Source organism: Talpa occidentalis, unplaced genomic scaffold (genome assembly GCF_014898055.3).
Source record: "Talpa occidentalis isolate TD23 unplaced genomic scaffold, MPIMG_talOcc4v2.1 talOcc4.17, whole genome shotgun sequence".
Lineage (NCBI taxonomy): Eukaryota > Metazoa > Chordata > Mammalia > Eulipotyphla > Talpidae > Talpa > Talpa occidentalis.
In genome coordinates this window covers 10,093,212-10,573,261 of record NW_023601754.1, presented here as the reverse complement: position 1 = coordinate 10,573,261, position 480,050 = coordinate 10,093,212, and the positions used below count along the sequence as shown (strand labels likewise).

At 41.5% G+C, this 480,050-nt stretch overlaps 10 protein-coding genes, 3 long non-coding RNA genes and 1 other non-coding gene across 52 annotated transcripts; 7 read left to right on the top strand and 7 right to left on the bottom strand.

Annotated features, from left to right (window-relative positions):
* Positions 1–946: 946 nt before the first annotated feature.
* Positions 947–95,100, bottom strand: AP1G1 (adaptor related protein complex 1 subunit gamma 1). 2 transcript variants are annotated; one of them, XM_054696973.1, is made up of 24 exons: positions 94,791–95,100; positions 94,034–94,124; positions 49,321–49,524; positions 38,041–38,165; positions 35,142–35,283; positions 33,065–33,161; positions 31,940–32,016; positions 28,446–28,541; positions 27,926–28,006; positions 27,669–27,767; positions 27,524–27,579; positions 25,848–25,961; positions 22,497–22,637; positions 21,702–21,756; positions 17,254–17,376; positions 16,995–17,084; positions 15,979–16,106; positions 14,743–14,847; positions 13,030–13,171; positions 12,709–12,835; positions 7,473–7,580; positions 7,194–7,354; positions 3,452–3,550; positions 947–2,244 (listed from the first exon to the last, which is right to left on the bottom strand). In XM_054696973.1, exons 3-24 carry the CDS (start codon positions 49,519–49,521, stop codon positions 2,143–2,145), a joined length of 2,469 nt encoding a protein of 822 aa, XP_054552948.1. In that variant the 5' UTR covers positions 49,522–49,524; positions 94,034–94,124; positions 94,791–95,100; the 3' UTR covers positions 947–2,142. The 2 variants fall into 2 exon arrangements, with proteins under 2 accessions (XP_054552948.1, XP_037371969.1); XM_037516072.2 differs by lacking the exons at positions 94,034–94,124; positions 94,791–95,100 and adding an exon at positions 76,125–76,528.
* On the bottom strand, positions 25,484–25,569 carry LOC119250557 (small nucleolar RNA SNORD71). The gene has a single exon (XR_005126305.1). It is a non-coding gene; the product is annotated as a small nucleolar RNA SNORD71 (small nucleolar RNA).
* A 183-nt stretch (positions 95,101–95,283) lies between the features above and the next one.
* ATXN1L (ataxin 1 like) lies at positions 95,284–106,081 on the top strand. 2 transcript variants are annotated; one of them, XM_037516060.1, is made up of 3 exons: positions 95,284–95,361; positions 97,291–97,358; positions 98,556–106,081. In XM_037516060.1, exon 3 carries the CDS (start codon positions 98,673–98,675, stop codon positions 100,737–100,739), a length of 2,067 nt encoding a protein of 688 aa, XP_037371957.1. In that variant the 5' UTR covers positions 95,284–95,361; positions 97,291–97,358; positions 98,556–98,672; the 3' UTR covers positions 100,740–106,081. The 2 variants fall into 2 exon arrangements, with proteins under 2 accessions (XP_037371957.1, XP_037371958.1); XM_037516061.1 differs by having other exon boundaries at positions 98,553–106,081.
* A 1,910-nt stretch (positions 106,082–107,991) lies between these two features.
* On the bottom strand, positions 107,992–122,875 carry ZNF821 (zinc finger protein 821). Of its 6 annotated transcripts, none has more exons than XM_037516062.1 (9): positions 122,600–122,867; positions 121,951–122,009; positions 120,384–120,496; positions 119,010–119,126; positions 114,437–114,562; positions 111,797–111,942; positions 111,104–111,208; positions 109,737–109,903; positions 107,992–108,971 (listed from the first exon to the last, which is right to left on the bottom strand). In XM_037516062.1, the coding sequence occupies exons 4-9, from the start codon at positions 119,047–119,049 to the stop codon at positions 108,317–108,319; spliced, it is 1,239 nt and encodes a 412-aa protein (XP_037371959.1). In that variant the 5' UTR covers positions 119,050–119,126; positions 120,384–120,496; positions 121,951–122,009; positions 122,600–122,867; the 3' UTR covers positions 107,992–108,316. The 6 variants fall into 6 exon arrangements, with proteins under 6 accessions (XP_037371959.1, XP_037371961.1, XP_037371962.1 ...); XM_037516064.2 differs by lacking the exon at positions 122,600–122,867 and adding an exon at positions 122,198–122,247; XM_037516065.2 differs by lacking the exon at positions 122,600–122,867 and adding an exon at positions 122,163–122,202.
* A 4,560-nt stretch (positions 122,876–127,435) lies between these two features.
* Positions 127,436–204,974, bottom strand: PKD1L3 (polycystin 1 like 3, transient receptor potential channel interacting). 18 transcript variants are annotated; one of them, XR_008552415.1, is made up of 35 exons: positions 202,955–203,800; positions 202,145–202,267; positions 199,062–199,178; positions 197,310–197,356; positions 195,568–195,816; positions 193,905–194,036; positions 191,400–191,564; positions 189,757–189,884; positions 189,534–189,660; positions 187,874–188,105; positions 187,030–187,223; positions 183,532–183,762; positions 182,544–182,645; positions 181,451–181,629; positions 175,972–176,118; positions 172,098–172,294; positions 171,583–171,782; positions 170,953–171,133; positions 170,139–170,331; positions 169,808–170,042; positions 163,867–163,966; positions 162,266–162,406; positions 161,365–161,550; positions 159,296–159,611; positions 155,743–155,876; positions 155,519–155,646; positions 154,817–154,977; positions 153,459–153,669; positions 152,807–152,908; positions 151,079–151,210; positions 150,619–150,713; positions 140,431–140,563; positions 135,214–135,354; positions 133,614–133,794; positions 127,436–127,503 (listed from the first exon to the last, which is right to left on the bottom strand). XR_008552415.1 is itself a non-coding variant. In XM_054696972.1 (34 exons), exons 1-33 carry the CDS (start codon positions 203,247–203,249, stop codon positions 150,630–150,632), a joined length of 5,298 nt encoding a protein of 1,765 aa, XP_054552947.1. In that variant the 5' UTR covers positions 203,250–203,800; the 3' UTR covers positions 146,253–147,099; positions 150,619–150,629. The 18 variants fall into 18 exon arrangements, 9 of the variants coding, with proteins under 9 accessions (XP_054552941.1, XP_054552939.1, XP_054552947.1 ...); XR_008552419.1 differs by lacking the exon at positions 127,436–127,503 and adding an exon at positions 204,799–204,974 and having other exon boundaries at positions 133,382–133,794; positions 202,955–203,133; XR_008552416.1 differs by lacking the exon at positions 127,436–127,503 and adding an exon at positions 136,489–136,672 and having other exon boundaries at positions 133,382–133,794.
* Positions 132,606–149,994, top strand: IST1 (IST1 factor associated with ESCRT-III). 2 transcript variants are annotated; one of them, XM_037516055.2, is made up of 10 exons: positions 132,606–132,703; positions 139,863–139,965; positions 140,390–140,570; positions 141,325–141,412; positions 143,802–143,885; positions 144,247–144,357; positions 145,034–145,237; positions 145,851–145,934; positions 146,925–146,970; positions 148,391–149,994. In XM_037516055.2, the coding sequence occupies exons 2-10, from the start codon at positions 139,878–139,880 to the stop codon at positions 148,591–148,593; spliced, it is 1,089 nt and encodes a 362-aa protein (XP_037371952.1). In that variant the 5' UTR covers positions 132,606–132,703; positions 139,863–139,877; the 3' UTR covers positions 148,594–149,994. The 2 variants fall into 2 exon arrangements, with proteins under 2 accessions (XP_037371952.1, XP_037371954.1); XM_037516057.2 differs by lacking the exon at positions 145,851–145,934 and having other exon boundaries at positions 148,391–149,993.
* Positions 153,154–172,281, top strand: LOC119249030 (uncharacterized). 5 transcript variants are annotated; one of them, XR_005126040.2, is made up of 5 exons: positions 153,154–153,620; positions 169,892–169,960; positions 170,773–170,868; positions 170,967–171,245; positions 171,536–172,281. It is a non-coding gene; the product is annotated as an uncharacterized LOC119249030 (long non-coding RNA). The 5 variants fall into 5 exon arrangements; XR_005126042.2 differs by having other exon boundaries at positions 169,892–169,991; positions 170,967–171,088; XR_005126039.2 differs by having other exon boundaries at positions 169,892–169,991.
* Positions 204,975–205,161: 187 nt separating the features above from the next.
* Positions 205,162–217,320, top strand: DHODH (dihydroorotate dehydrogenase (quinone)). Of its 2 annotated transcripts, XM_054696963.1 has the most exons (9): positions 205,163–205,240; positions 207,706–207,918; positions 209,273–209,472; positions 211,170–211,252; positions 213,144–213,331; positions 213,887–214,000; positions 214,596–214,753; positions 214,908–215,063; positions 215,507–217,320. In XM_054696963.1, exons 1-9 carry the CDS (start codon positions 205,181–205,183, stop codon positions 215,559–215,561), a joined length of 1,227 nt encoding a protein of 408 aa, XP_054552938.1. In that variant the 5' UTR covers positions 205,163–205,180; the 3' UTR covers positions 215,562–217,320. The 2 variants fall into 2 exon arrangements, with proteins under 2 accessions (XP_037371939.2, XP_054552938.1); XM_037516042.2 differs by lacking the exons at positions 214,908–215,063; positions 215,507–217,320 and having other exon boundaries at positions 205,162–205,240; positions 207,709–207,918; positions 214,596–214,847.
* LOC129146060 (uncharacterized) lies at positions 208,075–211,713 on the bottom strand. The gene is made up of 3 exons (XR_008552413.1): positions 211,677–211,713; positions 209,137–209,268; positions 208,075–208,208 (listed from the first exon to the last, which is right to left on the bottom strand). It is a non-coding gene; the product is annotated as an uncharacterized LOC129146060 (long non-coding RNA).
* Positions 217,321–221,140: 3,820 nt separating the features above from the next.
* Positions 221,141–230,368, top strand: LOC119249025 (haptoglobin-like). 2 transcript variants are annotated; one of them, XM_054696962.1, is made up of 5 exons: positions 221,141–221,161; positions 227,313–227,395; positions 227,685–227,786; positions 228,456–228,530; positions 229,459–230,368. In XM_054696962.1, coding segments are annotated over exons 1-5 (1,041 nt in total). In that variant the 5' UTR covers positions 221,141–221,159; the 3' UTR covers positions 230,238–230,368. The 2 variants fall into 2 exon arrangements, with proteins under 2 accessions (XP_054552937.1, XP_037371936.1); XM_037516039.2 differs by lacking the exon at positions 221,141–221,161 and adding an exon at positions 226,125–226,233.
* On the bottom strand, positions 228,240–241,056 carry TXNL4B (thioredoxin like 4B). Its single transcript, XM_037516038.2, has 4 exons — positions 240,813–241,056; positions 236,957–237,121; positions 235,220–235,371; positions 228,240–233,383 (listed from the first exon to the last, which is right to left on the bottom strand). The coding sequence occupies exons 2-4, from the start codon at positions 237,086–237,088 to the stop codon at positions 233,218–233,220; spliced, it is 450 nt and encodes a 149-aa protein (XP_037371935.1). The 5' UTR covers positions 237,089–237,121; positions 240,813–241,056; the 3' UTR covers positions 228,240–233,217.
* A 25-nt stretch (positions 241,057–241,081) lies between these two features.
* DHX38 (DEAH-box helicase 38) lies at positions 241,082–259,135 on the top strand. 2 transcript variants are annotated; one of them, XM_037516037.2, is made up of 27 exons: positions 241,082–241,452; positions 243,477–243,816; positions 244,195–244,382; positions 245,021–245,125; positions 245,628–245,775; positions 245,927–246,045; positions 246,222–246,298; positions 246,771–246,926; positions 247,434–247,595; positions 247,794–247,901; positions 248,228–248,340; positions 249,843–249,980; positions 250,300–250,486; positions 250,628–250,813; positions 251,091–251,231; positions 251,535–251,645; positions 251,738–251,854; positions 252,026–252,133; positions 252,500–252,612; positions 253,311–253,519; positions 253,609–253,763; positions 254,147–254,302; positions 254,392–254,526; positions 254,710–254,835; positions 255,334–255,429; positions 256,836–256,957; positions 258,644–259,135. In XM_037516037.2, the coding sequence occupies exons 2-27, from the start codon at positions 243,494–243,496 to the stop codon at positions 258,726–258,728; spliced, it is 3,684 nt and encodes a 1,227-aa protein (XP_037371934.1). In that variant the 5' UTR covers positions 241,082–241,452; positions 243,477–243,493; the 3' UTR covers positions 258,729–259,135. The 2 variants fall into 2 exon arrangements, with proteins under 2 accessions (XP_037371934.1, XP_037371933.1); XM_037516036.2 differs by having other exon boundaries at positions 245,628–245,787.
* A 4,152-nt stretch (positions 259,136–263,287) lies between these two features.
* Positions 263,288–306,496, bottom strand: PMFBP1 (polyamine modulated factor 1 binding protein 1). 5 transcript variants are annotated; one of them, XM_037516031.2, is made up of 22 exons: positions 306,144–306,347; positions 304,971–305,042; positions 299,251–299,406; positions 290,526–290,768; positions 287,384–287,602; positions 283,716–283,886; positions 282,275–282,385; positions 279,943–280,069; positions 279,690–279,847; positions 277,907–278,150; positions 275,748–275,895; positions 275,461–275,614; positions 274,489–274,656; positions 274,109–274,246; positions 269,720–269,884; positions 269,012–269,179; positions 268,050–268,217; positions 267,781–267,915; positions 266,963–267,066; positions 266,412–266,486; positions 264,080–264,318; positions 263,288–263,554 (listed from the first exon to the last, which is right to left on the bottom strand). In XM_037516031.2, exons 2-22 carry the CDS (start codon positions 305,019–305,021, stop codon positions 263,538–263,540), a joined length of 3,159 nt encoding a protein of 1,052 aa, XP_037371928.1. In that variant the 5' UTR covers positions 305,022–305,042; positions 306,144–306,347; the 3' UTR covers positions 263,288–263,537. The 5 variants fall into 5 exon arrangements, with proteins under 5 accessions (XP_037371928.1, XP_037371925.1, XP_037371924.1 ...); XM_037516028.2 differs by lacking the exons at positions 263,288–263,554; positions 306,144–306,347 and adding exons at positions 263,564–263,979; positions 306,367–306,496; XM_037516027.2 differs by lacking the exon at positions 263,288–263,554 and adding an exon at positions 263,564–263,979.
* On the top strand, positions 306,319–323,713 carry LOC119249022 (uncharacterized). Of its 3 annotated transcripts, none has more exons than XR_008552412.1 (8): positions 306,319–306,749; positions 313,663–313,777; positions 314,167–314,996; positions 316,523–316,627; positions 317,628–317,716; positions 318,458–319,801; positions 322,343–322,460; positions 323,439–323,713. It is a non-coding gene; the product is annotated as an uncharacterized LOC119249022 (long non-coding RNA). The 3 variants fall into 3 exon arrangements; XR_008552411.1 differs by having other exon boundaries at positions 323,426–323,713; XR_005126038.2 differs by lacking the exon at positions 322,343–322,460 and having other exon boundaries at positions 323,426–323,713.
* Positions 323,714–480,050: the final 156,337 nt, after the last annotated feature.

Below are 480,050 nucleotides of genomic sequence, written 5' to 3'. Positions count from 1 at the left end.
AAAGAAACTTGAGCTGGTTAACTACAAACATGAGAGAGAAGATAAAGACTCTACCACAGAGGAATGTTAGACAAATTCTATTCAAGAAATCCACCAGTATTATGTTAATCCTATTATGTTTCACAGCATTAAGTGTCCATCCAATGAAATCAGTCCACCAGGAAACCTTTAAAGGCTATTTTTCATTGCACAGGCAGAGCAGTTGTTGGAAATACAGACTAGTCCATATTTATTTTACTGAAAAATATGCAGAAGATAATATCCTGTTCCTGACTCAGTCAACCATTTACTCAGTAGAATTAAATTTTAGCAGATCTTGCTCTTACATATTCATAAGACCAGAATGATTCCGCTTTGGAGCCTTTAGATTCAACTCCAGTTTTGTCAAATGTTAGGAATAGTCTAGCATCTGATACAGAGCTAGATTTGACAAGACACTGAAGATTTTAAGTAAAGGCTCGGTGAAAAGGGGGCGGGGGGAATGGATATTTATACCCAGATTTAAAACGGAAACCAAAGTGGTCCGTATACTGCACTCAATACAGTAATGACTGTTAACATTTTAAGAGCAGGGTGGGCTGGACTTTTCCTTTCTTCTTCAGTGTCTCAGACATGGCGCCTGCGTGCCTGAATGTACATGGTACATTCGGCACGGGCCACAGAGACTCACCTTACCTCATTCCAGCAACTCTATGCTAAGGTTTGAAAACACAGAGGGTCCTTTCTAGAAACCACTGGGCACTCTCCCTAGATTAAAGAGCTCCAGATCGCAAGTCTTTGATGCGGATATTCATGAGATTAGATTAGCCTCTCTCAAGAGAACCGTTTCTCAAAACTCAGGAAAGGATGATCCTAGCCTTATGGTGTTCGCAAGACTTCCTGTGACTTGGGGGCAAGGAAGCTACAAGGCTTCATTCCAACACCATAAAGTACAATATAGGAAAGATTTCTTTAACCGTGTGGTCTTTATTTCAGTGCCAGTGTTACAGATACAACACAAATGTTCCAGTTAGAAGAAGGAATTCAAACGGAATGCCGAGGTCCGAGCCAGGCTCAGGAAAGAAAAAGGGCGGTTTGGAGTCATGGAGCAGACGACTCCAAGATGCTCGAGGATGAGTGCGATACTCACTCTTCCTACGGGCACCGGCGTCTGAGCTTTGAAAGCGGTGAACTCTTCTTTCCGCCCACTTACCAGAGTTCAAACAGGCAAGTTATGGGCTTAGGACAAACGTGAAAATCTCTGGTGGGAATAGGGGCATTAATTAGTGACTATTCATTTATCTTTTAGCAGCTGTCCACTTCGTACTTTAAGGGCAATCAATTTTGAAAACGTTGGAAAATATTCATGACTACAGCTAAAGAATGGCGAGAAAGGGGAGCTGGAAGAGCCTTGGAAGTTTCTATTACAAATAGAGCACCATATCCTTCATGCCAAATCTCAACAAAAACTCTTTTTAACTGCATCTGTCCAGTGTTTACAAATAATCTCTCAAGGTCTGACCAGTTCTTGGTAACAAACATACATACATGTGTGTGTCTGTGTGTATACAGCAATGCACAGAAAAGGCTACTAGGAGCCTAATGCCTCTTTCAAACCTCGGGGGAACCAGGAGAAAAAGGCAGGGCTCCCTGATGTCCATTGTTACATTTCCATTCTGAATGCCAGATGTAAGAAGCGCCTGAAGATGGTGACCAGCCAGAGGGGAACAAATTCCCCACCTCGCCCAGTTCACAGAGAAACACAGTAGAAAGAAGGGGCGACTCTTTGCTGCAGAGACAGAGTGAGTGTTTTCTTGCTGTGGATTCCAGTCCTCTCCTCCAGACCAGCTGCTTATTTCCTCAGGGCCCAGGAATGTTGATTCTGGCTGTAAAGGTGGGAGGGGTAGAGAAGTGCGAAAAAAGGAGAAGAGGAGGAAGAGTGCAAAGTAGCCTCCCGAGCAGCCGGCCTCAACAGTGGAGGAGAGGAGATTAGTCTTTAACAACGCTTCAAGGTCAGCAATAACTTTAGGAAAATCCTCCTCAACAGCTCTCTTCAGCTCCTCATGCCCATGGTACAGTTGGGGGGGACTTGCCAGCGATCACAACCTCCTTCCCAGAGTTCCTTTGATTGAGTGGGATAAGAATGAGAATGGTGTCGGAACCTCATTGCCAGGACTGAGGGGGAAAGTTGTTCACCTCCGCTAGATCTTGCATTGCTGAGCCCTTGTGATTATATGTGAGCTTGATCCGCATTCGCAGCTGTTGCTGTGAGAAGAAAGATCATAAATTAATGGCTAAAATTAAAGCTCTAGAACCTGTTAAAGTGAAGTTGTCTCTTAAAAATGACACATAGGAAACAACAAAAACCACACAGGACCTCCAGCTATTAATCGAGGGACCAACACCACGCAGTCAAGTAGCAGAACTGCATCCCCAGAACACAGCTATCTCCTCTGGCTTTGATCCTAGAACTACACTGAAAGGACTGCACCACTCTGGAGCATTTTCTAGTAGCATATGCTGAGGGCTTTTCAAAATGTTTCGACCCTTGTATCCAAGTTTCCAGAAAAATGAGGTAAATATACTCCTATTACAGGCTCTACATTCAGATCTAGCTAGCATTGCTTTGTTTGTAAAACCTACAGTAAATGTGAAAACAAACTTGTTTCATTCCCAAGGCATGAAAGGGGGGGTAGGGAGGAAAGTATAAACTTACAGAGAACAATACCAGGCCTAAGAGATCTTAATTATAAATACATTTTTACTCTATGTGGCAAATTTCAAGCATTAATACACTAAGAAAATTTTTACTCTATGTACCAGACCATCAACAGAATTTCTGTTTGTGTTATAGCCAGATACTTAAAATATAGTGAGCAGCAGAAGAAAAGCAAGAAGAGGTAATTATACTCACTAATAATTATGAGACATACTAGAAATCTTTCAAAGTGAAGAAATTCTCTGAGCCATTTTCAAAATCTAGCCAAAGTGATAACTATTAAGAGGAGTAAATTTACTTCTTTGACAAAATGAAATAAAAAATATTGCTTAATTTCCGTTTCTAAAGCTATTTTTCATTTGGCTGCTTCATTAAAAGTGTCCCCACTTTTGCTATAATAATTACAGTACTAATGTGGCTATTTGGTTGAACGAATGTTCTTACCCCAGAACGTAATTTGTTTAAAGATAAAAATGTCCCCTTCTCTCCCCCCACAAAAAGAAAATAGACACACACAAAAAATAGACCTTTAAGCCTCTGAATAGAGGGTTTTTCAAGCTGCATTTTAATAAGATACCACTAACCCATTTAATGTGTCTGGGTCTGCTTATTACCTATAAAAGAACAAGGAGACATTTTCATAGATCTCGTCTATGACTATGAGTCAGAGAATTCCAGAGAAACAAAGCTAAGTTTTCTTTCAGGAAATGCACTTACACCTTGCTCAGGCCTGTCTTCCAGTGTGCTACTCACCTTCTGTGGGTTCAGCACTTTAATGACTTGTGTGACAGTCCCTGTATTAAATGCTGGGACAATGCTGCTGCTAGGCGACAGGAGCTGCAGCTGGAATGTCTGGGGGAACAAAGGGCATGCTTCAGAAAAAGTACTGCACTTAATGCTATCTCAGCGATGTCCACAAAAAATAATCTGACACCCAGATCATGGCTCAAGTAATAGATTTTCCTCCTCCTACTTTCAATTTTTTTCCAGATATCGCAATTCATAGTATGTGGGTTGACCATCACTTCATGTTATTTATAAAACCCCATTGTTTGTCTTTGATCATGAAAACTAGCAATGACCCAATCTTCCCTTTCTGGCAGAAGGAACTTTAGCCTACCATGTTCCAAAAGGTGACCAATTCTTGCTTTGGCAACTTCATTTAATAGTAACTGATCAACTATGCAGGTAAAAAATACAGTACCCATGACAAAAAAATAAAAAAGGCTAGAAAGAAACAAAAGAAAAGTAGTTTTCTAAAAATAACAAACCAGCATACCAGTTACCAACTACAGGCCTCAATACTTTCATGTGTTTGGATGGCTGGGATCCAAAAACTTGAACCATAGATTGTTAGCACTATTCTATGCACTACGATTATTTATTTATTTATTTATTTTAAAAGATTTTATTTATTTATACAAGCAGTGGGGTACAGGCCAGAGGCACGGGAGGGTGAGAGAACTCACCAGAGACAAGAGTGGGGAGCAGAACAGGCAGACAGACCGAATGCACTGCTGAGGGGAGCAGTGGGTGGGCGAGACAGGAGAGGTCTGCCATGCCATGTGGGTATCTCCCTGGCCGTCTAGGAATCAAATGGTGCTGCAGAGGCTGCGTACAGCTTCACAGCACTGTGCTCAACCCTCTGTGTCATCAGGGAGGCCCTGCACTAGGATTTTTTAAATTCTGAAACTTCAGTTTCTGAATTATTATTTTTTTTTTTAAATAGAGGCATGTTTTATTTATTTATTTGTTTGTTTGTTTTGTTTATACATGCACTGGGTACAGTCAGAAGCGCGGGAGGGTGAGAGAATTCACCAGAGCCAGAGCGGGGAGCAGAGCAGGCAGAAGGACCGAAGTACACTGCTGAGGGGAGCAGCAGGCGGCAGGAGAGGTCTGCGCGCCATGTGGGACCCTCCTCCGGTGGCCGGGGAGCAGCCGGGGATCGAACAGGCGCTGCAGAGGCTGCGGGCAGCTTCGCAACCCAGCGCTCAACCGCTGCGCCACCGGGGAAGCCCAGTTTCTGAATTATTAATGAGAGAAGGGAGAGGTAAAAGAGCAGAAGAGAGAAGAAAGGAGGGAGTTAAAAAGACAAGGGGGGGCCTCCCCTGGTGGCGCAGGCAGTTGAACGCTGCGCTGTGAAGCTATCCACAGCCTCTGCAGTGCCGGTTCAATCCTGGCTGGACAGCAAGGGTCCCACATGGCACAGCAGACCTCTCTGTCACGCCCACTGCTCCCCTCAGCAGTGTATTTCATCAGTCTGCCTGTTCTGTTCCCCGCTCTGTCTCTGGTGAAACCTCTCACCCTTCTGCGCATCTGGCCTGTACCCGGGTTCTTTTATAAATAAATAAATCTTTAAAAAATTTTAAAAAATAAATAAAAAGAGAAGGGGGAAAGGAAGAAGAGAAAAAAGAGGGAGAGTGAGGTCTATCTAGTCTTACCTAAGGCCAAAAATTGCAAGAATGGAGATGTAATCTCAATGCACAAGACTTATGATTTTAGGTCTTACAGTTTTACTGTCAAGATAAATTACGTACACTGAAATATTTATTTACATTTATTTTATCACATGTGAAATGCTGTGAATTGAAATGAACAATATTATCTTATCTATCACTGAGGCTGCCAATTAAACTATGACAAGTCTCTAACTGCATGCCCCAGAAGTGCCATCTTCTAGTAAACTGCCCAAATGACCACACAAAGGGAAAGAGGAGAGGCACTGGCTGTGTGTTCTCTAGGCTCTTCAGAAAATAGGGAGTCATTTCTTTGTTCATGTATTCAAAAAAGGTGATACTGCAGACATCAAGGGGATAGGTACGATTCAAACGGGAATGCCACATGAATGTTACCATGGCAAAATGGAAGAGTCAATGTTACCCAGTATGCAGTTGGCACTGTTGTGAACAAGGGCAAGATTCTTGCCATGAGAATTAATATTCACAATGAGCAGATTAAGTATTCTAAGAGCAGATATACCTTCCTGAAATATGTGAAAGAAAATAATCAGAAAAAAAAGGAAGTGAAAGAGAAAAAGGTACTTGGATCCAACTGAAGTGCCAGCCTGCCCCACCCAGAGCAGCACACTTCGTGAGAACCAATGGTAAGGAGCCTGAGCTGCTGAAATCCATTCCCTATAAATTCACAGCATGATAGTATGAAAAAAAATAACAGGAGACCTGTGGACTATATAAAGAAAGTACTTCAATTTTAGATTATGGTCAGTAAACATAGGCCATGGTAGAATCTATAAAATATGACATTTCATTATGAAGTTCAAGATACATCATTAGGATATGCAAATACCCATTGTACAGTAGAGTACCAAGAACAAAACCTTTTTTAAATAAAAGAGATGATGTGTTGCTAGGACAGCAGCCTAAAACAACACATATAAAACCCTAAGCTGCAAATTCTAACATTTAGAGCGTTGAACACATGAAAAGTGCTTAAAACAGCACCTACCACATAAAACACAATTGTTCCCCAAAGGAACACTATGAAGTAGATATCATTACCATCACCACCCTTCGCAAATGAAGAAACACAGAGGTTAAGAAACTTGCTTAATAGCATACAAATGATACTGAAACTACTTCACTCTACTACTTCCAACACACCTGCATTATTCTGGCTCCTAAGAAATGCAAGTAAAGAAGGTTGCAAGTCAGCACCAGCCACAAATTAAAGGTCTTCCATTTCCCAAAGTGCACTGTCTGAATGCCATACTTACTTACACGTCACTGCAAAGATTACATTTGTTTAGCCTAACTTGGGGTTGGCAAATATGGCCCATGGGCCAAGGATAGCCACCCATTTTGTAAGTAATGTTTTAATGGAAGACAGTCACACTCATCCATGTATATATACTATGTTTTTATGTTATAATAGCAGAACTAAGTACATGCAACAGAGACCATACAGCCTAAAATACTCTTTGTATTTACAGAAAGTTTTTCCCTACTCACTTTAAATCTTTTTTTAAAACTTCTTTCTTCAAAGATGTACATAAACACTCCTTAAACTAGATTTGATATAAACAAAACCTCAATTTATAAAAATAAACAGTCATTATATCAACAGCAAACTAGATGTTAATAAAGGAGGAATGTTTCTTTCACTTATCTATCAAGAGATAAAAACTTTTAACTCTGATCCAGTGACTAGATTGCCAAATAGATCAAATCCCTCATCCTGACAAACCTTAACCCATACTAGAATATGTGTTCTTTTTGCTCTATATCACCATGTTACTTAACTCAACTTATTTTCTGTATCCTGAGCATTAAGGGACCACATTGTAGAAGTTTGCTCTTACCAACATAGTATTTCTGACCAAATGAAAAGTATTCACTAAAATGACAAACTTCAGTAAACCATACTAGGTACATTATTGTTATTCTGAATTAAATCGCAAACATTAAAATATATCCCTTGCCAAATGCATTTAAAAAAAAAAAAAAAAAAGGAAAAATGAAAGAACACATTGTAGCACCTTTGGTACTGCAGCCTGGAAAACAAAGTCTGTCATGTCCAGCTCTGTGCTGTTGGAGGCCTGTATCGTTATCACTGTGACACTGGGGTTGGTGTTTGACCGTTCAAAGGTGAATTCTATCTTCAAGCCATTCTTACTGTATGCCGTGATGGAGGGGATACCTAAGAAAGCACAGGAAGATCAGTTTAACTGTAGTCAGCCTACTGCTTGTAGAATTATTACTCCCTTTATTCAGTAATTCCCTCTCTTGCTCTAAAAAGGCAACACCAGTGATCTTACCTGTAGAGATGTCATTGAAGAGAGGCTGTGATGAAAGTCCATCCAACAAGAAAGGGGGCTGGGATACCTGTGGGACTGAGGCAGGGGAAGGAGCAGCAGCTGGAGCACCTAAAGGAAACATTTCAACAAAAGGTCAGTCTTTAGCCAGCACAACAAAATTCACCAAGAAAACATTTCTTTTTAAAAGATTTATTTATTTATACAAGAACTGGGGTACAGGCCAGAGGTGCGGGAGGGTGAGAGAATTCACCAGAGACAGAGTGGGGAGCAGAACAGGCAGACGGACCGAAAACACAGCTGAGGGGAGCAAGAGGTGAGACAGGAGAGGTCTGCCGTGCCATGTGGGTATTTCCCTGGCCAGCCGGCCGGCCATCAAACCCGTGCTGCAGAGGCTGTGGACAGCTTCACGGTGCTGTGCTCAACCTGCTGCGCCACGGGGGAGGCCCCAAGAAAACATTATAATCTCACGCTAAGGGAAGGAATTCTTCAAGAAGGTATAAAAAATATAAGTCATAAAGGCAAAGAACTAAAAAACACCACAAAAATAGAAACCACAGGCAAGATACAGTGTTTGCTATACAACAAATGGATGAGTATAAAGAATTATAAATATGATCTATAAATTTAAAAAACTCAATTTAAAAGTGATGAGAGATATGAACAGAAAACATGAAAAGGGACTTGAATGAAAATGTAATCTTATGAAAAGATACTCAATCTTACCATATGAAGGGAATTTATGAAACACAATGAGGTATTATTACACACCATCAGAAAGGTGAAAATTTCAAAATGTGGTAATACTAGAAACTATTAAGAATTCAAAGCAACAATGGCTTTTTAGCTCTGGCATAAGAATGTAAACCTGTATAAACAAACTGTAGAACAATCTAACAATAGTAGAGTTGAACATGAGCATGCCTCTTAAGTTCCTCAACCTCAAAACTAATAAAATGTTAGACTAGATAATTCTTTGTTGTGGGTGCTGTCTTGTGCATTGGATTATATTTAGCAGCATGTCTGGTTTCTACTCACTAAATGATAGCAGCATCCTCCTAGTTAGGACAATCAAAAACATCTCCAGATACTGCCAACCACCCATATGCAAAATTTCTTCCAGTTGGGAACCATTATCTTTCTTTTTTTTTAAATAGAGGCATGTTTTATTTATTTATTCATTTGTTTGTTTGTTTGTTTATACATGCACTGGGTACAGTCAGAAGCGTGGAAGGGTGAGAGAATTCACCAGAGCCAGAGCAGGGAACAGAACAGGCAGACTGACGAAACACACTGCTGAGGGGAGCAGCGGGCGGCAGGAAAGGTCTGCGCGCCAAGTGGGACCCTCCTCCGGTGGCCGGGGAGCAGCCAGGAATCGAACCGGCACTGCAGAGGCTGCGGGCAGCTTCGCAAGCCAGCGCTCAACCGCTGCGCCACCGGGGAGGCCCGATTATCTTTCTTAAGAATGCTTTAGAAGACAAAACTTGCAAACTGATCATGGATCTGTGGCATACAACAGGGGAGGAGGAGGAAGAAAGATCAAAAGTGGGGAGGGAAGAGCACAAGGGACTACGGTGATGGATCACAGGGGAGAGAACTATAGGGACTACACCTGAGGGGAGAAAGTAAATAATGTACAAAAATGAACAATGATGCAAGAAAATAAATAAATTTAATTAAAAATAATTTTTAAACCATAAAAAAGGAATGCTTTTGACTAATTCTTGCATAGTACACACAGAGACACACAAAGGTGTTACACAGCATTATAGTTTCTAACAGACAAATACAGGAAACAACCAAAATGTCCATCATCAAGATAATGCATGAGTAAATTGTTACATATTGACAAAATTAAACTATGCATAATAGTAAAAAATGTGATTGCACTAGAAATACACTTAACATGACTCATTCTCCAAAAATACAATGTTTACCTAAAAAATAACAAGGTGCAAAAGAACACATTCAGTTGGGTAACACTTCTAAAAATGTAAAAATTGGTGAAATAGTACTACATACTCTATTAATTGGTGAATAGAACAACTGAGGAATGGCAGACACAAAATTTAAGCACTGATTTAGGATAGAGAGCAGTTACCGGAGGGAAGAAATCATCAGATTACAATACTTAACAGATCCTTCCAAGTACGTACAAGTTGAAGAGCATACAATAGAAGGTAAGTCATAGAGTATGACCATGAACTGAGAGAAATCAGGATTCTAAGAGGTATGCAAAATTCAGCAAAATAAATAGAATGTATTTTATGTTTAAACAGATTTTCAAACTACTTATGAAATTAACTGAAAATACACTATTTTTAAAAACATTTCTAAGGTGAAAAAAAGGAAGACTAAGATATCTTTTAAAAACTTGAGCACAGGGCCTCCCTGGTGGCCAAGGGGTTAAGCACCGCACTACGAAGCAATCCGCAGCCTCTGCAACATGAGTTCTACCCTGGCCAGCCAGGGAGCAACCCACATGGCAAAGCAGACCTCTCCTGTCTCGCTCGCTGCTCCCCTGAGCAGTGTATTTCAGTCAGTCTGCCTGTTCTGCTCCCCGCTCTGTCTCTGGTGAATTCTCTCATCCCCCCCTGCATCTCTGGCCTGTACCCCAGCTCTTGTATGCACAAATAAAATTTTTTTAAAGGATTTATTTATTTATTTATGCAAGCACTGAGTATAGTCAGAAGCGTGGGAGGGTGAGTGAACTCACCAGAGCCAGAGCGGGGAGCAGAACACGCAGAAAGACTGAAGTACACTGCTGAGAGGAGCAGCGGGCGCGGGAGGAGAGGTCTGCGCGCCATGTGGGACCCTTGCCCGGTGGCCAGGGATTGAACTGGCGCTGCAGAGGCCGCGGGCAGCCTCGCAGCCCAGCGCTCATCCGCTGTGCCACCGGGGAGGCCCCACAAATCTTTTTTAAAAAATAAAAAAAATAAAAACTTGAGCACACTAGAAAAAAATGACACTAAAATCAGCAAGGAAGGTTAGCAAGAAATACAGATGGTTAAACATAAGATTTTTAAAACAAATGTGAACAGCACAATACGTGCAGCTGAACACATGACCAACGAGGTATACAAAGAAATATTCACAGAGTTGACCTAGCTTAAATAATCTCATCTAGCAATCTTCCAATGATTCCCATTTATAAAACAATTTTAGAAACGTGTTCCCATAGGAAATCAGAAACTACATATGGGTCCTAAGTCCCTCAAATTTTAGTTTTTTTCTCATGAAAAGTATAATAGGTAGTTTCAGGAAACAACAGAAACTTCCTGCTCCAATTCCTCCAAAGGCACATGCTCAACTTCCACTGATTTAAATTACCATGTATTAGGATGTCACTGTAAGATGGGTTAAGGAATCTAGGACTCAAAAATTAACTTACAGATGTAAAGAAAAATGGGAAAGTACATTTAAAACACACTGTGAATAAGGAAAGGAAAATCTAAGCTTTTAAAGATTTTTATCATTTTGCCTCTTATAGTCTTATTTTTTTTCCATTTCTATTTATGTGTTGATTTTTATTTTACATTTACTTATTTTCTTATATTGTTCATTTTTGTACAATATTTGACTTCTCCTTTCAGGGGTAGTCCCTGTAGTATTCCCGCCACTACAGCATCTGTGACCCATCACCATAGTCTACCCTGTTTTGACCCCTATCCCTCTTCGTCCCCTGCTGTATGCCTCAGATATATTGTCAGTTTACAAGTTTTGTCTTTTTCCTGACCCTTTGTTCTTTTTCTCTATATTTCACAGGCATATGAAAAAACATTCAACAGCACTTGCTATGAAGAAATGCAAATGAAATCCACAATGAGAAACTACCTCACCTCAGTGAGAATGGCAGGAAAAAAAAAACTTAGAAACAGTAAGTGCTGGAGAGGATGCGGAGAAAAAGGAACCCTCTTACACTGCTGGTGAGAATGCCAACTAGCTGAACCACTACGGAAAAAGCCGCGTGGAGGTTCTTGAAAACACTAAAAATGGATCTACCACATGACCCAATGATTCCACTCCTGGGTATCTACCCCAAAAGACACAACAACATTAATTCCAAGGGAAACGTGCAGTCCTATCTTTATTGCAGCACTATTTACAACAGCTAAGATATGGAAACAACCTAAATGCCCCCAAATAGATGATTGAATTAGTAAGATATGGTATATATACACAATGGAATATTACTCAGCAATCAAAAAAGATAAGCTCATGCCATTTGCGGCAACATGAATAGAACTGGAGGGGATTATGCTAAGCAAAATAAGTCAGAAGGAAAAAGAGAAATAGCAGATAGTTTCAATTACAGGTGAAATTATATAGTCTTTTATATAAGCAAATAGGAAGGAATAAAAAACAAACCTATATATTAAGAGCCCATGACAAATGCATTAAGGATATAAAAGGAATATGCAAACAGGAAATGCATGTATAATACAGATATGTGGATAAATATTAAACATTCCCTGTGATTAGAAATAAAAATTAACATAATAGGCCAATCTTTCACCTGCTTAGGCTTTTCAAAATGATAATATACGATACTTATGACTGTACAATGAAACTGGAAGCCATATACATTGAAGAAAGGTAAATAACATTTATGATTTACAAAGCACCTACTATATGTCATACAATCACTTTCCTCATAAATACCCTGTGAGCTAAGTATTTAACATCCTATTTTAAACAGATTCAGGAAGACTAAGTTACTTAGCCTAAGAAAGCAATTCAAAATAAGGAAAAACTGACATAACCAAGTTATCTGTTAAGGTGTTAGTTATAAAACACTGGAAACACACAAAATGTCCAAAAGTAATGAATCGAGTAAATAATGTCAAACTTCTAGATAAGATATTAGAAAACCACTTAAAATTATAATTATAAATAGTACTATGTACTATGGAAATGCTAATATGTTTAGAAGCATATCATCTACACACTAAGTTTTATAATAGCTATGAAGTTGTTTTTATTTTGGCATCTGAGGATTTGAAACTGTCTATGAATGACTCCAAAGTACATGACAAATAACATTTTGAAATTTTGTTAAGACATAAAATCTTAACTCTGGGAGGATGCTGAAGTTGAAAACAATCTTTGAGGTTCTATTCTTCTTTCTCACTTTACCATTTCTATCACTTGCTAGATTGACATGCTAGAAACTCAGTGTAGTTTTTCCCCAAGGTCTTTATCCCAATCCATGCATTAAATAACTCCTGTCTGGCCTCACCTGTAAGGTTGATGTCTCCCAACAAATCAAGAAGTTCTCCACCAGCAGAAGCTGGTTTGCTTGTAGGTGCAGTTGGAATAACAGGTGTTAAGTCATTTCCTCCCAACAAATCCAACAAATCACTGGCCTAAACAGGGAAATAATATCTCAATTCATTAGTCATTTGTCTAATGTATATCTAATGCAAAATTCTCCCAACACATACAAATAAGGAAGAGAAACATCAATCCAACTAGGAACACTAAAGGGAATAAACTTACAGACATGTTAGAGGGAACTGTAAGGTCATCAGGAACCCTGGATAAGCAAGTGAAAGGCTACCTGGTTGGTAGGCTGTGGCCCAGAGGGTGGCGGCTTGGTCTCTAGTGGAGCTGGTTCTGTCTCTCCATTTGTCTGCACAATTTCAGTAGGGCCATTTGTGGTCACTTTTTCCATGACTGGCATTCTCTCAAGCAGGGCAGACCTGGAAGAATCTGAAGTGGTTAAATTCTAGGCAGTTAACCTAGATTCCCTACCCAAAACTATCACTATAATTATACTGGAGTCAAAAATGGAGAGCTAGGACTCCCCGGAGGCGCAGTGGGTTGAGTGCCGCGCCAGGCTGTGAAGCTGTCTGCAGCCTCTGCAAAGCGGGTTCAATTCCTGGCCGGTCAGGGAGATTCCCACATGGTGCAGCAGACCTCTCCTATCTCACCCACTGCTCCTCTCAGCAGTGTATTTCGGTCTTTCTGTCTGTTCTGCTACCTGCTCTGTCTCTGGTGAATTCTCTCACCCTCCCACGCCTCTTGCCTGTACCCCAATTCTTGTCTAAATAAATAAATCTTTAAAAAAAATTATGAGAGGGGGCCTCCCGGTGGCGCAGTGGTTGAGCGCTGGGTTGCGAAGCTGCCCGCAGCCTCTGCAGCGCCGGTTCGATTCCCGGCTGCAACCCGGCCACCAGAGGAGGGTCCCACATGGCGCACAGACCTCTCCTTCCGCCCGCTGCTCCCCTCAGCAGTGTACTTTGCTCCTTCCGCCTGCTCTGCTCCCCGCTCTGGCTCTGATGAATTCTCTCACCCTCCCATGCTTCTGACTGTACCCAGTGCTTGTATAAATAAATAAATAAATCTTTTAAAAAAAAAAAAATTATGAGAGGAAACCAAATTATAAAAAAAAAAATAAAAGGAGAGTATCACTCCTTTCAACCCCCAACACACAGACTAAAAGAGAAGGCAGATTACAAGAATACCTGACCTAAATTTCCATTTGGATTAAGGACAAGCAAGAAACCTTGAATGGACAAAACTGTCAACCTAAATCCTGAGAGACTGAGATTTCTCAGTGATTAGAGTATCAGAAAAATAAATTAGTAGGTTGGGCCTCACTGGTGGCTCAAGACGTTAAGTACCGAATGCGGTGAAGCAATGAAGCAATCCGTAGCCTCTGCAGCACGAGTTCGATCCCTGGCCAGACAGGGACAGGGAGCAACTCACATGGAGCAGCAGACCAATCCTGTCTTTCCTGCTGCTCCCCTCAGCAGTGTACTTCGGTCAATCTGCCTGTTCTGATCCCCACTCTGTTTCTGGTGAATCCTCTCACCCCCCACCCCACGCATCTCTGGCCTGTACCCCAGCTCTTGTATGTATAAATAAATAAATCTTTTAAAAAATAAATAAATAAATTAGTAGGTTTTAGTCTCCAATCAAGGAGATGCTACACAATAGAAGGGGGCAAGTGACATACACCAAAATGTTAATAGGAATGGTATTTGAATTAGATTCTCTTAAAAAACTACAATTCCTGCTGAGTAGCCAAAAAAAATGGAAAATGAAGCAAAATTTCCAAAACAAAGGGAGAGAAGGGGAAAAATACAGTTAACTTATTTCATCATCAGCTAGGTAGAAGGACAAAACAGAAATAGCCAAGCAATCAGAACTAAATTGAGTTGTGAAGTCAGTTAATAAAGCACAGGGGGTAAGTATCCTTTATGGATTATCATGACAATTTGCTAGGGATGCTAAAAGGCACATGCATACCTTCACTTCTCTCACTTACCTCATATGGTCATATTTCTTAAAAAGTGCATTATATTCTACTGCCCTCTGCTGGAGCTCCACGTCAATGCTGCTTCCATAGATGGAAACCACTTTCTTAATTCGGCTTTGGAATAAAATGATAAATGAGTTCAGATACCCAAAAGAAAATTCATAAATAAGCAGAGAAAATAATGTTTCAACCAGAGCTTTCTGGTTAAAAATTTAAAATTCATATCCTTTCTTAATTTTTCAAAAATAAAACACTTTTGGGCCTCCCTGGGGGCACAAGGGTTAAGTTGCAGCACTATGAAGCTAGCTGCAGCCTCTGCAACATGAGTTCGATCCCAGGTCAGGGAGCTACCCACACGGTGCAGCAGACCTCTCCTGTCTTGCCTGCTGCTTCCCTCAGCAGTGTATTTCAGTCAAACTGCCTGTTCTGTTCCCCACTCTGTCTCTGGATAGTCCTCTCACCTCCTGTACCTCTGGCCTGTACCCCAGTTCTTGTATGCAAAAATAAATCTTTTAAAAAATAAAAAGTAAAAAATAAATAAAATGCGTTTCTTTCATCTTTATTCATCCAACATGTACCTCGACACCAACCATTCACCATTATACTTATTCTAACTTTGATGTGATTGTTGTCTCTTAAATATTCCATATAATAAAGTTTGTTAGTACCAGTTATCAATTTACTACAAAAGAAACTTCATTCTCTTCTTTGATAACTTAAAATAAGCTCTATCAACAAAAGGGTCATAATACCAGACTTGTCTCAACAAATTCTAGCTCACAATTTGAAGAGTGAACCAAAAATATTTTTCATAGGCCTTGTGTTAAGAAGCAAAGCAGAAAGCCTAAGAAAACTAATTTGCTGGGAAGTTGATCCAAGAACTGACTTTATTCAAAATAGCAAAGAACAGAATTTGAATACTTAAACAACTAACCCTCATGATTTTCTTCCTATTAAGACATCTCAAAATATTTTAACACCAGAATCTTTACATGGTAAAGTAACTTCTCTACTTTAAAAAAGAAATTAGAAGTCTGATTTTAAAAACATAATTTTTTACCTTCAAAATAATCAATGATGGGGTGAGAAAGAGCAAAGTATAAATAAGGATTAACCACAAACTTATGATGTGGAATAATAGATATGTGCAATTAATTTTATTATTCTTTCTACTTTTGCTCTACTTGAAATTTTCCATATTAAAATTACAAAATAACCCTTTCACCCTACTTTTGCCATACTCACTTTACAGTACAGGTGAATCGAGTAGAAAGCTTCATAATGGCAGTGAGGGCATAACCTCGAGTCACAGAAGTAGACATATTAGAGATTAGAACACTTTCTAAAATATCCAACACTTCATCTTCTGTTACCTGGGAAGAAAGTAAAGACAAGGTACAATGAATTTACCAAGTATCTAAATCTGCTATCAAGTCACAGGATGCCACAGAAAAACAACAGTACCATCACTACCAAAGCTTCTAACATGATCTATGCTTTGTCAAAGTAACTGCCCACGCTGCTCCATCATTCAGAAATAGGTACAAAGGAGGTTAAAAAAAGAGAGAAAGGGGCCTCCCTGGTGGTGCAAGGGGTTAAGCACAGCACTATGAAGCTATCCGAAGCCTCTGTAGCATGAGTTCGATCCACGGCCGGCCAGGGAGCTACCCACATGGCGCAGTAGAACTCTCCTGTCTCAACCGCTGCGCTCCTCAGCAGTATATTTCAGTCAGTCTGCTTGTTCTGTTCCCCAGTCTGTCTCTGGTGAATCCTCTCAATCCCCTGCACCTCTGGCCTGTACCCCAGTTCTTGTATGCATAAATAAATAAATCTTTAAAAAAAATTAAATTAAAGAGAAAAATCCGAAAGGACTGAAGGCATGCTGTAGCTTTATGAAGCAGGAGAAGAAGAAAAGAAAAACTACCCATTTCTGCTAAAGCCCATTCTTTAATGAACAAATGTAAATAAACCTCATTTCTTCTTGTTTATTAGCAAGATAAGAGAATTATCTCACAAGCAAGCAAGCGCACGCACACACACACAATAATTCAGTCAGATGGAGTGGGAAGTAGGTCCTAAGGGGGTCTAAAATGACCACCCAATAAGTTTCGTCTCAAAAATGGGTATGTTTCCCAATATAATTCTGGTGCTAATTCTTTAAAAGGATTTCAAAAGAAGCAGCATCACCTCTTCATTAAATGTTATCATCTTATAACCCAAAACACTAGCTCCCCCACTTAACAATGAGCCACAAGGTGTACCTGAATTGGCTCCTCCTCTTCACATTGGCCAGACACGAGAAGATCTCCATATTCACCAATACACCATGCAGCTACTTGTACCAAAGGTTGCTGTCAAAAAAGGCACCATGCACAGTCAAAAAAAAGTAATGCAAATCACCGTTCATCTGACCATGAAGGTCAAAACAGGCATAGCTAGAGTGTTAGTTATACGAACACACACACACACAAAATAAAGGGTTATTTTCTCCCTAAAGTAAAAGACAAATGAATTACTTACTTGAGAATAATCACCAAGAATTGCTTTGTACAAGCGCTGGACAGTGTAGGCATGCATCTCCACACTATTGGTTATTAACTGGATCAAGTTGGGAACTGCATCATCACGAACATAGCTTCCTGCCTAAAAGGAAATGCAGACAGTTACCCCCTAAAAACAAACAGTAATGGTAACAAATATTATCTATGGCTGTTGTTAAAAGGATACTGCCACAAAACACCCTCAAAGACAACGTTCCTTCCAATTCTCAGGGTGATAACCAGTTCAAACTTCAAAATCGTACTTAGATAAATGAATATTGTAAAATTTTACATAAAACAAAATCTTCTCTGTCCAAAGTAAACGAAAATATAAAGGTTTACATTTCAAAGAATACCTTTTTTTATGTGAAACAGACTAAACTTTCAAAAGTGTAAGAAGTACATTCACTGGGAACTAGTTAAAAACACCTCTCTCTTCCCACAATTTCACAAATATTGGAGTTCAAATCCTATGGGCTATCGTACCATTCTCCAAGGGATAGAAAGGAGAGTGAGTGTATATTAAGAGTTTAAAAATATTTTAATAAGCAAGAAATGGTAACTTTTGAAAAACCTGAGTTTGTCTAAATCATCACACTGTCTTTTAAAAAAACAGTTTATAACTATTACAGAACCAATCATTAGTCTCAGGAATGGGCAATATTTTGTATTTAATTATCCACTTTCTTTTTTTAACTTGGTCTCTCTAATGTCCTCTTCACTTGTGGAATCTGAGATACTATTTGCAACTATGGAACAAAAGAAAAGCTATTAAACCGCCGAGGAAACTACATCTTGGACTTAAGAGTATTATAAGCAGACTGCATAAGCCATAAAAAGAGTGGAACCTGTGCCTAATCTCAGCCCACCTGGTCAATCTCCTTCTACTAGACAGAGAGTGGATCTGATTTACCAGACTGACACCAGAGCTAAAGCATGGATACACTGGAAAGGAAAATGAAAAAGAAAAAATCCTAGGTGGCTAGGAACACCTCTCCTGTTAAGAGAAACAAAGACAGAGGGGGAATTCTGGTCAAAAAAGGAAAGATGAGGAGCTAAAAAAAAAAAAAAAGGGTAAATTTGTGGTGTTATATTCTTCCCTAATGGGAGAAAGTATCAAAATAAAAAAAAAAGAGAGAGAGAGAGAAAACTTCAGTATGACCTGACACATAGATTACATCATCCAAAAACAGCAGGATATACATTTTTCTGAAGTTCACATGTAACAGTCACCTAGACAGACCACGTTCTAAACCATAACAGAAAACTTTAAAAAAAAAAAGTATTAAAGGAATTCTACACCACAACCATGTGGGATTTATCCCAGGTATAGAAAGTTGACTCAACATTCACAAATCAATATAATCTAGCAGACTGAAAAAGAAATCATGATCATAATGAGAGAATCTAGTCAATTGGAAAAATAAAAAGAAAGCATTTTGAAAAAACTGGCATTTTGATGAACATTGTGCTTTGGGAGTTCTATTTTGCCTTTCTTTTAAGTCTTAGAAAAATCTAAGAAAATGTCTTTTTATTCATCTTCCGTTGGAATAAAATTTTCCCATTAAAGACAAGTATTAACTTTTAACCTGTACAAAATTAATTCATTCTACATAAACTAGGAAAGTACATCATGAACAGAATTCCATAGCAACAAACTACATAAACATTTTAATGGCATCATTCCCTCCTACAGATGTTTCATAATTTACTTAACCCATGTTCATTTGGAAACTTCTAGTTGTTTTCAGTTTTCCCCTATCAAGATCAGGATACTTTGTAAATACATCTTTCTATATACATTTTTGTACACTTGTTCTTTTATTTTTTCTCTAAGAAAATGTTCTAAAACTTGAATTGAATTAAAAGATATCAACAAAGTCTTCTGCTACATACTGTACTCTGGACAGATGGCACTATTTCATACCCACACGAAGTGGAGAATGCTGCCTGTTTATTTTTTTTAAGATTTATTCTTGGGCCTCCCTGGTGGCACAGCAGTTGAGCGCTGGGTTGCAAAGCTGCCCAAAGCCTCTGCAGTGCTGGTTCGATCCACGGCTGCTCCCCGGCCACCGGAGGAGGGTCCCACATGGGGCGTAGACCTCTCCTGCCGCCCGCTGCTCCCCTCAGCAGTGTACTTTGGTCCTTCTGCCTGCTCTGCAACCCGCTCTGACTCTGGTGAATTCTCTCACCCTCCCGCGCTTCTGACTGTACCCAATGCTTGTATAAATAAATAAATTAAAAAAATATATTTATTCTTATGTATGTATACATACAAGAACTGGGTGTAGGCCAGAGGTGTGGGGAGGTAAGAGGATTCACCAGAGACAGAGCGGGAGCATAACAGGCAGATCAACTGAAATACACTGCTGAGGGGAGCAGCAGGCAAGACAGGAGAGGTCTGCTGCGCCATGTGGATTAGCTCCCTTGTCAGGGATTAAACTCATGCTGCAGTGGCTGGCGATAACTTGATAATGCTGAGACTCTAACCCCTGTGCCACCAGGGAAACCCTGTTTCTCTAGTTTCTTTCTTTCTTTTTTAAAGATTTTATTTATTTATACAAGAGCTAGGGTACCGGCCAGAGGCATGGGAAGGTAAGATGATTCACCAGAAACAGAGTGGGGAGCAGAACAGGCAGATGGACTGAAAACACTGCTGAGGGGAGCAGCGGGTGAGACAGGAGAGGACTGCCGCGCCATGTGGGTAGCCCCCTGGCCAGCCGGGGACAGAACCCGCACTGCAGAGGCTGCGGACAGCTTCACAGTGCTGCGCTCAACTCGCTGTGCCACCAGGGAGGCCCTGTTTCTCTATTTTCTGACTAACACTAGGAATTAAATTAAAAAGTATAAGTGAAAAATGACACTTCACTTTTATTTTGCTTACTGCTACTTTACTAGTAAGGGTAATTTTTCAGTTAACTAGTCATTTCTCTCTCCGCTTGGGATTTAGTTGTTCAAATGTCAATTATTTCCATTAGAGTGCTTAATGTTTCCTATTAACTGTAAGTTATTTATAGATTTAAAACATTTTACCCTGGCACATGTTACAATGTTTCACCCCAGTTGTCTTTTAACTTTGGAGAATTTTTTCTTTTTTCTGCAAAAACGTTCAATTTTAATGTGGTCAAATTTGTGAATGTTGGGCCTCCCTGGGGTTAAGATGGGTTGCAAGGGGTTAAGATGCAACCTATGAAGCTATCTGCAGCCACTGCAGCATGAGTTTGATGCCCTGCCAGGGAGCTACCCACATGGCGCAGAAGACCTCTCCTGACTCACCCACTGCTCCCCTCAGGAGTGGATTTCCATCGATCTGCCTGTTATGTTCCCCACTCTGTCTCTGGTGAATCCTCTCAACCCACCCCCTCCCCCGGCCTACCTCTGGCCTGTACCCCACTTCTTGTATGCATAAATAAATAAATCTTGAAAAAAAAATCTGTGAATGTTTTCCTTTATGGCATTTACTTCTGGTCACAAAATCAGACATAGTTAAGTCTTCTTTATATACCACCACACTTTTATTTTTACTCTAAAATCTGTAATCCTTGTCCTTTAACTAAATGATAGACAAGTGTCCAAATTCTGGAAAAAGGACATAAAAAAACTACCTTATAAAACTATTATTTTAAATCCAGAATATATTTAGTCATTCAAAATTCTCCAATGGGCCTCCCCTGGTGGTGCAGGTGGTTGAGCGCTGCACTGTGAAGCTGTCCACAGCCTCTGCAGCGCTGGTTTGATCCCAGCCGGCCGGTGAGGGTCCCACATGGTGCAGCAGACCTCTCCTGTCACGCCCGCTACTCCCTTCTGCAGTGTATTTCGTCAGTCTGCCTGTTCTGTTCCCTGTTCTATCTCTGGTGAATCCTCTCACCCTCCTGCGCATCTGACCTGTATCCCGATTCTTGTATAAATAAATAAGTAAATCTTTAAAATAAAATAAAATTTCTCCAATGGCTTCCCATTACACTCAGAATAAATCCAATCTCCAGTGAAATCACATAAAACCTAGTTCCTGCATTAATCCTACCATTTTCTGTCACTTTCCCTCTACATTCTTGTCTCCAAGGAGGCTAAGCTTGTTGCTATCTAAGGATTGTGCAGCATTTGCTTTTCCCTCTGATTAGTTTATTCGTCCCCCAAATATTTATAAGGCTCCTCATTCAAATGTTACCTCTTCTGAATAACAGGCCCTGACTACTCTACCTAAAATACTTGGCCCACTGCCCCAAATCCCTTCCTCTCCTGTCATCATTATAGTCCCTCATGCTACTTTAGTACTCATCATAGCATTTCCCCTGCCTGAAGTACAGCACAATTCCCCTGTGACTCTCCTATCTCCCCACTGGAATATAAGCCTCATGGTAAGAAGGGCTTTGCCTATTAATCAGCATACTCAGCACTTGTCTATGTTGACCCACAGAAGCTACTTACCGTTGTCAGAACACGCATAATTGTGTCGATATGCCACCGTTTAGAGGGTGCATACCTGAGAAAAAAAGGCACCAAGTAAAAAATTGCAACCTGTAAACTAGACTGTGATCACTGACATTCAAAATTCCTACATATAGTCATGTTAACTTCACAGGTTAAGTAATTACATGTGGGTACATTCCACCTTCAAATCTAATAAATATCCCCATCTCAAAGGGTGATGAAATGGTACATAGTAAAACATCAATGTTCACATAACACACCAATAGGAGTTGCTGAGCTAAGAAATGGAACCCTCTCCATTTTCTCAGAAAACAATTCACAAAGTCAGGGGAAAAAAAGAAGATAGGGAAGAAAGAAGAAAAGAGACTGTCCCCTGACTCAAGACACTCAAGGAACAGGAACATATTTCCTTAATTCATAGTAGAAATAGGAGCAATAACACCACCACCACATTTTGAGATACTTCTTCCTGAAGGTTATACATAAAATCACAATGCAGATGCTATAAATTCCCTATTCTCATCATTTAAAGAGCACCATAAATGAGAGGTTAAAAAACAGATATAAGGGATTTTATAAAAGTAGGAATTTGTTTTTGCTGGGGTGGGGGGATCTTAGTATACTTAAATGCCGGACTCCTGCTAGAATATCCTCAAAATTAATTTCTAGTCAGGAGCTTGAAATATGGGTTACATATGTTTTAAACATGTTTCCAACATTTCCCCATGTTCTAAAGATGCTTTCAAAAGTTGCAAGCATCTTTTACCAACAAAGGTAAAAATTAGGTCTTACTTTTCTGCAGCAAGAAAGATTCCAGATGCACAATCTGCTTTAAATTCTGGCTCACAAGAATCCAGAAAATAAAGTAATTCTTTCATCATGCCTCGGATGTTATTCCCATTTACTAGGGCAAAACTCAATTCCATTGCACGCCTTGCAGGATGGGGGAAATAAAAAAAGACAGTTATGAAACAATGACCAGGTATGTCTGAGCACCAACACTAGCACATATGTTACTGTTCACTCACATTCATGTGATTCTAACCCTTGCATGTGAGATAATCAAAGATATCAAAGTCAGTTTTGATATTTTGAATCTGCATTCAAAACAAATCTTCAAAAGCCCTAGGAAACACACTACTAATGACCAAATATATAGTTTGGGTTTAATACTCCATGAAGTTGAAATTTAGAATACTGGAAAGACTCAAAAAAGAAAGGCAATAAAATTATTACCCAATGATTAATATCTCTCTGCTTTAGTCCTTAAATATGTAAAAGTCACCATACTCTCCTTTGATTATATCCACTCTGGCCAAAGATAAAATAACATAGTTTACACCAAAGGGCATACAGAAATTAGAATAAAACAAACCTTGAGGGAATTATGCTAAGTGAAATAAGACAGAGAAATACAAATACTGTATGGTATTACTTATGTGTGGAATCTAAAAAAGCCGAATGCAAAAAAACACAGTGTGGTCAGCAGGGCCTGAGAGGAAAAGTGGAGATGTTGTCAAAGGGTGTAAATTTCCAGACAGAAGACTTGTGCTGCAGTGGCTGCCAACAGCTTCACAAAGCTGAGACTTAACCCCTTGAGTCACCAAGGAAGCCCCTCAACTGTTTTATACAGGATAACTGAGGCACTAAAAAAGCTAAGTAACGAGATCCAATCTATTAAGAACAGAACCAGGATTAGATATGTGGCATGCTGGCTCCAGAATTTGAGCTCTGTTTGTTATACAGTCAGACAAAGAGACACCGGTTTTACTTTGAAATGTTAAGTCCAGTTATGAACAGGCCTTACAACAGAAATGAGAAGGCCTGATTTCTATTTCTAGGTATGTCCAGTACAAGGAGTAAGGTTTAGAGCAAGCCATTTGATTCCTCTGGGATTATATTTTATTTTATTATTTTTTTTAAAGATTTATTTATGCATACAAGAGCTGGGGTACAGACCAGAGATGCGGGGGGTGAGAGGATCCACCAGAAAGAGTGGGAAACAGAATAGGCAGACGGACCAAAACATACTGCTGAGGGGAGCAGTGAGCGAGACAGGAGAGGTCTGCCTCGCCTGGGATTATATTTTAATTATTTAAATAAAGGGCTCTTTATTTAAAGAACACTGCCTCTGCACTGCATTATGATCTGTCTGCACCATCTTCAACAAAGATGTCAGAGCTACGTATCTGGATGAACAAAATTGCAGAAGAACAGAATTAAAATGTAAAATTCAGGACAGTTCTCCTCTGCCAAAATAATGACAAAAAAATGTCTAAGGACAAAGGGAAAGCACGTATTTTCAAATACGTTCAGAAATTTAAATTCAAAGACAGATATGCACATAATGGTATTGGTAATTTATTTTTAAAGATTTTATTTATTTATGCATACAAGAACTGGGGTATGGGGATGGACATAACTGCCTAGTCTCTCTCACTGGCTTGCTCTGAGAACCAACTGATAAGGTGCTTATAAATCCTTTGCCAACCTCTATATAAATGGTATTGAGGTCTTATCTTTAGATTGCCCCAGCACTTAGTACCTGTTCTCTGCAAATAAAAAGAACTCAATTATCAATAAATGTTAAGTCAACAGTTTCAGACTTTTTCTTTTTTTTTTTTATTTTTTAACACTTTAGTTTTTTAGAACAGTTTCATTTTCACAGCAAAATTAAGCAGAAAGTAGAGATTGCCACAAAGTACAGTGTCATCCCCCCATCTCTCTATCAACATCCTCCACCACAATGGTACACTTGTTACAACTGAAGAACCTATAATGACACAACACGGTTATTCAAATTCCATGGTGGCATTAGGGTCACTCTCAGTGTTGTATATTATGTAAGTCTGGACAAACGTATAATGTCATCTCTCCACCTTCAACAATATTATACACAGTAGTGTCACTGCCCTAAAAATACTGTGCTCTGCCTATCCTTTCCTCTTTTTTATCTCCTTGAGACTTTTTTTTTTTTTTTTTTTAACCATTTTCACAGTTTTGTATTTTCCAGAATGTCATAGTTAGGATCATGCAAAATGTAGCCTTTTCAGACTGGCTTCCTACACTTAGTAATTTGTATTTAAGCTTCTTCCATGACTTTTCATGGCTTGATAGCTCATTTATTTTTTATAGCTCCAAACACTTTGGCTATACCAACATTTATTTATCCATTCACCTACTTCTGAGTTTTGGCAAGTATGAAATAAAGCTGCTATAAACATCCATGTGCAGGTCTTCTACAGACATTAGTACTTTTGTAAATGTAGTTTTATGCATATGGATAAGCAAAGCAGAAATGGATATCACGGTTTATATTCTTGACTCCAAAAAAATCAACTTTCATTAAATAAACTTCTAACTTGTTTCTGAATAAATTCAGCAGTTACATTAGAGAGCCAGAAGCAACAGTTATTCTTGGGGTTATTAAGTGAAAACTATTCTCCAAAGACTCATACAAACACAAAAGCAAACAATAAGGCAAGTAGGAAAGTCAGATCAGTGGAAGGCACAGAGAGGAGGACCTCAGAGATCATTTTCAATCTAATTTGCTCTGAATTTGAACATATAACCAAAACTTTATTGAGGCCTACTACAGTTAGGTTTTACAATCATCTACAGTTTTTCTACAAGAACTGGTAATTACTCCATCAAGGTAAATAACACATGCCTTCTAAAAGTGCTATCTGCTGCCTACCAGTTATCCCTAGATGCACTGTTCTTAAAAACAACAACAACAACAACTTCTACTACTATGGGGCATGAGTACTGTGAGAAAGTGTGTGCTGTCAGCAATTTGAGTTTCAGCATTGTGATAACACACTTAGCCGATGGATCACTCCTTATTTTCATCCTCCAGCACACAAAACACAGTACTTCTGGCAAGTAAACTTTTACCCAGTTATCTGTATCTCATTTAATTATCAAAGTGCACAACTTTGCTGTGTACTTAAGTATTTCTTATTGGCTTCCTTAATTGACCTCAACTTCTAACTGCTAATTCTTCCCCAGAAAAGGATTTACTCTACAGAGTTCATCTGTAAAAACAGTACCTGAATATATAAATGTGAATATTCTCACTCTCAAATCTATTACAACATTATTGGGGGGAGGAGAGAGTGAGAGAAATCAAAAACCTCTTACCGTTTTATTGAGACATCCAAATCTTTCAGACAGTCCACAATTGTGCTTCTGTGCCTTTGCACTGCATTATGATCTGTCTGCACCGTCTTCAACAAAGATGTCAGAGCTACGTATCTGGATGAACAAAATTGCAGAAGAACAGAATTAAAATGTAAAATTCAGGATGGTTCTCCTCTGCCAAAATAATGACAAAAAATGTGTAAGGACAAAGGGAAAGCATATATTTTTAAATATTTTAAGAAATTTAAATTTAAAGACAGATACACATATAAGGGTATTACTAAATTTTTTTAAAAAGATTTTATTTATTTATGCATACAAGAGCTGGGGTACAGGCCAGAGATGCGGGGGTGAGAGGATTCACCAGGGACAGAGTGGGGAACAGAACAGGCAGACTGACTGAAATACACTGAGGGGAACAGCAGGTGAGTCAGGAGAGGTCTGCTGCACCATGTAGGTTGTTCCCTGGCACTCATGCTGCAGAGGCTGGGATTGCTTCATAGTACAGTGCTTAACCCCTTGCACCACCAGGGAGACCACTGGTAATGGTAATATTTTAAATGTAAAAGAGACACTATTACCTAAAGTAGGACAACCAGCAGAAACCTTGGATTGGCACTCATAGCCAAGTCCATTTAAGCTTCAGAAAGTGATTGACTCAATTTTCTCAAACCCTTCCAAATAGTACAACAAAATAAGCGTATGATATGCCTTGTCAAGCCTTCATCCCAAAATGCAAAAGGAAATTATTTCAATTTTGCCATTTTTAGTCTCTCTGCTTCATGTGATGCTAATGCTAAAATGGTCTCTACATACATTTGAATTTAAGATTCAAATATTTAAAAATTCTTTTGGGGCCACCCTGGTGGCGCAGGCAGTTGAGCGCCACACTGTGAGGCTGTCCGCAGCATCTGCAGCGCGGATTCGATCCCGGCTGGCGGGCAAGAATCCCACATGGTGAAGCAGACCTCTCCTGTCTCACCTGCTGCTCCCCTCAGCAATGTATTTCGTCAGTCTGCCTGTTCTGTTACCCGCTCTGTCTCTGATGAATCCTCTCACCCTCCCGCGCATCTTTCTTAACATGTTAAGGAAGAAAAATTACTCTGATTAAAAGAGAAACAAAGACAAGCAGGGTATACTACCATATAGAAAAATAATAAAAGATAACACCAATAAATTCATCTATTTATAATTCTACTAACTGGAATTTACAAAGACATTGCAGATTTGCAACATGAAATATTGTATTTTTTTTTAATGTTGTGTTTTTCTTACTCATTTAGACAGGGGTCAGCAAGCTATAGCCTACCTACAAAAATTCGGGCTTCTACTATCTAGTTCTGTGAATCAGTTTTTATCAGAACACAGTCATACTCGCCATTTACACAGTTTGACTTTCATGCCAAGAAGCCCCTTCAGCCTAAAACAATCACCTAAAACTATCACCTACACAGAAAATGTTAGCTGGTTCCTGATTTATAGTGTGAGTATAAAATTTGAGTCACAAGGCAACTTTTTCAAATCCTTTACAAAAAGGTAGCTTTACGACCCTACTAAATATAAAAATCCACTTATATATGTTATTTCTCAATATACGGGTAATCTGCACCAAAGTCACTCTTGCAAAAGTCAGTTTATTAATACCAAAATACATAACAGTTTTTCAGTTAACATACCTAATATTCTTGTCGTTGTTAAGTAAGAAGCGACCCAGGATATTTATGGCTAGGACCTTAAAAAAAAAAATCATTAAGTTAAAAATTCCAAGCCAATATTTTAAAATGAAATACTAGGGGTAAGAAAAGATTTAGAAAGACTTACTCGCAGTCCACTCTCTGACTTAATATCCATAATAGTCAAAACCGTTTCATAAAGAATAGCGTTTCCTACATTTTTACTAGTCTCTGTATTAGTGGCAACCTGCAAAGACACAGAAAACATCCAGAAGTAACAAGAGACATTTTATAATTGATTATACCAACAAGGAAACACAAAACTATTTCATATAATCACTATCAGTCTACTCCCTGCTATATTAAAAAAAAACATTTAATATAATACAACCTTGGCCTGCTTACCTGTGCTAATATATCATTCATAGCTTCACTTGAGTCATCATCATTTCGTCCTAAAATTCTTAATAACCGCAAAATTCGTACCTAATGTACAAAATACGAGAAGTGTCAATAAATTATGTCTGCACAAAAGAAACATCACTTCATGTGACATTCAAACAACTTAAACGAAGTCTTAGATCACATTAATAATGGTCAAAAATCTAAGCGAAGAATGTTAAGTATTATCTTTTTTGTATCTTGATAAAATGATTAGACAACCCATCATTTACCAATTCATGGCTAAAGGATACTATCACCTGCAGAGTTATCAAGTTTACTGGTAAGTTAAGTCTTTATTGTAATACACATAATTTTGACTACTGCACCTAAAATTTAAGTCTATTAATCTAATAAAATACAGAGTTGGGTCACTATTCATTTATTAATACAATTATTTTAATCAATTTCTGCATAACACAAACTTAAGAGGAAGGAAACAATCTATTCCAAACATTTACACAAAACTTTCTTTCAACCTCACCTGCAAAAAGGGATCACTGATACCAGAAACATCATGTTCTGGTGAATATCCGGACATGATGAGGTTCTTTAAAATACGAACTAATTGGGGAACAAGCTGCAGGAAAGAAAGGGCATCAAAAAACAGTGAACATCAAAGAATTTATCATAAGTAAGCAGGTGATTTGGCTTAGAAAAAGGATGCAGGGGTGTGAGTCCAAGCAAATTCTACTGATATCACATACTAGTACAGTACTGATGCTTAATAAGTATTCCTTAGGATTACTTAGGCCAAGAACTCAAGAAGGAATATGTGTTTTATCTGAATAAAACAAATCAGACTTTTTTACTCCACTCGTGTCTGCAAAGATATCACAAATAATAGCAGAGCAGAAAGCCCAGAATCATCGTAAAAGAGATGCCCATGGAGCGTAGTGCTTTTCTGCTTTAACAGAGCTTGACATACCTAGATGGCAAGGACATGTTCAGTTTTTATCCATTCAAACATTTGGATATAAAATTTTATTACATCCAAAATACTGCTAGGAATACCATTAAAATTTGTTTAAAACTATACTACCTCCAGGCCTCCCTGGAGGCGTAACGGGTTAAGTCACCACTATCAAGCTATCAGCAGCCACTGCAGCACGAGTTCAATCCCCAGCCAGCCAGTTAGCTAACCCACATGGGGCAGCAGACCTCTCCCCTACATGGGGCAGCTCCCCTCAGCAATGTATTTCAGAGGATTCACCCGTTCTGCTCCCCACTTTGTCTCTGGTGAAACCTCTCAACTCCCACACCTGTGGCCTACACCCCAGCTCTTATAGGCATAAATAAATAAAATAAATTTTTAAAAACAAAACAAATAAACAAACAAAAACCTATACCACCTCAAATAAGGGAAGGGAAATCCTCTCCTCTTACAAAAGGGCTATGTCCTTTCTGACAACAAGGAATATGAAAGTCTGTAAAACACTGACCAAGTAGAAAAGACACATGAAAAAGTTCTTTTTTCTTAAGAACATATACAGGCCATGAACAATTTCTTTCCTTATTCTTAACTCAGTATGATACAACTTTTGGTAAAATTTAATTTCAGCATTTAATTATACACACTGATTTCTTGTCTGTTGTCCTGTTTCACCTTACTGACGAAACTATTACTTATGGTCAGGAACTCCCTACTCTGTCCATTAGTAAGAACACACAGAAGAGGCAATTTTATTGCCAATCTGAACTTAAATATGCTTTAAATATTATTCATTTCATTCTGTTGATCAACCACTTACTGGTAAAATCCTACTCTAAAATGTTACCCACAAAAACTTTTCCAGTCTCAAATTAAAACTCAATTTATCTATATAAACAACCCTAATCAGCTAAAGTTAAGAAACACCCAAAGTAAACTGAACTGCATTGCTTTTGGAGGCAATCTTAACAGCCTCAACTCTGCTGTTGCTTAATTAATTTTTTCCTCATTGAATTTGGACTTTGTCCCTCCCTACTCCCCAATACTTTTAAAAGGGAACCAAGGTTAAAACAAATGTCAAGCTACACCAGACAATACCCTCAAAACACTCACAATATTAAGGTCACTTCTAAATATAGAAAACATAATCTGTGTGAATTTAACTAAGTTTGACTATTACACTTCAGAATTAAGTGATTCATTAAATCACCTAAACAAAAATCAAATTTAGATGGCACCAAGGTTTAAAAAAGAATCCAAGCCATGAAGAACTATGAATTCTAAACAGAATCATGGTATCTGTCAATTGTGTGTAAATTTATATTAGAGGCAACAGTACTATAATTTTATAAACTGCCTTAAAATGCTGTAATAAAACCAGGATCATCTAGCTACCAAGCTCTGCCCAAAAAGCATCTCGCCAATGTATATTTCCCAATGGCCCACTTCCTTATAGTCCACATATCCCTTATTACTTTTTTCAATCTGGTTTGTTTCTTGGGGAAGTCCTTTTGCCTTGGATTACTAAATTCCAAACTGTTTTACTAACCACCAAAAGACCAGCCCACCACATAAAATGCCCTGGGACAAAAGCACAATGTCTAAAGTGTTCAGCATACAAATTCTTGGAACTCAAGCTTTATTTTTCAGACAAAAATGCACGTTACTAGAACTGATGACAAGACAAACGAAATAAGGTGACAAAGGGAAAGGCTGCAGCCATGAAAATCAGTTGATGCCCACCCACTCTAGCTCAAAATCCTTTTAATATCTTAAAACTTCTAGGCAAGATTAACTGCTGTTAAGGGAGAAATAAAAGTGCTAAATCTGAACTGAAAGCTCAGAAGTACATACACAGCTTTTTACAGTATGAGAGTACCCAAACATGGCTCTGAAATATCTGCTCCAAAAAAGAGCAGTGCTTTGCATCAAGGTTCCAAACTGCCATCACCAAAGCCACTGGGAAACTGCTTAAAGTTTCTCAAGTAAAGATAAAGGAAAGGCAGAGAAAATGATTTACAAATCAGGAAAGGCTGCAACTGAAATCCAAGGCTGAATGTGGAGTCAGAAGTTTAATTAACACAACAAAAACTGGACTAGGGAGTTAGCCAAAAATGCTAGAACAAATAATTCATAATATTAAGCGCAGCTGTAGCATAGGTGTATTTTTAAAAGCCACAATTGTGGATGGATACACAAAAGCTATTAAGGACCTAATGCCAGCATGCACCATCTAAAAGAGGGTTAATTCTTACCTTTTCATTCTAACATACAGCAGGATTCCAAACAGACAACAGGAACAAAACATACAAAGCAAGCATTAGGGACAGATACAGGTCTCATACTATTTTACATTAATTTAATCAAGACATGAACATCTAGGAGGAAAAGAAGTCAAAATGAGCTGTTTTTATAGCCTCATTATATTAAAGGTACAAAGTCAGCCCCATTTATGGAGCGATCAGGAATTAAATGATGCAACTACCCAAAAATACAGTCTTCCTCTGAGTCCTCCTTACTATTGTCTTCTAAAAATAAGTTGAGGGAACAAAAATTCCCACATTTTAAAAATATAAAAAAGGGAGAATGATGGGATTTAAAACAAGATGGAGACTTCCTATTACAGAAGTCAACAGCCTGAGTGAACAGTGATCCTGTGGCAGGTAAAAATTTCAGTACATACCTTAAAAAAAAAAAAATTACCTGCCTAAAAAAAGAACACACATACATACAATTCCTGTTTGTGATTTGACCTCAGGTTGCATTTCCTGACTTCAATGTGAAAACAGAAGATAAAGTAGATGAGAGATTAGTGTGTGTGCCAATAATGAGAGACCTCTGTTAAGAAAGGGAAAATACTGTACTATTGCCAGTTCTCATATGCCTACATCTGGCTTCCAGCCCTATCACACAGCAGGGCTGCTCAAGTCCTTTATTCAGTTCTATGGTTTCCTTTCAAAAGAAAATTCCTAAGTGAGAAAATCAAATACTGTTCAGAAAATCATTTTTCAATCAAGAAGAGCTTAGGCATCCAGAATGACACCTACCTTTCTAAAATGTGCAAGCATGTCTGGACTTCGCTCACACATTTCTGTGAGGAGGACTACAGATGTGTGAAGGACACCTGAAAGAAAACAGCATGTAAAATTTAAAAATGAAGCTACACTATTCAACTTCACAGAACAAGGTTTGATTTCTGAAGGTCAATTCCAAAGGGATAGTAGCTACAGTGCTTTTTAATCTCTCAAAGACTTTAAGCATTGTGGTGAATACAAAGGAGGTATTTAATAGATGACTGCAGATTTAACAGTGGTCAAGTATTCAAATCAGAATATTTTAACCAAATATGTGACCAAAATAATTGCTAAAACATGATAACCGATTCATGTGTCTCTCCATCTGAGCCCATCCATAAAGATACGCTCAAGAGTCAATATAAGACAGGTATCATGTGCTCCATGCTTAATCAATAATCTAATAGCTAAGTTCTAACAGATAATTCAAGATGCAAAAATCTAAAACATTCATTTTCCCCCTAACAATTATACTTTGAATCTTCTAGATACCAGAGCTGAGTTAATTAAGTGTACCTCACTACGTTTTCTATTAACATTTAGGACACAAAAATTCTCCTTACTCAGAACTTGCTTCACTTGCTTCAAAATAAGAATAAAACATGTGAGGGACAGAATACTCCAATCCCATTTAATTTCTCTCAAGCTTTATATAAATACATCTAAATGCCCACTACAAATTCCTGTTACAAGTAACCTAAAAGGCTCTTCATAAATCTCATATAAACCGACCACGAGGCAATAGAGAAATAGCTTTTTCTTCTAATATAAAATAGCCAGGAAATCAGGAAGTTTTACTCATGAAAATCAAGGCTTACTTACACTAAACATTTGTAACTTAAGATAGTACTTTCAATATATTAAAAGAAGACCAGCAATGAAAACTAAATTTACTATGAAGGAATCAATCTCTAATTATAAAAACAGTGTATCAGAGCAGAAGAACAATTAGATGAATCAGAACTTCCTGGAATTTAGTCTAAGCACAACAGAAAGGCAGTAATTCCACTGCACTGAGCTACAGGTCAACATTGCCTGAAGCCTTTTCTCATTCCCCTTCTCCCTCAGTCCTTCACAAGTTCATCAGAGTCACATTACCATGGTTCTTTTCATTCAATAAATTTTTTGTTGCTGGTAAAAACATCTCCATAAGTTCAGGAACCTTCCTGATGACATGAACAGCACATAGTGCTGCCTATAAAAAAATAAAAGGACAAAAGATTTATTTCAAGTAAGCCAGGCCAACCCATCTACAAAAAACAACAAAACCACCTTATCAACTAAGTCATCTATTAGAAAAATAAAGAGGTTAGATATCAGACTTAATATTTATTAACTGGTTAGGGCTTTCTAATTTATACTACTGCATTAATAAGAATGTTTAGCTCACTGGTTCCTTTGTTCATATTTGCTATATAAGAGGACAAAAACTTTTTAGGCTATCCACAGGTAAAATGAATTTATCTAACAAGTTAAACACACTATGTGCGGTTTTGGTTAAGTTAAAAATAGATCAAGACTTCTGTCTGTGATAATCGTTCCTCTGAATAAGATAAACAAATGGTTCCGCAAGAACACCCATGCAGTTGAAAGATATTCTGCAGATGTTTTAAATATGCTGTTACTCTTAATAGTAAGTATACCTTCCCCAATTCACTCTCTACTGACATAAAAAAAGTCATCTAAAGAAAAGACAGTCTTAGTTTATTCATTGGAGGAAAAAAAAACATGCAAGACTGATTTTGGTTTACCCAACCCATCCCCTCCAACAAATAGTAACCATATTTACTATTTTCAGAATCTAGCAAGGTATCACGGTGTTTCTTTTTGTGTTTTCATGTGGTGGTAGTGAGGGAGGGGGTTCTAACTGCAGAATGTTTTATTTAATGAAATAATGTATCTTCTGAACAAGAGAGACCCATATGTTCTTTAAGAGAAAGACTGGGTTTTGTTTTGCAGCCATCGTTAACAGTGTATGATCTGTAAAACACCTTTGGCCCTTTCAACACTTCTGTCTTACACCATCACAGAGCAGCACAGTTAATGCCAAGCAGGTGATAGTTAAGTGTTCACTTCTTAGGCATCTAAATTTTATACCCCTTATTTTCAAACGCTTTAAGGTTCAAACACAATAAAATAATAGCATGTTTGGATCAACAAATAAAGCAGATAAGAGAGTAAGATCACCATTCTCCATTATTATTTCATTTAGACATACCAATTTCAAAAGGTTCTGTATCATTCCCCAATAATGATCTAGGTCCCAATGGAACTGCCCTTCCAGAGATACAAAGATATGGGCACTAGTCATTACGACAAAAGCAAATTCATGAAGACATGTTAATTATCACTCTGCCGTAATGCTATTTAGAATCAGCATTTTAGGAAATATGTAAGCCATCTAGCATATCCAGTACATTTTTTTGTTATAACTCATTTATTCCTTGAACACAGAGCAATGAAGGAATTAATGTGTTCACAATCACTATCAATTGGTGAGTTACCTAGCATTTAAAAAAATACTTCAAAATTAGTATTAAGATTTGGATTTATAAACAATTCACATACAATCACTTAGAATGTATTTACTGCAAAGAAAAATTCATTAAATTATAATCATGAATAATTATAATTATAAACATGAATAATTCGCCTTCTCATCTCTCCCTAATTAATTTTTTTATATATAAATTTTTTATATATAAATTTTTTTTATTTTTATATTCCCCATATAATTGTAACCCCCTTATTTTGACCACAATCCCTCCCCTCCCCGCCCCCCCCATAGAATGTCTCCGGTTCATAGATTTTTGTTGATTTTGATTTTCACTTTCTTATAGTTATTCATTTTCCTGATCCCTTATTTAGGTTTTCTAGATTCCTGCTATGAGTGAGACCATCCGGTATTTTTCTTTTTCTTTCTGGCTTATTTCGCTGAGCATGATCCCTTCCAGCGCCATCCATGTTGCTGCAAATTGCATGTGTTTATCTTTTTTGAATGCCGAGTAATATTCCATGGTGTATATGTACCACATCTTCTTGATCCAGTCATCTATTTTTGGGCATTTGGGTTTTTCCAAAGCTTAGCTATTGTAAACAGTGCTGCTATAAACATAGTCTCCCTAATCAATTCTTCCCAATCCAAACACAGACATTTGGTTTCATTAAAAGTTACCTTTTTTCTTAAGTAAGAGTTGGAGGTTTTCAGGAGTTTCTCTACCTCTCCTGCGAGATCTCTGCACATCTCTGAGGAGCCCATGCAACCGAGGGTACAAAGCGCTAGCCCCTGTACATATTGCGTGCTATGATTAAGATCACTGTACAAGAAAAAAAGGAAGAAGGTAGACATGAACATCTCTGCCTGGTGCACCCCATGGAGAAGCTTCACAATATAACAAGACAGCTCAGAATAAATCACAATTTCCCCAATAAGGAAAGTAAAAGGATTATTTGTTGCCAAAAAAAAAAAAAAAAGTTTGCACCAACTTTATTACAATTGCCAAGGGACTGACAGACAGTCCCTCCTATAGGCTTACAATTCAATATTTGCAAATAATCAAAGCAACAGAAATTAGACCACATGCTATCTGTTGGATGTTAAAGGCTTCAAAAAAATTGAGTACCATTAAAAGCAAAAAGTCAATGATAAAAAGAGGAAGCAAAAAAAGTATCTTTAAAAGATCTTTAACATGCTTCACTATTACTACTACTGTAACAAAGAGATACCCACGGATCAAAACCTTTTTAAAAAACAAATCAGAAAATATAATCTGCTATAGCAGTAAGGTGACTTAAACACAATAGAAACGTTATGAAACCTTTAATCTTACCAAATATTATTTACTATTTCATTTTTCCAAAAGAAGATAAAAGATAGATACTCATCAAATCAACTTTAAGAAACTAAGCTAGGTATTTACAGTGAGGCCCATTATCTGGTGATAGACAAAATCCTATCTCTAACAGGCACTGACTACTGTCCAAAACTACTTCCAAGCGAGCCAGGAAGCATACCTTCAGAAAAGCTGAAATTTTAAAAGTTTAAACCAGTAGGCTCATCCATATATTATAGTCAACTCACAGAATTCAGAAGCTGAATTACTATGTGAGTTATGCTACTTCCAGCTTTCAGAGCAATATGGTATCCTTCAGACCAATGATTCTCAAAGACTGACTCACAGATCTCAGAATGTCCACAAGCCTGTTTAAGGGGTCTGTAGTATTTTTACAACTCAATACAAACAAAAAGCAAAAAAAGAAAGAAAATCCACAGATAAAATTCCATTAACTACCAGTTTTTGAGAGGGAAAACAAACACTGAATGATCCAAAGTTCTTTTAACTTTTAGATTGATGTGTCAGATCAATTCCCAAGAATGCAAAAAAGTAGCTTTCCTCTATATTCACTCAGAGATTTGTTGGGTCTCATTAAAATTAAATACAAAGATTTTTCCTTGCTTATATGCCTTTTTATTCTGTTTTTTATCAAGCTACTTGATAAAAATAAGTCTTGAGTTTGGCATTAACTCTCTAGTATGAACTCGCTATGAGGCAGAACTGCCAAATTAGCAGCATGTGATTAAAGGCTTGAGTAATAAGGGCAACAGAGCATGCAAGCACAAAAATTAAAGAAACTCTCAGAGGCCTGTCCAGAATGAATGTATGAAAGAGTCACATTGAACAATGCAAAATGAAGCCACCAAGACACCAAGGATTTCCATCCATTTTTTTTTAAAGATTTATTTATTTGTGCATACAAGAGCTGGAGTACAGGCCAGAGGTACAGGGAAGATGGGAGAGTGAGAGGACTCACCAGAGGCAGAGTGAAGAACAGGTGGATCTACTGAAATACACTGCTGAAGGGAGCAGCAGGTGAGACAGGAGAGGTCCACTGTGCCATGTGGGTCCCCTGACTGGCTGAGGAGCGAACTCCTGCTGCAGTGGCTGCCTATTGCTTCCTAGTGCTGTGACTTAACCCCCTGCGCCACCAGGGAGGGTCCTCCATCCATTTTTTAAATTCTCCATTCCCAGAGCTTACAATAAGCCCTGGCATGCAACAGGTTTACAATAAATATTTGCTGAATAGTTTAGTATTTTCATTAGTGATATTTATTTCAAGGCCCAAAAACGAGATTCTCCCAAAATCAAGTGTATTTAAATGATACACTCTTTATTTACAACCAAAGCTTAATTATCATTTTGGAATTTTCTATTATCTATTGGGAAATGTTAAAGCGGAACATTATTTAATATAGAAAAATATAAGAGAATTCAATGTCTACAAATTTAATCACCTATATCCCCCTACCCTTTCTGTCAAATAATTACAAATGAAATCTGAAAAGAAGATTAAACTAACAGACAAAGCAAAAACAAACTGAAAATTACCTTTAATTATTTAAGGACATCAAAATTTCTGTAAGTTTCTAACAGAAATTTATTATAAAAGGGATGCCAGGAAAAACTCAATTCTCTGCAGAGCTCCTCTAATTTCTCCATACAGGATGTATTCCAGGGTGGGTTAGCAAGTTAAACAAACATGACTGGGCTAGTCCATCAGTAAAGCAGCCATTAGAGAAAAAAAGATCCATCCACAAAATTTCACAGGACCAAGTATAATTGCATGAATTGGAATCTCAGATCAGACTGCTGACAAGCAAGACCTCTCTTTTTACTTTTAGATAGTAATATAAACTGGTTATTCTTTAATATCAGAATATACACTGATAATTCTTTAATAAATACAACACTTGGTTATTTGTGGTATTCCAAGTACTAGAAATATAATAAAGTTCTTATTTTACCAACGCTTTTTCTATTCTATGAAGGTCTAAATTTTTATCACTAAATTGTGTTCCTATGCCTTAAGATGCACAGCAATACCTTCACTTAAATTACTCCCTACAAAAGTGCTAATCCTTTTCTTTGCTTAGCCTCTTCACATATAAACTATAGAAACAAAAGCAATTTAAAAGTATTCGGGAGAAAAAGTATGAAATCAATAAATAGAAGTTCCTGATGTCATAAGAAAGACCTAAAGAGCAAAAGGTGCTCTCTGAGTAAAGGAAGACTTACTTTTTGATACAGTTGGTCATGAGAAGATGAACATCTTGTCTTTCATCTAACAGCAGCATTGCCCCTAAATAGCCAATGCGTTTGTCTGTGAATTTTTGAGAGGCGATAAGCTTGAGGCACTCCAACTACAAATAAACAATGGGGGAAAAAAAGGAAATTTAGAAACTGCTACTATAATCTAGAAAAGCAATGTTTTCAACTCAGAGTCATGGATAGCTTAAATAAATAGATTGAACTTGTATCAGTAAAATACCTACAATAAAAGGCAAAGATTTAAAATCTTTGGGTATCTTGATAATATTATCAAGTTGTAGAGTAGAACAACTTTTTACAGTCTTATGATATTTGCCATCCAAATAATCTGACGTTTATCTTAGTTATACAGATTCATTCAAACACAAACCAGTAAAATAAGATAATAAGCTATTAATAAGTCCAATTCTTTTCTTTTAATTGAGGTAATAAGGGGACACCCCCATCAGGTATTACCACCATAGTACACCCACCACCAACTCACCCATATGTCACCACCACAGACCATTGTGCTTTCTTCCCTCTTTGTTCTTACTCCTTCCCTACCCGGTCCTCACCTTGGTGTTTCAATTCCCTAGTCAGCCATCAAGGATTAGTTTTTAAGCAGTCTATTTATTAGTTTAGTAACTTTATATTCCACAAATTAGTGACACCATCTGGTATTTATCTAAATAAATCCAATTCTTAATTAAATCTCCCGGTTATATTGAGTACCTAACTCACATATTATGTGTGGTCTGGTTCCAATTTTAAAGTTTTTTTAAAAGTCAATTAACTGGAAATGATCAAAGTGGCAAACACTATCCTAAACATCAAGAATGTACAACTGAAGAACAAGGCAATAAGCTAACTTTAACCTAATGTGTAAAGTTGCTACATTTAGCATTTAGGGATTAAACCAAATGCTACCACAAGAGAGGTTAGGATTGAGGAATCAAATACAGAAGAGAAAAAAGCCAATGGAACACTCACTAGTAGAAATAATCTAAAATGAAGTGAAAATCAAAATCAACAAAAAAACTATGAACCAGAGACACTTTTTGGGGGGTGGGGGGCGGGAGGGGAAGGATTGGGGTCAGAATGGGGCGTTTGCAATTGTATGGGGGAATATAAAAATAAAATTTAATATTTAAAAAAAAAAAAAAATAAAAAAAAAAAAAAAAAAAAAAAAGAAATAATCTAAAATGTTTTATATTTTTTCTTTCCATAATTTTTGCAAATCCTCAGAGCTTTAAAGGCCTTGTATTTAGTTTCTCTACTTAGTCATTCTTAAAACATAACAATCATGGGTATACTTTATCATTCCATCATAACTAACACGGAAAAGGACAATTATTCCCTCTAAAGCAGTGGTTTTCCACAAGTGTATGTGAATTAGAGTCTCTCAGAAGAGCTTTTCTGCTACACTCCCATTTAGAATCACAGCATCCCAAGGAGAGGGGCTCACAGACAGATTTGTGCACACAAGATCTACGATCATGAGACTCCTTTCCATATGAACTGGCTTGTATATTCGAAAGTGAAATTGAGCAGAATAAAAAAGTTTATAAATAAAATTGTTATCAAGCAACTTAAAAATTGTTCTCTTGTATACCTGCATTAAGAACACCTACAGGCAGCAACAGCAAAATGACCACACTATCATAATAAGGATCCAAAAGGAAAGCTGAAATGCCTAGTGAGGTTGACAAACATTATGGAAGAAATCTGCCCTTCCTTCCAAATATTAGATTTAATTTAAAAAACAATTTCTGATAGATAATGAAAAGTCATTTTTACAAAGTCAGCAAAAAAATAACTGCTAAGGTTAATGAGAAAATTGGGAGCTAAAATTGGTTTATTTTTATTTTTTTAAAGATTTATTTATTTATGCATACAAGAGCTGGGGCACAGGCCAGAGATGCAGTGGGTGAGAGGATTCACCAGAAACAGAGCGGGGAACAGAACAGGCAGACTGACTGAAAAACACTGCTGAGGGGAATAGCGGGCGAGATAGGAGAGGTCTGCTGCGCCATGTGGGTTGCTCCCTGGCTGGCCAGGGATTGAACTCGTGCTGCAGAGGCTGCTTATTGCTTCATAGTGCGGTGCTTAACTACCCTTGCACCACCAGGGAGGCCCAGGAGCTAAAATTTTAATAGGAAAATCATAGCTATTTTCAAACTGGAGGTTTTATATATCTTTCCATTTAATAATTTTATAAATAAATATTCTTGGCAAAGAAAGAAAATGAAGAATCAGTATCACTGACTTTCATTGTCCTTATTTGTCATGCTTCTGGCAAACATCTGGCATTACAGAAATTATTCAAAAAAATTTTTTTAATTTTTTTTTATTTAAAAAAAAAATTTTTTTTAAGATTTATTTATTTATTTATTTATACAAGCACTGGGTACAGTCAAAAGCGCAGGAGGGTGAGAGAATCCACCAGAGCCAGAGCGGGGAGCAGAGCAGGCAGAAGGACCGAAGTACACTGCTGAGGGGAGCAGCAGGCAGCAGGAGAGGTCTGCGCGCCATGTGGGACCCTCTTTCAGTGGCCGGGGAGCAGCCGGGGATGGAACTGGTGCTGCAGAGGCCGCGGGCAGCTTCGCAACCCAGCGCTCAACCGCTGCGCCACCGGGGAGGCCCATTATTCAAAAATTTTTATGAAAATGAACTAATGAGAATAACATTCTTAGACATTAATATTGTTTTGTATTTTTTAGGGTCAGGTTTTAAGATAGTCACACTAAAGGTCATCAGTAACTGGTGAATACAACTTGTTTTTTGTGACACCTGTTTAAAATTTAGCTAAAAAACTAAGCAGCAAAAAGGAAAACTGTAATCCAAAGGAACATTAAATTAATTCCTTATTTCCAATTTGTACAGTGACTTTGCTTCAAACATCAGTATTTGTTTTCTGAAAGTGACAAATTTGAGGGAGAAAATAAAATGAGGTGACTAGGAATGGCAGACTGTGCCATGTTTCATCTTTAAGTATGTTTACAAATGCTGAAAAAGAAAGAAAATGGTTGAAGGGGATTAAAGTGCAGGGTGGGTAAATAGGGGAGGACTTTTATTTTAGCACAGCAATCACTAAAAATACTTGCATTCGTTAAACAGAAGAAAAATAGGAATCAATTAAATGCACCCATTCCTTAAGTAACAACCTCAGATTACTACTATCCCTCATTTAAATCAATCAATACCTGAAAATTCGAACTGAAACATTTCTAAGCCACAAATCTAGCATGTGCTTTCAGGCATGGAAAATCACCCAGTTTGTATATTCATATCACCACAGAATTAACAAAAAACATTTGCTCTAACTCCAAACCTCTGTGAGCAATCAAAAGCAAATGACAAGCTTGGAATAAACATTTGCCATTCATTTCACAGTCATGATATCCCATATCACAGGATCCTGCAAATTGTTTTTTTTTAAAAAACCAACAACCCAGTATAAAAAGGACAAAGAATGTAATGATAGTTCAAACAAACAAACAAAAAAATCTAAACAAAGGAAGTTCAATCTCCTCCTAAAATAAATGCAACATAAATTTACTGGGTAAAAAAATCATTGAGCTAGACATTAGAATAGGGTCAGTTATAGGATATGTAAAATGTGCCTCAATAAAGTTGTTAGAAAAAAAGAAATGCAGCGGATTGAGCACTGCCCTGTGAAGCTGTCTGCAGCCTCTGCAACTCGGGTTCAATTCCTGGCCGGCCAGGGAGATTCCCACATGGCACAGCAGACCTCTCCTGTCTCACCCCTGCTCCCCTCAGCAGTGTCTTCGGTCCTTCTGTCTGTTCTGCTCCCACTCTGTCTCTGGTGAATTCTCTCACCCTCCCGTGCTTCTGGCCTGTACCCCAGGTGCTTGTACAAATAAATAAATCTTAAAAAAAAAAAAAAAAAAAAAGAAAAAAAAGAAATGCAAATAAAAACCATAGTAAGCTAATGTCATAACAATGTGAGGACATTAGTGACAAGAGTATAAACTGGCACAAGCTATAGTGAGAAAAATCTGGCCAATCTAAATCATAAACATACAGCTTTTTGACTCAATAATTTCATTTCTAGGAAATTACATTATACTTAAATTCACATGTGTGCAAAATAATAACCATTCCATTATAGTCTTATTTAAAACAGTAAGACAGGAAATAAGTGTCTATTAATAAGACAGGAGTTGAATAAACTATGATTCATAACAGGATACAGTGGTGGTTATACTAGCATGTTGAAATAAAAGAATGAGGAATCTCCGTATATTGATAAGGGCCAATCTTCACAACAGATTAATAAGAGGAAGTATAGACAACACATTACAACATATATTTTAAAGGGGAAAGGGAAGAATGTATATATCCATTGTCTGGAGATATAAAATATCTCTGGAAGGATAGCCAAAGAGCAGTTAACACTAGCTGCCATAAAGAGGGAAACTAACTGATTGGAAATAAAAAAGCACTTTTCATCGTATCTACTTTTGTATCTTTTAAATTTTGTATAGATGACGTATTATCTATTCCTTAGGCAAGTAATATTAGACTAGCAAGGAAAAACTTAAAACTGCAGGATAAATTTAAAAATTTCTAACTTGTAGTTAGAAAAAGTTAGTGTAATACTATTCTAATTAAAAGGAAAAACACAATTTACGGGAAATCATTTACCTTCCTCTTCAAAATTAAACATGCATTTCAAAATATAATAAAAATAAAAAAAAGCATTTGAGTATTAGAATCACTTTATGAAAAAGATCTTAAAAAGAATTCCTACCTGGAACTCCCTGGTGGCACAGTGGGTTGAGCGCAGCGCTGTGAGGCTATCCCAGCCTCTGCAGCGCCGGTTCAATTCCCGGCAGGCCAGGGAGAGGCCCACATGGCGCAGGAGATCTCTCCCACTTCTCCCACTGCTCCCCTCAGCAGTGTTTTCGGTCCTTCTGCCTGTTCTGTTCCCTGCTCTGTCTCTGGTGAATTCTCTCACCCTCTTGAGCCTCTGGCCTGTACCCCAGTGCTTATATAAATAAATAAATCTTTAAAAAAAAAAAAAGTTCCTACCTTATCACTGTCTTTTTTCTGCTGAGTTATTTTGTATTCTTCACCTACTATCAATTTCTCCCATGTCAATACCACTTTTAAGATACATGCTTTTCCCACAAGCTTGTTCCTCTCCCCTACCTTCCATCCCAAAGGACTGATTGTGGTAATTCTTTGCTACTTATTGATATTTTTTATATTTTCCAACTGTTTGAAGCACTGTGGTTTTGTTTTAATAAACTCCTGCAGCTTACAAACCGAAAAGCTAGACAGTCTCCCTGACAGAAGGGCACAAATAAAACAAGTGGGTAATATCATACAGTAGGATATATAATGGACTGTTACACACAAGCTACCATGAAAACAAACTAGGAAGAGCACCCAATTCAGGGCACAAACAGTAAGAAATCAGGGAAAGGGAAGGAAACTTTACCTCTTCACATAACACTTAGTAGAATAGAAAGAAATAGAAAGCTCAAAGGTGTGCATCCCCAATCCTGATTCTAGCTGAGACCTAAGCAAGTTATTTCATAGCAAATTTAAAAGGGGAACTTTACCACCAGGTTTCTGGTCTTATTACGTTTTTCGAAAGCAGTATAAATACTGTCTTTTATCAACATTTCATTTGGTTGCCCATTAGGAAAAAAGCTTTGCACATGTGTTAACTTTTAGAACTATTTCCCACAAAGTCAAATGCACAAATACATTTGATTTTATAATTAACATTTGAGTTTTATGATATGAACAATCACCTTGAGGAAGGGATGCAGTTAAATTTTGTAAACATTAAGGGATCTGCAACTGACAGATCTTTTACAAGTTACCTTTAGTTCACTTTAACAATCAACATAACTTTCTAGTTTATACACACACACACACACACACACACACACACACACGTTTGTCAAGTTGCTCTGTCATTATGCAGCCTGGCAACAACCTGTATCCACCAGAACTGTTTTTTCATTCTACTGTCAAAGAAAAACAATTTTTTTTACTAACATCCCATTTCACTCCATTTTTTTCTCTTGAGAACATTTACTGTGAAATATTTCACACAAAAATCAATAGCCCCCCCAAAAAAAATCAATAGCCTCCCCATCACTTTATGAAATCTTACCATTTTATTCTATTTTAATTTTTTTTAATATTACAAATTAAATTGAAATCCTCTGCATAGTCTATCTCACTCCCACTTCCTTTCTCTCCATTCCAGGAATAACCAAAGCTGAAAAAAAGTTGTTCATCATTGCCATGCCATATGTCCTTACTACACATGTACAGACTGCTTTTGTTTTAAACTTTACATAAACATGTTCTGTAAAAACATCATACTGTATTCCTGTTATTTTTAATCAACATCATTGAGAATTAGTGACATCCACACAAGAAGCTCTAATTGTCATATTGGTTGCTATATAGTACCCCACTTGTGACTATACCCCAACTTACCTATTCTTTTTCTGGACATACAGATTGCTCCCAATGTATTCCTTTTAGAAACAATGCTACAATGAAAACTCTTACAAATGTCTCTTTTTAAACAGACAAGAAGGACGCTTGATCAAATTTGACTTTTTCAGTTTTGTTTTGATTAAGCAAATATATTTTATAGGTGGTGGTATGAACTTTTATCAGGAGGCATATAATTTTTTCTGATGACTGCCTCTCTTTGTCATATAAGGCGCATCAACAATCATCGGGGATTTATAAATGAAATTTATCTAATTCTTTCACCCCTTCATTTATCAGTTGGACTATACCTCTAAGGCACAACTCCTCTATATATACTGTTGGGTTAAGGAAGTACAAGATAAATGTTTCTTTTATTTACCGATTTTCAAAATAAGTTGGTTTATTTCCTACTAGCCTCCAAAGTTGACCAATAGAATGTTTAATTGCAGTGGGGGTAAGTAGAAAATGTTGTAAGTGTGTTGATATAAACTGCTGGTATGTTTCAATTAATTACAACACACTTATTCTTCTTAGGGCTCAAGCTTTTTTCATGTCTTTTAAGATTTATTTATTTATGCATACAAGAACAGGGTACAGGCCAGAGGTGTTTGGAGGTGAGAGGATTCACCAGAGACAGAGTGGGTAACAGAACAGGCAAACTGACAGAAATACACTGCTGAGGGGAGACAGGAGAGGTCTGCACTCCATATGGGTAGCTCCCTGGGCAGGGATGGAACTCATGCTGCTTGGATAGCTTCATAGGTTGCGTCTTAAGCCCTTGAGCCACCAGGGAGGCCCCGTTTTTCATTTTTGTTTTGAAGATTTATTTATTTATACAAGAACTGGGATACAGGCCAGAGGCATGGGAGGGTGAGAGAACTCACCAGAGCCAGAGCAGGGAGCAGAACAGATAGACTGATGAAATACACTACTGAGAGGAGCAGTGGGCGCGACAGAAGAGGCCTGCGTGCCACGTGGGACCCTAGCTGGTGGCTGGGGATCGAACCGGCACTGCAGAGGCTGCAGGCAGCCTCGCAGCCCAGCAATCCACCGCTGAGCCACCGGGGAGGCCCTAGAATTCAGTTTTTTAAAAAACTGTTTGCTGTCCTTGAGAAAATGATATTTGAGGTTTTATGTACAGAATATAAATGTTTAATATTCACTAATTGACTCTTCATCAATAATCTATAAAATAAAATCAGGATTGTACCACTTGACAGATGAAGAAACTAAGACACAGAAAGGTTAAGTATCTTATTGCTCAAAAATCACAAAGATAATAAGGTCACAAAGCCAGAATTCACACCAAGGCAATCTGGTTCCTGCAGTTGTGCTTTAAATCCTAGTAATAATAACCACATAATGGATTTTCCCTTTCCTTAGCTGCCTCACCAACAGCAATTACACAGGCCTGATACTCTGAATTTTTCCTTCTCCCAACTTTAACTTTCTATTATTCTTTTTTCTCTTTTAAACACTGGTAATGCATGACAACTCAAATCCTTTCTACAACAAGGAAGGGTTAAAAACAATCAGCTAATAAACTTATCCAAATAGCTATTTATAGATTTACACTAAATGCAAAAATTAATAGGTTTTAAAATTATACAAGATCATAAAGTGGCAGAGTTCTCTTGGACAGATCTTTTTCTAGGTTACTAAATACACCCGCCACAGGAAGCTGTGATGTGGCAGAGAGAAGACTAGGCTGACGAGTCTAATGTTCTGGATGCAGGGCTTTAGTCTCTTCAATTGTGACAGTAAGGACCCTTTAGAAAAGTGACTCAGGGCCTCCCCGGTGGCGCAGCGGTTGAGCACTGGGTTGCGAGGCTGCCCGCGGCCTCTGCGGCACCGGTTCAATCCCCGGCTGCTCCCCGGCCACCAGAGGAGGGTCCCACATGGCGCACAGACCTCTCCTGCCGCCCGCTGCTCCCCTCAGCAGTGTACTTCGGTCCTTCTGCCTGCTCTGCTCCCCGCTCTGGCTCTGGTGAATTCTCTCATCCCCCACACCTCTGACTGTCCCCAGTGCATGTATAAACAAAGCAAAGCAAAACAAACAAACAAACAAACAAACAAACAAATAAATAAATAAATAAATAAATAAGAAAAGTGACTCAATGATTTTCCCTACCAGTTAGAAAAGTCACTCAATGACTAAAGAAAAAAGTTATAAAAGATTGATCTCTAACCTCCTGCTTAATGTTGATTAACTGTGATTTTAAACAAGCTGAACCCTGAATTTCAGTTTCCTCGTCTAAAATATGAGGATATTACCTATGTCATGGGTTTTATTATAAAATTTAAACTTTTAAAATGTGACTTCTAGAAATTTTAAAATTATATATCTGGACTGTAATTTTATTTCTATTGAACAGCATCATACTAGATACTGCAGTAAAAAGTAAAAAGAAACAGGTGAAATTAGTTTTAATAATCTTTTATTTAACCCAATATATCTAATATTACCATTTTCACATATAATCAACATAAAAATAACTAATTAAATATTTTACATCTTTCTTTTTGGACTAAGGCTTCTAAATACAGTATGTATTTTACACTTACAGTACATCTCAACTTGTACACTACATTTCCATCAGAACTGTATTTAGAGTTCATAAAATTTACAATTAATAAAGCAGATTCACACATCCACGTTGTCTAAAACAGACTTAAAAGTTTCCCAATAACTGCAATATCAAGTATCCCCCCAAACTGATTTCCTTTAATATCTGTCCCAGTTGAACTGGCAACATTTCGAGAGATAAAGGGCTATAACAGCACTAGTGGCTATCACAGTGAACAGTGCAGGTCTAACAAATAATGTGTAGTTAAAGGGTAGCAGTTTCTACACATAATTAAATGAAAATGGCACTGTGATTCAGGTAAGTGAGAGAATCTAGATACGAACCTTATTTTGGGTACATTATAAAGGAAATTCCAATGGGTAGAGTACCAAACTACTGATACAAGTAAGGTTGTGAGTTATTCAAATGCAAGAAACAGAATAAGGACTTGAAATTATGATTCCTTTTCCCACTCAAAAAATCATCTTTGGTACCAAAAGTCTGGAACAGTTTCCTTGAGTATTAATGCTTTCCACCTAAGAATTACATGTTTATCAAATCATTAATCCACCTAGGAAGGCCTGAGAAGTATGTTTTAATGAATGTGTTATAGAAATGAATCTTAGATAAGATATATAATATGTACATATTATGTAACCAGTATACATACATCTACATCTTTCACAAAATAAAATACTACCAAAGTCTTAAATCTAACCTACAATACCTAAGATTTTAAATTCAAATTTGTCTTTATAGAACTTCCATGGGAATATGTAAGTCACTATATCCATAATACTAATAGTGGTATGCCTCTGGGTGGAAGCATTAAGATTCCCAATTGATTAACTTTTATAGTTCAACAAAGCAGATTTCTATAAATCTAACCTAATTTATCTACCTAAAATCAGAGAGCAAGAATATATGAACATCTATATATATGAACATCTATTTATTTTATACTAATCATGTGATGTACTACTACATGGATAACCACCTGGCACAATTTAAAAGCATGTAATTGTTTATAGAAGACAGCTGATTTTTGCCTGCCTAGGGTCTGGTGCTCCTTCTTCTGATGTTAACATCTCAATTTTCCTTTGGGAATTAATGCTTTTCCACTTCAAATCATGTATTTCTAGAAAGGAATGATGATAGCTCCTCATTCCACTGAAGTTATTGAATTCAATAGACTTGGTAAATTGGTGGCCATCTTTTCAGATAGACTATATCAAAACATTAACATTAGCTATCTTTCGTGTGTGTGTGTGTGTGTGTGTGTGTGTGTAGAAAAACTGGGGTGTAGTCCAGAGGTGTGGGGGTGGTAAGAGGGTTCACCAGAGATAGAATGGGGATAGGTGGATTTACTGAAATACACTGCGAAAGGGAGCAGCAGTCATATGTGGGTTAGCTCCCTGGCCAGGGATCAAACTCAGGTTATAGAGGAGATTGCACTGAGACTTAACCCCTAGGCCACCAGGGAGGTCCAACATTAGCTATCTTTCAATAATGGAAACACAGTTGGTATTTTTCTCCTCTACCTAGTATTGCACACTTTTTTTGCAGCATTTTTTCTTAAAAAGACTTGTATAGAATACAAATCTTCAGTGACATAAAATTTAATTGCATTAATAAAAATAAAAGGAAACCTTATCTCCTCTCTGAGACTCAATCCCCCTTATCATATACGAATTGGAGGATGTTCTGCATAAGCACGTGTAGGAGAGAAACAAGAGTCAGACCTGTACAGTGGTCACAACAATCAAGGCATGAGCTGAATAGGACAATGTCCTTAAAATGCTTATATACTTGGCAGCCATCTAATTATTTTAACTGAAAACATCTGTTGTTTGAGTGTCCTCCTTAATATTGTACACAGAGAAAATAATTAAGAAAATATTTAGCAAACAGTTCTTAAATAGTCATAACAGACTAGACCCTTTGACAGAACAATCACGATTTACTGTTGTAAATTAAGTAAGCTAGCTGCCTCTGTCAAAACATACTCTAACTCACATAATGAAAGGAAAATTGATGGTAATACCATGCCTTTCCAGGTCTGCAGTTATCTCTCTCAATTCAATTCAGTTCCACAATTATCAAACTACAATGATCAAAGTACTTCCTGACAGGAAAAGATTGACACTCTCTCAATAACTGACATTCACATAAGAGTATTCTTGCTAGATGCAGTGTCAGCCCAGCCTACCTGTCCAAAGTGAGCAGGGTAGCCCAGCATGTGCATATATAGTAATTTTGCCACATTCCGACACCGGTATGTATTGTCTTCTTCTCTAAAAGATGACCGGATTGCAGCACATTCTTTCTGGATCATTTCTCGTTCTTCGGCTTGGGTTCGGGCTGTCCGGATGGTCCGGATCAGCTCCCGCAATCTGATGGGGGCTGGCATCCTCTGGATATGGAAAGACATTAAATAAAGACGTTCACGTTTTTTGCTATGAAAAACCATTCACACAACTTCCCACATAAATTTTGATTTTTAACAATTCACAACTACTTAAGTCCAGCAAAGATGAATCCTATTCAGAACACAAACATAAATGTTAGGTATCATATTAAGCAAAACAAGACATGGAATACACCAATATGTGAAACTCATCACTAATATCAAAATATTTTGGGAACTAACTCAACCCAAATCTCTATGAAATCCTCAAAGTAACAAGGAAAAGCCTAAGTCTCACCTCAGAAAGGAGACATTTTCTGCTCAGCTCTTGTTAAATTCAACAAAGTTCAACAAAGTATCAGAAGAGTATCAAATATGATCAAAATCAAAGTTCAATTAAACAAAATGAGAGATTAAGAAAAAAGACCAATTGTCAGATCAAACCACCTTTCTGAAAAACAGTAATCACCTCAGTACATTTGAATAGGCTTTGAAATTTGATGGGGGAAAGATAATAAACCAGTATCAGAAGATAAGACAGGAATATTCACACACTCGCATGCATGTTTTTAGAAGGCTCTATAATAGCCACAACAATTATGAGGGAAAAAAGAAGAAAACAGCTAGAGATTTGCACTACCTGAATAGTACTGAAGACAAATAGTACTAAAAAAAAATGTCTTGTAGTACTACTATTCAGCACAAGTGTTGCTGATTTCAAGAAATTCTACAAAGCTACACTACTAACCAGGACAGTGTGGAACTGAATTTAAGCATAGACATATAGAGATAATATCTCAGAAAAACAGAAAACTTAGGAAGAGAGACACACAAATATGCATGATTGATTTTCAACAAAGGGGCCAGATAATTCGATTCAATAGGAGGAAGTATAGTCTTTCATAAGACTATAAAATGGAACCAACACCCCATATGGAAGAGTCTCAAAAATATTCTGTTCAGCATAATAAGCAGGCACGAGTACATATTGTTTGGGTTTACATAATTATACATATATTATCATTAGTTTACTATAAAAGAGACATGGAAATTATTTGGATGATGAAAGGTTTCAGAACATCAGTGGAATGGGCAGCTTCACAAGATGCCATTTCAACTGTGACTTACTTCAGTCTGCCTAATTTCCATGAATGTCACCTACCTCTAAATAAGAAATAATCGTTGTCGTCTAGAGCTGTTTGGTGCCTCCATATTCTGGAAGAACTTTATTTCCAACTTTCACATTCACTGGTTGAATCTCTCTATTTCAAAGATGAATCCAACAGCTACTACTGTTGTTTGCAACACTTTTCCCTGATGTTTCAGTAAGCATAATGCCTCTATTCAGCTACACTCCTTTCAGCTAATACGCCATCAAAGAGGGGAAGAAACTTTTAAATTCCTGTCATGCCATGACCCTAACCCCCAAATTTTCTATTCTCACACAGCAGCAGTCAACAGGAGAGACCCACAATCTGGACCTCCAGACACATGAGTTGAGAGTATATATTGTATGATTTCACTTACATGGAACTTTAGGAAAGATAAGCAGAATATATAATGAGGGCAAAGAGATCAATGATTACCTGGAGTTGAGGTGGGTAGGGAAGAGAACTGACTAGTATGCAAGAAAACTTTTTTTGTTTGTAATGGGTATATATACTTCTCAAAATTCACCTAACTGCACACTTAAAATAGATGCATTTTCGCTGTTCTAACACCACATACCAGGATATCCCACTCCCATCAGTTCACTAAAGCATCGGTCCTCAAGTATTGTGCATTAAGAATTTAGAAAAGCCCCAGGTATGGATGTGAGGGAGATCTGGCTGCAACATCTGTCACCCCATTGATCGCCAGGGTTGATTCGGCTGATCTGGCTGGCTAGGCGGGTGTCCCCTTCCTCCCTCACCGCTCCATGTGCGTCCCTCCCGAAGCTGCGGGCTCGGTCGAAGAGGACGGCCTTCCCCGAATAGAGACGGACCGGTCTTCGGTCGAGGGTATACGAGTAGCTGCGCTCCCCTGCTAGAACCTCCAAACAAGCTCTCAAGAAAAGCCCCAGGTATTCATATGCACCTACAAAAGGAGTCAGATTGGTCCTCTTAAGTATATCCTCAACTAAATAAAGGTACCTGTATTGTGCCGTTTTGTTACTTTTTAGTAGAAATACTCCAGGATCTAGTGTTTGAAGTTTACAAAACACTTTTACATTCCTCATCTTCATTATCTCATTTGTTCCTTTAGACCGTTTTGAAGTGAAGGCAAAGGCAGAGGTTACTATTACAACTTCGGGAGAAACTTGGTCTCACAACAACTATGCAACTTCCTTAAGACAGTAAATATGTTGGGGCCTCCCTGGTGGAGCAGGTGGTTGAGCACAGTACTGTGAAGCAATCCGCAGCCTCTGGAGCACAGGTCCGATCCCGGCCAGCTGGGAAGAATCCCACATGGCACAGCAGACCTCTCCTGTCTCGCCCGCTGCTCCCCTCAGCAGTATCTTCGGTCCGTCTGCCTGTTCTGTTCCCTGCTCTGTCTCTGGTGAATCTTCTTTACCCTCCTGCACAATCTGGCCTGTACCCCGGTTCTTGAATGCATGAATAAACAAATATTAAAAAAAAAAAAGAAAGATAGTAAAGATGTTAAGTGACAGTGCCTGGTCTTAGAACTTAGAACCCGGTGTTAGAATTCAAAAGCGTGCTCTCTAATACTTCAAAAATGAACATTATATTTACAGATGAAATCACAGGATTTGCTAATTTGCTTTATAATACTATAGGAGGAAATAAAGTACGGAGGAAGAAGGCAGAAGAAAAACGAGACAAGGTGGACAAAACGTTGATCACTGCTGAAGTATAATGGATATATGAAGAAACAGTATATTATCCTTTAATATATATTCACATTTTTTCCATAATAAAGTTTTGTAAAAGTGAAAGCCCCTCAAGAAACAAGGCACTTAAAGCCTTAAAATTTTTTGTATAAAATTGAAATAGTTAAATTAATTAAAATATACTGACTTTAAGATAAAACATTTAAGGGTAAGCAAACCAATGTTATATTTGATATCAAAATAGTGAAATTATGAAGTGCATAAAGCTATTATAGTTCTTGCAAACAAGAACTAAATACAAAATTAGTTTCTGACTGCTCAAAGCCCAGAGAGTCCACTTTCATAAACAATCGTATTTATCATTAACTGTAACTTAACATGATGGGAACAGAAGTCTATAGCAACGTATGTCAATCAAGATCAATTAGAAATAACTTTTCTCTATGAAGACCTCAGTGATTGAACAAAGCAAATAATCAGAAAATGCCTAAATTTAGTCTAAAAATTTGTAGCCCAACAGGAAAAAAAATTACAAACGGGCCTCCTTGGTGGCGCAGGCGGTTGAGCGCCATACTGTGAGCCTCTGCAGTGCAGCTTCGATCCCCACCAGCCAACGAGAATCCCACATGGCGTGGCAGAACTCTCCTGTCTTGCCCGCTACTCCCTTCAGCAGTGTATTTCGGCAGTCTGCCTGTTCTGTTCCCTGCTCTGTCCCTGGTGAATCCTCTCACCCTCCCATGCATCTGGCCTGTACCCTGGTTCGTGTATAAATAAATAAATTTTAAAAAAAAAAAATTACAAACATTTAAGACAGCTGAGGAAAAAAACAAGTTAACTGGAACAAATTCTCAGGTAATAGCCACAGATCATAGTTGTGCCAGGAAATTCAGGATCCAGGCTGTTGACTACCTTGTACAAGGTCACAGAATTAGTTACTGGTCTGACTCCTGTCTCCTGATTCCCGGAACTCTTCCTCCAACACTAGGCTGTCTCAAGTTTGGAAAAAAGTAGTTTGGTTTTTTTTTCCCCCTGAATGACAATAATTCGCTACCACCTAATTTCTTCATATATCACAAGAAAACATGGATTAAATATGGATGAAAAACAAAAGTTAACTCACATGAAAAATCTGGTACATTTCAGAAATCAAATTCTAAGGTCAAAATGAAGCAGAAAGTTATGTCTAGTTCCAGGAAGATTGAGTAAGCACACTCCTGTAACACAGAATGTAAATATAAACCCTGGACAAAATGAGGACTCTGAATAGCAATGATAGTGAGCAGACTAGGAAAAAGGAGCAAAATTTGAGGTTCCATCAAATTGGCAAGAGAGTATCAATTTCCTTCCAGTCTGCACCCAAGGGCAGTCCAAAACCCAGAAGCACTCACAGGGTACACAGTACCTCTAAGAAAATGCTCTCTTTCTGGTCCAAGGAGCAGGAAAAGAAAGATCAAAGACAATGGAGGATATTCTCTCATTTGGCTTTTCATTATTTCCTTCCCTCCACCTCAACCCCTAGGCAATAACAAGCCTGGTGGCTATAGCAGAACAATGCCAGTAACATCCACAGAGGCACCCAAAGAACTGGCAAAGGAGAACTCCCTTGATCCCAAGAGCCATGATCCTAAGAACAAGGCATAAATCATTCTTTATCCTCCCACTGCCTGATAAGAGAGTGAATTTTCCAAGAAAACAAACTAATAACAAATGCACTTAACATTAGAGCTAAAAAATACATGAAGCAAAAAATTGCCAGATACAGAAGGAAAAATAAACAAATCCCCAGTTATAGTTAGACTTCAAAATGTACCTTCCCTCCCAGGTAATGTTTCAGCATTATGTAACAGCAAGGATACAGAAGACTTAAATGCCATCATCAACTGACAGGATTCAACCACCATTTATAAAACACCCCAACCAACAATAGCAGAATGCATATTATTCTTGACTCCATACAGAACATTCATCAAGACAGACTATGTCCTGTGTCATTAACCAAAAACAAAGTTAATAAATATGGTTTTTCATTATAATGGAATTAAACTAGAAATTAAAAACAGGTAACTGAAAAAAAAAATCCTGAAATACTTGGAAATTAAACTATATTCCCATATAATCCACAGATGAAAGAGGAAATGTGGGAAATTTGTAAATATACGGAAACGAACAATTACAAAACATTTGTCAAAATTTGTGGTAGACACTAGAACAAAGATTAGACGGAAATGTGCATTGTTGATGCCTGTTTCAGAAGAAAAAACATCTCTCAAACTAAAAATCTAAACTACTTTAAGAAACTAGAAAAAGCAATATAAACACAAAAATAGGGAAAAATCAACTAAAAAATAAGAAATCAAAACAAATTAAAGATAAAAACAGAAAACTAATAAAAATAAGTCAATGAAACTAAAAGCTGGTTCTTTGAAAAAATGAATAAAATCGATAAATCCCTGGCCAGACTACAAAAGAGAAAAAACACAAATAACCAATATCAGGAATGAAAAAGAAGATATCACCATAAACATTAAGAGAATAATTAGGCGGGCCTCCCCGGTGGTGCAGCGGTTGAGCGCTGGGTTGCAAAGCTGCCCGAAGGCTCTGCAGCGCCAGTTCGATCCCCGGCTGCTCCCCGGCCACCGGAGAAGGGTCCCACATGGCAAGCAGACCTCTCCTGCCGCCCGCTGCTCCCCTCAGCAGTGTACTTCGGTCCTTCTGCCTGCTCTGCTCCCCGCTCTGGCTCTGGTGAATTCTCTCACCCTCCCCGCGCTTCTGACTGTACCCAGTGCTTGTATAAATAAATAAATAAATCTTAAAAAAACAAATTGACTTAAAAAAAAAAAAAGAAAAAGAAAAAAAGAGAATAATTAGGCAATATTTATGAATGATTCAATGCACATCACAACTGGACTTCCATAATGCTCCCTACCCCCCCAAAAGAACCTCAATTTAAGTTTCATACCTTGTACAAATATTAACTCGAAGTGGATCATAGATCTAAATGTGAAGTTTACAACCATAAAGGTTTTAGAAGATATAAGAGAAAATCTTCATGATCTGAGATTAGGCCAAAAGTTCTTGAACATTACACCAAAGATATAACCTATTTTTTAAAAAAAAGATAAAACTGAAATTCATAAAAATTATAAGCTTTTGCAGTATGAAAAACATTATAAAGAAAACTGAAAAGACAAGATACAGCCTGGAATATTTGCAAAAAAACATATATCCAATAAGGACTTGCACCCAGAGTATAAAAGGAACTCTCAAGGGCCTCCCCGGTGGCGCAGCAGTTGAGCACTGGGCTGCGATGCTACCCGCAGCCTCTCCAGTGCCGATTCTATCCCTGGCTGCCAGGGAGGGTCCCACATGGTGCACGGACCTCTCCTGCTGTGCCTGCTGCTCCCCTCAGCAATGTATTTCGTCAGTCTGCCTGTTCTGCTCCCCACTCTGTCTCTGGTGAATCCTCTCACCCTCCCGCACTTCTGACTGTACCCAGTATTTGTATAAAATAAATTAATCTTTAAAAAAATGAAATAAAAAGAAAGGAACTCTCAAAATATAATAGTTAAAAACAAACTCAGTTTTAAAAAATGGGCAAGAGATTAAAACTTACATTCCACCAAAGAGTAGGTATAAGGATGATAGTCACATATGAAAGATGCTCAACTACATTGAACATTAAAATAAAACCAAAGTTTTAGGAATTTATCCTAGGATAAACTGTTTAGAAAGGAGTCCCTAACTGGTAGACTGAAAGATGTTATCTTCCAAACAGAGGCAGGAGAGAAAAACTGGCTAAGTTACATTCCTTTTAGACTTCTAAACAGGTAAAATGAAACTAAAAAAAGATAATATTCTAAATAATGTGGAGACAAATCTTCAGGAACTTGTATATCTATTTATTTATATCACAGATATATAAGAAAGTCTATTCTAGAAATTCCATTTTAAATACTGGAAAAGAAAAGTAAAAAAATAAATTGTGTCCATATTTTGGCCAAAGCTCTTTCTTAAAAGGAGGGAGGCACACCACAGGAATTAGCACTGGAAGTAGCAGTAAATAAAGCAAAGTAATCACCAGTGGAAAAAATAACTATTGGGGTATACAAATTTGAACTAAGTAAACTAGTCTTTCCCTGTCTCTTTCCCAAATCATCTTCTCATTAATAAGCCTTGAGATTACGGTTTTATATTTTGAATAGAGACTTCTAATGGCAGTTCAACAGTCTTAAATCTTTCCAATAGATACTCTAAAAAACACTGAATATTCCTGAAGTAACCATCTGTAAGTCACAGATATATAAAAATTCCATTTAAAAGATATTCTAGAGTCAAAATAATAAAAGAAAGCTAGTGCCTCCCTGATGGTGCAGGGGTTAAGACGCAACCTATGATGCTAGCCACAGCCACTACAGCACGAATTCGATCCCCAGCCAGGGAGCTACCCACATGGTGCAGCAACCTCTCCTACCTCGCCCACTGCTCCCCTCAGCAGTGGATTTCCATCGATCTGCCTGTTCTGTTCCCCACTCTGTCTCTGGTGAATCCTCTCATGCCCCGCCCCACACCTCTGGCCTGTACCCCAGTTCTTGTTTGCATAAATAAATCTTTAAAAAAAAGAAAAAAAGAAAGATCCTAATAATCAACCCGCATTGTCAGTCAATCAAGCTAGGGCAAGCCAGCGAACTTCTCTAAAGCCCTTGTTCCATCAACGAAAAATAAGGGCCAGAATTAGCTCTAAAACCTATGAGATCAAATATCTGATGATCATACTATGTACCATTCTATTTTAATTTGAAAAATACCATTCTTTACAAATCAAATATAGTCCTTCTATAATGTCAAGTGGACCTATACAAGGAAAAACATAAACTGAACTTGAAAAAGGAGCAAACATATATACTAAACTGAAATACTATGACATTTAAGAATCTTTAATACAGAAAACAGCAGGATCAATGCCTTTAATCAAGAAAATGAAGGGTTATACTAAGTGAAATAAGTCAGAGAGAGAAAGACAAATACTGGATGGTGTCACTTATATGTGGAATATAGAGAAACAAAACAAAGGGTCAGATAAAGCCAAACTAATAACAAATCCTAGAACTATGACTATAGAACTGAGGCTACCAGATGGGGAGGGGCAAGAACAAAGTGGGGAGGCAACACAATGGACTATGATGGTGAACTATGGGTGATCTGGTGGTGGGTGTGGTATAGTAACAATGCCTAAGAGGGAGATCTTATACCTCTAAAACACAAAAAAACATGTAAAACAATGTTACCTCAAAAAAAAAAAAAAAAAGATGTAATAGCTCAGTGTCCATTTGATTACAATTATAAAACAATGAATGAAGTATCATAAATAGCATCAAATAAGCATTATTTAAGATCATTAAATTCATATTAAAGTGAGAAGGGAGGGCCTCCCCAGTGTCACAGTGGGTTGAGCGCAGCGCTGGGAAGCTGTCCGCAGCCTCTGCAGCACAGGTTTGATTCCCAGCAGGCCAGGGAGAAACCTACATGGCTCAGCAGTCCTCTCCTGTCTAGCCCACTGCTCCCCTCAGTCCTTTAAAAAAAAAGTAAAGGGAGAAGGGAGAATTTGCAATCAGAAGTCAGCTTCACATACCCGTTCTTTTTCCTTCTTGTTCATTTCAATTAGTCACACTATCCCAGGCATGACTTTAGTAGGGAAACATCAAAAAGTGCCAATCATACATTCAGCAATACAGTCCGTCTTATTTATGCCAGACATTACAATGGGTACTAGGAACTGGCAAAGACATGGTCTCTATCCTTAAGAATTAAAAAGTCTAACATCCCCCAAAGCAAAGAAAGTAAAAGAAAAAATGAACATATGGGACTACCTCAAATTAGAAAGCAAAAGAGACACTAACCAAAACGAAGAGATACTCTACTGATTGGGGAAAAAATTTTGCAAGCAATACTACTGATAGGGGACTGATCACAAAAATATACAAAGACGGGCCTCCCCCGGTGGCGCAGGGAGTTGAGCGCTGTGCTGTGAAGCTGTCCACAGCCTCTGCAGTGCCGGTTCGATCCCGGCCAGCCAGCGAGGGTCCCACATGGCGCGGCAGACCTCCCATCACGCCCGCTGCTCCCCTCAGTAGTGTATTTCCTCAGTCTGCCCGTTCTGTTCCCCACTCTGTCTTTGGTGAATCCTCTCACCCTCCCGCACATCTGGACTGTACCCCGGCTCTTGTATAAATAAAATAAATCTTAAGAAAAAAAAATAAAAAACGAGGAAATGCAAATGGCCAACAGGTATAGGAAAAAATGTTCAACATCACTTGTAATCAGTTAATCTTTTCTGATTGCTGAGTAGTATTCCACTGTGTATATATTATTCAGCAATCAAAAAAGATTAACTCATGCCATTCACAGCAACATGGATGGTGCCGGAACGGACCAGAAAAAATATATAATAAATTTAAAAACAAAATTAATAGGCAACTATTAATCAGAGACACTCTGCAGGGGAAGGGGAGGGAGGGAGAGAGAGAGAGAGGGATCAAAACAGGGGAGGGAATGTACTCTTATACAAGGGACAGTGGTGATGGTGCAGGGGTGAATTGGTGGTGGGAATTTTATGGAGAGTACACCTGAGAGGAGAAAGCATGCATTGTACAAAAAGGAAGAATGATGTAAAATATATATATAATTAAATTAAATTTAAAAAATAAAGAATTAAAAAGTCTAGTAAAGGGCCTCCCTGGTAGCACAGGGGTTAAAGTCTCAGCCCTATCAAGCTATTGCCAGGCACTGCAGCATGAGTTCAATCCCTGGGCAGGGAGCTAGCCCACATGGCGCAGCAGACCTCTCCCGTCTCACCCGTTGCCCCCCTCAACACTGTGTTACAGTAAATCCATCTGCTCTGTTCCCCACTCTGTCTCTAGTGAATCCTCTCACCCCCAGTACCTCTGACCTACACCCCAGTTCTTCTATGCAAAAGTAAATAAATACATCTTTAAAAAAAAAGTCTTGTAAACAGATTTTCACAATTTTAGCCATAGAATAAAAGAAACAGAAGCTGATAATCAATGACAAGGAAAAAATTTATTTATAGTAACCAAATTTTGTCATGGCCAAACTAGGTTCAATATATTTAGATTTTTTTTTTTCTGTTGTAAGAGTGCTTTAAACCCAACAACTCCAAAATTCCATGTAAAACAACAGTGGTAACACAGCATAAATCCACAATCTCTCATTCAAAACCTTTGGGGTAGAACAGTTTTCTTTTGTTTTTTAATATTGTTTTAATATTATATGTTATATCTCTTCCCACCATGTTCGGTGCAGCAGAGTTCCATCAAACAGTATTTCTGCAGCAACACATGAATATTCATTCCAAATGACAGAAATAAGAACTACAAACAGCCTCATGACTGGTTAGGTCACAATTTAACATAAAACTTTTGGAAAACTCCTAGTTTTCAGGGTTTTTGCATTTCAGAGTTGAGATAAAGGACTATGGGCCCTTATCCTTATCACCTGACTCTTATTATTGTTTAAGATCATGATCCTGGAGTAAAATTATCTAGATTTGAACCCCTGCTCCACCACTTAGTTAGCTGTGTCTTTGTATAAACAAATGGTGCTCTCAGAGCTTGTTTCCCCATCTGTAAAATGAGGCGAGAACAACTATCTCAAAGGATTGTTACAAGAATTGCTTGTTGTTATTCTCCATATTTCATGTCTGAAGTGTTTTATATTATAAAGCAAGTTCAAATATTATCTATGTGGTAGACATTATAGGCCACATACTCTAGAAGACAATCTATTTACTTTTTTACAATGTTGGGGATTTCCTTATTCTTTTGAAAGTTTTCCTTTGCTTTTCAAAATACTCAAAACCCAAGAGATTTCTTAAAATACAAAAGCTTATAAATACCTATCGTAAATAACAAACTATTCTTTTAAGAAAATAAGCACAAAAATAATTTATAGTAAGGGTTCAGCTATACAGACACAGCTGAGAATCCAGCTCAGTTTATAAACTTGTGCAGCCAAATACAAAAAAATCACATCAAAATACTAAACATCTACTTTATTCTATTTGCAGGTTCTTATTCAACCTGTTTCAGAATAGAACATATTATAATACCGGAAGGAAAAATAAAAGGGAAAGGGAGATGATAGTTAAAAAGTCCCTTGACAGCAAAGGCAAAAACAAAAACAGCGGCAAAACAAGTGAAACACACACACGCACATGCACACACACACCCCTCCTACCTACCTACCCATCTATCTATCACAAAACAAGCATTCATTCTATCACAAAACAAGTTGGAGGGCCTCTCTGGTGGGGCAGGCGGTTGAGCACCGCGCTATGAAGCTGTCTGCAGTCTCTGCAGCACCGGTTCCATCCTGGCCGGCCAGCAAGGGTCCCACATGGCACGACAGACAGCTCCTGTCTCGCCTGCTGCTCCCCTCAGCAGTGTATTTCATCAGTCTGCTTGTTCTGTTCCCTACTCTGTCTCTGGTGAATCCTCTCATCCTCCCGCGCATCTGGCTTGTACCCTGGTTCTTGTATAAATCCTTTTATTAAAAAAAAAAAAAAAAAAGAGGCAACCTATGAAACAATCCACAGCCACTGCAGCAGGAGTTCCATTCTCAGCAGGGAGATACCCACATGGCAAAACAGACCTCTCCTGACTTGCCTGCTGCTGCCCTCAGCAGTGTATTTCAGTCAATCTGCCTGTTCTGTTCCCCACTATCTCTGGTGAGTCCTCTCACCCCCCATCCCTCTGGTCTGTACCCCAGTTCTTGTTTGCATAAATAAATAAATTAAAAAAAATGCATAGTAGGAGTATCCAGGACTATGGGGTGGAGTTGAGTGGTTGAAATCCAGTGGGGACCAGGCTGAAGCCCCTGAAGCAGCCCAAGAAGATAAACGAGAAGATAAAGCATTCAAGCAGAAACAGAGGAGCAGAATAAACTAAAAGCGAAAGTAGCAGGGAAAGGCCCCTGGCCACAGGTGAATTAAGAAATGAGGCAGGGTCTCCCCAGTGGCGCAGCGGTTGAGCACTGGGTTGCGAAGCTGCCCGCAGCTTCTGCAGCACCAGTTCCATCCCCAGCTGCTCTGGCCACCAGAGGAGGGTCCCACATGGCGAGCAGACCTCTCCTGCCGCCTGCTGCTCCCCTCAACAGTGTACTTCGGTGTTTCTGCCTATTCTGCTCCCAGCTCTGGCTCTGGTGAATTCTCTCACCCTCCCGCGCTTCTGACTGTACCCAGTGCTTGTATAAATAAATAAATAAATCTTTAAAAAAAAAAAAAAAAGAGGCAAAAAAGTAAGATGTTCCTTGTGCCTGAGGCAATGTTGATTCTTAATTCCATTCCTGTTTCAACATCTGCACTCAATGCCATAAAGTATTTTTCCTGCAATAGCTAGAATGAAGTGTTCTGAAGCCTGTTGTACATTTAAGAATAAACTTTTGTTAAAAAAAAAAAAAGTACACTGGCTCATCTTCATTTCTTACTCATCCATTTCTACTTCAGCTTCGAGGTCAGAGTAAACCCTGTCAGAATCCTGCCCAAGTGTGCTCATTTTCAATATTTGTTCTACCCTGAATTCTGTACTACTGGAATTAAGCCAACTCATTCAAAATGTTAAAAAAAAAAAAAAAAAAGCACAGTAGCAAGATCAATAAATTCTAGAAATCTGTTACACAACACTGCCCTATAATTAACAACAGTGTACCATGCCACTAAAAATTTGTCAAGAGGGTAGGTAGATCTCATGTGCTTTACCACAATTTTATAAATAAATACATATATAAAAATAAAGTCTTTACATTATGGATTTCTAACCTATAAAATTTCTTACATAATTAATCAAATCACTGGTAAGTCTCTGGCTTTGACTTTCATAATTACCTTATTTACAGCTTTTTAAATCCAGAAGTAAGTAATTATTGTGCACACACACACAGTAGTCTGAGGCCACATAGTATGCTAGCAAAAAGCATTCAACTTCCTCTAAGGTACTAAGAATCATCAAGAAACAGTTCCATAAAATCACTGAACCATTTAACATTTAATGCAGAGGACAGAAAATCCTGAATATAAAATTTTATCCTAACTTACCAATTTATAAACATAGTATGTATAATTTTTTGTGTATTAACTTGTGTATTATAACTTAATAATGTTCTTTAAAAAAATAAAGATGACAATTACATGGAAAAAATTAAATTTTATTTGTGGAATAACCATTTTCTAAAAATTGTATACCTAGATACATTCTGCTCTTATTAATTTAACAACCTGACCCATCACATTCTGAGAAAAGCATATTAAGTCTGTTACAATGATTGTGTTTCTATTTCTCTTTTTATATCTAACCATTTACATTTAGTATTGCAAGGGTTTTATTAGATCCCTAAAGTGTTCATGTTTTATATTCCCATCACTTGTATACTTTATCAAAACAAAATGCCTCTTTTTTATCTTCTCCTTTAAAATTAATAATAAGGAAAATGTACTCCTAGTAGACATACCTGAAGAATACAAATACACGAATCTGAAGGGACATGGGCAATCCTAAATTCACTGCAGCCCTATTTGCAATAATCAACTTACGGAAACAACCTAAATGCCCAAGGACAGAGGAGTGGATTAGGAAATTGTGGTATATATTATACGCAATGGAATACTATTCAAGTACAAAAAAGGGTAAACTGTTACCATTTGTGACAACATGGATAGAAATCGAAGGGATAATGCCATGAGAAATAAGTCTGAAGGAGAAAGAGAAGTACCAAATTCACTTATCTGTGGAACAGAGAAACAGAACAAAGGGTCAGACAAAACCAAACCAATAATAAACCCAAGAAAATCTGACTGGAATTGAGGCTACAAGCACTGAGGAAGAGAGGAGCAAACAAAGAAGGGAACAGGTAGAAAGGATGATGGTGGAGGGCTAAGGGTGCCTATGTGGTAGCGATGGTGTGGTGACACTGCATCTGAGGAGGTATGACCCTATGCCTCTGAATCACATACAGTGTTATAAACCAATGAATTTTACTTTAAAACATACACACATTGGGGGCCTCCCCGGTGGCGCAGCGGTTGAGCGCTGGGTTGTGAAGCTGCCCGCAGCCTCTGCAGCGCCGGTTCGATCCCTGGCTGCTCCCCGGCCACCGGAGGAGGGTCCCGCATGGTGCGCAGACCTCTCCTGCCGCCCGCTGCTCCCCTCAGCAGTGTACCTCGGTCCTTCTGCCTGTTCTGCTCCCCGCTCTGGCTCTGGTGAATTCTCTCACCCTCCCACGCTTCTGACTGTACCCAGTGGTTGTATAAATAAATAAAATAAATAAATAAATAAATCTTTAAAAAAAAAAAAAAAACCATACACACATTGGAACAAGATTGAAAAGGGAACACAGAAAAATTAAAGTCTGACTTGCAAAGGTACAGGGCTATAAATTTATTTCTAGTTCGTTTGACAAATGATGAAAATTATAGAGAAAAAAATGTGAAATATATTTGTTAAAAATATGTGAAATGGAGGCCTCCCTGGTGGCGCAAGTGGTTAAGATGCAGCACTATGAAGCTACCAGCAGCCACTGTAGCATGAGCTCAATCCCCGGCGAGGGAGCAACGCACATGGCGCAGCAGACCTCTTGTCTCGTCCGCTCCTCCCCTCAGCAGTGTATTTCAGTGGATTTGCCTGTTCTGCTCCCCACTGTCTCTGGTGAATCTTCTCAAATCACCCCCACCCCCGACATCTCTGACCTGCAGCCCAGCTCTTGTATGAATAAATCTTTTTTAAAAAATCTAAAATGGGTTAAATGAAATTAGGTTTTAGAGCTTAAAATAAATTAGGTTGCTTTATATACAAAATGGGGAAAATGGTTATTTTCCAAAACCTCCACAAATCCCTTTGGGGGGGCCTCCCCGGTGGCGCAGCGGTTGAGTGCTGGGTTGCAAAGCTGCCTGCAGTCTCTGCAGCGCCGGTTCGATCCCCGGCTGCTCCCCGGCCACTGGAGGAGGGTCCCACATGGTGCGCAGACCTCTCCTGCCGCCCGTTGCTCCCCTCAGCAGTGTACTTCGGTCCTTCTGCCTGCTCTGCTCCCTGCTCTGGCTCTGGTGAATTCTCTCACCCTCCCGCGCTTCTGACTGTACCCAGTGCTCGTATAAATAAATAAATAAATCTAAAAAAATAAAGAAAGAAAGAAGTGAAGGACAAAATATTTAAAAAAAAAAAAAAATCCCTTTGGGGGATAAAGATTTCTTCATAGAGCAATACCATTCCATTTTTTTTTCTCTGAAATGCCTATTTTCCCACTCAAACAAAACTTCTTATGAATAGATTCTTGTTTGTCATATTCAGCCTTGTATTCTTCTTCCCCTGTATTAAAGGAAATGGATAAATATTATACTTATTGAATTAAATGCTGAAAAAGTCTTCTCTAAAGAAAATGTACTTGTCCTTTCCAAAGCATACAAAATAAAGGTGCACTGGCTACTCACCAACAGCTAGAGGAAAGGCAGATGGCACTCAAATCTGTCTTCTACCCTGCTCAGTTAACTTTCTTCCTACTTCTGAGCTCACATTACCTGGCTGTGAGCTTGAGCAGCTGAGAGCCAACAGTCAAGTACAAAAAAGCTAAAAGCTGGGGCTCCTGCTGCTGTATGGATCTTCTTTCCTTGAACTGGGCCTCCCTGGTGGCACAAGAGGTTAAGTCTCAGCACTATGAAGCTATCCTTAGCCACTGCAGCACAAGATCCCCACCTGGCCCAGTAGCTGGTCCACATGGCTCAGCAGACCTCTCCTATTTCGCCCGCTGCTCCCCTCAGCAGTGTATTTCAGTCAGTCCTCCTGCTCTGTTCCCCATTCTGTCTCTGATGAATCCTCTCACCCTCCTGCACCTCTGGTCTACACCCCAGCTCTTGTATGCATAAATAAATCTTAAAAAAAAAAAAAAAGAAAGCAGCTATCTGAACTGTAAATCTAAAAAGAAATCCTAAATTAAAAGCAATTTTTCAACATTAAAATTACCTCCCATTCTTTTTTTTTAAGATTTATTTTTTATTTATTTATGCATACGAGAACTGGGGTATAGGCCAGAGATGCGGGGGGTATGGGGGTGTGTGAGAGGATTCACCAGAGACAGAGTAAGGAGCAGCACAGGTAGATCTACTGAGATACACTGCTGAGGTGAGCAGCAGGAGAGACAGGAGAGGTCTGCTGTGCCATGTGGGTTAGCTCTCTGGCCTGGGATAGAACTCACGCTGCAGTGGCTGGCTATAGCTTGATAATCCTGAGACTTTAACCCCTGAGCCACCAGGAGCCGGGAGGTCCCTAAAATTACCTCCTATTCTATACAACACAAAGACTACTTGAAATCATTCTTACTAACAATGAAAAAACACTCAAGAAATTAGATTTTGCGCCTCCCTGGTGGCGCAGGTAGTTGAGCGCAGCGCTATGAAGCTGTCTGCTGCCTCTACAGTGTGGGTTCAATCCCAGCCTGCCAGGGAGATACCCACATGGTGGGGCAGACCGCTCCTGTCTCACCCGCTGCTCCCCTCAGCAGTGTATTTCAGTCTGCCTGTTCTGTTCCCCGCTCTGTCTTTGATGAATCCTCTCACCCTCCTGCACATCTGGCCTGTACCCCAGCTCTTGTATAAATAAATCTAAAAAAAGAAAAAATAAGAAATTAGATTTCTATTAACTTTGCCACTGATTCCTACTCACAGGTTTCTAAGTATGGCTGAGAACACTCAAGGGACCTAAGTTAACAGTAAGCAAAATCCTTTCTCTATAGCATTCTTACATAGTTTTACCAACTTCTGTACTTTTGTATTATATGCCACACCAAACCCCTACATCACATGCTTATTTCATATGTATAGCTACATTGCTTATATTTCATATGTATATGTATTGCTTATTTCATATGTATAGCTACATTGCAAGTTGCATTTACAACTTGCAAAATACTATGACCAGGGCCTCCCTAGTGGCGCAAGCAGTTAAGATGCAACCTATGGGGCCTCCCTGGTGGCGAGTGTGTTGAGAGCAGCGCAGTGAAGCTGTCTGCAGCCTCTGCAGTGTGGGTTCGATACCCTGATGGCCTGGGAGATTCCCACATGGCGCGGCAGACCTCTCCTGTCTCGCCCGCTGCTCCCCTCAGCAGTGTTATTTCGGTCGTCTGCCTGTTCTGTTCCCCCCTCTGTCTCTAATTTTCTCACCCTCCTGCACCTCTGGCCTGCACCCCAGCTCTTGTATAAAAATAAATAAATCTTAAAAAAAAAAAAAAAAAACAACTTATGAAGCTATCCGCAGCCACTGCAGCCCAAGTTCGATCCCCGGGCAGGGAGCTACCCACATGGTGCAGCAGCCCTCTCCTGTCTCGCCCACTGCTCCCTCCAGCAGTGTATTTCAGTCAATCTGCCTGTTCTGTTCCCCACTCTGTCTCTGGTGAATCCTCTCAACCCCCACACCTCTGGCCTGTATCCCAGTTCTTGTATGCATAAATAAATATTTAAAAAAACACTATGACCAAATAACAAGAAAGTGTAAAACAAACTGATCAGACTTCCTGTAATTAATCTGACTTAAATGGGTTTTTTCCACTGTCTTTCGAGTTTCTGTAGTTTTTGGGGGGAGGGATAAGGGCTAGAGAAGGGGAAGACAGCGCAGAACTACTTCTCCTTTATGAAGAAATGTGTTCACACGAAGTAAAGTCCTAGACAGTGAAGAAAGTGGTGATCAGTGTTAATATACCACTGTGTCAGTAAGAGAGATTAAATCTGGGGTAAATATTCTGGTCACTGAAGAGGCAAACACCTTTATGAGACAGGAACAGTTGATTAATCAATTTTTACCATAACCTACAATGACAGTCATCCAACTTTATGTGCTCTAGTTTTGATTCCGATTAATAAGCATCTTCTCAAGTACTTGCCTCCCACAAGGAACAAGCTGTCTAAAAAAATAGACACAGGAATTTCAGTAGAAAAGTATAGCTCCTGGTGAATTACAACACTGTTATTCTAACTTACACATCAGTTAGTTTGATTAAGCTGAACTGTCTCTGAGTGAACTACTAAAACGGAATTTCTGGATCTCTTCCTCGAAGTTAAGGAATAGGCTGTACAATGTGTGGCCACATCTTGATATCACCACATCTGTCTAGGCAACCAGCCGACATCCCTCTAAAGGGCTTAAGCACAATTCACTCTAAAATGCCACCATAATATTAGGATTCTGCTTGTATGTTTACTTATCCATAACCAAAATTCACCAAAATTGAAATTTTTTTAAAAATGTATAAGTGCGGGGCCTCCCCAGTGGCGCAGCGGTTGAGCGCTGGGTAGCAAAGCTGCCCGCAGCCTCTGCAGTGCCGGTTCAATCCCCGGCCACCGGGCAAGGGTCCCACTTGGCGCACAGACCTCTCCTGCTGCCCACTGTTCCCCTGAGCAGTGTACTTCGTCAGTCTGCCTGCTCTGCTCCCCACTCTGGCTCTGGTGAATTCTCTCACCCTCCCGTGCGCTTCTGACTGTACCCAGTGCTTGTATAAATAAATAAATAAATCTTTTAAAATAAATAAATGCCTGTTAAATAATATGAAACAATTGGAAAATAGGACCTAAGACATATAGGGAGATTAAATATCAAAAAAAAAATGTATAAGCGCATATTGAACAATTTGATTGCATTAAGATATATGAAAAGCAATAAGGCCAAATAAACAATGATAGACATTTTTCACTCTCCCAACCTTAGTATTATTAAAAACCTCCTAAGGCATTCTCAATTATCAAGAACTGCCACAAAATTCTTAAAACAAGATCTTACTTTTTTTAAAGATATGCCCCAAAGGGTATAGTAAATATTAAGGAAAATTATCTGTGCCTGGTATGAATACAGATGCCTTTCTAACTACTATATATTTTCTGATATCTTTCAATGACTATATATAAGTTGAGTAATGAATACTGCTTTGAAAATTCAAACAAATTAAGAAAGGATAAAGCAAAACTGCAAGCTCAAAATACTAAGATGAAGTCATCCTAAAAGGACAGAGTCACATTTATCTAAGGGCATTTTTCTACAGAATAACATTGAAAAACTCTATTAAAAAGTGATTTATGGGCCTCCCTGGTGGCTCAGGGGTTAAGCACAGTGCTGTGAAGCTATCCTCAGCCTCTGCAGCATGACTTCGATCCCCAGCCAGGGAGCTACCCACATGGCACAGCAGACCTCTCTTGACTTGCCCACCGCTGCCCTCAGCAGTGTATTTCAGTAGATCCGCCTGTTCTGCTCCCTACTCTGTCTCTGGTGAATCCTCTCACCACCATCCCCACACCTCTGGCCTATAACCCAGTTCTTGTATGCACCAATAAATCTTTTTTTAAAAAAGTGATTTATTAAACATTTTCTCTAGCATCAAGTTCCCTTAACTCTGGATACCAAAAAGGGTGGGGGAGAGGGAACAGGTCATAGAAATGGTGACTGGTATGACTTTTTCCACAACCCAATATATAATCATATATAATGTTACAAACAATAAAAAAACAAACAAAAAAAAAAAGTCAGGCCTTCCCAAATTAAACGTAAATATAGTGCAATTGCAAGCAGTGGGCTTTTTTGAGTTTTTTCTAAACTCAACAGATTTATTTTCAATCAATACAGATAAAAGAATAAATGCTTAAAAAGTGAAGAAAATGAATAAATACGAGAAGCTTTCCTTAACAGTAGAGGTTTCTATAGTTATTATACTCAAAACTATAAAGTAATGGTACAGGAAAAGAAAACCAGAACTTCTAGAAATACAGCAAACATATGGGAACTTAATACATAAAGTGGCATTTAATTCATTAAAGAATGGATGGTTTACTTAGTACTGGCATGGTTTTCTCCCCTGTACAAAGGAAAACCACATAAGACACCACTTCACACCACGTAAAAGATAATTCCAGGGCCTCCCCGGTGGCGCAACGGTTGAGCGCTGGGTTGTGAAGCTGCCCGCAGCCTCTGCAGCGCCAGTTCGATCCCCGGCTGCTCCCCGGCCAGGAGGAGGGTCCCACATGGCGCGCAGACCTCTCCTGCCGCCCGCTGCTCCCCTCAGCAGTGTACTTCGGTCCCTCTGCCTGCTCTGCTCCCCACTCTGGCTCTGGTGAATTCTCTCACCCTCCCGCGCTTCTAACTGTAACCAGTGCTTGTATAAATAAATAAATTAATTAATTAAAAAAAAAGATAATTCCAGATGACTAAATATATGTCATCTGAAAAAGAACTAACATGTAATAGGTGTTCCTACAAGATAAGAAAAAAAAAAAACTTAAAAGAAAAATGAACAAAGGACATGACTGATTTTCAATAAAGGAAATCCCAATGGTCAAAAAGTATATCAAAAGAGGCTAGTTTCAGTAAAAGTGAAGGAATTAAAAATAAGACAAAATTGAGAGACCATTTATCATTTACCACACCAGTAAAAATACAGTAACTATAGCTAATAAAGTGATGACATTGAGAAATCGCTGCTAATGGAGGTGGAAATTATGGCAACCTATTTAAACAATAATCTAGCAATAAAAATATTCAAAAGATACTTCCTTTAACCGAGAAACCCCACCTTGGAGATACTGGTTTGTGCAAATAAAAGCATCAGCAAACAGGGTGATGTGTCCAAGAATGTTTACTGAATCATGTGGTAGCGGCAAAATTTAGAAACAACTTTAAAATGTCCACAGGAAAACAAATGAATAAATTATAAGTATGGCATATCCACACCGTGTTTAAAATAATAAGACAGAATTATATTTATTGACCATGATGTTGAGAAAAGTTTGTTACAAAGTAATATAAAAAAGGGCCTTGGGCTTCCCCTGGTGGCGCAGCAGTTAAGCACTGGGCTGTGAAGTCTGCAGCGCCAGTTCCATCCCAGGCTGCCGGTGAGAGTCCCACATGGTGCACAAACCTCTTCAGCCGCGCCTGCTGCTCCCCTCAGCAGTGTATTTCTTCAGTCTGCCTGTTCTGTTCCCTGCTCTGGCTCTGAATTCTCTCACCTTCCCGCACTTCTGATTGTACCCAGTGCTTGTATTAATAAATAAATCTTTAAAAAAAAAAAAAAAAAAAGGCCTCCCTGGTGGCACAGGGGTTAAGCACTCCACTATGAAGCAATCCACAGCCTCTGCAGCACAAGTTCAAACCCCACCCGGCCAGGGAGAAACCCACATGGTGAGGCAGACCTCTCCTGTCTCGCCTGCTGCTCCCCTCAGCAGTGTATTTCAGTCAGTCTGCCTGTTCTGCTCCCCACTCTGTCTCTGGTGAATCCTCTCACCTTCCCCCCTCCACACCGCATCTCTGGCCTGTACCCCAGCGCTTGTATGCGTAAATAAATAAAAAAATAAATCTTATTTTTAAAAAATAATATAAAAAGTATGATCTCCCTTCTGAGAAGACTTATATATTCACAATTAGGTTTCCTGGTCAAACATGGAAAGAAATATTGGAAAATATCCATAACTTGGTAAATGGCTGCAGAGTAATAACAAAGGTGTTAAGGGAAATGAGCAGCTTTTTTTTTTTTTAAGTATGTCTTCAATGTTTTTCATTTATTACAATGGTCATTTGTTACTTTGTAAATTAAAAAGATTAAAAAACTAAAGAAAACTAGCAGTACAAAAATAGATTATTCTCCATGGGGAGCAGGAAAGATAGAAGTTCTCAACTTACTATTAGTTTCCTTAGCAGAATGAATTACACAATAGGTATTCCAAAAAAGAAACAGGGCCTCCTGGTGGCACAAAGGAAAACTATCAAGCACTATCAAGCTTTTTTAAAAAAAAAAAAGAAACAAAATTAGTTTTCTTAGCTGTCACTTGAAACTTTTGCATCACAAAGACTGAGTAAATCACAAGAAAAAAGAATGTCAGTTTCAGGATCAAACATCTAATAATTTTTTCAAACACATGGAGACAAGGTTTTGTACATGTTTTCTAAATCTGAACATAAATGTCACTGACATCAAGTCTACCAGTCACCAAGAAAACGACCTACAGTAGATCCCCTAACTCAGGACTCTGTTTTGGTCTCTAGCATCAACCAATTATTATGTCTGATAACCTGAATAATTTTTCCATTTTATTTCCATTCATATTCTCTGTTATGCAGAGTAGCTACTTAGTGACAGGCACTGCGTACTGAATATAGCAGTACACTATATGTACTAGGATGCCAAAAAGTAGATAGTTCCAGTTCTCCAGAAGCTCAAGAAAAAGTAGACTGTTGAACAAGGACTAAAGAAAAGTGCTATACCACTTTGCCTGGGGTTAGAAAGGAAGAATAGGTTTCCTAGGTGGAAGGAGAAAAACTAGCATTCCAGGTATAGGCAGAACAGGTACACTGGGAATGAAAGAACACAGAGTATTCAGGGAAGAGCAAAAAGTTCAGCATGTGTTAAATGAAAATAAGAACTAAATGCTAGTAAAATAAAAATATAAGCTACTTCTTTATTCTACCTTCTTAAATATTCAACACCACTTACAAATTTTTATGATGTAAAGTTTCTAAAGAAAATACAGAGGGCATGCCTTCACTGGCAGACAGAGATAGCCATTTGAAAAAAACACCACGTATATTGGTGAAATCAGAAAAAGAGGTCCTTTCGTCCTTTCTTCTTAAAATAGTTTTCCTTCAGAAATGAAACCAAAACCCTAATATTTACAAAGAATCAACTCTGTACAGAAGACTGATTATTTTGCATTAGTTTCCCCATTCATTTCAGACCAGTATTTTCACAGCATTTTAAAAGTATCATGCTTCCAAATTTTTCAAAAAGTGGGAAGGGAACCAAATATTTTGTGCAGACTATAAAATAAAGATTTAAAAAATTAACTTCCTCTTACTTTCTTCACCTTGAAACTTGAATCATTTCCCAATAGTGAGAATTAATAAACAGCTTCACTAAATTGAGCTATAAAAACATTAATGCAGCTCCTTTTATTGAGTTTACATCTATGTGACTATTCACAAAAGTAAGATCTTATAATCAAATGGTGTACATCATCTATTCTATGAATCTTCATTTTTAACCCAAAAGCTTGTAAGGAGGGGAGTGCAAGTACTTTATAGTTCCAAGGATCTATATTCATGTCCTCATATTTGCTGTTCCCCAAAATCTGTAACATTAACTTCAAAGCCAGATAAGTTGAAAAGCTTCAAATGCCCAAATACAATCACAGGCAACAAGTAAGCGCCAGTGAGCAAAGCAACTATCAGGTTAACTTGAGAGTTGACTGTAACAACAAAAGTGTAGGGGGAAGGGGAAGTTGTCAAAATTAAGTACCTGCCTTTAATTATTTATTCATAAAGTACAAAGGTCACATATATTTTCTTCACCTTTTAAAAAACTACCATGACTTCCTCCCGACCCTATTTTTCACTGACAACATTTATAACTAATTAACTCTCTCCAGTGTTCTGAGTAGCCACCCCCTCCCCCAAAGAAAGAGGAAAACTTTCTTAAGTACCTAATGAAATAAGCATTTCTCACCTCGACCATACTATCCCTAAATCTTGCTCTTTTATACTAACGTGTTAATGTCAACTAAACAATTGAAAAGTGTGGTTTTTTTCACTTCTATATACTTCAAACTGACAAGAAACTGTTCTAGCAATCAAATTGTTTGGTCTTATTCCAGTAAAGAAAAAAACTTTACACATACTTTCAAGGTAGAAAAACTGTCTTTATTGAAATAAAATTTTCTACACACAAAGGTAAATGGGAAAATCCTAATAATTTTTGACAAAGGTATGATTTTCAAAATTTATAGCCAAGAAATAGAAGAACTTTGATAAACCTATATGTTCTCTTAACTTTGAAATTGCTTGCTATTTCAACTATCATCCAGCAAGAAAGAAATTAAATAAAAATAACACAGGATGAAAGCCAAAATCAAGAACTAAAATCCATTCATAAAGCAAAGAAAAACTGAATCACAAGCACTAAAAATAGCTAAACATGTAGCTGTGGTTTGAAGATAATAGTTTTAGATTTTCTGAAGGTAAAGCTAAATAAATTTTTTAGTTTTGATATTATTAAGCTCTGCTATATACACAAAATTTTTAAATCCTCATCAAATGCAAATAAGAGGATTAAGTGTTTCAAGAATCTGTTTTGGTATGTAGTTTCCTAATTCAACTTTTTAATTTAAAGTAATCTTTTGGAAAATACTCAACTTTTTAAATTTGTATAGTTACTATAATTAAGAAAAATTACAGTTTTGAACTTTTGCATACCACTGATTTCAAGAATACTTTTTAACATAAATAGTGGGATGAAATATCACCTAAGCACAGCTACGATTTTTGTACTTCATAGTTTGATTCTAAAATGTACTCTCAAATCAAGACCTGCCATGAAACAAATCAAAAGAAAATTAACTCAGGTTTGCTAAACAATAATGTTAATGTCAAGTATAATTCCAACAACTTTTACAAACTATTAGACATTCAAGTATGTACTGATCAAAGGTGCACTGAATAGCACTTTGCTTGTAATCTGCAAGGCAGAACACTTTTTTTTTTAATAGAGGCATGTTTTTATTTATTTATTTATTATGTTTGTTTGTTTGTTTTGTTTATACATGCACTGGGTACAGTCAGAAGCGCGGGAGGGTGAGAGAATTCACCAGAGCCAGAGTGGGGAGTAGAGCAGGCAGAGGGACTGAAGCACACTGCTGAGGGGAGCAGCGGGTGGCAGGAGAGGTCTGCGTGCCATGTGGGACCCTCCTCCGGTGGCCGGGGAGCAGCCGGGGATCGAACCGGCGCCGCAGAGGCCGCGGGCGGCTTCGCAACCCAGCGCTCAACCTCTGCGCCACCGGGAGGCCCAAAAGAACACTTAATCCAACTGAATGCAAACCATCTAAGAACAAATGACACATAACTACCAAGACATTATACCATGCAATGCACTGAGTTAAATATCCCTGCTGGTAGCTCTTTCAATAAATACCTTGTTTTAAAAGTGTAACTTAGAAATGGAACATTTCAACACTAAATACAAAGGGATACTTAGTACATAAGCAAGCATTCCATAAATGTTTAGTGTTTAACAATTTTCTTAAACCAAAAGATAAACTCCATACCTTCAGAGTAAATACACAAATAGCAACTAATAATTTTTGAAAGCCTCCTTAAAACAAGTAACAAGAACACTGACTATTTACAGTTAAAACAATCCATCTTCCACTGAGAAATCACAGGACCAGTAGAGGGAACGTGTTTACCTGATAACCTGATGATAAGAATAATGTCCTTACACATCAATTAGAAGTCTTAAAAGACTTGATCCAGCTCAAGGTAAAAATTTTAAATTTCAGCAGTTACTAGACTGTAATATTAAATAAATTATTTCTTTTTCAAATATAAAAACCCAGGCCATGATGAAATAGAAATGATTAATCATAGTCACCTAACTTGATTTGTAAGAAATGCTCAGGGAATTAACTGTGAAATACTTTTTATTCAAGCATGTTATAATGCAAATTTACTTTAAGAGTGGAATTAAGACGGTGAGAGTATGGGTACCTGGAGAGTCTGTATTCAAAAGTTATGGTATATATAGCATGACCAGCATTACCGGGAGCAGTGGAAGGGAATATTTAAAATCCACCTATTTCCACAAAAAACCTAATACACGAAGTCAATCCAAGTGTTTTTTAGAATCAAAGATCGTCGCTGTACAACGTCTGAAAGTTAAGATCACTAAGAAATCATTCACACCTCTCGTCTGTTGACTAATCCCTGAAGCAGCCAAAAAAAAAAAAAAAGTTACTTTCCTTTCTATCTACGTCAGACTAATATTCATCCTCACAAGCAGATTTCAATGCCCGGTGATATAAAACACCAGCAGAAATACGTGCCAATAAATAACAAAAAGTGTTCCGCACATGAAGGGAATCCACAAATGGGAACACATTTGACAGTTTTCCTTCCTACCCGCCCCCCCCCCAACCCCGTCAAAAACGCCACTTAAGCCTCTTTATAAACATTTACTGCTGAAGCAGACTCCGGGCGAGGGGTTCGCCCGATCTCCTACACCAAACCCTAACAGGGAAACAACCGACCGGCCCGACTCTCAGGCAATCAGGAAGAGCTCGGGAGAAATTACTGCAAACTGAGGTGCGCAAGACCAGGAGTTTGAAAGAAGGGTAGGCTGTGTATCTGCAGGTGAGGTTTAAAAAAAAAAATAAAGGGAAATTTGGGGAAGAAGTTGATGGGAAGGCTAGAGGGAGGCGAGGTCGACGTCCGGTTCCGAGAGACGGCACCGCAGGGGCGGACAGCGCTTAACTGAGCGTCTGGACGCGCTGGAGGAGAGAGTTCTGCGAGAGACCCAGGTCCAGGACGCAAGAACGCTGGTACGTGGCTGCAAGAGGACACGCGGGGGTGGGACCCGCCCCGCTAGCCCCGGCTCCCTGAATGAGTCCTCAAAGGAGGCTCGCAGACGGACGGAGAAAGTCAATGGGTCCAAGTAGGCCCGCACCAGCCGGGCAACGCCACAGCACGGAACGCAGCGGCGCGCGGACCCTCCCGGCCCGAGGCCTCGGAGGCGGCCCTCAGAAAGTCAGAGCAGCCCCTGGGGCTCCGGGCCCCTCCTGGCCCAGCCTCTGTCCTCGCTCCTCACCCCCCACAGCCTGGGACCGGACCTCCGGGAATGACAGGGAGCTTCCGGCCGGGCGCTCCCGGCAGGCGCGGGGCTGAAGAAGCAGTATGCTCTCCGCGCCGCGAGTGACACTCACCGGCCCGAAACCTCGAATGAAACCAGCAGCTCCGGGGGCGGCGGCAGCAGTGGCAGCAGGAACCGAACATCCAAAATGGCGGCTCCCTCGGCCTCACCACCGCTACTGCAGGCGGAGGGATCCTCAGGAAGGGAGGGAGTTTTTAACTAACTTCACACACAAGCACAGAAACTTCGGCCGTATCTTCCTCTCCTTGCCGATTCCGCGTCTGCTCACTGCAACTCCTCGTGTCCCCCTTTTCCTGTTATACAAGAACTCGGACCCCGCCGAGGACTATTTACCAAGGAGGAGGTGACTGCTCCTGGCAAAGCGACGCAAAGCGTAGCAAGGGTTCGGGGCTGTCACTGATGACGCGAGACGCAGCTGCCGAGTCACCGCTGCGAAGAGTCTGAGTGAGAAAGATCCGGCCGACCCCGGGGCCGAAGGACATTGGTTCCGCTGGGGGAGTAGGCAGCGCCACCAGGGAGCGGCGGGGGCCACCTGAGAGGGGCGGGGCTAGCACGGTAGCGCCGGCCAAGGGAGAGGCGAGGGAGGTGGGGCGGGGAACGCGGAGCCCGACGAAGCCGGCCCCGATCCGCGAGAATCCCTAAATGTCCTATCACCTTTGAGACTTTAGCTTCTCTTTAACTTCAGGAACAAGCCCCAAGTGACCCGGGATTCTGTGGTTTTACGGTCCTTTGCAACGTATTTTATAAAAAGGGAGGATTTTGCGGAATGGATTCCAAACCCAGCAGCACAGGTCAACCTTGTGCATTGGGCAAGTCATTAAACTTCCAGGGCCTCAGTTTCCTCGTATGTGAAAACTAAGGATTTGGAGAAGCGATAGCTAAAAGCCTTCTAAAGGGGGCTTTGTCCTTTTGACTCCATGAACTAATGACTTGCGCCAAAGAAAGTCAAATCAGACAGCTGCTGGCTTGATAAATAATTACTAATCCTTGACACGAATATTTTCCATGTGAACTTGACCCATTTAAAGGAAAAGTGGACTACATAAACGAACATCCTTTAAGTAGATTGGCAGTAAAGTGCTCCCAAAAGTGAATAAAGCAAAATACCATCTGGTTGCCAAAGGATATGAAACTGATCACAAATCGTGAGCGTAGCTCTTGATTGTCATAAATAGGAGGCTGCACTTCTTCCCTTTGTCACTTTTATGCGTAAATTTCAAAATTTTTTACAAAAAATCGAACTGAGTAGGCCTACCTGTACAATTTGTTCTTTTACTACTGGAACATGCCAAATGGTGGGAAAGAAAGGAAGCCAAAAGGTAATAGTATTAAAATATTTACTTACCAAATGTTGATATCACATTGTTTATTTTTTATAATCTAATTTGATTCTCCTCTGTCGGACTAAGCAAGGATAAATAACTTAGTTTTACAAATGAGGCTGAGGCTCAGAAAAACTAACTTCCTGAAAGATCCCCTCTTTACTCCCCCCACTGAGGTTCTGCTATATGGTGTCATATTTTACATTTAAAAAAATGATGGTTGGAATTTTACAGGAACTACACCTGAGAGGAGAAATCAAACATTGTATAAAAATGAACAATGAGGGCCTCCCCTGGTGGCGCAGCGGTTGAGCGTGCTGGGCGTGCCCGCAGCCTCTGAGTGCCGGTTCGATCTCCGGCCACCTGCGAGGGTCCCACATGGCGCGCAAACTTCTCCTGCCGCCCGCTGCTCCCCTCAGCAGTGTACTTCATCAGTCTGCCTGTTCTGTTCCCCACTCTGGCTCTGGTGAATTCTCTCACCCTCCCGCACTTCTGACTGTACCCAGTGCTTATAAATAAATAAATCTTTAAAAAAAATGAACAATGATGTAAAACATATATATATATATATTTAAAAAAACAAACTAACAGTGCACCCCCACCCCCATCCCCACACCACACTCAGGGTGGAATCAACCCAGAGCAGATGGTTTGGGGAATTAGGGTAGTCCGTCCCCTCTTACCTCTTCATGTTCTATTGTGGATCACACAGCTGGTAATAACTAGAATGTCAGGACCTCCCTCGTGGCTCAGGGGTCAAAGACACGGCTTTCACTATCAAGCTATCGCCACTGCAGCAGGAGTTCTAACCCGGGCCAGGAAGCTGACCCACATTGCTCAGCAGACCTCTCCTGTCTCCCTCGCTGCTGCCTTAGCAGTGTATTTGTGTATTTCAGTAAATCTGCCCGTTCTGCTCCCAACTCTCTAGTGAAACCTCTCACTCCTCCCCCTCCACCTCTGGCCTACACCCCAGCTCTTGTATTCATAAATAAACAAACTTTTAAAAAAAGAAACTAAGGGCTCCCGGGTGGCGCAAGGGGTTAAGCACAGCACTATGAAGCAAGCCACAGCCTCTGCAGCATGAGTTCGACCCCCAGCCGGCCAGGGAGCAACCCTCATGGCGCAGCAGACCTCTCCTGTCTTGCCCGCTGCTCCCCTCAGCAGTGTGTTTCAGTCAGTCTGCCAGTTTTGTTCCCCACTCTTCTTTGGTGAATCCTCTTACCACCACCCCCGGCCCCGCACCTCTGGCCTCTACCCAAGCTCTTGTATGCATAAATAAAAAAAGAAAAAAGAAACTAGAATGTCACCATAATGCCATAAGTTGCATTCCTCTGAACTATGGCTATGCATGAACATGTACTAAAGTACAATTTCCATAAAAAAAAAAAATGCAAGTTGCAAAGCAACCTGCTAAAGTATTCCATTTGGAACATCACAAAAATGTGTTTAGAGTTCAAAGTTAAAGGTTTACCATTGCAAACCACCAAGGAAAAGTTATACCATCACTTGAGAGGAATGAGATTTTTTTTCTACTAAAGCAAATGTCAGAACATGAGAGAAAATCGCAGACATTATAAAATGTAATCTCCCTCCACATAGTTTTTTACTTATATTTAGCTTTATAATTAACAAACCTCTTTCCCAGTGCAATTGAAAATGAAAAGCAACTGACCCAACATGTAGCATAGTCATCATTTTGGGATCTTTGGTTTCCATGGCTAGCGATTAACATTTGGAAAGCCTTCCTTCCTCCCCATCTACTCAAACATAATCCCTAATTCCAGATAAATAAATTACAGTACATTTACAAAGTGAAATACCATGCAACCACAAAAATTAAACGATAACTTTATTATCTTGGTATGGCATTTTAAAACATTGTGAAACAATATTAGACAATTTGTTTATAAAGAATGTATACATACCTAGAACAAAGTTGAAGGATAAAACTAAAATAAAAAGGGTTAACTTTGGGTGGTAGAATTATAGAGGATTTTTACTTTATTATGTTTCGTTTTTGAAATGAACATTGTATTATGCTTTTATTTGAAAAGAGAATTTTTACATTTTGAACAGAAAGACCTTTAAAGATAATGCAGTTTTATCCAAATGCTAAAGGAGATTTTTGTTTTAAAACTGCAATAACATGGAAGGATTAAACAAACTTATACCTACAGATAATGGCTGTGAGAAAAGATCATCATTTTTATGGTTTTGTTTATTATTGATAACTTTAGTGCTTCCATTTCAACAAATTGTAACATCAACAAAAATAAATAAATAAACAAACAGAAGCAGCACTGGTAAGGTGAGAGGACCAGATCCCAGGCCTCGCTGGACATTATTCTTTGTGACCTGAGAAAGGTTTTCAACATCTCTGGACCCGTTTCCTTAGCTGTCGAATATTTATTTATGACTTGAGTTCTTCCAAAATGGATTTAAAGTGGCTCATTATTCAGAGGGAGAAATATATGAAAGCATTTTGAAAAGTATCAAGCACCTAGAAAGTACACTATATAAAACATATTTGTACCAGCTCACAATTCAACTCATGCATTTATTGACTGTCCACCCAAGTAACAGTAGCACATTGCATCTCAAATATACAAAGTAGTTTCATGTATATTGACTCAAGTGCTTCCTTGCAATTGTGAGCTTATAAACTGCAGGCATTAAAGCAGTATAGTTAAGTAGGTATGTCTGGTGCTAGACTGCCTGTATTTAAAACTCTTATTTAAATAAAGTTATTTTTTAGATTTATTTTTATTTATTTATGCATACAAGAACTGGGGTGTAGGCCAGAGGTGAGGGGGGTTGAGAGGATTCACCAGAGACAGAGTGGGGAACAGAACAGGCAGACTGACAGAAATACACTGCTGAGGGGAGCAGCAGGTGAGACAGGAGAGGTCTGCTGTGCCATTTGGGTCAGCTACCTGGCCGGGGACCAAACTCATGCCTCAGTGGCTGGCAAATAAAACAAGACTTTAACCCCTGTGCCACCAGGGGTTATTTTTTAATAATAAAGTTATATAATATAATAATAGTATAGTATAATAATAATAAAGTTATTTTTTAATAATAAAATTCTGTTCTTCCTCTCTTTATTATAAGATTTGCAGCAAGTTATGTAGCATCTGTGAACATTTCTGAATGTCAGTTTCCCTATCTGTAAAATGGTGTAATACTAGCATTGACTTCTGAAGGCTGGTATGATAATTAAATGAGCTGATACCCTTAAATCACTTTGCACAATGGCTGGTGCATCATAGTAAGGGTCTGATAAATATCAGTTTGGTTTTTTTTTGTTTGTTTATTTTTTGTGTGTGCTGGGGTGAAAGAATTCACCAGAAACAGAGTGGAGAACAGAAAGGCAGATTTGTTGAAATACATTGCTAAGAGAAGCAGCAGGTGAGAAAGGAGAGGTCTGCTGCCAATATCAGTTTTCTTCAGGATAAATATGGTAACCGCATGTCAGAGATGAAAAAAAAGCAGTTGAGTGAAATTAAATGATCAGCATCATTTAATGATCTCTCATCAGCAGAGCCCAGATTCAAATCTAGTCCTTCGAACTTTAGATAAATCTTTTAGCCCATTTAGCAATCACTTCATGAACATGCTTCCTGACTCTTTATGACACTGTCCTGAGTGTACAGAATCTATAGCACACGCTTCAAAAGAGACTGTCCCTACTTTCCAGATCATTATAATCACATTGAAGAAAACTAGATTTTTTTTAAGCCTTAAATTTAAAAAAAAAAACAAACAGCCAGTAATGTTATTACTCAGCATGTTAGTCCCTGTCCCCCCTCCCCCAAAAAAGGACAGGAAAATAGGAAAATGACAGGTCAGAGCAGTGAAAGAGCGCTTTTGGAAGGCATGGCATGTCAGTTGAGATCGTGGGACTGGAGGGGGATTCCCTCATGGGTTCAGATGCAGAGGGGTTGTTAAATGACTCATCAGCAGCTGAAGCCGTATGACCTTACAGCAGTTGGAGTAGACCGTCTCTGCACAAATGTGGTCAGCATCTTGCACAAGGAATACTTCCTGCTTCTCCACGTTGCCAGAGACCTCTGCCAGACGGGCGAGTAAAAGGGGACACAACCCTGTATGAAATACAGTGATGTGAGTCAAAGAGGCAGCCCCACTGGCCTGTTTTGTAATTGTTTGAGTCACTGGAATCTATAAATAAGCCTGCAAGTCAGAAAGAAATTAGTTCCTTGGTTGTTTATGTAATGTTTTTGCAAAAAAGCATTTTTACAGTTCTTTTTAAGCATGGTCCCTAATCAAAGTATATTCTGGCCTAAGAAAAGAATTTAAGAATCCTTCAGTTATGACAAAAGCCAGGAATGATGTAAAAATCAAAATTTCAACAGGCAACTCCACTCACTTTTGACCAAGAGCATTAGGAAATCTGTATGTTCCTTCAAGGAAATGCTAAGGCCCAAAGGCTTTAAGGCTCAGCCAAGCTTCCTCTTGTTTTAGAGATTTTTTTTTTTTTATAGAGGCATGTTTTTCTTTCTTTCTTTATTTGTTTGTTTGTTTGTTTATACATGCACTGGGTACAGTCAGAAGCGCGGGAGGGTGAGAGAATTCACCAGAGCCAGAGCGGGGAGCAGAGCAGGCAGAAGGACCGAAGTACACTGCTGAGGGGAGCAGCGGGCGGCAGGAGAGGTCTGCGCGCCATGCGGGACCCTCCTCCGGTGGCCGGGAAGCAGCCCGGGATCGAACCGGTGCCGCAGAGGCCGCGGGCAGCTTTGCAACCCAGCGCTCAACCGCTGCACCACCAGGGAGGCCCTAGAGATTTTTTTTTAAGAGGTAGCCCAATGTGCCACCTGAGATGTTTTATTGTCACCGATTTTCTTTTTTTGCTCTGTAGTTATATTTGGTTTATAAATGATTCTGCATTAGGCTGGCACTTTGGAAATGGAAAATCTCATCCATGTGAAACTATGACCAGCTCATACCGCAGTCTGAGGAGATAGTGCCATTTTCCCACTCAAAACTGAGGTCAAATAAAAAATACAGAGAAAAATTTAAAAGAGAAAAGGCCCTGAAATTAAAACAAACAAACAAACAAACAAACAAACAAACAAAACCTGAGACTGCTAGAGGAAGACGCACTATCCAGATCCAGAGCAAGGCTTCTGACTCACTGCGTCCTACTCAAGTCACTTTATTTCCTTAACAAGGGCACCATCATTTGACAAGAAGGATCCAGGGTAAACTGGTTTTGTTTTCCTTTAGGTGCATAGCTTCATCCTTGTTCCTCTAAAATCAACCTTACAAGTTGCTTTAAAATTGGCCTGTGAAGGTCTCCTGGTGGCACCCAGGGGTTAGTCTCACTCAGCACTATCAAGCGATCTGCCAGCCGCACTGGCATGAGTTCGATCCCTGGCCAGGGAGCTGACCCACATGGCGCAGCAGACCTCTCCTGTTTTACCTGCTGCTCCCCTCAGCAGTGTATTTCAGTCAGTCTGCCTGTTCTGCTCCCCACTCTGTCTCTGGTGAATCCTCTCAAGCCCCATACCTCTGCCTTACACCCCAGTTCTTGAATATATAAATAAATAAATCTTCTTTTAAAAAATTAAGTCAATTTTATCATAGCTAAGTTTCCTTCTTGTTGGAGGTGTAGTTTCTTGTGTGTTCCAGAAATTATCCTTAGGAGTGTCTATAGCCTTTGCTTTGCCAACTGTGGCCTCATTAAAGAATGAGGAAATCTCTTATCTTTAAACCTGGAGATACTACTTGTGGAGGATGATTCCTTCATAAAATTAAAATACTCTCCAAAAAAAGAAGTGTGATAGATTCAAAGACTTAAGATACATATCAAATACATGCATATAATCATGGAAATTTATTTCAACAAAATAACTAAAAATGAATTTTTGAGATATCACGGAAAATTGAATGGATTGAATTAAAAAATTCTTTTTCATTGCCTCGGGCATCATGATGACATTATTTCATATTATAAAAACAAAGGGTATGTAGGGCCTCCCCGGTGACACAGCGGTTGAGCACTGGGTTGCAAAACTGCCCGCAGCCTCTGCAGGGCCGGTTCAATCCCCGGTTCAATCCCCAGCCGCCAGGCAAGGGTCCCACATGGCATGCAGACCTCTCCTGCTGCACCTGCTGCTCCCCTCAGCAGTGTACCTCGTCAATCTGCCTGCTCTGCTCTCCCTTCTGGCTCTGGTGAATTCTCTCACCCTTCTGCGCTTCTGACTGTACCCAGTGCTTGTATAAATAAATAAATAAATAAAAATCTCTTAAAAAAAAAAAAACAAAGAGTATGTATTATAAGTATACACTGAAATATTTACAGGTGAAATTATGCAAAGATTGAGATTTGCTTCAAAATTTTCTCTCAAAAAAAGTGTTAGGAAGCAACAGATGAAAAAGAAGAGCAGAATGTTGATAAATGGTGAAAGTGAGTGATGAGTACATGGAAGTTCATTATATTCTATTTCTGTGTATGATTAAATTTTCCACAATAAAGTCTTCTTTGTTTTATTTTTAAATCAGAGGACTTGCATTCTAAGAAGCTGAGCAATACACAGGTGTGTTTCAAACAAATAATTTCAACAGGAAAATCAGCATTAACTATGAAACATAAAATCTTAAAAAAAAGGGTTCCTGGAGTCAGAAATACCTTGAAAGGTACAAAGAATAAAACAATTTTCTCTATAGCTCATCCTAAAGAAACAAAGTAGAGATAGTAATGCCAGTAGCTCTCTAGTTCTTACTACTTTGACTTCCCTCGGCTTATATATTCAAAGTTATGAGATTTTTTGAAACATGGCTATAAATCACTGTACATTACTTCTAAATCTGTCCAGCTCATAAAAAAAAATGTGCTTTCCAGTCTATATTATTGTATTGGCAAGTGCTCAATGGAAAACTTGAGCTTCATTTTTCTCATGAGTTTAGCATATAAATACATCAAATGTCAGTTAAATGATAGCAAACATGCCATCTGACTTAAAAAACTTCATAAAGGTTATTCTACCAGGGCCTCCCTGGTGGCACAAGGGGTTAAGTCTCAGCACTAAGAAACTATCTGCAGCCAATGCAGCACTGGGTTCCATCCCAGGCCAGGGAGGTGACCCACATGGTGCAGCAGACCTCTTCTGACTTGCCTGCTGCTCCCCTCAGCAGTGTATTTTGGTAGATCCGCCTCTTCTGCTCCCCCACTCTGTCTCTGGTGAATCCTTTCTCTCTCACACACATGCACACACACGCACACACACACACCTCTAGCCCACATCCCAGCTCTTCTATGCTTAAAAATAAAGGAAGAGGGCCCCCCTGGTTGCACAGGGGGTTAAGCACAGCATTGTGAAGCTATCCGCAGCCTCTGCTGTATGAGTTCGATCCCCAGCCGGCCAGGGAGCTACCCACATGGCGCAGCAGACCTCTCCTGTCTCACCGGCTGCTCCCCTCAGCAATATATTTTAGTAGAGTCACATGCTCTACTCCCCCTCTGTCTCTGGTGAATTCTCTCACCCCCCACACCTCTGGCCTGTACCCCAGTTCTTGCAAACATAAGTAAATAAATCTTTAAAAAAAAAAAAAAAAGGAAGAGGGCCTCCCCTGGTGGTGCAGGTGGTTGAGCACAGCACTGTGAAGCTGTCCGCAGCCTCTGCAGCGCAGGTTCAATCCCGGCCAGCTGGCGAGAACCCCACATGGTGTGGCAGACCTCTTCTGTCTCACCCGCTGCTCCCCTCAGCAGTGTATTTCAGTCAGTCTGCCTGTTCCGTCTCTGGTGAATCCTCTCACCTTCCTGCACATCTGGCCTATCCCCTGGTTCTTATATGCATGAATAAATAAATCTTTTAAAAAAATGAAGGAAGATGTATCAATTTTAACTGAGGCATAACCATCAAGACAAAGAGGGGCCCTGCTGTATTCTAGTAACCCTCTCTTTCTTTTTAAAAAAATACTTTTTTTTTCCATTTAAGGAAACTCAGGCAGAGGAAGATAAAGAAAACAACCTGGGGGAAATGTTTTGAATCAGGACTCTGATTTGAATGATGTCGGAGGAGCAATTCATAGTCAACAAGCAGTACAGCAAGGCACTAACCAATCAGAATGGGTCCCTCCCTGAATGATGAAAACGTCCACTAGCCTGAAACACCCCTGGTTCTGGAGCTCCGTGTCCCAAGCAGTCCTGAATTATGTATGTCTGTGCGTGATGTAAGATGTGCAAAAAGTGGAAACTTCAAAGTTTCATTAACTTTCTTCATATGACTAGGCCAGCTATACCTAGGTATACATGTGATTTCTTGGTAAAGAAATTAGCTTCATTTCCTTAACTCTAGCTTTCTTATAACACTCTGTCTCTTGAGTTCTCTAGGACAACATCTTTATCCAAGTTGATCTGCCTTCAGCGCAAAATGTAGTTCCTAAACATTGTTCAGTCTGCACAAATTCTGTATTTTGAAATTGCTCAGCTTTTCTTGGATTTCTTTGTTTAGAAAAATATGTGTCTCTGGAAATGGTACTACCCAGAAGCTGACAATGCCACTCTCATTGGTTGAGCACAATTGGTCACATTCCTGTCTATGCTTGGCACACATCTCATTAGACACCTGCAGCAGAGCATCACCAAGAAAGATAAGAAAAATTCATCAAATTATGACAAACTTGCTTTAGCTGAAGAACCAGCAAAAGAACAAAATTCACTTTCATTACGTCATTGGAATTATGTTCTTAGAACATTAAAAATACCCACAACTGTGCCTGTTTTTGAAGTATTTGGTAAATATGAAACTTAGGACCTCTAATTCTAAACACCTTTTAAATTATAACATCACTACTCCCCACAAAACAGACCCCATTTCAAGTCTGATTTAAAAATTTTTTTTGGTTAGGTTTACATTTTTTACCACTGCCATAAAAAAATATATTTATTTTTGCTTAAAGACTAACAGAAGGGGGCCTCCCTGGTGGCGCAGCAGGTTGAGTGCAGTGCTATGAACCTGTCTGCAGCCTCTGCAGCATGGGTTCGATTCCTGGCCAGCCAGGGAGATACTCACATGATGCGGCAGACCTCTCCTATCTCGCCTGCTGCACTCCTCAGCGGTGTTTTCGGTCCATCTGCCTGTTCTGCTCCCCGCTCTGTCTCTGGTGAACTCTCTCACCCTCCCAGGCCACTGGCCTGTACCCCAGTTCTTGTATAAATAAATAAATCTTAAAAAAAAAAAAGACTAACAGAAGGAAATACTTTCTTGGTTACCTCTTACCACAGTATTGGAATCCTACAATTCTTTTTTCTTTTTAAAAGATTTATCTTACTTATGCATGCATACAAGAGCTAAGGTGTAGACCAGAGGTGGTGTGCAGGGCAGGGGCGGGTGGTGGTGGTGAGAAGATTTACCAGAGACAGAGTGGGGAGCAGAAAAGGCAGATCTACTGTAATACACTGCTGAGGGGAGCAGTGGGTGAGACAAGTGAGGTCTGCTGTGCCATGTGGATCAACTCCCAGGCTGGGGATCCAATTGCTTTGATAACTTCATAGTGCTGAGACTTAACCCTTACGCCACCAGGGAAGCCCGTAATCCTACAATTCTAAACAAGTAATACTAGTGATACCCTCACCTATAATTATGGCTCAGCCATTAAAACTGGCCGAACTTACTATTTTCAAAATAGGCACCTCTGACAGGAATCAGGCAGTTGCTTAGATTAGTGTAGATCCAGATTCAGCCAGAGCAGAATCCAGTTCTCTAAGGAAATCACAAAATTATGAAACTTAAAGGTAGCCCAGGGGCAATGTTCAAGATACATTGTTAGGTAAGTGTGTGTGTGTTTGCACAAAGAGATATAGACAAAGCAAGTATACCAGCATTCTTATCTCCAGATTTGGTGATTATGAATTCTTTTTTGTTTGTAACTTACAACTTTTTTCCTATACATTTATACTATCTCTTTACATCTTGAGGGGAAGACAACCATTTTTTTTAAAGATTTATTTATTTATGCATACAAGAGCTGGGGTATAGGTCAGAGATCCTGGGAGTGAGAGGATTCACCAGAGCCAGAGTGGGGAACAGAACAGGCAGACTGACTGATCCACACTGCTGATGGGAGCAGTGGGTGAGACAGGAGAGGTCTGCTGTGCTATGTGGGTTGCTCCCTGGCTGGCCAGGGATCGAACTCGTGCTGCCAAGGCTGCATACAGCTTCATAGTGCAGTGTTTAACCCCTTGCGCCACCAAGGAGGCCCCCCATTTGGCTTTTAAAATGGTTCTTTGGATGTACATATTCTCTTCAAGCAGGACTAATTCTCCTTTTGTAAATTAGAGACTTAGTTCTTCCACAGAGTCCCAGCAAACTGCAGTCCAATTCCTCCCTTACAAACTTCCAGTTGTCACTCCTGTGAGCCTGGGAAATGATGCAAATTTAGTCTCACTTTGTGACCTGGATTGAGCTAGACTGAGCCAGCAGAGCATCACAGGAGAGCGCCTAGATCTCCATGGCCTCCACGTGGTCCTCTTCTGAGATAATGTGCTCCACTGGGATCTGGGCTTATGCGTGTTTCCCAGCAGCCAGAGAGTCAGCCGCCTCCTTCCTGGCTCTCTGGGCCTCCCCAACTGTAGCACAAAGCACACATAAAGAAAAGCAAATGTGCAAAGGGGAGTTTGTTGAGGGAAAGGGCAGGTTACATGCTAGTGTGAAACAAACTTTTTTTTTTTTCTGCATAGAAGAACTGGGGTGTGGGCCAGAGGTGTGTGTGGGGGGGGGCAGAGGGTGAGAGGATTCACCAGAGGCAGAGTAAGGAGCAGGACAGGTGGATTGACTGTTACTGAAATACACTGCCGAGGGGAGCAGAGGGAGAGACAGGAGAGGTAGCAGTGATAGTGATGAGACTTAACCCCTAAGCCACCAGGGAGGCCCTGAAACCATGGTTTTATAAAAGCAAGTAAACAAAAATACACACAAAATAAACCAGATACACATGACGTGATCGGCATTTTGCTCTAGGTCAGCAAGTCTCAAAGTGTCATCCCCAAGTGGACACCATCAGCAACATCAGCATTACCTGGGAACTTGTTAGAAATGTGCATTCTCTGGGCCTCCCCGGTGGCGCAGCGGTTGAGCGCTGGGTTGCAAAGCTGCCCGCGGCCTCTGCGGCGCCGGTTCGATCCCCGGCTGCTCCCCGGCCACCGGAGGAGGGTCCCACATGGCGCGCAGACCTCTCCTGCCGCCCGCTGCTCCCCTCAGCAGTGTACCTCGGTCCTTCTGCCTGCTCTGCTCCCCGCTCTGGCTCTGGTGAATTCTCTCACCCTCCCGCACTTCTGACTGTACCCAGTGCTTGCATAAATAAATAAATAAATAAATAAATAAACAAACAAACCTTAAAAAAAAAAAAAAAAAAAAGAAATGTGCATTCTCAGGGCCCAACATAGACATATTAAATTGGAATCTCTGGAAGTAGATGGAAGGCAGCAACTTGTGTTTGTATAAGCCCTATTACCTGTTATTAAAGTTGCGTACTATTGAGCTTTGACAGGCAATCCTTATTTTATCCTACCAGCTTACTTTTAGTTTCTAAAATGTCCAATAGTAAACATTTATTAGCATTTTTAAAAGTGAAGGATGGGGTGTTTTGCATTTTTTTTAAAGATTTATTTATTTATACAAGCACTGGGTACAGTCAGAAGCGCGGGAGGATGAGAGAATTCACCAGAGCCAGAGCAGGGAGCAGAGCAGGCAGAAAGACCCAAGTACACTGCTGAGGGGAGCAGCAGGCGGCAGGAGAGGTCTGCGCGCCATGTGGGACCATTGCCCGGCAGCCGGGGATTGAACCGGTGCTACAGAGGCTGCGGGTAGCTTTGCAACCCAGCGCTCAACCGCTGCGCCATCGGGGAGGCCCAGCTTTGCATTTTCAAAAAATGCTTTCATACATACAGTTCCATTTAATTCTCAACACACCAGTGTGAGGCTTATATTCTTTTTTTTTAATTTTAATTTTATTTTTCTATTCCCCATACAATTGCAACCCCCTTATTTTGACCCCAATCCTTCCTTTCCCCACCCCCCACCCCCCATGGAGTGTCCCTGGTTCATAGTTGTTTGTTGATTTTGATTTTTACTTTCTCATACTTATCCTTTTTCCTGGTCCCTTATTTAAGTTTTCTAGATTCCTGCTATGAGTGAGACCATCCGGTATTTTTCTTTTTCTTTCTGGCTTATTTCGCTGAGCATGATCCCTTCCAGCGCCATCCATGTTGCTGCAAATTGCATGTGTTTATCTTTTTTGAATGCTGAGTAAGAGGCTTATATTCTTATTTGCATTCTACAACTGAGAAAATTGAGTCCTAGAGCTTAAATGACTTGTTCAGTGTCGCACATTAGGAATCAGTGGTTGCACTGGAACTCAGGGCCAGATCTTCAGCCTGCAAAACCCTTTGCGTTTTCACCACCTTATGCCATAGCAAGTAGTCATGCTGGGGAGGTAGCAGATGCTACCTGTTGAAGGCAAATCCTCTGTGTTAACTAATGTCTTACTATCTGTGTCACCAATGAATCACTGAACTTGGATAAAGAAGCTTTCAGAAGTTACAAAAAACTAAACCTCCAAAAATTATATACCTGTCTACATACCTATATACCTGTCTGCCAGCCATACCCTAAAAATATTGCTCACCGCTTAATCGTGAAAAGACAGTTACTCTGTCGTGCAAAAAAACAAAAACAAAAACTCAACTTGAGACTCACTTGAATCTGAAATAAGTGCAATGCTCAGTGCTTGGGTGGTTGTTTTGCCAAGTGCAAAGTGGGAAAATATTCTTTGCTCTAGATATCTCAGGGCAAAGAAATCACAGTAGAACTGGACTTCAGATAAATACTGAATTGTTATCACACTATTACTAATATCTCTGCAAAGGTTTATTGTGTGCCCAGGTTATAGTTTACAGAACCCTGAAATGACAGATTCCTTTTCAAAAGGGATACATTTCAGTAAGACAGGGATAATTTGTTTCATTTACCTAAATCCCTCAAGCACTCCATTCAGTTTTTTCATTTGTAAAAGAGAATAAAATGTATCTGGATAGTAATAATTATCACTGGGTGGTTAGGAACACTGCATGGTGGGCATGCAATTTCAAATTCACAAGTTCTGTGTGCATCATCAAAGTCTTTTTCATCCTTCAGGTAACAGTAATGGGTACCACTGGGTTTCCTTAAATTTCACTTGCTTTGGGTACATCCTTTAGGTTCCTATTAGCCAAGCAATGCCCAAACATCCTCTGCATAACTGGCTAATGGGGGTCTCCCGGGTAGCGCAAGGGGTGTGTGTGAGAGAGAGAGGATTAAGTCTCAGCACTATGAAGCTATCAGCAGATACTGCAGCAGGAGTTGGATCCCTGGTCAGGGAGGTGACCCACATGGCGCAGCAGACCTCTCCTGTCTCCCAGCTGCTTCCTTCAGCAGTGGATTTCAGCCAGTCTGCCTGTTCTGCTCCCCACTCTGTCTCTGGTGAATCCTCTCTCTCACACACACACCCCTCTGGCCTATACCCCAGTTCTTGTATTCATAAATAAATCTTTGAAAAAAAGAAGTGGCTAACAGGTACTCTAAATTGGTTTAGAAGTTTGAGTAATAGCTGCCTAACAATAGGTTATAGTGATTTGTTATTAAATAATGCTATTTATCGAGCATTTAGAAAGCTGCATTTACATGGAATGTATTTTTTGTACCCACACACTTATAGTCAGCTATCATCAGTTTTGCAATTTATTGGGAGGTTAATGGCTCATGTGATCAATGAAATGAGCAAACAGCAAAAGGCAACAGAAAATAAATTGAACTTAAAGAAAGAAGGCAACATTTGTCAGCTCCTACCCCCACTCAGGAGTGTGATACTACTTGGCTGTCACCAGATAGAAGAAATAATTTTTTTTTGGTATATTTGAAAAAAGGTAAGGAAGCCCTTCCAGAAAAATTTTCCTGAGAGCTCAGCTCAAAGTTCATAGCTACTGTACATTTGAAAAGACTTGACAAGATAGTTTTTTGCCTGGGTGGAGAGAAGTATCTGGACTTCTGCTTGGCATTTAAAACATGTGGGAGCTGTTTTTACTTAAACGGTTTGAGAGAAATATAGATGCACCTGTCATTTGTGAGAATTACAGAGCTCCAGTGTTCCCTTTGCTCATAGATTTACTCCCCATAATAATATCTTGCAAAACTGTAATACATCATAGTTAATACCAATGTTGATATAGTCAAATATTGAAGAGTCTGCAAACTTAAGTGGTTTGATCACTATAATGATCTTTCCTACATTCCTGCAAGTCAAGAACATTCCTTTAAATTCCAAAGTTGCTAAGTGACATCTCAGGAGACAGAACATGGATGTGGGGTAGAGGTGAGGAGGGGTGGGGGGGTTGGGGAGATTGCACAGTGATCTGAGAGGCAGCATGTAATGTTGCCTAGAGTATCTACTCATATATCCCCAGGAATTTTTAGGAGATGGACAACATGCTGCAGGTTGAACCAAAGGCATTTAGCCTTGAAGGCACAGCTGCTCAAAAATCACCATGCTAAGGAAGGTTCACAGAGAGTTCTCAGTGTCATGAAGTGGCGGGGGGGGGGGGTGGGATCTGATTTTTCCACATCCACTTTACTCATTCACCAAGCCCTGTGTAAGGCATTCCTGACTGCTCAGGAATGGCCTGAATGCACTTGCTGCTCTGTGGACCAATTCCACAGATAAGACTCTTGCTATCCAAATAAGGGCTAGGTTTCCTTCAGTTTATTCTACTAGTCAGTGTTGTAAAGCAACTTTTGAGAGTTCTGCAGGAAGTTTCTGATAAAAATGGAAAGCCTTTGGCAAATGTCTGAGGAAGTAGACAAGCAAGGGGGATTCCTCTTCCTGAAGGACATATTAGTCACTTATGGGGAAATTATACTACCTCCTTCTAAATAAAATATTAATGAATTTGAAAAGGAAATCCCTAGTGGACTCTGGAGAGGTCACATAACATTAAAAGCATGTGAAAATGAGGACAATTGTTCAGAGAGGTAGATTAAACAGAAGCTTGAAAATGGCATATTTCTATGTTTGGGCATTTAGAAAAGCTTTTGAAAAATAATTGAATATCAGGCACCAAAGATAGTTCCTGTCCTAAAATGACACCTTTACATGATGAGGCATATTAGCAGGAAGATGTGACAGTAGGAAAAAAGCCACCTACTCCCTGTGTTATGACACCAGTAGTTTTCCAAGTTACCAGCAGTTCTCACTGGCTTGACCCTTTAATGTCCAAAAGATAACTGGGATAATTGTCTGAGCTCCCCATGCCTAGGCTACTAGCCTACAAAAATTGTCAGCAATGAGCTGGCCAGTGAGAAAACTCTTGACTGCTTATGGAGAAGTTTAACCAGCACAGCAGGGCTTTGTTGTCCTTGATAATTTCCTTCCAACAGAGTAGCTCAAGCTCTCCATCACACACATTCACTCCACACATCCAAGGAACTCCACAGGAACCCAGGGAAAGGGATGAGGTGGACAAAATGGTTGAAGTTTAACTTTTATTTCCCAAATACCTTTACCAATCTCTTTTCACTTCAGTTTTTAAAACTGTGGGAAAAAACCTTGGTGAAATAAAGTGAAGGACTTTCAGATGTGAGAGACTGAAAATAGCCAGCTAACACAAAGGCAAAATAGGTAAGAGTAGAAGTGAGTTAAAAGGAGCAAAACCAATCCGCAAGGAGAGTGTTTCAGTTTGGGATGTCTTTGTGAAATTCGATGACTATTTGTTGAGCCACTGTGTAAGAGCTTTGGTTTACTTAATAAAAATAATCTAAATAGAAAATTACTGATTCCAGAGAACAATACAGATAGTTTGGGAAATACAGGAATGCTTGGTTTTTAGTGTCTCAGGTAAAAACTACATTCATTTACTTATTTCGAGTATTCCTAGGGGAATCTCTACTGTCAATATGTACAACCAAAGAATTAGGATTGTTTGAAGGGTTCTAGAAAAAGGATTCAGCAGAGATATGAAATGCCATCCACCCACCGGGGATGGCAGCACCAAACCAGGAAATCATGTATTCCGCCAATCAGAACATGCTGTTTTTTTCAATCAGACACTCCAATGCATCAAGTCAAATGGATGGTAGTCAAAAAAACTTTTGCTTGCATCTGTCTTCGTCTGCTCTTTTGACTTTAACTGAAAAACCAGATCTCCAAAGTTGGCATCTTGATTTTGGAGAAACTGTCTATTTCAGATGGTCCAGTGATTTCTATCTTGGCAGTTTTAACATCAGTTTAGTGAGCTAAGCAATGAGCTCAGCCAGGAACTAGAAACCAGAATGCCTGCTAGCGTTGGCAATCACTGAATGACCACAGGACTTCCTTCTTAGTGAAATAGAGAGAGAAAATGAGTACATGAGTGTCATAAATAATATAGTAGCTTCTCTGTTTTACCCACTGTTGCAGGATATGTGTGTGTGTGGGGGGAGGGTCAATCATTCTGGCCATCCTTTGTGCCCATCCATATGAGAAAATATCAAAATTGAGTCTAGGGATTCCCTAGAAACAATCTTAAATAGTTTAATCTGTATTTTAACTTATTTATATATTTTTAAGATAATACTGTCACTAAAAACCCAAACAATAACAGAAGTACCTTGTGTTCCTTTTGACCAGCACCTAGTTCCAGTTTCCTTTCCAGAGACAACCAGCATTAACTAGTTGTTATGTAGCCTTCCATGACTTTCCTGTACAGATAGATAAATATATGCAACTCTAATGTTATTTGTCTTTCAACATTAAATACATAGTATTACAATGTGCCTATTTGCTTATTTTTCATTTACAATAGGTAGCGAGTTCTAGTTACATTTTATGTTCACCCCTTCATCAAATTTAAGCTCCTCATTTTGCAGAAGTAAAAACTCAAGTCTAAAGTAGTAAAAAAGATTTTCCTTAGGACTGACAGCTACAGATTCGGGACAAGAGAGCCCAGGCAGAACTTTACAAACCAAACGAAAATCAGTTCTTACTTCTTAAACTGTGTTCCCAGAAACTAAAAGGGGGCTAAATTCTCTTCGAACCCAATCTCTCCCACAATCACTACCTTTTTCTCAGTTGTTTTTCGTCTGTATGCAAAATTATTATTTTTTTTTTTTTTACTTAGCTGTCATCAAAGCACAAATTCAACTTTTAATTTTTTCCCTTAAATGAGTCCGACGTTCCTGCCTACTAACTCGCAGGGAAGGGTGACCTCGGGTTTCTTGAAAAGCCAGCCTTCTTCCCGCTGGAGCAAGCGGCTCCCTGCCGGGCTGACGCCCTTCTCCTAGCCTCTCCAGCCTCCCACCGCTCGCTTCACCTTCCCCAAGATCCTGGCTCGGGTTCTTTCATCCCCCTGGGGGCCATTACTCAACTCTTAAAGAGCTGCCACCTCCACTGTGGGTCTCCAGGGGCGTCGCCCAGGTCTCCCGGGCCCGGTCGCCTGGGGGCCCCCCCCGAGGGGAACTTCCCAGGCGGGGACTCCACAGCCAGGCCCGGAGAGTCCAGGAGACGCGGGTCGCTGGCGGCCAGCTCCAGGCCTCTGTTTGGGACACCCCAGAATTTACTGGAGTAGAGAGACTGTGGGGCCTTGTGGGGGTCGGGATGAGGGGGGGTCGGGATGAGGGGGGGGCCGGTGTCACCAAATGGCTCAGCCCCGTTCACGCCGCCGGACCCCAACGGAGGAGCTCTCGGCTTTCCCACCCGAGCAGGACCCGGGGCGAGGGACCCGCGGCCCCTCCCGAGCCCTCCAGGGCGTCGCTCCCGGCTGGGGCGGTGACGCAATCTCCCCGTGCCGGGGGCGGGGCGCGGTGACGCCATCTCCGGGCGCCCGGCTGGGGGGGCGCTGGGTGTGGGGCGGCTCCGGGGCCGGGGATGGCGGCGGCCGCGGTGGCCGCGGCTCCGGGACGAGCGGGAGGACCCCGAGGAGCTCAGTGAGATGGGCCGGTGAGTGTCGCGGGGCGCGGGGGTCGCCGGGCCGGCCTCCCCGGGGCCGAGCGGGCCTGGGATCCGAGCGCTGCAGGAAGTGGCCCCCCGAAGCCCGTTGCCCCGTCGAACCGGGGCCGAGAGCCGCGGACCGAGGGGGCGAGAGAGGCCGCGCCTAGACCCCCGCGGGCCTCCCGCTCCGGCCCGCCCCGGCGGGCGGCAGCCGGCCCCGGCACCCCCGCAGCGGTGTCCCCGCGGGCCGGGGTGTCCGAGCCCTGCTAGCGGGAAGGGGCCCCTGAACAAGGAAGCATCGCCCGCGGGGCCTCGCCCCTGCTCCTCTCCTTGAAGGGTCGATCCCCGCTCTCTGCCCGCGGGTTTCCAAATTCCGGGGCCTCCCCGCGTCGGAGCGAGAATTGCGGCTCCGCGGGAAGCCATATAACCCCTTAGTCTCTTCCGAGCGCCCCTCTTTCTGGCGGGCGCACCGCTTGCCCTCGGCGAATTCGGGTGCCGGGCAGGATCAGCCTCCTGGTTTTGTACTCTGCGGGCAGCGTGGGCGGCTTTCCGGAACCGTCCCCATTCCCCGGTAGCTCATTTGGGGTCCCAAGTTGCGTCTTCGCCTGAGAAACCCTGGTGGCGCCCCTCCAGAGGCCGGGGGTTCAGATTCCGAAATGTGTTTTGCGTGTGGGCACCCGGCGCCCTGGTTTGACTCTTTGTTCCACTGTCATCCCCACAGACCCGCGGGAATGCCTTTCAGTCCTTTCTTTCCGCCTCTGGCTAACCCCCCGGTGACCTGGAGGCAGGTTTTCTTTACAGTCTCAGTTTCGGGGAGCAAGGATCGGTATGGGATTGAGGATGGACACCCAGCCCCCTCCCCAACTACTGCTGGGAGTGAAGGAGAAAGAGAGCAGCTTTTCAGTTACTAGAACTGCTGGCAAAGAAGGGAGGCAAGGCCTGTGTGGTCTGTGTTTATGGAACTAAGAATATATCTTTACCCCTTGTTTTCCTGTGGGGACACCTTTTCCTGCACGTCTTTGCACCTTGCTAATCTTGAGATCATCGTTGCGTGGCGTTTGGTTTGAGGATGGCGATGTGCGGGTGGGACCAGGACGGGAGAGCGAGTGGTTTCTCAGAGTACTGAGCACTGACCAGCACCACTTTTCTGTGTTTTCGGAGATGACGGCCCCGTTCTCGATGCCTCGGGTTCCTGGCATGTGTAGATTCAGATTGCCATCATTTACTGTGAGCTTTGTTTCCCTGTTGTTAGCTTCGTGAGGACCAAGGTGACGTATTCTGTTTCTGTCACACCTGATTCAGCACTTGGTACAGAACTGTCACTCAGAAAATGTCATACACGCGCACAGGAGCCCATTTTTTTTAACCCTGAAAATTAGTTAATAAGGCTTCCCCTTGAGTGACTCCCCCTTGTCCTCTTTTTCTGCCCCAGAAACATAAATAATTGTTCTTTTTTCCTCTTGTGCTGCTTTTCTCGTTTTAAATAACCTCCACGCGCGTGTTTTCATTAGCTCAGAATAAAGCGAAATTGGTAGAATTGATTTTCCCTGCTTCCTATTTTCACATGGTCTCAACGTTGAGTCTTCCATTTTTATGTTTGCATTTAACTGACATTGGGATTGAAAGTAAATTTAACCTTTGGGTTAAATCGGTAGAAGTAAAGAAGGTAAAGAATGAAGAATATGATAGTAGGGAAAACAATGAAGCTCAACATTTGTAACATTTTTTCCAGGGGCGTCTTCCCATAGATGAGCGCTTAACCTGGCTTTTCACCTATTCATTTGCCGGGGCACTCTAGGTAGATATGCTGGACAAGAACAAGGCAGGGACTGGTGGACTTTAATGTCCTTGTGATTTTTGGAATGACCTCTCATGCTGACCCTGGGGAGTGTCAGAGGCGAGGTTAGTGCTTACTTCATTCCTGTTTCTGTCTTCTAGGCTCCAGAGCCAGCAGGGAGGACAGTGCTTCTTACTACAGCTTCTCAGAAGCACCACTGGAAGCTCAGGTAATAGTCGCTTTGGATACCTTGTTGCAGAAGAACATTTAAGATGCAGCAGTGACAAAACAACAAGAGTGTAATACAAATTTCTTTTCAGAGCCAAAGAATGGAGCCTGACTCAGAGAAATAGGTGACAAGCTCAAATGCACACTGAAGTGTTCAGATAGAAATACTTTTTGACAATAGACAAAAACATGTATAAAAGATGACAGTAAGAAGAAGGGGGAAAAGAACTTTCTTCTGCACCTTGCGCACCTAAAATAGGAATAAACAAGCATGCTCAGAGGAATGGAACCAGAATTTTAGGAAGTGGTGCCTAGAGCAAATTTATGGTGGAAAAGATGCCATTGGGCAAAGGAAAACAAAGGGGGAAAAGGGGAGTGAATGAAGCAGGCACACTGAAAGAGTCAATGAGAAGAAGGCCTGCCAGATCAGGGAACAAGACGTCTGTATGAGATCAGAAGAGCTTTGTTTCTCCTTGTTGGGGAGGAGGAGAAACACGTTGTGGAGCATGTTAGTACAAACACTCTCCCTCCAGGGCCCAAGTTGGAATGTGGTGTGGGGCACACAGAGTGCCACGGGGAAGGAAGATACTGATTTTCATGACATGGTTAGGGAGCACGGTCTCAAACAAGAGGTCACAGGAGACCTCAGGACTTACTGATACCTGGGTTCTTCAGGTAGTGGTGACAGGAGGCAAAGGAAGGTGAGAGTTTAAGTAGGCTTGGGATGGGGGTGGCGGGATGGGCACAGGTGAGGTCATAACCTCACCTAGGAAAGGAAGTGAGGATGAAGTCATACATTCAGGAACGAAGACAGCACAGGAGTCTTGGGTGGCAAAAGAAGACTCTTAGGACAAAGAGCCAGCAGCTCTTTGTTTAAATCCCCTTTAGGGGAGAAGGCAGAGAGTAAGCAAAGTCCCCATCAGAGGCACAGCTAGTCATGAAGCTCTTGTGTTGGTCTCTCTGGGGTTATCTGTGCATCGTTGGTTCTGGGCTCACCCCCTCGTTCTTCCTGGCTCCCGTTTCTGTCCCAGGCTAGATGAGTCGGGGGTCATGTCCTTGTCTGTCCCTGTCCTATACCTCTTCTTAACCAGCAGTCCCCTCTGTTACATCTTCCTCCACGGGCACAGTTCCTGCTGTTCCCTTTGATTTGGTTCACCTCTAGGTTACTTTTCTTTGCCTCTGATTTGTTCCCTAGCAGATGTGGGCGCCCCAGCCAGCAGCAGAGCGGGGTGCAGGGGAGCCACAGCGAAGCCCCTTCTGATGCCCCAAGGAGCAAGCCGACCCCTTCCAGGCTCCAGGAACACCACAAAGCAATATGAAACCTGTTCATGAGAGGAGTCAGGAATGCCTTCCGCCAAAGAAACGAGACCTCCCCGTGACCAGCGAGGATATGGGGAGAACTACCAGCTGCTCAACTAACCACACACCCTCCAGTGATGCCTCTGAATGGTCTCGAGGTGTTGTGGTGGCTGGGCAGAGCCAGGCAGGAGCCAGAGTCAGCCTGGGGGGTGAAGGAGCCGAGGCCGTCACTGGTCTGACGGTGGACCAGTATGGCATGCTGTATAAGGTGGCTGTGCCACCTGCCACCTTCTCCCCAACTGGCCTCCCCTCCGTGGTGAACATGAGCCCCCTGCCCCCCACATTTAATGTAGCGTCTTCACTGATTCAACATCCAGGAATCCACTATCCCCCAATCCACTATGCTCAACTCCCGTCCACCTCTCTGCAGTTTATTGGGTCTCCTTACAGCCTTCCCTATGCTGTGCCACCTAATTTCCTGCCGAGCCCCCTCCTTTCTCCTTCTGCCAACCTCGCCACCTCTCACCTTCCACACTTTGTGCCATATGCCTCACTCCTGGCAGAAGGAGCCACTCCTCCCCCCCAAGTGTCATCCCCCGCCCACTCATTCAGCAAAGCCCCCTCCACCTCCTCCCCGCCTGGGCCGCTGCCCCATCACCCGAGTACTCAGCCCCTGGACCTCGCTCCGGGCCGGATGCCCATTTACTATCAGATGTCCAGGCTCCCTGCTGGGTACACCTTGCATGAAACCCCTCCAGCAGGTGCCAGCCCAGTTCTTACCCCTCAGGAGGGCCAGTCTGCTCTGGAAGCAGCTGCTGCCAATGGACAGAGACAGCGAGAGCGGAATTTAGTGAGACGGGAAAGTGAAGCCCTCGACTCCCCCAATGGCAAGGGCGAAAGCCAGGGACTGGTGCCAGTGGTAGAATGTGTGGTGGATGGACAATTGTTTTCAGGTTCTCAGACTGCGCGGGTGGAAGTGGCGGTGCCGGCACACCGCGGGACCCCAGACACCGACCTCGAGGTCCAGCGGGTGGTTGGCGCCTTAGCTTCTCAGGACTATCGTGTGGTGGCAGCTCAGAGAAAAGATGAGTCCAGCCCCCTCAACCTGTCCCATCATACCCCTGACCATCAGGGTGAGGGGCGAGGGTCAGCCAGGAACCCAGCAGAGATGGCCGAGAAAAATCAGGCCCGAGGTTTCTACCCTCAATCCCATCAGGAGCCGGTGAAACATAGACCTCTACCCAAAGCAGTGGTTGTAGCCAATGGCAACCTGGTGCCCACTGGAACTGACCCAGGCCTACTGCCCATGGGCTCGGAGATCCTGGTCGCATCGAGTTTGGACATGCAGGCCAGAGCCACCTTCCCAGACAAGGAGCCAACGCCACCCCCCATTACCTCCTCCCACTTACCCTCCCATTTCATGAAAGGCGCCATCATCCAGCTGGCCACGGGGGAGCTGAAGCGGGTGGAGGACCTCCAGACCCAGGATTTTGTGCGCAGTGCCGAAGTGAGCGGGGGGCTGAAGATTGACTCTAGCACGGTGGTGGACATTCAGGAGAGCCAGTGGCCTGGATTTGTCCTGCTACATTTCGTGGTTGGCGAGCAGCAGAGCAAAGTGAGCATCGAGGTGCCCCCCGAGCACCCCTTCTTTGTTTATGGCCAGGGTTGGTCCTCCTGTAGCCCTGGGCGGACTGCACAGCTCTTCTCTCTGCCCTGCCATCGGCTCCAGGTGGGAGATGTCTGCATCTCTATCAGTTTACAGAGCTTGAATAGTAACTCAGTTTCTCAGGCCAGCTGTGCACCCCCGGGCCAGCTGGGTCCCCCCCGAGAAAGACCTGAGAGGACAGTCTTGGGACCCAGAGAGCAATGTGACAGTGAAGGGAAGAGCCAGCCATCAGGTGAGGGCTCCCGCATGGTAGAGCCCCCCCAGCCGGAGCCTGGTGCTCAGGCCTGCTGGCCAGCCCCGAGCTTCCAAAGATACAGCGTGCAAGGGGAGGAGGCGCGGGCTGCACTGCTCCGTCCCTCGTTCATTCCGCAGGAGGTGAAGCTGTCCATCGAAGGGCGTTCCAATGCAGGAAAATGAACCTCTCTCCCAGACCAGGACTGGGGCTTTCCCCCAGAGCTGGCCTCACCGTGAGCAGGCAGAGGATTTGCACACGCCGAGCAGGGAATGGCTCTCTTGACAGTGAGATTTGGGGAGCGAGGGGCGGCATCAAGGCAGCCGCCTGAAGCAGGGTCTGTGCTAATTACCCCATGGCATCCTTTCAGGATAGCCCAGGAGGGTGCTGTGACGGGGAGCAGCAGGCCTGGGCGGAGGAAGGAAGGGGGTGCACGCAAGATAAGAAACATTCCAAATATCAGGGCCTCCCTGTTCTTTCCTCTCCGCCCCTGTCTCCTGCAGGGGGGGAGTCAGACTTTGGAAGCAGGTGGCAGTGGGAGGGAGCGACGAAAGAGCCAAAAATGATGATCCACAGCTTATAGTAGCAGTTCAACTGTCTGAGGTTTTTTCCCTTTTTCTGTGGTGGGAGGACAGAAGGCCCCTTGGGTGGAAACGAGAGGGTTCCCACCCAGATCTCTTCTTTTGAGAGCTGTGCACTTTAAAGGGTAATTTTGTTCCAGATATCTGTGGCTGGGCTTGTGGGGGAGGAGCCCTCTGCCACCGGACTCCTCTTGAGCCTCTGCTTCAGCCCTTTCCCATCTCTCCTCACCAATCCTCCCACAAGGCCTCTAGCAGCAGGAGAGAGAAGCCCTTCCGCAGTCAGAGTGAAGTACTGCCTTGGCAGAGACCCAGTCACGGGATTCTGGGAGACACACGTGATGGCCAGGCCGCCCGGGCTCTAGGCAGGGCTTCAGGAAAGGTAGCTGACCTGACACAGCCCCTACTCGGCATGCCAGACCTGCTTCAGAATTACTGAATCTCTAGTTGGTAATGGTGACTTTGGAAAGAACCAGTGTACCGGTTCCCCCAGACCCCTGCCCCGCTCCTGTCTCTATGTTGTGCCTAAGTGCCTGCGCTGCCCCCCACCCTTCCGCTGCCCTAACTCTGCATGGTGTTTTGACCTGGGCCTAATTTGTAGCTGCGCTGCCTTTCCCCTTCTGCAAGACTGGTTTCGTCCACTCTGACCAAGACCTCTAGTTTTTGGTGTGTAGGGGTCTCTCTGGTTTCCTGCTCAGTTGTATTTCCTATTTTAAAACAAGAATCATGTCCCCTCCTCTTCTGCAGCTGACCAGCTTGGTGGAGAAGCCAGGAGGGAGCTATGCCCTGGGTCAGGGAGATACCTGGCCGGGCAGTGCCCGCGCCGGTGTTTTTACACAGCCCCCCCCCCCCCCGCCTCTCCCCGCAATCAGGCTTCTCCGAGCCATCCCCTCCCCGTCAGCCCTCCAGTTCTGAAATAGTCTCGATAACCTTTCAGTACCTGAAGTCTCTTAGGTTTTGTTTCGTGGTGGAGTATTCCTCTGCAAAGTATTCAATCTTGGTTGCATTTACCCCCCTATGTCTTAAACCCATATTTTCTTCACAACTTTAGCATCAGCTTGGACTGTGGGATTCTACTGGGTATTGAGAATTCGGCTCTCCCACCAGCTTTCAGGTGGGTGGGCGGGTTTTTGTTTGTTTTTCGGGGGTCTTTAGACTCTTGAAGCAACTCAGGGTATTGTCCACCCAGCTCTCTGGTGAGACTTCTCTAGGGTATGAACCCGGCATTTCCTTTAAAGATGGACGGGCTGAGGCCTGGCCTCTCGTCAGGAGTCCCAGACCTCTGAGGTCTGATCTCTGCTCTGTCGAAGACTTGAGGCAAGTCTTGTGACCTCTCGCTTTTCACTTCCTCCCCAGCTGCCAAATGGGGATAAATAATCTTACCTACCTCCTGGGGGGAGGGGGAGTTCTGAGAATGGACTCATTCTTAGTGTTCAGGTGCTAAAGGTTGTTCTCCTGCGGGAACAGAGTGACTGAGACTGGCTTGTTTGCTACAAGCCCCACACTCCGCGGCTTCATTCCCCGAGAGCAGTTACCTGGTCGGCAGGCCTTTGGCTGACCCGACTGCGAGGATGTCAGTCTCCCGTTCACCTCAGAACCAAACACTCAACCTTGTACACATTTGGGATCGTGTCCTTTCCCCTCTCTGACCCCCTTCTCTCTGAATGCTGCTTTTGCTGGCTTGTTTCCTACAGTGGGGGCTGCGGGGACTGAGTCTGGAGGAATCCTTTCAGATGACTGTCCCGGGAGAAGGCCCCCCATCTCTGGCAGCCCCGCACGCAACTCTTCACTAGGCTGTGTTGGCATGGGTTTCTCAGAAGCACCCTTCTCACCGACTGAATATAGTGACATCCGCGCAGTAGACATTCAAGGCATGTTCACGGACACCAACGGAGTTAGGCATCTACCCGGATACAGGCCACGTAGTTTAAATCAGTCACACTCCACTTCCCAGCCTGGTACCATCCACTTAATCCTGGAAAGAGAAAACCTTTTGCACCGGGGCAAGTCGGGCCCTGATCTTTCTGCTGCTGTTCCTCTTCCGTCTCTTGCTGGTGAAACAATACCAGCATCTCCCTTAATACCATGCTGTGCATGTGTAATATATGAATACTTGATTTTGCTGATTTGCTGAGCTGCAGAGGTGTCTTTTGTAAAGTCCGGTCTCCCGAGAAAAGCAGCTCTGCTCTAAACCTTGGTCGGAGCCGTGGCATTCCCCTCACCTTTTCCCTCGGAGTCAGTCTTTTCTTCCAGGCATGAGACTAAGAATAACGTATGGTGTGTCCATTCTTCCTCACAGGAGTTTCATAAGTTTGCAAGTGATCTAAGAGTGGTTTTCAGAGAGTGGGAAGCTGTCAGCTTTCTGGGAATGGGCAGGTGAAGGCCAGTCAGTCCCTTGGCAGGAGGAGGTCATTCCCAGAGCTTCGGGCTAGAAAGCAGGACTGCAGACGCTGCCCAGAATGCCCGAGCCGGTCGGGGAGCAGGGGGCCCGGGAGAGGATGGGCGAGGCAGCTAGGCAGCTAGGATCATCATTCCTGCCAAGATCTGTGTGGCTGGAGTTGGGAAGGGGCCTTGGCCCAAGGGCAAGTCTGGGTTGGAGCTGTTACTCGGCCGCCCGAGGGAGCGCCCCGGCAGACTGGGCTGACCCTTCTACACTCGTAGTCCCAGTAGCTCGTCACACCAAGAGCTTTGGTCTGTCCTGCTTTGCCACTGCTGCTGTCTGCTCACTGTCCTGCCTGCTGCCCTGTATAGCTCCCTGTCCTTCCATGTCTTTGGCCACATAGATGAAATCCAGGCATCCTGTCCATTCTTACCTGTGCAGGTGTTACTTCATAGCCAAGTTCTTGGGTAGAGAGAGCATGAAATGCTGCTGGACTGGTGAATCCAAAGGGATGTGGCTTCAGTGACTGCGGGGAGCTCTTCGGCTCCAAACAGCTCTCTGTCTTGAGGGAATGTTAGTGGATGATTTGTGTGAATTAACTTCTTTCCCTTGCGGTAACTTATCTCCTGTTTTTAAAAACAAATGACAGGAACCAGGTTAGGGCCTGTGTCAGCATTCCAGGGAGATTCACTAGCTCCAGTGACGTGGATTCTGGGATCGGGAGAGGGCCTGAAGTTCAGTTGAAATAGCCCCTCAAGTGGGGTGTAGTTTTACTTTTACCAATAGGCATCATAGGAGATGCACAGGGTGGTGGTGTGATTTTAAATCTGCAATAAACAGACCTATTGAAGCGCTGAGTTATCACACTGGAGAGGGAAGGTGGACATGAGTTGCCTGAGGAAGCGCCTGGGCCCATTGGAGTAAAGAGAACCGGAGTCATTGAATTGGCCATGGGAGATTAGGCCACAACCTTGTAAGCAGAGTAAACAGGGCAGAGGCCAAGTTTTAGTGAGGCTTCTTGGCCTCCTAGGGTGAAGTTTACTAGACCGCAGTGAAGCTACAATACTTTCCAGATGGGAAAAAGTGTACACTACAGTTGAAGAGCTAAACCGTGCTAGGTTGGATGTTGACCAGGAATCTATTAGCCCTTTGCTGGGAAGCCTTCACCCTCCAGCTTGCCTGGGCTAGGGCAGGCTTCCCACATTATGCAATAATAAAATAAGCATCTGGGTCTTTGCAGCTGTCAGTTGCTCTTTCAACTCTAGGATCCATCTTTGGGCCAGAAACCTGGTCTGGGCCTGGGATGACGCTGGCCCTTGAGATGCTAGAGCCGACTGCACTCTCTCCTTACTGCAGACTATGCACAGTGCCTGGGACGGAAGGAGAGCTGGTGCCGTTCGCCCCGCTGAGCCTCCCCAGCAGAACAGTAGTAATAAATGCACTTTTCACACTAAAGGTTTCTTAGTAGTTCTTCTGTTAAGCCTAGATCTCCCCCAGTAGGTTGCAAATTCAAAGTCTGTGTGATCCCAAAGCCACTCTACTGCAAGTGCCCGGCAGTGAAGATGGCCTCGAGTTGGGTTCCTGTCAGCGGTGTGTGGCAGCAGCCCTTGTGCCTTTACCTATTGTCAAACTCGCATTTATTTCTGTCTTTGACTGTCACGGGGACTGAGGCTCTTCAGAGAGAGAGAGAAAGCTGATGACAGTGGTTTTACACCCACTCCCTGGACAGGGAGTTTGCACGAAGTTGTGAGCTGTGAGTGGTTAGTGCATCGCTGGTATAGCTGAAGGCAGGGTTCAGCCCTCATTCACTTGATACTCACATTTGAGAGAGTCGATTGTGTTCGCGAAGAAGAGACTGACAGTACACGTGGCAAACTTGAAGTATTACAATACGGCTGTCCCCTGCAACCTTCCTAGTCACACACAGGATCCCTGTAGCCAAAACAGTGTATGTTCCAGCTGCGGAGAGCAGACTGCTCTCAGCTTGCACAGCACCTTAGGGGAGGGAAGAATATATGGATAGGGAATGGGGTGGAGAAAGGAGGACGGGAATGTCGTCATCCAGGTGGCTTTAGGGTCCTGAAGCGTGAGAAGGATGGCACTGGGGGGGTCTGGACGGATCTGATTTGTGTAGGATTCCCTGTAGATAAATTACTGATCCCCCAATTACTATCCCCAGTATGTAATGGCTGAATTAATATGTAATCAACTGCATTGTATCTAAAGCCTTAGAACTAGTCAGGTGCTCCCCCCACCCAATACCATTTCTTACCCTCTAATCCTACCTGATCTTTAACAAAGCATTAATAATTCTAAGGATAATCTCTATTTTGTTGTGCTTTTTTGTAACTGTTTTAAATAAATCAATTTGTACTGTATATTTGTACTTTTGTGAGATCCTTTTTGCTGTTTTACCATTTTAAGTCTCTGTACTTGGCTACACACAGATTGTATTTTTATTGTTAATGCTCTTCTTATGGATACCTGCATTTAACTTGTGGACTATGTAAACACAATATATATCAATATCTATATATCTATATATCTATCTATATAAACTACTAGCTTTTCTTTTTTGGTGTTTGCGCCTTCTTCCTATCCGAGCCTTAGAGGGTCGCCATTGGGTGGGCAACAGGAGCCGTCTGTGGGACAGCTTGTAATGGAAAGCAAACGGTGCCCCCCTTGCTGTGGTGGGCTGGGGCGGACCGTGTGGGCTAGTCCTAAAGCAGGGTCTGCACGTTCTTTTGGTGTGTATTTCAGAGACCCCAGAAGCCTACCTGTAGACAGATACTAGCACCATCTATCACAAAGTCCTGTAGATGCCTTCACTGCTGGCCTTTTTTCCAGTTACTTCCTTTCCTCAGGAATACTGACAAATTACAGGAATAGGTCCGCTGCAATCACTGCTGCTTCTAGCTTAGAGAGCCTGAAACACATAAATGTACTGAGCACTTGTTATGTGCCACAAACTATCCTAAGTGCATTATATACGTTAACGATCATTTGTTGCTAGTATTGTTTTCCCTCTAGTGGGTGGGGAAACCAGGACAGGTTATGTAACTTGCCCAAGTTACACAGCTATGGAATGGCAGTGCAGAATTTTTAAATCCAGGCCTGCAATTCCTAAATTTTATATTAACTGTTTGTTGTGAAAATTAAATGGAATGGTCCATGAAGTAATTAGAATAATCTTTGACACAATGTGTTCAGCCATTCTGAAACATCCCGAGTAGGACTCTGGCATGGAACTCTGAGAAAGGCATTTCACTCAATTAAGTACTCTTATTTATTTATTTATTTATTTATTTATTTATTTATTTATTTTGTGGGACCCTCGCCAGCAGCCGGGGATCGAACTGGCGCTGCAGAGGCTGCGGGCAGCCTCGCAACCCAGCGCTCAACTGCTGCGCCACCAGGGGAGGCCCATAAGTACTTTCTTTCATATGTCCAGTACTTTGTTAATAAGCCATTAATTTTCTTTGTATTTTTCAGAGCAGAAATATTTCACCATGTCTGGTAGGAATTAACCCGAGTCTAGTGGGGGCCAGTTAACAACACTAAATAGCCTTGAACCTATGGAGGTCAGAGAGGAGTCCGCGTTTCCTTGTTATGCTATTGGAAGAGGTCCACATTCCTGGCATAGTTATTTTTCTGGCTATCATTTAACTAGGGCATTTCCTTCTGGACCTCAAGATCTATAATTATCTAAACTATACACAACCTTTGGTGCAAGCTAAGGAAAGTTCCGTGCTTGTTCTGTACCATTACAGAAACTTTTTAGAAATGACCTCAGTTCCGTCTCTGCCACGGTCTGGCAGCCGTCCACACTGCCAGGAGGCAGCCGTCCACACTGCCAGGAGTCTTGCTGCTCCAGCCGGGGCCACTACTGAGCTCTCCTGTCACCGGACTCTAGATTTTGCTCAGTGAGTTCTGTTATCCTACCTTGGCTCTAGGGAATAAAGAAAAAGATGGATTTACCTCCTCTCTTCAACACGAGTTCCCTGGGACACGGGCCTTAATATTGCGGCTATTTTTACGAAGATATTCTTAGCTGCTGCCGACTGCTGTCTGGGATAGATTTTTTTAAAGTTTGACAAACTGAATTCTGCTGGGAAGAGCAGCCGGTGCTTACTCTAAATACTGCATCCTCTTTAGAAAAAATGTCAGTCATGAGGAAAGGCATCTACTTCTGAGTTTGGAAAAAGTAGCTAAACAGGCCCTGGGGCCATAGTATCTTCACTATGGTTGTGGGCATGGGACCTCACACAGTCAGCATCAGTTCTCTCTTTAATGTCAGTTATTCATCATGAGCCTGTGGAGGCCCAAACAAGAGCTCTCTGCGGGGACAGTCTAAGTTGAGGAGCACCCTACATCACAAAGACAATCTGCCGGAAGCCACGGCTTGAGTACTTCCACCCAAGGCGTCTCTTACATCACTTCATTTGCTAGCATGACACGGAGAGAAAATCAGGAAAGGGCCAGTAAAGATAAAATTAATTTATTTGCCCTTACAACTTCGTGGGCCGCACTGGGGCTCCACGGTCCTGTGAGCATGCCCTCAGCAGCGGGCTGGGGAGTCCAGGTCCCTGGAGCGCTGGCTCCCTTGTCCAGAGCCACCGCGAGCTGGGTCCCTCCTGACCCCATCATCCTGCTCCCACATGCAAGGAGTACACAGGTCCACCGGCACCGGACCCATGCCTGCCTCGGGCACTGAGGCCAGGGCCCGGTGGGTGGTTGTGGCTCTGTCTGATCCCTGTGGGCCTGGGTGGGTGGGTGAGTGGCAGGGCAGGCAGGAGGGTGTGGTTCAATGCAGAGAGCTGTTGTTCTGCTCTTCAAAGGCCATCTTGCCCAGGAGCTGGCTGTCCAATTCTACCCCACTCACAGGCAGCTGGAAGAAGTTCATTTCGGCTGCCAAGGCTGCCATGGCAGAAGGGTCCTGGCCAAACTGAGCTCTTAACATCATGTCCATTTTCTCCAGCCTCCTCTTGAGCCGCTTGGCCTCCCGCTCCCGGATGAGCCGGGCCTGCCGCTTCTCTGGGGTTTCATTAGCACGCTTCAGCCTCATGGCTTCCCGATCCCGCTGCAACCTGCGTGCTCGCTGCTCATCTGTCTCCTGCATGCGCTGCAGGCGCTTGGCCTCGCGGTCCCTCATGCGCCTCACCTCCCGCTCCTCGGGGGTCTCATTGTCCCGCCGGCTCTTCTTGGCCGTGCGCTCCCGTTCTAGTCGCTGCAGCCGTACTTCCAAAGGCTCATTCTGTCGACGTAGTGCCCACTTGCGTACACTGGGGGTCTGGGCTTCCAGCAACTTACGGTAGGCAGCACAGTTGTTGCACACGAGCAGAATCCCAGCAGGGTACACTGGAGGACTAAAGGCAATGTCCTTCCCCTCAGCACTGGAGGGACCCTCACTGTGAGCTGGGGGCAGAGATTCCAAATTAAGTACTTCAGGAAGTTTCTCGCTGGAAAGCAAAAGTTTTGAACGATTAGTGTCTCCTGGCAAGGCTCAGATATCCAGCCCTGACTTGCTAGTCCTACCAGGTCATTTGCTCCAAGCCCTTAGAGTGAGTATGAGGGTGTGGGAGACCTCTTCTGCCTCTCCAGCCCTCACCTTTCTTCGTGCAAGGGTGTCCACCTGGATCTAGACTTAAAGCGCCTCTGGATCTAGACGCTGAGCCGGCTGCACAGCCAGTCACCACAACCCAGACAGAATCAGACAAGACGTTTTCAGAGGCGCCAGAGGGAAGGTGTCTGCAGGAGCTTGCGGGGAAGTCCTGCCAGGCAAGAAGGCAGTCCTCCTTGAGGTAAAGCCTCCTGTTCCTCTGGCTGACTCTGCCTGGCACATGAGGCAAATGGGACTAGGGCATTCACGACATTCACACAGTTCCAGTCTTCCTGGAGCACAATGGAGACTGTCTTCTGATCAGGGTCCTCTCAGCACCCTCTAACTTCTTTCTCCATGCTTTATCCTGAATGTCCTTGGACTTCCCCACATCTTTCCCAAGTGAAAATATTTCTCTGATAGGGAAAGGAATGAGAATGCATCTCCCTTTGGGGATATGTCCAGGGACAGGCACATTTCTTAGCGCATCATTACTTGTGGTTCCCCAAAGTCAAGAGCTGGTGACCTCTGCACTAACTCTCTCTAGCCTTTGCTTCTGCTTTGAAAGCAGAACCCACGCCCAGCCGTTTGTTTTTTGCACAAGAGGGTTAGGTGACCGACTAACCTGTTAAACGTGGCATGGCTGGTGAAACGGGCTCCGCACACAGCACAGTTAGAACGCTGGTCCTCTGAGTGGATTAGGAGGTGACGCCCCAATGACCCCGGGGAGCTAAGAGCCCGGCCGCAGACAGGACACATGTAGCTCTTGGCACTCACCACTGCTGCAGTGTGCTGTAAAACAGAGCCTTGATCTGTCTACTCATGCTACTCCAGAGCAATCTGTACCCACTTAGAAAGTACTTTCTAGAAAACATCCTCTTTTTCTTATTCTCAGAACAAGAGACTTGCAATTACTCCTCTGTTTGACAGCTAGAAAAGTAAGAGTCTCTTGACCAGGCCATTCCAACCCTTGCTCAGATTTCATCAGTTTGAGTTCTGACTACATTCTTGGGCACGTGGCTGACTTGAGCAACAGTGGGGAGCTGGAGCCAGAGCCTGAGAAGAATTCATGCTAGGAATCATTTCTGTCTGCCTGCCTCATGCTGTGTGGGTACTAATGCATGTTAAGGAAGCAACGTAGCTCAAGTCTAAAGCTGGCTGAGGAGACTGGAATCCAAATGGTATTTAAGTATCCTGCCTTTCCTTCCATCTTTTGCAAATGATCTTCCAAATAAATAGGTTTCATGAACCACCCATCTGTATGATAAAATTCAGGCTGCCAGGTATGCCGATACCTTTGCAACAGAGATCACAAAGCATAGGTGCTCTACAACTGGATCCATCAGGGGAAAAACCCTTTGAAAGTGTCTTATTCTGATCCCCCTGTTAATATTATCTTCCCCAGCATTTAGCAAACATTTATATTAGCTTATTTTTTCTACTTTAAAACAAAGCCCTCGGGCCTCCCCGGTGGCGCAGCGGTTGAGCGCTGGGTTGTGAAGTTGCCCACAGCCTCTGCAGCACTGGTTTGATCCCCTGCCGCCGGGCGAGGGTCCCGCATGGCGCGCAGACCTCTCCTGCCGCCCGCTGCTCCCCTCAGCAGTGTACTTCGGTCCTTCTGCCTGTTCTGCTCCCCGCTCTGGCTCTGGTGAATTCTCTCACCCTCCCGCGCTTCTGACTGTACCCAGTGCTTGTATAAATAAATAAATCTTAAAAAAAAAAAAAAACAAAGCCTTCGTTATTAATAGATGTTAGTTTCTATTTCACTATTTAAATTATGCATTACATAATTTGGGGAAAAAAATGATGCTTCGTTTTCATTGTGTCTGGGGACGCAGAACATATTTACCCAACATATCCTACTTATTCTTTAAAATGTTCTGAGGCTTGAAGTGGAATCTTCATAGGAGCAACAGCCGACGCTTCCTTTGGAAGCAAGAGACAAAGGCCAGAGCCGGCACGTGTTCCGGAACACCCAGCTCCCAGCCCTACCTGGTACACGTGAGCGATCAGCTGCTCCCGACTCCCGCAGTCGAGCTGGCAGAGCGGACACTGGCAGAGTCCAAGCAAGGGGTCAGAATTCAAATTCTCTGTGACCTGCAATTCACCAGGGAGGCAGTTCATTAAGACTGTACAGCAGCCTCTTTCTACCGCTCACAAGGGCAGCCCAGTAAGAGGGTGCACCTGATGTTGCCTTGGTCCTAGGTTCCTGGAGACTGACGGAAAGCTAGAGGAGGGGTTCCCTTATGACCTCCCACCACAAGGCAGGGATCACCCCAAGGAGCACCTCTGCTTCTTTCCTTAGGTAAACTCTGTGGAGGGAGCATAAGCTGCCCTCCTGCCACGCTTCCTGCAGATGTACTCAGGAAACTACTCAGAAGGTAGCACCTCATGTCACACTGATTAGATCTGCAGGTGCGCTCAGAGGACAGCTCAGGAAGTCAGTGAGCGCTTTTGCAAAGGTGGATATTCTGTCTGGAAGGAGGTGGGAGCGGCAGGAAGGAAAGCTGTGCTTGCATGTGGTGATGTGTGGGAAGGAGAGCTGCGTGTGAGAGCTGGCTATCTGGGGCTGTGCAGCCAGGGAGGTGTCCCAGGAAGGCCCAGATGATGCATATGCAGAGGTGGGCATCACAGCAGAGTAGAGGTGAAGAGGGTTCCCAGGCCCAGGAGCCATTTGTCACTTGCCTCATGCTCTACCACTTCGTTCCCACCAACAGGCTGCTCTGCATTTTCTAACTCTTTTTCCACTTTGATCACCCCTCCATCTTCCTCTGATGTGTGGGAAGAGACTTCATCTTGTGTGGTCTCCTCTTCATCAGCCTCACTGTCACCTGGAATACACAAATTGGTCACTTGTTCTGATTTTTGCATACATGCATCTTGAGATGCTTTCCACCCTAGAGTTTGCAGCTGTAATGGAAACATTTTCAGATCTTTCATAATATAGCTTGTATCAGTGCTTCGCTGGGCACAAATCATGTTAAGTTGAAGCCAGCTACAGCTTTGCTTATAATGCACATATACACTAAAGAGAAAACTGAGACAAAACTGCACTGGAAAATGGTTATTGACTCCTGTACATTATTGCAAAAATAATCCTTCATAAGCATTTTCCAAATATCTCACACTTGAAATGACACCTCCCACACACCTCATACCGTGCGCATCCCCACGGCACACCGCCTCTGACTTACCGACACTTCTTACTGATTGCATTACCTTACTTGCTTTTCTCCATAACCCACTACCCAATTTCTCCATGGCATCACAAATACTACTCTGAGTCCTACTAATCTGTTCTTTCTCAACAAGCCCAAGACACACGTAGAGACTAACACCAAGATTTTCTTTCCTCTTTTTAACAAATAAGTTATTTAAAAATTATGTCACTTTATAGGGAAAGGGCTCAAGTTCCCTGGAAAAATCAGCTGCACAGCCACTGATCTCAGGCAGTTTGCAGTGATATTTGACTTGCTGTGCTTCTACTCTGCTAGTAACTCAACATTTTAGATTAATTTCACTGTTTCTGTTGGTTCTTCGCATCCTCTGATAACTGAGTATATATTATGTGAAGCAGTCCATTCTTGACTTTAGAACAAAATATAATTTCTTGTGACAAAGCTAAGGCCTGAGTTTGTGTCAGGATGGGTGCAGGATGTGGCTGCGGGGCGTTCCATGGACAGGGGATCTGCAAGGTCTGTGTAAACTCATTTTTTCCTCTACTACTTAATAGGAAAAAAATGATTTAAAAAAAAAAAACACGATAACAAAGGTAGCTCTTTGTGAAAGAAAAAAAGATGCCAATACTTTGAAGATCACGAGAGGAGGTTGTCAGACTCCAGCCCCAGCTGGGCCCCACTACCCAGACTGGGGACCTGAACGCAGGAGACATATGGGTAGTCTCATGTCACCCACCTCAGCAATGAGGGGCTGGAGCAGATAGGACCAGGCCAGGTCTCCTCATCGGCTTACTGGGGATCTTTGTAGACTTAGCCCAAGATAATACTGTATCAGATACATTTTTGTGATTTATCAAAACTCAAAATATATCTCACTATCACAAGTATTTTTTTTTAATGCTAACATTTAATTTTTTTTCTAAAGACTGTTATTTATTTATACATACAAGAGCTGAGGTACAGGCCAGAGGTGCGGGGGGCGGGGGTAAGAGGATTCACCAGAGACAGACAAGAGTAGGGAACAGAATAGGCGGATTGACCGAAATACACGGCTGAGGGGAACAGCAGGCAAGACAGGAGAGGTCTGCTGCGCCACGTTAGGTTAGCTCCCTGGCCGGCTGGGGTTCGAACTTGTGTTATACTTCAGTGGCTGCGGATAGCTTCATAGTGCTGCGACTTAACCCCTTGCGCCACCAGGGAGACCCCCATCACAAGTATTTTTTATAAATAAGTATGCCACCTGGAAGAATGATGAATCTTTTCTAGAATGGAGATCTATTAGACTTTTTATTTGCCGCCATTCCTACCTGTTACTCAAAGTGGTGGTGCCCACAGATTTCCTAGAAATGTTTGGGTGCATTTTTCTGTACCTGAGCAATTAGTTGCTAAATTTATTTTTTGTTGCTAAATTATTAGTTTGAGTGGAAACTTCAGTTCCTAGAAGGTTATGGAATTCTCTTTGTTTTTCCTCAACCTCAAATGTGGAGAAAAATCAGAAATGTCACTCTGAAGTGACAGTAATAATAACCAACCAGCAGGTGGATGAGATTAGTAAAGATGTGGGGCCTATATTAGGAAATAATCCATCTCAAAATGTATTTGTTCAGGCAGGCCATGGAACAGACAGTCATGATGCTTAGCCATTTACCAGCCAATGTCTTATCAATCTCTTAACCACAGGGATCTACTTAGGACTTGGTGTGGGAAGACCTCAATCTTAGCATTTTATATGCTGTATAATCTCATTTGTAAGCAAATCCTCTCATGTAACAATAACATTGTGTCCTCAAGCAAGAATGTCAGTAATGTTACTCTTACATTATATTAATTAAGGATAAACAGAACGTAGGAGATAGGGATTTTTTTTTTCCTTTGACCTAACACAGGGGCTGCTTTATTCAATTTATTCCCTATCTGTGTAGGCCACTGCACCAAGTATTGCAGTCCAGGAGTTAGAAAAACATGCCAAACTTGTCCCCTTTCTCTGGAAAGGGGACACCTTAGCAGAGCTTAGGGAACACTGAGGATCCGCAAGTCTCCTTCTTCATGTCTTCCTCCCAACCCCATGCACAATCCCCAGAGCACACACACTCTGATAATGCTTCTCCCATTGCCCTGAGTCATTACCAGAAGGTGCAGAACTCACTGCTACTGGAGTCCTGATCTCTTAGTTGCTGGATAGCTTGTCGCTGACTGCCAAGGTCTCCAGGAAAATCAGTTTTCATCATCGCCTGGCGGGCTTGCTCTTCTAGCCCAGCAAATACTTGATCCCCTGGTGGTCACAAGGTAAAATAGTCAGGCCATCAGCTGGGCAGCATATCCCCCAGACAAGCTGGTTGGAAAATCACACCATTCAAAGGTAGGGGACAGGCAGATGCCCTGGGGTGGGGTCATTCATCTCCAAGTCACTTGCTGCCTCCAACAGCTACTGGTCTTGCTTCTCTTACTGGGCAGTAAGCCAGATGCTGCAGAAAGCATCACTTGCTTCTTTTAAATCTTTCTAATCTTTACTCCTTATCTTTTACTCCTTTCAAAAGGTAAACATTGCTACTTCACAAATTAAACCTTAGATTCTCAACTCCATTTATAACTTTCCATCAGGATTGGGGAGACAAAGGCAAAGTGATGGGAAGAAGATAGGGCAGGAAACAATCCAGGCACAATCTCTGAATCCTTTAATCTTTTCTTAAGATTTTATTTTGATATATTACAAACTCTGAATCTTAGTGTACTATCATTATGGGCCTGACTCAACATCTATCTCTGACCGTAAGCAAATACTTCAAATAAATGATGTCCTTCATCCGCTCTGTTTCTAAAACATGCCTGGAAGTTATTTCTTGACTCTAATACCTATTAGAATTTGCCATAAGTAAGTCAACAACTGGTTAAATAAGGGATTAAAAAGAGAACAGATAGTATATGAACTCATTTTTGCTGAGGAACAAAAATGCCAAACATGCCAACTATTTTGCAACAAATAGCATTTCACCTTAGTGAACTGGTCCCATGTGGGGTTTTGTTTTGTATTTTGTTTTTGATATGGAGTGTCCAAAAGCCCTGGCTATGTCCTGATTATGTATTCTGACAAATGCTCTCTGGGACCTGCATGGTTACTCGAGAGTTAACATTTAAATGGTCTTTTATTTCCAAGAGGCCAGGCATAAGGAGAAAAGAGAATTAGGTTTCTCGAGGTTTCCATTATCTCAGTCAGACTGGAAACTGCAGTCCCCATTCTCCAGCCACCAAGAGAGAATAATAAAAAGCCCTAGTGAAATGTTTCACAATAGACTAGGTGCTTTCTTACTCAAGAGAGAAAGAAAACTAAACAGGTTCAGGTTCCAAGACAGGATACAATGATGTAGGAAGAACAACTGCTCAGTTGACCCAAAGTACTAGTTCTTAGGGTAATGAAAGAGTTATGTGAAGCAGACTTAGTATCATTCACCGAGGCTTCATTTAGCTAACAGTCATTGAGCACCTACCATAGGCTAAGTGCTCCACACTAATAATAGTTACTATTTAGCACTTCTTACTTCCAGGCTCTATGTTAATGCTTTATAGCTGTAACCTCTCTGCAAAACTCTGGTAGGTATTACTACTCCTATCTCAGGAGAAAACTAAGGTCTAAAGTAGAACTAAGTATTCAAATCTAGGTCTGTCCTACTCTGATACCCATATATTTTTTAAAAGATTTATTTTTATTTATTTATGCATATAAGAACTGGGTTGTAGGCCAGAGGTGTGGGGTGGGTGTGGGGTGTGTGAGAGGCTTCACCAGAGACAGAGTGGGGAGCAGAACAGGCAGATCTACTGAAACACACTGCTAAGGGGCGCAGTGGGCAGGACAGGAGAGGTCTGCTGCACCATGTGGGTCAGCTCCCTGGCCGAGGATCAAACTCAGACTGAAATTACCTATATTTACTTGCCATTATTGCCATGGCCAATGAGAAGACAACCTTTCAAGACAACGCATGTTCGGGCCTCCCCAGTGGCACAGCAGTTGAGCGCTGGGTTGTGAAGCTGCCTGAAGCCTCTGTGGGCCGGTTCGATCCCCGGCTGCTCCCCGGCCACCGGAGGAGGGTGCCACATGGCGCGCAGACCTCTCCTGGCGCCCACTGCTCCCCTCAGCAGTGTACTTCAGTCCTTCTGCCTGCTCTGCTCCCCACTCTGGCTCTGGTGAATTCTCTCACCCTCCCGCACTTCTGACTGTACCCAGTGCTTGTATAAATAAATAAATAAATCTTTAAGGAAAAAAAAAAAAAAAACAACGCAGGATCAGTAGTACAATAAGCTATATAGTGCCTAGCATACAGTATGTTTTTAATAAATTTTAGTTCTCTTATTTTAACTCCTTGACTAATCTATCTGTTCTAGTAGCAAATAAATAGAAGATCCTCAGAGACCAGCACCTCTCAGTGTCTTTTCTTCTCTGGTCAGGCTCAGCCCATCACCTGAGCAGCGTGCATGGCTCCCAGTTTGAACACATCACTGAAAACAGCCCGTCCCTGGGGCCTGCTTCTTGGCAAAGCTGAACATTTCTGTTCACCACCCAGAGCCTGCAAAGTCCCACCCACTCCATCACAGTACAAAGCCCACTAGCTTGACTCTGGGAACTACGTTTCTGCAGCTATGGATGTGTGGTTCCCTCTCCTGCATGGCTGGCTTATCCATCTGTTTTCTGGCTCCAACACCAACCCATCCTGGGTTTGACTCTGGTAGAGGAGATGCAGCTGATGGAGGCATGCCAGGCGGATGCAGGCACGGGGCATGCCGGCCTACACTGGCTCCCCTGGCCTTACCACAATCATGCCATCATCCCCACCAGCTACCTTCCTCAAGTCTAACCAGACTCTCTTGGCTTTTACAGGTAACTTTTACAGGTGAATGCCCATTTTCTATTACTTTTCCTTTTGGGGTCTGTGTCTTTTATCAATATTCATCTTCAACCAGTAGGAGAAGACAATCCGCCTAAGCCTCTGTTGGAGTACCTATGTCAGAGAGACTATTTTTCTTACTAATCCTTACATTCAAGCCCACTAAATTTTACTGTTTTAGCAGCAATTTCTAAATCTTTTCTAAGTCACTCACCTTCAGATTAAGCATATATCCATATCCACGTATTCCAGAATATACTCCTAGAAGCAGCTACCTTTTCAATAAATTTTAGTCTAATTTTTTAGTCTAAATTTTAGTCTAGATTTTTTCCTTAAAAAAAAAAATCTTTAATGTTATACTACTGAGTTCTCTTCAAATGTTGTACTTTATTCAGTCAGTTTCCACAACAGGCAACTATTTGTCTCTTTTATATGCATTTTGAAGAGGATGCTTACTCCCCCAATTCATAGAAAATTATCTGGTTATCTCAAATCTGCACAGATATATTCATGTTATTTTATTTTATTTTTAAAGAATGTTTATGCATACAAGAACTGGGGTACAGGCCAGAGGTGCAGGGGTGAGAGGATTCACCAGCGACACAGTGGGGAACAGAACAGGCAGAGTGACTGAAATACACTGCTGAGGGGACGAGTGGGCAAGTCAGGAGAGATCTGCTACGCCATGTGGGTTGCTTCCTGGCTGGCTGGGGGATTGCACTCGTGCTGCAGAGGCTGCAGACAATTTATAGGTTGTGTCTTAACCCTTGTACCACCAGGGAGGCCCTAATGTTATTTTAATAAGGCACTTTTAAATATTATTTTATGAGTAGTGCTAAAAGTAGTGAGGGATAGACAGGAAACCTATACCCATGTAAGTTTACGGTCTGATTACTGAGGTAAAACATGTATATGAGACCACTGAGAAGCAATGTGAGGTGACAGCACACCCCTGGCCTCCTGCTTCCAGTCTGTCTCATGTGAGCCATCCCACATGATGCTCTGCAGTCTCCAAACACTGCATTCTAAATGTCACTCCACTTCCCCTTCTTAAAAACCTTCAGGAGCTCCTTACAGTCTACAGAATGAAGTTGGAACTTGGTTTGGCATTCAGACCTCTACAGTGTAGGGATGAAAACCTCCACCCTCATAGCCTGTGACTCTGGACAAATGAAACTTCTACTTCCTCACCTTCTGAATTTATCACTTGCATTCCTTCTTGTGATCTTTGCTTATATTATTTTCCCTGCCTGATTTTACCTCTCCCTTCTTCTTTTTTTTAAACAATGTTTAACAACCTGTTTTCCACGGCTCGATTCAAGTTCATGGCCTAGGGCCTCTTCCATCAAGTATTCCCTTACTACCTTAGTTCATGGAGCTCTGACCCCCCTCCTTTTAGCTTCTGTAGAACACAAAGTGTGCAGCATTCCTGTTTGGCACTTAGCATATGCTATCTTGTATTTGTATATATGGTGGTTATTAGATATGAATATGCAATTAATAGTTACAAAAAATTATTATATCTCTGTGGTTATGTTGTAGTCATACACCCCCCCACACGCACATCCTTATACTGCTTTATAGCTCTGACATCTAGTACAAAGTTTGTACAGAGTGGGTATCCGGTAAACGTTTGTTAATGTAAATACTGAGGCTGAATCAATTCCTAACATAAGTTTCTAACACCTGAAGCAGCCAGACACATTTTAAATCCATCATGTTCCACACCTTTAACCCTTGTTTTCTTTGCAACCATTGTGAACCTCTCACTTTGATTCAGATTATTCTTCCATTCCAACCCTCAGTGTTCCCAAGTTCTAGAAGACTGAGCACAGTACTCACAGTGAACTTTATTTGGATTTGTCTGTTTCCGACGGGACATGTTTCCCTGATCCTACAGTTCTGGCCTTTCCCAGTTTCACGACTGGATACGTTATTGCCTCCTTGCAAGGTGCTGACCTGTAATAAAAAGGATATCCTTAGCACATGTCATTTTACCCAGAAGTTACATAAAATTCAAAACTTAAAAAAACAGTTATTGAGCAAACAACATTTATAACAAATAATGAAAGAAAAAAAAAATCTCTAGTACATCAAGGTCCCAAGAAATTTAAGAGGGGACTCCTTCAGAGGATTCAGAGAATTCCACTCTAAATCCATCTGTGGAATCCACAATACTATTAAGTGATCATGATTAAGGACACAGAATAGAAAAGGAAGCAAAGAATCCAGGCAGCCAGCATCAGTAGCACAGTGGGTTCAAAGGGATAACCCACAGGAATTGCAAAAAGGAAGCTAAAGAGGGTGCAGTTAGCCATCCTGGAAGTTAGCCCCTGCCATCTGCACCAATGGAAGCCTCCAGACATTTTCTCAAGAATTTATTTCGCCTAGCAGTGACAAAGGCATCAGATGCCTGTGAGACAGGAAATGTCTCAAAACTCTTAGTCCTCTATAAATAAAGACATTATGGGAACTAGATAGAGTATCTAGTGATGCGGGCACAGCGCTGGGCACTGTGGATGATGGGTACTAGAGCACACCAGACTTCTAACGTTGAGGATGGGCTACACCAGAAGATCCAGATGCTATCAACACGGCCAAGTACTACTTCAATACCCCAATGGGAAACATCAAACTGGCCCTGTTCACCTGCTCTGGCGCAGCGGTCAAAGTTAGTAACTTTAGTGCCTCTTCTCAACCCAGCCTCTACATAGCAAAGAAATCAGTGGGAACAACAACAACAACAAAAAAGGTCCCTCAACAAGAAATGCTGCAGAGATATGTACCTGCTTCCATGAAGCAGGAGGGAACAGATACTTAAGCCTGGAGGTTCCTGGTTAGTTATAACTTTCCCAGCAGTAAGTGTTGTTATAGAGTCTGAAATGAAGTAGTAGCAAAAGCTGTGAAATTTTCTTTGAAAGAGAAAGTGAATGAATAGACACAGATTAAAACAAGATACCTTTTCCTATCAAAGATAAGAATATAGATGTGGTCACCCTCCAAATTTTCTTTCAGTTCCTGCCTTTCCCAGTTGTATTCACATTGAATAAGCAAACATAAAATTAAAGCTAACTGCCTTAAGAGGCACCACGAGAAGCTAGTACTAGCAGCTATATACTTTGCACTCCAGTTAGTGAAGACTCAACTCCTGTAATGCCAACCTCTATGTAGATAGAAAGGACCTCAGACCTGTAATCAGACCCTGCCTTCCCTTACCAAAAGAAAGAAACCGCAAATGGCAAAGACAGGCCTCCACAGGAAGTGGCAAAGGAAGCAGCTTTCAGGCAGTCTTCTATCATATCTGCATATCAAACAGTCCTTTTTCAGACCTTTAATTAAAAAAAAAAAACACACAAAACTCCAAATGTATACAGTAAAAACCACTTTTAACTATTTAGAGGATGTAGCTGAGCACTAATACTTCTAAATTGAGTCTGTATAGATCAGTTGTGTCATTATTTCATTAACGGAAGTAGTGAATGGTATCTACACCTTTTGGATATTTTCCTATAAGTGTGTGAATCATAATGTAGAAAGTTGAATAACACGCAGGCTATCATTTTTTTTCTAAAATTTACTGAGCTGCGCCACTTCTAGCATAAGGAAAAATAAAATCTTTACTATTCTTTAAATTTTGTCATAAAGATCAGACATTGAAACCTTGAGATAAAGGTAGCAAAGCTCTTTCTAAAAGAAGGCCAAATAATTTGAGACAGGCTCTATTCAGATCATCTCGGTGAAATAACAGCTCCACACTAAAGCTACAAGTGGGAAAATAGATGAGCGTCTGTTTATTTGAATCAGCAGCGTCCCCTGCATCTCACGAGCCTCCTAGTGGCCACATGGGGGAACTGACCAGATGGTACCCAATGGCGCTTAACACCTGAGGGATGTTAAGGGAAAAATACATACTCTCCCCTCCCTCAACAAACGAAAACATGTGGGGGTCACGGCTTCTTGAACATAGTAATAAAATAAATACATAAATAAACAAATAGCACTGGAACAACACTCTTGACCGCTCAGCAAGATCTTAGAGGTAAGACAATTTTACAGGCAGTAAAAGCCATTAAAATCCACCCATACATAGCCCTAAAGGTCACTCATTCACTTTCACTTTTAACACTGCCTCGGAAACCAACACAAAAATGTAAATGGATAAGCGGCCTGAATATCATCACCTGGAAGAAAAAACGGGCTGGGAAGAGAGAGAGGTAAACTGTGAGACTGAGGTCTACATGGGATTCTATTCTAAAAAAAAAAAAAAAGAAAAATTTATTTTACTTATTTTATGCATACAAGAGTGGGGGTGAAGGCCAGAGATGTGGGGGTCTGTGTGTGTGAGAGAGAGCGAGGATTCACCAGAGACAGAGCGGGGAACACAACAGGCAGACTGATGAAATACGCTGCTGAGGGGAGCAGCAGGCGAGCCAGGAGAGGGCTGCCGCGCCATCTGGGTTAGCTCCCAGGGTGGGGATCGAACTCCTGCTGCGGACAGATAGTTTCGCAGTGCTGAGACTTAACCCCTCGCGCCACCAGGGAGGCCCGGGATTCTATTTTTAAAGGACGGCAGCTTCGTCGTCTGAGTCCTCGGGTGAGGGGGCCGACGACTCCCCTTAACACGCCCCTGCTCTCCCACAGGTGTGAGGCTGCAGCTTCCAGGGCGCACCACAGACTTTAGCAAGACAGAAAAACCAAAAAACCGAAAAAAAAAAAAAAAAAAAAAAAAACCACACAAAAACCTGGTGAAATCCAAGCTTTAAGAAAAGAGGGTGCACTCCACCTCCAGCTCCGGTGCAGTTCCCACGAAGCAAGTAAACTCGCCCGAACCCGGCTGTGTATCTGCCGACAGGAGAGGACACGGAGGCCGGTCACGCCGCGGCCTCGCCGCTCCGCCCGCGCCCCCCTCCGCCGGGTCCCGGCGCGCGCATCACCCGCCCCGGCGCCCCCCGCCCCTCGGCCGGGGCACAGGTGGGTCCCCCGGAGCCCTCAGACCGGGGCAAGGGTCCTCCGAGGCGCCTCAGACCGACCCTCAGGCGACGCCGACTTCCCAGTCCCCTAAATTTAGCCGCCGCTCCGCGCGCGCCTCCCACGCCCCCGCCCCGCCAGCTCCGCCCGAGCCTGTCAGACGCCGCCGGCCCGGCCCGGCCCACGCGGAGGCGCCGACCCCGCGCCCGGACCCCGCGGGCCGGGCGGGGAACGGCGGGGAACGGGCGGGGAACGGCGGGGAACGGGCGGTGCGGGCCCGCGGGCCGGCCTCGTCCCGGGCCCGCGCGGGGAGGCGGGCAGGGGTGCCCCGCCGCCAGGCCGGCGCGCCCGGCCCCCTCCCCAGGCGCGCAGACAAAAGGACCGACACCCCGCGGCCGCGAGAGGGGCGCGCAGCCCCGGCACCCCGCGCCGGGCCCGCGGGGAGGGAGCCGGGGTGTCTTTACCCGGCGCCTCGGCGTTCCGCGGCGCTTCGGGTCCCTGGGCCCCGCCTCCGGACAGACGGACCGCCGGACAATGGCCCCGGGCCGCAGCGCGGGCCGGCCGGGCCGGGGCTCTCCGGGACGGCGCCCCGGCGGGCGGACGGCAGGCCCGGGCCGAGCCGGCGACGGGGAGTCGCGGGGCGGCGCTGCGGACGGACAAAGCCAACGGCAGACAGACAGACGGAGGGGAAAAGATGGCGACGCGGGCGGCGGGAGCGCGCAGCTCGCGCACCCGCCGCTCGCGGGGCGCGTGCACGAGCCTCTTCTCCCCCCTCCCCCGTCCCCGGCCGGGCCCCCTCCCCGCTCCCCCGGCGCGCGCCCGGCGGTGGGGGCGGGGCGGGCGGCGGGCGGGGGTCCTGGGGCAGGACTGGAGGGGGCGCCCAATCGCAGACGCCGGGTGGGGGGGGGGGCTGGCGCCCACCCAGCCTCGCCGTGTCCTCGGTCTTCCTCCGCCTCCGTCAGCCCCGCGGCTCCCCGCCCCTCCCCGGGACCTGTGAACTCCACCCGGGCTGTCAGCTCGGATCCGAGTTTCCTACCCACCTTCCAGTCTGGCCGCAGAACCCACATCCCCCAACCGCAGCTCCACCGCAGGCTCCCCTCTCCCTAGGCCAACCGTAGTCACCCCGCCCCGCAGCCGAACCCCCATCCCTCGCTCCCTTCCCGACCCTGCACGGTTTCTGCACCCGCCGAGGCTTTGCGGTGACCAGACCCGGGGCCCGCGGGGCCTGTGTGGGAGGGGCTGAGCTCAGCTGTCAGAATACCCGAGAGGAAAAATCTGCGGGTTTTTTTTTTTTTTTAGGCTTTTATATCGCCACATGATTCTCAATTAATAGAATAACAGTGAGTGGCCTTACACCTGGGGTGACTTGTGGCGCTGGTGCCACTTATGGAGCGCTTGGGGCAACTGAGAGTGATTAGACTGTCTTTCCAATAAGACATCTCCTCCTGTCATCACCCCCTTCCTAATTCTCACTGCTTTCGTTTCCTGCCGTTCATTCTGTCTTCTTGCAGAATGCCTAAGCCTGCGTTTGCACAGGTTGGAGAAGCAGGGAATGTGGTGGTCTGGAATGAAAAGATTCAGCTTTATGTCCCAGCCAAGCCTGTGGAGTTTGGGCAAGTTATTTCCTTATTGTGAGCCCCTGCTTCCTAAGATGTGAAATGGAGAATAAAGTAATAATTCTTGGTCTCTACTCCCATAGGATTATTAAGTAAAATGAGTATCTGAATGCACTGTACAAATATTCCTATGGCCCCATGAAAGCTGAGGTAATGGGAGTACTGATCCTTGTGTGTAAAGTAAAAAGTCCTGGTATTTGCGTAAAGCACTCTTGCAAAATGGCCTTCCCATAAATCCCCAATGAGGTGATATTGTCTGCATCTTGTGTTTAAGATAGAATGGCTGTATTAAAAGATCTTAGTCCTTTGCAATTCTGAGATAGCTTCATTCACTTATTTATTGTGGCTGGGCTATTGAGACAGGCATTGTTATTCTCTAATGTCAGTCAAGGAAACACTGATTTCATTAAATTTTTTAATTCCCAGGTAGCCACATTTTTAGACAATTGTGTGTAAAATACAAGCTGGAATAAACATTGGTTTTTAAACCTAGTAATTTTTTTAATATTTCTTGATGAGTTTTGACTCCTCAAGAGAAATAACAATATGACTTCATTAATTTAAAGTTGGCACTTTCAGCATTAAAGGTGCTAGCAGAGAAAGCTCTAGGAGAGCGCCTCCAGTGAACTGTCTTGGTTTCATCACTAACTTACTGTGCAAAGCTTATTCTATCTCCTTGATTTGCTAATAAAATGGGATCATAATAATGCTATTCCTTACCCAAAGGACACAGAAACATTAATTCCAAAGAGCACCTGCACGCCTATGTTTATAGCAGCACAATTTACAATAACTAAGCTTTGGAATCAACCCAAATGCCCAAAAATAGATGACTGGATCAAGAAGAAGTGGTACATATACACCATGGAATATTACTCAGCAATCAAAAAAGATAAACACATGCAATTTGCAGCAACATGGATGGAGCTGGAAGGGATCATGCTCAGCAAAATAAGCCAGAAAGAAAAAGAAAAATACCCAATGGCCTCACTCATAACAGGAATCTAGAAAACTTAAATAAGGGACCAGGAAAAAGAATAACTATAAGAAAGAAAAAATCAAAATCAACAAACAACTATGAACCAGAGACACACTTTGCGGGGCGAGGGAGGGCGGGGAAAGGAGGGATTGGGGTCAAAATCAGGGGGTTGCAATTGTATGAGGAATATAAAAATAAAAAAAAATAAATTAAAAAAAAATGCTGTTCTTATAAACTTACTGTGCTCTGTTAATACCTCTGAGGTGTGATTTAAGGTTAAACCAGATCACAGAATCATACTGTTAACTTTGCCACTTCAACTGTATTAACTTTCCCCTGAAATATCATCCTAATCTGTTTTTTTATTTATTGGGTTTTACAATGACCTCATTAGAACTTTACAGTAGTAATTGGAGGGTAATTTAAAGACCCTAATTTAAAAAAATTGTATTAAACTATAATTTACATAGCATGAAATTCACCCTTTTAAAGTATAATCCAGTGATTTTTAATATAGTCACATGGTTATGCAATGTAACCACTATCTAATTCCAAAACATTTTTATCACCCCAAAAAGAAATCCTATACCCATTAGCTGTCACTTTCCCCTCTTCCTTCTCCCAGTCCCTGGCAACCACTAGTCTATTTTCTGACTCTCTCTCTCTCTCTCTATCTACACGCAAATATATATTTGCCTGTTTTGGACGGTTCACATTAATAGAATCGTACAATGTTGGGGCCTTTGTGCTCAGTTCCTTTCACTTCCCATAAAGTTGTCAAGGTAAATCCATGCTGTGGCATGCATCAGTACTTCATTACTTTTTATGGCCAAATAATATTCCATTGATATAATAAAGTAAAAATCAAAATCAATAAGCAACTATAAACCAGAGACACACTGAGGGGAGGAGGATAAAAACAAGAGGGGTGGGAATTGCATGGGGACTATAATCTAGATGAAAATGCATACATTGTGCAAAAATGAAAAATGATGTAAAAATATAGAAAATTTAAAAAATAATAATAAAGAAAAAACAAACAAAAATAATATTCCATTGAATGGATATACTGCATTTTACTTCCATTCATCAATTGTTGTATACTTGTGTTGTTCCCACTTTTTGGCAATTTGGAACAATGTTTTTATGAACATTTGTGTACAATTTGAATTGCTGCATCCTATGGTAACTCTATACTTAACTTTTAGAGGAACTGCCAAATTGTTTCCCAAGATATCTGCATTATTTATATTCCTACCAGCAACGTGTTAGGTTTCCATTTTCTTTATATCCTGGCTACTCTTGCTATAGTCTTTTTCATTATAGACCTCACAGTGTGTATAAAGTGCTATCTTACAGTGGCTTTGATTTGCATTTCCCTGACAACTCAGGATGTTGAATATCTTCACATGTGATTATTGACCATTTCGGGAATGTCTATACAAATCCTTTACTTGTTTTAAATTGGGTTATTTTTTCTACTGTTGTGAAGAGTTCCTTTACTTTAATATAGTGGATATGTGACTTGCAAAATTTTTCTTTTGCTGTCTTTTCACTTTGATGATGCACTGAAGTTTTTGATGTACCAAAAGTTTCTGTTGTCTTTTAATGCACCAAAGTTTTATGTATATGAATTTTATTTATTTTTATTTTTTAAAAAAGATTTATTTATTTATTTGTTTGTTTATTTATTTATTTATTTATTTATACAAGCACTGGGTACAGTCAGAAGCGCGGGAGGGTGAGAGAATTCACCAGAGCCAGAGCGGGGAGCAGAGCAGGCAGAAGGACCGAAGTACACTGCTGAGGGGAGCAGCGGGCGGCAGGAGAGGTCTGTGCGCCATGTGGGACCCTCCTCTGGTAGCTGGGGAGCAGCCGGGGATTGAACTGGTGCTGCAGAGGCTGGGGCAGCTTCGCAACCCAGTGCTCAACCGCTGCGCCACCGGGGAGGCCCTATGTATTTTTTCTTTGGTAGCTTGTGACTTAGGTGTTATCTAGGAAGCCATCTTCTAATCCACTGCGATGAAGATTTACACCTATGGCTTCTTTAACGAGTTTTACAGTTTTAGCTCTTATATTTAAGTGTTTGATGCATTTTGAGTTAATTTTTCTATATGGTGCAAGGCAGTAAGTTTCAACTTCATTCTTTTGCATGTAGTTATCCAGTTTTCCCAGAACAATTTGTTAAAAAGTCTATTCTTTTTCCATTAAACTGTATTGGTATCTTTGTTGAGAATCAATTGATCATAAATACATGGGTTTATTTATGGATTTCTCAGTTTTTTGCTGATTTATATGTATATTCTTGATAAGATGTTCATATTTTTAAGGAGATAGTATAAACCTTTGAGTTTATATTTACAATCTATGGTTGTAAGTCTTTATTCCTTTGAATTCACTTATGGAAAATTTTTGTTTTCTAGGGTGTTTACAATGATAATAAATGTCATGAAAGAAACTGATCTGAGACCTCTTAATTTCTGTATATCACCCCTATTCACAGTAAATTGTATTTTAATACATTTCTCTTTTCTGTATTGATTAAACTCAATATATACTAATTAAAGCTAAAACTAGGATTCAAATTATTATGGAAATATCTTCAAAGTCAATGATGTTGATTTTTAAGATCTGCTCCTGTTGACCCTGGATTGGTCACTTTACTGCTCTAAAGTTCACTTTCCCCCTATTAAAACTAATAATCACTTCTTACCTATTCCTGCTTCGTAGGAATGTTGTGAGCCTCAATGGGGATGATGTGCTTTTAAGTACCCTGTAAGATGAAATGCATTACAGTTATTTGTCTATAGCTTTAATTAATGCTATTAATAAACTCCAGAGGTAGGGCATCCCTGGTGATGCAAGGGGTTAAGCACAGCATGGTGAAGCTATCCATAGCCTCTGCATCCTGGGGCAGCCAGAGAGATACCCACATGGCGCAGCAGACCTCTCCTGCCTCGCCCGCTGCTCCCCTCAGCAGTGTATTTCAGTCAGTCTGCCTGTTGTGTTCCCCACTCTGTCTCTGGTGAATCCTCTCACCCCCCCCCACACCTCTGACCTGTACCCCAGTTCTTATATGCATACATAAATAAATCTTTTTAAAAAATAAACTCCAGAGGTACTCTAAAATATTATCTTAATTTTTTTTTCCTAGGCTTTGGGAAGATGTCCAGAGCAGTCCCTATTTTATTTCTGAAGTCTACAAATTTCTTCTCAAAAGGACCAGATAGTAAATATTTTAGGCTTTGTGGGCAATGTAAGAGTTCTAGCACATATTCTCCTTCTCTTCATTTTGTTTTGTTTTCACAACCTATTAACAAAGTAAAAACCAATCTTAGCTAGTGGAGCTATACAAAACCAGGCTGATTTTGACCTGCAGGCCTGTTAAGAACTCATACTCTGTTGGGTTCCAACACCATGTCAGGTTTTAGTTACAGCCATTCATTATAAACACACACACACACACACACACACACACAAATGAGTTACTGGTTAGTTAGGCAAAGAAATGCTATGGGTTAATTTTTATCCTAACAGCAAAACAGGATTTTCAAGTAAATAGTGTGAGTCAAGTTTGTATTTTGGATTATGTTTAGCTTCTGAATGAAACTGGTCTGTTCAACCAGGGACAGAGACAATGTTTTAGATAACTGCCTGGTTGTGGGACAATTCACAGTAGATAAAATATAGGATTTAAATATTCAGGATAGGACACAGGGGCTGATTGCTGAGTTCAAGCAACTGTTGAGTAGGAAGGAATTTTTCTAAATGTATCGTCATTTCTAACAGAACATGGGCTTAATGACACTTTTCACCTGTCTTTACTCTGAACAAGGTTGCACTAATGTCAGATTCCAAAAGTTATCTAAACATACTGTGCCACTGAGAGCATGAGGAAATAGAAACTCCTACATTGCTGGTGATAGTATAAATTGATACTTCCTCTTTGAAGTGTGATTTGGCAATACTTATTAACATTAAAAATATACCTACTTTCTGTCCCAGTTCTTTTACTTCTGGGAACTTTCCCACTGAGTACAAATCATGCAACTAAATATTTAGTCATTGCAGCATTGTTTCTAGAGCCACAGAGAGATAAAATAACTTGCTCAGAGACACAAGAATCTGGTAATAATGGTTATTGTACTTCTAGAGGGAGGGCCTGAAGGCCTGAAGGTCAGAGGAGGAAGACTTAATTTTCATTGTACATCTTTTTTATTGGTGTGTGTGTGTGTGTGGTTTGCTATGTTTATGAATTACTTTAAGTTTTGGCTTTAAAAGTTTATTTGTACCATTGGGAAAATGGGTAAAAGACTATCAAGAACATACTATTTTACAAGATAGTCCATCTCACTAAAGTTTAAAGATATGCGAACTAAAAATAGTTTCGATTAGCTTCAAAAAGATTAGAAAGATTGATAAGACCTGAAGTTGGGGTATGTGAGGAAATGGACACTCTTACATATTATTACTAGGAAGATAATGGTACTCTTTGGGAGAGAAGCCTAATAATGGGTTGTACTAGTTTGCTAGGACTGCCAGAACGAAGTACCACAAACTGGGGGGGAGGGAGGGCTTAAAAAACAGAAATTTATTATTTCACAGTTCTGGAAGCTAGAAGTCCTAATTCAAGATTCAATAGATTTAGTTTCATTTGAGGCCTGTGAGGAAATATCTGCTCCAAGCCATTCACCTGGATTCTGATGGTTTGCTGGCAATATTTAATTTTTTAAAGATTTATTTATTTATGCATACCAGAACTGGGGTACAGGCCAGAGGTATGGGGGGGGGGTGGGAAGATTCACCAGAGACAGAGTGGGGAACAGAACAGGCAGACTGACTGAAATACACTGCTCAGGGGAGCAGCAGGCGAGGCAGGAGATGTCTGCTGCGTCATGTGGGTCACCTCCCTGGCGGGGGGGATCTAACTCGTGCTGCATATGGCCTCATAGGTTGCGTCCTAACCCCTTGCACCACCAGTGAGGCCCTTGCTGGCAATAGTTAGCTTTTCTTGGCTAGTAGATGCACCACCGTGATCTCTGCTTCATTTTCACATGGTTTTCTGGGTGTGTTTCCAAATTCTATCTTTTCATAGGGACACAGTCCCATACTATATTAGGACCCACCCTAATGATCTCATTTTAACTTTGTTAAAAACCCTGTCTCCAGGGCCTCCCTGGTGGCACAGGTGGTTGAGACCAGCACTGTGAAACTGTCCGCAGCCTCTGAAGTGTGGGTTCAATTCTGGCCGGCCGGGAAGAATCCCACATGGCGCAGCAGACCTCTCTTGTCCAGCCCGCTGTTCCCCTCAGCAATGAATTTCGATTGTCTGCCTGTTCTGCTTCCTTCTCTGTCTCTGGTGAATCCTCTCACCCTCCCGCTCATCTGGCCTGTACCCTGGTTCTTGTATAAATAAATAAATCTTAAAAAAAAAAAGGACCATATGTCCATATAAAGTCACATTCTGAGATTCTGGGGTTCAAGAACTTCAAAATACGAATTTGGGGAGGATACAATTCGACCCACAATTCAACATGGGTATCAAAGTTTTAAATATGCATAACCTCTGACTTAGTAATGCCACCATTGGCATTAAAAAAGAATCTGAAAGTCTGCACACATATTCTTAGAAGGGTATTCACCATACCACATGACATTATTATTTTTTTTTGTGTGTGGGACCCTCGCCAGCAGCTGGGGAACGAACCTGCGCTGCAGAGGCTGCGGGCAGCCTCTCAGCCCAGCACTTAACCACTGCGCCACCAGGGGAGGCCCACCACATGACATTATTGGAATCAACTGAAATATGAATAAGGGATTGGCTAAATAATCCTGTGCCTATATAATAGAATACTCTATTTCCATTGTTAAAGATGATGTGGATCTATATATATTAACATATCCAGAATATATTAAGCGTAAAAAGCACATTTACTGAACAGAGTTCCTATTATTATCCTTGTTGTATTTGCTAAAAGATAAACAAAATTTTGGAATAATACATTCAAAAAATTAATGTTTTGGAGAATGCTACCCAGGCCTTTCATCTCATTAAACCTTACATATAATTGGGCCTCCCCGGTGGCTCAGTGGTTGAGCGCTGGGTTGCGAAGCTGCCCGCGCCCTCCATGGCGCCGGTTCGATCCCTGGCTGCTCCCCGGCCACCGAAGGAGGGTCCCACATGGCGCGCAGAACCCTCCTGCTGCCCGCTGCTCCCCTCAGCAGTGTACTTCGGTCCTTCTGCCTGCTCTGCTCCCCGCTCTGGCTCTGGTGAATTCTCTCACCCTCCCTCCCGCACTTCTGACTGTACCCAGTGCATGTATAAACAAAACAAACAAACAAACCAGCAAACAGATAAATAAAGCATGCCTCTATTGAAAAAAAAAAATTAAAAAAAAAATTTGAAAGTGAACTTTAAAAGTGAACTTTAAAAAACAAAATCTCAATGCAATTTCCATGTTTAACAAAATAACAATTCTTCGCTTGTTTGGTATCATAATACTGGACCATAACCTAATTTCCCAAATTGCCTCAAACATGTCTTTTATAGTTAAATTGTTTAAATAAGCTTCACACACACATTACACTTGGTTAATATGTGTCTACGCTTTTTAAATTCGAGCAAGACACCCTCACTAAAAACAAACAAACAAACAAACAAACCCATTATCTTAGTGCGGAACAGACTCAATTGCTACACTCACACACTGACCGAAACCAGACCCTCGAAAGGAACCCAACACTGTATATTCTGAGGTTCCGAAATCTAGTTTTATTTAGAAATACTGCAAGTGGTTAAAAAGACACAGTATTTCTAAATGCGTATAAACCACACACCGCTCCATCCTTGTAAAACCTCCCCCCATCACAAAGTAGCGAACCACGATCTGGTCACAGAAGACAAGTTGTCTACACGGGAGGGGAGGGCGGGGTGGGTAGGCGGCCCCTTCCAACGCTGTGCTGAGGAAAGGGTTTTCAAGTTTTTTTTTTTTTTTTTTTTTAAGGTTTATTTTTATGCATACAGGAGCTGGGTACAGGCCATAGGTGTAGGGGGTGAGAGAATTCACCAGAGACAGAGTGGGGAACAGAACAGGTAGATCTACTGAAGTACACTGCTGAGGGGAGCAGCGGGCGAGGCAGGAGAGGTCTGCCAAGCCATGGGGGTAGCTCCCTGGGCGGGGGATCGAACTCGTGCTGCAGAGGCAGCAAACAGCTTCACAGGTTGCATCTTAACCCCCTGCGCCACCAGGGCGGCCTGAAAAGGGTTTTCAAGTTTTAGAAACAAAGGTGACCAAATGAAAAAGTTTCCTGAGCCCCGCGCCAAGGGTGAGTCCCCGAGCACGCGGTGCTGAGGGCAGCGGACACCGACCCCCACACCCCGGCCGCACGGGCAGCTGGAGGAGCAGCGAGGCCGCGGCGCTCCCGGAGAGAGGCCGAAACCCGCCCGGCCGCCCCTCCCGGAGCGCGGAGAGGATCGGGGATGCTCCGGGCGGGTGGAGCCGAGCGAGGGGCCGGGGCACAACTCAGGGGGTGCCTCCGGGCGTGCGGAGGGCAGTGCTGGGGGCGGCCTCCCCGGGGCTGGCGCCCTGCGGGGCAAGGATACCCGGCGCGGAGCCGCGCGGCCAGGCCAGCCCGGAGCCCACGGCGCCCCGAGCCGGGCCGGAGACGCCCGGGCCGCGCCCCTCCAGGTGACTCGGAGGCGGGGCGTGACGCGTCACACCTCGCACCTCCGCTGCGGGAAGTAGTCCCCGGCCGCGCCGGCTCCGTAGGGAGCGGAAGCCCGGGGCCCTCGGAGGTTAATCCCGGGAGCGGCGGCCGCGCAGCCAATCCCTGCGCAGCAGGGCGTGGCTGCCTTGGGCCCCGCGGATCCCTCCGCCCGCCCCGGCTGTGCTGAGGCCGACGGAGCCGCCATCTTGGGTGCGGAGCTGTGATTCCTCGGCCCGTCTCTGCCGGTGGTGCGCCTGCTCGCGCGGGTGAGTGCGGCGGCCTCGGCGTCCGGGGCCTTGGCTTTTCTCCCTGTTGCGCTTCCGACGGGGACGCTCTCCACTGGGGCTAGCGATCGGGGTTCAGGCCGCCCCCGGTGGCTAGTGAAAGAAAGGGGTGGGGGACGTGGGGCCAGGTCGGCGGGCCGCGGCGGGGCTGGAGTCCGGGGCGGGCGGGGCGCGGCGGCCGAGACCCTGGCGCTGTCGGCCCCGCTCCGGGGCGTCTCTCCCCGGGGGCGGAGGCGCCGCTGCTCGGGCCCCGGCGCCGGTCGGTGACTGAGCCCGGCCTCCTCCTGCGGCGGCGACACCCCTGCCCCGCGTCTCCGGCCCGGAGAGACTTCTGGAGGCCGGGGCCTCCGGGCCCCCCCGGATCTGCGCGCCGCCCCCGGCTCCCGAGCCGGGTTCTGAGCCGCCTGGACGCGGGCCCAGGTCGGCTGGAGGCAGTTTCTGCCCATTCCTCTCGCCGAAGCAGGCGGCGGCCTCTGCCTTTTTCCAGACCCTTGCTGGGCTGCCGGGACGTCTCGAGGGGCGCCCGAGGCCCCGGCCCGAGCCCGTCCCTCTTCGGGGTGCTGGAGGCGAGGACTTGCCACTCGACCTGCAGAAAGTTTTCCGGGGCCCGGGATCCGGAGCGTTGGTTTAATGACAGGTGGAGGCGAGAGACGGCCGCTCTCTCCTGTAGCAGTAACTACTGACAGTTGGTCCCAAGGCTCTTGGGGAGTCGTCATTTTTTTCCTGTTACGCTTATGTTTGTACCCACAAGCCAAAGTGCATGGAGAATCTTGATTCTGTGGTTTTCTAGAAACCCTCTAGGATGGGAGGACTTGGTGATACCCTTCTGTGAGAGTGTAAGGATGTCGTGCCATCTCAGCGGTAGTGTTACATTTTAAAGTCACCCACTTACCTCGTTTAGTTATTGTTCTATCCGAATTAGTTGCTTTCATTCTTTTTCTCTTTTTTTTTTTTTTTTTTTTTGCCGCTGGTTTCTAAATGTTCAGAATCCCCAACTTCAGTCTACTTTATTTAAGTTCTCTTTCCTTTAAAGTCACCAGAATCAAGTCCCAATTACATGTAGTCTCTTCTGACTTCAAAAGAAAAAGACAAAACAAAACCGGGTAATTTAATAAAAATAACTGAGAATGCAGAAAAATTAGTATGCACATGAATACTAATGTCAGCATTGTTTATATGATACAGTTGTCAAAAGGTTTGGGAATTAATAAAAAGATTATTACTAGGAAATTTTAGATGGTTATAATTAAAAGATGGTTAAAAAGACTATACCAGCTATTAAGTGATAAAATGATTCAATAGCGCTCAACGTCCATTATTACAACTTTAAAGATATGCCTGAAGAAGCATTTTTAGTAAAAAGTAGAACTTGTGAATTTCAGTTATGTTTTATACATTAATTTTATTGAAAAACAAAGATACTTTAATAATGCCCACACATTTCAGTGTTTCTAATCTCTTCAAGAAAACCTCTGAATTCTAGAACCTGTACTTGTGCATTGTACTTGATGCTTTTGGTCTTTCATTAAGTTTTCTGTCTTGATTAGTTTCATCCATGAGTATCTGACTACAGTTTATTGTGTGAAAATACAGTAAACTTGGCAGTCTATAAGTGATTTTAAGAATTTGACTATATTGCTTTGGAAATGCCTTCTAGATTGTTTCTACTCATGTCATGTCTTCATAACTGCAATATGGTAGTCATACCTAAATCTGTTCATATCACTTATTTTGTAAGAAAAAAATATTCAAGGTCTGCAGAGGCAAGCCAGAATCTAATCTGGAGGGCCTCTAACTTTGAGATGGCTTTGCCAACCTCTGCGTCTGCTCTGCCAGCAGGCAACAACATCCCAGAAGGGGAAGAAAGATGGATGTCTCCCACTGCAGATAAACCTCAAAGAGAACAGTCTGCCAGTGAGAGGGACCCAAATAAGAACGTGCAGGGCTTTTGCCTCATTCCAAGTCTTGCAAAACTTGATGCGCTGAGGTTGATCTCAGGAGCTTGATGGCATTAACCTGATGGCCAAGATTTCATGACTCGCTGGCATGTCAGGATGACAACCCAGTCCTTCATCAAACATAAGACTATTCACGCTGGGAAGAAAGTAGTTGGTGCCCATGAGCTTGTTGAAAAGTGCTTTGGGCCAACTGGCAGATATGTGTTACAAGGGAGTGTACCTTATACTCTGAAGAGTGTTAGCTGAGTGGCTGTTGTACACCAAAACGTAGCTTCTCTCATTGACCAGGAGGGAGGACAAGGATAAAAAGTATAAAAGTATATCGCCTTCTATGCTAATATTTTGTTTAAATGGGTTTCTAGGTTTGTACCTGGTGCCAGGTACAGCAAGGCTGATCCAGGCCAATGCCACAAGCCAGTTAAACCTTTCAGCAAGTTGTTTGGCATGGCAGAAAACCTTCACCTTTATGCTCCCAAATGGGACAGTAGCTGAGAATACCTACTGTGTTTATTCATGCTTGGCAACATTGCTTACCTACATCACCAGATCATTGGTATAGACATGAATGAGGGGTCATCTGTCGTGTCATCAGGTTGGATGTGATACTGATTCAGGATTCATGCGCTTCAGAATGGAAGTAATGTTCACTAGAGCCTCCTGGGTCATTGCTACCACCTAGAAGAAGGAGGTTGATAGCACCTAACAGGCCAGGATACCATGCAGTGTTGTAACCAAACATCTGCCACCACAGCCTCCCTGGTATAACCCTTGAAATGAGGTGCCGCATGGTGTATTATAGTACAACCCATTGCTCAGGTTGTATTATAACGATTGTATAATTCTAACACCCAAGCTTAGGACTGTAGTTTCACAGTACATATACCTTCTTGGAAAAAAAATAAAATTTCAAGATAAAATAAATTTCAGATACAAAAATTTCCCAGTATATGAGTATCATTCTAGCCACTATTGACTATTTTCTTCTCTCTTCACTTGGTACTACTGGAGGTACAAACTCTAAAGCTGATTTCTTAGGACCTTAGGGTTTTTTTATTTTGTTGTTGTTTAGCTACTTTAGGTAGACTTTTCAGGATCTCTACTTTTGGGCATCTTACACAGTTACGAGAAATGCATTGTTAAGCAATTTTGTTCTTGTGTGAATGTCCAACTGTGCTTATACAAACCTGGATATTAATAGCCTACTACACGTTCAGGCTATGTATAGAGACTCTAGTCATGTATAAGGCCCATAGTTGGCTAAAATGTCATAGGCAGCACATGACTGTATTTTGGGCAGCAGTCCTGAGCAGTTCCCTCCTCCCTTAATGTGAATAACGTCTGTATCTATGGTTTTTACATGTTCTCTTACCCAGAATGGAGAGATGATTCAGTTTTAGAAGACTCATCCATTTGAGTGATAAGCAAGGAACTAGATGAGTTTGTTGGTGCCAATATTAAGGGTTTTGGTAAAGTGAGGGATTGGAAAGATCCAAGAAGGGCACGTGAAGCTTCTGAACAATGTGTGACATAATGGTCTTACACTAGTAAAAATAGCTGTAGTTCAGTAAATGTCAACAAGATAGGACACTGAGAAGTAGAATTGCAATCACTAGTTCTTAATCCTTTTACAGGGTTTATGTTGTAATTGTTGTTGCTCTTATAGTTATTTTTTATGTTACTTGTCCTCATTCTTTTTTTTAAATTTTTTTTAGATTTATTTATGCATATAAGAGCTGGGGCACAGGCCAGAGATGCAAGGGGGTGAGAGGATCCACCAGAGACAGTGGGGAGCAGAATAGGCACACTGACCGAAACAGACTGCTGAGGAGAGCAGCAGGCGAGACAGGAGAGGTCTGCTTTGCCATGTGGGTTTCTCTCTGGCCTGCTGGGGATTGAATTCATGCTGCAGAGGCTGTGTTTTGCGTCATAGTGCGGTGCTTAACCCCTTGCGTCACCAGGGAGGCCCTACTTGTCCTCATTCTGTGCAGCCACTCTGGAAAACAGTATGAAGGTTCCTCAATTAAAAACAACTTCCACTTTTAAGTGAGTGATTAGCTAAAGAAAGCAAAAACATTAACTCTGAAAGATACATGTACCCCCATGATCACTGAAATATTATTTACAATAGCCAGGATATAGAAAACAGGACCTAAGTGTCCATTGGTGAATGGGTGGGAAAAGAAAATGTGTATATATACAATGGAATATTTCTCACCATGAAAAAGAATTCAATCTTTCCATTTGCAACAGTATGGATGGACCTTGAGGGCATTATGCTTGAGTGAAATACATACTTTTACAGAGAAAGACATACTTTTATGATTTCACTTACATATGGAATCTTAAAAAAAAAAAAAAAAAGGCCAGGCTAATAAATAAAAAAAGTAGGACCTCCCTGGTGGTGCAAGGGGTTAAGTCTCAGCACTGTGAAGCTATCTGCAGCAGGTGCAGCATGAGTTTGATCCCCAGCCAGGGAGCTGACCCACATGGCGCAGCAGACCTCCTGTCTCGTCCACTGCTCCCCTCAGCAGTGTATTTCAGTCAGTCTGCCTGTTCTGCTCCCCACTCAGTCTCTGGTGAATCCTCTCACCCTCCTGCACCTCTTGCCTGTACCCCAGTTCTTGTATGCATAAATAAATGAATCTTTAAAAAAAATAAATACAAAGAGCACATTGGTTGCTGCCAGGAGGAGGAGAGGGCTGACATAAGGGGTGGGTGATGGGGTGAAGAGAGTCAAAAAGTACAGACTTTCACCTATAAGTCATGGGGATGTAATGTAGAGACTAGTGACTATTGTTAACCTGTACTAATATTTGAAACCTGCTGAGAGAGTAAACCTAAAAATTCTCATCAGGAAAATTTTGTAATTATGCATGGTGATGGATTTTAGTGATTATTTTTATAATATATACAAATAACAGATCGTTTTGATGAAAAAAATCTTGGTATTTTCCTGTCATGACTTGTGACTCTATTAGACCACTCAATATTGTTATATTTTATCTTTGTGACAATATCCAAACCTGGCTGAAGAGGACAAATAATAAATCCCTAAGCACCATTTTTTTCTTTGTGGCACTTAACCCCAGTTGCTTTTTTTTTTTTGTAGTTACTGTTGTGAGTAACTTTCTCTAACTAGACTATAAACTTGGTGAGGGCAGTAATTATGTCTTTTTTCCCTTACCATTATATTTCTAGGGCCTATCTCAATGTAGTAGGCAGTAAAATATATCTGTTCAAGGGTGTTAAACTATATATATATATATATATATATATATAGTGTTAGGGTTTTTATTTTTAAAGATTTATTTATTTATACAAGAACCGGGGTACAGGTCAGTGCGGGAGGGTGAGAGGATTCACCAGAGACAGAGTGGGGAACAGAACAGGCAGACTGACGAAATACACTGCTGAGGGGAGCAGTGGGCGAGAAAGGAGAGGTCTGCCGTGCCATGTGGGATTCTCGCTGGCTGGCTGGGATTGCACCTGCACTACAGAGGCTGTGGACAGCTTCACAGTGCAGAGCTCAACTGCTTGCGCCACCAGGGAGGCCAGGGAGGCCCTTGTTATGGTTTTTTTTTTTTTTTTTTTTGTGGGACCCTCGCCAGCGGCGGCTGGGGAATGAACCGGCACTGAAGAGGCTGCAGGCAGCCTCGCAGCCCAGCGCTCAACCGCTGCACCACCAGGGGAGGTCCTTGTTATGGTTTTTAAAGGCAAAATCATATAGTAGTATGTGATTAAGATGTCCTCTTGGGGGTAAAAATCACTTCTGTTTGAGAATCACTTTAGAATTTTAGTCTTTGCCAAAAAGTACTGTAGTTACCACTTTTTTTTCAATATAATATATCCTTTTGGGGGCAAGGATTGTGCCTTTTTAGGTCCAATATATACCCAGTGTCTGACATGGAGATACCCAGTAAATATTTACTGAATGGATAAACATAATTCAGTATAATGAATCCAGATATTGTGTGTCACACATACAAGCCCCATTGCAAACTGGGTTACATTAAATGTAGGATAAAGTCTTCTGAAGATAATTTCACTAAAGGAAAATAGTCTGCCTTTTCTGTTTATGCGTACGTGTACCAGTGTTCCTAGTATTGTTCTTCAACTTACATAAATTTTGTTTTCCTGTTCCATGGTACTTTGTTAGACCTAGCTTTTATTTGGACACTATATGATCTGAAGTTCAAATCCAGAATTGAGAGAAATAGAAATTGTCCAGAATTGAGAGAAAAAGAAATTGTGCATCTTGAAATGGAATGCACAGTGGTCAGTACACAATGGTATACACTAAAGTGTTGTGGGTGAGGGGGTGGTTTTGTTGACTGTTCAGTGAAAACTTCGGTAAATAGTCTGTTGTTGGATTTTATAGTGTGCCCCCCCCCCCCCCCGCTTTGGCCTTTTCACCCTTTGTTTCTCTCTCATAATTTTAAACTCTTTTTTTTGTTAGTGTTGTTTTTTAAAATTGAGGTGTAATGTTGGTTAATAAAATGATTCAAAGGTACAGGTTCATGCCTCGTCAAATGTGTTACCATACCACAGCTACCACCAGGGCACCATTGGTTGGCCACCTTAGTCCATTGGACTTCTCTCCCTTTAGAGTCCCCTGTATCTCTGCACATAAGATGTTAATGTTATTTCTGTGATCTCGGGCAACACCTTTTTCCCATAGGCTGAGACTTGATAGGAGGATTTGAGGAATTGTGAGAATATGCTTGAATTTGAATCTAATTTTGATCGCATCACTACTCCTGATGAGATTTTTGGGGTAGTTAGACCACTTTTATACCAATACATAGATACTCATTTTTCATTCATCACCAGGTTCTTTCAGCTGTGCCTTCAAAATAGATCTCAAGTTTAATCACTTCAGTTACCATTACTACTAATTACCCCAGTCTGAGTTATTTCCATCTCTTCTGTGGTCTATAGGAAGAGTCGTCTTGGTCCTGCTTCCATTATTATCTATTATCCCCCAATTAGTTATCCACACAACAGCCTAAATGATCCTTTAAAATGTGAATTAGGTCATGTCATTTGCCAGATCATGTCTTAATATCAGAATGGCATTAGGAAACCATTCTGGTTTATAGTGTCAAATAATCTATTTTTAAACTGTTTTTAGTTTCTGAACTAAGTGTAACTTGAAAATTGTCACTGTGCTTATCTTTTTCCAGGAGGAACAGCACAGCATGCTGGGCTCTGGATTTAAAGCTGAGCGTTTACGAGTCAATTTGAGATTAGTCATAAATCGTCTCAAACTGCTGGAGAAAAAAAAAAGTAAGTACTGCGTGATTGTCTTATATTTTCTTTCCTAAAATATGCCATTGGAGTCTAGCACCCCAATATTTGCTCATTCAGTCTAGTACTGTAAAGTTTTAGGGATCCCATAGCTTTTTAAGACTTAAATACATTTCTGCCCCACTCTGTGAGTAAGACCGAATCACTTTATTTCAGGGAAAGGGGCATATTCTGGTGCTGTGGAGTAAATAATATGGTGGAAGTTTTTGGCTACACAAATAATAGTGTTACCTAGACAAAGTAGCAAGGTAAAGACTAGATGGGATAGGATTAGATTTGCTCAGGGAGCCTGAGCAAGGATGTAGTAGGAATATCTCCTCCTCTCTGTGGGGGTGGCGGTCTATGTGTAGACCAGGGCGCAGTGTACTGCTGCTGCATGACTGTCATTGGACTTGTGCCTTAGCGGAACTGGCCCAGAAAGCAAGAAAAGAGATTGCCGACTACCTGGCTGCTGGGAAAGATGAACGAGCCCGGATCCGAGTGGAGCACATTATCCGAGAAGACTACCTCGTGGAGGCCATGGAGATCCTGGAGTTGTATTGTGACCTGCTGCTGGCTCGGTTTGGCCTCATTCAGTCTATGAAGTAAGATAAAGTGTATGAAGTAAGATAAAGCTCTATTGAGCTTTAAAAATTATACCTCCACTGAGGTATAATTGACAGAGAAAAAACTATACATATTTTAATATATCGTTTGATGAGTTTGGACATGTGCATACACCTGTCTACCATCCCCACAATCAAGGTAATAAACATTTATCATCTCCAACCTTTGCCAGTTTCCACCTGGTTTCCTTTGCCAGTCCCCACCTTTTTTTTTTGGTAAGAGCACTTAACATGAGCTCTAGCCTGTCAGCAGCTTTTAAGTGCATAATATATTGTTGTTTACTTGAGGCATAATATAATACAGCAGATGTCTGGCATTTAGTCATCTTGTATAACTTTAATGAAGTGAGCTATTTTGAGTCAACAATCTAATTGGAGAAAAAGGGAAGGTAACACTAAGGGGCTTTACAGACCACCTTATTTCTTACTATTTGCTTGAAGGCCTGATCTTAACATAGACAACTGTTGAAAACAAAATACAGAATCTGAAATCAGAGACTTAGGTTTGGGTATTGACACATATGTTTTCTGAATTTTAACCTTGGACTCATCCCTTAGTTTGAGATTCCCCAAAAGTAAAATAGGATGATGAGAATGACTGGAAGACTAGAGTTATTGTGAGAATTCTGTGAGATTTGTGAGGTGGCTTTAGAGGCTATCAAGCATATAATACAGATGCTAGGGTTTTGTTGGTTTGTTTTAAAGAATGTTAAATTTTATTTTTACCCTTTAGGGAGCTAGATCCTGGTCTGGCTGAATCTGTGTCTACATTGATCTGGGCTGCTCCTCGACTCCAGTCAGAAGTGGCGGAGTTGAAAATAGTGAGTACATATGGTTTCAGTGATGGATATAGTTTTTCATTTTGTTAAAAAGCTTGGTTGTCATAAATCATTTCTAATTACTTGACCAGATGCGTTGTGCCCTTCTCAAGTTGCCTTTGAAATAGATTTTGAATATTTGCTTTTTCTTCCTTTTCGGGCCTTTTATTATAAAATAATGTTTTGTAAACTTGAATAATTTTTTTAAGGAGCAAACTTTCATGTGCCCCCCAAGTACATATTCCATAATTTCTTTTTTTTTTTAAAGAATTTTTTTTATAGAGGCATGTTTTTATTTATTTGTTTGTTTGTTTGTTTTTGTTTATACACGCACTGGGTACAGTCAGAAGCGCGGGAGGGTGAGAGAATTCACCAGAGCCAGAGCGGGGAGCAGAGCAGGCAGAAGGACCGAAGTACACTGCTGAGGGGAGCAGCGGGCGGCAGGAGAGGGCGCGCCATGTGGGGCCCTCCTCCGGTGGCCGGGGAGCAGCCGGGGATCGAACCGGCGCTGTAGAGGCTGCAGGCAGCTTCGCAACCCAGCGCTCAACCGCTGCGCCACCGGGGAGGCCCCATAATTTCTTTACTGTCATCCATCGATGGGCATTTAGGTTGATTCCATGACTGGACTGTTGTGAATTCTGTTGCTGTGAACATGAGAGTACTTAAGTGGTCTCACATTTACAGTTTTCATATTTTTATGTAAATCCTAAAAGTGGTATTGCTGGATCATATGGTATATTCATTTTTATTTTTTTGAGTAATCTCCATACCATTTTCTGTAGAGACTGCTCCAGTTTATATTTCCACCAACAGTGGATGAATGAATGTTCCTTTTTCTCTACATCATTTCTTGCTAGCACTTGTTTCTAGTCTTTTTGATCTAGGTCATTCTCACAGGGGTGAGATGATATAGTTCATGGCTTTGACATGCATTTTCTTTTTTTTTTTTTTAAGATTTATTTATGTATACAATAACTGGGGTACAAGCCAGAGGTATGGGGGGAGGGTGCGAGGACCCACCAGAGACAGAGAGGGGAACAGAACAGGCGGATTGACTGAAATATACTGCTGAGGGGAGCAGTGGGCGAGTCAGGAGAGGTCTGCTGTGCCATATGGGTCAGTTCCCTGGCCAGGGATCGAACTCATGCTACAGTGGCTATGGATAGCTTCATAGGTTGCAGCTTAACCCCTTGTGACACCAGGGAGTCCCTGATATGCATTTTCCTTATAATTGATGTTGAGCATTTCTTCCATGTCTGTGGGCCATCTGTATGTCTTTTTGGGGAGTGTCTATTTAGGTCTTTTGCCTGTTTTGAGTGGATCTTTTGGTATTGTTACTGAGTTCTTCATATAGTTTGGTAAATAGCCCTTCCTTGGATGTTTGATGTGCAAATATCTTCTTCCAGTTCATAGGGAAGGCATCTAATTCTTTTTTTCTTTTCTTTTGGCATCTAATTCTTATATAAACTTCTAAATTCATTCTCATTTTCAGTTCTCTTATACTACTTTATACAAAGTTAATTCCAGATGAAACCAAAATTTACATGTTATTTATTTTTAAGATTTATTTTTATCTATTTATGCATATAAGAACTGGGGTGTAGACCAGAGGTGCTGGGGGTGGGGTGGGGGGGAGGAGGTGTTTGTGTGTGAAAGGATTCACCAGAGACAAGAGTGGGGAGCGGAACAGGTGGATCTACTGCTGAGGGGAGCAGCAGGCGAGACAGAGGTCTGCTGCGCCATATGTGGGTTAGCTGTCAGGCCGCAGTGGTGATAGTAGAGACTTAACCCCTGGGCCACCAGGAACCTCCCCTTACCCCCCTTATTTTAAAGCTCTTTAGTAGCTTTCTGTTGTTTCTGTGATAGAAAGGAGACGCCTAACATGGTAGGTATACCACCACCCTACCTTACTCTCCCTGCCACATTCCTCCCTCAGGCTCTGCATCAGAGTCTTTATTTTGGCTTGATGATTGGCCCTTTTTTTCAGCCAGAGGCCTTTTAATATGCTCTTGTCTTTTTCAAGGAGTGCTCATCATTCCCCTCCTTTATCCTTTCCATTTTGGTGAAGTATCACTGTTCCATAAACCTCAGCTGACTTTTCTGATCAGATCTGATTCTTCTGCTATAAACCATTAATAGCATGTTTTACTTTTCCTTGGTTGCACTTAACCACAGTGTCATTCTGTTTGTACCATTAGTTGTATGATTTAATAGTGACTTTTCCACAGAGACTGTAAAAGACTATATAATATTTTGAGTGCGTATTATAATGATCATAATAGCTTTGGTACATAGTTGTGGCTCCATAGGTTGAGAAATATCTGAATTGAAAGCTTGAGGCATTCTCTAGGCACAGCTTCCACGTTTATTTACTGTTCCTTTTTCTCTATAGGTTGCTGATCAGCTCTGTGCCAAGTACAGCAAGGAATATGGAAAGTTATGTAGGACCAACCAGATTGGAACTGTGAATGACCGGGTAACAAACATACTTGTTAAACATGAACAGTGGGCAGGGTGAAGGCAGGTTATTTTTCTTGCCTGCAGTGATTCTAGGGGGTGCCACTACCGTGGCGGAGTTAGTCTAGGCTGCACATTTCATAGTGAGAGTGAGATGGTGGCTCTCTGGGGCAGTGCAGTCAACTTAACCCCTGTCCCGTACCTCTGATTGTGAGGTCCTCTGTGTCCCTTGTGATTTGTGGTGAAAAGAAATATTTAACTGGTATGAGCCTCATGTTTTCCCACCATTTACCTAAAAATGAGAGGAGCGAAGTAAGACATATTAGGCTTAACCTGGTTGGTATAGCTTCATATTAACTGTGGGTCTTTTACTTACACAGCTAATGCACAAACTGAGTGTGGAAGCCCCACCCAAAATCCTGGTGGAAAGATACCTGATTGAAATTGCCAAGAACTACAATGTGCCCTATGAGCCTGACTCTGTGGTCATGGTAAGTCCAGTCTTTCAGACTGGAAAATGCCCATATTCTAACCCAAGTTTGTGTGGGAGTTTATGTCTTGCATATTTGTATTTTTGTTTGGGTGACTGAAAGAACTCTGAAAAAGTACAAACTTGAGTCAAATACAAAGCAATTCATTATTGCTGTTCTTCCATGAAGTTCAAGGAATTGAGAATCTCCCTTATATTTCTAACAAGAAATACCCCAAGTCCAAATGAGATCCTGAAACTTATTGGGTCCCAGCCATGTGTCAGACATTGCACAAAAAGTTGCCAGTACAAAGACACATAATAATGAGGGCTTTTCTGCAGAGGCTCACAGTGTAAGGAGGCCGGATGAGCAAAAAAATAATCAAGCAGCAGTTAAGGTTGATGGGATGCTCTGGTTTGCTGCTCAGGCACCTTTCCCCCACTGTAAACACACGCATTCTTTAGGACAGCAGCATTATTTCCCGAACTTCTGGGAGTGTTGGTGACTAGTGGCTCATTCACAGCTGAGTGTCCAGCAGGGCGGGGGTCAAGGACAACTGCAGCAGGTACAACCTAGCTTCTCCCTCCACCCAGCCTTGCCTCATTCACTTCTCCACAGGTCTTTGTCCCATGACACCTTCCTGGGGAACCTGGCCTGAAGTGTGGTTTTACAGTGTGGGTTTCTTTCTCTTTCTCAGGCAGAAGCTCCTCCTGGGGTAGAGACAGATCTTATTGATGTTGGATTCACAGATTATGTGAAGAAAGGGGGCTCTGGAAGAGGAGGAGGAGGGGGCGGATTCACAGCACCAGTTGGTGGACCTGATGGAACAGTGCCAATGCCAATGCCAATGCCAATGCCATCTCCAAATACTCCTTTCTCGTACCCACTTCCAAAGGGACCGGTAAGTACACATGTAAATCAGTACAGGTGTAAAGTATAGAAAATGTAACAGATGACGAGTTGGTTCTGTAAATATATTTAGGAATTGTAGGTTGTCAAGAGGATTTAACAGTAAGAACATTTGGTATTAGAACTTAGTACTGATTGGGATTGACAGGAAATCTTTTGGTTCAACTGTAGTTAATGAAGTGGGGAAAATCTGGAGAGATGGTGCTACGAAAAATCCATAGGTTCCCTGGACATCTTTGGGATCTGTTATGGGAACACTAATAGCTTTTTCTGAAAAGTGAGTAACAACCACTTATTACTAGATAGAAAAGCTTCCTTTGTAGAAAAGCTAATGATCATTGCTACTACAAATGTCTGAATAGAGTTTTTCCCTTTTAGACAGAGGAGCAATTGATTTAATAATTTAAAAAATTTTTAAAAATCTAGATTCCTTCTGATCATATGTAAAGACCAAATATAATCTGAAGCATTCCAGATTTTTAAAAATGTCTTCCTATATATAATATATTCTATATATTATATATGTATTTCTCCTGTCCATACACAAACCTTAGAAATTACAAGTCGGGGGCAGTATTTCTGATATTGCCTTTCTCCTCTTGCAGTCAGATTTCAATGGATTGCCAATGGGGACTTTTCCCAATATTCATCCACCTCAGATACCAGCAACTCCCCCATCATATGAATCTGTAAGTGCCCCAGCCTCTTTTATAAGCAGCAGGAGAGTGAATCCCGTGAAGAGAGCAAAATGATGGCTACAGGGAAGGCAAAATTTTGATCAACTTCTAGTACCAACAATCCTTTTGCTTTGGATTCTTATGTTGCTTAACCATTACCCTGGAAATGTGGAGTGGTGATGGGGGCAGCATTATTGGTGGCAATGCTTTGTCTGCAGTTAAGCCAGGAATCAGAGGGGTGCTGCAGATCTCCTAGAAAATTCCAGTAGGGTACTTAACTTTTTCTTTTTCTTTCTTGGAATGACTAGACAGAAACACAGTAAGCTGGTGTTTATATTTTAATCTTGTAGTTAAAACTGACTATATACAGCTAATATGGAAGTGATGTCTTGAACTGTAGGTGATTATAACAGCTTTGGTTTATAATTAGATGACTTGTTTTCTTCCAGCCTTGTTTCCTCAGCTAATGTGTGCCTTTTGAGACCTGCTCCATCTGATCAATTTACTGAGAAAACAAACTAGGCACATGCTGTGGACATTACATACAGAGATGCCCTGAACATAGCAATGTTCCTGAACTTGCTTATTAGTGTTTCCTTTGATTTTTATCTTGGACCTGAAAGTTTATGTTTTGGTTTTCAACATGTTGTAGGATTGTCCACAACTATTTGTAGGAATGAGGTGTAAGATAATCAACATTTGAGTACTCGGTTCTTGGAGTGGTTTAATTCTTTCTCTCTGGATGGAAGGTGAAGGTGCCAAATTTAAGAGAGGTGTGATGGTGCTATAAGCTTTTTCTTTGCTTGGCAGTTAAGAATTCAGCATGGTATCTCTCTGGTTGGAATATCAGAGAAAAGTACAAGGGATGGAAGGATGTTTTCTTTGTAGCAGGTTCTGTTGCTTCTGCTGAGCTGCTTGGCTTTTGAAAAACATAGGGACATTTGGTACTGGTATTTTTCCCAGTGATACCATTCTCCTGTGGTAACAATCTTTGTGTTTCAGGTTGATGACAATGCTGATATGAATGTCTCTTCTGCACAGATTGTTGGTAAGTGTCAGTCAGAAACCTTCAAGGGTCATAGCTGAACTCTCTGCTGCTGTTTTCTCATTACTGTTCCCCCCTCAGGATGGTTTTCTTGTTCTTGGCATTCTCCCCACACACCCTGTCCTCTTCCCCCTGCAGTATGGCAGAACAGAACTCAGGATTACCCTCTTCCACAAAGAAGAGACTTTTCTCGGTCTTCGCCCTGCCCCCGCAAGTCCCAAGTCTCCTGTTTATATTAGCAGCATCACTCTAGTTTTCAGTCACGCTCAAGTTCTTTATGCTCCCGCTGCTTCAGCCTCCATTATGTCAGGAAATACCTCTTTTTTAAATGGGACCGTTAAAGAGGAGAAGTAGGCAAAAATCATAAATGAACATAGCTCAATGACTTCACAAAAATCCACTCAAAATAAAACACTTCCAGAGGGGAGATAAAATTGGAGGCAGTTTTGAGATACAAAAGTCTGTTTTTTTTTTTTTTTTTATAGAGGCATGCTTTATTTATTTATTTATTTATTTATTTATTTATTTTGTTTGTTTGTTTTGTTTATACATGCACTGGGTACAGTCAGAAGCGCGGGAGGGTGAGAGAATTCACCAGAGCCAGAGCGGGGAGCAGAGCAGGCAGAAGGACTGAAGTACACTGCTGAGGGGAGCAGCGGGCGGCAGGAGAGGTCTGCGCGCCATGTGGGACCCTCCTCCGGAGGCTGGGAGCAGCCGGGGATCGAACCGGTACCGCAGAGGTTGCGGGCAGCTTCGCAACCGAGTGCTCAACCGCTGCGCCACCGGGGAGGCCCCAAAAGTCTGTTTTTAAGAACCTAAGCAAAACATAACAAAAGCAGATCCTTGAATGACGTTTCATTCAACACTTGCCAAGCTCTAACATAGGCAATTAGATCATCGTAATGAGATGGCATTATTTGCGGACTTGCTATATATATGTGTGTATGTGTATATACCCTGTAACTGCCACCGTAGGAAAGGTAGAGAGTATTTCCATCACCCCAAAAAGCCACCTCCAAAGGTAAGCACTTCTATTTTCTAAAACTATAGTTTAGGTTTTCCTGTTCTAGACCTTACATAGAAATGGGAATGCACAGTATATAGAGGGGAATGATTTTAACTTGTAAAATATAGAAAGCCAGAAATACATATCATATCCTGTGAAAGGGAACCATTTATTTAAATGTATCCCTGTGTACCAAGTCTTAAGCACTATAATTCTTAAGAGAAAGTGAAACTTTTTCCTCACCAATAGGAAATAAAGCAGCTAGGAGTCAGTTCCAGTTAGAGAATGTAGCTCTTAACTGTCCTGCAGATTTGACCTTTAAAAATTAATGTTTCTGCCAAAGGGGTTTGTGGGCTTTGAGGATCTGAGACACTTCTCTGGTGTTTGTAACTCTGCTTCTTACCCTAAATTAATTAGGTCCTGGACCCAAACCAGAAGCCTCTACAAAGCCCCCTCCTAGACCTGTGGACGTATCTTATGACAACTTTGTGCTACCAGAGTTGCCATCTGTGCCAGACACACTACCAACTGCGTCGGCTGGTGCCAATACCTCAGCATCTGAGGACATTGACTTTGATGATCTTTCCCGGAGATTTGAAGAGTTGAAAAAGAAAACATAGGCCTCTTAAACCAGACAGTGTCCAAGTTCTGGGAGTTGAGACTGAGCAGTTTTTCCTTGTAACAAAGAATCTCCATGAAATTCTGTTTCATCTCTTAACCATCACTGAGCACACTCCTTCTGGGCTCTCTTCCTGCTCTACCAGATTCTGCTGCTTTCCAGTTCTTTGTTGCTCCTAAGAGACTATCGGTTGGACACTCTGAGGCTGGAGCAGCCAGCTCCTGGCGCCTGTGCTTGTCCATTTCCCGTCCATGTGGTCCCAGGTTCTCTCCTTGCCCATCCCGCCACCCGTCCAGAAGGGTGTGAGAAGGTGTAAGCACTGTGGGGAGAGCTTGCAAGGTGGCTGGGCAACGAAGAAGAGCACTTCATGAGTCTCAGCCCTGTGCTGAGATTCTAGACCTAGAAACAAACCGCTCTATTGAGTGGGATTCATGGTTAGTGAGAATCAAGGCCAAGTTGTGTATTTTCTCACTCGAATAGGAATGGGAGAGAAAATGACTCAGGAAGCCATTGTCACAGTTCTTGGAAGCTGGGTCCTCTCACTGACATATACACTACTCCTTGCTGCAGGGCACTGTCCCACCTGGATCCAGTGGCAAAAGTTTATTTGGAAAGTTGAAGGCCTCTCTTAGTTCTACTGGATTCTCAGGGAGCCCTCTGTGGCCTTTTGCTTTATTTTGAGTGCTGTTTTCCTTTTACCACAGGACAGCACTGTAAATTCCTGTTTTTCCCTATAGCGTGTTCTGTTGGATTACTGGCAAAGGAAGGTCAGGCCACATACTGGACAGAAGTCACCATTCAAGATTAAGGTGGGCTTCCAGTTGCCTTAATAGAAGTACTCAAGTTTCTTGGGTAGTGAGCTGGAAAGCCTACAGGAGAAGAGGGGTTCCTGTTTTCATTTGAAAACTTTATAATTAAGAGAACCTTTAAAAATTGATCTCAGATACGATTTCGGTGCCCATGTGGCTGTAGTAGTTCATTGCTTTCCTGGATAGAAGAGACTTACTGTTACCTACATGCTCCTCTGCCCCCGTAGCTGAGACCATCCTTCACAGGGATGGCTTTGGGATTGGAAGGTAAGACTTTGGCTCCTGTGTAGCATATCTGTACACTTCAAGCAACTTTAATGTTTTTGATTGGTTTGTATCTCTAGCTCAGTAGGTGACAATAAAAGTAAAGATTCTGTGCTCTGCTTTCTCTACTGCATTTTCAAATGATGAGGTATCAATTTGGGTTTTAGTGGAGAGTATTTTATTTAATTTTTTTTTTTTAAGAGGCATGTATTTTTATTTATTTGTTTGTTTGTTTATACATGCACTGGGTACAGTCAGAAGCGCGGGAGGGTGAGAGAATCCACCAGAGCCAGAGCAGGGAGCAGAGCAGGCAGAAGGACCGAAGTACACTGCTGAGGGGAGCAGCGGGCGGCAGGAGAGGTCTGCGCGCCAGGTGGGACCCTCCTCTGGTGGCCAGGGAGCAGCCAGGGATCGAACCGGCGCTGCAGAGGCTGTGGGCAGCTTCGCAACCCAGTGCTCAACCGCTGCGCCACTGGGGAGGCCCCAGTGGAGAGTATTTTAAACAAAAGACCATGCTAGCACAAGCCAGAGCCAGACCTCACCGTTGGCTCCCTAGGTAATGCAGAGGCCTGCAGTAATAAGAAGCCCATTTCCATTGCTTTCTCCATCGTGTATTTATGCCTGATGTCATCTGTGAGTTTGCTTGGTTACTGTTACAGGTAACAGCCCTAGTATAGGACTCCCTATCAGCCAAATCTCAGGCTTTTTATCTTTTATTTTTAATAAGCTGCAGTGAGGTCACATCTGACTCATTCTTGGAACATAGGTGGTGAGTGTTCTTTGGCAGCAGAGGTGGTTGATCTTGTATCACTCTTGCAGCTTTAACCTTTTCCTAATAGTGCCAAGTACTTGTTGCCAAGGGGATTTTGACTCCTTGCTAACAATTAAAACTTCTAAGTTAGATCATGCAAAGATAAGTAGTAAGCCAGACTAAGTAAATTAGAATAGTTCACCTTTTAAAACTTCATTGTGTTCTGTTGCACTGGATTCCTAACAAACTCGAGAGCTTCTGTAGCAGCACGTTTATCAGTGTAGCTTCTTTCCGAGTCTGTTTGAAAGCAAAAAGGTAAGGAATTGTTGCTAATGTTAGAGAAAAGTACCAAAGATACAAAGAAATTGTAAATATAAATAGTGAAGATACTATTTTGTTTAATTTACTGTCAGGCATTGGAATGATAGGTTTTGCTACCTAGTGGTTGAGGGCAAGCTCTTTAGAGGATAGTGGCTAGAGCACTTGGCAATTTGGGTTTCCCCAGAAAATGGTTGGCAGAGCAATGATGACAAATAAAAAGGGATATGCTGATAAGCTACATGGTCAGCCTATAATCTAACAGCAGTATAGTTGAGCTTTTCCAGTGATAAAGCATCATGATATAATTTATTTTGCAATTACCAAGTTAGAGAATTACCTACCTTAAGGGACTTTCTTTCTTTACCAAAAGTCATTAGAATGGCAGAAACAAAAAGGTTAATGATCACAAGTCCCATCAAGATCACACTGGTGAGGATCAGGAAGACACCCAGGACTGGGTCTAAAGCAATAACCTGGAAAGACAATAAAACACTTTTGAGTTTAAACACTGACAAATTAATTCTACTTAAAAAAGGTAAGTTAACGTGCTAATGTTTGGATATACTCACATAAAATAAACTGGTGGTAACCAAGGAGAAAAGCAAAAATATTAAGAAAAATACTTTTGAGTGGACAGAAGAACAAGAAGGATAACTAAGGGTATAAAAATGTGATTTCAGGGCTTTCAAAAGAAAACAGGTGAGTTGCAATGGAATTATAAATGATTTGCAGCCCATGTAAATTTAGGCAATTCTGGAAAATACAAACTAAATGTGGAAGCTTCAAAGAGTGAATTCAAGAATAAATACATGCCAGAAATGATAATGAAAACTCTGCCATACCAGGAACCTTCTATTCTAAACAGAGAAACATTCCAATAAAATCTTAACAGGTTAGCTAGAGAAAACAGGCCTTTACTATGGGTTTAAAAAGTTTTGTTTTGTTTTTCCATTTTATTTTTAGAAGTGTCTGAATTTGGCCTTTTTTTTTTTTTTTTTTTTTGCTTTTCAGCATAAGGTCTTTCAAATTTAGGGCTTATTAAAATTAAGTTTCCTTAACATTCTTTTTACATTTAATAAATGGTGTTTAAAATTTGTTAGCTTATCCAATTAATTACCTTTCGAGTCTAGGTTATCAGAATAAGCCTTGATAAAAATCTTGCTAATTTTATAAATTTGAACTGTGTTTTTGTTCCCCTGATCAAAACTATTCAATATATGTGCTAGTGTTTGGGCTCCAAACCTTAGGAGATTCCTAGCTTTACCTTTTTTTTTTTTTTTTAAAGATTTATTTATGCATACAAGAACTAAGGTACAGGCCAGAGGTGCAGGGGGGTGGTTTGCGGGGAGGGTAGAGTGGGGCGAGAGGATTCACCAGAGACAGAGTTGGGAACAGAACAGGCAGACTGACTGAAATACACTGCTGAGGGGAGCAGCAGGCAAGTCAGGAGAGGTCTGCTGCACCATGTGGGTAGCTCCCTGGCTGGCTGGGGATTGAACTGGTGCTGCAGAGGCTGCAGACAGCTTCACAGTGCTTTGCTTAACCCCTTGCGCCACCAGGGAGGCCCCACCTAAATTTACCTTTTAAGTTGGAAGGCTGAGGTGTATATTGGTAGTCCTTTGGGGAAAAGAATCCACTCTATGAAATAAGTATATATTGATTATAAACAGAGTTCAACCTAGAACTATACCTCCCTATTTTTTAAAGTCAAACTTCTATTGTACACTTGAAAGGGCCATAGAGAAAGAAGCAGCAAATCATGTTAATCTGGTCAGATAAGAGGGTGCCAGTTAGGTTCCGTGTCCATGACAATAAGGTTAAGGATGTGAGCAGTGAATGTGGGACTCCGTACTTACAAATGGACAGATGTATAAAAGTAACAACCACTCAAAAACTATACTTAGGTGGTACATAAAACTGAATGGCAAAAAAAAAAAAACAAAAAAAAAACTGAATGGCAAAGGATCTATCTCCTTTTTTAGTGTGCAGCAATGCAGCAGGGGTGGATTTAGAAGCAATTCTCCTTCCTAGTTAGATTAAACCAAATAGAATTGTATTGGGTCTTTCACCTCCTTGTGTGGAGTGATTCCCATCAGGAGGCCAACAACAGTCACTGCTGAACTGAAAAAAGTTCTGTAGTCAGAGATGCTCCATCCAAATAGCAGGTTAAACTGAAAAGGAGAAAGTCCAGTGAGAGGGTGTGGAGAGGAGGGGAGCCCATCTGCAGTTCTGTGCGGAGGTAATGGATGACAAGGCCAATGTAGAAGGCATGGGCTAGAGGCCATTTAAATCACTGTGTCTAGGTGGGGGGGGTCCAGTGGGTCATTACCAGGGCCTTGCTGGTGGATGTGGTAAAGTAACATACATTTGTGGAGGTGTAAACCTGTACCCCTAAGGCATATATTGTGGTGTAAACATTACCTCAATAAATACAGTTTTTACAAAAATTGCTATGCCTAATAAGTTCCTTCGTATTGTGTATTGTTAAGTACTGCATTTTGCTGTTTTCATGTAAATTAGATCTTTATCCTCATTTTAGAGATGAGTTTAATTATAGTTAAGTATGAATTTATAACTAAAACCAGTTTTTTACTCCACTGCCTTTTCTCCAACACTCATTGTCCACTTGCACTGATGGTTTTCCACACAGTGACTTAAGTAGTGTGATTACAAGACTCTAGTATACAAAGGAAAACAAAGACACTGGGAGCGGGGGCTTACAGCAATGGCATAGCCTGTCAGCAGGATCAAGAGGACCAGCAAGAAGCCCACCACCTCGTCCCAGGATCGGCTCAGTGTTCTGCCAATAACCTGCAGCCTGGGATTATGATGTAGCAGGTTCCACAGCTGAAGTGTTGCCAGTAGAACCAAGAATCCCACAAGGTAGGTGACAGCTGAGTTTACTTTTATCACCTCGTAGAAGCTGATGAACCTGTACCAAGGAAGGCTGACAGTTACTCAGTGTGAACTGTATGCCATCATCAGTTCCTCATGGCAGTTTCTCCAGCATGCCCACTGCTGAAATGCAGCTGCTCTCAGGCCTTTAGGTCAAAAACCGATATATGAATGATTTGTGTGGCCGCATACCTTGTGGATGTGAGAGTAATGGCAAAAGGCTGCATTGTTTGGCTGGCAAGTGTGTCATTGAATTCATCTTGGAACTCAAGACCAGCCCCCACTACGCTGGTGTGTTTTCTGTTGCACTCTGCATTGTTCTGTGGCAGTAGCCATCCATGTAATAGGCTCAACAGCACTGAGTGAAAGATCATAAACTCGGGGTGAATGAGGAGTGTTAACAATTAAATTTTGTTATATGCGAGAGGCATTTTTAGTTTTCTGCTTTATCAACTAGGTTACTTGGAAAGACACACTCCCCAAGCCACCACCTCCCATTATGAGCAATTTGGTACTCAATCACAGTTCTTTTATTGTTTAAGACGGAGGCAATGCCAAAGAGCAGGCTGGATGGACCTCAGCTGCCAACCCCCACACAGAACCACTGTCCCTATATTAAGAACCCTCTATAAAACGACCTGGGACGCTGCCTCAGGAAAAGTTTTAAATGGATTAGTGGTGCAGCATGTTGGCCACTAGAAAGATTATACTTGGTCTGGGAAATAGCTTTTCCCTATGGGAAACATCAGAGAAAGTGCCCATTGGGTACCTGAATTTATCTTGGTATGAATGAACATCCCCACCAGAAACCAACCCCATTCGGATTTAAAGGACGGGTTTGTTAGGGTTTTATTTAAGAAATTTTAGCTACATGATGCTTAGGCTTTATTCCTTGGCTACATTGTAAAATGACCAATTCTAGATTCCTGGTGTGTGAAATTTAAATGCTTAAGCCTTGATGAGCACTTACCTGGAATACAGTGAAGGCAGAACGTTTTTTAACCTGATGAGTGGTATAAATGGTTTCTAGTTAATTGTTTTCTCTCCTGTGTGCATTAGTCTGAGTTTTGTCCCAGATCTAGTAGGGGAGTAGAGGTGGAAGGGGAGTTTGCGAGAATACTTGTTTGTAAACAGTAGACTTTTGACACTGAGTAGGAATACCTTGTACCCCTCAGACTCCTTACCTGTCCCGGTCATAGCGGTATTGTGCCATGTTTTTCTTAAGAAGAGAAAAAAGCTTCATGTTAAGTCCCAAGCTGATAAAACTAATGAGGATTATGCTCATGTCCAGAACATTTCTTTTTCTAGTGAAGAATCTCCATCTCTGCTGTTTTAGTCGGCGACCCTAAACACACACACACACACACACACACCAGTCACTACTGCTCATAGAAATGTTAGAAACACCAGCAAAGCATTCATCTGGACACTTGTCATATTTAACCTGAACCCAATGGGTTATGCTCTGTGCTCTGTAATTACCCAGCTGCTGCTTCTGGAAAAGTTGGCCTCTAATACAGCTTTAATTAGTCACATTCTTTTGTTGCTTAAATTTAATCAAACTTCTAAATTAGTTATTAAGCCTGAAAACAAAATATTGTGTTTATCTTAAAATATATTCTTTGGGTGCAGTCATCTGTATTTTTTTGGTTAGTATTTGCTGTATTTTCAACCTCTTGCTATTACCTTATATAGGGGTAATACAGCTGTACAAATGTATTCATTTAGAGAATTAATGCTACAGAAAATCAAAAGAACCACTAGGTAGAAAATAAGTTCTTTAACTGTATTCAGGTTCTAGAAAAGTCCTAGTAATAGCTCATTGTAGAGTTTCCCAAATAACACCTGGCAGTCTTGAGAACTTACACCTAACATTTTCAATTCACCTGTATGAAGGCATGGTAACAGATGAGTAGATAATAGATGACTTGTGAGGTGACAGACCAGACAAAATCCTTCTTCGATGTCTGAAGGAAAGTTAAACTGTCCAGTCTTACAGAAGTAAAGAAGGCACCTGAGAATAACAAAACACCTGGAGTCAAGAGTCCTTACAACTTTTGCCCTCTTCCCTTCAAATTGTCTCTGAAATAACCCCAAGAGGTCGTCATACCCACATTGTTGGACTCCACAACCAGAGTCACTGCACAGAACAGGTTTACGTTAGCATTGAAGACCACAAATTCCACAAAAAGGCTTCTGGTGCAGTGGTCTAGCCAGTGGTTCTGTTCAAGATGTTGTAGCATCCTGGGAAAACAGAGAAGGATGGGGCGAGTTACTTCTCCATTCCATCCTATAACGGAGGGGCCTGCCATGGCATTTCCAGTATCACTCACATGCCAGGTAGGAAGCTACATTTCCCAAGGTAGAATCCCCATAAATTATTTCATGATTGCTGCTGCCCCCACTAGTGATAAATAAATATAAATTTAGAAGATTGAAAGTGAAAGTCGTCATAATAGCATGAAATAACACAGTGAAGGCACACACACAAAAAAAACCAAAACAAAACCCAAGGTTAAACATTCAAGAAAGCATATTTGGCATTTAAAGTCTGAGGAAGGGCCTCCCTTGTGGCGCAGGGGGTTAAGTGCAGCACTGTGAAGCTGTCCGCAGCCTCTGCAGTGCCAATTTGCTCCCCGCCGGCCGCAGAGATGCCTACATGGTGAGGCAGACCTCTCCTGTTTTGCCCACTGCTCCCCTCAGCAGTGTATTTCAGTCAGTCTGCCTATTCTGCTCCCCACTCTGTCTCTGGTTAATCCTCTCACCCTCCCACACATCTGGCCTGTACCCGGTTCTTGTATAAATAAATAAATCTTTAAAAAAATATAAAGTCTGAGGAAGAATTAATCTTATATGATGTGTTAACTATTTCTATTGCTAATGCTATTAATCTTTCTAACAGCTAATCAGTTTTGAGAGGGGAAAGAGATCAAAATGCCCATTATTTGGCATTATTTTTGAGTAACTTCTTGCTATAGATTTAAATGAGGTGGGCCTTCCCGGTAGCGCAGCGGTTGAGCGCTGGGGTGCGAAGCTGCCCGCAGCCTCTGCAGCACCGGTTCGATCCCCGGCTGCTGGGCGAGGGTCCCACATGGTGTGCAGACCTCTCTTGCCGCCCGCTGCTCCCCTCAGCAGTGCACTTCGTCAGTCTGCCTGCTCTGCTCCCCGCTCTGACTCTGGTGAATTCTCTTGCCCTCCCGTGCTTCTGACTGTGCCCAGTGCTTGTAAAAATAAATAAATCTTTTATGGTCAACTAATCTTTGACAAAGGAGCAAAGACTATGCATTGGAGCAAAGAAAGTTTGTTCAATAAATGGTGCTGGGAAAACTGGGTCGCTACATGCAAAAGAATGAAGCTTGACCACTACCTCACACCATACACAAAAATCAACTCAAAATGGATTAAAGAACTAGACATAAGACCTGAAACCATAAAATATATAGAAGGAAATATAGGCGAAACACTACGTGATTTGCACATCAAAGACATCTTTACAGACACATCACCCAAAACAGTGATAGTGAAGGCAAAGATAAACAGCTGGGACTACATCAAATTAAAGAGCTTCTGCACAGCAAAAGAGACAATAACAAAAACAAAGAGAAACCCCACCAACTGGGAGAACATTTTTGCACCCAACACTAATGATAAAGGACTGATCACAAAAATCTGCAAAGAGCTGATGAGACTCAACAACAACAAAGAAAATTATCCAGTCAAAAAATGGGCAGAAGAGCTAAAAAGAAACTTCTCTGAAGAGGAAATGCAAATGGCCAACAAGCATATGAAAAAATGTTCAACATCACTTGTCATCAGGGAAATGCAAATCAAAACTACCATGAGATACCATCTTACACCAGTGAGAATGGCACATATTAAAAAAACTAGCAACAACAAATGTTGGCGAGGGTGTGGAGAAAAAGGAACTCTTCTGCACTGTTGGTGGGAGTGCAAACTGGTCCAACCACTGTGGAGAGCTGTGTGGAGATTTCTGGACCTACTAAACATAGAGCTTCCATAGGATCCAGCAATTCCACTCCTAGGTATTTACCCAAAGGACACAGAAACATCAATTCCAAAGAACACCTGCACCCCTATGTTTATAGCAGCACTGTTTACAATAGCTAAGCTTTGGAAACAGCCCAAATGCCCAAAAATAGATGACTGGATCAAGAAGATGTGGTACATATATACCATGAAATATTACTCAGCATTCAAAAAAGATAAACACATGCAATTTGCAGCAACATGGATGGCGCTGGAAGGGATCATGCTCAGCGAAATAAGCCAGAAAGAAAAAGAAAAATACCAGATGGTCTCACTCATAGCAGGAATCTAGAAAACTTAAATAAGGGACCAGGAAAATGAATAACTATAAGAAAGTGAAAATCAAAATCAACAAAAAACTATGAACCAGAGACACTTTTAGGGGGCGGGGGCGGGAGGGGAGGGATTGGGGTCAGAATGGGGGGGGGCTGCAATTGTATGGGGAATATAAAAATAAAATTTATTATTTAAATAAATAAATAAATAAATCTTAAAAAAAATTTTTTAAATTAGGTAATTTCAATCTCTTCATTTGTGATTTAGTAATTTTAATTCAGGCTTTTTCATATATATAATGAGAAAGACTCAGCATTAACGTAGAAAACTACTCTGTAAGTCTATCAATTCAACTTTGGCATTTGCATTTCGATTTTGAATTGATCATATGAGATAGTATTTCTTTTTACATTTGAAGATTATAGTTTGTTCAAGCTGAGTTACCTGATTTCAACTATAGCTAAAATTGAAATTGGTATTTGTTTTGGGACTCCCTGTTGGCACAAGGGGTTAAGTCTCAGCACTATGAAGCTATCAGCAGCCACTATGAGTTGATCCGCAGCCAGGGAGCTGACCCACATGGTGCAGCAGACCTCTCCTGTCTCATCCACTGCTCCCCTCAGCAGTGTATTTCAGTAGACCCGCCTGTTCTGTTCCCCACTCTGTCTCTGGTGAAGACTATACCCCACCCCCATACCTCTGGCATACACCCTAGTGCTTGTATGCATAAATAAATTAATCTTAAAAAAAAAAAAAAAAGAAATTGGTATGGTTTTTCTAGCTGAGAAAAAGAATGAGTTTTGCCAAATTGCCACACCCACACTATCCTCTGAAGAACAAAGAATTTTTATTTATTTTTAAATTTTTTTTAAAGTTTTTTTTTTAAAAGATTTATTTATTTATTTATACAAGCACTGGGTACAGTCAGAAGCGCGGGAGGGTGAGAGAATTCACCAGTGCCAGAGTGGGGAGCAGAACAGGCAGAAGGACCGAAGTACACTGCTGAGGGGAGCAGCGGGCGGCAGGAGAGGTCTGCGGCCTCCGGTGGCCGGGGAGCAGCCGGGGATCGAACCAGCGCTGCAGAGGCTGCAGGCAGCTTCGCAACCCAGCGCTCAACCGCTGCGCCACCAGGGAGGGCCCAAGAACAAAGAATTTTTAAACTAAAAGATATATGTCCTTAAAAGTATAACCTAAAAAAGGGTCTGAAAAGTGTCATAGACAGTACAATAACATTACAATGGCTGATGAAACTACTCAAATGGATCCTAAGTTCCCAATTGTCCTAAAAACGGACATCAGCAAACATCCTGGCCTCTTATTTGGAGCTCAGGCTGGCTTACCTGACTGCAGTACTGGAGTTTCTTCCCAGTCTCACAACATATCCTCCTCCTGAGTAGATGGCAAATTCCCCTTGAATAGGATGGCTACCCACTGTCTCTTGATTCTGATAATGCCAAATGCTGTCTGATTTTGTGATGTTTGTATCAGGAGGTCCCCAGTTAACCCCATAGTTCTCTGTATCCTCCTGAACATGGTGAGATGGGTTCACTTGTTCTTGGGGAGATACTGTAGTTGGAAAGAGGATGGCACCAGGAATGCGAATCTGACGAAGCAGAACATTGCCCAAAAGCAAGGAGTTCCCATCAGTAATAAATCCTAGTAAGAGAACACACATAGGAAACTGTTTTAACAACTGCCTCATTAAGTCAGTAACAAACTGCACACTTTCACTACTATTTTAAAAAAAAAGCATGTTTGGAGTTATTAGCTAATGCAAGCAGATAAGAAATAAGAGGAATCAAAATAAAGGAGAAAGTGAAATGATCAATTTGTAAATGATAACTGATTTAGATAAATTAAGGATCATCAACTGAAAGATGATAGCAAGATGGAACAGGAGGTCCCCTGCTTATATCTCTCTCTAACAACAATGACGTGCGGCTAGCCATCCATGGACAGTGTCTTTGTGGGAGCTTGGGATTCAGGTAGGAGACTGAGGACCATTTTGAGAAGGCAGACCCATGCAGGTGGCTGACTCACCCATTATGTCCTGGCTCTAGATTCAGAAACAGTTCTATACCCCTGCAGACTCAGCTACAGTCCCACAGACCTCAGTCCTGAATGGTTAGTAAACCAGCTCCACACCCTCTCAGCTGTGGTGCAGAAGCCCTGAGAAGTGATTATGCCAAATTCAGTCTGACAGTGGATCCTGAAATGGTTCTATCGCTAGGCTACACCAGCCTGTGCTAGCCACAGTACACAAGCAGCCCGGCCAGTATAGGGCTCTCTTGGGAGACACGCCCCAGAAGTAGGCCTGTTGACTGCACCTAACTACAAATCCAGAAACTGCCCTATAATCCAGCTCCAGTCCTTCCTAGCCACAGTCAGGAAACATGCCCAGGAGGGGACCTGGCAGGAGCCATCACCATCCCTCCCTCTAGAACTGGGTCTGCAGACATTGGTCCTGACGGTTGGTCTGATGAAGCACTGGGAGTTGGTTCTGGCCCCTCTCTGCCATTGTACAGGCCGGTCCTGCTTGCCCAGGGACCCACCCAATGATCTAGTAGGAGCCCTCCCTTGGGCCTTGTGGGACCCAACACACCTGGTAACAGCCCCACCTTCTGTGGACCCCAAAGCAGATTGCCATGCCAGGGACAGCCCGACTGAACAAGGTTCTGGAGTCAGTCCTGTCTACTCATGGACCAGATAGGAGCTACCTGACCAAGACCCTGCTAAGAGGCCCATCAATCATGAAACCCTCTGTGGATCCCGCAACAGACACATGACTCAATTCCAACCCAGTTTAATTGAGATTCTGGAGCTAACCCCTTCAGCCAGAAAGCTGCAAGGTCTTTACCCTGAAACCAGTCTGTTATGACTGGAAAAGGCATTTGGGCCTCAAATGTGCACAACAATGCAAGGCTTTATGGGTCACAATGTCAAAATAAACTCGACATCTCTAAGGGAAAATAATAAAGCTCCAATAACTACCTCAAAGAAAGGGAGATGTACAAATTGCCTGACAATTCAAAACAATCACTGTAGGGAAAAATACAAGAGAACACAGACAGCTAAATGAAATTAGTTAAACAATGCATGAACGACATCACTTATAAGGGAAATGCAAATTAAATCCACAATGAGGTAACACCTCACCCCTGTGAGAATGGCTTATGTCAAAAAGAAACAACAAATGATGAGGATGTGAAGGAACACTCATCCACTGTTGATGGGAACACAATTCAGTGTAGCTTCTGTGGAAAACAGGAAGGATATCTCTTAAAAATATAAACATGGAGATCCCATAGGACCCAGCAATAACTCTGCTAGAATATGAAAACTCTAATACAAAGAGACTGAAAACTCCAATGTTCACAGCAGCATTTTCCGCAATAGCAATAGCTCTTACCTCTGTAATCCCCATACAGGTTAGGAAGGAGGGTGCGATTGGCCCAGGGGTAGAAATGCTTAAGGATTTTTATCTCTGAGAAACCATGAGAAAAGCTCTTCCAAATAGCTTGATGGAGGTAAAATCTATTGGAGTTCTGTGCAGAGTAGACTGTAGTCATCAACAGGGCAAGAAAGAGGATTTGTACTGGTGGAAAGGTAAAAAAATATCATGGTTGAGTGGTTAACTTAGAAACCTTCTATACACTTTTCTCCCCATATTTTTCAAATGAAAAAAAAAAAAAGGTTCATCCTAACAATTATAAATGCATAAGCCAACACATGTGGCTCTTAGTGATATCAACAGACATCGACAGATCCTCCCCACAATGACCCCAGCACTAAGTTATAAATTTTACTTAAGATACATAAAATCTCATAAAAACCACCCTTCCATCATGTTCCCTCTTCTTATTCCCCCCTCCATCTGTGGAGACTATGGAGTCCATCTATGTTCACAAGAAGGGAGAGCATGAAAAATCATTTGTTTTCTGTGGTTGAGAGAAGCCAATAATCCAAACTCTAGAGGCACTGAATCAGCTACACTGCCCTTAAAGAACAGACATTTTCCAAAGCTTATTCATTTTTCCTCCACCCTGTGAGGGAAGTAGGTCAAGTTGTGCCATTACATTTAGGAGGTAGAGAAAGTGATTTATTCAAGCACATATTTATACCTGAGGACTCTAACTTCAGGAGTACGTCCCCTTAGCATACTACCTCATTTCCTGAAACGCAGACTTTTTCAAGGTAAGCATTTTAAGACACTATTCCCCCTTTTACATTTTCCAATTTATTGTTGCTCCCCCTTTCCTCACTGGGAAATGTGCTACAGAATTGACATGCTAACATTTTCTTCTCCATACCCCAAATATCTCCCATCAGCTTGAGGATTCTGGTCTCTTTCACAGTTCTTTCTGGGCACTTAATTGGACTGTCCATAGCTGGAGCTACATAGACGGGGTTGTTCATATCTCTTGAGCCAGGTGATGATGTGGAACATTGTGCTGTTGAAAAATTCAAATGTGGACCAAAAAACACTAAATTTCATTAAGCAGTTATTCATCAGCATTTGTTGAACATCTATGAGTACCTGCAGATCTACTGAGGTACACTGCTGAGGGGAGCAGCGGGCGAGTCAGGAGAGGTCTGCTGTGCCATGTGGGTTGCTCCCTGGCCGGGGATTGAACTCGTGCTGCAGAGGCTTCAGACAGCTTCATAGGTTGTGTCACCAGGAGGACCCCCATGCAATTCTTAATTAAAAAAACTCACAATAGGGCCTCCCTGGTGGTGCAGTGGGTTGAGCATAGCACTGTGAAGCTGTCCGCAGCCTCTGCAGCACGGGTTTGATTCCTGGCCAGCCAGGGAGATTCCCACATGGTGTGACAGACCTCTCCTGTCACACCTGCTCCTCCCCTCAGCAGTGCTTTCAGTTGTCTGCCTGCTCTTCTCCCCGATCTGTCTCTCGTGAATTCTCTCACCCTCCTGCACCTCTGGTCTGCATCCCAGCTCTTGTATAAATTAAAAAAAAAAAATCTTTTAAAAAAACCCCAAAAATGAGCCTCCCTGGTGGCGCAGCGGTTGAGCGCTGGGTTGCGAAGCTGCCCACAGCCTCTGCAGTGCAGGTTCGATCCCTGGCTGCTAGGCGAGGGTTCCACATGGCGCGCAGACCTCTCCTGCCGCCTGCTGCTCCCCTCAGCAGTGTACTTCATCGGTCTGCCTGTTCTATTCCCCGCTCTGGCTCTGGTGAATTCTCTCACCCTCCCGCGCTTCTGACTGTACCCAGTGCTTGTATAAATAAATAAATAACTCTTTAAAAAAAAAAAAAACCCAAAACTCACTATGCAGTCTTCTTTAAGCAAGACATGTATTATTTACATGATTAAAACACTTAATTTTCCTGCGACCAGCTTTTTTGGTCTAGCATTGTGTTTGTGGATTGCTCCTTGTGATAATAATAAATAGGTCTAGTTAGTTATTTAGAGAGGAGACTCAGGTGTGGTGACTGAATGTGGGTAATAACAGGAACTTAGGACTTTGCTGACGTCTTTTAAAGAATGGTGATGCTCTTAACTGAAATGAGAATATACAGGAAAGAAGTGGATTTGTGGGGTAGGCAAATAATTCCATCCAGGCACATATAACCTGAGACAGCTGCAGGTATTTAGACACTGACGGTGAGCAACTGGAAACAGCACCTGGGTTAGGTGCAACGAAGACTGAGGCGATCTAGAGCACAGGTGAGAGTGGAGGCGTGGAGAGAGGGTTGACCCAGGGAGGACAGCACTAGTAGCCTGGCCACAGGCTGGTTAGCCCCAGGCAGAGTAGGAGGCACCACCGGCTGACTGGAGACAAGAGCCCTGACTGGATGACTTTATCTGAGTCAGTGAGGTGCTGCAATTTCACTGTGGCACTCTAACTTGCTCTTTGCAAAATTAGATCTTAGTTGTTAGAACAACTTGATTACCCAAGAGTGCCAAGATCCTCCTGGTTTGTTGTTCCTTCTCTTTGTTGAGCCGTGGCATCCTGTTTAGCATCAGTGAGAATAATAAAGCCAGTGAGATCACCTAGGCAGGAAAAACACAGAAGAATCTAATGAGTAGATAAGGCAGGATCCAAAAAGGTGACATCATGATGTAAAGGAGAAGTGGACATTATTAATAAAGTTCAATCATTTTCCTCTTTATTTTTATGAAAGCCTGAGATTAAGTATTTTCATATTTTTTTGGGCAGAATCATCGGGATCTGATGGGGTCTTAGGAGTCTGAGGTTAATATGTGTTTTTGCTTATAGTCCATAAATATGCTTGATTAGGAAAGCTTAAATTATTAAGTGATTTGTGATTTGCAGAAGTTGTTCAATAACACCTGTCCTTGGAAGACCTTTGAATAGAGAAGATAGACATTTTAAAAAAGTTCCCAGATGAAGTCTGTTATGCTAAGTAGTCATGGAATCCTAGCATTAAGAATGAAGTATCTGTTAGGGGAGACAAGTATCTCCCACTCCTTAAATTTCTGTGTTGGGGGCCTCCCCGGTGGCGCAGCGGTTGAGCGCTGGGTTGCGAATCTGCCTGCAACCTCTGCAGCCGGTTCAATCCCCGGCTGCTCCCCGGCCACCAGAGGAGGGTCCCACATGGCGCGCAGACCTCTCCTGCCGCCCGCTGCTCCCCTCAGCAGTGTCCTTTGGTCCTTCTGCCTGCTCTGCTCCCCGCTCTGGCTCTGGTGAATTCTCTCACCCTCCCGCGCTTCTGACTGTACCCAGTGCATGTATAAACCAAACAAACAAACAAATAATAAATAAATAAATAAGACATGCCTCTAGAAAATTAAAAAAAAAAAAAAAATTAAAAAAAAAAAAAAAATTTCTGTGTTGGGTAGGAGAGTGAGCCATTCCTCAGGAGAAAGGCTCAAAGGTGAAGTTCCACACAACCACCCCTCCCCTGACCTGTGCAGGTGATTCGGCTGTAGCTGCTCTGCCCAGATCCCCCAGGGTAGCAGAGGGTTGAGACCCTTCTTTCTGTTTCCACTTTTGTAGTTTAATGAGCTTGAGGAGGCAATTCTGGAGTGTCTGCTCTAAAGACTGAAAGTTGTTCTCCAGTGGAATGTCTCAAGGACTAGATTTTTGGGATAAAGGCATAAACATGTATTATCTTTTCAAACCTTACACATTTGCTAGATCCTTTGCTGCAATGATACCTGTAATTAACACATCCACTTCTACCTCTTCTGTTACTCTTTGTATATTTTTCCAATTTTTTAAACTGAAGTAACACGTGTTAATATGTTAAATATTATAAGTATTTGCAAAAGAAGAAAAATTAGAGAAAAAACCCTTAAAACCTGGAATATATCCTTTTCATTTTTGTCTTAAAATAGCTGTACTTGCTATTCACTTCATAACATTTTCTGTGGTGTTTGCAGTGGTGGCTTGGCATTTCATTAGATGGAAATGGTTGTTTCCTAATATATATTAAACAATGTTCTATTTTTAGACATTTAAGTTGTTGCCAATTAATTTTATTATTATAAACCTGAATTTCCTTGAAGAGATACTTAGAGGTGAAACTCACTGAGCAGAGGGATGCAGAATTTGAAGATTTTTACTGCAGACTGACAATTTCAACAAGCATGAGCATCCATTTCCCCTGTCATCACATTGTATTACCATCTTTCTTTGCCATTTTAATTTTACAAAATCATGTTTATTAAAGTAATGTTGGTTGGGCCTCCCCAGTGGCACAGCAGTTGAGCGCTGGGTTGCGAAGCTGCCCGCAGCCTCTGCAGCGCCGGTTCGATCCCTGGCTGCTCCCCAGCGGCCGGAGGAGGGTCCCACATGGCGCCCGCTGCTCCGCTCAGCAATGTACTTCGGTCCTTCTGCCTGCTCTGCTCCCCGCTCTGGCTCTGGTGAATTCTCTCACCCTCCCGTGCTTCTGACTGTACCCAGTGCTTGTATAAATAAATAAATAAATCTTAAAAAATAAAAATAAAAATAAAAATAAAAAAAAATAAAAAAAAAAAGTAATGTTGGTTTACAACACCGTATATGTCTTAGGGGTACAAGCTGACACCTTTACAGATGTCTGTGACCACCAAGCCCATCACCACAGCCATCCATCATCGTTCAGTGAGCCCATCTTCCCTTTGTTCTTTGCCCCTACTTGGCCCTCTGATAACCTCAGTTCTGCAGCCCAATTTTAAGGGTTTGGTTTAGTCTGTTCCTTTGTTTTTTTTTTTTTTTTTTTTTTTTATAGAGGCATGCTTTATTTATTTGTTTGCTGGTTTGTTTGTTTGTTTTTGTTTATACATGCACTGGGTACAGTCAGAAGCGCGGGAGGGCGAGAGAATTCACCAGAGCCAGAGCGGGGAGCAGAGCAGGCAGAAGGACCGAAGCACACTGCTGAGGAGAGCAGCGGGCGGCAGGAGAGGTCTGCGCGCCATGTGGGACCCTCCTCTGGTGGCCGGGGAGCAGCCGGGGATCGAACCGGCGCCGCAGAGGCCGCGCGCAGCTTCGCAACCCAGCGCTCAACCGCTGCGCCACCGGGGAGGCCCTCCTTTGTTGTTTTTTTTTTTATATTTCACATATGAGGAATTCATCTAGTATTTGCCTTTCTCTCTCTGACTTATTTTGCTTATTATAATCCCCTCCAGTTCCATTCATATTGTAACAAACATTCTTTGTCATTTTTAACAGCAAAAGTGGAAAGTTATTGTTCTACTTCTAAGATCAGGAACAAGACAAGGATACTCACTTTTTTTATTTAAACAAACACCTGCTCTTTATTTATTAATTTTTAAAAAAGATTTACTTATTTATGCATACAAGAGCTAGGGTACAAGCCAGAGATGTGGGGGTTGAGAGGATTCACCAGAGACAGAGCGGGAAAACAGAACAGGCAAACTGACTGAAATACACTGCTGAAGGGAGTAGCAGGAGAGACAGGAGAGGTCTGCTGCACCATGTGGGTTGCTCCCTGGCTGCCCAGGGATCGAACTCATATTGCAGAGGCTGTGGATTGCTTTATAATGCGGTACTTAACCCCTTGTGCCACCAGGGAGGCCCAAGGATATTCACTCTTACTATTATTTAACATAGTATAGGAAGTCTTGGCCAGAGCAGTTAAATAAGAGGTACCCAGATTGGAAAGAAGAAAGTAAAACTGTTAATACATGTGGATAATGTGATTTGACACACAAACCCTAAAGACTCCAGCAGAAAACTTAAGACTAAATTGTAGACTACAAAATCAGTATTCAAAAATCTGCTGTATTCTATCTGCAACCAATGCCCTAACATAAAGAGAAATGAAGACATCAACATAATTTAACAAATATTTATATTTAACATATACATATTTCTTGAACTTTCTTTTTTTTTTTTTTTAAAGAGTAGCATTTTTTTTTTAATAGAGGCATGTTTTTATTTTTTTATTTATTTGTTTGTTTGTTTTGTTTATACAAGCACTGGGTACAGTCAGAAGCGCGGGAGGGTGAGAGAATTCACCAGAGCCAGAGCGGGGAGCAGGGCAGGCAGAGGGACCGAGGTACACTGCTGAGGGGAGCAGCGGGCGGCAGGAGAGGTCTGCGCGCCATGTGGGACCCTCCTCAGGTGGCCAGGGAGCAGCTGGGGATCGAACTGGCGCCGCAGAGGTCGCCGGCAGCTTCGCAACCCAGCGCTCAACCACTGCGCCACCGGGGAGGCCCAATTTTCTTGAACTTTCTTGTCCAGTCCTCTCCAGGACACATGCATCGCCAATGCATGCAACCACCTGGGAGGCTTTTAAACATGCTGGGCCAGAGATTATGATTTAGCTGGTAGGGAGCAAGGCCTGGGCATTAAGAATTTTCAAAGCTTCCCTGGTGTGCTTGTGTTTGCCTAGGCCCAACTTCTAGGTTTCTTAAAGCAGAGGCAATTCTGTCACTAAAATGCAGAACTTTGAAAAGTGCACAGGTCAGACATGTCGGTTTCTTCAACAAATATACTGTAAAAAAGTAGCAAAAATAGACAATGAGAGAAAAAGGGAGGAGGAAACAATAGGTATGATGTTAGAGAGACACCCACTAACCGCAACACAACTACAAAATGAGCTTTGAGGCAACTGGGAAAAGCTGAACATTGATTTTTCAAAACTGTGGCAAAATATATACAATGAAAATCCTTAATATCTTAATCTTTTTAAAGTGCATAGTTCAGTAAAGAGTGGCTATTAAGAAATTATTGCTAGGGCCTTCCTGGTGGTGCAGGCGGTTGAGTGCAGCGCTGTGAAGCTATCCGCAGCCTCTGCAGTGCTGGTTCGATCCTTGCCGGCCTTGGAGCAACCACATGGCGATCAGATCTCTCCTGTCTCACCTGCTGCTCCCCTCAGCAGTGTATTTCATCAATCTACCTGTTCTGTTCCCCACTCTCTCTGGTGAATCCTCTCACCCTCCTGCGCATCTGGCCTGTACCCTGGGCTCTTGTATAAATTAAAAAAAAAAATCTAAAGAAAAAAATTATTGCTATTTAGGCATGATAATGATTTTATATTTATGTTTTTTAAAGAGTCTATCTTTTAGGAATATATGAATATTTGGGCCTCCCTGGTGGCAGGGGTTAAAGATACAGTGCGATCAAGCTATTGCCAGCCTCTGCAACATGAGTTCGATCCCCGGCCAGGGAGCTGACCCACGTAGTGCAGCAGACCTCTCGCCCGCTGCTCCTCTCAGCAGTGTATTTCAGTAGATCTGCCTTTTCTGCTGCCCATTCTGTCTCACTCCCCACTCTGTCTCTGGTTAATCCTCTCACCACCCCCCACCCCATCCCTGGCCTACACACCAGTTCTTGTATGCATAAATAATCTTTTTTTAAAAAAAGAAATAAATGACTATTTATGGATAAAATGATACAAAGGCTGGCTTATTTTTTCCAAAGTAGATGAAACGAATTGGCCACAAATTGATAGTTAAAGCTGGGGAACAGCACCAGGCCCATTATACAGGTCTCTACAGTTTTAAGTTTGATAACCACCCCCTTTTATGTTTTACTCTCTTCACCATTCCACCTGTGTCCACACCCCATCTGCCTCCCACCCCTTTAATTAAAAGTTTTATGTTGCTTATTTTTTCCTTCAAAGTAAGCCTTCTGTTGCTACTGATTTCCTTTTATTTTTTTGAAGATTTATTTATTTATTTATACAAGCACTGGGTACAGTCAGAAGCACGGGAGGGTGAGAGAATTCACCAGAGCCAGAGCGGGCAGACTGAAGTACACTGCTGAGGGGAGCAGCGGGCGTGGCAGGAGAGGTCTGCGCGCCATGTGGGACCCTCCCCCAGCGGCCGGGAATCGAACCGGCGCTGCAGAGGGTGCAGGCAGCTTCACAGTCCAGCACTCAACCGCTGTGCCACCAGGGGAGGCCCACTGATTTCCTTTTTATTTGTCCGTTTAAACTATTTTTTTTTTAAAGATTTATTTATTTATACAAGCACTGGGTACAGTCAGAAGCGCTGGCGGGTGAGAGGATTCACCAGAGCCAGAGCGGGGAGCAGAGCAGGCAGACTGATGAAACACACTGCTGAGGGGAGCAGCAGGCAGCAAGAGAGGTCTGTCGCGCCATGTGGGACTCTCGCCAGTGGCCAGAGATCGAACTGGCGCTGCAGAGGCTGCGGGCAGCTTCACAGCCCAGCGCTCAACCACTGAGCCACCGGGGAGGCCCTCCCTTTAAACTTCTAATCCTTTTCAGCTGTGCTTCTACTAGCCTATCAGTGTTGTTAGTTTTTTTCCTGTGATTACTCCACACAGATATGACAAATCTCACTCTGCCTTCTTTTTGTGCAAATTGTTGGAACTATTATGCATTTGATCTGACACCCACAGACCTGGGTTTCCCGAACTTCCAATTTCCCCCACGCCGGCATGACCCGTTTTTCACTTACCTTTATTGGCTGGCTGATGAAGATATTTTGAAGCACTGAAAGTACCAATGATATAACCCAGCTAGTGGCTTGATCTTTGCTCAGTTTCAGGCTATAAAGTGCTGTAAAAAATGCTGCGGCCAGGCTGGTGACACCCAGAACAAGCCAGCAGATGTAAGTCAGACATCTGGGCAGGCTGCGAGAGGTGAATGTCTTTCCTTCTTCTGGGCTCAGGATGGGGAAGCTGGTGGTCTCCCTGAAGAACATAAGTTGAAGGAACACAATCATAGCTAACAGATGAGAAAGAGGTTTGGGAAGATGCCAGGTGCTAAAGCTCGGTGTGGGGCATTACCTGGGTGAGCCTAGCTCTGTGGGCAGAGTACTTGCTTCCAAGAGTTCCTGGAGTTTCTGCAGTTGGCTGACTGCATCTAAGAAGTTACAAGTCTGGCCAGCTAGGCTGGAGCCCCATGTGCTCAGGTGACACTTCACCTTCTGCAGAACTCTGTGCAGGTAGCGGCAGAAATGATGATGGTTTTCAGGAACCACTGGAAATACATGCCCAGTTTACACTTTAACAAGTAGAGTTCAATAAATAGTAATTATTGGCAGAAATTAGCAACTCATGAATTGGGGACAGCATTAAATTTTCCAGCCAATAGACATCCACAGTGTTACTGTATTCTCTGTGTGCACTGATGAACTTGAGCAATGTGTAAGAGTCTACACTTTGATTTATATTTTAGAAACCCGATGGAGCTTTTTCACAGCATGGTAGTACATGTGACCTATATACTAGGTAAATGCCCAGGAGGCATTTACCAAGTATTATTATATTTGAGAATCCATAAATTGCATAATCTCACCATTTCCTTGAAGAAAAGGAATAACGAGTCTCAGTAACTTCCAACAAAGCAGATAGAATATGAGGGTCTGATACAGAGAACATTCCTATGGGATCTTCCTGATCCTTTACTTTGTGTCACCAGATATACTGTCTCAAAAGTCACTAGAGGGATCAAAGCTAGCAGTTCTATAATGAGAGTCTGAAGAAGAACATGTTGAAGGCTGTCTCATCTGGAGAGGTATAGATAAGTAAGACAGTAAGAGGTGAGCAAGGGAGTGGGGGGAGAAAAAAAGATTAGTTACTAAATCCTACTGAACTTTACCATTTGTCCAATAGGATTCCACCTGCTGATGACAACCTGGACCTTCTAAGTGAGAATGAACAAGGCTGGATAAAAGTTTCACGAGCTTGTTAATGTCGCAAGAACTCCATGAAGATCGCTCACTCTCTGAGAGTCTGTATGTCTTTCTCCTGAGCAGGAATCCAATGGTTTCCTTTAGTTCCTGAATACAGCACCATGTTGAGAAACATTAGTCTGTTTTACATCACTCAGGACTAGTAGCAATTGTAGATGGTGATGAGGCTGATTCTCAACCCAAAGGGGCATATGCATAGGTAAAGAACTTCAATTTATCATTTCGTTACATTTTTCAAGGTGACTTCTTGAAGCTTTAAAACTATTGTTCTGAGAGAATACAGACTGAAAGAGGGACAGTTGAATCCAATATCCAACACTAAACTCCCAGGTAGTGCACTCTACATCCACATTCAATTCTCAGGATACTTCGTAATCCAAAGAAAAACCAGAGACACAATGGGTCAAAGCTCAGGGGACAGGAATTAGGGAAAGGCTTCTAAGGGTAAGATGACCCCAAGAGCCTTCTAAGAGATGCTTTCTATTACAGGGGCATCAGCAGCATGTCATTGACCTAAAACCTGATGCCAAGCTTACCTCAACTATCTGTGTGTGAGAGAGAGGCTCAAAAGAAGCATCTGAGAGACAGGAGGCCTGGATGGGGGGAAACTGAGGCAGAGGTTCCTGCAGTTGAATCATCTGGAAGAGCCGCCCAATCGCCAGATTGATTGGGAAAAGGATGACAGCAGTTTGGATGCTGATAAACAGTTCAGACCAAGTCACAGCAAATGGACCCACTGAAAAAAAAAACATTGCATCCACCTTCATCCTCAATACTTAAAATCATCCCAGTTATTTCTCTTCCAGGTATAAGTATTTATTTAGCAACTGAAGCATCTAAGGATGGAAAATTATTATGCAGTGAAGGAAGATCTTAATGTGCTCCAAAGGCTGCTTTGTTTATTAATGAATGAGAGCAGTGGGGAAAGTTGTTAAGAATACTCTAATATTAGAGCTGCAAAGGAAAATGAAGGCATGACTCTTCCTAATCCTGAAAGCAAGGGCAGTGGAATATATTAAAAATAAACATGTCACAAACAGCTTGTCCATACCTTGCTCATCTCTTTTGGTGGTGGAGTCGTTTATTTTCCAGAACATAATATTGATGACCATGTTGCAAAGCAGTAGGGTCAGGCAGCAAGTGAGCCGCTGGACTCTTGTAAACTGGTTCCAAGGATGTCGAGTAGCAACTGAGAGCCACAGATAATCCTGGGTGAACTTTTCTACGATCATGGAGGAGAACAGGTATCTAAACAAGTAAATTAGAATGGGAAAGACATGAGATTTCATTCTGAAAGTGTCATAGAAAGTGTGATCTGCTTGGCAAAAAGCTATATAGCAATGACCCAACACATGTAGGATGAAGCCTTCAAGTGATACGATAACTATGTGTTATTTTAGGATAGAAAGGTTTTGAGGCTAAGGATAATTTATATTGTATGTGAGGTTAAACTGCAAAAACTACTGTTTTAGCTTTATAAGAGTTCTGAAACATCTTCACTTGTCAAACTTTAGGCTTCCATGCAACACAGTTTGGTAAATTCATACTTTGATTATCTTCTCTCCTCTAAATACGAAAGAACTAGAAATGAGATGCAAAAAGAACCAAAAATATTGACTTAGTTTATTGACATCTCTGAGGAAGAGAAATAGAATGACAAAACAAGGTGAGTTGTGGGTGAGGTGGGGAGCCACAACATTAAAACTGCTAATCAGATAAGAATATAGGGGAATAGGAGAGAAAGAGGGGGAAAATTTTAACAATAATATCAATCAATATGAACATTCCAAAACTCCTCAACACATGAAGAAACCTAATGCTAAGAAAGGCAGCCAACACAATAACTCTGCCTATAATAAATTGATTTTATAGACATTCTGGCCAGGATTTTAATAAAAGTATTCCAGGTTGCTGAAAAATGTAAGTAAGGAATAATATTCACTTAAGAAGAATAAAAAAATTATGAAAATAAATAAAGTTAGGAATCTTGAAACTAAAATATATGGTTACTAAAACAAAACATTTAGGAGATAGGGATACAGTTGAAGAGAAAATTAGTAAACTGAAACATAGTACTAAATAGTTCACCCAGCACACATGTCACAGAGACAAAGAATGGGAAACAGATAGGCAATAATGGTTTAAAAACATGAAGGATGGCTTGAGAGGCTCTAATATATAGTAAGGAATTGTCAGAGGATTTCAGAAGCAACACCTGAAAAGCTTTCAGAATTAAAGATGAGATTCTGTATATAAAAGGTACATTCTATGTTAAATGTATTTTACCATGATAAAAATTTTTAAGTACACTGTGAGTACCAAACAGGAGAAAAAGTAAATCCACAGTAAAGAAGAGCCATGGTAAATACTGGAACATTAAGGGTAAAGGGGAAATACTGAAAAGAGAAAAGGCAGTATACTTTAAAAGAATAACAGTGAGACTGACAGAAGAATGACACAAGAGGTAGTGTTGGAAGGAAATTCTCCATAAATAGTTCACACCTAGACATTAGTAAAAAATCTACTCCTGAGCTATCTTTCAGGTATGTTTGTACAAGCAGATAGCCCTGGAAAGGCAGATACAGTGATTCTCTTTGGAGCAAATTTAATTACAATTCCAGATTGTGAAGACAGAGATGTTCTCCTTCCCCAGAGACATTTTAGGGTTATATAGAAATTGCCTTCTCACTCCTGGAGAGATTGGCTTACATTCGAGAGTAACAAAATTGTTGCTTCAATCCCTAGGGTAGGATAGTTCTTGAGTAGCTTCTACATAAGACCAGATCCCCCCTAATCTTGGGGTTCCTCTTTTGTAATGCATCTCCACTACATGCACAGATAACTCCTCATTACATTACCCTGTGGGTACTGAACTTCTGGGAACTGACACAAAACAATGCTACTATTGGTACAAGTTGTAAATTGTCTAAATCCATGTTGGTCAGTGAAACAGGTGGAGTAAACAACTCTGATGGTCTTTCTTCCACAAAAGCATTGATAAAACTACTTTTTAAAAAGCCAGAATTAACAATATCAGAACTCAGGTAAATAACCAAAGATTAGTAGCAGCCCTGGAGTGTTTGTTCAAGAAAAATGACTGTGCATCAATAAAACAGTGAACTTTGTGGCATTTTAACTTTCTCTATTCCCATGTCCCTTTCTCTAGTTCTAGGGTTACCTTGAAAACAAACAGTCTTCAATCAAGGTGAAAACTGGCAGCCCAGAAGTTACCTGAGCGGGCAGAACATGATAGTAATTCCTTCAAATACCCACTAACAGAGACCTGGAATATTACTTGACTTAACTAGGTGCTCCTCCAGTGCAAAATGCTTTTTCTCTTAGAGCATTATAAAAAATATTCAGAGGCAATGGTTTTTTTTTTTTTTTAAAGAGTTATAACTGTTTTTTTTTTTTTTTTCAATAGAGGCATGCTTTATTTATCTGTTTGCTGGTTTGTTTGTTTTGTTTATACATGCACTGGGTACAGTCAGAAGCGCGGGAGGGAGGGTGAGAGAATTCACCAGAGCCAGAGCGGGGAGCAGAGCAGGCAGAAGGACCAAAGCACACTGCTGAGGGGAGCAGCGGGTGGCAGGAGAGGTCCGCGCGCCATGTGGGACCCTCCTCCAGTGGCCGGGGAGCAGCTGGGGATCGAACCGGCGCCGCAGAGGCCGCTTGCAGCTTCGCAACCCAGCGCTCAACCGCTGCGCAGAGGCAATGGTTTAACTTCATAGCTACCATTGACCTTTTGGGCAAAAAATAGGCTAACCAAAAAGCTTAAAAGAAAAAGCTGGAAAATGTGAAGTCTGTAGGAGTTTTAAAAAATCTGACATATTCCTGGGTACCTAGAAGACTTTGTGCTAGCTCTCACTCCTGAATGACCTTGAAGCTTGCAGCAAGCAGAAATTCAGGCTAAGGCAGATCTGTCACTTGCCTTGTTGAGAACTGAAAGGGTACCACCACATGCACACAAAACCCCTCAGCAAAGACTGGGGAATTTATTGTTTCCTACTATTTCCAGAAATCTATTTAACTGATGACTAAGCTAACCAAGCAAAAACTTCAATTGCCACATATGACAAAAGAATACAGATCTCAGAGAGTAAGTGAGAAATGTCATCAAAGAAATAAAAACAGGAAAGAATAACAAATCCTGGCGGAGAGGGAAGGAAATCTGATTTCTAGAGCTGCCACATTTATTATTCAAAATATTACAATGTCTACTTTTTTTTTTAGTTTTAACTTTTTTTTAAGATTTATTTTTTATTTATTTATACAAGCACTGGGTACAGTCAGAAGCGTGGGAGGGCGAGAGAATTCACCAGAGCCAGAGCAGGGAGCAGAATAGGCAGAGTAATGAAATACACTGCTGAGGGGAGCAGCGGGTGGCAGGAGAGGTCTGTTGGTGCCATCTGGGACCCTCGCCAGCGGCTGGGGATCAAACTGGCGCTGCAGAGGCTGCGGGCAGCTTCACAACCAAGTGCTCAACCGCTGCGCCACCAGGGGAGGCCCTACAATGTCTAGTTTTTAACAAAAGGTCACAAAACATGAAAAGAAGCAAGAAGTATTACACACACACACACACACACACACACACACACTATATAGTCAACAATCCCCCAAGATATGTCCAAAGAACTAAAGGAAAGTAAATGAAAGCAATGTCTTGTCAAATGGAGATTATCAATAAAGACATAGAAATTACTTCTGAAGGAACCAAATAGAAAGTTTTCAGTTGAAAAATACCATAAGTGTAATGAAAAATTCACTGGGGAGGCTCAACTGCAGATTTGAGCAGGTAGAGGAAAGACTCAGCAAACTTGACAACAGGTCAATTGAAAGTATCCAGTCTGAGGAATAGAAAGAAAAAAGAATGAAGCAAAAGAAGAGCACCTCAAAGACCTACAGAACATCATTTCCCAAATTACCTAAAGGAAAAGAGCTCTTTATTTGAGACTGGCATGAAGATCCGGTCACGCTCGCCACGTCCAAGGTCCACAGCCAGCCAACAACTGCACAGGAAATGCCATTTCCTTTGCGCTTCCACATCAATGACTATGACCTGGTTTACGTACCTATGGTAAAATGACGATAGTCATGTTAGGTAGGTGGGTGCAAAGCATCCTTGTACTGTCAGTGAGTGTCCAAGGAACTGATTCTACAAAAGGCAAAGCAAGAACTAAAGCGAGAAATGAGAGCTGATCCTATTTTCCCTTTCCAGCCTCTAAGAGAATGTGTACACATCAACTTTGCTTATTCGATATGTGATAGCGCCCTGCCACCTCTTAAAGTATCCTGTCTGCCTCTGTCTTTCTTCACCCAGATCTGAGGATGTGGGGAATGGCCTTTGACATTTACATTAATGACTTCTTTTAATTGGGTCTGTGGCTTCCTCTTGATTCAGGTCTTGATATTTCACCCTCTTTCCAACCACAATGTTTTACTCTGTTAATTTCTCTATTAACTTCAATGGTCAGTAAACTTGTCCTCTAGGACATTTACTTGGTCAGACTATTTGACTCCATTTTGCAACTGGTTAACTTTCTCTTTATTGTAATGGTACTATTTCCCCAAGAGTCTGTGCTTAATGTTATGAAACCATGCAAATCTCTTTGGTCAAAATCTTTGTTCAATTTTACTGTTATTTTCTTTGTGAAGAGTATTAACTTTAAAGCCAAAATACTTCTGGGGATTCTCTTATTGTGGCAGTTTATAACATCCCAGGTGACTAAATAAGTGCATTTTATGCTGTTTAAACTTTTATTTAATAGCAAAGTATAATAACAAAATAAGATAAAAAAAGGAGAAAGTGATAATTTTCTGATTGGTGAAAAACCAGTCATGGACATTTTATACTTACGGGGTAATTTCTCTTCTTTTATTCTTTCATATGTAAGAAAAAGAAAAAATCTAATGGGTCAGAAAAATCTAGTTGAGGCATTTGTTATGGTTAGCAGAAAGATATAGAAAATCTCATCATTTGCTAACTAAAAAAACTGCTGGTGGCCTGTTTTTTATGGGGAGGGTAGTTCTTTTGTTTTCTGTGTTCCAAATTTTCTGCAAAACAAACTTTCTCAACTAAAAAAAAAAAAAAGAAAAACAAATGGTGAAAGAAAATTTTCAAGAGAGCTTTAGTACCAAGGTGACACGAACCTGTGCAGAGGAACACATAGCTGAGAATTTAGCTATACAAATATTTGCTATTATAGTATTAACTGTCATTATTAATTATAACAAATACTGAGTCCTATTATAATCATGGCACTAGTTACTGATGAGCATAAAGTCACTGTGACTTAAAAAATAATGTTAATAATATATCAAAGGCCCCATATAAATTTAAGATTGATATAAATCAGTAATAAGAATTAGTCAGAAAAGCAGAAAAGATTATATGAGAGTGAGTTTCTTTAAATGTTTTCTCTAAAAGTTATTTATTTAAATTGAAAAATGTTTTTATAATGATTACATAAATTCCTTATTAAATTTTTTGAAAATACTTAAATATATACTGAACAAAACTTTAAAAATTCATAATCCTATGATGCAGAAATAACTGTTGGCAATAATTTAGAATATAGACCTTTTCCTTTCTTTTTAAAAAATCAACTTTATTGAGGTATATAATTTACATATGATAAAAAACAGTCATTTAAAATGTAATTTACATGACTTTTGACAGGTATTGGAATAAGAACAGACACATGGACCAATGGAATGGAACAGAAAATCCAGAAATAAACCCACAGATTTAGGGCCTACTAATCTTTGACAAAGGAGCAAAGAATATGCAATGGAGCAAAGAAAGTTTGTTCAATACATGGTGCTGGGAAAACTGAGTTGCTACATGCAAAAGAATGAAGCTAGGGCCTCCCCTGGTGGCGCAGCGGTTGAGCGCTGGGCTGCGAGGCTGCCTGAAGCCTCTGCAGTACCAGGTGAGGGTCCCACAAAAAAAAAAAAAAAAAAAAAAAAAAGAATGAATCTTAACTACTACCTCACACCGTGCACAAAAACCAACTCAAAATGGATTAAAGAACTAGACATTAAGACCTGAAACCATAAAATATATAGAAGGAAATAAAGGCAAAACACTACATGACATACACCTCAGCAACATCTTTAAAGACACATCACCCAAAGCAGTGATAGTGAAGGCAAAGATAAACAGCTGGGACTACTACAAATTAAAGAGCTTCTGTACAGCAAAAGAGACCGTAACCAAAACAAAGAGACACCCTACCGACTGGGAGAACATTTTTGCACACAACACTAATGATAAAGGACTGATCGCAAAAATCTACAAAGAGCTGATAAGACTCAACAAAAACAAAGTAAATAACCCAGTCAAAAAATGGGCAGAAGAGCTAAAAAGAAACTTCTCCAAAGAGGAAATGCAAATGGCCAATAGGCATATGAAAAAATGTTCAATATCACTTGTAATCAGGGAAATGCAAATCAAAACTACAATTAGATACCATCTTACACCAGTGAGAATGGCACATATTTAAAAAACTAGCAATAACAAATGTTGGCGAGGATGTGGAGAAAAAGGAACTCTCCTGCACTGCTGGTGGGAGTGCAAACTGGTCTAACCACTATGGAAAGCTGCGTGGAGATTCTTCAACCTGCTAAAGATGTAGATTCCATATGATCCAGCAATTCCACTCCTAGGTATTTACGCAAAGGATATAGAAACATTAATTCAAAAGGGTACCTGTGGGCCTCCCTGGTGGTGCAAAGGTTAAGACGAAATCTATGAAGCAATCCGTAGCCACTGCAGCCCGAGTTCAATTCCCGTCTTGCCAGGGAGCTGACTCACATGGCACAGCAGACCTCTCCTGACTTGCCCGCTGCTCCCCTTAGCAGTGTATTTCGGTCAATCTGCCTGTTCTGTTCCCTACTCTGTCTCTGGTGGATCCTCTCATCCCCCATATCTCTGGCCTGTACCCCAGCTTTTGTATGCATAAATAAATCTTAAAAAAAACAAAAGGGCACCTGCACCCCTATGTTTATAGCAGCACTATTACAATAGCTAATGCCCAAAAATAGATGACTGGATCAAGAAGATGTGGTTCATATGCACAATGGGATATTACTCAGCAATTAAAAAAAGATAAACTCATGCAATTTGTAGCAATATGGTTGGAGCTGGAAGGGATCATGCTCAGCAAAATAAGCCAGAAAGAAAAAGAAAAATGCCAGATAGTCTCACTCATAGCAGGAATTTAGAAAACCTAAATAAGGGACCAGGAAGAAGACTAATTCCAAAAGTAAAAATCAAAATCAACAAGCAACTATAAACCAGAGACACACTATGGGGCGGGGGAGGGGGGGAGGGAGTAGGATCAAAACAAGGGGGGCTGGGAATTGTATGGGGACTATAACCAAGATGAAAATGCATACATTGTGCAAAAAATGAAAAATGATGTAAAAATATATAAAATTTAAAAAATAATAATAAAAAAGTATTTGGAATTTTTGGTAATGAAAATACAAAAATCTATATCTTTAAAAAATCAACTTTATTGAGGTATATAATTTACCTATGATAAAAGACACTCATTTAAACTCATTTAAATGAGTGTTGACAGGCATACATGTGTGTGTAAGCACCACCTCCATCAAGATATCACTTCAAAAGTTCCTGGTGTCTCTTCCCAGTCAACCCCCGAGTTTTATGCTGAGACCAGGAGAACCACTGATCTGCTTCCTGCCTCTACAGATTTGCTTTTTTAGAATTTTCTCTGCATGGAGTCATACAGTGTGCATTCCCTAGTGTTTGGCTTCTTAGTCTCAGCATAATGTTTTGTTTTGTTTTTTTTTTTTTTAATTTTTTTTTTTTATGGAGGCATGTTTTTATTTATTTATTTATTTGTTTGTTTGTTTGTTTATACATGCACTGGGTACAGTCAGAAGTGCGGGAGGGTGAGAGAATTCACCAGAGCCAGAGTGGGGAGCAGAACAGGCAGAAGGACCTAAGTACACTGCTGAAGGGAGCAGCGGGTGGCAGGAGAGGTCTGCGCGCCATGTGGGACACTCCTCAGGTGGCCGGGGAGCAGCCGGGGATCGAACTGGCGCTGCAGAGGCCGCGTGCAGCTTCACAACCCAGCGCTCAACCGCTGAGCCACCGGGGAGGCCCTCAGCATAATGTTTTGAGATACGCCCATGCTGTGTTCTGGTCAGTAGCAGCCATTGAATGAATATATTAACATGTGTTTGTTCACCCACCTGATGGACATTTCTGTTATTTCCAGCACCTTATGTGTCTCGGTCCTGGAACGGACTTACGTTTTCATTTATCTTGAGTAAATTTCTGGGTCATAATGTAATTGCACATTTAACTTTATGAGAACCTTCCCAACTTCTCCAGCACGGCTGTACCGTTTTCACTCCCACCAGCACTGTGAGATAGCTCCCGTTGCTCCCCAAACTCACCCAAATTCAGTTGTCAGGCTTTTTGTAGACATTCTGCTGGTTGTTTAGTTGTATGTCACTGTGGCTTTTGTTTGCATTTCCTGATAACTAATGATACTGAGCTTGTTTTCAAGTGCTCATTATATATTATTCCCCTTTATAAATGACTGGAATGATAGTGCACAAACTGCTTTGCAGAGATCTAAGCAGAATGGGAGCAGCAATCAGATTAAGCCCTGTTGGTGTAGGGGTGGATATATGAAGCCAGCAGGAAGAATTTATTTTGCTAACAATTTTAGGCAGGCTGCATATTCTTTTCAGGTGGGCAATATTCAGTAACTGATTTTTTTCTTTTTGAGTATCTGAACCACAGATTTTTTTCTTTCCCTTCTTACCCCAACAAACCAATGATTTCATCCTTAAATAATTTTATCATCTCTTTTCTCCACCCACCTCTCCTAATTCAGATCCACTGAAACAGATGCAGAATAGCTTGCACCTCCCACATGTCAAGTTCATGTACTCACCATGATCATTTCTCTCTCCACTTCCTGAGCCAACTCCATCATAATCCCATTCCTTCCCTTCTCCTGAAACTCCTACTTTTGAAGCACCGTGTATTCAGTATACTTATGCTTATGGAATTTATTCCGTAAAGATATTTTCCATATTTAGAGATTCTTTTAATTCATGGCACTTTGGGGCTATATGCCACTGTTATTATTTACTGCCTACAATCTTGATATTTAAGACAAATATAAGAAAAAATAAAACATTATTCTACCACCACAAAAAAATCATATGGTGAATAATTTATTGTATTTCTTTCCAGGGTTTCTTTTTGGTAGACAGCTTTAAAATGTAAATTTAACAGTCATTTGTTGCCATCTGGCCCAAAGCATTGCTATTCACTATGATGACATGCTGGACTTTCTCCGGAATACTAATGATCACAGAGAAGAAAGAACAAGTTGGTATGGTACAGGTGCTTACCAAGAAGGGCTGACACCAGAATTGTCATGCCAGAGTCGAAGGCTGTGCAGTTCTCCCAAAGAGAACTGGGTGCGGAGGAGGAAGACATCTAGTGCCCCTCTTTCAAAGACAGCCTTCTGGGGGTCACAAAGGTGATGGGGCGCACTCCGTCCCTCAGATCCATACAGGGTGACAACCACCTAAAACATGACAAGGAAGGATCAAATACAGGAAGTTCTAGCATGATTCTTCAGGTTTATTCCCTGAGGAGAAAGACGAACACAGAGTAGATTGTAGGTTTGATTCTGGACCGCAAGACAGTGAGTATTGCAATAAAGTGAATCACGTGCATTTTTTGGCTTTACCAGTGCATGTAAAAATTATGTTTACATTATACTGTCATCTAATTTTTTTAAAAAGATTTATTTATTTTTATACAAGAGCTGGGTACAGGCCAGAGGCGCGGGAAGGTGAGAGGATTCACCAGAGACAGAGTGGGGAGCAGAACAGGCAGACGACAGAAATACACTCCTGAGGGGAGCAGCGGGAGGGACAGGAGAGGTCTGCCATGCCATGTGGGAATCTTCCTGGCTGGCCGGGAATTGAACTGGCACTGCAAAGGCTGCAGACAGCTTTACAGTGCTGTGCTCAATCCACTGCGTCACTAGGGAGGCCCTGTCATCTAATTTTTAAGTTAATTTAATTAATTTTAAAGGAAATTTTTCCTGATATGCCAAACTATTGGTTTATACTGTAGTTGATTAAGTATGCAAAAATAGCATTTTGTCTAAAAAAAAAAAAAAAAACCCAATGCAGATATCTTAATGAACTGTGAGCACATGCTGGTGGAAACATGGTGTTGACAGATGTGCTTATTTCAGGTTGGCCACAATCATAGATGTGTAAAAAGTGCAGTATCTGTGAAGTGCAGTAAAGTAAAATGCAATGAAATGAGGTGTGCTTGCACAGCAGGCACTTCCAATGGACAGTTTAGTACCAGGACATATTGATCTCTGTGGTCCCTTTTGTAAAGTGCTACTGAACATTGGGATATCCCCAAGTCAGTGCTTATCTCTGTGGCAAAGCAATGAATGGAGAACATTATTTTACTAACCTGAGCAGTGGTAGCAGCCCTTCTTCGATATCCAGTGTAGACCTGAATAAGGTAGCAAAATTGAGAGCTGGGGTCATTATCAGCCAGGACAGTAACCTTGACCTGTAGGAAAAGCAGAACCAAGAAAATTGCCAGACTTTCACTTACTTTAGACCCTGCTTCTTCTGGCTAAGAAAAAGGAGGATGTGCTGCTGCAGCTTTGGCAGCTAGGGAAAGCAAGGGGGAGAGGTCGTCAGAAGGCAGACAAACCAACCAGCCCATGTAAGTTCAGTGAGGACACAGGTATGAGAACTGAAACTACAGGGCTGATCTCTCTAAATAACTGATCAGGTCTTGGGGCTCTGTGTCTTTCCACATTTATCTCACCCAGGGTTACCACCAAATGAACTTGAATTTCAATGAATAATTTTGGGGGCTAGTTAAACTAACAATGTATTGACTATTTGAAATTCAAATTTCACCAGGTGAAATTTGACTCAAACTGGCATTTTGCTGACTCAAACTGGCATCTCTACACCCCAGCAGCAAAGAAATTGATGCTTTGCATATTCTAGACTTCCTAGTATAAGAAAACATAAGAATGAGATAAAAGGGAAAGTAAGAAGAGGTGCTCATCAAAGGACTTTTGTTTCACAAAAAATATTCCTGCAATTTTCTTATCTATATTAGTTATACTAAATTATCATTTGACTTGTATATAACTTACACAATCAAAGTATAAAGTGAGATAAACTTAGATTTGATTATAGTTCTCTAGGTGTTTTCTTTTTGCTTAGTCTTAACTGGATATGAGGATTCAACCTTGGCGTAAAGAAAAATGGAGATAAGGAGTTATGTTTTGAGACCTTGAGCCAATAGATATGAAGAGAAATGTAAAGAAAGTCCCATTTGACTTTGTCCATGACCTAGTACTACGCTACATGCCTCTTTTATTTTTTCATTTTATTTAGCACAATCAAGACATTGTTTGAAATCAAAGCCTCATCACCTTCTGCAAATCTGCCTGATCCTTCCTCTGAGCCCACACAAATATGAGCATATAGAATCCTAAAAGACTGGCCAGTAATGACACCCCAACAGGGTTGTTGGTCACACGAAGGATCAGTTTGATTGTGTCTCCCACGTCCACTGTCCTGGGCACCACAAAGAAGTCGCTGCCAAAGTAGGTGAGGTGGTTACAGAGACACTGTGTCCTCCAAACTGTGCTCTGTGGTCCAACCTGGAATAGAAGCAGACATTGATTCTAACTGAATAGAATGCCAAGAAAGGAGCAAGCATAATACACCCACCCAGGTGTTCTAGAGATGGGAAAGCTGGGGATTGCTCATTCACTGATGGTCATCATATAAATGGTCGTATAACCAAAGTGGAGAGCTAGCTTGAAATATCTAGTGAGGCTGAAGAAGCACAAATTCTTTGACTCCTTCAATTCCTGTTCTGAACATACATACCTCAGGGGAACTTTGCACATGTACACCAGGAGACATGGCAAAGAATGTTTTTGTTAGCATGGTTTAAAACTGTAACAGAGCCTCCCCGGTGGCGCAGCAGTTGAGTGCTGGGTTGCGAAGCTGCCCGCAGCCTCTGCAGCGCCGGTTCGATCCCCGGCTGCTCCCTGGCCACCGGAGGAGGGTCCGACATGGCGCGCAGACCTCTCCTGCCGCCCGCTGCTCCCCTCAGCAGTGTACTTCAGTCCTTCTGCCTGCTCTGCTCCCCGCTCTGGCTCTGGTGAATTCTCTCACCCTCCCGTGCTTCTGACTGTACCCAGTGCTTGTATGAATGTATGTATAAATCAATCAATCAATCAATCAATCTTTTAAAAAAAAATAAAATAAAAAAAATAAAACTGTAACAAACCAAAATCTGTATGTCCAGGAACAGCAAAACATACAAGCAATGAGCTAAGTAGAGACAAATGGATGGGATATTATGAAGCAGTTAACAATGAATGAATTAGAACTAGACAAACCAACATGGATAAATATTACATGGGAAAAAAACCAAAGAAGTGCAGTGCCAGTTACACTACAACCAAAAACATACACAACACCCTTTATCAATTTTTGTCAGTCTCCTGATTGGAAAGTGAGTTCACAAAGACATTGTCTTGTCCATCACTGTATGTCTATTTTCGCAACTTGAACCTAGATTTCCTTGCTGAAGGATATGAATACTGACACCAAATTCAGGACAGTCATGAGAAGGAGGAAATAAGAGTACTGAGGGATACACAGAGGGTGTCAATTGCTCCTGTTTTATTATTTTTAACCCTTTGCACTCCGCTGTCCCCTCTCAGGGGACATCGGAATTCTAGCATATCAACTCGGATGTCCCCTCTCAGGGGACATTGCAATTTATTAGTGATTACGGGGAATTGAGGTTATTTCAATGCAACTTTTTGAGACATGCATGTTTCCCTGAAGTTTTATCTTGAAATGGCACAAGAAATTAAATCAAAATATCGTAAAATGGTTCGGAGTGCAAAGGGTTAAAAAGTCTCAGCTAATAGAGCAAAATACTATGTGATAAAGCTAAGCAGTATGTTTAATGTTTTTTATGACTCCCTATGACTGGAATTGTAACATTTCTTCATAATATTTTTTTAAGTGTCACATTGTGTGGAAGGTTACGAATTCCATGTTGGATTTTAATTTTGTGGAAGAAAGCCCTAGCACACTATTATTTTGACCAAACTCTCCACAGCCGGAAATGAAGTTCTGGCTACCTGGTCTATACTTAGCCCTTCGAGGAACTCTTATTCTGTCCTCTGAAGCTGTCCTCTGTCCTCTGTCCTCTGCAGCTCATGGAGGCCAAACACTGCAAGAGCTTTGAAGATACAGGGGCTATCCTGATGCCTTTTGTGATCAGTGGGTCTTCCTGAGGGAAGGAAAGCAGTGAGTCTTGCTACTTTCAATGCCCTTTTCCTGATGGGCAGCATTGATACTACCTGGGAGCTTGTTAGAAGAGCAGGATCTCAGGTCTGCCCAGATGCACCACGACAGAGCCTGCATTTTAACCAGCGCCCAGTGTGAGGCTTTGCCTGGGAAGCACTGTGCTCCATCACCCAGAAATCACTTCTTGAGTCCGCATATGGCACAGTTGTCTTTCAGAGAATCCTCTTTTCTTCTACAGTCTTAGTGACCAGACACATTCTGAGAAATGCCTCCTTTCAGTATTGTGTGAACGTCAGAGAGTGTGATCACGCAAACCCAATGGTAGCGCCAACTGCATCCCTGGCTCTGGGGTATGACCTATCAGGCCCATGTGGTATGACCTATCAGCATCACCTCTGCAGTCTGTCATTGCCTGAACATCATTAAGTGCTGCATGAGTGGGTTTCCAATCTGGAGGATACCTTCTCAAATCTTTTAAGAACCCTCTCAGGTCTCCAGAATCCTGCTCTGCCTTCTTTGTGCAACTGAACCAGAACTGAAGTCAGAGAGGATCTTGCTGAATCTCTGGTGTGCGAAGGTAACAGTGATGTTTTAAAGTGCCAGACACCTGGAACTGGGCGATCCTTACAAAGGTGACGATCTGCCCCTACCTGGCCTGGAATGTAAGGAATCTGCTAGCTTGTTTTTAAATCAGAAAGTTCTCTTCTATTTAGTAGGAAGTTGCTTTCATTTCCCCACAACATATTTAATGCTTATTAGAATGTAAAGCTTCACATACTACTTTTCTTATTTTATCTAGAATAGCCAGATTCACCCTGGACTAATGTTTGAGAGAGAAAGGATAGCCCCCCTGCGACATGTTCAGATAAGCTTTTTCTGGGACATGTCACCTGGGCACGTGGAGCCAAGGTTAATGGAGGCTCTGCAGCTTCAAGAGAAAGTTTCCATGACCACAAAGAATGAAGATTGTCCAGATTTAGAGTCATCTGCAGAAATAACCTTTTTTTAAATCACAAAACCCTATTTTGTGGCCAGGGAAACACCTGGAGCATCCAATCTTGTCCTATGACTCACCCTCTCCTCATGGTGTGAGACCCTGTCCTTTCTCTTTGACACCCCAGATCCCTATTTCCATTCTCTAGACCCTCTGGAGGGTAGGAACAAGGGAGGAGAGTGTATTATGTGTGGTGGTGGGTGTTTTTTCCTAATAATAAAATTAAAAATACATAAACTCTCTCTCTGTTTCATTTATTCTGGAATTTACAGCCAGAGCTGGGCCTGGGAATGAGAATGTGAATTCTCCATACTTATGTAATTAAATTTTTTCTTTCCTCCTACTAAGCTGCTTGATGTTGATTTGTCCAACCACTCCCAGAAAGAACCCAGAGGGGAAGGGGAATTTCCCCTCCTATCTGAACAAGCACAACTACTCTAAAGAGATGCATTTCCCAGCCCACCACACACTCGCCCCCTCCATTTCCCCAGGCTGATTAGTTTCCCTTCTAGTTTTCTTTCTGGACTGCCCCAAATGCAGTAACAGATGCATCTGGTGCTGGTTGAGGGAGAATTGGTGGGAGCAGTGGGCAGCTTACGTGGCATCCCTCGCTCTTCCAGGAGCTGTTGTCGTGGTCCCAGAAATAGCACTGAGTGACCGCTGTCACCACCGAGAACCAGGTGGGTGTCTGCTGAGCGTGCTCCTGGCTTTTATTCAGTACGGCGGTTATGTAGTAAGTGCCGATCCCATATTGCAGACTCTCTGGTGTCAGCACCCACGTGTATTCCTCATCTTCAAACAAAGAAGAGAGCTCAGGTGCATTTCCAATGGGTCAAAAATATCATTAGAACCTTTCTTCAGGAGGGCCAATTATTGTTGCTGCTGTCATTATGAGTGAGTTAGCAGGGCCCCAACCAGAAAGACACAGGTCAGAGCAAAGGATGATAAGTTATGGAAATCTACTGTTACAAGACTTTCTCTGTTCCTATCATCTCCTTTCACAAGATGTTTTTCACTTCACACTTTCCGCTGTTACAAGCCCTGCTCCGTTACTAAATTAGCTTTATTCCACATAAACCTTTCTATCCAGTCTAGAATCCATCTTTAAAAAATGCATTTCACAGACACATTATCTACATATGTGATACAGTTACACAGAAAACACACTCCCACACACAGAGAGAAACGGATGCTTGTAAAACTGGTGACATTTGAATAAGGTCAATGCATTGTATCAAAGTCATTTCCTGGTTGCAATGTGGTGCTGGTGCAAGATGTAGCCATTAGTGGACACTGGTGAAAAGCATATGTATGAGACCTCCCCTGTTTTATTTCTTGCAATTGCATGGGACTCTACAACTATTTCAAAATAAAATTTCCCCCCAAGGGAAGAAAAAAAATGCATTACAAAGTCAATTTCTGACATCTGATTGAGTTATTACCTTTTTGCCACACCTGATCCTTTGGAAGGGTGATGTTCAGGTGGAAGTAAGTATGGTTAGGCTGATACTGGAACCCCAGGTAGAGTGTCATTAAAAGGGGACTTTCAGGCTCTATGCACACAATCAGGGATTTCCCTGAGGAAGTGACATTCACTGTGATAACAAAATGATCTGTGCTCATGTTGAGGCTGGTGGAGTGAATTTCCATGCTAGCATTTCTCCAGAGCATGATCTAGAAGAAGAGACAGTTAATCAGTCTTCAAATTTAAGACGGCCCTTCCACTGATGGCTTTCAGTTCCCTTGATAGTGACAAGGGAATGAAACTTCCTAGGTCTTCCTCTTCCTCTTTTAAATAGAGCAATAGTACAAGGGATTAGGGGAAAGTATATAGTTTAAGAGCTAAAAAGGCTTCTCCTGTGTGTAAGATGATCTCCTTGTAAAAGTTCCTAAGTAAATACAATAACAACAATGGCACTGCCATAAGTCTAAAGTGACTTTCTTCAAGGTGCTGCATCCTTCCTACTCTCCATGGGTTCCTATTCCCTTCCATTTTATTAGTTAATAATCAAGGCATACCTCAATATCTTCCATTAAGTCATGGACTTGGAGCATTTTATGATTAGAGCTCAGTAACACACTTCCGATGCTTCCAACAATGTTCTTTTTTTTTTTTTTTAAAGATTTATTTATTTATTTATACAAGCACTGGGTACAGTCAGAAGCACGGGAGGGTGAGAGAATTCACCAGAGCCAGAGAGGGGAGCAGAGCAGGCAGAAGGACTGAAGTACACTGCTGAGGGGAGCAGCGGGCGGCAGGAGAGGTCTGCGCGCCATGTCGGACCCTCCTCCGGTGGCCGGGGAGCAGCCGGGGATCGAACCGGCGCTGCAGAGGCTGCTGGCAGCTTCGCAACCCAGCACTCAACCACTGTGCCACCGGGGAGGCCCCAATTCCAACAATGTTCTTATCATCAAAATCTCTGAAAGGATTGAAAGCTAGTCCTGTTACCTAGAGATGAGAAAACTCCAGTTTCATCAATTGCTAAAATATTTATAAGTAACACCCCTTAGGCAATATGGTATCAGATGTCATAAAGTAAATGTTGGGATTTTTCCCTTTCTAATATCTCCAATGAAATAACATTTCCTATTATCTTATCACATGAAAAACACCTAATTACAGATGAGTCATTTACTTGTGAACCTTACAATTATTGTTATTTTTTTTCATCTTTATTCCTGGAGGATTCTGTTTCACTAGACAGTGAGTATTATGCTCTCCAGGATAAGGCAACAATCCTACTTCTGTTAGGTAATTGCAGGAAGAAATACAATCTAAGTGATAAGACTAAGTTGGTACATTTAGCCAATAATGATTCAGACATTCCTAGCTTTGTACAAATGGTAAAGAGTTGAGATCAATTCAAATCAAAGCCCAGAAACTTCATTAAATTCAGTAGTCTGTTTTACACTCCCAACTTCCATGCGGGATGAATTTGAGTGTGGAACAGAAGGGACTGGCACACGACCATCTCTCATTTTACTCTGGTCGGCTTACAGTTCATGGTGCCTCCCCCCCTTCCAGCCTCACCCCCGCCCCGCCAAACGCCCACAGCCATCAAATCCAAGTTTCATTCTGATCAGAATCAATTTCACACTCACCTGGACATTAACTCCTGGGTGTTTATTCAAGAGCACCTCCAAAGCTGAAGCTGAGGGAAAGTCTAACCTCACAGGGGCTGGCTGACCGAGACTATAAGAGCTCAGAGGCAGCGTTGATCTGTTTTGGCTAATGAAAAAGAAGTTAAATGGAAGCCAATTTCTGTCTGTTCTCTCTAGGTCAAAAACCCAATATGCAACTGTCTCCCTCCTTTCTTCCTGTTACCTGCTGAGCATCAGGGTAGCAGTGGAGGAGGTCAAGATCACAGAAGACTCAGAAAACCAAATCTGCTGCAGAAATGCTTCCTTGTTCTTCCCCAGGGCCAGAAAGGGCATTTTCAGAATACTTTCTGCCTGCATTGAGAGAAAATACTCTGTGACTTGCGTAAGGTCAGTGTGTTGTGTCAGTGAAGGAAAGGTTTTGCAAGGCTTGGAAGGGGAGGAAGGATCTTGGCAGTGCTGTAACAAAGATGATTTTCATTGGAGATGATCTATAGGAAGTACTCACAATCTGGCTAAAGACTCATCATCCTTTGTATCAACTAAGAGAGCCACCCAAGGAAATAGTTCTTTGCCTCATGACATAAGCTGTCGTAGACTTACGATTTTTTTCTTTCAAGCAAACAACTTCATTGCAATGAAATTCACATAATACACCCATCTAGAGTATACAATTCTAGTTTTTTTTCCAGTACATTCACAGGATTGTGCAACTATTACCATGAATAGTTGTTTTCCTCTTCCCTAAAATAAACCCAGTAGCAGAACTTGTCCATTTTCCTGTTTCTATCCCCTGCACCTCCAACCCTAGTTATGCACGCATCTCCTTCCCTGGTCTATAGATGCCCCTTGTGGGCATTTTGTGTAAATGGAATCACAATGCCTGGTCTTTGCATCTGGCTTCTTCCCTTAGCATGGTGTTTTCATGTCTATCCACGTTGTGGCACATGTCAGTATTTTACCCCTTTTATTGCCTGATGCTATTCCAATATATGGGCCTCCTAACTTTTATTTATCCATTTATTCAACTGTGGGCACTTAGGTTGTTTTCACTTTTTGACTATTTGAGTGATGCCATCATGAACATGAGTGTACAAGCTTTTGTGTGGTATATACCAATGAGTGGAACTGCTAGGTTGCCTGGTAATTTCTGTTTTTACCATTCTGAGGAACTGCCAAGCTGTTTTCCAAAGGGGCTGCATCATTTTACAGTCTAATACTGTATGAGGTCCTGATTTCTCTGCCAACTTGCCAACATTTGCTAGTGTCTGTCTTTTGGAATGTGAAGTGGTATCTCACTGTGGTTTGACTGACATTTCCCTAATGACTAGTAATGTTAAGATCTTTTCGGAGCCTCCCCGGTGGTGCAGTGGTTGAGTGCTGGGTTGCGAAGCTGCCTGCAGCCTCTGCAGCATCGGTTCGATACCCGGCCGCAGGGCAAGGGTCCCACATGGCGCGCAGACCTCTCCTGCCACCCACTGCTCCCCTCAGTGGTGTATTTCGTCGGTCTGCCTGTTCTGTTTCCCGCTCTGGCTCTGGTGAATTCTCTCACCCTCCTGCACTTCTGACTGTACCCAGTGCTTGTATAAATAAATAAATAACTCTAAAAAAAAAATCTTTTCATGGGAATAGCAAATGTAATTTGAGTGTTTACTACTTGCCAAGTACTTGACTACATTCTTTTCACTGAATTAGAACAGTGTCTTGGTTCAACAGTGGGGCTGAGAGGCAGGCACTGGAGCAGGCTTGATGGAATGGTTTCTTTTGCAGGATTCTCTTCAGAGGGCTCAGGAGAGGGGATGTGATACCTAGATCTGTCAAGGTTAAAATATTTTTAAAGAGTTAGTTATGGGCCAAGACAGCTCCTACCTGCTCACTGTTATGCTTGGGTCTTTGCTGACTTGCTTTGCCAGCTTCCATTATGTTGCTGAGGGAGCGGAAGATGCAGACAGTCACAGGGATGTCACTGCTGTTCTGAAATGGGCTCCTCAGTAGCTGTTCATTCAGGTAAATGAGAGAGTCGATGACACTGACCTGGGAAAGAAAATGTAGGTCCCTGAACTGGTTGATTGTTTTAGGTTTGTGCATGTTCTTCTGAGAAGGAGTTTAATGTTCTTTACACACATTTTAAAGGTATTTTTATAAAAAGTGATAATTACAATTTGGCAGGAAATGAAAATATATAATTACATATTACTTACAGGGAAGATTCCTATTTGTCAAAGGAAGTGACATAACTCTTTTTCAGTGTTAAGTAGGTCAAATATCTAATTAACAAAACTAAGCTAAAAAAAAAAAAGGAATGCTGATAAAAAGAATTCCAGCTGAAATACTGGAAGTAGATCTTCTTTTGTGCCTAGGGACTCAAAAGCATTCAGGATTGACTTAAAATATAGACTGAGAAATTTTAAATGAAACAGAAAAAGCCAATTCTCCTGTCTGTAGGTTGTTCTCATGTGAAACAAGTCAAATCAGAAAGTTAAGATAATTATAGCTATTTTCTCACTACCCACTATAGGTATTACTATTTTTGGTTTTGAAATATTTATTTTCAAAGTTACATTTATTAAATGCTTCTGCAAAATAAAAGATGCAATAAACAAAGTTAAAAATGAAGACATGGGCACAAAATATTTGCAACACATATTCACAAAAGATTAATACCAAGAAAAAATAAAGCTCTCCTACAAATAAGAACAAGACAAAGAAGCCCATGGCGGGGGAGATGGATGAAGGCTATGAAAAGTAACTGAAAATTAAAAAGCCCATCAATTCTACTTTCAGTACTCTATCCCACGGAGGTATTTGCCTAAGTACTCAAAGATATGGGCACAGGGTGTTTGTGCACATGCCATTTGCAAGAGCAAACACATGACAAACATCCAAATGAACACTAAGAAAATGAGTTCATTTATGTAGACTGACATGAAAAGCTACTCATGACACAGTATTAAAAAAAATCAAGGGGGGCATCCCCTGGTGGCACAGCGGTTGAACGCTGGGCTGCGAAGCTGCCCGCAGCCTCTGCAGTGCCAGTTGGATCCCCGGCCGCCGGCGAAGGTCCCACATGGTGCGCAGACCTCTCCTGTTGCGCCCGCTGCTCCCCTCAGCAGTGTATTTCATCAGTCTGCTTGTTCTGTTCCCTGCTCTGGCTCTGATGAATTCTCTCACCCTCCAGCACTTCTGACTATACCCATTGCTTGTATAAATAAATAAATAAATCTTTAAAAAAAAAATCAAGGGGCAGAAAATTTGTATACTTTAAGCAACAAATAACCTGTGTTTTCATAGAAAATAAATCTGGAAATTTATATACAGCAAATTAACAATAAACTAATCAGGGTGATTACATCTAGAGGATGGTGTTGTCTAGAAAGAGAGAGATGGCAAGCGCTTTGGCTCTTAATTTATATACTTTTGTTATGATTTTTTAAAAAAACAAGCTATATTATTTATGTAACTAAAAAGTCCAAATAAGCCAACACAGATTGCTTTTCTATGCACATTTCAGAGTATTTGAAAATATAAGAAATGGAAAAAAGCAAATAAAAATTCTCACAAATTCTCCTACCTCAATTTACTTATGTGTAGGGAGTAGAAAGAGGCATGGATAATTACAGGGAAGTAACAATGGTAAATTTGGCTGGAACATATTTAAGTCTTGTTTGTAGGGCAAGGAGTGACTTTATTTCTTCTCCCATGATTTCTCCTAAAGAAAGTGTCAGGAAGGCAGTGACTAAACAAAAGAAAAACAGCCCATCTGAGAATGTTGTCTCTGACCAATGTATTCACAATCTCCAGATTTTAAGGTACGAGTATACTTGCACCCAAAGTTACCCGTCCCCTCGTGGGTAAAAGTCCATCCATATGGGATTGGCCCAGAACAAGGCCCCAAAACCTGCTACAAGTCTAAAGTATCTTCCAGTGGGGACCCACAGAAAAGGGTCACAAACAACCGGACAAGCCCGGAAGGAAAAGAGCAAAATCAACATAAAGATAAAAGCTGCCATTGTCACCTCCCCACGGGTCTCACCCACATCTGTGTCACCCAGTCTACGGCCAAAAGACAAGCGCAGTTTCTTCACGTGTCTCTAGGCTCCATGCGCCTCCTCCAGGTCTCCTGGCTCCATCCTGCTTCCTACCTCAGTCTCTTCTGCAGCTTCTCCTCCTCCTGCTCAGCTCCACCCTCCCTTGGGTGGGGCAGGGAACCTCCCCCTTTCCTGGGGACCACCCTGTTACAAAATCAGTTCCTCACAAAATGTTGACATCCACATAGGCCACAATCTCCACATTATATATTTTCTATTTTATCATACTTCCTTTTTCTCTTTCCCTTTTCCCAAATCTTGTTTCTTCTCAACACCCTCCACTTACCTGAGTTGACTCAGAAAATCTTGGGAGAGAGGCTGTCAGTTTCTGGAGGACCTCACAAGCTTTCTGCAGTTTGCTGTGAGCTTGCAAACCATGAACGGCTTTGCTAAAGTCGCCTGCTATCTCATCTATGACCTATTGGAACAAAGGATTCTGTCAAAATTATTTCTATGAAATGATTACACTTTAATAGTTTGAGACATTGTTTTATCAAGCATTGACCTTGGGTAATACTGCAAACTCTGTGAATCACAGGCTTTCTCCGGAATGCGTACTCCTTTCAGATGCAAATGGAGAGAATGGGTTTTCCCCTCTTTCCACCATAGAGAAAATGAGTAACAGGGCTATACAGAAAATAATACTTATAAGAGTCAGGCTAACTCTCATGGCCATGGTCAAGGAATCCTGGAAATCAAAACAACACAAACTTTTCTACTCAGAAGTTAAGTTTGTCTCTCAGGTTTCCCACCATGTTTATTTTCCTCAATTCAAGAGTTCTTAGTCAAGAGGGAAGTACCTGAAATACCAGGTCAGAAAGCCTAGAACACTGGATGAGGCCTTAGAAGTTTATAGGGGTATTGCTTTGAACTGGAAGTCCAACCCTGAGATAATCTCTACTTGGTCCAATTTCTAGGGAATAGTCTACTGATGGCTGAATTCTGTCATGTATTCATTAAGTCTTCTTTTGTTTGTTTTTTTAAAGATTTGTTTATTTATACAAGAACTGGAGTACAGTCAGAGGCATGGGAGGGGGAGAGAATTCACCAGAGACAGAGCGGAGAGCAGAACAGGCAGATGGACAGAAGACACTGCTGAGGAGAGCAGCGGGCATGACAGGAGAGGTCTGCCACGCCATGTGGGAATCTTCCTGGCCGGCCAGGAATCGAACCTGTGCAGCAGAGGCTGCGGACAGCTTCATAGCTTCTGGGTAGTCTACACTTTTTTTTAAATTAATGACATATTAATATTTTACAACCTTGCTTGTTTTATCATAATATAGGATTTCTCGACTCAGATGTGGTCACCATAGTTTTCCCACAACCAAAGCACCGCATAGACCACTCATCCTCCCACCTTGCTTTCTCCCCTCTGTCTCTCCCTCTCCTCCTTGATGCCTCAGATCTATGGTCAGCTTTCAAGGGTTGGTTTTAAAGTTTGCCTTTCTCTACTCCTTTGTTTTTTCTCTTTAGTCAAGGGAAACAAAACACTTTCTGTTTAAGCACTGCAGGTCGAACATTTCCCCCTTCCTCTCCCCCTTACCCCAACACAATGCTGAGACAATAGTAAAGTCTAGTTTTCATTACCACTGAAAGCAGATCGGGTAAGCAGGATGAACAAAGGTAAAAGGAGAGTTCAGAAGGTTAGTAGAAAGAACTGTCTAGAAAGATTGGTTGGTTGCTTCTGAAAAAAACAGGCCAGGTGAACAAAGCTTCCTCCTTGTCTGAAGCCCACTGTGGAATATTTTCATGGACTTGTTTTGCTTCTGCTTTTAATTGGGAGACTAGCTTGTCTGTTGGGCATCTTAAGTATAGTTCTGCTCGTAGGCAAATGTTAAGGTTTCTTCCTAGGACCACTGCTCTTGAAACGTCACCAAAACAAAAGGGAAAAATTAAAAACCTTTCTCAGTGTCACCAAGGTACCCAGGCATGACTTCAATTTTCCATACCTGATCAGATACATTCTGAAAGGACGCTTGTAGCAGGGTGGTGAGGACATCTGAATGGGAGTCCTCTTTGGGGCTGGAGGTTATTTCTTCCAGAGGCTGCCTAGTATATGTTACAGATACAGGCTTGGTGGGCTCTGATGGTCCAGGAAGAGATGAGCTTGCAGGTACAGATGTGACTGATATTAACTGTGTGGTGCCTTTGGGTGGTATTGAAGGAAGTAGGCTGAAGGAATGGCACAGGGTCTTAGACTAAAAGACAAAAGTATATAAAGGAAAGACATTCTGATTACCAAGGAATGATTAAGATGGTGTTCCCAAAATTGCTCTGGAACTCCCATATCTCATGAGATGTTAATAGGCATTTCCCTCAAAAGGATCCGGTATTCAAACAGTTTTGAGAAAGTGGCACACTATGTCATCCTCTTTATGATCCACAACTTAAGTGAATGCTTTTATTGTCAAAATTCAATAAGTATAAATATCTACCGTGTGTGAAGCAATGTCCTAGGGATCTGAGCATATAGCAACTGAGCCATGTTCTTGCCTTTGGGGAGCTACCATTTCAGTGGAGCAGAAGAATAGACACATTAGATCATGCACTGAATAATGCCCATGAAGGGAAAAGGAAATATGGGTAAGCAGATGAGGAGAAAGGGTATATTTTGGGTAGGGTACTCAGATGTAAGGAGAGGGCATTTTTGCTGAGAGCTGAATAAAGGGAGAGAGAAAGCTCAGCCAATCTATTGGAGAAGGGCATTTGAGAATATGCAAAGGCCCTGAGGCCACAGCCTTCTGGGGAGGTCTGAGGAAGAACAAAGAAGCCGAAGGAACAAAAGTGATGGGGGGTGGGGGGAGATCAAGAAGACCCTGGGGTGGGGTGGGGAGACTATGTTCTATATCAGGTAATTGAGAAGAATGATTTTATTTTGAATGAGATGGGAAGCACTGGGGACTTCAAGGAGCAGTGGCATGAGCTGACTTCTGTGAAGCTCCGCTGACTGCTGTATTGAGAAGTGATGCCAAGGGGGTGAGGGGAGAAGCGGGCAGAACAGCAGGAGGAGAATGTGAAGTTCAGTTGGGAGATGAGTGGGATTAGACTGGATTTGACAGTGGTGAGGATGGGAGAAGTGGTCAGGTTTGGGGTCCTTGAAAAGCTCTGAGATATTCTACAGTCAAATATCTTTGTTTTTGTTGCATTTGATAACATCTTAAGCAATGTTAGTGGTTATTCAGCAGAACCCTTTGGAAATAACTGACTTAAGGGATTTCCCCCTCATTTCTATTTTCTTCGTATTACTAGAAACACTTATTTTTTTGCAGTTAACATTGGATCAAATAAATGCAAATCTATATGCAGAGTCCACCAAAAGGAGAGACAAATTATATTATGTATTGCATAATGGCCCACATGGTGCAGCAGACCTCCCCTGCTTTGCCCGCTGTTCCCCTCAGCAGTGTATTTCGTCAGTCTGCCTGTTCTGTTCTCCACTCTGTCTCTGGTGAATCCTCCCACCTGCTGCACATCCGCTCTGTACCCGGTTCTTGTATAAAAAAAATAAAAATAAATCTTAAAAAAGATAATGCATCCATTAAACCTTTCTGCTCTTAAGTACTTTCTTTTCCTTATTAGAAAGTGATATTCAGAGCATGCTGTAAGACACAGCCGGGTTCTGGCAGGACCCACCAGGAGTGACAGAGAGAGTAAGATTCTAAGATGTGTGTTATGAAGGTAAAGTACTTACAATATTAGCATGAGCAGGCTGGTGACAAGTGGCTCGAAAAGGAGCACCTACAATAGGAAAAAGAAAGTGGATTAAATTCAAATGAAGGTCTAGTATAGACTTTTAGTTGGGCAAACATGACTATATAAACTAAAAGATTGTAGATAAAAATATCAAATGTCATTGTACTAATTTAATTTTCCAAAGGCATATTTAAAATCACTATTTTTTTTTTAGTGATGCGCCCTGGAAAGTTACATAATATGGTATGTAATGTTAATTCAATTAAAAAAAAACTTAAAAAAACCCAGAAAATAATAAAATCATGTCCTATAAAGTATTAATTTAGAAGCATTGTTCGATGAAATTCATAGTTTTAAAGTTTTATTTTAACTTTTTTTTATTTAAACTCTTTAAATGCATCTTCAACATCATTGCTTTAGTTATAATGAGAACAACTTTTGGAATCAGGTACCAGTTTTCCAAAATATACCATCTCTACTTCTAATTTTATCTACTAAATATTTCTCTCCCAACTCACAAGTACCCCTCCAGAATGCATTCAGAAAGTTGATTTTTAAACTTGTTCTTTATTTTTTAATTTTTTAAAAAAAAGATTTATTTATTTATTTATACAAGCACTGGGTACAGTCAGAAGCGCGGGTGGGTGAGAGAATTCACCAGAGCCAGAGCGGGGAACAGAACAGGCAGACTGACGAAATACCCTGCTGAGGGGAGCAGTGGGCGTGGCAGGAGAGGTCTGTCGCGCCATGTGGGACCCTCGCCAGTGGCCGGGGATCGGACTTGCACTGCAAAGGCTGTGGGCAGCTTCGCAGCCCAGCGCTCAATCGCTGCACCACCAGGGGAGGCCCTACACTTGTTCTTTAGATATTCATTCACGTAGATATATATTCTTACAACAATAGCACTAAGTTGCTCTTTGAAGTAATACTTAACGGTCTGTTGGCAAGGGCAGTTATCACTTGAAGTTCTGAAGTCATGTCCCTAAGAACCACCACTAGATCCACTTTAAATTGGTCTCTTTCATCACCAGTCAGGCAATGTCCATAATTACCCAACACTGATATTAATGGAAGTAATTTCAGGACAATGCATCTTCCCTAGGCAGTTTTTGCTTTTCAAGATTAAAAAAATGAAATGGGGGCCTCCCCGGTGGCGCAGCGGTTGAGCGCTGGGTTGCGAAGCTGCCCACGGCCTCTGCGGCGCAGGTTCAATCCCCGGCTGCTCCCCGGCCACTGGAGGAGGGTCCCACATGGCGCGCAGACCTCTCCTGCCGCCCGCTGCTCCCCTCAGCAGTGTACTTCGGTCCTTCTGCCTGCTCTGCTCCCCGCTCTGGCTCTGGTGAATTCTCTCACCCTCCCACACTTCTGACTGTACCCAGTGCATGCATAAACAAAACAAACAAACAAACAAACAAATAAATAAATAACATGCCTCTAAAAAAAAAAAAAGAATAAGGGTTAAAAAAAAAATGAAATGGGAGAGAACACCACAATTGGAAAGACTTCACAAGGACTTTTGGGTAGAAAATTTGAGAGAAAACACTGTTTTATTTAGTATATGTGGAAAGAAGATGGTCAAAAGCATATCAAGAACATAAGCATATAAGATGAGAGCAATGATTGCAATATTAAGGTCAGTCAGGATAGAATGCAACGAACATTTACTGGGTTCATGTTCTGAAGACCCAATTCGGCATTCACTCAGTTCCTCGCACTCTCTAAGGCAGGAACTGATCTCACTACACAGTACCTGAGGTCATTTTGTATCCTGGCATCGTGACTTCTCTTTCTGTCTTCTTAGGCCTCCAAAGTAAATGAGAACTATTTCTGTTTCTTTCATAACGGCCATCTGGGTCTGAAAAGGCATCTATTTGGAGACAAAAGCAAAAGTTAATTTATAGGCTATAGTTCTAGCTGTTAGGTTATAAGATAATTATTATCAGCACATGTGTAATAATCACAAGACACAAAATTAGTGATGATTATCCAGTATCTTAAAAAAAGAACAATGATGGGGCCTCCCCGGTGGCGCAGCGGTTGAGCGCTGGGTTGTGAAGCTGCCCGCGGCCTCTGCGGCGCCAGTTCGATCCCCGGCCGCCCCCCGGCCTCCGGGAGAGGGTCCCACATGGCGCGCAGACCTCTCCTGCCGCCCGCTGCTCCCCTCAGCAGTGTACTTCGGTCCTTCTGCCTGCTCTGCTCCCTGCTCTGGCTCTGGTGAATTCTCTCACCCTCCCGCACTTCTGACTGTACCCAGTGCATGTATAAACAAAACAAACAAATAAAAAACATTCCTCTATTAAAAAAAAAAAGATAAAAAAATGGTATTAAAAAAAAAAAAGAACAATGATGTAGGAACTGCTAAGTAGCTCTTTTGCTCTGGAGAGTTATATCATGAACATCTCAAAATTAGGTCCACCATCTGGGTCACCACTGAGAGACAGAGAATTAAGTCTATTATAGGGAATGACATTCTAAGCAGAATATTATCTGTTGTATTCCATTCATTGTTACTGGTGGAGTTCTTAAGGTGGCAGCAATATCCTTGTGTTCATCTGCAGAGATCTCTCACATACGATGCTGAACACTGAGGAAATCAGACAACCTCATGAACTGTATCTCAGCCTAAGTGCAAGTAAGTCCTCACTTGTATCACCCAGAGGCTCCAGGAGACCTCTACAGTAAAGGAAATGACATAACAGAAATAGGTCCTGGAATAGGTTGCTTGTTTAATGTTGGCCTGGGCTTTGTTTTTCTCATTAATGTTTAATAACAAAACCATGTTAAACAAAAAGACATCATTTGAGACCTGCGGTAAAGGAAATAAAAGGCATCAAGAACCAAAGAGAAAAAGTAAAACCGCTTCTCTTTGTAGATGATATAATTATCTTTGTAGCTAATTCAGTGAGTTCATCTAGGTCACAGAATACCTCTCAGCAATCATACCGTGTCAACAGTTTTAAAGGTAACTTGTTGGAGGCGGCCACCCTGCGTAGTGAGCAGAAGGGCCTTGACCCGAGTGTCTAAGGCATGTGAAAACACATGTGTCTCAGAGGAAAACCTCTGAGTGACAGGACTTGGTGTTGAGAGCCTGGAAAGTGCCTGTGTGGAGTCAGGCTTCTACATCTCCACAGTCTGAGAATAAGAAAATGGAGAGATCCTGTGCAGTAAGCAGAAGGGCCTTGACCTGAGTCCCTAAGGCATGTGAAAACACATGTGTCTCGGAGGAAAACCTCTGGGTGACAGGACTTGGTGTTGAGAGCCTGGAAGTGAACTGCGTACATCTCCACAGTTTGACAACAACAAAATAATGAGCAAACTTCCCAGGCTCTGGCTAGGAGGTGATAAGATTATGTGTGTGAGAACTAACCGCCCGGTACCCTACTGTCTAAAGTAAATAAATAATAGTAAAAAAATAGACTAATCATTCATACATGTTACTATTATGTGGTATGCTTTGATGTTACACCTGCTACAATTAAAATAGTATATAATGAGCACTAAGACAATAAAAATTTACTGCATGCTGGACATGACAGTCCCCCATGCCTAATTTCCTTCACCATCATGTCCCAGGTTCGGACTCACTAGAAGTCCACAGTAACTAGCAAGGTTGGCTCTCCAAAAGTGTTTTTACCTTTGACATGAATAAAGTTATTTAGAAGCAGAAAATAAATTTTGAACAAAAAGTAGAAATTGTTAACAAAATATTAACAGTAATAATGGCAATCTTACACTAGGCATTGTTCTCCAACTTTACACTTATTGGTTTAACTTAATAATTATAATAATAAACATTTATAATAATAAAAAGTATTCATAAGAATTCTGTGATGGAAATTGGGTGTGCAGAAATTAAGTTGCTCGCCCAGAGTACCATCATTGTAATATCCTAGATTCAAGAAATGAACTAAGTAAATTGACTCTAGAGCTTAAGGTCTTAATTACAGAAACATACTGCCTCTCAATAGGGAAACAGAAGCTCAGAACTCGCAGAATTGATTTAGATGAATTAAATAGAATTCTTTTTGTCCAAGGCTAGCTTCTGCCCTAACATTCTATATTCCATAGCTGTAACCCCCTGCAAGTACATGAATGATAATATCAGGAAATGCATTTTTGACTCCAAAACCAAGAGTACTTTGAATGTGTAAAAACTTTATAGGCTAAACAACCCAGTTTTTCACTCTTGGAGAGTGAACAATGGATGAATAATCATCATCATCAATTACACTCTATTACAACCTCCCCCCCCCCCCAATCAAAGATATGCCTTGGGCCAGATAAGCTCCTGTGATGAAGATAACTGGCTCTCAGATGCGCAGTAATAGGGATGCAGTTTGTGAGGATGAAACATTAAACCACTAGATGTGTGCAGTGATCAAAGTCATGACCTTGGCCTCACTGCCAATAGCAGGCTATAATGGCAAACAGGACAAAACACCAAGAGCTTGAAAGAGCATGGGGGTGTGAAGGCAGAAATTTATTACACTGAGATATTGGATACTTTCAACATCTAGCATTTCAGAAAGATGGTTTTTCCTTGTAAGGAGGGAAATATTGGGATGTATTAAGTTTTAGTTTTTCACGGATCTTCCTATCTTAATAAGAATGTGTTCATGGTTTTTAAAAAGTGAAACAAAATTTTTACCTAGACTGCCGGAGACTATAAGGTCTTCAAGAATTGATTGAGCTAAGAATAAATGCTTTCTGTAACTACCTACAGACTTTTAAGTACTAACGACTTCCTTCCTCTTCACCTTCTCCTTTTCCCACCACATATTTAGAATGTTTCTAAAAATCAGGTCTTTGGCAGCATGCAGCTTCATCACTTACCAGTTTGGCAAATGAAATAATGTCCTTGTGAGCACGAGTCCACTTTTGATGAGATTTGGTTAGAGTTTCTGAACAGGTAGGTGCAGCTATTAGGCTCTGCTGCCTGATGGGTGGTGGCATCAGCTGAAGAGAGACCAGACCCAGGAGAGTCTCAGACTCAGACGCAAGCATTTTAGAATTTAAATATAAAAACCATATTTTGCTAGCTTCCAATAGATGAAAATTTATCACACCCCCCCACCACACACACACATACTATGGAGTACTTATATTTTCCTATCATGTGCTCTTTAGGGTATTAATTATTTTTTCCTATCAGGGGCTCACAAGGGTTAGTATTAATTACTTAGATTTCAATGAAGATGATGACTATGATAATGCATGGGATTTTCCTCTAAGGTCACAAGATTATGGTGCACAATTTAAAAAGTATTTATGTAGTAAAGACAACAGGCAAATAATTTCCTGCCTAACTTCTGTGTTAGGAAAATTGGGATGAGGAATGATGATGCAATTATTTCCCAGGAAAGTGATCCTAAAAGCCTTCCCTCTTTAGAACTTTACATAATATATTTAGGGAAATAATAGGTAAGTTAATTTGATGTGCGCTAAGAAAAAACCTTATCTTTGTTGCGCTGACAACTCAAACGCTGACACAAAAGAGGAAATTTTTTCCAGAGCAATGATGGTAATGAAGTAAAAGGACTGAATTTTCTATATACAAGAACAGAGAGATTTAAATTTTTTTTCTTTGTCATGTCCCAGAATAAAAGCATTTTTCTTCATAAACTCGAAACCTCAGAGCCTTACCTGAATTGTTTTCTTTTTTATGCTTCCCCAGCAGCATTAAATTTTTCCCAATCCACCACTTCTTCCCTCTTTCTAGGAAGTCCCAGATAAGCTCTTGGGCCTCCTGGTTCCAAGTATAAGCAAGGCGCCCTCCCTGTGCAGAACAGTAATTTTCTGCCTCCTCAAAGCTGCAGTGAAACCTGTTAAACTGAAAACAGTGATTCTGTCTCTGCTGCTCTGGGTGATTTAACTCACTTCCCAGAACAACAGCTGTTCTAACGTACAACCAAAGCCAAGGGCTTGCTTTGAAGAACATTTTTCTGTGGAGTGTGAGCAAGAAAAGTGTGGGGGCTCAGCTACTGCCTGGACGTTTAAATATCTTCTTGGTGGGTTTGTCTTACTTATTTGTGGTATTGTTAGGAATTGGGTATAATTTGTCAAGGAGACAAAAGGTTTTTTTTTTTTGTTTTTTGCTCTGTTTTAAGAACTCCAGGTGGAGTTCTGTAAGCTATAAACAAATAGCAAAGATCAATAAAGCAAGCGGCCTTTATAACTGGGGCATCTGTGTCCACACAGCCTGATATGCCTTTAGCTTTATAATAGCTCTTTATTTGCTTGGTCTAAGCTGTAATGGGGGTAGAGGATGATGCATATTTAAGTCTGCTGCTAAAAGTCAAACAATGTATTGAATGTGGGTTTTTTTTTCCTTTAAAGAAAATCATTCCTACAGACCCCCCAGGATGGATTTAAATTACTACATTGTGTCTTAAATACATTTAAACACTAGACATAAACTCTATTCTAAAGTTCTTACATAATATGAAAACCAAAGAATAAATATTTAACTGAAGAGTGAATACAAATGAAATACAAACACAACTGAAAATCAGTGAAATTCAGCTTTGCTAAACCAAATAGCCACTGGTCAGATAAATGTAGCTCTGGCCCTGACCACACAGATTCTTTTGAATTTGGCATGTGCACTACTTCATGCATAACTTACACCGCAAGAAGAATCTATTTTTTTCACCATTTTTTAAAATATAACTTGCTGAACAACTTTTGTGCATATGGCATGTCATTCCTTCCTCGCCTGCACCACATCCATCATTTACATGTTTTAGCCAGTTCTCTTTCTTAGTACCAAAATGTGATCTTTAATGCATTTATGCATTATTGCACTTATAAATAAACCTGGGCACTGAGATTGCTTGGTAGGTTTCAGGGTTGTTTGTTATCCAAATGGTCCAAATGATGCTTACACCATTTTTAAAAACGTGTGGAAGCAGATGCCACAACAAACCATTCTTTGCAGTGCAGATTCCAAGAATACATCCCTTAGGCCGATCAACACTGCAGGAACCACATGAAAGACAAGCATGGTAGGGTCCCTACTTCACAACGTTTAATTAGGGAAGAAGAGGCATAATGGTCAGCTAATGAGGCACAAAAACTGTAGTTAATAAAGAAAGTGTCACCAGAGAGGGCCAGCTCAAGGCCACAGAGAGTCAGATGAGGACAAAAGTATTTCCAACACTTAACACAGAAGGATGGCCGCCTGCAGATGAAACAGGCGCCTCGGCAGAAGAGCTAACGTGGATGAATGCACAGAAGTGAGAAAGTGGAAGATATTTATAGAGAAATATAAAATTCTGCGTGGACTGGGGTGGAAACTGAAGCTAGAGAAGAAACGCTGCGGCCGACAGGGGCGTCGGCCCTCTCTCTGGAGGTGCCTGCGCGGAGGAGTCCACGACTCGCTTTCGAGCCCGGCGCCAGGTTTCCCCCGGCGACACCTTCGACGAAGCCTCACCTGGCCAACACCTCCTCTCCCCCCCCCCCACGTGTGAAGCATTAGTAAACGAGACCTGGAAATCCAGTCAGCGCTGTGATTCATCTCCACCCTCGTGACGTCACGCTGCCTAGAACCTGCCTTCCCTGCACATGCCCTGTCTAGACCATAAGCATTCCTGTCAGCGCGACTTAAAATTGAAACACAACTGTCGCGCGTGCTGCCCCTGAGCGGAGACGCCACACGCGGCTGCGCCGGCCGGCGCGGGGAAAACGCGCCGCCCGGGCGCGCCAGGAGGGCGAAAGGGGCGTGGCCGCGGCGAGCGCGCACGCGCACCAGCGCCCATCGGCTCTAGGGGCGGGGCTACCCCCGCCCGGCCCGGCCCGCCCCCCGGCCGACGACGAGCAAGATGGCCGCGCCGGGGGCCGGCATTGGAGGGCCCACCGCCGTCGCCTCCAATGGAGACGAGGCGGAGGCGGGCCCAGGGCGGAAGGAGCATGGCGTGGACGCAGCTCAGAGTGAGTGGCGACGCGGGGCTCGCGCGGGCAGGGCGAGGGGCGCGCTCCCGGGGAGGCGCGGGCGGCAGGCGGCTCCGCGCGCGGGGCCCCCCGCGAGCTCGCGCGTCCGCGGGGCGCCTGTCGCTGCTGCCCGGGGCGCGGGCGGCCTGAGTCGGCGCACGTGGGCCGCGCGTGCTGAGCCCGGCGCGGGGCGCTCGGGGAGCAGGACGCGGGGCCCCGGCAGCGCCTGCCGCGAGCTCGAGGGCTAGGGCGGGGGCTCCGGGGCGGGGGCTCCGGGGCGGGCGCGGCTCTAGCTCCCGGGGAAGAGAAGGTGCGCGGCCGTGAACGCTCGGGCTGCAGGAACGGCCGAGAGCGATCCTGAAAGGCAATGCTGGTCTCGTCACTTTCAGTTTAGGGGAAAACACCCAAACTTTTTATTCTGGCCAAGACTACAGGCTGTAGCCTGCACATCTATAGCCATGGTTTCTTGACTTATGTGTCCCGAACAAGCCTTTTCCTTCCCCCCATTTCGGGGCCCATCTCATTCTTTGCTGCCAAGAGAACCGTTGCACCTGACCCTCCCCCCTCCCCTTAGTCCTAGTTAACTCCTTTGACTTTATTTTTTTTTTTTTTTTTTTTTTTTATAGAGGCATGCTTTATTTATTTGTTTGCTGGTTTGTTTGTTTGTTTTGTTTATACATGCACTGGGTACAGTCAGAAGCGCGGGAGGGCGAGAGAATTCACCAGAGCTAGAGCGGGGAGCAGAGCAGGCAGAAGGACCGAAGTACACTGCTGAGGGGAGCAGCGGGCGGCAGGAGAGGTCCGCGCGCCATGTGGGACCCTCCTCTGGTGGCCGGGGAGCAGCCGGGGATCGAACCGGCGCCGCAGAGGCCACGCGCAGCTTCGCAACCCAGCGCTCAACCGCTGCGCCACCGGGGAGGCCCTAACTCCTTTGACTTTAATAGTCAAATGTCATTTCTTCATGGAAATGACATCTCAGAGTAGGTTGGGTTCTTCCATTACCTGATGCATTTTAAATTCATGGCAATTGGCAAGTTACATATTTGCATGATTATTGATTTCTGGCTGTCTCCTCACAAGATTGTACTCTCCAGGAGGGTACTGATGATCTATTAGCTGACCTTTGAGTGTGCAATGAATATTTTATGGGTGATTGAATGAATGAGTGAATGGCTCAGTATCTAGTGGTGACAATTAAATAAAGCATCACAAATAATGTTATGGACCTGAAACACTTTGCTCCTCGCTCAGAAAGCTAAAAATTGAACCAAGGGGAAATTCTGCAAAGGGAATTTTATTTTCGGTGGCAAGCTCTACCGTGGGAGTGGTAGAACCAGGCACTCTTGAAAGGCTTTTAAGGCTCCCCAGCCACCATTTGAAAGGCGTATATACAGAGGAAGGTGTAAGGGGCTCATGTAGGCTCAGGGAGTCACCAGCTGGTCTAGTTAACTGACAGCTTTTGATATTTTCACTCTAGAAAATGATCCCTCTCTGGTTTCTTTGAGGCCCAGCCAACATCTATTCAAAAAGTGCCTGGGGGAGGGATCAGCAACCTCACCTTTTCCCGTTACTTAGGATCTTGGTTTTTGACCCAGTAACACTAGAATTGCCTTTAAAATAATATTTTGCAACTTATTTCCCTGAAATGGAATTTATGTATAATACAATCTTTTTCTGTATGATTTTTAAAAGTCAATGTAATGCCCTGACTGGAATATGAAGGAGAAATTAAAGGAAAGGAATTTATAACAACCTGGTGTGTGTTTCAATATGTAAATGTTAGGACATGACTCAGTGACAATTGGGTGCTTAATGCCTTGACTAGAAATTCTAGCACTACCGGTCCAATTGTCAGATACCCCAAGCAAAGCACTGTACCATTCCTGAAGGGATTTTCTGAAATGGTGAACAATTCTTGGTAATGTTACGTGCAAAACAGTATGGTCGTCTCCCAATTGACAAGGTAATTGCATTCCTGGAAAAATGAGCATATATGGAAACTCTGCTCGAGGTAGTTTATGTGGTGAAATACCAATCGGTTCTAGACTCAGTTAATATGAATAGATATTTTTTACCTACTGAATGTCAGTAGGACTTCAAAAGTCATCCAGGACAAAGATGATTTATCTGTCAGATGGTATAGAGCAGTGCAGGACATCCGACTTTACTGTTAGCCCGCCTCCACCACTGTAACCAGTGGAAATGCCCACCACATGCCCCCGGGGACACTGCTGCCCCTCCTGGACCCTCTGGCCTGAGGGCCATTAGGACCAGCTGAGTGCGTGCCTCCAGAAGTGTAAGTACAGCCTTTGACCGTAGAAGTTACTAGAGCAAGGCATGAAATGGAGACCAGTGTTAGCAGGAGGCTAGGGACATTGCTTCGTGTGACTTGTCGTGTCATCTCTGTGTGTGGGTGTAAGGACTCAGGGTGCTGCAGCTTGGCCTTAATGGGTTCTTTTTTCCAGAAGAAAGTCCAGGATGCCATTATCATTCTGGGGGGCGGAGGGTTTCTCTTCGCCTCCTACCTGACAGCCACGGGGGATGAGCATTTCTATGCTGAACACTTGATGCCAGCTCTGCAGGGGCTGCTGGACCCTGAGTCAGCCCACAGACTGGCCGTTCGCTGCGCTTCCCTGGGGCTCCTTCCTCGTGCCACGTTTCAAGACTCTGACATGCTGGTAGGCGCTTTTGGGATACCTTGTGTGACACATAGAAAGATAAGATCAAAGTCCCCTAATTTACTCAGCTGGGGTTGATGCTTTTGAAAACTGGAGTCCCAAGTTAGCCCCAACAAAAACTGCCATCCCCATCTACAGATCAGGAAAGAGGCACAGAGTAGTTAAATGACTTACCCAAAGGCACACAGCTAGGAAGTTGCTAAGCCAGGATGCAAACCCAGAGTCTGGATTCATCCCCTTAGACACCATCCTGTCTTGCTGAGGTCTCAGTAGCTCAGTTATTCTTCCTGCTAGGTAAGGAAACATTAAACATCGTAACTTCATTAGACATCTAAGGTCACCAAGGCAGGTCTGGCCAAGCCCCCGGTGCAGACATCTGTATCGACCAGCCTCTCAGTCCTACATTTCCCACTTTATCCTGTGGAGTGAGGACTGAAAGATCCCCAGGGAGGTCTATCATGTAGCCAGAGGTGATGGCCACTGTCCTGGGGCAGATCCTGCCAGCACAGCCCCTTCCCACACTCTAGCTGCCAGATGTGGACTCTCACCCTCATTTATTGCTGTTCTGACTTCTTGGAGCAGCCTTGCTACTTCCTGTGTCTAGGACTTGGCAGCACCCACCCTTGGAGAGCCTTGCTATTCCTGGCAAAGGTTTTACTGGCTACACCAGCCACACCAGGGATGGTTCCGTTGGCAGTCGCTGGCTTTGTGATATCTCTTGATTGTCTTGCTACTTGATTTGTTGGCTCCCTCGGGGCAGGAATCCTGAATCACCTTAGGAGTCAGGCTAGACCATAAAGTCATTAGGTCCTGGTCACCTTCACTGTAGAGAACAATATGGAGTCCACCTGACATCTGATGGGGAAGAACCTCTTGATAGGTACAGCCTGGTTCTGGAGCCCAGCATATAGGTCTGCCCTACCAGGCATGTTCCTCCTCCTGGCACCTTGGGGCCATTGTTGGAGCTTTCTACCAGCTGGGCTGCCTTGCTAATTGGAGGATTTAGCTGCTTGACCCTGTGTTTCAGAATAGCTGGGGACTGACACCAATAAGTCACTCTGTCTCACCAAGGAAAATGGATAAGAAGATATTTATCTAAACTACTATTGGAGAGACAGTGCTCATCTCGGTAACTTATCCTGGAAACACTATTTTCCTTCTCAGTCTCAGTGTTGATAAAGCTAATGGTTCTCAGTCTTGAGCCAACATCAGACTTACCTGGAGAGCACTGTTGAAAACAGATTCTCTCAGATCTCCATTCTGCTCCATCCTCCCCACAAAATTATGATTTCTTAGTGTGGGGGTGGGTCACGGAACAACCTTATGTACTTCTGACTTGCTTTTCTCACCCTAGGAGGTGAAAATTCTGGGTCATAAATTCCGAAATCCAGTAGGAATTGCTGCAGGATTTGACAAACATGGGGAAGCAGTGGATGGACTCTACAAGATGGGCTTTGGTTTTGTTGAGATAGGAAGCGTTACCCCAAAGCCTCAGGAAGGAAACCCCAGACCCAGAGTCTTCCGCCTCCCCGAGGACCAGGCCATCATTAACAGGTTGGTGACCGGCCCAGAAGAAGCGGGGATGCCGTCTTCCCAGCAGGGATGTAAGCTCTGCCTCTTTTTTCTGTCATACACTGTGGGCATTTTTCTGTCAGTTGGACTATTCAGGAACCAGATGGAGCATCTCCTGATTACCAGGCAGAAGAGTAGGGTTTTTTGAGTTCAGTGTGATACATACATACATGGGACTGGGCCCTCCATAACTTTGCTACAATCCTGACACCATCATTGGGAGAGCCGGGTATAGACTTAGGCTTATTTAATTTTTCTTGTGGACCTGTATTGCAATTACCTTCCCCCTTCAGAAGGCTTTTGTGGAATCCCATAGGTTCTGGTCACTGTATCCTCACTTTCATTCATCTGCAGGTCTGTTTAATTTATGGTTTGATTTTCTCTGTTGCACTAAAGGCTAGAGTTGATTTCTTAAGAATGTTCGGGAAAATATATTTGTTTATGATTTGGCTGCCACAATAAATTGCAGGTGCTAGGCTGACGGTACTTGGCAGAACCCTACAGAGGAGAGGGGGTGAGAGTGAGCCAGGGCTCTGGGCACGTGTGTGTTCACCCACACGTGGGTGCTCAGTGAATGCTTGCTGAACAGTGGATGGGTTTTCTTAGGAAGTCAACAAATATGAGTGTCCTATAGTGGTTAGGCGTTTCGGTTGCAAGTAACAAAGTGCCACAGTAACAGGTGTTTGTATTATCTTCATCTCCTAGCAGGTGTAATAGGCAGCTCGGGGTTGGCTGAACAGCAGGGCAATGTCAGGACTCTGGCCCAACTCTCCTGGGCCTTGCCTTCTTGCCTGTAAGTCACCTCCCCACCTTCCCCCAGCTGCAGTGTTGCTACCTGACAGGTGGACATCCCAAGGCAGAAAGGGGAAGGGAAGCCTAAATGTGTGTGTATGGGGGGCAGTTTCCAGAAGCTCCCCCATAGGCATCTCCTGTGTCTCAGGGGCCAGGCCCATTTACTACTTCATGCTTCCCAGTGAGGCTGGGAAGGGAGTCAGGCATTTCACCCCACAGCAGGAGAGCGGGGTTCTACTGGTAAGGAGGGAGGGAGTGGAATGGCCTGGGGTCAACAGCCCACAGTGGGGCCAGGGAGGAAGAGATGAGCGAGAGATGAAGTTCCTGCCTTATGGAGTGTCCAGAGGTGGGTGATGGGTAAGGAAGACCCGTCTCTTGTCCTCAAGAAGATGACAACCCTGTAGGGGAACCTGAGAGTATACATACACCCAAAAGCCAAGGCTGAGGTCACCTTTGTGGCTGGAGCTTTATGCAGGACAGGGAGCATCTGGTATAGCTGGGGCAGGGGTGATTTAATAGGCAGACATGGAGTGACAGGATGAACTCTGGAAAGAGTGTTCATGGAACACAGGCAGGAGGTGGAAAGTGGGGTTCTCAGCCTGGCAAGGGCACCCCTGAACGGGAGGAGGGGATAAGGAGGGGGGGAAGCTTGATCCTGATAGGTTTGGGGCAACCACATGGCCAAGGCCAGGCTGTTGCCAGTGTTAGTTGGCTGAGCGGCTGCTTTCTGAGTTTGAATCTCCAGGGGTGTTGATCTCTGACTTTCTTTCCTCTCTGTTTTTGAAAGTCAAAAGCACACAGTGGAAATGGCCACAAAGTCATCTCCCTGAATCGCCACCGCTGGTGAGGGCCCTAACTTGTCCTCTTCCTACACTTATGTGCTGCAGATACGGATTTAACAGTCACGGGCTCTCGGTGGTGGAACACAGGTTACGGGCCAGACAGCAGAAGCAGACCAGGCTCACAGAAGGTAAGGCGGGTGGCCTGAGATCAGCTTTCTTCATGTTTTGGAAGCAAACAAGTGGACCAAATGTCAGGAACATCTCCAGAGAAATAAACATGATTGAGCAATAGGGTAAAGCGCTATGGGGCCTAGGCCACCTCTCCTAGAGGGACTGCCCTGGTTCTAGCACAGCTGCCAAGATTTTAACTGAGTTTCACAATCGAGCAGACTTGCTGAGTTTCTGCCTCGTCACGTAACCCATGTTCTGTCACACCTGGGGAAGTGAGGAGCAGAACAGCTGTCCTGCGCCCACATAGGTATGCAGGGTGAAAGTGCCTTCTCCCTTTGTCCTGCTGGGTTGTGCTCTGTCCAGTAGAGGCACAGTGCATGTTAATTACAGGAGAGCGATTGGTAAATACAGAGACACGTGAAGAAAATTAAAATTACTCACAGTCCTCCTTTCTCAGAGATAACCCCTCCTGGCATGTGGGAAACATTCTCAGCCTGGTGGGATGGCACCCGCATTTTTGAAGACCGCCTTCGGAGAGGCTGGTGTTTATTCTCTGGGGCTCTCCACTTTGCCTTTGCTCAGGATGCTGTAGGTCTATGCTGTCTTGACCGTACCTGCCCAGGTACACTCTGGGATTGTGTAGGAACACAGCCATTTTCCTCTTTGGGTCCTTCTAGAACTCTTTCCAGGAGTTTAATCTCATTAGATGTCCTGGTAATGAGATGAGAAAAAACTATGGATAGATTCATTTCAGGGCAGAGGCGATTAACAATCTTATCAGTTTGGGTAGATGACAACTAAGGAAAGATCCATTTGCTCCATGAAAGTGATACTTTCTTTCAAGCCAGTGGGCCTGGGTGGGAAAGCTTAAAGGTGATCTTAGCTTGACTTTGGGGAGCTTGCATCTAAGTCTTGCTCCCCACTCCTTCTCTTCCCCCATAAAATTAGCTACATAAATCTCATGCATTTTCAGGGTGAAATTAAAAGGGTGACTGCATGGAGCTGGGAGAAGGTGGTTAGTGGTAGTAGATGCTGTTCTTTGAACCTCCCTGACCTGACACATGTGCTGCAGGTTTGGGACTCACTTGCCATTCCAGGGCTTTTCCCTGCTGCTAGATGGAGGAAAGCGGCTGGCACCCTCGACGTACCGCTGACCTTTTCAGATAAGATGGTATCGTGGAAGAAGTCAAGCATAGATGAGACCTTGCTTTTACATGTAGCCTGATTCTGAAATGTATTTTTCTGCAAGTTGAAATTGCAAATCTAGTGATAACCCCTGGATGTTAGAGGAAGGTGGTCATAATACTTCCTGTGCAGGTTGAGATGCTGGTGAGGGTGAAAGGGAGTTAAGGTGTTACTAATGATGCCCGGGCTGCAGGAGTAGTGAGGACTGTCCAGCGAGCACTGGGGTGCATGGGCACCCTAGTTATAAGGGGAAGTCCCTTTTTGGATGACTGAAACGATACAATAATGATACCACTACATTTTAGGCATGATAATTGAAAATATTTTCTAGTATTTTCTCTAAATTGGCTTTTCTTCATGACTGCACACCCCGTCACTTGACTCAAGTCCAACAAGCAACCCTTGATGTTAAACAGTTACCCTTTCTGACCTGCGGTTGATTTCTGTCTGTTGTGACATTTATGAGCCTTAGCTTTAAAACTAGCATTTGCACTTCTAATTTCTCCATTTTCTGTTAAATATTTTTTAAAAAGGAAAAAGGCACAGTGCAATAAAATAGCCTACAGTTGCAGGGGTCCACATTATTGGTCAGCTGGTACTTCTACCTTTGAGGGTAGAAGACCTAGAAGGCTGTTGTCCAGTGCTATTTACTTAAGGACAACCTCAAAATATTGCCCAGGAAATGGCGTCTGGGGACAAAACCTTGCCCGGCAATATTTACAGATGGGCTGCCGCTGGGAATAAACCTGGGGAAGAATAAGACCTCTGTGGACGCTGCTTCGGACTACGCAGAGGGGGTTCGAGTCCTGGGCCCTTTGGCCGACTACCTGGTGGTGAATGTTTCCAGTCCCAACACCGCGGGGCTGCGGAGCCTTCAGGGAAAGGGTGAGCTGCGCCGCCTCCTGACCAAGGTGGGCCATTACACCTCCAGGCCCCATTTCACCAGCCTGCCCTAGCGACTGTTCATTCCCAAAAGGGAGGTCACTGCTGAGGAGCTGTCCTTAACACTGGGTCAGTGAGGACCCTGCGCTGTACCTCTACTCCCCTATCATAACACTGGTTATGCCATCCGTCTCTGCCTTTTAGCCACAGGCCCGTGAGGAGAGGGGCTTTGTCCCTCATTTCCCACCTGGTGCCTCTCATCTGACACACTGCATGGATGACCCAATGGCTGTGCATTGGACTGAATGTCCTTTTTTTTTTTAAAGAACATAAGCCTGAATAAACCTTAACATATTACCTGATGCCAGTGAGAACATTAGGGACCCCTTGGTCAAGAGAATAGAACCAGATCCATCTTGATGGGGTCATTAGCATAACCAAGAGCTGTATCCTGAAAAGGAGAAATTGCTGGGGCTTTCCTTTGAAGGCTGGTGTGAAAACGTGCTGATCTGTGGCTGTAGGTCTTGGTGCCATTAGGCTGTGCTCCTGGGGGGGTCCCCATCTCTGGCCACCTGTCGCTCTAGGTGCTGCAGGAGAGGGAAGCCTTGAAGGGAGTGCGCAAGCCAGCTGTGCTGGTGAAGATCGCGCCCGACCTCACAGCCCAGGACCAGGAGGATATTGCCAGTGTGGTGAGAGAGGTGCGAGTCAGGCCGGGGCCGGGGGATGCCCCTCGTTGCTTGCAGAGGCCGTCTGTGGCAGCTTTTGTGCTGTCCTTACGTTGACACCGAGGGTTGGTTTGTAGTCAGATCATATAATAGAGAGTGACTGCTTGAGTGAGTCTTTTGCTCAGGCTTCTTTCCTCCTCTTCACCCTGTGGGGATTTATGGTTAGTGCTGCTCCGTGGCCAGTATTGGTCAGACCAGAGCATGTCTCCAGCCTCTGGGTCATACGAGAGTAGTGGAGACAGACTGAGTCTGGCAGTCCTGGGTTGTAAGCCTGATTTCACCTCTTGCCATTGGGAGGCCTTGGTCTGGACATCTAAAGTGGGTGGTTCTAAGGATTAAGCTGTGTCCTGGTGGAACCTGCTGGGTGGTCGGTATGTGACAGCTGCTACTGTTACGTGGAGGCTCAGTCTGACTCCTGTGCTGGCAGCACAGGGAGGTCTAGGATAGCTCTTCTTCTGGGAGGCTAGAGAGTGGGCGCCAGCCCCCCTGCTCACTCCGACCCCCAGGGAAGCTTCTGCTGGCCCATCAGTGCCAGGACTGGAGGGCTCTTACTTATCTCCCACTGCAGCTGGGCATCGATGGATTGATTGTCACAAACACCACTGTGAGCCGTCCTGCCAGCCTCCAGGCCGCCCTGCGCTCTGAAACAGGAGGGCTGAGTGGGAAGCCCCTCCAGGACTTATCCACCCAAACCATCCGGCAGATGTACACGCTTACCCAAGGCAAGTTGGTATCTGTGTCTTCAGATCTATGTGCAGCCCACACTCTGGGTTGTGATAGGAATCGTGGTCCCTGAGTTGTTACATTCAGCTGAACTGGGGTCCTGGTCCTCATGTCATCAGCCTTCCTCACAGTGGTGCGTGTGCTTCTCTGCAGGCAGAGTCCCCATCATCGGGGTTGGCGGCATCAGCAGCGGGCAGGACGCACTGGAGAAGATCCGTGCGGGGGCCTCCCTGGTGCAGCTGTACACGGCCCTCACCTACCAGGGCCCGCCTGTGGTGGGCCGAGTCAAGCGCGAGCTGGAGGCCCTGTTAAAGTGAGTGAGGCTGGGAGCTGGAGAAGCTAATGGGGGGGTTAGTTCTGTGGCTCATCGGTGGGGGGCTATTCAGAAAGGATTTGAAGGGTACACTCTGAATGCAGGGGGAGATTACTCTTGCTCCTCTGACAAAGGACAGAGCCAAGGGGTTCACGGTGAACTTCACAGGCCTGCTAGTGAAGGAGGAGCTCTGCGAGTGCCCCATCAATTCAGTCACATTGACACCATGCCAGCGAGCTGGTGGGATTTAGAATCAGTTCCTTTTGTCTGAATACCCAGGTGGAAATGCCTCTGGTTCCCTGGGCAACATAAAAGGCTTGAGGTACAGGTTTGGGAGAGGCAGGATCGTTGTGGGACAGCCATGCCTAGGTGAACATGGCCTTCCAGTAAGATCAGGGTTCCTTCTTCACTGTTTGCGGAAATTTCTTTTTCACTTTTTCTAGGGAACAAGGTTTTACCAGTGTCACAGATGCCATCGGAGCAGATCATCGGCGGTGAAGGTGGTGTTGGTGGGAAGCCTGATCTGGAACTCTCCCACCAAATTTGGCAAGTCTTTGAGGTTGGGTTGAGAGAAGGGGGACTGTATCTCCAGCCTCACCCCCAAACCACAAGAGCCGTCCCTCCAAGGCCTGCTGGACTGTCAATCACAAGGGTCACCAGAATTGATTTTTCCGTCATTTAACAGAGCACAGACTGCATTCATGAATCTTTCTAGATTCAAATTCCAGGGTCCTTTCATGTTGCAGGGACATCAGATATTTTTGGGGGGGGGGTAGGGGGAATAAAACCATTTAGAGCCTGGATTTAAATCCCAGCCATTTCTGGAGGCCCAAGGGCTGAGTCTGAAGTGGGCTTCCCAGGAGCTTGACCCTCTTTCATTCTACCTTTAAATTTTCAACTTTAGTTTGAAGCAACTTCAAACATAGACAAGACTTCAATAATAGGTCGACCGTCTTCTGTGTCCTCACATGGTCCTCCCTCTGTGTGTCTGTCACCATCTCTTCTTCTGAGGCCACAGCCCGACTGGACGAGGGCCACCACCTCAGTGACCTCATTTTAACTTGATCACCTTTGTAAAGACCCTCTCTCCAAATGAGGTCATGTGGGGGTTAGGATTCCAACATGCCTGCTCTGGGGAGACACAGCTGGACCCATCGCAGGAGCTGTGCTTGCTGTGTCCCCTCTCAAATACCTGAGATCTGAGTGCCACCGGACAGATGGGCCCTCAGGGTGCTTGTAGACTCTAGACAGGGAGCTAAAGAGGGAGGCCACGCTTTTCCATACCAAAAAGCAGATGGTGATGAAGCTGGGAACCTTGCCTGGGAGGTGGGGTGGTCTGTGACTCCCTGGAGGGGCCTGTGGGTGCTACAGAGACGACGTGCTCTGGTTCTCAGCGTTTCATCTCCGCCTCAGCTGCCAAGAAACCCACGGCCAGTCTCCTGCTGTCCTCTTCAAAGAACTTTTTCCTGGTGTTTATCTTATACTTTCATGAAAATAATACCTACTTATAAATAAACATAAGCAGTATATCCCCCAAATAAAACGCGTCTGCCTCTTACCCCCTCAAACCATTCTACTACTCAGAGATAATCACAGATGGCTTTTGTATCTATCTAGATTTTCCTTGATTTTTTTTCTTTGTATATACAAATACACATACCCGTCGCTATCTGTTATTTATCCACCTGCACACACACACATATAGAAATGCTACAAGTAGAATATGGTTGTCTCCCCTTGCCCACGGTTTTGTTTCCTGAGGTTTCAGATACCTGCTGTCAACTGCAGTCTGAAAATACAGTTAGATACAGTAAGTCCCCACCTAACCTTACTCTGGGTAGGATCATGGAAACTGACAGAAATTAACCAAGCAACATATAACACAATTTGACCCAACACTAATTGAGTAAACAAGAGTCAAGTTTCTGTAGCATATTTATGGTCTCAGGTTATCCCCAAACTCTAAATAAAGATGCAAAACACTTCTAATATTAAACAATTGTTTGTATTCAACCAACCCTGGAGAGGAAGCCCTTTCATCACTTCATCACTTTTTGGCCCTGACTCTTTCTCGGAGATGACAGGCCCAGTACTGTGCAGAATGCCCCCCCACCCCCTTGGGTTTGTCAGTGCTGCTCCGGCAAGCAAGGCAGAGCGATGCTGTGCTCTCGCTGCTTCCCACCAGGTAACGGGTTTGTGTGTTCCATTAGTGGAAAAGCTCACTTGGCTCAGCTGAAGCTTTATTTCTTATTTTCATTGTAGCCCATTACGGATCTATGACCAAATTCTACTTAATGACATATATTTGAAAGTACAATGTACAATTGCTAAAAAGTTTCCTGCTGCCCAGAACATGGGTATGGCTGGAGCTGTGAAAGCCATGTTAGACCTGAAGATCAAGGTCACCCCAGAGGCAAAAGCAGGAAAGAACTTCACAGAACTGTCAATCCAGCTCTGCTGACTTTCCTGCTTTTTATTTGAGAAAACAAAACCTTGTGTGGTTAAGTCATGGTTTATGGGGGTTTTCACTCATATCTAGCCAAATTTTACCACAGCTCATAAGGAAGCCAGGTTGCGGTTGTATTAGCCTGGGAGACAGGTTATCTGCTTTCCTCCTTGGCTCAGGCACATTTCCTCCAGGTGCCACCGCACCGTGAGAATGTGCTCAGACTATCATGCTACTTACCTCTAGTGTCAGAAGAATCTTGGCGGTCAGGGAAAATTTCTGTGAGTCCCTTGTGGTTTTAAATGTGGGAAATCAAGTTAGTGTGGCTTGTGTGTAAGGGGATACTGGGTACTGGGCTGAGAGATGTGTGTACAGGAGCAGAGTGGGAATGACCTGGAATTGGCACACAGTGGGCTTGTGAAATACTTGGGCAGCAGTACAGGGGCAAGTCTCCAAAGGTCAGGCCCCTTAGGAGATGAAAAGCAACACGCTTGCAAACTCCTGGACTCTTACCAGTCGGGGAGGTTTCCTGGGTGTTGAAAACTATTTGGAAAGTGTCCCACAGGAAACAAAGGGGTTACAGTGTGGGAAAGTGATCTGGCTGCACCCCATGATGCCTGTTCATCACTGGGTTTGACTTAGTGGGTTGAGGAACAAAGCTGGACCTGGGGGTCAGAACTTTCCTGGATCAACATAACCCCCTTACTGTGCTGGGCATGTGGAAGGCATGGAACCTTAATTCTGCCATTTTAGTCCTCAGTTATTTGAGCAGCTGGCTAGCCTCTTGGGTTTCAAACATTCTCTTGGATGTTGAATTTGCAGCCTTTCATGGATCTAGTGTCATTTTTCTGCCTAAACAGAGCAAAAACTATGGACACTGTCTGGAACCTAAAATAAATCACTTTGCTCAGGTCAGAATTTGAGACTCTGCCACAACCATTAAAACAAACAAACGCATACAAACATATACATTTATATATACATACATGTAGGGGTGTGTGTGTGTGTGTGTGTGTGTGTGTGTGTGTGTGTGTGTGTGTGTGAACAGGGTGAAGCCACATTCATTTATTTTTTCATTCACTCTCTTACTGAGATCCTACTTCCTGCCAAAGGCCGTGCAGTGTGTTGGGATAAAGATAACAGTGTCTCACTATTTCTGTGTCTCAGAAGAGCAAATACAAACACAACCAGCCAGAGCCCAGTGAGGTGCAGCTGCACTGGCTTCTCAGTGTGCCCAGCACTGATTTGGTATATTTCTCTGGGGCCATAATTGTGCAAATCTCTGATTTCTTTAACTAATGACTCAAGAGCAGAGACCCATTTTAACATTTTTCCTTCTATTGATATCTAGATGGGAACAAGAGACTGGATTTGGGGCCTCCCTGGTGGCACAAGGTGTTAAGAAGCAACCTATGAAGCTGTTGGCAGCCACTGCAGCATGAGTTCGATTCCCGGCCAGGGAGCAACCCACACGGTGCAGCAGACCTCTCCAGTTGTGCCTGCTGCTCCCCTCAGCAGTGTATTTCGGTTGATCTGCCTGTTCTGTTCCCCACTCTGTCTCTGGTGAATCCTCTCACCCCCCACCACCTCTGACCTGTATGCATAAACAAATCTTTAAAAAAACAAAAAGACAGTTTAAAAAAAAAGAGAGAGACTGGATTTGGTCGATGGTTCAACCCATAACCTGTCTGGCAGGGCACACTGTTCACAAATGCTTTGCCAAGCAGTTTCCTGGTGCTATTTCCTAATGTGTTTCCCAGCCATGGCCCATGTGGCCTTTGCCTGCTTCCCCAATGTGATGCCCTCACACATAATTAAAATATCAGTATGGTTGTCTGCCAGTGGTCCAGTGTTCCAGAAGAGAATTGCCGGCACTAAGGCAGCACAGTTGGGAACCAATCTCCACATTCCGGGCACAGAAGGACCTCCTAGTCCCTGGTGCCTGGTGACTGAGGACAAGGGAGATACCCTCAAAGGAGGTAAATGGGAAATCTATGTTTAATTTTCTTATTGAAATAAATGAAATTTTGAACAACATGAACTGTTTTGAACAACACAGAATGTTCCAACACTTGGCTGTTCATTCTGTTCTGAGGTCATGTGCACCCCGGGGAATATCCAGTGTTTCCCATTCCATGACTATACCTGTTCTTGATGGAACCACAGGGTTCCATCAACTCTGAGGTGCTGATTATTTATTTCATTTTTAATATGTCTGAAATTGAGATATATCTTATTACAGTGACAGATTCTGAAGCATTTTGTCAGAGTTTAACTGGCAGTTTTCTCTTACAGTTCACAGCATATTCGCTTTGATGAAATGTGGCTGTGTTTCCCAAACTTCCCTGTCTTTATATAGATACCTGGAGTCTACCCCAAAGCATTCTGATGTAAAAGGGATGTGCTATGAAGTAGGCATCAGGATTTTTAAAAGATCCCAGGAAATTCTAAAATATAACAAAGTTTGGGGACCACTGAAATAAACCATTTCTACTTTATCCAAGATTTTCCCAACTCCTAGCTTTCAGCGAGGGCATCCTTTCAGATTCTGCTTATTATACAAGGTGTGCTCCTCCATCTCAACTGAGACCTTTCCATTAGGTCAGCTCCAGGAGACCATGGATTTTGTCTAAATCTGTTATAGCTTCAGCACCTAAAACACCAAGGCACTTTGCAGACACTCGATAAATATTTGATAAATGAATATACCTTCTTTTATAGTTTTAAATGCATGTATTAGAAATAAAAAGTTAAAGCTGATAACAGTTTCTACTTTAAGAGGCCCAAATAGAAGAAGCAGCACAAAGCATGGAAATGAAAGATAATCTAAATAAGTGAAGATCTATACCATGTTAATGGAAGGGAAGACTCGATATTGCTAATTCTCCCCAAACTGATCAGCAGGACATTTTGTGAAAACTAAAAGCTGATTCTGAAATTTTGGTGAAATGTAAGGGACCTAGAAGTTTCAAAATAATCTTGAAGAAGAATGAAGTTAGAACACTTACAATACCAGATAGCAAGCTTTACTATAAAGTTCCTTGTTAAGACAGAGTAGCACTGGCCCAAGATTAAACAAACAGGCTCACAGAACTGAATAGGGAACACAGAGAGACCAACACACATGTGATCACTTAATTTCTAACAAAGATAGTACTATAATGGGGCAAAGGATGATAATTTTAGTAAATGACATTGAATCAGTTGTATGTGTAGTTTTAAATGCATGAATTATAAATGATACGGGAAAATTTTACTTGAACGTTTATCTCAAATCGTACACAAACATTCACTTCACATTCAGATCTAGATAGGAAATTAAGTTAAACAACAAACTTCAGAATAAAACATAGGGGAATATTGTCATGACCTTGTTGGCAAAGATTTCCTAATCAGACACACAAAAGCATTAACCATAAAATTGAAAAAAAAACTGATAAATTAGGACTTATTAACATTAAGAACTTCTGTACTTTTGTTTATCAAAATGCATGATGAAGAGCGTGAAAAGACAAGCCACGGGATGGGAGACAATGTTGACAGAACATACATCTAACAAAAAACACTAGTGTTCAAAATATCTGAAAAAAATTCCTACAAATCAACCAGGAAAAGACAGTTCATAGGATATCTCTCGGAGTGACAAGAACATGTAAGTGTTCTTCATCATTCAATATCCAGGAAATGCAAATTGAAGCCATTATTAAATTTTATTGCATGTACACCAGAATGACTAAAGTGTGTTTGCAAAGAGCAAATGGAAGTTTGATATATTGCTGGTGGGAGTATATGCTGAACTGTTTGGCAGTATCTATTAGAGCTAAACATATGCCTACTCTATGACACAACAAGGTAATTTATCCAAGAGAAATGGGCACATAGATCCATCAAAAGACATGTTCACAGCAAGAATGGTCACAGCAGCTTTATTTATAAAACCTCCAAGTTGAAATCAATTGAAACATCAATAAGCAGGAGAATGGGTAAATCAACTGTGGTTCATTCATCCAATGAAATATTCCTCAGCGATAAACATGTAAACTAATGTGACAACAGGGCTGATTCTCACAGACAAGAGAAGCCAGGAATAATAAGTGACCACTATTTGATTCTATTTATAAGAAATTCAAGAATTGCAGCAGTTACTTTTTGGGAGTGGGGTACTGACTGGAAGATACCCAAAGCAGTCTTTTGGGATGCTATAAATATTCAATATCTTGATCTGAGTGCTGATTACTCAGATGTTATGAATATTAAAGATTCATATAGTGAAATAAATCAGACAAGAAAGACAAACACCATTTGATTTCATTCATATGTAATATATAGAAAAAATAAGCAGATGAATTAAATAAAATGAAAACAAACTTTTAACTGTTAAGACCAATTCATGGTCACCAAAAGGGAAGAGTGATGGGTAAACCGGGTAAAAGTGGTGAACTGTGTGGTGGAGGGGAGAAATGGATTAGATTGGTGAGCTTAATGCAGTATACAGAGAAGCTGATTTTCAGTGATGCACACGGAAATGTTCTGTTATATATAATGTAACATTTTAATTTTTTAAAAAAGTGAGATTAGTTGCACTGTAGGTGCTCATAGGGTTGGCAGAGGTTACACTCAGTTAAAATGCAGATCTGGAGCCTCCCTGGTGGCTCAAGGGATAAAGATGCAGCACTAAGAAGCTATCTGCAGCCACTGCAGCACAAGTTCAATCCCTGGCCAGGGAGCTACTCACATGGTGCAGGAGACCTCTCCTGTCTCCCCAGCTCCTCCCCTCAGCAGCATACTTCAGTCAATCTTCCTGTTCTGTTCCCCACTCTGTCTCGGGTGAATCCTTTATTCCCCCACCCGACACCTCTGGCCTACATCCCAGCTCCTGTATGCATAAATAAATAAATCTTTAAACAAAATAAAACAAAATAAAATGCAGATCTTCAGACCTGCTCAGACTTGTCCATCTGCAACTCTGGAAGGAGGGGCCTGGGCTTTACCTGTCTTGTTGGTGTCTGTGCCCATGCCGTAATTGTTTTGCCTGCTTTAAAAAGTTTTTTGGCTTCAAGGAAATGAACTTTACTTTCTTTTCATTGAAATTTTTTTTTTTTTGGTAAAAATGCAGGTAACATAAAATTCAGTGGGCATGAATTGCACTCCAACATTGTACAAGCATCACCAGTTTCCAAAATTTTTTCAACGCCCCCAAACAGAAACTACATCCACTACACAATAGCCTCTTCCTCCCTCCCCATTCCCCAGCTCCTGGTTAACTCTAATCTACTTTGGCTCTAGGAATTTGTCCTCTCTAGCTATTTTCTGTAAGTGGAATTACACAATATTTGTCTTTTGGTGTCTGGTTGCTTTCATTTAGTATGATGTTTTCAGCAGTTAAAGTGAAAAATATTCCATTGCTCATGGATAATACAGCATGTTGTTTATCTATTCATCTATTGATGATAGTTGGACTCTTTCTACTTGTTGGCTATTGTAAATAATGCTGCATGAATAATGGTGTAAAGTGGCTGTTTGAATCCCTGTTTTCAAGTGTTGGGGTCTACAGCTACAAGTGGAATGGCTGGACATAGCAATTCTATAGTAAGTGTTTCCCACAGATATGATACCATGTTACATCCCCCACAGTGAGGTATGTAGTTCCTTTCATTTGTAGCCATCCTAGTAGGTGTGAGGTGGTCTCCTGTGGTTTTGATTTGATTATTCCTAGTGACATTTTCCAGTACTTATTGATCATTTGTGTATCTCCTTTGGAAAAACATCATTCCAATCATTGCTCACATTTTAATTGGTGTGTCCTTTTGTTATTCTTGTGGGGATTCCTTATATATTGTGGTTATTAAACTCCTCATCAGACATGATTTGGAGATATTTTCTCCCATTCTTAGGGTGATTGTCTTTACTTTCCTGATCTTGTCTTTTGAACAAATTTTTTTTATTTTAATGAAGACCATCTTATGTTTTTCTTTTGTTGTTTGTGATTTTGGTGTCATAGCTAAGAATCCCTTGCCAAGCTTTGCTTGATTTTTGAGCTCTATAAAATGTGATCATCCTGAAAGTATCTTCTGGAATTTAACAGCTTTCTTTCAAAATTATGTTTATTTTTTTAAAGATTTATTTATTTATGCATACAAGAGCTGGGGTACAGGCCAGAGGTTTGGGAGGTGAGAGGATTCACCAGAGACAGAGTGGGGAACAGAACAGGCAGACTGACTGAAACACACTGCTGAGGGGAGCAGCGGGCGAGACAGGAGAGGTCTGCTGTGCCATGTGGGTAGCTCCCTGGCCGGGGATTGAACTCGTGCTGCAGTGGCTGCGGATAGCTTCATAGTGCAGTGCTTAACCCCTTGTGCCACCAGGGAGGCCCCTCAAAATGATGTTTATATATCATCCAGGTTCTTTCATCAGAGTGCATCCATTTTCACAGTTTTCTAATATTCCATCATGTGAATATACCACACATCATTTACCCATTTTCATAATAATGCACATGTGTGTTGTTTCCAGTTATTTTGCTACTACATCAATGCCACCATTAAATTCTAACACAAGTTTTTAATTTTTATTTTATATATATTTTTACATTTATTTTTCATATTTGCACAATGTATGCATTTTCATCTTGGTTATCGTTCCCATGAAATCCCCCCCTTTTTTTTAAAGATTTATTTATTTATACAAGCACTGGGTACAGTCAGAAGCGCAGGAGGGTGAGAGAATTCACCAGAACCAGAGCAGGTAGCAGAACAGGCAGACTGACAACTACACTGCTGAAGGGAGCAGCGGGAGTGGCAGGGGAGGTCTGCGCTCCATGTGGGACTCTCACCGGTGGCAGGGGATCGAGCCCTGGTGCTGCAGAGGCTGCAGGCAGCTTCTCAGCCCAGCGCTCAACACTGTGCCATGGGGGAGGCCCCCACCCACCTTGTTTTGATCCTACTCCCTCCTCCCCCGCCCCATAGTGTGTCCCTGGTTTATAGTTGCTTGTTGATTTTGATTTTTACTTTATTATATTCATCTTTTTCCTGGTCCCTTATTTAGGTTTTCTAAATTCCTGCTATAAGTGAGACCATCCGGTATTTTTCTTTTTCTTTCTGGCTTAGAAAGAAAATGATCCCTTTCAGCTGCATTCATGTTGCTGCAAATTGCATGAGTTTATCTTTTTTTAATTGCTGAATAATATTCCACGGTGTATATGTACCACATCTTCTTGATCCAGTCATCTATTTTTTTGGCATTTGGGTTGTTTCCAAAGCTTAGCTATTGTAAATAGTGCTGCAATAAACATATGGGTGCAGGTATCCTTTTGAATTAATGTTTCTGTATTCTTTGGATAAAAACCTAGGAGTGGAATTGCTGGATCATATGGAAGCTCCATCTTTAGCAAGTTGAGGAACCTCCACACAGCTTTCCATAGTGGTTGGACCAGTTTGCACTCCCACGAGCAGTGCAGGAGAGTTCCTTTTTCTCCACATCCTTGCCAACATTTGTTGTAGCTAGTGTTTTTAGTATGTGCCATTCTCACATATTGAGATGTGAGGTGTAAGATGGTATCTCACTGTAGTTTTGGTTTGCATTTCCCCCATTACAAGTGATCCAACATGATTATTTTATGCACTCTTGAATCACTGAACTACTTTTTTTTTTAAAGATTTATTTATTTATTTATTTAATTTATTTACTTATTTATACAAGCACTGGGTACAGTCAGAAGCGCGGGAGGGTGAGAGAATTCACCAGAGCCAGAGTGGGGAGCAGAGCAGGCAGACGGACCGAAGTACACTGCTGAGGGGAGCAGCGGGCGGCAGGAGAGGTCTGCGCGCCAGGTGGGACCCTCCTCTGGTGGCTGGGGAGCAGCCGGGGATCAAACTGGCGCTGCAGAGGCTGTGGGCAGCTTCACAACCCAGCGCTCAACCGCTGCGCCACCAGGGAGGCCCACTGAACTACTTTTAATGAAAAAAGCAACCTCCTATTGAGTTGCTATTAAATTTCAGGTGAATAGCACGTGCTATTAAATACATAGATGTAGATATTTGACTGAAGCATGTTGATTTTTCCCATCTGCCTATTTGAAATAACTTCTATACTGTAGAACCTTGAAATCTATGCCACTGAGTTTGGTATACATCAGTTCACACTGTAGCTTTAACCAATTTCTGTGATTTTTTGCAAAGAGCAATCAGAGAAGACACAAGTAAACATGTCTTACTGATTTCAGGTTGGAAAGCTTTATGCAACAGGGAGATGCCAACACATTGTGGGCACAATTGTGAAAAGGAAATGCTTTCTTTAGAGCCCTATTTCAACCAGCTTGCAGGGGTGTCCAAAGGGGGTTGAAATAACCCTAAGAGCTTTCATCAATGCTGAAAAGGTTCCAAAACAAAGAGACACAGACTGATGGTAACTCCCCCAGCCCTGGACAGTGGCTAGTTTCGGGAAACACTTTGGCAGCTGCACAGGTCTATAATGCTGCCAGGTTTCTCTGGGGCTTGTAAAAGAACACCAGGGGAAACTCAAGCATGAAGCAAGGGTTCCACTCTTCACAGACATATTTGTGGCTCGGTTACTGGAAAAGGCAAGTGACCTTAACAAGGCCACAGTTGTGTAGTGACAAGAATTACAAAATCAAGAAAGGGGTGGGGTGAGACATGCAGGCATAAAAGCATTAGCAGGTGCCTCCACAGCACTGCTCTTCCAGAGAGAGGACAAACCAAAGATGAGGTGAGTCCACAGCTCTGCTGCTCCCTGCTTTCCTCTGGCTGATCTCATCCCTCTTTGCTGTCATCTTTTATAGAAGCCCATAGAAGAGTTGCAAATTAAATAAATATGGCAAATGGCTAAACAACAGTGAATGGAAGTGTTTAGTGAGTTCAATCCTATGCTTTTCTATGTCCATAAAAGATAAGGCTTTCAGACAGAGGTATCTTTCTCAGGAGATATGACTCACTCTAAGAACATTCTCTTTCCTTGAGGTTTTGAAGTTTTCTAGCAGCATCCAAGACAGGCTTCCCGACATTTGAAAGATATTTACTAGCAGATTATTCTTCATCAAAATAAAATGAATTTTTGTTGAAATGACAAGAATAGCAATGTAACAAGAATAGCAATGTAACAAGCAATCTTTGAATTGTTGACTTTGGTCACGAGATGGTGGCCTGGCAAGTGTCACATCCACATGGGGTCACGCTTTCGGATCTGTTATCTCCTCAGTCATCATCTAGCATTTTCAGAATTGAGGTATCATTTCCTGAAGGCAAATGATCATACAATAGAAAGAACCATATAATTGTTTTCAATTATGTATTTCAAAAGCTTCTTATGGAAGATTCCCTTCTTATGGGGGAGAATAGCATGATTAATATTACATTCCCATCTTTATTCTAGCCACATTTTAAAAAGTATCCTTGTAGCCTGGCACCTTCCTTAGAGGTGCCCGAGGGAGCATTCTCTGCTGAAAGGTCACATGCTATTACCAATGTAATGGTCCCCTGAATGCTGCCAGAAATTGAGGCCCCACACCTATGTGCCTTCCGAACTTGGTGCTTCCTCTCTGAAGCTTCTTTTGAATTCCTGGCTATATAGAACTTGCTGGAACTTGGGTATAATGGGAAGCTGTAAATATGGATGTGGGTGGGTGGGGGGCAACTTCTTGGTCCTAGTTCTTGCATGTATCTAACTTCTTTCCCTACTGGCGGGGGGAGCATGTGTGCTGTAGTGTGCATGGTGTGATATGTGTACGGTGTGTGTGTGTAATGAAGCAGGGCATCACTTGTGCACTCCTTCCTGTCTCCTCTCTGCAGGGTGCTGGGAGCTGTGGTCGCCCTCTTGCTCTGCGGGCAGCTCTTTGCAGCAAACGTTGGCAATGAGGTCACAGATACGGCAGGTAGGCCTGTGGGCGTGGGCAGGAACAGCACATCTCAGCGCTGTTGTGTCCCATCTTGACCCACCCTGCCCCTCTCTGGGAAGATCCAGTTGTCCCTTCTCATCACTAGTCTCTGGTCTTTCAGTGCCATGAGGGGCACTGGGGAGCCAGCCAGAGACGAGGGGTGATGGTCCTCCCTTCGGCTTCCATTTGTGGGTAGAAGGAGATTGACCTACAGAGTGGCTTCCTCTCATTTGACTTTTCATGAGTCTCTGGGAGCAATTTCTCATTTTGCTCTATTTCTTCACAGATGACAGCTGCCCAAAGCCCCCTGAGATTGCAAATGGCTACGTGGAGCACTTGGTTCGCTATGGGTGTAAGCCCTACTACAGACTGCGCACTGAGGGTGACGGTAAGAGCCGGGGGTGGGGGGGGGGGCTTGCTGACAGCCTGTATGCGCACATGAATGGAGTGGGCGACTGGCCAGGAAGCGCACCTGCTCTTGGAGTTGTAGACAATCATGAGAATTTTGTCACCAGGAGTTGTGGCCTTTTGAACAACTAACTTTCCTCAGCTTTAAGTTTTCTCTTTTGTTAAGAGGAGGGGATGCATTCTTCACGCAGCTGACCCATGTCAGAGTGAGAACCCCATCTAGCTGGCTGCAAAAGAGGAGGTGTGGCCAAGGAACAAGGGATGGAGATGAGGCCAGGCAGCCTTTCCTAGTGCTGGCACTAAGGGCTTCACCCTCACGTGCTCACCTAGTCCTCACAACACCCTCTGAACAGATACTATTATTTCCATGAAGCCTGGAGAGACCGAGACTGAGAAGCTTGGCTAAGATCAGAGAGTCTGTGAGAGGGAGAGTCAGGATTTGAGCCGATCCCCACCGTGTATGCCTGCTGTGGTCACTGTTCCATGCTGCTGGACTGCGCTGGTACCCCCAGCTCTAGGCTTCCAGGATAGAGCGCCCCTCCCCTCCAACCTCTTTCCCTTCCTTCTCTCCTTTCCCTTCTGAGTCTTCTTTTTCAGTTCCTTTTCTCCCCATGCTGGTCCAGATTCAGTTTCTTGCCCTTTGTTTCAGGAGTGTACGCCTTAAACAGCGAGAAGCAGTGGGTCAATAAGGCCCTTGGAGAGAAGCTTCCTGAATGTGAAGCAGGTAGGAAGCCTGTGGCACTGGGCAGCAGGGTGGGTGGCGAGGGCAGAGTGAGCATGCACCTCAGTGGACTATCCAGAGAGCCATCCTTCCTGCGTGGCCGTGAGCACATGAGAGCCAAGGAAGGGGCTGGGGAGAACCCAGATGGCTGGGTGGGGAATTGAGCTGTTCGATGATGACCCTGATGATGTTCACTGAAGCTTGTGGTCGTGTGGGCCTGAGGGGCATTAACTCAATCAACTGTAGATGCTGCCCTGAGAGGGCCAGGAGACCCTGCGCCCAGACAGCCTGCCTAGAGTCCAGGGCCAAGGCGAAGCAAGAATCAGGAAGAAGGTGGCAAGGGAGGGCATGACAAAACATACCCGTGGCAGTATGACACAGGAGGCCGGGAAGGTGTGAACATGTGTGCTGTGTCCTGTCATTAGGAAGAGCTGTGACCTTCGCCTTCCCCTCCTGGGACAACAGGACTGCTTCAGTGACGTGGAACTGCCATCCTGTCCTGATCTGTCGTGAGGGCTCAGACACCTGAGGCAGAGCCGCTGCTGCTGCTGCGGATCCCTCTATTTAGAAAATGTTTTTTGTTCAGATTGAGTTTCTATAACTCTGTGCCTTTACAGTGAATTTCAGTTCTTTGTTGTGTTAAACACATAGAATGTCCATCTGCTAAGGTTTTAAAATCTTGATTTTTTTTAATGAGTTAGAAAAGCAGGAAATAGATCTTAGTGATGTAAACAATTTAAAAAGGCAATCATTTAAAAGTGCAAATGGTGAAAATGAGAGGAATAGGGGGTAGGGACTCAGGACAGGGTCTCTCTAGCTCTGCATCAGTGAAATGATGAAGAGTGTAGACTCCACCGGTCTATGCTCTCAGCCTCTTTTCCAGATCAGGAGACTGTCATTTCTGAGCCTGACTTTCTGCTTTCTTGGACAGTGTGTGGGAAGCCTAAGTATCCAGCGACTCAGCTGCAACGGATCATAGGTGGATCTCTGGACGCCAAAGGCAGCTTCCCCTGGCAGGCTAAGATGATCTCCCACCATAATCTCACTTCGGGGGCCACACTGATCAGCGAACAATGGCTGCTGACCACAGCTAAAAATCTCTTCCTGGGTCACACGAAGGATGCAAAAGTAGAAGAGATCGCCCCAACTTTAAAACTCTACTTGGGGAAAAATCAGCTCGTGGAGATTGAGAAGGTGGTTTTCCACCCTGACATCTCCAGCGTGGACATTGGGCTCATTAAACTTAGACAGAAGGTACCCATCACAGAGAAAGTGATGCCCATCTGCCTGCCTTCCAAAGACTACGCAGAAGTGGGGCGTGTGGGCTACGTGTCTGGCTGGGGGCGGAATTCCAACTTCAATTTCACTCAGTTTCTGAAGTACGTCATGCTGCCAGTGGCTGACCAAGACAAGTGTGTGGAGCACTATGAGGGCAGCACGGTGCCCGAAAAGAAGACACCGAAGAGCCCTGTGAAGGTGCAGCCCACACTGAATGAGCACACCTTCTGTGCTGGCTTTTCCAGGTATCAGGAAGACACCTGCTATGGCGATGCTGGCAGTGCCTTCGCCGTTCACGACGTGGATCAGGACACCTGGTATGCAGCTGGCATCCTAAGTTTTGACAAGAGCTGTACCGTGGCGGAGTATGGCGTGTATGTGAAGGTGTCCTCCATCTTGGACTGGGTTCAGAAAACCATGGCTGACAACTAGTGCAAGGCTGGCTGGGAGCACTTAAGATTTAGCTCTGGATGGAGGGCAAACTGGATGGGAGTAAAGTGGATGAGGGGATAAAGTAGAATGGAGCTGGTGGGCCCCTGTCCTGCACTGCTGAGTCAATTAATAAAGAGGTTATTTAGCTTCATTTCTGTGCTGTTTTTAGTCTTGCGTCTTTTCTAGTCTCACCTTTACATTACAGCAGCCCCGGGGTGTGGCAGAAAACACCATGCCTACAGAACCCCCCACCCCCTATAGGTGATACAAACTGTTGTGCAGTGGGGACTTGCTCGCTGACTAAGAGCTCACCTCAGAAAGGCCACTGTTATCTTTGTTTACGGATGAGTGTAGAGACTCTGCTGAAGGTCACACAGCTAACTGATAGCAATGCTGACCCTTGAGCCAATGTCTGCCTGAATACAAACCCTGAACCTTTTCCTGAGTCCTTTCGCCTCCTTGAAGTAAAGTGGGAGGAAGGATGCCCTGATAAGGAAGATGGTAGTCAGAGTGGTATGCAAACAAGTGTGTGGCAGACAGTCTTCCAACACACCAGCGCTTCAGAAAGGAAAGCAAGGTGGTGACATAGGCTAGCTCTGACTCAGAGCGTGGCCACACAGGCCTGCCTAGGATCTTTGCTCTCTGCCCACCATCCCCTGGTCTCTTCTATGAGGGCTAAAGCAGGCCATCTCTGCAGCCCCCCGCAGCCCTAACATTCTGGGATGTGGAAAAGAGGTAGAAGTTTCTTCCTTGCATGGGCTGCTTTTCCTACTTGGGAGAAAGCTACCTTTTACCAGGAGTCAAACAAGCTGCCCAAGCTATCTTCTTCATAAAGATAAGGGTCTTGCTTTTAAGTGTCACTCAGAAGAAAGACTCCAGAACCCTTGTAAACAGGAAGCTCTTCTAACTACTGTCCTGCTAGAAGCCATCAATACACTGACCCTTCACAGACGCACCTACTTGTGCACAAAGATTTCCTGAAGAAAAAACCACCCCAGTTTTCTTGAAGAATTATCTAATGGTATTATGTGGCATTGGTCACCATGTCAGGAAGAACATGAGAAAATCTCTGGCATTTTCTCAATTCACTTATCCTCTCTGCCTTCCTCTCAGCAGCACCTCCTGCTCTCTTCTCCCTTGAGTTTAGGTAGCTTTCCTTGCCATCTCCAGCCTGGCCACCTCCCCTACCCTCCCAGAGCCACCACACACACAAGGCCCAGGCCCTCTAGTGAGAGGCCCTTCCCCTTTGGCACAAGTAGCTCTTACTCTCCTGGAGTTCAGGTGCTGCCTCTTCTGACAAGCCTATTTCCCGTGCAGGAATCTACTGTCTTTGTGCAACATGCAGCATAGGATGGGGCAGACAGTGTATACTCAGCAAACACATGTGGAAGAGAAGGAAGCTAAAATGGGACAGAAACATAAGCCAGGAATTCAGACAAGGATTCCCAGAGGTCCCAAGGAGGACTGAAGATGTGACAATGTTATGCATGAGAGTTCTGAGTGTTTGCTGGTATGAGTTCTTGCCACACATCAAATACTGAATGACTCAGGCATTGACAGAAAATCCAACTAACAGTGACAGGCACCAAAGACGTTTCCTTCTTTTGTGCAAGTCTGGGAGGCAGGTCTACATTTCACTCAGGAGCTCAGTAACATCACTGGGGACCAAGGCTTTTCTGGTTCTTCTCAGCATATTCCTTTTTCACGCCAGTGCTGGTGGCCTCACGGTGCCAGGATGGCTGCTGAAGTTCCATGCATCATGCTTGCCGTACAAGTGGGAGGGGGACAGGAGACTATGAAGGTGGTGGTGGAACGGTTTTGTTTTGACTTATTCCTGGAGTGGCTCTCTCTGTCTATCAGTGAAGGACACAAAAATGTCCAGCCACCTCCCTCCTATGCCACATTAGTCAGGAACATTTCTCCTGGCAGAAAAGGCTGGGAAAGGAAGTACCAAAGGAGATGGACTGGCCCTGAACAGGCAAGGAGGCCGAGAGCTGCCTCGCAGGTCACATGCTGCCTGGCCCACTGCCCTCTGGCTTTGCATCTACTCTCCCATTCCAGAAAGTCAGAGCCAATAGCCCCATGAGGTTTTGAGAGGAGCAGTAACTTACCTAAGTGGTGGCAGGTTGTGAAAGAGAATGAAAGAGAATTCTTCATGAGAAAATCCCACAAAGATGATCTTTCTTTCTACCTATTCCGCTATCTCCTGCCAGTCTTGAGTCCTTGAAGTCTATTTTTCTGCCGCAGGAAGAGGTGGAACTCTGACTCCTGGGAGAGGTCTGCACCTTCTCAGTAAAGGTTGTGAATTCTTTGTTTAGGTAAAATTGGACGTAAGAAGTTCAAGTTCTTTGGCAATTTACTAACATAAAAACTAGTAAAACGAGCAAACCAGGATACTCTTTTAGAGGTCAAAGTTAGAAACGCTCCAAAATAAAAACTTTTCTACTATCAATAGTGAATTAATTTACTCCAAGAACTGGGGTCAAAAGGACTGAAGACAAGTGAACGGGCAGAATATAAATGTGAGTGGAGGAACTGGTGAGGGTAATGGTGGGGGGGGGGAGAGAGAGGGAAAGAGAGAGAGAGAGAGAGAGAGAGAGAGAGAGAGAGAGAGAGAGAGAACAGTGAGGGGAGGGACACGTTTTTACTCTTTCAGGAATTTGCTTCTTTTCTTTCAACTTGCATATCAAATGAAGATCGTTAAATCAGTCTCTGTTAGCCAACATTTAGGAAGAGTCTATTATCTTAAGGAATAAAAACAAGCACAGCATAGAGTTACAGGAAATGATGCTGTAGAAACTGGCCGTGGCTGCTTGGAGGACAGCAGGGAGAAGCCAGGCAGGCATCCCAGGTCTTTTTTGGGGGGGCCGGCGTTTTCTGTGTTGGGACACGGTGAAGGACTCCAGCCCAGCAGCACAGCTAGATTTGGGCACTGTTTCCAGATGTGTCTTTCTCTTCAACTCGGACAGTAGTTAATGTGTTAGATGTCTTGATAGAGAAGGTCATATTTGGGAATATTCTTGGGGTCAATAGGACTTTGCACAATAAGCTTGCCCCGCATTGCCCCTCGGTAAATCACTTCGATCAAATCTATGAAGTCTTGTTTGGTTTTGAAACTTCCCACAAATTTAGTGTGATCTGGAGACCTAGATAGCACAGAAGAGAAACAATTTCTCTCAGAATTTTTAACAATTACTTGCTGAAGAGCTTCTGGAGAAGTAAATGAGTAGTAGGTCGGTTACTTTCTTCCTATTGGGGAGATTCAGACATAACGCCTGATACTGATTTCTCCGTTTGTGATTACAGGGCCATTTCATGTACCACTGAAACCAGCGCTATGGCTGCTGGGAAAGCAGATAAGCCCCACCTGTGAAAAGCTTCTGCATCACAGTCTATTTTAGGAGGCCAATGCCTTATCCAGTAGGCCACTGGGGCATACGTCGCTGTCTATTTTAATAACATCTCAAGTCATGACTAAATAGAATCCCCTGGGTATTGATGTGGACATAGTTTCTTTACTTGTTTTTGGCTAGGTGCTGCACTCAGCCCATTAACTAGTCGTCCTCTCTGAGTTCTAGTCATTCGTAATTTTGAGTGGTATTAAAATTTACTTTAATTTTTATATTTCAAACATTAAATATACTTATTGTAGACTTTTTTTAAGAAGAAAAACTTGTTAGGCCAGAGGTCACATATTGGTGTATATCCTTCCAATCTTCTGTCCATGTTTATTCCTCTTTGCACAATAATGTAAATCATAATGCAAGTTTCTTCGGAATGTGCTTTTTCAAACTGACTATAACATGTTTCTTTCCTGCATTAAAACCTGCATCTACGCGGGCCTCCCTGGTGGTGCAAGGGGTTAAGACACAACCTATGAAGCAATCTGCAGTCACTGCAGCACGAGTTCGATCCCCTGGCCGGCCAGGGAGCAACCCACATGGTGCAGCAGACCTCTCCTGACTTGCCCGCTGCTCCCCTCAGCAGTGTATTTCAGTCAGTCTGCCTGTTCTGTTCCCCACTCTGTCTCTGGTGAATCCTCTCACTCCTACAACTCTGGCCTGTACACCAATTCTTGTATGTATAAATAAATAAATCTTTTAAAAAAACCCTGTATCTACAATATCACATTAGGTTGATATCTAGTATCGCTCTGTAGTATTTTGCTTTCTAAACAATGGTGGCATGAACCTGCATGCAGTCAATATTGCCAGCTTTCATAATTATTTTCCTTCAGACAAAATCTTCAAAAATACTGGGTTAAAAATTTCACACACTTTTAAGGTGCTATGTAGTGTCACACTGTCCTCTGAAAAGGCTGTACCAAATTAATACTTTCATTGACTGCATTCTAGCAGGATAGCTTTAAAACACATAACACTGAGTACAGTTTCAAATAGATAATAACAAAGTCTGCACACAGAGCTAGACAGTGGACACCCAAGACAGTGAGAACTGATAAGAATTATGGATATGTTCAAAGTAAATACTGAGTACTGGGATGCTGACTGGACGGAAAGAGGAAAGATTTCACATTACCTATTCTTGACAGACTTTGTTGAAGAACAACTTCAAAATTCTCTGAGATGCAAAAGAGAGGCATGTCTTATTTTGCTGGATGGAAAACCCCCTTTTTTTTTAAATAAATGCAAACAACCAGTCCCAGAAGTTAAGAACGACATATTTTGTTCTAAGTAATATTCCCAGGAAACTTTCATAAAAGCTGTTCTTATTTTCTGTGCTGAAGGATGGTTAGTGTTTCACAAACTACTCTATTCTTTCACTCTGAAGTAGGAAGTTAAAATGCGCCCATTTTACCATACAAAAATACTCATTTTGTACCAAAGTTAGAGAATGTGTCAGCTAGGAAACACCACCACTATGAGATCCACAATCACATGCCAAAAAAAGATGAGGTGCTAAAGCTGCTTAGGTAAAAGTCACTTTGAAGATGGCAATAGCTTCATCTCAATGGAACTTACCCATAATCCACTTTCATATGCTGCCCGTTGAAGAAAAATACAGTTGATGGAATATAACTGATATCAAAATAGTGTGTATAAACTGGAGTTTTGTCCACATCCACCAGGTAAATAGCAGCCATTTTACTCAAATCAGAAGAAGTCTTAGAAAGCTGCAAATGAAGAAAGAGATGTAGATTACAATATTAAAGGCAGCTAATGTTTCTCTTGTGAAGTTTTTTTTATTATAATACAGTAGTATTTTGTTTGAAAAAACTGGGGAAAGAATTTAGTCTGTTTTGAGTTCCAGGTAAGACACAATGTTACCTTATCATTCAAAATCTGAGTCACTGCTGATAAAGTTAAGAGAGGGTGCTGGGTAAAATGTGCAAAGTACATTTCTTCCTTTGTTTTTTAACTTTGTATGAATTTACAAAATCCACATTCACTTAAACAATCAAACAAACAAACAAAACATCCCAAAACACCTCAGATACTGAAATTCCTCAAAATCTTTCCTTCTAATCGCTCCAGAAATGATTATAATAGCAAACACTTGTCTGGCACTTATGTGCTAACTGTTCTAAGTGCTTTTCAATTTTTTTTTTTTTTAAAAGATCTATTCATTCATTCATACAAGAACCCGGACACAAGCCAGATGTGTGGAAGGATGAGAGGATTCACCAGAGACAGAGTGGGGAACAGAACAGGCAGACTGACGAAATATACTACTGAGGGGAGCAGCGGGTGAGACAGGAGAGGTCTGCTTCGCCATGTGGGATTCTCCCTGGCTGGGATCGAACTGGCGCTGCAGAGGCTGCGGACAGCCTCAGCGCTGAGCTCAAATGCCTGCGCCACCAGGGGAGGCCCTGCTTTTCAATTCTTAACTCACTTGATCTTTACTACATTCCTATGAGGTATGCGCTATTCTAGTTCCCATTTCATAGATGAAGAAACTGAGGCCCAGGGACATACTTAGTCCCTGGTCACACAGCTAGCTAGCAGTAAGGTCATTTGGCTTCAGAGCCTGTGCTCTTGACCTCTATGATAATCCCTCTTCTAAAGCTGAGGGCATAAGCCCCTGGTCCTTTGCTCCAAGGTTAACACATCACACACTCATTTTTAAGCCATTATAATGATGACTTTTACACTAGATACACATAGTGGGTATAGTGGGTGTCAGCAGTAGAAGTGGTAGAAGAGCCCTGGATGTTGGGGTAAGTCTCTCTCCACAATAAAGAGAGGCAAGAATAAATCTGCTCTGTCCCCTATTCACCTGTTTGTGAAGATGTGACATTGGCGATTATCATCAGGCACACACTGGAGGCAGCACACTAGAAAAGTGTATTTTGGCAGAGAAAACAAAGTTCAATCCCAGTCCTGCAATTTAGTGGTTCTGTGCCCAGGGGAAGTCACCAGACCTTCCCGGTACTCATCTCCCTATCTGGGATAGTAACGGTCATTATTCCACCAAGTAAGATTATGTTCATAGACGCCTGTTAGTAATGTTTCTGCTGTGCCAGGGCCTTGTTGATGAAACGGAGTTTCAACAGCTGCTAATGTGGAAGGGCAAACAGGACAGAAAGAGCACAAAGTTTGGGGGTTCAGCTGCGGCAGGCACATGATCAGCCTGAAAGTGTGCTAATACATGCACAGATATACTCCTGGGCCCTGCCTGTTCCCTTTCAGGTTCGAGGTTGAGGTGAGAATGTACAGTTTTTTTTTTTAAAAAGCTTCTTATTTAATAAATTCACTTACAATGTCATCTAGTTGCATACAGACGGGATCCTCATCTCTCCCAAACCTGAGGACCAACACTTTCTCTGCAGTACTTTTTATCGCCTGGTCGACTTCTTTTTTGCTAGTCAGCTTGGGTAACAGGAAGCTCATTTTGCAATAGTCCAGATGTTACTACTGTCAGTCCTGAAATAAAGTCCCAGTGTTTAAAGACAGGTAAAGAGCACAAGCCCAATTAAAAAAAACAAACAAACTATAAAAACATTTTGGAGCAGGTAATATAGTTACATGGTTTGAAAAGAAAGCTACAGAAAGGTATACTATGTAAAGTCACTCTCCCTCAGGCCCAGTTCCCACTGTCCCATTTCTCTCTATACACCTGGTGATTATTATTCTTAGTTTCTTATGCATCTTTCAGAGTTTTCTTATGCAGCCACAAGAAAATACAAATATGCATTCCTTTGTTTTGTCCTTTTAAAAAGTTAATTAATTATATATATATATATATATATATATATATATATATATATTTTACATCATTCTTCATTTGGGAACATGTATGCTTCCTCCTCTCAGGTGTAGTACCTTTAAAATTCCCACCACCAATTCACCCGTGCACCATCACCATAGTACGCTGTGCTCTCCCCGCCCCCCCGTTTTGATCCCTCTCTCTCCCCCTCCCCTGCAGAATGTCTCTGATTTATAGTTGCCTGTTAATTTTGTTTTTTATTTATTATAATTATTTTTTCTTGATCCCTTATTTGTGCATAGTTACACCATGTACAAAAAATGACTCAAACTGAATAAAAGACCTGAACATGAGACCTGAAACCATAAAATATATAGAAGAAAATATAGATAAAACACTACATGACATATATCTCAGAAACATCTTTAAAGACTCATCCCCCAAAGCAAAGAAAGTGAAGGAAAAGATAAACAGGTGGGATTACATCAAACTGAAAAGCTTCTGTACAGCAAAAGAGACATTAACTAAAACAAAGAGAAACCCTACTGATTAGGAAAAAACCTTTGCACCCCATACAACCAATAAAAGACTGATCACAAAGATCTACGAAGAGCTGACACAACAAAAACAAAGTAAATAATCCAGTCAAAAAATGGGCAGAAGAGCTAAAAAGACACTTCCCCAAGAGAAAATGCAAATGGCCAACAGGTATATGAAAAAATGTTCAATATCCCTTATAATCAGGGAAACGCAAATCAAAACCACAATGAGATACCACCTTACACCAGTACGAATGGCACATATTAAAAAAACTAGTAACAACAAATGTTTTGTCCCCCCCTTTTTTAAAAAAGATTCATTTATTTATACAAGAACTGGAGTACAGGCCAGAAGCGTGGGAGGGTGAGAGAATTCACCAGAGACAGAGTGGAGAGCAGAACAGGCAAATGGACCGAAAACAGTGCTGAGAGGAGCAGCTGGCGAGACAGGAGAGGTCTGCCGCGCCATGTGGGTATCTCTCTGGCCAGCTGGGAATCAAACCCATGCTGCAGAGGCTAGGGACAGCTTCACAGTGCTGCGCTCAACCCTCTGTGCCACCAGGGAGGCCCTTTTTTTTTTCTTATTTTTAACCTAAAAGATAGCCTACTGTATTAGTCAGTATTTTAGCAGAAAAGAGTTGACAGCCATCCTCACATTTGGCAATTTGAAGAGGCTTCCATTGAGGCAGGCAAACAACAGGGGCTCGTCTGGGGTCTCAAGGAGCCTTGGGAGGGAGTGGCTACAGAACTGCGTGGCGGAGAGAGCTAAGTGCAGAGGGCTGCTGTAGAAGAGGTCAGCCTGAGTCAAGGGAGACAACCCTCTCCCCACTTTCTGGCTGACTCCATCTATATCTAGAGGGCAAGGAGCTGCAGAGTCAGGTGGGCCTCCTGGCCCAGTATAGTCTAGAGAGGGTGAAAGAGTGGATCTGCAGGGACAAATGACAGAGGTCCAATGCACATACTTCCCTACTCTTCAGCACTTTGTACTTTACCTGACAAATGAAGCTCTTCCCATATCTCCATATAGAAAACTTCCACAGTCTTTCTCATTGCAGCAGACCATTGCATGCAATACCATACTTTTAAAACAGTTCTTTACTGATAGACATTTGTATTACCCTAAGTCCTGGCTTAAAAATTGGTATATATCTTTTTTTTTTTAAAGATTTACTTATGCATACAAGAACTGGTGTACAAGCCAGAGGTGTGGGAGGTGAGAGGATTCACCAGAGACAGAGTGGGGAGCAGAACAGGCAGATCTACTGAAATACACTGCTGACGGGAGCAGCAGGCGAGTCAGGGAGGTCTGCTGCACCATGTGGGTAGCTCCCTGGCCGGGAGTGAACTTGTGCTGCAGTGGCTGCGGATAGCTTCATTGTGCTGTCTTAACCCCTTGCGCCACCAGGCAGGCCCAAGATTGGTATGTATCTTAAGGTACACCTAATCATAGCGCAAACAGGTCAGAGAAAAATGTGTATGAAAACCACGAGTGAGTAAACAAATTATAAAATACTGTGATGGAAGGGGCCAAATTCAAACCCCTTGCTTTTCAGACCAGTTGGGTTATAGTTAACACCTCTAGCTGCAAGAACAAGGACTTACAAACAAGGTGACCAAATCTCTAGTCAAAAGTTCCTTCTATTACCGTCAGTGCCTGTTTTTATGACTGGATGAAATTTCATTTTTGAGAAACTCAGTGATCCAGGAGCAATACTTTTGTGTCTATTGAGATACTTAATATTTTAGAATTCAGTTCCAAAGTTGGCTGACACTATGAAAAGGAAGGACTTCTCCTTTTTTTTTTGAGACAAGTCAAATTTTAAGACATAGATTAATAAAAATTCACATAGGAAATGAACTGCTCCAGCAGTATACTTCATACTTTAAACAGGGAAGCTCGCTGTCACAAAGGATTCATCAAGTAGGAGTGGTGCAACAAATTACTGAGGAAAGGCAAAGTCAAAAAGAGGATTTCTGTTCCATCACTAGAATTCAAACAAATGACAACTTCTGCATGTTACCGACAAAGAGGAGGAAGTCAGGAGGAGAAAGCTTTCATCAGGGAGAAGAGGGTATTGGATAAATGTTGGAAGGAGGAAAGGAAGATTGAGAGCCGACCTAAGAAAGTGTCCATAAATGGCACAGGACACCCACAGAGAATTCACAAGTGGGACAATGGGAAAGGAATATATTTGGGGAATTAAGCTTTACTAGTAAGCAAAGAAAAGTAAATTAAGAGATATACTTACAAATTATTAATTTGGCAAAGATTAGACACTAGTGACAGCAATGCCGAGAAGAGGCAGGCATTCACGGTCGCTGCTGGAATGTGGAGCAAACCTTTTCTACAAAGAAAGTTGAAATACTCTTGGGACAACAGTTCCCTTTCACTAATTCTTAGTGAGTAATTAGACAAGTGCACAAAGATTCATGTCCAAAGGATATTGGTGAAAAAAACCTAAATAGCTATCAACAAGGGATTGGAGAAAGAAACGACAGTTCAGTCCCTCAGTGGGTTATTTCACAGCCACTAAATACTGTGCTGGAGAGGAACATCTGTCACTGAAACGTTTTTCTGACAGAGAAAGAAGTTAAAAAGTGTGACCCCCACTTCTGTCAAAAACCAAAACCAAAACCAAAACATGTCTCCATGCACACTTTACATGGAAAATTAACTGGAAATAATTATCCCAAAACACCACCAAGTGGTTACTTCAGCCTGTGAACAGACTACTGTGAACAGACGAGTGACTTATTTACAGGGGCGCGCGCGTTCTTGTTTGTCCAGAACCCCCAATACACACATATTTTGAATAATGCCATAGCTGAGCTACTCCTAGCCCCAAGTGCTAGGGAAGAAGGTACTTACCTTATTCGTACAGGTCTCCTCTCTTCCACTTCAGGGGTGCCCGCAACTGCGAAGTCTCCTCAGGAAAGCAGGGACGCCAGTAGCTCTTTTTTCCCGCTGAAAACCCGCAGCCACCGGCAGTTGCCTAGCAACGCCCGCTGACCCTTTCGGGGGCCGGAAACGGAAATAGGAAACGCTTAGGCGCAGCGGTACCCGCTTGGCAACCCAATAAACTAAAGTTATTCTAGTCACCGCCCGCTATGGCCGGCCTGGACCGGAAGCCCTACAGTCACTTCCGCCCTTACTAAACATGGCCGCCCTCTTCCCCTCCGCCTTCTCGGAGTAGAGGCGGGGTCTCGTCTGAGCGTGTTTGGCCGCAAGGAAACTCGGAAGTGGCTGTGATCGGAGACCCAGAGCGGTCACTCTAGACTTGGGGGCCGGCTCCCGTTCCGTTCCACACTGGGAAACAGGAACCGGGGTCTTCCGGCTGCTCTCGATGGTGTCTGCGGGAGGATAGAGTGGACCGCGCAAGGTATTATGGGACAACGATGGCCGCTTTCAAGGTGTGGATTTTGGCTCGCTAATGCGATCTGAACGAGGACTGAAGGCACCGGCGCCCCAGAATCCGGGACAGACGGTCCCGAGAGTCGGCCTCGGCGAGGTGAATGTCCCTTCTTCCTTCCTGACCTGCGTATCGGCAGCCGCGGCGGCTCCAGGATACGGGCTCCATAGCGGCCCCTCGCTCAGGGTCGGGCCTGCGTTTGGGAAGTCTCCTCCCTGTCTCCCCGCTTGCCTGACTCACCTTAGGGGTGCAGCGCCAGGCTTGCCTGCCCCAGCGCTTCGCTTTGCTCCGGTCCGATCTTGCTGCCTGTTGTGGCCTCGCAGAGGTCGAGGGATGCTGCTTGGGGGTCGGCTTCTGTCAATTCTCCGGCCTCCACATTACCCCATTCCCAGACGACGCTGAGTCCGCATAGGGCTGCCTCTTCTCTCACTGCGGGAGCTCGACCAGGCAGTCTCCGTTGCTAGAGGGTGCCAAGAGCGCTGGATTGCTTGTTTTGTTCTCTGCTCTGCCTAGAACAGCGACTGGTTCCCACAGGCATTCACTGAATAATTGTCGAATGAGTACATGTAGTTTCTTTTTTCATTGTTTTTCTTCGTGCCCCTTGTGGCTTTTTTTGTTGTTGTTGTTGCCACTAATCCTTCTCTAGAATCCAGCCCTGAAGTCCTTGTTTCCAGCAGTAGTTGAATCCTATCTGACTCTCTCTGACGCTTTCCTTTTGCTGTCTCTAGAAATGTCTGATTTCCTGTTCTCCTTTACTCATTATTATTTTCATTAAATTCATTCATCCACGTATTTTTCAAACGTGTATTTTGTGAGGCACTGGGTCTGGCAGTCAATAAGGTTCTCTCTCCTGCATAGACTGACGTGCCCGGGGGTATATTTCCAGCAGTTCTGGCTACTCTTGAGCAGAGCCTGTGTTATCTCTGCCTTCTGTTTGGATTGCCTCACATTGGGCGGATGTCACCTATATGTAGCTTTCCCTTTTCTCTTCTGGCTGGTGGCATTTTTCAAAATGTGACTCTTGTTTCTGTGCCTGTATTATGTGTCTAGTGTATTTGGCAATACTCCTATAGAGCTGTGCTTGTTGATTAGAGCTGGGCAAAACATTCTGCAGTCTGGTGGTACTTTTCTCCTTCAGAGTTTATTTGCTCCATTGATTTTTTGGAGTGGGAGGAATTATTTAAGCACTAAGAACTACTGTATGTTTATAAGTGGATGGTGTGTAGCGGGAGGTAAAGGGGGCTTTGTTAGAAGTTGAGTGACAGAAGATCTTATAGCCAACTGAATACATTTTGGAAACCCACTTCCTAACTTAGTGTTTCTTATTAATATTTTTGAAGAACATGTACTGTCACTAAAGATACATCGGCTGCTGTGAGGTAAGTTTTTTTCTATAGTACACAGCTGGCTCATGGAAAAAAAGCTGAAGTATGTGTTGATAGATCATACCACAGCCTTAGACCCCAGCAGCTCTATTTGACTGTCTCTGTGGTTTAAAGGGAGGGAGAGGTATAAGTCATGTACTGTTAGTATATGGGCCCATGGCAAATAATGTAACCCATTTTTTTGTAATTCCTTATGGTTACAGAATTTTCATGTACATTCTCTTGTTTAATTCTCAAAAGAACTTCATGGATTAGATAAAGCAAAAGTTATTCCCATTTTACAGATATAAACATGATATCTGCTAATAAAATTAGGTTATGTGCTTACAGTCATTTAGGAAGAAAGTGTCAGGACCCTGGAATCCAATTCAGGTTTCTGACTTCTAATCTAATGGTTATTTCCCCTGATACTACTCCCTTTATAGAGGCCATCATGGTCATCTCATAGTGAGAGCTCTTCTTGCCTGGATGATAGTTTAGATCCTAGTGTTTGGGGTGTGTGTGTGTATATATATGTTTCTGATATGTATGGGGATAATAGGAGGAGAATTTTTGAGATTTCCAATGGCTATAATGCTGATATCCTTGATGGAAATGTCTTGGTAAGAGGTAGCTAAAGCGATCCTAATCCTGAGCAGGAAGTTAACCTACTGACTATACCTATAACTACAGTTTCTGGGATACAGCAGAACTGAGCCTTCTCTCTAGTCCAATGCCAAATGGTTTGTCTTTCCGTAGAAACCCTAGAGCCTGTTATGGAGGACACCAGTGAGGATGCCTCAATCCATCGACTGGAAGGCACTGATCTGGAGTCTCAGGTTGGCGGTCTCATTTGCAAAACCAAAAGCGCAGCTAGTGAACAACATGTCTTCAAAGCCCCTGCACCCCGCCCTTCACTGCTGGGACTGGACTTGTTAGCTTCCCTGAAACGGAGGGAGCGAGAGGAGAAAGATGATGGGGAAGACAAGAAGAAATCCAGAATATCATCCTATAAGGACTGGGAAGAGAGCAAGGATGACCAGAGGGACGCTGAGGAAGAGGGCGGTGACCACGCTGGTCGAAGTAACCGGAAAGACAGGTAAAGGCTTTAGGACGGGTTGATCCAAAGGGGATAAACATGGAGGCCAGAAAATAATGTCCCATGTTAATCACTTAGATTTTGGTTGGATATTTAGGCCTTATGATTTTATTATGATTCCGTACTATTGAGGGTAGGGAGGGATTGGGATTTTCTTCAGATCTGTGGGGAACATTCAAAGGTAAACATTGAAGAGTAGATAATGGAGGTGATAGATGATAGAGAAATGCTTTGGGTTGTTGTCATATGTAAACCCACAAAACCAGGGGGATAATGCAGAAAAAGGCAGGCAACTTGTTTGGTGCAGTCAAAGGATTTGAGGCAAAGTTTTTCTCTGATGGAGGACAGACCCTTTACCAGTTGTCTTCTCTGTTTCAGACATTATCGGTCTGCTCGGGTAGAGACTCCATCCCATCCTGGTGGTGTGAGTGAAGAGTTTTGGGAACGCAGTCGGCAGAGAGAGCGGGAGCGGCGGGAACATGGTGTCTATGCCTCGTCCAAAGAAGAAAAGGATCGGAAGAAGGAGAGATCACGGGATCGAGACTGTGACCGCAAGAGAGACAGAGGTAAACTGCCCAGGGTGGTTTCTGTGGCCTGTTAAACATTTGCATGAACACATCAGACTCTTGAGTTTTCCATTAATTAGGGAGCCCAGGTTGTATAGTCATCCTGGTTGGTTGTGACCTTTTTGGGATTGGGAATACCAGGCAGTTTAAGGAAAGAGCTGTTACTTGCAACATTGCTTCTTTGCTTGAGTTTGTGGTCCTCATTTTATTTTGAAGAGTAGTGATAAAGGTGATGAGGGGTAACGTGTATGAGAAACTGTAGATGACAGGATGTTGCTGACAGGAAGGATGATGTGATAGAACAAAACTAAACATAAAATCCAACTCTGACTTTTCTCAGTACTGCTAAAGTTTTATAGTTTATAGACTTGTAATTAGCTATTAAGTATAGGCTTGTAACTATTCTTTTTTGAATTCTTGCAGGAAAATAACTTACTATGAGTTTGAAACTTTCTAGCCAGTAACTATTTTTCCCCCTGAAAGAATGGGGATATGTGAGTTTCAGGAGCCCATGGACCGCATTAGAGCAGTGCAGGTAGCACCTGTGAGTTGGAAGGCCTGTCCTTCTATAGGGTGAAGATGGGTGGAAGTTAGGATGGGGCACATGTTTGCTAAGCTCTGCGTGTGACTCTTGACAGATGAACGGGATAGAAGTAGGCACAGCAGCAGATCCGAGCGAGATGGAGGGTCTGAGCGAAGCAGCAGAAGAAGCGAGCCTGAGAGCCCACGGCACCGACCTAAAGGTAGGCTGAGTGCTGTTGGTGCAGGTTTTTGAAGGGTCAAATGTATAAAAGCAGGGTCAGTGATTCCCAACTTCAGTGGGATTGCTGTGGGCAGAGTTAGAATTTCTGGAATACTTGGTTCTGAGTCGGGTGGGAAGGCCCTGGTCCTCTCTGTTGAGATACATTTGCTCCTTTGAGGTCAGTGAACTGAATGACTTGTATTTCAAACAACAGGAAAGAATTGGGGTTGGGGAAGGGATGGGGTAGAAGAAGGATTTATTACAAAGAAATACATGTAGTGAAGGGAGGCATGTTTGCAGAGATAAATTGGATTTCCTTAAAATGTTATGAATGTGGATGAAAACTGGATTGCTTTAAAAACTGTTAGAGCCATCTTGTCCATTATAAATAGGTCAAAATCTATAAGAAAGAAATGTGGGCAGGTGACTTTTGGCTAATAGTTCTAGCGTTGTGTCCTAGTTAAATGATTTGTTCCCTGTGGTTGTGTCTGTTGCGGCCCCAGATGCAGCCACCCCTTCGAGGTCTACCTGGGAGGAAGAGGACAGTGGCTATGGCTCCTCACGGCGCTCGCAGTGGGAATCACCCTCCCCGACACCTTCCTATCGGGATTCGGAGCGGAGCCATCGGCAGTCCAGTCGCGATCGAGACAGGTGGTGTTCCTGGTAGAGTAGCCCAGTTTCTCTGGGTGGGAGGGGGTGGCGTGATGAGAGCAGAGGGGTCGGGTGGGGAGCGCACATTTTAGCCCTGGCCATGTGTCTCAGCTTGGTGCTGGGTAGTGAGGCAGATTTTGCTGTCACCCAGGTCTGTGAGGAGTAAGTACTCGGATGACACTCCTCTGCCAACCCCATCCTACAAATACAACGAGTGGGCTGATGACCGAAGACACTTGGGGTCCACCCCTCGTCTCTCCAGGGGCCGAGGTAAGGCAGGGTGGGCCCAGGGGCAGAAAGGCAGTTGCTCATCTGTTGAGGCTGAGCAAAGCTGCCCTTCTGGAGCTGCGTGGCTTTGCAGGTCTGAGCATGGCTGCTGCCCAGTGTGGTGGTGTGCATGGGGATAAGCTGGGTTCTTGCCGACTGACCTGCTCGTTCTCATTCAGGAAGACGTGAGGATGGAGAGGAAGGAATTTCCTTTGACACAGAGGAGGAGCGGCAACAATGGGAGGATGACCAAAGGGTAAAAACTTTACGTCTCTGAGGGACTGAATGAGGGCTAGTGACTGGGTGGAAGGTGGTGTCAGCAGAAGGGCCACAAGTGACATTCTCGTGGGACTGGAAAGTTTACATTGGACAGTCTTAGGGAAACTGAGCCCTGTTCAGTCCCACAAGCCCTGGTATCCCAGAGGCAAAGGCTGGGCTGTGAAACGTCTCACACCATGTAGGTCAAGCTTTTCTAGTGCTAGTTTGTGTTGGCGCCACCATGTGGTAAATCTACGAAGTGCTGTCATGGTGGACTGCCACATAAAGTCTTACTTCTAAAGTCAGCCTGTCACCTGCTAGCTCATACTGAGCAGGTCACCTTCTGCACGTCTCACAGGGTTGCCTGCTCTGCTCCAGTGACTTACCAAGCACCTCCTCCCCTTCTGGCCATGTCTGGGGCATAGTCTTGATCTGTTCTTGTTCTCTTTCCTTCGTCTCATGTGCCGCAGCAAGCAGACCGGGATTGGTACATGATGGATGAGGGATATGATGAATTCCACAACCCCCTGGCCTACTCCTCTGAGGACTACGTGAGGCGGCGGGAGCAGCATCTGCACAAACAGAAGCAGAAGCGCATTTCGGCCCAGCGGAGACAGATCAATGAGGTGAGACTGCCTGCATTAGTTGGAGCTTATTTAGAGCTGGAGTTGGGGGTGCGTGGGGAGGCAGCCGGTCACGTCCACATGATGACACAGGTGATCTCCCCATTGCTGAAGGAGATATGTGTGTGTTTTTCCCAAGTTAGCTTTTCAATAACTTGGGGAAAACCCTAAGTAATAACTTCTCTCGATTCTTTCCTTGAAGAATGCTGTTGATGAGAACTGATGGGTGGGACCTGGCTCTGTGGGCTCTGTCTCTGAGTGGTACTGGGGACAGTCACATTTGAGTGTCCAGTAGAGGTCTGATTTAAAGTGCTGCAGTTTGGAGAAAGAACTGCAGGTGATTGGGGATCAGTAACTCTCCTCTCTCAGAGCTGCAGGGCAAGGCCTGTGACATCGCTGCAGCCTCCCATGGACCCTTCTGTCAGGAGTTTAGGTGTGGACTTGCCTGGTGACCCTTCAGGTGACTTCTGGTTGCCGTCTTGAGTGTGGCCTCCTGTGGTGTCCTTTCAGGATAACGAGCGCTGGGAGACCAACCGCATGCTCACCAGTGGGGTGGTGCATCGGCTAGAGGTGGATGAGGACTTTGAAGAGGACAGCGCGGCCAAGGTGCACCTGATGGTGCATAATCTGGTTCCTCCCTTTCTGGATGGACGCATCGTCTTCACCAAACAGGTGAGCTGCTTCTGTGGCCAGAGAGAAGTGAGCTCCAGGAAAACCTGAAGTGATGGAAGTGAGAAAGGAAAAGAGGTTGGGGAGAAGCACCCACCATCGTGGGGCAGCAACCCCATGTATTAGGGCTGTTAGGAAGTGGCCGTCCTGTTGAGTTTAGTGATCACTGGGACATGTCTCTTTCTCTTCATCCTCCTGCAGCCAGAGCCAGTGATTCCAGTCAAGGATGCCACTTCTGATCTGGCCATTATTGCTCGGAAAGGCAGTCAGACTGTTCGGAAGCACAGGGAGCAAAAGGAACGGAAGAAGGTTGGTCTGGGGCGTCTCTTCCTGTTTTTCTTGTTCTTCACTTTAGAAATCACATTACACCTCACAGGCAGGGCTCCTGTTGGAAGTTAGAGGACAGTCTCAGTGCAAACATCAGCCCTTGGAGGAGGGCATCACGCTCTTCCATCAGGACCATTGTCGAGACAGCCACAGGGCCTGATGGTTTAGTGCTTGAGGCTGGAAGGTTGGGATGCAAGGCTCGGGCTACTGCCTGCCAGAGGAAACCCGTTGTCAGGGGGATTGATTTTTCCATTGACCACAGTCATGTCCCACGATGGAGCAGACTTAACTTTTTGTGTCTTTTTTAGGCTCAGCACAAACATTGGGAACTGGCTGGAACCAAATTGGGCGATATAATGGGTGTCAAAAAAGAGGAGGAGCCAGACAAGGCTTTGACGGAAGATGGCAAAGTGGACTATAGGTAGGCAGTGTAGGCCAGCAGTGGGCTGCCTTCTGGCATCCTGCTGCCTTCCTCCTGGTGTTTCTCATCTCCCATCTTCCACTTTCCCTACATGCCGTCCTTACTGTCATCCCTGCTGCTGCGTTAGGAGCTCCCTCTGTGTCAGGCTGCATGAAATGCCTCATGGATATGGTTGAATCCTCAACAGTCCTGTGGCATGCATAGGTGCCATTACCATTCCCACTTTTCATGTGAGGAGAATTTCAGGGAGGTTAAGTAACTTGTATTTTTTTTTTTTTAAAGATTTGTTTATTTATTTATACAAGCACTGGATACAGTCAGAAGCGCGGGAGGGTGAGAAAATTCACCAGAGCCAGAGTGGAGAGCAGAATAGAGTGACGAAGTACACTGCTGAGGGGAGCAGCGGGTGGCAGGAGAGGTCTGCGTGCCATGTGGGACCCTCGCCGGTGGCTGGGGATCGAACCAGCGCTGCAGAGGCTGTGGGCAGCTTCGCAGCACAGCGCTCAACCGCTGCGCCACCAAGGGAGGCCCTAAGTAACTTGTTTGAGGTCACCCAGCTGGCAGATGGTGGAGTTAGTATCTGACCCAGACAGCCGAGCTTCAGAGCACATGCTCTTACCATTCATGCTGGCCTTTCAGGGACTCAGCGTGGGAAGGTGCACTTTGCCCCTTGGGCTGTCAGTCTACCCTAAGGAAGAACTATTTCTAACAGTCAGGCAGTCACTGCCCTGTTGGTAGACATATATAAGCAGCTCTTGGATAACCGCTCATTGGACTCCCACATCAGGTCGGTGGCTGGACTCATTTTCTAGTGAGTCTTGACATCAAGTCCTGTTGACCTGTCCTCTGAGTTAAGAATTCTCTGTACCCTGTGAGAAATGTCCAAAATGAGAAGTCGGTACTACTGATCAGCCCGTACTAGTCTCTCCTTTTACCCTGTACGTAGCGATTGGTAGCTGACCACGAGTGGCTGGGAAGTTAGAAATAGAAAGCTTGGCAGAGGTTGGGAGTGAGGAAGTTTCTTGGGTGGGAAGGGAGTGGAAGATTGTGTAGTCCTGAGCTGGGGATCTTTTTGCTGTGCAGTCCTGAGTCCCAGGATGTGAACCTGTGTCAGATACTTGTTTCAGTAGAAATTGTAGGCAAATACTAAGTGGTATGGTTTGTACAGCTCTTTGAAAACAAAGCCTCCCAGACCATACTGCTCTGTGAGAGGAGGGAGATCACCTGACCTTGGCTGGGATGCTGACTCGACCTTTTACCCCTTTAGCCTGTGCTAACGCCCTGGGTCTCTGCTGCTTGAAGTTTTTAGGGCAGAGGATTTCCCCACTTGCTGATCTGTCACTCCTGAGCTGTGCGCAGCTCTGCTTGAGCTGGGGTGTTATGTAGGCTGTGGATGGTGGACGCTCATCCCCTTAGACCAGGGGAGAGGAGAAGCATCTCAAACTGCTCTCGTGCCTCAGAGAGTCATTGTGTCAGGCTGACATTCTCATTCTTGGCTGTAGGACAGAGCAGAAGTTCGCAGACCACATGAAGAAAAAGAGTGAAGCCAGCAGCGAATTTGCAAAAAAGAAGTCGATTCTGGAGCAGAGGCAGTACCTGCCCATCTTCGCAGTACAGCAGGAACTCCTCACCATTATCAGGTAATTCTGCCACATGGCGCAGGAATCCCAGCCTTGGATCAAGTGTCCTCAGTGTTTCTTGTGGTCACTTAGTCACTGTTTTTCTTTGGGGCCTAAAATCTGATGGAGAAGGGAGAAAATTGTTTGCACTGCCATGGGCGCCTGGGGCGGCGCAGTATGACGGAAAGCAGGATGGCATTTTGTCTCGGTTCCAGACTTACTTCGGTGGTTGCCATGTGGGGCTGTTTTCCCGGGGTTATCCTCTCTAGGCTGCGTGCTCTTTGGATAGGAGCTGCCTCCCTCTCTAGCTGATTTGCCCTTTACCTCCTCTCCCTTCCAGAGATAACAGCATCGTGATCGTGGTTGGGGAGACAGGGAGTGGTAAGACCACTCAGCTGACCCAGTACTTGCATGAAGATGGTTACACGGACTACGGGATGATTGGGTGCACCCAGCCCCGGCGTGTGGCTGCCATGTCGGTAGCCAAGAGAGTCAGTGAAGAGATGGGGGGAAGCCTTGGCGAGGAGGTGAGTGGGTGCAAGGAGTAAGCTGTGTAATGACTACCCAGTTGCTTCTCTCCATTTGAGCTGATCTGCTAAGACCTGGGGTGTCCTGTGCTGGTGGCGAGGTAGTACCCAGGGCTTCTGAGCCATCTCTCTGACCTTCAGGTGGGTTATGCCATCCGCTTTGAGGACTGCACTTCGGAAAACACCTTGATCAAATACATGACTGACGGGATCCTACTCCGAGAGTCCCTCCGGGAAGCTGACCTTGATCACTACAGTGCCATCATCATGGACGAGGCCCACGAGCGCTCCCTCAACACCGACGTGCTCTTCGGGCTGCTCCGGGAGGTGGGGGCCAGGCCCTCCTTGTCTGTAGGGCTTTGGCTGGGCAAGTAGTTAGTGACCAAGGTGCTCAGGGCTGGCAGGGGTCTCGTCTGTGAAGCTGACGGGGGTCTCTGCCAGCAGAGTTTCCCCTGAGGCCTGTGGGTTGCCTCTTTCTTGCTCAGCTGAGTGACTGATGGTTCTCTTGGCTGTGGTACATGAGTTCAGTCTGTAGGATTGTTAGGCATCTAATAGGCTAGTTCATCAGCTTTGGCTTCCGTTTCCCTCTGACCTCTTCTCTTAGGTGGTGGCTCGGCGCTCAGACCTGAAGCTAATTGTTACATCGGCCACTATGGATGCAGACAAATTTGCTTCCTTTTTTGGGAACGTTCCCATCTTCCACATCCCTGGTCGTACCTTCCCTGTTGACATCCTCTTCAGCAAGGTACTGAGATCTCCAGTTTTTGAAATGCCTGACCTTTGAAGAGAAGCCAGTCAGAAGGTGTGGGATGGGGTACTGATCTCGAGTAGATTTTGTGGGTATTGGGACATATGGGGCAGCTTGCGACTCGGTTTAGGGACAGAGGACTGCTCTGGGGAGGTTTTATTGTTTCTTTGGAGTAGAAATGTGGGGCCCCTCTGTCAGTGCAGCAACCCAAAAAAGTCCTTAGTCTATAGCCCTAGACCAGTGGTTGGGCCACATTTCCTTCAACACTTCCCTCTGATGGTGCCCCCGCTGGTGTTGCAGACCCCGCAGGAGGATTATGTGGAGGCCGCGGTGAAGCAGTCCTTGCAGGTGCACCTGTCGGGGGCCCCCGGGGACATCCTCATCTTCATGCCTGGCCAAGAGGACATTGAGGTGCGTGTCATGGTCATGCCTGTTTTGAGTGGGTCTCTCCTCGTGTGGGGGATGGGGCCCTGCTGTCTCACAGTGCCTGTCTGTGCCCTCAGGTGACCTCAGACCAGATAGTAGAACATCTAGAAGAACTGGAGAATGCCCCCGCTTTGGCCGTGCTGCCCATTTACTCCCAGCTGCCTTCTGATCTCCAGGCCAAAATCTTCCAGAAGGTGTGACGGCCAGAGTTTTTCCTGGGTTCCTACCTTTGGGTCTCTCCAGATTCCCCCAAAGGATGCAGAGAGGGTGTTGGGTGTTACTTTTCTGGCAGGGGTGGGTGCATTACTTCGTCCTACCTGAGGGCCTGACAGCCTTTCCCTCCCGCACCCCCTGCCCACCTCTAGGCTCCCGATGGCGTCCGGAAATGTATCGTTGCCACCAACATTGCCGAGACATCTCTGACTGTCGATGGCATCATGTTTGTGATTGACTCTGGTTATTGCAAATTAAAGGTAAGAGAGGACACAGGAGCTAGGGCCCTGGGTCTTCATCCCATTCTAATTCAGCTTAAGGGGTGGGAAGGCAGGAACAGTGGTGAGATTGAAGCGGTGCGGTGGCCAGAGGCTCATTTATGAGAGCTGACTTTGCCATGTGCTTTGATTCCTTTAATCCTGTGATAACTCGATGTGGGAGATAATTTTAACAACTCAGTAGAGATCACAGAGCTGCTGTTTATAGGGAAAATTCTTGGGGTTGCCGGCTCCATAAGGATGTCGGCCTGCTTCTCTCTGATGTGTAGCAACTGGGATTCTTTGACTCAGGGCTGCCTCTCTTTCCCCCGCTCTGTGCTTAATCAGCTCTTTGCTGCCCCCTCCTAGGTCTTCAACCCTCGGATTGGCATGGATGCTCTGCAGATCTACCCCATCAGCCAGGCCAATGCCAACCAGAGGTCCGGGCGAGCTGGCAGGACGGGCCCAGGTCAGTGTTTCAGGTAGGAGCCCTGTGCAGCCTGCTTTCTGGGGCGGCGCTGGGATTGCTGAGTATGGAGCCCGGGCTGGGGCGCGGAGGGTAGGGCCAAGCTCCAGAAGAGGGTGTGGGCCATAGAGCTGAAGCTTGATGCTGGGACGGATGGCGGGGCCGCCACTTGTTGGTCCTCTTGTCATAAGCTGCCTAGCAGAAGTCGCCTTTCCAGGCTACTGGAGGCTGAGGAGAGTTGGCCTTAGGAGGCCTGCCCTGAATGAGCCTGAGTGGGTCGTTACAGCACGGCTCCCCTCGGGGAAACCCCAGCAAACAGCATGGTTGGCTCTTTTTACTTGTCCATGATTGGCTCTTTTTACTTATTCTCTTTTTGCTCTTTTAAAAATAACACATTCACTATAGGGATTCAGGAAGTACAGAAAAACAAAGGCTCCCAGCCATGATTCTAGCCCTAGGCTCACTGGTTCCAGAAATGATACAAGCACGTACGAGATTCCAACACAAGAGTACATTGGCAGGACTCAGTTATGAATTGGCAGGAGTTAGTGATTCAGAGAGAGGGTGAGAAATTCTCCTCCTGACTTGGCTTCCATCTGTCCTGGGGCGACAGGACAGCCGTATTCTGCCACACTGGTCCCTGTGTAGGCAGCCAGGCAAGTTTGAGAGGCCCAGGGGGAGGTGCACAGCAGAACTCGGTCTTCTCCCTGGCAGGCTCTACACCCAGAGCGCCTACAAGAACGAACTCCTAACCACCACGGTGCCCGAGATCCAGAGGACCAACCTGGCCAATGTGGTGCTGCTGCTCAAGTCCCTCGGGGTACAGGACCTGCTGCAGTTCCACTTCATGGACCCGCCCCCGGAGGACAACATGCTCAACTCCATGTACCAGCTGTGGATCCTCGGGGCCCTGGACAACACAGGTGCTGTGGCCCTGCATGCTGGGCAGGGCCTTGGGGACCTGGGCCTGACTTCTGTCCCGCGAATGTCTTTATCTGCTCCTGTCTCCTAGGCGGTCTGACCTCGACCGGGCGGCTGATGGTGGAGTTCCCGCTCGACCCAGCCCTGTCCAAGATGCTCATCGTGTCCTGTGACATGGGCTGCAGCTCCGAGATCCTGCTCATCGTCTCCATGCTCTCAGTGCCAGCCATTTTCTACCGGCCCAAGGTGGAGTGTCTTCTCTCAGGACCCGCAGGGGGAGCTGGGGGCTCAAGGAAGGTTTAGAGTGGGGACTAGTATCTATAAAAGTGAAGTGGGGGAGCAGGAATCAGCCTTTCCAAAGAAAGATTTTGCTGTTTTCTGTTAGGCCATTTGGGCAAGAGGAAAGGATGGCTTGGTCAGTGGTTCTTAGGGAGTGTTTGGGAAATTTGCAAGAGCAAATTTGGTAGCACCTGAACCCTTAGTTTTTAGGATAAATATTATAAGCAACTTTTATTTCCTAATATTGTTTATGGCACCCCAGTGATGCGTTTGAAATTGTGCATAGGTGGTAGTGCCAGAATCTCTTCTCTCTGGTCTCCTTTGTGCTTCAAGTCCCTTTTCCTTTCTAGGGCCGAGAGGAGGAGAGCGATCAAATCCGGGAGAAGTTTGCCGTCCCTGAGAGTGATCACTTGACCTACCTGAATGTCTACCTGCAGTGGAAGAACAATAATTACTCCACCATCTGGTGTAACGATCACTTCATCCATGCCAAGGCCATGCGGAAGGTGCCCAGATAATATTAACAGAATAATGAGGTGAGGGGTCGGGGCAGGGGAAGGAGGGCGCCATCCTGTGTGCCTGTGTCTCGCTCTAGGTCCGGGAAGTGCGGGCTCAGCTCAAGGACATCATGGTGCAGCAGCGGATGAGCCTGGCCTCATGTGGCACCGACTGGGACATTGTCAGGAAGTGCATCTGTGCCGCCTATTTCCATCAGGCGGCCAAGCTGAAGGTGAGCCCACAGGAGCCTTGTGGCGCTTCCTGGCCTGATGCTTGTGCAGTTCTTCCTTTCGCATTGCACGGTCTCCAGACCTGAGCTTCCCCCAGCGCGTGTGTCAAGAAAGTGTGGAAGGCTAGGGTGGACCACAAGTACATCGTGATTTCCTGACGTGGCCCTGACGTGTCTCTTCCCTAGGGAATTGGGGAGTATGTGAACATCCGGACAGGGATGCCCTGCCACTTGCACCCCACCAGCTCCCTCTTTGGAATGGGCTACACTCCAGATTACATAGTCTATCATGAGTTGGTCATGACCACCAAGGTGAGTCTTTTCCACGGCGGCTTACATGATGTAGGCATACCAGGGCGGGCCAGGCCTTTGTAGCCTTCATTACTATGAGCTTTCAGCTTGGGGGATTTGGGGCTGCATGTGTTGCTTCAAGGGAAATTTGAGGTTTTCCTGCTGAGAGTTTGGGGGGAGTTGATGTAGAGTTGACTCTCAGTCTTGGTGGACCCAGCTGTGCTAGCTGGATTGTTTTCTGCAGCTCCCTGGGAGCAGCACCCCCTTATGGTGTCATTAGAAGGGTTTTCTGAGGGGCTGGGCCTCTCCTCTTGGATATAAGGGGGCATTTTCTCAACACTGGAAGAATTTGGATGGGGGAAATGATTACAAATCCAGTGTCTCAGGCTTCCCCTCACCTCCTTCAGCCTCACAGGGCTAGGATAGAGCCCTTTCCATTGGCTCCTAATTGTGGAGCTGCTTTGGGAGCAACGTAGCCATCCTTCTGTGACCACCACTTTGTGGCCCTTCTGCCTGCAGGAGTACATGCAGTGTGTGACCGCGGTGGATGGAGAGTGGCTGGCAGAGCTGGGTCCCATGTTCTACAGCGTGAAACAGGCTGGGAAGTCTCGGCAGGTGAGGACCCTGCACTTTCCATGGAGGTTCTGTATGCCTGTGGGGTCAGTTTCCCCCTCAGCCTGCTATTGAGGGCAAGTCATCATCCGATCCCCTTCTCTCAAACAGCACAGCTGTGATCCAGTCAGACTGGTCTGATTTCTCCCTATACAACTCCAGTTGTTTGGTTTACTGAGCCTTTAAAAGAAAACAAAACTTGCCACTAGATGGCCCAAATAGTTGTAAAAGTGGGAAAAACAGTGAGGAACCACCATGATCCCCACCTAGTTCCATGGTTAACATGCTGTCAGTCCTGCTTTGCTTATTCCCACCTCCAGTCCATTCACTTTTTTTTTTTTTCTTGGAGCATTTCAAAACATAGCTCAGGCATCATATTACTTCACCTATAAATACTTGAGTATGTGTCTCTAGCAGGACTTTTATTTGTTTTTTATTTTAAGATGAGCTTGATAGCAGGACTTTAGAAAAAAAAAAGATATAAACTCCATGCCATGTCACTCAACAGAAATAATCCTTAATGTCACCTAAGGTTGCAGTCCTTACTCAGATTTCCCTTTTCATCCAAAGGTAACTTTTTATGATTAATTTGCTTGTATTAGGAGCCATGCTTTACAGTTGGATGTTCTATACATTAAGTCTTTTATTGTAGAACCATTTTTTAAACATTGATAGGAGAAACCAGGTCATTTATCTTGTAGATTGATCCATGTTTGGCTAATTGCTTCCTTGTAAGTGCTGTTTGATTTGTGCCTCTATCCTGTGTACTGTTGTAAGCTACTCATTATTCTGAAGGTTTGATAAGATCCAGCTTCAGCTGTTGGGGCAAGATGATAAGTACACGTGGCACTTGACCTTACTTTTGGCTCCTGGGAGGAGGCATGTAAAGTGTGGTGGTCCCACTAATAGTGCCGCCACTAACCAGTGGTTCCACTTAATCTCTCCATGATATGACTCTCTGCCTGTTCTGTCTTCATTTTCTATCAGTGACTACCACCTAGATCCATTTAGGGTTGCCTAATGTTGGGGGAGCTTTTTGCTTTACCCCCTTAGCATAGTCCTTTCCACACTGGATCAGCACACATATTCCATGTCTGTTCCTCATTCAGGGGGTAATACCTTTCCCTGTTGTCTTGGCATAGCTGTACGCGTGTTGAAGAAACAACGAAAGTACTTCCTGAGTTGAGCGGAGTGCTTAGGCACTTCAGTGTTAGGACTGAATCATATCTCTTTGGAATTCGTGAGAGCAGTAGGACTTTGCCTGGGTGCTGGTGCAGGGAGCCTGGTGGCCCTGCCTCTGGGAGCTGGTGCTGTCTAAACAACGTCTGGCTTGCCAGAGAAATGAGTATAGACAAGGCCTTGTCACCCACTGGTCCTGTCGCCCCTAGTAACTTCTATTTCTTTTTCAGGAAAACCGCCGACGGGCCAAAGAGGAAGCCTCTGCCATGGAGGAGGAGATGGCGCTGGCTGAGGAGCAGCTGCGAGCCCGGAGGCAGGAGCAGGAAAAGCGCAGCCCCTTGGGCAGTGTCAGGTGAGCCTTGGCCTCGGGACACTGGCTGGCTACGTTGGAGGCTCTCTAGAAGGCTTCAGGGACCAGCCTGGTGGACTGATGTAGCCCACCTGGAAGTCGTGACTAGGAGAAGCTGAAGCATAGAGGTGACTCGGTGACAGAAATGACTGTGGTCACAGGTGGCGACAGGGGAGGAGTCCAGATTCACTTTCAAGGGGTGGCCATAAGTCTAGTGCCCCTCGGCACTATCTGTCATGTTGGATGGAGGGCCAGAGGCAGGCTGGCGTTTCAGGGTGGGTCCTCCGGCTCTGCTAAGGTGCTCCTTCGCTGGGGCTCTGCAGTGGAGAGGGGAGAAGGCCTTGGGCTTCTGTCTGCTGGTGCCTGGAGGTATGGCCAGCTTTGCAGTTGATGGGCACAGTCCTCCCAAGAGCTCCCACTTCAGACAGCAGGTTGTGGGGCATCTTGGGTCAGTCAGTCTCACTTCTGACAACTTCTTAGAAATTTGGAATCCATGAACTCTCTCATGTTCTCTAATTTGCTAAAATGACTCACAGCACTCAGCACAATATTATACTTAGGGTGAGAGTTTTATTATAGCAAAAGGATACAAATTCGAACCAGACAGCGACAGGGACAGATGCATTGAGTGAGGCCTGGGAGGACCCCAGATGTACAGGTTCCATAGTCCTTGGGGCCACGTCATTACCCTCCTGCCTCATTGATGTGACGGTAGGCAGGGTAATGCCTGCTGGGGAGCCTCATCTGAGCATCAGCATCCCAGGTTTTATCAGGGATTCATGACATGTAAACGATGAGTGAGTGAATCTGCTCCCACATGGTTGACTCAGTCTCCTATCCGTCGCCCCTTCCCCCAAGGCTAGACTGAGACCATATGACTGACAACAGTTCTCTTATCACATGACTAGTCTTTTTTTTTAGAAAAGATTAATTTATTTATGCATACAAGAGCTGGGGTACAGGCCAGAGGTGTTGGGGGTGAGAGGATTTGCCAGAGACAGAGTGGGGAATAGAACAGGCAGACTGACTGAAATACACTGCTGAGGGGAGCAGCAGGCGAGTCAGAAGTCTGCTGTGCCATGTGGGTTGCTTCCTGTCAGGCCAGGGGATCAAACTCGTGCAGTGGCTGCGGACAGCTTCATAGGTTGCGTCTTAACCTCTGGTGTCACCAAGGAGGCCCCCACGTGACTAGTCTTTCTGGCTGGCCAGTCCTCATCCTGAGTCATCTTTTTAGTATAAACTATTCAATATGGGCTGAGACCCACTGTGAGTAACAGAGACTCCAGTCCCTCAGGAAATGCCAAGGGTTGAGACTACTCCCAGGAACTGGGAACAGAAGTCAGCCAGATGCCTCATTACACAGCTGGAGTGCAGCCTGGTGAGGTAGATGAGAGCTGCCTCTACAGCTTATCTAGCGGGCGTGAGAGGGGTGGCTAAAACATCTTTCATAAGATCCCTTGGTGGCCGTCAGAGTGACGTGATAGTGTATTCTGTTCTGAATCACAAATGGGAAGGCAGGGGTGATGGACATATGCTGGGGGGCAGGGGGGTGGAGGGACGATAACCCTTCAGTCCCTCAGCCTGCCATACTCCTGTTGGAAAATGCAGGGCCCCAGGTTCCTTGTCCTACTGTGCATCCTGGTTGGAATGAGCGGCACTGTGATTCCTGATCTCTTTCTGTGTCTCTAGGTCTACCAAGATCTACACTCCAGGTCGGAAAGAGCAAGGGGAACCCATGACCCCTCGTCGCACACCAGCCCGCTTTGGGCTGTGAGCTGGGGCTGTTGCTGAAGAGTGTGGGAGCCACACTCTTCACACTACTCAGCCGTGAGCCCTGTGGCTGGAGCACCCGGGCCTGCCATTAAACCTTTCATCTCTGCTTTCCTCTGAGTCCATCATGGTCCCTGGTGATGCTCCAGCTGAGGCCAGGAGTTCCTCAGTGCAGGAGCTCTGAAGGGGCAGGGCCACCGCACAGCCTAGAATCTGCTAGAGCAGCGGGAGGTGATTGGGCCCATCATGTCCAAATAAACTGTCCGTGGGACACTTGATGTATCAGTGACTGGCCATGACTATGTTTTTTTAAAAATTCTTGTTTAAAGCAGCAAAATGGACCTAGAGGGAATTGTAATTTCGTTATAATCCAGGGTTTGCAAATAAATTTATTGTTTATAAAATTTTATTGCATTTTTGACTGTTCCTTTTCCCCTCACTGCCCTAAATCACATGATATGAGAGGACGTAGACACTTGCCTTTTGAGCCCCCTTCTGTGCTGCCAGCTGAGGGGGAAGCTTCCTGCCTGGTAGGCAGCCTCTGGGGTCTCCAGCATGAGCCCCCCTGCCAGCCTGAGACCCTCAGCTCCTGACCTTTCTAACATGTCTAAAGTCCTGTTACCACCAGGCAGGCAGAACCTGAGTGTCCTCCAGTGGATCCTCCTAGAACCGGTTTTAGCTGCCCTTACTCCTGTTCTCCAGGAAGTGCCTCTTGGAGAAGGGGTCTGCAGGGTAGGACAGTCCTGACAGAGGAGGAGGATGGATGTTCCCTCCAGCCCCGGCAGGCCATCTGCCATGGCTGGGAAGGGAGGGAGGGAGGGAGCAGCCACCTGCCTTCTGCCCCTCCCTAGAGGAGGGCTGGTAGCTTTTAAGGGGTCACTCTGCTCAAGATGGCAGAAGTCTCTACTCTGCATGTGTCAGGGCTGCATGTACTAAGGGAAAAATAGTGTAAAATGTTGCTTAATTGATTTTTGCAATAAAGATTCTTGCAAATCACCCTTACACACAAATCACTAGTCTTGCTAAGCAGCCTCTTAAGCCCACGTTTGGGCTATTCAGACATTTGAGTCAACCCATGGTTCTCATTTTTGTGATTCCTTAGAGTTGCGTTTCTGCCAAGCATGGGGGTTGTGAGGACAGGCTGGAGGCTCAATCATTTTGATCTAGGCCAGGCCCCTGCCTGGGCCCTGATGCTGTGCTCACACGCAGGGTGGAGGGCTGGTTTCTTTCCTGTTGTCACTCTTCATGGGATCTGAGTTTCTGTCTGTTCTAACTTAAAATTTAAGTCAATTTTATGGGTGACTTGGAAGCCAGGCTTCGTCAGTCAGCACCAGCTACCAACTCCACTTGCATTCTTTTTTTCCTCATCTCTAATTGTTGATTGGGAATGCTGACTTCTCACAGGTCTGAGTGAAAGGAGGTCTCTGGCTGTTTCCCTGGGAAGGCTTCTACCTTTGGCCTGGATTTGCAGGACTAGGAAATGTCTACCTGCTCTGTGGAGAGAAGTGAGCTGGGTATGTCATCTATACAGATGTGGGCCGGGGTTGCCACAAATGGGTAAAAGATGGAGGTTCTATTTAAGGACTTCACTAGCTGTGACCCCAATGACCTTCAGTTCCCTTAGATAAAAAAAAATGAGGTCAGGAGGGTTAAGAAAACCTCCAATCCACCCTTCTAATTTAAAAGCCAGGAACACCCAGCATAGGACACTTGGCACACAGGTGCCACAGATAAGTGTGGGAGTGTGGGAGCACCCCCAACAACTCTACCTGAATCTGCCTGAGTCTGGCTGGACCTGTGACTCCATAGTTTTCTTCTTAATTATGGACTGTTTGCAGAGAGAGTCACATTAAAGTCCCTTCTGGCTTTAATGCTATGTACCATCTTTTCCTCAGATGACAGCTGTTATTTTTTTTTTCTAGAGGTACAAAAGCCCTGAAGTGGGTCCTGAGACTGGCTTTCAGACTTCTTGACATGAAATAAGGGGGTGCCCTGCCTGGCTTTTAAAACCTGTTGATGGAGGGCCTCCCTGGTGTCACAGGGGTCTAAGTCACAAACACTATGAAGCTATCTGTAGCCACTGCATCACAAGTTCCATCCCTGGGCAGGGAGGTGACACACATGGCGCAGCAGACCTCTCCTGTCTCGCCCGCTGCTCCCCTCAGCAGTGTATTTCAGTCAGTCTGCCTGTTCTGTTTCCCACTCTCTCTCATGAATCCTCTCACCCCTTGCACCTCTGGTCTGTACCCCAGTTCTTGTCTGCATAAATAAATTAAAAAAAAAAAAAAACCCTGTTGATGGGAACAGGAGACTTTAGACACACAGCTGAGGGGCTCATGCTGGGGACCTCAGAACCTGCCTGCTAGGTCCTGTCACTGGCGGGAAATTTCCTCCTCAGTTGGGCTGTGGAAAGAGTGCCCAAAGTCAAGTGCCTGTGTGGCAAAGTGGTGGTCCTGGGAGCCCCCATCTCTTTAGTTAGCAACAGGATGATGTGGCTGGTGTTTGCTCTGGGTTCCTTTAACTCAGTGGGAGAAGATCTGTACTCAGGTTGGTAGAAGAGGATCTGCCTCTCAAAGGATTGTATAGGCCCTCGTATCAGAATCTGAGTGATATCCTCCCACTCGGTGGCCGAGGCACTTATTTACAATCCCCTTGGCTGGGTCGTAGCTTCATAAACAGTTCTCTTTTCCTTTTTTGTTAATTGCTGGAACAATTTTAGGTGCATAGCAAAACTGAGCAGGAGACACAGAGATTCCCCACATGCCCCCAGCCCCCATATATGCTCCCCATTATCAGCATCCAGCACAAGAGGCACATTTGTTACAGTTGATGAACCTACAGTGAGACATGGTAGTTGCCCAAAGTCCACTGGCCATGTTCTACAGGTTTGGACAAATGTACAAGGACATGCATCTACCATTATAGTATCATATAGAGATCATTTCTAAAAATAAATGACATTAAAAAATGTCAGCTGTTCAAACTACCTTTTAAGGAACTCCCTTCTTTTTTTTTTTTTTAAAGATTTATTTATTTATGCCTACAAGAACTGGGGTACAGGCCAGAGGTGTGGAGGTTGAGAAGATTCACCAGAGACAGAGTGGGGAACAGAACAGGCAGACTGATTGAAATACACTGCTGAGGGAGCAGCGGGTGAGACAGGAGAGGTCTGCTGCGCTGTATGGGTAGCTCCCCGGCCAGGACTGCAGCGGTGATAACATGATAGTGCTGAGACTTAACCTCTACACCACCAGGGAGGCCCAGGAACTCCCTCCTTTTCATTATTTCTTAAAGAATAACAGGCAACACTCACTGTCCTTTACTGGTCTTCAGAGGAACTAGATTTCCCTAAGTCCAGTCCTCCTACTCCAGCAGGTCTGCTGGCTGTCTGGGCTTGCAAGGCCAGGCTGCTGGGAGATGTGCAGGTGTTTCTCCAGCTCTGCTGCTCCTCTGCTCGCCATTATAGGCGACCTGCTTTGCTCTCGTATAATCACCTCATAGGCAGTGAAAGAACTTTGAGAAAAATATACAACATTCAAAGCATCTAGTTGTCACTTTGGCCAAATAAATGAAAACATTTTTGCAAATTATGGAAACAAAATGCTTTTTTAGTAAATTGTACTGGGGATTGTGATGATTTTGAATATAAATGGGTCAAAGGTGAGAACTAGGAAGCCATTTCATTAGTACCAGATTCTTCAGTTTTTGTTTTCTCTGGAAAATATATCCTTATTCTAAACCAAATGGGGAACACAGTCCAAGGAGCATAAATTGACAACAACCAACCCGACAGAAACTACTAGAGATGCCTGTCACTCCTGCCTCAAGCTAAACTTAGGAACTTGCCTTTCCCAAGGCCTGGCAGGGGCATCCTATATAATATCCTATATAATATATAGGATGTTGCCATTAGCAGTGAATTTTCTTGGCTTTTATTTGGCGGGGAGGGTGGCAAGAATATTTAAGAACTATGACAAAAAGGAGGGTTTCCTCCTTTGCTTGTCCTATGTTCCCTCCCTGCCTCCCATAAGGCAAGCTCTTTCATTTCTTTCTCTTATTTTATCTTAGTGGCTATTTCTCTCAGTTTTCTACAGACTAGAAATATAAATTCCAGACAGGTACTCAGTTAAACAAAATCCTACCACAATAAAATCGTTTAGCTGTCCTTGGAGTTTCTTATAATGGAATTTTACTTGTATTGAGCTGGCTGGGGAGAAAAATAAAATTGTTCAAAGGAGGCATGGAATATGGCGGCCAGGGAGAAGGCAGATGGCTATCTCTCCCTCCTCCATTTGGAATACACATCACTTATTTCTCTTCCTTTCTTTTGGGTCTGAGGATTACTTTCCTTTTTGAGGTTTTCAGATTTTTTTCTTCTTAAATTCCAGACAGAGATGGAGAGAATAAAAAAGGAGCTAATTATCTCTTGTTGGTTTAAAAACTAATCCATATAATCCAAAAGCTTGCTTTGGGAATCATAACTCCCTATATACGTGAAAGAGATCTATATCTTTTAGAATCCAAAGAAAACGGGGATCAACATGTTGCTGGGGGCAGAGATGTGCGCAAGACACCAAGAGTGCACCGAGGCTGCTGTGCTCATGTCTTTATTTTAGAGTTTGGGCCTGGAGTGAGCTAAGGCTCACTCCACTGCAGGAATTGGGCAAAACTCATAAAGTGTTAGCAGCTTGAAAATAGGCTGGGGTCTTGCTATATTTCCACCAGAGCTGGTCCAGGTGAGGAGCGAGGGATGGGAACTCATTGTCTTCTGAAAATCTCGTGTAGAAAATGTGCTCGGGGCAAGGGGCCGATTCTAGCAATATGAAGAACCTGAGGGGACAGGGAAGAAAGGACAGTCTTGATTGGAGAAGAAATTCATGAGGTGATTCCTAAGGACTGGCCTCAAGGCCAGGCAGCTCCATGATGGGGTGACTTCTTCCTTCTTGGGTAATATGGGGTCTATAGAGGGCAGAAAATAGTAGGCATGGACCCAGTCTGTGCTCTTATGCAGTTCCAGAACACATGAACGGAGGGTGATGCCTATTCTTCATGCTTCCCGTTTGTCTCCACACTTCACAAAAGGGAGAATGGGTCAGGGGAAGGGTTAGGGCTGAGATTTGAGGCAACTGGGTGCTGTCAAAGATTTTTAGATCAGAACGAGCCTTAATTTGCTTCTCGCTACAGCTGAGGAAACAGTTATTTCTGGTCCAGATTAGCTAAGCAAAAGATCTGTTTTCTTCTAGGTCCAGTGATCTCTGGAGGAATAAAATCACACTGCTATTTTTTTTTTTTTGACCTATGGGACTAAACAAGATGACATCCGAGCAAACTGCAAAAAGCAAAGGGTAGACATACCTGGACAGTGGGGTATCCCGATGATCTTGCGGACCTCCAGGGTATGGCTCACATCATGGGTTGCCCCACTCCAGTTAAAGGCACTATATCCTTTCCCCCTTTGTGGGGACTCTATTTTGCATGGATTCAGGGCTTTGGCGCACAGCCTCTGTTTCCCGGTTTTCAGCTTCTTCTCTTCTATCTCATCTTTAAGCTTCTTGTTTTCCTGCTGCAGATGGATCATGACATTGTGGAGGTGGCTGGGGAAGGAGAGGGAAGGACAGGTGGTGTTGGGTTGGTTTCTGCAACTTGGTTCCCCACTGGAGAGGACAGATAAAGTCACCCCGGGAAGGAAGGCCGAGGCTGCCTGGTGCCTGTGGGTTGGTTCTCTCACGCGGAAAGGGAGGCCTGAGTGTGACCCCTGGAAGTAGTGCAGGCCTGGGGTTGGGGTGGACCCAGAACCCACTGTGTCAGCTCTGGGCCTGCAGAATGGGGAAAATCAAGTCTGATCTGCCTCCTGGGATTCGTCAAGAGATCCAGTCACACAAATGATGGAAACCTGAAGTGAAGAGCCAGGAGGCTGCTAGGAATGACTGACCCATGTGTGCTAGGGTTCCCAGGGCCAGGCCTCAGAAGCACGCGCCCCCAGGTCTGAGGCCAAAGCCTGCGTTCTTCCACCGCCCTTTGCTGAAGGTTGAGAGCACAGGGACCTGGGTCTGATGAGAGCGAAGGCAGGTTCCTTATCCCCTTCTCATGGATGCGGGCATGGTGGCTGCCATGCAGGTGAGGAGGAAAAGAACTTAGTATATCTCCAGGAAGCACAGGTATTCATATCAGGAGTCTTATTTCTCCAAACCAATGTGGAAGTGAGGAACAGGGGGGTCTCCACTTTCCCAGTTGGAATTTTGGCCCTGCCATTTGTTAGTCATGAGACTTGGGCAAGGTACTTCGCCTTTCAATTCCTTTCTTTCCTCAGCATTAAAAGGGGTAATAACTGCAATGAACTCGTGTGGTCTTATGACAACTAAACAAGTGAATACACTTATTATTAAAACAGAATGGTGCCTTGGACATGCCAGTCATAAATATTAGTTGAGTTCTTGTTAAGAGATGACTTTCTTTCAAACAGGATCAAACTCAAGAATGACTTCTTTGTGAACAGAACGTCCTGGAACTTGGCACAATACAAGAAAAATCCTGGAGTTCTGTGGTACCCTTAGATTCTGGTCTATTTTCTTTCTTTCTTTCTTTCTTTCTTTTTTTTTTAGTGAAACCCTTTCATAAAATGTTTTTGTCCCCCTGACAATTCATGGTCTCGTCTAGGCGACAGCAAATAGAGTTCATCCTCAGTTTCTTCTCTGGGCATATGCCCTGTCCCCTTGCTCCCTGAAAACCCACTGGTGTGGAAGGCACCCCTTTCCTCGCACCCCTCTTGTCATCACCACACTCCATGGGCGCTGGGCCCTGGCTCCCTACTGCTCAGCTCCTCTCTCTGGTTCCCTGGAGGCATCCTGATGCCTCAATATCCTGTCCTTTCTGCCCCAGGCCTGGCCCCTCAGCTGCTTGTGCTCCTAACTGCAACAATTGTGCCCTCTCCTTCTCTGCAGCCACCCCTTTTAGGAGCAAAGCCTAGACAGAGCTCAGTCCTTGGGCAGCTGCTGTTTGGTCACCTTTGCCACAGGCAGCCCCACCCCAGGCCCTCTTCCTAGGGTGCCAAGGACGCATGGTCATTTTTCAAGTGTTCCTGACAGAGGTGGGAAAGTACTGCCCTAGAGCACTGCCTCCCAATCTCAGTGCTAGACATCCATCCCTTCACACCTGCTCCCAGACCCTAACACCCCTCTCACACTGCGCTTTCTGTGGAGCAGCTGTGACCATAAGGGTGAACCAAGGTTACAGGATGGTGGTGATTGAGCAACAAGTAGAGGGAATCTAGTCCCCAGATGACCATGGGGGGCAGAGGAACCCCCTGCCTGGACAGTTCACTTCACTGGGATGTTCCTTCTGTGTCCCATGTTCCTTCACTGGAGATGTCCTTGTACAGCAGCTTTGTCCCTTAGCCTAACCATGACAGAGTGCCTGGCACTGCCTATTTCCTTCTTAGTAGTTTTGATCCAGAGTCACAGAGTGATAGTGGGGAAGCACAGGAGACTATTAACACCACAGAACTAAGGGAACTAAGGCCTGAAGAGGTAAGTGATGCGCCCTCCATCCCACAGATGCAGGCTCTGGACTGGGGGTCTTTCCAGAGCACCAGGATTTCCCTGGAGCCGCCTGTCGAGTGGCGAAGCCAGGCCTGGCTCCTTGGGACCTCAGGGCCCCAGAGCAGGCAGGGTGGTGTGGGATGACTTACTCCTTTTCCCCAGTCAGCTTGGCGATGTATTTGACCTGTTCGCGGAGCTTGTTTCCTAGCTTCTCGTTGGCGATCCTGTGACAGAATCCACAAGAGAAATGAGTCCCTGCACCCCTGGAAACAAGGGCATGAACCGCTGAACAGGATTTTGGCAAGTCTTCTGCTGGGCTCTAGGATTAGCACACAGTCCCCAGAGCACCTGGCAATGAAGAGGTACCCCTATGTTCAATTCCTGTGCAAAGTCACCTGCTCCTGGGCGAGTTCAGGGGATCCAGACAGTGAAGTCAGGCCCCAGGTTGGGAAGGGGAAATTGAAGATCCCCGTCTATCTTGGGACTGCTCTGTTTCTAAGACAGCAGGCCTTTGCAACAGGTGAAGAGTCCAGATCCTTCCATTTCATCCCCAAATCATGGGTGTGGGGGGAGACTAGACTGTTTTCCCAGGAGGGCAGCATGTGCGTGTGTGTGTGAGTTATGCTGTTCTTTGGCATGTGTGCAGCTCTTCAGTTCAGCCTAGCTTGGGACCCTGTCTTATTTTCTCTTCCTTACTCACTTTTGCTCTTTTGCCCACTGCTCCATGTTGCACATAATCTGATCATTCTCCCGGTGCAGCCTACAGGTTTCTTTGGGCACAGGCCGCTGGGGCAGGCTACAGGACTTTGTTGTGGAAGAAAAAGAAATAGTAAGGGGTGGGATCACAGGCCCATCCCCTCGCTGCTCCCAAAGCAGGCCTCTTCTCTCTTCCTGTGAGAAGGAAAAGGGGCTGCCACCCACCCCGCAGGCCAGAGCTGGATGGCACAGCAGGACCTCCTTCTCTAGCGGAGTAGGTTGCACCCCCACGAAGGTGACATCTCTGAGCAGGTACCATTGAGGCACAAAGCAGATGTGTACATGTATACTTTTAGGCCAAAGACATTAAAGTGGTTTGTTCTAAAAAAGCAACACCCTTTCCCTGCTATCTGGAAGTAGAATATTCCTATTAATATGATTTGGTAGGTTTTACTGGGTCTTGAAATGCTACTTCCATTGTTTCATATGGAGAAAAATTTGAGCATTCCCAGATCCCCCAAATAACTTAGAAAACAGGAACATTCCACTTTTACATGGCAAAGGCAACCTGTATGTTAAGCCAGTGTTTAAATAGATGGGAGAAAAATTATCTTGAGGAAGGAATGCCTTTTTTTCTAATTCTAGCAAAGGCCCTGTGGGCCTCCTGCCATGACCTTCACTGCTCAGGGATCTGGGCTTGAGGCTTGCCTGAAGATCTCTGAGCAGCTGACTCTCCTGCAGAGTCTGGGGCTGCTGAAAGCATCATAGAGGACCCTGGAGGACTGCCCATTGGCTCATCTAAGGCAGGGGCAGCAGGTGTACCTGACAGGGAGTTGGCACTCTCTTCTCTGGACTGGGGCCTCTGTTCTGCTCAATTTCTCTATCAGCAAGGTCACAGGAAGATAGTTGGAACGATACAGCTTTTGTGAGCCCACTGCACCCAGGTCCTGCTTTGGACTGAATAGAGCGGCGTGGTGTCCTTTCCTTCCTCTCGAACACCCCCACCCCACCAAGAGCTGTCTGGCATCCAGGTGGCATGGGGTGTGCTGGGAGGGCTGGGACAACGTGGTCAGCAGATGAGGAGTGCCCACCTCCTTGTCATCTGCCAGGAGGTTCTCTTTCAGGGTGGCCATTTCTTCCTGGAATGCCTTGAGCTGCTCCTCTTTAGCGGCCAGCATCTTGAGGTCATTCTGGTGCTGCTTCTGCCACTGCAACACTTGGTTGCTCATTTCCTCGAGCCTCTTGTCAAAGGCGTGCACCTACTCAGGAGGACAAAGTGAGAGGGAGGCCCCCAGTTTGCCCACCCAACTCCAGGGGACCCATGCAAGGCCTGGGGGTGGACCTTAGTAGGGCATTTTATTTTCAGTCGCCAGCAGAGGGCGCCCCTGATCTGATCATTGCAGCCTCTGCTGAAGTTCACAGAGCAAAGGGAATGGCTCAGGTTTATAGTTGCTTGTTGATTTTGATTTTTACTTTATTATAATTAGTCTTTTTCCTGGTCCCTTATTAAGGTTTTCTAAATTCCTGCTACAGGGTGGGGAGGAGGGAGTAGGAGCAAAACAAGGGGGTGGTGGGGATTGTATGGGAACTATAACCAAAATGAAAATGCATACATTGTGCAAAAATGAAAAATGATGTAAAAAATATACAAAATAAAAAAAAAATTACATTAAAAAAAGAGGAATGGGGACTCCCCAGTGGCACAGCGGTTGAGCACTGGTTGCGAAGCTGCCCGCAGCCTCCGCGGCGCTGGTTCCATCCCTGGCTGCTCCCCGGCCACCGGAGGAGGGTCCCACATGGTGCGCAGACCTCTCCTGCCGCCCGCTGCTCCCCTCAGCAGTGTACTTTGGTCCTTCTGCCTGCTCTGCTCCCCACTCTGGCTCTGGTGAATGCTCTCACCCTCCCGCGCTTCTGACTGTACCCAGTGCATGTATAAATAAATAAATAAATCTTTAAAAAAAAAAAAAAAAGAGGAATGGCTCAGTTCTCAGTGCAAGAACTGGGTTGGGGACCTTAAACAGGAAAGCAGCCTGAGCCCCAGGCTGCTCCTCACCTCCATCTCACTCTCTTGGTGGAAGCCCTGCAGTTTTTTTAATTCCATGTTAAGCTTTTTCATTCGATCCTCATAAACCATGATTTCATCTTCCAGAATGCTTCTCCTTCCTTGAGCCTGTAACAAGCTTCGGTGCAGGGTCTTTGTTTCTGAGGTTGCTTGATCCAGCTTCCGGTAAAGACAAATGGGATGAGAGTGGCTATCAAAGTGCTGTGGGCCTCTCTGCTGAGTCCTGAATAGGAAAGGGCTCTGGTCCCTCCCCATCCTTCGGCCCTGGGTGGTACAAACCCCTGAACCTCCACCTCCCCAGTGAAGGGTAGGAATTGACACTGCCTGGTTTTCTGCACACACCCTGGCCCACCCCCTCTTGTCCTTCCCATGTATCTTCTTTCCAGTGATATAAACACACCAGCTAGGCATGATCAGAACCCTTGACAATACATGTTTCAGGAAAACCTGCCCCATGGGTCACCCCTTGGCAGAAAGATTTGTTTTATTTGGCTCCCATCTGTACGCCCCCAACCCCCCCTCCCCACAACCCTAAGTAAGAGAAAGCAAACTTCTGGAGGGGCATCCCAGCCCATGCAAAGATTTGCTGATGGCCCTGTTGACAGCCAGTCATGCAGGAATTCAGCTCTTGTCTGTCTCATGCTACTCTGATATTTCTTTGCCCCACAAGAGCCCAGGAGCAGAGAGGGGGTGGCCCACCTTATCGAGTGCTTGTGCCAGGTCATCTTGGTAGATGGCTGATTTTCGTGATAACTCTTCATAGATTTCCTTACTGACGGTGTTCAGGAGATTTTGCTTCTCTCTCTGCACAGCCATATCCAGCTGGACCTGCAGATCGTCTAAGGACTCCTTCTGACAGGTGATCTTTAGGGAAGGGGAACATCTCTGTCAAACTCATAGCCACAGATTCATTTTCTGTGTCTATAGCAAATGGACTCTGTCTGAATCAACCTGCAGAGCAGGCTGTGGTAATGCCCACATCTTCACCTCACTGTTACAAAGAGCCCTCACAGGCTCTTCTGCAGCCCTCTCACTACACTTCTCCTCCTGGGTATTATGTCCCCCAAATATCCTGGAAGTCCCAGGGCGCAATGTGCCAAGCACATGAAATATTCCTTTCACAGACCCAGCAGCCCTTGATAAGATCTGGAATCCAAATCTAGGACAGCAAACAAGACAAATTTCAGCTGTACCTTATGCCTCCCTTAGTTTCTTAGTTTAAGAATTCACTAGACTTGGGCCTCCCTGGTGGCTCAGGGGGTTAAGACGCAACCTATGAAGCTATCTGCAGCCACTGTAGTACGAGTTCAATCCCTGGCCAGGTAGATACCCACATGGAGCAGATCTCTCCTGCTTGGCCCGCTGCTGCCCTCAGCAGTGTATTTCAGTCAATCTGCTTGTTCTGCTTCCCAGTTTGTCTTTGGTGAATCCTCTCACTGCCCCCTCGCCGCATCTCTGGCCTGTACCCCACTTCTTGTATGCATAAATAAATCTTTAAAAAAAAAAAAAGAATTCACTAGACTTGATGCACCATGAAAATGGACTCTGTGTGCTTTTTCATTTCACCTACTGTCTAGGTGCTCAGTAAAAACTATCTGATTTTATTTGTTTTTTGGCTGAATGAGATATTGCAATGGGCGATGTTTGGAATTAGGGATGAATTGAACATACAGCTGTGGCAGAAGTGTGTTTAAACACTGACGTCTGTGTGTTAAACTTAGTAATGAGTATTCCTAGTATAGCTAAAAGGAATTGAGAGTAAGAGTTAGAGGATGTGGATTGAGGCCCCGGTTAATTTTCTTAATTTTGTCATTTTCTTAATTTTGCAGAGTCTCAGTTTTCTTTTCTGTAAATTGAGGTAATTTCAGCTTTTCATAGTTTTTGTGATGATAAAATGAGATTATGTGTGTAAGAAGGAACTCATACAGCTGTGAGTTATTATGATCATGAACACATTGAATAACTAGCTGTCTTATTATATACTCTATGGACAGAGCTCTTCTTCTGACTCTGGAAGCAGGAGGGAGACCTTAGGAATTCATGGGCCTGGCTTGTGTTATTTGGTATTCTAGTACACCTGCATTTTCCATGTGGCTGTATACACAAAAACATTCTCTTAGGTTTTCTTCAGTAACTGCTCAGTGTTTGAAATTTATTATTTTTTCAGATGGAAAGTTTGATTATCTTTGACCCTAGGAATTTGTGAGATGAGAAGTGTTAGACTGGACTTCTGACCCTGTGTCTACATGCACTAGGGTGAAACTGTTCCTAAAAGATGGAATACTTTTGTCTTCTGGAAATAGAACTGCATCTTTTATGGAGACTTTTTTTTTAAAAGATTTATTTATTTATTTATACAAGAACTGGGGTATAGGCCAGAAGCCCGGGAGCCTGAGAGGATTCACCAGAGACAGAGCGGGGAACAGAACAGGCAGAATGATGAAATACATTGCTGAGGAGAGCAGCGGGCAAGACAGGAGAGGTCTGCTGCGCCATGTGGGACCCTCACCCACTGGCAGGGATCGAGCTTGCGCTGCAGAGGCTGCGGACAGCTTCACAGTGCTGCGCTCAACTGCCTGCGCCACGTGGGGAGGCCCCTTTTATGGGGAGTTTTGAAAAATATGGAGTGAAGTGGGATCTTCCTAGTAAACCAGGGGAGTCACTGGAGAAACTATAATTCACCATAAGTTCTTGATAATTGAGAAATGTCACCACAGGCCCGTGTTAGTAAAAAGAAGGGTAGTGGAAAAAAAATCACAGTGATGGCAGAAGCTAAATGAAAGGTTTGTTTTAAATTTCTCTAACATGAGAAATTTTAGTATCTTGAATAAAGATACTAAAAACCTGTAGACAGACATATGTAAATCACAGAATCAAAGAATTCTAATCAAAGGTCTCTTAAAAGATTCACTTCCTTCCTAGTCAAAGGCATTAGACCTAGATGATTTTATAAGTGAGTTCCACTTAGTCATCCTCACTTTCTTGCTTTGTCTCATATTATTTCATCAGTTAATCTGGTCAGTTCTACTTCCAAAAACACATTCTGAATTTGCTAACTGACATCACTCACTCTAGCTTGGACAGAATAGCCTTCTAACTGGTTTCCTTATATCTTTTTCTTAGTCAGAGTTATACATACATATATATTTTAAAGATTTATTTATTTATGCATACAACAGCTGGGGTACAGGCTTGAGATGCGGGGGGTGAGAGGATTCACCAGAGACAGAGTGGGGAACAGAACAGACAGACTGACTGAAACATACTGTTGAGGGGAGCAGCGGGAGAGGCAGGAGAGGTCTGCTGCGCCATGTGGGATGCTCCCTGGCCGGCCAGGGGTCGAACTCGTGCTGCAGAGGCTTTGGATTGCTTCATCGTGCGCTGCTTAACCCCTTGCACCACCAGGGAAGCCAGTCAGAGTTATATTTTGAAAACATAGATCAAATCATCTCTCCTGTTCCTTTGAGGAAATCACACCACTCTCCTCCCATTGTTTTTAGAATAAAACCCAACATTTCTTAGTAGAGGCCACAATATCTACCTCTGCTTACCCTACTACTCTTATCCTTTACCAATGTTCCCTTTGCATCATTCCAGTCATAGTGGACTTATTTTACTTCTTAGAATATGGTAAGTGTTGTATTAAGAGTGACATATTATACACAGCCGGGATTCATAGCAGAGAAGCAAGGGTGTACCAAAATTAGGATCAATTAATCTTATTCACCACATGACAGATTTAAGGACAAAAGTGATAGAATCATTTCAATGGTTTCTAGAAGAGAAGGATTTGATAATATTCAACATCCATATTGATAAAGCTCTTAGTGACTGGGGAATTGAATCAAAGACTTGATAAAGGGTAACAACAGGAAGCTTAGAGGGAGCATCATAATGGAGCATGGACTCCATTAATGTATAAAGCAAGGAAAGGGTGCTACTGTTGAATACCACACTGCAGGCACCAACCCAAGCAAAAAAGCAAGAAAAATGACATAAGTATAAATTTATAAAGGTTTAGCAAATTGATGTTGCTTGCAAATGATGTAACCATCTACCTAGAAAAGATATAAGAAGCAGTTGACAAACTACAATTTGTAGTTTGTCAATTGACACGCTACAATTTCCTGTGAGTTCCATAGGATAGAGCTCACTCAAATATAGGATAAATGTATACAAATAAATGAGGGTTCTTGTAACAGTAAGTGATTATGAAACATAGTTAAAAATGTACAAGAATCAAAGAGATGGAAAATATTTCGAGATATGAGGCCATATTCCAAGCACGCAGTAGCCACAGGTGGCTAGTGGATATAGTATTGCGTGGCTCTGATAGAGAAATTTCCCTTCACTGCATAGAGTTCTAGTGGGCAGTGCTGTTCTTATACTTAGAATAATCACAGAATTTCAAGAGATAAACTTTAAAAAGTATTATGAAGGAACTGGAGTTGCTTGGTCTCTCAAGAGGATGTATTTATTTTTGATTCACAAAGATGGAATGTGTTCAGGTGGGGAAAGTGCTGTTTTTTCATGATGAATGGGGAAGGGGTCAGGAGCCAGATATTAGAGCCAGATGACCCAGGTCCATGTGTTAGCCCATTCCATTACTTTGAATCTCAGCCTTTCTTCCCTCTGTAAATCGAGGATCATGATATATTTATGTCTATCTACTTGGGAGTAAAGAGATGCAAGGCAGGCAAAGGACTAAATAGATAGTTGATAAAGGAAGGCTGAATTCAAGCAGAGCTGCACATGTTAGATGCCATTTACTCCTTTTTTGTCATCTTTATTTGTAGCGCTTAGGACAATTTCCACCCTCCTTTTGCGCTTTGGGATAATTTTCAAAAATGTTCCATAGCAAATTGCCCCCCAAAATGGATTCACTCAACTCTGATCTAAAATGCTACATTGGAAGACTTGATGCCAAAGCCTAGATAACTTGGGAGTTCCACCAGATAGGAAACAAAACCTTCCATGTGTGGAAGAGACTATTTTATGGTGGAGGAGATATAGGTGATGATGTCAGGTCAAGGGTTATTGTGGGGTTCAAGTTTCCCACCATCTTGGGTCTTTTTTTGGTTTACTCACCTCATTATTCAGCTCTTGGATGGCTTGCTGGGAGGTGTTGAGTTTGCAGAGAGAGGATTCCAGTTGTGCACAACTTTGCTTTAACTGTCCTTTGAGACTCTCATTTTCCTCCTCACACTTTCTCAAATTCTCCTTTAACTGCTCTCCCATTAAAGAACAAAGTCCAGAAAGGTGTTATCTTCAGACTCCCACAGAAGTGTACCCCTCCTTCCCTCACTCACAGCTCCTCTACCCTTAGGCCTTCTCTCCCAGTCCCTTGTCTCCCCCACTTCCCTCCTGTCTCTGCTAAGCGCCCATGGCCTCGTCTTCCTCCACACCCATCTGGATTCATGCCTGACCCCAGATTCCAGACCATGGCTCTTGCCAGCCTCTCTTCTCACCATCTTTTCTTTCTTTCTCTCTTCCTCTTGGAGTCCTTCAAACTCTTGTTCCAGTAACTTCTCCTTTTCTTTGCATTTTTTCAGCTGCTCCAGCTTCTCCTCCAGTGACTTTGTTGTCTCCCGAAGTTCATCTTTTAGTTTGCTTATGCTGGAGGCTTGCTCCTTGTTCTGAGAAAATAAAGACTATACTAATTGTACTGAAGACAGTCTTAGTCTGTATATATTTTTTGGGAAAAAAATCCTTAGATAACTGTACAAAAGGAATGTAGAAATAAATAAACATGAAAACAACTCCTTGGTTATTTAACATGTATAATAGTTTCCTCTGATGCTCAGAAACATTTTCTCATTGTTCAATTAAATACACCAACTTAATTTTATTTATATATCCAGTTTCCAGGCATCCATTTCCTCTCCCACTTACTCACCAAATCTTTCCACATAAAAACTTCTTTGAATAAAGTTTTTTTAAATTTATTTTATTTTATTTTTATTATTTTTATTTTTAATTTAATTAATTAATTTATATTTATTTATTTATTTTAAATAAATTTTATTTTTATATTCCCCATACAATTGCAACCCTCTTATTTTGACCCCAATCCCCCCCCTCCCCGCTCCCCACCCCCCATAGAGTATCTCTGGTTCATAGTTTTTTGTTGATTTTGATTTTCACTTGAATAAAGTTTTTTTTTTTTTAAAAAAAAAACCTTAAGAATAATTCAGAGATCAAAACCTTTAAATTGATTGGCAAGGTTAACTTTTGAGTCTTGGGAGAATTCAGGCTTAGCCCTTGAAAATCTTAGGATTGGTCGTGGGAACTGGAGCTCAGTGGCTGGGTTAGCACTTGCACATAAACTCTGGACAATTAGCTTGCAATGGATGGGTGGTGCCATCTTGCCAAGTGAAGACCAACATATTTCATCTTAAGCAGAGCAAAAGCTTGAGCCGGTGCCTACTTGCCCTTTATACCTGCTGCTTCAGGAGTTTTATATGATCTAGCAGCTCATTCACTTTCGCTTCTTGTTCAGACAATGTCTTCTGAAGCTGCTTCCTTTCCTTTTCTGAATTTTCAAGCTTCCTCAGGGTCTCACTGTGTTCTGACAACAGCTCCTCTATTCGTTTCCTAGAGCAAAATGGAGGACAGACAGTGAGCTGGCCACCCAGGGCTTGCTAGCCTGCTCCTGGGCAGCTGCCCAGAGTGGTTCTAACAGACTCACAGCGGGCAGGGCCTGTCTCTGGAGGTGAACCTGTGGTACCTGTTGGCTGTGAGTTCTCTCTGTAGCTCCTGGATGGTATCTGCTTTCTGCTTCTCCATGAAAAGGCAGTTTTGCAGTTTCCTCTGAGTATCCTCCAGGTTACCCTGTGCTATTACGGCCTCTTCTTTATATTGGGCTGCTTGCTGTGCTGCAGAGGGCAGGAGATGAGCCGGGGACAATCTCATGTGAGAAGGAAGTACGTGTCACTAAGCTCTCTTAATGAAGGCCAGTTAGAAAGTTGGTTCCTTCATTTTGTGACCTGTGTCAATTTCCAATCTGTCCTCATTCCTCTCCATTTCCCTATACCTCCCTAGAAGCTTTGTTGAGTGATCTATCTTCAACTGCTCCCCAGTTGTGACTCTTTCTTGGCTAAAACAAACTGGGAGAAATTGCTGAGTCTCTTTTATGTGACATGTCACCGGGGACAGATGCTGGCCCTCATGGAGTTTACAGTGGAATGAGGGAGAAATGAGCTGTCCACCTGGCACGGAGAATGCTGTGATGTTAAACTTGCATTAGCAATATGGGAAAGAACAGCTGGAGGTGGGCTTACAGAGGAACAAAGGTTGAGCTGGGCCTTAGAGGAAGTGGAAGGAAGGGCACTGCCATGGGGGAATGGAGAGTAAATGCACTGTGGGGGAATTGGGGCGGCATTGCAGGGAGGGGCTGGGGAAGACAAGCTGTACTTGGAAAGTGGGGTGGAATGGTGGGAGGCAGAGGTGAGTAAGAGCACAGATGACAGGGGGATTGGGAGGACTTTGTAAAACTGAGTAGGGATTAGCATAAAGGAAAGAGAGGTTTAGGAAAACTGGAGAGGAATAGAATGGAGAATGAATTCCTACAATATCCTTTTAGTCCAAGTCCTTGCCTCCATTGGGTATGAAGAGGAAAACATCCCAGTAAGTTGCCTAGTGGAGTTTCTCTATGCCAAATACATCCCTACATCCTATACTTTCTACCACGATATCCACTATAAACATCTCTCTCTTCACTCCCTTCTGGTTTCCCGCTCCTTTAAGAGAAGATGAGAGGCTGCACCAGCTGGAGTGGTATTATTGTCGAAGTAATTATGCACCCTGGAAGTAGGAGGATATGCTTTTAAGCAGGGAAGAAAACAGGTTCAGTTTTTGGAATGCGGAGTTGGAGGGGGTGGTGGGTGGCCCATGGGCAGTTAGTCTCTGCAAACAAGACTGACCACAAGTGTGAAGTCAGGGCTAGGGCTCTCGATTTTGGAGTCAACTGCAGAGAAGAGCAGCCCCGAGCAGAAGAGGTGCTTAGTAAAGAGTGTGTATAGAGGAAGAGGAGGGAGGAGCAGAGGCTTAGGGATGGACGACTCCTATCAGAGCAGGAGGGAAAAGAGGAAATAGTGGTGAGATCTGTGGAAGAGCTAGGGACTTGTGGCTCCAAAGGTAACTGACAATTGTCGAGTTGTGGGGGCTCAATAGCACACGCACACACAGGGTTAAAGCAGGGTGAAGGAAGCCATGATTTGGACCTTTCTTTCTTTTTTTCCTCCAAATTGATCTATCACTCACACAGCATAAAATTTACCCTTTTAAAGTGTACAGTTCAGTGGTTTCTGGCATACTCACAAAATTGTGCAGCCATCACTAATATCTAATTCCGGAACATTTTCATTACCCCCAAAGAAACCCCATATCCAAAGCAAGACGTTATGGGTGACCTCTGAGGAGGCAGTTTCCGCAGAGGGGCATGGACCCAATCCACAGTGCAAGCTGTGAGAAATAAAAAATGTTGGTGGCAAGAGGAGGGAGAGGATTAAAAGCCAGGAAGAAATAGGCGAGCTATGTGATGAAAGTCCTTGAGAAGATGAAAAGGAGTGTGGGGCAAAGAAACAAAGAGCATAGCCTTGTTCTCCCAGTGGCCAGGAAAGGATAGGGCTTTCACCTGAGGCCGCTGAGAAAATGGTGGGTATGGAGGTCAGCAGTCTGCTCCCCTCAGCTGAGCACCTACTATGTGGTAGGGGCTTCGAAGGGCAGGAGAATTTGGGGTCAGTGATGGAGCTGGGGAGGGCATGTGTAACTGCTGTAAGCTGTTAGGGTGAGATCTTGAGTAGGAAGAGGTAGGGAAGGGTCATGTAGAAGGAGGTTGTTCTGACCCCCTGGGTTGGAAGTGTGGTGGGACTACTGGGGACTTACCTGCCAGTCTTTGCTGCTGTTGGGCTTCTTCCAGATAGTCCTTCAGCTTCTGGTTCTCAGCTTTCAGGGCTGAACACGCTCCCATTTTGCATTTATCTTGCTTCACTTCCTGGATGGCATTTTCGAGTTCTGCTGCCATTTGTTGTTTCTTCTCCAACTCCATCTCCTTTTTCATGAGGTTGTTCTGAACCTGTGTCAGTTCCTTCTCTAGCTGGTGCAGCAACTCATCTTTCTCTTGGAGGAGCTAAGAGAAACAAAGTGTCAATCCTGATAAAGACAGCAATGGCAGGGCAAAGTCAACAGAGACTGTCCTGAGCCTCCTTCCAGCCATCACCTCCTGCCCACCTTCACTCCCTGTCTCCCCTCACTTTTTTTTTTTTAATTTATTTATTCAAGCACTGGGTACAGTCAGAAACGCGGGAGGGTGAGAGAACCCACCAGAGCCAGAGCAGGGAACAGAACAGGCAGACTGATGATACACAGCGCTGAGGGGTGCAGCAGGCGTGGCAGGAGAGGTCTGTTGCGCCATGTGGGACCCTCACCGGTGGCCAGGGATCGAACAGGCATTGCAGAGGCTGCGGGCAGCCCCGCAGTCCAGCGCTCAACTGCTGTGCCACCAGGGGAGGACCTTCCCTCACTATTCTTAACACAGCAGCCCAAGAGGGCCTCTAAAAATGCAAGTCAGATTCCGTGATGCCTCTTCCTAAAACCTGCGATTGACTCTATCTCACTTGAAAAAGGTCACAGTCCTTATAGTGACCTTCTTCCTGAAACTCAAGACATGGCCTTGGCTATCTGTCTGAATTCCCCTCTTATCACCCTCATCTGCTTTGGCCGGTCTCTGGGAATGCTCCAAGTAGATAGATGGAGCACCTTTGCCTTTGCTATTCTCTCTACCTAAAAAGTTGTTCCTTAAGACATTTGGCTGGATGACTTCCGCCCCTCATTCAAATCTCTGCCCAAACATCACCTTATAGAGAGGCCTTCCCCCATCCTGTGTAAAGCAGCCTCCAAGCCTTTTTAGGAATTTATTAGTACTTGACGCATTATATATTAACCCTGTTATTTCTTTATTGTCTGTCTCTCCACACTGAAAAAGTAAACTCTGAGAGTAAGGCTATGGCAAATTTTATTACATTTTTAGTGGCTAGGATAGTGCTTGGTATACGGCAGGTGTTCAATTTGTTGGATATGTAATAACCAGCCAGCCAATTAGTTGGATGACTTCCACTAGCTCTGGTGAAAGTTTAGATTGGATCTGGTGAAAGTTGGATTAGCATTGACTACAAATGCTGGCATTGGTTTCATAGCCTTTCTGTTCTTGGTTCCATTCTTAAGCTTGAGTTATGTTGGCAATTATAGATCTTCTAGGACATAACTCCATTAATATTTTCAAGCCTGATTTGCACATTCACAAGCTACTTAGAATTTTAAAAATTGAAATTCACTTGAAGTGCTTAATAAGGCTACACATTATTTTATAGCACTTCTCTCCACTCTCAAGCACAAACAAAAGCATAAGGGAACAATGCAAGGGTATCCTAAACTCCCTACCTTGATGGCTGGGGGAAGAACTCCTGAAAGTCCATATCTCTATTATGGTTTGTGGATATGCACATTTTATTCATTTATTGCAGGTACTAACAAATACCTCTGGGCCCTAACATTCCAGTCTCGGATGCACAACTTGACACTCCCTCAGCAACCACAGAACAACTTGGACCAAAGCCTGGCCTCACACCTGCCCTGCTGGTGGTTCTAACCAGAGAGCTTCTCACCTTACCTTGTCTTTCTTCAAACCAAGCTTCTGGGTCTCTGTGAACTGGATCTGCAGCTCCTGCAGCCGCCGCTGCATAAAGGTGAGCTCCCTGTCCTTCCTTTCCACGTGGGCAGATGTCTCTTCCCGGAGTCCATGCAGGTCTAGTTCTAGTTTCATCATGTCTGCAACGTGAAGGGGCAGAGGGCTTCTTGTTCAGAAGAGGGCTCCGGGCTTCCTTCTGGCTCCCCCCGCCACAGCCCACCAGCTCATGATTCACCCTTCATGATGTTTTTCTTCTGTTCTGACACAGCTTCTAGCTCCATGCGCAGGTCCTTCACGAGGTTCTGGTATTCCTCCACGTGCAGGCACTGGCTGTCTTTCTGCTCCTGCAAGTGCTTTAGTATCTGGGCAGGGCAGGAGGAGGACATGGGGGAGGAATGTATTCTGGGATGCCGAGGGTCCCGAATAGGCAGAGCTATACAGACAGAAGCTTAGAATGGTGGTTTCCAGGGGCTAGGAAATGAGGGGGGCTCATGGAGACATGGAGGTTTCTTTTTTGGAGTGATGAAAATGTTCTGGTGATGACTGCCCAAATTTTGTGAATATACTAAAACCCACCATCGATACACTTTATTTTTTTTAAAGTTTTTTTTTTTTAAATTTATACAATAGCTGGGGTACAGGCCAGAGGTGCATGAGGGTGAGAGGATTCACCAGAGACAGAGTGGGGAGCAGAACAGGCAGATGATGGAGAATACTGCTGAGTGGAGCTGCGGGCGAGACAGGAGAGGTCTGCCACGCCATGTGAGTTTCTCCCTGGCCAGCCAGGAATTGAACCGGCACTACAGAACAGCTCCACAGCGCTGCGCTCAACCCACTGTGCCACTGGGGAGGCCCTGGAGTGTGCACCTTTAAATAGAATGGAGGGGCTGGGCACACTGAGAAGGTGGCCTGTGAGCAGGGACTTGCTGGAGGGGAGGGCATGAGCTATGTTGTAGGTATCTGAGGGAAGGGCTTGGCAGACAGGGGGGACTAGCTAGTCACAAGGCCCTGGGATGAGAACACAGAGAAGAGGAGGAGATGGAGTGGAGAAGTTAGGGGGGATCACATCATGTGGGGATTTAGTCTCAGTAAGAACTTTAGCTTCTACCCAGAAGAAGAGGGGAACGGGTTGCAATCAAGAGAGCAGGAACATGTGGCTGAGGAGGAGCAATTAGTTATCTGGGTATCAAGAGGAAAGATATTTAGTGATTTCTCAGTTGACAGTGAGGGATTGCTGGAGCCTGAAGACGCACAGCTGGAGACATACAGATATCACCATGTGAGCTGAGTGTGGGCACTGCTGGACTCAGGGCAGGATGTCACACCTGCGGCCTCAGCTGGAAGAGGACTGCTGAGGTGCACTCTGATGTGCTAGTGGAATACTGGAATAGCCAGGACACATGACTTCTTTGGACAGCATGTAGAAAATGGTGGGGGTAGGAGTATTTTGTTTCTTGGGGAACTCTGTATCATTTTAAAATGTGGATTGGTGTAGAGAGAACTACTAGGTATAGATTGGTATAGAGAGAACTTTAGAGTTTTAGTTTCACAAGATGAAAAAGTTGGAGAGATCTGTTGCACAACAATGTAAATAAATTTAACACAACTGAACCATACTTAACCACTAGAAATGGTTAAGAAGGTAAAGTTAATGTTATGAACTTTTACCACCATAAAAAAGGGGGAGAAATAAAGACATTTTTCAGACCAAAAAAAAATGTGATAAGATGTTATAGGTCAGGATGGGAATAATGTGGGAGTGACTGTTAAAATAAATATGGATAGATGTTCAAGAAGGACCCCCAAAGTACAATTTTGATTCCTCATTTATCCAAACTTTCTGTCTCTGAAAGTTCTAGAAAGAGAAGCGTGCTCCTCCACTAAGGGATGGCTTGCAAAATTTGTGTGGTTTCCTCTTTCTGCCAGAGATCTTTTGCCTTCAACACCAGCAAGCAGACCCTCACCTTCCCACAGCGCCACCTCATGTGACTGAGTCTTGTACCTATGTCTTATACCTCAAGTTCAGACACGACTGATAAGACCTTCCTAGGAGCAGACCTAATCTATTTTTGACTGTTAGTTAAATCGTGCTTTGTTTACATGACTTAAATGCTTATTCATTATTAGAATCAGCTTTTGAGATAAATTTGACATTTGAAAACATAGGGTTTTCAATATAGGGGGTGAATTTGTATTAATAATCTTCCCTACATTTGCTACTTCTTAGTTCCAACCAGAAACTAAAGTCTGAACAGTCCTGTTTAATCTAAGTAAGCCGACAGGAGTCGCTGTCTTGTTTAGATGCACTGTTGCAAGTGGTTTAAGGTGCAATTCTCAAATTCAGTTCCCAAATATATTGCTGCCAGAAAACCCTGATGGGACTTGCTATGCATTACATACAGTATGCTTGTGGGAGGGCTAGCCAAAGGCACACAAATATAAAACATAAAACATGAAAATGAAAAACAAGAAAACAAAATATGATAATTACAATAAGCAAGAAAACACAGAATCAAACCCAACATGCCTCAACCCCATTAGACACAAATAAGCAAAAGTTCACCCACCTTTTTGATGTCTTCACAATCTTCTGAGGAGCTGGGAGGATGTCTGTGGGTGGCTGTATAGGAAGCAAAGTCTGCTTGTAATTTTATCAAAGCCTCTTCACGCTCCAGAACCTGCAACCAAGAATAGGTTGGTTATGCTGAATGGTCAATCCACTGTGTCTATGCCACTAAGGCATCAGCAGTGGTTTTTATAGACTTCATCAGTGGCCACATTTTGGACTCCCTCCTGAACCTCAGCAAGGTCCAGTTTTTGAGATACAAGATGATTCTTTGGAGACTGTGATGGAAAGATGTACCTATCAGAGTTCAAAGATTGAAAGTTAAAGAACTAAAGAAGGCAGTTTCTCGTAGATAGGGTGAATGTATGTACTTTCTCTGAAAATTTAAAAATCATGATTTTTTTTCTTCTTATTTATTGGAAATAATTACAATAAAACCCATGTATTGAAATTAAGGTGTGAAAGTTTCATCTTCATTTATTCTCCCCAGTTTTACTTGCACTAAAGGGAAGAGGCACTATTGGTAATTCTTTTTAAAAGTTTTATTTATTTATACAAGCACTGGGGTACAGGCCAGAGGTGCGGGAGGGTGAGAGAATTCACCAGAGACAGAGCGGGGAGCAGAACAGGCAGATGGACCGAAAACACTGCTGAGGGGAGCAGCAGGCGAGGCAGAAGAGGTCTGCCCCACCATGTGGGGCCGGGAATTGAACCCATGCTGCAGAGTCTGCGGACAGCTTCACAGCTCTGCGCTCAACCCCCTGAGCCACTGGGGAGGCCCCCTATTGGTAATTTCGGGTAAACACTTCTATATTATGATCAAAGATTTAAAAAAAAAAAAAAAACACAAAGGAATTGAACTATATGCAGGGTTCTTTAACTTAACTGAACAATGTATTACAAACATCCTTCCATGCAGCCTGCTTACAGATCTGCTTCATTCTTTTTCTTGGCTGCATATTATTCCATAACATGGATAGCTCTTTAACCATTTCTCTCAATCTCTTTAGTTTTTCTGTGGATGGGCATGGAGGTTGTTGTGTGAGAGATTTTAAATCTCCTTAGAATCTCCAATTTTGTGTGGGTTGGGCTATGTGCATATGAACAAAAAGTGAAGGCAAGTATAAACAATGTGGCTTAATTACATTTAAGACAGACTTAATGACACACTGCATATATGTTGGTGGTCCTAAGAGGTTATACATAGAGCCTTGGTGTGTAGTAGGCTATAACATTTAGGTTTGTGCAATAATACTCTGATGTTTGAACAACTATAGAAGTGCCCGATGACACATTTCTCAGAAAGTATGCCCATCATTAGTGGCACATGACATTTGAGGATCCCTGGTGGAAGAGAATGATTTAGGTGACTCCCCCACCCTTTTTCTTTCCTTGTGGTTTTATCTTGGGTCTCTCAGAGAAATGTTTGAGAAGGCATTTACCAAAGAGTTACTGCAAGCTAGTTTATTTCGAAGTTCCTGGATTAGATCGTCCTGTTCAGAAACCTTTTGCCAGACTTCAGACAATCGTTTCAGGGTCTCCTGATGCTCTTGAATCATGCAGGAAGAAGTATATATACGCACTTTGGAATGATCACCTTTGTTCTCAGGATCCTGGAATATTTAAAAATAATTGATAGGTTTTGTTCAAAATTTTCAAGTTTATCTTGAGAATGCCATGAGTATGGGCAATCTCTAGACTTATTTTCTGAAAGTTTATGTTAATATATGTGAATCATGGTTCTCTTACAAAACCAAACAAACATGTGCATACCCATTGTAAAAAGCTTGATCCTTTCATGAGAGAATCCACTGAAAAGTCAGTATTCCTTCAACTTGACCTACTGATATAGGTTTCTTTCCAATCAGGTTTTTTGAAATACCTTCCAGACATGTTTTATGCAAATATAAAAGTCACTACTTTTCCCCCTACACAAATCAAAGTCTCCTACACACTTTTCTAAATGTTTTATTTTCATTTGATAAATTTTGTAGGGTATTTTCCATATTGTTAGTTGTGTATCAATCTTACTTTTCTCTTAAAATTAATTTCAAAATGCACAGGTACTACATATACTATGTACATATATATATATTCTAAATGTTGTAACATATAAATAAAACATTAACATTCTTTTTGGCTATTTCCTATAATTCCACAATCCATGATTTTTCTTTTCTTTTTTTTTTTTTGAAAGATTTATTTATTTATTTATACTAGCACTGGGTACAGTCAGAAGCGGGGTACCGTGAGAGAATTCACCAGAGTCAGAGGGGAGAGCAGAGCCAGCAGACTGACTAAGTACACTGCTCTGCTGAGGAGAATGGCGGGCGGCAGGGGAGTTCTGAGCGTCACGTGGGACCCTCGCCCGGAGGCCAGGGATCGAACCAGCGCTGCAGAGGCTGCAGGCAGCTTCACAACCCAGCGCTCAACCGCTGCACCACCGGGGAGGCCCCCTCCATGATTTTTCAAAGAAGACAATTTGTGTATAATTATCTAGAACTTTATCTATACACTTATATACATGTAAATGAATCCATAGACTACAGATGATGCGTTGCCTTTTTAAAAACATAAATGTCAAGATGAATTTAAATTTCACTAAGAAAAGATCTAAAAAGCAATCAATAAATATTTGAAAGTAAAGGACAGTGAGGGAGGACCCAGCCTAAAAGAAGCTCTCTGAACCTACTATCAATTAAAGTCACTAAAAATGTCTGACCCTGTGGCAGGAACTGGTAAGTACAGTTGGGCTTTGATACCTGGAGGTTCTGCATCAATCACAGATGGAAAATACCTACTATTTAGTTAGCCCTACAATGACCGTGTGTGTACTGAACACACACAGACTATTTTCTATTATTGTTCTCTAAACAAGATAGCATAACACAACTTATTTACATAGCATTTACACTGTATTAAGTATTATAAGTAATAGAGAGATGATTTAAGGTACATGGGAGGATATTGCAGAGGTTATATGCAAATATTATGCCATTTTATACAAAGGACTTGAACAGTTATGGATTTTGGTGGTCATGGGATCCTGGAATGACTTTGGTGCAGGGACCAAGGGATAACAGTAGGTTAAAAAAAAGAGTCCAGAGAGAATCACTGGACAGAAGAATCAGTATCAGTATATATATGGAGTTGGCACTTCAAAGCAGTGGGGAAATGATGGGATGTTCATTAAGTGAAGCTGGGACAACTGAAGATCTACCTTGATACACATAACATTACAGCCTTACTTCTTGGTGTGTGTGTGTGTGTATTCCAGAGGGACTAAAGATAAAAACAGAAAATATAAAATTATAACAGTTTTAAAATAAATGTAAGATAAGCTTTTGTTACTCTGGGGATAGAGACGTCCTTCCTAAGCAAGACATAAAACCTAGAATCCATAAAGAAGGACTGAGAGTTTCAACTTCATAAAAATGAAAAATTTCTGTATGGTGGAAAAACATCATTAATAAAGTCGAGTGAAAAGTTACAAATTGGAAGAAAATATTTGGAACACATGTAATGAAGCATTATTATCTGCAATATATTAAGAAGGTCCTATAAGTCAATATGAAAAAGACTAATAACCAAATAAAAATAGGTTATGAATTTAAACAAGTAATTTGTACAACAGAAGTCCGCATGACCAATACACTTAAGAAGAGCAATCTATACTTCATTAGTGGAGTGGTCACTGGGATCCCACAGTGGGATCTCAGGCCCCTTCAGCTCTGAAGGACTTACTCTCCAGTTTCAGGGAGTAATGCTGTTTTGTCCTAAGACAGCTCTTAGCTGTCACTCTTTTCTGGGGATTTCTGGGCCTGAAGGAAACTGCTTTACCCAAGGTCATGCCTCTCCCTAGGGACAGTTCACATCCAATAACTGATCAACTTGGAAGTATAAAGGTCAGTTGCCTTCCTCCTAATTTAGGACTGCTCTGAAAGTCCATCCAGCTCCAGAGCCCCTCATGGGGTTGCTGAGGCCTTTGTGGGGACTGCATCACTGCTAACTTTTCCCTTTGCCCAAATCTGCTTCCTTCTTCCTCTCACAGGAGTTTATACCAAGATCTCTTCTTAAAAATATATTGCATGCTGATCTGTCTCAGAATCTGCTTTCTGGAGAACCCAGTCCACAAATATTAGGATTAAAGGAAATAAAATTGCAGTGAGAAAATCTTTTTAATTTCTCATCCATCAGGTTAGTACAATTTAAAAAGACTGGGGAATAAACTCAGTTTAGTTGGTGAAAATGTTAACTGTCAGAACCTCCTTAGTATGCAATTTAGAAGCATCTTTAAACATTTAAAATAAGTCTATCCTTTGACCTAGAAATCCCACTTCAGGAAATTACTCCATAGAAATAAGGATGCTTTTTATATCTTATTTAAAACAGACAAACAGGTCATTAGATGATATAGTCATACTACAGAATACAAGATAGTAACTAAAAGAAAAGGTCAAGGAAGACATTTAAAAAGCTAGTTGTAGAGCCACATTTATAAAATGGCCCATTTATGTAAAAAGGAAACCTTAACTGTGTGGCAAAAGGCTGCGGGAGATTCCTAGCACATGATTTGAGTGAATGCCTAAGAGGAGGAGAGTTGGATGGAGACCAAAGACAGATCCACATTTAATCTCAGTTCATCCTAAAGAACCTATATCACTGTATTACTTGTATAATTATTAAAAAAAAACAAAACAGGCACAAATCCGGGCATTTTGGGCTATTCTTTGCCATGTTTCCTGCCTTTTTTCTCCTGTTTGGTTCTGAAGTCAGGGCTTGCATGAGTCCTGTCACCTGGAAGAGACCTTTCTGGGCCCCCATGGGAACATGGCATATTTGAGAGCCCAGTTGGCAATTTTCTTTCTGTCTCATTTAAAGCAATGATTCTTTGTGTTTATTAAGGACATCAACATTGTTAAGGAACACCCCTAGGGGACTTGAAGGCTAGACATTCAAAAGTTGAGGGCTATAAAATTCAAGGTCAGGAATGACATCAGGTTGAAGGCTTGAGTTTCTGGTGGAAGAGGCTGGGATGGAGACAGGGTCTCTCTGGGAGCAAGCCCAGTTGTTGGAGCTCCTGTTCTAAGTGGTCTGGTTTAAATCCTACCTGGCTGACGATCCCGCTGAGTTCCCCTTCCAACATCTTCACTTGGCACTCCAGTAGCTCGATGTTGCTCAGGGACGTCTGGTATTTATCCCTGTAGAGGTTTAAGCTCCTTTCTAGTGAGACAATCTTGTTCCCAGCCAGGGCAAGCTGTTCCTGGGCTAAATGGAGCTTCTCCCCTGTGTCCTCGTGATTTCCCATTTCCTCTTCATAGAGAATCACCTATGGTGTAGGAATGAAACCACATTCAACCCCTGGAAATAGCTAATGAGGAAAGGGATTGGCGATAAGATTCCATCCAGAGCAGTCTTATATCTTCCCTAGAAGCCCAGATGCACAGAATAGGCCCAGCACAGTTCTAAAAGCTGCAAAAATATAGTATCAGAATGCTAATGATTAGAAACTAAAAAATGACTCTATTATTTAGGTGGAAAGTACTTAACAGCAGGAATCATACCTATTTTCCATTCTGCCTAGCATGTAGTAAGCATGCAATAAAGACTTGTTAGTTGATTAATAGGAATGAATTTGTATAACCCATTTTTTAAGGGCATGAAATGACAGTATTTTCTTTTCTAGGTATTCTCTAGAGGTCTAATTTAGAAAATGGAGCGCCCCCTCATTGGCATGGTCCATGTCAGCAAAGTCCCTTAGAGATAGTGGGAGCATGACCTGAAATTCTTCTGGGATTTACATGGTCCTTATTTAGATTCCCTTTCTCCCTAATCAATTAATTAGTCAACCAACTGACAGATATTTATTGATTGCTCATGAAAAATGTCTTGGGTGGTGAAGTGTGTATAAAACATAGGCTCTTCCCTCAACGAGTTTATAAACTCTTACAATTTGGGTGTGGTGTGATTTAAAATGAGCAAATAACTGTATAGTTGTGTATGCTAAACTGTAGACTTGAATTCTAAGTATTGAGAAATTAAGAGCAGAAGGACAGCTTCATGTGGGTTCAAATCGTCCAGCATGGAATTCATACAGGACACATCCTATGGGGGGGTGGTGGCAAAGTAAATTATACTTGCTGTCTGTCATTTGAGATTTTTTTGTAGGAAAGAATCATTTAGTTTGAGGTATTTATTAAGTAAGGAGAAGAGTTAAAGAACATTTTATATTCATATATTTGTAACATCAGCCATCAGGGGTCCATTCATGGCTCCTTACCACTCACCCTTCCTTTGCACACCAAACTCATCCCAACAGCAAGCATCTTCTACTCTTGGTTTGAGGACTGCTTTGACCCTGGGAGGCCACACAAGCAAAGGAGCAAACAGGGCAGGTTACATACCCTCAGGTGCAGCCCTTAACCAAAAACTCAGGTGGGTTGGCTGGGATCACTTCCAGAGGTCTCAAAGGGACTGAATTCCAATTGCCCACAGCAGTAATCTTCTTTAGTGATTTTCTTTGTGGAAAATCCTGCCCTTTTTTGACTCACTTCTTTCACTGTGCTCCCCAAGATCACCTTTTGAACTAACTCCTTGTATTCATCTCCTTGTTTTATGGAAATCCAACCTTAGATAGAACTTTAATGTTTCTGTGTAACAAGGTATTGAGGGAACTCGGCAGAATGCCCTAAGGTGTTTTTATCCCCCCTACTCCTCTAGATTGGGATCTGTGTCAGTGGCTGCTATTGCTAAATTCCATATTCATTCTCCCCTCTCTTTCTTATTAATAGAAACTTGACTTTATTTGGGACAGCATGCATCTCACTAAAACACATTTCCTAGGAGCTAGCTATTGCCATGTGATTAACTCTGACCAATGATATGTAAATGAAAGTATGTGGGGCTTCTGGAAAATACATGTAAAAGGGAGGAATGTGCCTTTCTCTCCCTCCACCATTCCATTCTGATTATTTGGAACAAGGATGTAATTGTTGGAACTCCAGGAGCCAGCTTAGGTGACCTAGGGAGTAGAAAACTTGAGTTGTTGATGGAGTCAAAAAGAAGGACCTCAGGTACCTGATGACATGTACAGTTACCGTAGCAGTCCTAGACCACCCATATCCAACTTCTTTTATATGTCATAGAAACACACCATCTTATTTAAGCTGCTATTATTATTTGGTGCTTCTGTTACATGCAGCCAAATAGAATCCCAACTAATTCAGGGCCACTTTATCTAGGCTGGACTCTTGTTTAAGATATCCTGAACACCAGTCAGTTTTAACACAACACTTATTAGTTTTATTAAACCACAGTTTATGCACATGGGCTTTGTCCCTGATCATATTTTGCAGGATAACTTTTCTCTGTTCCTTTTCCTCTCAATCCTTTCCAGCAAATTCCTACTGACCTTAATTTTCCCTTTTAAAAAATTCTTGTTCCCTAAGATCCCTCATAAAGCTCCTGGAGTTAATCTTAAAGCAATGGCACTATTTCAGACAGTTCTTGGAATTTTATCTTTAAAGAAAAAGGAAGAAGATTGCAAGGGAGGTTGCCTGTCCCATTTCTTAGAACCCATGGCCTTACTGCTTCCTGTCCTTCCACTGTTCAACTGGTTTTAGTTCTGTAGGTTTGGCCTTTGTCATTTACTTGAGATTTCACAAGGGTGCTACTCTCCGGTTTAATAAATACTATCCTGAGACATTAATAGAAATGAATGCCTATACTATACTTAAGCTAAGTCTACATGCTTTAAAACTCCAGTCTGAAAAAATGACCAATCTGATACTCCCAATGATGGACTCAGGCTGGTTATCTTAAAAACTGCAAGTGCCGGGAATTTGTCTATTATCAAAACCTGATGTTTTTAAAAATCGTTGATTTAATGGGCCTTATATCTCTTTTATAACTCTCAGAGACCTAGAATATTTTGCATTTAAATTGCAACGATAATAGAATGGAGATGGACTTACATACACACATGTGCACACTCTCAACCCCGACACACACATGTTAACATGTACCCATACACATTAATACTGAAACTCTCACCCAATTATGTCATTCTGTCTAGTTCCCTCTGCTCAGTTTCAAAAAAGATCAAGAATGAAAGCAGGAATGTTTATGAAAGCTGCTCAAGATATTGTGAAGCTTTCCTCTGTAAGCCCAAAGTTTGCTTCCTAGCAGGCTTGGCCTGATTTCTGTTAGGTACATGGGTGTATGGGCCATTTCCATAGTTATTCTAGCAATACCTCGTCTTCTTTCATTTTGCAGTGATGATGAAGAAGAACCAGGTCAGAAGTCTGCTTCTCTAGGACGGACTGATACTGCAGGAGGGAACAGTAAGAAGTCTGCAACTCCTCTGTGCGAAACTCCAGTTCTTGCTGAAGGGCCAGCAATTTTTTCTTCAGTTGCTGAAGTTGTCTCAGATGACACTGTTTAGAGGGCTCAAGGTCCATCTGTAAATCCTTGAATGCTAACACTGGCTTCTTGTTCTGCAATAGAGGTTGACACACATAGAAGACTTCAGATCATCACCAAGCATGCATGTGTCCTTTCATGGTTTTCACTTGTTCAGCCCTCCGCCCATCTTTCCATCCTCTTATCTTTTCATCTACGGAGCACTTATTAAACATTTTACTTGATTCACAATGAAACTCTGTATTTCCACTCTGTAAGAAGCATTGAAAAGAAAGGGGGAAGAAACCCCCATGGTACTTTTCTGCTCTTTAGATCTACCATTATTTAGGTCAGGAGAAAAAACATCTATATAAAGGAGAGGAGGTTAAAGACACGTGTGATCGTGGGCATATGTCTAGCCTTCACATATAGGAGAACACAATTAACCTGGAGGGTAATGGATGGCTGCTTGTGGTTCTTGGGCTAAACTTGATTGCTAACAATGCCTACCTAACAGGGTAAATTCTTGGGTAGGATCTTGGGGAAACAGCTTTCTAGAATTCTGGAAAATTGAAGGGATGCAGAAATATTGTTCAGGTATATCGGGAGACTATTCACCTCCCAAGGAATAATGTGACCTTGCAGACTCAGGAAAGGGGAGGGTGGGCCTCCCCTGGTGGCGCAGCTGTTGAGCACTGGGCTGCGAAGCTGCCCGCGGCCTCTGCAGCACCGGTTTGATCCACAGCCACAGGCAAGGGTCCCACATGGCACATAGACCTCTCCTGCCTCCCGCTGCTCCCCTCAGCAGTGTACTTCGTCAGCCTGCCTGTTCTGCTCCCCGCTCTGGCTCTGGTGAATTCTCTCACCCTCCCGCGCTTCTGACTGTACCCAGTGCTTGTATAAATAAATAAATCTTAAAAAAAAAAAAAAAGAAACAGGAAGGGGGAGGGAAGGGAATGAATCTTTGCTAATCCAAGAGTCACCTGCTGCTAAACTCATCATACATTTTCTCCCTTCCTCCCTCCCTCCCTCCCTCCCTCCCTCCATAAACATAGGTCCAGCACCCACTTTCTATCAAGTTTTCTTACAGTGGGGGTGCATCCCTAAGTTGTTTATTGTAGTACAAACTGAGGCCTTTGCACATATGCTTCCCTATTTTCTTGCCCAATATCCCTATGGCACATGCAAGAGGCAGATGAAGAGTATGGCCAGTGGGTGCACTGTAACTCTTCTCTCTACTTATTATTCTCCTACTTATTCGTTAAAACTCTCTCTAAATTCTGTTCTCTTTCTCATTTTCCCCTCCAAAGCTGATGTGCCAGTACCACAGACTTTACAGGCATGTCCTTAACATGGCATTCCACATTTCCCCTTGCATGGTAATTATCTCTGTGCATGTTATCTCCTAATTAAATTACAGACTCCTGGAGGGCAGGGCCATGTCTGTTCCAACAGGGCCTGGGTTACAGACACCCAGCCAGGTATTGAAGGAAATAGAGAATAAGAATCCTCAGTGGCCCCCAAGACTTTGACCTTGTAATGTTGGCCTCATTAATTTTCTAAAATTAACTTTTAAGACATTTGTGTTGAGGTATGCTTTATATATAAAATTTATCCATGTAAGCATGCAATTTCATGATTTGTAGCAAATGAGAGTTGTGCAGCCACTAGTACAATACAGTCTTAGAACAATTCTATCACTTCAAAAAATTTCCTCATGCCCATTTGTCACTCCCATTCCTATCCCCCATTCCCGGTAACCACTAATCTCCACTAATCTGCTTTCTGCCTCTATAGACTTGCCCTTTCTACCTTTCTTTCTTTCTTTCTTTCTTTCTTTCTTTCTTTCTTCTTTCTTTCTTTTTTCTTTCTTTCTTTTTCTTTCTTTCTTTCTTTCTTTCTTTTTTCTTTCTTTCTTTCTTTCTTTCTTCTTCTTCTTTCTTTCCTTCCTTCTTCTTCCTTCCTTCCTTCCTTCCTTCCTTCCTTCCTTCCTCCTTCCTTCCTTCCTTCCTTCCTTCCTTCCTTCCTTCCTTCCTTCCTTCCTTCCTTCCTTCCTTCCTTCCTTCCTTCCTTCCTTCCTTCCTTCCTCTCTCTCTCTCTCTCTCTCTCTCTCTCTCTCTTTCTTTCTTTCTTTCTTTTTTTTGGTATGCTCAGTCTATGTTTGTTTTTTTTTTCTTTCTTTTTTCTTTTTTTTTTTTTTAAAGACTTTCCACATTTCATATAAGGAACTGTTTGTGATCTTTGTGTCTGGTTTCTTTCACTGAGCATGTTTTTGAGGTTCATCCAGGTTGAAGCAAGAATTAATATTCTATTCCTTTTGGTTGCTAAATAGTATGAATGTATCTCATTGTGTTGATCTCTTCACCAGTTGATGGTATTTCATTTGTAGGCTCTAATGACTAGTGTGGCTATGAACATTAACATGGTGTGGCTATGATATTTTCTTTTAATTTCAGCAAGTATTATGGTTCATGTACTATGTGTCAAGATGGGGATGTAGAAGCATATAAAAGACAAAATTTCTGCCTTTGTGGAATCCGTATCTGGGGGAGGTGAGAAAGAGGGTGAGAGAGAGAGAGAGAAAGAGAGAGTGAGAGAGAGAGAGAGAGAGAGAGAGAGAGAGAGAGAGAGAGAGCGTGAGGGAGAGCATGAGCACACGTGTATGAAAGAGTGCGCACAAATTAAACATGTAAATGATGTAGTGTATTGGAAGGAAGAAGGACTATAGAGGAGAAAAGCAGGGGAGTGAGATGAGCACAGCCAAAATGGAGGCAGTTGTAATTCTAAATTAAGTGTTAAGTGAGGACCGCACTGAAGAGGTGGCATTTGAGTCAAGACTTGAAAGCAGTGAGGGAAGAAGACTGCTGGGACCTCTGGGGGAAAAGAAAATAGAAAGTGCTAAGATCTGGGTGGAACTGGCTAGAGCAGAGACAGTAAGGGGGAAGAGCAGAACCTGACAAGGTGAGAAGGGAAAGGTCCACATAGGCCATTCTAGAGATTTAACATCTTCTTTCAGGGAGACAAAAGAGCCTTGGAGGACAATGAAGAGACGAGGGGCATGATCTCCTTTAGATGTCTGTTCTAAAAACCATCTAAGGGGGAGGTAGAAGCAAGCGGAGAGACCAGTAAGGAGACTGTAGCAGGAATCCAGGTGAGAAAGGATGGTGGACATGGACCAAGGTGGAGGTAGGAAGTAGCTGGATTTTATTCTATTTTCAAAGTAGAGTCCACAGGACTTTGCTGGTGCACTAGATGTAGGGTGGTGGGAGATGAAGGTCATCCAAGGTAGGATGATGCCAAGATTCTGGTCTGAGTCACTAGAGAGATGGAGTTTTAATGGCATTTAATTAAGTAAGAGCTGAGAATCAAAATAGAGAAAATCTTTTCTAGGGAGAGCGGGAAGGGAAAGAGAGCAGCACACATAAGGGAGACATAATCCAGCTCAGAAACAAAAGGACAACAGTTGATTGTGTTCACTCTGAATTACTCTTCGTGGCTCTCCTTGAAGTTTATTTCACTCTAACTGTCTCAGAATAGAGAAGACAGACAAAGAAAATGGATCACTAAAATCACCAGCAAAAGAAATCCTAGACAAAGGCAAGACTAACTTTTGGTTTGGATATTTGCTATGTGTGGCTGGATGGAAGTTGATGAAACTTCTTTCCTAAACCAAACAAAGCTGAATTTTGTATTTACTTTGGGAAGCCAAAATTACCAACATTTATATTTAATGCTTTTAGTTAAGTCCTTTCATTCTTTTTAAGATAAGAATATTACGATTCTTATAACTTATCTGTGAATGAGGTTTGGAAAGAAGGGAGTTGGGAGCAGTGTGTGTGTGTGAGTGTTTTGTGTGTGTGTGTGTACACATATATATGTAAATTGGGAGGTTCTCAAGAGCCCAAGCTCTCTGTCTACCCAGGTAAACTGGGAAGTGGGGAGCTACTTGGAAAAATATCCTGAATACTAAATGTGGACAGAATTAAATCAAAGGAGTGAACATCTGGGGATAGTTAATTTAGAAGAGCTTATTTTAGTAAAGCAAACACTCAATAGAATCCTTATCAAATTTTCCCCAAGCTCTGTTTCTTTTTGGGTTTGTTGAAGTTGAACTCATCTCTGAGAATTTATATAAACTGGATTCCTGGTCTTACTAGCACTGAAGTGTAACTTGATTTGCATCTGCCTTCTTCACTGCTGCATGTGTATGGCTCAGTTGAAAACTAACTATAGTCTCCTGATTGTATCTTCTTTCTCTGTTTCATTTCCCCATCACCAATTTTTTTTATTGCCCTAAAAGAATGGGAGAAGTGTCTTTCTTTTAAAAGGAGCTGCATTTTTTCTTTAGCCTCCCCCTCCTAGTATGAGATATACTATCTCTACTTAGTGCTCATAATGACTCTTTTCTTCAAAGCCTCCTGTGGGTAAAGAATGTTTTTTTCCTATCTATAGAAAACAGCCTGGCAATGAGACTGGTAAGCTGTTAAGAATTCCTCTTCTTCAAAGGTCATCTTTAATTTCCAATCTTCTGGGTTTAATTTTGTTATGGGATGATGATTCTAGTTTTAGGGAAAACTCCAGTTTAGAAGGTAAACACTGCACCTGATTTAATTTGGTAAAAAAGATCCAAGGACTTCTCGTCTGCAGAGAAACTAGAATTTTCTTGGATGAGAATTTAAACACTTTCACACTCTAGTTACCTATGGGTTTAGAGGAGTCACATTTCAAAGATTCAGAGAAATGCCTAGGTTTATTTAAGACATTAAATTTCTACTTATTTATTCCTAAGTATTTAAAAGATTATTTTTCCCTGAATTTTAAATTAATAGAAAAAGGCATGGTATGGATGAAGCCTACATTTCACTTATACATGTGCCAAAGAGCATTATCATAAAGACATCAATGCATTTCCTATTGTTTCTTTTTTTTTTTCAAGTTTCCTTCTTAGTAAAGATGTGGATATTTTATTAGATTCTTCTTTGATCTTTAAACTGAGATTTAGAGAAAATGAGCAAGTTGGAAATGATTTTATGCAAGTAAGGTTAGTGCATAGAATGACTATCAGAGTTGGACGTGATTCCCAAGGCCATCTGCTCCACCAGTTTTCTTAGACTTCTCCAAGGCTCAGCGGTCTTAAAGGATGGAGAGCGGTGGCCGGTCACCTGTAGGAATCTGTTTCCATATTTAGTCAACCTTTCAGTCCTACTTATGGTCAAAGAGATTATAGTTATTTCTCCCTCCTTGCCTGTGTGCCCACTTGATCACAGAAGGGAATTAATTGGCCTGGCATGATTTGCTTTTTCAAAAGTCACATTGGTTTCTGCCCAATACTTTGTGCTTTTCAAGTTGATGCTAATTGATTGATGTTAAGTTCTATATTTTCCCTGATATTGAAGTTAAGCTGACAGGTCTATAATTACCAGGATTGTCCTTTTTCCCTATTTAAAAAGATGAGCACTTCATTTACCCTTTTTCAGTCTACAGGGACATTCTTTATCCTCTTGAGTTCTCAAAATAATCGCTAGCAGCTATGTAATAACACCTGCCAATTCCTTAAGTACTCTTCGAAGTATGTCATCAGGCCCTGCTGATTTGCTTAAAGCTGGCTTTTCAAAATAGTTTTTAACCATTTTATCTCTTATTCTCATTTGCACTGACTCTCTTCTGTTTCAGGTTGGCATTGCTCTGATGACTGGATCCCTGCTGACTTTCTCCCCTTCATTTAAGAACTGAAAGTTTCATCTTTTTCCAGTCATTGCTATGAACTTTCCCCCCCCAACTTTGAGGTTTAAATGAGATATTGTCCTTGTAACTTTGTTTTAGCCTTATATCACTAGAAAGGTTTATCTGTTACTTTTTATATCTTCTACAGATGGCATTTCTTGTACTTTCTGGACCAGGAGGTGATATAACTATTTTTAAGTGACACACATTTCTATTGAATACATCTTTGTGTTTGAGACATTCTTACTAGTGATCTCTGCTTACCATAGATTAACTTTTTATAAAAGTAAAATAATTTGGAATAATGTGAAATAAATAGTTCTCATCTACTTTTCACCCAGCTGACCATAATGTTAACATTTTGTATAACCATAGTATATAAAAATGGGAGCCTAAACTACACACATTATTGGGCTTTTACCAATTTTTCCCCATGAATGTGTGCGGGTTTTTTTTTTTTTTTCTGTTCTAGGATCTAATTCCAGGTCCCACATTGCATTTAGCAGTTTCACTTAATTTTTTTTCATTCCTAATCATTCAAAGTGATATCTCTGTGTAATAATTTCCATCAAGAGTCTATTATTATTTACATATTCAACTAATTATTTTTATCTACAGAAATCAAATTTCTTACATGATTTTGTGCTAAAAGTGAAGTCCTCCATCTAGTTCAAAATCATTTTGACAATCTGAGCTCTACTGCAGATCAGGGATTCCTCCCTTGGCCACTGCCAATGCCAAGCAAGCTGGGAAATAACTCAAAAAGACCCTTCCTTTCTAGTTTGATCATCATTTTATTATGCTTTCTCGGTGGTCCCTTTCTTTTTGACTTTGAGGCACTCCTGTGATTCCTAGCTGCGTGAGGACTAGAGCGAGGCAAGTGAGGTACACATTTTAAGGGAGGACACAGCGAGGGTTGAGCAAGTACTGGGCTGGCACCTCAAGAGAGCGCCCGTGAATTGTGCACCTGAGGCACCTCGCTTGCTTGCTTTCCTCTCATCTAACCTCTGTCCCAGGATTTTGGAACATAATATATTCTTGATCTACAAGGTCATGTCATTTTCTTTCATTTATCCACTGCCCTGCCAGCCACTCCCTTAGCTGCACATGACATCTGATATCACATTTTAATGTTCTCACATAATTAAGGTCCTGAACTATGGCCTCCTGCTTATTTCCTTAGCTTCTTGTTAGATATTAGTCAAAATTTCAGAAAGTCTTGGTTTCCCCTTTGTTCCTATATTACATTTCCTTGTGGAAGGCAGATTTTGCAGGGATTTTCTGAGTGGATGAGTTTAAAGCCTGCTTTAAAGCTTGTTTCAAGCTGTTAGACCTTCTTCTAGGCAATTAGAAAAATAAAATGCGATTTAATACCTTTCAACTTCCAAGTTGCCAGGTACTTTTATAAGCCACATGGCTTTTGCTGACTGGGGGAATAAATTTGTGACAGCAATGGTGAAAATATCCTAAAATATTAATATTTAGAAATAAGCAACAATGAAAATATTCTTCCTGAGATCCATTTAGGAAGACCAATGGATTTTTCTGTATTCATGACTTCCTGGTGTGTGGGGGAAGCAGTGCTCTGTAAGATAAGGAGAGTTGCTTTGTTGGTAGCATTTTTAGGGCATTACAGATGAACAATCTGTGGTTTCTATAGGGAGGTAGCAAGCCCTGGGACTACTCTTAACAGACATAATTAGAAGATACCAGATCTTTGAAAACAAACACAGAAGAACATAGGGTTGCATACACAGCAACTAAGAGGCTAATGTGGGGGTTACAGCAACAGATCTGTGCAACGAGTAACTGCTTTATGTTTGCCAATAATTCAAGTCCCTAAGTGAAATGAAAACTGCAAGTAAGGAATTCTTGGAAACCCGATGTTTTCAGAGACCTGTGGGGAAATATCCCCCAGCTGACCCCCAGCTTGTGTGAGTAAATTTACAGGCTGGCTTAGAGAGATTAATGGTAGAGTTTCCAAAGAGAGAAACTTCAGGTTAAAATGAAGTTGCCTCTGTTAATGAACTGAGTAGTTTACACTGAAGTATTAGTTCAAAATCACAATCTCAAGAAAGAACAGGTCTTCCTGTTCATACATGTGTAGGACAAGTGTCACCCTCAGTATCTTGGCTTGGGTTCTTCTGGATGTAAACCCTGTGGCAGGGAACGGAGTATTGAGTAGTGGTTTACTTGGTGATCTTAGGAAACTCTGGTAGGAGTGTGGGAAAATGTGACGAGGAAGGGCAGTGAGCTGCTAAAGGGTGTATTATCAAGCTGACTGCCAATACTGGGGTACTGAGTTCCAGGGAGACTCTGAGACAGAGCAAAGAGCACTGATTAATATGCAAGAAGGATGGGATATTTAATCAACCATTTTTCTACCAGTCAATGGTTAAGGGTTGCCTCTAGGACATTCATTCTTTTCATTTCATTCATTCTTTTGCACTATAGCTTCATCTAGATTAGGTTCCTTCACACAGAAATGCTTGTGGGCAGAGGGTGGTGGGTGTGGTAATAAAGTGCACCAGCTGTGCAGAGGAACAGTGATATCTCCAAGTGGGTTTTTATTTTCATTGTTGACTTACAATTTTTTCTAAAATCCAGTAGATGATGCTACTCTCCATATAGAACTATGATCTGGTCTTTTCAGGACCATAGACCTCAAGTGCTATAAATCCAGGTGTGGAAAGCCAGCAAAGGAAAAGATAAGAGCCTCAGATGTCAGATGGAGAAGCCCTTGAAAAGCCTGAGGGAAGGGAGTGTGTGAGTGTGTGTGTGTGACCAATGGAAAAACTTTCTATTGTTCTTGCCCTGGTACCATAGGTGGGGAGCAGTTGCTGAATCCCTTACATGGTTGTTGTTCACCATCACCTCTTCCAGACTGAGCTCATTCTCCTGCAAGGTCTTCCCCTGTCTCTTGCAGACATCATGTAGATTCTTGATGTCAAGTTGCAGGCTCAAGAGCTTGCTGTTCAGGTTGCTAACATCTCTGTCTCTCTCCCCTGCCTAGGCAGTCAGAAAAACAAAAGCATCAATTATAAACTATCAAGAAAATGTTTACTTTGGTTCACTTAACAGGTTGACAGATTTTAAATTTGCTGGAAATTTGTCCATCAGCTCTTTGTTGTTATTTCTCACCCTGTGTAATATTTACACAGTATCCATTTGTGAGGTGCCTGAGTGCTCTGTATTATTCAATTACTTACTTATATTAATTAATCTTTACCACACCACTGTGGGTGCATCACAGACACCCTGTTTTTCAAGACAAAGTTAGTGTCTAGAATAATTCCAGGCTACCAGACTGTCTATAAATATTAATGGTTCTGCCACTGATGAAATGGAAATAGTGAGATGGCAAATGACCTTGTCAAGACTCTAGTGAATCAGTGATGGAGCTGGTGTGGATTCTGGTATTGCTTCACTTTCTTTTTTACTCACTAACCTGAAAGACTTCTCTCACCCATAAACCTAATTCTCTTCTTTGGAGATGTCCAACATTGGGAGTAAAAGTAAAATTTCTGGGCTGAATGTATACAAACTGTCTTTAATTATGAGTGAAAAATACTAGATCTCTTATTATTTTATTTTATTATTTTTTATTTTTTTAAGGAATTATTTTATTTTATATAATTCTTACATCATTTTTCATTTTTGCATAATGTGCATTTTCATTTCGGTTATATTCCCCATACAATTCCCATCCCCTTTTTCTGATCCTAATCCCTCTTCTCCTCCCCCTACCCCCCATCGTAGTGTGTCTCTGGTGTATAGTTGCTCGTTGATTTTGATTTTTACTTTACTGCAATTAGTCTTTTTCCTGGTCCCTTTTTACGTTTTCTAAATTCCTGCTATGAGTGAGACCATCTGGTATTTTTCTTTTTCTCTCTGGCTTATTTAGCTGAGCATGATCCCTTCCAACTCCATCCACACTGCAAATTGCATGAGTTTGTCTTTTTTGATTGCTGAGTAATATTCCATTGTGTATATATTCCACATCTTCTTGATCCAGTCATCTATTTTTGGGCATTTGGGTTGTTTCCATAGCTTACCTATTGTAAATAGGTAAGTGCTGCTATAAATATAGGGGTGCAGGTATCCTTTTGAATTAATGTCTTATTATTTTATTGCCGAGTCAGAATGGAAATTAGGGCCTCCCTGGTGGCATAGGCAGTTGAGCGCAGCACTGCGAAGCTGTCCACAGCCTTTGCAGTGCTGGTTCCATCCCCACTGGCCTCAGAGCAACCCACATGACAAGCAGACCTCTCGCATCTCACCCGCTGCTCCCCTCAGCAGTGTATTTTAGTCTGCTTGTTCTGTTCCCTGCTTTGTCTCTGCTGAATCTTCTCACCCTCCCACGCATCTTGGCTGTGCCCCAGCTCTTGTATAAATAAAATAAATCTTAAAAAAAAAAAAGAATGGAAATTGGTGACTAAGATCAAAATGGAGAGTATGGAGCATGGTGACTAGGGTAGAATTGGGGGTAGAGCTGTGATAAGCAGGTGGGCGCTCTCTAGTGTGTGTGCCGCAATGGTGTGAAGAGAGATTTGGAAGAAGACCTTTATGAACCTGTACAGTGTTCTGGCCCTGTCACTGTGCAGATCTTTCATATGACTCATGAGGCCAGCTATTTCCACCTCCGAGTCTTAGTGCTAGAATGGAGGCCCCTGCTATTATGGTAGGTGCTTGTCTTAAGTCAGATTACCCAGAGCAGTCTCATAGGTGAGGATTCATGGCCTCAATTAAGGAAATACTCCTAAGGAAATCAGCAAGGAGGTGGGGGAAGCAGGACAGGGAAGGGGAAAAAAGCAAGCAAGGGCATGATCCAGACTAAGTCCTGTGGGCAGTAGCTTTAGCCTGAACCCACAGGGAACTCTGGAGTGTAAGTTACCCTCTGAGTCTGTTCTGATTAGATGCAATGAAAGCGGGGCTGTCAGACTCAGCATCATTCAGCCAATGGCTAAGGGCTGCCTCATGGGCTGTGAGCTCCCAAGGACATCCAGCACTCTGTTCTTATGAGCAAAGTGACCCCAATAGCTCAAGGGCAATTCTTCTAAGAGAGTTGCAGGTGCAAAAGCACACAGAAGGCAGGAGATATGTGTGCAGAAATGGGAAAGTGATCCAAGCCACAGTGCCAAGGTCCCATATCTGTTGAGTTGCAGAACGAGGAGAGTTTTGCTCTCCCGACCCTATAGCCACCAAATCCACTGATAGCTCTGGCTTCATAAATATCTGACCTGCATAACGCATACTCCCTGGGGAGCTGGAGACCTGATATGGCACAGTAAATCAAGCCTTACTGGACAGGTCAGTTGGAGAGACCTCTGATGAGGCTGGGGGGGTGGAGGATTACCAGGAGAATCGGACGCGGCAATGTCAGTGTATGCGGAATTCAGAAGGTTTCCCAGAAGTGCTGCTGTCTCAGCTGATTTATTTCTTCATTTCCATTTAGTACCTGGATTTTTTTTAACCACTTTACAGTTTAATTAGGTTAACGGCATGGCTCTGTCATTAAAAGGATTTCATTATCTCAAAACTCTCCCTCTTCCTTCTCTTGCTCCCTTCCCTTGTGCCCCACTTTCAGAAAAATAACAGTGGATGTCAACTGCCCCAAGCATGTGATTACCATTAAGACAATTACCAGGGACTCTCTTAAGAGATTATGTGTAGAGCAGCAAAAGCAGCAGTGTACAGACATTTTTCTAACTAGAAAACAAAACTCTTGACCCAACAAGTAGCAGCTGTTTGAGTCTCAGGCTTTAAATTTCTTCTCTCATGGTTATGGAGGCTCACTGGGGAGTAGGGACCTGGGGCTCCCTCCCTGCCTTGACACAGAAATATCTTTCTTTGGCCTCTATGAGCAGATTAGGTGACAGTACAATGCCTGTTCTACAAAAGAGCCAAATGCCCTATACCCTGAACTTGATGCTGAATGTATGCATTCAAGGTGAGGGCCATGTCACCAGATTGTTACATATGGAGGCTGGCACATTGTGGACCCATTAACAAGATGCTAATGCCTGAGTCTCTCCAAGCTGAAAGCTAAATGCATTCCCCCACATACGTCTCAGGCCAAGCACATCACCCCCTCCCTCCAGTTCTGGGTATTCTCCTAGCGGATTTGCCAGCCCAATACTGTTGCAGCACGAGGACTTCAGAATTAGATCTTTAATGTAGATGATCTCATCTAATTGGACATTAGCATCACCCCAGAGTCTCTGAGGTAATTTCTTCATTCATAAAATAAGACCTTGGAATAATCTTTCTTTGAGGATTCCCTAAATCAGTTGAACAACAAGTGTGTTCTGCTGGATGTCAAGTGAAGTTTGCTTTTGAAATCAAAATGTAATCATGCTCTCATAAAGGCCAAATCATAAAGGGCTTTTTATTCATCAGAACAGGAATGAAAATGCTGGGAGAGCAATAAAGTGATTTCCATGAACTAATATTTTGTAGTCTCATCCTATTTTTTTACTATAGGTAGTTGTAAGAAGAGGCTGTGCTTCCCTCAGAACCCCAGAAAGGCACGTGTTTCTGAGGTTCCAGTAAATCAAATTTCTGGCTGCTATCTTGCGCAGAGGTCACTGGCACTATTTCTAATCCTATCTTCTTTATGAAGGGTAAATTCTAGGCAGATGCCTTTTGAGTATCAATATGCAGTAGGAATTGATTTAACCTGACACTTCATCAATCAAAGCTCTGTAACCAACACTGGGGCATGAGATGAACTAGGAGTCATAATGCTGACCCTCAGGCACCATCTGATCCTGTCCTGGATCTGAAGTCATTAATGATGGCTGAAATCACAAGCCTCTACCGCTGGGTGACTTTTCGCTTACATAAGCCATGCACTCAGGTAACCAGTTTTGCCTCTATGAGGTTGGAACCCAGTATTTCTGTATGAAAGATGTGGTACTGGCAGCAGCTACCTACCCACAAGCAAAATGGTGAGCACTGATATGTAGTTGCTACCATACTCTGCATAGTTATTGGAAAATAGGTTACTTACTGGAGCAAAATTTCTGTATTGATTCAACAGGTCTTTTTTTCCCCTCTTTCCAAAGAGCATGCCTTTTTGAACATGTTTCAAAAGCGGGGGAGAAATTTTGCTCTAAGCTTCCAAAGTATTGATGGTCTTATGCTTCTTCTTGGGGGAAACAGATGTTAAACTGAAGCTTGTGATTCAGTAGCATTGTCAGATGCCAAAGCTTCACAAAGATGCAACATGGCACCATTCCCAAGGATCTGGCACTTGGATAAGAAAGTTTGAGTGGCAGTTTCTAGAGTAATTTTGGAGTCAATCAACAATACTATAAAGGTATCTTTGGAAAATTATCTTTTATGTCTAAGGATAAGGACAAATCTTCAACAAACAGTGGGAAACCACTTGTAATGACTACTACCACAACTATTCAGTAGATAGCAACTTAGAGAGTTACATTTTAAAAAGCATGAAACCTTAAAAATGAGTGTTACTTCAGGAATTTTTAAACTTTACTTATATAGTAAAGTGTAGTAGAGTTTACAGTTATCTACAGTAATTTCAAACACTATTATTGATATTACTAACTTGATTCCTGAGTTTACTTTTTTATGTATTGCAATTTTTGGGAATTAATGGACACTTATATGAGGTTTTTCATGTGAGCAAAAATTTTGGAAGCAATTATGTTCTTATAGTGAAAAATGAGAATTTTTATTGTATTCTAAATTCTTTAAAAATTGGCATGCTTGTAAAAGTATCTGGATACACATGGCACATGGTTGCGGTCAACCACCTATGGAATATGGGCAATTTTTATTGACTTGGGAAGTTGCCACATACTTTTCCCCATAATATCCCTGGAGAAATGATTTCACTAGAAGGTAAGCTTCATGAGAATAGAGATCTCTGTCTATTTTGTTCATTGCTTTATCCCCAGCCCCTAGAACAATGCCTGACACATCAAAAGTGCCAAAGTTAACAACTGGAGGAAGGGATGCCTTTCTAGAAATTCCATACCAAATCCTTACTCCCTGCAGAAACTGAACAAATCCTGTACAACTTCCTTCAGTAATCCATGAGGAAAGAAGTTGAAAAACCTCTTTTATAAGCTGCTTGCTAGGTAGGAGTTCTGTTAAAAAGCTTATGCCGTATGAGACAACTCTATACCAACTAAAAGATTCTCCTTAAATTCTTTCTGGAACAAAGCAGAGAAGACATAACAGAGGCTGACCCAAATATTAGACTAAGCAGAACACTTCCTATATGCTAAGCACTAATGTTTTACATGCAGTATTAACTTCATTTTCACAGAAAACCTTTGATATAGGTGCGCATTATTCATGTTTTCTAGGTAAAACAAAGGAAGCTCAGAGAGGGTGAGCAACATGGCCAATATCATACTGCTGCTTAAGATATGGACCCAGACCCACCTAGCTCAGGTCTGGGCTCTTAAATGCTGTGTTTTGCTGTCCAACTCTATCTGTGATTTTTGGGGTGCTTATTACTGGAATTTTGAATCGTGAAACTTGAAGTCTTTGTAACAAAGGTTCAGCTATATGCACATAGAAGAGTTAAGGAGCCTTACCTCATCTTTCAATTCCTTGGCACTTCTCAATTCTCCTTTAAGGCTTAGCATTTTCTGAGCTTTGTTATAAACCTGAAAAAGTTTAAGAATTTAAGATGGAAAAAGTGTAAATGAGTCTTGCCCTTTAAAGATTTTCCCATGTAGATGTGTATCCTCAGCAGGGAGCTTGGAAAAATTTCCTGAATGTTAGTGATACCTACTTGCCTACCCATCTGTTTGTGTTTTCAAAACCTGAACCAGGAAGACAGTTTCATATTTTTACCACATTTTCAAAAAAACACTACTTGGTGGTTAAATAGTTTTTGATTTCATTTTGCTGGAAAGCAAAAGGCCTGAAATGATCTTACTTTCTGGATTTCTAATTACTCTGTGACTCAGATGTAACTAACATTATGCACTAATTATGAACCATACAGGATGTGCATAACCCAAATTAATTCTCACAGTAATCCTGGGAGACAGATATTACTATCTCCATTTTGAAGAGGAGGAAGCTGAAGCCCAGAGAGGCTAAGTGACTTATTCAAGGTCACACCTGCTCTCTTACAGCTCCACAAGGAGCTTCCATTAACTTATAATTATTTATTTGGAAATATCTGATATGTAATTTTCTGAAGCACAGAGTTGCCACAATGTTGGGGCTTACTTATAAAGCTAAGAAACTTGTAAAGTGCTGAGAATTAACTAAATAAAAAAGCTTCAAAGGAAACCAAAGACTTTTGCACATGTATGTATATCAGTGCAGGATGATGCATCAGTGGTTACAATGCACTGTATTAAAATAATCTGATTCATGGGCCTCCCCGGTGGCGCAGCGGTTGAGCGCTGGGTTGCGAAACTGTGCGCGGCCTCTGCGGCGCCGGTTCGATCCCCGGCTGCTCCCCGGCCACCGGAGGAGGTCCCACATGGCGCGCAGACCTGTCCTGCCGCCCGCTGCTCCCCTCAGCAGTGTACTTCGGTCCTTCTGCCTGCTCTGCTCCCCGCTCTGGCTCTGGTGAATTCTCTTACCCTCCCGCGCTTCTGACTGTACCCAGTGCATGTATAAACAAAACAAACAAACAAACCAGCAAACAAATAAATAAAGCATGCCTCTATTAAAAAAAAATAAAATAATAATCTGATTCATTATGTTTTTAACTCTAAGAAAAAAGGAAATTTCCATCAGGTACTTACCTGCAGAATAGTTCCAAGAATGAGAAGCTATCAAAATACTCATTCTTTGTAATGAACCACATCCCTCACCCCTAATATAAGCCAAGAGGAAGAAAGAATGTTGGTGAGGCATGGAATTTGGAATGTTTTATGGGGTTGTATTCTGATGTGCTGCATTGTTTACCCTTTTAGGTCCTCAAGTGCAGAGATGCATCATGGGAACAGTGATGTAGCTTGGGCTTACCCTGTAGGAAGAAGTCAGGAGATTATTGCCGTAACAAACACCCCCAAATCTCAGTGCTGTAAAACCATGAAGGTTTATTTCTCACTTGGCCACTTGTCCTTTATGAGTCAACTGAGGCTTTGTTCTTCATTGTCCTCAGCTGGTAGAACCTCTATTATCTAGTATGTTGCTTATTGCCATGGCAGCAAAAAAGGATCTGCTTGGTGAATCACCTGCAGGCTCTTAAAGTGGAAGTCATGCACTTCACTTCTGTTCACATTTCATTGGCCACAAGAAGTCACTAAAAATAATATGGTTAGGCTGCTATAACAAAACATCACAGTTCTGGAGGCACCAAGCTGAAGGCACCAGCACATTTGGTGTCCAGTGAAGACCCATGTTTGGTAAGACTGCCTTTTTTACTGTACCATCATGTACTGGAAGGAAGCTCTATGAGGTTTCTTTTGTAAAGGCACTAATCCTATTCATGAGGGCTCCGCCTTCATGATCTAATCACTCTCAAACACCTCAACTACTGATACATTCACCTTTGGGGATTAGGTTTTCAACATATGAATTTTCTTGGTGAGGGAGAAAACAAATATTTCATCTACAGTACTAGGTAAATGAGAAGATTAAAAATAGTATGGCATAAAAGAACACCTAATAGGACTCACCGTCACTGAGTTTCTAAACCTGGCTCAGCACCTATGTCAAACAGTGGTGTTTCGAAAGGCACTCAACTCTCTGAACATTATTCTTGCCTCTCTAAGCTAGAGGACTGTACCAAATAGATAGTATGTAAAGTACAGAATGTAGCAGGTATGAACTAGATGTGCAAAGAAAATGTAACAATTTTTCTATTACTCAAACTCTTATTGAGGCTGATTTCCACAAAATGACCATTATCTTTCCTACCTCTGGGGTATACTGACTCAATGTTCTACCTCAACAGACATCTTTTTTTAGTAGCAACCACAAACTGAGCCAAAGCGTCACAGAAAAGTTGTGATGGAACAAATACAGCCTTGAGAATAATATTACTCTACAGGCACACCTATTAGTTAGGAAGTGATTCTTAAATCAAATGGAATTTTGTCTCAAAGGTGAAAAAAAAAAAGATTTTCTTGATTGTTGTGTTTTCACCTACTATGAATTATAGAGCAAAGGTCAAGAGTTTGGAAGGAAAAGCGGGAGGCAGAGGCTCTCATATTTGCATGAAAGTATATCAGACATGAACAGAGTCTATTTTTTGGTATTTAAACCTACTAAGTAAAATACGTCAGAAGGAAAACAGAGAATTATGTTCCATGAAGGGACATGGGAATCCCGTGAGTCATTAGCAGCAGTGGCAGACAATTTAGAAGTGCTTATGGACAAAAAAAAAAAAAAAAAAAAAATGGATTATAGGATAAATTTTCGAAGCATTTGACAGTAATGTTTGCCAGATGGATAAGGAAGAGTACTTTGAGGGAGCCTCAAATGCTTTATAAAATGATCATGTGAAACTTCACAACTTCTCTGAGGAGTATGGCTGGACAAATGTTTTGGAGAGGAGGGAACTCATCACGGAGAGAGAGCCTTTCTACCTGATTGGTGGAGACTGATATCTGGGCCCAGGACTTGAATGTCATCTCTCTTCTCAAACCTTTTCCCTACAGCTATGCTGCTGGCTTCCGCATCTCTTTTTGTCTTTTACTTCCTCCAGCCTCATCATCTCCTTTACTGGCACCTCTGATTTTGGTGCATATGCCCAGGGAACTGTACCTTGTATTAGTAAGTCCCACTGTCTGCTTTTCCAGCAGGATTTCTCTTGGTGACAGCTGTGCCCAGGGGGGAAAAGTAGACAATTGTAGTAAAACAAAAACTTGGTTGGAGCATCTACTGATTTTTTATGCCTCTAGACGTGGCCTCAACTCACACTAGGAACATCTTACAGATTCCTGAGAAACACCCAATAGGGATAGCACTTCACTTAGGTGATTAGTTTAGCAGGTATGAACTGGGTATACAAAGAAAAAGTAATTATTTAGACTCTTATTGAAGCCCATTTCCACAAATAGGAGAAAACACAGTCTTATTTCTGAGAAAGCTCTTAACATTTTTGGGTTAAAATTGAATCTATTCATGGTAACTTCCACCTCTTTAAGGTGTCTTCAGAGTCGACCTAAATTCTGGGGTCCTAGGTTGGATCCTGGACCAAGGGGTGATTTGTAGTCCATGGTCTTGGGCCATGACCCAGCTGAATTGTGCCAGTATGTCCGTGCCACAAAGAAATACTTCATCTTCTTTATACTATGGGTTTTGGGCTTGCTGGCCTTTTTCCATTGTCTGAGGATTCTTCTAATGCCACACACACACACACACACACACACACGATCATCTTAAGCCCTGTCTTCTTAGACCCGCCCTGCCATCATCCTACATTTTGTCTGGAAAGGTGTGCGAAGAAGGGGATAGGATCCTAAGATCTTGTTTATTCTCCTGCCTCCCATTTTGGTATTAATCCAAAGTCCCTTCTACCCCCTTGATTGTTAAACTGATCTGAGGTTCTTGTTTTCTTCACTTCTGCTCATCTCATTAATCTTACCGGGTTCTAATTTTCTTGCTTTATGCTCATATTCCCTTCCCCTTTCTCCTTCCTAAGTCAGAGAGACTGTTTAGTTTTGGGGAGAAGGAAGCAAGCGAACAAGTTCAGTGAAACACAGGTTGAGCAGGGCAGGATCAGGAACCCATTAGTAAATCACATACTGTCTACCCACATTAGGTTACACAAATGCCATAACCACTGACTATTGATGCGGGTCTGTCCCCAAGAAACTGGTAACCAGTGGGAAGTATGGATGGACAACTCTCCTTAGAGAAACGTTGTTTATTCCTCCTCCTTCATGATCTGTTTTTCTCATTTAGAACATGTTTCTTGGTTGTCATGGGAAGAGACATTATTCAGTTTAAAGTTATTCTTGGGTGTTTAAGCAAAAGTAACAGGTGTTAACTATACTCAGCCTGTTAGTTTTTCTTTTCTCTTGCTGGGTTTTATATTTCTTTTCAATGTTCCACCTTCTACCATTGAAAAAAGTATGAACAATTTCAGGGCTCTTAATGATTGAATTGATGTGAGAATTGCAGGATGAGGAACATATAGGCCTTCCTGAAATCATTTTAGACTTCCAGAAAAGTTGCAAAAACATTACAGAGAGTTCCTAAATACCATTTCCTCTGCTTTCCCAATATCAGCATCTTACATCATGTCAATGCCTTGTTACTGACAATATTAACCTCGGTTACTTGGTTATGCTGGCGTTGACAGAGTTTATCCATTATATAGTTACTGCTTTCCTCATTAAAATTAATTAAAAAAAATTGACAGACTCTACTTCTTGATTTGTGGTTGGCTGCTTTCTTCATGGAACTGTGCAATAAGATTCTTGTCTTGTCTCCAAATTCCTTTACCTTTTTGGGCCAAATTAGCCCCCTCCACCTTCTCCCAGATTTCAAAAGCTTTAATGAAAGGCCAAGGTTTTTTGGAAGCAATATTATCAACAGGGATTTGTTGAGGTGCCTGCTCTCCAGCAAGACAGGGGTTAAATACTTTGGGATAACTTCAGCTCTGAACTGCCAAGTCTCTTAGGTTCAGCTCAGCAATCAAACCACATAACCTAATAGAGCCCCTGGTGCTATGGGAAACACAAGACACTGATTTATATTTTAATATCAGTAATTTCCACAAGAGCAACATTTCTGAGTGTCATTTTACAATTTCTGTCAAATGCCAGCTCAGTTTTTCTTAATTCTGTTTATTGTGTCTGAATTTGCAATCTCATCCGCAATGCAGATTCCTGGCTCCCAGGAGAGAACAGCATTTCCATCTTTCTCTGGAAGGGGAGGGACAGGGCTAGGGCCAGAAGTGGGCCTGTGAAATCATTGGAAATGTAAATGAAGTAATTACTGTTTATTAAGAAGGGTTAGGAAGAACTTGTAGTTTAAAAAATGGGGGAAGACATATAGAACAAATTTTGCAAAAAATGACAAAGAGGTGTTTGGGATCAAATTGGAATCTCTCCATTCAGTATGGAGAGCTGCTCTGCAAAACTGAGAACAGGGAACCAGAGTGGAGACTACTGGGTCACATTTACTCCAGTCATTGCTGTGGCCATTAGCACTACAGCAGGCTGTAAAATGTGTTGGGATCCTTAAGGATCAAAGGTGTGTGGCTACATCAATGCCAGATGTTGCCACTATGAAGAAGGAGCCTGGTTCTCTCCTGTATTCTTTGAACATCTAATAAAAGTAAGAACAAAGCTGGTGCTATTGGCATACATCTACCTAGCGTACTGAGGGGTGGGAGGGCTTCCTGAGGCTGTTGGCTGCAGATGTGTGCCCTGGCACGCCCAGCACCATCCACTAGTTCCCTGCCGGCTGGCAGCTCCGGTTTCCACACTCGTCCTTTTCTGGGTAGTCTTGTAAGAACTCAACACAGTCCCCTTCTTTGAGGCCTGACATCCAGCTTTGGCTAGAGAAGCTCTCTCCTTAACCTGTTGTAGAAAGCCAGCCAAGAGTTTGAAGCAAGGCACCTGTAGCCCAGGGAAGCTTCTGGTGTGACCACTCAGGACCTCTCCTCTACAGCAATGTTGTTAGCCTCCTAATCCTTCTTCTCTCCCAAGCCACGGCCTGGTAGGTCAGAGTGAGCCCAAAGCCATTTGCTCTGCCTTTGGTTGCTGTTAAGACCTAGTGCTTTTCGCCAGCATCCTTCAGTTTCATACACTCTAAATCCAACATCATGTCTCATTGCCAAACCTCTGGCAGAAGCCGTGTTGAGTTTCTCAGTGGAGCTATCGACCACATTGACTGAAGCCGCAGCAACGTGTTTCTCCCCGTCCAAAAGGGTAAAAATAACAGGAACAAGTTGTCGGAAATGAAATTTCAATTCATCCACGCCCTTTCTACACTTCTGCTGCGACTCCCAAGCAGGGATCAATAGTGTTTAGACAGCCAAGGAGATTTTTTCCCCTCTTAAAGCACCAGATCAATAGTAAGAAAAAAAAAAAATCCTCGAGCCCTCTGTATGTGTTGTAGTAAATGTGAACAAATCAGAGGCCTTCGGCTAAATGGATTGACTGAAGGCAGCAGCAGTCCCGAGCTTTGTAACTAAGCGCATCGACGGCACAACAGGGCTACAGGGAGGAGAGCGACCAGCCTGGGTCAAACTCTGGTGCCCCCATGGTCCCCATAGCAAGGAGCCTTCAAAGGGAATTTCTGTCCCCCAAATGAAGACAAGAAATGAAAAGATTTCTGTGTGTTGCAGCATATGGGTGTGACATAAAACAATTAGAACTTAGGACAGCTGAGCTGTCACAGCAGCACATTTAACTGGAAGACAGCTTGGACGATGAGGCACTTCACACTTCCTCTCCATTTTGTCTTTTGCTTTTTAAAAAATTTTAAATGAAAAAAGAATTCAAAGTTTTTTTTCCATCTGTGGCTTGTCCTCATTGCTTCACAAGTTTTCTTCTCCATAATGCTGTCAGGCTCCCAAACAGCTTCATCTAGGAAGACTCAGAATGCTGCTTTTCTGGGTTACCTGTCAGCCTAACACAGACATTTTTTTGAGTCACCTGATTTCCTCATTTGCCATCATTGATGTTCTCTGAGGTCTGTTCTATCTTCTTTTCCTTTAATGCCATCGAGAGAGAAAGAGAGAGAGAGAGAGGAAAAATTGGGTCAAAGCTCAGTTCTCATTTTCCTCAAATGATTTACCTATGAGAAGCCTTCTTCTCTCATTATGAAAATTCCTGCATTTTATTACATCCTTTCCCCCCACTAGACTCAACAAATACCCAGTGCAGATAGATATTTGTAAGGGTATTCTAAATTTGGCCCTTTTGTTTCAAGAAGTAGGGGGAACTAGCTTCCAAATTTGGCCTTTCTGTTTCAAGAATAGGGGATTCAAAGGGTTGTAGTCCTAATTATGGCACAAGAAGCTGAAGACTTCTGAAGAGGATTGTCACAAAAAAATTTCCTTGATTTCACTTGCAAAAGCCAACCCAATGACTCAAACAACCATCACATAGTTGGTGCTTCTTTGTGGAACTGAAACATCTAGGTTGCAAAACCCAAAGGTGAACTGTTATGAACATGTGAAGTCTGGCCTGGCTTCATTATAAAAGACTTGTCATTGTTATCATTATCATGTTAACTTTTGTAACAAATTAAGAGTCTATTTTATAATTTATTTTAAAGTTTGAAATCCTTACATTATTGTAGATTTTTGGACACTATATGATTGCTCATCTCAGGCATAGTCACTGTAGTTTTCCTACCACCAAAGCACCCACAGTTCATCATTATAGTCCCTTGAGCTAGTCCCCCTTTAAGAGTCCATTCTAAATAAAGCATTGGCTAAATTTAGTTCATAGCTATATAAAAATGATAACGTATACATACATAGTCTTTTGTTTAGTTAATTAAATGTTTATGGTCATAGATAAAAAGAAATGATTCTTACTGATTGTGCTATAAACAGAAGCTTCACTTAGTCACTTCTTGCTTTGTATCAGCTCATATTTTAAAACAGATCAGTCCTCTCTCAAAAAGTATCTTAGAAAAATAGAGACACATCTCCATCACTTCAAAGAGGTTAGGTGATAGTAGAAAAAGTCCTCCTCAATGGATATTTCCAAAGATGAAAGTAAAGAAATAGAGAATATACTGATTTCCCCCCAATAATTCAAAAGCGCTAAGAACCCAGTATACACTGGGTGAAGCAGAAATGTACAATTGCAAACACAAATACAAGCACGAGAATACTGTTGCCATAACCTGCCTATAACCCTCCTGCAGGGGCCTTGCACAGCGCAGTCTCAGAACTGCAGCCTCTCCCTCTGTAATGATTCTTTTTTTTTTTTTTTTTAAGATTTATTTATTTATACAAGCACTGGGGCACAGGCCAGAGGCATGGGAGGGTGAGAAAATTCACCAGAGACAGAGCAGGGAACAGAACAGGCAGAAGGACCGAAATATACTCCTGAGGGGAGCAGCGGGCGAGACAGGAGAGGTCTGCTGTGCCATGTGGTTATCTCCCTGGCCGGCTAGGAATAGAACCTGCACTGCAAAGGCTGCGGACAGCTTCACAGTGCTGCACTCAACCCGATGAGCCACCGGGGAGGCCCTGTAATGATTCTTTTATTAGCATTTTTGAGTTTAAACATTTACCTATGTAGTCAAGTTGTTGTAAAATGTGAAAAGGCTTTGGACTTGGTTTCTGCTGGCCCCTCACTTTTACTCTCTACCCCTCTCCTGTTTCCCTTGCTGCCCCAGGAGGTGGAACTGCGGGAGCTGCATCAACTACTCCCTTGACCTCTGGCCTTGGATTGGCTGGTCCCATGTGGAGCATGAGCAGGAGATCAGAGGGAGGACTGTGTCAAATTTGCAGGTGTGCTCTAAGATCCAGTCTGGCAGGTCCCCAGGACTGACTGAGGGTTGGGTCATAGTTCTATAGGGGTCCTTTCCATGCAGCTGCTTTTCAGGGGGGCCTTTTTCCTCTCCCCACCCTTGAGGTGTGGGGGGTCATCAAGGCCCACTCTTATTCTGTCTGAGTACCCTGTAGCTCCCTTACATCCTGCCCACAGCTTTACACCTAGTCCCTTATGAAATATTTCAGGAGTTACTCAGTTGGAGCAAGTCATCTACTTCCTGCTGGGTCTCTGACTAATACGATAAATATTGGAAAGTACCATTAGCAACTGAATGCTTTTCCTAGGGTTGGCATAACAAGGTCCCACAATTGGGAGACTTAAACAACAGAATTTTTTTGTTTTGCAGTTCTGGAGTCCAGTAGCCAAAGATCAAGATGTTGGAGATGCTGGTTCTTTCTGAGGACTGTGGAGTATCTGTCTTGCCTCTCACCTAGCTCTGGTTCCTCTCCACACTCTGTCTCAGTCTTCAAGTTCACAGGGCATCGTCCCTGTGTGCCTTTCTATCTCCAAATACCCCTTTTATAAGGACATTAGTCAGGTTTAGGAGTCTGCCTGACTCTTGTGAGACCTCATTGTAACAAATAATATCTGTAACGACCCTATTTCCAAATGCAGTCATATTCTCAGGTATTGGGGATTAGGACTTCACTATACGAATTTTGAAGGACACAATTTAACCCATAACAGCAGTTAAATATATTCAAGTATTCCCCATTATACAAAAAACATCTTTTAACTTCTGTCTTTTGGCTACCCCTCTCCTCTCCACTCTCTGTGAATGGTTTGTGCTCATCATCTTTGTGTTTCTCCTCTCCCCCCCTCTCACTTTTACCTTACCATTGCCACCGCAGCGGCAGCAACTATCTTTGGCCAAGGTCAAATATTTTTTAAAATTCTTTTCTTTTTTTTTTTTTAAAGATTTATTTATTTTTTATAAGAACCGGGGTACAGGCTAGATGTACAGGAGGGTGAGAGGATTCACCGGAGACAGAGCAGGAAACAGAACAGGCAGACTGACGAAACACACTGCTGAGGGGAGCAGCGGGTGAGACAGGAGAGGTCTGCTTCGCATGTGGGATTCTCACTGGCTGGCCTGGATCGAACCCATGCTGCAGAGGCCGCACACAGCTTCACAGCACAGCGCTCAACCGCCTGCGCCACCGGGGAAGACTCAAGGTCAAATTTTTGTTGTCAGTTCCAATGGTCTTTTTTGGATCCTTATTATACTTGACAAACTTAACACATGTGGCTGTTTTCTCCTTCCAGTAATGCTTTCTGTCCTTGGTTTTGAGATCCTCTCTCAGTTCTCTTTCTATCTTTCTGATGGCTCTTCATTTTCCTCATCAAGTACCTCTCCTTTTGCCCATTTCTGAAATAGTTTCCAAGGTACTATCTTGTTTGGTCTTCCTCTTTCTCATATATCCTTTCTATATCCTTTTGCTCTATGCCATCCAGTGTTCCAATTCACATGAGGACTGCTTCCAGAACACAATCTCCACCACTGACGTTCATTGGCGCTCCAGATCTACATGTGTCCCTGAACATTTTTGATTGTCTCACAGATCTCTGAAACTCAACATCTCCCAAACTACACACAGAATCCTCTATGCCAAACTTGTTATTCCTTCTCTGTCACCTGTTTTTATTTATTTAACAAAGACATATAACATTTATTATGTACCACACACAATTCTGAGCATGTCGCTATCAACTCATGTCAATCTGCAAAATAACTACGATAAAAGTTTTCTGGTTAACTTCATTAAAGATGAGAAAATGAGGCACACAGAGGTTAGGTAGGTTGGCTGAGACTACATGGGAGTAAGTGGTAAAGATTTGAACTGAGGTGGCCTAACTCTGGAGTTTTGTTCTCCTCACCAGTATTATATGCTGCCCCTGTGAAAGGCCCCTCCACCCGATCCATTTGTTCAGGCCGAAAAATTCAAGCACTGTCTTGATTCTTCTCTCACACTTCCCCTCACTCCACTTCCACTCCCAGCCCCTCATCCAACCACTCACCAGGGCTTTTAAATAAATCTTCTATTGGCCCTCTCCTCTACATCCCAATGGCACTGTCCATTCCTCCAGCAATGAGAGATTTGATCATGTCATTTACTTGCTTAAAAACCTTTCAAAAATTCTTAAAAATGTCTTACATACCCCTCTGTGATCTGTGCCCTGCTTTCCTGATCCTCCTCCCTACCCTTCTTCACATTCCCCACCAAAGCTCTACCAAGCTGTACTCAGATTCTCACACATACTTTCCATCATTTGCCCATGCTGCTTATGCTACATGCATCATTCAATTTCCCCCCCCTCCCATCTTCTTTGGGCTAATTCCAGTTGATGCCTCAAGACTTGAGGTAATTATCATTTCCTTCACAGTCATTTCTTGCTCCCCTACCCTGGGTTCTCCTTTCAATCCTGTGTCCCTGAAGATCCCTACCTGGGATGTTCACACTATACTGGAATTATCTGTGTCCCCCTCAGACTGTTAACTCCTTAGAGCAAGGGACTATGTTTTTTTCTTGTTCATCATCTTGTCTCAAGTGAATAGACAAGTTCTTGGCACATAGTAGATGTTTAGGAATATTTACTGAAAAAAATGAAGCCAATGAACTAATTTATGGTGAGAAATCATTGGTATGGGAAATGGAAAACTCACTGTGTGACCAGCATATTCTCTCTCTCTCTCTCTCTAGGTCAACCAACATGACAAACCAAATTGATTTTTGAACAACAGAATTAGAATTTAAGGACACTTAAAGAGTCCGGTGTTGAATGGCAACTGGCTAGAAAAGCTTCAGGTAACTATCTCAGATAGCAAAGGTCCTGCCAATGGGGCTGGTACTGCCAGTTTGCTGGGTAAGTTTCCCTGTCTCTTGGATATCACTAGTAAGGGTACAGACACCATTCCTCCATGACTATGTTTTCCCTTCTCTGCATCATGAGGCTGATTGTTATTTTGGACTAGTTGGGGTTTGCAGGGCTGAGAGCTATTCTGTCTCTCTAAGGTGACTCTGGGTATATAGTTCATCTCACCTAGAACAATCTTTCCCTCATTTTCAAGTTCTGGTGGGAGAAGCACCACCTGACAGCAACTGAGATAAAGCAGAGTAGTCCAAACGGTTACTGTAGTTCATAGATGCAGTAGACAACTTTCCATTGGAACAATCAGGAAAGACTTTATGAAGATGGTTATATTTGCCCTTGTCCTATATTCTGATAAGGGGATCTGGGCTGTATTCTAGGATGCTGGGGAAAAATGGGAATTTCCCACTAGAGTCAGAAAAGTAGGTTTCTGACTCCAGTGGCATGGTTGAGAAAAATCTTTAAGAGCTAGGATGCAGAATCTGGAGCTTATCTGTAGGCAACAGGGAGCCACTGAAGATTTTTGAGCTGGGGAGTGACACCTCCCAAGTTGTTTCAGGCAGATAAGCTTGGCCTCTGTGTACAGGAGACAGGGTAGACAGAAGTAGGAAGCCCAGGGAGCTAGGCAAGTAGGAAGCCCAGGGAGCTAGGTAAGGAGGAAGGCCCAGGGAGCTAGGCAAGAATTTGGAGATGACTATTCTCAAATAAAAACAGCCAGTTAAGCAGAGTGATAAAGTAAGAGGTATTTCTTATAATTTTACTACAAGTAACATGTCCCAATACATAAACACACCTGACTAAGGTTTACTAAGCACTGATTATAAGCAAACAAATAAAAGACCTTAATTTTTGAAGAAATATTTACTAAGAAATATTTACGCAAGTGATGGGTGAAATTTTTTTTTTTTTTTTTTTTTTTTGTGGTACTCTCGCCAGCAGCCAGGGAATGAACTGGCACTGCAGAGGCTGCGGGCAGCCTCGTAGCCCAGCGCTCAACCGCTGCGCCACCAGGGGAGGCCCGATGGGTGAGATTTAAATACTGTGTTTTTGAATGTTTCATTTTCTTCCATTACACAATAAGTCTACTGATTAGATTTGGTCACAGTGGCTCCAAAAATTGTCTCAGCTGTTTGGGTTAAAGTACTCTGAAGTACTTCTTAGTGAAAGGGCCAGAACTTAGACCCTTTATTGAGCTGAACAATTTCTGCGGTAGTGGGATCTGTAGTGCCCCCTCTCCTGTCATTTGTGACCCTAAAGGGTTGAGGTGAGATGAAGGTAGGACTGATTTTGGAAGGGGGTGCAGGTAGACATCTCATATCAAATTCATTTGTATCTGAAAGTGTTTTTTCCTATCGCTGCTCTCCAGTGATCAAGTCATGGAGGGAAGGGAGAGTGAGGTGGTTACATATGGGCGCTGCTATTGTTATGTTGGAAAATACTTTCTGATGAACAGTCATTTCCTTCCACTGCCAGAGGGTGTTGATAATGAGCAAATTACCTTTTACTCCCTCTGGTGTGGATGTGAAATTGGCTGTTAATAGAGTTGCTAATGCTACTGGGTTAGCATGTGATTGTTCTATTTTAAGCCAATTTAAGTTATATTTGGGGAGTAGCCAATCAGACATCTTCTAAGAATATGGGCCCAACTGCAGCATTTAATATCGAGAAACCTGCCTCACCCACAGATGTGGCTGAGAGTGGAAAGTGCTGAACATGCTGGTTTTAACATGCAGTGTTTTAATACAATGTCTTTTTTTCCTTTATAGGTACAAGAATGGTCTCATTAGGCAAATACCAAATGTTTTCATCATAGGAGAGGACACATTTCCAACCCCAACAATATAGAATGCTATCAGCCAGGGATGTACTTTGTTTAATCTAACAATGGGTTAATGTTGGTCATTTCATTACTGCTTGTTAGGCAGTGAAAGCTTACTCAGAAATGAAATGTTCAGAAATTAGTTGAAAGGAGCAAAAAAGGTGAGAGATTTTACGAAGTTGTATGCTTGATTGGGCTAATTAAAGGTACAGATGCATTAGTAGGTTATGGGAACAGCTTTGATTTCTAAAGATGCTTGTCAGGAGGAGGATGGCGTGTTCTAATCATCTCTGGCACTGTGAGTCCCCCCCACGGGAAGGAGCACAGCTTTTCTCTCCTGACAGACTCCCTCGGCCTCCCCCTCCAGCACCTATTGCCACCTGGCACCTGGTGGTTGAATTAAATGCATCACTTGGGAAAGTTTCTTGATTAAATAGGATATTCTTGAACAAAGCACTGTTGATTTGTGATTTTCATGTTTTATTGGCTTTTCATGTTTTAAATGTAAAGCTCATTAACTACACACAGAGAAGGAAACAGGTATGAAGGATGGAAAATAAAACTCCACTGATGTGATACAGAAAGGCACAGCCTGTGCCATTCTGGTTTGGATTAACTGGGCTTGGCACTGTTATGGCTCCTGTCACCAGATCAGTTTACTGGGCTGAAGAAATTGAGGAAATGGAAAATGCTGGTGCCTCACAAATACCCCAACCTCACCCCCCGGCCAAAATGCCTTGCAAGGAAATTCTAGGCTTATGTTTTCTGATTTACCACTAAGATGGAGAGGCCTTGGAAAACCATTTATTTCAATCTTCCACTCATTCAACAAACATTTGCTGAGAGCAGCTTTGTGCCAGGCTGGGATACAGAAATGAGTGGGACAGGGTTCCTGACCAAGGAAGCACAGAGATACTGGGGAGACCTTAAAAATATATAATATACATGGTGGTAAGTGGGCTAGTAAGGGGTCAGTAAAAGCTTGGGCATTTGGAAAATACTTTAAGTTGAATTTTTTTTTTTTAAAGTCTAAAACAAACACATGGTACTTACCACGTTTCAGGCACTGTTCCAAGGACTTTATGAATACTAATTTGTTAATTCTCATAACAATTTTTGGAGCCTGATACTATTATTCTCTTCATCCTGTAGCTGAGGAAATGAAGAAACAGAGAGGTTCAGTAACTTGTGTGATGTCACATAGCTCCTGGGTGCAGAATCAGGATTTGAACGGATACTACCTGACTCCAGAGGCCATGCCCTCTGCCATTACACGCTGACTTCCTTTTATGTAAGTCCCTGGAAGATGAGTGGATTCAGGCAGATAGAGACAAGGGTTATGAGTGAGATGAGGACATAAAGGACAACATTCCAGGAAAAGGGACAAGTTTGGGTGGGCAGTGATATGTGACTATAGGTGGTACAAGAGAACTCCCAGCAGGATAAGAGGGGGGCGCTGTTTGTGGTGTGAGTACCTATCTCGATTGGATGGGCCTAGGAAAAGCTGGCAGAGAGGACTGAGAAGGAGCCCCAGAAGAAAACCAGCAGGAGGACCTCTCCAAAGGGGAGAATACAGAGAAATGACAGCAGGGTGCACAGGGTCAGCTGCTACACACATTCATGTAAGATGAGGAAAATCAGGCCATTATTTTAGAGACCAGGAAGCCACCACTTTCCTTAATGTGTACAGGGCGGGTAGAACAGAGGCTGAAATTATGCTTTAGTTGAAAAGGAGATTCTTGGAGGAGAGAGCGGTGTGACTGTTTTTCTAGAAGCTTTATAGTAAAGGAAGGGGTGGGGGGAGAGGAAGGGAAGGTAGAGGAAGGAAGGTTGGTGGGGGAGTAGAAAACTAGGCTAAATGGGAAAAGCAGAGTGAGGGGGTAAGGGAGAGGTGGGGGGAGCTTGGGAGATGAGTAAGACAGGCACGAACTTCTCCCCTGCAAGTCTCAACCTGGAGTGCTCTCTGGCGAACAATGTAATAATTATTATTTTTTCAGGCAGTGGAATATAACGTAAAAAAGTTCAGATGCAGATTTAATACATGGGGCTTTATAAGACATCCTAGGTTATGATGACTTTGAGAAAAGACTTGTGTGTCCCCAGCAGAGTACCAGGGAGAGGGCAGGTTCTCAGAACATGTTTGTTGAATGAATAAATGGGTTCTTATTTACATTTTTATTGTGAATATTATGAAAAAGAATATGGCATAGATTTTAAAACACTCGGAACACAGTAATAAAAAACTAACATTTTATGGACTGCAAGCCATTTTATGAAATGTTGCAAATACGTATATCCATCCTGCCCGAGGCGTCGAAGTAATAGGACCATTATAGGATTTCTCATTGGGTCATCAAAAAAGTTTCTGCTTTATATTTCTTCTCCTTTACAGACAGATTCTGTATTTTATTAAAGGTAGGAAAAATAGATTGTTTCTGAAGCATTTGGTATAGTTAAAGGTGTTAAGAAAATGTAAAACAATTTCACTAGTGTCTTAACTACTAATTTGGATAAATGTTTATTCTCAAAATGTTCCAGCATTATCTTTTCTCTTTCCGAAAGGTCAGGCACATGCCACTAAAAATATAGTTAGTACATTCTAGATTATTTTTCAAGTGATTTATTGGGGTAATGTATGGACTATTTATTTAAATATAACTCTTATTTCCAGTAATGCTACAACCTCATTAGAAGTGACTTGGCTCATTGCTTAAGCAAAATGACTTAGCTATTTAGGACCTCTCCTTTAAAAATAGGCTATTTTCCTCTAACTATTTCCCAGAACTGGGGATGTATTTTTAGAAGAGTACAGGTGAATTGGTAAGGTCATAGCACTGAGCATAGGGAATTCCATCAGAAGTTGTATCTGCTGTACATTCTGGTTCTTTTTTCTCTTTCCCTGATTCTCCAATGTGGAGGGAATTCTCCACTTAAGGTTGTGAGGGCAAAGCCACTTCTCTGGAGGATTGTGGAACCCTCTGGAGAGGCTTGGTATTATATTCGCAGTGGCAGGTGCAAAGGCAGTAAGGTGTGGGGTCTGGTTTTAGCAGTGAAAAACTACACTTGCTCTTTGGGGACATCAGGGCACTATTTAAAGTATTAGCAAAATGAAATTTGCTAACTAGTGAATGTGCAGTAACAATCTTCTCTCTGTCTGATAGATTCAGATGTTCAGAACACACATGTCAGTTATGAAGCAGAAAAATACCTGAATATATGTGATCCCTCTAGGAACTGAAACATCCCTCATGATGTCTCTAAAGAGCTCCCTTTGTTTCACTCCTCTGACCCTGCCTTTCTGCTCACCACCTGAATTCACCATCCTGAAATTTGTGTTTATTATTTACCTGATGAAAACATGCCTTTATCAATGAAGAATGTGTCTTTAATATGTTAATTAACTTTGCTTGCTTTTGAGCTTTATAAATTTTTATCATGCTGTACTTCATCTTATGCAATTTGCTATTTTCTTTCAACATTGTTTTCAAGATTCATCTGCACGGAATGCAGTTAGCTGTGCTACATCCATTCCACTGCTCTGTCACAGTGCTGGGACATGGCACATTTACTCATCTTCCTTCCTGCAGATGTACCGTTAGGCTGTTGGCAGTTCCTTGCTAAGGACAGATAGGTGGCAGGATGTGTTCGTGGGCATTCTTATGATGTCATGCAAGTGTTTCTATAACATGGTTCCTGGTTTGTGGCTTGCAATTGTTTAACTATATTAAGATAGTGCCAGACTGTTATTCTGAATAGTGCTGTCTGAGTTTCTTTCTTTCTTTTTTTTTTGTGGGACCCTTGCCGGTGGCCGGGGATTGAACTGGCACTACAGAGGCTACGAGCAGCCTCACAACCCAGCGCTCAACCGCTGCGCCACCAGGGGAGGCCAGTGTCTGAGTTTCTTACTCAAGTTGTGGAAAAACGCAGTTATGATTCAAAAAGAAAGGCAGGTGGGAAAAAGGAAGGGGGGAGGGGGGAGAGAGAGAGAGAGAGAGAGAGAGAGAGAGAGATCACTAAATAGTTTAAGACCAGTATATAGAAAGTACATAATAAATATCCTCAGGTGTTTTGTTCCATCTAATAACCTACAGTCAATTGTTTTAGGACGTTAAAATGGTGTTGAATTGAAAGATTGAAAAATATTTTAACTCCAGTTTGTTAGGAAACTGGAATTTTCATTTATTGTTTGTGGAATGTTAATTGTTTTCTTTCTTGAAAAGTAATTAGCAATATGGAACAACAATCTTACAAAAAGGACAATTTTCTGGCAACTCCCCTTACAGGATTTTATTCAAAGGAAAGGAAAGAATAAATATATAAATATGTTTGTTTAAGGATATTAGTTACAGAATTACTGTTGACAAAAAGAAAAAATCATCTAAGTGACATTAAGTTATTGGTTAAATAACAATTAGCAATTTAAAATGAGGGAAAGCTGTGCATGTTATAGTGAGTGGGGAACACAGTTTTGTACTTTATTTATATATATATGAATATGCATATTCCCTACATAGGACCATTCAATTTTTATAAAAATAACTTTTATATTGTTTATTTTCATGGGAAAAATTATGGATACAAATATACCAAATTTTATAAGCATGGGTAGGAAGTATTTTAGGTGATCATTACTATTGCCTTTTTATCAATATGGATTTTTTTTTTGATACAAGAAAGATGTATTACTTATTTTGGTTAAATTAAAGAGTAACTTGTGTTGTGTATTTATTAAAGGGAAATCTTGGGGCAGAAACTACTTATTTCCAGGTCTTGCAAATTTGTGCTCTTCTCTTGGCTCGAAGGCCATACTCTGCCAGAACCTGGGTCAGGCCAAGAAACATTCAAACTTGATTCTCCTCTTTGTATATTTTGGAGCAGAGATACTGAAGTAGTACTTTATGTCATGTGCTTGGAGTCGTTCAATGCAGGTGTCAGTTGGGACAGAAAGAATAACCCAGAATACTGGAACAAACTGAGTCCAAGGATCATTGCAAGATCTGTTCAGTCAAAGATGACAGCAAACAGATGACAGAAGAAAGAGAGGCCAGACTTCTAAACGAAATATTTCATTATAAATCTGCTCAAAATGAAGGTCTTCCAGAAACTATCGGCATGATTTCCACCTAACCAGTAAATATTTCCCTTGCAAATGCACAAATTACATTGGTAAATTTAGGGTTTACACTGATTAATAAATATCTGAAACTTGAAAAAAAAAAAAAGAGAGGGCCTCTCTGGTGGTGGCACAAGGGGTTAAGACACAGCACTATGAAGATATCTGCAGCCACTGCAGCATAAGTTCAATCCCCTGCCAGGGAGGTGACCCACATGACACAGCAGACCTCTCCTGTCTCGCCTGCTGCTCCCCTCAGTAGTTTCTTTCAGTAGATCCGCCTATTCTGCTCCCCACTCTGTCTCTGGTGAGTCCTCTCACCCCCTGCATCTCTAGCCTGCACCCCTGCATCTTGTATGCATAAATAAATAAATCCTTTTAAAAAAAGAGATAAAGCCCAGATTTTTGATACTGCCTGTATGCCATTATCTAACTGGATCATCCTTAGAGAATTAAAAAATTTAACATTATAGATTGGCATCTACTATGAAGACTTTCTTGCTTTTTTTCTGGGAATCTAAACTGATTTTATATCAGTCTGAAAAACAAAAAAAATTATATAATTACACAACCCTCAAATGCATTCCTTTGAACAGAGAGTCAAATATCTGCATTTCTCCTTCTAACATGACCTCGCTCTAGTCCATCAGCCTGGATCAAGTGCATCTCCACCAGCCACTCCCCTCCCCTCCCTGTTTTCCTCTTGGTGGATTAATATTTCTAATTCCATTGGTCATTACAGCATCCCCATGAGGTGGGGAGTATATATAGTGGCAGGTATAGTAATTATCAAGACTACTTTTTTTTATTTGGTGAAAGACTGGTCAAATATTTTCGTTTTATAATCCCCAGTCTCTTGGAGCCTTTGAAAATAATGGCTAGTAGTTCAGCAAGTTCATTAACTAATTCCCTTAAGGCTGGAGAATGCGCATTATCTGGACCTGCTGATTTACATATTGTGCCATGTTTTTAAGTATTCCCTTACCTGGTTTATTTCAACATCTATATTTAAAGGTCTTCATTACTTCCTAATTATCTATGCTCCCTTCCTTTATTTTTCTTGTTAAAGACCAATTTAACAGAGCAGCGCGGTATCTCTGCCACTCAGAGTCATCATTAATTTCACTCCCCTTCTCATTTATTAGTCCAGCCACTTTATTGCCCAGGCTTCCTTCTTCCCAGCCCAGTTTCCCTGCCTGTAACCTCTTTGGTGGTGTTAACTCATTCGACTTTCTCTGCTGAGCTTATCTTTCTTTCCTTGATAAGCCTTAGAGTTTGTGCATTCATTTTTTTCAGGTGCTTCCTCATCCTTTCTCTATTTCCACAGTGGGCTTTCTTCCACCCTTAGATCTTTTCAAGGTTCTTTGTCAAGCGGCTCCTTGAATTTTTTATTCAAGGTATCCTGGGCCTTTGTGGCTTAACTGTGATTTGAAAACTTTGTGCCCTTGCCTGTAGTGCTATCTGGGTTTCTTAATTCACCCAAATTGGATTTCTGAAAATCCTTGAACTTGAGCAAGTTCCTTAATGTTTTTAAATGCAGAGATCAGGTCATATCACCAGGGCAGTGGTGTCTCACAGTCAACAGCATCAAAGACCACTTACAGGAGGGAGAGAATCAGCACAGATGTGAGGTCAATACTCATGCCTTGGGCAGGATATAGATATTTTCAGCCCCAAATCCATTATCCACAAAGAAGCTAAAGTGCCACTGGTGTTCCAGGTTGTTGACATTGAACTTGGTTTCCTGGACAGAGAGTGCCCCACGGAGGCCAGGCAGCTTGCTATTTAGAAAGGCAAGATTGATAAATGCTGCTCAGGAGTTTCTCTTTCTATTTTACACTAGCTAATGAAATGAGAACAAGAGCTAGATTTTACACTCCTCAATTTAGGTGCATCAGTCTAGTGTCTCTCTATTTGATAGTGTCTGTATAGACATAGGAGCCTGCTGATGAATAGGTGACATTGGGATGCTTTCCTTTGAGTACAGGGCAGCCAGAGAGTCATACTGCCCAGGTCTGTCTTCAAGACAGAACCTGCTGCAGGGAGTGAAGTGAGCTGATAGCCTCCAGCTGTATCTCCAGGGCAACTCCCAGCACAGGATTGGTAGCAGGGGTCACCTTTCCTGGCCAGTGCAGGACTTCCCTACAGATGGACTTTGCACCAGGTTGCCTGGTTGGCTGACCAAGCCCTTCTCCAGCTGAACTGCAGTCTGAGGCTCTTCCACCCATCTTCTTCCTCCCCCTCTCCTTTCCACAGACATCAGACCTGCATGGTGGTGTTAAGGCTCTCCCTGCCTATGCCAGCCCCCAGCCCCCCATTTTCCTTCATATGTGTTAATCCCATTAAATCTCGTACTTATAACTCCATTTCAGCATCTGTGTCTTGGACAAGCTGAACAGACACAGCACCAAGCCTCCTCCTAACCTTGCTAAACCGTCCTGCTCTACCCCCATAGCCCACCAGGCATGAGATCAACCATACTCTCTTTTATGTTACTTGATGGAAAACCTAAGTGGAAAACATAGTCAAAAAAAAGCATTCCAGAAAAAATAAAAATGGAATTGGGGGCAATTTCCAATTTGGGGTTATATATGCAACATTTTCATTCATTAATATAGATAACCAATGTCATGACAGCTTGATCAAATTGGACAGTTCCTAGGAAAAGAGCTTGTACTTAAACCATAGGATCACTAGATGACGCTGCTGCCCCACACATGGCTGGGCTAGGCCAGAGCCATTCTGGGCTGGGGTTTGGCAGTTTCCTTCGCTGGATAGGGGGCCTTACAGGTCTGTAATCCATTCCAAAATCTGAACAAGTGACATCCAGATCCACGGCCCTTTGCTCTAGAAAACGCATGTTAAATCTTCTGAGCTCTCAGGATTGGATGTGTGTATGTGCATGAAAGAGTTATCTGGAACTCTTGAATTGATTCAAGAACTAACCCATGGCTGCTCTAATGTCTCTAAGTGCCTACCAGCTCACCCTTTTGGATTATCAGGACAACTGAAAGTTCAGCAATCTCCCACTCCTCTCACACTCCCCCTCTATGGGAGAATGAGCATTTTCAGTGGTAGTGACCTAGAGTCTTTACCTAGAGTTCCTCAACAAGCAGAGACAGGGTAAGAATAGGGTGCAGGGGTTCTTCTAGACTTGTTATCTTCTCTGCTGAATGCAGAACCCCCACCTCTTGGCCAGATTTCTGGTTTTAGTGCCGCCATCTTTTATGTTCCTCTCCTATCTTCTTGCATGTGCAGTCAGCAATCTATAAACATAACACCTTGTAAATCCTCATAGACAGAGCTGCTGAGTGGGACTAAAAATTTAACCCTGTGATTCACCCCTCATCCCCAAATAGTTCTATCTGTTCTACATGCACAATACTCCTTTCCTGGGAATGATAGGTTATAATATTGGTTCATCTGCATTTGAAGAAGCTATATTCTTACACATGGGATGACTATTTGGTTGCATAGAACAGACTTTCATATTTACAGGATTGTATTAATTCATACTTCCATTGGGGAATCTCTAGAACCACAACCATCAATCTAGTCTTTACATTTCTTTAATATTTTCCAATCTTTTCCCCCCCACATTTTATACCAATAATGGTTAGCAATTTCCCAGAAGACTTCTGGCTCAGTGACTCATACAGAGACATTAGGAGTATGTCAGTGGGATAATTTTTGAAAGATAGCCCTAATATTGCCAATAAGCTTTACAATCTAAGTGCAGTGCTACTCATATTTGCTGGATTGTAGGAATACAGACTCTAACGCCTCTCCCTGGTGATTCTGACTCAGTAAGTCTAAGGGTACCCTTGGGTACACTGGGAATATGTATTTTAAATAAGCTGTCCTGTGACTCTTATAATGGGGCAAGTTCAGAAACACTACTAACACTAAGCAAAGTGGTTCTAGCTAGGAGCCAGGATATATTTCCAATCAGGTACAATAGAAGCTACAATGCAGAAAAGGATCCTGGAAGTTTTAATACCTGGATAGAGGCATCTGTGAGTTGTGGGATGCCCTGACCATATACTTGGGCACCTAGAGTCACTGCAGCCACCTGGTAGCTTCTGATAGAGAAAGCACTGGGGAATATTTTATTAACCTATTTAATGTACTTGATTAAGGAGAAAAAGTATACAAAGCTAGGAGGCCTTGTTAGCAACCCTTCTCTGTGTAGTGTATGGCAGGGAAATAATGCTTTCTTTCTCAGAAAAGTTTAATTTAACCCTTAGCTGTCTTTCTCCAGGGAGAAGCCAGCAGGCACATACAAACTTAAACAGACGTCTTCTTGAAAGTGCTGGAAGTGCCCAGGGCCCCGGGGGCAGTACCCGGGAGATGCACATGGAAAGTTGCACAGATGTCTTTCTGGGGACGTGAAGTCGGCCATGTTGTGTTGCAGGCTGTCTTCTCCTCCCCTGGGGTCAGCTTGAGAAGCCCTGGGGACCCCAGAATAATGCCCCATCCAAAAAGAGGTTCTTCTACCCCTTCCTCAAGGCTGAGGGGTGAGTGCAGTTCTTTTCCCAACTAAGGGTTGACTAAAATGAAGCTGAAATTGGAACCATGTTCCTGGAGAGCCAAGTGGAAATTCTGATCTGCAGGTTTTTCAGGCCACTTCTGTCATTGTACTCAGACAGATCTCACACTTACATACACACCACAGTGGGGAAGATTCCAACTTCCCCTCTGCCCAACAAAGTTGGTCACCCCATTGGGAATTTTTTGTTTGGTGGCAACAGCTAAGTGACAAATGCAACAATCTCTTCTCATCTTCAGATAAATCATCCTGCATTGGGGCACCTTTTTTGTTTTCTATCCCTGAAAGAATCTGGGGGTGGCTTTTTTTTTTTTTTTTGCCTTTTTCATAAATAAATATTTTAACTGGAAATTTCCAAGCGTATGACAGGCCTAGAATGTGAACTTGAATGTACTGTAATAGAAATCATCAGTTGCCATGGCGACGTGTTCCAAGAGCAGATTGCACCGAGTCACATGGGCAGAGAGTGCTCAGTAATACTAACACATCAGAGAGCGAGGCCACTTAACCTCAATCGCTTCCAGCTATTGTGCAGAATGCAATTGAATTTATTCCTAATTTCTGCCAGTGCTAAGGAACAAAATTTCCCTGCAGATTTTAATCTTATTCAGGCAGCCCCAGCTAGTGCTCAGACACTGTTCAGCACCAATATTCAGCCTAGTTACTGGCCCACTTTACAGCTCTATTTTCTTATTCTTATTTTTAATAATAGCTTCCCTCCTCCTGCTGGATCCCACATGTCCCCCTGCCCTGGGGAGATCTCCCCTCCTCTTTCCTGAATGGCTGCACGCTTTCTCTATCTCCATTCTGCTAATACGAGGAATGCAGCTTTCATAATAATACTAGTAAAAAAAAAAAAAAATGACAGGGCTCCATGCTTAGTGAAGGTTTGTGCCCCTCCCCCACACCTAAAACCTGTTCTGAAATATAATTCCCACAGGCTTTGGGCTGTACCTTCGAAAGCCACAATTAACAGTCCCATCATAAGAAGGCAAACTGTGGATCAGTGAATAATGGAATCACAGTGTGTATTTTCAGTCCCTGTCACAGTCAACTCCCCGCTCCACCCATGCTCACCCATATCTCTCCTCAACCCCCCCACACCACACCAGGAGAGCAACACAGATTAGCAGGAGGTATAGCCGCCGATCACAGCACACTCATTGCAAGAGCTTATCCGCTCTCATGAAGGCTGATAAATCAGAGCCTCACATATGGACAGTCTCAAGTTAGCAGCGTCATCGATCTCCCCTGCCCCTTTTAAGTTATTTGTCTTATTCACTTCCAAAGATGATATCAGAGATGCCAAATGAGCCTTTGTTTTCCGCGCTCCGGCACTTCCCAGGGTGAGTGGCTGTGTTGTTGCAGGGAACTAAGAGGCATGCTTCCGGGCTGGCCCTTTGTTTCCAGCCCAAGGTCACCTCCCCCTTGGTTCAGGTGTTGTCAGCAGTGTGCCTGTGTTCTGAGGCAGGAGGCGGTGTCCTTCCTGGCTGACAGTCTTTGAGTAGTCCTAGCCCTCCCATGACCTCCCCCCTTTCTGAATGTCACTTTTAAAGAGACCAGCTTTTGTAGCTCAATGAACACAAGGCGGAGTCCAGTCCTCAGAAAGTCCAGGATGAAGGTCAAGCAAAAGGAAACTTAAAAACACATGGAGATTATTGGTAAGACCTTTGGAAGAAAACAAAATAAGGGCAGTTTCTACTTTCTTTACTGGGCAAGTTCCTCTAATTAGGGGGGAAATGGAGTTGCAAATCACTTACTTGGTGGGTACCCAGCCATTGTTCGAGCACTGGGCTGGAACAGGAAATGTGGAGAGAAGCTGAGGATAGAGGGAATGGCAGTGTGGAATTAGGACAGGCTGTCCATGGTGGTCTTTGCTGACTACACAGAGAGCTTGGTGACTGCGGAAATCTCCGTGAAGCCTGCAAGACAAAAGTAGGCAGAGAGTAAATGAAGAGAAGCACTGCAATGAATTTTGTGTCAGCAGTGTGACATCTGGACCTGGAGAGAAAAAATTGTGCCAAGATTTTGGTAGCACACATTGGTCTGAGCCCCTGAGCCTTGCTGTGACAGAGCTTCTGGAAGGTCTTTGCCAAACAGCCTTGCCCCACATCTGCCCGTCCTCAGAGCAGGGTGGCATGATGTCCTCAGATGGACCCAGCCTTCCCGTCTCTATCAGAAACTAAAAACTAGCCCAAGTTTCCCCTGGCTAAAAAAGAGAGAGCACTGTCTTCATCACTGGCAAATTGTCTAGTTACTCACAAAACTGAACACGTTTTCTAATCAAAATTGGTTTGGTTTCTACTGCAGCAGCATTTCCACCCTTAATACCTTAAAATATCTGCTGAACCTCTTGCTAGGACTGTTCAGGTGACCAGAAGTTTCCAGGAGGATGGAAGGCTTCTGGAGGATGTCTGATTTGTGTCTAAGCAATTTCCCATTAGGCAGTGGCCTTCTAGAACCTTTACCCAGATAGGTGTGGCTGGGGACTTCTGAGCATCATGGTCTCCTACTGAAGAAAGATGGTGAGAGAACATCAGAAAAAAGCTTGAGCATTTTATTCCTGTTTAATTTTATTGAAGGGAAGGGCTATTGCTATTATGCTAATACCTGCAATAGCAATTTTATTATCTTCTTTAATCTATAGTCAAAGAATAACATTATTACAGTTTTTACCACTGTTCAAGGCACTTTCATAACCATAACCTTATTTGAACTGCACAGCAACCCTATGGATGTAGGTGGGGTATGTTTAAAGATGATAAAATTAAAGTTTAGAAAAGTTGGGGGGCCTCCCCTGGTGTTGCAGGTGGTTGAGTGCCGTGCTATGAGGTTGTCCGCAGCCTCTGCAGTGCCGGTTCAATCCCGGCCGGCCGGCAAGGGTCCCACATGGCACAGGCAGACCTCTCCTGTCTTGCCCGTTGCTCCCCTCAGCAGTGTATTTCGTCAGTCTGCCTGTTCTGTTCCCTGCTCTGTCTCTGGTGGATCCTCTCACCCTCCTGCGCATCTGGCCTGTACCCCGGTTCTTATATAAATAAATAAATCTTTAAAAAAAGAAAAGTTGAGGCCAGAATAAAATCACACACTTTTTACAGGTTAAGGAGTTTTACAATTGCCTATCACACAAGTGTTTCTTTCTTTTTTTTTTTTTTAAAGATTTATTTATGCATACAAGAACAGGGGTACAGACCAGAGGTATGGGGGTGGTGGTGAGAGGATTCACCAGAGACAGAGTGGGGAACAGAATAGGTGGATTGACTGAAATACACTGCTGAGGGGAACAGTGGGTGGGCGAGTCAGGAGAGGTCTGCTGTACCATGTGGGTCACCTCCCTGGCTGGGGGTCGAACTTGTGTTGCAGTGGCTGTGGATAGCTTCATAGTGCTGAGAGGGAGGCCACAAGGCCCTCATACAAGTGTTTCTATATCTGACAAGCATTACTCAAATGAGAAGACTTACTGAATTGACAAAAATAGGTGAGCATTTTGGTGTGTGTTTGGTGGTGTTAGGTATGTTTTGGCTTTTGCACTGTATGGGATCTTCCTCAGAGTCACACTTTACTAAATGCTGGCAGTGCAGCATTTTGGCTTCAAGAGGATACCTATAAAGGGTGGATGACATTTACCATGGTATCTGGTATTCTCCTCATCTCCTGTATTGGGGAGACAAGGCAATAATACACTTGATAGGCTCTGCTTGAAGGGAACAGCTTGCATCTTAGCTGGGCATCCTCTGTCAGGCATTGGGAGACAGAGCTGACTGCTTGGGGGAAAAGTGAAGTGGCTGTGGGTTCCGGTTCTGCATGCTGCTGGTGACTTACATAGAGACTGTCCTTAGTCTAGTACTGGGTGTGTTAGCTGGATTATGACTTCTCTCTAGACAACCATTCACTTATTTTGCCTTCACTTATTTTTCCTTCCTCCTCAAACCCCTCATCTGTGGGACAGATTTTCAGAGCTCTCCAGATTGCCACAGAATCTTAATTTGTGATTACATCATTGCTTTTCCAGTTCTTTCCCCAGCAATGCTTCAACACTGACCTTGAGGTGTCTGATGGGAACGTTAAATTTTGGCTGTGTCCTCAGTTCTGACTTTCCCATGAGAGGGTGATGAGATGCTAATTTGAATTCATAATTTTATGCTGAACAATTACTCTTAGAACAAATTTAAATTGAGTTTGAGAGGTATAAAATTTATAGGAAGTATGTCACATTTTTAGTATAGATACTCCTTATCCTCACATGTTCTTAGAAAGATCTTCAACACTTCCCACATACATCTGTTTTTAAAGTTCAATCAAATCATATATGCCTTCTTTAAATATCATAGAAACAAATAGCGATTTTTCAGACTACTTCTGCCCAACATGACAGTGAAAACTTTCCCAGGCCTAACTCTAAAACAAATGAAAAAGAATTAATTCAAGCAAAGCTGCCAATGTCAATCCTTTAACATTGATGTTGATCAGGGGATTGTATTGTAGTTCCAGCTGATATTCAACCTCAACATATTCCTCTCCCTCTGGGTCCATTTTCATTTCAGAAAAGGGCTAATATTTATGAATTGCCTGCTATATGACCAAAGACCCTGCTTAATATACATTATCTTCATTCAAAGCTTACATCGAAATTTAGCTTTGAAAATTCATTATTTCATTTAGATATCAAATGAGACTAGAAATATTGAAAAACCACTAACTCTACAAGATAGGTACTGACCTGTTGGCAGAATGGCAGCAGGACAGAACACCTAAGGATGGGGAGGTCATGAATCTTCACATAGAGGTTGTCTCCTCCTCCAGGAAGGTCTCTCTGATCCTTTTTCTCATTTCCCTCCAACAAACTGAAGTTAACTCTTCCATTCTGGTATATTCACTTTATTTTACATGCTCTTTTATACTAGAATTATTTATTCATGCTTATCTCCCTACTAAAGAGAAACTGATTTAAAGAAAATTGTCTTTCACTCATCTCCCTATGGACACCCTCACTGTTTAGTATGTTGTAAATCTTGTACCCAGAATGTACTAAGTTGATGGTGTAAAATGAATGAATGAGGGGATCAATGACTGAATGAGCTGATAGGGGATTTGAGCTTCAAAAGATAGGCAGATTCAGATATTCCTAAACTATAAGCCATTCTCAGTAGCATCCTTCTGGTTAGCATCCTCACTGATACTTTTCTGTAACCATACTAAGCACCATGCATACTTCTTCCTCTAGGTCCCACCCTGACACTCATTAGAACTGTTTACTAGTAGTGTGGTCTTTAGCGAAATCAAGGCTTTATTGGGATAGGAAGTTGGCACTTTATTGCAGAGATCCCATTACTTCCCTGTAGGAGGCTGTCACTTCCCCAAAGTGCACCACCTCTGGTGCCAATCTCTGCTCATGCATTCTCCTCCTGACTGCTGGGAGCACACAGGCATGCTGCATGTCACCTGCTCCTCCGGCTCTTGACAGTCTCCTTTCTTTGTTTCCAAATCCTAAGCAAATTGCTTGGTTGACAATCAAAGCCTGCGAACATCAAACAGCTGCTATAGACAGGTGTGTTCTACAGTTACCTGCTGTTTGCTTTCCTCAGCAGGGACTGATATGACAAACAAAAGGGAGCTGGGTGCCAGCTTTCTCCTAGCATTTTTCTGACTCGAAAATTCACCCTAAAAATAGCCTTCCTCAATCTTCCTCAGCATGTGGCTGGGTTGGATGCTGCACAATCCCACCGATTCCCTCGGTTTTTTGCAAAAAGTTAGGAATCTCAGCGGCTGCATCCAAGCAAAGAGATTGCATTGTTCTGAAACTCTTCATTTTAAAAGGACACCCAGTCACCTTAAAATATGTTCCAGACTCTTCCTTTCTTGCTCATGTGATTATAAGAGTGTTTTCTCCTGCATCCTACTTTTTGCTTGTCTTCCTAATGGTCTCAGGTGCTGGCCCTGAAACTTGCCCTAAACTAGTCTGAGTATGACTGGTCTGTCAGGCTCTCGTCTCTGGGATGTATGAGGGTGAGGAGGAATGGATTCCCAGTTCTTCCAACATTCCTTCATAGTGAGGAGCCTGGGAAGTTAGCTCCCATTATTTTCTGTACTTTCTTTTACTCAATAGGCAATTTTCAACTAGGGTTATGGTTGTGATTTAAGTTTTGCCAGTTATATGTGTCTGTGTGAAATGTGAAATATGACAAGTGAATGAAGACCACGTTTTCTGGGATTTTCGATGGTGGCCGTTTCTCCATCACAAACCATGTGATGGCAGCAGTTTCCTTGGTGGTCTGGTGCTCAGTTATTCATGAAAGCCACACCTAGCATTGGTCATTAGCTTTCTGGGTAATTTTGTAAGTCATTTAATACCCTGCTGTAACTTGCTAGAGTGAATTTTCTTCTTTATGACTGACCCTTAATCAAAACAGAGGGCAATTGGGCTAGGCATTCTTCCCCACGGCTTGGCAGGGTGCACTGAGGTAATCAGCCAGCCAGCAGGGGTTCCATACAGAGCCTCAGGCTGGAGGCTGGGAGCAAGGAAGAACCTCTGTGCCTCTGTGCCTCTTGCTCAGCCCTTTTCTGGCTTAGGATTGTCTTCCATCTTCAGCTTTTTACTCCTTTGAGAACTATGCCTTTTCCACAACTGGAAGCAGTTTTTGTTTCTCTGAACCCCATGAGCCTGCAGCGCAGGGGTGCTTATGAAATGCCTATTGTCTACACATATTAATGCTGCTTATGTACATTGCTTATCTCCTGAATCAAATTATCAGTTCTTTACTGCACTGAAGCATTTTAACAGATCCTAAGTCCCAATAGCTGGGCAGAGCTCTGATGTACATGTATACCAGAGCTCTGAAGAAAGAAGCAAAGGAAGGAGGAGAGGATGTTCATGTAACTGTGCTCCCCTGCTAGGGCCTGAGCTACCGTTTATCATTATTTGCCTTCACATGGGTTTTGGGACCTTTCAAAGACCTCATGTCAGTATAAATGGTAGTATCAAAGCAGCAGTTTTTTCAGTCCAGTAGAATGTTCTAGATCTGTACTGTGTGTCCAGTTTGGTTGCACAAGTGATCACTGAGCACTTCGAATGTGGCCAGGGTAACTAAACAACTCAATTAAAATTTTCTTTAAATGTAAGCTAATTTAGTGAGCCACCATGGTTAGTAGCTGTCATTTTGGAGAGAGTAATTCAGATACACACTATTTTGAGTGCTGAGTATTAACAGAGTTGTATTAATTAACAATTAATACAATTGACAGAGTATTAACTGTTCATTCTGTCACAGCAGACTCTGACACTGTAGATGTCATTTTTAGTGTTTATGGACCGAGGGGTTGTCTCTTTGGCCCAGGAGCAAAGCTTTAACAAGCTTAGGGATAAGAAAGAGAAGTGCAGGTTTCATGGGGGAGACTTTACAGACAAACAATTAGTTTTCAAATACTCTTTCACCTAATTTTTAAAAGAAATTCAATTCTTCAAAAACCAATGCCATTTCCTATTTCTGGTACCACTGAAGTGCAGGACTCTGGTGGTAGCACAGAGACATAATGTCACTGAAAGAATTGTTGGCCGTGTGTTGAGTGGATCTGCTGCCACGATCAGCAGTGAATGGATAACTCCTTTCAGAAAAGATAATCAAGACATAGCTTCCCACTCTGTAACATCTCCTACAGCAACAGCAAGTGTATGTTCAATTGCAGCTGGATGTTAAGGATGAAAACAAATCTTTATGGATGTCTGGATTGATGTGGGTAGGTTGCCTCTAACACATCCACTTTGTTGGCTCTTGCTCACACACAAAAAGATGTAAGGCTAGGGCTGGGATCCATGATGTAATTACAGAGTACAGCATACACTCAGGACTCATGTGTGGCTACCTGGCTGCAGAGTGGCCACCTTTCCTGAAATTATGAAAATAGATGGGCAGGGTCTTTTTATACAGTGATTTCTTTCATAGGGTATTTGGCGATCAGCATTTCCCATCTTCCGAGGGTGGATTTAGTAATTTAGTCCTCGGGTTTAGTAATCTGTAATTAACTCACCAGAGAAGGCTATAATCACCAACCACACTTGGGTTCACTCTGGTAAGTGCTCATATTCTTGCATAAAAGAACAAGGTTTTCGCTTTCTGAATTCTTTCACATATACAATTTCTTTTTTCCTGCTGGGCACACAGACTTACACTCAGACACAAATCATAAATCTATGGTCACAACTTGTGAATCTACAATTTGGTAGCACTAAGGCAATCATCTAAATATCAGTTTGATCCTGCTGATCTCCAAACAATTTTTTAAATTTAACTTTATTTATATACAGTATATTTATATATTTTTAATTGAGGTAATATTGGGATACTCCCATCAGATATTTTCACTGCAGTCACCCACCACCAACTCACCCAAATTCCACTATTAAAGACCTTTGTGATTCCTTCCCTCTTTGTTCTTATCCCTCTGCAGTCCCCTTCCACACTTGGTGCTTCAGTTCTGTAGTAAGCTATCAAAGGTTAGTTCTTAGGTTTGTCTTTATCTGAGCATTAGTTTAGTCACTTAATATTCCACATATTAGTGACATTATTACTTCAAGCTCCATCCATATTACCACAAATAGCATGAGTTTATCTTTTTTGATCACTGAGTAATAGTCCATCATGTATATATACCACATCTTCCTGATTCAGTCATCTGTTCTGGGCACTTCAGTTGTTTCCATAATTTAGCTATAGTAAATAGCACTCCAATAAATACGGGAGTACAAGTTTCCTTTCGAAAGAGTGTTTTTGAATTTTTTGGGTAGATGCCTACCTAGGAGTGGAATTACTAGGTTGAATGGCAGATTCATTTGAGACATCTTCACACAGCTTTCCATAAAGGCTGGTCCAGTTTGCAGCCTCACCACGAGTGTAGGAGGGTTCCCTTTTCTCCACATCCTCACCAGCATTTGTTTCTGGTTGTTTCAATATGAGCCATTCTCACAGGTGTGAGATGGTATCTTATTGAGGTCTTAACATTTCTCTAATAATAAGTGATTATGAACATATTTTCATGTTCCTGCTCGCTATTTGAATGTCTTCTTTGGAGAGATGTCTGTTCAGTTCTTTTGCCCATGTTTTGATTGGGTTGTTTTGTTTTTGTAGAGTTTTATGAGTTCTTTGTATATCTTTGATACAGTCCTTTGTCAGATGTGTGATTTGCAAATGTTTTTTCCCATTCAGTTGGGTGTCTATTCGTTTTAGTTATGCTTTCTTTTGCTGTACAGAAGCCTTTTAGTTTGATGTAGTCCCAACTATTTATGTTCTCTTTTGTTTTCTTTGCTGTTGGGTAGAAATCCCCAAAGGCACCACTACTGCGGATGTCATGAAATGTTTTGTTTATGTTTTCTTCTGTGTATTTTATGGTTTCAGGTTTTACATCCAAATGTTTGACCCATTTGAGTTGATTTTGGTGTATGTATGAGATCATGTTCTAGTTTCTCTCTTTTACATGCAGCAGTCCAGTTTTCCTAATATCATTTATAAAAGAGGCTGTCCTTGTTCCAGTATATGTTTCTGGCTCCTTTGTCATAGATTAACTGACCATATATGTGTGGGTTTATTTCGGGGCTCTCAATTCTAATCCATTGGTCTGTGTGTCTGTTTTTGTTCCACTACTGGGCTGTTTTAATTATTATGGTTTTATAACAAAACTTGAGGTCTGGAAGTGGGACACCTCTATTCGTTCTTCTTTGTCAAGATTACTTTTGCTATTCAGGCTCTTTTGTGATACATTATGAATTCAAGTAGCATCTGTTCCAGTTCTTTGAAATATGCCATCAGTATTTTTATTGGGATTGCACTGAATCAATGAATCTGTATATTGCTTTGGGTAGGATGGCTATTTTGACAATGTTGATTCTTCCAATCCATGAGCAGGAAACATTTTTCCATTTCATTGTGTTTTTCCATTTCTTTCAACAATGTCTTATAGTTTTCTTTTAGATCTTTTACCTCCTTTTTTAGGTTTACTCCTATATATTTATTTATTTTTTTGGTGTATAGTATATGGGATCACTTTCTTAATTTCTTCCTCTTCTATTTCACTGTTTGTATATATGAAAGCAACTGATTTATGTGTGTTGATTTTATACCCTGCCATTTTGATAAACTAATTGTTTCAATTAGTTTTTCCCTGGCATTGTGAGAGTTCTCTATATTATCATGTCATCTGCAAATAATGATAGTTTTACTTTTTTCTCAATTTGGATTCCTTTTCTATCCTTCTCTTGCTTGATTGCTCTAGCTAGAACTTCCAATACTATATTGAATAGCATTGGCAAGAGTGGACATTCTTGTCTTGTACCAGATATTAGTGGAAAATTTTCAGTTTTTCACCATTGAGACTGATAGTGGTGAGCTGCCTTCCAAACAATTTTGGGTGGACTGCTGGGAAGATAAGCACACCTGCTTGGCTCAGGGAGAGATCTGAACCTGGATTCTGCATTATGAGTACTGTACTCTAACTGATTGCACCACTGGAGCTGCACCACATCTGGAATTCTAAATGTAAAGTCTAGTTGCTTCCCCATCATATACCAAATGGCTTCACCAAAGGAGGTGACACTTGCTTGAAACTTTTGTTCTCCCCTTCTCCCTGCACACCCTGGCTTCCTCTCTCCCTTCCTGCCTGCCATGCACCTTTTTTTTTTTTGCTGTGCATGGTCTAAGAGCTCATGTACAGCTTCACCCTTGAAAGCAGAAGCTTCTGTGTGTTTCAACTGGAGGGAAAGGAAGGTGAGAGAGCACTGGGAATCTCTCCTTCTCCTTTTCCAACTTACTCTTTCTCCTGCAACTCTATTTTCCCACCCCCTCACCTCCAATCCAAAGTTCCATCTCTCCAACTCTTCCTGCCTGGCTGACCACATGGGATTTGCTTTCATCCAGGATATATCTGACTTTAATTGGGAAGTTGGTAACGCGTTCTGGTAAGCACCTCATACATCTCTTAAGAATAAACATAAAAAATTAAATTTTGTATTATGGAAAGTATCAACTATAAGCAAAAATCCAAAGAGTATAATGAATCACCTGCTTCAACAATGATCAATAGTTTTCCATTTTTGTTTCATCCATCTACTTCTTTTTTTTTTTTTTTAATAGAGGCATGTTATTTATTTATTTATTTATTTATTTATTTATTTATTTTTTTGTTTATACATGCACTGGGTACAGTCAGAAGCGCAGGAGGGTGAGAGAACTCACCAGAGCGAGCCAGAGCGGGGAGCAGAGCAGGCGGAAGGACCGAAGTACACTGCTGAGGGGAGCAGCGGGCGTCAGGAGAGGTCTGCGCGCCATGTGGGACCCTCCTCCAGTGGCCGGGGAGCAGCTGGGGATCGAACCGGCGCCGCAGAGGCCGCGGGCAGCTTCGCAACCCAGCGCTCAACCGCTGCGCCACCGGGGAGGCCCCATCTACTTCTTTTGTTCAAATTGTTTTTTAAAGCAAATACAGGTCATTACATCATTTCTCCTACAAATATTTCAATTATTATCCCTGATAGACCAGAGTTTTAAAAATATCATTGTCTTTGGGCCATGGTGATGACTTCACGAGATCTGCTCAACCAGGAAGATTGCTCAGTTTGTAACTGAAAGCTGAAGTCCAAAGATGCTTCTCTGTTTCCTGACTATTCTGAGTCCCCTTGGCATAAGACCAACTACGCAAGAGCCACAGCAGCTCAGCCCTGGCCATCGCCCTTGATGCTCCATGGCAAAATATAAGCAGCAGGTGCTTTGTGGGTCCCAGTCTCTTCCTTTGCCACTGCTCTAGGGTGACTGTTTATGGAGGCTCAAATTAACAATCAGAGAGTCAGAAAAGAAATCTCACTACTTAGTCTCAGGTTAAATCAATGAATAAATGAGTAAATGTCCTCACTTGGATAACTGCTTTTGGAAAATGGAGTGTGAGTGTGTGTGTGTGTGTGTGTGTGTGGTCTCAGGAAGTGAGAGTGACTTGGAGGGTATGGCAGAGACAGAACAAAACCAGAAGGACACAGGTAGAGCTCCAGGTACTCTAGCTGGGTATTTTAGGCAGATTACTTGAGGTTGAAATAAAATAACGTAGGGATGGTCCCTGCAGAGTGTCTGACAGATAGGCATAACCAGAGGTACCTCCAGGTAGGGAGCCTCTGTGACCTGCACCTATTTACAACTTTCAATGGTGATACAGATGAGGGGAACACAGGGGACCACTCACTCATAGCTGTGACATCAGCATTGCACGAGGACCACTCAAAGGGCTAATTCTAATGATGAGGTTATGTCCTGATAAACACATTTGAAATTGAAAATACTCTAAGTTGAAAATGCATTTAATACAACTAACCTACTAAGAATCATAGTTTAGCCTTGCCTACCTTGAAGTGCTCAGAACACTTACATTAGCCTATACTTGGGAAAAATCATTAAACACAAGCCTTTTACAATAAGGGTAAATATCTCACATAACTTACTGGACATTGCATCTGTAGAATATCTGTTGTTTACCCTGGTGATCATCAGCCTGACTGGGGACTATGGTTTGCTGCTACTGCCCAGCATCTCAACAAAGTATCGTTCTGCATATTGCTAACCTGGGAAAAGATAAAATTTCAAGTGTGATTTCTACTGAACACATGCTGCTTTTTCACTCTTGTAAGTCAAAACACTGGTGGTAAGTTGAACCATCACAAGTATGGGGACCATCTATACTATGTTGACAGCTCATCATCAGCCACGGTGTGATAATAGCAAAAACTCAGCCTTTATTATGAGCATTATAACCAGTTTCTGCTAAGCCTTATAAGAGTCATATAGGTATGACTGTTATTATTTCCATCTTAAGAGGTTAAGGGATTTGCCCAAGTCCATGCAGCATATGGTGGTAGAGCTGGGATTCAAGTCCAGGGAGTTTGATTTGAGAATCCACACTTAACCACATTCCCACAAGCATTTTAATTAGCATCTCAGCTAATTAAAGTGGTGACAATGACTATAGTAAACAGTAGTAACAGCAAAGCAGGCTAGGAGGTGGCTAGGTCCTTAAAAATTTTATAATGAATCATGTGAATGATGTTTTCACCCAGAATGTATATGATCTCAAAAATCAATATAGGAAGGGGATTTTTAATTGAAAAACATGACTTTAGATTTCTGCATTTTTCAAAAGTGTTGGAAGGAACATAAAGTGTGTCAGGAAGGCAACACTGTATTGTGTACATCAAAGTTGCTAAGAAACTAGATCTTAATTATTCTCACCACAAAAAAGAAATGATAATTATGGGACAAGATGGGGGTTTTGGAGTTAATGTTATGGTGATAACCATATTGCAATATACAAAATGTATTGAATTGATTTATTATGTACCTTAAGTGAATCAAATCACTATATTGTATACTTTACAGTGTTACATATTAATTATATCTCAATAAATATATATATAATTCTAAAAAAATAACAAAAGATGTATTGCTACATATTAACATATATGTCATGATTATAATACATAGTGATATCTCTTTTCTCATTTATTTTTTACTCTATTGTAATTATTATTATATATACTCAAATAATCTTTTTTAAAAAAGATTTATTTATTTATGCATACAAGACCTGGGGCGTAAGCCAGAGGTGCAGGGGTGAGAGGATTCACAAGAGACAGAGTGGGGAGCAGAACAGGCAGATCTACTGAAATACATTGCTGAGGGGAGCAGCAGGCAAGGCAGGAGAGGTCTGTTGTGCCATGTGGGTTGCTCCCTGGCCATCCAGGGGAATTGAACTCATGCTGCAGTGGCTGGCGACAGCTTGACAGCGCTGTCTTTAACCCCTGTGCCACCAGGGAGGCCCTCAAATAATCTAACAAGAGTATTTGTTGAGCATCTATGTTCTCAGTAATAGGATAAGACATAGAAAAAAACAGAAGATATAATATTGGCCCTGAGGTTCACCACATCAAGCTGGGGAAACAACTACACTCCCCTCTGCTAACCTCTTCCTCCACACACACTGAACACTGGCTAACTGCCCTGGCTGGGCTGGCGTGGTAGGCACACAGGGGCTTGGAGGCAGGAGGGCATTATTTCCTACTTCAGCCTTTTGCACAGGTCATATCCTTGCATGATTACAGTTTCTGCTGGGCCTCTCCCTTAGATCTCACTGGCTCTGGTAAAGCTATGTCCCTCCATTGCTCTTTCTACCCTAGGGGTAGCAACAGCTTCCTGCTGTTTTTAGTCTCTGGGTGCCTCACCTCTCCTTACTTGTTCTTTTAATTCTGTCCCCTCCTCTGTCAGCAGCCCCTTCCTTAAATTCTCTTCATGTGTACCACTAGGGGTGAGTTCTCTTTCCTGCTGGGATCCTGACTGATGCAACGAAATTTAAGAAGTTGCAGGTGGGGGGTTGCTTTGCTTTTTGGTAGAGATTCTAATGTGTCAACCAGAACAAATACTTGTTTGGTAAAGGAGAAAGGGGTTGGCCTTCCTCAGCAGGAGAGGAGGAGGAGCTTTGAAAGTAGACATACTACTTACAGAGAGGGAAAAAGCAAGGGCTTGAAATGAACAAGTTGGCGTTTTGGTGTAGACAAGTCTGATCTGTACAGCTAATTTTTAGACTTAAAAAAGTTAAAACGAATCCTTCCTGGAGGCTTGTCCTGTCACTTGTTTGAAAAGAGAGCTACATCAAAGCCCCTGGCACCAGAATTCCCCAGAATCCAAACTTCACAGTCCTGCTGGGGGACACTGCAGCTTCTCAATTAGGAGGAGATGCAGAGCTGAACAAGGAACCCCTCCTACTTTAATTACTCTGGCCTTAATACTCTTTTTCAAACTTTGCTAATTGAAATTAAACAGCTGCCACATTTGGACAGGGACAAAAAAAAAAAAGAATCCATTTTCAACCTTCAGATTTCAACTTTCAGATTTAACAAAGACTGACAGACTATGAGGAAATCAGGGGCAGTTTCATTCCCTTGGTTACTGATTTCCCACCGGTGGGCCAAAAGCAAAAAAAAAAGAGTGTTAAGGAGGTGAAATCCTTCCTACTATAGCTAGAGCCATGCTACCCAGGAGTTCACAGGACAAAGGACAAATTAAGCTAGTGTCATGGCCTCGGTCACTAAAATGATCCAGTACCCAACTCTTTCCAGTGTCCCAAATCATTGAGAATATGCTGGAAGGGGTTAAAAGCAATCAAAAAAGAAAAAAGTGGGTCCTTTGCTAAATCAGTCCTTCTCCTGGCAGTGAATATTTGCAAGTGGTGATTTTATCACCCTAGTGGCCAGTTATTAGTAAAAGGATGATTATAAAAAAAATCACAATATGCTTAAGTATATCTTAGGGACTTTCAGAGAATTTGTCTTATTTAATCTCCACAGTAGCATGGTGGCTCTGGTCTTATGAAACAGCTAACTTGGAGCTGGAAGGTTTAAGTTTGTGTGTGGTTGGAATGTAAACCAGTGCAGTCATTTTGGAGAGTCATCGAACCTACCTCAAAAAACTAAAAATGGGTATACCATATGATCCAGCAATCCCATTTTTGGGTATCTATCGAAGAATACGAAGCCATGAACTCAAAACACTATTTGCTGCACAATTTTTATTGCAGCATTATTTGCAACAGCCAGGACACAGAAACAACTTAAGTGCCTACTGATAGAGGGCTGGAGAAAAGAAGATATGGTCGGTCCACACAATTCCTTATATTCAGCTATAAGGAAACACGAAATGTTACCATTTATAGCAAAATGGAAGAAGTTTGAGGGAATGATGTGTGGCACATGTGGGCTAAATGCAGAAGTCAGAAAGATAAAGACAAATATTGGACAGTTTCACATATGTGAGTCAAATAAGGAACCAGCAGATGAACTGCTAAAGCAAAATAATTATAAAGTATGGGACACTGATAAGTGAGATTTCTGAGATTAAGAAGGAAGTAAGGGAAAAGTGGAGGGAAAGGAGAAAAACATAACAAAAAAACACAAAAACCCAAACTATGTCACAAGAAAAATAGATACACACATACATACATACATACATACATACGTACATACATATGTACGGACATACATACATAAATCTTTCTTGAAGTCAGAGAAAAAAGTCTCACCAGAGACTTCATGAGTACTTTTAGGTCTGTGCCACAGTTTCGTCATATGTAAAATGAAAATAATGTCTCATTCTCATCGGTGAGAGATAACTGATTTAAGCATGTTGATTTCTTTGGATGAAAAGTCCAATCTATGTCATGAAATAATGATTATTAATGTGAATAGAAACAATGAAGTCACATGGGCTAAATGCAGAGGAGAATGATATAGAAGAATACTCAAACAACGACAACATCAACCATAAGAACAGTAAGTAATTGGGATTTAAAAAGCTCTTAGCCAAGTATAGCTATGGTGGGGCAGGGGTGGTTTGGTTAACTCACAATTACAAATTCTCTTTGGTGATGGCAAAAGGCATGAAATCATTCAGGTCTATGCTTGAGTGCCACATAATCAGAAAGGATTTTCCTGATCACTCTAAAAAATAGCCTGTCAGTCATTCATGTTATTGGTTTATTACCTGTCTCCCCCAATTAAAATATAGGTTCCAGGAGGGAGGAAATTGAGTCTGTTTTGTTCACCATTGACTCCTCAATACCAACAACAATGCCTTATAGGCAGTAGGTTCTCAATTAGTGTTAACTGAAAGAATTTAATAATGGTATGATTAAAAGCTCAGTGTTAATTTTTGTTGTTGTTGTACGAAAATACACCTAGCATAAAGTTTACCATCTTCATTACTTTTAAGTGTACAGTTCAGAGGTATCAAATAAATTCACAATGTTGTGCTGACATCACCACCCTTTGTCTCCAGAACTCTTTCCATTTTGTAAAACTGACATCCTGAACCCATTAAACACTAACTCCCCATTACTCTCTTCCTTCAGCCACTGGCAGCCACCAGTGTCTTTCTGTCTCAATAATTTTGACTACTCCAAGTACCTCCTATAAGGAATCATACAGCATTTGTCTTTTTGTGATTGGCTTATTTCACTTAGCATAATGTCCTCAAGGTTCATCCATGTTGTAGCATGTGTCAAAATTTCCTTCCTTTTAAAAGCTCAAGTGCTAAATATTTTGATTCACACAAAAATTTTTGTATAGAGGGTACTATGAGATATCTAAATACTTCTAATCTTCTAAAAAATGTGCTTTATGAAAATGGTAGCAATATTGAGAGTAAAATGCAAAATAAACTTAGCACAGAAATTCACTTGCTCTAATACTAAGGGCAGCATCAAAAGGACATATAAATAGTAACCTATATTACAGAAGTGGACTAAAGAAGATTCAAGAATAAAAGAGAATAGTTTGATCCCAACTGGCTTTTTCTGCTTATCAACACAAGTGATAAATAAAAAAAAATACCTTATATTGTGTTTCTCAATGTGGTAAAGGTTTTGTCTGGCAGTGATGATCCACCTTTACCTAGAAAATGTCCTCACTCAGTTAGATCACTCACTCTAAGGAATATTTAGTCTTCCAGATCTCAGTAAATGATATTCCATTTATCCAAGGTGATCTTAAAATCCTAAAATAAGACATACGGGACTTAATGAAATATGGTGGATTAGCTACAGGTGTTTATCTCTGCTCACATTTGAAACCTTATTAAAATGATTTTATAGGGATTTAAAAAAATATAAAGAGAATGAAAGGGATGATCAATAGATAAGAAAGTACAGCGATTTTTGAAATTTAAAGAGATGACTGACATTAATCATTTAGCAGAATATAGGAAACCATAGCCCACAGATCCTTGAGAGGGTGATATGGATAATGAGCTTGGGATGTAGGCAAAGATACTGGATGTGCTTAGTGACCAGAACAGTTGACCTTCTCTCACCTTTTAGTCTCAAAACACAGACGAGCAGCAGAAACACATCTATCCTACAGGCAGGAGATCAGAAGTTTGTTTTCTGGATACACCAGATGACTCTATGGACTATACTTCCATACACTAGTTTTCTGTACTCACTAACCCTAAAGTGAAGCCCATTAGTTGGTAAATCCTGTTCCCATCCCCCAAAACAGCCCCCTTTCTGCTTAGATCTCACATTTAAATAGAAGTGACAGGCAAAGATTTTTGAGGAAAATTTCTAAAGTGAAAAGAAGAAACAAAAGAGACAGAAAGAATGAACATGAAGGAAATAAAAATGTAGGGAACAGAAAAGAGCTTAAGAAAAGAAACAACCTCTAGTTCATATCTTCAGAGAGATTTGAGAATATGTTATACAAAGGGAGCATAGGGAGAATAAGAAAGAGTTCTTAGAATATAAAAATAGAATTTCTGAAATAAAAAAATGTGGTTATAATATAACATCAAGAAAATCTCCCAGGAATTACAGTTACAAGTAATAGAAACTACAAGGACAGATAAGAGACATAAGATATGTCCATACAGGAAAGGTTGGCAATTAATGGTCTATAGACCAATGTGATAAAAAAATTTGAGGGAAAAGCCCAAGAATAAGAGGATAGCAAACTTTGAACATAAAGAGCAAATAGAAACTTCCAGAAAATTCCAAAGTGTAAATCTCACTGGAACTTGTAGTTTAATTTAAATGCAATCATAGTTCACTGCTTGGTTCAATGGTAAACAGCATTAAAGTAATCATACTTTTGTAAATATTGAATATATGATAAAAACAGGAATGATATAAGATGGAATAAAACAAGTTTCAATTTATCATAACATAAAATCACTGGATAACTTCTAACATTGCAAGCAAAAAACCCCAGCAGTATAAGTAGATTATTTATAAGTATGAAGATAACTATCAGAAGAAACAGCTAGAAGAGTGTAAATTGTTGCCCTATGGAGAAGAATAAAGTAATATAGTAAATATATAATATTTATAAGTAAATATATAAGGATATTGTAAAGAAGAGAGATTGAAAGGAGACTCTTGATTTTCATAAGGTTTTGATGAAATTCAAGTATTTAACTTTGCATATGTTACTTTGATGTCAACTATCCATCTAAATTTATATGGAAACACAAAGAAATGCTATAATAGAGTTAAATATTGACTATATAGGCAACATTTAAATAAAGAAAAATAGCATTTCTAGTGCCAGAAATGAAGGGAACTCATAATACATGAAGCCACATGGTTCAAGGGAATGACTGGATAAAATATGTATTTTAAGGTCTAGGATTTAACCTGCTTGGGACAGTTACTAAGAGGTTCCAGAAAGAAACTTGGTTCCCTGCAAATAATGAAACCTATGTCCCTGCAAATAATGAAAAGATATTACAGTTGGAAATAACTCTATCTGCCAGTCTTAGGATGAGCACTGATGGGGTGTCTTGCCCAGGCAGATGGTAGAAAGAATTATTAGTGCCTTTATTATGTAAGTGGCTAAATTCTCTTACTAACCATGCTGTATTACAATTCAGAGGACAGAAATGAACTAGACTATAATTAATAAAAGTTAGCCTCTTACTATTGAATCCTTTAGAGTTTCTAGCACAAGCAAAGATGGAAGTGCATCATAAAGGCACATTCACAATATAGGACATCATAAAAGAGAAATTCCAGCAAAAAATAGGCATGTTGATAAAATGAAAAAATACAGGAATAAATCTAACACAATGAGAGATGGTTGGTAGTTACATCAAAAAGGAGAATCACACTAAAGAACTAACAGAAATTAGAGGAATACAAAAGGGACCTTAACAATATGTTTAAAAGGCTCAAAGATATGATGAATAGAAAACATGAGATTAGGCCATCATAAAAAAGAAAAGGCCAATATATATATTCAAGAAATGAAATACAAATTCCAGAAATGAGAATTAGTTATTTAAATATAATACATGGTGAATGAAACAGAATAGATATGGCTGAAATAAGAATGAGAAAATGAGGGCCTCCCCGGTGGCGCAGCGGTTGAGCGCTGGGTTGCGAAGCTACCCGCAGCCTCTGCAGCGCTGGTTCAGTCCCCAGCTGCTCCCCAGCCACCGGAGGAGGGTCCCACATGGCGCGCAGACCTCTCCTGCCGCCCGCTGCTCCCCTCAGCAGTGTACTTCAGTCCTTCTGCCTGCTCTGCTCCCGGCTCTGGTGAATTCTCTCACCCACCTGCGCTTCTGACTGTACCCAGTGCTTGTATAAATAAATAAAAATAAATTTAAAAAATAAATAAATAAATAAATAAATAAATATACCATAAATGAAAAAAAAAATAATTTAAAAAAAAATGAGAAAATGAGAAAAAGAATAATGTGATGTACTATATAGAAAGGTAGATGTAAAATATGAAAGAGAAGTATTGAGAAATCCAAGAATGAAAACCTCTGATGCATGTCTAACAGAAGTTCCAGAAAAAGAAAACAGAGAGTATGGGAAAGAGGTAACATTTAAGAAAACACTTTAGAAGTTCAAAAATTGAAGGAGGAAATGGGTCCTTTGATTGAAGAAGCTTAGAGTCCCAAGTGTGACAAAATAAAAAGAAACAAATTCAAACCTAGACACAGCGTAGTGAGTCAGAGAACATTAAGGAAATGAAGACTTTAGGAGATAAAAAACAAAACAAGACAGGTTGTGCATAAAAGAACAGCCATGAGTATGAAATCTAGTTTTTTGGTCAGCATAATCACACTAGCATAATCACATAGAACAACTTTCAAAATGCACAGGGAAAATAATCGATAACTTTGATTTTTCTACCCAACTAAATTATCATTCAAAAAAGTGAGGTGATATAAATATATTTTCCAGTTTATTTGCCTTAGATACTTGCTGAAAAAAAAAAATAGAAGAGAATGTATAAAGCAACAGTAAGCAAAAAAATAAGTGAAACACGTTGGTATAACAACTCAACAAATAAAAAAAAACAACCAACCAAACAAAAAACTCAGAGATTGCCATGAGGACAAAGAATCAGAGAAATGAGGCAGGGTTGAAGATCATAGTTTGGAAATAACTTTTAGTTACTGGCTCATGGAACTGACTGGGAAGTATATAAACCAGAAGCTGATACTAGCTTTTTAGAGAATTGTACTGCTAAAGAAATCATGAATGAATCTAGATTAAAGAAGCCTTTCACTGCTTGAGGCATAAAACACCTTTACGCTCCCTTGCATAAGCAGAAAGCAGGCCATACAAAGACTGCTAAATCTATACAGAGCAAGAAGGGTGGGCTTCCTAACACCTATTTCATATGTGACCTCTAGACAAAGGGATTTCTTCTCAGAGATCAGAATGAGGTCTTTGTCAGGATAGGAGGCCCTCACACTCCCAGCCCTATAAGATTCCAGCATTCATTAAGAATGAGTGACCGTGGCATACTCCCCTTTCATTCTTTTTATGACATTGAGTTTTTAATTGCAATTATTACAGTCACCTTGTCCCTGCTTCACTTGAGCATATAGAGTGGTGAAAGAGCAGATATTTTCTTCTTTTAGTTTATTGGTTGCCATGCCAAGGAGAGTTATAGCTGTCCTGGTAGAAAGATCTGTGCATAATCCAGAAATCCTGGACTTTGAGCTGGAATGCAGAAGTGAGATGGGACTTTGGGTTGTTTCCCTTGAGGAGAGGTGAGTGTTTTACAGGTGGGAAGAGGAAAGAAACTGATACTTGGTGACCAGAATGGCAGACTGCAGTAGAGACTGCTAGTGCTCACAAACACTCAGTTTCATCTTCTGCAACACAGAGCTACACCAATTACTCTTCAATTCTTGCTTCTAGGTGAAACCATGTGATTGAGTTCTGAACAAAGGAGCACAGGTAGAGGTAGTACTGTTCTGGTAAATGGTTGTTTATAAAACAACATAGCCATATCCACTTGAGTTTATTATAAATTTGTTAATGTAAAGGAAGCATAACATATTATTTATAATTAATATAATTACATCTAAAATATGCAATACTCATTGTAATTTCTATAGAGTCAGTAGATTCTCTCAGAATGCTTTTGTAGATTTTTACTCATCTCCTACATTGTAACCAATCTATGATTACAACTGATGAATGAGGGTAGTTCCAATATGAGATTTGGTTGATATTTTCTTATACATTATTAAGTGAGCAGAATAATGAAGATGTATGTCAGTATGTATTTGTTCATCAGTAATGTGGGCAAGTTCTTTGCTGAAATCAGTTAACAGTTATCGAACAGCAGAATTTTTCCGTAATATTTTGTACTAATTCCAACATAATGGCTACAAACACAACATGCTTTTAATTAATCTGGATTTCTGATACTTCGTAACTTAGAAGTCTCTAGACAATCAAGAAAACAATAAATAACTCCTTAATTTATAGTATTTGCCCCTTTCTATGGGATAAATGTCCTCATTGTGTTGGATTTCAAATAGCCAATATGATGTCATTGAACACGGGCACAGAAAGAGGCACAGAAGCCACCAACCGTCTTATAGATGCAGGAGACACAAATGATCTCAAACATAGATAATAGCTAATAGTTGTAAGATAGGAAGTTTGGATAATTATTACCTTTGTTTCTCATTTGCTTTGATTTTCAATTTAATTGTATTTTTATATAATTTAGTTCTTAATAATGTCTGTATTTAAGAAATAGTTTGCAAAATGCCCAAAAATGTCACAGGTGACACTCGCAAGCTGTAATGAGTTGGTTCCAGCACACCACTGAATTGACTTATGCCACTTACATACATGGTTGTGTGTAGCATAACCATTCACACTTTCTCTCCACTCACTGGCTAGACCAATGCAGGGAAGCCAGCCTCTGCTGTTCACAAGGGCATTTTTGGAGTGGAAAGAAGACTCCAATAAGGCCCTTGTAAACGGCAGAGCCTGGATCCCTGAGTCATTAGGACATGCCTAGATGTGACCTCCTACTAAAAATTTCTACCTTAAACTTTGTGTGCATGAGATACAAACATTTCTTGTGTCAAGTCTTGAAACTTGAGGTTGTAATAGAAAAACTTATCATGACTAATACACTTTGCTAGAAAGTTTTAAATATTAAAAATAAAATGAGTGATTCATTTCATGGTAGTCTTAAAAATAACACTAAAATACAGTGGCCAAAGCTAGAAATATAATAATGATATGAACATATTCAATACAAACCATCTTTAACATCATATCTAAGACTATTGCTATTATTATCCTTTTTATTGTTAGCCTGCTCATTTTGGTTTTCATCCACTGGGTGATCTCTGTTATATCCATATGAAATCCAGGGTTTAAACATAACCCAAAAGCAATGCCTTTGCTGTCAGGAATCACTTCTAATTTATTAACTTATTTGACAAATGTTTGGGGTCAAAGGCCAGAATCTCACAGTTGTAGGTGAATTGTGGAAACAATCCTTCAGTTTTAATATAATGCTTGAAAGACCTAGTTTTAACTGTAAGATCACTAGATATTGAGTTTTGCATCTGGGTACAGAATCTTTTCTGAACCAACTATCTCCTGCAGCTAGAATTTGTGGTCTTTTCTCAGGATATATTCTGACAATTTTTATATTAAGAACAAGGAATCAGTGAAAAAGCACTCAAAAGATCCCTTAAATGAAATTAAGAAAAGTCCAGCAATAAATCAATGGAATCTACCTGAAGACATAAATGCCTTGAGAAACTGTTTTCTTTCCAGGCTGAAGAGTTCTTAAAAATTTTAAATATAAATATTTGACGCCCAGGTTGAAGGGTTCTTTAAAATTTCAAACATAAACATCTAACCTAGCATGCAAAACATTACAGAAAATACAGCTGATAACAACTTTGAAGAAAGCACACTTCTACAGCTGCTTCAACCTTACATTCATTTTCCACACATTCACTAAGCATGTACATGTACAAGGTACTCACCAAGCAGAAGCCACAGTGGTGAATAAACCTTCATGGGGGAAGTGGCATGGGATTGCTGTATGTAGTTTTTCAGTAAAAGGGCATCCTAGGCTTACAAAATGGCCACAATGGTGATGGCATATTTGAGAAATGAGTACTTACGAGGGGTTCAAATTATGTGAAAGATCTTAATGGTACTATGGATTTTGGACTATGTTCTGCACACTATGAGGGAATCACCATAGGACTTTTGCTTATGTTAGAAAGACAGTACTAAAATACACTAGTCACAATAGCTAAGATATGGGAACAACCTTAATGCCTAAAAACAGATGACTGGAGTAAAAAGATGTGGTATATATACAAAATGGAATACTACTCACAATCAAAAAAGATAAACTCATGCCATTTGCAGCAACATGGATGGAGCTGGAAGGGATTATGCTCAGTGAAATAAGTCAGAAGAAAAAGAAAAACTGAACGGTTTCACTTATAGGAGGAATATAGGGAAACTGAACAAAGGGTCAGAGAGAAAAAAAGACAAAACTAGCAGGCAAATTACAGATCTGAGGCATACAGCAGGGGATGCAAAGGAGGGGGTCCAAACAGGGGAGGGAAGAGCAAAAGGGACTATGGTGATTGTTCACAGGTGAGGTGGTGATGGGAGATTTATGAGGGTTACACCTCAGAGGAAAAATCAAATATTGTGCCAAAATGAACAACAAAATGAGAAAATAAAAAAAAAAGAAAATAGCTGACCATGAAAAAAAAAAGGAAGGTAGTGCTAAAATACACAGGGCTTTAAAAAGCTAAAATACAGAGGGAAGGACTCTAGGCAGAAGACAGCTGGGAAGTGTTTCCCATAATCTAGAAGTCTAAAAGAGGATTGTGGAAATGGAAGGGGAATAAGTATCCATCAAGATCTGGAGATGTGTAGTTGCTGACTGTGCTTGTGTTGGGGGGCTGTGAGGAGAGGGCTCAATTGCAGAAGACATGCATGGCTAGAGTCTATGGGAGCTGCTCAGTGGGGACACCTTTACGCAAGGTAGAAAATGGGAGTGAGGAGACACGTACTTAGTTCTAGATTCTGAGTCCACACGGCTATGGTGCAGATCCAGATGGAAAGAGCATAATCAGAGATACATTTACATCTTTCCATTTCATGGATAAGTCAACTTAACACTCATTCTCTGAGGGTCTACTACATGCCAAGAGAAGAACCTAGATCTTGGTCATACTGGGGTCTCTAGTCCAGAAAATTCTAGTAACAACAGCCTTTGTTTAACTGAAACATTACCCAAGAGTGGACTCAATGGAGGAATGAAAGAAATGTATTTAAATCTGTTAGATCAGTAAAGAACTTTTACAGTTATTATTCTCTGTGCTATTGCAAAATTGAAGATATAGACACACTCATGTACCACCACTAGAAATAAAGTGGCATAACCATTTGAAAAGTAATTTGGAAATCTATATCAAGAGCCTTAAGAAGGATTACATGCCTTAGATCAGTCATTCCTCAACGATTCCAAAGGATGTAATTCCTAATAAAAAAAAAAGCTTTCTGTATCAAGAAGTTCATCACAATCATATTTGTGGTAAGTCTGAGAATCAGCTTAAAAACCCAGTTACAGTGGGATGGTTTAGTAAATTATGACAAATCTGCTAGATGGAATATTAAATAGTCATTAAAAATGATGTTTGAAAGAAGTTTGTTCCTCATGTTGTGATAGTAAATGTGAAAAATGATATTAAATATCACCACAAGTGCAAAAAATAAAACTAAAATCCTGTGACTAGGAAAAGAAAAATGTCTAGCATGAAACCCCACAATTTTAATGGTGGCTATCTTCAGACACTAGGATGTATGTGGTTTCCCCTCATTTGATTCATTCTTTTGCATTTCTATTTCTATTATAAACATTCAATGACTATTTAGTCAGAAAAACAAGCTTTAACTAACAAATACAGAATGAAGATTGATGAAGACTTAGGGAAGATGATCTATGGAAGGGAAAGGTATGATAAGGGCTCTGAGACAGTACTTGGGCACTTTGTTCCAAGATGGATTTGGTGTGCCCATGTGCCCAGTTCTGTGGAGACACTGAGGGACCAAAGGCTCTGAACAAAAGGTTAGATGCTAAAGGTTTTTTTTTTTTTTTTAACTTGAATTTTCCCTCTATTCATTGTGTGCTTTAGGAAAGGTTAGATCACCTATCTAAAGTACCCCTTGGACAAGGAGACTTTCTTCACCAGGGCTACTGGCTGTTCTCCAGAACTTGCGATAATCTGGGAATTGTATCTTCTGCCTTTCCTGCAGCAACTCCTCAGACTCAGCAAACTCAGAGCAGGTTGGGGAGGGGAGCTGGAAGCCTGTGATTGCTTTGAGATGCACCATAAGCCCATAACGTCTGAAAGGTTAAGCAAAGACTGAGGCATGAAGAATGAAAAGTCTCCATTCTACAAAAATCTCCCCCTCCCTCAACTCTTAAAATGGAAAGAAAGGGTACAAGATGACATTAGGCACTTTAAAATATGCAAAATTAGGAGCTGGTGCAGACCTCATTAACACCCGCCTCCAACATCATTAAGATGTTTCCAAGAAAATTAATTGAGAGACTCATTAAAAATAAATTAAGAAAAATGTGTTGCAGAGCGCCTGCACTCAGCTCATAAATCACAGCTCAGAGCTCCGGCCCGCTGCTCCGGCAATTAACTCCAACCTATTTGTTTTATCCTGACTGTGAAAATTAGAAAGCAGACGTGGAGATTAGATTAGGGACGTCTGTCAAGCGGAACTTGAAGTGAATATTTTAGGATACAAAATGGAAACCAGGAAAACAAAGAAAGCAGAGATTTCATTTTGAGGAGCTTGTCTTTGAAAAGTGACAGGCAGATGAAGGGTGTTGGAGGAGAGCGTGGGGAAGGATACATACACTCGGGAGCCAGGAAGGCGGGGGAGAGAAAAGCACAGACGTTTGAACTATTCTGACCAGGAATAGCACAATGCATTTGCATGATAAATATAAACAGATCCACATCAAGTAAAGATGGCAGTGAGACGTAAAATAGATGTTCCTGATGATACATGCATAGATCATATTTTAATGTTTAGACATACAGCCATTTGGCCTAATCACTCAAAGCAGTTACTGGTCTCCTGCAATATGTTATGTATCAGTGATGACTACTCGCTCCTCTATATGATGTGAAATATGTCAATCCCTTCCATGTATCTCTTATTCAACAACGCAACTAACAATGATTGAGCAGTCACTTTACAGGGCTTATTCATGTATGTGATCTCATTGAACTTTCATTTCCTCCAAAGAACACCATTTTGCAAGATGTGAAACTGAGGCTCCAGGTAAAGTGATGTGCGTGGGAGTTACCTGGCAAGTAAATGGCAGTGTTGGGATTGCAATGTTGATGTTTTAAATCATAGATAAGTACAGCCCTAGAGATACAACTTCTTAGCATTCAAAAGTAATGTTGGGTCACTATCAAACCCCCAATTAAGAAGTCCTTTTGGTCTTCCCTCCCCTCCCCTATTCACTTCTCCTTCCACAAATATTTATCACACACTTATCATATAGCAGGCGGGGTACCAAGTCTGGGTAGACGCAATGGTGGCCTTTTTGAGTTTGGAAAGAGAGGCACCAGGTAGATCACTGGATAGATGTAAGGCTGCTGTAAAGGGCACTGTGCAAAGGGAAGCAGAGGCTGTGCCAATCCTGTGGGTCATTTTTGAGCGCCTGCTATGTGCAAGCACTGAGGACCCAAATGTTGAACTGCAGGTTTGCCTACCTACCAGCTGTAAGGCTTGGATAAGTTATTTAACCTCTCAGTTTCCACATCTGTAGAATGGGGATAATACTGGTACTTACCTCAGAGGTTTATTTTGAGGATGAAAAATGAGAAAATCCATTAGAAGCTCTTAGCAAAGTGCCTGGCTCAGAGTAAGCGCTGAGTAAATGTCAGCAGTTATTATTTAGAGGTGACATTTAAGTTGGCTCTTAAAGGAGCAGTAGGGATTTAATCAAAACTCCATTTTTATGGGCAGCTGCAGCCTTACGGGTTATATTTAAAATTATTTGGATCTTTCAGATAAATAAGGGAGTGAATAATCTGGAATGGATAATAAGAGGCAGGCTCACCTGTGTAACACACAGCCTCACCGGGCCAGGGTCTGCAGCTCTGGGACGTGCTAGGAGTGGAATGCAGCAGGACAAGCACAGGTGGCTGCTTAGCTTGCTTTCCTTCAGAGCATATCAAAGGCACTGAGGGTGAGGGGGGGTATACACCTAAGGGAGAGCAGTTAAGGCTGAGGGGGTGTATCCATCACAGAATTTTCTTAATTCCTTCTTACCTTGCCTAGGAAACAGTTATGGATCAGTAGTGACCAGCATCTGCATCTTCGGAAATTCAGTGATAGTGCAGTGGATTCTAGCTTATTTTCATTCTGTATTAACCTAGCCTTCAAAAGTCTGCGTGGGATTCTTAACTATAGGTCTGTGGGCCCATCCTTCTAGTATACTAGAAGATGCCAGTATTCTAGCTGACAGTCAGCTGGGCATTCTGATAGGACCCTAACAGTTGTTTGCACTTGGTTTCCCTGTATTGTCCCTGCCAACAAGCAAGGGTAGATGGAAGCAAAGTTTGAAATACATGAAATTTGAGAATAAAATACTTCCTAATTAGCAAGAATGATTAACATTAGAAATTTCCTTTAAAAAGGTTTGTCTCTACCTTAAAGCTTAGAAATCTTTTGAAGGGCAAATACCTGGGCAGAATAACATGATTAGATCTCACCAGACAGGATGAATTTCACACCCTTTCCTGATGACAGACTTTAACAGTGGAAGGGAAGTCATTACACATGGCCCTGCCAGCAGAAGAGAGTACTGCATGGAGGTGTCCACAGCTGCAAAATAAATCGAACCCATTTTAAGAATTTGCCAAGGGCTGGGCTACCGACTGTTCTATATTATAGTTAAGTCCTTCATCTCCTTAGTCTCATGTGAAGGAGCGGTGCCATTTCCCCTGCCCTCAAGTACATACAGCCACCTTGGGTTAGAGGTCCCTGTGTGCCAGGAAACTGGACGTCCTAAGCAAGGGAGCTACTGGGAAGTAGGGGTGGAACTGAGTGGCCAGGTGAAGCTCTATGACATAGAAAGCCAGTGGGCTCTGAGGGCTTTGACTTGAACCCACAGACTTGGAAGGAGACACATGGAGCAGAGAAATTTATAACACATGGACTAAAGGCATGTGGGAGGGATGTCCTTGGCAGAGACAATGGCAGCTGTTACTTTGAGTTTGCTTTGTGCGCGTGTGCATGCGCGTGCACGTGTGTGTGTGTGCGTGTGTTTTATGGTGCTCCTTTTGTCCCAGACCTCCCGTATCCCTTTCTTGATGTTCTCTGCCAGGAGGTGCCTTAGATTTGTGGCAAGCTTTTGGGCTTCAGTGGCCCTGGTTTGGACCAATCCTGTTTGGTTAGGCATTTGCCCACAAGTGGATAGGTAATTTGGAGAAATTATTATTAGGGATATCCTTTCCTCTCTTCTACGTGCATGTGAATTCTACTAAAGATCTTTCACATTGAGTATGCTTTCCTTGTCTTTGTGTGGTGGATGGGAGAATCTCTTTCAGAATATACACCCCTTAATATTTTGTGGTCCTTGGGTGCTCCTTGTTCACATACTAACATAAATAGGTGCCATCCTATGGATCCTACATCCTCCGTGTCTTCTGTATCTGTCCTTTCTCCACCCGCCCCCCTGCAGCTACTACCTGAGTTTGGCTTCCTCTTGTCTGGGCTCTGGCAAAAGCTTCCTACTGAGTTTCCTCTTCTGCATTCTCTTTGCCTGTACTCCAGTGACAGACTAAGTCACTCCTCTGTCCCAAGGCTTTGACATCTACAGCATCACGTTCAAGCTTCTTAACTGGCCCCCATTTATCTGGTCACAAGTCATCTCTCATTACCTCCTCCTTTTCTTTTTTTCTTTTCTTTTTTTTTAACCTCCTCCTTTTCTAATTTTGACTCTTGCCTGACCAGACTACTCACTATTTTTCAAGCACACACTGTATGTTCCCCAGGTCTTTTATGCCCCCTTACCTTGGTCACACACACCTTTGTTCATCTCTGCCTAACAAATTTTAACTTCTCCTTTGGAGTCCAGTCCATATGCTCATTTCCATACGACTTTTCCTTTCCCAACCTCAGACAGAAGTCATTTACTTGAAGAGTTTGCACAGTGCTTGCCAATACTGTCCAATGAGTGAGTAAACTTTCTTATAGCAATTATCACAATGTTACATCTCAATTGGCTGTAATACAGCATTGGGTGGACACCTCACTAGATTTCAAGATGCCTAAATGAGCATTGTATCTCTCTCAGAACTTGTACCTACTGGCTCATAGTAAGGACTCCTCATACTTTGTTACACTTCACTTACAATGAAATGTGACGCTTTGATGCACTATTTCATTTGGTCTGGATTATTTATGTAAATAAAGAGATCTACTCTTGATAACAGAGAATTAATGGTACCTGAAGACTAATTTATTTGAGAGATACATTGGTAGAACTGAGACACCTTCCCAATTTCTGGTCCAGGGATGTTTGATTCATCAATTTTATCCATATATCAACAAGTCCTCAAAGATTTAGAGTACTTCACAATTAGGTTAGCTAGTAGATAATCTATTGGAAAAGTAACGTCTGAGCATGAAAAACCATGCATCCTTCCCCAAGCCCCAAATGATGCACAGAGATGATAGATCAGTGCTGTTCATACACAAAATACTATGTTTCCACTTATTCTCTTAGATCTCTTGGGTTACTCTTTCATCTCAAGATAGCAGGAAATTTAAGAAGTCAACAGGCCCTCGCAAAATCCTAAAGGTGCTTATTTACACATAATCCTCTTCACATGGAGGAGTAGTCATATTTCAAGACTAAGGCTGGGTTGCAGATAAATAACGTTTGTTCTTGTTACATGTACTTATGCATAGTTGTGTACACATAGCCATGCTCTCCTTACACACACACACACACACACACACACACACACACACACTCACTCAGTAGTAATATACAAGGAGCCAAAAAATGTCTCTAAAGTTACTAATAATGACTCTCTGAAATGCCCTGGACAAGTTCTTCCTGTATTTTTATTGAACAGGGTCACCCCCAGCAGGAGACTACACCCTATGCTATGGAATCCATCCTCTGTCAAGCTACATATTTTTATGCTTTATTATCCAACTGGGCTTGTCCAGGCTTTGTGAGCAGTATCTGAGCATTCCTCTGGGGATTCTTTGGTGACTAGATTATTCTGGGCTGTGGCTATCTTTGATGCTGCGTTGGTATTATCTAGCACTTCCTGCAATAATAATTAGAGCAATTAGCATGACCACTGGCTTTGGACTGATTTATTCTCTTAAGCTTATATGCAGGTACGAAAAATTTAACTGCCCTGGTTTTGTCAGGGTCCAAATGATGCCTAGATTTCCACTGCTTAGTCAAGCATTTCTGGGGTTAATTTTCATTAAAATGACCCTGACACTAATGACAAGTGACTGTTTCTGCCCCCATTTGCAATTTTATAATAATGTCCTTTTGTTTGCTTCTCACTAAAGGATACAGAGACATTGCCGAAAGCTTCCATTTGTTCCCATTACATATCATTCTTAATTTTAGTTTCAGAATTATTTCTTTAAAAGACACTTGTCTCTTTTAGAATTCAAAATATTTGAGGACAGGAAATGTGTTTTCAAAGACAATATAGTAGGTCATTGAAATGATAAAATAAGCAAACATATAATTCCATGTATGAATTAATAATAATCTAGGAATTCACAAAGAAGCACTGGGTTTGAATCCGGCTACGACATATCATGAGAGACCTTTTGCCAGTTCCTTAATTCCTTGATCTACATCAGCAAAAATAGGGATAATAATGTCCACCTCAAAAGGTTTTAGTGAAGATGAGATGAGAAACATTTTTGGAAAAGCCATCGAGTGGAGCTCAGATGTTGAATGCATCTGAGCATATTGTCTTAATACCAGACAACCAAGACCTAATAAAAAACCCCACCCTAAATGTCCAAGAAAATGTAACTAAAGCAAGAAGAGCTGAATATATTTCTTTTATGCCCCCTGCCTGATTTCATTTGTACTAAAAAAACTAAAATCTAATGTTCTTAGGAATTGTGAAGACTACTTAGCTAAACTTCCTGATTTCCTATGCAAAGAAACTGACATTCAGAGAATTTAGCTTCAAGGTTATGATGAGTGATTAGCACAGGCTGATTTCCTTTACATCTTGCACACATGACAATTTGCACTGCTGTTCTGATAGATGTGTAAAAGAACTGAACCTCTTGAATCTAGGGTGAGGATGACTGATGATAGCAACTCATCAGTTGAATATAATTTTAGAAAATTTATTTATTTATACATATATGTATGCATGTGTATATATATATATATGTATGTTTTTCTTCCAATGATTAAAGAAACATATGCTCATTCTAGAAAATTTGGGAGAAGTATAAGAATAAACATTAAAATTACCTCATTCTTATTACTCAGGGATAAATATATTTTTTTTTTTTGGGTAAGATTTATTTATTTATTTATACAAGAACTGGGTACAGTCAGCAGCGCGGGAGGGTGAGAGAATTCACCAGAGCCAGAGCAGGGAGCAGAGCAGGCAGAAGGACCGAAGTACACTGCTGAGGGGAGCAGTGGGCGGCAGGAGAGGTCTGCGCGCCATGTGGGACCCTCCTCCAGTGGCCAGAGAGCAGCCGGGGATCGAACTGGTGCTGCAGAGGCTGCAGGTAGCTTCACAACCCAGCGTGCAACCGCTGCGCCACTGGGGAGGCCCAGGGATAAATATTTTTAACATTCTAGCACACTTAATAAAATTGGAATGATTTTATACATTATACTTGCTGGTTATAGGTGTTAGCCTTGAGAAGATGGGAAGTAAGGACATGCCAGACAGAAGTAACCACCTAAGTAAAGTGGTAGGAAGAGTCTTTCAGGCTCTCCCAGCAATGGACAGTTTGGAGAGGTCATGCACTATGCTCTGGAGCCCAATCTTATTCTGTAGGTCAGAGACTCTCCGAGTATGTCCACGGTAACCCATTGTTTCTCAAAGAAGTTTTCTGGGCCTTTGTCAAGAGGAAGTGGGACTGGACTGGGTGTCTATAGTGAGCACTATAGAGACTATAGGGCAGAGACTATACCTCTTAATATTGTATTCCTAGTTCCCTGCATTGTATCTGATACTGTACTAAAAGGATTTGTTAAATAAACTTATAAGCAATATTTGATGTACCTCTCTATTTCCTTAGGATAGTTTCATAGAAGCAGGATGGCTGGGTGAAAAATGGTAAAACATTTCCAGACCTTTGATGAATCCTTGGTAAGATTCATCATAAAAAATGGTAAGACATTCATTTGAAATATAACTCTCCATCAGTGACCGTATTTGTGTTTGGAGATATAACTAAAGAAGCCAATTTTTGAACCACAAAATTTGGTGTCTGCTGAGGCAAAGGTAACAGCTCTTGGAGTGACTAGTATAGACAGGAGCCCTAAAGAAGTTGTTGTCCAATACCAGGTGGCTGGAGAGATACATTGCTCAAGTGTGGTAACTACAGCCACTGAGCATCTACATGATTTCTCAGTTTATTTTCCCATCTATAAATGGGTTCAATGATCTCTCTTAGGAAGTCATTCGATGATTGAATTGAACCAAATGGGTGGACATAAAATCCTAATACATACTTTTGTGTGTTTTTACTAACTATTCATGAGGAGTGCTAGATGGGGGGGGGGGTTGGATAATCTGGACTACCTTAGAAGATAGTTTCAAGGTTAGGAAATATTTTAACTGATCTTTCTGATTGGCTTGGATTTTCATAGAGTCCCATAATGCCCAAGTGTAAACAGTTAGGATATAGTTATTGCATTTTATCACATGAAGATAAAGAAACCATAACTATAAAAATGCTGAATTTTAAGGGAGAGTTGAATAAATTGACATGGATTTAAGACACTTTATAAGATCACATATTTCTATGTTCTTATTCAATTCTATGGCTTTAATTACTTATACCTCCATGACTTCAAAAATCCAAATCTACAGCCCAGACATTTCCCCTGACCTTCAGACTCATATATCCTACTCCCTGAATGTCACACTGGTATATTCAGTGAGCTCAACATAGAATACATCACATCCCCTCTTCCTGTATATCTCCGAACTTATTCTTCCTTCTCTTTTTATCTCATTACCACCCACTTACTTAGCTCACACCAAAAATTAAGAAGTTATCCTTCACATTGAATTATTCACCATATCCTGTTGTTTCAATACCTTAATATTTCTTGCTCTCATTCTTTCTTATCCAGCACCACTGTCACTATGCTGGGTCAAGCCCTCATTATTTTTTGTCTGGATAACTGCAGTGACTTCCCTTCTCAACTGGTCTCCCTGATACTGGTCTTGCTCTCTCCATTCCATCATTCAGATCCCTGTCTTGAGCTTATAATCAATCTGGATGAAAAGGAACTGTAAACGGCAATAGATATCAATGTCTTCAAATCATGTTCTTTAAAAAATATGATGTCATAGGTTAAGACATAATCAGTTCAACATAGTTCTTCTGGAGACAGGTTGACTGCTCAGCACAAAAATCAAATGAAATATAACAAGGAACGATATATCAATTCACTTGAAATAATACTCATGGAGAACCGACATTTATTGGATTGTGCAGAGCTGATGTAGGGGCTAGTGGAGCTGGAAGGGCATGGAGGATTAAGATGAACTTTGCCAGCATCATGAGGGCCACATGTTATTTGTGAATATGGCAGAGAAAGGATCAATTACCTAAACCTGTTATAGCTTGATAATTCTGGGAGCCAACATCACAACCAATGGAGACAAGTTTTCTATTCCTAAAATGACAAATACATTATTAAAGTGGCTACAAGCAGACTTTATCAGCTTTATGATCATGCTGAAGTCCCAAACACCAGGAGATTTAAATGATGGCACTACCAGTGCTTCAAATCTTCAACATACCTACTACCGACAGGTTAAAGAGAAAAAAATGGTCTAAGTTAGCATGTTCAGAGAAAATGGCAACAAGTATAAATACAACAAAGTCTGGAGATTGGAATAAGACAAATAAGGCTAGCAAACAAGCAGAGATGCGACATGGCATTTTAACAAGGTTTCCCAAACTAACTGTGGCAAAGAGCAGTTTTTAAAAATATCCAAGTCAGGTGGATTAATATTTTATAAAACACAATAAAATTGATATTGGAAAAATGAAATATAAAAGGAATAAAAACTACCAAGCCAATCTTTTTATGACTAGGTTACTCAGACACAAAATTATTGTCAACTAATTGGGAGAAAATTTTTGCACACAACACTAACGATAAAGGACTGATCACAAAAATCTATGAAGAGCTGATGAGACACAACAAAACAAATTAAATAACCCAGTAAAAAAATGAGCAGAAGAGCTAAAAAAGAAACTTCTCCAAAGAGGAAATGTAAATGTCCAACAGGCATATGAAAAAATGTTCAGCATCACTTGTAATCAGGAAAATGCGAATCAACACTACAATGAGATACCATCTTACACTAGTGAGAATGGTACATATTAAAAAAACTAGCAACAACAAATGTTGGCGAGGTTGTGGAGAAAAAGGAACTCTCCTGCACTGCTGGTGGGAGTGCAAACTGGTCCAACCACTATGGAGAGCTGTGTGGAGGTTCCTCAATCTGCTAAAATGGAGTTTTTCTATTATCCAGCAATTCCACTCCTAGGTATTTACCCAAAGGACACAAAAACATTGATTCAAAAGGGGACCTGCACCCCTATGTTCATTGCAGCACTATTTACAATAGGTGAGCTATGGAAACAAACCAAATGCCCAAAAATATACGACTGGATAAAGAAGATGTGGTACATATACACAATGGAATATTACTTAGCAATCAAAAAAGAAACTCGAGCCTCCCCTGGTGGTGCAGTGGCTGAGCGCTGGGCTGCGAGGCTGCCTGCAGCCTCTGCAGCGCCGGTTTGTTCCCTGGCCGCCGGCGGGGTCCCACCAAAAAAAAAAAAAAAGAAACCCATACAATTTGCTGCAACATGGATGGAGCTGGAAGGGCTCATGCTCAGCAAAATAAGCCAGAAAGAAAAAGAAAAATACTGGATGGTCTCACTCATAGCAGGAATTTAGAAAATCTAAATAAAGGATCAGGAAAAAGACTAAATGTAATAAAGTAAAAATTAAAATCAACAAGCAACTATAAACCAGAGACACACTGCAGCGGGGGGAGAAGGGAGTAGGATCAAAACAAGGGTGGTGGTGGGCCTCCCCTGGTGGCGCAGGTGGTTGAGCGCCACTCTGTGAAGCTGTCCGCAGCCCCTGTAGCGCCAGTTCGATCCTGGCCGGCCGGCGAGGGTCCCACATGGTGTGGCAGACCCCTCCTGTCTCACCCACTGCTCCCCTCAGCAGTGTCTTGTCAGTCTGCCTGTTCTGTTCCCCACTCTGTCTCTGGTGAATCTTCTCACCCTCCCGCGCATCTGGCCTATACCCGGGTTCTTGTATAAATAAATAAAATCTCAAAAAAAAAAAAACCCAAACAAACAAGGGTGGTGGGAATTGTATGGGGACTATAACCAAGATAAACTGCATACATTGTACAAAAATGAAAAGTGATGTAAAAAATATATACAATAAAAACCCTAAAATTATTGTCAAGCTGCTCAGAAATTTTCTGTGTTCTTAATTTTTATATTTATCCCATTATGAACCAGAAACATACACAAACACTAGTTCATGGATCACACTTTGAGTAGCACTATTTCAAAGAATCTACTCAAGATAAATGGCAATAACTTTTCTCACAAAGATATACTCTAGAAAAGATACTAATCTGTTATTTAATATTCATGTATCTTCTTTCAAAGACTGAAATATTTTGGCTGTTTGGGTTTTTGAAAACTTCTATTTCTGGTCATGTCAAGTAAAGACCATCTCAATAAGAAAATAGCTATCAATTCAGTGAACCTCAAGTCAACCTTTAGAAAAACAATGGCTGTGTGGATTCAAAACTCCCATCAGAGAATATATAAACTGTGACTAGAATGTTGACTCTATTGTTCAGTGATGGATTTTTCAGTCAACCGGCCATGAAGAAAGTCCCTCCATCCCACCCAGATCTAATCAATTATCATGATGTCTGATTTGATAGGCTGATAGCCACAGTGATAGAAACACTCGAGATAGGGCAGGTTCCTTTAACCCGTATTGAACAACAAATATCCATCAAGCATGAGCTATGTACAGGCTTCTTGCTGTCCTTATTCTAAATACAAGGGCAACTGTCTCTCTCTGAAAAGACATGCATAGTCTGTGCTTAAAAACAGATGGAAGATCTGAGCTTCTCAGATCCATTACTGTTTTAGGTTAAAGGGGCTAGGAAATATTAATGAAACAGGGACAGTGTAAAGAAAGAATGGACAGAGATTTTCACTCTTCACCCTTAAAATCTTATTTACGATAAATTGTTCTCACACTGTAACTTGAAAGCCCACTACAAAACACATTTAATGTGATTTTCATGTGCTGTTTCTTATGATGATTAATGGTCAAATGGTGGTTAGTGTTTAACTTTAAAAATAAAGAAATGGGAATAATGCATGGGCAGTGTGGGTTAACTTTCACATCAACCAGTAGTTTGAAGGGACTGAGATGCAGAGTTTGGCAGAGAGAAGACTTGAGAGAGATAGACTTCAAGCAAGTGAAAAGCAGAATTTCCACAGAAGTAGGCATTCAGAAGAGCAAACAGGCATTGAACATGTTCTAAGTATTGGGGATGCAAAGTTAATAAAACGCTGTCTTTGTTTCATGGTCTGGTGTCAGAAGCAGACATGTATACAAATAATTACAAAATGGTGGGAGACTTGCAGAAATAGGAATGTGTACAAGCTACATATGTTGTGCAGATGATAGAGCAATTAACTCCATCACGTAGAATCATTGTAACAAAATATAAAAGGTTACAAAGCAATTTATATTGGCCAAGTGACTCCAAAAATGCTAAAGTAAATCATTTCTAGGAGGGAAATTAAGGTTTAATTCACCTTAAGTCAAGTATGCATATAAACCTTTTATTTGTTAGGATACAGGTTAAAAACTATTTGTTAGGAGAATTACCCTCCACCAAAATTTATAGATACACCCATCAACACTCTTATCTTTGAACCCAAACCACCCCTCAAAACTCTAATTCGAACAGAACCATTTTGAGTAAGCACTGGAGTGAATTCACAAAAAAGCAAATAATAATGGATGAAAAGAGTAAACTCCAGTTGGTTTATTCCTTCAGGGACTTATTCCCAAGTATTTCATTGTTTTTAATACCATTATACATGGATTTTTTTCTCTAAATTTCACTTTTGGATTTTTCATTGCTAGTGTACAGCAATACAATTGATTTCTGTATATTGATCTTTTATCCTGTATCACTGTTGTACTTGTTTACTAGTTGTTAACAGTTGTTTTTCTTGGTGGGGGTTCGGGGGATTGCTTAGGCTTTTCAGATCGTATAATCTGAAAATAGTTTTACTTTTTCCTTCCAACATAGCTGCTTTTAATCTCACTTTCTTGCCAGAATCTCCAATGTTGAATATAAATAGTGAGTGTGAACACCTTCACTAGTTCCTGATCTTAGAGGGGAAACATTTAGTTTGTCACCAATAAATATAAGTTTGGGGAGTTTGTAGACCCCTTTTTACAGGCTAAGGAATTTTCCTTTTAGTTCTAGTTTATTGAGTTTTTTTTTTTTTTAATAATCATGAAAGCTTGTTAGATTTTGTCAAATGTTTTTTCTGGTATTTCTCTGTTTTGAATTTAAAAATTGCATTACTATATTGGATGGTTCCACTTATATGTAGAATACAGAAAAACAAACAAAGGGTAAAAGACAAACCTTGAAAGCTGGCCATAGACATGAGGCATCCATGAGGGGAGAGGGAGAGTGGTTGAGTGGAGAGGGGTGAAAACAGGGAAAGGGTAGGAGTACAAGGGAATATGGTGACGGGCAATGGGTGCTTTGGTGGTGGAAGAACTAGAGTGACCTGAGGGGAGGAATCATATATTGTCCAAAAATTAAATAAAAAAAAAATAAAAACTGCATTGCTTAAGTTTGAATTTTCCGCAAGGCAGACCATGTACATAATGAGCTTGTGGATTTAGTTGAAGTGGATAGGAAACATTGACAGAATGCTACTAGGGTGTCAACTGGCTATATTTAACAAGGTATTATAAGAAAGAAAGAGCTCAAGAAAGAACTTGCTGGTTTATAAGTGTGATTGAAAAATGCAACTATTTTTCATTTCTAACCAGCAAATGATAAAATTGAGAAAGACCTTGAGGAATGAAGCTGATTTGTTTTTTAAAAGCCTCATATCTAAGACCCAATCAAGATCAAAGCCATTATTCCTTCAGTTGAAATCTCTGAATTGATTTGGTGGTGCCCATTCAATGCTTTCAGATGGACAAAATGACAGGGAAAGAAGTGAAGATTGAATCACAACATGGCTAAACTTCTGCTGGGAAGTTGTACACATCACTCCAACCCACATTTCACTGACAAAGTCCAAGATCAAAGGGACAGTTACCCATACAGATAGGTGCTGAAAATCAAATGAAAATGAATCATATGTATAACATTTCATAGGGAAGGGTCACAAAAAACAGAGAAGAGTAATAATATCTGCCAAGTCTGTTCTTCACGAATATTTTCTCTCCCTACTTTATATGCAAAATATTTTCACTTTGTTTCTAAGAAGACACCTCCAAAACTCACCCAATCATATTTCAAACTTAAAGAACTCAATGTCAGGTGGCTCCTCTAATCTAAACATGTATGAACTAAAAGCCAAGTAACTTATCTCCCACATGCCCAACATACAGTGGCGAAAAAGGGCAGGGTAATGTCAATGAAAACACCCCTTCAGAAATGGAAAGGATGGAAATCATACAGCAGTCATGGATTCACAGCAATTCTGCAGTCTTTGTGGGATGATATGGTAAAGCCCAAAGGATAGGGAGTATTCTTTGGGTTCTTGTTCTGCTCTCTGGGGGAGCTTTCCAGTTCATTGTCTATGGTATTGGAGGTCCCCTCCCGTTTCCCACAACTATTATCTTCCTTGGTCATATCTGAAAAGGGCATTGAAAAATATGTTCTTCATTGTGGCTCTGCCTGCTTTGTATAGAAGACTGGGTGTTTCAAGGTCATTTTGTCTTTTTTTTTTTTTTTTTTAAAGTAGGATGATGGCTCTTTGGCAAGGGTTGCAACCTTAACAGTGTTATATCTGCCAACCCAGGACCACAGGGTGTTTTTCCACTTAGGTTTTTAACTTCTTTCAAAATGTTTTGTTGACATATTTTTTTTTTTTTTTTTTTAAGATTTATTTATTTATACAAGAACGGGGGCACAAGCCAGATGTGCGGGAGGGTGAGAGGATTCACTAGAGACAGAGTGGGGGAACAGAACAGGCAGACTGACCGAAATACACTGCTGAGGGGAGCAGTGGGTGAGACAGGAGAGGTCTGCTTGCCATCTGGGTATCTCCATGGCCGTTGGGGATGGAACCGGCACTGCAGAGGCTGCGGACAGTTTCACAGCGCTGCGCTCAACTGCCTGCGCCACCAGGGAGGCCCTGACTTATTTTTTTTCAAAGACATAGTTGGTTTTGTATCTATTTGATCATGATCAACTCTATAAGTTAATAAACAATTGCTCAATTCCTTTTGAGACAAGACTCCCTCTAGACTTGACTCAGGTGTCTTGAACTCTCTGAGCTCCATGGGAGAGCCAATCATTAGCACTCCATGGGCAACATAAGGGGCCATGAAACACTCTTATGTTTTGAGCATAGCAGAAACATGGCCTATTGCATAAATAAAAACTTTTAAGACATGAACAATTGAATCTATTTCCAAAAATGGGAATCATCCCCTCTAGTACAATGGGTTTTGAACCAGGGGTGATTTGCTCCACAGGGGACATTTGGCAATATCTGCAGACATTTTAGTTGTCACAACTGGGGGAGGTAACTGGCATCTAAATGGTCCCAAACTGTACCGGACAGCTCCCTTTCTGCCCTTTCCAGTGCAAAATGTTAGGGGTGCTGAGGTTGAGAAACCCTATTTTTAATAGTACCATTGAAAGGGAAGTCCCATTAACACTCAGCAAAAACAATAAGATGTTTCTGTGTTTATCCCACCAGTCAGATGTATGTTCTTTAATATCCTGCACCCACAGGAACAAAAAAATAAAGTCAGAGAGACTGTGAAAACCCACCAGTTTTGACACTTGAAGAAATCACAATTTTTGCCTATTGACAAACCTCCATCTTATTTAAGATTTCTTACACAATACATAATCTTTTCATCCTTTCTGTTATCTACCAAAAACTCTTTATCAGGCTCAACTGACATGGATTTTATTTCTATTTTTTAGTTCTCTCTTTATATTTTTTATTAGGACCATTCAGAAGGAAAAACAGAGCTAGGAGGTCCTGTCTTGTTTTATACTTATGTCTGGTTTCTCATTATTATTATCTAGTGCCTCCAAAAATGTTCCCATTATCATTAAGTATATGTGAAGAAAATCCATCAGGTTTCACACTGTCATAGGGGATAGGATGTAGGATAGGTGAGGGATGCGAGGTTCACGCTCAGGACCTTGGTCCTCAAGCATGAGAGGTGTTTTAATTAAAATGTGCAGAACATTTCAACAGAGTCTAAGCCAATAGGAGACAGACACAGTAAAAGTGAAATGAAAGAAGCAAAAATACCTACCAGGTCCTATCAAGGGGAGCTTTCCTCAGAGAGTAAGGCAGGTCACACCCTCTAAGGATCTAGATTCTAGAAGAAGAAAAGGAAATGTCAGTTCAGTCCTAGTTTCAGCTGTGCCAGTAGTTTACAGAGCCCAGGCAGGCCCTCAGTTGCTACAATGAGAATCTGTGCTTGATTCTCATATGACTGAACTATTCTCATATTTCAGACAAAAATAGAGAGAGAAATAACATGCTGTGATTTTTGCATGTGGTGTTTGCTTTCTTGGCTAGTTCCATATATCTCTACTTCTTTCCTTAAAGAAGGTCCATTCTGCCTTCTAATAGAATTCCTGACTAGGCAGATCATTTTGTTAGATAGATGGTCTATTAGCATTTTGCTTTTCTTCATTTCATACCAATTTCCATTTTATTCCTTTGTATCATGGTTGAAAATGTATATGATTCTTATCTCTTCCCCAGGTTTTTCTTTTTTCATTGTGACATCTGTGCATTAATCACTGTTTAGCCAAGCTGCAGAGACCTGATTCTTTGAATGGGAAGAGAATATGCTGCTGTAGAAAGCATGCCAGCCTGCAAGCTAGACGCCTGGATGCTAGCCTGGCATTTGCCACACTCTGGTTGAATGTCTTAGGACAAGTGGTTGTAGTATAATCAGGGATGTCCCAAAAGGTCTCTAAGGTGTCATGTATTCTCTGTATGTCTAATCTTTTCTTATATTCATAAGAACAGTAGAACAGTAATTACTTTCTTTTCTTATTTGGCAACCATCTGTATAGTGTGTGTGTGTGTGTGTGTGTGTGTGTGTGTGTGTATGAGGGGGGGTGGCTTGGGGAGGTGAGAGTGGAGAATAGGGAGCGAATGAACTAGTTAACCCTGGTAGACAATAACAAGGTAAAATAATCTATAAATATACTTGTGTTGGGGAAGATATGCAGGTATTTAAATACCTCTGTTAGAGGAAATACAAAAGCATTCATCATGGTTACAAAATAGCATTCTCAGAAATGTCACTCCCTTCCTCCCCCAGGACAGATAAAGCACCCGTGGACTCTGACCGGCCACTGAAACAGCCATGAAAACCCTCCTGCTTTTATAAAGCAGGACAAGGCTTTGAAGCTTCAGCTTTAAATCGCTCCAGCATCTCCCAGCTGTAATGAGGACAGCATTTCCCTAGTCAAAACATCCTGCTTCTATTTATAGGCATTCACTTATCTGAATAATAAACAGAAGTAGCAGGCTATTCTTACAATATTTTCCTTCAAGTACCCTATTTAATACAATGCTAACAATTAAAAGAAAGTCCAGAGCCAAAATAGGTAATAGTGGGTTTAGTTAATTACCTTAAAGAAGACACACTCTGGTGTATATTTGAACAGTCGAAGTCTTGCAAGAATAATTTGACGGGCCTTTGTGTACCTGGGGTTGCCAATATCTCCCTCGCTATTTCATGGGGGAGAAAAGGTTTCAGTTCTTTAAATGATTCCAGAAATATCCAGTCGCCCTAGTTGAAGGGAAGCTGTATTCATCTGCTAGGTAACCTCCCTTAGCTGATGTTGCTTTAAATAAGGATGGCAGACAAAACAGCATCCGCAGAGACAGTCACAATTCACTTCTATTCTTTTTCCAATGTAAGTTTGTATTAGGTTATTTAATGGACCACAATATATTCAGTAGGTGCAGGATCCATACCCCCAAATGGCTGGTGCTTAATTCTATCCCTCCAGTCTGTTTTAACTAAGACGTTTTCTCTTGTGCATATAATCTTCATTATCATAGAAGTTATTTTTAATTTATAATTAACATAGTCTTCTTCTCATTATGGATGCCTTGATAGACTTAGACCCTCCAGACACATCTTGTCTGGCAGTGCTGGCTGGGTCCTGCAGTTCTCTGAATGTGCAGTAGGTGTCTATCTTAGCCTTTCCTTCATCCTTTCTCCTCCCCTAGTCCCTGACACTGTGATATAGTGCATAATTCCAAAATGGCAGCTTTTTGAAAATTCACCTTGATTATCAGACATTAAAAGTGACTCATCCCGCAGTGACTGTCTGGCAGAAGGGATGGGATCAGACAGCAAGACAATGAGGGGACTGGGCGCATTAGCGCACTAGATTACAGAGCCCATCAAAAATACCTTTGTTCTGTCAAAGATCCAATCATTTACTACTTGTGTTCTGCAGAGGAGAAAGAACCAGAAGGAAAAATTCACCAAGCAAACAAACAAACAAACAAACAAACAAACAAACAAAAATCCGTCCGAGAATTTAAAACCTCCTCAGATCTCTTTATTCTAAGAAGGGAGGAAAGTGTCTGATCAGCCATCTCAACAGGAGGAAAGAGGAGGAACGTACTTTCAGAAGGAGAATCTATAGAACCCTTTATCAAATTTTCTACACTACATTCTGTTCTTTGGGTCTCAGTCAGAGGGAAATTGGAAAGTTAACAGGGTTTGGTGTTGCCTATGTCTGCACTCAGCCTGATTTACAGCAGAATATTTAGCAGACAAAACATCTCACAATTAGAACGTTTATTTTCATTAAAAGCAAAACTTCTGATTTCTATCATGTCCCATTATATTGCTAACCAAGAAATGTGTGACAGGTGAAAGGGGAAAATATGTGTAAGGACTACCACTGATAAATACTTTATATGTATCTACATTGGATCATATAAAAGGCAGTAGCAATCTTTGAAAAGACTGAGCATGGGAATTATTGCATTGAGCATGTGTGTGTGTGTTGTTGTGCAAAGAGGAGGAGGGAACTACAGAAAGTGAGAGGTAAGAGATGAGGGCATTCATACTAAGCTTTATGTGGGTGTATAACTGGGTGAGATGTGTGTTAAGTCGTCAGCACCATAGCAAGCCTGGCTAGCTTGTTTGATTCTCCAAGGAGACAAAATACTCCAATAGGAGATTGGCTTTTTTTTTTTCCTTTTTATCATTTTCATCATTTGCCCACGAACTCAGAAAAGTTTATCAGTCATGGAAAATGCCCCAAAGGGACTCAGATCAAAGGCAGTCTTTGAATTATATACTTAGGTGGATCTCCCTGCCAAATACATGAATGTGATTAAAACAAAAATTCCATAAACAATTATTTTCCATCTGCTTAGCAATAGTAATAGTGATGTTATGTGTCATCCATGGCAGCCTTCTTTTGACAAAGATTTATTTTACATGGATTCAAATGCTGTTCTGCACTTGGATGATGCAGCACTTAGGGAGAAACTGGAAGGTCTTATTCACCAACCTGGTAGAGAGTGGCTGCTGTCCCCATGCCAGATCTCCTAATAAGAATGGTTGTATCAGAATAACTGATTGTGGTTTAGCAAACAGATTCATTAAAAAAACTCAATGCAGGGCCTCCCCAGTGGCACATCGGTTGAGCTCTGGGTTGCGGAACTGCCTGCAGCCTCTGCAGTGCTGGTTCGATCCCCGGCCGCTGGCGAGGGTCCCACATGGCGCACAGACCTCTCCTGCCGCCCACTGCTCCCCTCAGCAGTGTACTTCGCTCCTTCTGCCTGCTCTGCTCCCCGCTCTGGCTCTGGTGAGTTCTCTCACCCTCCTGCGCTTCTGACTGTACCCAGTGCATGTATAAATAATAAATAAATCTTTAAAAAAAATCAAGTCTTTATAAAAAAACAAAACAAAAAAAACTCAGTGCATTCCAACAATTGTGCAATACACTTGGAGGTTTGTCATTTCTCTCTACTGCCTATTTATTTCCACTGACAGGTACAGAAAACACATCACTCTTTTGCCCCTTTTAGTTACCCCTAAATGACTTCATTCTTTTATTGAGGGAGAAGGCAGAATAACTGGCGGACTGCCTGGTCAGAGGGGCTCATTCCAGTTACACATTTGGAGACCCCTTCATATTTGCTGGGATTCACAACACATACACTGAGGTGGGAGAAAAAGAAACCTATAGGCTTTAAAATTCTCTGCCTAAACCTGACCAGGAGATTAAAGGGGAGAGCAAAAAGGGAGGGCCCAGGCCAATTTCCACACACCAGCACTCATAACACAGGGATGGACGCATTCGTGAAAGAGGGACCCGTGTGAGAGTTTTCATCAGTGGAATTTTAATGAGCCCTAAAGGTTAGCCTTCGACTTCGTTAACAAACAGCTCTAGAGATAATTTCCAATTTTCAGTGTTTATAGAATAGTGGTTCCTTGGTCATAATCAAATTCTGAGACTGTCGAGAGCCTATTCTGCATGTCCAGCTCATGCTGAAACACAAACCATCAGAAATTATTAAATGTGTGCTCAAAATCAAATGTGGAAGAAATAAAAAGAGGAAGAAATTTTGCAAATTAAAATGATCACATTAACCTCCTCTGATGAAATCAGTTTAGCCAAATGAAAAAAATACTTATTAAAAGAACAACCTGCACAGAGATTTTAGCTGTTAAAGGGTAATGATTATCTTAATATTTAGTGGGCAGAGGCAAGGAAAAAAGAGAGATAACAAACAAAAGAGGAAAGCTTCATTCCCAGGAGTGAGACCAGAGTCCCAGCCCCACATAAATGGGTTGCAAAGTGTAGGGAAAAAAAAATATAGAAGGAAAATTTACCTAGATTAACACAATAGCATCAGGGGATAGGTTGGTTTGCCGGGAACATGTCCCCATCCGCTGCCTCCTTCTTTCCTCTCCCTGCTCCCATCTGTCTTTACTGAGTCCTCGCAGAATTGCCATAATTGCACCAGAAGGGGGGGAAAGTATGCCTAAGATTCTAGCAATATAAAACAAAAGCGAAGGTTAGTTAAGCAAAGAACCACATCCAAAGATTAGGCTTTTCCCCAAACTGACTGCAACGTTGGATGGAAAGGGAGGAAAGGAAGATTAATCTCCAAAAGGCACTAGTATCAGCAGTGGGTACTTGAGCTGCATAAGGTGGGAGGAATATTCTTTAGATCACTGAATATTATGCTAAATTTCTTCCAATGCAAGAGATCCCCTTTGCTCCCAGGCTTGCCACTTCCCTTCTTGGTTTGCAGAAGGATGGAAAGGGTTAAAACAAAAACAAGGAGCTGGCCTGTGGCTCTGGGACTCAAAGGGGGCCCAGCTGGGTGACCCTTTGCTCAGTTTTTGGTACAGCAAAGCACACAAAGGTACAGGATTAGGGGCTGGCAGAACTGTGTTCCAATTCTACTTTGTATTTTACTCCTTCCTCCCCATGTAACTTTGGCAGGGGCAGTCCAACCCTCCTAGAGTTGAAATTTTCTCCCAGGGTAAAAGGGATTAGCGAAGTCAGGTAATATTCATATTGTAAGGGACTTCAGGGGTCATTTAGTCAATTTTCCTCATTTTATAGACAGAAAATGAAATATCAATGACAGCGGTAATAATAAGTAATATCTTCAAACATTTAGTATCTATCAGGTGCTACTGTAAGCACTTTTCAGGAATTAATCTCTTCACAATAACCTCATTTGGGAGATAGTATTGTTCCCATTTTACATCTAGAGAAACTGAGGCTATTGAAGTTCAAATCCAAAGTGAGATAGCTGGTAAATGGTGTAGCTGAGTTTCAAACTCAGAGAGCCTAGCTCCAGAGGTATACCCTAACATGGCACAGATTCCCCATTTACTGTTTCTTGCACAGGGTATGCACTCATTTCTAGAAAGGGGTGCATTACCGGAATTAGTGCTATATACTAAAGCATAGATGCTATAGAGAGGTGTACCCAGTCTCACTGATAAAGGCTGACAAGGTTAGTTTGTTCCTTCCAGGTTCCCCACGTTCCTCTAGGTAAATTTTCTCAGTTGTTCAGTCCTTCCAAGATGCCCTGCTCTGTATGTACCCTTCCTGAAGTCCCTAACTGTCTACTGGCCAGTACTCTCCCTGTCTCCAGCCATTTCCTTGAAATTCACTTCAGTGGCTATTATACTTGTATTTGAACACCAGGCATGATACTCTAGCGATTGCACACCTTTTATCAGCAATATGGATCAAACCTACTTTTCAGAGCAAACATAAATTGGAGAAAGAGAGCCAAGACAGAATAAACACCACTACTGCAAAAGATAGTCCACTCTGGACAGCCTGGTAAAGTTCTCAGAGGTTAAGACTGGTTACAGAGTGGCAAACTGATGCTCATTGGTTGAAAAAGGAGACCATAGTTTGCCACATTAGTTCTCATTGGCTGACAGCACTCAGAGCCTGGGGGAAAAATATATTAACAGTACATGGTAATGGACTGTTACCAAAAGGATAATGACATTAATACTAAATTACTGTTACGGGGAGCTGTGTTAATTAGGCTATGTGTAGCCACTATAGAAGCCAGGATAAAGATTCTTCAAAATTAAATAGAAATACCATATGATTGAGTTATACAAAAGCTAATTTGAAAAAAATCTATGTATCTCTATGTTCACTGTGGCATTATTTACAGTAGCCAAGATATGGAAACAATCTAAGTGTCCATTGGTGGATAACTAGATGAAGAAAATGTAGTATATATACAAAATGAAATATTACTCAACAATAAAAATGGATAAAATCTTGCCATTTGCAATGACATGGATACTCCACTCTGGAAGGGCCTTGAGGGCATTATGTTAAGTGAAATAAGTCGGACAGAGAAAGACAAATGCCACATGATATCACTCATATGTGGACTATAAAGAGACAAAGCAAAGCAAAAAAACCAAAAAACCACCAAAACCTTAGATATGGAGAATAGACTGGGGTTACCAGAGGGGAAGGGGTTTGGAGGTTGATGAATTGGGTAAAGGTGGGTCAATTGTATGGCAATGGGAGGAAGTTAGTCTTTCGGTGATGATGCCAATGTACAGATGTTGAATTATACTGCTGTACACCTGAAGTCAATGTTACCTCAATAAACACTTTTATCAAATAATAGGCCATGAGTATCTGATGCCCAACAAACCTTGCTGACTTGTCCAGTCACTCAGACAAGACTATCTTGAAAAACGCTTGTGTTTTCCCTTTTCACACAATACTTCTCAAACATGTCTGACAGCAGTGATGTGGGATTTCCACACCAAACAGTTCTCCAACATCAGTGGGGTAGCCGAAAATTTGGTTCAGTTTTGAGAGTAACCAGAGTTAGCACAGAACCCATAGGTATAGGCTTCATTCCCACAAGACTACTCCCCACTTCAGATATCAGTCACACTAATGGGTCCCCATTACTATGACTTCTGCCTGACTTGGTTACAAATCAGAGGTCCTGATGGCCCTCCTCAAGTTCAATCATTTGCTAGAACAGCTCACAGGACTCATGGAAATAACTTTGTAGGTCTTTATTATATTATAGGAAATGATAAAACTATGCAGGGTGAGTGTGAAAAGGTCCTGGGCATCAGAGCTTCTGACTTCATAGAGTTGGGGTACTCCACCCTCTTGGTTACATAGATGTGCTCACTAACCCAAAAGTAATATGAACTCCATACTTTTGTGATTTCTATGAGGCTTCATCATGTAGGCGTGACTATTAACGCACTCTTTTTTTTTTTTTTAAAGATTTATTTATTTATTTATTTGTACAAGCACTGGGTACAGTCAGAAGCACGGGAGGGTGAGAGAATTCACCAGAGCCAGAGTGGAGAGCAGAGCAGGCAGAAGGACCGAAGTACACTGCTGAGGGGAGCAGCGGGCGGCAGGAGAGGTCTGCACGCCATGTGGGACCCTCCTTTGGTGGCCAGGGAGCAGCCGGGGATCGAACGATCAAACCGGCACTGCCGAGGCTGCGGGCAGCTTTGCAACCCAGCGCTCAACCGCTGTGCCACTGGGGAGGCCCTATTAACGCACTCTTGAATCCTTTTACCAATTTGGAAGATGCAGGTTGGAGCTGAAAGTTCCACACTTCTAATCATGGCTTGATCTTTCCAGTGAACAGCCCCCCTCTTGAAGATATCCAGGAGGCCACCAAGAGTCATCCATTAGAATAAGACACTTACACCACTCAGGAAATTCTAAGGGATTTAGGAGCTCTGTGGCAGGGGAAATGGGGGGGAGAGAGACCAACATACATTTTTTTCCTATTATTTCACAGAGGTACACATGAACTTTTCTGACCTGGCCTCACCTGCCACGTAAGCCACATATTTCACCATTCTGATGGCCTCTCTCCTGCCATTCCTTCTCCCTAAGTCCCCTTTCATCATGATCCCTTCTGCAGTTGTAAATACCTGTGCATTGTTTAAGATCTGGCCCCAATGTTACTTTCTCTGTGAAGTTTCCTGACTTGTGGATTTTTCTGTTTTCCATATGATTAGAGCACTCAACACACATAGGATTAGAACCAGTTATTCCTCTTTCTTCCCTTCTTAACCAGGGAGCTCCTTGAAGACAGAGACTACATTTAATTGATCTTTGTGTCTTTAGTGTCCAGCATAGTGCCTGGATCACCTTAGTTCTCAAGAAGTATAGAAAAAAGGAAGGAAGGGAGGAAGAGAGAATGCAAAGAAGGGAGAAGAGAGGAAGATAAGGCAGTTTTCCTGAAACTATAAGGCAAAGAATGAATAACAAGAGGAAGATCCCCATTTTGATGCCCCTGTATTGTGCAGGAATAAGCTTGCTATTTTCATGGGCACTCGTACAAAATGGAGGCCAGTGATGATGCTAGTAGGAAGCAGACTTTTTACTTTTCGTTTACGTTCCTGATGAAGAGGTAGGTACACAACTTCCCGAGATAGAAGAAGCACCCTTAGAAATGTCATTCACTAAAAGTATTCAGTTCGCTGAATAAGCACAAAACCTAAAGAATGCAGAGACTTAAGGAACTGTTTAATTCATGCTACTAAAATATTTTATCAGGTGGTATTTAGTTAAGTGTACTTAAACACAATCACAAAGCATTTTGTTTGGTCATCCTCATCTGAGGTGTCAGAAGAACCAGGAGAGAAAAGAAGCCTCCGCAGGGATTTTTTCCTTACAGTACAATTTTTACAAAAAGCTGAGTGTACAACTTGCAAAATAATAAGCTTTGGTGATAACACAAGCTTCAGCTACAATTATCACAAAGAGCAAGTGTGCTGGCTCAAGCTTCTATCTTATCCTGTGACCACTGAACAGTCCAAAATGTCATATTCAAGTTGAACTGACTGTAGCCAATTAGGTAATTTCCACCAAATTGGGTCCATTAATACTTGGGTATTATCTTGAGCTAAAAATAGGATTTTGTGACAAGGCGCAATGTGGTTTATGAAATATTAGTTTTGGACAATCACAAATCAAGATCCAAGGTATGTTAAATTATTCAGCATTCTCGACCTCATTATTAAGTGGCTTCCTATGGGGCTTTGCTCATATTCCTATAACTTAGGATTCAAGAAGCTTGATTTTGTTTCCTTTCCCCAGCCATTTCCCTATTGCATCTTCTCTTTGCTTTCTCCAACTCGTTGTGTATCAAAGGTTTAGTGTATGTCTCCTTTTATTTTTTATTTTGTTTAATTTTATAAATCAGAGGGCCATGGCTATGGTTTTGTTTGAAGAACACACAATGAGGACACCTGCTATTACAATGATGCATCTCAGAAATATGAGTATTAGTTAGACATTTGGTTTCCGTGCCTTTCTTTGCTAGCACATAATCTCAGGTAATACAAAAATCTTTCAACTAAACATCTGCCTTGGTCAACCCTGTACCAAACAGAAGGCTTGCGATTTATAACACATGGCTTTATCAACCAGTCAGAACTTCAATGCCAAGTCTGCTTCTGGAAGTGTTCTAAAATGATAGCAACAATATTATTTTCCAAAATAATGGGAGAAAGAAACAGAAACACTCCAGGAAGATAATGTATGTTAAAGATTTTTGTCCTAAAGGAGTTTGGAGCAAGGATCAGTTGATACTGACAGAACCTCTACAGTAATGTGTTAGATATTTAAAACTTGAAATCAGCATTCCTGTAGGTTTTAAAGAACTTTGATTGCTTACTTAATCTTAAGGACATTACTAGCAGACATCATTCAAATGTACAGGCTAAACCAGATCATTGGCACAAAGCAATGAAATGGAGTAGGAATGTGGGCATCACCAAAAATGTAGCCCAATTAGTGAACACCTGCTAAAGAAATTCTTATATTGGTGTTCTTTATGAGGTTAACAAAAGAAATTAGGTAATAATGGGCTGCTCATGGTACAGTTTCTTCTTTTAGATATGTAATGTTGCTTATGATTCAAACCATAACAAACACTTTGAAAGCAGAGACATAGAGTTCCATTTCATCATACTCCAACCAGATGGGGCGAGAGCAGGTGTAATCACTTTAAAGTGTTCTCTATAAATCAACTTCTGATTTATTCCAGAGTGGAACTGTCAGCCCTTAGGCTCCCACTGAAATTGAGAATTTTTAGCAAACTAAACACAGGCATTAAAATAATGTTTGAATTAGTTTTAATCACAGTGTCCTAGATTTTCAGGCTCCCCAGGACCCTACTGTATCTCTTCCGTGTGTGAGATGCATGGGAGGGCTGCACATGGGCAAGACTCACTGGAGTGCAGAGCAGGAAGGAGAATTTAGGTCAATTACCGTTTGAAGTGTGATCCCTTTAAACAGCTACTCAAGGTAGTATCTTGCTAACTGTGCCGTGTATAATAAAAGTGACCTGTGCTGTTTCTTTAAATACTGCTTTTGGGTTACAAGCCATCAAAGTATTAAATTTGTGTAAGAAAAAAAAAAGATCAAGAGAAGTTTCATCCATATTCTTTCTGGAATCTATTAGGAAGGATTAGGTATGTGGTTTACCTCTCTGAAAGCCTGGGCTTGAAAGTAGGTGCTTCATTTCAGTCTCTCCCAGCTGGGTCTTTGTTTTCTCCATCTGTAAGTTGAGGAGACAAGTAGTTTATATGTCATCTCAGGACCTCTGGTAATATATTAAGAAATAAAAAAGTCATGAAGCAGATGAATGTGCAGGGGGCGGGGTGGGAGATGGAAGCAGTGAGTATTTGCTATGGATCCATTCTCCAAAGTTTGAAAAATACACTGCATGTGTAGGTATGTGTTCCTTGGGGGGAAAAAATCACTGAATAAGTGGTTTTGTGATTTTTAAAATTCTTTTTTTTTTTTAGTGTGGAAAAATCTTACACTGTCTTTTAGTTGGTACAACGTTGAATTGCTTTTAGTTTCATGGCAGGGCTGTAGAAAAGGCACATAGATCCCACGCAACATAATAAATATAAGGAACATCTCAAAGAAATAATGTAAAATTTCCAAACATTGCTGATAAAATTAAGTGCTCTATAGCTATAAAATAAATACATACAGGGCCTCCCCTGGCGGCGCAGGCGGTTGAGAGCTGCGCTGTGAAGCTGTCCTCAGCCTCTGCAGTGCCAGTTCGATCCCGGTCTGCCTGCGAGGGTCCCACATGGTGCGGCGGACCTCTCCTGTCTCGCCCGCTGGTCCCCTCAGCACTGTATTTCACTCAGTCTGCTTGTTCTGTTCCCTGCTCTGTCTCTGGTGAATCTTCTCACCCTCCCGTGCATCTGGCCTGTACCCCAGTTCTTGTATAAATAAACAAATCTTTAAAAAAAATAATAATACATACTTACGGTAGAATTTTTGAAAAATATGCAGACATGGACACTGGAAAATATCTAGAAGGAGATATACAGCGTGTTCATTATTTATTTATTTACATACTTATTTATTCATTTAACTGTTTCCAAAGTTTTGTAAGCAGCTATTTTCCCTTATTGTATATGGAGCTAGCCAACATATAGATATTTTTAATAAAGTGGGAAAAGTGAGTTATTTTCAGGTCCACAAAGAACTACACCAATGAAATGATAAAAACCCATTTTCTATCATTCCCTTTTTTCCAAAAGGCTTATGGGTTATTAGAAAGTTTAAGATGGTTTTCAAAGGCGAATTAGGTCCATGTTGAATTTCAACAAATATCCAACAGTGAGAGCAAAGCACAAAATCCATTAAGCCTTGTGACTGTTCATTATGAAATTCTGAATTTTAACCATCTAGCAATGTAATCCAAGCTCAGATTTGTTTTTCATCCCTCAAGACTGCAAATGCCAAATACAGCACAGACCTCTTCTTTGAGCATAGGTGGCTATCCGCAGGGAGAGGAAGACAGAACTTGTTTCCTTTTTCCTGGGTCTCCAGTCTCCATGCTTGCCTTGCACCCTTACTCCTCACTAAGCTGTGGTCATCTTCCCACACCCCCACATACAACAGAAATGCTCAAGGGTTGAAACGAGTAACTTCCCCAACCCCTAACCACAGACACAAACCAGGTTGCTGAAGAAAGAATTTACTCCCCACTATTTGGAGAGATGGGTACATTACAAAGCAGAAAGAGATATTAGAAATACTACTTATTATTTAAAAATAACATTTAAAATTTTAAATATTTAAAAATGCTTTAAAACATCTCTAGAAGTTGATTACTGTGGTCATTAAGGAAAGACTGCGGGCTTTGGGGTCTCATATCTTTTCATTTATTCAGTCAACAAATACTTAATGAGCCCTTTCTATGTCTTAGGCTCAACTCTAGCTGCTGAGGAATCATCGAAGAACAAAACACACAAAAAAATCTGTGTCCTAGTGGAGCATATATTCTAGAAGGGAGGCAGACAATAAAGATAACATTAGAGGGTGAAAAAATGCTATAGGAAAAGAAAATGGCAGGATAAGGAGGCTCGGAAGTGGGAAGGGAGTTGTGGTTTTAAACAGGATGACCAGGAGAAGTTTCACAGAAAATGTAATATTTGAATCAGACATGAGAAGGTGAGGGGATAATCCATTTAGATATGGGGTTGGGGATTCAGGTTGAAGAAACAGTCAGTGCAAAGGCACTGAGGTTGAAGCAGGTTTGCAGGGTTGGAGGAAATTGAAGGAGAAAGATAATAGAAAATGAGATCTCAGAAGTAAGGGGTGGGGAGGGAGTATGTATGCAGGATCTTGGATGTTACAAGGATTTTGACTTTCCACTTAGTTTTGAGTCCTTTTACTGTCATTTGCCAAAGGTCACAGGTTGGGTGACTCCAAACTTTCATTTTTGTGTCTATAAAATGAGACACATTGCCTATACACAGTGATTTTGAGGATTAAAATGAAATATCAAGCACAATGTCTGCAACAAATGTTGGTGCCTTTATTCTTCCGAGTATTCTTTTGTGTATTTTATATCTATTTTATAAATGTACACCTCACCATAAAAGGATCTGACCAATAGTTACTCAGAGGTAAGTATACAGGTAGATTTGAACTTGGTAAATAAATATTTTCCTCCAAAACAAAAAAAGCTGCACCTATCGCCAATATAAACTTTTGTATTTTGGATGGTGGATTGGGGATTCAACTTGACTAAGGACTAAATCTTGGAAGTATCAGCCATTAGTGAACACTGATATATTAGTAGAAATGTAGAGGCAAATCTCATTATATCCCATTTCCATTGAGTGTCTATTTCAAGGTTAGAAAAAATGCTATCTGTCCTTCTGGGGGACATCTGAACATTCAAACAATACCAGATAAAATGGTCGGCTGGCAAACTTTTGAAAACACTATTGCCTGCAGGGTTGAAAGGGTCTCTCTTAGATATCAATCTGCTCTGCGTTAACTTTTTTTACATGACGGTGGCAGTTTTTCTCTTATGTGGTGGTATCATTAGAGTTTCACTTGAGTTCACAGGAATCATTTTCTGGCCAAGTTTCCACTCGAATCCAGTTGCTATAGAAGTTGAACATCAGTAGGGGAGGCAATTAGTTAGCTAGTTATTATGACTTTACTTACTTAGTACATTTTTAGCAGAAGAAAAAATGACAAAAATCTAAAATAATTCTATAGAAATATACAAGTGACTTCTTTTACCCGTGGATCATTAGCACAGTGGACGAATTTCAAAGAAGCTACCAACACCTGTAACATACTCTCCTGTTGTATTATTATGCAGTTGTCAGTGGCTAATAGAGCCCCAAAGAACCATTTTAATAAAAGTCACAGGGGACTTAGTGTTGGAGGGAATATGAGAAGTATATGGGAAGGACAAAAATGGATTCCTTTTTATAGATAAATAGCAACTGTCTATAAATTATTACCAAGAGAATTAGTCATAGAGCCTTTTGGTATTCTGCTGGTACAGGCATGCTTAGAAGCTTAAAAAATACCTTTTAAAGAACTCCAAGGGAACACTTGTCTCTGTTGACTATTCTACAGTTGTCTCTCTTAACCTAATGTGTTATTTGGTATCTATCCTGAGTCTGGATTTTAGAATTTCTGGATCATTCTTACTAAATTTGGTAAGGAATTTTCTTGAAAAATTTGTTTTATGATATTTGATGATGAGAATGTGGAGCAACAGGAATTCTCATTTGTTGGTGGTGGGAATGCAAAATGGCACAGCCACTTTGGAAGATTATTGACTAAATATACTCTTACCAAATAATCCAGCAATTGGGCTTCCTGGTATCTACCCAAATGAGCTGAAAACTTATGTCTATACTGAAACCTGCATGTTGATGTTTATTGCAGCTTTATTCACAATTGGCAAAAAGTGGAAGCAACAAATATGCCTTTCATTTGGTGAATGGATAAACTGTGGTACATCAAAACAATGGAATATAATTCAATACTAAGAAGAGAATGGGTTATCAATCCATGAAAAGACAGGTAGAAACCTAAATGTGTATTACTAAATGCATTACTAATGCAGAATGTATTACTAATGCAGAAATAAGCTAATCTGAAATGGCTACATATTGTATGATTCCAAGTATATGATTTTTAAAAAATTTTTTTTTAGATTTATTTATTTATACAAGAACCGGGATACAGGCCAGATGCGCGGGAGGGTGAGAGGATTCACCAGAGACAGAGTAGGGAACAGAACAGGCAGGCTGAGTGAAATACACTGCTGAGGGGAGCAGCGGGCATGACAGGAGAGATCTGCTGCGCCATGTGGAACCCTCGCCAGCTGGCTGGGATTGAACCAGCGCTGCAGAGGCTGCCGATAGCCTCACAGCGCGGCACTCAACAACCTACGCCACCAGGGGAGGCCCCCAAGTATATGATTTTTGGTAAAAGACAAACCTATGGAAACAGTAACAAGATCTGAGTTTACCAAGAGTTAAAGGGGAGGGAGAGATGAATAGAAGGAGCACAAAGAATTTTTAAGGCTTTGAAACTAGTCTGTGATGTGATATATATATATATGTATGTCATCATACATTTGTCAAGACCAATACACAACACAAAGAGTGAGCCCTAATATAAACTATGACTTTTAGGTCTTAATAATATAACAATAATATCTTATTAATTGCAAGAAATTTATCACATTGATTCAAGATGTTTGTAACAGAAGAAAGGATTAAGGAATGGGGGATTATATGGGAACTCTGTATTTCAGTATTCTAGACCATTGAAATTGCTCTAGAAAGTCTACTAATTTAAAAAATACTTAAAAAATAAATGAATGAATAAATAAAAATATTGGTAGGATTATAAAGTAATGGGGTTAATACTTTTTGTACTGGGCCTCCCTGGTGACGCAAGGGGTTAAGACGCAACCTATGAAGCTATCGGCAGCCTCTGCAGCACGAGTTCGATCCCCAGCCAGCCAGGGAGCTACCCACATTGTGCAGCAGACCTCTCCTGCCTCACCCGCTGCTCCCCTTTAGTTAATCTGACTGTTCTGTTCCCCACTCTGTCTCTGGTGAATCCTTTCATTTCCCTTCTCCCACACCTTTGATCTGTACCCCAGTTCTTGTATGCATAAATAAATTAATCTCAAAAAAATATTTTTTGTAGTGTGGCTTATAAATTGCTTTTGCTACTGTATAACACAGATTGAGAAATAATTCATATACTGTAACATTTAGCATATACAACTCAATGATTTTTAGTATATGCACAAACACATGCAACCATCATCACATTTTAAAATTTTAAAACCTTTTCATCATCACAAAGAGAAGCTCTGTACCCTTTTAGCCATCACTCTAATCTTCTCCCTACTCTTACCCCCTCTCCCCTGCACTAATCCACTTTCTATTTCACCAGATTTGTCTATTCTGGACACTTCACATTAAATGGAATCATACAGTATCTAGCCTTTTCTGATTAACTTCTTTTTTAAAATTTTTTTTAAAAATTAAAAAAAAAATTTTTAAACAATATTTTCTTCCCCCCAATCCCTCAGGTTGAGTCCTCATAGAATTTCCTTCCCCAAGGCACCCGTGCACCATCACCTCAGTCTCCTGTGCTCCTCTCTCCTGCCCTCTGATCCCTCTCCCTCCTCCTCCCCTGCAGTATGTCTCTGATTTGTAATTGTCTGTTTTTGCTTTGTTGTGTTTTGTACTACTATTATTTTTTTTACATTGATGTCTTATTTGGTTCCCCTATATTCCTGTTATAAGTGAAACCATCCGATATTTTTCTTAAACATAGTATTTCCAAGATTTGTCTATATTATAGTATTCATTCCTTTGTGTGGTGAGTAATATTCCATTGTATGGATATACTACATTTGTTATTCATTCATCCATTGGCTCATGTTTGGGTTATTTATAACCCAAATACATGAACATTTGCATTCAAACACCTGTTTTCAATCATTTTGTGCAATACCTAGGAGTGGAGTCCTGGCCCATAGAGCAATTCTATATATAACATTTTGTGAAACCACTAACCTGTTTTGTATAGCACCTATAACCACTTTACATTCCCACCAACAATGTATCTGAGAGAATGCAAAATGAGGTTCTAATTTCTCCATATCTTTGTTCACACTTGTTATTTTCCATTTTTCAAAAACAATTATGACTATCCTAGTGGGTAAGAATAAGATACCTAGTGGTATCTCATTGTGGTTTTGATATGCATTTCCTTAATGACTAAGGACGTTGGCATATTTTCATGTGCCTGTTTGCTCTATTTGTTTGGAGAACATCTATTCACAGCCCAGGCTGCTAGCTTTATAGTAGATGGGGTAAGCAGGTACGTAAATAGATGGGAGATAGCAGCATCTTGGGAGAAAATGGACTGATAAGAGTGTAAAAGTATGGATGGGTAGCAGTTCTTTGCTCGCTTTAACATTTGGGATGCATACTTCCAGAAGGGGAGACCCAAATTTTTTGAGCAACAGTGACACTGTTGGAACAAACACATAACCTCCTGGGGTCATTAAGGTGAAGTGTAACACTTATTTGACCCTAAGAGAAAATACTAAATCAAATTAGTTTGTGATTCTTTGTGCTACACTTAGCAACACCATATTCACAGTTTTTATTCAAATATTTACACAGGTATTACACCTTCCTATACCATATGTTGTTTGCATACACTAGTAGGACTTATTAAATAACTATGGTGGTTACAGAACTTCCTTGAAGATGGAGTTTAAGATACCAGCCTAGTTGGGGGTGGGGCTTGCCCTGAAGTTGTGTTTGCATAGCAGTGATGTACAACTGAGAAAATATAATTCATTGACAACAAAGACTAGGGGAACAGTGATGGAGACTGTGGAGAACTCCAACCTCTTCTTTCCCCCAGTGGTTTGCTATTTCCACTGTGTCCATAACCAACTAGGAATCTGAGAAACAATAATCTGAGAAGGAAACATGTATTTTCAGATCTCTAAAGACCATAACACAAATACAGGCATATGACTCTTCCCTCTCTTTTCTCCAAGGCTGTATATATACCAGTAGGTTGATGATAGATATGTGAAAGGATGCGGGGCTTTATAGTAGGTGGGGTAAGCAGGTAGGTAAATAGATGGGAGACAGCAGCATCTTGGGAGAAAATGGACTGATAAGAGGGTAAAAGTATGGATGGGTAGCAGAGAGGACTTCTGCTTAGTACAGCAACCCAGGCTGCTAGCAAATAGTAATCCAATATAAATCTTAATAGTCCAAGAGATTAGTCAGCTGAACCACAAAACCAGGTTCTGATGGAGTCCTTATAAAACATTCCATTTCATCCACTCTGGCACCTCTAAAAGTTAAAAATTGCCTCACTGGGTTCAAGTGGCTCTGACTTATTTTTCTCATCCACTTCTCTCCAGATCTTTGGTGTGGATCAACAGCTCATGAGAAAAAATGAACGAGGGGGTTGGGAGTTGCATGCATTACTGGCAAGCAATTATGCAAAGATTTTTTTTTTTTTTTTTTTTTTTTTTTAATATTTATTTGTTTGTTTGTTTTGTTTGTACATGCACTGGGTACAGTCAGAAGCGAGGGAGGGTGAGAGAATTCACCAGAGCCAGAGCGGGGAGCAGAGCAGGCAGAAGGACCGAAGTACACTGCTGAGGGGAGCAGCGGGCGGCAGGAGAGGTCTGCGCGCCATGTGGGACCCTCCTCCGGTGGCCGGGGAGCAGCCGGGGATCGAACTGGCGCTGCAGAGGCTGCGGGCAGCTTCGCAACCCAGCGCTCAACCGCTGCGCCACCGGGGAGGCCCAATTATGCAAAGATTTTAAACTGGGGACACAAAATGGTAGAGGCTTTTCCCAAGGCTGCTCTATGAAGAAAGGACAATCTATGAGAACAGGATAAAACCAAAAACACATACTGAAAGAAGGGGGAGTTTGTAACCAGTTTAGGAATTTTTTTTCTTTTCTTTTTTCTTTCTTTTTTTCATTTTTGCAAATGTATGCATTTTCATTTTGGTTATATTCCCCATACAATTCCCACCCCCCTTATTTTGACCCTAAACTCTCCTCTTCTCTCCCCCTCCCCCCCAGTAGTGTGTCTCTGGTCTACAGTTGCTTGTTGATTTTAATTTTTCTTTATTATAATTAGTCTTTTTCCTGGCCCCTTATTTAGGTTTTCTAAATTCTTGCTTCTACTTTTCTCTAGAGTCGGCATTGGAAAGCAAAATCAAAATTATTATATAGAATTTCTTCCATGCCTTTCTCTTGCTTAGAATTAAAAATCATCTACTGAAGACTTTCTCACTTCAAAACCCAGTCAGGTGCTTTCTCGTATCAAGGAAGGTGCCCGAAGAATAAATTGCTCCTATCAGAAATAAAGCATTTTAGTTCTGCCACAAGCGGTGAGATCTGTGTTTATAAGTCTCTCCAAAGGCAACTCCATTTTTGCTGCTCTCCTCTCATTTTCTTTTGATGCATAAAACCCGTAGACTGGAGCGCTGTGATTGCATTCGGCTCTGGAGCAGTGTAATTGTAAATATTCATTGGAATTCAAGCTAGCTTTCCCAGGTCTCTCCTAGGGCTGTGAAGCTATGCAAACAGCTGCGGTGCCGGCACCGCATTAGCGCACAGCCTAGAGGCCGCCTATTTCCCCACAGCCCCTAGGACCCTTTCTGTAGAGAGAGCACATGCAGAGAAAGTGGCCCTTAAACACCATTTCAATCTACCATTTCACTTGTTTTTCCTTTTCTCCCCATGACTGCTGATCCTTAGTAATTCCATCTGTCAGTCCCAAATATGCATTAAAAAAGAGAACCATGTCCTTGACTAAAAGCCCAGAGTCTGAATGCTCCACTGTGTATGTGTTCAAGCTATTTAGATTAATCAGATTCCAACCATTCTATGAATAACACACACACATGCACATGCACACACACACACACGCAGACATATATACATGGTAACCTAGATGAAAAACTAGAATAGATACCTCTTCTAATTAAAATGCGAGAGTGCTCATGATTTTTCCCTCTTTCCTCCCAAGTTAATCCTGCAAGAATCAAAAATAAATTAGTGTGGGATTGGGAATACCATATTAGGCATAATAACCGAACAATAAATAATTATTTACATATTTAAAACATAAAATTTGACTAGGAAGAATCTGTGCTTGACTATGCTGACTCAATTCTCAATGTAGCTAAAAGAATGCAGTTGAAGATTCAAGCCAGGCTCCCTGGAACGTCTCTGATATATGTTCTGAATGTCAGATGATTAGATTCTAACAGAACTCAGGGCACCTGCAATATTAACTTCAAAATAATCCAGGAAGAAATCGATGCATAGAAAAATGACCTATAGAAAGCAATTTATAGAGTTTTTTTTTTTTGAAAGAGAGACATGTTATTAATGTTTAAACATTTCAATGTGAAAATAAGTCCAGATTGAAATTCTTTGGGCCTGGTCAACATTTAGATTTAATGATGCAAATGAAAAATTACTGTAAGTGACAAAAATGTAGGAATAATCAAAATTTTATATGTATAAGGAAATTTTAATTTGAGTTCATGAGCAAAAGGCATTTTGCTAGGCACTTTGAAGGCTACCAAGATGAATGATATATGTGCCCTATGTCTTGGAGGGTTTAGAATTTAGTAGCAAAGAGCTGTGTAGAAATGTCTCTGCTATAAAAGAGGCAAAATACTATGTTACCTCAAGGCAGGTATGAGCTATTCCCTGACAGAGTGAAAATCAAGCAGTGGAAGGATTTTGAGGCAGTAGGATTTTGACCGTGGAGGTGGATGTAGGAAGAAGCCCATCTCTGCACAGAAGTGTTATGGGTGGAATTGTGTTCTCCCCCAAAAGACATGTTGACATTCTAATCACCAGAAACTATGAGCATGACCTCATTTGGAAATAGGGCCTGCAGATATAATCAAGTTACGCTAAGGTAGGAATGGATTTGGATGCAGTAGTTCAAATACTAGTGTTTCTTCTAAAACGATGGAAGTTTAGACAGGGCTACCCAGGGGAGAAGGTCATGTGAAAATAGAAGCAGAGATTGAGTGATGCATTTACAAGCTAAAGTAACACCGAAGATGGGCAATAACTACCAGAAGTTAGTAGAGGCGAGTAAGAAATCTTTCCTAGAGCATTCAGAAAAAGCACGGTCCTGTAACACCTCCATTTTAGTCTCCTAGCTGCAGAACAGCGAGCAAATGAATTTCTCTTGCCTTAAATCATCCAGTTTGTGATGTTCTGTGACAGCAGTCCTCAGAAACTAACATAAGAAAAACGATGTGGTTTCTAGGTGGGAAGTATAGGACTTATGCTGAAAGGTGAAGTTTGGATTGTTGGAGAGCAGTGAGTGCAGAGACCAACCAATAGCAGGAATTACATCTAGGAGAATAAGAGGGACCGGACTGTGGGATTTGGGCCTTTTATCAGCGTCTCCAAAGCACTGTTAATCAAGGGTGTGATGGAAGATTCAGGAAAAATTGGAAGAATAGACTCAAAGAAATGGGACCAGTTATCAGGTTTTTGTGATTTTTTTGAGATGAGCGGTAACATTCTTCCTTTCCTATAGAAAGGAAGCTATGGATTTGACTCTGGAGACTAATTAGATGAAAGAGGCATGAAAATAATTTGAACTTTGAAATCTGAATGATATGGAATGGGAGGATGGAGAGTCTGTTATCAAAGACAGGAAACCAAGGAGGTAGGGTTGGTTTGATAGAGTGTTTTAAAGAGGAAGAGTTTAGTTTTTAGCAAATGGAGAAGTGTAGCCAAATTCTGGAAAGGTGGACCTATGGCATGAGAGATTTGCTGGGCTAGGAATATAAACCTGGGATCATCCACACTGAGGAGATAGTCAAGGGCCTAGAGAAGGGTGGGACAGCAAGGGATTGAGTGAGCTTAAAGGGCAGAGTTGAGCATTGGGGCAGCACCTCTGTCTATAGGGTGGGAGATGGACGAGGCAAAAACAAATTAGAAAGGAAGAGGGTAATCAAGAACAAACCAAGTCAAGGAACAGCTTTCATGAAAGAAGATAATCAGCTACATAAATGCTGCATGGGATGTGAGGGCCATCTGGCTGTGACATCTGTCACCCCATTGATCCCTGGGTTGATTTGGCTGATTTGGCTGGCTAGAGGATTATCCCCTTCCTCCATCATTGCTCCATGTGTGTTCCTCCCACAGCTGTATGCTTGGTTGAAGAGGAAAACTCCCCTGAATAGAGATGGGCCATTCTTCCGTCAAGGGTGTATGAGTAGCTGTACTCCCTTGCTGGAACCTACAAGCAAGCTTTCAAGGTTCATAAATGCTGCAGTGAGGTTGAAGAGGACAAGGACTCAGGAGAAGTACCTGGATATAGTGATTAAAATGTCAGTAGTAATTTAAGAGAGGACAATTTCAAGTTTGTGGTCTGAGAGATTATTTTAAAAGGGTTTAGGAATTAAGGGGTAAATGAAACTAACATATATGGATTATTCTTTAGACAGTTGGGCAATGAATAGGAGAAGGATGAAGAGATTTTGGTTGTCTTTGTTTTAAGGTAGAAAATGCATGAGCAAATGAGTGCATAGTGGAGAAGAAATTAGGGATTTGAGAGAACTGTTAAAAAAAATCATTAGATAAATGATGGAGCAGAGCTGTGGAAGAAAGAGGAATAGATTCTTATCAAGGCAGCAAGAGAAGTAGTAGCTCTAGAAGGAGATGCAGTTCTTACCCCTCTGAGAATTGCTTGTGGAAGGAGAAAGCTGAAGGAGTTCATGGAAAAGAGTTTTACTTCAGAAAAGCAGAAAACAGGTCAACTCTAAGTGAGGTGTGGGTGAGTGGGTTGTGAACTTGCGATACCTTTGGGGAATATGACAGAGAGTGAGTAAAAGGATTGCTAACAGAACAGTTGAGGGGCATCAACAGTGCTAATTGACAAAATCCATTTTAATTCACAAGATGTAACCTTTTCTAGTGTGGTCTGAGAGCTATGGAGACACAAGCAGGTGGAAACGGAGACAGTGAAGAGAGGCCACTGTTGGTTATGGCCAGGTAAGAAGAGGAAAGTTCAAAACCAAGGGATCCCAGGGTATGGAAAAGGCTAGGTTAGAACAGGCATTTCAAAGACTTTTTGAGTGGGTATCAGTGTCCTTGTACTTCAAAGTCACCTAAAAATAGTGAAGGAATAAAGAACCACAGGGGAAATAATGAAGGTGAAGGATGAAAACTGTGTTCCTTTCTTCCTTCCTTCTTTTGTTCTAATTTATGCATTCAACAAATGCTTGCTGAATGTCCTTCCATTTCAAGGCACAGGGCAAGGAGGCAGGTGTCAGGACTTTAAGATTAGGTTCCCTGCCCTTGAGAGTTTGAAAAAGCAAGAACAATAAATACCCAGTTCACACTGTCTACCAGGAACCACCCAAAGTGCCTATTCACCTATTAACTCATTAAATAGTTTAACCCTCTGATGTAAGAACAATTATTATGCCCCATTTTATCGATGAGGATATTGAACTGAGGAGATGTTAAGGTCAAGGTCACTCAGTGAACTGCTAGCAATGCTGGGATTTGAACTTAGTGAGTCTGGCTCTAAAGTCTGTGCCCTTCACAGTGCTTTCAACTCAAAAGATTTTGATGTGGATTATTAGTAGAATGTCTACATATACCAATCAGACTGGGACAGACCCACCTCATGTCTGCTACCCAGTTAAAGTATCCAAAGGCTTGGAGGGTAAATACATGGTTCCTCTAATTATGATTGTTGGGCTCTCCTTCAATTAATTGTTGGCTCTTGCGAAGTACAAAGAGCTACAAGGCATTTAAGAAAAACAGATGAAATGCTCTCTCTTGCTATGATACACAGCCTCAAGACCATCAAAGCTTCTTTGATGCCCTTGGTGAGATCACAACCACTTTCCCACCCCTAGTGGCCTCTGTCCCTCTAAGCACTTTAACTCTACTGCTTTCAATTAAAGGAGAAACAAAGAAAGGTGCATTCTCCAAGTTGCTACCAAATGGAGTTTTTGCATACTTGTTCTTTAAGCAGTAATGGAAACCAAACACACCAAACCTATATAGTGAATCTGTCAGCTCATCCCTCTCCTCCCCTTCCCTCTCCTCTCCACTCCTTATCTCCTTTCATTTATCTTCACACCCTCCCCCCATCCCCAGCCCTCTACTGTTCATTCCATAATAACCACAGGTCATACAGACATGCAGTCTCTGCCAGAGCTGGAATCAGGCTGACCCAGACTATTTGCAGTAATGTTGACTACTCTGTGGTTGTTAGCTTCACCTCCTGAGATCTCTCTTCTTGCTGTCTTCAGTGTCCAATGGGAAGGAAGGAAGAAAACTGATACCAGCCCACATGGATCTGGTACCCCATGGAAAAAAATGTGTTCTTGTTATTGCCAAATTAGTCCCCTTGGACAATTCAGAGATGTACACATAACTCCTTGTGGACAAGAAATGTATCACTTAGTTTTCTAATAATGTTCACCCATGATAGCATGCACTAATACAACATCACACCCCAGTAATACCATTTAAAATGCCACAATGTGCAAAAATGATGGTGACACCCGGGTTAGAGCAAGCAGAGAACCAACTAAGTAAAATGAACAGAAGACATTCATCCAGGGTTTTCAATATCCTGCTGAGCAACCATTGTTTTGCAAAGCTTTATTATTCTCTGAAGTTTTAATGTGCTGGTCCACAGAATTCTCTTGTTATTTCCCTGACTGCTTTTTCTATTGTCTCCTCTATCTGTCCTGAGTCCTCTGTCCGCTCTTTTCCTTCCTCTGAACTCATTCGTGCAGTGAGTTTATGTATTCATAGTGATTTCAATTGCAATTTAGATTACAAACGGTTCCAAATATACATCGGATCTGCCTGAAGGGTATTCTACTCATTCTCCCTTTCTTCCTTGGTAAGCTCATCCTCTAATATGATTTCAATAATAGCTAACATTTATCATGTGTCAGGCACCAAAATGATGCTTGGAACCTTACTAGGTAAGTACTGTTATCATCTTTGTCTCCCAGAGAAGAAACTAGTAAGTGGTAGAACTGAGATTTGAACCTGGGGAATTCTTAGCACACATGCTCTTAACCAGCACACCCTGATGCCTCTCCACAGTCAGTCACTTGGTTCTCTATCTTGTACAAGATAATATCAACAGCTTCCTAGTTCTCTTTCTGGCATCGGCTGAATTCATCACCATTTTTCACTCACTGAAAGGTTTTTGAAAGTTCACTCACTGTTTTCTCTATTGAGCAAGTCTTTTGTTAGTTCTCCATAGTTTTTCACGAAAGTCTCTCATCCACGCTCACCCAGATTCTGTTTCAGCTAAGGATATATTTGTGCCAATATGTCTGTCCCCTTCTTTAAGCTATTCCCTCTACCAAAACACTCTTCCCACCTCCTCTCAGGGAAAACTTCTCCCCAAGGGCATAGTGTCTGTCACAACTACTCAACTCTGTCATTGCATGTAAAAGCAGTCACAGACAATATGTAAATGAATGGGTGTCACTGAGCTCTGATAAAACTTCACCGACAAAAGTAGGTGGTTGATTCCTGTATCTAGTTTGCCACCCCTGATCTCAGTAAAGCACAACTGAGAAAGTGAGAATTGTTCAGAATTTCTGAAGGTTCCTAGTCTCCATCTAACTCTTAGAGTGTCAGTCAATTTTCTTTTCCTTCTTGCCCACTTCTCCTGAGTGATTTTTAGAAAAGACTGATTGCAGGCCCTCTGCTAAAACCAAAACAGAAAGAATTTAGAGTTCCGTTGGGAGAAATGTTTCCTCAGCCTATAATGTGTGGAGAGTGAAGAGAATGGTATGAGATTTTCCCCTTAAAATAGATTTTTTTAAGGATAAAGGATGTAGGCAAGGAGAACTTCCACTGTCTTCCATCATTGGGGGAATTTAATTTTGATGTTCAAGTTGAAAAAAAATCCCAGAATTTTCTTAAGGATGGGTTCACAAACAAACCATCTCCCATGATCAGTGTAACTCTCTTAAGGGTGAGATCAAATAGGTGCATTTCTGACATCTCTGTTTTTGCTAATTGGGGAATAATTTCTAGCTCTGTATATATTTCTGTTTCTGGAAAATATAAGAAGAGTGCAAAGTTGCTGTGAAGCTCTGATTCACTGCCATTAAAGAATAAGAAATAAAACTAATGTAACCCCAATTCCAGAGGATTCACCAGGAGAAAATAAACTTTGGGAATCTCCAAAATACTCTAAATACTTAGTCACAAGTACAAGAAAAGACTTGTAAATTATTTTCTATCCTGATCGGCTTTTAATCAGAAGTCAAGGGAATGAGAAAAAGCTGTTATGAACCTTCAGAAAAGGTCCAAGAAAAGGCCCAAGAAAACTGATCTTTGTCATTACTAGATTATGTGAAACTCAGGTGGAAATTACCTGACTGCTTCAGTTTGCTGGAGAGCATATGATATTCAATTCAACTAACATTTATGAGGTGTTGGTCATTTTCCAGCATGATGACAGGTGTGTATGTGGGGGGAAGGGGGTGATGCTGAGGTGAATAGGTTCTCATGAAATATACAGCCTATCAGGAAAAAAGACCCAGAAACAAACAAATTAGAATATGAGGGGTGGGTGCGTAGAGGTATGATCAATGTTATAGATGTAGCAGGAGGAAAGGCATAGTTGATTTATCTGTGCAGGTCAGAGAAGATTAGTGGAGGATATAGTTTTATGTGGTGGGTGGACAGAATCTGGGTAGGGGTAAACAAAAGTGAAGAACAAGCCTGGAAATAAAGACCACCTCTCTCAAAGATGAGTAACACTGGGTGGCCATTGTGCTGTCTTGCCTTTTGCCATTGTGCTGTCTTCCTTTTGGAAGGGAGCTCCACTGAACCCCCTGTGACAGGTATCATAAAGAAGACTGACTTTCCACCACAAGATCTGCATTCAAATGTGGGTTTCTATGAGTGGGCTACTAGCTGGCCACTCATGTGCAACTGTGACCTATTTGCTACCTGTAAATCACAGCAGAGCATTCCTTGGCTACCTATGGAGTATAGCCCATACCACGAGGCAGGCCTGGGGACACGTAGGCCACTGTTGACCTGATTACGTGTCTATCTCCATGGTGGTCTCCGGATAACTCTACCTGTGATAACATCAAATGCTTTGCTGAAGCAAATGTCTCTTGATGTATGGTCATGATGTCCCCTTCTCTGTTCCTCATAAAACTTTGTGTCCAATTCCAATCCCACACTCTGTACTTTATTCCTTATACCATTGTTACCTGATCAGCTTTTACTAGCCTGTGTGCTTTCAATAAATGGTGCAAGGACTTCTGCTGAAGTAGCAGCGTCTTCTTGCCTTGCAAATCTGCTCCATGACTGTGCAAAGCAGCAACAAAGTTCCTGTCACAACATTCAAGTCCTAATTTTTCAGTTTAATCAGTTTTGTGATCTCAGGAAAATTGCTGAACCCTTTTGAGTCCTGGTTTTCATTTTTGTAAAATGATGCAATTGCCTCCATGGTATGCCTCAAAATTCTTTTTATCTTGTATTCTATCAACCTCTGTCAATGTAGGTCAGTTTCCTCCCCACTCTGCTTCTGGCTCCCCCCAAGCAAAGACTGACAGGATCAAGCAAGAAAGATGCTTTTTCAACTTCAATGCTTATATGTTTTTTTATATATATGTATATGTTAAGGTATATATATGTATATGTTTATGCTTTTTCAGGATTATGCTTATGCTTTTTCAGGCTTACACGTTTATATATATGTATGTGTTTATGTATATGTTTATGCTTTTTCAGGATGTAAGAAGTTTTGTAGAGCAAATGTTATTACAAGTCCATAATTGTTCTACAAATCTTGCAGTCCACTTAACCTACTTTGCTTTCCTGCTGAGTGAGAATCCTTCTAGCATCTTGCTCCATGCTTCTCTTGAACACTCAATGGCATGGGCCTTAACTTCAATCATCTAGCCCTGTTCTAGTTCAGAGAGCTCAGGCAGGCAAAGTAAAGAGGGGAATAACATGCACAGTGGTACTAAAAAAAGCAATTGTAGAGTTGATTGTAAATACCAAGGGCTGAAGATGTATGTAGTAATCAACAGTCTTCCCTTGGGGACAGCTGGAGAAGGAAGCAGTCAACAGCCTTGAGGGCAAATAGGAGCCTGCCACCCTAGTTCATAAACCTTTTGTTTGCACTGGTTTATTTAGGGAAAGAATTCCAGCCAGCCCTGCATCTGGCCACTGATGGTGGCTGCTGGATATGACCCTAAGCTTTGTCCCTTAGCTTCTCTGTTCCCCTCAGCAGCGTATTTTGTCAGTCTACCTGTTCTGTTCCCTGCTCTGTCTCTGGTGAATCCTCTCACCCTCCCGCACATCTGGCCTGTACCCCGGTTCTTGTATAAATAAATAAATCTTTAAAAAAAAAGAAATAATAGGAAATAATAAATCCCTAGTTAGTGTATATCTATTATACAATAATATGTATTACAATAATAAATATTTGTATTCTATTGCTCATACATGTATATGAATATATTTTTATAGATATACTAATAAAATATGTGTATTTGGGGGGCGTCACTGAAGAAGAGATCAAAGGCTTGGGAAAAGATAAATAAGGATATGCTAATTGAATCAAGTTATTCAAAATTCTTTCAGATCTTGTAAATCAGGTGTCAAGGAGAAGGAACATTTATTTCTCCTTTTAAAAGAGATAAAAATCCTTATTTAGTTTTCTGAGATTTGGAGGACCCTTCTATCGGCTTCTCTATAGTCCTGGCTCTCATTCCCCAAAGCAGTAAGAACAGAGTTCTCAGCCTCTACATTGATGATTTATCCCGGTCACAGAGGGGACACTCGGCTAACTGAGGTTAACAGCTTTCTCGGTTTCATTTCAAAAAGACATTAGCATGGAGGCTCTATGAAATGCTGATATGCCAAATACTGATTCATTCACCTGCAGAGTTCGCTATAAGGCAGGGACCTATTTGACAGGCAGGGCTGAGCTCCCAGCCTTTTCCTAAAGGGCAATCCCATAATTCATCTGCCAGTGCTAAATTACACCTGACACTTCACCAAAGACTTCAGGTGCACTCACCCAAGTGCAATAAGCCTAATGTGGAAGAAGAGGGTTGGAAATGACAGAGGTATTCTTTTTGAAAATGATATAACTAATTCAACTGTGGGTGGAAATATCTGGGATGTAATACATTCCCAGGCAGGATGGGTGAAAGGCAGGAATTGAGCAGATGTGCGTTTTGCCTTTGTTTAGTGGGGATGTGAACTGACCTCAGACACACGAGGAGAGGGTGGCCCTGGTCAGGTCCTTACCCAGGCCATAGTTCTATGCAGGGAGTCTCCTCATTGTACATCATTACCTGAGCTACTTGACATGTCCTTAGACTTGGCCTATTCGCTCAAAGAACACCAAGCTTGTCTATGATCTGGGCATTCTGTACCCTATCCTCCTTTCAAATTGGTGAAAAGCAGATCACCCAGGAGCTGCAGTCAGTGAGCTCTTGCTACTCTTCTACAGGGCTTTGTGTGGAGAGGCTGCCTGATACGCACAGGAGAAGCAGTATGTCTGACAATTTGGCCATGGGTATCCCAGTAGTCAAGTGCCTTACATGGTGTTTACCAGCAATCAGTCACGACTAAACAGGCCTCCAGTGATTTGGTGGAAGAGGATAAACAACTTAATCATTGCCTTCATTGTTGAGCTTCCTCATTCCTTAGGCAGAACTTTTTTTTCACTCTTACACTCTTACAATGTGTGCAGAGAGTCAAGGGCCATTTTGTTCGTTGCTATGTGAAAGAGCTAAGCTTTGGTCTGGCCAAAGTTAAGAGGAACTTTGGAAGGTGTGAGGCTGGGTGTTTTCTCTCTGACTCAGGAAGTCTATTTGAGTTAGTGGTAGACGCTGCAGTAGCTGGGGACACTGCAGTGAATGGGCAGATACAGGTTCTTCTCTCATGGAGCCTCAGGTCTCACTTAGGAGACTGGAGTTTAAGAAGGATGAAGACACACAGCTGGACAGTACCCAGTTTATTAGGTGCATAACTTTCCTGAATGAAGACATTCTAAAGAGGGTGAAAAGTAAAGTTGTCAAATATTATTAAGTGCCTTCCACATCCCAGATTCCATGGCAGGTCCTTTCCTTTATGTTATCTAACTCAGTGTGAGATGAATAGTCAAGATCAGACCCAGTTCTATGGCTTCCGAGACAGTCTCTTTCATGTCACACACACGGGAAACAATGTTGTTTAGTGGAAAGACTAAGTGTACATAAAATTTGGACTTCAGTATCAACTTTGTCATTTATTAATGGTGTAGTTTTGGATTAGTCATTTACGCTTTTTGGGGCTCAGTTCCAACATTTGTAATTTGGGGATGATATTATCTCCCTCACTGGGGGGTCAAGAGAACTTGATGAGATGGTGAATGTGAAAGGGCTTTGATTATAAATAAGTTTCTGCTCTCTGTAAAAGGAAAATAAAATTTTATCCAGTCCTCTTTTTAAGGCTTCATTCTGTTTCTAAACAATGAAATTTTATATGGTTTCAACAGTTCAGCAACACCTTCAGAAACAATAGCAATATTGTCCTGGCACTTATCAAAATGGTACTTTTATTAATATTCTTATACTGAAGTCAAATTCATTCAAAGTGCCCTGTACTTATCACATATTTGGAGAACTTATAGATATCATAATTGTTATGCATTTACATAGACATAAAAAATTTCTTTCTTTATATAAGTGAATTTCTATTGTCCCTACAGCATTTCTAGGAATTCTTCAGATGAATTCAACTTTGGAGCACATAGATTCAAATTCTAATGGAATAAAAAACTACATTATTTCCTGATAGCATTATCTGAAGTACACTTTACCTAATCAGCATTTTAACAAATTAAATGAAAATTACACATAACTATTTTCCTTGTAAGCTTTTATTCATTTAATCATTAAAAGAGATAAAGTATTGCCTCTGTTTAATTTTATTGTCTACTTTTATTTTTAATTCTTTTTTTGTGCTCTAATTGTGTGTTGGGTTTGTGATACCTCCTTATGTCAAAATCTGTGAATTTTGTCATTTCCTTCCCCTTCCTGAGATCACTGGTGAGGGGTTATATGATACCAAAGCAGGCATCAGTCCTCAGGGATGCACCGGACACTGTCTCCGACCTAAATGTGAGTGGCCGCCATTTGTCATTACTCTTTGTTTATGGTCCTTCAGCCAATTTTCAATCTATGTGACCATGCACATATTCTACCCAATTTGAATTAATTTTGCAAGTGGAAATTCATGGAGCAGTGTATCAAATGCTTTAGTAAAATCCATATATATTACCTCTAGTGCATTCCCTTCATCCATTAATCTTGTAATGCGATTTAAAAGAGTGATCACATTTGTCTGGAATGATTTGTCCTTTATCCTTCCCCAAAGCTGCCTCCTGCTCTTGGCTCCATTAGCCTCTACGTCCTTTCAGTTTTTCTCTTTTCACATCTGATTCATTATATTATTAGGCACAGAAGTTTTAGGAACATTTTAATGAATGATAATTACTGGGAGCACCTTTTTTTCTGCTCTGAAAATATTTACAATTTTCAAATAATCTTTAAAATGTGAATTACTGAAAATAACTTCTATTGGTTGTGAAATTCATAAGCAAATTTTTAATGCAATCTATCTGAAGCTATGATTCGGTTATTTGCCCAGGTATTTTTTAGTTTCTTTTAAGATAAATTTTTGTTATAAAGTATAATGTGGTATTTAAGCTTTCTTTCTTGTTCTACTTATTTGATTTGTGTTTCTAGAACCCTATTTTCCATTTTTGCTTGGGAAAGATTTGTACTGCCTTGCATAACTTAAGGTGGATTATAAATATTAAATTCTTATTATAATACACAATCGTGTCAACTCTGAATGCCTCCATTTATTTGCACAAAAAAAGTCTTAGCAATTATTCTTTTATGTGTTTCTAAATCAGTTTGCCTGACTGCTAAAACTATTTCTCACCTTTTAGATTTAGGTAGACTTTTCCCTTGAAAAATTCAAGGGTTATATACCAAATCAGTAGATTTAGGATAATAGATAAATCAAAATATAAGATGTTTTCAAAATAATAAGGATAACAGGAAAGACAGAAATACTAATAAAAGAGAAGAATGATAAAATCAGGGAGGAGGTATGTAATAGGTAAAAGAGCATGCAAGAAGTAACCAACCTTTAGAAACCTAGAGAAAAGGATGTCAATTAAGGCTATGTGGGAGCTTCCTTTCAAAAGGTGAAGAGGTTCAAATATGAATTGATGCTTTGAAATTAATTCTTTGACCCACAGTTCCAAAGCAAATGATTTCTCCCTATCTATCACCATAGTCATTGTCCTATTTTTCTTCTTTGTTCCACCAACACTCCATTTAGGAATGGTGGACTCAGAATATTGCTTTTTCAAATTTTTGCTTTAGTTAGTGAAGATGGATGAACGCTGAAACAAGGGTTAGGGTCAGATGGACATTTGGGCATCTGATCCGTGGACACTCACCAATGACTCCGGTAAGGTACCACTTGTAGATAAGGGTCCATGTCGTATTAAATGATGGGGTGAAATGAGCTTTATCCAAGTCAAGATTCTAAGACTTTATATTAAATCAGATTTAATTTTGTAACCTAAATTTGTGTTTGACAAGCAACAACAAATGTTGGCGAGGATGTGGTGAAAAATGAACTCTCCTACAATGCTGGTGGGAGTGCAAACTGGTCCAACCACTATGGAAAGCTGTCTGGAGGTTCCTCAGTCTACTAAAAATGGAGCTACCATACGACCTGGCAATTCCACTCCTAGGGATCTATCCAAAAAACACAAAAACATTGATTCAAAAGAACACCTGTACACCTATGTTTACTGCAGCACCATTTATACTAGGTAAAATCTGAAAACAACCCAAATGCCCAAAAATAGTTTACTGAATCTAGAAGATGTGGCATATATACACAATGGAATATTATTCAGCAATCAAAAAAGATAAATTCATGCCATTCGCAGCAATGTGGATGGAACTAGAAGGAATTATGCTCTCTGAAATAAGCCAGAAGGAAAAAGAAAAATATTGGATGGTTTCACTTACAGCAGGAATATAGGGAAAACAAATAAGACATCAGTGTAAAAAAAATAATAACAGTACAAAACACAACAAAGCAAAAACAGACAATTATAAATCAGAGACATCCTGCAGGGGAGGAGGAGGGAGAGGGATCCGAGGGAGGGAGGGAGGAGCCCAGGGGACTGAGGTGATGGTGCACAGCTGCATTGGTGAAGGAAACTCTATGGGGACTACACCTGAGGGGATGAGGGGAAGCAAATATTGCTTAAAAATGAACAATGATGTAAATAAAAAAGAAAAAAATTAATAAAAAAGAAAAAAATTGTGTTTGACTAGTCTATTTAAATAATATGTGCTACAGAGGTTTATTGGCCATTGAACGACTCAGGTTCAACATCAGCTCATGCACAAGAATATTGAAAGGAAGACAGTAACTAGACAATAAATATGGCTATAAATTTTTTCCAATTTTATCTTCATTTTAACCCTCCCTCTCGTAATAAAAATCCATTGTAGATCAAAGTAAACTTGTATCCGAGAAATATGCAGCCTCACATTGATATGTGAGTACCCATTCATTTGGGTAGGAATAGCAAGTACTTAATACTGGAAAGGAAGAGATGAATAGAAAATTAAGTCAATAAGCATGAATAAATGCTGATTTTTATGTGACATTAATATTAAGAAGTTGAGTTCATGTCTGAATATATATCTTTCTGTGGGTATGCATCTATCTTTATCCTACACAAAGCATTTGTGCTGAAGATGTAAGAGGTTTTTAAAAGTAATCATAGCAGGAATTTAGAAGACCTAAATAAGGGACCAGGAAAAAGACTAATTATAATAAAGTAAAAATCAAAATCAACAAGCAACTATAAAACAGAGATATACTATGGGGTGGGGGGGGGGAGGAGGGATAAGGGTCAAAATAAGGAGGGGGGGAATTGCATGGGGACTATAACCAAGATGAAAATGCATACATTGTGCAAAAATGAAAAATGATGTAAAAATATATAAAATAAAATGAAATAGAAAAGTAATATTATACCTATTTTTCAGTGAAATCTTAATCATCATTTTTTTAAGTTCATAGAGTTTTATTTAAAATATACACAATTGTACATGTAAAATCAAAATCATTTTCTCTGGCTTTTTTAATTTGACTGATAAAATCTCAAGATGTAAAGAAAGCCCTCTCTCTCCATGTCCCTATTACCACTTTCCCTTGTCTGTACTAATGAGAACCTAAAAGAAAAGAATCAGCTTTGAAACAGAGATATTATTATTATTATTAGGTTCTTATTATGGGATTATGGTGCTTCTAGAAGTCTATAAGTTGAGAGTTGCACTAAAAGGGAAGTAGAACAAGCTCTACAGGTCATATTCACTATGATAGGAAGGTGTCGTAATGGAAAATGTGGCTCAAGCAAATATTCAAGCTGTTTGCTTAATTTTAATTTTCTGTGATTTATGGCTTCCCTGTCTTTGAATTTTCCTCCCTCCTCCTTTTCAATACATAGTGAGCCCTTGTTGTGTGCCAGACATTGTGCTAGGTGGGAGGAATATAAACCATGACCCATGCTCTCAAGAGTGTGTACTCTTTCGGAAGGACAGAGAAATAAATTGATGTAGAATGTGCTGCACGCTCAATGTCAGGTTGTAGAGTTGGAGCTCTTTAGAAGAGTCATCGGTGCAGTTGATTTTTTAAAAACGAGTAGGAACTAGCTACAGTAGTGGTTCTTAACCTGGCATCCACTGATTCCTAAAGAGACCATAGATAGATTTCAGTGGGTCCATGAAATTGGATAGGAAAAAAAAAATCACACTTTTATTTTCACTAATGTTGAAAAAATTTAGCACTTCTTTCAAAATAACTGTAGAACACAAAATCCATAGTAGTGGTAACAGGACCAGTGATGATGTCATCAATAGAAATCACAGCTATTTTCGTATCACAGGTAATCTCAAAATATCCTTTATGCTCATTGCTACTTTAGAATTACAGGAGTTAATTTACCACTGGACCTTATCATTGTATTAATTAAAAGTACACATATCATCATATCAGATACTGGTTTTAAAATTTAATTGGCATTATTTTGATAACGGAATTTCTATGTAAATTGATTTTCTTTATAATTCTCTATATTTTATTTCTTATACTTAAATGCATTATTCTGAGAAGGTGTTTCCTTCTAGGTTTTAGGTCTATGGCAGATTGGTGATGGTGTTCAGGGTACCTGATCTGGTGAGAAGGCTGGGGGAAGAAGCAGTACTTATTTCAGGAAAAGGAAAAGTTCATGCTTGACTTCAAAGTGTTTCACCTTGATGCTCCAAATTATACATCGTAGCCCTTAAAAAAAAATTGCTGGAAGGTATGAAGAATAATATATGTGCAATAGTATTGTGAAATATAGTAAGATATACTCACTCTGTTATTATAGGGACTTGCCTAAGGAGCAAACCTATGGTTTAGGCATGTTAATAACTCACAGAATTTCTGAGCCTAACAAAAAAGGTTTGCCAGGACATCAGACTCTGCAACCGTGGTAGTATGATAAAGAACAAAGAAAGATATTTGAAGTTATGTGTTTGTCACCTTTTCTTGCACGAGTAGAATGCTAATCATTTAAGATCAACCAACATTTGCCTTATGTGCATCTCAGTGGTTGTAACAGGTGATGGAAATACAGAATATGCTAAAATTTTACCAAGCATGAATGAAGGCAGCTTTGGAAAAAGCACTTGACTAAGAGTCTATAACTTTAGGTCAGAGATTCAAGTCTGCCACTGATATCTGTGTCACCGTGTGCACATTTCTTTCTGGATGTGGAGGCAATGACTCTTGCTCAAACTTATCATGTAAGTTTGCTTTAAGGATCAAATGAGTATGTCAAGATGCTCAGAAAGGTTAAAAATATAACACATATATTATGTGTCTGAATGTATATCATTAATGTGGAAAAAAAAGTGAAATATCAATATCATTATATTTTGTTATAAATATAGAAATAATAGTGAAATATTTCTATCCTTGCATTGTGAAATATATTGAATGTAAAATCTTTTAGATAAATGGGATTGAAAAATATATTTATGGGCCTCCCCGGTGGCGCAGTGGTTGAGTGCTGGGTTGCGAAGCTGCCTGCAGCCTCTGCAGCGCCGGTTCGATCCCTGGCTGCTCCCCGGCCACCTGAGGAGGGTCTCACATGGCGCGCAGACCTCTCCTGCTGCCCGCTGCTCCCCTCAGCAGTGTATCTCATAACTCTGCCTATTCTGTTCCCCGCTCTGGCTCTGGTGAATTCTCTCACCCTCCAGCGCTTCTGACTGTACCCACTGCTTGTATAAATAAATAAATAAATCTTAAAAAAAAAAATTGACTAAAAAAAAAGGAAAATGTATTTATGTGTATAAAATACAAAAGACAATTATAGCAGATGAATAAATCTATAATGTAGGAGTTAAATTCCTACAAGACTGAAGATACAGAAGCTTGTTATCCTAAGTAACCAGATGCCAGATGATTCCATGATAAAAGTCATTTCCCTATTTTTGACAATTAGCTTTCAAATATGACCTGTTGGAACAGTAACACAAGAAAACAATGAATTTATGTATGTGCTATTTAGATTTAGTAGCACTAAGATCTGAAGAAAACACATTTAATTAATGGAGTACATTGAATTTTAAAATTTAGATCACTTTCTCCAAATAAGGTTGTTCTTCAGAGGAATCATGGAAGCAAATGTTGGCAAATATTGTAAACAATGGAGAAAGATGACAGTATCAGGATTTTCCTTCCTAAAAATATATATTCTTATTAATTATTCTTTTCATTATAACCTAGGAGAGAAGGATTTAAGTATCAGCATGGATCTTCCATTCTCTAGGTCAATGTTGAAAGTTTATTTCTACAGTAAATATACCTTTCACATTCTGGGTATTACCATATAAATCAAACAAAGAGAACTGCATTCCAATTCTCTCCATTACCACAGAAGCATACAAGTTACTAACCAGAACATTCTTCCATTTTTAGCTTGAAGTGTTTTTCAACCTCAAGTATGCTTAGAAACATTCTTAAGTCAAAGCTTTTGTGATTATACCTGTTAGACTTTTATTCTATATAAATTATCTAAGCCAAATGGAGTCCAAAATACTGACCCTTGACTGCCAATTGGAATTGTCTCCAACCCTCAATCACTTGCTAAAAGAGACAAATGAGCTATATTTGAGTTCTGAAACTACCACCTTGGAATAAAAAGGAAAAAAAAGTGCCAAGCTTAATGTGCATCCTGGAAAGACACAGATAATGCACATGGTAGAGAAATGCAGGGGCACTATTCTAACCTACTAATGTTTATTGCTTCCCACGCAGACACCTGTACAGAGATACACGTACATACATGTATTAATTCATGCAGATGGATCAGCATTACTAAACATTCTAAAACCAGGAGAAGCAACTCCCAGTGAATTCTCCCTACATCTTAGTGCATTTATCCACACACATTCATACACTCTCCATGTGTATGAGATTCAGAAGTCTTTAAACAGTTTTGTAGACCTCAATTACAAATTAATGAAACCTGCCTAGAGCAGATACACAAAGACACACAGTCCAAGATACAAACAAGGCAGACAGCTGATAAAAACAGAAGTTCCAAAACTGAAAAGATGTACCCTGGATACCAAAAATGATGATGGATGCAAGGTAAACAGATTTATATCTGGACATCAAAAGAGATGATAGGTTTAGGGGAGCATAACAAATGATTTCATGCACCATATTCCCTACTGTCCAAATTTTAAAAATTAAAGCTGAATGGTTTCAATCCCTTATGCAATTGGACCTAGCTTCGGTCAATATCCTTGGTCTTGTTGGCTGGCTTTAAGGGCTCTGTTCTCAAGTAAATTCTCAGCATCCTCTCTTTTCCAATCTCTAATGTAAAGGATGCTCTGTTAACTTTGTGTGAGCTTAGATTTATGAGGTGCTGAGAAACAGGAGTGTGGGGCCTTTCTTTGCTCTCCTAGATTTAATGCTGCAAGTGTGTCAACACAGAGTTCTGGCATTAGTTAACACATTTGTGCTATAAAGCCTGACTGTTCTTGGATCTGAACTGATGCCCCAATGACCACCTAAAATGCCTTCCTCCCCGTTACCCCAATGTCCATCCTCTCCGAATCTACATTCCTGAATGCAAATGTAACTGTGTAGCCTTGATTGGGGTGAGTGGCACCCACCCCTCAGCCAGAGGTTGCATTTAAAAAGAATGGATTTTCCCCAGCTTCTGACAGTCTGAGACATTGTGCCTGTTACTCAGAAGGTGAGCAAGATGGGGTTCAAAACAGAGAACGAAGATGTATAAACAGATGCAAAAGAGTGAGAAGATGGTACAAAGTAGGGAGATGGAAGCGATCAATATCAATCCTTACCCTGGAATGGGCCACTCTCCCTGTGCCTATAGGAGGCTCCTAGGCTATTTTAATTATAAATATTTATATCCATGGAAGCAAATTCAGAAGGAATTTATATCCCAGGGGAGTGCAGATCAATAGATCTGAGCAAACCTCATCTCCAGGCTGACCACTTAACACTGTTATCACCGATTAGGGCTGCATGGCCCTCTGGGAGGGTGTCGGTTCTCTTGTCCTCTGTAGGTCCACCTCATTCTTAGCCCCAAGAGGAAATCGATAACAGATTGTAGGGATCTATAACCAGGACACCTGCCTGGTTGCCGTGGCTCACCTTAGGACCGGAGTTGGGTTAGCTCTCATCTATCCCGCAAACTCCCATACCTCCCTCACACCCCCTCTAAGCTCCCAGACTCCTATTTTGAGCCTTAGCTCATTAATTGAAATCAGTCAAAATGCTGTCTGATCTTTTGAGTATGGAAAGAAAGACTTGGTTATCATTCGCCTCACTTTCCAAGAGTAAAGAAACTTACCAGACCTCACGGATTGGGTCATTTCCTGCCTCATGGCCCGTGGCATACTCCCTGCTGCTGCCTATCCGGCCACCAAGTACTGTCAGAGCGGTTGGATCGGGCTGGGTTTCTGTTCCTGGTCTGCCTGCGTCTCCCTATGCTTTGGTCTGCAGTTGATAGATCCTCTGCTCCTGAAGCATCCAGCTATTGACCCGCCCAGGGAAAGAAAGAAAAAAAATGGAAAAAAAAATCAATTAATACTAAATGGCTTAACAAAACCCTGCATAGCACAGGCCTGGAGCTTACAGGGTAGGAGTTGGGGTGGTCTCAGTGGCAACAGTGGTTTTAAGGGACAGGCTCAGCCAGCTAGAAAAGCTGATGTTCCAGGGACAGGAAGCCAATATGGTAGGCGTGAGCATGCAACACACACACACACACACACACACACACACACACAGCAGCTCAGTCTGACATGTCCAAGTCTAGAAGCAAAGAGGACAGTGCAGTATATGGTCATTGTGAATTGGTGGAGGGCGACACATTGACCAAAACAGAAGGACTGAAACCAAACTCATTGAAGGGTCGGTATTTTTTTGTTTTCTGGGGTTGTTTTTTGGGGGGAGGGATTGAAGGGGGTGAAGATATTGTTTTGTCCTGAAAAGGTAATACCATTTACATGTTGCAGGAGAGTTAACCCAGGGATTTCTTCGTGCATCTCTCTATCACACCACCACATGCAGACACACATGAAGCTTTTTAAAGGGGGGTAAGAAAATGGGGGAGCACCATACCTCAGCTGCCAGGCCCTCTCTCTTCTGCTGGCGCTGGCTTTGAAGGCTCAGGATTTTTGCATCTCGCAGTTCCAGCTGTAAAGAGTTTACATAGGGAGGGAGCAAGGAAGGATCATGAATGTCAACCAATGAGCAATTAGCATGACAAGACTAAAGTATTGATCCACTAAAGCTCACTGCACTGCTGTAGCCCCAGAGGTAGAGCGGCTCCCCTGTCACTAACTCAGACAGTGCTTTTCAGAAGCCTGTAATGTAGGGCTGGCTAGTTTCGTAGTCCCAACCTCTTTCTCCCGGCAGGGGAGGGTGGCGCCCTCATGCTGCTTGTCTCAAGGTGGCCCCCATCCCTGAGCAGAAAGCTGCAGAAAAGGCCATAAAGAATGGAAAGATTTTGGCTGTTCTACTTCATTCATTTTTTTAAATGCAGCTCTCTCCCGATGGCACCAGGCAGTTCTATGTATTGATTGGAGAAGGGCTAGGGCGAAATCCTGGCCTGACAGCTGGGGCTGGAACTAGTTTGGTGTACCATTCTGCATGGTCAGGGTAAAATGCCTTCAGTAGTGCCAACTTCTGAACAATCGAAATATGTACTTCCTATTTTAAACACTAAAGATCACAAAGGGAGGGGAAGGTGCTATTCTACTAAAGAGGCACCCTTATTCTTACATATAAGGCTATAATACATCAAAAGAGAAAAAGACAAAGTCTGGGACATGGCAGACAGTGTTTAGACAACACTAACCAGGTGAGGCATTACCCTGAGAGGTTCTCTATTCTCCAGATTCCTTCCTTTGTTACTCTCAAGCATACACACTAACCTCTCTTTATCCCTTCTTTTATCCATCCCAGGCCTTCACAAATTCATTTCCTAAATTACTTTTCCAACTTCTTTCCATACCCTTCTTTAAAGACCCACTATCTGGTTATCTCCTCCATGAAATCTCCCAAATAGTGGCCATCTTCATTTTTGTGTGAACTCCTAGTCGGTGCCTAAAACTTCTCTGTCATGATGAGCAATACAGAGATGTTCTCTATATGCTACACTAAAAGAACTTAATGGCTAGATGAATCGATGGGCTACCAATGACAACAAACCATTCATCCATCCTCCATCATCTATCCACCCTCTATTCATGCATTTGCTGATTCATTCAAGCCATGCTTAAGGAAAATTTCTTATAATCAGAAACTGCTTTTTGTTAAAAATACAATGGTATAGGAGACACTAGAGTGCTCTCTGATAACCACTTTTTCATCTTCTTACAGGGCACACAGGTAATCTATATTTCACTCTTTTGCAGGAGGGCAAATGCAGGTGGAAGTGATCCATGCCTGGCTGGCTCATGAAAACCCCCTACATGATCCTTTCTTCTCTTCCTCCTCATTGTGCCTTATGGCAACATGCTGAATATGGGGAGCAATCTGGGCCTCTGGGACTCATTTGGAGGACAGTTTTCTGACTTGCATTGGACAATGACCTGAAGAACATATTTTTATGCTGTTAAATTTCTAAGATTTTATTATTTTCTGTATGTGAATGAAAACACAGCTGTTGGGCCTCCTTGGTGGTGCAAGGGGTTAAGAAACAACCTGTGAAGCTATATGCAGCCACTGTGGCACGAGTTCGATCCCTGGCCAGGAGCTACCCACGTGGCACAGCAGACCTCTCCTGACTTGCTTGCTGCTCCCCTCAGCAGTGTATTTCAGTCAGTCTGCCTGTTCTGTTCCCCACTCTGTGTCTGGTGAATCCTCTCACCCCCCACAACTCTGGCCTGTACCCCAGTTCTTGTATGCATAAATAAATAAATCTTTAAAAAAAAAGAAAATGCAGCTGTTGCTATTATTTTTGCTGACTAGTAAAAACGGTGAACAGTAGAAGATATGGCACCTGCCTTCAAAGAGCTTGCAGTACAGTGGGTGAGAGAGATATTAGTAAAATAATGAACAAAATAAAATATTAAACATGAATGTAAAAGCACAACTGTGGTAAATATAATAAAGGACAGTATCTGAGCCAATAAACACCTATCCTGGAGGAAACTTACCTAGACAACTGTCATTATACAATTAAATTGATATCTGAAGATAGAGGGTACAGAACAGAGTGCAAAGTTGATATAGCAAGGAGTGAGGTACATTCTACAAACTGCAAGACCTCCAGTGCTGACTAGAACATAGACCACGGAAGGGACATGGGGCAATGTGAGGATGGGGTCTTGTAGGGTTTCAGTTTCCATTCTAAGATTATTGGGAAGTCACCCCAGTGTTTTAAATAAGACTGCTAATGAAATCATATCTGTATGTTGAAAAGCTCTGTTAGGCTGAAATTTTAAAAATCGATTGTTCCATTTTTAGTCACATGGTGGACCAGACAACCTCCAACCCCTCTACCAAAAATGTTAAGATATTTTAAGTAAACTCAAACACACATTTAAAAAATATGGCTAAACCTGCAAATACAGAGCTCCTCAAGGGTCAGGTACTAAGAAGGAACGTAAATAAGGGCAGTAAGCCATGAACATGCCATTGCCTTGAAGACTACTGCCCAGTCTCAAGCACTGAAGGGATTAGGTTTTAACACCAAGATGGGACAAGCATTCACGAAAGTCAGTAAGTTGGAAAAAATAACCTCACACAAAAACTGGGACCCTTAAAAGGATAACCAAGGGGAAAGAAATCCAATTGTTGTCTTTTCCTGGCCCATAATGGGGAAAATGTCTCCCCTGGGAAGTTGTGACTATGCCTTACAGGCTTAGAGATTTGTATTTTCTACTTACCAAGTTCAGACACTTCTGACCTGAAAAATTCAAATCAGATTTGGTCTCAGGCTCATACTATCTCTCTGTCATTAAGCAGAAGCAAACCCAAAACTACTCTGAAGGGCCACAGCTTCCCATAGGTCACCTAGGAATCTTGTAGATAAAGCCCTGTTGAGGACACACCCATATGTTACAAAATTAAAAACCATTAGTATGAGCAGTGGACAAAGAAAACAGCAGCAAATTGAGACCTCTGAGATATTGGGGTGATAGGACAATCTGATAGAGATTACAAAATAAGTATGCCTAAAGTGATTAAAGGCATAAAAGAAGGTATCAAAATCATACAAAAAATATCAAGGCATTCTTCAGCAAAGAAAGAGAATGAATTAGAAGAGGATAAGAGTAATGTATCTGGATCAAGGATGCAACTCTCACCAAATGTGCAGGATTCTTGGTACCTAGCCGATTTAGGTAGCAATCCTTTTATCTTTTTATTTTCTTTCTTTATGTTAAATATGTTATTTCTATAGGACAAACCTCTCACCTTGCTTTGTAGTGACATCTAATATATAAGGGCATAATGACTGCCCCAAAGTCAGGAAACATTTTCCATATTTAAAGAACGGATGGTCAGCTCATAAGACATTCTCTCTGTTACAATTGTTGAAATGTCTCATAAAGGAAAATATCATCTCAGTGTGATTTCTTTGCTTCTTTGCACTCTTCAGCTCAATGTTCTCTTTCCAGCTGGGCACAAATTGAGGACACTGGCCTTTTCAATGGTGGACAAAGAGCCATAATAGGAGGGAGGTGGCAAGCATCAAAGGAAAGCTCAAAATAAGGAAGGCTCATTATTTTAACAGAAAGTTTTTTCTTACTACTGTTTCAAAAATTATTCCTGTACCTCACAAGAGAACTAGGAATAAGTAATGCAGTATCATCAAGAGGTTGCCCCCACCAGTCTGAGCTGGTGCTTTGGACAGACCAATGTTGGTTCATAAATCGTGGGATATTCTTTAAGGGAATATCGCAGCCTCAAATCTCAGTAAAAGTTTTGGTAGTGGAGAGACTTAGATGGGACCTAGTGATCCCAAGGTGAAGGAACCAGGTCATTTTTATTCACCTCAGTTTTATGAGACACTGATCTCTTTACATTGAATTTTAGTTAGTTGCCAGAGTTTGTGTTAATCCATTTTGTCATCAGAAACTCTTTGCAGAGGGGGCCTTAATATTCCCATTCCTCAGATGACAGATATAGAAAAAAGGAAATATCCCAATTCTCTGATCTTATGTTAGAACCAGGGGGTAGGAAAACTGCCCTCCTTAGCAGGTTTAAATAGAGTCAAAGTTGTTCAAAGCCCTGGTAGGTTATGCTAAGTGAAATAAGTCAAGGAGAAAGAAAATCATCAGATGATGAGATTTATATGTGGGATATACTGAAACCAAACTAAGGGTCCGATAAAGCCAAACTAAGAACTAACCCTAGAAGGTTGACTATAGGGCTGAGGCTACCAGAGGGAGAGGGGGAAGCAAGAGAGTAAGCTGGGAGGGAGCACAATGGACTACTTTGGTGGACTTTGGCTGTTTTGGTAGTGGGTGCCATGTGGTAACACCTGAGGGGGGAAATCCTAGACTTCTAATACACAAACATTGATGTAAACCAATGCTATCACAATAAAAAAAAAGAAAATTTCTAAGGGTACTATAGCTAGTAAGAATAGGTCACAACATGGTTGGTAAACCTGAAAACCTAAAGATCTCCCTTAAAATGATATTTTCATTCATAGCATTCTTGGAAAAAGAACAGATGGGATGCACAGAGGAAAATGTTTCCTTACTGTATTGTGTTCCTATACGGTGATGTATTCCTTTCCTATAGCTGTGGTAACACATTACCACAAATTGGGTGACTTAAAACAACAGAAGTCTTTTCTTTCACAATTCAGGAGGCCAGAAGTCCAAAATCAAGGTGCTGCCAAGGCCACGATCTCCCTGAAGGCTCGGGGTGATCTTTTCTTGCCTCTTCCCACATTCTCATAGTTCCTGGAGATCCTTTGGCTTGTAGCAGCATCTAATGTCTGTTTCTGCCTTCACAAGGTTTTCTTCCCTCTGAGTCTGGTATTTTCTCCTCTTATAAAGCTATCAGTCTTGGAGTTAAGGCCTACACTAATCCAATATGACTTCATCTTAACTAATGACATCAGCAAAGATGCTATTTCCAATAAGGCCACTTTCGGAGATTCTCAGTGCGCCCACTACCCACTGTAGGTGGGCTGTATTGCAAATGCCTCTCCTTCCTGTTCACCCTTGGTTTTTCTGGCTTGTTTTTTAGGTAATATTGGCTGAAACTGTATAGGTTTCAGGCACACAGTTTCTCACCTGGACAACTGTATATATCATGCCTACCACTAAATGTACAGTTACCATCCACCACAACCAATTGACCCCCTCTATTCATTGCACCCGCAGTTTCCCTTCTGGTTCCCCTCATTCTGTTGTCAGAGTCTATGGGTTTGTTTTGTTTCATTTGTTTGTTTGTTTTCTTCCTTAATATTCCATAAATAAGGGAAATCCTATGGTATTTGTTGTTCTCTATCTGACTTATTTCACTTAGCATTATCCCCGCAGGGTCCATTCATGATGTTGCAAATGGCAAGATTTCACACACACATATATTTTACAGCTGAGTAGTATTCCATTGTGCATACACATCATCTCTTCTTTATTCAATGATCTGCTGTCAGGCACTTAGATTGTTTCCATATGTTGGCTATTGTGAACAGTGCTGCAATGAACACAGGAGTGCATATATCTTTTCAAATTAGTGTCTTCACATTCTTTGGATAAATATCCAGAAGTGGAATTGCTGGACCAAGTAGAATTGATATACTTAATTTTTGGAGGAAACTCCATACAATTTTCACAGTGGCTGCACCAAGCACTAAGAAATATTCCTGCCAACGATGTGCAAAGGGGTTTTTCCCCCCTCCCTTTCACATCCTTGCCACTTTTTGTTTCTTGGCTTTTTGATGATGGCCATTCTAGTCAGTGTGAGGTGAAATAGTATTGTGGTTTTTGACTTGCATTTCTCTAATGATAAGTAAGGAAGAACATCTTTTCATGTGTTGGTCAATTGTATGTCTTGGAGAAATGCCTATTTAGAGCCTCTGCCCCTTTTTATAATTAGGTTATGTAGTTTTTGCTGTTGAGTTCTATGAGCTGTTCATATGTTTTGGATATTAACCCCTTATCTAGCATATGGCTTGCAAATACCTTTCCCACTCAGTAGGCTGCCTTTTACTGTTTTAATGATGCATTCTTTTACTGTGGGGAAGCTTTTCAGTTTGATGTAGTCCCATCTGTTTAGATTCTCTTTTTGTTTCCCTTGCTGTTGGAGATGAATCCACAAATACATCTCTAAGGTCAGTGTCGTATCACTAGTCACATATGCTTTCTTTTATGTATTTTATAGTTTAACATCTTATATTCAAGGCTTTAATCCATTTCCAATTAATTTTTATATATGGTAGAGGAGAGTGATTTAGTTTCATTCTTTTGTGTGTGGTTGTTCAGTTTCCCCATACTACCTATTTTTTTTTTTTTGCTGGTTTTATTTTTAATTTATTAATTTATATTTATTTTTATTATTTTTTAAAAAAGTTTTATTTATTTATTTATTTATACAAGCACTAGGTACAGTCAGAAGTGCGGGAGGGTGAGAGAATTCACCAGAGCCAGAGTGAGGAGCAGAGCAGGCAGAAGGACCAAGTACACTGCTGAGGGGAGCATCGGGCAGCAGGAAAGGTCTGCGCACCCTGCAGGACCCTCCTCTGGTGGCCAGGGAGCAGCCAGGGATCGAACCGGCGCTACAGAGGCTGCGGGCAGCTTCGCAACCCAGAGCTCAACTGCTGCGCCACCAGGGAGGCCCTAATTTTTTTATTTTTTACATCATTGTTCATTTTTAAACAATATCTGCTCCCCCCCACCCTCCCATACTACTTGTTTTTTTTTAAAAGATTTATTTATTTTGTACAAGAACCGGGGTACAGGCCAGATGCACGGGAGGGTGAGAGGATTCACCAGAGACAGAGTGGGGAACAGAGCAGGCAGACTGATGAAATACACTGCTGAGGGGAGCAGCGGGCGAGACAGGAGTGGTCTGCCGCGCCATGTGCGACCCTCGCTGACCAGCCGGGATTGAACCGGCGCTGCAGAGGCTGCGGACAGCTTCATAGTGCGGCACTCAACCACCTGTGCCACCAGGGGAGGCCCCCATACTACCTATTGAAGAGACTTTCTTTCTCCATTGTATGGCTCATTGTCTGTATATGTGGTGTGTGGGGAATATTGTATATTTGTTCCTTGCATTGGTTTTTCTCTGCTGTCTATGATTCATAGCTACTGGCTCTTATTTCTGATCCTTTCCCCATCAAGAATATTTCTGTAATAGTCTATGTGGACAAATCATATACCAACAAACATAATTCAAATGTATACAATGCGGAGTACAATTTCATTTTTATTATAACATTTTATAGGATATGGTTTCTAATAATGTTCAGGTAATTAGTAGATTTGGGCTGGAAGCATGATGGCTATTAGGTCAAAGAGTAAATAGCCAGTTCTTTCAGACAGTAGTAAAGAAAGGCTGGTAGAATAGTTCATCAATAACTATAGCAGTTCATCAATAACTATAAGAACTATAGCAATGTTATAGTTATTAACTCTATAGTTAATAGAATTCCTTTTAATAGTTATATAACTAGCATTGTTCCAACACAAGATTTGAAATTTTTGGGGCCTCCCTGGTGGCGCAAGGGGTTAAGATGCAACCTATGAAGCTATCCACAGCCAATGCAGCACAAGTTCGATCCCCCCGCCAGTCAGGGAGCAACATACATGGCGCAGCCGACCTCTCCTGCCTTGCCTGCTGCTCCCCTCAGCAGTGTACTTTGATCAATCTGTCTGTTCTGTTCCCCACTCTTTCTCTGGTGAATCTTCTCACCCCCCACACCTCTGGCCTGTACCCCAGTTCTTGTATGTATAAATAAATCTTAAAAAAAGGATTTGGAATTTACACTCTTTATGGTATACTTTCTCACAACAAAGGAATGTATCCTTAAAAGATACTGCCTTATTTTAGAATCTTAGTACCTGTCAGTGTTGAGCCCACAAGCCTGTTTACATAATGTCTGTCACCACTGTCTTTATATATCAGTATCTCGTGTGCATATATTGTGGCCTTTCAAGGTAACTCTTGTCATTTATTTAATTTTCCTGCTCTGTTATGGAGGAATACTCATACCCACAAAGAACCATTTGTGTTTTATTTGCTTGCTGCTTGGACTGGTGTGTTGCCTTCCTGAATATGATTGTAATCAGTTCCTACTGAGAGGAATAGAGTCTTCATTGTGAAATTTTTGCTTTTAACCTATAAAGGAAGCTTCTGTATCTCAGGTCTTAAAATCTTGTCTCCATTTATTCTTGAAAGGAAAATTAGAAAGACAACACTATGATATTATACCATGCACATAGTAAGAATTCAATCAGTATTGACTTCATTTGGAAATTTAAATCAATATCTTGATTCAGGTGTACTGGAGGAGTAAAAACAGATGGCATTTGCTCACTGAAGGAAAATGATGTTGGGCCTACACCCAACAATGTACCAAATGCACCAAAATAAATTGAGATGAATTTAAAATGTACTAATACTACTACAAATTACTAAAAGAAACAATGAGATTATTAAAAAAAACTACTGGAGTGGGAAAAGTTCTTTCTAACTGTGAAAATCCAGAAGTCGTAATATAATTTACATCATAAAATTTCCATGTGGTGAAAATCATCATAATAAAAGAAAATACTGTGGGAAATTTTATAATTCATATCACCAACAAATTGTTCATTTCTAAAAAATATAAAAAGCTGTTAGAAATCAATAAGTAAAGGTTAAATAAGCACTGGAAAACAAGCAAATAGTTCATAGGGAAAGAATTACAATGAATTTAAACATATTAAAACAATTTCACTTAAAGAGAAATACAAATTAAATCATCACTGGGATATAATTTTATACTTAATATATTGGTAAAATTAGAAAATTATTGATAACATAATGCACTGATGAAGATGTGGCAGAACATATTTTTCATACATTGCTGGTGACAGTGGAAACTGGTACAACCTCTATGGGATACAGCTTTCTAAGATCCATTAAAATTACATGTTCATAGCACTGGATTAAACAAGTCCAGCTCTATGAATTTATACAACAGACATACCTGTACTGTGTGAAATGGCTTATGTAAAAGGCTATATAAAAGCATTTATAATAGCTAAAGATTAGAAACTACCTAAATACCTATCATTAGGCAAGTAGTTGAATAAATAAGTTTGTTCTACAATGGGATGCCATGAATCTATAGAAATTCCTTCTCTGTAACCATTGCAGGAAGATGAAATAGATGACAGCAGAGGTCAAGAAATAGATCTACTATAATATCTATAAACACAAAATACTGCAAAATAATAAAAAGAAAAGGTAAAGATATAGTCCCTTTTTTGTGCTATTTATGCAAAAATGGAAAGGGGAGTATATGTATACATGTATTTACTACTATATGCACAAAGTATCTTTGAAGGGCTACACAAAAGGTGGACAACGTGGACTGGCATTAAGAGAGAGAACTAAGTGGGTGAGGGGCTTGAGGAGAGAATTTTCATTGTATAACTCATATACTTTTTTTCAAGAGTTTAATTAATGAATGAATAGATCTTTCATGCACAGACACACCAAAAACCACACACACAAATTGAACTTCACTTGTTATCAGACCTCTGAGAAGTAAATGTCCACCATGATAGGTTCCTGGAAACATTATCAGTCTACCAGGCTTTGGGAGTTAGCGATACATATTATAGTTAGGGTAAGTGGAACTCATTAAACTTGCCTGTCTTCTGATTTTGTAGGACTTATATGTTTGTTGAATGAAAAAATTAAAAAATGAAGGAAGGATAAACTACTGGTTAAACAAGTAGTGGCCTCTGGGGATAATTGAAGCCAAGAATAAAAAATGAACATAACTGTAATATTCAAGAAGTCTGAAGACCTGGTGTAAAGGCAGCATTGTTTCTAATGCTCCTTCCATTTGCAATTTCCCTTGAAGTATTATTCTAAGTACAATATCCTTTGCCAGAGTGAATGACCATGCTAACTCTAAGGTCATATCAGGTTTCCAGTTTCCTAAACTGGGGGAGACTCCAGAAATCTCCCCTGCATCTCAGTCTGATTGATGCTCATGAATTGCTGGTGGGAGCACAAAATACAACCACCACTTTGGAAAATAGGCAGCATCTTAAAGGTTAAATGTATATCTATCCTATGACACAGGATTATGAATTTTTACATATTTATTAGAAAAAAGAGTCTGGGTTGTGCGTGTTACCTATTCTTATTTCCCTTCCTGATTGGATTATTTATCAGCCATCCACCATAAAGCACCGAGCATGGGGACTAAAAGCGAACATACACTGGCAGGACAGAAAGACAACAAGGTTTTGAATTTTGATAATATTGCTGAGTCTTTGGAACTACCCAACTCCTAATACCCTCGCATATGTGAGCCCTCTTACACGTGAGATTAAATGTCATTATTACATACTCAACTAACAGAAGTTGAGTTTTCTGTTATTTGCTGCCAAAAGCTTTTGTAGCTGTTTAGTCTGCTTGGGTTGCCAGAATAAAATCCTAGAGAAAAATGGCTTAAATAACAGAAATTAATTTTCTCAAAGTAATGGAGGCTAGAGGTTCATCAGGGTCTGTTCCTAGCAAGGATTCTTCTTTTTGGATTGCAGGTTCTCACCTTCTTGCTATATCCTCACCTGATCTTTCCTCTGTATGTGCAGAGAGTGAGAACAAGCTTTCTTGTGTCTTGTACTATAAGGACACAAATCCCATCTTTACAACCCTCACAACCTCATCTAACCTTAATTACCTCCCAAAGGTTCCATCTTTAAATACCATCACATCAGGAGTTAGGACTTTAACATATGAATTTAAGAGAGAGGCATAAACATTCAGTCCATATACCAATTGATAGAAAATTCCTCTGTTCACATGCAGGAATATCTTTAGCTTATGAATATATTCAAGATTAAAAAAAATCTTTTCTATGTTTTCATTGGCAGTCTTCACAGATTGGTGAAAATCATGGAATTTCCATAGAGAAGACTGAAGATATAAAAATGTGGTAAAAAAACAAAATATACCCCCCATGACAAAAATAGGTATCATCTCTCTATGAAATCACTAAATGTTCACTGAATGCCTACTCTGTGCACTGCACATTTTGGGGATTCAAAGGTGAAATTTTCAGGGTTTTAGGCTTGTATAACCTATTAGGAGAGTTAAGAGATACACAAATGAACGATGAAGAAAGAATATCACATTCACCCTACAGAGATACAGAGTACAGAGAAGTTCAGTGTTACAAGTGAGAACTTCATGGAAGAGGTGAGATTTGGCATGTCCCCAGGTTAGTAGGAGATCTCTATGGAAACCAAATGTGAACTCCTGAAGGGAACCTTATGAATACTACATGATCTGATCTGCTTTGGGCTGCCTTCTCTCAGAACTGACTCCCCTAGCTGACCAACCTAGTCATGAATCAATCCAGGGCAAAGTTTTAAGCCTGTACTTGCTGATGAGAGAAATCAATAAGTGCCTAGAAGAAATGTTTCACATTTACTTAGGATACCAATATTTTGGGGTTAATACAGTATTATTCAGGAATTTGGCAAGGTAGTGAACCCACAGCTAGTGCTAATACACTTACAAAATATAAAATTCTTGGGCCTCCCCAGTGGCACAGCAGGTTGAGGGCAGTGCTGAGAAGCTGTCCACAGCCTCTGTAGCTCAGGTTCGATTCCTGGCTGGCCAGGGAGATTCCCACATGGTGCAACAGACCTCTCCTGTCTCGCCTGCTGCTTCCCTCAGCAGTGCTTTTGGTCCGTCTGCCTGTTCTGCTCCCCACTCTGTCTCTGGTGAATCCTCTCACCCTCTTGCACCTCTGGCCTGTACCCCAGCTCTTGTATAAATAAATCAATCTTTAAAAAAATAATTTAAATAAAAAAAATAACATTCTTGCTTACTTTGTTATCAGGTCCAGTTATTACCCTTAGCTAATGCAGATATTAGTCCCTCAGCCTTTAACAAACTTTTGGGGAAAATGCTGGAATTATAAAGGCCAATCTATTGATCCTTAAAGAAAACTAAAGAAAATTTAAAAAAAAGAAAATGTAAGCCAATCTGGATTATATAATCTTTTTTTTTTGGATTATATAATCTTTTGTAAATTTTCATTCATTCCTACCATGTGCACCAAAGCCACTTCTAAGGGCCTACCTCCATTTGTAGAACCAAGGCTGAAAGTTTATTTTTTATTAATTTTATTTTTTATATCATTGTTCATTTTTAAACAATATTTGCTTCCCCTCACCCCTCCCCATAGAGTTTCCTTCACCAATGCACCTGTGCACCATCACCTCAGTCCCCTGTGCTCCTCCACACTCCCTCTGATCCCTCTCCCGCCTCCTCCCCTGCAGGATGTCTCTGGTTTACAATTGTTTTTGCTATGTTGTGTCTTGTACTGTTATTATTTTTTTACATTGATGTCTTATTTGGTTCCCCTATATTCCTGCTGCTATAAGTGAAACCATCCGATATTTTTCTTTTTCCTTCTGGCTTATTTCAGTGAGCATAATTCCTTCTAGTTCCACCCACATTGCTGCGAATGGCATGAGTTTATCTTTTTTGATTGCTGAATAATATTTCATTGTGTATATATGCCACATCTTCTTGATCTAGTCAACTATTTTTGGGCATTTGGGTTTTTTCCAGGTTTTACATATTGTAAATAGTGCTTAGGCTGAAAGTTTAAATGGAGATCTAGACAAATCAATATGTTTAATATGTAAAGGTCACACATAAAATGGTTGCATAAAATCTGTTTTATCTTCCCCATTTGACAAAAAAATACTTTGGTAACAGTCTGGAAAGCCTGGTTCTAGTTAAAAATCCTTGGCCTTTTGACCACAGCTATGGGGGGAGAGGGGAGAGGCTAACTCACAGGCCTTAGGCTCTCTGCCATTTCCCTTCTCTTTCCATCTTAACTTTGTTTCCTGCTGTGAAAGTTTTCATGTACACATTTGTGAACAACGTCTCTCCAACATTCATTCCCTGCTCTTGTGAACAGTCACCCCTCTTGAGCCCAGTGGTGGAAAACAAAAGGATTGGTGCTAGGGAAGAGTTCCTCCAGGACTGGGAAGTACACTTGAAATTCTATAGTTCTCATAGCAGAGTGGACTAGAGGCTCGGAGGCCTGGTGAGTGATAAGTGGGTCCCCTTCCTTGATCCCCTGGACTATTCCAGGAATGGGAAGGGATCAGATACAACCAGAGTGGGATCAGAGCAGAACCTTCTAATATGATGCCAGAACTGGGCCCCTTTTCTGACACTCAGGACTCTCTTCTGCGGCTTGTCATCAGAGAGAAGTCCTTTGAACTATATGTAGTTCAGTTTCTTAATCTGTGTAAGGGGTCATGAAGCTGCTGCTACTGCCACTGGTTGTTGAAAGGTGTAAATAAATTTAACAATATATGTGAGAGTGCTTTGTAAAGTTGCTATATGTTAGTATTACACTGCTATGATACTGGGTTTTTGTTTGTTTTCTATGGTACCACATACTAAATCAAAAGGTACAGCAGCTGCCTGTTGTACACATGCTTTGCATTCTCATTAACATACAACAACAACAAAAGCAGATATGGAGAGCTGATGACAAAGGAGGCAAAGGTTATTCTATATCTCTTAGGTTTTATTTTTCCTAAACCTCCAGGTCTAGATTGGTTTCTTTTAAAACCCTGAGTTTGCGGACATGTGCTAATTTGCATCGCTGATCTAGGCTCCCAGATTGATTCTGGGGAAGGGACATTACTCTTCAGTTGTAATGCAGGGTAACTGCTGCATTAAGCAGGAAGCTGACTGATATCTTGGAGGTTCAGCCTGCAGAGAATATGCAGTGTAGCTTTGTAGCAAAAGCAGGCGGCTGAATGAGCGGGGTGTGCCAGGGAATGAATTACACCACGAGCTTCTGCATCCATAAAAATGAGGCCGCTCTGGGGTCAGGCGGGTGGGTGATGTGTCATGGAGGCAGGTTAAACTGATTCGACCCTCGGGCTTGCTGATTTGAAGCTGACAAAAGGGGCTGTGCTGTGGCTCTGGGCTCAGAATGATCTTACTATTGTCTCTGGCCATTTTGAATCGGGGAAGTCTCTGGATTTTTCTTTCTTAGGATTGTATTTTCTTTCTTCTTTTTTAAAAAACCATTTTATCCTATTTGCACAGGAGACCCAAATCAGTTGTATTCTTGGGGTAGGGATTTTGGTATGTTTGGGGCAAAACCTCCCTATCTTTATCCCCTTTTTAGCATCTTGCTAAGTAGAACAAATTGTGCTAGTTCTGTTTTTTTGCTTTTCAAAAGCAATTACTTCCCTGTCATTTCTAGACATTCAGGCAGGAAGAGTCTGCCTTGATTACCCATCCTTCCATTCCCCTCCCCCTTTCAAGTCCTCAGGCTTCTGCACTGCTAGGGAAGGATTCAATTAAATGAAGTGTCAATGGAGCTACAATGGTTTCAGGTCAGAGACGTCAGTAAAAAGCCGGAGAGCTGAGGTGCCCCCGTGTATGTAAATGTATATATTTATACCAGGGATGTCAACTTTCAGGACTTTCCTCCTCTGCTCTTCCCTGATCAAAGATGATTGCTGAGGCAATTACTGCAAAGGAAAAGAAAATCAGGGCCTCCCTTCATCCTTGTGCTGTCGGGGTTTAATTGCTTGGAATAATGGAGTTGGAGTCCCTTTCCTTTGCACACGGCCACAGACACACAAAAACTTTCACGCATGGCTGTGTTAGGACGCAAACACACAGGGAGGCGATGCAGGAAAGCATTCTTGCCCCTCAGTCCCTACACATGTACATGGACACAGAGCTGCCTGTGACACAAAGAAAAATACCACACTCTGTGGCTAATTCAATAAAGGCAATGCATAATATCTGGCCCACATTAAAAACTACATTTTTGTCTTCCTTTCTAAAAAGACAACCATTTTTATTCCCTTACCAAAAGAGATAGCTAAGGTTTAATTTTTCTTTTTTAAAGGAGGAATACAGAAGTTACAGCCACAAAATACACAAATTCCTCAAATTGCTTTTGTCATTTAATTCTTCTGTACACAGTTACAGAAGTCTTAGGTCTCTGCACAAACACTTCACATGTTAAAACCCCTCTCAGACCTAGTTTGCTTTGTGTGTGCAGTTACAAGGACGAGTTGAGTATTTGATGCTATTCAGTGTGTTCTAGTCTATTCTGTTTTTGTTCTTCTATGACATGAAGAGAGAGTCTAACCTGCATCAACAAATATAAGGAGTGTCATTCAGATACGGAAAATTGGAGTTCTCTCTCTAATTAGTTTTGCTATGTCCAGGCACCAGGAGTGTGCTGCTTCTGGCTGGAGCGAGTCCCTGTTCATGCACACAACACAGGCTCCAAAGCATCCACATGGCAGATTTAGGTTTTCATTTCAGGCTCCCAAGGGCTGTCAGATTTTAAATATTATTATTTGGCCTAATTGGTTCCTTCTTTGATGGCAAGAGAGTAAAGACAGGGGGAAAAAAAAGCCCTCACAAATCCTGTCATCAGCACAAAGACATGCTGCAGACACTTGGCTTTGTGTTATAACTACCAGAAGTTTCCCTTTTTCTTTTCGTGGATTAAGTAATTAAGGCTGTATAAGGGAAGCACATGTCCACGGTTTCCGGACAGTGAAGGATCAACACAGTTTTTCAGAAAAGAGGATTTAGATATCATTCCCACTATTGTGACTGCTGCAATTAAATTTTGTTTTCTGGAAATTTCAGCAAACGGTGGTGGTACAAACCCCAAAATCCCAAAAGCACAGTATTTTAGAAGTTTGACCAAAATATTACAGTCGAACCTTTGTGTCTATGATGTCTTTGCTAGTTCGTTTTGCTCCTCTGGTTGCTAACCTGAGCCTATGCTTGGATTTTGTATTCCTGATCCCCTTTCTCTAAGAGCCTCACTGCCTCTCTACATACATGTTTGACCCCAGCTTCCTGGATGCGGATGCTGATGAGCTGAGTCTGTGCCCAGTCCTTAATGTTTGGTTTAGTAGGGGAGGCAAAAACATAAACAGAGGATTATAATACAGGAAAAAGGCCATGATACAGGTGCTAGGAGAGTACTCTGGAGGGGTATAAGACCTATTTGGGAGGAGAGGGCGTGACATGGGGTCCTGCTCTAAGGTGGTGACTCCTGACCCAGAATTAGCCAGCAGGATACCAGGTACAACCTTCAAGCAGCCAAAGTCACCTTGCATTTGAAGTTAATTTTTCAAGTTATTGGTCTTCCTAACCCTATTTGATGAGAAGACCAATGCCCCCTCCAGATTTTTGCCAAATCCTGGATGAGCGTGCCTTGACGTTTATTTCCTACTGTACATTTTATGTCACTGGCACTGAACTTCCTTTGGCCTATCCCTTCCCTTTGGTCTGGACCAATCAGAGTTTGGTACTTTTCCTGCACAGTTACTTGGCACTTGGTTGTATGAGTGGCTCGCACAGGGTGATTGTGTGAACCCACTGAATTTGGGGGGACAGGGATTTTACATTACCATTTTTTTGACCTTTTCTTAGTTTTCTAAATCTCCCTGCGTTTCTTTGCCACAGTGCCTTCCCTCAGACTCCTCCCCCAGCAATTCAGCTGTACCTTCTTCATTATGGAAGATGTAGAGTTTTCTGTATTCTCCACTGCTCAGGCTGCCTTTGATACCCTTGGTGCATATCCATTGTGCTTCAGTAATACACGTATGCACACACACACACACACACACACACACTGTAGAGATTTTGACATTTTAGTCTTTTCCTTCTCTGCTTGTCTCTGCACAGACTGATTTCCTCAGGCTAAAGACTACTGAATCTCTCGTCATCACCTCCCCAACAAGACGGGCTCATTCCACAAGTAGTTATTATGCAACAGCTATTTTCCTGGCTCTCTTATATAGGCACTGGGTGGGGGGACAGTGCGAAACAAAGACTCCTTGCCCCCACAGGGTCAAGAGTAGTTTTGAATACCATTTCTGTTTTATTCCAGGAAGTAAAATATATTTAATAACATTGCTGCCTAGGGCTCTTGCTTCAACTTTCTTCTGTTGTGTTATCTTTCCTTATTCCACGGAGCCCCACAATCTCGTCTAAGATCAACTCCCCCAATGCCACCAGTCCATTTCAGCTGCTGGAACTTTGCAATGGGTATTTTTAAAGCTAACATTTGTTATGTTCTCTTCATGAGCTTTAAAAAGTGCTTTATATTCACCCTTTCATTTAATCCACACAAAAACCCAATGAGGTAAATAATATTTTCATTGTATAGATGAATAAACAGGAGCATTGAAGCAGTTATGTTTTCATGCCCAAAAGCTAGTCTCTACCTATTAAAATCCCTTCACATTCAATCTTGTATTGTGATCTCTCCCATTTTTGAAGTTCCATATCACTGTGTTGCAGCTCTGACTAACCTAATTCACTATTTGTATTAAAGATATTTTTTCAACTATTAGACTGTAACATCCTTAAGGGTAAGGGGTGGGTACAGCTCATCTCATTCTGATGCTTGCATAAAAAGGCAACAGTAAATATCTTTATATTAATTTGAACTAAATAATCATAGCAAATGACTTATCTCAAAATCATCATTTGAATTATGTGTACATAAGAGAACATTCAGAATACTGTGCTGGATAGAGCTAGAATTTGGACTATTATATCATAATTATGGTGTAAATTAGCATGGCCCTGAGTTCTATGAGGCTAATTCGTACTATAGTAGGAATAAAATAATATTGTAGAAGTTAAAAAACTAAAGACAAAAATTAAGCCAATTGCAGTATCACTAAATAATGAGAGCCCTTACAACTGACATTGTAGGCAATTTTAATTATGTTTTCAATAGATAAATTTTGTATAACTGCCTAGGTCAGAACAGATGTGTTGCTAGGAAAGAGGCTCTGTTCAAGTGCTCAAGGTCTAGTGGAGTCAAAGGCAGTGGTTGTTGGTGCCTGCGTTCAATTTTTTTCCTCTCTGCTAATGACAGTGAACCTGTGACAAAATGTTTTGGAAGGGTCACCCAGAACTCACATAGAAGTCTACTCTAGGTAAGGGCTAGAGGGATTTATAAGTGTCTGGTCTGTTTCTTTATAGTGAAGCTAAATTCTGACTGTTTCTCCTTTATGCCACATAATCAATATTTATTTTATGTAGCCTGAGCTATATACATATAAATAAATGCCAATGCCTAATATAGGTGATGATCTGAGAAAATGGAAGTAAAGTAAGAGAAGACAGACTTGACCACTGGAATAGAAGAGTGTTAAAAGTAAGTGGTACAATATGGATAGTAGGACTCAATAAATGGAATGCAGTTCATTTTTGCTGAGGCTGTTACTCATTTACAAACAATGGGTTTTGCCTTATTGATTTCACTGGCCATTGAGTCACCTATTTGCTGGCTAGTGCTTTGCTTCCCTCCTTCTCCTTTAAAAAATTTCTTTATTCAGCTACTTTGAACGTTTGTAATTTTGTGTTATGTTTTGCTCCCATCAAATGCTAGATCAATCAATGTTTTCATTTGAAGCTGAGATTAAAAGTCTCCTTAAAAGGATATAATTTGTATACGGTCAGGAAAAAGACTTCCAGACAACATTTCTCAATCATATAGATCAAGCTCTCTTTGAGGCTTACGCAAAGGATTCTAGCAGCAGTTTTCAGGTGATCTTACCTCAGTTGGTAGAATATTTTCTGTTTGGCCCTCCAATTCAACACTGCACCCTTCAACTCTCTGTTCTGTGCTGGGAAGGCTGACCTTTATTGATTGCACCCCTTATCTCTGGCTTCTTGTTGGTTCAGCTAAAGGTGATCAATGGAAGAGATCTGCTCCCTCTCTGCAGATCACTTGAGGGCATTTGTATTCTCTGATTAAAAGTCACAACTCTTCTGAGATGTCTTCTCTCCTTTCTCACTTTCAAGGCAAAATGTGGTAAGAGCTTCCCTGTTCAGTTACCAGTCCAGGACACTGCACTATCCCTTATTTCCTGCCTAAACTTCATAAGAGTTTGTTTTCATGAGCCCTCTTTGAATTCTTACTCCTGGTATGACAGCTGTTTCTTGCTATCTTAATTCTTACTACTTCCTGTTATTCCTACTTTTTATTCCTGTTTCAATCAGAACAGTTGTACTGGTTTTATACCTAACTCAACACATATTACTCTTTCTTTCTGAAATGCTTCCATATTTCTCTCTTCCAGTCCAGGTTTATCAATATTTAAGAGTCAGTTCAGGAACCACACCTCCACATTACCTAATTCCCAAGAAAAATAACCTTACATTACTCCAGGCCCTAAATTCTGTCTCCACTAGACATCTACATCTTTAGTATGTATGGATGAGAGTTTGCATCTGTCTTCCCCCATGTGCCAAAAGGCAACCTATGGACTGGGAGAAGATATTTGCATTTTACATTAACTGCCAAGGGGTTAATTTAGAAAACATATGATGAACTCACACAATTCAACAAAAACAAAGAAGAAATCCAACCAAAAATGGGCAAAAGACCTAAATACTTTTCCAAAGAAGATGGTCCACAGACACATGAAAACTGCCCAACACCTTTTATTATAAGAGAAATGTAAATCAAAACCAAAACCACAATGAGATACCATCTCACTCCTGTAAGAATGAGATATATATATATATATATATATATATATATATATATATATAATTGTTTCTTCTATTATTGTTTCTTCTATATAGGTCCAAGAACCTATAGAAAGCTGTCTGGAGGACCCTCAAACTACCAAAAACAGAGCTTCTTATACTGTTGGTGGGAATGCAAACTGGCCCAACCACCTATAGAAAGCTGTGTGGAGGACCCTCAAACTACTAAAAACGGAGTTACCATATCACCCAGCAATTCCACTCCAAGGAATCTACCCAAAGGATACAAAATCATTCATTTTAAAGGAAACCTGCACTCCTATGCTTACTGCAGCACTATTTACAATAGCTAAGATATGGAAAAAACCTAAATGTCCCCAAACAGATGACTGGCTCAAGATGTGTATATATACACAATGGAATACTATTCAGCAATCAAAAAAGATAAACTCATGCCATTTAGAGCAACATGGATAAAGATGGAAGGGATTATGCTCAGTGAAATAAGTCAGAATGAAAAAGAAAAATATCAGATGATTTCAATAATAGGAGGAATATAGAGAAAACAAACAAGGGGTCAGGAAAAAAATCCCACAAAACTAGCAGGCAAACTATTAATCAGAGATATATCACAGGGGAGGGGGAGGAAAAGGAAGCAAAACATGGGAAAAACATGAAAGGGAATAGCACGAGAGACTACGGTGATAGTTCATGGGTGACTTGGTAATGGGAATTTTATGGGGATTACACCTGAGAGATCAACCATTGTATAAAAATGAACAACAATGTAAAAATACACACACACGCAAAAGAACATAAAAAAACCTTAAGAGTGGAAATACCACATGATCCAGAAAAACCACCTCTATCTGAGGTTTATACTTATCTGAGGAATATAAAAACACTAATATAAAAGAGAAATGTACCCCTATGTTCATAGCAGTATTATTTACCATAGCCAAGATATGGAATCAACCAAAATGTCCACTGATAGATGAATAAAGAAATTGTCATATACACTCAGCGGAATATTATCTATTTTAAAAAGGTGAAATAGAGTCTTTTGGAACTTACAAGTGATTATGCTCAGTGAAGTCAGAAAGTAAAAGAGATACAGGATGGTTTCACTCATTTGTTGAATATAAATAAACAATGAAAACAAACTAGGAAGACAGAGAAAAAAATTACTCTAGCCTCTGAAAAATACAGTGGTCACCAGAGGAAGGAGTGGCCAGGAGAAGGGGCTAGAGAGGAGGGATAGAGTAGTGACATTTGACTTTTGGTGGAGGGTAATTTTAGAGTGCACACATGTAGAGGTGTGAAGTCGTACTCCCCAAATTATATGGTTTTGTAAATGAGTGGAAAATTAATAAAATCTGTTTTTAAGAAACAAAGAGAAACCCCACCAACTGGGAGAACATTTTTGCACACAACACTAATGATAAAGGACTGATCACAAAAATCTGCAAAGAGCTGATGAGACTCAACAACAACAAAGAAAATAATCCAGTTAAAAAATGGGCAGAAGAGCTAAAAAGAAACTTCTCTGAAGAGGAAATGCAAATGGCCAACAGGCATATGAAAAAATGTTCAACATCACTTGTAATCAGGGAAATGCAAATCAAAACTACCATGAGCTACCATCTTACACCAGTGAGAATGGCACATATTAAAAAAACTAGCAACAACAAATGTTGGCGAGGGTGTGGAGAAAAAGGAACTCTTCTGCACTGTTGGTGGGAGTGCAAACTGGTCCAACCACTATGGAGAGCTGTGTGGAGATTTCTGGACCTACTAAACATAGAGCTTCCATATGATCCAGCAATTCCACTCCTAGGTATCTACCCAAAGGACACAGAAACATCAATTCCAAAGAGCACCTGCACCCCTATGTTTATAGCAGCACTGTTTACAATAGCTAAGCTTTGGAAACAACCCAAATGCCCAAAAATAGATGACTGGATCAAGAAGATGTGGTACATATACACCATGGAATATTACTCAGCATTCAAAAAAGATAAGCACATGCAATTTGCAGCAACATGGATGGCGCTGGAAGGGATCATGCTCAGCGAAATAAGCCAAAAAGAAAAAGAAAAATACCGGATGGTCTCACTCATAGCAGGAATCTAGAAAACTTAAATAAGGGACCAGGAAAATGAATAACTATAAGAAAGTGAAAATCAGAATCAACAAAAAACTATGAAACAGAGACACTTTTGGGGGGTGGGGGCGGGAGGGGAGGGATTGGGATCAGAAAGAGGGGGGGTTGCAACTGTATGGGGAATATAAAAATAAAATTTATTATTAAAAAAAAAATCTGTTTTTAAGAAACGTTGTAGCAACTATGTGCCAAGCCCTGCTCTTGCTTCAGGGACAGAGTATGAATATAACAGACAAACATCCTGGCCTGTTGGGAGCTCAGACTCTAAATGAGGTGAAAAGTGGTAGAATGATAAATAAGTAAAATATCTAGTATGTCAGATAATGATAAGGGCTAAGGAGAAAAGATAAATCAAGGAAGAATAGAAAACTTTGGTGGGGAAGTGCTGAAATTTTAGGTAGGGTAGTCAGGGGAGATTAACTGGGAAGACTGTCCTGCTAACTATAGGATAGTCAGGGAAAGGGCATTCCACGTACAGAAAACAACAATTGCAAAGATCCTGTAGTTGGACCACAGCAGCCTGAGGTCAGGATGTCAGATGGCCAGAGTAGGAGAATGACAGAGAGAAGAGTAGAAGGTGAACTCAAAGAGGCATCTAGTCCAACAAACAAAAGCATTTTAGAGTTGGGAGGAAAAGTGATTTGAAAGAATGATTAGGATGAAGCAAAATGAGGAAAGCTAAAGAATAAAAAAATTGCAGAAGATAGCATAAACAACCACTGGGACATGATTGTTTCTTCTATTTCTCCTTCTACTTTGAGCACCTGTCCTTCTGCTGTCTCCCTTTTTTACCAAGGTTAGAGCAGAATATGGATAATCAGCTGACCACTCAAGATTTTTTATTCAGATATAATGCTTTCAATCAAAAAAGAATACGTAGAAGAAAAATACCATCATGTGTATGACTAAACCCCTCACAGAAAAAAATTCTTGGCTAAAAGAACAGGAAGTACAAAGCCCAAAGATGAGAGCATGCTTGGCATATTTAAGAAATAGCAAGGAGGCCAGTGTGGCTGCAGTGCAGAGAGTAAAGAGAAGAGCAGTGGAACATGAGTTCAGAGAGGTAGCCAGGGGCTATATCATGTTGGGCCATGTAGAGCCATGCAGGCCAAGTAGGACTTACATTTTAGTCTAAGAGCGATGAGGAATCATTGGAGGATTTGTGCAGAAAATGACATTACCTGATCTACATTATAAAAGGCCAATTCAGGCTACTGTGTTGAGAAAGGAACAGACAAGAGGCAAAAGTGGAAAGAGAGACACCAGTTAGGAGGGTATTACCATATCCAGGTGAAACATGATAATGGTTTAAACTAGGGCGGTGGAGGTGGTAGGAAGACTCAGAATTGGGATACAAATTGTTGGTGAATTAGGACAAATTAGATGTGGGTATGAAAGAAAGGAGGATTATTCCAAGAATTTTGGCCCTAGGCTTTTAGGTAGTTTCATTTACTAAGGTAGGGAATATTTATTACACTTATAATTTGACAATAATTTTTGTGATTTTCTGAGTCAGTGGTTTTCAATGGAGGGCAATTTTGCCTTACAGGAGACTTTTGGCAATGTCTGGAGACAACATGGCTTGTCGCAATTGGGGGAGGGTGTTGTCTCCTAGTCTGCTTAGGATGCTATCAAAGTACCAAAGATTGGGTAGCTCAAACAACATATATTTATTTCTCACAGTTTTGGAGGCTGGGAAGTCCAAATCAAGGTGCCAACAGATGTGGTGAATGATGAAGGTCTATTTCCTGACTTGTTAGACAGTTTACCTTCTTATTACATGCTCTTATGACCTTTCCTTGGTGAAAACTCCTGGAGAGAGTTATTTCTATTCCTCTTATAAGGTCACTAATCCCATTATGACAGTTTCATTTGCAAGTCCTAATCTAAACCTAATTTTCTTCCAAAGCCCCGCCTTCAAATATATCACATTGGATGCTAGCACTGTGCTCAACCTGCTGCGCCACTGGGGAGGCCCCGAATATGATCTTGAACTAACATTCTACATTAAAAAAAAAAATTCTTAGAGAAATGGTTGATTCCATGTCTCTGGGAGGAAATATACAAGATGAGCTGGAAAATCTTACACTAGATAGGACAGACTATCAAAGCTATCAAAGACTATGAGGGTCATGTCAAAACACAGAAACCAACATGTCCCATAGGCAAAGATGGCATATTTTGAGCTTCAATAACTTTAAGTAATGCAGTGAATTGAAGTCTATGAAATATGTTTAAATCCATGAATTATAAATTAAATATTTGAAAAAAATCAATTGGTCATTTCTGAGGATGGTAGGGAACTAATTTATTATCTTCACAATAAGGTAAATAAACAGAAAACATTGGGCGTTAATTTTGCTCTTTCCATATGAATGGTTCCCCAAGTAGCCCAATAATTGATGAGGGGAAGCACCTCTTTATAAAATTGTTTTAGTTACCATATGAAACAAAATAGAGAATACTATCATTTTACAATGCTCGGTACATTAGCTGATCTAAGCACTGAGCATTAATAGCTGTCAATATTAATAAAAAGAAAACAGCTCTTTTGTGTCTACTGATGGAAGAACACAATCTTGTCAAAGGGTTTGAACCTCCAAAGGACAAGTCTCTGGATCCAGCTGTCAATTTGCAGAAAATCCAGAGGACAGAGGAGTACATTCTCTGTTGATTCAATTTCCCTTAGTCTGACATTTTAGTATATCATTTGTTAAAAAGAACTTTGAGGGTTAACTTATGTTTACCACCATCTGTAACAATACTTCTAAGGAAAACTGGCTTAAATGATTTAAAAATGGAATATGGGATACAAGATCACATCTTTGTAAATAAGAAACTTCCTGTACACAATCTATTTCAGTGTCCAACTCAATATCAATTCAAATGCTGGTTTGAATTGAATATAAAGTACAGAGTAAATCTTTATAGATACACACTGTTAGTAAAAGTGCATGTGAAATATGCCCATTCCTAAATCATTCACAGGTTAGGCAGGATGTAAGAGCTGCAAGTGCTTTATTCTGCCTCTCACACCGCCATCTATGCAGCCCCTCCTGATCGGAAGAGCACATTCTTAATAATCACACGACTCTGCCAGTGTAGATGGATTTCAATCTGTGTTTTGTTTCACTAGGCAGCATCTTGTTTCAATAAAGGTTGGCTCTCAGGCTTCTTGTGGCTTTTATTCCAAGCTGAGGATGCAGGCTTACAAGCAGCCTGTCTCTTTGCATTTAGCTGGAAGTGTTCACAGCCCCTCCCCCCACACCCTTTCCACTGTTTCTGCTACTACTTTTATTCAACACTTGAGGGGACTGCAGATGAAATGCCTCTGAATCTAAATTGCCAGCAATGGAAATAACAACCTATTTTCTGACCTTCCCTTCCTCCACCCACACTTTTTGAATCAGAGTCTAGGAGCACACAGCTGCTCTATCTCTGTCTCTTGGGTTTAGTGGTATAGTAGCTTTTTCTAAGCTAAGAAAAAAAAGTACAACCTCAAACGAAATTCTGTTAGGAAAAATATTTGGTAAGTGAATGAAAGAAGTGGGTATGCATAAGCTTATAGGGTATATACCAATGAAGGGAAATACACGATGTAGAACAAGAATCCAGAATTTACACACCACGTGGCCAAGTTGTCACCTTGGGGGATTATACACTAACTCCACCAGCACTAATCGCAGCTAAAGCATTTTTGAAATTTCTCTTACAGGATTGCTCTCAATGTCAGCACATAAGATATATGAGAAAACAAGCCTCTTAACACCTCATTTTTAAAAATCTTAGACAGTATTACTCAGTTTAATCACTCACTAGGTTACAAGACTTCTCTATGAATGGATTTCACCACTAAAAAAAAAAATCAAATCCACCTTCAGAGATGAAAAGTTTAACATTGATAAATTTTAAAATATAACACAAGTTCTAATTAAAAACCTACTATGTGCCAGTGGGCAGCAGCCACAGTAAGTAGTAGGATTCCTGTTTTAGAGTTAAGAAAACTGACTTATCAGAATGATTAAGTAACTTGTCTAAGGCCACACAGACAATAAATGGATAAGGGATTTATCCATTTATTCATTTTCCTGCTCAGCAAAGCAGGAAAAACACCAGCTCTGTCTCCCAGGATTCAAAGCAGAAAATCTCCCCTGAAGGAGGAAGAATTACTCTCCAGTATGCCAAGAAGCAGCCCAGGTACTCCAGCCACCCAGGCCCCAGAAATGGCTATGTGGGTGGGTGTGGCTTCAATGACAGGGCGATTAGGGGGACAGAAAGAGCAACAGATGAAGAAATTGCCTCAACTCCTGAGGGGCTCAACTCATATAAGTCCAGGACCCCAGCCACACACCTCCCAAGGAGCCCCTCTATCTCTTCTCAGGTTGATAGGCTGAACAGACTTCAGCTTGCTGAGAAAGGGAGATCCTTTCATTACTGAGCAGAACATGTGTCATGTCATGCATTTTTCTATGGAAGAAAATATTTATGTAGTGATATTTTAAAGTCTTTGCCCAAGTAGGATTAAATCAATTATCATTTAGAATTAATTGTGTTATGATTATATTTTTTATTTCTATTTTTCTTAGCATATTTTTATAAGGTTTTCTAAAAGAGAGGGCTGGTTTTGTTTTTTTTGTTTTTTTTTTTTTGGTAAAAACTTTCCTTTTTTCTTCCTCTCCACGTTTCTTAATAGTTTGTAATTGACTTCAGGCAAACCATCGGGGTTCCCCAGTCCAAAATCGAGACTTAAATTTGGAGTTGAGGACCCTTTGCCACAACGACAGCAGGAACAACAGCACATTAGACACTGAGCCAGGGGAAGGAGTCATTAGTTTTCTGGTACTGAGATTGTCTGCTCTTTCCTGAATTCGGAGATAAGGGTTGGCAGCAGGTCTTCCTTCAGCCACCGTTTGGGCTGTGGAAGTTCCCGTCTTAGTCCCAGGTTTCAGAAATCTAGTTTGGCTTCTGTTTCCTATTCCCTAACTCACAAGGAACAGGTACTTTAGTTTCCACCACCTGGAGAGGCTGGTCTCACAGTCATCATTGTTTCTACACCCAGAGCCCTCCGTACCCATGGATTCAACCCTTATATTGCCACTCACTAATTTCAGCTTTTATTTCATTTCTTAGTTTTAGGGGTATTTATCTCATTTATGAAGGCAAGCGTGTCTCTACCATTTTATTTTTATATCCAATTGTTGCTTTGGTGTGAAATGGGGGTTTGAAGCAAATCTCTTGACCAATTTCTCCCTTTTGAATATTTTTTTCAGATTTCTTTTAAAATGAAATTTCTTTCTCCAAATTAACATTTATTACTAAATGAATTATAGTCGCTCACCAAAACCTGCTCCATAATTAAAAACATCAGCTTCATTTTCAATTCTTTCTTCTCCCTCTGTCATCCTTTCAAATGTGTCACTGAGTCCTATAGACTATTTCATCAACAACTGAATCCATCCATTTTGTCTAACTCCACTTCAGTTTAAGAATTCTCATTTTGCCAGCTACACTCTCCTGCCAACAGAGTCTTTCCACTTGAATTCATCTTTCACATGGTTTCAGGTTTATTTTCACCAACAAACAACCCAAAAGTCTCTTTAAAGCCTTAAGCTGTGTATTACTTGGAAAATAAAATTCAAAATTATTAGCAGGGGTGATATTGGTAGGGTATGTTAAGGCAGTAATAATGTATGATGATGGAATGTATCATATGGCTGAAGTGTATGAAGTGTAGTGTTTAAAGTGAATGAGAAATGGAATTTTTTATTATGGTTTTTTGTTGTTGTCAAAGATTTATTTATTTATTTATTTGTTTGTTTGTTTGTTTATTTATTTATTTATATAAGCACTGGGTACAGTCCGAAGCGTGGGAGGGTGAGAGAATTCACCAGAGCCAGAGTGGAGAGCAGAGCAGGCAGAAGGACCGAAGTACACTGCTGAGGGGAGCAGCGGGCGGCAGGAGAGGTCTGCACGCCATGTGGGACCCTCCTTTGGTGGCCGGGGAGCAGCCGGGGATCGAACGATCAAACCGGCGCTGCCGAGGCTGCGGGCAGCTTTGCAACCCAGTGCTCAACTGCTGCACCACCGGGGAGGCCCTGTTTATTATGTTTTAATATGATATTTGAGGTGAACAATGTAAATGTATGAATGGATGGACATAATTGTCTAAGGACAGTATGCTGGTTATTCTGTTTACTTCTAGATGCATTCTCTGTTCTTCTCTAATTCTCTATCTGAGAAGTTGATCTCTATTGAACACATCACCTGGACCTCCTTGTACACTAGGGTCCCAGCAGGAGATGGAGGGGTAGGAAGAGATCTGGGTATTTATTCCTCCAGCTCCATCCCTGTTTGCCATTGTTCTGGCAGAGGCTAGGTTACTCATAGCTAAAATTCCTATCTAACAGCCCTTCTTCTGTGCTCAGTTCACAAGGTGCGCTGGTAAACTCCATTCTCCCCTTTGTTCCTCAAGTTCAGTCATGGCTGGTAGTGGCTTCCCCATGAACTAGTTTTTGAGCACCTCACCATTCTTTCTTGCTTCCTTTAACACTGCTCACACCTCTATATCTAGTCCATTCATTAAATTATCTTTAGATAATGTAGCCTGTTTTCTATTGTATTTGATAATGATGATAAGTATGAAATACATTCAATTGAGAATTAAGCAAACATTAATGTGGGTTTAATTAAGCCAAAAATACCTCAAAAAACAATATCCTACCTTTTTAGGAGTAAAGATTTTCTATTTTAATGAGGATTTGGATATTACAGTTTAGAAGAAAGGCTATGGACTTATTTCTCCAAATTCAACTCTGAAAGAAGACTTAGTAGATTTATTACTGAAAATAATCTGACATCTCTTACATTCTTGTCGCATTTCCAGTTGGGGGTTATGAAACTTGGGGAGCTATTTGAAAGTAATTTATTGTAGAAGCAATATAACTGGACTGGCTTAATTGATCATATTTCAGCATTTTTAGTTGGCAAAATGGCTATCCATGAGTCATAATTAATAAATCCACAGAACTAAGAATATGACAAAACATACCAATCTCCTGGGAAAGAAATCAGTTGTGCTCATTTTTTAATCTAGATGTAGAGATCCTACTGACATATGCTCTTTCTTCTCTGACCTCCTTTCCAAAGTCAGAAACACATTTTGTTTCTCCCCGAGTGGTTAAAAATGACACACTGGGATGTGTCTACAGGTTGAAGTATGAGCCAATTTCTAAGAACTGAAAGCCATTGCCAAAAAAAAAAAAAAAAAAAAAAAAAAAAAGATACAGAGAGTAGCACCTCTACAAATTCAAATAGTCTCGGGATACTGTCACAGAAAAATAATGACTTGCATTCTGTATAGCAACCAGGAAGCAATGTTCTGTGACTCTTTGATACTCAGCCTCCATCCCAAAGAGCCCCTCTCCACCCACCACCCAAAATTTCATTCACATTCAATGCTGGGAAAAGTATGTGGTAAAGAGAAAAGGGGGTTAGTATTGGAATCATGTTCTTTGTTGGAGAAATCTGCAAATTCTAGCTGTTTCTATCTGAATGGCATTTCATTTTGCCCCGCTCAGTGTTTGCTGATGGTTCACGCTGCCTAGAAAAGCTTTGGCTGAAACCTTTTAATTTCAACTAAGCCTTTTCTTTTCTGTAGGACAATCCCTTGTTCTCAAAGTATAGGAATGTAGTAAAAAGGAAAACAACAGCGTAGGAGAATTGAAGGCAAGGAGTTAGGAAACTTGAAGGAATTACAGGTTTAGTGAATTTTAACCCAGATATTGTTATGTTAACCCAACATTTCTTTTGAAACCTGTTTAACTAATTTCTTAAGCTCTCTGACTCTGATCTGTAAAAAATGAAAATCTTTTCCTATAAAATACATTTTCCATTTCATTTATATTTTACCAGCAGAGATGATACAAAACATGGATGCTTTTGTTTCCATGGTATGCTTTTTATTTGATTCATGTGGGTAAAAAACAGAAGTTTTTTATTTCTCCAGCATGAAATTTCTGACTTTGCTTCATTTTATTATTACTTTTATGACACCCAATATGAGTAAATGTTACAGGCATGTTTTCATTGTTTTCCTCTATGTTTATGAATGCATTTATAAAAACATGCTGGTATCTAAGCATGCATTTGAACATATATACAGGCATAAGACGCTAAGTTTGAAAAAATTGCTATTGTGGAATTTCTTGACAAACTATGAACAGGGGCCTGAAGTCTTTTATAGAGTTATATTTTTCTATCAGGTGATTTTATGATATGAAAACACAATATGATGTTTTAAATTCATTATTTTAATATATTTATTGCAGTGGCTAGGGTTTCCTACAAAATGTCAGAGGAGATACTTAGACTTTAATGTTGCATTCTGAAATAAGAAACTATCTGCTGAGATGAGTGTATTGGTGGGAGGAGATCTGTTTTATATGGTGATCAGTTGTCAGTTTTATTAATAGATACTCATTATGGGCTAAAGTACATTTCCTTCAACTGCAGTTTCAAATTTTAAAGATTTTAAATGGGTCTTTGTTTAATGCTCTGTCTGCATCTCTTGTGATGATAGTATGGCTCTCATCCTTTATTTGTTTACATGATAGACACACTGCCATTTTTCCAATATTACATAATCATGTGTTCCAAACTTTGCTGGGCTAAATTTAATTTGTTGGTGTTTTACTTAGGATTTGGATCCACATCATCTGCATAAGTAATTGTACTTCTTCCCTTCTGATTTATATACCTTTTATTTCTTTTTCTTGCCTAATTGCTCTGACAGGATTTTCAGTACTATGTTGAATAGCAGTGGCATGATTAGACATCCTTCCCTTTTTTGGGATCTTAGAGAAAAAGCTTTCTATTTCCCCCATGGATTATAATGTTAGCTGTGTGTTTTTCTTATGTGGACTTAATTTTGTTGAAGTATGTTCCTTTTATATATATTTTGTTGAGAGGTTTTTTTAATTAATTTTTAGAAGAACTGGGGTGTACATCAGAGGTGTCGGGGATGAGAGGATTCACCAGAGACCTAGTGGGGAGCAGAACAGGTGGATTTGCTGAAGTGTACTGCTAAGGGGAATAATGGGTGAAACAGAAGAGGTCTGCTGTGCCATATGTGGGTTAGCTCCCTGGTCAGGATCTAACTTAGGCAGTAGCAGGGATACCAAATGAGACAACCCCTCGGCCACCAGGCAGGCCCTTGTTGAGATCTTGTTTTATCACGAAAGGATGCTGAATTTTGTTGAAGGTTTTTTAGTGTGTGTGTCTGTTGAGATGATCATGTGTTTTTTTTTTTATCTTTTATGCTACTAATATATCACATTGATTTTTGTATGTTGAGCCATCATTGCATTGAAACAATAAATCCACTTGTTGTGGTGTATGATCTTTCAATGTACTGTTAAATTTGCTTAGCTAGTATTGTTTTGGAAAAATTTTGCATCTATGTTCATCAGTGATGTTGGCCCATAGTTTTCATTTCTTACTCTGGAATCAGGGTGATGCTGACTTTATAAAATAAGTTTGGAAGTGTTCTCTCTTATTTTATTTTTGGAAGAGTTTTAAGAAAGGTTGGCATTAGTTCTTTGAATGGTTGGTAGAAATCAGCTGTGAAGCCTGCTGGTTCTGGATTTTCCTTTGTTGGAAGGTTTTGATTACTGCTGATTCAATCTCCATTTTTTCTAGGTTATCCAATTTGCTGGCATGTAATTGTTCACAGTAGCGCCCTATATGATCTCTTCTATTTCTGTGCCATCCGTTGTAATGTCCCCTTTTTCAATTCTTTTTTTTTTTTTTGAGTCTTTTTATTTTAGTCCAGCTAAGAGCTTGTTGATTTTATCTTTAAAAAAAAAAACAAACAACTCTTAGTTTTATAGTATTTCTATTCTCTATTTCATTTATTCCCATTCTAAGGAAATGGAAATTTTTTGAGTTTTAAAGTTAGGTTGTTTAATTGAGATTTCCCCCTCTTTTTAAATGCAGGCATTTATTGCTATAAAGTTCTCTTTTAAAAGTACTACTTTGTTGTTTGATGTAGTCCCACTTTTTTACTTTTGCTTTTATTTTCCTTGCTGTTGGGGTTGAGTCCTCAAAGACATCACTGAAGCCAGTATCATGGAGTATTTTGCCTATGTTTTCTTCAACATATTTTATGTTTTTCAGTCTTACGTCAAAATCTTTAATCCATTTTGAGTTAATTTTTGCACATGGCATGAGAGTGGATCCAGAATTTGGTGTGAATGAGTTAGAGTGGGGCTGGCTCATGTTTGTGGTACCCCTGATAGCTCTCCTCACTGGGATTTGAGAGATTCGGGAGTCCCTGTGCTCCCAGTGTGCCTGCTCTGCTATTATTTTAGTAGGGACCCAGTCTATGTGGAGTACTTAGGTTGCTTCACAAGATCTTCCTCCTCTTTGAAGAAAGTATGCCTCCACATAACCTCTGCTACCCTCATCCTGGGGTCCCTGGCTGATCTGACAGCCCTGTTATCAATGTTCCCTACTCGAGAGCACAACCCCCAGGGTCCTCTCTTTGCTCACCTCCTGTCTGATGTAGTATGAGTCTCCTGGTGTCAACCTTATTGAAGTCTGCACTGGTCTCTACTGTCCAAGGGATAATGAATCACATTCCTGCTCACAGAACTGTTTTCTCCAGTATCCCTCTGGCTTGCTACAGCCAGTGGCCTTGCCATTGCCTCTACCAGGCCCTTCAAGCCTGTACCCCTTGGCGGGGTTTGCTCTACTGCTTGTTAGGGCCTATCACATCTGCGCTGCTTCCAGGCCCCATCCCAGGGCTCCCCGAGTCTGTAGAGGCCTACTGCAGTAGGGCTGCTTCTAGGGCTCATTGGGGTTTGCCAGAGCCTACTGAGGTATGGTTACTTACCCGTTCCTCTCTGCTGTTTAGGGAGTCTCCAGATTGCCAGGGTTTACTTCACCCACCCAAGCAACTCACTTAGCCTATCCCACTGGGACCCACTTTCTTTGGTCATTGCCCCCTAATGTTTGCTGTAATCGTCTGTTTTTCCTTCAGAAGTTTTGGCTTTGTTCTGCTGCAATCTAGTTGTGAATACATGGAGGTGAGCCTGGCATCTACTCTCTGCCACTATCTTGTTCCTTAGTCACTCTATGCCTTTTGAGTGGGGAGTTAAATCCATTAGCAAATAATGTAGGTACTGATAAATAAAATACATTCTAATGTCATTCTGTTATTGTTTTCTGTCTGTTTTGCACTCCATGACAGCTATCCTCCAGCTTTTTCCTGTGACAATGGTATGAAACAGATAAAACAGAATTCCCTGTTATCTTTTCCTACCTTTCTTCACTCCAACCCTGGAGGAGTTAAGGTTACCCAGGGAATAGGGAAGGGGAGCAAAAGCAGGAAAGAATCATAAACAGACAAACTAAACTGTGAGATTGCTTTCCCACTGCAGTTTCCACATCTTGGTCAGGCCTGAGCTGCAGGAGGGATGAGGGAAAGATACATACTTTAAATTGAACAAGAGATAGACGTTTACATATAGAGTGGACAAGACATTTTACTACCTGAAAATGAAGCATATTTATTAATACTTCAAAGTGACAAAAAGTTATGGGATCAGTATGAAAGAAAGACAATCAGACAGAAGAAATCTAAAGGGGATTAGTGGGAACACAATAAGGATTTTCCTGATTGCATATTCCTAAGTTCAACATGTCCAATAAGCCTGTTAAATATTTATTGTGATTACTGATATATGTAGACTCATTTGTAAATAGTTATTGGTGTTTTCTATTTACTTTGTTTTTCTCTCCTTTTTATCTCTATACAATATTGGTAAAAATTTCCATATCCCCCCGCTTTCATTTTATATTTAAAAACTATGAATTATTAACTTATAAATAAATTTTACTAAAGCCTAAAATATGAAGTGGTTGAATTATTTCTCTTCCTCTTGCTTATGACATGGATCTTTGTGTACTTTAAATAGCCATTAAGGGCCTCCCCGGTGGCGCAGCGGTTGAGCGCTGGGTTGCGAAGCTGCCCGCGGCCTCTGCGGCGCCGGTTCGATCCCCGGCTGCTCCCCGGCCACTGGAGGAGGGTCCCACATGGCGCGCAGACCTCTCCTGCCGCCCGCTGCTCCCCTCAGCAGTGTACTTCGGTCCTTCTGCCTGCTCTGCTCCCCGCTCTGGCTCTGGTGAATTCTCTCACCCTCCCGTGCTTCTGACTGTACCCAGTGCATGTATAAACGAAAACAAACAAATAAATAATAAATAAATAAAAACATGCCTCTATAAAAAAAAAAAAGTTTAAAAAAAAAATAAATAGCCATTAAATAAAATCATCCACCAATTTGTTATTATTATCTATACTTTTAATTAATCTTTTAAAACCAAAAAATCAGTAAGCCTTTCTATAATTGACAAATAATAATATATTTATCAAGTGTTATGCTGGCTATACTTCTGTATAACCCATCACTCCCTGGTTAACTTTAATTCTTATATTCTTGGGCCCTTTTCTAATTGTGCAAGGGGAATTTATCCCTCCTTCTGGAATGTTAGTATAGCTGCATATAGACTATTTTAAGTTGAAAATAATTTCTCCCCAACATTATTATTACATGCTGGCATTTATTGTTTTTGTTAAGAAGATTACTAGAAATTTCAATTGTTTTTCCTTTTTAAGGTAATGTATCTTTTCTCTGTGGATGCTTCTAAGATTCTTCCTTATGTTCTATGTTCTGAAGATCCTTTATAATGCAACTTGATGTGATTTTCTTCTTTATCCTATTCGCCATACAAGATGCATTTGAAATGTAAAGGCCCCTGACTTTTGAATTCTAGAAATTTACAGATTATCTCCTCTTTAAATATAGTATCTTCCTTCTATTCTTTTCCTATGGATCTTATTTTAGAAGCTGCTTGGAGGATCTCAACATAATCTCTGTATCATAGCTGCTCTCACTTGTGTTTTATTTCATTGTCTTTCTGTGAAATTCTCATACTGCTCTCCATGTCACTGTTTTATTTTTCTTTCTGTGCATAGCCTAGATTTTGTCCCTTTATTGTTTTAATTTTTTTCCATCTATAGCTACTAAGTTATTCTAGCTCTACTGCAGAATCAATTTTTAAAAGACAATCATTCCAGGGTTACTAGAGGAGAAATCTACACTCCAGATACATGGATAGAGATCATTTCTCATAATGTATTAATTACATTATAAAACACAACTGGTAAATATATTATATCTTATCTAATAAGCCTTCTATTGTTTATTCTTATGATACATTATAAGAATAATGTACTTATAATGCTAATAACTTTGGTTATTACTTTACTTTAATGGTAAGGGCATAGCTCTCTAAGGAGATGAGGTATTTTGTGATTGTTTAAAAAGAATAGCAACAAAACAATGTATTTTCAAAGTAATATATGCAAGGATGTTTGGAGTCAGTTTTCATAATTCAATACATTAAAGAGAACTCAATAATGAGAACATTTAAATATTTCAAATGCAAATGAAAGACAGCTAAATAGGCACTGTGCGGAATTTCCCCTAAATAAATGACTTCAGAGACCATCTAAAACATGCAATTCTTTTGTCTAAAAGGGAAAATATACAGGAAATGATAAGGAATTAGAAACAGAGCTCTTTAATGGAGAATATTTGTCATTGTAATATAGTATTTAGTGTAAAAGTTACAATGGTAAATTTCAATAAGTTTAAGTTGAATGTTATTCTACATTGGGTGATGAAATGAGGGTGGTTTGAAATGGGATAGCTTATAATTAGCTCATGTTAATGTATTATTTTTCATCTGAACTGATTAGATATGAAAATGTTTTCCTTCCCCTAAGGAGCATATGCATATTTATTTAAAAGGATCAAAAAGCTAAAGCCTAATAAACTTTCTAATTAATATAGCATCAGTACTACCTCTTTAAATACTAGATTCCACAACAGCAATTATAAAAATGGGTAATAAGAAAGTCTAAATTTCCTCAGGATTCTTACAGGTCATCAGAAACTCGCTTGCCCTTTAGCATTTGACATTACTGATCACAATCCTTTAACTAAAGATCTTATCTTTTGAATCATTCTATTTTTCTTCCTCTTCCCCTAAATGTTTTCTTTAACCTTCAGTTCTACTCAGTTTCTTGTCTTTTCTCATATACCCATTCAAAATATTAACCTGTTCCTAGGATTTCAAATACTGTTTCTTTTTGATAATCAAAATCTACACTCCTGATACGACTCTCAAATGTCTATAGCTCTTTCCAACTGCCTACTAAACAGTCTGTATTTGGCTATTCAGTGCAGATTTCTATATAACATGTTTAATGTTGATTCCAAATGAATGGTAACGGAAGACTTAACTATGTATGGAGCATTGTCTTGTGTGCTGGGCTATATAGATCAAGAGCTATGAGGAGCTTAATGGTGGGGAAAAACTCATAAACAAATACTTACAGAAACCATGTGATAGGGGCTGAGGACAGAGATATGTACACTGTGCGCTGGGTGCCCAGTGAAGCTGGATGACCCCCTTGGCTTCCCCCTCCCTACTTGATCAAGCTACTCACTTGAGCTCAAAATGCTACATAAGCTTTGACTCACTTTTTCTATATCCTATATTACCAGATTAGTCACCAAATCCCATCTGTGATTCTTTTTCTCCAAATGCCCCATAGCCATCCCACCTCTTCTATCCTTTACTCTTTGCTATCCCCATTGAAACTGCTCTGGTTCAGTCTTTCAATTTCCCATGATATTTGCCATGAAGTAAATTCTCTGTTGAAATCTTTTTAGTAGTGGGATGCACTTTCATCATTTCATTGTCTTGCTTATTGAACCCAGGTCTACCACCTAAGGGCCACAAAACTTGCCCAAGTTGTTTAACTTCTCTGGTTCTCTTTTCTCTCATCTGTGCAGTATATTTTATCTCAAAATTTTTAAAATTAAATTTTTTTTACATATTGACTTCATTTTCTTTCAAAGTTTTTATTAATACCTTTAAAAACAATGCCTAGTACATAGCAAGTAAACATAGCTTCTATGACAATTATTATTACTCACTCTCTCCAATTCCTATCACATTTTGCCTCTCACTAAATTAATAAATTTTACTCTAATTTTAGTTGTCTATATACTTTCTCTTTCCCTGTTAAACCACATGCTACTTGAAGGCAGGGATTGAATCTTATTTATTTTTAGGCATGACTCATGAACCAATTTTTCTTTGGCCTATGATTTGTCACCTAGTAGGATCTGACAGATTCCTATTTGATTCAGAGTTGATGGGGATGAAAAGCATCAAAGCTCGATTAAAATGATATTTGAAAGATACCTAATATTACTAAAATCTATGGAATTATGTATTAAATGGTCCCCAAAGAATCAGCTATTTCAAAAGTTAAAAATTACTACAAAGACCCTAATATATCATGCTATATCATATATCATACACCATAAAAATGTCAGAAGTAGCCTTATTTTATATTACTGTATTTCTTGATGGTGATCTATTTGGACAAGCAAGACTTGCTGAATTTGAACACAGATAATAAAGCTCACACTCTAAGAAAATGTTTAAAATTTGAAATATAACCAAGGATGATGGTAGAAAACTACTTGAAAGAATGCAGTTAGGGGATCTTTGAGTCTCAACAGTTTGCAATTCCTTTCGCAGCATATAAATGATTTAGCAGTAACACAGAGTGGCCAGAGTAAATTATTTTCATTTCTATCACTGCATAACCTGTAATAAGGAACCAGATAAGATGCTGAATGATTATACTGTTATGATGTATGCTGATATGATTTGAGGGTTTCTTTTTTCTTTTCTGTTTTGTTTTGATTTCCGATGCCTTGGTTCCTTGCCAAATCATTAAACAAGTCACATTCAGCTGAAGCTGACTTGAACAGCTTCAACGTAACTTGCAAAGGCCAGTTCATCAAAATCCTTAGGATCACACAAACAAGGGGGAAATACCAAGGGGCCTCTACTATTTGTCTTTCTGTATTCCATAGGAAGGAAAGAAAAATAACATGAACAGGATTTAAATGTTCTGTTTTGACAGGTTATTAAAATTCCAACTGCAACCTGCCTACCCCCTTGATCAAGCCAAGACCAAAAAGGTAGCAGAATATCTCTAAAGCAGTTACATATACATATAAGACAAAAATGACAGAAAAGAGGGAAGAGTGGAAGAATCAGGTCAATATGAATAATTTGGGAGAGTTGTGGGGGGTTAAAAACCAAGACATGCTAGCATGGCAGAGTACATCAGTGTACTTGACTGGCACAAAATTTCCTGCACAGAATTTAGATACTGTTGGTTCAAGTGCTGTCAATCTCATCTTGTTCTACTATGTAATCAATACTTCCAACTGAGACCTCCATGGGAGGCCAAGTTCCTTATCCTCTGAAATTAGAGCCCACCCTCTGTATGAGATTTCCTACCATGGTGTCAGCTCTGATATAGGCAGTGGGGCACCAACTCTGACTTCTCTGAGTCCCCCTATAAATATTCTTCTAATGACACAACTTTCATGGGCATTGGCTTGGCTCCTGTCTCATACCCTTCTCTTCCAAGGCTGATTTGTAATAGACATGGGGACATCCATGGTGGGAGATTATAGGGAATCACTGCTGGATATAGAACTAAGGAGATTTTGAGAATTACAGGAGACAGAACACTCTGAAACTACATAAACTGAAATGTGTCAAATATGACCGTCTTTGGTATAAGCAAGGATTAGTGAAACTATAGCCTGTAGGCCAAATGTAGCTTATTGTCAGTTTTTTGTAAATATGTTATCTATGACTGTCCAAGTGAGTGGTTGCATATGAGACTGCATGGTCCCCAGGTTTAATATTTTGACTGACTGTCCTTTATAGAAAAAGTTTGCCAATCCCTGATATAAGGTAAGTGAGCAAATCACCTAGGTGCCATTCTTTGTAAATTGGGAGATTTTGTTTTTTTTTTGGTGAAAAATGACGTGCATGTAGATGAAAATCTGACAGGCCTAACAGATAGGTGATATAGCAACCATACCCTCCTGGAAAGTACTTAGCGGTATACCTGTTATGAGAGGTAATACATAAAGTATATCAACTTTGAACCTGATTTTGGGTCATGTTTCTGCCAACTCTTGGGTCTAATAAACTTTTTTCCACACAGATATTATCAGGATTAACTATTATAGCTTATGTGACAACACTTATTATTCACTAACCTGCTGTTTGTCTTCCTTCCAGTCTCCCTGTCTTCATGGCTGCTGGCACAGATGTGATCACATCATAGGTACCTGAGTTTGATACATTTTGAATTAGGGCTGGCAACTGTCTGGAACTGCATCTTGACTCTTACTAGTGCTCTTCTTTTGATTGATGCAGAGGCTCCAAATCCTTTAGGGAGATGCCACTGTGAATGTCTGACAGACTCCTGTGGCTTCAAACTCTTTGCCTCCTTTCTAGAACCTAGAGAGAACAGAGAAGAGACTCCTTACACAAAAGAGAAGCAGAAATTATTGGTCCAAAATTAAGTAGGGGTTAAAATACTCATTCCGTACTTATAATTATGGGTTATTATCAGTGCTGACCACATGATTTGTATCAATATCTAACGTCAAAAAACACCTAGAACTACTGCTGTGGTGTCAATATCACCTATAATAATGATACTAGTCAATATTAATAACTGTAAATGAAGTTAACAATTCCTTGCAAAGTAATGACATAAATACACATCTTTTGTTTGCTGGAAATATAAAAGTATATTTTATATTGAAAATAGTTTAATAATATTAATGCTATACTTTATTATTAAACATGAATAACAATTATTCATTAAGCTCTTTCTGACTGCCAGGTAGGATCATAGATTGCAGATGGATTATCTCACTAAACCTTACAATATCATATGGGAAGGGTAAAATATTTTTTATTTTGATATATTTAATTATATATATATGCATTTTTATATCATTGTTCATTTTTGTACAATGTTTGATTTTGGTATATTCATATAATAATTTTGTTTTGTTGCTGCATATCTTTGTATATTTATTTCATAGAGGATCTTTTTTAATAAAATCTCTGTCTTTCAATATTTCAACAAAATGACTTACTTGCTCCCATTTATGTTCATGTTAGATTTTGCTTTCTTGGTTATAAAATTCTTGCTTCAAAATGATTTCCCTTCACATTGCTTTGTGTATTTTAATTCTTTAACTATGATGGTCAAACTTAGTACAAAAATATAAATTCCATCACAAAAATCACAAAATAATCCTATGAGTTAAATAAAAGTTAAGAAAAGTTATATAAAAAGTTTAGAGACTTTCTTTAAATTTTCAATAACTTGAATTTGTTTATACAGGATATTAATCATATAATAGGAAGGTTAAACTGAAACTAAAATATTAGGGGTCACTATCAACAGAAAAGTGTTAAATATTGTGAAATTTAAGTCAATATGTTGGATTACAATGACAATTAAATTTATAAGATTTTAATTAATCTACAGAAGGAGACACGTACATATATGTTCCCTGCAGCATTGATTGCTACATCTGTATCTTTCTCTATTTTAACATCTCTTACTTCAGGATGAAATCTGAGACTTGGAGAAATGTCCTCTTTTGACTTCCTAATGCACACCTATACAGGAAGAAGCACACAATGCTCTGCTACTAAAGCTATTTTATAACTCTTTGTGTGTGTGTGAGTAGTTTTACTCTTGCCATCTTTCTATATTAAATAGGATAATAAAGTTAAAGAAACTTTGTTCTGAGAGGGCGCTTGAGAGATCATTGTAGAACAACCCCTTCATTTTATAAATGAGAAATTGAAAGCCTGGAGACCTGCTGAGGGTCACACTTCATATTAATAATCCAGGAAGAGACATCCTAAACCACACTGGAATGTTATATAAACTATCTTCCCCCAACTATCATCTTTAGTCAACCTTCTTCATACTTCCACCTTTAACACCCCCACCCCGCCCCCAGTCCCTGACAGAGTTCTATTCCTTTCTTACTTTTCTTGTTACAGTTGTCTTGGAGTTAAAGTATTTAAAGTCTATTTCCTCATTGGAAGATGAACTAGAACATGAACTCCAAGAACTCCAGGGCCACATCTAATTTATCTTTGTAGCTTTGCACAGAATAGGTGATCAATAAATATTTGTTAAGCATGCTACCTTGGTTATTATCTTTATGATATTGTCATTTGGCATGAAGACCAATACATTTAAAAGAATTTAGCACTTAGATTTGTTATAACTCTAGTAATAAAGCAATAGAACTATTTAATATCTAATTTTCATTTTAGAGATTACTTGGATTCAGGAAGGTGAACCATAATGTGTTTTTTTTTTTTTTGAGATGTACATTATAATAAAGATGTGTCTTGAGCACTGAACTTGCCTCATCATCCTAATGGTATGTGACTCAATACAGTATAGACAGGTTTTTTTTCTAAAGGGGCAAACATGAATGACCCCAGTTATCCCCAGCATTATCTTAATCTTGTATTCTCAACATTCAGCCTCTGTAGCTGATGCATGTTTAAAAGATTTTCACTCACACTGTTTTGCCAGTGTGATAAATTTTATTCACCAGCTGGGATTTTCATGTGTTCTGTAGCTTCCCATGGTTTTTCACTGGGCTTGGGTCTTTCTGCTTTTCTCATATTAGTAATGATTCTGGAATAATGGAAAAGGCCTCAAATCCAAGCTTCGCAGCAATTTAAATATCACTTTTTATAGTTTTCTCCCTCGTATTTTTAGAGCATTCTGTCTACTAATATTAACATCACAGCTTGAGGCAGGTGCAGACCAATTTGCCTTTATGGATGTTTTGACCCTTAAAAGTCCTTGCTCTGTTTCTGAGCCCTTCCAACATCAGCCTGACATTCAAACCCAGAGCCCATATCTACTTATTCCCTATACAAAGGCAAGTAAGAAGTTCCTTTTCTTTTCCCCTCATAGTAAACAGACTCTACAGATTATAAAGGTACACAGATCCCTGTTTTCTTTTAGTAATTCAAGTAGGAAATCTCCATATTTAGAGGACATGTGAAGTATGAGATTGAATTTTTTTATTGAATGACATTGTGGTTCACAGAACTGCTAAAAACAAGACAACCCAAAATGGGGTCATTTATGCTAAGTTCCAAATCACAAAATAATTCTGGCCTCTCCCAGAAATAGAATCTTAAACCAGTCAGTCAGGAATCACCTAGTCAACACAAGTGAGGTAATCTGCCTGAGAGACCCCTGCTATTCCCCAATGGACAGTGACTTTGCCACAATCAATTTGCTTTTTGCTAATTTAACTTCCTTGTTCCTTCCCCCTTCTGCCTGTGAAAGTTTTTAATTTTGTACAGCTCCTAAAGTTCCTTTCTATCTGCTAGTTGGGATGCTGCCCAATTTGTGAATCATTGAATAAAGCTAATAATATCTTTAAAATTTATTCCACTGAATTTAGTATTTTAGTAGAATGAACTTAATACAAACTTAGCAAAATTACTGTGGCTGACATATATGAAAAACTTGGATTACTGGTGACATATTTATCTAAAGATTTATTTATTTAATTATTTATATATACATACAAGCACTGGGTACAGTCAGAAGCATGGGAGGGTGAGAGAATTCACCAGAGCCAGAGCGGGGAGCAGAGCAGGCAGAAGGACTGAAGTACACTGCTGAGGGGAGCAGCGGGCGGCAGGAGAGGTCTGCGCGCCATGTGGGACCCTCCTCCAGTGGCCAGGGAGCAGCCGGGGATCGAACCGGCACTGCAGAGGCTGCGGGCAGCTTCTCAACCCAGCGCTCAACCGCTGCGCCACTGGGGAGGCCCACTGGTGACATATTTATAGAATCAAAGTTATGTTTTCAGAGTTATATAAATATTAACTTTGTTGAGAGGATGACCAGAAAATAGAGCTTATTTCCGATTGAGTTCAGAGAAAATAGAAAAGCATTTTATGTTGAATACCTTGCTCTATCTTCTTAAATGACTAATTAAATCTGTTATAGGAAAACATCAGAGCAGATGGCCTTTCTCATTAATGAGCAGTAATGAAATAATAAACATGCTGAAGAGAAAGTCATGAGAGGCTACAGGTCAGTTGTACAGTGTAATATTTATCTCAGGACCCAGAGGTCAACCAATGGGAAAGTGAACATGGACTCTCCTCTTATTTCCCTATCTCGCTGGTCACCTATTAATGCCCTCAAATTATTGAGTCTTCATTGTTCAGTATCCCAGAAAAATAGTCTGCCAGGTGAATCTAAAAAAGGTAATCTCATTTATGAATATATAAGCAAAAGTTATGGTAGTATCAAATGGAATCCAGCAATGTGTCACAATAATAACGTGATATGATTAAGAAGAGTTTATTCCAGGAATAAAAAGAGTATGTCAGTATCCAGAAATCTACCAACGTCATTCATCACATCACCAAATGTGGTTAGATGGCTTATATATGGGTGGTGCTCCTGTATCCAATGTTGGGCCTGAAGTCTTCAGAACAGGCAATTAGAAAGGAAAGGAAGATATGAAATGGAACACCTTTTAAGGACAAATTGGAACCTAGAATGACAAACCCAAGTGGCTTTTTCCATTTTTTCCACACTTCCAGCTTTGATAATATGGGTGATCTATGGGAGAAACGGATGCCCTTGGCCATGAAGTAGAACATACACCTGATCCAGTAGTAGGAGTTGGAGAAGATAATATAGGAACAGAAGAATCTGTGGACCTGATGCCAAAAAGTATGCCTGATGCTCTAGCTTCTGACCAGTACAAACCTTCCCAATCTAATCGTTCCTACTGTTTCATTTTTTACCTTCCAAATGTCATGCAGATTTCTCTGTGGGCAATCTATAGGGAATTCTGAGTTAAGAAATTCTGGTAAATATAAAACACACACACACACACACACACACACACAAATGAGACCCTTAAGAAAGTGCATATATATTTTTATGTTGGTATGAATAAGGAGAAAGACATAGAAAGATACACCCCTGGCTAAGAAGGCAGGTTTCATCAGGGAGATAGTAGTAGAGGGCTATAAATAAAATATTGCATATTGATGCAACAAAATACTATGCGGCTGTTTCAAAGAACAAGATGGGATTTGTATGAATCCATATGGAAAGATGTCCTAATGTTGTGATGTTAAATGGAAAAAAGCAAGTCACCAAAAAAATTTAAAATATAATCTTATTTATGGAAAAATAAACCAGTATGTGTGTGTATGTGTGTGTGTGACCTTTGAACAACTTATTTAATCTCTGTATGTCTTATTTGTAAAATGGACATAGTAATAATAATGACAGTACCTGAATCGTAGATTTGTGAATGTTAAATAAGACACATAAGGTACCAAAAATAGTGCTTGGCAAATTGCAAGTGCTCAATAATATTAGTCATCATCATTATTAATTTGGTTATTTCTATTATTCTTAACACATCTGAATGTCATTCTCTCTCCTCATTCTCATACTATCCATTCAATTTTATCCTGTCAAATCAAGGAGAAAAGAAGGAAGAGAAGGAGATCTGATTTAAACAGAGCTGCCCCAGAAGGTTGTCACTGGCCCATGGGTCAGTGAGTTGTAACCCTGGGTAGTCATTAAAAGAATGTCGATGGCAAAAAGACACAAGGTCAAGCAATGCTTATCCAGAAAAAAGCCTGGGATTGAGACAGGCAGTTCGACTGCATGAGTGAGTGAGTGAGTGAATGAGTCAGTAAGTGAGAGTATATGTGCGTGAGTGTTTGTGTGTTCTCATGCATGTGTTTTCTTGTTAGCAAAAACATGCTTCTGTACAAATTGGGAAGAACCAAAATAACAACAGAGAATGAATGCTCATAAGGAAAGATTTTTAAATTCCTCCAAATGTGAAACATATCAGCTTGTATTTTTTGATGCACACATAGAGTTAAAAGAAAGGACTGCCAGCATACTCATTTATGCACTCTGAGTCCTGCAATTTATTTCACTGTATTTGCTATTAGCAGGGAAATGTTTATTTATTTAAAATTACTCAGAATACAGCACAAAGAGCTATTCTGTAAGTATGAAATAGGTTTAAACTGCCAAAAAAAATCCCTTTCTTGCACTTTTGACAGGTTGTGGCCACAGTAAAAGCAGCACTAGGTTTCTTTTGTTTCTAGATGCTGCTGGAGGAAATGAAACAATGGGGCATGAACATGGTTCCCAACCTTTTTTTCTATGGGGCACACGTGGCTGACTAATGTTCCCTAGCACAAGGCTCTTCTAAATGCAATTCCCAGCTCACTGGCCATTACTTCATCTCATTCACTGCCACCCAAGAGAGCATTTCAGGATACAAATGAGTGAGACTGACATTGGAAGAGGATAACCTTGGAGACATTCTATTTTTTTAATTAAAAATGTAATACATGAATATGCTCTCATTGCAAAAGACTTAATATGGAAATACAGAGAATATATTACTGTTTGGAATATGCACAAACTCCTCTCCACAGAGAGGTTATTAAATTATTAACAATTTGTTGTGTATTCTTTATCTTAAATTTGCATTTATATATATTTATATGTGTGCATGTATTTATTTATAGCTATAGCTATATAGCCACACATATGGGGTTATTTTTCTATAAATTAGATCATAGTTTAGATATTTTTTGGTGACTTGCTTTTTCCACTTAACATCATAGCATTGGGCTTTCTTTCCCAATGGGTACATTCAGATCTATCTTGATTTTTATAATAGCAATATATGGAATGCATAAACTCACCACATTTTATTTAACCTTTCTCCAATTGGTAAATATGTTTCTTTTTCATTACAAAAAACAAGGTTGCAGGGCCTCCCCTGGTGGAACAGCAGTTGAGCTCTGGGCTGCGAAGCTGCCCGCAGCCTTTGCAGCACCAGTTCGATCCCCGGCCACCAGCGAGGGTCCCACATGGAGCGACAGACCTCTCCTGCCGCCCGCTGCTCCCCTCAGCAGTGTATTTCGTCAGTCTGCCTGTTCTGTTCCCCACTCTGGCTCTGGTGAATTCTCTCACCCTCCTGCGCTTCTGACTGTGCCCAGTGCTTGTATAAATAAATAAATAAATCTTAAAAAAACAAGGTTGCACTGATCATATTTGATCATCCTGTACATATCTCTCTGTGCACAAATGTATTTATTAAGAACCCAAATGCCCAAAAATAGATGACTGGATCAAGAAGATGTGGTACATATACACCATGGAATATTACTCAGCATTCAAAAAAGATAAACACATGCAATTTGCAGCAACATGGATGGCGCTGGAAGGGATCATGCTCAGTGAAATAAGCCAGAAAGAAAAAGAAAAATACCGGATGGTCTCACTCATAGCAGGAATCTAGAAAACTTAAATAAGGGACCAGGAAAATGAATAACTATAAGAAAGTGAAAATCAAAATCAACAAAAAACTATGAACCAGAGACAATCTATGGGGGTTAGGGGGTGGGAGGGGAGGGATTGGGGTCAAAATAAGGGGGTTGCAATTGTATGGGGAATATAAAAATAAAATTTATTATTAAAAAATAAATAAATAAAAGCATTATGTATTAAAAAAATAGATAGCAAGAAGTGGAATTGTGGGTCAGAAAATACACACATTTTATATACACATTTTACATTAGGGTTTAATTAAATGTAAAATGTCCTAAAAATTATGCCAATTTACACTCTACAGGGTCATCTTTTCCATTCTTTCAAAAAAGGTTTATGCAGTGGTTATTAACTTACCTACCTAATTACTATTTATCATCCACCTAACATGTGGAGGAAAATAAAGCAGGTCAAGAGGTAAAAGGAGTGGTAGGTATGGGTTGCATATTTAAATGAGGTGGCATAGGTACCTCACTGAAAAGGTAATGTCTGAGAAAAGCCTGAAAGAAATTCCGGAACAAGCCAGTCAGTTATCTGAGGAAGAGGGTTCAAGATAGAGGTAATGGTAAATGTATCAGAGGTGGGCAGGTAGCTGGTGTGTCCTAGGAAAAGCAAGGAGGCCAGTATGGCAGGACTTGTGTCAGGAAGGAAGAAAAGAAAGGTAATGGGTGTGTGGGAGTATCTATCTCCTCAGGCTCTTCCTAACAGGACGACTAATTCATTGAAGTGCTGGCCAAATAAGACATCAGGGGAAAAAATAATAACAATACAAAACACAGCACAACAAAACAAAAGCAAACAGACAATTATAAACCAGAGACATACTGCAGGGGAGGAGGAGGAGGGATCAGAGGGAGGGAGGTAGCTGCACAGGGGACTGTGGTGATGGTACACAGGTGCATTGGTGAAGGAAATTCTATGAAGACTACACCCTCAGGTATAATAAGCATTGTTTAAAAATGAACAATGATGTAAAAAATATATATAAAAAAAGTGTTGGCCAATCTATTGGCAGACATCACTCTGCGTTTTTGACATTGGATTCTGCCGGATTACTAATGAGATGTACAATCTTTTCACATGTATATTGGCAGTTTAAGTTCTTATTGTTTGTCTTTTCATATCTTATTTTCAATTTTTGAATGAATCTTCTTTTTAAAATTTTATTTGTTTATGCATACAAGAACTGGGGTGTAGACCAGAGGTGTGGGGTGGGGAGAATTCACCAGAGACAGAGTGGGGAGCAGACCAGGCAGATCTACTGAAATACACTGCTGAGGGGAGCAGTGGGTGAGACAGGAGAGGTCTGGTGTACCATGTGGGTTAGCTCCCTGGCTGGGGACTGAACTCATGCTGCAGTGGCTGAAGAAAGCTTGATAGTGCTGAGACTTTAAACCCTGCCCACCAGGGAGGCCCTGCATAATCTTTTTTAAAAATACTTTGTATGTTTTCATTTGGGATGGAGGAAGGTACAATTCTTTTTTGCCACAAGTTTTCCAATAAGCAATTCCACTTCTAGGAATCTACCCAAAGGTCACAAAAACATTAGTTCAAAAGGAAAACTGCACTCCTATGTTTATTGCAGCACTATTTATAATAGCTAAAAATGGAAACAACCCAAATGCCCCAAAACAGATGACCGGATCAAGAAGATGTGGTATATATACACAATGGAATACTACTTAGCAATCAAAAAGATAAGCTCATGCCATTTGCAGTAACATGGATGGAGCTGGAAGGGATTATGCTCAGTGAAATAAATCAGAAGAGAACAATATCAGATAGTTTCACTTATAGGAGGAATTTAGGGAAAACAAACAAAGGATGGGGGAAAGAAAGACAAAAATAGCAGGCAAACTATGAATTGGAGACATTCAGTTGGGAAAGGGGAGGGAGAGGGATCAAAACACGGGAGGGAAGAGCACGAGACTTTGGTGAGGATTCATGGGGATTACACCTGAGAGGAGGATTAACAGCCATGTAAAAAATATATAAAATAAATAAAAATAAGAATTTAAAGCAAGATTTAAATCCATTGACTAAGGTATGCTGAGTACCAATTTGATCCTGATCTCTTTTCCTACAAAACAAGATTAGTAAAGGAAACTCCTCATTGTATCTTCAGAAATATATTTATATGCTTTCTGGACTTTGTTCGGCTGGTGCTGGTTATGATTTTCTATACCTTGGAATGTGCTGTGCTCATTAACATACATTGATTGGATATTTTCTTATTGATTTTTAGGATTTCTTTACATATCCTGATTATTAGTCCTTTTGCAATTAACATGTTGTAAATATTTTCTCCCAGTCTGCCTCAATTTTTAAGAAAATAAATCTGCATGCTTTAACCATGACTTCCAGGTGTCATTTTTAGCTAAAGGAGACCCTCCTCACCATAAAATAAAGACACACTTTCCTATATTCTCTTCTGACAATTTTATAAATTTGTTGTTCATTGCATTTAACTTTTTAATCTGTTTGGGATTTATATTTGTGAATGCCACAGTTAAGGTCTAATATAACACACACACACACACACACACACACACAAAGAGAGAGAGATTGAGATTATGCACTTTTTTTGATTTGAAATACAAAAATTATAATCTGTTTTTAGATTCTCTATTTTGTTCTAATATTCTATTTTCCTGTCAATACCACACCGTTTCCATTATTAAAGTTTTATAATGTATCTAAATACTTGAAATGAATTGCTTTCCTTATTGTCTTTAAATATAATTCCTTGAGATTCTATTTTTGATGAATCTGAGAATTTGTTTATTAAGGTCCATTTTATTGGGTTTCATTTTAAAGTACTGATAATTTGGGGACAATTAATATCTGTAATATGTTGAGAGTTCTCATATAGAGGATAGAATATTTTTCCATCTATTTACATTTCCTTTCATTATTTTCAGTGAATTCCTCTATAGCATTGTTACAGTTTTTATAGCAGGTCTTGCATATTTCTTGTTTGGTTCAGTCTTGGGAATTTTGTACTTTGTGTTGCTGTTTATGAGTAGACTATATTACATTTTATTTTCTACTATCTTAATGTAACTTTATTAGATAAGTTCAGCAAAACAAAACAAACTCACAAAATCATGCAGTTAATAAAGGTATAGGTAGTTTTCCTCTGATTGTAGTCATTTAATAATCTATTTCTAGTAATAGAGCATCTGAATTGATTCCCTCATCAGAACAATCTCTGAGATGTGACAAATCAAAGAGACTACCTTTAGCCTTTGCTTTAGGATATTTATTTATTCGGGAGAGGAGGCAATTAGGCTAAGCCCTGAGGCTCATATACGTTCAATTATCCTGGAATCTGAGAAGAACAAAGCAATATGGCTGGGATTTCTCACTCTTTCTACCCTCACCCCTGCTGTTTTATTTTGATTTCCTTTTGTTTCGAGTATTAATTTTATACGACTAAATTTTTTTTAAATTACACAATATTTTATGCACATAGAAAAGTGCATAAGATAATATGACCCTAATAGCAAATTATTTACTATGACCCCAGTTTAATAATAATTTAATTAACTGCTTGTCATATTTGGTTCAGAACTCTTTTGCTATTATTAGTTCTGAGAAATAATACATTACAAATACTACTAAAGCACCACTCCCTTCCCTTCCCACTCACTCTGGTTTTGGTGTGATTTACACTTAACATGTTTTATGATTTTTACAACTTTCATGTGTACCTTGAAGTTATATTTATCTTGTGTGTTCTAAAATTTGCATAGTTGATATCATAAAATATGTACCTTTTTGTAACCTGATATTGTGGGCTTCTGAAATTTATGCTTGGGGAAGAGTACAGTTCCTTGAAGGTGTTCATGATACTTTTGTTTATATCCCATTGGTCATAGTCTAGTCACATGGCTACACCCAGTGGCAGGGAAACTGAGAAATGTAGTTTTTTTTTAGGCAACCATGAACCAGGCTAAAATCAGGGATGATGCTTTTAAGGAAGAAGAGGGGAACTGGTAGTAGAGTACAGGTTGCTATCTATGTCAAACACCTTTAATTATAATGTTTACTATAGATTTCTCATGTATATGTATACCTTTATTAGATTAATGTGTTTGCCTTTCTCCCCCTTCAGTTTAATAAAGAATTTCCATTTTATTTATTTTTTTACTTATTTTTAATTGAGGTAATATTTGGATAGCCTTATCAGTTTTAATAAAGGGCTTTAAAAGTCAACTTAGTTAGAAATAAATATTAAACTGTTCTTTGGCATCTTTTAAGATGATTATATGGGTTTCTACTTTAATTTGATAATGTAACATGTTAAATTAGTAAGTTCCAAATATTAAACTATCCTTGCATTCTAGAAATAGTTTAATCAATTAATAACTTGAATCTTGTATATGTTAGAAGTAGATTATTTCCCTTTAAAACAGTGCAGAGTTTGACTTACTTTGGATTTAAATATGTACATAGATTTAAAGGCTTATTCTATTTTTATTTATTATCTGTATGTGTTATTATACTCAAGATTATGCCAATCAGTTAGAGTTAATGGGTAGCATTTTTAAATTCTGGAAAATTTATTTAACCTAGAAATTACCTCATTGAATTTTGATACAATTTTTTCATAATACTATTTGATCTTGGGTCTTCTAAAGGATTATATCTTTGACTACTTTAAATTTTTTTCTATAATAATCTTATCTTTCAATAATCAATTTTTGTGATACATGTTTTTCTACAAAAATCAGACTTGTAATTTAGATTTCTAAATATGTTGGCATTAATTTATACAAGCTTTCTTTTGCACTTGAAAAAATTTCTGTGTTTTTATGTTCCCTATCTTCTGCTATTTATATCTTCTAATTTTTTCATTACTGGAATTGCCAGAGATTTCAAAGTTGGACATTTAAAGTTGGGCATCTAAAGAACCAGTTAATAGTTTTATTAGCAGTCTTTCAGACTTTCTGCTTACTTCATTATTTTTTGCATCTAAATTCGTTTTTTTTTTTCATCTAATTTCTTGCATTGTGCATTTAGGTCATTATTGCTGATATTATTTCTTGGCTACTCATTCCTAACTTCCTACCCCTTGCCTACTTATAGAGGCTAAAATAATTATGTACTAAATTCTTCAGATATTATTGGAGGTAGGTATAGCTATGTCTTTCAGATGTAAGAGGAAGTCTTCTATGGGCATATAGGGAAAGAATTTTTTTTACTACTCACTGATAAACCCCAAATTTAACATTTGGGAGTTGAATTGATATTCCAGTTGAGGTGTCCCAGATGGTAAGTCAGCTTTTCATCTGGGAAAATCTTATGCAGAAATCAAATATGAACAAGTCAATTAGCTTATGTAAAATTATTTCTCTCCTCCTGAAATCCCAGTTGTTTTCTCAAGTGCCTCACTGGTTTAAATGATTTTATCGGGACATCACTGTTGCTTTTGCTTTGCAAATACACTTTAAATATTGTAGAGGCATACTACCTTCCCACAATCTTTAACTGAACATGAAAACATAATTGTCTTCAGTATTTTTCAAATTCATCAGGCACTTTAGGTATATTATAGAAACAAATGAAAGAAGACATAGTCTTTGTTCTTAAGGGTTTTTCAGACTAAGACAGAGAATAAGCATGTATATATGTGTATATATATATATATATATATATATATATATATACAGTGCATTTATTTATATGGTAAATAATAGTGCTGTGCTAACCAGTGGGTGCTTAAGTATTTTGTTTATTATTATTAGTCTATGGGGAAGAGAAGGAAAAGAAAGGGAAGGAGAAATGGGTTGATTGAAGAATGCCTAGATTCAGCAGAATGAAAAAATATATAAGGAGATACAGAGAGTAGTGAAAAAGACAGGACGGTGATTTGGGTAGAGATGGTATTATAGGAAAGATGATTGTGTCACAGTTTGCTATAGAAGGCCTCTTATAGTGAAGTCCTTCATTTTGTAGATAGAGAAACAATCCCAGAGAGGTGCAGTAACATGCTCAAGATGAACTAGAGTTTGGAGGAGAGTCAGCACTAGAACTAACTCTCCTAGCTCTGTTCTGATATCCACTTTACTGTCCTACATGGCTTCCTTTACATGCTTTCAGGAATCAACTGGCAATTCCCCAGTTATTCACACTTGCTTTATAAGACCCTTACACCCTAATCTAGCTTTATAAAAAAATAATTACCCATCACCTGTGGGATCAAATTCCGTGTCTTGGAGATTCTACCCTCTCAGAAAAATCCATTCCCACCTCTCTTTCCCAAAACCCTCTTGTTAAAAGCCAGGCCCCCTTCTTCCTGCAGGCTTTGAAAACAACCAACTGTAAGGCTAGATTAAACCTTTCTTTTTTAGGGATTATGTTCAGTGAAATAATCTAGAAGGAAAAAGAAAAATATTGGATGGTTTCACTTATAGGAGAAATATAGGGGGACCAAATAAGGGATCAGGAAAAAAAAAACAATAAATAAAAACCCAAAATCATCAGGCAATTATAAATCAGAGACATTCTGCAGGGGAGGGGGTAGGGGAGAGAGAGGGATCAAAACAGGGGTGGGATGAGAACAACGGACTGTGATAATGGTGCGCACAGTTGAATTGGTGGTGGAAATTTTATGGAGACTACACCTGAGAGGAGTAAGCAAATATTGTATAAAAAGGAAGAATTAAAAACTAAATAAAAAGAGGCTTCCCCTGGTGGCGCAGGCGGTTAAGCTCAGCGCTGTGAAGCTGTCTGCAGCCTCTGCAGCTCCGGTTTAATCCCGGCTGGCTGGCGAGGGTCCCACACCGCGCTGCAGACCTCTCCTGTCTCGCCCGCTGCTCCCCTCAGCAGTGTATTTTGTCAGTCTGCCTGTTTTGTTCCCCACTCTGTCTCTGGTGAATCCTTTCACCCTCCCGCCCTTCTGGCCTGTACCCCGGTTTTTGTATAGTAAGCCTTTAAAAAAACCCTTAAAAAATAAAAAAACTTTCTTTTATAAAAATAATTTTCTTACATTGTTGTTAGTTTTTGGACAGTATTTGATTTCTCCCTACAGGTGTAGACCCCATGGTCCTCCCACCACTATAGCATTGAAATCTTTCTTGCTGTTATTTCTGTGGGGAGAATATATATGCTCCCACTTCCAAATAATCAAACTGCATTTTCAAAAAGCCACATACTTGGGGACTCTCAATAAATTTATCTGAGTATATAATTACTTTCTGTTCTGAGGAGAAATTATATATGCTGCTCAAATCTGAAACTATGATCTAATATACAGAGTTCTCCATAGACTATTTTAAAAACTGAACTCGCTCACTGCTGCTTAGCAGATCTCAATTGTACTGCAAATTAGAGGATGAAGCAAAGTGCTTCACCATCTGGAAAAGAGGCAAAGCATATCAGAAAAAACTTGTGGTAGAAAATGCACTGGTGGCAGTATCTTGATGTTAAAATTTCTTGCAGAAAATGTAATTTTTTAAAAGGTGCTTTCTCTAGAAGAAAATGGGCTACTTGGATACCAAGTTGAAGTCCACAAAGGAAATTCAAATTAGCCCCACACCAAGTGCAGTACTTTCAAGCAAATTCTCTTATACTTTCACCAGAACATACTATATTTAAAAATATTTTCAAAAAGTCTGCATGTGAAAAACACTGTGCAACGGGGAATACAAAAGTAGAGTAACAGATGACAGCATGTGATAGAAGATAGCATGTGATAGATGCAAGGCACAGGTGTAAGTACTGTTTGATTTTGGAATCAAGAAATAGAATTGGCCACAACAAGAAAGGCTTCATGAAAGAAGTAAAACTTAAACCAATCCTTGAAGGGCAGGTAAAATTCATACACATGGAGAGCAATAAGTTGTAGAGATGCTGGTCAGTTGAATATCCTGTGTGGTGAGTCCACTCTCTGCAGTCACTGTAACTGCCAAGTAAGTTGTTAAATGTTCTGAAGACCACCTTAGCAGGTGTTCCTAGACACAGTTTGAAAGTGGCTACTGGAAGCTCAGGGAGCAGTTCAGTTTGTGCAGGCCATCAAAAGGTAACAACTAAATTGATGAGAGATAAAGATTTGTCGTTGCTGTGTTTCCATGAAGTATATTCTGTATGCATATTTCCTCTAAGATCATACAACAGATCTCTCATTCACACTGACACCCACCTTAAACTTCATTATCACCCGGCTGTATGTATCAACCTAACAAACTCACTCGATGGGGATAAATGATGATTATTACTCTTTACTAGAACAAGAACTATTTTGTTCTTTTATAACACTTACATTCAATTTCAATTCCTTCTCAATACAAACTTTAAAGCAATCTCACCAAGTAATAGCAGAACTGGCCGGTCTTCTCTAACAGGTACTTCTGCTGTTTCACCTTTTGAGGCAAGTAGCCTCAGGGATGTGGAACCAATTTTCAGCAGTGATTTGCTAAGACATTGAATACATATCTCAATACCCTTATAGATAGAAAAGGAGGGTCTGATTCATCAACACTTTCCTTTAGGTCAGCAAACACTCAGGGAACAATTAGACTGCTTATAAAGCCTTCGTACCTGGAATGGTGCAAAGTCAATTTAAGAAATATATTGAATATGTGAGCTTTTCCAAATTGTCATCAACTGTTATGACAAGCTATTAAAGAAGCTATTGTAGAGGACTGAAGGAGCAGCTGATTTCAAAACAGTAAATCAAGTCTTGGTCAAGAGCACTGATGAAAAGAGAACAGGATTCTTGCTGTGTTTATGAGTGGCTCAAGACAGCTTTAATACACATCAATCACAGGTAGGCAGCGTGCTCTGGTCTGTGCCCCCAACTCTCAGTGTGACCTTTTGTGAGTCACCAGACAGCTTTCAGGCTCGGTTACTCAGCCGAAAACAAAGCCAGGGTGCAGAAACCCTCAATGAAAAACAGGCACTGCATCGCTAATGAGATTTCCTGGGGAAATAAATTCCTCACCTCTACAACCCCTTCTCTGTGACACTCCCCACATGTCATGGGGACTGCCATGTCCCACACATTCAAGAGAAGGTGGACAAAGTGAAGCACTCGAGGCACGTGCTATGCTCCCAGCTTCAGAAGCATTTAATGGGAAGAAATCACTGCGCTTACTTAAAATAGGAAAGCCAGGGAGAAAGAAGTGGTCGTAATATTTTGCTTTAGAAATTTGAGAAGTAGTTTTGGGTTCAAAAATCTCTCAATTGGCTATGGTCTGCTTAGAAACTTGGGAGGGTTGACTCTAAATAAATAGTTGGTTCTAAATAGTTTAAGGCTGTGTAACAAGTACTTTGAAATAATCCACCTCCTTTAGGCCAAAGCATTCATTATTGTGAAATGTTCTGTTAAAATAGTAATATTGGAGTTGTATGAGCATGGAACAGTGTGATTGTGGATGAAACAACGTATGAAATAGAATGCTCAGAAGAACAGCTTCTTAGGAGGGCTTGGAAATGCCACCAATGCTGTCAGTCTCCACAGCCCCATGGTGCAGTTGGTCACCGGCAAAGAAAGAGGCTCAGGAGGCAGTGGCCAAGAGAACCTATAGCCCTGGGGAATGAGGCTGCGCGTTTGCTTTCCATATTGTTGGTCCTTTGACGGTTACAGTACACACGTACACAAGTGTCTGTCTGGTACACAAGTGTCTCCATTCTGAGGCTAGCCCCCTTGGAAAGGTTACACATGACTGATCACTACTGATTCAGTCAGTCTATTTAGTGGCTTGTAAGAAAAGCTGACGATATCACGGCTCCAAGGCAGGCTGCCACCCCAGAGCCTCAATCGTAACTAATGGGGGTTTAAAAGGGAGATCAGAAAATATCATGCAGATAAAATACAGAGATAGGAGAAAAGACCATAACCTCAATCTGCAAAATGTAATAGCTTTGTCAAAATAAAAGCCAAAGCCAAACTCTCCCGCTGATACACACCTCCCAGCTCGAGGGAACTGTTCAAGCAGAGAGGCATTTTCTATTAGCACAAACCCTGAATGCAGCAGGGAGAAACTTGGCCATAATATCTGCACAATGGCCCCTCCATGCAAACACCATTCCAGTAATGGGAAATTTTAATGATGTAAAGCAGCAAGGTCACACGATATGTCCAGGCAGCCCTTGGAAAGACACTGCCTCGGAAGATATTACAGAGGAGAGCTCAGAATTGCTCTTGGTTCATTAGGCTTTGCCTGAGGGTTTTTTCTTCCACTATTAACTACAAACAAGGTTGAGGTTCTTGTTACTCGGTTCCTTGTATGCAATGCAAAGAGGTGAAGGGCAGGGTTTGTAAATATGGAAAGGCAGGCAGCTTAGATATGTTTTTACAATACTGCAAATATTCTGAGTCACCTTAAATATGAAAACTGCAAAAGCCTTATCAATGTTGCAGTGGTTTTTTTTTCTAGAAGAACTTTTTATCTACTCCTGTATAGATAAAGGTATTATATGCACATAAATATACACACTTGGGGTAGATTGATTCCCTCCCCTCCATACAGCACCACCACATCTTCTTACAGCTTGCCTCCTTCTCCCAGCTTTATGACCCCATTGAGATCACTCTTACTGTTTTCTTCCTCGTTACATTTTGATATTTCAAAGCATGGCCTGGGTCTCACTCCCATCTCCCCACTCCACATTATTAATGAATTGGAAAGCAGACATCATTAGTTTTCGGAGACCATTTCTTTTAAAATTTACAGACCCCTTCATCTGAATCCCCAGAGACAGTCTGCTGTTCTCATCTTAGAATCTTATTAGCATTGTATCTTCTGTATCCTGCCATGCAAACTGCATGGCTATGCACTTTCTAGCACTTGACCCTTTTGCGGACGGAATTAATTTACTCTTTGAAGATGCAGCAGCATGCTGTTGTGCTTGTTAAAGAAAGAAAAGCCAAGCAAGGAGATGGCAAAGCAAGCAAAGAAAATTCCTGGTTTAAAAGCAAGCCCTTGTAAGGCAAGTTAAGTGGAGACTGAGTAGGAGAAACTAATAGCTAGTAACTCTTGATAGAAACAGGCAAATTAGCTGATTAGCAGGGATCATTGAGAATTTCTGCATCCAACCACTAATAAGCATTGGAAAAAGCTCCCTGGTATAGAGCAGATTATAGGAATTAGTTTGTATTGGAACCTTTCATTCTTCAAAGGTTCTTTGGTTTAATATGGTCCAGGTCAGCCTTAGAAGACAACCCAAGCGAATAATTCTAATTTGCTCAGACACCTGATCTGTTTCTTGAAATCTTTCAGATTCATTTATTCAGTACTCATTATGTGCCCGGTATTGTTGTAGGAGATAACCACTGAGTAGAACAATATTCCTTCATTCACAGAACTTACTTTCTCAAGGAGTGCAAAAATAGAAAATGAAAAAAAAAAAAAAAGAACAAGAAAAAAACAATATACATAACTTAAGATAGCTATAATCACTATGAAAGGAAATGAAGCCATGTGAAAGGATAGAGTGTTAAGGGGAATTATTTGAAATAGGCTCATCTATTACTTAGAGTTGACATTCAAGCTGGGACATTAATGATGTGAAGATCTCATGGATGAATGTTCCAGACAGAATGTAAAGACCCAAAGACTAGAACAAACTTGGCAATTAAAAATTTTTAAATACAGTCAATGTGACTAGAGAGGAGTAACAGGAAAAAGTGGTGCGAGAAATAGGCACTAGGCACATACAGGCCATGATAAGGAGTTGTATTTTATCTTAACTATGACGGAAGCAATAAATTTTTTTTTTCTGATTTACTCCTTAAGATCACTCTTAGGTGTTTTATAAAGAATAGGCTCAAGGGTGAAAATAGGGGAGTGGAATGAAAACCAAGAAACCAGATAGGAGGTTATTATAAAAGTCCAAATAAGCAATTACTATGGTGTCTTGAACTTAAGGTGTTAGCAGTAGAGGTGGTGAGAGGTAGAGGGGTTCAGAATATATTTTGAAGATCAAGCTATAGGATTTGTTGAGGAATTGGATGAGGAAGTGAATGGCAAGGTCTTTGAGAGGCAGAAGACCAAAGGGGGAAATGATTGAAGATGAAATAAACTCTATTGTAGCCTGGTGAAATTTGACATGACCACTAATTATCCGAGAGTAGATAGGGTGGGGCCTATTGGAAGAGGGCTGGCATTAGGACAGATACACATTTTGTAATCACATACTCATAGATATCATTTCAAGCCATGGAACTGGATAAAACCACCACGGGAGTGAGTCTAGACAGAGAAAAGGCTTTTGGTTCTGGGATTTCGAAGTCACGAAGAGGAAAAGGAAGCATCAAAGGGGACTGAAAAAGAGTAACCTGAATTACAGGAAAATAATCAGAAACTACCACCACTGAAAAACAAAAGACATTTGAAAGTGGAAGGAGTAATCAGCTGTATAAAATGCCACCAAGAGTTTGAGAATTGGATATTAGATTTGGCAGGATGGAGGTCATTAGTGACCTTGGTAAGAGAGCTTCAGTAGAGTGATAAGGACAGAAGCTCTAGGAAAGTGAGATATACAAAACAGGGGACACTGGTGAAACCAAAACCAAAATCAAAACAAAGCAGCTCTACTAATGAGTTTTCTTAGAAAGGAGAACAGAGAAAGAGGGTGGTATTAGAGGCTTATATTTGGATGAAGAGAGGTTTTGCCTAAGTTGGGAGCAACCAGAGGCTGTTCAAACAGTATCTACAATGATCCTAACAGAAAAGGAAAAGGATTATGTCTAAGAGACAGTGTATAATTGGAGGAAACAAGGCTTTGAGTAAAAAAGGGTGGGTTAAGGAATTAGACTTAGACAGGGGTAAGGACCTGCTCTTCATTGTAATAGGAGGGAAGGCAGAAGATTATATGTGGTAGACTTGTTTGTGGGGGAACCAGCTGTCTTTTGATAGTTTCTAACTTCTCAATGAAATAAGACATGAAATTATCAATTAAGACTCAGATATGGGCCTCCCTGGCGGCGCAAGGGGTTGAGATGCAACCTATGAAGCTATCTGCAGCCACTGCAGCATGAGTTCCCCAGCCAAGGAAATGACCCACATGGCATAGCAGACCTGTCTCGCCCGTTGCTCTCCTCAGCAGTGTATTTCAGTAGGATCCGCCTGTTCTGTTCCCCACTCTGTCTCTGGCGAATCCTCTCACCACCCCTACCCCCCCCATCTCTGGCCTGCACTCCAGCTCTTATATGCATAAATAAATCTTTAAAAAAAAATCAGATATGCTTAGGCTGACTTGAGATTTGTAGTAATATATTTTATTTATTTTTTAAAAAGATTTATTTATTTATTTATACAAGCACTGGGTACAGTCAAAAGCGCAGAGGGGTGAGAGAATTCACCAGAGCCAGAGCGGGTTGCAGAGCAGGCAGAAGGACCGAAGTACACTGCTGAGGGGAGCAGCGGGCGGCAGGAGAGGTCTGCGCGCCATGTGGGACCCTCCCCAGTGGCCGGGGATCGAACCGGCGCTGCAGAGGCTGCGGGCAGCTTCGCAGCCCAGCGCTCAACCGCTGTACCACCGGGGAGGCCCTGTAGTAATATATTTTAATGAGACCAGTTAGCATTATTATATGTTTTCTCTCAGCTCATTTAATAACTTGGTTAAAATTGAAAGTAGGTGGTGTGTTGGATTTACCAATGTTGGATATACCAACAATACACTGTTAATTTGACTCAAAGGAATGGGCTTTTGAGAGGAGTGAAGGGGTTGAAGGAAGATCTAGCCCCTTTCTAGCCCCTCTCAAGACTCTGAAATATCTTTTAAAAAGCAGCTACTATTTGACATAGTGTAAAGGCACATACCAGGTTTTAAGAGACAGGATGAAAAAATATAAAAGATTCATTAATAGGGGCCTCCCTGGTGGGGCAGGAGTTAAAGTGTCAGTGCTATTAAGCTATTGCCAGCCACTGTGGCATCAGTTCAATTCCCAGGCAGGGAGCCACATGATGTAGCAGACCTCTCCAGTCTCGCCAGCTGCTCCCCTCAGGAGTGTATATCAGTAGATCTGCCTGTTCTGCTCCCTACTCTGGTGAATCCTCTCACTCCCCTTACCACCCCCCCCCACCTCTGGCCTATACCTCAGTTCTTGTATGAATAAAAAAAAAATAAATAAATATTGAAAAAAGAGTTCATTAATAAATTTTGTAAGTTGTTAACATGTTGAAGTGATACTTTGTATATATTGGGTCAAATAAAATACCATTAACATTAATTTCGCCTGTTTGTTTTTTAAAAGAAAAATGTAAAAGAAGATTTAGCATTCATGTGTGATTTGTTACATTCGTCTTGGAAAGCACTGCTCTGCACTATACTGTAAAATCATCTCCAGTATACTCTCATAACAGATGGACTCTGGAGCACAGTACCATCCACAAGTCAAATCTGGCCCACCAATCATTTTTTTATATAAAGTTATACTGGAATAAATACATCCATGTCCATTCTTTTACATTGTCAATAGCTACAATGACAGTGTTGAGTAGTTAAGACTAAGATTATATGGTTCACAAAAACTAAAACTTTTACTATCTGGCTCTTTATAGGAAAATCTTGCTGAAACCTACTATAAAGGGAAAATGGAGTGGCGGCCTTACTACTATTTGCTATTTCAGGATCATCCAGGATTGATATACAGACTGGATAAAGCCTTTGTTTATAGAAAGTTTGACTATATCCAGAGAAATATTCTCACGGTAGTAGGTGAAAATCAGGATTAGAATTCTTTCATGTATATTTCGTTGCAATAGTTTGCATTATTAAAGTTATAATTCTGTTTCCATTTAAAGTATATTTAGTAGGAACACTTCAGAATTTATTTTTTATTTTTTTTAAAGATGTATTTTTTTTATAATAAATTTCATTTTTATATTCCCCATACAATTTCAACCCCCCCAATTTTGACCCCAATCCCTCCCCTCCCTCCACCCACCCCCCCAAAAGTGTCTCTGGTTCATAGATTTTTGTTGATTTTGATTTTCACTTTCTTACAGTTATTCATTTTCCTGGTCCCTTATTTAAGTTTTCTAGATTCCTGCTATGAGTGAGACCATCCAGTATTTTTCTTTTTCTTTCGGGCTTATTTCGCTGAGCATGATCCCTTCCAGCGCCATCCATGTTGCTGCAAATTGCATGTGTTTATCTTTTTTGAATGCTGAGTAATATTCCATGGTATATATGTACCACATCTTCTTGATCCAGTCATCTATTTTTGGGCATTTGGGCTGTTTCCAAAGCTTAGCTATTGTAAACAGTGCTGCTATAAACATAGGGGTGCAGGTGCTCTTTGGAATTGATGTTTCTGTGTCCTTTGGGTAAATACCTAGGAGTGGAATTGCTGGATCCTATGGAAGCTCTATGTTTAGTAGGTCCAGAAATCTCCACACAGCGCTCCATAGTGGTTGGACCAGTTTGCACTCCCACCAACAGTGCAGAAGAGTTCCTTTTTCTCCACACCCTCGCCAACATTTGTTGTTGCTAGTTTTTTTAATATGTGCCATTCTCACTGGTGTAAGATGGTATCTCATGGTAGTTTTGATTTGCATTTCCCTGATTACAAGTGATGTTGAACATTTTTTCATATGCCTGTTGGCCATTTGCATTTCCTCTTCAGAGAAGTGTCTTTTTAGCTCTTCTGCCCATTTTTTAACTGGATTATTTTCTTTGTTGTTGTTGAGTCTCATCAGCTCTTTGCAGATTTTTGTGATCAGTCCTTTATCATTAGTGTTGTGTGCAAAAATGTTCTCCCAGTTGGTGGGGTTTCTCTTTGTTTTTGTTATTGTCTCTTTTGCTGTGCAGAAGCTCTTTAATTTGATGTAGTCCCAGCTGTTTATCTTTGCCTTCACTATCACTGCTTTGGGTGATGTGTCTGTAAAGATGTCTTTGATGTGCAAATCACGTAGTGTTTCGCCTGTATTTCCTTCTATGTATTTTATGGTTTCAGGTCTTATGTCTAGTTCTTTAATCCATTTTGAGTTGATTTTTGTGTATGGTGTGAGGTAGTAGTCAAGCTTCATTCTTTTGCATGTAACGGCCCAGTTTTCCCAGCACCATTTATTGAACAGACTTTCTTTGCTCCAATGCATATTCTTTGCTCCTTTGTCAAATATTAGCTGACCATAAATCTGTGGGTTTATTTCTGGATTTTCTATTCAATTCCATTGGTCTGTGTGTCTGTTCTTGTTCCAATACCATGCAGTTTTGATGATTATGGCTTTGTAGTATATCCTGAAATCTGGGAGTGTGATGCCTCCATTCCCTTCTTTTTTTTTCAGGAGAGCTTTGGCTATTCGGGTTTTTTGGTGATTCCATATGAATTTCATCAATAATTGTTCTATTTCTTTGAAGAATAACATTGAAATTTTTATTGGAATAGCATTGAATCGGTATATTGCTTTTGGTAGGATGGCCATTTTAATAATGTTTATTCTTCCAATCCATGAGCAGGGGATGTCTTTCCATTTCTTTGTATCTTCTTCTATTTCTCTTAACAGTGTTTTATAGTTTTCTTTGTAAAGGTCCTTTACCTTTTGTTAGATTTATTCCCAAGTATTTGATTTTTTTTGTTTCGATAATAAGGGGATGGTTTTTTTCATTTCTTCTTCTTCAGATTTATTGTTAGTGTATAGGAAGGCTTCTGACTTTTGCATGTTGATTTTGTATCCTGCCACTTTGCTGAACTGATTGATGAGTTCAATTAGTTTTTCTATGGAGTTTTTGGGGTTCTCTATGTATATTATCATATCATCTGCAAATAGTGATAGTTTGACTTCTTCTTTTCCTATTTGGATTCCTTGTATGTCTTTCTCTTGTCTTATTGCTCTGGCTAGGACTTCCAGTATTATATTGAAAAGCAGTGGTGAGAGTGGACATCCTTGTCTTGTTCCAGATCTTAATGGAAATGCTTTCAGCTTTTCACCATTGAGAATGATACTGGCTGTTGGCTTGTCGTATATGCCCTTTATGATGCTGAGGTACGTTCCTTGTATCGCAAGAATTTCAAGGGCTTTTATCATGAATGGGTGTTGCACTTTGTCGAAAGCTTTCTCGGCATCTATTGATATTATCATATGGTTTTTTTTTTTTTTTAAATTTTAGATATCTTTTCTTCAGATATTTATTTATTTATTTATTATTATTTTTTTTTAAATATTAAATTTTATTTTTATATTCCCCCATACAATTGCAAACGCCCCATTCTGACCCCAAACCTTCCCTCCCACCCCCCACCCCCAAAAAGTGTCTCTGGTTCATAGTTTTTTGTTGATTTTGATTTTCACTTTCTTATATTCATTTTCCTGATCCCTTATTTAAGTTTTCTAGATTCCTGCTATGAGTGAGACCATCTGGTATTTTTCTTTTTCTTTTTGGCTTATTTCGCTGAGCATGATCCCTTCCAGTGCCATCCATGTTGCTGCAAATTGCATGTGTTTATCTTTTTTGAATGCTGAGTAATATTCCATGGTATATATGTACCACATCTTCTTGATCCAGTCATCTATTTTTGGGCATTTGGGTTGTTTCCAAAGCTTAGCTATTGTAAACAGTGCTGCTATAAACATAGGGGTGCAGGTGCTCTTTGGAATTGATGTTTCTGTGTCCTTTGGGTAAATACCTAGGAGTGGAATTGCTGGATCCTATGGAAGCTCTATGTTTAGTAGGTCCAGAAATCTCCACACAGCTCTCCATAGTGGTTGGACCAGTTTGCACTCCCACCAACAGTGCACAAGAGTTCCTTTTTCTCCACATCCTCGCCAACATTTGTTGTTGCTAGTTTTTTTAATATGTGCCATTCTATCATATGGTTTTTATATTTCTTTTTGTTGATGTGTTGGATAACGTTGATTGATTTTCGGATGTTGAACCATCCTTGTGTCCCTGGAATGAATCCTACTTGGTCGTGGTGAATTACCTTATGGATACACTGTTGGATTCTGATAGCTAAAATTTTATTGAGGATTTTTGCATCAGTGTTCATTAGGGAGATTGGCCTATAGTTTTCTTTTTTTGTGTTGTCCTTGTTCGGTTTTGGTATTAGTGTAATGTTGGCTTCATAGAACGTGTTAGGTATTATACCTTCCTTCTCAATTTTTTGGAAGAGTTTGTGAAGGATAGGCACCAATTCGTCGCTGAATGTTTGGTAGAATTCATTTGTAAATCCATCAGGTCCTGGGCTTTTGTTTTTGGGGAGGTTTTTGATTACCATTTCAATTTCGCTAATTGTAATTGGTCTGTTTAGGTGTTCTATTTCTTCTTTATCTAGCTTTGGGTGATTGTAGAGTTGTAGGAATTTGTCCATCTCCTCTAGATTGTTGAACTTGTTTCCATATAACTGTTCATAGTAGTTATTAATTATTCTTTTGATTTCTGCTGTGTCCGTTGTGATTTCTCCTCTTTCATTTATTATCCTATTTATTTGTGCTTTCTCCCTTTTTGCCCTTGTGAGCCTGGCTAGGGGTTTATCTATTTTATTTATTTTTTCGAAGAGCCAGCTCTTGGTTTCATTGATCTTTTGGTTTGTTTTTTTAGTTTCGATTTCATTTATTTCTGCTTTGGTTTTTATTATTTCTTTTCTTCTACTGGTTTTGGGGTTTTTTTGTTATTCTTTTTCTAGATCTTTGAGCTTTGAGATTAGGTTGTTTCTTTGAGTCCTTTCTTGTTTCTTGATGTGAGCATCTATTGCTATATATTTTCCTCTTATTACTGCTTTTGCTGCATCCCATACATTTAGGAAATTGGTGTCCTCCTTGTCATTCAATTCAAAGAATTTTTTAATTTCTTCTTTTATCTCCTCGTTAGTCCAGTGGACTTCCAGTAGTGTGGGTTTCAATCTCCATGAGGTAGGAGAGTACCTTGCCTTCTTTTTATTGTTTATTTCTAGTTTGATGCCTTCATGGTCAGAAAAGATGGTTGGTATGATTTCAATCTTGGTGTATCTGTTGATGTTTGTCTTGTGCCCCAGTATATGATCGATCCTAGAGAATGATCAGTGTGCGCTTGAGAAAATGTATACTCAGATTTTTTGGGTTTAGTGTTCTATATATGTCTGTTAAGCCCAAGCACTCTAGATCCTTATTTAGAGCTTTAGTGTCTTTACTTATTTTTTGTCTTGTTGATCTATCCATTGTTGATAGTGGTGTGTTGAAGTCTCCCACTACGTATGTGTTTTCTCTGATGTCTGTTTTCAGAGATGCCAATAGTTGTCTGATATATTTTGGTGCTCCTTCGTTTGGTGAATATATGTTAATGAGAGTTATTTCTTCTTGAAGTATTGTCCCCTTGATCATAATGTAATGACCACTGGGGTCTCTTTTTATCTTTTTAAGTTTGAAATCTGTTTTATCTGATATGAGTATAGCTGTTCCTGCTTTCTTTTTTGGTCCATTTGCTTGTAGAATTGTTTTCCATCCTTTAACTTTGAGTCTATTTTTATCTTTTGCAGCTAAATGTGTTTCCTGGAGACAGCAAAAGGTTGGGTTTTGTTTCTTAATCCAGCCTGCAACTCTGTGTCTTTTTATTGAAGAGTTTAGTCCATTTACATTTAGAGTTAGTATTGATATGTTAGCATCTGTATTTGCCATTGTGTTTGTCTTTCCTTTCATTTTATTTATTTATTCCTTTAATAACTTTCTTTGGCCTTCTTTTGTTGTTATTTGTCCCTCTGAGGTTCTGGCTTTAGGACTCCTTGTAGTATTTTTTGGAGTGGGGGTTTAGTCGTAATAAAATTCCAGAGTTTCTGTTTGTCTGGGAAGGTCCTTATTCTTTCTTCAAAGAGGAAGGAGAGCTTTGCGAGATAGAGTATTCTTGGTTGGCATCTGTTTTCTTGGAATCTGTTGACTATGTCCCTCCACTCTCTCCTTGCCCGTAGTGTTTCTTCAGAGAAGTCTGATGTCAGTCTGATTGGTTTCCCTTTGAATGTTATCTGTTTCTTCCCTCTTGTTAGTTTCATTATTTTTTCCTTGTCTTGGATTCTTGGGAGCTTTACTATTATGTGTCTTACTGTATTTTTCCTTTCGTCATGGAAGTTTGGTGTTCTTCTTGCTTCTTGTATATCAATTTTCAGCTCCTTCTTCGCGTTTGGGAAGTTCTCTTCAATTATATCCATGAATATTTTCTCTGTTCCTACATCTCTCTCCTCTCCTTCTGGAATTCCTATAACTCTTATATTTCCTTTCCTCATGGAGTCAGATAGTTCCCAAAATCTTTCTTCGGTCTTTTTCCTTCGTACTTCTCCTTCCTTTTCTGTTTTAGTTCTTTTTATTTCTGTGTCTTCAAGAGTACTTATTCATTCTTCCATTTCATCTATTCTGCTTTCATTGCTTTTCCCAGAGTTCTTTAGCATCTCCATTAATTCTTTGATCTCCTGCATTTATTTTAATTCCCTCTTTAGGGACTCAATTTCATTCTTCTGGTCATTAATATTTTCCCTTATCATTGTTTTTCTTTATGACTTCTGTCAGTTTTTTAATCATAGCAATTTTAAAATTCTCTATCTGAAGGCTCAGAAGTTCTTCCAAGTTACTGTCGTTGCAATCGGTAGATGGTTTTTTTTTTGCGGTGTGCTTTTTTGCTGGGGAGTTGCTGGGTTGCATGTGGTTTTTCTACTCCCTACTGCCTGTTTTCTAATTTGCCGTATTCCTTGTGACACTGTGTTGCTGGTACTGGCCAGCATCTTGGGCGACCTTCCCAGGTCCACCACGGCTCCTCTGGGGAACTTTTGCTGGTTCACAAGTCTCCAGCAAAGAAAGGTCCCTGCTGCCAAATGGCGATGCGGGAACGCGCTCCCCTGCACGCCCGGTCTGCCCCAGCGGTGGGTGCTGCTCCCCTCTGGGTTGGAACTGCAGGCTAGAAGGCGCCCGGCATGGGCAAGCCTCCCAGCTTACCTCTGGCTCCTCGGTGAGCCTTCTGCTGGGTTCACACAGTCTCCAGCAAGAAAGGTCCCTGCTGCAAAATGCCGGTGCCAGGACGCGCTCCCCTCCACTTCAGAATTTATAAGGCTTCACTTGACCACTACCTCACACCATACACAAAAATCAACTCAAAATGGATTAAAGAACTAGACATAAGACCTGAAACCATAAAATACATAGAAGGAAATATAGGCGAAACACTACGGGATTTGCACATCAAAGACATCTTTACAGACACATCACCCAAAGCAGTGATAGTGAAGAGAAAGATAAACAGCTGGGACTACATCAAATTAAAGAGCTTCTGCACAGCAAAAGAGACAATAACAAAACAAAGAGAAACCCCACCAACTGGGAGAACATTTTTGCACCCAACACTAATGATAAAGGACTGATCACAAAAATCTGCAAAGAGCTGATGAGACTCAGCAACAACAAAGAAAATAATCCAGTCAAAAAATGGGCAGAAGAGCTAAAAAGAAACTTTCTCTGAAGAGGAAATGCAAATGGCCAACAGACATATGAAAAATGTTTCAACATCACTTGTAATCAGGGAATGCAAATCAAAACTACCATGAGATACCATCTCAACCAGTGAGAATGGCACTATTAAAAAAACTAGCAACAACAAATGTTGGCGAGGATGTGGAGAAAAAGGAACTCTTGTGCACTGTTGGTGGGAGTGCAAACTGGTCCAACCACTATGGAGAGCTGTGTGGAGATTTCTGGACCTACTAAACATAGAGCTTCCATAGGATCCAGCAATTCCACTCCTAGGTATTTACCCAAAGGACACAGAAACATCAATTCCAAAGAGCACCTGCACTCCTATGTTTATAGCAGCACTGTTTACAATAGCTAAGCTTTGGAAACAACCCAAATGCCCAAAAATAGATGACTGGATCAAGAAGATGTGGTACATATATACCATGGAATATTACTCAGCATTCCAAAAAGATAAACACATGCATTTTGCAGCAACATGGATGGCGCTGGAAGGGATCATGCTCAGCGAAATAAGCCAAAAAGAAAAAGAAAAATACCGGATGGTCTCACTCATAGCAGGAATCTAGAAAACTTAAATAAGGGACAGGAATGAATATAAGAAAGTGAAAATCAAATCAACAAAACAACTATGAACCAGAGCACTTTTTGGGGGTGGGGGGCGGGAGGGGAAGGATTGGGGTCAGAATGGGGCGTTTGCAATTGTATGGGGGAATATAAAAATAAAATTTAATATTTAAAAAAAAAAAAAAAAAAAAAGAATTTATAAGGCTTCATAAGTTTGGATTCTCATTGTAGCCAGACACTATCAAGATTTTAATAATTTAAATTGGTTTATTTTCTCATTACTCAATGAGTAATCACTTAGAAATATGGTACTAAATGCTAGAACTGTATAGTAACTTTAATATGATGAAATTTGATACAGTTTCAAATTAATCTTTTGAATGGTACTGATGTGCCCCTTCAAAATATGGAAAGAATAAACTTAGTATTATTGCTACCATTATTATTCTTCCATTTCCATTTCTGCCATACAACCCTAGTTTAGGGATTTGGTGCGTCCTGCATAAAATGTCAACATCCTTCCCATTGACAAATCAGTTAAAAATCAAAGAACACACAAAGAGATGCTATAATAACACTAGTCAAAAGTTATATTAGCAGCGATATATATTTTAGAGCAAATATGACACCAGGTATAAATAAGATCATTTCATAGTGATAGAGTGCAGTCTTTAAGAGGACATAATACTACTAAACATTTGTGTACCTAATAACAGATTTTCAAAATGTATCAAACAAATGCCTGAAGCAAAATTGACTGAAGTAAAAATTCAGTTACAGTTGGAATTTAAATAACCTTTCTCAATGATTGATGAAACAAGTAAACAGGAAATTAGTAATGATTTAGAAGATATGAGAACTATCAACTAACTTGACCTAATTTGCATTTATAGGACACTTCACCTAACAGCAGAATGCCTATTCTCTGTAAGCATACATAGAATATTTACCAATAGAGTACTGTAGGTCATAAAACAAGTCTTAATAAATTTAAAAAGATTGAAGTGATCCTAGGTATATTCCCTAATCACACTTAAAGATATTAAAAAATTCAAAAAGATATAAGAAAATCTAAATTTTTGGAAATGAACATATACAAATAACCTGTGGGTTAAAGAAAAAATCCAAAAGGAAATTTGAAATTATTCTGAACTGAGTGAAAATGAAAACACAACATATAAAAATGTGTGGGATATCTCTGAAGTAAGACTTAGGGGAAATTTTATATTACGAAATACCTATATTAGAAAAGAATAAAGTTTTCAAGTCAAGGACCTGAGATTCCACCTTACGAAATAAGAAAAAGAGTAGCATAAGTGACCCAACACAACAAGAAAGAAAGAGCTAGTAAAGACCAGAGTGGTATTCAATAAAACAGGAAAAAGAAAAACAAGAGCAATGACAAAAAGAGTAAAAGCTGGTTATTTGAAGAGATCAATAAAACTGATAAACCGCTAGGTAGACTGGTCAGAAAGAAAGGAGAGAAGATGCACATCCCCAAAATCAGGAATGATAAAGTTGATTATGCTATATTGTCTGTATATATTAAAAGGAATATTATTTTCAAAAACTTCATAGCAATAAACTAACAAGTGAAAAAAAACTTCTTGAAAATTACAAACTGGCAAATTCAGTCAAGAAGAATAACTTAAAAGTTACATAATAAGAAAATTATATGTGATTTTAAAATATCCTCACAAAGAAAACTCTAGGCTCAGGTTACTTTACAGGAGAATTCTAGCAAACATTCAAGGAAAAATATCAATTAGACACAAACTTTTCAGAAAATTGAAAGGAAAGAATACAACTTTCTTTCTTTTTTTTTTTTTTTATAGAGGCATGTTTCATTTATTTATTTATTTACTTGTTTGTTTGTTTATACAAGCACTGGGTACAGTTAGAAGAGCGGGAGGGTGAGAGAATTAACCAGAGCCAGAGCAGGGAGCAGAGCAGGCAGAAGGACCGAAGTACACTGCTGAGGGGAGCAGCGTGCGGCAGGAAAGGTCTGCGAGCCATGTGGGACCCTCCTCTGGTGGCCGGTGAACAGCCGGGGATAGAACCCCTGCGGGCAGCTTCGCAACCCAGCGCTCAACCACTGCGCCAACAGGGAGGCCCAAGAATACAACTTTCTAACACCTTTGATGAGGCTAGGATTTATTTGATTTATAAGTCAGAGAAAGATATTATAAGAAAACTATTTAATAACACTTATGAACATAGATTCTAAATTCAAAACAGAATTTTATCAAATGGATTCTAAGATGATTAAAAAACTGTACACACTATTATCCAGTGGAATTTATCCCAGGAGTACAAGGTTTGATTAAGACTCAAAACAACACAATATAACATATTAATAAGCTAAAAAGGAAAAGCATACTATCGCAAACAAAAAAAATTATAAATCTGACTGCATTCTTGAAAACAATTCTCAGCAACGTAGGAATAGAAGGAAACTTTCTCAAACTGATAAAGAGCATCTCCAAAATGAAACCTCACAGCTTAACATTATACTTCACAAGAGATAAAAATCCCTCCCTCAGTACTAGAATAAGAAACAAGGATTCTCCTCAACCTTTTATTCAGTATTATACTGG

Coding starts and splice junctions, on each gene's coding strand:
- AP1G1 (XM_054696973.1), bottom strand. CDS start 49,521: ATGCCAGCCCCCATCAGATTGCGGGAGCTGATCCGGACCATCCGGACA. Junction 27,580..27,668: donor AGTCAGAGAGTGGACTGCGA/GTAAGTCTTTCT, acceptor TTTTTTTTTAAG/GTCCTAGCCATAAATATCCT. Junction 16,107..16,994: donor AAGAGGAGGAGCCAATTCAG/GTACACCTTGTG, acceptor CTTTCTTCCCAG/GTAACAGAAGATGAAGTGTT.
- ATXN1L (XM_037516060.1), top strand. CDS start 98,673: ATGAAACCTGTTCATGAGAGGAGTCAGGAATGCCTTCCGCCAAAGAAA.
- ZNF821 (XM_037516063.1), bottom strand. CDS start 119,049: ATGTCCCGTCGGAAACAGACAAATCCAAATAAAGTTCACT. Junction 114,563..119,009: donor AAATCCAAATAAAGTTCACT/GTGAGTACTGTG, acceptor TGTGACCACCAG/GGGATCAAGTATTTGCTGGG. Junction 111,943..114,436: donor AGATCAGGACTCCAGTAGCA/GTGAGTTCTGCA, acceptor TGTGTATTCCAG/GTGACAGTGAGGCTGATGAA.
- IST1 (XM_037516055.2), top strand. CDS start 139,878: ATGCTGGGCTCTGGATTTAAAGCTGAGCGTTTACGAGTCAATTTGAGA. Junction 140,571..141,324: donor GGCCTCATTCAGTCTATGAA/GTAAGATAAAGT, acceptor TTTACCCTTTAG/GGAGCTAGATCCTGGTCTGG. Junction 145,935..146,924: donor CTCCCCCATCATATGAATCT/GTAAGTGCCCCA, acceptor TTTGTGTTTCAG/GTTGATGACAATGCTGATAT.
- PKD1L3 (XM_054696972.1), bottom strand. CDS start 203,249: ATGTTCTTCAAAGCAAGCCCTTGGCTTTGGTTGTACGTTAGAACAGCT. Junction 161,551..162,265: donor GCTGATGGGAGATATTTGGG/GTATGGAGAAGA, acceptor CCTTTCCACCAG/TACAAATCCTCTTTCTTGCC. Junction 154,978..155,518: donor GTTACCATGCCTTCATACAG/GTGAATTGAAAA, acceptor GTGTGTGTTTAG/GGTCGCCGACTAAAACAGCA.
- DHODH (XM_054696963.1), top strand. CDS start 205,181: ATGGAGACGAGGCGGAGGCGGGCCCAGGGCGGAAGGAGCATGGCGTGG. Junction 207,919..209,272: donor TTCAAGACTCTGACATGCTG/GTAGGCGCTTTT, acceptor TTCTCACCCTAG/GAGGTGAAAATTCTGGGTCA. Junction 214,001..214,595: donor TTGCCAGTGTGGTGAGAGAG/GTGCGAGTCAGG, acceptor CTCCCACTGCAG/CTGGGCATCGATGGATTGAT.
- LOC119249025 (XM_037516039.2), top strand. Junction 227,396..227,684: donor TGAGGTCACAGATACGGCAG/GTAGGCCTGTGG, acceptor ATTTCTTCACAG/ATGACAGCTGCCCAAAGCCC. Junction 227,787..228,455: donor ACTGCGCACTGAGGGTGACG/GTAAGAGCCGGG, acceptor CCTTTGTTTCAG/GAGTGTACGCCTTAAACAGC.
- TXNL4B (XM_037516038.2), bottom strand. CDS start 237,088: ATGAGCTTCCTGTTACCCAAGCTGACTAGCAAAAAAGAAGTCGACCAG. Junction 235,372..236,956: donor GTATGCAACTAGATGACATT/GTAAGTGAATTT, acceptor CTTCATTTGCAG/CTTTCTAAGACTTCTTCTGA. Junction 233,384..235,219: donor CATATGAAAGTGGATTATGG/GTAAGTTCCATT, acceptor TGTGCTATCTAG/GTCTCCAGATCACACTAAAT.
- DHX38 (XM_037516036.2), top strand. CDS start 243,494: ATGGAGGACACCAGTGAGGATGCCTCAATCCATCGACTGGAAGGCACT. Junction 251,646..251,737: donor CTGGCCAAGAGGACATTGAG/GTGCGTGTCATG, acceptor CTGTGCCCTCAG/GTGACCTCAGACCAGATAGT. Junction 252,134..252,499: donor CTGGTTATTGCAAATTAAAG/GTAAGAGAGGAC, acceptor GCCCCCTCCTAG/GTCTTCAACCCTCGGATTGG.
- PMFBP1 (XM_037516028.2), bottom strand. CDS start 305,021: ATGCTAAGCCTTAAAGGAGAATTGAGAAGTGCCAAGGAATTGAAAGAT. Junction 283,887..287,383: donor TCAGCGGGATCGTCAGCCAG/GTAGGATTTAAA, acceptor TAAATATTCCAG/GATCCTGAGAACAAAGGTGA. Junction 275,896..277,906: donor ACAGCAGCAAAGACTGGCAG/GTAAGTCCCCAG, acceptor TGCCCTCTGCAG/CACAGCAAGCAGCCCAATAT.